The following is a 576716-nucleotide window of genomic DNA, read 5'->3' as shown; positions in this document are numbered from 1 at the left end:
CCCCCCCACTAGTTGTTATCCCGGGTTGCTGGTAAAGGAATTATTAGGCAGGTGGCTGGGTAGTGTCATGATAGGGGTCAGTGCTGAGATCAGATTTTCTGGATTCAAATTCTAGCTTCTTGACCACCTTATCTGTAGGAAGTGTATAAAATTTTATGCTCTATAAAATGGGCAAAAATAATTGCACTTGTCTAAGAGAGTTGTGAGGATTATATGGGGTACATAAAATCAATATAAAATGTTCAGCACAAAGGAGGGCACATATTCCAAACTCACAAATTTTGAAATGGACAAAAGAGTTTCAAGAAAGAACAGGTGACTGTTATGAGTGTCTCCCACCCACTGCCCCCCCCCAAGATATTCAAATCCTTAGTCTTGGCACCTGTGAATGTAACCTTGTTTGGAAATAGGGTCTTTGCAGATATAATTAAGATATAAATTATCATGAAGTCAAGGGCTCACCTTTGAGCAATATGGTGTCTTAAAAAAGAGTGAAGCAGAGAGACAGGGAGAACACCATGTGATGACAGGGCTGGAGTGTTGCAGCTGTAAGCCATAGGATGCCCAGGGCCAATGGCCACTATCAGAATATAGAGGGACAAGAAAATATTCTATTTAGAGGATCAGAGGGAGCATGACGTTGCCACAGCCATCATTTCAGACTCTAGCCTCCATAATATGCAATAAGACATTTCTGGTGTGCTAAGCCACCCCGTTTGTAGTACTTTGCAGTGGCAGCCCTAGAAAACTAAAACTGAGTGATCAACAGTCAGATGCTTCAGAGGAATGGAGAGAAGATGATGAATTTGCCAATAAGGAGGCTATTACTGTCTTTCAAGAGAGCTGTTTTACTGATGTTACCGAGAAAGATTACAGGGAATGAAAGGAGTCTATCATGGTGTGAAGAGAAATGGTGGTTCTAGATAAAGAGTCACTTTCCCCTTAAGTTTATTAGATGAAGAGCAATAGGTGGTTTGATATAAGTCACCACAGGATAAAGAATGGGACTCTTAAAAAGCAGAAATGTCCATTTTTGAATGGGAAGATGAAGATGACAGTAGAGAGGCATTTTTGCATATAAGATTGCCGGAGAACAGTGGCGCGGTAGAGTTCTTAAAAGATAAAAAGTCAGAAGAATTGGCTGTGTAAAGGAGGCGGACACTACGTCATAGTCTTTGATACTAGAAACTAGGATAAGAAATAAAAATAATAACAAATACTAAGATAGAAATAAAGTAGGGGCACCTGGGTGGCTCAGTCAGTTAAGCGTTCAACTTCAACCCAGGTAATGATCTCATGGTTCATGTGAATTCAAATCCCACATCAGGCTCTGCACTGACAGCGTAGAGCCTGCTTGGGATTCTGTCTCTCTCTCTCTCTCCTTCTCCCTCTCCCTGTCCATCTCCCTCTCTCTCTCTCTCTCTCAAAATATATAAACTTTAAAAAAAGAAATAAAGTATAATCAATTTAGCTCTAACACTCGTTTTGAAAATGTGAATTTGTTCCAACATGATTGATATGTTAAGGAAAAATTTGAGTATAATTGGAATTTCACATTTGGTTATTATGCACATTTCATCCACAAGAAACATAGGCGCATGCAGAAAGTTCTTCCCGGCCAAACCAGGTCACAGAAGGACTGTAACAACTGCGCATACACACCTCAAACATCTACCAGCTACCTCACTTCGCTGTGTGTCTTATAAGTCACATCTGTCCACATTTGATGTTATCAATTGCCTTCTAATTTATGATAATCCTTGTTACATTACTTGACAAAAACTCACAAGCTGCAATTTTTTCCACATCTCTTCCACAAGTCAGCCTGATGTTTAGTGCTGCATATATTGCAGTGTTTATGAATTTCTCAACCATCAACATTTGTAAAACTTGCTACCATTTTTGTTAGATCTCTACCCTTTTTATTATGTCATGGACACGTTTTTGTTGTTGTTTCCCGACTTTTTTTTTCCCCATAAATCTTGTGGTTTTATTATACAATTTTGTGTGGTGATGTTTTTAAAGGAAACTGAAGTCATTGCACTTCCTTAATACTGTTGGTTCTATTATCCATTTGGGAATTTTGAAAAAAAAAATTTGTTTCTTTTTTAAAAATACAATTATTGGGGTGCCTGGGTTGAGTGTCTGACTCTTGGTTTTGGTTCAGGTCCTGATCTCATGGTCGTGGGATTGAGCTCCATGTCCAGCTCCGTGCTGAGTGTGGAGCCTGCTTAAGATTCTCTCCCTCTCCATCTGCCCCTCCCCCACTCATGCTCATGCACTCTCTCTCAAAAAAATACAAGTATAATTAATATACAGTGTTATTTAAGTTTCAGGTGTCCAGTATGATTAAACAGTTGCATACATTACTCAGTGCTCATCACGATAAGTGCACTCTTAATTTCCTTCACCTAATTCAGCCATCCCCCCCAACCAACTTTCCATCTGGTAACCACGAGTTTGTTCTCTGTATTTAAGAGTGTGGTTTTTTTGTCTTTTTTTCATTTGTTCAGTTTTTGTTGCTGTTGTTTCTTAACAGCAATGGTATTTGTCTTTCTCTGACTAATTTATTTCACTTGACATTGTACCTTCTAGATCCATCCATGTTGTTGTAAATGGCAAGATGTAATTATTTTTTATGGCAGAGTAATATTCCATTTTTTTTGTTCCCTGAAATTTTATTATTGAAACAGTTAAAAACTGTATCATGCACATTAGGCCAATTAGTAAGTTGAGTTTATAGCTCAAGTGATTTTCAGGCATAAGACAACAGAGGAAGAAAATCATCATGCTCACATGATTTATTTTGGGGGCATTAAAATTCTTACTGTATATTGAGTTGCATGAATATGATGTGATTTGTTTCTAGAATATTTTAGTTACAAAAATATATACAGGAAACATTCTTCAACTGTTTGGTTGTCATTTAAGAAAGTAAAAGTAAACTATAAACTTGTTCTTATCCTGGCTTCACAATATCACATATACTTGGATATCTATATAGTAGTTTCTTTTTATCCTCATGTTCTTTTAACATATACAATCTTAGCTTTATAGTATTTTATGTATCTCTTTTTCTATTGAGCTATGGTAGCAAAACAATATTTTTCATACAGTTATTTTATTCAGTATTTTTTGGACTTGGTTTTCCCTACATTAGCAAAATCTGTAAATAATAAGATTATGAAAATAAATTTCATTACACATTTTTAGATTGTGCTCATTGATTAGGAAATTTTTTTATGATGGAATTCAGCAAGACCTTGGTGATGTTATTTGCTGCTGTTGTATAAAAATAAAATGATAGAAAGCTATGAAGTGATTAATTTTAATGCTATATAAATTTGATAAGTTTTAATTTTAATTAAAAAAGAAATCACTATCTCAAATATATTCATTCAAAAACATTAATTGAGACATTCTTTCCCAAATATCATGCCAAAAATGTTTAGTTTCTCTTTTTTAACGTTTAGTTCTCTTTAAAATTTATAGTTGTTTCTTATATATCTACATATTCATAATTAAAGTGGGTTTGGGGGTACTTGGGTGGCTCAGTTGGTTAAGCATCTGATTCTTAATATTGGCTCAGGTCGTGATTTTGTTGTTAGTAAGACTGAGCCCCACATTGGGCTCTGTCCTGAGTATGGAGCCTGCTTGGGATTTTCTCTTTCCCTCTCTCTCTGCCCCTCCCCTACTTGTGTGCTCTCTTTCTCTCTCTCTCAAAATAAATAAATAAACTTTAAAAACTAAAGTGGGTTTCTTATAAACAGCGTATAGTCAAGTCTTCTTTACTCTCTCTGGTAATTTCTGTCATTTAGCTACTCTTAGACAATATATATTTAAAGGATAATTTCTATGATTGGAATAAAATATACCATTTTGCCAGTTGTCTTCTATTTCTTTCCTCCCTCCCTCCCTTCCTTCCTTTGTTTCTTCCTTCCTTCCTTCCTTCCTTTTCTGCCTTCTCTGGATTTTTTAGAACTTTGAAAGTTAATCAGTTTTAACTCCTCTATTGATATTATTTATATTTCTTTTTTCAAATTTAAATCTAACATACAGTGTAGTAGATATTATTTATACTTCATTTTAAAAATTTTTCTTTCTTTTTTCAACTTAGCAGTTGTCCCATGGTTTATAAATATCCATTTTAAAATCATAAACCTTCAAATGATATTGTACCACTTCATTTGGAGCATAAAGGTCTTACAATAGAATTGTCCTAATTTCTACCTCCTGTTTTTTATATCATTGCTGTCATAGATTTTACTTTTACATATGTATAATAATACAACATGTAATTACTGATTTGGTTTTAAACATAAAGTTATTTTTTAGAGAATGAAAATGGGAAAAAAGAACATTTTATTTTACCTTTATTTTTTTTCTGACATTCTTTATTTCTCTGTGATCAAAGCTTGTGACCTAGTTATAATGTGAAGAACTCCCTTCAATCCTGCCTGCTATGTAGGTTTCTCAACAAAGAATTCCCTCAGTTTTTGTTCCTCTGAGAAAGTCTTTGTTTCTCCTTCATTTTAAAATGATTTTTTCACTGGGAATGGAATTCTTCATTACCAAGGTATTTTCTTTTAGTACTTGAAGATACGACTCCATTGCTTTTTTGCTTGTGTGTATTATGACAAGAAGTCTGCTGTAATTCTTTTCCTTTCTGCTGTTCATGTGTCTTTTCTCTGACTGCCTTTAAGATTTTGTCTGTTTTGGTTTACATTACTTTTAATATTATATGCCTGGGTGTGGTGGTGGTGGTGGTAGTGGTGATGTGTGTGTGTGTGTGTGTGTGTGTGTACGCACACATGTGTATGTGCATGTGTTAGTATTTATTCTCTTCAGTGAGCTTTTTGGATCTATGGTTTGATTTTGACATCTAGTTTTGAAAAGTTTTGATTATTATTTATTTCAAACATTTCTCAGGCCCTTTTCTCCTTCTTCTCTTTTTGGGATTCCAACTGTTTATCTGTAAGACTGTTGATTTGATATTGTCCTACAGCTATTGGGTTCTATGTTCTGTTTTGTGGGTGTGTTTTTTTTTTTTTTCATTTTTTTTTTTGTGTGTGTGTTTATATTACCCTATCTAAAAATTCATTGATTCTTTCCTAGGCCATGTTGAATCTACTGATGAACCTGTCAAAAAATTTTTTTCATGTCTATTACCATATTTTAGAATTCTAGAATTAGCTTTAGGTCTTTCTTACAGTTTCTAATTGTTCTATCTAATCTTGTATATTGTCTGCATCTTTGATTAGAGACTTAATATATTTATCATAATTACAGTAATTGATTTGTCTGATAGTTTCCATGTCTGTGTCATATCTGGGTCTGGTTTTGATTATTGCTTATTCTCTTCAGAGTGTGGTTTTCCTGTCATTTTTCCATGCCTTGTAATTTTTTTGTTGGAAGCTACATACGTTGTATAGAATAGAAGATGCTGGGGCCAGTATTGTTCATGCTTAGAGATAAGCACACCTTCCTGTGTTCAACATTTAGTATAAGAGTCTGTGCTAATGTGGGGCGCCTGTGGCTTAGTCGGTTAAGCGTCTGACTTTCGCTTAGGTCATGATCTCACGGTTCATGGGTTCGAACCCCGCGTCGGGCTCTGTGCTGACTGCCAGCTCAGAGCCTGGAGCCTGTTTCAGAGTCTGTGACTCCCTCTCTCTCTGACCCTCCCCTGCTTACGCTGTCTCTCTCTCTCTCCTAGAAATAAATAAAAATCATTAAAAAAAAAAAAGAGTCTGTGCTAATGTAATCCATAGTTGGGCTGAGATTAAAGACTTTTGTTGCTATGGTTATACTCAGTGTACTATAGTCTTCATATTCCTTTAATAACACCTGTGTTTAAGATGTACCCTAATTTGTCAGAGAATTTTTCTCAATGTTTTTTTCCCAAATGACTTGAGACTCCCTACATTTGTTAATGTGGTGATGAGAGAGGTGGGGAGAGAGGTTGTGTGTCATCTGATATTCTGATTCAGCCTCAGTCTTGGCTGGGCATTAAGAACCTGGGTCTGGGGTTATGGCCTTCACAGGTGTCCCTGCTCTTCTCCAGATATAGTGAGCCGGTCACATATGTCCCACACACCCCCAGGGCCAAAGGTTTGTGTACTTCATGTTTCTTGGCCCAAGCTGCAGTGGGTTTCCACTAGTGTCCTCAGGAGACTGTTTTTGTTCCTTTTCCTTCTGCAGATTATATTTTCTGTTCCAAAGGGGAGATAGGAAAAGTCGGTCTGGGCAGAGTTTCAGCAGTGACTGCTGTTTCCCCTTCTGGCCAGACCAGGAGGGAATCTTTCTTAACATTCTTCCTAATCTTGCCTGCAAATGCCTGGTGGGGTTCCTACAGGAATAGTCTGTAAGGACGTTCAAACTTTTATGATAGTTCACACCTAGCCTTTGGCAATTTCTTGAAAATTTCTAGGTGAATTATTGTACTGACTTACAGGAGATCTGTTGGCATCTGCCCCAGATAAGCAAATAGTTGGGTCTTGTGTCTCCCTGCAAAAACCTGTCTTTCTCTCAATTGTGGGTTTGTCATTTTTACCCTGGAAACTAGTTCTCTAGGAAGACCATTAATTTACAGCTTGCCCAGGGTTTTTTTTTTTTTTTCTGTTGTGAAGGTGAGAATGACACCATTCTTTCCAATTCTCTGCATCTCTAAACTCAAACTACGTGTTTGTACGTGTATATATATGTATACATATATACATCTATCATCTATCTAGATATACAGATTTATTTATTTCCTTTTTGTAAGATTGTCTCTGGAATTGTCATCAATAAAAAGCTAAAAATTCTATATAAAAATTTTAAATGTATATGGAGTGCCTGGGTGGCTCAGTCGGTTGGGCGTCCAACTTCGGTTCAGGTCATGATCTCGCAGTTCACGAGTTTGAGCCCCATGTCAGTCTCTGTGCTGACAGCTCAGAGCCTGGATGGAGCCTGCTTTAGATTCTGTGTCTTCCTCTCTCTCTGCCCTCCCCCTGATAATGCTCTCTCTCAAAAATAAATAAACATTAAAAAATTTTTAATAAAAAATTAAAATGTATAAAGGCTCAATAACCAGTTGGGCAAAAAGATATTACTCAGAAACATAAGTCTACATACTCCATCTTTTGTGAGAAGAGAATAAATGTCCTAAACTGTACCAAAAGAAATTAAAGTAATATTTAAGAAAGAACTTCTAAATAATAAAGGTAGAATAGCCTTGGAATAATATTTACTATGTTTTCTTCTTCTCTGACAGTATTAAACAACAGCTGGGCCTTTTTTAGTATGTCCTAATTTAGATGATACCAACCTATCAGTAAGGGAATTTAATTTCTGAGTTTCAAATAGACTGCATCATGATACTCAATAGAAAGTATTAGACATTAAGAATATAGGCTTTTTACATTTGCGTCATTATGGATGGAACTGGAAGGTATTATGCATAATGAAATAAGTCAATCAGAGAAGGACAGATATTATATGTTTTCACTCATCTGTGGATCTTGAGAAACTTAACAGAAATCCATGGGGGAGGGGAAGGGGGAAATATAGTTACAAACAGAGAAGGAGGGAGGCAAACTACAAGAGACTCTTAAATACAGAGAATAAGCTGAGGGTTAATGGGGGGCAAAGGGAGAGGGGAACATGGGTGATGGGCACTGAGGAGGGAACTTGTGGGGATGAGCCCTGGGTGTTGTATGTAAGCCAATTTGACAATAAATTATATTTTAAAAAAGATTGTAAATCAATTTAAAAAAGAGCATAGGCTTTTTAATGAGAAAAAAAAAATGAGAAATACCTCAAATATGCATTTGGAGTCCGGAAACTAGTAAGTTCTTAGGAAGGATAAGGTAAAATCTAAACAAAATGTTTCATCCAGCATCTCAAAAAGCATTTTAGAAAGACCAGATTGTTTCTTCCTTAGAAGATAGGGTCTTCAAAGATAGTATTCATTTCAGTGGAGTTCAGCAAGCGTTTATAGAGCAGACACATATTTTCAACACTGTGCTAAGACCTCTGATAGGTATAAAACTATAAAATAAGGAACAATCACATTGAAGAGAGGGGACATGTGCACATGAAACAGGTAAGATGCCAGAAATTTTATGACTTGGTGCCCCATTAAGCAGTATAGATAAAAGATGTTTCAGGCATTCAGAGAAAGGATCTACACGTCTCTCTTGGGACTTGCTAAAGCAAAATCTTTTATAACTTTTGACTAGTGGACCTTTCAACTGGGATCAGGGTGTGCTGGAAGTATCATTCCATAAAAACAAGGTAGCTTACTAAGCTTAAGGGAGACAAGAAATTTGCCTTCTTGGATTCATAGTTCATTCTTTTCCTCTGTTCTTCTTTGTGCTTCTCAAATATAATATGAGCAACCCCAAACTCCGCAGTAATTATCCATTTACCGAACCTTCCCTACATTTTCTTAAACTTACCAGGCAACCCAAACTGCAAGACATTATTTTTAAAAATCTCACCAAAAACTTTGGCTTATTTTTTAGTCTAATCATAATTCAGTTCTCAAATTAGTTTTCATAGCTACTTCGGGAATCAATGTGATATATGCACTGGGAGTCGATATAAATATGTTCCTTATTATCACATGGAGAGGATTAGAGAGAAACATATGAGCAAATTTTTGGACTATTGATAAGGCAATTAGATATCATAGGGAAAAATAGAAAATGGAGATGATGAATATTTCCCTATGACACTAATGGTTATGAGAGGCCTCCTAGGGACCATGACATTTACCCTGACCTTTTAAGAGTTCATGGATTTGATGTAATTATAATGACTCACCTAAGAAAACTAAAGTTCCAGAAAACTGTGTAACAAATAACAGAATGACACAATATCATCCCCCAAATGCTATTCAAAAAAAGGATGTCATTGAATAATTTTCCAAAAAGAATTGCTTCTATATAAAGGAATGAGGTTTATTTCCATATACTATTATGAAATGATTTCCAGAATATGTTATATCATGAAAAATGTCGAGGAAAACATGTATGCTACCATTTATTTAAGAAAAGGGAAGTTTTATGAATACACAGTATCTTCAACTTTTCCAGTAGAGGCACAAAAATAAAATAAAACCAATGATGGCTTAAGATGAAATGGACCAATTCCATGAAAGACACAATTTACCAAAACTCATGCAAAAAGAAATAGACAATCTGAATAGATTGTGTCTATTAAAGAAATTTAATCAATTAATAACTTTTCGAAAACAGAAAGTAACATGTCCAGATGGACTAACTGGTGAATTCTACCAAGCATTTAAAGAGGAAATGATTCTCTATAATTTCTTTCAGAAAATAGAAGCAGAGGAAATACTTCCTAACTCATACATTGCTGGTGGGAATGCAAAATAGTACAGCCACTTGAGAAGACAGTTTAGGAGTTTCTTACAAAACTTAACATACTCTTACCATATACTCCAGCATTTGCACTCTTTAGTACTCACCCAAAGGAGTTAAAAGCTTACATATACACAAAACCCTGTCCATAGGTGTTTATAGTAACTTTATTCATAATTGCCAAAACTTAAAAGCAACCTAGGTGCCCTTCAGTAGGCAAGTAGATAAACAACAGGTAGTACATTTAGACAATGGAATATTACTCAGCACTAAAAGGAAATGAGCTATCAAGCCATGAACAGACATGGAGGAAACTTAAATGCATATTAATGAATAAAAGAAGCCAATCTGAAAAGGCTGCATACTGTGTAATTCCAACGATATGACACTCTGGAAATGGCAAAGCGATGGAAATAGTAAAAAGATTGGTGGTTGCCAGGGTTTGGGTGATGAAAGGGAATGAATAAGCACAGAGGATTTTAGGGCAGTGAAGATACTCTATATGATATCGTATGATGGGTATATGTTATTATACATTTTTCCAAACCCATAGATACAACACCAAGAGTGGACTGTAATATAAACTGTGGATTTGGGGTGAGTGGGACAAGTCAATGGAGGGGCATTGATTATAGTAAATGTACCATTCTGATGGGGGATATTAGGAATGGGAGAGGCTCCGTATGTGTTGGGGCAAAGGATTTATGGGAAATCCCTGTACCTCCCTCCTCAATTTTGTTGTGAACCTTAAGCTTCTCCAAAAAAACAATCTTAATGAAACAACAACAACAACAAGAAATAAAACCAATGGAACTTTTTTTAAAATTATTTTTTATTTTTGAGAGACAGAGAGACAGAGTGTGAGCAGGGGAAGGTCAGAGGGAGAAGGAGACACAGAATCTGAAGCAGGGTCCAGGCTCTGAGCCGTCAGCACAGAGCCTGATGTGGGGCTCGAACTCACGAACTGCAAGATCATGACCTGAGCCAAAGTTGGCTGCTTAACCGACTGTGGCACCCAGACGCTCCAAAACCAATGTATCTTTTACACTTCTGACTTGAATCTCTTATGCTGAAGAGCTTTACCTGTTTTATATTACACCCCATGAAACCGTGCCAAGTTAACTGAACTTTGTTCCAAAAAGTGACTGAGTTTACACAACTGGAAAATACAGGCAACCTGGTTGGACCCTTGGGGTTTTGTCCAAACATTAGTTATGACATCTCTGGCAATGATGCCAGATGCATGTTCATGTAGTGGAAATGTTTTTCATTTCCCTAGATTTTTTTTGTGTGTCTCTGGGTGCCACAGAAGGCAGATGACTGTTGTCAGTGATTTCCAGGCTGCCAGAGAATCCAGCCATTACATAAGGCATCTGAAACTTCATGAATGATGGGTCCTTATGAGCACCCCTTCAAGTGTGCAGCCTCCAGGATATAGGTTAGGTGCTAAAAGACAGACACCGATTCTTCCCACTGGAGATTATTCTGCTCATGTGCAGAGTGTCTGTGTCTAATACAAAAATAGACAAAGACAATGAATGCACTGTCTTTGTTTTTTCGCAACATAGCATCAACTGGAGAGCTTAAAGATGGACGTCCTTTCAGTGTATGATCATAGACATTTAGCCTAGGTATGACTGATTAAAACAGTACAAAAAGCCATCTTTCATTACAAGGTTTCCTTGGCTACATCTCAGCAAAGACTTAAAACTGGTTTTTTGGCACACCGAGTAGCACTGGTTTAAAATTTCAAATAGATTTCTCATTTGTTTCACTCCCTCATTTGTTTCATGAACACAATTCCTAACGTTCGACACCTTGCTATATGTGACTTATGTGCCTTCAGAACTCATAAGTTATATAATCAAGCTTACAATTTATTTGGTGATATTTTTGAGGATAGAATTAGAATATTAGCCAACATAGAAGTTCCAAGAATGGCTCATATACTCCTGTCCATTTCCCTCCTCGTACTTTCACTAAAAATATTTTTTGTTTTAAAAAATTGTTGCTAGTAATGGGTGAGAAAGAACATTTAGTACCTAGAGAGGAGATGGCTAGTTCTGACCACCCTGAGAAAATACTGTTGTTAAGGTTACAGAACACTGTGTGGTGCTGGAAATAAGCTGTAGTACATCCATTTCAGTTACCTTTGTCTTTAAAGTCTGATTTGCCCCAGGATTAGGTTTCTGAGAGAAAAATGAACAAAACAAGCAGTTCCTTGTTGGCAGAGAGGTCTCGTTCTTATTTGCATGATAGAGTGTCAGAATTAATATTTATTGGCCACCTGCAAGGGGCCAAGCTTGTTTGATGTATTCTGTGTATATCTGTGTATTCTGTGTCGTGACGTAGGCTACAGATGAACAGGTGCTTGAAAGAGCAGTGGACCCACACCTTTGTGTCAGACTCTGACAGCTCTTTATTATGTTATGTTTTGCCCACTGGGTTAGACACTGAGAGACTTTTTTTTTAGTTGATTTATTGACAGAGAGACAGAGAGAGAGAGAGACAGAGAGAGCATGAGTGGAGTAGGGGCAGAGAGAGGAGAGAGAGAATTCCAAGTAGCTTCTGCACTGTCATCTCAGAGCCCAATGCAGGGCTCAAACTCATCCACCATGAGATCATGACCTGAGCTGAAACCAAGAGTTGGATGCTTAACCGACTGAGCCACCCAAGTGCCCCAAGACTGAGATACTTTAACAAGATCTCAGAGAACATGGCAGAAAATTGTCACTTGTCCTTCAAAGAGCAAAATCTTCTGAACTGAATATTTTACTAATGTTAGGGAATGATATTTTCCTCTTTTTAGTCAGAAGTAGTCATGGTAGTTACATGGCTAGAGAATTACAGCGCTAAAATGTGTCTCAACCATCTCATTAAATCCACTCATCCTTTTGACTGCCTAAGTATAACTGTATGATATATGGATGTGTGTTTCTGATACTGGTCTGTTCATTTGTCTGGATTTGAGCTTATCCCTTAACTTAGAGAGCTACCTGGGTAAGTGCACTTATATTAGTGTTCTCTGGAGATACTGAACAACAGGATGTGAATTCATACAGAGAGAGGGAGGGGAAGGGGAGGTTTAAGGTATTGGCTCATGGAGATGGATGTCTGAAATCTGCAGGGTGAGCCAGCAAGCTGGAGACTCAGAAAAGAGCCAGCATTGCTGTCCAAGTCCAAAGGCCATGCTGCTGTTTAGTCTGCTGGCAGAATCATTTCTTGCATTAGGGAGATCATGTTTCATCTGGTTGAGGCCCTCAGCTGACTAGACAAGGCCCACCCATATTCTGGAGGATAACCTGCTTTACTCCAAGTCCTTTCTTTATATTTTAATCTCATCCAAAACACTTCCACAGATACGTCCAGAATAATATTTGACCAAGAATCTGGGCACCACGGCTTGCCAAAGTGACATAAATTAGCCATCATGACCCCTGAAACTCCTTCAGCAACAACCAAATAAAAAGGAATTTATAGGATATGCAGTTCATTTAGGTCCAATAAAGTTCTCTGTCTCCCAGATTCAGGAGTAGCGAAATGTTGGCCACTAACTAATCATTCAAAGAGCCATTGCCTTCAGTAAACTGGACGTTACTGCATTCCACTAACTAGACTGGCTTGCCCACAGGTCTCTGCAAGTTTGTTTGTTTTTTTTAGGATTCCTAGAGTGAATGGAAGAAGATGGCTTAGCTCCGTAATCCAGCATCCCGTAGCTGCCAAGTGTGAAGGTGGGCATATCTGCATCCCTCACATCCCCTACTGATTTGTAATCAGCCTGTTTTGAATGGCTTTGATTTAATACGGAGGTCAGAGGTTCATAGCTTACAGGGGGGTCCTGATCCTGATACGAGAATGCTTCCTTATATCATGGATTGAGACACCTAGTCGGTCATTACCAATCATTTTTCCCCATCATTAAGATTCTTAATAAATCAGGAAGATGTGAGCAAAACTCTACTTCATTTTTTGTTTTGATTCATTCTTTTACCATTTCTTTCTTAAAAATCTTACTCCTCCATGGGTGTAGACCTCTAGAGTTTAGGAGGATCTGTGGCACAAGCATTGGTTATCTGTTTCTCCTTCTTTCCTACCTGAAAGCTCTGTGATCAGAATAGTCCTTCGTGGCCACATCCCATTCAACCTAGATCAATTTTACAGCATCCGCTACAGTTCGTAAGTTCTGTCTACCAATAGTATCTGCCCTTTAGCATACAAACTAATGAATATCATTTTATAATGCTAATGAAGAAGAGATGCTATCGTTGGGGCTAAAAGTTCTAGTTTTAGCAAATATTTGAAGTTTTTAAATTTATACACATGATTTCACCTGGCACTTCAACCTTCATTTCTTAAGAGTTTAACCTCCATCTCTCTGTCTTGACTTTTAAACTCTGGGCAATCATGTCTGCTTCTTTCTTGCCTTTACCTAGAAGGAACGTGGGCCTAACAAGTTGAATTTGCTCTTATTAACTCGGAGGTCTTTCTGAAGTTTAGGAGTACTCCCAGCTATCATGAATCAACACCCCACATTCTTCCTCATCCTTCCTCTTTCTTCATTCTGCAATGCAGAACTTGGATCAGGATCAGTGTGAGTTATGAATGTGCTCCGTAAAGAGGCCACATTTTCACAGGACATCAAACTAGTCTGGTAAGACAGTATCGGCAGTGGGGGTTCCATGGAGGAGGTGGAGTCTACTGCTGGCATTTGAATTGCGTACAAGACAGATTCATGCAGGATGTAAGTCGTAGGGGACCGTGTTGTTCATAAAAGCCTTAAATTCAAACATATTCTCTGTATGTATTTCAAACTTATGCCAGAAAGGCATGCCGTACGTAAAGATGACTGTTTCTTTCACAGCCATTGTACTGTAAAAGAAAGAAAAACCTATTTGGTTTGGTGGCCTTGCTAGTGAGAAAATAGCGCTCTCTCCTAGAGCAAACTCTGCGACATACCTTGATGCGGAAAACTTCCTGCTTGACATTTGCAGCGGCTTAGGTCAATGCTGCAATAAGTAGCAACTTCAGCCCCTATTACTTAAGGTGGGAACAAGAAAGTCATTTGTGATGCGGTGTGATAGCGAGAGCATCTTCCTCTGAATTGCAGTGTGAAAGAGAAAGCTGAAAAACGTTTCACAGTATTCCAGTTGGCAAATGGTAGCATTTTTGTACGTCAGCACTGCTGAGGGTTCAACGCAAAAGCTCATCTGAAAGTGAAATTGATGGAAGCGCAGACCAGTGAACACTATCGCCACTCTAAACAGAGCGTGCGTATGTGTTTGAGCACATATGTGAGTAACCTTTCAAAATAATGCACACATCTGACCATATGCTCCAAGGCATGCTGCTAAAAACGCTGCCACAGCTTTCAGAGAAAAATAAACAAAATTTACATTGGCATCAGCGTGAACTTATAATTATCCTGGGATAAGAAAGATACTAAGCAATGTTTTAACATGAGTTTTATGCTGGAATGCCCCGCTTCTTGTAAGGCAATCACTGGGATGATTGTTTTGATCTCAACTCAAGGGTTTCCAGAAAGGATATTTTCTGAGTATTTGTAATATTTAATCCTATACTTTGCACCATGATTTCCTTACATATAGTAGCTGATCACTTTCTAAATAGATGTTTTTTATGTTTCATTATTCTATCTTTTGGTTTTTGCCATTAATATAACTATTGCTACTACAATCATTATTACTGAATGATTGCAGTGTTGTTCCCAGGAATGTTCGAATCGCTCCCACAGGCACGAAGCCTCTGAAAACTCACCATATATTGATTTACTTTTTTCACTTCTATTGGAAAACAGTTGGAAGTAAATCGACTGTTCACTATTGTTCCCAAGTAAGTCCCACCAATCTGTGTGTTCCTCTTTCAGAAAAAATAAATTTCGTATTATTGCAACAAAGGAAACATGTAATGCTTGCACTGTTCCTGTGGAGAATCCCTGTTCAAACACTTGGCTGCTTAGGGCTCAATGTTGCTAGCAAGGAAACGAGAAGGATCTGTCCGCCACGACAGAGAAAATTCCCAATTCCTGGCTGCCAGTCATAGAGAAGGGTGTGAAAGGGGGCACTGTCCTATCCCTCTGGCTTTGAAGCAGAGCCAAATCTTTGCTTCTTACCCTACAGGTTAAGAGGTTCACATCTGTGTACCTGCATGAAAGAAAAGATGAAATAGAAACATAGAGGATGACACATGGGGTGTTGGTCTCAGTCCATTTGGGCTGCTCTAAGGAAGGAGTGCACACTGGGTGGCTTATAAACAGCACAAGTGTACTTCTTCTAGTTCTGGAGGCTGGAGGTCTGGTGCCCGTATGGTTGAGTTCAGGTGAGAGACCTATTCCAGGCTGCTGATTTCCAACTTCTCATTGTGTCTTCATGTGGCCAAAAAAGGGTAAGAACGCTCTGGGGTTGCTTTTATGGGGCACTAACCCCGCTCATGAGGGTTCCACCTTCTTGACCATATGCCATCTCAGAGGCCCACCTCCTAATGCCATCCCTCTGGAGGGTATGCGTTGCAACAGAGGAATCTGGGAGGACATAACAGTGGTAAGCTTTGAATGTCATGAAATGTGGTTTTGTGTAGAGAGGGAAGAGAGAGAATAGATAGACATAGAATTGTCTCTAGGTCTCTCGCTACCCTGACATGCCCCTTTCCTTGTTTGTTTTGAAAGAACCAAAATCAGGGACGCCTGGGTGGCTCAGTCAGTTAAGCATCCAACTTCGGCTCAGGCCATGGTCTCTCAGTTCGTGAGTTTGAGCCCTGCATTGCACTCTGTGCCAACAGCTCAGAGCCTGGAGCCTGCTTTGGATGCTCTGTCTCCCTCTCTCTCTGTCCTTCCGCCACTCACACTCAGTCTCTCTCCCTCTCAAAAATAAATAAACATTTAAAAAAATTTTATAAAATAACCAAAATCAGGCCTAGCCTGGAGAAGGGAGAACTGCCCTAATTTTGACAAGCACGTAACACACAAGGTTTTATCCATTTTGCTCTGCTCTGATATGCAGAAGTATAGATTTCCATGCAATTGTTACCGTTTCCAAACTAAGCCTGACCTTGCCTTTGCACGCCGACTCATCTACAGCATCCTCGGGGCAGCACCCTCCTGCTAGGCTTTTCCCTGTGCTTGCCCCAGACCCACCTTCGGCAGATTACCATCAACACTACTTACAGTGTCAACAAAACATGCCATTCCTTGACACGTGGACTAGTTTAAGTCCACATTTACTGTGTCTCCACAGCTCTCCTTATAGTACCCACCACATCCGACACTAATGTTTTAGAGATCTGAACCCGAGTGTGAGCTGTAGTGGGAGCTGAATGCTTTCTGACAGAAGGGGTCATATGCGACTTATACATTGCTGCTTCCTCGGCACTGGCCACCAGCCAGACTGAGACCCTCTGATATCTGTGAAGTGGGTAAACTTGAAAGTGAAATGGGTTCTAAACACACATTCCAAACCTCAAATATCCCCAGCCATTTTTTTTTAAAAATTGGTAGAATCCAAGAATTCAAAAAGTTAGGGGTGGGGAACACTCTAAAGTGTCCAGGCTTCAATTCATCCGAGTTTATAATTTGATCTTGACATTTTTCACTGAACTCAGGATTGCATAGAGAACCCAAATGGAAAGCTCACTTGCAACAATAGTTCCTCTGTTCACAGTATCCAGCACGGCTCAGCTTCTGATTGTTCCTCACCAGACACCTGAATTGCAGTCTCGGAGGGGGAGCTCCATTAGAACTGCATAAAAACATTTCATAAAAAAACCAATATTTGTGGAGTCAGTTTCAAGAACAGTCTGTATCCTCGGGTCTAAAACGTGTCTGTAAATTACAGAGTGGGCACAATTGTGTTAGAGCAAAGACCAAGAGAAGAACTTACAAATGTCATCAATACCATGAGAAATGTGTACATTCACCAGGTTTTTATTTCCATGTAAAATGCACATATTTTCTGCCAGATTTATCGGCTCCCACAATATAATAACACAGATTCACATTCACCTGCCTCATCCTCATGCGTGGCTTCTCAGTAATCCACCTTAGAAACATCCATAAAGCTATTTAAGTCTTCGCTTCCATTTGTTTTCCTTTGTCTCTTAAGTATATGTTAATTTTACATCTCAGGCCTGAGAGGAGATTCTTATTTACATGATTCTAGGTACTTCACTTCCTCCCTCTCCCCCTTTTATATTTATTTATCTATATCTGTCTATCTGTCTATCTAGCTGTCTATCATTTATTGTCTTTCCATCTCCTATCTGTTATCTATCTATCTACCATTTATCCATTGATTTAGAAACTAAAGGACATAGAAATGATATTTTCGATAATTCTCCAAAGACTCAAGCTATAGTTAGTTCAGTTTCTTAAATGCCTGTGGGAAGTCATTCCTACTAATCCATCTGGGCAACAGATTTTATTGGTATCAACATTTCTGAGGCACAAGTCAAAATTTAGGGCTTTTTTCTTGTTTTCTCTGAGAGTCTTATTGTGGTAATGATGAGGAGCAATGACGGAAATCCAGTCGGACTCCTAGCGCTTGAAGGCCAGGAAAGTAAGTCACAGTTTGAGCATGAAGGTCAAGCCTCATGCATTGAACTTGAATTACAGTCGTTCGCCCCCCCTCCGTATCCATGGTTCTGCTTTCCCCACGGCAGACCATGGTCAGAAAGCAGATGGTCCTGATTTGTCATCAGGCCCATAGTAGCCAGGGCTATGTAGTCACAGTGCCTATGTCATCCACCTCACTTCATCTCATCATGGAGGCATTTTATCATCTCACATCATCACAAGAAGGAGAGGGATGAGTACAATACGATAAATTATTTAGAGAGACCATATTCACATAACTTTTATTAAAGTATATTGTTTTAACTGTTCTATTTTATTATTATTATTGTTACTCTCTTACTGTCCTTAATTTATAAATTAAAGTTGGTCATAGGTATGTATGTATAGGAAAAAACATCATATATATCGGGTTCAGCATGATCTGCAGTTTCAGGCATCCGCTGAAATCTGGGGGTCTTGGAATGGATCCCTGTGGATAATGGGGTGGTTGACTGTGCACCTGAATTGTTTCCAGCAGTTTCCTAAGTCTACAAAGGCAATCAAATCAGCATCTACCTTGTTCCTGTAGAATATATTTCACTCTTCTTCACCTGGACCTGGGGACTGAGCTAATTGACAGCTTCCTAGAATGCTGAGAAAGAGCTCCAGACCTTAGATTTGTCGCCTTATTGGGGGGGATCAGATGTCATGAACAGCCTTGACTCAGTGTCTGGCTGCGTCCTGAAGACTTCTCTGTCTTTACTTCTCAACAAGCTCAGTGTTCTTCTAGCCCAAGTCAGAGTGGCTTCTACTTTACTCATTCAGTCTATTGTTTGTGTTGCCATGTCTGTGCTTTACTGTTTACATGTACCAAAGTGTAGTGTCAGCATTTATAGAAATGGCTAACCTTTGGTCCAAGTGCAAATAGAAATACAGTGCCATAGTAAAACCAGGCCACTGCCCACAGAGCATAGGAGTATTGGAATGCATGCTATCACCCCTCTTACGCTTAGAGCAAAATGACAAAAACATTCCAATTCAGCAGAGGTAAAGGACATTCTAATTTAATCATCTGGTGTTTAATTTAATCACATGTAACATTGTTTATTTGTTTGCTCTTACACAATTAATATTAATTAGTGAATATTACTGAATTCCCTGGAGAATACTGTAGAACATTTGAGAGCTGGTCCTCAGAGGTACAGTCACGCACACGTACTCATGCATATGACATACACACACTATTATTTGATAAAGTGCAGGCTGTGTCTACACAGGGGGTGACCATACAGGAAGTGAAGGGGGAAGGAGGGAAGAAAGGAGGAAACATTGATTTACTCATATGATGGACCAGTTACACTCTTTCCACTTGGTTTTGTTTGGTCTTGTTTTCCTATGTGCATCAGGTTCACCTCTTGAGACAGGATGGTCCAGCTGTTTTGGGGTGCTACAGGCTGGAAAGTATATGCTCTGTATGATCCAAGCATCTTGAATTAAAATTCCTGCTTGAAATTCAAGGGCCACAGAGCTTTGGGCGAAAGACATCACCTCTCTGAAGCTCGATTTCCTCTTTTGCAAAATGGAGAAAATTGTGCATATCTCATAGGGTTGCTGTAAGGATTTAAAATAACATATGTGAAGCGCTTGGCAGACAGTCTCCTTTCCTCAACATGTTCTCATCACTGGTGTTATTAGACCAGATAAACATCTTGAATCCTGACTTGATTTTGATTATAAGACCGGATGCGTCTTAAGTGAAAACTCCCAAATTCTTATTATTGTAATTCTGAAAAATGGTGCATGAAATTCTCCAAGAAGTTCATAGAATACTAAGAATGAGGAAAGCTTTTAAGTGGCACCAACCTAGAATGAATGGGCACTCAAAATAAACCAAAAGCGAACAAAACAAAACAAAAGAAACAATGCAAACAAATCAAGCCCCAAATAACTTAGCACTAAGAGTGCTGTCCTTTGGTGCCTATGTAGCACATAGTAGATGGTGGTTTCTCTGTGGAGAACAAGGTGCTTGATGGATGGTCATTAGAACATAAAACCTGGTGCATTTTTTCAGAATTCACTATGTAAATTCTGTGGCCCATAGGCCCTGTAATGGGACTCTGTCTGTTGGTGGGAGTCATGAACGTGGAATTTAGGTTCCCAGTCTGCCCCCATGAAGGAAGAGCTCTGGTTACTGTGTTTCCAAAGCTTTCACAACAGTAAAAATGGTGGAGGGGAGCAGCTGGGTGGCTCAGTTGGTTGAACGTCCAACTTTGGCTCAGGTCATGATCTCATAGTTCATGAGTTCGAACCCCACATCAGGCTATATGTCAAGAGCTCAGAGCCTGGAAACTGCTTCGGATTCTGTGTCTCCCTCTTTCTCTGTCCCTTCCCTGCTCTCACTCTGTCTCTCTCTCTCTCTCAAAAAAATAAATCAATATTAAAACAGATTTTTAAAAAAATGTGTGTGGGGAGGGATGGGTGAGAGTGAGAGAGAAAAAGAGAGAAGGAAGAATACTAGTTCTAATATTGTAAATTTTAAAAAATAGATGCCTGCTTTGAAGTTCTATTTGCTAATGTTAAGACTTTCCAGAACAATAGTTCATACTTGGCTCAGTTGTAGGTAATTATTCTAATGGGGATTAACTTATGTCTAGACATGACCAGTTTGTCTTTGCTGCTAATGGGATTATTACTTCTGAAATTTTAATACAACGTGGCTATGAACCTGTAGCATACTGATAGATCCTAATTTGACCATAACATTGTCTGCATGTTGCAGATTTCTTGTCTACTAGCCTCAACAAGGCATTGCATCTTACCTCTGTCTTTCACAGGTATAAATGTGAAACCTTGGGGGATTTCCCTTACAAAGAAAGATAGATTCTTAAAAAGAAAACCCTTACTCTCCAGTTATAAACAGTACCAAAGAGAGAAAGCAGTAGAGTATTTAATAAAGTCACTGTGACCACATAGGGATTTACCTGATGAACTAAAATTTTGAAAGCTATTCTAAGATGCATAAAGGGCCAAAATTAAGAAGACATGGAAACAAATAGCAGGAGCTTTCCTTTTTCTTTTTTTCTTTCTTTCTTTCTTTTTTTTTTTCCAGCACAAAGGGGTTTATTCGAGAATTGCAATTCAGGACACGCAGGAGCCTTCAAAATATGTCTTCATAAAGCTAAAGCCTTGTACAACTCGAGACATGTGGAAAATGCTAAGGGCCATTGAAAGCCAGGAAGAAGACAGGAACAAAGGGCTACACTCTTTGCTTGTGTCAGATGGATAATGTGAACAAAACCCAGGAAAGAGAGGGGACTACCAAACTCTAATGGGATTTCAATGAGACTCTTCTCTAACCTGGAAATATAAAGGCAAATCAGGTAGACTTTCAGCCCAAGAAATTAAGGATGTGGTCAGATAAAATATGGGGAATAGAATGTGCCCCCAAATATGTTCCGAATCCCTTTTCGTGTCCACTTCCAACACCCGAGTCGAGGTCCCCATGTTCTGTCACTCAGATGAGGACAGCCAGTCCTCTTACACAGTCCCTTTGCTTCGGCTTTTACTCCTGTGCCGTCTTTCTTTTGCACAGCAGCCAGGGAAAGTTTTTTAAACCATAAACCAGATCAGGTAATGTCCTGCTTACAGTCCCACCCTTGACAAATGGTACCTGTCTACCTCTTTGTCCTCCACCCATTCTGCGCTTCTTCTGGCTACAAAACCCCATTTAACTTCTTTCTACTCAATTGAACAATCCAAACTCATTCCCACTTTAGGACCTTTAATAGATCATGGTAGCTGTTCCCTCTACATGCAATGTTCTCTCTCCTGATATCTACCAACTAATATCTTTATGTCATCCACACCTCTGTCTGAATATCACTTTCTCAGAGAGGCCTTCCCTGGACATCCTACATAGAATGGCCACCCACGCATCTGTGTAGGGGACTAAGCACCTCATTGCTTTTTTTCTCATCTGTGCCCATTGTTGCTCTCACCCCATTAGAGAAGGTCTACAAAGATAGGTACACTGTCTATTTTATTCACTACTGTCTCTCCCAAGTACCTAGGACAGTGTATGGTATGTCATAGGCTCTCAATAACACATTTGTATGAATGAATGAATGAATGAATGAATGAATGAATGATGAAGAGCTGGGAGAAATAAACAACAAAGGAGCTCGATGTAAGTTAGAGTTGGTGTCCTGGGAATGCTTTTGGAAGAGGTGGGGTCAGGTTGGAACTATGCCCAGGGCTTGGAAAGGTGGAGAGAGAACTGGGCACATACTCTGGGCTTTGGAAGCTGGTGAGGAAAGAGCCAGCCTAAAAAGAAACTTGCATGGCAGGGAGTGGTAGGGAATGAGACTAAACAGAGTGGTGTCCGATGAATGGCAGAAGGGTTTGAAAACTACCCAGAAAGATCAGTGAATCTGGCAAATCGAGTGTATTCTGTGTATGTTTGTTGTGTGCAAAATAAAACTATGTTTACCACAGAGAAAATGTTGTCACAACTAATTTTCTAAATGATTTCCTCACTTCTATAGGAAGCCATTTTGGTGGTGGTTGTTGTTAAATGACTCTAGAAACCCTTATCGTTACATCTGTTAGTTCTACAGTTGTTCACACGGACATAAAGTAACAATTTTTCTCTAAAACCAGCATACACTCTTCATTTGAATTTATTAGACTTGGGTTATAGTATTATGAATTTCTACTTGCAGAAAAGGTCATAATTAATATATGACCTATTTTATTTTATTTTCAGAAAAGAACCATGAGACACTTGTCATAATTGGGAAATGTGACAGTTCCTTCCAGAGTTTGTATTTCCTGTCGTAAAGCTTGACCATCCCAGTGCTGACAACCTGGGCTTCTCTATAAAATAAGTAGAAGACAAAACCAAAAACATACAAATAAAAACTCGGTCATTTTTAACATTGCAAAGATGCAGTGTGTTAACAATTACTTAGCTCACTTTCTCATGCCAAGGTCATTTTAAGCTGCCTTGGTCAGGATTGAACTTAACTGACAGTTCTGAACCAAATCTGTGCTGGAGGCCTGCATTCTTAATTTGCATGCTTCCTATGCAGCCTTGGACTAGCTACTTTAGCTCAATTTCCTCAACTGTGAAATGGATTCAATAAACAGTGTCATTGCAAAATGCAAACTGTAGCTGAAATAAGCCATATGCTAATGACGGCCTGTTCTGACAGGAGATTTCCTGTCCTCTTGCTGCCATCAACACTAAGACATGCCATTTTGTAAAAATCCCTCAGATTTATTTAGGTGGAGACTTTTTGTTCCGAATGGCATTGATCTCACAATCAACACACAAGACTAGGGAGCAGTGAAAAGTCCAGCAAGGGAAACTAAGAATAACAAAAGACCTCTTGATGCAGAAGGGCATCTAGGTGGGGCTGAGTCAGAATGCCAGGCTCAGCTTTACTTAGGGAGAGCGGCTGCCGCCCGAGGAAAGGGAATGAGGCCTGGGGTAGCAGCCCTGCATAGAGCCTTAGGGTGAACGCCCACTGGAAAAAGCAGCTATGCAACTACTTTGAGAGGCAAATTACTATTTGTTCGACTTTGTCCTGAAGCCATAGGATCTTTTATTTTTTAATAGTTTATTGTCATGTTGGTTTCCATACAACACCCAGTGCTCATCCCCACAAGTGCCCTCCTCCATGCCCATTACCCCCCTCCCCTCTCCCCCATACCCATCAGTCCTCAGTTTGTTCTCAACATTCAAGACTCTCTCATGGTTTGCCTTCCTCTCTCTCCCCGTTTTCCCCCTTCTTCTCCCCAACGATCCTCCGTTAAGTTCCTTCTAATCCTCCTATACGTGCAAACATATAGTATCTGTCCTTCTCTGCCTGACTTATTTCGCTCAGCATAACACCCTCAAGGTCCATCCATGTTGCTACACATGGCCAGATTTCACTCTCTCTCATTGCCATTTACTAGTCCATTGTGTAGATAAACCACGTCTTCTTGTTCCATTCGTCCGTTGATGGACACTTAGGCTCTTTCCATGTTTTGGCTGTTGTTGAGAGTGCTGCTATAGGATCTTTTCTGCCAAGATCTCAGAACAAGCCAGATACTGCAAAGCCCAGGGGACACAGAGCAAAAAAAAAAAAAAAAAAAAAATGGAGGAGGAAGTTGGCAGTGACGGACTGCAGTTCTGCGGGCTGGAGTCTTTTGAGAGCAAAGCCCTGGTGATGGGGCTGGCAGCCTGCGGGGCTCAGGGCACCTGGATGTTACAGGGAAGGAGGGCTGGGGAGCGGTGGGAGCAGGCCGGTGTGGTGCCCTGCTGAAGGGCCCAGAGCACGTTTGGGAGATGGGGGTCCTCACAAGAGGAGAAGCAGCTGTGGTCTCCAGAAATCCACAGGCGGAAACAGCAAGGGGAGAGTTCGGGCTGGAGATGTCTTCGAGACGAAAAATGCAACAGCAGAGTGACAATTCATGTAAAAGTTTGGAGGAGTGCAAGGTGGCACCACTCGAGGTTGAAATCAGTGGTGTGGGGCAGGCCAGACGCCATCCCCTGGACGAAAAGAGAGAAATGGGAGAGAAGAAGGCAGTGGTAGAGGATCAAGAACAGAAAGTAAACCAAGGTGTTTTGGCAAAAGAAGCAAGAGAAGAGGTAATGATAGCCATAAAAATGATGGAAGAGACTTTGTAGAGTTATGGAGGGATTATGATATATCTGTGAAAGAGGTCCTCAGGTTCCACACAAAACCAGTAGAAAGGAACCCCATCAGTTACACCTTGGCAGCCTTCTGGAAAGCTAAGATAACCAGCCCTGCAGGTGTCTGTCCAAAAAAAAATAGATGCTGCCACACCACACAAATAATTTACAGAAATATATGGACACCAATTTCAGTAGACTTCTACTGTCTAAAAGAAATTATATTATCGGGGCACCTCGATGGCTCAGTCGGTTAAGCATCTGACCTTGACTCACATCATGATCTCACGGTTCATGGGTTTGAGCCCTGCATTGGGCTCTGTACTTACAGCTCAGAGCCTGGAGCCAGATTTTTCTCTTGTTTCAGATTTCTCTCTCTTCCCTCTCTCTCTTCCCCTCCCCCACTCACACTCTGTCTCCGTCTTTCTCAAAAATAAGTAAACATTTTTTTAAATTAAAGAAATTCTATTACTTATTGGTTTGATTCCACATTCTGCTTCACTATATAATGGAAACCAATTTAATATTTTCCAAAACTCTGCCTTCCAATGTGTAGAAAGGGGGTACAGATATTTACTTCTTATGTTGGTTGTAGGCATGAAAGTATCAATAGAGGCAGCAGCCTTGGTGGTTGATAAAATATTGGACCCTGGGAAAGGAAAGGAACGTAATTTAATGTACTCAGTTGGAAATATTAGTGTGAACTCAGGACCTTCAAAAGACACATATTTTCTGGTCTGTCTCCACTAATCGTCCCTACGGCAGCCACACTTCCACCCACCTGCAGCTCTCATGTGCCCCATAATGCCTATATTTTGTCCCTAACAATGCACGCTACTAAAAAGAACCAGGATACCTGCGGAGGAAATTGATTCCATGTCTTTGAGCCAAAACAGAAACAAAAACAACTCCAGAATTGGTCTGGAATATCCTTTTGTTGCCTGGAATCCCAATGATAACTTCAAAAATGTCAAGGGCAGTGCTGAAGGACGGAAGAGCAAATTTAAAGGGGGCTTGCACTAGCTAAGCTCCAAGCACCATCTTCATAATAGTGATAATAATCATAATAGTTAATTGAAATAAGTGGAGACTGTGAACAGCTATGAATTAGTAATTATATTCAGAAGAGAAAAGTGAGTATAAAATGTTCAAAATGTAGTTATAATACAAAGAAGGGTATATATAATAGTGTATGTTTAATTATTTATAGATTTTAATAAATAAAGGAGTGCTAATAAATGAGATTCCTTTAAAGCCTTGTGCCATGTGAAATTGTAATAAATTCACTTTTATAAAAGATGTAAACAACCTGCAAAATGCAACAGAAAAAAATTACCCAGAGAGTAGCATATTTGATTGCAAAAAATCATTTTTCAATATACCCACTGTGATTTTGGATTATTTTGATGTCCCTTCATAGCATAGTTTTTATTACCTGGAATATAAAAGAAAGAAATTGGGGGGAAAATGAATCATTAACAATTTAATTTAAATTATGAGTCAATTTAACTCCAACTCTCCTACATTTTGTAAATTGTTTATTCTATAGATGCAAATGTATTAAAATTAAAACTGCACATTTATTTTATGGGCATCTTGAATCTATGAGTATTTTGTTTGTTATTTTAATTATGTATCTCTTTATAAGTACAGAAATGTATGCATTTCTATCTGTGTGGGAAGGAAGAAAAAAATACAGAGAATTGCAATTCAAATAGTCCAGGAAAAAGTAGATATTATGCGGAGGAGGAGAAGGCCTGCCTTCACCTGCTGACATCAGAATTGGAGTGTGGGTCACCATGTGCTCCAAAAATGACAAGTTAGCCAAATGCCTAGAGGAAAAATAAATGTGGACAAATTGTCTCATCTCCTAAGACATGAGACCCCTAGATGGTGTTGCTAATTATAACAAAATGCTGGTAAGTACATACTTTTTGACCTTTTTATTATATATTTATAGAGTCACAAGAAGTCTCAAAGAAAGTTCAGAGAGACCCCATGCACCCAGTTACCTTCCCATGGATTCATCTTACAGAGTTACAGTTCAATATCAAATCAAGACTTTGGCATTTGTACAATCTGTATGTATAGTTACGTGTCATTTTATTAGGTGTATAGATTCACGTAGCCACCACCGCAGTCATCACATAGAACTATTTCATACCCCCAGAGATCTCCCTTGTGTCATTTACTGTCCCAGACCCCACCGCGCTCATGCACCATTCCTGACAAACACTGTCTGTTTTTAATCTCTGTTAGCTTGTCGTCTTGAGAATGTTATATCATTGGAATCATACAGCTTCATGAGGTTTTTGCTTTTCATTTAGCACAGTGCCCTTGAGATCCACTCAGGTTGTTGCCTGTTACTGGTAGATTTTTTCCCTTTTTATGGCTGAGTAGTAGTCAATGTCAGCTACTCTGGCATTGATGAAGGTGGAACCGATATACAGAATTGATCACAGTCTGTTTACATTTGTCCAAGATGTATCAAAAAAATATCCCTGCTGGGTTGGAATAGGTCAAAGATCTATGCTATGAGACAGTGGCTTTAACCTTAATCACACAACCCTTTTTGTAAAGATGATAGCATTTTTTTCCCAACAGAATTCCTTCACTCTCAAGAACACAGATGGTACAATAAGGGAAAAGCCATTTTTTTTCCATTCTTTTGGGCAGCACTAATTGGATTGCATATTACTACTAATTTTTTTTAAAAAGCAACAATTTGAAAGTATGGTTAAGAATTTTTTTCTAGGTCCTGGGGCTCAGCTATTTACTAGGAGTATGTCATAGAAAATTATCATAGTTTTGCAAAATAATATCAATTTTTTTCATCCAGCAAAATTTTGATGGCAAGGAGGATGAAAGAAACATATGAAGGTTTAAAGATACCAAAAATTACTTATTCAACAAATGTTACATTAATTTTTACATGTCAAATTCTTATACATACTAAGGATACAGAAAGGAAAACAGAGCTTAGGTCCTCAAAGGGTTGAGTCCAGTGGGGAAGATAAAGTCAACAACCAAAAAATACCAAATACTGAAGTTTTCTCAAGAAATTGAGACTAGAGGGGCACCTGGGTGGCTCAGCTGGTTAAGCCTCCAACTTTGGCTCAGGTCGTGATCTTGCGGTTCGTGGGTTCGAGCCCCGCGTTGGGCTCTGTGCTGACTGCCAGCCCAGAGCCTGGAGCCTGTTTCAGATTCTGGGTCTCCCTCTCTCTCTGACCCTCCCCTGCTCTCGCTCTCTCACTCTCTCTCTCTCTCTCTCTCTCAGAAATAAATAAAAAAACATTAAAAAAAGCAATTGAGATAGAGTGTGTCATGTCTCACCCTTAGCTTAGAGCTAGTAGTTTCCAAATCTTCAGGGGCTCTGAGTAGCCAGTTGTTTGAGAAGCTCTTTTCTCTGAAAGGTGAGGTCAGTGTCAGGGACTGGAGACTGGGAAAACGTGGTCACATCTGAGATAATGAGGTTCTTTGAATCTTTTAAGACTGGGGAGACCAGGGCTTTTGAACTTGACTTGTGACTGGCACCAAAAATAAAAAATAAGGCATTCTTTAATCCAGACACTCATGTCTAGTTTCACAGAAGGAATCCTAAACGTTCTAGAACATAAAATTTCCCTTAAAAAAAATCTATTATTTACTAATTGAGTCAAGAAAGGTTTCTTTTGCAGCTCTTTCAAGGGGAATGACATTGTTGGCGTCTAGAAAACTCCAGGGGACAGGGCTTCTGGAAAGGTACTCACCAATGATAACCAATGAAAAATTATGGGCATGTCAGGACTTCCTATCTCTTTTTACGGGGGTGCATTGGGATTGCTTAACATTGGGAATATTTGCCTAGGACTAGCAGAGGAGAAAAGCATCTTATTTTCATTTTCCTGTTGTATAATATAACAAGTTGTTTATGCTTATGGTTTTTCTATGTTTATTTTTAGTGGTGTCCTTTATGTTCTCTTAAAAACTTACCCTGATAATATTCAGTGTCTCTCACATATTAAAACCCAGGTTTCCGGTCTATATGTCCACATTCCTGTCCAGAGTTTGTAAGACATAATGTTCTTTTTGAATGACAATACATACATAAAATGAGATATCCTTTATAAATTGAGACATGGAGTGGGGGTGGAATGCCCCAGATGGGATTTCAGTGATCACAAAGCTCATGTGTCCCAGTATGGTTTCTTCCAAACTATGAAACTATTCTTAAACAGAGAATACAGACTTTGTAGACCGTGAGATTTTCATCTAGAATAGAATGTGTTTTTAAAATAACTCCTTTGCCATTTATTAAAAAAAATACTGAAGTCTGCACGAAGAGATTTAGTATCTCCAAGTTAGAAAAATCCAACTGGTCAGTAATTACATATGCAAAAAATGTCTGGATTAAGATGTACATCTAAAAGTAGATACCTGATGGTAGCTCTATTTGTGGTGAGCACAGCATAACATACAGAGGAGATGAATCACTATGTTGTACACCTGAAACCAATGTAACATTGTGTGTCAACTATACTCAAATAAAAAAATGAATTCGCTACCAAATTTTTCTGCAAACAACCAAATAAACAAAACCTCCCAGAACTAGAGCTCTGAAGAGGAAGTATCTTTTCCATAAACTTTTTGTATGAATATGTCACAGATCCACCAGTCACGCTCTCTTCCTAGAAAATACAGGTTATTCCTTCAGTGTTCTGTATCTGAACATTCTCTTATAGGCTATACAATTTTTGCGTACAAAAGCCTTTATCTTTGGAAAGGTACAATATGCATTGTACTGTGCAATTTACAAAAGGAATGTATTTATTCAAGTTCATTTTTCGGCTTTGAGAATCTTTTCTGCTATTTTTTGCATGAATATTTCCATTTTCAAGACAAATGAAAATGGCCTCTTTTTTTGGTGATAATCCTCACATTCTCTCTTGAGTACCCCTCAAATGACTACCTAATTTTCCCAACTATTTCAATCACAGGAGCTCCAAGAAAAGGGGTGGCCCGAACACAAAGTACAATAGAGCTCCTGGGTATTTTTAAAGACCTCTTCACACCTCTCAGTTCTCTTCTCTGTCCTGACACCTGCCATGGGCTGCCGGCCTATGAATCACAGTGTTTTCACAAGATTATCTCATTTGGTCCTTACAAAAGCCCTCTTTTTACAGAGAGAAACTTGAGACTCAGGGATACAAAATGACGTGAGAGCACTCAGACTCAGGCCTGGTTTTCTGATCGCAAGGACTGTGCTTTTCCTCTCCTGCTCTGCTTCTAAGGACTGGCCTCTGAACTATAACGCCTACCCTGTGGTCAGGAACCCCGTGCCTGAGAGCCCTCGGGGTTCGGCTGGCTGGTGAGGACGTGATCTTCCTCAGTTTATCCCCTCCTCCCATCTGCCCAGCTCAGTGCTGGAGGGTCAAAGGCACAGAAAAACAATACCTGTAGGACTGAAGTAAATGGACTTGAGTGTCTTGTTCCCCCTATATTTTTCACCTACCTTCTTCCATTCCCCTTTGGGAAGAATCATAATAATTACTAAGGTCACCACTGTTTGTTAAGGACCTAGTATGTGTTTAGTTGACCAGTTTTCGCTAATTAACGTGTCCCTTATCCTCACAAACTCTCACTAAAGTGATCCTTAATTACTCCATTTTGTGAATGAGGAAGCTGAAGTTTAGAGAGAAGATGTAACTTCCTCAAGATCGCCGTGCGGGGGCGGGGGGAGGGGGTCTCAGTACTTGGGTTTGGAGGGTCCCTCTGTGTGCTCGGGTGTGGTGCTATGTACCTCCAGCCCAAGTAGTCACTCCCGGTCCATTTCTTGGCAGGAGCGTGTGCGTTTGCTAATTATCTATGCAAACCCGAAAGGACACTAGATTCTGTTCAAACGGAGAGAATAAAACCTAGAACTGGAAGATTTCAGGAACAATAGTCTCAGATTCAGGAAGGGCGTTCACTCCTCTTGGTATTGCTCATACCATTTGCTGTCTTCCCCCCTTCGTGGACATGCCGTTTATTCCTCAACGTCCACATTGCTTGCTACGTGCACTACTCGTCCTAAACCGGCTCATACTTTCCTTGCTTTGTTTATTTCTCACTTTGAATGTATTGGATTAGCAGTTCACGTGAATGTGAGAGCTCTGTTTTTTCCCTATTTATATGCTTGCTTGGAGCAGTGTTTGTAATAAAAAATCGTTAAATGTTTAAAATGGTTTAATTTACTCAGTCCAGATTTAAAATGTTCTTGGGAGCAGTGTATACAATAAACAGAATAATTTTTTAAATGTGAATATACAAAGTGCTTTATTTTCTTACTTAAATCCAGTGTTAACTTAATCCATTTTTTTGTTAATAATTTCAAGTACCCAAATCAGACATTTCAAAGAACATGTTTTTAGAGCTTCCTGTTCTGGTTACGTAGTAGTTTACTGATATTCTTATAATTTTTAATATGTCACATTACAGCAATAAGAATGGACTATATTTCTTCTGCCTTCCTCTTTCTGACCCTGTATCTTGCAATCCATATACCTTTTTGGTCCTCAGGTTGAAAAAATTTTTTATTTTAATCTGTGACCATATACTACGTTAAGCATAATTCTCTTTCTGGAGACTAACCAAGCCATGATGTGGTCCATCTGTATGATGCAAAGCCATCCTACATTGAGAATAACGTTGTGTGTGTTTTCAAGTGTGGAAATTAAATGCAGAAAGCTAAAAACAGTTATGTGCAAGGATAATTTCTTGGCATATTCCATCTGTACTTTTTTAAAGCGGAGGTGACCCAGGTTGACTACATTAAGCCAGAACAAAGAGTTCCAAATCCGTTTGGCTACTGTGTTAGAAGTAATTTGGGAGCAGTCTATAGCACGAGCCAGACTGTGATGCAGTCGTTTGGTTCTGATTTTCTTGGCTAACCCATGCCCACGTTGTGTGTGGATAATGCTTTAGTTTCTAGATGATGGCACCATTCAGCTTTTGTTTACAATTACCTATTTTTACCATCCAGGACAGACATAGGCTTCATTAATTTCAATTTTATGTGTGATGCCCAAATACCAATTTTAATTTCCTTCTGTGAATGCTGGACCCTGTCTTTAGATTAATCTTGTCTTTAAATTAGGTAAATTTAGGCATTTTCTAATTAGCGCACAATTCTGATGGATAAAACAGTGGCTGCTAATACTTATTGAGTGCTATAGACTTTATAAGGTTTGTACTATTATAGTGTTCAGGTGGGGACCCTGAAGCTTAGAGAAGTTGGACACACTTGTTGCCAGCAAGGGTTGGGTAACTTTCAACTCCAGATTTCATTTCAAAAACCAGGGTTTTAGCCACCATGCAAGTTTGCCTTTGAGCGGATTTTGGGATGGGATCTCTATTTTTCTCTCCTGCTTTCCACCACCTGCAACTCTGACTCAGTAGGAGGTTAGTTATCTATACTGAGCACCAACATCAGGATTTTCTACATGAGAGTATTTCTGGAACACTGTTCCAGAAAGAAATAATAGGAGGGACCCAACTACTTAGCTCAACTCTGTTGAACTCCGTGCATCCTGACCAAAAGGAATTTTGGCTGGAGGACAGAATTTATTCACAGCAATTATCACCAATACAGCAACCTGAAATTATATTACCAGTAAAAAACATTTTAGTGGAAAAAATGTGGTAGGTCTGCATAAACTCTGGAGTAACTCCTGTGGCGATGTGAATGTTTATGGCAATAGAAATACCAAAGGGGAGAAAATAAGTTAGGTGAAGGGAGACAAAATACCAGAAGCACATAATATTGTTTCTAGTTATAGTGTCACATGGTACATAACTAAGGTACCTTAAAATAGGGAGATTAGTCTGATGTATTTGGGGGGGCCTCATCTAAATTGTATGAGCCCCTGAAAGCAAACATCTTTCTCCTGCTGGTAGCAGAGGGAAAGTCAGAGATACCAAGCATGAGAAGGGGTCTTTGTGCCCTTTGTTAGCCTGGAGATGAAGGGGCTGCATGTCAAGGCAGAGAAACCTCAGTCCTAAATCCACAGGGAACTGGATTCTGCCACTAACCTGGGTGAGCCTAGAAGCAGAACCCTCCTCAGGGCCTCCAGAGGAGAGCCTAGTTCAGCCCTTACCTTGGGTTCATCTTGTGAGGCCCTGAGCAGAGAGCCCAGTAGAGCCATGCAGTGCCTGGATTTCTGATCCACAGGACTGGAAGGCAGGAAAGGTCATTGTTTGCAACAGAAAGCTGATGTAGTACAATAATCGATCAATTTTTTTCATACGGAAAGAAAAATACTGCTCCTTCTGAATAGTGGACGATACTCGAGAATATCTATCTTGTCAGGTAATTAGTTGGTTGGTGAGGTGCAGAAGGGTATAAGGCAGAATTGCTTGTTAATCATATGACCAACACTTGTGCAACGTCATGGTCTTTCCAACACCACTCTGTTTCAGGGCTACCTGGTTAGCCCTACTATAAATCCCAGAAGCATATATGATTTCTTTTCCTTAGAATCCCTCCTTAATGGGAATATCCAACCTATAATAGACACCAGAGAAGTAGATTATCATCTTCAGGTCACACTACCAAGTAAGTAGTGTATGTCAATGACTATAATAAAACATTTATTTTGCAAGGTAATAATAATAAGTTGTTTAAAAAAGATGTGGTGAAAACGACCTGGATTTATTCTGTTGGTTTCTTCATGGTCAGTGGAGTCATGCTTTGCCATATGTAAAGCATTCCATAGAGTTACAAGTAAATAGTTCTAAGGAAAATCAGTAAGGAGCATGTGTGGGGAAAACAGATATTGAGTTCAAAATGGAATATGAGTTTTTGATTTGAAAAATCAAATCAGAAATGTGGGGACTTTTATTTCCCCCCTTTTTCCTTTTTGTTGTAGATTAATCTTAAAGGTATTGGTGAAATCTATAAAATACGCATTGGACATGACAACAGTGGACCGGATCCCGGGTGGTATCTGGAAGAAATTAGGCTTGAAAATACAGACACGTGCGAGCTGTTTTGTCTAACTGTTGACTCCTGGATTGCTGAGAATGAAAATAATGGAGATACGTGGAAAGAACTGCCCATTGTAAGAACTAATAAACCACCTTTGCCAGGTACATACCTTCCCTCCCTTTGTGAGACGTATTAAAAATTAAAACTGTTGAGATGATTTAGAACAGAGATGGGCAACCTTTTTCTGGAAAGGGCCAGACGCTAAATATATTATGCTTCTTGGACCATAAAGTCTCTCCAAACTGGCTAGCTTTGCTGGGGCTGTGAGGCAGCTGCAGATCACATGTAAACTAATGGTGTGGCTGCATGCCAATAAAACTTTATTTGTGGACACTGAAATTGGAATTTCATATAAGTTTCATTTGTCAAGAAATACTATTCTGCTTTCAATTTTTTTTAACCGTTAAGAAAAGTAAAAAGCATTCTTAGCTCCTGTATGGAAACAGGTGCTGGTAGATTTGGCCCATAGGCCATCGTTTGCCTACTTTTGATCTGGAATATTAGGCTTTAGGATTAGCATGGGTGTGGCCATTCAGAGGTGAAAATGTATATGCAAGGATGTATATGTGTGTCATCAATTCAACTTTCTGTAAACTGTTTTGCTAGCCATCTTAGTGTGGCTTTCTTCTTGGCTATACTATGTGAACACATGTAAGCCATCATGGATTTAGGAGCACCTGAATTCCCTTACTCTGTTTTGTTTTGTTTTGTTTTGTTTTGTTTTGTTTTGCCTAAAGGTGAACTCACACATTGCTTTAATTCTCTCTCCATCCATTCCCTGCACCTTTCTGACAGCCACCTTATTTTTTGCTGCCGCTACTGTAGTGAAAATGTTCTCTCTCAATGGATTCTGGTGGCTATTTTGTTCCAAATTTAATGACTGTATGTGTGTGTGTGTGTGTGTGTGTGTGTGTGTGTGTGTGTGCGTGTGGTGTATTTTCTTGGTGTCCTAGATCTCTCCACTGTATTTGACATGGTTGAGCTCATATTTAAAGAGGCAGAGATTTGGGGCGCCTGGGTGGCTCAGTCGGTTAAGCATCCGACTTCGGCTCAGGTCATGATCTCACAGTTCATGGGTTTGAGCCCCGCATCCGGCTCTGTGATGACAGCTAGCTCAGAGCCTGGAGCCTACTTCAGAGTCTGTATCTCCTTCTCTCTCTCTCTCTCTTCTCTCTCTCTCTCAGAAATAAATAAAACATTTAAAAAAAAATAAAGAGGCAGAGATTTCTAGAGACTCTGGAACCAGGCGCATTTCAGTTAGTCTTGGCCTGGTGATGTGTTGAGCTGTGTCACCCTGGGCAAGATACTTAGCCTCTCTTAACCAAAAATACTTCATCTATGAAAGGAGATAAAAATAGTGCCTATGTCATGGGATTATTTTGGGTTCATGAGATAATGCACTTACAGGATAATGTTCTTACAGCACTTTGTTCCTGGCACATACTAATCATTCAATAAATACTAGCTATTACCATCATTGTTCTTAGACATCTCCAGCCCTGACCTCTGTCACATGATACCAACCTAGTGCTTCACTATTTTTATATAGTGTTTTCTCTATTTTTTTTTTCTATTTCTATCACTGGCTCCACTTGGTCCTGTTTCCTTGAACATAGGGATTTAAATGCTTGATTCCTCCCTGACATTTTGAGGCTCTCTCTAGCTTCTGTTAACTCTACAGAGAGGTGTAATTCTTCTTCACCCTCAGCTCTGTCCTCTTCCTTGCCTTGAGCCCCAGTGTTGCATCAGACGTTTCGCCACCTCATCATCTCCAACACCCATCTATGGTCTCTTTAGCTATTCCACACAAGTTAAGGTAAATGCATGTATGCAAACAGGTATTAAGTGCCAAATGTGTGCCAGGAGTACTGAGAACCAGAGGATATAAAGGTGATTCCGAAAGGGCTCCTATTCCCCAGAAGTTGTTCAGTTTTGTGGTTTCAGTTCTTATTTTAGCTCTAATGACTCCCCTCTTTCTGCCTTTTCAGCAGTTTCTTCTCTTCAGTCTCCCTCAGAAGTCTTCACTCCACAGCTCCCTAATGCTCTGAATCTACCACACCCCCCAAAGAGTAACCATCCCTGCCCCTCCACCTCAGCCTGCAAGGAGAGTCTGCTCTTTCTATTGAGTTCATAGTCCAAGTTCATATTGATTAGCCTTATCTCCCAGCAGGGGCTCCATTTTATATATTCTCAATCCCCGTTAGATTAGATTAATGTAGGGCACAGGACACATAGGCTTAATGCCACAGAAATACTTGTAGATTAATACAGATATAGCAAAAAAAGATTTAGGATAATACCAGCTTAATGAAAGGAAAAATAGTTAATTCTAATCCTTTATATTTATATATATTTTGACTGTTTGCCAAAACAGTTGCTCATAGAAAATCTCACTTAATACATAAATCTCCAGATCCTGACAGGTTTTGTTGCCCTAGAGTTATGTGGTGTGGTGGTAGTGTCCAGGGATGTCTGAAAGACTAGAGTGGAAAAGAGAAAAGGGTCTTAAGAAGTTACAGGTCAGTATCCCTGATGAACATAGATGCAGAAGCCCTTAACAATATATTAGCAAACTGAATTCAATAATACGTTAAAAGGGTCATATACCATGATCAAGTGGTATTTATTTCATGGGTGCAAGGATGGTTCAACATCTGCAAATCAGTTAATACGATATACCACGTTAATATAAGGATAAAAATCAAATGATCATCTCAATAGATGTAGGAAAAGTATTTGACAAAATTCGACACCAATTTATGATAAAAACTCAAAAAAGTGGGTATAGAGGGAAGGCACTTCAACATAATAAAGGCCATCTAAGACAAGCGCATGACTAACATCACGCTCAGTGGTGAAAAGCTGAAAGATCAGGAACAAGACAAGGATGCCCATGGTCACCATTTTTATTTAACATAGTATTGGAAGTTCTATCCTGAGCAATTAGGCAAGAAAAAGAAATAAAACGCATCTGAATTGGAAAGGAAAAAGTAAAACTGTCGTTGTTCGCAGCTGACATATTATAGATAGAAAGCCCTAAAGATTCTATCAGAAACTGTCAGAATTATATATAAATTACATATAAATAAATTAATTAGGTAAAGTTGTAGGTTACAAAGTCAATACATAAAACTCTGTTGCGTTTTTTTTTATAGGAACCACAAACTATCAGAAAGAACAATTAGGAAAGCAATCCCATTTACAGTTGCATCAAAAAGAATAAAACACACAGGAATAAATTTAACCAAGGTGGTGAAAGACCTATATACTGAAAACTATCAGACATTAATGAAATGAATTGAATAAGACACAAATAAATGGAGAGATATTCCAGTGCCAAAGCAATCTTGAGAAAGAAGAACAAATATGGAGGTATTACACTCCCTGATTTCAAACTATATCATAAAGCAATCAAAACAGTATGGCATTGGTATGAAAACAGACCCATATATCTATAGAACAGAATAGAGAGCCCAGAAATAAATCCATATGTATATGGTCAATTAATTTATGACAAAGAGTCATATAGAATATATGAGTCTATTCTATTCTATTCTATTCTATGAGTCTATATTCTATTCTATAGAATATAGAGTGGGGAAAGGACAAGCTCTTTAACAAATGTGTTGGGAAAACTGGACAGCTACATCCAGAAGAATGAAACTGGACCACTATCTAATTAAAGACTTGAACATGGGACTTAAAACCATAAAACTACCAGAAGAAAATATAGGAAGTAAGCTTCTTAGCTTAGGTCTCCATGATTTTCTTTTTTAAATCTGACATTGAAAGCAAAACCTAACAAAAGCAGAAGTAAACAAGTGGAATTACATCAAACTACAAAGCTTCTTGACAGCAAAGAAAACCAGCAACAAAATGAAAAAGCAGCTTCCTGAATAGGAGGAAATATTGTAAGCCATATATTTGTTGAAGGGCTAACAATCTAAAATAGATAAAGAACTCATATAATTTAATAAGAAAAACCAAATAATCCAATTTAAAAAATGGGCAAATCTAAATAGGTACTTTTCCAAAGAAGTGATGTATTGGACAGAGAGTAGCTACGCTTGTGAACATACCATAATGTATAAACTTGTCAAGTCACTACCCACTGTACATCTGAAGCTAAGGTAACATTTTCTGTCAACTATACTCAAAACTAAGTAAATAAAGGAACATTCGGATAACCAATAAATACCTGAAAATATCTCAAATCATAATCATCAGGGAAATTCAAACAAAAACTAATAAGATCACCTCACATCTGTTGAATAGCTATTGTCAAAAAGACAAGACATAACAAGTGTTGGTGAGAATGTGGAGAAAAGGGAGCCCTTGTGCACTGTTGATGGTGTAAATTGGTATAGGGTCTGTGGAAAACAGGATGGAGTTTCCTCAAAGAATTAAAAATAGAACTATCTTATGATCCAGCCATTTCACTTCTGGATATTTATCCAAAGAAAATGAAAACGCTATTTTGAAAAAATATGAGGACCTCTTAAGTTTATTGCAGCATTATTTATAATAGCCAACATATGGAAAGAACCTAAATAACCATCAATGGCTGAATGGATAAAGAAACTTTGACGCAAACACACACACACACAGATATATGTATATAATATATATATATACATATATTATATACATATTATATACATATATGTGTGTATAGTATATACTGATATTATACCAAATAATTTTTATATTATAATTATGAAAATATATATACAAAAATTGTATATATTATACAATATATATGGTATATAATTATATGTACCAGTCAGTGTACATCATACCATGGTATAATATATATAATTTTGGTGTATATAATTACATTTATATACTGACATAATTACTTGGTATAATATATATAATGTTGGTATTTTATGTATTATATATGTACTTATACATATATAATGAAATTTTATTCACCCATTAAAAAACATAAAATCTTGATTTGTAACATGGATGAACTTCAAGGGCATTTTGGCAAGTGACTAAGTCAGACGAGAAAGGCAGATCTCTTTTATATGTAAATCTAAAAACAAAACAACAAACCAAAAAACCCAAGCTCATAGATACAGAGAAAATATTGGTGGTTGCAAGAGGTGGGGATAGGGGATGGGAGAAACGGGAAACTTCTTTTGTTAGTTTAAATAAATTGAATAAGAAATATAAAAAAAAAAAAGACTCACCGTGTTCTATAACATGAGTCATTTCTAACTGATGTAGGACTGTTAGAAATACAGAGTATATATGAGGAAAAATTAGAGCTGATATCTTGCAGTTGGGGAACAAAAAATTTAGAATCCGACGACCCCCCCCCCACCGCCGTACTCTTCACCCTGTTGCTAACAGCTGTCAAGAATCCATTCTGCTTTTTGAAAATGATGTATAGAAGGATTTTGAAATCCATGGCACCAATAAGAAACGGAAGGAATCTTTTTGGCCTGCTATATTAGCTATTTCTCAATCTATAGTGTCTTAAAGAGCTGCATTTTTTTTAAAAAGTGAACTTTATTTAAATTCGATTAGACACCTATTTTGTACTTCTTCCAAGTGCTTCCTATTTGACATATGCACAGTTTGCTACTTGTAAAAAAAAAAAAAAAACAAGTAGAAAGCAGTTGTAGGAGTTTTTTAAAAAATCCAAGATACAGAAGAAACTCCATTGTGCTTTAAATGAACTGTCAATTTGGGGTTCATTTAACTTTAGCGGCAATAAAGACTCAGCATGTCTCCCCTGCATCATCCTGTTCATCTTTTTCCCAAACTACCTAATGAAACTTCATCCATTAGCATTTCCCGTTTAAAGGGCTAATTTCTCAGCTGAAGCACACCAACCGTGTCTATAACATTTTCTCTGACAAAATAGTATAACGTGATACACAATACCTAGAGCCGATCCAATCCAGTCATGTTTCTCCAGTTCTGACCAATCCATCTATCTGCCCCTTTCCCAGGTTGATTATTTGCTCATTTAGGGGAAAATCATTCAAACAAGAAAGTGAAAAAACAATGACACCTTAATGTTCAGGTTTAACTGGAGATCAAAACCTACGGGTGAGCAAGCTGCAGCCCAGGCAGACTAAATAGTGCTTTTGGAGAGTCAGTCTTGGTGCCAAGAGGTTCATTTACTATTCTTGGGACATCAAGGGAAGCCACAGCAGAACCAAACCACTGACTGGATCCTTCTCTGGTTTGGGTTTGAAAGGAGGTCTACAGAGGGGTTGACCTTCAATATTTTGGGATTGTCTGTTCATCTGTCAGAATATTCCGAAGCTGGCCCAGGGAAGAGCACAAAGAATGATCACAGAGGAACTTCTTTTTAAAATGAAGCTATTAATACTCAGGATTGTCAGGCTGGATAGAGTCCTAGGGACACTTGAGGGTTATATATTTTTTTAATTTAGTAGCACAGAAAGAGTGCTCTTCTTTGCAGTTGGCACTTACACGCTGAGCCAATTAATTTTGTGACTTTGCCTCTTCTTTTCAAAAGATCGCTGGAATGTTTTCAAAAGAAAAGGGTTTTTGTGAGACTATTAGTCTATAAATCATCATTCTTTGGGGACCGAGCTGGCTGGCTGGTGGGATCGGAGCAGTCTCCTCATGGAGACCAGCACTGCCAGGCTGGGCCGGTTCACGTGCACGACTTCCACACCTTCCTCTGATTTGCTCACCATCCGCCATGTTTGTAGGGAAAGGGCACCAAGAGCTTCTCATTGCCATTGCTTGGTTGTCCTTGGTCATTGACAGCCTGGTCGGCATGCCCCGGGCTGAAAAGAATGCCAACTCAGCTCACAGCCTGTTCACAGGGTCTGGCTCCAGGTTTTCTTCAGGAGGGACCCATGATAATGGGAGGGGAGATTTGGGGCCACAGCTGTGGCTGAAGAAAGGTGTGACGCTAAGTTTTGGTAAGCCAGCAGGATGCGTGCCTAGTGGTTTACTTCCAATCAAGAAATAACTACCTGAGAATGTATGGAAGCTCCATCATAAAAGAAATGTGTCTCCTTTAAAATATTTGTATTTATCAGACTTCTAGCAGTGAGAAAGTCAGTGTCTTTCTGAATACTTCCTGACAACCTGCAGCAAGTTTTGGATGATAACAGCTGAGCTCAGTTTGGAAAAACAAACAAGCTTTCTTTTATGCTTTAGGTTTGCCACCATACCTGTGCTCGAGGGGAAAAACGTGGGCTTCAGAGGCAGACAGACCCTCTCACTGATGAGACGTGTGATGCTCAGAGAAGCAAAGTCTGGCTTCCAAACCTCAGTCTCAATTACGGGCTTTGTGAACTGGGGCAAGTTACACGTTTTCTCAGCCTCACTTAGTTTGTGAAATGGAACGAATAGTATTAGAGTGATCGCCATCTATTCACTATCCACCCCAGGACATTTCTGAGAAAGAAAGGCTCTAAGAAAGCACAAGAACAGTCAGCATCAACGGGGACCATTCCAGCCAAAGTAGACATGTGACCACCCAGGGGGTTTCCATCGGGAGGGTAAGAATATGGTATTTGTCACCAAATTCAATACAATTTGTCACCAAATAGGCGCTCAACACACACTAAATTCATCTCTTTGTCCTCTCCTTTCAACTTGTCTTTCCCTTCTGCTTTCTTCATACCATTCAGCTGGTACCATGATAGGAAGTCAAACACAAATAACAATTTGGGATTAGGACAGGCGATTATTCTCAACCCCAGAGCCAGAGTGGCCCTCTTAAAATATCAATCAGATTATTGTCACTCTTTAGCTTATGACACTCCCAGGTTTCCCTGCTTACTAAGAGTAAAAGCCAAGGTTGCCACAATTCCTACCAAGCCTGCTTACCCTCTCCCCAATGCCAGCATCAGTGTTCCTTGATAGTGCCAGGCAAGCTGTCCCCTGAGCCCTTATGCCTCTGATCTTCTTCCCTGTTAGTCTGTACCTTCCCCAGACCTCTGCATGGCCAGCTCCTACACCTTTGGTCAGGTTTCTAGCCCAAGGGACCATCTCAGTGAGGCCTTCCTGGAGATCTTCTATAAAATACGAAGGAATCCTACTTCTTTCCCACCTGGGCATGTCTCTCTACAGCTCAGAGGTATTTCTTTTTCAGCAACAAGATCAGTATTTTCAACCAAGAGGCACATGAAGATTCAGTCCTAAAACCACCAAAGTACGTGGTCTTGGTCCACAAACCTTCAGCGCAGACTGAAGTGTCTGCACATGTTTAACACTGAATCTCATTTACCATCTGTTTCTGAGATCGGATTTCTTTGGGCAGTTTGTATCAACATGATCACACTGTGATGAGTGCTGAGGAAGCTTAATTCTTGGTGACCTGAGAGAAAGCACTGAAACAGCCCATTAATTAAATCAAATTAAAGCTTCAGCTGAGGGGTTTGTCTTAGGGAAGTTCAGCTGTGCTGCCTGAAGATCTCTACAGGTACCGGAGCGAATGCTCATACCCCGGAGGTGGTGCAGGCAGCCTTCAGTTCTCGGCATTGCAGGTGTCTCGTGCAGAGATGAGCTGCCTCCCACGGGGCCGACTGCAAAAGACCGTGGAAGGCCAAAGCCATTCACTATTACCTAGGAACATTTGAGCATAATGACTAACAACATGGCACCATGAAGTTCCCCCAAACATAGATAATTACATTTCATTTTTCTGATTAGGAAAGTCTTCAGAAGAAAGACAACTTACATTCACTAAAAATATTGTGTGCCCTTTGACAGGGATGGGGGCACAAATCAAAGTTCATGGTCTTCTAAGTTTTTTCCGTAGACTCTGTGATTATTTGTTTATGACTCAGGTTGGTAGACCTGAGATGTTTTGAGAGTTTGTCTCCCAGGATGGAGAAAAGGGCACTGAGAGATCATGGACCCAGGCTCACTTGCTAGCTGGAGACAGTTGGGACACCACTTGGCCCAGAGACTATTTGGCACCACCATCTCTAGATTGGAGAGCTAAATATTTGGAAGGGCCTGGGCATACCATCTTCCAGTTAGGAACCTACTTAAGATGTAAGGTCCCATGCATTTTACTGAAGTATGTTATGCCCAACACAAGGCATGAATCTGTGTGTGTGTGTGTCCATCTACACACATTTGCACAGAGACATGTCTCTCTTGAGTAGGTCCCAAAAGTCACCACCCAATGAAAATTTGAACAATGTACCCTGAGAGGAGAATGGAAGTCTAGAACATTAGGGATACAGCTAGAAGAATGATATTTTTATGGACCTGGAATTTTTTTCACAGGATAGTGAGAACTCCTGGATGATTTGTATCAAAAGAGAATAACACCACCAGGCCATACTGCACAAGGAAGATGAGGCAGCATTTCAAATGAGCTCAACTAGGAGGTGTTGTTCACACAAGTTCGGCAGGGAGGGCTTGACCATGCCAGTTCCCTGTCCCCCTTCCCTTCTTCAGTCTCTTCCTGGGACTGCTGGTCCTCCCTGGACATTCTAGGATCAGAGTCTGGAAGGCCAACTTCTCTCATCCACTCCTACACATACTGATCTAGGAAAAAAAGCCCAGTGGCTGGGAAGGTGGTCTTGGTTTAAGGCACAGTTCTGAGTGTGGAGCAACCACAGCCCATTCTATATGGTTCTTACTGGAGCAGTTCTTTGGCCAACCAGTGGAGATCAGTACACAGCACTTTTGGATGGATGGATGGATGGATGGATGGATGGATGGATGAATAAGCATTCATGTATTCAGTACTATTCAGTAAATATTCACATGTACTAGGAGCTAGGGGTTCAGAACTGAAAAAAGACATGAGTCCTGCACTCACAACATGTGAGATTGAGGAGACCGAGATGCCCAGTCCACAGGTAAGTGCATTCTTGGGGGCAGGGGTGTGTTCAGTGAGAGGGCAGGCCATGGCTTTGGATTACAGACAAACCTGTGAACACAGCCGTTGCTTGATATCGCATTGGTTATTTCAGGTGACTTTCATAGCAGAATCACCAAATAGTCATTCATGATTTATTTAAAATCATCCTGAACTGAGAAAGTTGTTTCCCTTTAGGGCATTCCTCTGGCAAAAGCTGCTTTAATCTAGAGGACAATGTCCTGGTGCAACTGTTTTATTATGACGTTCTAATACTGATGAATGGCAGCCTGTGGGATAAGGCAGGAGCCTGCTTCTTTCCATATTTACTTCTGGGGCTGACTTTATTTGGTCAGCGTTACTTCTTTAGTTCAGTCTTGACTGGCTTAGTGGTGGTCCTTTCTTCCTGAACCATATACTGGGCTTCCATGACCCTTTGAATGTATAGACACAGTGTTAAGTCTGATGGCAAAGGACCCTCAGTTTTGCAAATAAACTTCTGATGCCGAAATATTTAAAACACTCCATTCCGGTAGCTTTGTGAGAAGGCTTCCTCATCACCATTTTACCTGATACCTTGGGTAATCAAGAAATGGGCCACCAAAGGAATGAAAAAGTTCTTGGCATGATAAAAGATTAAGAGGCAATCCTTCAAATGGAATCAAGATGCAAATTACAGAACTGTACTACATATATTTTATGAACAGTTAATTGGATCCAATTCCTTTACATGTTCATTCAAAAAATCAGGCCCAGCTATGTGTTTGAGATGATCTTTCTAGAGAGCGTCTAGGTTATTCCCTCTGCATTGTTTTTATCATCATGTCATGGATTTGAACCTTCACAATCAAAACTTTGAGGAGTGCAAAAATACAACTTTTGTCATGCCCCATAACTGATTAAAATCATAGCTTTCCTTTTGGAGTGGTAAAAATATCCACTATCTTGATGGTGGTGGTAGTTACAGGACTTCCAAATATTTCTCAAAACTCCTCAAACTATATACCTTAAAAGAATGAATTTTGCTACATGGAAATGCTATCTCCACAAACCTGACTTAAAAATAACCCAAGCCCCTATGGCCACGGATGATTGAAATCTTAATTGTTTTAATTCAAAATAAGCTTAGTCACTTCCAATATAAAGCTTGGTTTATTTTGGTCAGAACTTCATCTATTCAGAATTCTCATTCTGAACCCATCCCTACTTCGTGTGGATACCTTAGTTCCTGGATGTCACGCTCAGATGTGATGAGGACTCTCAGTGTGGCCATCCCTGAGCATCTTATTTTACTTCGTCTTTAGGTGTCATCTCCTCCCTCCTAACTTCTGCTGAAGGAACACGCCTCCTACTGTGACTTTCCGTCTCCTAAACGTCCTGTGAAAAATCACATTTGAGGGATTTGTTTCAGCCCCTCCAGCCATGTGACATTTTTAGTATATCCTTGTGGCTGAAGACTAGGGGTGCCTGGGTGGCTCACTGAGTTACGCGTCTGACTCTTGATTTCGGCTCAGGTCATGATCTCATGGTTTGTGAGATAAAGCCCCCTGTGGGCTCTCTGCTGACAGTGTGGGGCCTGCTTGGGATTCTCTCTCTCCTTTGCTCTCTGCCCATCCCCCGCCCCCTGGCTTGTGCTTGCTCTCAAAAATAAATAAACATGAATTATTAAAAAAAGAAATTATATCCCGTGAAGAACAAATATATATAATATTATTATATATATAACAAATATATATAATATTATATATATAAAATATATATATATATAGTAACTCTATGCTTGCTGCAGTGAGCAGAGGCTAAGGAATCCAAGATTTCTTTCTTTTCTTTTAATGTTTGTTTATTTGTTTTCAAGAGAGAGCAAGCACAAGGGGGAGAAGAAGCAGAGATAGAGGTTGAGAGAGAGAATCCCAAGCAGGCTCTATGCTGTCACTGCAGAGCCCAATGCGGGGCTCAGCCTCATGAACCATGAGATCATGGCCTGAGGTGAGATCAAGAACTGGGTGCTTCATGTACATCAATGTTCATAGCAGCACTCTCAACAATAGCCAAAACATGGAAAGAGCCTAAGTGTCCATCAATGGACGAATGGATCAAGAAGATGTGGTTTATCTATACGATGGAATACTACATGGCAATGAGAAAGAATGAAATCTGGCTATGTGTAGCAACATGGATGGACCTTGAGGGTGTTATGCTGAGCGAAATAAGTCAGGCAGAGAAGGACAGATACCATATGTTTGCACGTATAGGAGGATTAGGAGGAACTTAACGGAGGACCGTGGGGGAGAAGAAGGAGGGAAATAGTGGGGGAGAGGGAAAGAGGCAAACCATGAGAGACTCTTGAATACTGAGAACAAACTGAGGACTGATGGGTATGGGGGAGAGGGGAAGGGGGGTGATGGGCATGGAGGAGGGCACTTGTGGGGATGAGCACTGGGTGTTATATGGAACCAACTTGACAACAAACTATTTGTTAAAAAAAAAAAAAAGAATTGGGTGCTTAACTGACTGGGCCACCCGGACGTGCCAAGATTTCTTGAAAGACAATCTTAAGGATACTGTTAATGGAGATGTTAATGCTTAGAGTGGAGGCTGATAAATCATCATTAACAAATGCTTGCACAGATTCTGGTCCAAAATGATGTTTGAGGTGACAAATCTCAGCCTACAGGTGAACATCTGAGAGATTTTTGTGTCACTAATGAGATGATGTTAAATCTTAGGTGTGTCACAGGTGTATAAGCCTGAAAATTGCTGAGGTTTGGCAGTGGTGCGTGTGCCACATATTCCTTGAAAGATGGGAAAATTTTGAAATGACAATAAGTATAAGTAAATATAAGGAGGAGAGGGTTGAAAGTGACGACATTGTGGGGTACCTTGGTGGCTCAGTCGGTTGGGCATCCGACTTCGGCTCAGGTCATGATTGTACGGTTGGTGGGTTCAAGCCCTGTGGTTGGGCTCTGTGCTGACAGCTCAGAGCCAGGAGCCTGCATCAATTCTGTGTCTCCCCTTCTCCGTGCCCCTCCCCAGCTCACACTCTGCCTCTTTCTCTGAAAAATTAATAAACATTAAAAAAATTAAAAAGAAAGTGATGACATTGAGGACACAAGTGAGAAACATAAGCCTCCCTCCCCTCAAAATGGTGACAATGTATAATTAGCTATGAAATGACTTTGATGAAAGCTGTGGCAGACAGACAGACAGACAAGCATGCTCTTCGGTGCTTAGGGCAGACTTTGTCAGAGCCTCACAAGCAACTGAAGCTCCTAATTGTCAGAAAGAAAAATTGAGCATCAACTATACTAAAAAGGACATTAAGAAAATTGGGGGCAGAAATATCCAATATTTATGGATAAATTAAACCAACAAGTTAACTCTTTTGGTATTTTAGCTAAATCATGGTGATAGGTATATTAATAATTACTTAAAATCTGGTGCTTTAAGAATGGTTAATTGCAGCCAGAATGATTAGTAATACTTGTCCTTGAACATGTTCAAGTAAAATGATCTCTTCCGTTCTGTGTAATATCCATATCTAGAAACCCAGCCATATATTTTTCAAGTATTTGACGTTAATTATAAATTTTCTTCTAACTCACATCTTCAATGTACTGTTGCACTCCCTCAGGATGTCACCTCCCTGTGTGGGGTGTCCATCTCTTAGAATAGAGATAATTTGTTAGCCTTCTACATTTTACAACAGTGCATGTTTTTTAGCTAGAACGTAGGTCCCTGCCTTTAAATCAACAACACTGAGACCTGAATTTCATGTCCAAGGATAGAGACTGAACAAAGGAGTCTCTGAGATTTTCACTTGCTAAGAATTGTTTAAAACACACAATAGTTTAAGGTGTATCTAAGCAACATGTTTACTAAGCATTCCTTAAAGTCTCCCTTTGCATGAAGTTAATGGAAGAATTTTGTATTGTCTTAAAGATCATGAAAAAGTTTGGAGTTCAAATCTATTGTTCTGAATTTAGTATTAAAAGAAATCTACATGCCTTTGCTGCAGAACTACAGCAAATATTTAGTGAATTATGTAATACTGTACAATTAAAGTAGAGTCAATGTCAAAGATTTCAGCAAAATATCTTTTTTTTTTTTTTCTGGGTGGGATTATATGGTTTCTTTCCTTTTCTTTTTTTAAAATTTTTTTAATATTTACTTTTGAGAGAGAGACAGAGAAAGTGAGAGACAGAGCATGAGGGAGGGAGGGGCAGAGAAAGAGAGAGAGAGGGAGAAACAGAATCCAAAGCAGGCTTCCAGGCTCTGAGCTGTCAACACAGAGCCCAACATGGATCTTGAACCCATAGACCCCGAGATCATGACCTGAGCTGAAGTCAGACACTTAACTGACTGAGTCACCCAGGTGCCCCTTTTCTCTTTAAATTTCTAATTCCAACTACATAACTCTTTGATGTAGTTGAGAATAAAATTTAGTGCTCAACTGTGACATCCATTTTGTTCTAAATATGTGGTACATTTAACTCTCTTTGAATTTTAGATGACAAGCAATTTTTGGGGGGATGCATATGTATTAAACTTAGTTTATAGCAGTTCCTGGGAACATAGTGTTAAGAAATATTTCAGGCGTGTGCAGGTAGCAGGCCAGGTGCATGATTTTATCATGGGGCAAGGGATACATTGGTTGTACAGTATGTGCACTGTTGAGGGAGGGCTGAGTGTTATTCTTTGTGCTCTAAGTAAATGATCTCTGTCCTAAATAATTTTTGATAGGTCCTCTTTAAGACCTTTAACAATTGATTATTTTTTTACTTTAGATGTGTTTTAATATTTTGAATATCATGTTTTTTTAAAAGTTGTCAACAAGTTCACCTTTCATCTGAAATATTGAAAACACTCTCAGTAAATAGAAGCATGGCTTCCCTATAAAGACTTCTGATCATGCTTGTCCACGTGGGTTTTCATGAAGAATTCTATCATTAGTTTGGCGTAATTCAGATCAGGCAGTTATCCAGGTTGTAAGATCAGATCTTCTTTATAGGAAGTTTAAAAGATTTCCTTGGTTGTCCTAAATTCATGAGAAATGTTCTAATTTTCTGCTTAAGCTCAGCTGGGTTTCACTCTGGGGTATTTTGGAATATGTAAGACTGCACAAAGAGACTGATTTATCTTCTCTGCTTACACCATTTCCCAATATACCACATTTGTCTTTTTAAAGGTCAGGCACAATGGAAACCGGCAATGTTTCTCACTTACCTTGTTTTCTTACTTGTTGGATTTTCATGTCTGAGCTCTTCGGAAAATGTTAATGTGAATTTCTATAAATGCAACTGTTCAATTGCACAGAGTACGAGTTATCAAGCATTTTAGGACTTGGAATAAAACGTATTTGTTGTGTCCAAGATATTATTCACAGTAGTCCTATCAGCAAGAGCAATCTCTTTTTCTAATTAGTGACTTCTGCCAGGGTCTCAGAAATGGCCTTAATTCTAAAGTCAAGGTTAGTGGATTATAATATGCTGGTACCTTATTGGCCCCCGTTTAAAAAATTATATTTAAATTTGCATCTCTCTAAGATCTTTGAATTTCTTTCTCTCTCAAGAGCGCTATTAACAATCTCCATTATGGCAGTAGTGATCTCCATGAAGTAGCAGCATGAGTGGTCCAGCTGTGATTAGAACAGCCTAACTTCGGGGGGAAACTTGCCACTTTCAGCTAATTAAGAGAGAGGACATTGTTTTTTTAAATACAACTTTTCATAATATCTGCGAAAGTATAGCGGTTAATGAAAGTGCGTAATTGCTAACAATAATTATTTCAGAACAGTAGCTGAGAGTGTGTTTGAAAAGATGTCCATGGGAGAAGAAGAGCTGGGTCCAACCGTCACAGAGCAACTCATGTCAACTAGATTAGACAACATTCCGGTTGCTTTTCAGGGTGTCTAATGCATTCAAGGAGAAAAATAAAACGTGAGAAAGATAATAGCAGATTCTGACGTTTCAGTGGTGCTTTATGAGATCTACACGTATACGGGCAGGAAGCCAGGTGCGGAGACAGAGTCTAACGTACTGATCAACCTCATTGGTGCCAGAGGAGATTAAGGGAGTCGGCGGCTTCACCAATGCAAAAATAACAAAGTCAAGTTTCGACGTGGACAGGTAATAGAAAGATCCTTATCGATTCTTCCCTACCACCCCTCCTCTACTTTTTTTTTTTTTTTTTTACTGAAAGACACACAGAGATTTCCAGAGGGACTCATTGGCTACCAGTTAGGAAGTAAAGGGAGGTGCAATCTCTTCTCAGTGTGCGTGGTTGTCTCTGGAGCTGAATTGAGGTAAGCTTACCCAGGGACAGGGCAACCCTAAGTAACTCCTAGTTTTTTTCTATTAAAAAAAAAAAACACAAACCAAAACCAAAACAACCAAGATTCTGCTTCTAGCTAGGGCAGTCTGGTTTGTAACAAAGTAACTATCTTGCTGACAGCTAGAAACATTTGATAAATACCTTATAAAATTGATTTTGAAGACATTGGGCAGCAGCTGAGGCAGGTAGGGTATGAAGGTCCAAAATCCTGGAGAGAAAGGAGGTGCGGGGGAGAACCCTGATATTCAGGACAGCATTCTACCATTTGTAAGTGGAAGCTAAGAAGCAAGAAACCAATCGGAAAGGGGCCCCGGAGAGCCCCAGATGCCATGCGGAGATTTAGAAGGTCTCAAAGGATTCTGTCTGGACGTAGCCGTAAAGATAGACTTTCGTAAACTCCCACTTGATAAGTGAGACCTTCCTGTGAGTTTTCCCAGAGCAGCGGCTGAGGCAGGTCCTGTGGGTGGTTAATGGGGGAGGTGATCCTGGGAAGCACAGAAGGAGTGAATGGAGAGGAGAGAAGGAAAGAGGAGGAACCAATTTAAGTATACATTCTAGAGGTCACCTCTGTTGCCAGCAGGCACCAGAACCTTGAGGGCCCCCACCGACAGCTCTAATGACAGTGGTGACTAAAGCATTCTAGCAGGTTGGGGTACAGTCCCAGGACCATGCAGAGTCCTGCTCTCTTGTTTACTCCATCTGCAGCCCCAGCGCACAGCAGACCCCCAGGGGCCCAAGGCAAGACCTCCGCTGAGAACGTGACAAAATAATATTGAGAAGTTTTAAAAAGTCATAACTTAATAGAGCTATACTATGTTCCTGGATTGAATGCTTCAATTTTATCATGTTCTCACTTTTTTCCTAATTGATCCGCAGTTTCAATGCAACACCAGTCACAATCCCATAGCTTGCAATCTAATTCTAAAATGTATGTGGAAGTGCAAAGAGTCAAAGACACCCAAAATAATCTTGAAGATGATTAATCTTGAATGGAACAAAGCTGGGGGGCTCACACTACCAGATACTGAGATTTATTGTAAAGTTAAAGTTATTGAGACAGCAGTGATTGGTACAAGGCAAGAAAAATAGGACAAAGGAACAGAATTGAGCCAGAAGAAGATTCACATGTCTTGATGGGCACCATCAAGGCAGTAAATTGGATATCATCATAGAAAAAAAACAGAAATTTATGAGCCCTATTTTCCACTAAACCCCAAAGTCGATTTCATGCAAATTTAGGTCCAAATGGGAAAAGTAAAACAATCAAGTTTCTAGAAGATAATATAAGAGAAAAATTCTCTGTGATCTTGGGGCATAGGCTAGGATTTTTTTTTAAAAAGATTTTAATGGTGGTAAAATATGCATAATATGAAATTTACCACTTTAACAATTTTGGGGGAGGTAGGAGGGGAGAGTGCATGTGAATGAGCTGGGGAGGGGCAGAGGGAGAGCAAGAGAATCTTAAGCAGGCTCCAGATAGTCTTGATCTCACAACCATGAGATCATGCATGATCTGAATGGAAATTAAGAGTTGGTCACTTAACTGACTCAGCCATCCAGGTGCCCCACCAGAACTTAAACAATTTTAAAGCAGCAATGAGTACATTTGTTCATGCTGTTATCACTACCACCCAGTTCCAGAACAATTTTCCTCTTGCAGGATCCAAACTATACCCATGAATTGATCAATCACATTTTCCTCTCTCTTTCCGCCTACCCAGCCCCCGACAACCACCATTCTACTTTCTGTCTGTATGAATTTGATTCCCTTATGTACTTCCTCTAAGTGGAATCACAGAGGATTCCTCGTTTTGTGACTGGCTTAGTTTACTTAGCACAATGTCTTCATTGTAGCCAATGTCAGAATTTCCCCTTTTTTAAGGCTGAGTAATATTCCATTGTGTGTATATACAACATTCATTCTTTTATCCATTCATTTGTTTATCCATTCATTAGTATGAATTGGATTGCTTCCACCCTTTAGCTCTAGCGGCATTATGAATAATACTGCTATGAACATGAGTGTATGCATATAGACTAAGATTTCAAAGACAAAACAGAGAAAGCACTAAGCATAAAGGAAGAAAGATCAATTTACACCATTTTAATGAAGACTTCTTTTCCTTAAGGCACAATCAAGAGTGTAAAAAGGCAAGTCAACAAGCAGGAACAAGGTATTGTAAAATATATCCTGGCAAAGGACTTGTTTCCAAACTATATATGGAACACCAGCAGACCAACAAGGAAACAAAGAGCCCAATTTAAAACAGAAGCATGACACATGAATATGCCCTTTCTAAAAAGAGGATATCCAAACAGTCAATAAAATGAAAAATGTACCCAACTTTGGTAGTCATCAGGAAAATACAATGAAAACCATAATGAAGTGTCAAGTACATGATCAGAGGGCTCGAACTTCAAAAGAATGATAACACCAAGCATGAGTAGCCTGTGGAGCACCTTGACCTCTCTTACACAGGGTGGGCACAGTGTGCGATGCTGTAAGCATTCTGGGAAAGTAGATGATCTACAAATGCTCTATAACCCAGCAGTTCCCCAACAGAAATGGACACGTATATACACACAAAGGCGTATACAAGAATGTTCTAAGTGGTGTTATTTGTAATACCTCACACCCAGAAACAATTATTATCCATAAGTAGTAGAATGGGTAAATACTATGGAATAACATTCAGTAATGAAAAGGAATAAACTGCTGTTAAACAAAGTGGTATGGATGTATTCCTCAAAGGTTGGGTGAAACAAGCCACGCAGAAGGAGAACATTCTGGATACTTCTATTTATGATCCTGGATGAATTAAAAGTCGGGACAGTGGTTACCAATGGGGGAGATTATGAGTGTGACAGGTGGGATGTCTTGGGGTGCTGTTAATGTTTTATTGTTTGCATGAATGTGTGTGCTGAGTGTGTGGTTTTTTTTTTTTTTTTTAGTTTATTTATTTTTGAGAGACAGAGAGTGAGTGGGGGAGGGTCAAGAGAGAGGGAGAGAGAATTCCAAACAAGCTCCGTGCTGTCATCACGGTATCTGATGTGGGGCTTGAACCCACAAACCATGAGATCATGACCTGAGCTGAAACCGAGTCTGACGCTTAACTGACTGGGCCACCCAAGCGCCCCAAGTGTGTTGTGGTTTTCAATGTGTCTGCTTTATAACTAGTTAATAGTTTATTTTAAAACTTTATTTGTATGTGAATTCACATGTAGATATTGTGATGCCTAGTTTATTTAGAAATAAAATCTACTGGGAGACAAACACTAGAGGTGGAGGAAGTACAGTGTGGAGGCAGACTGCCTGGGGCTGATTCCTGGCTTCGTCCCTCACTAGACATTGACCTTGGGCAAGTAATTGAACTCTGTATGTCCTTTCTCTTTAACTGTAAAATAAGACAGTGAGTAGTACTTCCTGGGTTGTTCTGAAGATAAAATATAAATGTTATGATGTATTTAAAAATCTTTATCTGGTTTGTTTAGACTGTATTATTGAGGAGGGCAAAAATTATATTACCTACTTGTATATGGTTCACAATGTATAGTGTAGGAGTTTGCCTATAAAAAAGTAAGTGGTAATTTTTTATAGTAGTAGTAGTAATAATAATATAGCATTATAGTAATGAGCTAATATAGTACTAATAATGCAATTGTTTTCCTAGAGAAAGGAAATCTCCTGATGGCCATTCCATGTAAATTTTTTGTACAGGTTGATATTTTTTCCATCGAGGCTGTGTCTCTTGGAAAACTGAAGAAAGTTCTGATTAGTCACGATGGGACAGGTCCAGGTAAGATTTGTTTTCTTGGTAAGGAGTTTGTTTTGAAAATTTATTAAAAGCAGCATAAAAGGAAGGTAAAAGAAAAGGTGAATGTACGGGTCATGTAAAATTGAGATGAGAAATAATTTGCTTTTAAGAAATTATGGTTAAGTGAGGTTTTGTCAGATTAGGCTTATTCTGTGACTTAAAAAGCTCACTGCTATGTTGCTATGAAGGAAAGGCAATAAGCTTTACTGTGTGCACACCCACACATAAAATTGCCACACCTACTAGGCAGTGTTCAAAATTGCATCTACCATGTTTCCTGCACACGTGTTTCTCCTGGGTTAACCCTACACTCTTCGGCAAACCAGCAACTTGAGAATCATTTTTGATTCCTCCTTTTTCTCCGTGCCTTCTACCCACATTGCTTAACTAGGCCCTGTCAATTCTACTTTATTAATACCATTATCTCTGGAAGAGTCATTCAACTCAAACTTTCATGGTTTTCTCTAGAACCCACTGCTAGAATACGATTGCATATAACTTCTATCATAGTACCAAAACCATTTATTACATTTATTTCTGTACTACGTTTTTGCCTTCTGCTTGGTTTTGAGTTTTTTGAAGTCTGGTGTTACATTTTATTCATCCTTACTCTTTTTATTAGTATAGTGCTTAATAGTGTGGATGTTTAATTAATGACCATTTATTGAACGAATGCCTTTACATCAATGAAACGATTTTGAGTAAAGCTCTTGGAAAGGAATGAGGAGAGCTTCAAAAGACCTTTGCAAGACAGAAGCGTGTTTATTCTGGATGCAAACCAAAGAGAAAGGAAGGAGGAAAGAGAAGGTAGCTGTGTTTAGAAAGAAAATGGACAGATGGTAAAATGAGTTGAGGATCACATAGGGGAAATTGTTAGAAAGAAGCAGAAATAAGAAATTGAACAGAAAGACACAACATGCCACCTTCTCTACATGGTGTTGCTGCCGAGGGGTATGACTTCGGCATTATTTTCATGGTGGATGGAAACTGGCACCGTCCTGACTTTTTGCCAACTCCCCACCATACCCAGGTCGGGGATTCGCGGGACAGCTAACGAGAGGTGAGACTGGAGACTGGGCTGTGGACCAGACTGGAGCTGTCAGCAGAAACCTGGAGCTGTCCAGCCTCTTGTTTCTGAAAAGTGTTTTGAGACTCCCGTTGGAGCTGAGGGAAGGAAGCCCCGAATATTGAAAGGAACAATGTTGAGGGACTGTGGATGCAAAGGTCACAGTACAGCAATCATAGGGATCTGTTGTGTGTGAGAGGAAGCAGAGTCAGGGACCTCTATGAAGGGACAAGCCGGCCATGTCAAGGCTGCCGGGTCATTACCGAGGCTAGTTGACAAGGTATACAAAGAATAGATATGACAGAAGGAAAAACGAAAGAAACATCATGATTTTAAATATGTTGAAGGAGCTAAATTACTCACATAGAAAATGCTTTGGACTGAGGACATAACACATTTCCAAATATCAACATTTTTTCCAGTGAAGCATTGATCAATGAAATCTGTGCAGGTTTGGGATCGACTTCAGCTAAATCCTCAAGGCTTTCCCCTCCCTTCCCATTTTTAAAAAGAGAAGCTACTTACCACATTATTCTTTTCACTTGAACGCAGTTATATCTATAGATATCTAATCTCAAATAGAAGCATAGAAAGCTTCAGGAAAGCCATACATTTTCAGCAAATCTTATAAAACTTCAGAATGTTTAGGGATTATCTGAGTATCTTAAAACAAACAAAACAGACTTTTGGGCCCACCCCAGAGATTCTGATCCAGTAGGTATTGAGTTATCAGAAATATGCTTTAAAATATATATATATAAAACAATATAAATATATAATATATATTAAATAAATATATATATCATTTTATTACATATAAATATGTATATTTATATAGGCAGTTTAGGAGATTCTGATTCAGCTAGTCCTCAAAGCAGTCACTAATAAGGACCGCTTTCTTTTTTTATATTTTTTAATGTTTATTTCTTTTTGGAAGAGAGAGACAGAGCGTGGGTGAGAGAGGGGCAGAGAGAGAGACACACACACACAGAATCTGAAGCAGGCTTCAGGCTCCAAGCTGTCAGCACTGAGCCGGCCGTGGGGCTGGAACCCACGAACCGTGAGATCATGACCTGAGCCGAAGTTGGATGTGAACAGACTGAGCCACCCAGGCGCCCCTACAAGCACTGCTTTCTGATGTACGAGTTCTTTGCTGAGAGGCTGCTACGTGCCAGGCAAACATGAAGAAGAAGATGCAGGGGGTCGCTGCCCTCCCAGGCAGGGCCCAGTGGGGGCAGACACATTGAAATAAGCAAGTGTAAGAAAATACGAATCACAGTCTGGGAGCGACCTTCAGAGTCCTAATGAACCTAAGGCCAGAGTAGTTAGCATAGTTCAGAAGAACATGAAGTCCTCCCAAGAATAGAAGAAAATGTGGTAGACCAGGAGTGATAGCTGAGTTGGTGGTACTTGGAAATCTTGATCGTTTTCTCGGACTGATGGGATTAGACTACAGGAAACAGGAAATGGCATTTAGGGAGGCTGAAAGGACAGGCCTACCTCCAAGATACCGAAGGTTCTGTTCCAGACCCCTGCAGTAAAGCATTACTGCAAGACAGTGAGTCAAAGGGATGTTTTTGGCTGGCCAATGCATAGAAAAGTTCTGTCTACGCTACACTGTAGTTTATGAAGTCTGCTGTATATAGCATTATGTCAAAGAAAACAATGTTTGTACCTTAAGTAAAAAATAGTGCTAAAAAATGCTAACCATTGTTTGAATTTTCACTGAGTAGTAGCTGCTGATCACAGATCGCCATAACGAGTATAATAATAATGAAAAAGTTTGAAATATTATGAATGTCACCAAAACGTGACACAGACATGAAGGGAGCAAATGCTGTTGGGAAAACGGTGCAGACAGATGCGCTCCATGCAGGTCGCTAGAAACCTTCAATTTGTAAAAACTGCAGTATCTGCAAAGTGTAATAAAGCAAAGCACAATAAAATGAGGTTTGCCTGTAATTACTTTAACATGGTTTTTAAATTATTTAAACTATCCTTCCTGTGTTCTGCAAACTCTTTTCATTAAAGGGAAAAAAATGCCATCATAGAGTATCTAGGCTATGTTTTCCTTTCTTTTCTTTGCAAAATTTGTATTGTGTCTGGTCCACTGACCCACCACGCAAGTTAATCGTAGAGCGTTATGGATACCAGAGTCCTACTTGCGTCACAGCATCCATCCTTCTCCCCCAAAGTAAACATCCTGAGATTTTTTCTTTATCATTTCTTGGTATGTTCATCCCTGCCTTTAAAAAAAAAAAAAAAGAAAGCTCTAGGGATGCCTGGGGGGCTCAGTCATTTAAGCTTCTGACTTTGGCTCAGGTCATGATATCACGGTTTGTGGGCTCGTGGGTTCGAGCCCCACGTCCAGCTGTGCTGACAGCTCGGAGCCTGGAGCCTGCTTCAGATTCTGTGTCTCCCTCTCTCTGTGCTCATGTTCTGTCTTTCTCTCTCTCAAAAATAAATAAACATAAAAAAAAAAAACAATGAAGACTCCCTTAACTGGGTAGGCATCCTTGAAAATACTTTTGATGGTTTTTGCGCTTTGTATACATTGTGATGCACTGTGTGAAGTCTTATGTGATTTGATATTTGTGTTTTTCACTCAAGATCGTGTTTCTAAGATTCTTTCACTTTCTGGTGTGGTGCTCTGGATAATTTTTTCATGACTGTAATATGCTAGTGCATGATTGCACGTAATGAGCTTATTCGTCTCTTGTTAATGATTGTGTTGTCTCCAGTCTGGCTGGCCCAGACTGAAGTTGGCATTCTTGTGCATGTCTCCCAGCACGCGGAAGCAGTTCTCCAGGGCGGTGGCTCCCAGAGTGGGGCGACTGTGCCTCCCTGAGGGACGTGTGGCGATTTCGGGAGTGTTTTTGGGTGTCACACTGGGAAGGAGGTGCTACCAGTACCCGGTGGGTAGAGGCCTGGGATGCCCAGGATGGCCCCACGACAAAGAATTGCCTGGGCCAGCATCTCAGTACTGCGGAGGCCCAGAAGCCCTGCTCAGAGCAAACCCATGGAAGTTCATCGCTGGCTCAAAAACTATGATTATATGCAGCGTTTAACATAAACCGTGTTTTCAAAAGTGATTTTACTAAGTTTTAGCTACAGCGTGTAAGAATTTCTTTTGGGTCATAGTCTCACAGACACCTGGCACACTGGAGTTGTACAGTAATAATGTACAGTGTGTAAGAAGTTCCCTCACTGCGCTCCTAATTTGCATTTCCCTGATTCTTATGAAGTGTGAGTTAGCTCATGTCCTTCTTTCCTCCCTCCCTTCCTCCCTCTCTCTCTCTTTTCTCCTTTCCTCCCTCCCTCACTTCCTTCCCTCCCTTCCCTCCCTTCCCTCCCTTCCTTCCTTCCTCTATTGAATTTCCTCTTCTGTAGAAATACATGTTCTTATCCATAATATTTACGGTAAAGGCAAAGCGTATCTGTTTTAAAAATTGCTCAGGGGGCACCTGGGTGCTCAGTCGGCTGAGTGTCCAACTTCGGCTCAGTTTATGACCTTGCAGTTTGTGAGTTCAAGCTCCACGTCGGGCTCTGTGCTGACAGCTCAGAGCCTGGAGCTTGCTTCGGATTCTGTGTCTCCCTCTCTCTCTGCCCCTCCCCACTCACGCTCTGTCTCTCTCTCTGAAAAATAAAAAAAACTTTTAAAAGAATTTAAAACAGCTCAAAAAGGTTTTAAAAAGACAGAAGCTTTTTTCACACTATGGCAGCAGTTCCAAAGTGAGTAGTTATGATGGGTCTACTCTAGCCAAGGCATTAGGGACCCAGCGTCCTTGCATTTTGTTATTCCACCACCACCTAGAACTCTTCCTCTTTTGCGTGGTCAGAGCTGGTCACAGCACGTGGAGAAGGAAGAAAATCCCTGACAACTGTCTTTCAAGCAGGTCAGGTGGAAACTGCCCACACTACTTCCAGTCACATCCCGTTACTGAGAAATTAGGTATCTGGTTGGCTCCAGCTGCAAGGCCCTTCCAGGAAAAAAGGCTCTAGCATCACAGCGCTGGGAGAAGGGGGCAGCAGTGAGCAGTTACCACCACAGGATCAGCATGTGGTATATTTTGATAAACTGAAATTTCTAATCTTAATGTCTCTCCCACTTAACAACTTGGTATTTTTTTCTAATGATCAGATTTTATATCTTCAGAAAGACTTCTCTACCCATGGGGTATCCTATAGATAGACGGAGATAGATAATTGATAAATAGATATTCATATATATGTGTATATATTTATATAAATATATACACATAGAAATATAAAGTCTTGTTTATAAGATTTAGATACTTAACCCACCTGTAGTTGGTTTCTGTGTATAACACAAGGATATCATTCACTTTATTTTTCCCACATGGCTAAGCAGTTGTACCATAATGATTTAGCATCTATTCTACCTTTTCCTTCTCCTTTTCTACAAAGTCATCTTTCAGTATAGGCAGTTTTTACTTTGCACGGTTTCTGCATGCACAAATTTCAGTGACAGTGATTTATTTATTTATTTTTAACATTTATTTACTCTTGAGAGGTGGGGAGGGGCAGAGAGAGGAGGAGACACAATGTCTGTCAGTGAAGAGCCCAACGTGGGGCTTGAACTCACGGATCGCAAGATCATGACCTGAGCTGAAGTTGGATGCTTAACCGACTGAGCCACCTGGGCGCCCCTCAGTGACAATGAATTAACACAAGTCCCTCAACAACATAGTTCAAATTTCAGTTGCCACGATATACTAACTGTAATTGAAGGAACTACACCCTTCACTGTCAGCTCTTCAGTCCACAAAATCACTGTGTACATAACAGATGCACATCTCCACCCATGACCAACCATTTCATGTCTTTCACAGTCTGTCACACAATTCATGCACAGACAGCAAAGCTTGTAGTAGTATTGACTCCTTGCCTCCCAGTGATATACCCATCTGACATTTTATAAAAATGTACAGTTCAAAGATACAAGCACATCAAAATAATAAAAGTGGTAATGCCGGGAAGGAAGTTCAAAGCAAACATACATGGAGTTCAAGAAGAAACATCTGACTGAGGTGATATTGAAACTGTCACCATCTGAGACTTTAGATAAGCAGCCTAAGGAACTTATGACCATAAATCAGGGTGACAGAAAGTTTGAACATGTCCCAGAGGAGGTGATGTTGGTAAAAACTTTCCATTAAAGGAACTCTCAGAGATATTTTATGACCTTGGAAGCACAGAGGGTAAAACATGGGAAGCTGATGGAAACCTAGACAGGAGTTAGACAATTTGCCAGGGTGTAGAAAAGACGTGTGCTCTTTATTGCGAGTTATGCGATGAGAGAAAGAAGGCAAGCACCATTCAGACTACTCTTGATAAGGCGTTTTTTTGTTTTATAACAAAGAACTATACCTTTTAATAATCTGTTTCTAATGTTTTCATGCAGCGTACTAAATATTGGTGTTGCTATTTTTTTCATTTTCCTATCCATTTATAACCAACAGTAAGGGGGTTTGGGATGTTTTGGCAAAAATGTTTAACAAGCGAACAGTCGTCATTTTCTTCCTTGATGAAGATGGTGTTCCCAGCGAGCAGTGCTTCATACACTTCTTTTTTTTTTTTTTTTTTTTCAATGTTTTATTTATTTCCAGGAGAGAGAGAGAGACAGCGTGAGCAGGGGAGGGTCAGAGAGAGAGGTAGTCACAGACTCTGAAACAGGCTCCAGGCTCTGAGCTGGCAGTCAGCACAGAGCCCGACGCGGGGCTCGAACCCACGAACCGCGAGATCACGACCCAAGCGAAAGTCGGACGCTCAACCGACCAAGCCACCCAGGCGCCCCAGTGCTTCATACACTTCTGCACCAAGAGCAAAGCAGAGACTTCCTGCAATGAGTTTGTGTAGATGCATAGGTCAGTTCTGGGTGCTTTCTCCCATTCCATCAGTCACTTTATCTATGCCAACACCAATTCTCTATTGTCTTAATTAGTATAGATTTATAATAAATATCGATAATTGGAAGGATGAATCACTTACCTTACCCTAATTCAGGAGTGCTTCGGGCTTCACACATCCATACACAGTTTATCATTCGCTTATCAATTTTCTTGTAAAACTCTAGGGTGAGTTTGATTTAATTATATTCCGATTTTAGATTAGCTTGAGAGAAACTGACATCTCTATAATTTCTGTACTCTCACAAATATGGAAGAGCTCTTTATTTATGTCTTCTTGGCTGTTATTCTTGACATTCAGATAATATTTCTATAAATTACACCACAGCTGTTTTTAGATTTATCCCTACATTCTTAAATTTTTATAGCAATGCAACGTGGTAGCTCTTGTTGAGTTATGCTTCTTAGCTCTTCATTTCTGGTCAATAGAAATGTAATGGACTTTTACACATTTATTTTGTAACTATTTTTTTTCATCTCTCACTATCTTTTGCAGCTTCTTGTGGTTGTTAATTTAGAAAGTCACATTATACATGAGTAATGACAGTTCTGTTTCTTCTTTTCCAACACTTACTACTTTTCATTCCCTTTCCTTCCTTCTTTTCTTTCTTTCTCTTTTCTCTTTATTTAATTGCATTGACAAATGCAGTAATCTGTGATAATTTCTAGATTTTCACCACTGAAAGTGATAATTATTGTGACTTTACATGATGATTTAAATATATCAATCTTCTAGGAGCACCTGTGTGGCTCAGTCAATTAAGCAGCAGACTTTGGCTCAGGTCATGATCTCACAGTTCATGAGTTCCAGCCTGGCATCAGGCTTTGTGCTGACAGCTCAGAGACTGGAACCTACTTCGTATTCCGTGTCTCCCTCTCTCTCTGTACTTACCCCACTCACCATTTCTCTCTGTCTCTCAAAAAATGAACAAATGTTAAAAAATTTAAATATATTAATCTTCTACAAATAATGTACTGAAATAAATTTATGTGAATTTATTTATTTTTGCTCTTGGCCTTTAAATGCTTTTTAAAAAATTTAGAGGGTTTGTGTCCCTGATAGGGAAACTTCTCTTTTCCTTTGCCTCTACTGCTCTGAATACTCACTTTCATTTCTCTTATGGTATAATTTCGATGTGTGTAGTTTTGTACCCAAATTTGGACATTTGGAAGGTCTCTGAATAAAATCACAATGTAGTACATTTGATGCTAAAGAATCAAAATGATCTCCTTTGTCAATTTAAACAGGTAATGGATGGTTCCTCGAGAGTGTTGTTGTTAAGTCCGAAGAGGAAGATGGCAATCAAGAGGTGCTGTTTCCATGCAGTTGGTATGCTGTTACTTAATTCCTCACGGTGCGAAATCATACTCCCCTCTGTCCAATTCATTTCCGCCTGCCATCAGCAAGCTCCGCCTCTGGCCCTGCCTATCCATCTGGTCTCCTCCCTCCCTCCTTGAATACCAGAGCTGACGGCCTGCTCTCCTCAGCAGGCTGTTCCTTATCAGCCCTAGAAATTTTCCCTTTACTTGTACTATTTAATATTTTTTCTCTTCCGGAATAAGCACTGTGAGATGGAAAGAAAACTGGCTTAGGATTTAGAAAAGAGGTTCTTGATGCTAGTTCTGCAAATGCTCCTCTCAACTGCCATGAGGTACAGTTCCTTCGTAGGTAAAATAGGAATAGTTCCTGTTCCTCACAACTCATCGGAACCATTTAAGCTCAAATGAAGTTTTGTGTCTGAGCAGTGAATTCTAAACCATTATCCTAATGTGGAGTAGATATGATATAAATTAGGAGAATCAAGCTGCAAGGGCAGCTCCGTAACCTACAGGCTGCATACAGGTGTATCACTTACACTCTCTGAGTTTTCAAATTTTTATTTTTTTAAATTAAATTTTAGCTAACATACGGTGCAAAATTGACTTCGGGAGTAGATTTCAGTGATTCGTCACTTACATACAACACCCAGTGCTCATCCCAACAAGTGCTTCCTGAGTAATACCCATCACCCATCTAGCCCATCTCCCACCACCTCCCTTCGTCAGCTCACAGTTTGTTCTATATCATTAAGTCTCTTGTGCTTTGTTTCTCTCTCTTCTCTTCCCCCCACTTCCCATATGTTTTGTTTCTTAAATTCCACATATAAGTGAAATCATATGGCATTTCTCTTTCTCTGATCGACTTATTTTGCTTAGCATAATACATTCTAACTCCATCCATGTCATTGCAAATGGCCAAGATTTCATTCTTTTTTGATGGCCAAGTAATATTCCATTATATGTATGTATATGTGTGTGTGTGTGTGTGTGTGTATATATACATATATATATATCATACATACACACCAACAGTCCAAGAAGGCTCCTCTTTCTCTGCATCCTCTCCAATGCCTGTTGTTTCTTGTATTGTTAGTTTTAGCCATTCTGACAGATGTGAAGTGGTATCTCATCATGGATTTGATTTGTATTTGCCTGATGATGAGTGATGTTGAGCATCTTTACATGTGTCTGTTAGCCATCTGGATGTCTTCTTTGGAAAACTGTCTATTCATGTCTTTTGCCCATTTTTTAACAAAGTTAAAAATAACTTTGCCCATATATTTTTGGGAGGTGTTGAGTTTGCTAAGTTCTTTATAGATTTTGGGTATAACCTATTAGCAGAGATGTAGTTTGCAAATATCTTCTCCCATTCTGTCAGTTGCTTTTTAGTTTTGCTGATTGTTTCCTTCACTGTGCAGAAGCTTTTTATTTTGATGAAGTCCCAATAGTTTATGTTTGCTTTTGTTTACCTTGGCCTTCGGCAATGTGCCTAGTAAGAAGTTGCTCCTGCTGAACTCAAAGACATTCCTGCCTGTGTTCTTCTCTAGGATTTTAATGGTTTCCTGTCCTATTCTTTCCTGCTTTGGAATGCTTTTCTATTTCTTTGTGTCCTCTTCAGTTGTGTTCCATAGTTTTGTCCTCTTTCACAAGTGTTCTATAGTTTTCAGAGTACAGATATTTTACCTATTTGGTTGGGTTCATTACTAGATATCTAATTGTTTTGCTGCAATTGCAAATAAGATCAATTCCTTAATTTCTTTTCCTACTGCTTCATCATTGATACATAGAAATGGAACAGGTTGGGGGGCCTGGGTGGATCAATCGGTTAGCGTCTGCCTTTGGCTCAGGTCATGATCTCATAGTCTGTGAGTTCGAGCCCCATGTCGGGGCTGACAGCTCAGAGCCTGGAACCTGCTTCAGATTCTGTGTCTCCCTCACTCTCTCTCTGCTCCTCCCCTACTCGCACTCTGTCTGTCTGTCTCTCTCTCAAAAATAAATAAGCATTAAAAATGAAAAAGAAATGGAACAGATTTCTGCAGGTTGATTTTACATCCTGAAATTTTCCTGAATTCATGTATTAGTTCTAGCAATTTTGGGGGGGGGTGTATTTTGGGTTTTCTACATCAAGTATGTCATCTGCCAATAGTGAAAGTTTGACTTCTTCCTTGTCAATTTGGGTGCCTCTTATTTCTTTTTGTTGTCTTATTGTGGAGGGTACGACTTCTAGTACTATGTTAAATAGTAATGGTGAGTGGAAATCCTTGTCTTGCTCCTGACTGTAGGGGAAAGGCTCTCAGTTTTTCCCCATTGAGGATGATATTAGCTGTGGGTCTCTTGTATACACACAGCCTTTATGATACTGAGGTATGTTCCTTCTGTCCCTACTTTGTTGAGGGTTTTTATCAAGAATGGATGCTGTATTTTGTCAAATGCTTTTTCTGCATCTATTAACAGGATCATATGGTTGTTATCTTTTCTTTTATTAGTGTGCTGTCTCACATTGATTGATTTGTGAATACTGAACCAGCTCTGCAGCCCAGGAATCAATCCCAGTTGATCATGGCAAATAATTATTTTAATGTATTGTTGAATTCAATTTGCTAGTATCTTGTTGAGAATCCTTGCCTTTATGGTCATCAAGGATAGTGGCCTGTAATTCTCCTTTTTAGGGGGGTCTTTTTTCTGGCTTTGGAATCAAATTAATACCCAGCTTCATAGCATGAGTTTGTAAGTTTTCCTTCCATTTCTATTTTTTGAAACAGTTTGAGAATAGGTATTAACTCTTCTTTAAATATCTGATAGAATTCCCCTGGAAGCCATCTGGGCCAGTACTATTGTTTGTTGAGAGATTTTTGAATACTGATTCATTTTCTTTGCTAGTTATCAGTCTGTTCAAATTTTCTATTTCTTCTTCGTTCAATTTTGGTAGTTTATGAGTTTCTAGAAACGTGTCCATTTCTTCCAGATTGCCCAGGTTTTTTGGCGTATAACTTTCCATAGTATTTTCTTATAATTATTTGTATTTCTGTGTTGTTGGTTATGGTCTCTCCTCTTTCATTTGTGATTTTATCTATTGGATCCTTTCTCTTTTCTTTTTGATAAATCTGGCTAGTGGGTTATCAATTTTGTTACTTCTTTCAAAGAACCAGCTCTTCATTTCATTGATCTGTTCTATTGCTCTTTTTGGTTCTATATCACTTATTTACACTCTAATCCTTAATATTTCCCTTCTTCTGCTGGCTTTAGGCTTTATTTGCTGTTCCTTTTCTGGATCCTGTAGGTGTGAGGTTAGGTTGTATATTGGGACCTTTCTTGCGCTTGAAATAGGCCTGAATTGCAATATACTTCCCTCTTAGGACCGCCTCTGCTGCATCCAAAAGGATTTGGACTAACATTTTTTCATTGTCATTGTCTTCCATGTGCTTTTTAAATTTCTTTTTTAATTTCCTAGTTAACCCGTTCAATCTTCAGTAGTATGTTCTGTAACCTCCAAGTATTTGAGAGCTTTCCAAATGTTTTCTTGTGGTCGACTTCAAGTTTCATTGCATTCTGATCTGAAAATATCCATGGTATGAGCTCAATCTTTTTGTACTTATCGAGGGCTGACTTATGACCCAGTTTGTAGTCTGTTCTGGAGCATGTTCCATGTGCACTTGAAAAGAATGTGTGTTTTGCTGCTTTATGATGAAATGTTCAGAATATGCCTGTAAGTCCATCCATTCCAGTGTGCCACTCAAAGCCATTATTATTTTCTTGTTGATTTTCTGCTTAGAGGATGTGTCCATTGCTGTAAGTGGGTTGTTAAAGCCCCCCACTATTATTGTATTATTATAAATGAATTTCTTTATGTTTGTTGTTAATTGGTTTATAAATTTGGGTGCTTCAAGTTGGGAGCATAAATATTTATAATTGTTAGATCTTGATTGATAGACTAATTATAATATAATGCCCTTCTTCATCTCTTGTTACAGTCTTTGGTTTAAAATCTAGTTTGTCTGATATAAGTTTGGGTACTCCAGCTTTCTTTGGATGTCCATTAGCGTGATAGATGATTCTCCCTTCCCTTACTTTCTAGCGGGAGATGTCTTTTGGTCTAAAATGAATCTATTTTAGGCAGCATATACATGGATTGTTCTTTATACATTCTGGTACCTTGTGTCTTTTAGTTGGAGCATTTAGTCCATTTACATTCAGAGTGATTATCGAAAGGTGTTTTATTGCCATTGTGTTACCTATAGAATTGGTATTTCTGGTAATGTTCTCTGGTCCTTTCTATTCTTTGTTGATTTTTTTCTTTTTTCCTCCATTCAGAGATTCCCCCTTACAATTTCTTGCAGGGCTGGTTCAGTGGCCACAATTTCCTTTAGTTTTTTGTTTGTCTGGGAAACTCTTTCTCTCTCCTTCTGTTCTGAATGGTAGCTTTGCGGGTATGGAATATTTTTGGCTGCATATTTTTCCCACTCAGCACTTCGAATATATCCTGCCACACCCCTCTCTGGCCAGCCAAGTTTCTGTGGACAGAACTGGTAGGACCCTGATCTGTTTTCCACTGCAGGTTATGGACTTTTTCCCTTGCCGCTTTTAGGATTCTTTCCTTGTCTGTGTATTTTGTGAATTTGACTATGATATGTCTTGGCAATGGCCAGCTTTTATTGAATTTAATGAGAGTTCTCTGTGCTTTTTTTGAGTTTTGATGTCTGTGTCCTTTCCCAGACTAGGGAAGTTTTCAGCTTTAATTTGGTCACATAAACCTTCTGACCCTTTTTGTCTCTCTTCATCTTCTGGGACTCCTATGATACAAACGTTATTTACATTTTAATAAATCACTATAAATGTAGTTCCCTACATCTGCCTTCATGATCACAGAACTTTGTTTCCCTCTTCTTTTCAGCTTCATTATTTTACATAATTTTATCTTCTGTATGGCTCATTCACTCCTTTGCCTCATCCATCTTTGTTTTCATGGCCTCCATTCGGGTTTGTATTTCAGTTATAGCATGTTTAATTTCAGCCTGCCTACACTTTATTTCTTTTATCTGGTGTCCTCTATGCTTTTTTTCAAGCTCAGCTAGCATTCTTATAATCATTGTTTTAAATTCTAGTTCATACATCTTACTTATATCTGCATTGATTAAATCCCTGGATGTCATTTCCTCCTGTTCTTTCTTTTGAGGTGAATTCTTTTGTCTTGTCATTTTGGAGGAAGAACAAAAAACAATAACAGAATGAAATTAAAATTTTAAAATTTTAAAATCGAATAAAGGAAGCTAGATCCTAGGTGTGTTTTGGTCTGCTTATTAAGAGAAGCTTGACAAAAATAAAAGCGAGAAGAAGAGAAAAAAAATTAGAAAAAAATAATAAAATAATAATAAAGTAAAATAGTACATTTTGCTCTTTCTATATCCAAGAAACAAAAGAAAAGAAAACAATAACAAAAAAAAAAAGAACCAAAAAAAAACAAAACTAAAGGAACAAAAAACCCACATAAAGCTAGGTCCAGTATCCCCTAGAGCTGAAACTTTGCAGCAGTTTGTTGTCAGTAAACTAAGCTCATGGAAGGGATTTGTGCTAGTCTTCTGGGGGAGGGGCCTGCTGCTCTGTTCTCAGGTCAACTTGCCCTAGTGGAGATGTACCTGAAAGGGTGCCGGAAATAAAGCTTGGTGAAACGGCTCCACTCTCCACTTGATGGCGCTGTTTAGCTCATTGTGGTTAGTGGGCTAATGGTGCCCAGAAAGACCCTATCACCTCTACCAAGTGCACTGAAAGCAGAGAAGTGCCTCTCCCCAAGCGACCCAGGGGATCCTCAGACAGCATGGCGACCACCCCCAGGGCTCTGCCCTGCTTTCCCACTGGAGCATCACCAGGCGCTGACCTCTGAAACTTTAGACTCTCTGCTCTGCTGTTTATAAAAACCTGGCATTTTTGAAACCCTCTCCTTTAACCCCAATCAGTGATTTTGGAGAATGGTTTTCTCGTGCAGTCCCCTGCACATGTTTTCATGCGCTCTCTCTAGGTGCTCTCAGGGGGAGTGTTTTCTTGTTCAAACCCCACGCACTGCTCTCTCTCTTCCTCTGTCTTTCTCCTCTCCATAAAAATGGCTCCCTCCCCTCTGTGGCGCCTCAGCTCTTCTCTCCCCCATTCATTTCACTGAACCTGTGCCTGCTGCATCCTTTCAATCTGATTATGCAGGTTGTTCTGTTAATCCTTGGATTGATTTCCTAGGTATTCAGAATGGTTTGATGTTGATCTCGCTGCGTTTGAGGCACAGATAAACCCAGGGTCCCCTTCCTACTCTGCCATCTTAACTCCTGCCCACCGGAAATTTTATGATAAAACTGTTTAAATCAGATCTACCTATTTTTGAAAGTCGTTATGAATATCAAATACATCCTAAAGCAAAGTGCACTACGAGTAGAAATTACAAAACTAATTTCCCCCTGTTATTAATTAATCTATAGAATATATTGATTCATTCATTTAGTCATTGTACAAATAGTAATTAACCACCTATCATATCAAGGAGTGGGGTCGATAAAGAGCTCCAGCAAAAAGGCTGGATCCTTTAACAGGATATGGTCCTTGCCTGAAAGGACTTAGTAGATGCCCACTTGAGAATGAACATTAACATTTGAAGGGCCGTGATAGAGGCCTGTGTGAGAGCTCATGTGCCAAAGTGGATGTCTATGTGATTGCACATTCCTTGAACCTAAAGAACTCATGCATTGTGTTCATCCATTTGTTCATCCATTGATGCATGCAGAAACCTTGCCTGCCTCCCAGGTATTGGACCCTGTGTCAAGTCCTGGATATATAAAGATAAAAAAATGAAGCATCCTTGTTTGAAGGAGCTCCCAGTTCATGCGAAGCTAAGGCAGGAACGATGTGGTACTAAGTGAAGCCAGAGAGCTGGGTGTGCTCTGGGTTTAGCAGGTGTTTGTACTGCCTCCTGAAGTGTTGTACACGCTTTCAGAGACACAGAAACCCAGTCAGAAAGATGGAGTGGGCTTCCCCTTACAACAGTTGGAGTCCAGGAACTAGCAATTCTTTTGAAACTTAATAAGGAGTTGCGTTCTGTATGAACAAAATGGGTAACACTTCTGTGATTGTCTGTTTGTTTTCTTAACACACATCCATATAAAATGTGTTTGTGTCATAGTAGTTACTGCCATTGTATAACGTTCAAGCTCTGGAGAGAGACCCTGTATTTTTATTTTGTGCAAGAATTTTTTTTTTATTAATAATGGGGAATGAAAAGAGCAATGCTTGAAGTTTTTCTGAACTGGCTTTGAATCACAACTCCTTCCCTGACTAGCTCTGGAAGCTTCGATTTGTTCTGATGTAAACTAGCAATAATAACACCTATTTTGCAGTGTTGTTTGAAGCCTTCACACAGTGTATGTAAAGTAATTGCAAAAGTGTCTCGCAATTATTAGCAGCTCCATGATGATAAATGTTACAGTAATAGAAGCAATTTTGAATTAACGAAAGCCTTAGATACAGGGCCAGACATGCAAATGAAGTCAAAAAGCTCACGTATTTCTAGATCGTATGTCACGTATTTAGAAGTCTCCAAATAATCTACTAACTTTTGTCTTTAAAAATCTAGATATACATAGTCCAATAGGGCAGCCGCTAGCTACATATAGCTAATACATGTCAAGTAATTAAAATCAAACAAAATTAAAACTTCAGCTCCTGGGTTATACTAGCCACATTTCAAATTCTCGGTAGACACAGATGGTTAGTGGCTACTCTGTTGGCTAGCAAATATATCACATTGGGTTCTCTATCACATCTAGATATTTGCTATCCTATGAAGATATGCTTAATATTATACAACATACAGGGGCACTTGGGTGAGTCAGTTGGTTAACTGTCCGACTTCGGCTCAGGTCATGATCTCACGGTTCGTGAGTTCGAGTCCCGTGTCAGGCTGTGTGCTGACGGACCCTGGAGCCTGCTTCAAATTCTGTCTCCCTCGTTCTCTGCCCCTCCCCCACTCATGCTCTGTCCCTCTTTCTCTATCTCCCCAAAATAAATAAACATTAAAAATTTTTTAAAAATATTATACAACATACTTTTATTGTTCTCTATGCTGTGGTAACTATGGAATAATACAAGGAGCAAATAAAAGGTTTGTAGTTTTATAAATTTTAAAAATCAAGAATCATCCAGAACAGATGATAATAGTCCTATCCTGCTCAGAGCTGAAATTAATTTTACCAACAATACAAAGGAGTAGAAGTCAAGATGAAGGTGACTTCTTTCTTTAGGGCCTGCCAGCATTTTGGAATAATTACAAGCCTTGGAAATTGGATTTGTAAGGAAAAAAATAATACAAATGAAGATACTAAAATGTTTTATCTGCATTAAACTACATCATATTAAATACTGCACAAAGACATACCATTGCCCTGTTATCATCAACTGAACTATAAGAGTATTAAGTTTCCCTTGTACATTCCTACTGAGGGCCCTTGGTTACATAAGTGAGGAAAGAGAGACATTTTTTTTTTCTATTTTCCCTTATAGGTGAAGAAACCATAAAACATTTAGTCTCGGGGTACCTGGGTGGCTCAGTCGGTTAAGCGGCCAACTTGGTCATGATCTTGCGGGTTGTGAGTTCGAGCCCCGCGTCAGGCTCTGGGGTGACAGCTCGGAGCCTGGAGCCTGTTTTGAATTCTGTGTCTCCCTCTCTGTCTCTGCCCTCCCCTGCTCACACTCTGTCTCTGAAAAATAAATAAATGTTAAAGAAAATTAAAAAATAACCCAACATTTAGTCTCACAGCTCACTGACAGATGAGAAAAATGTCACCAGAAGAGATGAAACGATATGCATAAGTCATAGACGAGTCAGCGGGTGGGGTCAGTCAGAGTGGGGTCTCTTGGTCTCTCGGTCCCTTGGACACTTTGGGGAATTTTAATTTGGCGTCTCTCAATCTACTGCTCTCATTTTGTCAGAAGGATTTTATGCGTTACCCTCTAAGGAAGAGGCCCCTGTGCAAAGTACTCAGTTCACTATAAAGCTGATTTGTTAGAAATTCTACCGAGATTGTGAGTGTTTAGAAAACACAGGTTTTGCTAGTTTTCCCAGCATCGCTTTGCCATTTAAACTCAAGTCCCCTCCTACTTCTAAGAAGAGAACAGTCTCTGGAAAGGAAATTATTTAGGGCTTTATTGTGGAATGAAAAAAGCAAACGTAGAGGGTATTTACTCGGTTGTGGGCTGTCTGAGGTTTACACACCTGTCTTCTGTTTGTCCGGGAGACAATCAAGGAGTGCCCGTCCCCAGCATGTGGTGCACTCGTGCCAAGGAATGGGCTCCACGGTGCGTTCAGAGCTTCACCCAGGGGCTCCCCTGCTCCTCGCAGCCGACCTCCACTTGGCTCTGAGATACTTGTGGTTCACAGCTGAGGAAGCCGAGGAGCCCAGAGATGAAGTTTCTCACCCACTCGGGATCAGTGGGGTCAGCATTCCGCTCGAGGTGCGCCTACGTCTAGAACAGCACCAGCCCATGCGGGAGCCACCAGCTACATGTCTGTTGAAGTCTCGAACTGCGCCTGTTCCTAGCTGAGATGTGATGTAAGTGTGAGGTACATATCAGAGATCACAGATGCAGAATGGACAAGAACGTATTCGTCTGTTCGGGCCGCTGTAACAAAATGCCACCGGCCGGGCGGCTTAAACAACACACAGTTGTTTCTCACAGTTCTGGAAGCTGGAAGAGATCAGGATGCCTGCGGGGTTGGGTTCTGACAAAGGCCCTCCACCTGCTATGTTCTCGCGGGGTGGAAGGAGCGGGGGCTTTCTCTGGAGACTCATCTATAAAAGCATTAGTCCCCTTCAGGAGGGACCACGTGCCTTGAAGAACCTCCAAGAAAGATTCAACATATGAGTTGGGGGTGAGGAGGGGAACAAGCACTCACATCTTTTATGTGTATTAAAATGATAAATATTAATTTTACCCTTTTTATTTTTACTGTTCTTACATACACGGCTTTGTTAGATTTCTCTTAAAGAGTGCTATTCTAGAGTCTGAGGTTTTAGCCACTGTCTACACCTACCAGTCACACAAAAGGAGAGAAATAAAGGCTTCCACTAAGGGGATCTCAAAGGAAAAGTGTTTACAGATTTTATGAGATATTAGAGTATATGTAAAGTTACCATAGGACTTTCCTAAAATCTCACCTGTCAGGATAAAGCAGTGTAACCTTCCAACCAGACTGTAGGACGAAGGTCTGCTGAAGTTATGCTCTGAAAGATCATTTGGTATTTCGTGGAATCTTAAATAGTCTTTAAAATTTCTGTGCTTCTCCTGGAAAGCTTCTTTAACTCCTTTCCATATTTTATTTTCAGTACAAAGCAATGTGCCTTCTTCAAATTCTCTCATATGAATTATCTTCTCTCTTCCCATGGCAGATGGTTTGATGAGTACCAAGACGATGGCCGGACCGAACGAGAATTGTCCGCAAAAAGCGGCTACAGTGCAGGAGAGGTGGAGTCTGTGGCCTTGTGGGGCCAACGTTCCATGCCTTCAGAAGGCTGCTGATCCGATGGTGGTAGTGTCTTTGCCCTTTCCTTATACTGAAGAAAACACCTGGGGAGGCTCAGCTTGTCTTACACACGTCCTTTGCTTTTGGGAACTTCAACAGTTGGGAGAAGAATCAGCCAACAGCTGGTGAAGATCAGTCTATGGTAGCTGGGGTAGGTGCCCACATTGTTTCTTCTCATGGGTGAAGGAGATGAGCACCCTTCTTATGAGAAGCACTGAAGAATGTATAGAATTGTCGAATCACTATATTGTATATCTGAAACTAATGTAGCTCTGTATGCCTAGTGGAATTAAAATTCTTAAAAAGATTGTTTCTTCTCGGGGCGCCTGGGTAGCTCAGTTGGTTGAGCGTCCGACCTCGGCTCAGGTCATGATCTTTCAGTCTGTGAGTTCAAGCCCTGCATCAGGTTCTGTGCTGATAGCGTGGAGCCTGGAGCCTGCTTCGGATTTGGTGTCTCTCTCTCTCTCTCTGACCCTCCCCTGCTCATGCTCTCTCTCTCAAAAATAAATAAACATTAAAATATATATATGTTGTTTCTTCTCATTCTTTTTTTCAGAAAATTTGACACCTGCTGCTTACTGAAATATTTAGGTGGCCTTAAGTAGAAGGTAACTGGAGAGGTACATAACATTTGATTACTGTAAACCACTTTATACAACCTATGTTAGTTTTAAAGGGGAAGTCTTACTCTTAAATAACAGTATGTCTCTCTTAGCATTGGCGGTAATATAAAGAAGAAAATGTACAATGAAAACGATTGATTGGGTTAAATCACATTCTCTCTGCACTTCATGCTGATTCCTATTGACTTGGTCTTTTGAGAGCTGGTCGCTGGGGCAGTGGGAGACAGTCAGTGAGCGCCACGCAGGGGACACATACGAAGGCGGACATCTTCTAGCCATGTGTCTCTTTTCTCAAGTGGCCTCAAGTACGTGTTAATTCTGTGTCACAGTCAGCTCCTCTTAACCATTCAAATTGTCCCATGCGATAAAACCAAGTGCCAGTGTAGGAGAGGCAATGGGCTGGCTTTGGTGTCAAAGAGCCCTGTGTTTGAATCTAGGTTCTGCCATGGCAAAGTGGATAGTTTTATCGCATTTTGCAGATGAGGAAGCCGAGTCTTGGAGAGGTTTGCCTGAGCTCAGAGAATGAAATAAGTAGGACAGCAGAATTTGAACCCTGGGGTCTTAACTCCACAGCCCCCCCCCCCCCGCCACATGGTGGCCCTGTTCCTCCTGGCCTTCCTCCCCATGTTTTTAGGTATCTGTGAGATCATACAGGATGGTCCCAAGCCCTCAGATCTTGCACACCGCCTTCATGTTCTTGTCATACGCAGGTGACACCGGTACCATTATACACTTAACTTGGTTTTTCATTAAACTCTTTAAATCCGGTTATTTGGGGGTGGGGGGAACTTAGCCTCCTTCTAAACTATATTCATAATATCCGTGAAATCATTGATGCTGTCACACTTTTCCCTAAAGCACATAAAATGAATTCATATCTAACAAAAATTTTAGGTCAGTCTACATGCTACCTAAAATCATCTTACAAACGTACAGTGGTCGTGGTATAGGGTGATCAGTAAATAATGTTTCAGTAAATGGAAGCCGTTTTTGTCACGGTTAACTTTTTACCAGTCGGTGACTAAGGACTCCTCCATTCCTTAGAAATGGTACATTTTGCATCAAAGTTTGAAAACACATCAAGAATAGAGCTTTGGTGATTTGAAGTTAAAAGCAGTTGTTTCATTTTTCCTAAAGTGATCAACAGAGCGTCTTAGGGGTAAGAAGAGCTGGTACGTTCCAGAAGGCTGTGGGCAATGTGACAAACCTCTTCTAGCCCTTCCTGACACTATTGCGCTGTGCTCAGCACAAGGCAGGTGGTGGATAAACACGCTCATTTATTAAGCAGAGCTGTTAAGCTCCTCTCGTGTGCCAGACGCAGAATCAGGCACTGGGGATAAACTGGCAAACAGCTCGATCATCTTCTCTGCCCTCACAGGGCCTTCCGTCATGGCGGGAAACTAAGCAAGCAATGCGCAATTAAACACAGATCAGTACCACTCATTGCTTAGTTGCCATCTCACTGGAGGTAGAGATCACCTCCAGTGCATAGTCAGTTCTTAGCAACCTGCCTGACTCACTGTCAGGGCTCTGTGTCTATTAAATGCATGAATCATCCCTGCCTTAAATTACAATACACCTCTTAAGTGATTAGTATATTAAAGTATATCTGAATCAGCTCAGATCTGCATGGAATAAATACTTACAAATAATTACACCTGACTCCTCTCTTTTTACAAGCCTTTCTCTGACAGTATATCGCAATACTGAACACGGTCCTGCCCCGGGGTCCCCCAGCACACAGAGGGGAGTTGGGATGTGTCCCAATTCTATCCAGCTGCAGATTTACAGCCCTTCTCCAGAGAGGGGAGGTGGTGTGAATACTGAGTCGATCCATTTTGTGTCGATTCTTGTTTACTTCCTTATCATAGTGCTCATTCTCCCGGACATGGTCCAGATTCTAGGCTCCCTCAGCCTAACCCCTTTACCTAATGGGCTCACTCTGAAAACTGCGAACAGGAGAGAGAAACCATATTTATTGCTGAGTTTGCTGAAAAGACAAAAAGTTACCAGAGTACCTAGCACAAAGAAGGCAAATGGATTCTTAAAGATTTTGTGGGAAGAAGTTTCTATTGCCTGTGGAGAGAATGGTGTAAACCCTGCATCCAGAAGGCTGCCATGTGTATTCCTTGGAAATGTTGGAGAATGGAAAACAAGTGCAAAAACAGAGGCCGAACCCAGAGTGTGGCTCATTTCATGGGAAGCCTCACTTGTCTAGCACAACCCTGGCATTTTCTCATGTTTTCCTGTTTCTTGGGTAAAGTCAAGAGGGGGTGAAGAACACTTCTATCTTGATGGGATAAGCAGCAAACTGTAGTAATGGCTCCATGATGATGTGGATGGCCTTCAGGGTCTAACGTGCTTTCATACAAACTCCTCAAGCCGACTCAAGTGAATCCTTAAGTGATGCATTTGTTATATCAAAGGATAATGCAACTTCTTTGTGACTCTAGATAATATACATCTTGGAGAGCTACCTTCATTGTTCTTTAATAGGGAGAGAGGCTTTCCAGAAAGCCAGCCAGAGTTAGGTTTACTTCACAGTTCACATAATGCTTTTGAATGGTTACATTTTAAATTCCTAGAAGCACAGAAACACAGCAAAGCAGGGGCCCCCTTCATGATGACGTTTTTAAACAGGAGGTTCATTTTAATTCCCTTAAGGCAGGGGACTGAAATGTAGTAAAGACCCTTGAGTTCAGGAATTAATCTTGACTCTACCACAGTGAGTCTGAGGCCTTAGGAGAATCACATCAGCTTCCTGGGCTCTCTCTTCCTGCCTCTGGGACTGAGGCTGCAGAAGACCAATTAAACTGATTACTAAGTTTCCAAATATGTAAAAAAAGGATTGTAAAGTAAACATGAACATTTGCAAGCTCAGCCCTATCAAGTGATTGGCACCTTGCAAATACACCGTTCTCCCGGCCTTTACCCGTGTTGTTTGGTTTGCTTGAAAGGTACTTCCCTCCTTGCCTGGAAAATTCCTACTTTTTTTCTAAGACCGAGCTTGAAGTTCTCAACATCAGTCAGCATTAAGTCACCCCGCCCTCTGTGTCCATATTGCTTTGTCCTTCCTCTCCGACTGTAAGTATCATTTCTACAGTGGGCATGCGTCCGAGTTCACAGGCTCAGGAGTGTGACAGGCATGACGCTTATTTTCTCTACATCAACCGAATGTCTGATTTCAAGTCTCCTTTACCCAGACTGGCAGGAAAATTCTTCTTAAGCATACTTGTGGCGTGTTCTGTCCTATCCAAGGGGCAACAGAATCCTACAAGCTGATGCCCTGTTTGGAAGAAAATACTTCTCTTCCCAGCCTGCCATTGTCCCTGCTGAGGAATGTTCTCTCTCCGGCTCTGGGCCACTCATGAAGTGTTAGGGTTTGTGGCCAGGCTGGAAACCTGAGTGCCTCTGGTCCCCCCTTCCTAGGCTGCTGTGTGGCCCTGTCCCGGGGAGTTTGCATCTCCCTGGGCCTCTCCTCACACAGTGATGAATGACAAATCCCTTAGGGATCCCGTGGCCTGGGGCCCCCAGATCTTTCTTTTGGAGGAAAATCTCTCCTCCGAAAACTCTTTCCCTTTCTCCTTTTGTAGCACAGCCAGTGTAAGCTCATTTACACACTTTGGCTTTTATAGAAGACATATTGTTACCGATAAGAACATGATGATGGCAGAGAAAAGAATCCCCTCTGTTCTCATTCAAATTAGCAAATAGAATGAAACGTACAATCTCCAATTCCAGTAAAAGCATGATATAGTAAACATCTCCCAAAGTAGATAAAATAGGAGCTCGAAGGGCTAAGCAGTGGCCAATTTTAGAATATGCCAACAAAAAATCCACTTGCCAAGAGTGCACACCCTCCTAGGAAGTAAAACAGCTAGATTTTTAATTTATGACTTCTCCAGCAGGCACATATATGAGGTCTGGTGGAGAAACGAGGCGGGGGCTGAGATCAAGCCGAAGCTGCATAGAGATTGTCACTTTTAGTAAGTGTCGAAACATCTCCACCAATGATTTGTCAAAGAAAATGGATGGCGCAGAGTAAACGCAGAGATTTATATAAAGATAAAGAAGCACTAAGGAGTAATAACACATGGCAGACAAAGAGCCACAAGGCCTTCAGACACTGCAAATGTTGATGCAGATTACAAAAACGTCTAGAATGCTATATTTAAAAATAAGCAACAGGTTTGAAAATTTCCACCTAAATGGAAAATATAAAGTTAACCTAGCATTTTGGGGAAAAAAAAAACAATAAGACTTGTAGAATTTTAAAAAGGCAATGCTTAAAATTTCAGTCTCCGTGTGTGGGTTTAACACCAATGTAGACTCAGGTGAAAAGAAAATTTGTTAACTGAGTCTATAGACCAGAAGGAATTTTCTGGAATGTAGCAGAGAAGAACAAAGAGATGATATGTATGAATGAGAGGTTCACAGACTTCCAGAATAAAATGAGCGCTATGTCTAATCAAATGTCTAAAGAGAACACAGAATGTTATAGAGGCAATACTTGAGGCGATAATGGTCGAGAAGCTTCCAGAAAAGTTTAAAGATACCACTTCACAGATACTTTGCTTTGTAGAAGATCAACACATCTTAAACAGAATACATTAAAAGAAATCCAAAGCTAAGGGAAAAGAGTAAAAACTTCCTACTACCAAAAACATTCAGAACATTCAAGAAGGAGCCTGAAAGAAAAGTTTACCTTCAAGGAAACAGAAGCTGAATTCATGGATAATTCTTAAGAGCAACAAAGCAAACCAGAGAATGGCGGGTACCTCACAATTCTGCAAAATGATAATGGCAATCTAGGATTCTTGAGCCAGGGAAAATGGGTTTCTAGAATGAGGCCAAAATGAAGATATTTGAAAATACAACACACACACACACACACACAAATTCTGAGAGTTGGCCACTAGACCTTCACCAAAGGAACTTCTGAAGCAGGTACTTGAGGCAGAAGGAATATGACCCTATATAGAGGGACTGACATGTAAGGAGGAACGACAGTCACAGGAAGTGGCCGATAGGTCAGCAAATCTAAAATAACATTGATTACATGCATATAGTGATATTGAGTTAACGATAAAATGAGATAGGACTTAAATTGGAAACAATACACAACATGTAAGTCTATATGTTGGAGGGGAAGTGAGATACTGTATTCTAAAGCCCTTGTGTTTTCTAGAAGGAGGATAGAGGTAGATTATGTTGGGGAGTTTGAACTTCTAGTGTAACCACTGAGGGAGAAAAAAAATAAAAGAATGGAATAAAACTTCCAAACAAGTGTATGTGAGATTAAAAGTTTTAACATACCAGGAAGATATTACGATTTTTAATTAACATGTCCTGGGGCGCCTGGGTGGCTCACTTGGCTCAGGTCATGATCTCACAGGTTCACGAGTTCGAGCCCTGTTTCGAGCTCTCTGCTGTAAGCACCGAGTCTACTTCAGATCCACTGTCATCCCTCTCTCGCTCCCTCCCCCACTTGTGCTCTCTCTCAAAAAATAAACAATAAAAAAATTAATTAATATTTTCCTAATAATATAGGCTCTAATTAAATGAAATGAAAATAAGTATAAACACAAGTAAACATTGACCTATGTATCGTAGCATCGGGACACTTTAGCACACACGTCTCCTGGTAATTGAGAGAATAACTAGAGGGAAGAAAGATACAAAGGGCTTAAGGGACATGATTGACAAAAGACCTAACAAATAAACACAAAACACTGCATCCAACAAATGCCAAAGACATACACGGAAATTCCTAAATGCTAAGCATGTGTTAGGCCATAAAACAGCAGTAAAACAGAACGAACTAAAAATACATCAATAACATGGATGGATTTCATAAACATAATGAGCGAAATAAACAAGGAGCACAAATATATCAATGTAATTCCAATTATATAAATTTTGAAAACCAGCAAACATTTCATATGTAATGCTAAATTCGTTAATATATATTATTGTTTTTATGAAAGTCTGGAAATGATTACCAAAAAGCCGGGGAAAGTAATCTCTGAAAGTGGGGGCTTAGTGTAGGAGGGGCTTCCAGACAACTGACAGTGTTCTTTGATGGGCCTTTTTGTGATGGTCACCTGAATATTGATTTTATAATCATTCTTTCCACTGTTCATATGTGTTTTTGTGGTAAAATGCACATAACAGAAAATTTACCAAGTTAACCATTTCTAGATGTACAGCATTAAGTGCATTCATGATTTTGTACAAGCATCACCATTACCCATTTCTAGAATGTTTTCATCACTGAAAACAAGATTATATACCCATTGTTGACTTTAAAAGTTTACAGCCTGGGGCGCCTGGGTAGCTTAGCCAGTTAAGTGTCTGACTTTGGCTCAGGTCATGATCTCACAGTTCATGAGTTTGAGCCACATATTGGGCTCTGTGCTGACAGCTCGGAGCCCGAAGCCTGCTTCAGATTCTGTGTTTCCCTCTCTTTCTGCCCCTCCCCTGCTCATACTCTGTGTCTCTCTTTCTCAAAAATAAATATAACATTAAATTGTTTTTAAAAAGGTAAAACAGCCAATTATTTTATTGGCAAAATGGGTTTATTCAGGAACAAAAGAGAAACTACAATTTAGGACACATGAGCTATGGCAAACCACATAAAAGTTGAGAAATCAAAGGAAAGGCATTACTTTATAGAGAAGAGGAGGAAGTCGGGAGGGGCTGCTTGAATGAAATCCACTGGAGGAAAACAACAGTTCAGGGTAGTGATGGTTTCTCATCGGCTGAGTTGTGGTATTTTTTTTATTGGCTGAGCTTGTTGCTGGGTCAGGAAGAATTCTCCCTCCCTCTGTCTGAGGTAGTAAAGTAGGCTTCTTCCTGCTGGTATTGCAAGGTACATCTCTTCCTGCTGGGCTCTGCGATGGACAGCATATGAGAACTCCTCCTTCTGGCCTCCTGACTCCATTTTAAAAAAAAATTATTTTTATCTTTTAAAGACATTGGTTATTTATTTATTTACTTATTTACTTATTTATTGTCGAGGGGCAAAGGGAGAGATAGAATCTTAAGCAGGCTCCATGCTGAGCACAGAGCCCTAGCCTTACCTGGGGCTTGATCCCATGACCCTGGGGTCATTACCTGAGCCAAAATCAAGAGTCAGACATTGAACTGACTGAGCCACCTAGGTGCCCCCTCCCAACTCCATTTGATTTTATTATTTAAAAAATGTTTTAATGTTTATTTTTAAGAGAAAGAGAGAGAGAAAGCATGAGCAGGAGAGGGGCAGAGAGAGGGGAAGACACAGAATCCGAAACAGGCTCCAGGCTCTGAGCTGTCAGCACAGAGCCGTATGTGGGGCTCGAACCCACCAACTGCGAGATCATGACCTGAGCTGAAGTCGGACGCTCAATGACTGAGCCACCCAGGCGCACCTCTCCCAACTCCATTATAAATGAGATTTCCTTTATTTAATTTCACACCATTAAATAATATCTCTCCTTTCCCTCCCTTCCCCCAGTTCCTAGTAACCTCTAATCTAATTTCTGTTTCTGTGAATTTGCCTATTTTGGATACACAAGAGATTTGTTAAAATGTTTTAAATGGTTGCCAATGGCAGGACAGAGATGGGAGACGGAGACAGAGCATGAGCAGGGGAGGGTCAGAGAGAGAGGGAGACACAGAATCTGAAGCAGGCTCCAGACTGAGCTGTCAGCACAGAGCCCGACACGGGGCTTGAACCTATGAACTGTGAGATCATGACCTGAGCTGAAGTCAGATGCTTAACTGACTGAGCCACCCAGGCACCCCGTAAAATTACATGAATAAATAAATGAATAATTGAAAATCAATGGGGAGTATCTTAACTACCAACCTACATAAAGGATAGATTCTTGAGGAACTTCAATCTTCCTCCCCATGAAAATTCAGGGAGAGATTTACCTACTCTGATCTGCTGCTTGAAAGGAGAGTGAGGACGGAGAGGGAACAAATGAAAGAAGATGCCAGGAACTAACAGCTCAAAACTGTTCTCCTTGTAAATTAGTCTATTTCCTGACACTTGACAATGAATTCCTTGAGAGCAGGAATTTTCATCTTCTTCATCTTTGTATCCTAGAGCACAGTGACTGGGTCAACACAGGCACAATAAAATCATTGTCTCCTTATTACAAATTATATATATTTATGAATAATGGAAATTAATAAGAAGGCTAAAAAACCGAAATATTTTAGGAAGTCCATCTTGTTTTCTTTTTCTCCAACAGTTTTTTGTCATTCTGTTTAAGCCCAGGAAGGTTCTCAGAAAAGAGATTTGAGAAGTGTCCTGCTTAACCAAGTGTCACAGTTAATAGAAAGGGACAGGTTTCTCAGAAAGACTTTGGAGGCTGAAAATGTATCGTGAAGTGACAATCCCAGAAGTCGTGGGTCAGAGCGCACCGAGATGCAAGGATTTCTTCAGAATATTTGGAAACTTTAAAATTGGTTGATGCATATGTTTTCACTCATATGTGGAACAGGAGAAACTTAACAGAGGACCATGGGGGAGGGGAAGGGGGGAAATAGTTGGGGAGAGGGAGGGAGGCAAACCATGAGAGACGCTTAAATACTGAGAACTGAGGGCTGATGGGGATGGCAGGGAGGGGAAGGGGGTGATGAGCATGGAGGAGGGCACTTGTGGGAATGAGCACTGGGTGTTAGATGGAAACCAAATTGACAATAAACTATATAAAAAATAAATAAAAATAATAAAATAAAATTGGTTGATGAAACTCTAGCAGTATCTTTGCTGAGGTATCTGGCCAACACAGAATCCATGAACACGCAATCCAACTGCTTGAAATCATGCACGTCTTAGTAATAGTACACTGAATCCTCTGTTGAGAGAAGAAGACTCAGGGTGAGCTCAGAAAGTGTCCATTTTTGTAAACTGTTAACCTTAAAACTAAAACTCCCAGTCATTTTACCAGCGTAAATGTGTTTCTTTGGAACTAGCAGAGAATTCCAGTTTGGGACAAGCAAGCTACAGCAAAGCCATAGGCAAGTCAGCAGAACAAAGAAGAATGTTCTTTTATAGAAGAAAGAGGGTGGGGCAGTGAGGAGGGCTGTTATAAACAAAAAGTCCATTGGAATCACCAGGGAGTTTGAAGCACAATGGTTTTTTGGTGGCTGAGTTGACAGTCTCTCATTGGCTAGGAGCAAACCTTTCTTCCTCTTACTGGGTAGTGTGGTCTTCTGGTGGGTCCGGAGTTGTCCAGGAGTGGTAGGGTCTTAGAGCTCCCCCTGCTGGCCTCCCTACTCCATATTAAACGAGGTTTCCTTTTACTCATGTTCACAAAACTTTCTAAGTTAATTTACTACCCGTCTCCCCATTGTCATAATTTTTATGACTCTCTATTTGACTGCCAATCTCCCTGTCAGAATTGATGATTACTGGCTTCCTTAATTTTAGCAGTGAAATTGGTGGTTGTTGAGAAGTCAGCTTTAAGCCTGACAGAATCATCTGAGTGTTTCGCAGACATTTATAATTTCAGCCGATTGCCTGACTTGAACCCCCCCACCCCTTTGACTTGAGTTTTGTGGTATGACTAAGGATGGTGTGTTAAGTTGCTGAGCTCTCTGTTAATACTTACTGTGTTTGGCCGCCCAGCACCCATTTTCCCTTCTAGGAACACCCACTCTACTTTGAGGAATTCGCTCTTCCTGACCCCCATCCCTCATCTGGGGTCAGGCTCATGCAGATGTCAAAGCTAAGGCTTGGACTTTGAGTCTCCAATTGTCAAGGACACCAGAAACTGTTGGCAGTTCAGCCCAAGCCAGCCAAAGGCGCCTCACAAGGGCATTTGTGGTTGTGTGTGCTTGAGCAGAGCCCTGTGCCTGGGTCCCTCGCACTGACTGCTCCACACTGGTCCCTTCAAATACATCCCCACAACCACTCAATTATCCAGCATGGCTTCCCCTTTCCCCGCAACCGAAGTGTTCTACAAAAAAAAAACCCACCTTTTATCCTCTCTTTCTTTTCCTTCTGTCTTGAGGTCTTTCCTGACGCGGCTCCTCTCTCCCAGACTTGCACTTGCGGACACTCTTCCCGTCCCCTGACCCCTGTAACTTCAGCCTTTAAGGAGGATGCTGGCAAAGACAGTGCTTTAGAGTGGAAGTCCTTAAACAATAGAGATAGTGGTGTTGGGCTTGTTATTTTATACTACTTGGATGATGATGTAAACACAGGCAAAGAACATCCAAAGGAGAAAAGCAAAGGTGTTGATTCAGAGCCTGCTGGAGCCATAGAGCCAGCCAGCCGCCTTTGCTTGCTTTTGGCAGAGACTCAAGAACCAGGCAGTGGAGAGGGGAAGCTTTACAGTGGGAAAAAAAGAAGCTTCGGGTGGGGCTGGCTAGAAGCTCGCATTCTATGCAGTTGGTTAGGGGATACAGTGGGCTTTTTCTGGTTGATGATAAGTTGCAGGAAGGGACAGAAATGAAGGAAGCTGGCCATCTCGATCAAGTCCAGATTTTGGTCGGCTATGGGGCCGACAGCTGGGGTCCTCAGCCACAGTTCGACTGACCCATATTCCCTGCCTGTTGTCTGCTTATCCAGTCTCTCAGTGCATGCCTGTGTTGGTGGTTTAGGTGTTTGTTTGTTTGTTTGTTTAATCCTTGATGCTTTCTAGTTGCTGTTAAGTTCCATTTCCAATGCAAAAGAAAGGAAATGCTAAGAAATAAAATTCTTTGTTCAAAGTCACCTGTTGAAAGTTCTGGTTTCTACTCGCTTGGTGGTTTTGGTTTTGTGTTAACACACGATGATTTTCTTGTAGTTTCCCTCAGTGGTATCCAAACACAGGTGGTCAGGGCCTCCCCATATAAAGAGATTTTTAAATTCCTCTTGAATCACATCTTATGCCTCTGAATACAATTTTTTGAAAAGAGTCTGCAAGACAGCCCAAGTAAGAGTTTTCTTCCCTGCGTGCTTGTGCTCAAGATGTTTTTCCCGCATGTCATCCTACATCAGAATGAGCTGGGAAGGTTGTTTGAGATGCAGACCCCCAGGGCTCACCGCAGACTTCATGCGCCAGACTGTCTGGAGGGGGATCCACAGCTTTTTGGTGCCTTTACTTGTTGGTATACAAGAAATTCCCAGAGTGATTCTTAATGTCATCCGGCAGGTACTCAGGGCCGGGCTGGCATTTGGCAATCACTGAATTAGGAATTCCACTACTACACGTTGCCAAAATTAAGGCTGTCACATCATTTACAATTTTTTTTTTTTGAATGTTGCATTTGACGGCATGCGCAGATTTACATTTGTGCTTTCTGATGCTTGGAGACTGTGCGGCCCAGGGGATTTTGTGATTGGCTGCTCTCATATCTTTCTCACCTCATGGAGGTGGGGACAGGCTAAGGCAGGCCATCTTGGTTATTTCGGGGCCTTAAACATTTTGCCAAGTTTCCTGATCCCAGAAACAAATGTGAAGACCAAGTCTTCCCAACGTTACAGAGTTCATGAGAGTGGAATCCTAAGTGTGAGTGGAATCCTAAGAGTGAATCCTCAGAGAGTGGAATCCTAAGCGTGAGTCCGTGTAACATCTCACGGTTAATTTAAAAAAAGGAGTATCTCTATCATTTAATCATGGTGCCTAAAATAGCTCTCGCTCTAAATTCTTTCAAGCCTGGCAGTACAAAAAGACAGAAGTTCCGTACTGTGTCAGACAGTAAGTCCCCTGCTTCTTCCAGAGCTGTTCTGGGCTGAACGTTAATTAGAATTCCCTTCCCCACACTCCTGACAGGCCTTCACGCATCCAGAGCAGAACGATCCCCAGCCGGGCAGAGGCTCTGCTCCCCGTGAGTCCAGCCCCTGTGCAGTGCGTGCCCGTGTCCTCCGGACCTGCCGAAGGATCGCCGGCGGTAAAGAAACGCACTGCCTGTGGGTGTCAGCTCTTCAGCCGTCTCCCCGGCTCTCACAGGCTGTGGATTCCGGAAATGCCACAGATCTTTTCAGGGTACCCGTGGTGGGGGGACCTCACGGCCTCCTGAACCTCAGACACAACGGCCCTGAAGGCAGGTGTCAGCAGAGAGGGCTCCTCAGCCAGCAGACACCCCTTCAGTGTGGCTCCATGCCTTCATCCGATCATTCATTCAAGCAACAAGCCTCCCAGAGTTTGTCCCAGGGGGCTGCTCCTCTGGGAGCATGAGTGGGGTCTGGTCCTGCCCCCAAGGAGCTCAGAATGTATTTGGGGATTGGGTCACACACTGTGCTGCCATGATGTATATGTTCTGATAAGAGGCGACATCACAGCCACATTGCAGACATTCTGACTTAATGGGAGTGACAGCCGCCTGCACCTGCGATGGCCGTGGGCGTTGGGCTGAGGACCCTCTCTAGGAGAGCCTCGGGCTCTCAATCACAGCACAACACCTGCTGTCAGCCTGGGCTCTGATGGGTGCCAAAGAGCCTTTTACTAATCACAGACTCAGATAACAGGGCTGGGGCGCCTGGGTGGCTCAGTCGGTTGGGCGTCTGACTTTGGCTCAGGTCATGATCTCACAGTTCATGAGTTCATGCCCCTCGTCGGGCTCTGTGCTGACAGCTCAGAGCCTGGAGCCTGCTCCAGATTCTGTTTCCTTCCTTGTCTCAAAAACAAGTAAACATTAAAAAAAGAAAAAGAAAATGGTTACTTGTTCTTTACAAATTGGAGCACACTCAGTGACTTATTAGCATTTCAGTTATGACACAATAGGCTTTGTTCTAAAAGATTTGCCTGAATTATCTTATTTAGTATATAATCGAAAAACAGACACTGATGCCGATAGTAAAAATGAGGACACAAAGGCACAGATTAAGGAACTTGTCCCATGGATACTGCTGTGGGCTGGCACAGACCCAAGATTCAAAGTCAGGCCATTTGGTCCGGTGCCAGAGCTCCTGAGGCCTCTGCTTCCGGAGTTACATGCTTTCCCATGGGATACAGACCCAATTGCTTAATCTTTTATTTAAGGCAGTCTTGCCCCATCTTCCTCTTCACTCATCTTGAACTAATTTTCTACAGTTTTATCCTGAGGCCAAAGTGAGCTCAGCCCTTCTCGAACATGTGGTGTCTTTCTTGTGCTAGGTAGGTTCCTCCCATCCATGTGTGAAATTCCCTCTGCCATCTTTAATCTCTGTATTTGCAAATCACACCTGTCTTACAAAATCTGACTTTCTGTCTTAATATCCCTTTTACGTGAACCATCCAGTGTCCCTGGGTATATCTTCAGCATTTAAAATATTGGCCTTGGGGTTTCCCTGTAAATCTTCAGAAGAATCTTATTATATAAAGCAGGGTGATTGCAGAAATACAGACTTTTTTTTCTATAAAGCTGGTATGGAGGACCATCACGTAGAGTTAAAAAAAAAAAAAACCTCAATCAAATGTTTAAGAAAAGTAAGCCATTTCAATGTGCATTCTACCGTGCTGTGATCCTTAGCATAAAGTGCTAAATGTTGTCTTTTTAAGCAATAGCAATCTTTATCGCCAGTGCACGTTAGCATAAGTGGTTCAAAACATAACTGACATTTCTGAAAAACTATATAAAAGTACCTGAAACTCTCAATGTAACTATATTAAGTGTTGCCACAAGGAGAAAGAATAGATTTTGGGAAATCACCTTTCAACCTGATCTCTAAACTCTTTGTACTTTTTAAGGTTGTGTTTCTTCTCTTAGGATTCTAAGTTTCCTTAATGTTTTAGTCTGGTTTTGCGGTTGGAATCATTTCAGTGTTTTTAAGATGCCGATGGGTTAAAGCAACTATATTCCTACATCTGTTGCTTAAATTTTATTAATCTTAAGAAATCTGATTGATTTTGATGAATTCTTTTTATTGTTTTTAAAAATTTTTAATGTTTATTTATTTGAGAGAGAGAGAGACAGAGCATGAGCAGGGGAGGGGTAGAGAGAGAGAGAGAGAATCCGAACCAAGGCTCAAACTCACAAACCATGAGATCATGACCCAAGATCATGAGCTGGATAGTTCAGTTGGTTGAGTGTCCGATTTCAATTTAGGTCCTGATCTCACAGTTAGTTCATGAGTTCAAGCCCCACATCTGACTGATTGTTGTCAGCGCAGAACCTGCTTCTGATCCTCTGTCCCCTTCTCTCCACCCCTCCCTTGCTTGCACTCTCTCAAAAATAAATAAATATTTTAAAAAATGATAGCATTGTGGAGTTACCATTAGATGACAAGGAAAGGTATTTTGAGATTCACGGATCAAAAAAAAATCTTTGTAATTAACAAGTATCTCTTTCCCCCTATAAATTATCCGAATGAATTAAATCATGGTTAAGTTATCAATCACATTGTTAACACTTCTTAATAAAAACGAATGCCTCTAACTACTCAAAATCCTTTCCAGCCATGTGGCTTTTGTGGGTAGTAAGAGCAATGGTTAGGGCTCAAATACTGTCTTGACCATTTTACCATTTGGGGGCCTCAGGCTTAGCAAGTTGTCTTTCTCCCTGTCATCTGTAGAGAGGGGAATCACATTGATTCCATAGAACAGCGACTGTGGTACGGTGACCACCCAATAAATAGTTACCATCACAACTATATTTGTATGTTACACACGGAGGCTTCTGGTAGGATATTTTTCTCTAGTCTAACGAATTGGACACCTGTTGAGGTGAAATTACCTGCATGTATTAATTTTTCTTCAGTCTTCTTGACCATTTGCTGAGTTTCCTTCTTCCATAGGCTGGAATCAGTTCTTCCTCTTGAGAAAGAACACAGTGGGCCTCCCATTGGCTACTCTGTTCCTTCCAATGGCAACTGTTGTGTGAATTTGTTTGTTTCCCTTATTGGGGGGCGGGGTTGGGAAGGCAGCGGGGACAGTGCTCAGTCTCCCCCTCCTGGTCCCCGCTCTCCAGCAGTGCGGATAGAGGCTGCCTGATGCAGCAGCACCTTCACATGTCCAGAATGTCCTTGATAACCACCTGTATGCTCATTCCTGGGAAAATATATTCCAAACACTGTTCGTATATGAAGCGAAATGAGCTTCTAAACAGCCAACCAGCCTTGTTCTATGTGGCCCATGCTGCTTTTCCTCACTTTACTGTATCCTTATCCCTTGTTTCTGGGGTTCTAAAAATGTGCTTCCTTTGTAGACACAAGGAAGCTCTGTGTCTGGGTTGATCACACAGCCAAAAACCCACACCCTAAACCACTGGTGTGTCATTGAACCCCCAGAGTTCAATACCTCTGCAAGTGCACTCAGTGAGATGCCCTAAGTTATATATCCATTGAAATATAATGGCTTTCAGCAGGGGTTGGCATTGTTTCAACAATGGCCTACAGCCTGTTTTGTGTAGGCTGAAAGCTAAGAATAGTTCTTAGATTTTTAAAAGGGCAGTTAAACAAACAAACAAATAAACAAATTGAATAAAAGAAGAATATGTAACAGACATCATTTACGATTTTTTTTTCATTTTTGGGGAGAGAAACACATACACAGAGCATGAGTGGGAGAGGGGCAGAGAGAGAGAGGGAGACACAGAATCTGAAGCAGGTTCCGAGCTCTGAGCTGTCAGCACAGACCTGGACGTGGGGCTCGAACTCATGAACTGTGAGATCATGACCTGAGCCGAAGCTGATGCTTAGCCAAATGAGCCACCCAGGCACTCCTATAACAGAAACTGTATGGGACCTGTGAAGTTTAAAAAACTTGCTTTGAAGTTTCAAGAACAAGCACAAATCAGTATATGGTTTTAATTTAAAACGAGTGTAAGAAAAATAACAAGGAAGCAGTGCGGCCGGTGGAGGAGCTAGGAGTCCTGGAATGACCTCTAACTCAAGTGATGAACTTGCCTGGGATCTCAGATCACTTATCCAGACAGCATCTAAAACAGCTAGAAACAATCTGGTCTCATATGTGAATATGAATACATTGTTTCTAATTCCTTGTTAATTTCCTGAGCTTCAGCTAACCTGCTTTGCCTGAGGTTTCTTGAAATGTGTACCTGGTCACCCTGCTGTATTATTTTGGAAATAACACAGTGAAAACGGTCCTTTAATGATACTGATTCTGGCCCATCTGGGAACATTATTCCACAAGGGAGGAGTCTCTGTGAAAACTCTGACTTTTGAGAATAAACAGTTGTTTTCTCTAAATCACCCACAGGACAGACCACCAGCCAAATTGTATCTTTCTTTCCAAATCGTACAAAGTTTCCAAGGTTTTGTTAACAAATTTGATTTCTTTACAATGGGGAAACATGTTCTCTGTGTTTCCAGATTTATTTTTTTTTTCAAAGGCTGCCCTTTTACACAAAGCATGTTTCTATACTCTGTGCTACAAGTGGATTCTAATGACAAGAATCTGCATTCTGTGACAGGCAGCACACATGGACCGTATTGCTGCTGACTGTGCATATTTGCAGAAGGACCCGGAAATTTTGAAAGGATATAAAAAATCTGCACAGAAAATGATAAATGAGGAATTAATCTATGATGTAGTGGACAAACTCCATAGTAAGAGTAGAACAATTAAAATTAAAGAACATCCCGGGGCGCCTGGGTGGCTTAGTCAGTTAAGCGTCCGACTGTCGCTTCGGTCATGATCTCGTGGTTCATGGGTTCGAGCCCCACGTCAGGCTCTGTGCTGCCTGCCAGCTCAGAGCCTGGAGCCTGTTTCAGAGTCTGTGATTCCCTCTCTCTCTGACCCTCCCCTGCTCACCCTGTCTCTCTCTCTCTCCTAGAAAAAAAAAAAAATTAAAGAACATCCCGGGTTTCGACACCAAAAAATAAATAAATAAAAATAAAAATAAAAAAATAAAATTAAAGAATATAAATTAGGAATACCATTTATTTTTTTAAAAAATACCTCAAAATTCACCAGTTCTAGGTCTTATTTCTACTCATATACAGTATTTTCCCTGAATTCATCATAAGTCTCCTGGTTTTATCTAACAATCGAGAAGCAGATTGGTAATGTTTGTTTCCTTGTTGTTTTTGTAAACTCACTTCCCACCTTACTTGGGGGAATTTGTTGTCACCGCTGTTCTCCTGACCAACATGCTACAGTGTGTCATCTACTCAGGAAGCACTCTTCTTTTCAGGCAACTCGAAAAATTCTGTTTCATCACAGAGATGATTTGGTCGGTGTGAACAATGTCGTCTCTGACACTCGAGACTTGTTTTTTAAAGAGTCAGATTCATTCATTCATTCAGGAATTTATTTATTTTTATTTTTTAAATGTTTTATTTATTTTTTTGAGAGAGACAGACAGACAGACAGCATGAGCAGGGGAGGGTCAGAGAGAGGGAGACACAGAATCTGAAGCCGGCTCCAGGCTCTGAGCTGTCAGCACAGAGCCCAGTGCAGGGCTTGAACCCACGAACTGTGAGATCATGACCTGAGCCGAAGTCGGACGCTTAACCGACTGAGCCACCCAGGCGCTCCTGAATTTATTTATTTTGATATTGTCTTTCACAGAACAGAAGCTTTTAATTTTAACAGACTCCAACCTATCAATGAATTCTTTCATGGATCATGCCTTCAGTGTTGCATCTGAAAAGACACACTCAAACCCAAGATCATCTATATTTTCTCCTTTTTTATCTTCTATAAGGTTTATAGTCTTGCATTTTACATTTAGTTTCCTGATCCATTTTGAATTTGTTTTTTTTTTTTTGGTTAGGGTGTCAGGTCTGTACCCAGATTCATTTCTTTGTACCATTTGTTGAAAAGATGGTCTTTTCATTTACTCTTTCTAGGTGTACAAATTGGTAAATTTTGACAAATGTATGTAGTCACGTAAGCACCGCCACAACTGAGATGTGGAATATTTCTATCATCCCGAAATGTTCTCCGTGTCTCGTTACGGTCTGTCTTCTCCTGATCCTTTCAAATCCTGACAATTACTGATTGACTTCTGTCCCTATAGTCTTGCCTTTTTGTGGAATGTCTTATAAATGTAATCATATAATTTGAAGCCTTTTGTGCCTGGCTTCTTTCACCGAGTATGATGTGTTTGAGTGTCATTCACACGGTTGCATGCGTCATAGTTTATTTAGTTATTTGTTTTTACTGTTGAATCGTATTTCATTGTATAGATTTACCACCATCTGTTTATCCATTGCTGATGAGCATTTAGGTTGTTTTCAGTTTGAGATTATTATTAATTCAGATCCTATAAACCTGCACACACAGGGCTTTGTTTTTCTTGGGTAAAGGTCTGGGGGTAGGATTGCTTGGTCACGTGACAATTGTATATTTAACATGCAAGAAGTTGCTAACCTGTTTTCAAATGTGGCTGGAGCGTTTTGTATTCTCACCATTTGTGTCTGAGGGTTCAACTGACTCAACCTTCTTCCTACCGCTTGGTACTGTCAGTCTTTAAATTGTAACCATTCTGGTGTGCGTAGTGGTATCTCGTCTTGTTGTAATTTGCATTTCCTTAGAAATGAATGATCATAAGCCTCTTTTCACATGTTTATATTTCATCTATATCTCTTCTTTGGTGGTGAGTCTGTTCGAATTCTTTCATTTTTTTCATTAGGTGAAGAGTCATTTAAAATACCTTTCCTTGTTTTCCCAAAGCTGACCAAGAACAGGATGCATTTCTTTCCCTAATCCCGGGTATTTCTTATGAGCTTAAAGTTAGAAATACTCTTTCCTCCCTCCACTCCCACCTTTTTTTAAAATCCTGATTTAAATCTGGATTTTTTAAACTTTTTAAATGTTTTAAATGAAAATTTAAAAACAGGAGAAGGGGAAAGCTCCCCGGTATGGTAGCTTGTACTATGAAGTCCTATATCCCTGGTCCCATTGTATACATGAGACCACTCTGGCATTTTCTGTTCTTTACATAACCCTTCCCATGTGAGCAAGGATCATTCACCCAACTGGGGGGGGGGGGGGGGGGTGTGACATTTTGAGAGAATGACATTCTCTGCTTCCTGTTAGGAGGTCTGGCCTGCCAGTGGGCGGTACTTCTCCCTTCCTGGCCCCCACATGGGCTCAAGTTTTTGCTGCCTTCCCTGTAAGGTAGAAAATTGGGAGCTGGCCTTGAGTTTGCCTTATAGAAACAGCTCATGCCTTGTCTCTGTCAGTCCCTGCTGTCTTGATTCAGTAACAAGACACAGGAGGCCATGGATCGATTTGGCAGCTGGCTCAGAAGGGCCTCCACCATGGAACAAAGGTCCCATGGGTGAATCCCAGGTTCACATCTCATTCTGGCACCGTAGCCAGGGCATATTTTTCATTCCATTTTACCAAGCGTACCCCTCCTATCTGGGATCCGTGTCTTCTTCTCAATTTATTGGGAACCCATTAGGGGGACAGGTGTTGCTGGATCACAATCATCTCTATATATGATTTTAAACACAGGCACTGTTTCTGGAGGGTCTTCCTCAACCCCTCCCTTCCACTGACTTTGTAAATATTTACCAACTACTTACTATGCTCCAAGGATTGAGACATTAGAGCTCTGGAAGTTCATGTGCCTGACCATGGAAGATTCAAATACACTCATATGGGAAAAGGGAGGAAATATCTATATTGCACAGTGTCCTCAGAGCTTCTTTCTTTATCTGTGTCACATCTATTTCTTTTACTCAGTCTTTGAGTAAAAATAGAAGATTTTTTTCCCCAACCTTTCATCCTTTGATGCTGAGACTCTGCTACTTCTCAAAATGTATCCTTCACAAAAAGCAACCAAAAATATTGAATGTAAGGATCATTTTATCCAGGACATTTTACCATGATGTGGATTAACGTTTGCAAATGTTATCACCATTCGATTTAAGGGCTTATCGATGCCACCCTTTTCTGTTGAGTACACAGTGCTTAGTTAGGTCATCAGGATTGTAGTTATCCACGCTCTTCAACAATTGAGTCTTGAATGATCTGCCGCAATGAGAAATTAAAAAGCTTCCAAATTAAATACTCAAAAAATTCATTACATTTTTCATTTGAAAAATTAACTTGGAGTCCATTTAAAGTGTTGGTGGGATCTCTTTCCCCTTCAAAATGTTTTCGACTTTGCAAGCCCTCCAAAATTAGAAGGATACGAATCATTATGTCTGAAAGCCCTTGATGTTGACACACATTCAACAACATTGATACTTGCAAAGCAAGAGTGGATTTTATGGGTTTAAGTCAGTTGAAGACTGTGCAGAAGCTCGAGGATGTAAGAGAACCCAGGGGTCTGATGGCTCAGGAGGAAGAAGCCATAATCCTTCCCCTTGTGTCAGGCAGGCCAAGACAATGTCTTCTTCCTGGAGCCACCAGTGAGTTCCTTGGAAGCCACAAAGAGACGTTCTCTGTATAACATGTTGTGGAAATCCAACAGAAAGAAAGGGACCATTTGTAAGAAGGTTTGGTGTGCTTTGGATTAGGGCAGTTTGTGTGTCTTCCGTGGGTTTGAGAAATAAAGCTTTCCAAGATTGTGTATACGTGTGTCTTAACTTGGTAACATATCTGACAGGCTATTTTATGGAGCAGATGGTCACCACCATGGTATTTATTTGGCCCTCTGTCAGGATCGTTGAGTCACCCACTTGGAACTGCCAAGTGGTCTTCCCATGGCCACCGTCTTCATACTCGCCAGATGCTGGCTCTGCGTCACCTGCACATGAAAGTCTTCACCACCCACATCCAGTGGCCCTTTCCTCTCATGTCCTGCCCAAGGTCACTTCTTAAGCCCATCACCCTGCCATATATCGTTTGTAGATAGTACACATTTCCCGGCCTATTTGTTTATTGGCTTTCTCTCCCACTATAATACAGACTCCAGAAAAGCAGTGATTTTTGTCCTGGGGCCTAGGACAGAACACTCAGGGCCTAGACTACTGCCTGGCACACAGTAGGATCCCGTAAGTACGTGATGAAGGACCGGTACTAGGCGACTAGCAATTAAAGTTAATCAGACCAGAAAAATCATTCTCCAACTGGGATTTCTTTATCCTTAAATTGGGGATAGCTTTAAACGGAGACTAATATTTATTTTATCAAGAAAGAAGACAGGTGTCTGGATGGCTCAGTCAGTTAAGCGTCCAACTTCGGCTCAGGTCATGATCTCGCGGTTCATGGGTTCGAGCCCCGCGTTGGGCTCTGTGCTGACAGCTCAGAGCCTGGAGCCTGTTCCAGATTCTGTGTCTCCCTCTCTCTCTGACCCTCCCCTGCTCACGCTATCTCTCTCTCTCTCAGAAATAAATAAAATATTTTTAAAAATTTAAAGAAAGAAGAATGGGGGCTAAGTATTCCCATGGCTGAAAGTCTAAAGTCACCGAATTTGGCGGGGCCCCGTCCTGAACCCTCTGTCAGTCTGGGCCTGTCTCTGGTGTGCACCAGTCCTCGCTGAAATAGGAGACCAAGTCCACACGGCAGAGCCTTTGCTGCATGTGGAAATCTGGTGTGTTCTTGTGTGGCCAGAAAAGGCTATCGTCTTCTGAGGTGAGTGACACAGCAGACAGGGGCGGGCCCCTCCACGCAGGTGGCCTTAGCCCAGAGGGGTGTGCCAGATGGAAGCTTGTCTTGTGACGCCCCACTGCCACGCCCACTCGGACACCAGAGAGGGATTGTGAGTAGGGCTGGGTTCCCCCCTCAGGGTGCAGAAACTCTCCTAAATGACTGAAAGTGATTTCATGGTCTGTTTGTTGTATAAAATGCAGGAAGCTTGAGAATTTCATGACACAGAATGGACGGGAGACAGGATTAGATTTCACCAGCCTCATGGCTCTCTGGTCAGAAATGTCCACTTTGGCTCTGTTCCACTGAATCATGGAGAGACAGTCAGGAAACTGTGACCATTTACTTCACTTTCATCTCCACGGTGCTGTGTTTACTCCACATTTGTACCGGGAGAGACACCTCACTGGCCACTGAGAAATAGAATTCCATTCTTCCCGTTCAAGATCTACGAGGAGAAGAAATACGTTTCATCCTTGTTTATATATGATCTTCCCAGAACATTGGTATTCTTGAAGCGATCTTTTTTTAATTTGAAGTTGTGCTTTCTGCATTGTGATGTTTTATCAATTTTTAAATACTATACAAACCCAGAGCAACAGGGTGTAACACTATGAAGTCAATGTTTTGTGGAAAACATTCTAGTTAGAAAACATTGACCACAGATGCTATACTATCAGTAGCATTTCTTACTGTCTCTAACAATAAAGATTTTATGTGAACTAGAGCATTCACTTCTGAAGACAGGGAGGGGTCAGCGTATCCTGTTTTTTTGTTTTGTTTTGTTTTTTTTACTGGGGCATAATAACAATGTCATGATGAGCAGAATAGAGTTCTGAAGGGGAGCAAGTTGCTAGCATGATAAAGCAGAATATATCTCTAAGACAACAGAGATTAGAAGAAGGGGTAAATTGGATCCAATTTTGCAAGTTCAATTATGAAAAAGTTTGATGTGTTCTGAGTGGCAAGGAGGAAATATGTAGCAACGTAGTGAAACAATTAGCAACTAGCTGGAGGCCAAAACTCTCATGAATTTAACTAAAATAGTAAAGCATTAAAACTCTGTTTATCTAAGAACATCTTAAAATTAGTGAGTAGGAGAGAAGTTTGGTTGCAAATGTTTCTCTGGTGTGTATGTATGCAGTGAACATGACCAAGTGAAAAGCATGACTTTGGCAAGTCAAATTAAGAAAAAAAAATTGCCATGGGGGGCGGGGTACCTGGGCGGCTCAGTAAGTTGAGCAACCAACTCTTGATCTCGGCTCAGGTCTTGATCTCAGGGTCATGAGTTAAAGCCCTGCAGGGGACTCTACACTGGGCTCCATGCTGGGTGTGAAGCCCACTTTAAAACAATGAAAAAAAAAGTTTTTAATTTAGAAAAGTAATTTTGACAGCAGTCCAATCAACTGACTCAACAAAATATTCTTTTAAATGGTTTCCAGGTAAATTTCAACATCTGTGTGCCATGCTTGTGACCATGTCCTTTTATGAGAGAGGGGAAAACATATCCATGAAGACATTGCTGTTCAAAATCCCTTTTATTAGTAGGAACTGGAAGCCAGGGGATGGTGTCTGGGGTGATCATTAGGTTACAAGTCTTTCTCTCTGATGAGTAGGCTGATTTGCAAGATTAACTTTCTTCCTAAAACCAAGAGATTTCACATATACTTTTTTTCCCTGGAAGGTCCAGTGTGATATTGAGAGCTGAGCACAATGCTGTGAAAAACAGGGCCTTTAATGGTTCTGTCAAAGGCGTGGTAATGAGGCCACACTTCCCTTTAAATAAGAATTGCATTCATGGGAGATAATGCGGAGCATCTACTCCGAAAATCTTTTCTATCCACATTAGTCCATTTACACCCATCTACGGGTTTGCAAAGTTACTTTTGTATTTTCCATCTGTATTATAAAAGCTACTTTATTATTTTTATAATCCTTCCTGAAGTTTCCAAAACACTTTTAAGGTTTTTGAGGGATGGAACTGATTCACAAAACACGGAATTTCCAATCAGCGAACAGTGATCAGCTGTATAGTTAGAATTCTTGCAACCAGAGAAGGTTGGCTGGGCAGAATGAAGCAATGAACACGCACTTTATTATTGTAAGGGAGCTATCATTCTTCCTAAAACTTGTGGCGATGGTGGTAAGCATGAACGGCTCTCGGTTCTATAACTTGTTTGCTAAGTGGCCTTGGATAACCTCTCTCCAAGACTTCTATTTTCCTCTATAAAATGTGAATACTCTTGTCCTTCTCTTTGAACTAATGGCAGAGATGAAATGAAAAAGAGTATGTAAATTGTGCTTGAATATGAAAATAGCAATAATAATTACAATGATAGCAACCACACTGCAGTTCATTTTTAAATTCTTGATCTTGTCATGAGAACAGGTGCAACTCTAGGTCAATGCTAGTGACAGCCCTGGCCAACAATCAGACTTCAATAACTGTTCCTTTTTGGAGTCTAAATGGTTAGCCTGTGTTTTATTTTCAGCTCTACTCTTGATAGCAAACACTTTGGTGACATCAAAGAGTAGGCATGCATAGTGGGTAGCCTACATTCAATGGCTTTGTAGGGAATGGAAATTCTGAGAACAAGTTTTCAAAAGACTTGTGACCCCTGTTATGTTGCCACCAGAATGGGGTCACCATGAGTGACATGGGGTAAGACGAAGCTCTCTGTATTCTAGAGATGACCAAACTTTTATCTTTTCAAAAAATGGGCTAAAAACGAGATACCCAACTGGATGTGATAGGTACAAATGTTTAATTGATCATAATGCTATGATTAACCATCTGTTAATTATTCAATATATGGATTATTCCCAAGTTACAAAAACAGACTTTAAAGTATCAAATACCTTTCTGCACAAAAGGGAGTACACCCCTAAAAAGTAGTCCTTGAAACTTCAATGACATTATTAGAATTTCCGGCCTTGAAATTGCAGGGATTAGGGAGGATGGGAGACTACATTTAATATGTGACTCCAAATCTATATCACCAAAGATTTAAAGAGGGAATGCCAGTAAGACATTCTTAGGAGATAATTGCTCCTAAAAATTGTTCAGTCTTTGGCCACATTGCCAGAGCTTTTAGGAGACATCTAGAATTAATTGACTCATCACTACTATCCTGGGAACCCTTTGTCTTCTGGGTGGACATGAGGACATTGAGTCACAGGAGGGGTGAATAATAATAGTTCAGAGACATTTGGAGTCCTGTCCTCCAGGGGCAGTGAAAGCAATTGAACCACTTAGAAAAATCTGTGAATCTTCCTGGAAGTTATGATGTCATCTCTGCAATTTTTCGAACTCCACGACTGCATCAGAGCATTCCTGTAAAGGCCTATGGGTGGCTTTCTGTTCAATCCATATGTCCAACTTATGTCTAAAGACCCGGACTCTCTTTAATAAAACTTCAGCCTTGCCTTGGTTTCTTCCTGCAGTGTAACATACAAAGTGTCCAGATGGCTGCTTGCGTCGGTAAGAAACTTAAATCTTGTGAACCACTTAATGTCACACAAATTGGCTTTCCCAGAGCTTTTAATTAAAAAAGAAAAAAAGGTCCTTAATTGGATAAAATAGTTAAATACATCTCTTCAACGAGTTCCTACGAGCTGTTTATAAACAACAACAGCAGCAACAGTAACAATTACCACAGAGGAAAACCCCGTGCCCTGCGTAGCTTCCTTTCACTATCGCATAAACCGATGGTGGTTAACAGCACAAGTACAAAGGAAAGGGCGGAAATGGCTGTATTTTCCATTGGATCCTGCAGAAAGGCAAGGGCCTCAGGCCGAAACCCTGGTGGCAGACTCCATGGAAACCAGGCACACAATCTTCTCTGACTTGAATGATTGCACCCGTTCATCCCTTTTATTTTCTCATGGCTGGCGTCCGGGGCAGGTGGACATTTTTTGGCAAGTCACCTTTTCTTTTTTTTTTTTTAATGTTTTATTTATTTTTAGGAGAGAGAGAGAGACAGCGTGAGCAGGGGAGGGTCAGAGAGAGAGGGAGTCACAGACTGAAACAGGCTCCAGGCTCTGAGCTGGCAGTCAGCACAGAGCCCGACGCGGGGCTCGAACCCACGAGCCGCGAGATCATGACCTAAGCGAAAGTCGGACGCTTAACCGACTAAGCTACCCAGGCGCCCCAGCAAGTCACCTTTTCTTATGCCTCATTCTATGAAAAAAAAAATTGGTGGAATTTAAGCCAAAAAACTCAAAATAATATCACTTAGTTATACTCATTTTACAGACACTAACCAACCCAAGACCTAGCAGTAGACAGTTTTCTAACAGCTGTTAGTACTGGTGTGTTCGCTAGTCAGTCTTCCCGCAAATATTCCATAGCACAGAAAACTGCCGGTGACAGGACTGTAGAGCATCTATTCCCCTACACAAAATATGCTACAGACCTTTGTACTGTCTTGTCTCACTAGCCCAGCCCGTGTTTTTAAAGCCTAGCCAATCACAAAATCAATATAGAACTCATGTCTCTTAAAATAGTTCTACAGATACGATCAACTACTGGCATGAACAGTACCTTTACACTGGCTGAAGGTTGGCTGGTTGGCAGGCAGGGAGGTCAGGTTGACTAGACTGTGGATATTAATGTAGTTGAGCCTCAGTTTCCTCCCTTGGAAGATGGGTTTAGCAGGAGCTGGTTCCGCAGGGCTACTGTGGAGATTACGTGAATCCTAGTTGTAACTATTTAGCACAGTATTTGTCATATGGGATGCTTGCTATTCCGCAAGTTGAAACTGTGAATATACTTAGGTGCCTACAGCCCTGTTATTTCCTTAGTTGGGATGATAATGATACTTATGAAGCTAGATTAAATGGTTTAAATTTTGCAAAATACTGGGGGCGCCGGGGTGGCTCAGTTGGTTAAGCATCCAACTTCAGCTCAGGTCATGATCTCATGGTTTGTGAGTTCAAGCCCTGCATCGGGCTCTGTGCTGACAGCTCAGAGCGGAGCCTGCTTCAGATTCTGTGTCTCCCTCTCTCTCTGCCCCACCTCCACTCACGTTCTGTCTCTATTTCACAAATAAATAAAACATTAAAAAATTTTAAGTAAAAAATAAATTTTATAAAATACTTAAAAGAACACATAGTGCAATAGTAAGCATTTTATATGTGTTAATAAACAGAGCTACAGCATTTCCCTTGAATTCCCTACGAATCCCTTTATTGTTTTTTAAATTTTTTAATGGTTTTATTTATTATTGAGAGACAGAGAGACAGAGCGTGAGCATGGGAGGGGCAGAGAGAGGGAGAGACAGAATCTGAAGGAGGCTCCAGGCTCTGAGCTGTCAGTAGAGACCCCAGCACGGGGTTTGAACTCATAAACCGTGAGATCATGACTTGAGCCGAAGTCAGACACTTAACTGACTGAGGCACCCAGGTGCCCCTCTATGAAAGCCTTTAAAAGAGATTTATCTGTACTCCCATCTTTCTGCAACACTCTCATTTTGAGGGTCATTAATGAACATCAGTTACCAAATCTGTTAGGAAATTTCTTTCTTCGTCTCTTCAAATTCTATGATCTATTTTAAAAATTGGGTTGCCTTTTTATTATTAGTTGTAGGAGTTTTATTAAAAACTATATTTCAAATATATATTCCTTAAGAGCTATCTTTCTCCCAAGTGGTCAGCTGTCTTTTCCCTTTCTTGATGGAGTGTCTTGAAGTGCAAAAGCATTTAATCTCTTACTGATTTTAAAAATGTTACTTGTTGATTTTCTTCTTATATCACTTGTACTTTTTGCGTCAAACCTCAGAAATAATTGCTTGACCCAACATCGTGAAGATTTATTCCTGTGTTTTAAGAGTTCTATACTTTTAGATCTCACATGTAGGCTTGTAATCCTTTTTGAGTTAATTTCTTTGAATAGTGCAAAGAAGTTGTCCCAGTACCATTTGTTGAAGAAACTGTTCCTCTCCCACTGAGTTTTCTTGACACTTTGGTTAAAAATCTCTGACCATAAATGCTAGAGTTTATTCCTGGGATCTCAGTTTTCTTCCATATGTCCATCCTTATGCCAGGACCACGCTGCCATGATTACTTAGCTTTGTAGCAAGTTTTGGAATCAGGATGTGAAATTCTCACTTGGTACTTCTTTTTAATTCTTTTCCATATTCTCTGATTATCGTTTATTGAGGCCCACATGACACACTATGTCAGTGCAAACTATTCAAGTGATTTGACACTTGTATACATTGCAGATTGGATACCACCTTACAAAGTTGTTACAGTATTTTTGACTATATTTCCTATGCTTCACATCACATCCCTGTGACTTATATATTTTAAAACTGTACTTCTTAATACCCTTCACATATTTCGTCACACCCAATCCTCTTCCCCTTTGGAAACCACCAATCTATTTCTGAGTTTCATTTTGTTTGTTTTGTGTTTAAGATTCTACAGATAAGTGAGATCATATGATATTTGTCTTTCTTTGTCTGACTTATTTCACTTAGTATAATGCTCTCAAGGTCCATCCATGCTGTTACATATGGCAAGATGATATTCTTCTTAATGGATGAGTAATATTCCATTATATATATATGTATATATATATATATAAAACATATCTTCTTTATCCATTCATCCATCAGTAGACACTTGGGTTGTTTCCATACCGTGTCTATGGTAAACATGCTGCAACGAACATAGGGATGCATGTATCTTTTTGAATTAGTGTTTTTGTTTTCTCTGAACAGATATCTAGTAGTGGAATTGCTGGATTACACGGTAGCTCTATTTTTAATTTTTTGAGGAAACTCCATACTACCTTCCATAGTGGCTGCACCAATGTACATTCGTACCATCAATGCACTGGGGTTCCCCTATTGGTGCATCCTCATCAACACTCATTAATTGTCTTTTTGATACTAGCCATTTTGATAGGTGTGGAATGATATCACATTCCAGTTTCATTTGCATTTCCTTGATAGCTAGTGACGTTGGGCATATTTTCCCGTGTTGTTGGCCATCTATATGTCTTCTTCAGAAAAATATCGGTTCAGATCCTTGCCTATTTTTTATCAGATTGTTTGCTTTTTAAAAAAGAATTTAGTTCTAGGATGGGGCTCCTGGGTGGCTCAGTTGGTTGAGCGTCCGACTTCAGCTCAGGTCATGATCTCATCGTTCGTGGGTTCGAGCCCCGCATCGGGCTCTGTGCTGACAGCTAGCTCAGAGCCTAGTGACTGTCTTTGGATTCTGTATCTCCCTCTCTCTCTGACCCTACCCTGCTCATGCTGTCTCTCTCTCTCTCCAAAAAAAATTAATAAAACATTTTAAAAAAATTTTTAAAAAGAATTTAGTTCTAGGTGTTATTTTTATATTTTGGTTATTAATCTCTTATTGGATATATGATTTACAATCATATCTTCTCTTATTCAATAGGTTGCTTTTTTTATTTTGTTGATCTTTTCTTTTTCTTTCTTGATTTATTTTTTTTTCTGTATAGAAGATGAGATCTCCTTTGTTTATTTTGCACTTATTCCCCTTGTCTTTGGACTCAGATCCAAAACACACCATTGCTAAGATCAATGTCAAGAAGCTTTTTGCCTGTGTATTCTTCTAGAAATTGTATGGTTTCAAGTCTTACCATCTCAACATCATTTATTGAAGAGACTGTCCTTTCCCTAGTGTATATTTTTGCCTCCTTTATCGAAAACCAATTGACCAGGTACGCATGAGTGTATTTCTGAGGTCTCTCATCTGTTCTATTGATCAGTGTGTCCGTTTGTATGGCAATACCATACTGTCTTGATTGTTAGAACTTTGTGGGGTAGTTTGAAATCAGGATGCATGATACCTCCATCTTTGTTCTTCTTAAGATTGTTTTGGCTATTTGGGGTCTTTTGTGATTCCATACACCTTTTAGAATTATTTGTTCTTGTTCTTTGAAAAATGCCATTAGAGTTTTGATAAGGAATGCATTGAATCTATATATTGCCTTGAGGAGTATGAACATCTTTACGATATTAATTTTATGTAATCCATACCTATAGAATATCTTCCCATTTATTTGTTTCTACTTCAGATTCTTTCATCAATGTCTAATTGTTTTCAGTGTACAGGTCTCCCACCTCTTTGATTAAATCTCTTAAGTACTTTATTCTTTTTGTTGTGATTGTAAATGAGACTGTTTTCTTGATTTCTCTTTCTTTTATTTCTTAATGTTTATTTATTTTTAAGAGAGAGACAGACAGAGGTGAGCAGGGGATGAGCAGAGAGAGAGGGAGACACAGAATCCAAAAGCAGCCTCCAGGCTCGAGCTGTCAGCACAGAGCCTGATGCGGGGCTTGAAACCACAAATTGCAACATCATGACCTGAGCCGAAGTCAGACACTTAACTGACTGAGCCACCCAGAAGCCCCAATTTCTCTTTCTTATAGTTCATTATTAGCTATAGAAACAAAACACATTTTTTTCCTATAAATTTTGTATCCTGCAACTTTAGTGAATTCATTTATTAGTTCTTATGGTTTTTTGGTGGAGTCTAGAGTTTTTTATATACAATATCATTATCATCTGCAAATAATGACAGTTTTCCTTCCTTCTTTAGAATTTTTATAATTTTATTTCTTTTTTTTTACCTAATTTCTGTAGCTAACCCTTCCAGTACTATGCTGAATAAAAATAGGGACCGTGGCATCCTTATTTTGTTCCTAATCATTCCTTAGAAAAGCCAATTTCTGCTTTTCACTCTTGAGTATATTAGCTGTAGGTTTATCATCTATGGACTTTATTATGTTGAGTTACATTTTCTCTCTACCCAATTTAGTGAGTTTCTATCATAAATGGATATTGAATTTTGTCAAATGCTTTTTCTACATCTGTTGAGATGATCACCTGATTTTTATCCTTCCCTTCATTCATGTATATCACATGGATTGTTTTGTGGACGTTATGTCATCCTTACATCCCTGGAATAAATCCCACTTGATCATGGTGTGTGATCCTTTTAATGTATTGTTGGGTTCAGTTTGCTCATATTTTGCTGAGGATTTTTGCATCTATGTTTATCCACAGATATTGGGCTATAATTTTCTTCTTTCTTTTCTTTCTTCTCCAGCTTTTGCCTCCCAAGCTGTACTTGGACATGGCAATAGTTCAGGAGTCTTTAGACCATTGAGTGGGTATTCTCACTTTGAAATTGGATGGACACTCGGGAACTTTTGAGCTGGTTTCAAAACTGAAGGCTAGACATTCATTATTATGAAATTGGTAAGAACATGAGAAGACCATGTAGAATTAGGATTGGTTGTTGGTACATCTTTTGGTAGAGGCTCCTGTTTAAGCCTGATCTTACCTCTGTGCCTTTACATAAATTGCCCAATTGAAACTTAACAGGAGGAAAACCACATTTTCTAGTATAAATAGGTACTGTTATCATTGCATAAATAAGAAACTGAAGTTTGAGTTTGACGGCAGACTGATGGCAGAGGCTGGAATATTACCACACTCACCGCCGGCTAAAGAGGCACAGGGGACCCGGAAGTCCTGGTGCAGCCAGTGGGAGCTTGGGAAGACATGTACTCCAGGACTAGAGGATTGCATGGCTTACTGTGGAACAAATGTCATAATGGAGCCTGAAGAGCGTGGCTAATAAGTTCTCTCCTAGCTGATACAAAGACGTCTCCAGAAATTCAATGTGATCATTAAACCTCAACAAGAATTAGTGATTAACATAATGAATAAATAAATAATTTCATAGTGAGACAGGTTGTCTGTTCCATAATCTAAAGTCTGTCAGGATGAACTACCTGACACGTTGTGCCCCCTTTTGATTATTTACAATATGCCTTTATGATAAAGACTTCCAAGGTACTATGCCAAATACAATCTTAACCTCTTTGAAACCAAGATTTATGAAGCTAGTTTGCCTGGAGGACTTTCTTTAACCTTAGAATTCTTATTAGCTTCTCAAAGGATGAATTCAGGCATAATGGTGTAGGGAGAAGAGCATGAGCATCAGCACTCAGACTTTAAGCTCCTTCCTTCCTTCCTCCCTCCTTTCCTCCCTTCCTTCCTTCCTTCCTTTGTTCATTCATTCATTCATTCATTCAGAACAACAGCTTACTGAGTGTCTATAGTGGCTCAGTCATAGTACTTGACCAGCATGAAGAATGACTATGACATAGTCCTTGCCCTCAGGGGACTTACAGTAAGTGGGCAGGATTGTGAAATGGACAGTATGTGTCGATATATTGATGAAAGAAGGTGCTAAATGAGCAGTCGACTCATTTATTTTTTTCAATAAATGATTACCATATGCCTATGCTGTTTTCGTCTGTAGTCTAGCATATGGAAATACACTGAATAAGAGAGGTAATTTTTTCTCATAGCAAAAATTCAAGTAAAGGTGGGAGACACAAATAATTAGCAAGTTAACATAAAATGCTTTTTTTGATACTATGAAGAAGACTTAAACAAGGTGATAGGAGAAAGAATAACCACAATCGATGACTATTTTAGATAAACTCTGTGAAGCTTATCTTGAAACTAGGAGGAGACTTCTAATGTAACTTTTTTTTTCATTGCAAAAACGATATATTGTCATTTAAGAAAATTCACAAAGTGCAACAAATGCTTTTTAAAATTTGTCATCTAAAACCATAAAAATCTTAGAAGAGAGCACAGGCAGTAAGTAATGCCTTTAACATTGCCCATCACAATGCTTTTCTAGATAAGTCTCCTGAAGTAAGGGAAATAAAAGCAAAAATAAACTATTGGGACTACATCAAAAATAAAATGCTTCTGCACAGTAAAGGAAATAATCAACAAACTAAAAGGCAGTCTACTGAATGGGAGAAAAATAACTTTCCCATAATGGGTTAGTATGTAAGTATGTAAAGTATCACAAAGTATGTAAAGAACTTATACAACTCAACCAAAAACCAAATAACCCAATTAAAAATTAGCCAGAAGGGGCACTTGAGTATCACTGTCAGTTACACATCTGACTCTTGGTTTCAGCTCAGGTCATGATCTCATGGTTTGTGAGACTGACCCTGAGATTGAGTCCCACGTCAGGCCCTGTGCTAACAGCATGGAGCCTGCTTGGGATTCTGTCTCACCCCTATGCCCCACCCCTGCTCAGTGCTCTCTCTCTTTCAAAGTAGATACATAGACTTAAAGAAATAGTCAGAAGATATGAACGTTCATTTCTCCAAAGAAGATAGTCACATGGCCAACAGGCACATGAAAAGACTCTCACCATCCATCACTCATCTTCAGGGAAATGTAAATCAAAACTATAATGGGGTCGCTTCACATCTGTAAGAAAGACTAAAATCGAAAACACAAGAAACGAGTGTTGGGAAGGCTGTGGAGAAAAGGAACAGTCATGCACTGTTGGTGGGAATGCAAACTGGTGAAGCCACTGTGGAAAACAGTGTAGATGTTTCCCAATATTTAAAAATAGCACTACCCTACAATCCAGTAATCAAACTACTGGGCATTTACCCAAAGAGTACAAAAACACTAATTCAAAGGGATACACGCACCCCTATGTTTATCGCAGCATTAATGTACAATAGCCAAATTATGGAAGCAGCCCAAGTGTCCATAGATTAATGAATAGAAAAAAAGATGTCACACACACACACACACACACACACACACACACACACACAGTGGAATATTATTCAGCCATAAAAAGAATGAAATCTTGCTATTTGTAACAACATACATAGAGCTAGAGAGTATAATGCGAAGCAAAATAAGCCAGTCAGAGAAAGACAAATACCATATGATTTGATCATATGTGGAATTTAAGAAACAAAACAAACAAGCCAACGGGGAAAAAAGAGAAAGAGAGAGAGAGATAAACCAAGAAACAGACTGAACTATAGAGAACGAACCGATGGTTACCAGAGGGCAGGTGGGTGGGCAGGGGGTGAAATACGTGATGGGGATTAAGATGTGCACTTGTCATGAGCACTGGCTGATGTATGGAAGGGCTGAATCACTATACTGTACTCCTGAAACTAATATTAAGCTGTATGTTAACTATACTGGAATGAAAATTTTTTAAAAAGGTAAAAAAATAATACTTGGCTTCAATGGCTATGTATTTACCTAATCATCCTTTAATGGATCCAAATAGGTTTATGTTTATGAAAGGGTTCATTTTTTTTTTACATGTATTAACTTTATTTTTTAGGCTCACAGCCAAACTAAGCAGAAAGAACGGAGAGTTCTCTTTACTCCCTCTTTCCTATATGTACAATATTCCCCAATATCGACTTCCCACACCACTGTAGGCATTGGCTACAATTAAGCAAACCTACAATGGCATCACAATGTCCAAAGTCCATAGTTTACGTCAGGGGTCACTCGTGGGGTCATACATTCTATAGGCTTGGACACACATAATGGCATGTATCCACCACTGTAGTATCCCGTAGAATAGTTTCACTGTCCTAAAAATACTCTGTGCTCTGCCTGTTCATTCCTCCCCCCACCTCCCCTTGGCCCACTTCCTGGCAGTTGGGGCTCTTTTTTAACCATCTCTGTCATTTTTCCTTCACCAGAAAGTTATACACTTGGAATCATATGGCATATAGCTGTTTCAGATTGGCTTTTCATTTAGTAATATGCATTTACGTTTCCTCCATGTCGTTTCATGGCTTGATAGCTCATTTCTTTTATGCACTGAATAATATTCCATTGTCTAGACATACCACAGTGAATTACCCATTCACTTAACGAAGGACATCTCGGTGGCTGCCAAGTTTTGGCAATTGCAAATAAAGCTGCTATAAACATCTATGAGCAGGTTTTTGCAGAGACAGAAGTTTTCAAGTTATTTGGGTAAAAACCAAGAGTGCAAACACCAGAACATATGGTAAGAGTAGGTTTAGTTTTGTCAGAAACTTCCCAACTGTCTTCCAAAGTGACAGTCCCATTTTGCACTCCCTCCAGCAGTGAATGAGCGCTTGCTCGACACCCTCACCAGCATGCACAGTTATCAGTGTTTGGGATTCTAGCCATGACGATAGGTGCATAGTGGTATCTCATTGTTACATTTCCCTGATGACATATGATGCAGAACATATTTTCGTATGCTTATTGCCATCTGTATATATTATTTTGTGCAGTGCCTGTTAAAAGTCTCTGGCCCATTTTTCATCGAGTTATTTTCTTATTGCTGAGTTTTAAGGGTTCTTTGTACATTTGGGTAACAGTCCTTTAAACAGACTTTTAAACAGTCCTTTTAAACAGACTTTAAAAATCTGTGGCTTTTCTTCTCTTTCTCTTGACATTGTCTCTTACAGAGCAGTAATTGCTTAAACTTTAATAAAGTCCAATTTATCAATTTTTTCTTTCAGGGATATTACTGTTCTTACTGTGTCTAAAAAGTCATTGCCATCCCCAAGGTCATCTACATTTTCTTCTATGTTATCTTCTAGGAGTTTTATAGTTTTGCAATTTACATTTAGGTTTGTGGCTTATTTTAAGTTCATTTTTGTGAAGAGGGTGAGGTGTGTGTCTAGATTTTATTATTACTTTTTGCATGTAGGTTCACTTGTTTCAGCATTATTATTGAAGAGACTATCTTTGCTCACTTTGTCTTTGCCTTCGTTCCTTTGTCCAAAATCAGTTGACTAGATATTGGTCTATTTCTGGGCTTTCTAACCTGTTCCATTGATCTATTTCTCTATTGTCTATTCTCACCTTCAATATTTTGTTGACTCTTCTTCTCCATAGTAACTTTAGAAGCAATTGGTTGATATCCACAAAATAACTCACTGGGATTATGATTGGATTGCATTGAACCTATAGATCAAGAGGGGAAAAGCTAGCAACTTGAAAACACTGAGCTTCTGGTTTGTGGGCGTGAAATATCTCTCCATTGATTTAGATCTTCTTTTGTAGTCTTCCTCATACAGATCTTATATGCGTTTTGTTAGATTTATATCTAAATATTTCATTTTGGAGGGGACTAATATAAACGTGAACATGTTTTTAATTTCATATTCTACTTGCTGACATATAAGAAAGTGATTGACTTTTATATATTAACTTTGTATCCTGCAGCCTTGTTACAATCACTTACTGGTTTCAGAGTTGTTGTTTTGATTCTTTTAGATTTGCTACATAGACAATTATGTCATCCATGAAGGAAGACAGTTTTATTTCTCCCTTCCCAGTCTGTGTACCTTTTATTTCCTTCTCTTATCTATTTGTATTAGCTAGAGCTTCTATATGATGTTGAAAAGTAGCGGTGAGAGGTGAAATCTTTGCCTTGGACCTGTTCTTAGTGGGAAAGTTTCAAGTTTCTCACCATTTTGTAGGATGCTAATTGTAGGGGTTTTTTGTTGATATTCTTTATCAAGTTGAGAAAGTTCCTTTCTACTGCTGCTTTGCTGAACATTTTTATCATGAATGGTGTGGGATTAACAATATGTGCTTTTTTTTGCATCTGTGATTATGATCATGTAGTTTTTCTTTTTTTAGCCTGTTGATACGATGGATTAAATTAATTGATTTTCAGTGTCCCAGCCTTGCATGCCAGAGATGAATCTCACTTGATCATTACATATAACCAAATATGCTGTTACTATTACTATTTTGAATAAACTGTAATCTGTTAGATCAACTGTGAAAAAGAAAAGTTAAAGCTTTTATTTACCTTTACTTATTCTCTTTCTGATGTCTTCTCTTTCTTCATGTAGATCTGAGTTTCTCACTTGTAAATTTATATTTATGTTATATTTTTCTTCTAAATATTTCTTAATGTATTATGTTTTCCTTATAATTTCCTTATTTCTAAAAAACTCTTTAACCTTTCATAAAAAGCAGGTCTACTGGTATCAAACTTTTTCTTTTCTTGTTTTTTCATTTTTTAAAATATTTATTTATTTATAAATGTTTTATTTATTTCTGAGAGAGAGAGAGAGACAGCATGAGCAGGGGAGGGTCAGAGAGAGAGGGAGACACAGAATCTGAAACAGGTGCCAGGCTCTGAGCTAGCTGTCAGCACAGAGCCTGTCGTGCAGCTCGAACCCACGAACAGTGAGATCGTGACCTGAGCTTAAGTTGGATGCTTAACCGACTGAGCCACCCAGGTGCTGCTCAAAAATATTTAATTTTTGACAGACAGAGAAAGAGAGAGACAGAGACAGAGTGAGAGTAAGGGAGGGACAGACAAAGAGGGAGACACAGAATCAGAAGCAGGTGCCAGGCTCTGAGCTGTCAGCACAGAGCTGGAGGCAAGGTTCACACTCACGACTGTGAGATCATGACCTGAGTCAAGGTCAGATGCTTGACTGACTGAGCCACCCAGGTGCCCCTCAAACTTTTTAAATTTTTACTTTCTCAGAAAGTATTTCTCCTTCACTTTTGTTTTAAATTTTTTTTTTTTTAACATTTATTTATTTTTGAGAGACAGAGAGGAACCGATCATGAGCAGGGAAGGGCAGAGAGAGAGGGAGACACAGAATCGGAAGCAGGCTCCAGACACCGAGCTGGCAGCACAGAGCCGACGCGGAGCTTGAACCCACGAACTGTGAGATCATGCATGACCTGAGCCAAAGTTGGATGCCCAACCGACTGAGCCACCTCAGGACGCTCAACTCTCCTTTACTTTTGAAGGGTATTTAGGGTACAGAATTCTATATTGGTAGGTGTTTTCTCTCCATACTTTAAATATTTTGTTCTACCCTTTTCTTGCTTGAATGGTTTCTGGGGAGAAGTTAGAAGTAATACTTCTGCTCCTCTGTAGGTAAAGTGTCTTTTTCCATGGATTTCTTTCAGGATTTTTTCTTTTTCTTTGATTTTCTGAAGTTTGAGTATGGCACGCCTAAGTGCAGTTTGTTCTTTTGCTTGTTTATTTGTTTGTTTTTGGCTTATTCTGCTTGGGATTCTATGAGCTTCCTGGACCCACGATTTGGTGTCTAGCATGAATTTGGGAAACATTCTCAGTCATTATTGCTTCAAATATTTATTCTGCTCTTTCCTCTCTTTCATCTCCTCATATTCCCGCTAGAGGTATATCACCTCTTTTTTGTTGTTTCATAGTTCTTGGATTTTCTGCTTTACATTTTCCAGTCTCTTTTCTCTTTGCTTTTTAGTTTTGAAAGTTTCTGTTGATATATCTTTATGCTTAGTGATTCTTTCCTTAGCTGAGTCTAGTCTACTAATAAGACCATCAAAGCCATTCTTCATTTTTGATACAGTGTTTTGATCTCTAGTACTTTTTTTCTATTCTTTCATAGAATTTCCATTTCTACTTAGGTGATGCATCTGTCCTGCACATTGTCTGCTGTCCGATTAAAGCCCCTAGCACTGTAATCATAGGTTTAAAAACGTTTTCAGTCTGATAATTTCAGCATTCCTGCCATAGCTGACTGGTCCTGAGGCTTTTGAATGTCCTCCAACTATTTCCTGCTTTTTAGTATGCTTTGACAGTTTCTGTTGAAAGGTGCATATGAATTTACTGCTGTAAATTTACTGCCTTTGGTAATGCAAGTGAGGCTTTCTCTCAGATCTTCACTGTACAAACCTGGCAGAGCTCTTGGAGGTAAACTCACAAAAGCGTCAACTTCCCTTTAGCATAACTGGGACCCGGGACTCTCGGCTTGTCCATACTGAGCCTGCAGCAATTCCTCCATGACAGCTGAGGTCTGCCTACCCTGACACGCATTCCCACAGAGGTTTCTCCTTGTAAGTTTCTGCTCTGATGAATTGTGGTTCTCTGCATCTGCCTCTCTGTCTTTCCAATTTCTGGGACAGCAGTCTACCATGTGAACTCACCTCTCTGATGGATCTCATAAGAGTTTGTTTTTCAGTTTGTTTAACCTTTTGCTTATTGCTAAATGGATGACACTTCTAAGCTCTGTGTGTATTGGACCAGAAATCTGAAGCAATTTATGCTTTTTGGGAAGAGTCCCTTGTAACTAAACTTTCTCATATAGTGATAAATGTTAGTGTTAATAGCCATAAGCCCAAAACCTATTACAGATTCTTAATAATTACTGATTAAATTATAGCCCATCAAAATGTTTATGTTCTAAAGATTTAATGACAGATTATTACTGGAAACATATGATATTCACAGCAAATTGGTTTTTTTAATGGAACTGAGCAATCTTTCATCAGTCGCTAGTAGTTAGTAATAGATAGCTAACTGGTTTGGGTATATTAACAAAATTTATTTTCATTTATCCTTTGCTCACTGAATTGACCAATAAGTGAAAGAAGGATTCACTTGATCTTAAGAATATCAAGCTCTCTATGCTTTAAAAATTGAATCACATCAGGGCCACCTAGGTGGCTCAGTCGGTTAAGCATCTAACTTTGGCTCAGGTCATCATTTCATGGTTCATGGGTTTGAGCCCCGCATTGGGCTCTGTGCTGATAGCTCAGAGTCTGGAGTCTGCTTTGGATTCTGTGTCTTCCTCTTTCTCTGCCCCTCTTCCACTTATTCTCTCTCTCTTTCACTCCCCTCCCCCCCCAAAAAAATAAATAAAATTGAGCTACATCAGAGTTTTTAGTATGTTGTCAAGATTCACTGTCTTTCAACTCTCTTTTCCTAACACTTCAGTTAAACCAATTCTCTTTAGGTTGAGAATTCTAATCAGGAGACGATTAAACTCTTGGACTGTGTTTTTGGTGGGGAGAGAAAGCCGTAGGAAAGACTCAGGATTTCTTGATATCTGCACAAATATTTTGTAGGAGAGCAAGTTCATCTTGGGGCCAGTGGCACCACATTTCCTTGGATGGTTTTAAAATACTAACTCCAGCAGTATGTTGAGGCAACAAGTTGTAGAAAAGGTAATAAAATTGATAATAATGTTTCATAGGCACAAAGGGTTTTTAAGTGACATGGTAGGGTTTTTCCCCTATTGAACATTTCTGGAAATTAATTTTAGGGATAATTCATGCCCTTTAACAAATAGTTCTTAAAGTAAAGAGTTAAAATAACTTGACAACAAGATACAGCCATCGAGAAAAGTTTATCTAAGAACACTCAAATTTCAAATCCTTTCAGCAATAAAAGCAATACAAGCATGGCAGGGATCTGGGTGAACTGTTGCCATAAGGATGAAGGTAATGTGCTGATACGAGTTTGTTTAGACTTTCTAGAGTTCAGCCCTTGGTCCTTATGTCGTGAGACTTGAGCTCATGCTTTCTCCTTTACGTTTTCTCTCATTTCTTGCACATTCTTAATGAAAAGATTCATTTGGAATCCACCTGAGTTTAAAATCAAGGAGCACTCCCCGAGGCTTATGGGAACAAACATCATGGGTGTGGGTTGAACAGGGCAGGTATGGCCTCATCCACTTCATCTGTTATGGGCACTTGAATCTCAAAGACATGGCACTGAAAATTTCCAGAAGTGGAGCACAAAGCAAGTGGTACAGCCCTTGCTTATTAATCCAATATCACCTGGATTACATATGAGGTAATCACATATGAGAACACTCCTGATTCATGGAGAAATCATTCGTAATCTACAGACGTTGTCAAGATAGAGTTGACAGATACACTGAGAGATAGTGTAGAGAACTAATAGTGTCTGTTAATATTTGGCTGTCCCTTCTATTTTCTTCTCCTTTCTCTACCAAACATGTATTTTTTTCTACCAAACACCTTTTACCTTAGATTCTCTTGCCCCACAGAGGCTGTCTTCCTGACTCCAAATCATCGTTTTAAATTAAATCATATTTTTTACTCAGATTAGGCCTATAACACCTGGGAAAATCATCTGCAGAAGAACACTCCCCTGGTGGCCAGAGATCTGCTCCCTGGACATCTTAGATTTTAATGATGAGATGTATTATTTTAGTTCAATTTTCACATAGTTACTGGAGACAGAGTGAGGCACTTTTTAAGCTTATCTCTTTAGCAGCAGAGCTCTTACCCAGAGTGAGAAATAGAAGTGAGGGAAAGAATGAACTAAGGCCTGGGTTTGTAACTTTGTCCCATCCTTCTTCTATTGACCAGCAATTAGTGTTCTTCACAGATCATTGGCTTTTTTCCCCCAAGTAAACAAATTCCTGCAAACTCCGTACATTGAGGACCCAAACTTATCTTACATTACCAAGTAATACCTGTCCAGAATTCTCTGCATTGTGAAGCCTATTAAATACTGTTTATGGAGTGATGCTTGGGCTTAGAAGTTCAGCAATCAAATGTACAAATGTACTCTTTGAGTAGACAGATAAAAAACTATTGATAATATGTAAGGGAGTTTACAAGATTCTCAGATTTCAAAGGATTTTCAACAACTAGACCAAAAGTTTTGTTCAAATACAGATTACTGGGCCTTAAAACCTGGAATCTGCTTTTCTTTAAACAAATGCAATTCGTTTTATTTTTTATTGAAAAATTTTTTAATGTTTATTTTTCAGAGAGAGAGCAAGAGAGACAGAGCATAAGTCAGGGAGGGGCAGACAGACGGGGTGACACAGAATCCAAAGCAAGCTCCAGGCTACGAGCTGTCAGCGCAGAGCCGGAAGCGGGACTCGAATCTACGAATCATCACGTCATGACCTGGAGCCAGTCAGACGCCTAAGAACTGAGCCACCCATGTGCCCCTAAACAAATGCAACTCTTATGTACACTTATTGTTGAAATTACTGGGCTTGCCTTTTGAGGTCAACTTTAAATTAGTATATATTCTGCCTTTCTATTCCTGTAGCACCTGAAAGTTCTGAAGCAGACATAATCAGAATTCTCCAGTGTTTAAATCTGAGGTTTGTTTTTGTAAATAACCTTTTTCAGAAGATGAGAAAAATTATAATATCACAACTGTTTTTAAAATCTTTAAGTATATGCATATTCAGTATTGTTAATTCAATTCAAAGTTCCCCTGATATATTAATATATGTTTTTGCCAATTGGGGATTAATGAAACCATTAAGAAATTGCTATATTGGATGAACTTAGAAAACTAATCAGTCATTAAGTCTTAGGTTTTTGAATTACAGTAAAATGAACTTTAGGAACTAAAATTGATTTAGATAGTCAGCTATCCAAATTCAAGTTTTATTGATCAATAAATAATTATTTATTTTTGAGAGACAGACAGACAGACAGAGCATGAGCAAGGGAGAGGAAGAGAGAGACAGAGACACAGAATTGGAAGCAAGTTCCAGGCTCTGAGCTGTCAGCACAGAGCCCCACACAGGGCTAGAAACAACCAACCATGAGATCATGACCTAAGAGGAAGTTGGATGCTTAACTGACTGAACCACCCAGGTACCCTGAAATTAATTTATTTTTTAATGGAAGTACAGTTGTCACCCAATGGTAAATTACTTCCAGGCATACAACACAGTGATTCAGTAGGTTTGTATACATAATGCTGTGTTCACAAGTGTAGCTGCTATCTGTCCCCTACACAACACCCTTACGGTACCATTGATGTGTTCCCTGGGCTGTACTTTCCATCATCCTGGCTTACTCATTACATGACTGAAAGCCTGTACGCCCACTCCCCTTTACCCCTTTTGCCCATCCCTGCACCCCGATCCCTCTGGCAACCACCAGTTTTGTTCTCTATATTTGTAAGACTGATCCTGTCGTTTGCCCGCTAGCTTATTTCTTTGATCGGTGACTCTCTGATTAATGAACAAGGTAGTGAGTTCATCTAGAATCTGAAGCAATGGAAATGAAATTGAAGAATCTTACGTGATTAAGACAAATATAATGCCTCCAGCTTTTGTCAAATGTTTCTTTGAATAAGGCATGAGATTTTCTTTTTTGCTTCTCAACCCCATTGCCTAGAGGGAAAGGCATGTTTTGGCTGATGAAGGTTCTTAACCTGAATATAGAGCAGGAAATTCCACATGGTTCTCTTCATTGGGCCCAAACCAGTAGTCTAATATTTTCTACAGAACCAAGATGATTATTATGTAATAACTGAGTTCTCCCCTGGTGCTCAAAGAGCTTTGTAAGTGACCATGGAAGTTGTCCTTATGGAAATCTTCATAGCTCTTATTTAATAACCTTAAAATTGTGTAGTTTTTATAATATGGACGGTTGCAAGGATCACCATCACAAATTGTATGAATTGAAATTAAGGGAATATTCACCAGGGTTTTATGAAAAAAAAATTATAGTGACAAAGAATATCGAGAGCAGTTTCTGTGTTCTTTTTCCCCAGGAGGAAAGATCAATACCATTTAGATAAGAGCAAACCTGTTCATTCCCAACCCATTTTCCCCAGTCCTGTTTGCACAAATGAGAATCTGGGCTTGTGTAAGTTTCTTCTTGATATTTCCCAAGTTAACTAAGGTATAATTGAAATATGAAATCACATATATTCAAACTTTATAGCATGGTTATTTGACATACCTTTTTTTTTGCATAAAAAAAATCAGAACTTTCCATCTACCCTGTGCATCTCCAGACCTGGGCTGTTCAATACACCAGCCGCTAGCCACATGTGGCCACTTACATTTAAATTAGTTAGAGTTAAATTAAATTTAAAATTCTGTTTTCCATTGTACTGGCTATAGGTCAAGTGTTCTGTAGCCACCTGGTATAGATAAATATAAACCATTTTTATCACTGCAGAAAGTTCTATCGGGTAGCACTGCTCTAGAGTCATGGTTGATTCTTTGAGCTCAACAAATGGCTTGTATTTGAAAGATCTTGAAGAGGAGAATCTGACCAAGTTGTCTCCCAAGATCCCATTGGTAAATATATGCAGGACTTTTGCAAAGAAGTTGATAAAACATTGGTAGCCTGGAAGTGGCTTTAAAGGAAGCATATAGGGGAGCCTGGGTGGCTCATTCCGTTAAGCATCCAACTTCAGCTCAGGTCATGATCTCATGGTTCCTGGGTTCGAGCCCTGCGTAGGGCCCTGTGCTGACAGCTAGCTCAGAGCCAGGAGCTTGTTTTGGATTCTGTGTCTCCCTCTCTCTCTGACCCTCTCCTGCCCACGCTGTCTCTCTCTCTCAGAAATAAATAAAAAACATTAAAAATTGAAAAAAAATAAGGGAAGCATATATACCATGAAAAAAAGTCTCAAATCAGGGAGCATTTCTGTGTGGTTGTTTTGTTTTCTTTTGTTTTGTTTCTGAGAGGTAGTTTAGTAGCATACTGCTTCCTGACAATGTGTTAGGCACTTACTAGGAAAAGAAGATGTGGACAGTTGACACCCTTACTAAGGAGCTGCTTGGGTGACGTCATTATCAAAGTCCATACATTTCATTCGGGTGCAATTTACATACCAGAGTAACATAGATCAGTGGAAGGAGTTTGTAAGCTGTCTTAATAGCTTATGTCCCTCAATTAAAAAAAAATAGCTTATGTCCCACTTTTAAGCTATTTCATACCACTATGTTAAAATAACACTTTAGAAAGCATTCTCCAATATAAATAGAACCCAAGCCACGTTTGTATTTTAAAATTTTCTAGTTCTTAAGCAGGTAAAATTAATTTAATAATATATTTCATTTAACTCAATACATCCAAATGATCACTTCAACATATGATCATATTAAATACTATTGAGGCCCTTAACACTCACTTTTATGCAGAGTGCAAAGTTTTGTACTTATGGTACCTCTTAATTCAGACTAACAACATTTCACGTGCTCATTATCCACACATGGCTCTAAGAAAAAATGATAGAACAGTTTCATAATTGACCAGGTAGGACTGCTAGAACTTTGAGGGCGATTGGATGCAAGGGACTAGCCATTTGGAGTAGAAAGAAGCCTAGGGCAAGGACTTGGGAGAGGTGGTTCAACAGCAGCTTCATTCCTTCCCATGACTTAAGCCCGACCAGTGCACGGAGTTCTCCCTTTTTCCAGTCTGACTACCCTTCTGCATTCCGTATGCACAATGGTTTATGTGTGTAACCAGAATCACCTTTCCCTGTAGATCTCTCCCTTACTCCCCCTTACTGCAATCTTGGCAGACACACAGGCTGGAAACCCCAGACACCACGGATTCTCCCCTCCCCCCACATGCAAGAGCAGACCCTTCAAGTATCCCACTCTTTGACCACCAGCCTGGAGTGGCACCACACCACCACTCCCCCACACCGTGCTAGTATTCTACCAGCTCCCGGAGAGCCAGGCTGTCCTCTGACCTTGTTCCTTTTCCTGTCACCTTTCATTCTGTGGCAAGATCCCACTCTAAACGCTAGCACCGATCATGTGGCCACGCAGGCGATAGAAAATAAGACCAGACTTCTTCACGTGGTTTTTAAGGCTCTCACTTTCCTACCACCTCATCTCTGGGACATGCCGCCCTGCTCTCTCCCCCGTGACACACTGTCACCCTCGACCCCAGCACCACAGCTTCTCATTTAGCACTCATCCAACTGATTTACATTTTCTCATCTCTGTGCCTTTAATCACCCAGGCACCCAATCCCAATCTTCCCCTCACTACTTCTCAATGTCTGTTTACTTCCTCTGTGGCTCTGCTCAGGATATGCTCCATGCATTTGCCCCTTTCTGTCTTCCCTCCCCTCTACCCCCCCTCCCCCCAACCCATGACACATTTGTTTTGCACTCAGCTCCAGTATTCCTCTTGGGAAAGCCATGACTAACTGCTCTTCCCCCTGGAACTAGACAAGGCAAGCCTCGTGTGGCTTAAAAAATCTATCTGCCTATATCTGTATCATTTCCCTTTCCACGTGGTACTGTTACTGTTCTTAGGCATCTCTCCCCTTCACATCGCTCCTGGCACCACACTCAGTCCAGGCACGGTGTAGATAGCCCGTGAATATTTGGTGCATACTTTGGACAATCCATGAATATTGGATGCATCAACGAGCAGAGTTCCATTCTTTGGAAAACTTTGCCAGATGTTCCCAGGCAGATCTGGCTCCTCTTTCGGGGCTCTCCTTTGCTCTTGTAATAATGTGGTATGTCCCTCCCCTTCGGTTTTCACCTATCAAAGTCGGTCCTGCAATATCCATTCTCTTTAGGCTCTGGGTTCTGCACCCTGTGAGGACAGGGACACCTCTTTTAATTTCAGCCTCAGCTTTGCTCTGCAGAGCCGTTTGAAAGTTTTAATAAGAAACATGTTTGAGTTACTTTGGACGTGGATAAACTAGGATCCGTGAAAGGGAATGTTTCATAATCACCAAGATGATTCGGTTGTAGGTCTGCTCATAATGGTCCCGTGTCTGGACACAGCAGGCCACCCCATTAGCTTTTTCACCGGTCTCAGCTCCCTCATCAACAGGGGTGTAATGGAAATCGACCATGTCTAGTCTGCCACTCATTTTTCTCCTTTTGACTCCAAACTACTATTCTTCTCTCAACTCCTACCATTGTGTTTTGCCTTTGAGTTGTTGTGGAAAAAAAAAAAACACCATATTTTTCAAGCAAAGGTAAATTTTGAGGTTATATTCCCCTCCCTCCCAAAGGAATCTCATATATTGAATAGGCTTCTTCATAAGGAAACCAAGAATGAAACATCGAGGAGTCCCCTTTTGGCATGCATGGAGGAGGGATTCCGGAGATCATAAATCCCTTCAGTACAGTCTACACCCCTAGAAATGGTACAAAAAGTGCCCTGAACCCAGCCCACTGAGGCTGCCATGCTGATCACTATTTCCGTGTCTGCATGTCAGACCATAGTCACACAAAGTATTGAAACTAACAAATGACAGAGGAAACTAAATGACACTTAACTCCATTCTAAAGCTATACATAATATTTATCAGGAGTATAACTTTTGTTTAAGAACCTCGAATTGGTGGGGCGTCTGGGTGGCTTAGTCGGTTAAGCGTCCGACTTTCGCTTGGGTCATGATCTCGTGGTTCGTGGGTTCGAGCCCCGCGTCAGGCTCTGTGCTGACTGCCAGCTCAGAGCCTGCAGCCTGTTTCAGAGTCTGTGACTCCCTCTCTCTCTGACCCTCCCCTGCTCACGTTGTCTCTCTCTCTCCCCTAGAAATAAATAAAACATTGAAAAAAATTAAAAAAAAAAAAAAGAACCTCGAATTGTTGACTAGAGCCCAAACAATGTATGGGTTGGTGTTTTTTAATGCTGAGTTTTAACTAACAGCACATTTAAAGTGTGTATCTACTTTTGTACAAAACCTAGCAAAATGAAGTTAGCTTAGTGACTTGCCTTTCATGGGTTTTATTCACTTTATAATTCATAGAAAATCAAGACATTACTTTCCTCTTCTAGATGTGTACCCTTCTGGGTACTATACCTCTGCATTAGGTATATTAATTCTGTTGGATTGGAGATTTTCTTTTTTATTCTAACTTTGTCAAGACTAGGCAAAATTGCCTTTTTCTCATTAGCATTATGCTCTTTTTGGCATTTTGGAAGTATTTTAAGTAATGACTGCATCAAATGTCATAATATTTGGAATTGAGCCCTTTCATTATATCATTCAATATGAAAAAAGCTTATGAAAAGAGCTGCAAGAAGACTTTAAAAATAAATATCTTGGAGACATTTTCCCCCCATCACCCGTGAACTGAAATAATTGCCGGCATCTTGTTTTGCCCTTAGCTCCTCCCCCTCCACCATTCAGACCTCCTCCCCACAACAACCACCTCACACAGTGCTCCCATCTAATTGAAAACTTGCTTTGTTTTAAACTCTTGTCTTGACTGGGTTGATTAAAAATCACTTTGTGATTTTTACCAATCTATGATATCCTGAAAAGAGAGGATGTCATGCTGGGAATTAGGTACATGGTCATATAATTCAAAGAGCTTTCTCTTAAGGTACCAGGTTATTTGGGAGAAAGACACGCAATAGGCTTACCACTGTCTTTTTCCCCCCTTGATTGTGAACAGCTACTGTTTTCTTTCCTTTTCTTTCTTTCTTTCTTTTTTTTTTTTTTTTTTTTTTTGCAAAATTATACTCAGTCAGGAAGAAGACTGAATGTACTGTTCCAGAGCAAGAGAATCATGTCAAGGCAGAGAATGTAACTGTTTTTCCCCCCACCGGCACTCCTCAACCTACTGCCTTTTTCTAGTTCCGAAGACTGTGGCAACTCTGAAGAGAACAAACAAATTGTCCTCAGTAGCATCCACAGCATTAGCTCCTAATTATTATCTTAGATATTAATAAATCAGAAACTTATCAAGATGCAGTTGAGGTAAAACATGGTTCCCGTCTTCCATGGGCTCAATCTTTTTGGAAAGATAAGACATAGACCCCTTTGCTAACACAATATTAAAACGTAAAAAACAGTAGTTTCAAGTAAAAATATCTCCATGTAATTTTGATTTGTGTTTATTATAAGCGAGGCTGAGTATCTTTTCATAAAGAAAAGATTTTCATTTTTACAACTGTATAATTACTTTTCAGCCCATTTACCTCTAACACTGTTGACCGTTTCCCTTTATTTTTAGATAACTCTCTATATTTAAGGGATATCAACATATTTATGAGAAAGTTTTATTTTTCCTTGCTTGCATTTAAAATTCTTAGAATTATTTTTACAACAGTGTGATTACTTAAACTATACCTTACTGTTAATTAAATACTACAAATTTAGTTGTATATCCACGGGACAACATGAATGAACCTTGAGGGGATTATGCTAAGTGAAACACTCGGATAGAGAAATCCTGTGTGGTCTCATTTATATGCAAAAATAAAAAAATCCTGGATTCATAGAAGCAGAAAACAGATTGGTGGTTCTCTGGAATGGAGGTGGAGGTGGGGGGTGGGTGAAGGGAGTCAAAGGTATAAACTTCCAGTTGTAAGATACACATGTCCTGGGGCTATAATGTGCACCATGGCGACCATAGTTACCAATACTGCATTGTGCATCTGAAAGTTGCTAAGAAGGAGACCTTAAAAGTTTTCATCACAGGGCCACCCGGCTGGCTCAGTCAATGAAGCATGCAGTTCTCAATCTCAGGTCATGAGTTTGAGCCCCACGTTGAATGTAGCGATTGCTTAAATAAACAACAATAATAAAATGCATTTAAAAAAATAGTTTTCATCAGATGAAAAACTCGATAACTATTTGAGGTGGAGGATGTTAATTAAGCTTAATGAGTTAATCATATATATATATATATATATATATATATACACATATCATTATATTGAATACATTCAACTAATACAATGTTATATGCCAATTGTAACCGAATACAACTGGAGGAAAAGAAACAAGTCCTGGCTGGGCTGTTGCTCTATAGATAGGGGTATAATTATTCTTGATCTTAAAACAAAATTTAGAGACATATGCTTCTGAAAATATTAAGATTTGTTATTCCTCTTCCATGCTAATGTTTCTTTTAAATTAAACTTCAAAAAAATGAAAAATAAAACTTGGCCTCAACCAACATGAGGCAAGGTATTCTAAAAACTTAAAATTTGCTGTCAATACTCGAGAGCCCTTGAAGTCATTGCTAAGCGAGATGACCTGGTGAAGGCAGAGCTTGGGGGTGCAGGGCAGACTGAAAGGAAATGGGATGGACAGGCCAGGTGGGAGCACATCCCATCCCTTGAAGGCTGAGGAAGCTTGTGCCCAGAGCGACTGTCCCATGGCTTGCCATTGGCTTCACCACAGACTCGCATTTAATGTGCAGCAAGCTCATTTTTCTATTGTCTGAGCAGCAATCATGTTGGATCATTGCTTGACCAGAAAAGAGGCAGCTTAGTAGTTATTCACATGGTTTGGATCAGTTTTTGCGAGACTGAAGGTACCTGACAAGTTGGGTTGTCTACATGGAGAATGGCGGCTCTTGAGAGAGAAAGCTTGGGAGTAGACATTGCAAAGTGACATGCCATCAGGGGCTGGTTTAAAGCACTGTGCCTGGGTACCAGTCATGCTTCTGAAGAGCTGCCTTGCCTTGGGATGTCACCTCACATCACTACATCTGGTTTTCTTTAGCTACAACATGAGATCATCTTTGCCATGTTATTTGGCTGGGCTGCTCCTATGAAGCAAGGTAATGAGTGGAAACTTCCATGTACATTAAAAAGTGGTAGGTAAGCATGCCCTAACCTTGTGGCATAAGTCCTAGGGACCAGGTGCCTGAGCCCCCAGGTAAAATCCACCCTGATCTCAGAGTTCTTCGCTGCAGACCAAGCAAATTAGGGAGCAGTGCTTCCTGTATCTTAGCCCAGCCCATGCTGGTGAGAGAGTGAGGTTGGCTAAGAAATTTCTATCCCATGCACTTGGCAGTGTCACTAGCAAGCATCGTTGTGGTGATGGTGAGGGCAGAATGGTGAGGGCAGAAGAGGCTACTGACTTAGGTGTAGTGTGGCTGGGCCAAGTCCTCCAATCCTGCCCCTGCCTCAAAGCCTGGCATAAAATCCATTTGCAGCTGTCCTGCCCTTGAGCTAATGCTCCACTGCCCCTTGAGGGCAGGGAAGCTGAGCCTGAAATTCAAAGTCAACATGGGCATAGACTGCAGCCTAGGACCTTGATTCTTCTTTCTCCTCTTCCTTCCCCTCTCCCCACATTCCTCCAAGGTCTGACATCTTTTCCCTTAGAACTTCATGCTTAAAAAAATTATTTGTTTGTTTGTTTGTTTGTTTAAAATCCAAATTAGTTAACATATAGTGTAATAATGATATCAGTAGTAGAATTTAGTGATTCTTCACTTACGTATCACACCCAATGCTGATCCCGACAAGTGCCCTCCTTAATACCCATCACCCATTTACCTCATCCCCCTACCCAACACCCCTCCAGCAACCTTCAGTTTGTTCTCTTTATTTAAGAGTCTCTTTTTATCTTGTTTTCCCTTCCATTCCATTATGTTCATCTGTTTTGTTTCTTAAATTCCACATATGAGTGAAATCATATGATGTTTATCTTTCTCTGACTGACTCATTGCACTTAGCATAACAAACTCTAGTTCCATCCATGATGTTGCAAATGGCAAGATTTCTTTTTTTTGATCAAGTAATATTCCATTATGTGTATATAAATGTTATGTGTGTGTGTATCTATCTATCTATCATCTATCTATCTATCTATCTATCTATCTATCTATCTATCTATCTATTATCTATCTAACCACCACATCTTCTTTATCCATTTGTCAGTAGAGGGGCATTTGGAGTCTTTCTATAATTTGGCTGTTATTGATAATGCTACTATAAACTTTGGGGAGCATATGCCTCTTTCAATCAGCATTTTTTATTCTTTTGTATAAATATCTAGTAGTGCAATTGCTGGGTTGTAAGGTAGTTCTATTTTTAATTTTTTGAGGAGCCTCCATACTGTTTTCCAGAGTGGCTGCACCAGTTTGCATTCCCACCAGCTGTGCAAAAGGGTTCCGCTTTCTCCATATTCTCATTAACATCTGTTGTTTCCTGAGTTGTTCATTTTAACCATTCTGACAAGTGGGAGGTGGTATCTCAGAGTGGTTTTGATTTGTATTTCTCTGATGATGAATGATGTTGAGTGTCTTCTCATATGTCTGTCAGCCATCTGGATGTCGTCTTTTGAAAAGTGTCTGTTCATATCTTTTGCCCATTTCTTCACTGGATTATTTGGTTTTTGGGCATTGATTTTGATAAGTTCTTTATAGATTTTGGATACCAACCCTTTATCCAATATGTCATTTCCAAATATCTTCTCCTATTCCGTTGGTTGCCTTTTAGTTTTGTTGATTGTGTCCTTCACTGTGTAGAAGCTTTTTAACTTGATGCGGTCCCAGTAGTTTATTTTTGCTTTTGTTTCCCTCACCGCTGGAGACATGTCTAGTAAGAATTTGCTGCAGCCAAGTTTAAAAAGGTTGTTGACTATTTTCTCCTCTAGGATTTGATAGTTTCCTGCCTTACATTTACTTGTTTCATCCATTTGAGTTTATCTTTGTGTATGGTATAAGAAAGTGGTCCAGGTTTAGTCTTCTGCTTACTGCTGTCCAGTTTTCCTAGCACTATTTGCTGAAGAGACTGTCTTTTTTCTATTGGATATTATTTCCTTCTTTGCCAAAGATGAGTTAGCCATATATTTGTGGGTCCATTTCTGGGTTCTGTATTCTATTCCATTGATCTATGTGTCTGTTTTTGTGTCAGTACCATACTGTCTTGATGATTACAGCTTTGTAATATAGCTTAAAGTCCAGAATGGTGATACCTCCACTTTTGGTTTTCTTTTTAACATCACTTTGCTATTCAGGGTATTTATTGGTTCCGTACAAAGTTTAGAATTATTTGTTCAAGCTCTGTTATGAATTCTGGTGTTATTTTGATAGGGATCACATTGAATATGTGGATTGTTTTGGGTACTATTGACATTTTAACAGTATTTGTTCTTCCAGTCCATGATTTTTCCATCTCTTTGTGTCTTCTTCAATTTCTTTCATAAGTTTTCTATAGTTTTCAGAAAATAGATCTTTTACCTCTTGGGTTAAGTTTATTCTTAGGTATTTTATGAGTTTTGATACAATTGTAAATGGGATTGATTCCTTGATTTCTCTTTCTTCTACTTCGTTATTGGTGTATAAAAATGCCAGATTTCTGTACATTGATTTTATATCCTGTGACTTTGCTGAACTCATGTATCAATTCTCAGAAGTTTTATGGAGGAGTCTTTTGTGTTTTCCACGTGGAGTGTCATGTTGTCTGCAAAGAGTGAAAGGTAGACTTCTTCCAACTTGAATGCTTTTATTCTTCTTGTTGTCTGATTGCTGAGGCTAGGACTTTCAACATTATGTTGAACAACAGTGGTGAGGGTGGACATCCCTGTCGTGTTCTTGACCTTAGGGTGAAGAAAGCTCTCAGTTTTTCCCCATTGAGGACCATATTAGCTATGGGTCTTTCATATATGGCCTTTATGATCTTGAGGTATGTTCCTTCTATCCCTACTTTCTTGAGGTAGAACACTATGCTTGAAAGGACAATGCCACCTTGTGAGTAATAGTCTGGCTGTTCTTCAGGAGACCATCTGTCATTGGCAACTGGCACTGTTTTACTCAAAATACAAACGAGTTGATTTTTGTGCACTCCTCACATATTATACAATTATTCCTCCCTCTCTCTCTTAAAGAAATGTAACTAAGTATCTTCTGGAAAGGACTTACCCTCTTCCTTCCCTTGTGGAAAAGTGGAGCACAGTACAGTCAGTGGATTAGAGGTGAATTTCCTTTGGGACTTATTGAGTTCCCCTCTCAGGGGAATAGGGAAGAAACACATTTAATATCAAAAGAAAATACTCTTTGTCTGTTTCTCTCTTTCTGTCTACATATGTATGTATGTGTGTGCATTCCCTCCCTTTTTTTCTTCTTATGGGAATTTGAAGGTTTTGCTTTCTCCAAGAATAAGCCCTTTGTAAATTTTCTCTTTTATGTGGCTTCAGTTAACTTTGAATAATATGCATTTCCTTCTCTCTCGTCAACCGCTGTCAGTTGCTGGATTAAATGCAGTATTTTAGTATCATTTATGAATACAGTTGACCCTTGAAACATGTAGGCATTGGCGCACTGAGCCCTAGACAACTGAAATTCTATGTATAATTTTTGACTTCCTCATAACTGCTAATAGCTTCCTATTGACCAGAAACCTTACCAATAACATGAACAGTTGATTAACACATATTTTGTATGTTGTAGGCACTATAAACTGTAGTCTTACAATAAAGTAAGCTAGAGAAAAGAAAATGTTATCAAGAAATCATAAAGAGGAGAAAATACATTTATAATACTGTGCTGTAAAAAATCCGAGTATAAGTGGACACATGCAAGTTCAAACTTGTCGTTCAAGGAGGAATGGTATTTTTCTCTAAACGTCTAAGCTGTAGTTTTTATGTATTTACTTTAGATGTATGCAATGCCACTGTGAAAAAGACCACCTGGACTTTCTTTTGGCTTAAAAATCCAGAAGACTCACCCTGAAAGAGAGCTCCTGAGCTCAAAGCTAGAATCTTGGGCTGTCTTGTGTTACTACATGAATATGCTTTACCTGTAAACTCAAGTTTCAGGAGGAAAATGATGAAATCCAGATTTTTTCCTATTTTTGTTTAAATAAGCCTTAGTTGGGGTCCCTGGGTTGCTCTGTCAGTTAAGTCTGTGAATCTTGATTTTTGGCTGAGGTCATGATCAAGCCATGAGGGTTGTGGGATCGAGCCCCACATCAGGCTTTGTGCTAATAACATGGAGCCTGCTTGGGATTCTCCCTTTCTGTCTCTGTCTCTCTCTGTCTCTCTCTGTCTCTCTCTCTCTCTCTCTCTCACCCTACTCCCAGCTCGCACGTGTTCTCTATCAAAAATAAATGAGTAAACTTAAAAATATATATTAAATAAGCCTTAGTTAAGGAGCCAGCTAAGCATTTCATGATAGTGAAGTCCTGGGATTCCATAGTCATTTTGGAAACAGGCATGAAATCAGAGCCCAAATTTTTTTTTTCAGTTTTATTGAGGTTTATAGTTGACATGTATCCCTATATAAGTTTAAGGTATCCAGCATGATGGTTTCATTTAGATATAGTGTGAAATGAAGACCACCACAGGTTCAGTTAACACCCACCATTTTATAGAGGTACACTACAAACAAAAGAAAGAAGAAAACAAATTCTCCCATTTGAGAACTCTTACGATTTCCTTAATGACAGTGTTAGCTGCAGTCCCTCTGGGGTACCTCACATCCCTTTGTACTTATTTCTCTTCTTACTGGAAGTTGGCACCTTTTGACCTCCTTCTTACAATTCCCCCTCCAGTAGCCCTTCACTTCTGGTAGCCACAAATCTGATCTCTTTTTCTTTCTTTTTAAAAAAATTTTTAACGTTTATTTATTTTTGAGAGACAGAGAGACAGCGCGTGAGTAGGGGAGGGGGAGAAAGAGAGGGGGACACAGAATCGGAAGCAGGTTCCAGGCTCTGGGCTGTCAGCACAGAGTCCGACCTGGGCCTCGAACTCACAAACCGCGAGATCATGACCTGAGCCGAAGTCGGCCACTTAACTGACTGAGCCACCTAGGCGTCCGTCTGATTTCTTTTTCTATGAATCTGTTTTTGTTTTTGTTTTTTAAAAGATTTCGTGTGTAAGTGAAATTATTCCATGTTTGTCTTTCTCTGCCCAACTTATTTCACTTAGCATGCCTTCCATGTCCATCTATGTTGTCCCAAAGGGTAGGATTTCCTCATTTTAAAAAAATCACTGAAAAAAAATAAAAATAAAAAATTACTGAATAATATTCCATTAGATAGGTAGATAGATACATAGATAGACAGATAGATATAACAACTTCTTTATCCATCCATTGATAATCCATATTTGTTTCCACATCTAGACTATTATAAATAATGAATATAAGGGTGCAGGTATCTTTTCAAGTTAATATTTTCATTTTCTTGGATATATTCCCAGAAGAAGAATTGCTGGGTTTATTTTTATTGTTTTACTTGTAGTTTTATTTTTAATGTTTTAAGGATCCATTTTTTCCCCATAGTGGTTGTATCAATTTATAATCCCTCCAATAGTGCCCAAAGGCTCCATTTTCTCCACATTCTCACCAACATTTTATATCTTTTGTCCTTTTGGTGATGGCCATTCTATCAAGCATGAGGTGATACCTTATTGTGGCTTTAATTTGCATCTGCCTAATGAGTAGTGATGTTAAGCAGCTTTTCACATACCCGTTGGCTTTTCACATTTCTTCTTTGGAGAGATATCTATTCAGAGCCTTTGCCCATTTTTGCAATTGTGTTATTTGATCTTTTGCTATTGAGCTGTATGAGTTCTTCATATATTTTAGATACTAACCACAGATATGGTTTGCATATATTCTTGTTTCATAAGTTGTCTTTTCACTTTGTGGATCATTTCTTTTGCAAATCTTGTGCAGAAGATTTTTAGTTTGATGTAGTCCCACTTGTTTATTTTTTATTTGGTTCTTTGTGTTTCAGGTATCATATTCAAAGAATTATTATTAAGACCAATGTTAAGTGGCTTTATTCCTGTTTTCTTTTCAGTTTCATGATCTCAAGTCTTACATTTAAGTGTGTAATCCACTTCAAGTCAATCTTTGTGAGTAGTATATGATATGGGTTCAGTTTCATACTTTTACATGTGAGTATCTAATTATTCCAGCACTCTCTATTGAAAAGCCTGTGTTTTCCCCATTGAGTATTCTTGATTTCCTTGTTAAATATTAGTTGACCATGTAAATGAGTCACAGAATTAATCTGTAAGCAGAGTCCCATGCAGTGCTAACAATTCAGTGGGAAGGTGTTCACACCCCCAGATATGCAGTATTTCCCAGAATCCGGGAATTTAGATTTCCATAGGGGAATAGAGCCAAGGTGAAGATGAGAGCCCATAAAAACCCTTACACACCACATAAAGAGAGTGGGTCATGATAGGAGACAGTAGATATAATAAACACCAAAATTAACCCTCCTGAAAATGAGCACTCTGATGTTATGAGGTAGTTACACTTGAAGTGATTATAAGATAAAAGAAAGAATAAATACCTCAATGAATAAACTGAACAGTGTTTAGAAATAGGTAGATTTAAACCTAGACCAAACAATTATAACAAATAAAAATGTACTCCCTGAAATTTAAACAGTGTGTCTGGAAGATGGGGCTGAGGAAATCACAAGAATGTGGCACAATGCTGAACACATTCTTACCAAAGTCCAATGAAATCCAAGGAAATCATTCCAGAAACGAATTATGCTAGTCATCCAAAACACTTGTATATCAAAGCAAATTTCCCCATAAGGAATAATGGAAACTCAGATGATGTGTTCCACAGCCCCAAAATATTCTTATTAAAATCATGACGATACTGTAATATAATACAAAATAATAAAGGAAATACAAAGTATAAAGAAAAGTAAACAAGTTAACCTGCACGTACCTTTGAAAAGCTTCATGGCTGGTGTGAGGGAGATGAGAGAGGAGAATTATTGTATAAGACGACTTTCACTATGATTAACAGAATCACTGCCATTTATTGACTCAATGGAATCTTTTTTGTGTCATGCAATTTTAACAAGGAATCTATCCAATGACACTTGCTTTTGCCTCCTTTTGAGGCTTTTGTGGAAATGTGACACTGCACTGTTGTTAAACAGATTCACCTCTTGCACTGCCTTATTTGGGTGGTGCTTTTCTACAAAATTTTGCACCGTTTCCCACATTTTACACATCTCACTAATCTCATCTGAAGTGAGAGATTCCTCTGCCTTTTTTCTCCTCCCCCACTGCAGACGAGATGCAGACGTAGACTTCTTGCAATATCTTGCAATTTCGGCCACTCGCATTTCTCATTCGTACTTCTCAATGATTTCCTTCTTAACTTCTGTTGTGATCATCTCCTTCTTCTTATAGTCCTTGTTTTCAACTTTTTCTGCATAGGGGGCCATTGTATACACTCACATGGATATTGACTGTACAGTATTAACAAACTCTCGTCATCTAGTGTATTTAATGTACCTGGCAATAAGGCAGCAGAGGAAGGGTCTATATCTGCAGGCAGCCTGACCTAGAATGAATCAAAGCATTCCGAAGCTTACTCTTGTGTGGAAAACCAAGGGACTGTCCATAGGTGCTTTCAAGTGACAAAAAAAATACCCTAGTGCCAGTTGTAGGCACCTTCCAACATACTGAAAAATCACTGATTCCTGCCAAAGACCGTGACCTGAGACCAAGCATCTGAGCATGGGAGGTGAGCACCCACAATCCTGCAGTGAGAGAGAGAAAGAGAGAGAGAGGAACATTGGCTCGGTGGTAATCATGTGACATTTGGTATCACGTACTACCCATATTGCAAGACATCGCTTGTTCATCAAGTTAGAATTTATTAGAAAGGTTTGCTCATCTTGTGGGACACTCACAGGACAAGTTACTCACACTCCAAGGTTTTATTGTACTTCTAAAACTCGTGTATGGATATTTAAAAGCATGCATAAATAATTTACAAATCCACAACGTAATGGACATTATCAAGTCTTACGAACTATGCAACAGAAAACCACACTACATATATCAAATCTTTTTAGATACAACAAGGTTTCTTTTGAAGGAAATAAGTGTATATATTCAAAGGGAGAAAGATTAAAAATGAGTGACCTTATCATTCAATTCGAGAAGGTAAAGAAAAAACCCATAAACTTGAAGAAAGGTGGAGAAAGGAAATAATAAAGAAAAAAGCAGAAAATAAGTTTTTAAATCTCAGATGATACATAGCATCAATAAAATCAAAAGCTAGCTCTCTGAAAGAATTAATAAAATAGACATGCTTCTGGGAAGAAAATAAATGGGAGAAACGATATTAATTTATATGAAATGTATGCTTATAAAAGTTTTATATAACCTATATCCAACATATGTATTTATATCTCTAAGTATGTATTAAACATATATAAATTTATATAATCCTGAGACTAAAATCTTAAATTAAATATTTACCAACTGAGTTTTGGAATGGTGCCAATATGTTACAAATAAGTTGGCTCTCTTCCAGGAAACTGGCATGGTTTAACATTAGAGAAACCTATTGAAGGTATTGCGTGACCAGATGAAAAACCATCCCGACATATCCATAGGACAAGAATGTGCTCATAGGACACACATCACTTTTGTCACATCCCAGCTGATAACTCACCTGTGTCCCACTCATTTCTAAATTTCTCTGTTGAGAAGATGTAGAAAAAAGGAATGGAATTCCTGGTATCCTTTGGAGATTAACTGACAAAGGGAGAATCTGTATTTTAGGACAATCTGTTGGAGGCTCTGCTGACAGGTCATCCTGTAGGGAGAGAGAGAAAGCCGAGAAGGTCCGGGTTCAAGCAGAATACTTATTGTAGCTTCTTGTTTTGGGTTTTCGGAGATCTAAAGAATCTATGTCCCACGATGAGCTGGCCATTGTGCTGTAGGAATAAAAGGCAGTGTTGAGAGAATTTAGCATTCTGTCCATAGCATTTAGAACAATCCCGTGTCTCATTTGGTTGACAGTGAGGGGAACTGAGGCTCTCGTGTTACTAGAAGATCAGTGTCAAACAGAGCCTTCTCTTTGCATAAGTGTCTCACAGGTGCTGCAGACATCTGGGTAAAATAACCCCTCACTAATGTTAAAGAAAACAATCTTAGAAAACTAAGAATACTGGGAAGAATTTTCTCAACTTGATAAGGGTATCTACCAAAAATTTATAGTATACAATAATAAGAGAAAAGATTAAAAGAATGTGCATCTGAATAGAATTGTCTTTATTCACAGACAATACAATGGTCCACATAGAAAATCCAAAAGGATTATATATGAACAAGTAAGATTGTAGAATTGTGTTGGGTTTGGGGTGCCTCAGTGGCTCAGTCGGTTGAGCATCTGACTCTTGATTTTGGCTCAGGTTATGATCTCACAGTCGTGAGACTGAGCCGTGCATTGGGCTCTGCACTGGCAGTGTGGAGTCTGCTTGGGATTCTCTCTCTCCCTCCCTCTGCCCCTCCCCCTCCCACATTCTTTCTCTTTCTCTCTCTCTCTCTCCCCTCTCTTCCTCTCTCTGCCCCTCCTCCACTCACACTCTTTCTCCCTCTTCCTTAGAAAGAAAGAAAGAAAGAAAGAAAGAAAAAAAGAAAGAAAGAAAGAAAGAAAGAAAGAAAGAAAGAAAGAAAGAAAGGGTTTTAGAAATCATGTTGGGTTCAAGATTGATATATAAAGATCAACTCTATTCCTATATACCAGCAACCAATAATTAGAAAACATAATAAATCAAAAGAAAAACTCAGGCTATGAGGGTAAATCCAACAAAATGTGGAGAAGAAAAGAAAGCCATTGAAAAATAGAAAATTGTGCTTAAATATATGGAGAGCAATACCATACTCATAGGTTAGATAGTAGTCATGTTAATCTAAATAATTCATTTTCATTTTAGTAAAATACCAACAAATCTATGTATCTATCTACCTCTATTTTCTTTTTTCCTTCTCTTTGTTCCTCTCTCCTTCTTTTCTTCTTTCCTTTTATCCTTCTTTGTTTTCATAGAATTTGGCCAATTCTTGAATTCCCGTGAAATAATAAAAGACCAAGAAAAGCCAGGATAATATCAAATTCCAATGTGCATTATAAAGCTTAGTAATTAAGATCTCATAGCATAGACACAGGTGAAATCACATGGAAAAAAGGCAAAATAAAGGACTCAGAAATAAATCTAGAAATATAACAGAGTAGGATCAGAAATATGTGATTGTGGACTAACTTTTAATGAGTGGGATAACTAACTGACAATACTGAAGAAGATAAAGTCTGATCCCTTTCTAACAAAAATAAACTCCAGTTCTGTGAGACATCAAAATGTGAAAAATAAAACTTTCAAAGTATCAGAAGAAAATATAAGTGAATGCTGTTATTTCACAGTAAAGATACCTTAATCAACATGCAAAGATTTCAAAATTTGACCATATTAATATTTAAAATTTCTATAAAATAAAATTCACTATATTTGAATTAAAATATAAGTCTTGAGGGGCAGTTAAGCTTCTGAATTCGGCTCAAGTCATGATCTCGAGGTTCATGAGGTCGAGTCCTACGTTGGGCTCTGTGCTGACAGCTCAGAGCCTGTAGCCTGCTTTGGATTCTGTATTTCCCTCTCTCTCTGCCCCTCCCCTGTTCATGCTCTCTCTCTCTCTCTCTCTCTCTCAAAATAAATAAATATTTAAAAAAATAAGCCTGGACTTTATATACATATATATGTGTGTGTGTGTGTATATATATATATTTATACATACATACATATATATGTCTTGAGAGAGAATGCTTGCAATTCATGCAAATAAAATATTAATATAAAGATTAAATGAATGCAATTCATATAGCAGATGAGGTACTAACCAGATAAGAAAGACAGAAACTCCCATAGATAACAGGCATGACCAGGTAATTCACAAAAAAGGAAAACCAAATGTAGTCACTGAAAAATTATCTTTTAGTTTTGATAATAATTGATGAAACAGGTGGAACAGAGGGGAAAACGAGAGAGGGAAATGTTGATGGAAATGTTCTAGTACCCGCCATTATGAACTAGGTTAGTTAGGGGATGAAGCGAGACCAGCACTTCTGGTTAATGGTTAACTGAAAAAAAAAAAAAAAGAGTTTAAGGAGGTTAGTGGTGTGAATGACAGGTGACCTGGGAAGACACGAGTGGCACCTGTATCTGACCTGTAGTGAGAGACCGAAATCTTATGGTTGACAAATTTCATAGGTTTGAGGACTCAGATGATAACAAAGGTCAGAGTTTGTCCATCAAGGCCATAAGCAGAGGTGCGTGAAGACCGTTGGACTCAAGAAGGTGAAAAGGCAGTGGAGGGAAACGCCCACCACCGAAGTTGCTAGAATGAGAGGTCAGGCATAAAGAAAGTAGTGTTTAAGAATGTACCACCTTATGTAACCCCAAACAGTTCTGTTAGACTAATAGATTAAAAATCAAAAATACTGGAGCATGTGGTGGCTCAGTCGGTTAAGCATTTGACTCTTGATTTTGGCTCAAGTTATGACCTCGCTATTTATGGGTTGGAGCCACTTGTGGAGTCTGACAGAACGGAGCCTGCTTAGGATTCTGTTTCCCTGTCTCTCTGCCCCTCTCTGCTCACCTGCGTGTGCCCTCCCCTCTCTCAAAATAAATAAATAAACATTAAAAAATTAGAAAACATAAAAACAAAAAAATAACATGAATTAGTTATGGAAACCTACAGTGTAAAACTTTTGCAGATTTAACTAAAGTACTTTTTCCCTCATGTATTGACCTCCAAGTTAATATAACTAAGAAATCTAATTGGGGCAAATAATTGTTCTATTTGCCTCAAGAAAAAAAAAAAAGGAAAAATATCATCCTCTGTATTGGAATGTGATAGAATATTGGTAGAAGTTACACAGCACTGCCCTAAGATGAGACGGTCTTCGCATATTTTATTTGTGTCCTTGTCCAACTGCTTGATTACTAATTGGCCTTGCACTGTTTTCCGGTTCTGTTGCTTCTGAAGAAAAATACCGCCAGGAAAAACACGACTTTTCTTCTCCTCTCAGATATCCTTGCTTGTGATAAGATTAAGTAGTTGCCCAAGTTTGGGTTTCCTTCCGTACATGTTTGCATGCTTGTTCTCAGCTACTGAGGCTTAAAATCCATTCTAAATCATTCTCCATGGCCCTATGAGCTCATGCGACCTGAATGCCGAGTAGAGGCTGTGATAACTGATGGGGCTTCTGGTTCCCCTCGAAGATTCACTGCCCGTCTTCCTCCACAAGCGACCATATGTCATCTTACCTCGCTCCGCACGTCCCAACAACTGACAACAATGATATGCTTAGTGGACCTTTCAACGGAGCAGAGAGGCTTCTGAAAACACAGTTTATCACTGACAGTGGCAGTATTTAAAAGCCCTAAGTACCTCTCCTAGCAGTGGAGGTGAGAGCCCTTGACCCTGACTCTCATCCCTGCTCACCTCCAACAGGTGCTGTACCCATGGGCAGCTCACTTAGACTCCCCACGCCGGAGTTTCTTCATCTACAAAAGATGCTTTTTATTTTCACATATAAAAGATTCTTAAATGCATCCAATAGAGTAGGATGATTTGAACTGTATGGATGTTTGTTTGAGAAATTAAGGAAATCAATACGAATTCAATGCACACAAAAATACTCACAAGCTGCAAGAAACTCATTCCTTTTAAACCAATTGGTGTGTTACAGTGTTTTGTCTTTTCTTTAGCATTTCCAGTTTGTTCATTCTTTAATTATATAGGCTGGTGTTTTCAGCATTGGAGCAGTGGAGCCTGGCCGGGTGCGGCAGAGTTTCAAAAAAGGTACAGGGTTTTGAAATGTAACATAATTACCTGTAGGCTGACCACATCGCTGTGTGGTATGTTTAATATATTAGGGATATTTAATGAGGACACACTATTTTAACTTCCCTCGTTAACTTTAGATTAATTTCATATCATCCCCCAGCAATAACACATGTGATCATTTCCAAAGCAGAATTTAATGTCTAAATTAATGAGACAAAACGAACATGTTAACATAGAACTGCATTCATTACTATAGTTTAATCCGCAAGTGTCTAATTCTTATTATGATGGTTTTTTAAAGTTTATTTGTTCATTTTGAGAGAGAGAGAGGGAGAAAGAGAAGGAGAATGAGGTAAAGGTAGAGAGAAAAGGAGAAAGAGAATCCCAAGCAGGCTCTGCACTGTCAGTGCAGATCCTGATGGGGGTTGGGGGGATGGGGAGGTTCGACTCACAAACTATGAGATCATGACCTGAGCTGAAACTAAGAGTTAGATGCTGCACCAATTGAGCCACCCAGGTGCCCCCATTATTATGATTTTTAAAGGAAAGCTTAGCCCTCTCTTTGAGAAAACCAAAAACACTAGGTTTACTGATAGTTTTATGTAGTATTATTTAAGCTCATTACAGTAAACCCGTTTCTCAAAGCAAGTGTGTGTGTGTGTGTGTGTGTGTGTGTGTGTGTGTGTGTGTGTGTTTAGTCCCAAAGAGCTATAGACATTTCAGGGATCATATAAACCAGGAGATTTGGATTATATCCTTAGTTAGTTGATGACAGATTTCCAAACATGGGAATTCTCAATGGCCTTCCTTATCAGAAATATCAGTGCTCACTGCAGAAAGAATAAAAGCCTTCCTTGGGTGCACTTTTGATTAACAAATCAGGCAGGGAGAAGCATGGAGAAAACAGTTGCAATTTTCGAACTGCTTGTTTTCCTTTCCAAAATTTCACACTTGAGGCAGGCTGCACTTTAAATTTTGAGATAGGAAAGAATGAGTTCTTCCTTCCTGCAAAAATATTATTTCCATTTATTTGGTTTTTTTTTTCAATTTATAAGTGATTTAGATTGCTAAGAGCGGAGTCCAAAATGTAGACTCGTTCATGACCTCAACACACACCAGTGCTTGAAGTGCATGACCTCACACATCAGTGCTTGAAAGAATTAATTTTATATTAATGAGCCTCAGGACTCACACCTCTTCTCATCCTTCTTGAATATTATAAAAAATAAGTCAAGATACTTGTGGAACCTCCTTAGTATTTAGAAAAACATTCCAATGTATCTATAATCAGAATCCAACACTGAATTAAATAGCGAATGTTTAAAAAAATAGAAGAGACTAAGAAATCAAGTTGGTTTTCCAAGTTATTGTTTGAAATGTGACATTCTGAAATGGATAAAAATATTGTTTGAATTGTCTAGTTAGGCCCTTAAGGTCCAAATATAATAACAATATTTAAGAAAAACAAAGGAAGGAAAAACTCCAATGGTGATCAGAACACACCCTGAGCAAGGACATATACTTTGTACCCCCATAGTGCCTTAATTCTTCTCACCTCCAAGGAAGTTTGTTGTATGAATGAGTCCTCACCTGCTATTTCATTATGCATGTTAATGTGCATCCAAAGGTGAGGAATTGGGGCGCCTGGGTGGCTCAGCTGGTTAAAGGTCCAACTTTGGCTCAGGTCATGATCTCACGTTTAGTGATTCGGGCCTCGCGTCAGGCTCTGTGCTGACAGCTCCGAGCCTGGAACCTGTTTCAGATTCTGTGTCTCCCCCTCCCTCTGCCCCCACCCTGCTTGCACTCTGTCTCCCAAAAATAAATAAATATTAAAAAAAAATTCAAAGGTGAGGAATAAAGGGGTAGGGGAGAGAATCTCATTTTCCAGGAGAATTCTCTTGCAATCACTTCACATACAAAAGACACACAAAACACTAGTTGGAAGTTTTTGCAGATGGGACATAGGAAGTTCTTTCCTCTTCTAGGACTCTGTATCTTCAGTTCAGAGCTCCTCTGCTTTCATTCAGGCTGCGTATTGAATACCAGTGTAAGAAGGTGATTAGACAAAGTATTGATTCAATAGCTAAAAGGCCTTTGAGTCATTATCATATTAATGCAAAGGCCCAGGAACACGGAAGAGGAAAGGGCCATGTGGATAGATGTTAGCAAAAGATGCTTCCACTGTAATCTAAGCATACCTTTCAAACTGTTCATTCACACCAGAGAATTTTGGGCAGTTTCTGTCTCCTGAGAACGTGGTTTCTTTTCTGCTCAACAACACACAGTAAAGCCTGCTTGTATACATTGGTTACCCTGGGGAGGTGCTCTCCCATGTGAGCCAAACATATCGCTATGAATCCAGGGTAAAATATTGAGGTGATCATTGCCCCTCTGCTTTTAGAATCAAACTTTTGATGTTCAAGAACTCTCTGTGAGTCTAGGCTTCAGTGGTATAGTCATGCTCCTAGGGATCACAAACAGTAAGTGTATATCGCAAGCATTTTTCACAAATGTGATTAATTTTGAAACTTGTACATTTATTTTTGCCAGCGAATTTTGACTCATCTAGTTCTTGGCATTCACCTCCAGGATTTTGGCAGATAATGTTATTTTCTATCAAAAGGAGAGAGATTTCCTTTTTTTGGCCATGCATATTTTGAAAATCAGAGACCCTATTGTTTACCACCTAATGTAAAGACTCATTTTCCCTATTAGGATTTCCATCAAATGGGGTCACTGGATGCCATTGGACTCTATGGTAACCCCATGGACTTTTTAGTGAAACGACCTAAAATCTGGCTTCTGACATGTTTTCATTTTTATAAGTTGTTTCTTTTGTCTGGCTTCTTTGAAATTTGTCATGATGCACATATTTGTGCTATCATACCATCTTATATTAAAAAAACACAAAGACTGGAAGTCATGCTTTTAATCGATAATTGTCCAAATTGTCCTAACTGTCGACATGTGCCCAGTGATGTGGTGCAGAATGGGTTTTGACTTAACCAAAAGAGGGGGTTAGTTTTTGCTCACAAAATATAAGGTCCAAGTCAGGTAGCTTGAGAATTGGGTGGCTCCGTGATGTCATTAGATACTCAACCCCTTTCTAGTTCTTGGCTCCACCACCTATAGGGTGAGAACCATAGTCTCGTGTCTGAAGAATGATACCGAGGTTAGGTTTCTCCTGCTTCAATCAAGAGGAAGGGAATAGGAAAAGAGGAAAGAGTGGTTTACGGCCACTAATCTGCTTACCAAGTAGCAACACCTTCCTTCCCCTAGTGGCTTGCAATCATATCTCTTTAGTCAGAACTGTGTCCTTTTGACAACCCCCAACTTACAAAGGAGGCCAGAAAACGTAAACATTTAGTCGGGCATATTCTGCCCTAAGCAACATCAGGGACTCCCAGGAGAATTATATAAGGCAACTAGCAGTCTTTGACACACCCACGAACACTGAATTAATTTAGAACTAGCAATCGATAGAGTAGATCGGTGGATGCATCTTCATACACCTTTTATCTTTTGGAATAAAGATCATGATGGCAATTGTCTTGCTGTCATAGACTATTCTTCTTGCTGACTAAGAAATTCAGTGTCAAATGGGAAAGTTAGCCAACAACCCATCGAGCCACTTACCCTCGTCTGGACGGTTGGTGCCCTCCAATCTGCAATACTGCACTTCTCCCTGTATGTGCCCTTGATGTCAAGGCAAACAACTGTAATGCGACTGACCACTGCAGGTTACGCAGACCAAAATCTCTGACAGCTTCACTAAATTAAACTGCCTGAGTTTGTGGCACGGTTGGGTTTCCATTTGTTTTGGTTTGGGGTGGGGGAGGTAAACTTCTTGGAATTATTATTTCCATTAGAATGTTAAAGGTGTACTTTCTGAGGAAGCATCAGGATGTTTCCAGGAAGTAAACATACCTTTTTTTCTTGTGTTCCCACTGGATAATCGGTTCCTGGTGAGATTGGCATGAAGGAGGGACAAACCTCTACCTTCTCTCATGTATATTTGCCTATAACTGGATCAGCAAGCACTCAAAGAAAGATTTCCTTGAAGTTATAATTCCACTAAAAGTCACATCACTCTTGTTAATTATATCTCAATATTTCTTTGACTTCACTAGAAAAAAATTATAGTTTCCATTAGAGGAGCCAATCTCCAATTATAAATTTACCTAATTGTCCAGGACTACCAAAAGCTTTCGAGACACGTTATATTCAGTGCATACATAAAAAGTTTACGTGATTTTTTTCAAATTCATGAGTTCAGTATTCACACATGTTAATTTAGGCCTGTTTAATCAAGTTGTTTTAGAAAATATTAATTTTATTGTATGCATCATAAAATGCTTCATATCTTCTCCATCCTAACAAACATAAGCTTATTTATACTCAAAATGAAAAACAAATTTCCATGTGGGAGATAATACAGTTTTAGAATTAGTTGTTTCCAGGGGAAACCACCCAGTTGTGTGGCTCAGGTGAGCGGCTCATTCTCTCTGCCTCGATTTCCTTATCTGTCCTGCCTCCTTCACAGGGTGGGGTGAGACAGAACTGAGATGTAGCACACTCAGCAGAAGGACCGGTCCCCAAAAAAGCACCTGATGGCTGTCAACTCCCTTACTCATCCTACATAGACCTTCATAATTCGTCCCATATTTCTGGCCCCACCTATACCTCCTTCCTCACTCAACTCTCCCCTTAAACTCAACCAGCTTCCCCATGCCTCGCTGGCATGCCATGTTCATTGTCACTGCTACTCCCCAAGTCTTTAATGCTGGTGGTCCTCTCTCTGTAGGTAGAGTGGATTCATCTCTCAGGACCCTTGCAAGCCTCTCTCTGTGCCACACACGCCCATTTTACCTTTCTCTGAACTCTGCTAATGCAAATGCCTTTACCACTCATTTTGACGCTTAAATATGTTCACGGGGTACACAGTGCTCTGAGCCCAGCAAATGTTATCTGATGCCATCCGGAGAGGACAAACCTTTGCACAACACAATCCCTTTCTGCATTGCCTGCTATAAACATGTGAATAATGATTTTGTCAAATAATGATTGATCCCTGTGATTTTTTCAAAGCTTAGAAGTAAATAGTCATCCTGTGATGAAAAGAAGAGGAACCTAGTAGGACCAATTCTGGCATAGGGGGAGGGTGGCCCCCCCACATCACCAAGCAATTCTTGGACACCTGCAGTGTGTCAGAGAATTCAGCTAAACTCTGACACTATCCATTCAGAGAGAGTATCTGATTCCACGGGTTAAGGGTTGTGTCACGAAAGACCATCTCCAAACCCCCACTTTGGATGCCTATCTCAAGCCCCAGAATTTGTGCTCCTGATTCTACCGGCTACAGATTGGGGGTTCCAATGACCTCCTCTTTAGCTACTTTTAATGTGCTAGAGTGGCTCCCAGAACTCAGGGAGATGCTTAAGATCACCAGTGTATTTAAAGATAGGGCCAAGGATACAAATCGATGGCCTGAGGAAGGAATACATAGGGGGAGGTTTGGGGCAAAGCCACAAAGCTTCCATGCTCTCTCCAGGACTGCCATTCTTCCTGCATCATCACTGAATTCACCAACTCTGAAGCTCTGGGAGCCCGGTCCCTCTAGGTTTTTACGGAGCCTTCCTTACATAGTCATGATTGACTAAGTGATTGTCCCTTGGCTGATTCAACCTCCAGTCACTCTCCCCTCCCTGGAGGTCTGGGGACTTCTTCTTCTTCTTCTTCTTCTTCTTCTTCTTCTTCTTCTTCTTCTTCTTCTTCTAAATATAGTTTATTGTCCAGTTGGTTTCCAGTGCTCATCCCAACAAGTGTCTTCCTCCATACCCATCACCTACTTTCCCCTCTCCCCCGACCCCACCATCAGCCCTCAGTTTGTTCTCAGTATTTAAGAGTCTCTTGTGGTTTGTCTCCCTCCCTCTCCTTAACTATTTTCCCCTCCCCCCACCCATGGTCCTCTGTTAAGTTTCTCCTGTTCCACATATGAGTGAAAACATATGGTATCTGTCCTTCTCTGCCTGACTTATTTCGCTCAGCATAACACCCTCAAGGTCCATCCATGTTGCTACACAAGGCCAGATTTCATTCTTTCTCATTGCCATGTAGTATTCCATCGTATAGATAAACCACATCTTGATCCATTTGTCCGTTGATGGACACTTAAGCTCTTTCCATGTTTTGGCTAGTGTTGAGAGTGCTGCTATGAACATTGGGGTACATGTGCTCCTATGCATCAGCACTCCTGTATCCCTCGGGTAAATTCCTAGCAGTGCTATTGCTGCGTCATAGGGGAGTTCTACTGTTAATTTTTTGAGGAACCTCCGTACTTCTCCAGAGTGACTGTACCAGTTTACATACCCACCAACAGTGTAGGAGGGGACTTCTAATCAGACTGTTGGATAATCCTCCTGGGAACAAACCCCAGCCCTTGGGAGGGGTCCAGAAGCCATCTCATTAGCATAACAAAAGACAACTTCATTGCCTTCCTCACAGGCAAGTCCAAGGTTCTAGGAGTTGTGAGTGAGGAACCAATGAAGATCGAATACATATAAAGTATATATTTTTGGTCATCTGAATAACCAAATATATAGTTTTTATAACTCACAATATCACAGGCCAAGCACTCCAGTTGTCACTGTGTCAGAGTGAGTGAGAATCTGATGCATAGGAAATTAACAATTTGAAAAATCACCCAGGGAATTCTAGCCTCTGGTTCCACACATAGGGAGTTTGGAAGCCACCACTCTGTCCCAGGAAAAAGTTGAACAAACTGAAAAATAAATAATATTTCTTAAACCTGTGAGAGAAGTGAGGTCACAGGGCAAAAGGCTGCCCCCAAATATTAGAGAGACCAACTAATCTCAAAAAACAAAGATTTGCAACTTATTGGAGCAGAAACTCAGGAGCCGAAATCTCCACAGGACACGGAGTAGAGCAAGCAGGAAAAGCTAAAATGTATGTGAGGACTTACCAGAGGCTCAGATTGGACAAGTCTGAGAGTGGAAAACTCCAAGGGGCGTTTAGTTGCGAGGGCAGAAGGGGTGGGACAGGAGGGAGAAATTTCGTGCATTTTGCCTCCAGGAGCTTGACCAGGTTCTCACAGTAGGAATGAGAAAGAAAAAAAAATCTCATTTTTCTGTCAGGGAAAAGAAAAACCATTTTTGAAATACACCAGAGCATTCTGTTGTCCCTAACAAGATCAGCCCTAAGGAGAAGGTATTTATGAGAGACAATATGAGAGACAACCAGTTCCTGCGTGTTGGTGTTTCATCAGAGCCTAACTGACCTGGTGGAAAGGAAATGATGGATTCCAGCCAGCTCCGCCATCCTTACCACCAACGAGGAGTAGGGCATGACTGAGAAATACCTGTGACATGTACCCAATTAAAAAATGTGCCAAAGACCTTAACAGACACATCATGAAAGAAGATATACAGATGGCCAATAAGCATATGAAAATATGCTCCACATCATATTCCATTTCATCAGGGAAATGCAAACTGAAATAACTATGAGATACCATTCTACATCTGTGCGAATGGCCCACATCCCAAACCACGAATGCTGGTGAGGACATGGAGCACCAGGAACTCCCATTCATTGCTGGTGGGAATGCAAAATGATACAGCCACTTAGGAAGACAACTTGGTGGTTTCTTAACAAAACTGAACACTTTTACTTTATTTTATTTTATTTTTTTATTTTGTTTTGTTTATTTTGTTTTGTTTTGTTTTCTTTTCTTTTCCTTTATTTTATGAGAGACAACATGAGTTGAGGAGAGGGGAAGAGGGAGAGACAGAGAAAATTTTAAGCAGACTTCATGCTCAGGGTGGAACCCAATACAGGCCTTGATTCCACAATCCTAAGACCATGACCTGAGCCAACTCAAGAGTCTGAGGCTCAACTGACTGAGCTACCCAGGTGCCCTGAGACTGAACGCATTCTTACATATCATGGGATCCAGCAGTTGTGCTGCCTGATACTTAACCAACGGAGTTGAAACTTCTATACACACAAAGCTCTACACAGAGATGTTTATAACAGCTTTATTTGTGATTCCCAAAACGTGGAAGCAACTAAGATATCCTTCAGTGGGGGGGTTCATAAACAAACCGTGGCACATCCAAAGAAATTATTATTCAACACTAAAAAGAAATGAACTATCAAACCATGAAAAGGCATGGAGGAAACGTAAATGTGTGTTAGTTAATGAAAGCCTTATGACTAATCTGAAAGGCGACACCCAGTATGATTCCAAACATTTGACATTCTCAAAAAAGCAAAAGTATAGAAGTAGTGAAATGTGGTTGCCAGGCACTAGAGGGGAGAAAGGGATGAATAGGTGGAGACAGAGGATTTTTGAGGCTGTGAAGCTCCCCTGTGTGATACTATAATGTTGGCTACATGTCATTAGACATTTGTCTGAACTCATAGAATATAAAACACCAAGACCCTAATGTAAACTACGAAATTTGGGTGATAAATATGTTTGATAAGGGTTCATCAACTGCAAAATATGCCGTCTAGTGGGAGATGTCGACAGTGGGGGAGGATAGGGATATTTGGGGAGGGAGGGGTATATGAGAAACCTCTGTACTTCCTCTCAAGGTTCCCGTGAACCTGTAACTACTCTAAAAATAAATAAATAAATAAAGTCTTTAAAAAGTGACCTGTATTTGGCAGGTTTCCTTTTAAAAACATTCATTTAAACATATGTTAGCTTTTTAAGGAGAATTTGAAAAGTTTGACTGAAGCAGTATAAGAAAGCCTGGCATTCTATCTCTCCCCAAGTTTGTGTGATGTGCTGTTTTAACTCAAGCATATGAAAAGGCATAATCAAGAGATGTAGAAGGGCACCGGGGTGGCTCTGTCAGGTAAGCATCCAACTCTTGATCTCAGTTTAGGTTCTGATCTCAAGGTCAGGAGTCCAGGCCCCCCATCGGGCTCTGTGCTGGGTGCGGAGTCTACTTAAAAAAAAAAAAAAAAAGCGATGTGGAGGAAAATCTGTGGTCAGAGGAACATTTGGAATGACTTCTCAGACATTTGGGTCTGTAGCAAAACCCAGAATTGTCTAAGAAAATTTATTTTGCAACATTCTGCCAAGTCCCAAATGCCAGAGATTCTTGGCAGACTCCTTGGTAATTCAGTGTATCTTCTCCGAATCATTTTCCAGAGACTGGGCTTTGTGATGTTACACGTAACAGGGTTGAGAGGAAGCAAAGCTGTTCAGATATCATCCTATTTTAGAAACAATGCCAACAACCAAATATGCTTTGCGTTCTAGTATGGAAAGATTCTTGCTAATATTGCCTTTCTATTCTGTTTGGGTTCTTTGTCATTTTACAGTTGCCTGTCGAAAGCACAGTGCTATGGGTGAAGTTTCTTTTCTATTACATGGCTTACGTTTGGAGAGAGGAATTAAGATACATGAGATACTTTCCATATTGCATATTAAATTGTTACAAGTAAATCAATATATGTAACATATCACTGACAGATCAGAGCTTTTGGATACTAAGGTGCATTTACTCTTCTGTGATATATATTTTTTAACTTTATTTATTTTGAAAGAGAGAGTGGGGGAGGGGCAGAGAGAGAGAAAAAGAGAATCCCAAGTAGGCTCCATGCCATCAGAGCAGAGCCGGACAAGGAGCTTCACCCCATGAACCTTGAGATCTTGACCTGAGCTGAGATCAAGAGTCGAACACTCAACCCAATGAGCCATCCAGGTGTCCCTATTTTATTTTTTATGGAAATTGAAAGGAAGATAATTTCTCTAGTCAATGTAGTAGATCTTCATGCAGATTTTCATGATTTCATAGGTAGAGGGATAAAAATCTAAATGATGTAGTAAGCTTCAATTTTTGTATTGAAACCAAATCTTTAAAAATATAACTTTGTATTTTTAAAGTTAACTTGGAAATTAAAGTCACACTCTTATAAACTTGGATTCTAATATTTTTTTTTCCTGAATAAAAAATATAGTATGACCTTCTCAGGATAGTGGCCTAATCCCCCAACCAATAACAATATTCGTGCAAAACCACAAATACATACTTTTCCCCAGGACTGACTTTCAGATAAAGGAATCTGGTCTCTGAGAATAACTGATTCCCTTTTGAGCATTTTGAGAAGAATCCAGAAGTGGCAGGAATATCTTATTATTGCTAACAAGCAAAGATACTTTAACAAAATGTCTAGGGTAATGTGGAAAGGACAAAATGCCCCCTGAAACCTGCTGTTTGTGGTCAAGATGTAAATATTTAGTGACATCATTACTATCATTAATTATAACCAGTTGCATCTGTGTCTAGGAGATGCCATAGGTTCGTAATGTTATTCAAAGAGAGAAGAGTGAAGAGTAAAGTATACAAGAGCGACTTTTAATATAATCGAAGGAAATATCATAGGACATATTTATTCTAAAGAGCTTTAATTGGATATTGGTGCATTAAGGATCTAACTTTTTATCAGATAGATATCTGTTTATAAAGTACTGATATGTAGTTTTCTTTGAAGAGATGGAAGGACATTGGAAAGTTACAGTGGCTGAGTAGTTCTAGAAAAAGATGGGGTTTTCCTAAGAATAAAAAGAACAAGTGACACTTCATGTCACACTGTAACAGGTTGGAAGAGGTCCCACTGTGAGTGGTGAGCTGATGGATTAGCCACTTGTCCAAATAAAAGAACCATACAAATAAATCTCTGTAAAGATGCTCTCTCCTTCTCTCTTATCTCCTGGGAGATAAGATCTCAGAATAACTTTACTAATTATAACAAAATACCAATTAGCCATACATAGATTTGTAGAATCCTTAACAGATCAGGTCACTATAAGATATTGATGTGGCTGTGGATGGCAAAATCTGAAAACACATCATTTTGATAAAGGTTGCATTTAACAGAAACTAAAACCTGTGGGAAAGCTTTAAAAGTTCCGTGGCTGTAACAACTTAATCTATGCAATGAGGCTCCAGCTTGAAGACCCGAAAAACAAGGCAGAGAACTTGCATCTTGGTTAAGATTGCTGAAAGCTGAGGAAGGTACAGAAACATTTGGAATTTGGGAAAACGGGCAAATAGGACTGTTTGTGTCTGGGGGAATTATGACCCATATGTAACAGCTAACCCCCTTCTAGGCTGGCTGCCTATACCCAGTCCAGAAAGGAAAAAGGGAAAGGGCAAAGAGTTTTACAATTACAGGTCCTGAAGGCGTGTGTCATTTCCACCTCTGTAGGCAGCAGCTCGATGTCTTGGAGACTCCTGTCCTCCTTGATAAAATGGGTCTGTTTATACATTTTACAGGATTACTGTAAGATGAGAAGAGAACAGACGTGGAGCTGCCTGACATTCTAGAAGTGGAGGGAGGGTCTAGACAGAATCCCGGGGCCCTGTCATGGTGTGGTTTAAGAGACGACAATGAGAGTCCACACCGACCTTTCTGTCTTCTGTCTTTCTGCTGGTCCTACGTCCTTTCTATCGTTCCCACCCCTGCCACCCGGCACCCCCATAGTTGCCATTTCTGGCTTCTCTCTCCCCACCCGTCTTCTTTTTATTAGAAAGCCAGGAATATTGCAGTGACAACACTGCCACTAATAATGATTCCCGTTTGTTTACTGAAGGACCATTCTAGGCCAGGGAGGGTGCTACTTGCCTTGCGTACATTATTTCATTTCATTGCCGTAACCCTCACAAGGTAACTGTAACTATCCCCATTTTACGGATGAAACAAGCCAGAAGAGGAAGCTTCAGACAAGCTCCAGAGTGTCACAAGGCTGCATAGTAACCAAGCTGGGTTCCCAATGCCGGTCTGACTCCGAAGCATTTGGATTTTTGCCTCTACGCTCCTTGTGACCACGGTGTGCGGAACATGATAACGCGATGTTTTTCGAACTTTAGATCAAAGCCACTGTACTGGGATGAAATCATAAACATGTTAGAGCACATCATATACAGTCTTATTCTGTAAAAACATTTGTTTATGGGGTGTGGGCGTGTGTGAATAGGACCGCAATTTAAAATGGATTCTCATTGTTGTCATAGGAAACAATGTTTGGAAGTCTCCGCCATTGTGTTTTCCAGCATTATCCATCCGTCCCCTAGGAAGGATTTATACAACCAGAGGGTTGTAGCACAATCCAATGTCTTATGGGAAGAAAATATCAGAATCTTGATTTTTTTCTCTTTATCTTTAGTGTAAATGATAAGAAATGTTTAGCATTTGTGTTTCATAAAATATTCAGGGTTAGAAGAAATCAGATGTTTTATGATGTACTTTTAATAAACGAACTTTCACAAAATGGACAGGTACCTAAAAAGAATCCTCCAAAGAGTCCATGGACCAAAGAAACAGTGGGAATGTCAAGCACAATGAGAAATTCTCCTTTACCTGGTGGTTTGTGGCCATGATATAGGTAAGACCAAATGGAAATTTGACAGGAAGTCGCGCCAAAAAGCAAAAAAACAAACCCAAAAAAACCCTGCAACCAAAAACAACAACAACAACAAAAACCCCTGAAAGCCCAAAAAGCAAAAACCAAACTACATTATCAGAAAGACTGTTCAGAATGCGAATTTGCACTCACTATCCTTAATGATAAGAAAATTTCTTGAAGGATGTATGGTGTCCTCAGACACCAGTAAAAAGTAGTATGACGTCATGCCATCAAAATGGCAAGGTGTTCAGAAACTGAACAAATAGGTAATGAGAGACAAATACCTGCGTATTTTGACCAAGTTCATATTAGTACACACACAATCCCTATTTTATACAATTTAGCCAAACTTTACGGTAAAGGTTTCAAGGTTTGAGATATGACTAATTGAGGACAAAGAGCCACATGCTGTTGGAGAAGCATTCTTCCTATCACAGTGATAAAAGTGTCTGGGTCACAACTGGATAAACAATACAAAGGCAAAGTAAAGCATGTTCCTCGTTGAGTAAATAAATACTCATATTGTTGGGGTAGACAAAGAAAATACTCCCTAAACTTGAAAAAGCAAGTATTAGAATGAATTACGCAGATTTGGACAAATGCTAACTATAGTTAGTTGGAAGTGTACAAAGGTTTCTGATATGTTATAGCTGTGTTATTTAATAGCCTACGAATCAATTATAAAATGCAAGAAAACCCACTTTTTGTGGGGATCACTAATGGAAAGAGGTGCCAGAGAAAATATAAGAAGTGAAAGATCCTTTTAATAAAAAATTCTATGTTATGGAGAAGATGTAGAAGCATAACCACTAATGAAGCAATGGCTTTGAGTGGAATAAAAAAAAAGATACAGGAGAAAGTTACAGAGCTAAAACCTCTCACAATATTTATTCACTGAATTATTCATAGGCAAGTTATTGTAGCAAAGAAATTATAACCAGGAATGCACAAAGTTCCAGAGGCCAACATCTGTATCTATAGAGTTAAATTTTAAAATAAGACCTTTAAAGCATGATGAGATGTTGGTAATATTCTGTAACAAAGCAGAGAATGATTATTAAGTGTTTTAAATACACGATTCTTTATCATTTCGTGGCAAAGTAGTTATAAAGAGTTGCTGAACTTAAAATGTTACTTTTCAAACATAGAAAATGGCATTCCAAATTTGTTGACATCTTCTATAATTTGCTGATTAGTATTGTTACAAAGCACCAATTTCTTAAAATATTAAATGCATTCAATCACTGTCTAAAGAATAGAGTGATTTTTTAAATGCATAATATTTTACTACTTTTCAAAAGAAACCCATACCACAGCAAGAAAATTTTCAAAGCGACTCTCTGGAAATATTTCCTCTATTATCATATAAGTTGCTGAAAACAATGTTTGTGCTACTCATAAAAATATTTGTGACTATAGACTTAAAAAATGGGGAAGAGTTTTCTAGCCTCTATAAAAACTTCAAACAAAAAATTGCAGTGGATAGTCATTTGTTAAAATGTAAATTGAACACCTTCCCTGTTAGTTTTCGAGAACCAGTGATTGACACAATTACCAGCTGAATTTCAACAAAAAACCTTTGCAGTAGGTGAATAGCATTGAAAACTCAGTCTCAAAATCCAGTTAGTACAGACAATGATGCACTTGCTCCCTGTGGATTTATGTATAATTTTGTGAAGTGTCTTTCCCAGCTATGATCGCCATCAAACCCGAGTATCAAAATAAATCCAAATGAAAACCAGCAATTCAAAAAGATGCAAAAATAGGTAAAGAACTACATGTTCAAATAGTCCCAAAATGTTAGTCTTAATAACACAGAGCCCATTTCTCCTGCACTGTCCCAGAACAGGAGTCTAGGGTCAGCGGGTGCCTTTCCTCCCAGACTTCTTCCATTGCTTAGCTCCTCTTCCCCCATGACTTTGCATCTATGTATCCGGTTAGTGGAAACAAAATAGGAAAATCTTGTATCTTACAAGCTTTACCCCAGAGGTGGCACATGCATTGAAGGAAAAGTTGTAGAACAGGATACTCAGGCTTCGTCAAGTGTCATACCACAATGTATGCATTAACTGCTTGCTTTACAGTGGACTGGTCTGATAAAACTCTATGTTAATCAAGTGATCAAGCTTGATATGTCCAATCATATCCTGATATGATACCAATCATAGGACAAATGACGTACATGACTCTTTGTTGAAAATTCTAACCTGAATCTAATCATTGGGGGCGGGCTGGTGGGGAAGGGGGAAAGGAATCAGATAAATCCAGATTGTCGTACAGACTGTGAAGCTGGACTCCAAAAATCACCAAAGACACAAAATGGTGGAAAGGACCATTTTAGATTAAACAAGACAAAAGCAACCAAATGGTCTCTGACTGGATACTGGATTTTTTAAAAATTTCTTTTCAAAGCTTATTTATTTGAGAAAGAGAGAGAGTGAGAGCAAGGGAGGGGCAGAGAGAGAGGGAGAGAGAGAATCCCAAGCTCCTCATTATCAGCACAGAGCCGGATGCAGGGCTCGAACTCATAAAACATGAGATCATGACCTGAGTTGTAATCAAGTACCTTGTAATCCTTCAAGGTACTTAACTGACTTAACCCAAGTGCCCCACCCCCATTACAAAAAATTTTTTGATACTGGATTTTTACAAAACAAAGACTTATAAAGGATATTTTGGGATAACTGCGAAATTTTATGTATGCACTGCAAATTAGATAATATTGTACCAATGTCAAATATCTTGAGTATGAAAATGATATTGTGCTTTTGTAAGAAAATGTTAGGAGATATCTCAATACTTAGATATTTAGAGGTAAAGTGTCATGATGTTTACCATTTATATTTAAACTGTTAGCAAAAGACTATTATTAATTTGTATGGATATATGTAGATATGCATGTGTGTGTGTGTGTGTGTGTGTGTGTGTGTGTGTGTGTGCTTATCCATCTAGAAAAGAAGTTAAAGCACATGTTATAAAATGTTATAATTAGTGAATCTTCATAAAAAATACACAGGTATTCTCTGTAGTAGCACTACTACTCTACCAGTCTTTCCATTTGCTACAGATCTGAGAATTTTCAAAGTAAAATGTGAGGGAAAAGTCTATGTCGCTTGATACATTTACATAATGGTTAATTTCATTATTGCCATTGGCTTTTATAAAATGCAAAATCATACTTGCATTTACATCTGAACCTTCTGTTTACAAATATAAATGAACTTAAAGGCCTTAGGCAAGGAAGCTGTCATATTAGAGACAGAGGAAGAAAAAGAAAGATAAATTTAGTTAAACCAGTATCCTCCAAATAGATATAAAAATATAGGAAAGTGAACAAAGTGTAACTAATATAAAATAATATTTGTAGGGGGCTTCTAATCTGTCAGCAGATTACCTGTGATTTAAAAATAACTTTGCATTTTTTGACTGATAGTTAAAGGAAGCTGCCCAAAGGCAAGCAGGGTGCACCACATGAAGCCAGACTACCTAAGAAAATCTAGGCACATGTAATCCAGTGTTTATTTTTAAAAAGCATTTGTTGGGGCACCTGGGTGGCTCAGTCAGTTAAGTGTCTGACTTCAGCTCAGGTCATGATCTCACAGCTGGGGAGTTCGAGCCCCTCATCGGGCTCTGTGCTGACAGCTCAGAGACTGGAGCCTGCTTCCAATTCTGTGTGTGTGTGTGTGTGTGTGTGTGTGTGTGTGTGTGTGTCTCTGCCTCTCCACCTCTCACGATCTCTCTCTCACGATCTCTCTCTCTCTCTCTCTCAAAAATAAACATTAAAGAAATTTTTAGGGACACCTGGGTGGCTCAGTCGGTTAAGTGCCGACTTCGGCTTAGGTCATGATCTCACGGTTCATGGGTTCAAGCCCGACGTCTGGCTCTGTGCTGACAGCCAGCCCAGAGCCTGGAGCCTGTTTCAGATTCTGTGTCTCCCTCTCTCTCTGACCCTCCCTTGCTCACGCTGTCTCTCTCTCTCAGCACTGAGTGTTATGTAGAAACTAATTTGACAATAAACTATGTGTAAAAAAATAAAAAAATAAAAAATAAATTAATGCACATAAAAAAAGAAATAAATTTTAAAAATTAAAAAAAATTTTAAGTTATTTTAATCACAAAAAATAATAGTAAATAAATCATCCAATTTTTATTTCATTTCATTTTATTTTTATGACATTAAAAATGAGTTTGCATATATGTCTTCTTTTTCTTGTAGCTTTGGCTCAAAGTCAAGGACATGATGGAAGAGCAAGCCTTTCTAGACCCCATGTGGGTGGGTGGGAAAATGTGGCAGGTGCTTCCCCAGCCAAGTGTCTCCCTCACTTCTTTCTCCTGTCAGGTACCTCATTGGCTAAGAAAGCCAGCCTTGCAGAAGGTTCTCGAAAACACTTGATTGCAAGCATTCATAGTCCCATCTCGAGTTTGGAGATTAGGGATTTCAATTTTATTTCTGTTTACTATTTTAGACCAATAGCATTTCTTACTAAACACACTGAATACATCTGTAAGTTTTTTTTTCACTACAAATGGCTGTCATTTAATGATCATTTTAAAAATCCAACGCCAAAAAGCAGATAAAAAAGAAAAAGAAGGGTTTAGAACAACCTGAGGAAATTTTGACCAAATCATGTGCGGCACTGTAGATGAGACCATCGGTGTCCACACTGGGGTATACACTGTTGACACAAAGAAGGGGTCCCTGTGGCCCGTGGAGGCTATTTCTGTCTGTCTGTTTGGGAGAATGTTGATCAATTAATAGTGCTCAAAGCTGGCTGGTCAACCTGCTTCAGAGCCAGGATATTGGTTACACTGCATAGGGAGGAGCTTCATTCCATTCGATTCTACAATGAGTCTATGTGAACCTCGTTAAAATATTTCAGACACTCACCTAAGGACCATGTGCTGTCTAACTATACCTTGTCGTCTAGAAAACACCCTACATGCTAATTACTGTCCTGCATGAAAAGTGTTAATGCTTCGTGGTGGGAAAGGTGGAGCCCCTTCCCAGACCGCATTAATCGGAGGTGATAGTGATTACCTCTCTAACCCTCCATACTACCTACTTCTCATTTGGAAAAAAGTAGAAATTCTTGGGGCGCCTGGGTGGCTCAGTTGGTTAAGTGTCGGACTTTGGCTCAGGTCATGATCTCACACTCTGTGGGTTCGATCCCACAGATCCCCTGTGTTGACAGCTCAGAGCCTGGAGCCTGCTTCAGATTCTCTGTCTCCCTCTCTCTCTGCTCCTCCCCCACTAGCTCTCTGTCTCTGTCTCTCAAAATAAAGACATAAAAATAAAAAAAAAAAAAAGAAAGAAAGAAAGTAGAAATTCTTCACGGTGAATTTTCTTCTTTATACTCCTAAAGTTCTAGAGCAGGCAATGAATCTACAACTCGCCAAACTGAAGGGGCGTGTCATGTTTTAAACAGAATTCCTGTACTAGAATATTATATTCTATGTTGGGTGTTTAGAAGCATTGGAAAATGACAGTACATAAGGCCAGAGAAGAACGCTTGATGGGGTAACTCAGTCTATACATCCCCACAATGAAGATATCTGTTGGGGATTTGGGAGAAAGCAAACATGAGGGGCTCATTGTTACATTTTAAGAAGAATACACTGAACAAAATATTTTCCAATATTAATTCTGGGTTCAGGAAGTAATATGTATCTGTTACTAAGGCTTCTTTCTCAGTGTTTGCATTAATAATAGCATTAAAGTTGTTTCCCACTTAATTTTTTTCACAAAGTTTTTTTTTGACAATGTGCTTTACTTGGCCAGAGTCCATACGGAGGTGTAATCTGCATCTGGAACTGATAGAGGCATCTTCCATTTGAGGAACAGGGTCATTCTTCCACATCCTTATAAAATAACGGTTCAGTATTTCAGCATCAGCATAAGGGCATATTTGGAAAAGAAACTCCAGAAGACAATATTATAAATGCATATTCATACGTCCTAGCCCACTTAGCATGCAATTTCTTTAACAAAAGCAATTAAAAATAATTTACTTAAAACAATAGTTTAATAACTGAAGAAAGGTGATTTTTTTTAAAAAAAAGTCTTCAAAAATATCTTGTTGGTAATATTTAAGTGAAGATTTTTTTTTTAATTGGTAGGGTTTTCCTTTTTTCATTTCTTTGTTGATGGTTCCTGGATATTGATGTTTGGACTGACATTGCAAGAAAGTGTATGCTGCTTTATTGAAAGCTCAGATCTTAAAAAAAAATCACAAAATGTATAAAGTACTTATGAAGGCACGGCAATTTCTCTTTTAATAATTAAATCACCAGCTTAAAATAGCAGAGACACTACCTTCACAAGGCAATAAACAATTCACAAAGCAAATAGGTCTGCCGATATAAAGGTAAAGCTAGGAATCCTTTAAAAACATATATAAGAAAAAGAAAAGTTAAATAAAACGATATAGAGACAACTAGTCATATTAAAAAGAAACCCTAAGAAAAAATGTGCAGCTAACACTAAAGTAATACTACAAAAATTTATCCTCTCAATTTTTTAGATTAATTTGCTTCTGGTCTAATAGAATGGCTCTCAACTGTTTCTTGTTTTTGTCTTTTTTTCAACTACGGACTATTTAATTGGGAATACCTGTATCATAGTCCCCACTTTTTGAGGGAACTATGAGGGAAAATAATTGGTATGAGAGAACAAAGAATTTCTTGAGGAATTATTTATGTATACGCTTTGACAATAGGAAGAAGTCACTTGAGCTACAGATTATATGTATTTAAGGCTAATTATTGGAAAATCATAGGTTAAAACATTGTTGATGGAAGTCAACATTGCTTCTATTGGTGAATTTTAAAAAGAACAGTCATCTAGATTGATTAAATTAAAATGACTGACTATATCCTTAAAAAATAAAATCTTGACCAACAGAAGACAATTTTGCCAATCGCTAGAGTATCCTCCACAAATCTGTTGGGAATCTACTATCTTTACTTGTTCTGATAGACCATCTACAGTTCAGTAAATGTCATTGTGTGTTTCCACCCAAACTAGTACTTCGATTTATGAATAATTACATTTAAGATGTACCTTAGATATGGTCAATGAGTGTGTTCAGTATAACAACGTGCAGAAGGAGGGAAAAATGAGAACAACATTTTCATTCTATTGCTTTAGTTTGGGTCCTCTAAGAAGCAGACCCCAAATGGGGCTAGCAGTGCAAGAGAATTTTTTAAAATATTTATTTATTTTTGAGAGAGAGAGTGAGTGGAGGAGGGGCAGAGAGAGAGGGAGACAGAGAATCCCAAGCAGGCTCTGCACTGTCAGCATAGAGCCCTTCACAGGGCCCAAACTCATGAACCTTGAGATCATGACCTGAGCCAAAATCAAGAGTCAGATGCTTAGCCAACTGAGTCATCCAGGTGGCCCAGAGCAAGAGAATTTTTAAGGGAGGAACAGGAGAAAGTGAGGAAAGCCTTCAGACTGCATTGCAGGGAAGAGGTAGGAGGAAGCATTGCACCCAAAGAGACTTGAAGTGCAGCAGAACCCTAAGAGATTGGACCATGCCAATACTGACCCCTCAAGCTAGTTGCTTCTGGACATCTTCCCACACCTCAGCATGGTGGAACGACGTGGCTCCTGCACCATGCCCAGTCACAGCCAGAGCATCCAGCAGAAGTGTGGCTTCAGAGCTCACTGGTGGGTCCAGCAGCGGGGGCCATCAGGCACCTGTGTCCCCTGTAGCAGGAGTTCTGAGTGTTGCATTTTCATGCCCACCCAAGTTTAAACCTTGCCCCACACAGATCGGTTTCTCCATGTAAGCTTGGGGCTAACTTCTCCATGGTTCTATGGGGGAGGAACTACAGCCCCCATTGCTACTGTTGGCCAGGGGATACACCTAGTTCTCCTCCTTGCCATCCCAATGAACCATCTTGAGTTTTTCTCACCTTCCACCATTGCCTGGACAGGTCTTGGTGTCTTTCCTGGTGATGTCACCAAAAGCTTCCTTCTTCAAGGTTCTGAGCCCTTGGCATCATACACTTTTCAGGCCAAAGTTATTGCCTGTGTTCGTTCATAGTTACCATGGAGCCATCCAAGGGCACTCAAGTGCATGGCCTACTTCCATGTGCAGCAGCAGCCTTCCTCCTCCTGCAGATCAAGGTCAATAACTCCTACCACAATGATGACCCCATTTTTTCCCTATTGGACCCTGGGCACCAGGAGTTCAAAGCTCCTTGGCATCAGCCATACTTGCCATTCAATAGAGCCGTGCTGTGCCCACTTGTAAGAGTATGCGCCTCTGGGGACCAGAACCTCTGGCACCGAGTTGTTGAAATGGGAAGTACAACAACCCCCAGCGGGCCGTTAGGAGAGATGGTGAGTACACCTCCATATTCTTCCTACTGGGAAGCAAATATATAGAAGCTTCTGACTTCATGCATATATCCCACTGCGAAGAATGTAGCCTCATCCTTTCAAAGCGTTGCCTTGGAGCTGGCATTTAGCTGTCTTCTAGAAGACTGCTCCAGTTCTCCATGAAGCTCACTGCTTCCAGGCTGTGCAGTGTGTGATGTGACGCTGTGAAGCAGGTGCCTCCGTGAATGCTGTGTCGAGTGGGCATCTGCCTAGTGTCAGCACCAGACAGGGGTGTGACTGAAGATTAACACCAGGCCACCCAAACCTGTTACCTAAATAGGTCTCTGGTTGAGGATAAATTGCTGCCTTTCCAGAGCAGGACAAGTGGTTTGTTCAGGTGGGAATTATTTCATATTTATTTCGTTAATTCATATTAGGGACGTGGCTTTGGTCTCTGTTGCTCACAATTGGATATTTAGAGGCAGCAATAGCTAGTTCAGCCTTGGTAAGTGGGAGTCCATGTCTTTGGGTCCATAACCAGCCTCCATCTCTGCCAACACATAAGCCACCCTGCTTATGTGTTCATTGTGCTACTTACGCTGATTCCAAGGTACCCATGACAAAGTCTGGCTGAAGCCATGTAACTGTATCATTTTGTCTACTTGGTTGTTCAAGGACTCTTCTCTGGTGGCTGTTTTCTGCGGGGTGTTAAAATGTGATATAAAATCTCTACTCTCTGTGCTCCCTCTTGTATGTCTGTCTGTGTGTCTCTATCCTCAGACCTGCCATTCCCTTTCCTTCCCCTTATAGGCCAGGCCACTGGCCACCTCCTAGTTGCCTGGATATGTTTTTACCCTGGACATCTTCTACTTCCACTCAAGGTGATGACCAGAGTACACTTTGCACCTCTGTCAGTTCATATTATTTCCCTCTCCACTTTCTTTCAAGGCTCCTGCCTGTGGTAGTGATGAAGTCACCACCAGTTTAAGCTTGTCTCCTCACGCATAAGGGACCTATCCATAAGCCAAGCTTGGCCATTTCTTCTTCTGCATTTGTCATGTGGGAACCTGCACTTGTCCATGGCCATCAGTGTGAGCTGGGGGAGGGCACTGGTAAACCCATGGTGGGTAACATGGGCATCTGGGCTACCTGCTCAAGAAGCTTATGCATGTTCTATCATCATGCTCAAGGTCAATCCCGGATGAACAGGATCCATAGCCTCCCCGAGCTTCTTATTTCTTCTCTGTCATCTGACAGAGTACCTAAGGCATCTTCCCTTTGCTTGACAATGGACATCACCTTTGCCAGGCTTCTAAAGGCCACTCCAACAGTGATTTTGTTCATTCCCTTGGTCCTTCCCAGGGTGTAAACTCTCATGTCCCAAGAAAATGTCTCCATACCAATAAATTCTTGCTTATCTAGTTCCAGCTTCTTTTATCAAAATTCTCAGAAATTCATATGTTGATGATCAAGGAAATCTACTCACCTAAGATCATTCGTGCTATGGTCTGTGTGACCCTGGATAGAACGTCTCACTGAAAATCACAATGAGAGAAAAGAAAATGACCCTTAAATGTGCTCCATTACTAGGAAATATGGACCATTAAATAAAGCATAAAGTGTGAGCATGTGTTGTTCATTTAGAACTTCATAGGCAGGTTAGGGGCATGTGAGATTCCTGCAAGGGATTGATTATCTCAAGGCTCAGATACCATTATTCTAGGAGAGAAATGAGGAACCCCAGCATCTTGTCCCAGGATTGTCACTGAGATTGGGCCCCAGTGTAATCCTACTAAGCATGAGTTTTAGGTCATTAGCTCTCTTCAAGACAATATAAGTTCTCATCATTTACCCAACCAAGGTACTCCCCACACAACCACACCTTTGGATCTGCATATGCTTTTACCAGGTAAGGATTAGGAAAATTCTGATAACAAGATAGACATGGTTTTCCATGTATTCTTGGAAATCTTGCCGATGTAGATTGTATACAATTAAGTTGAGACAGTGGGTAAGCTTGTCCCGTTCTCATCTTATTTACTAATTTTTTTGACTACTCCCAGTACATCTCCTGTTAGTTTGTCTGCCACAAAGCATGCACAAAGGCAGGATTAAAGCAAGAAATTTATTGAAAGAAGGAGCAGGAAAAAGTGGGATTGTTTTGTGGGATTTGCCCACACTTCAGGTTTGACACCCGTGGAAAGAGAAAGGGAAGGAAGGGGATTGGCTAGGAAACATCTTAGACTGTAGTGTGGTTCCCAGAAATTTTTGGCCTGGCTGATAGAGAGCTCATTAGTCCCCCAGTTGCCCCTTTGAGGAGGTTCTAAGGAACATAGGGACAGATTTCAGTGGGGCAGCAGCAAGGCCATCAAGCAACTATGCAGCTTTTAGAGGATATGTATTCTGCAGGATACATTTTCATGGTTGTCACATCAACTATCCAAATAAGAATTTATGAGAACCATTATTTTGAAGTGGAACAAAACTGTATTTGTATCTTTGCTCTTTAGCCTTGGTCTAGTCCTTGGGGTGCCTGGGTGGCTCAGTTGGTTAAGCGTCCAACTTAGGCTCAGGTCATGATCTCATGGTTAACGAGTTTGCACCCCATATCCGGCTCTGTGCTATCAGCTCAGAGCCTGGAGCCTGCTTTGGATTCTATGTCTCTCTCTCTCTCTCTCCCTCTCTCTCTGCCCCTCCCCTGCTCATGCTGGGTCTCTCTCTTTCTTTCCCACTCCCTCTCTTTCTCTCTTTTTCTCTCTCTCAAAAATAAATAAAAACATTAAAACATGTTTTTAAATAAAATAAAAAACCCTGGATTAGTTCTTGAGCTTCTCTAACTCTCAATTTTTTCCAGCTGTAAACATGAAGGTCATAGTTACTATTTCACAGCATCATAGGAAGTATAAGATAGAAGCTCTTAAGATGGAACCTGGTTTGTAAATGTAAGTTCCTCTGAGCATATGAATACGAGAGACCTTTGCATTGTCTGACTATTTTCTTTTGCTATCGAGTGTGCAAAATTTGGTCAGCCATTAAGAAAAGAACACAGAAAGCCTTTTCTTATAATATGTATGAAGAATATACATAGACTCACTTAACAGTGGTTAGAACAGTATGGAAGGTATTACTGATGCCATAGGAATGAAGACAATGTTTGCCGGTTAAACATCAGTTTAGTATCTGAAACTTAACAGCAAAAAAAATTAACTATGATAACTTATGACAAGAAATGGGGTATGTTATATTTTCTGGCACTTCTTACTAATGACCTCTTTTAAAAATTTCAACCCACCTCTCCTAACTCTCAAAATAATGTGCAATCAAAACATCGACTTTGCTATAGCAATTAATTCTGGTTTATCAGTTAATTTCAGATATTACAGGGTTTCATACTTCTGACTGTGAATTTAATACTAGATTTTGGATTTACTTATTATCTTTGGCCTGATTTTTTTGGATTACTGTGAACAAAAATTCTAATATTTACTTGAAAATGTTTCATTTAAGTTAGGTTAGCCATTCTAAGACTATTCAGATTTAAAAATCTTATATTACCAGCAATTATAGGATGGAAATCAATCCCTGCATACGGAGAAGTTTAAAAAACTAAGAAGGTAAGCATGATGTATAAAATATCACTTTAATAACAATTGTATAATGGAAAATATGATGAGAATTCACTCAAAACAATGACTGATAGTGTCCACTGGTGTCTAGTGGCTAGGAATTATTAGACCTAAATCTGAGGTTTATGATTGGCTTCTTCTGTATTATGTCATATGGGGGGGGGGATGAATAGAATTCACATAGGCTAGATTTTTTTCTAAGTCAAGATTAATACAGACTGATTAAAAACAACAACAACAATAAGTTGTTTTGTATTGGTTTAATAAACGGGAAGAATAACTTTGGCCTAAGCAATGAACAGCAGTCCTACAGAGAGGAATCAGACCATGGCTAAAGACTTCCCTCTCCCCATTCTACATTTCCTTTCTACACACTCTGTGACTAGCAAATTTTCTACTGCGTACATACAGCAGATTGAGTGGGTGGAGAGAACTTGGATTTAGATGCCAAATCTGTCATTATCCCTCTGGTCCTTGGCACTCCCCAAATGGTGTAGTGGTTGGCATTACAGGGTTGAACTTCCTGCTTCTCCCTTCCACCTGCTCCCTTTTGTGTCACCCACACATTCATCCATGTGTCCACAGCAGAATCAACCCAGGATGAAGAGATTGAGTCTCCATGTCATTTTACAATTACTGCAGAAGAAGTGTATGTAACGTGATCAGGTTTTTCACAGTATTTGTGGAGCCCTTGAATCAGATTACGCTAATCCTGGAATTGTCACTAAACATCCCACATCTCTCTGTTTTAAAATTCATCTATTTTACTACGTTTGTTATTCTGCATATGTCCCAAATTAGAGAATGCTGTGCTACATTCTTCACCAAATCCAACTTTCTGCTCCTTCGGTGTCTCCACACTGGAGCAAATTGTTGGACCGAAGAGAGTCACAGGGTGCTGAGATACTGATCTCTTCGGTTTCTAGGAAGCATGGGGTGGAAGTCTTTAGGCTGGTGCTTTCTAGGTATGAGCAGCGTTGTGCTATTGTTCCAATATGCTGCGCAAATTCTGACATGATCTCTGTGGGAAAGGTGTGGGACAGCCTGGTCCTAGACTTGTCCTAGACCCTTCTTCTCTGCCTCCCCAGGAGGTGGTCCCATCACCTTGTCCCTCTTTTCGTCTCAGATTTTTAGTGTCTGCACCATGTCCCCTGCCTCCAGTCACAGCACAACCAGGATTTCCCAATCTAGGAACCCAGTGCTAAAACGGACACATACAGACATTGCTACCTCTTCTTAATAGCCTAAATTACTAATAACAACAAATAAAAAACCTCCCTATTCAACTGAAATGGAAGATCTCTGTAAGTTCAAACCATAACAGTTAAGCAAGGAAGACCATAAGCAGGAAGGGAGGCCTGCAGAGGTAGAGACAGAAGATGTCTGAGCCTGGGGAGTTCAGACAAAATGCCCAGAGCCCAGTTCTCCACTCAGTTTTCCAAAGTGAGTATCATATTTTCAGAGAAATAGCTGAAACAAAATACATTGGTTGTCCAAAGCAGGGAGAACTTGGCACACAAACTAGCTGCGGAGTCTTTCCAAGGCTCATTTTGACAAGCAGGATTGAAGAAGAAATGAGGCAGACACCATGTTTGTAGGAAGCAGTGTGTTGCTGGGGTGAGAGAGGAGCATCTCTGTGTGAGGAATAGCTATGGGGCTCCTGGCTTCTGTGGCTGGAACACCTCACCCACTCACGCAAGTCTGTGTCATATGGAACTATGTTGTATACCAGAGAGATTTCCTAAGAGCCTTCAACTTGAAAGCCTTGAAAGCCCTGGCCCCTTCCTCATCGGAACTGCCCATTACCACTGGTCCAAGAAAAATTTTCTTCTTAGAAACTCTACTTTGAATAGAAAGCACCAATAGATTCTTTTGAAAATTTTTTTAATGTTTATTTATTTTTGAAGGAGATAGAGAGAACAGAAGCAAGGGGAGGGGCAGAGAGAGAGGGAGACACAATCTGAAGCAGGCTCCAGGCTCTGAGCTGTCAGCACAGAGCCCAACCTGGGGCTCAAACCCATGACCCGTGAGATCATGATATGAGCCAAAGTCAGGTGCTCAACTGACTGAGCCACCCAGGGGCCCTAGATTCTTTTTTTAAAAGGAAAAGAGAAAAGGGATAGAGAAAACAAACTGAAGATGAAGAACACTCAGAAAAATGTTCGAGAACAACGAAAATTTCACCCCAAATGGCTTTTATGAATTCAAAAACTTGATGAAGCAAATGGCAATAAAATGGAATGGAATCCAAAACAAAGATGTGGTACAGTGCATGAAATGGCTTGGAGAAGAAGAGAACTGATCAGGAACCCACTGGCCCCTGAGCCACATTGCCACCTAAAACTAAGTAACCACCCTGAGCGTAGAGCTATTGTTTCCGGGTCCAAACCCAGACCTATGCTGTGCAGAATAAATACCCCGTGTCCTTCTTCACGACATCCGTGGTAACTGGTTATGAGACACTGGGCTGCTGCAGAAATCCATGCAGCACCACCACTTGCCAACGGAAACAGCAGAAGTGAAATTTCCATCTCACCTCTGCCTCCCGGCGGACCTGAGAGGGCACCTGCTTTGTCAAATCTAAATGACATCTGGAGCAGTAACCACATAAAAGTCTGAAAAATGGAGACTTCAGCTTTTCAGTCCACTGCAACGCAGGGAAACAGCTAGAAGGAAAGCAGGTAGGATCAACCGGCCACATCCGTCAGAAAATTACATGAAGAGAATACTAATGCAATCACGTAATCAATGACATTGGGATGGTGTAAAAGAGGAAAGGGGGCTGATATCATGTAAACGTTAATGACTTCGTCTCTGCTCATATTAGGGAAGAGATACCTAACATGGTGTCCTTTCACATCACGAGCCACATAGAAAATGATATTTACATACCAAATGCAGTATAGAGGTGAGACCCTGCGTCCACCCTGTGATTGATGACGCACCTAGTAGCCACCATACAACACGCTGTGCAATACTCACTGAGAAGCTCTGCTCCAAAGAATAAGAGAATTAAGTGTGAAATGCACTTTGTGAGTTTTTATCAAAATTATAGATTAAAATACTCTGGATATTTATTCTACACACATACCTTCACATGTATAAAAGGATATGTTTGTACAGATATTCATGGAAGCATTATTTGCAATGGCAAAAGCTTGGAACCAATTTTACTTAGATAGGGGACCAGTAAAGTAAATTGTAATGTATCCATAATATAGATAAGAATATGCAGTAGTTAAAAGTATGAAACATTCCTGGCTATCAATACAGAATGGTCCCTGAGACACACACTAAGTAAAAGCAACAAAATGAAATGAATTTGTGATAAGAGAGGATACACCAGTGCACCTATGTGTCTGTGTGTGCTTGGGGTCCGTTCTAGCAATCCTATGTCTTCCTCTCTAGGTGTGGTCTCCACCCTTCTCTGCCCTGCTGTGTGTTCTGGAAAGTTGACCTGTACGGGCTGCGTCAGTGTGCTCATCTGAACTCTGGGTTCCTCTTGGCCTCCACAGAGAGGAAACATTGAGAAGAGATTAGGGGAAGGAAGGACACGGAACCTGCGGTCTGTGTTACCCCCTCCAACGTGGCTCCCTCTCTGTGGATCACAATGGATTGGTTGTGGAGATTCATGACTATTTATTTAGTTCTCAGACTTAAGTCAGTTTTTGGACTGGAGGCCCAACTGAGATAGGACTCTGTATCCGGTGATTCTTCTCAGAAACCTTCTCTGGAGGGACGTTGGCCATTTATCAGGGTGACTGCCCTAAGAGAAAGGAAATACATAGATTTTCTAAGGGTTATTATTACTGGGTTTAAATTGTTGCTAATACCCGGAAACTGGAAATACCCCTGTTGTACACTGGTAAGTGTGGGAGCTTATGGAAGTCACATGATGGACTGTTGGCTTGAGTTCATCCCAGAGGGAGTTCTGTAGGAGTGTGGACCCATCCTGTGGATCCTCCCCAACCCCCAAATATATAATGGGAATAGACATGGTTAGCATCAAAATAGTAAACCAAAGGCAATACCACATTCCTAAGGAAACCACAGAATTTTTGCTACCATCAACAAATTGAGAGGCGCAGGAGTAGTTATTCCTACCATATTTTCATTTAATTTACCTTCTTAGACAATATAAAACCAGATGGATCGTGGGGAAAGATTCTGTATTGCTGCAAACCTTGTCAGGTGATGATGCAATCGCATCTGGGATTCCAGATGTTATTTCTTTATTGCAGAAATAAACATAGCCCCTGATACCTATTTACTGTCAACACTGTATTTTCCCCACTGGTATCAGTAGATAATCAGAATGTGGCAAAGATAAAAGGAATACCTTCATCAGCAACTCTGTTCTTTGTTGTCATATTGCCTAAGGTTGTGCTGGCCAGTTTGGTAGCCACGAGCCCCACGTAGCTATTGACCAGTAATAATGTAGCTGGTACAATTATAGATGTGCTGTGACAATTAAATACAGACCAGAATTTCAAGACTGAGTATGAAAAAAAAATTAAATGTTCTATTAATATTTTTTATATTGGTCACATATTGGAATAACATGTGTATGCATTGGGTTAAATAAAATATTAAACTAATGTCATGCTTATGTTTATTCTTTAATGGGGGTACTATAAAATATTAAGTGGCAAATGTAGCCTGTGTTTACTGTTCATTTTGTATGTCTATGGGACAAAGTTGGTTTAGAGGAAATGAGATTGTGTTGATAACCAGCAGAACAGCATAAATACCCATTACGTTGATGAAATTAAAATAACCAGACCCAGTAAGAAAGGAGTAGGACATCTCTTTGATGCCTTTATAAGTTTTAGGTAAGTCAAGGGGTAAATGATTCAGGGACCTGCCACTCCAGTGAAGATTCTGAGGTTCCAGAGTCTTTGTGAGATCCTCTCCTAAAGTGACAGATACATTAGTACATCTTGCCTTGCACACCATGTATAAAGAAATATGATGGTGGGTCGCCCTTTTTGGATTTTAGAGGCAACACTTCCTGTATTTGGGCATGCTACTTTGACCTACTTATCTCTGGTAACCAATAAGACTGATAATCTTGAGTGAGGCCAATGGGAAAACCAAGCAAGCAAGCAAAAATGAACATTTAAAAATGCCTCCTGGGCCCTATGTTCCAATAAGCCCCATGATCTGAAAGAGTCTGTTGCAAGACCCAGAAGGGAAACCAGTGCAAGTCTCTTGGGCTTTTGAAGTAAAGTCACTCTCTTTTGAACTGAGAATTATTCTGAGAATTATTCTCCTTCAAGAATCTCATAGATAACTACTGTCGCTGGTAGACAATGCGTGCTGAATCGTGCTATATGAAAGAAATGACTGTCATAAAATGGGCGTTATAGAATCTATGTATTCATAAAAATGGACATACTCCAAACATTCCATTATAAAACAACACAGGGAAATAGTGCTGGCGAGTAACTCAGACTCCCAGGACACTTGTTCCTAATCATCTGCCATTTCCCCTCTCAGCCCGATTCCCTGGCCTCACGGGATTTCCCGATGACCAATTAACTGAAGAGGAGAAAGTACAGGCCTGTTCTACTTCTGTGTCTGCTGCACTTCTGCTCCGCTCTGGGGTGGCCCTGAAGGTAGCCACGGAGAGCAACCTTCTGGGTGGCTACAACCTCAAACTGAAACTGCCGTGTGAAGTTTCACACAGTGGCATATCATAGTCAATGAGGTTTATCTGAGGCACTATGATTGCTCTTTGAAAGCATTGCATGAAATGAGAGATGGCTCTGCATACAAATCTACACTGACTTTTGAGGATTGGTTAGTGGGCTGGCATGCTGGACATGGACTAAAGGAAAAAACAGGACTGGATAGTTGTTGAAAAGGTGGTCTGAAGGAGGGGTACACAGATGAAACTTTGCGAGTGGTCCTGGGATGTGGAAATATTCCAATGGCAGATTAGTATACACTACAGCTTCCCTGACAAACCCTCTAGCCAGTAGGCCTATGTGCACAGTGGGCCTGATGGCAAGGATGGAGGACATGGATAGGCTTAACAAAATGGACTTGGTCTTCACCAAAATTACTGGCTGTTGTGACGGTTGAACACATAATTTGTAAACAAGAATGGCCAACACTGAGACTCAGTGCATGATCGTCCTTTGTAGAGTCTTTTTCTGGATGGTTGACTATATCTAACCTGTTCCTTCAACCAATGATTACCTTCAAAGGCTTCAGGGCAGCTATGGACATGGGCATAATGGCTACGTTTATGTTACCTATGTCTTCTATCTTCTCCTTATCCCACTAACTTACATGAAATACATTAGTGATGGCCGATGTTTTAAGTTTTAGGGAGAAATATGATCAAATTGATATCACTCTGCGATGACAGCGTAGCTCTGTCCCTGAAGCGTGTCTCCTGTGTAGAGTCAACCTCAAACTTTTCACTGGACAGAAAAGTAACTGTGGTGGCTCTTTAGCCTTTAACAGAGGGTTGACGATGCAAGATGCCTGCCATTTGTACCTTCAGATCCACCTTCCACCTCTCCATATTATTCTCTACCTGTAAATCTGGCCTGTACAAACCACATCGATGAACTCTCTCACCTTCTTCAATTGGGTTTAGTTGATGTGGAGCACTAGAAGAATGCATTTTCTTTTAAGTAGGCTTCACATTCAGCATGGAGCCCAATTTGGAGCTTGAACTCATTGCCCTGAGATCAAGACCTGAGCTGAGATCCAAAGCTGGACACCTAATCAACTGAGCCACCAAGGCGCCCTTAGAAGAATGCATTGTTAAAGACTTTTTTGAGGTGAGGAAACTGCATCCTCTTTACTTTATCCATTCATCTATGGAGAATCTTTTCATGTGTCTCCAAGCCATTTGAATGTCTTCTTTGGACAAATATCTGTTCATGTCTTCTGCCTATTTTTAATTGGATTATTTGTATCTTATTTTTTTTTTTTTTGGCCTTGAGTTGTATGGATGGAGTTTACCTGTTAGCAGGCGAGACACAAAATAAACAAACAAGTGTATAAAATAGCATCAAGTAGTGCAATGGAGAAAAATAAACAGTTAGATGAGGACTTATCAGGAGGCCTATTGCAGACAGGTTAATCAGACAAGACCATGCTGAGGGGATTTGGTTTGAATATGGGTGCTGATAAAATGAAAGGAGGTTCCAGAGAAGATCTGGGGAAGAGTATCCAGGCAGAGGAAAGTACACTTGGGGTATTGCCAGATGGTGGAAAAGAAAATGGAATGACGTAAGAGGTACGGTTTGAGAAGTAGATGGTTTAGATTATGCGGAGCTTTGGAAAGCATCACATAAAATTTGGAGTGTGACAGGAAGTCAGTAGGTGGTGAGTGAACTAGGGAGTGGTGTGATCTAATTTATATGTAAAAAGATTACCCTGGTTGCTGCCTAAAGAATTGATGGGAAGGGCCACAAGAGAAGGGCCATAAAATTTGCTGCTGTAATCCTCTTGCTGTGAGCTGGTGTCTGCTTAGAACAGTATAGAAACAGGTAAAGTGTTTGAATTGGAGGAAATGCTTTAAAAGTAGGGTTGATAGGCAGGCAGGCTATGCTTTCAGAATGGATATGGGCTTGGATGCAAAGAATTTGATCACTAGGGTATGACCTCGACAGCTAGGTCCATAGCATTACCATTAATTAAAACAGAGAAGATGAGAAGGGGGTTTGTGTGTGAGAGAAAATTAAGGATTCTGTTTTGGACCACTTAAGTTTGAGATTGCCATTTTTCAAGTAGAGAATGTTGGAAAGGCAGTTGAGGATAATATTCAACTTTGATACTCAAGGGAAAGTCAGGATAAAGGTATAAATTTGAAGTACATTAGTGTATAGATAAATTTTAAAACCATATACTGGCTGAAGAGACCTAGGAAATTTGTACAAATAGAAACAGGAAATAGCTGACATTTGAGATATGAGTCATGCCAATATTTAGACTTTAGGAAGATGGAGAGGTGTCAATAAAGAAAAGAAGTGATGTGCAATGAATTCAGGAGGAAGTAGCATGGATCCTGAAATCCAAGTGAAAAAAATTGTCTTTAGTTAGAGGGAATGATCAACTGTGCCAAATAGTCATGAAAAATGGAGTCTGGCAATTAGCCATACAATTTGGCATGATGGAGATCATTGTTGACCTTGACAAGAAATTACAATATAGTGGTGATACCAAAAGTCTAAGTCAGAGTGAAGTAAGAAACAAACAAACAGGAAGTAAAAGGTACCACATCTGGTAAGAAAAATTCTTTGAGGAATTTTTATTTTAAAGGGAGTTGAACAGGGCACCTGGGTGACTCAGTCAGTTAAGCATCCAACTCTTGGTTTTGGCTCAGGTCATCATCTCTCCATTTCCTGAGTTCAAGCTCCTCATGGAGCTCTGCACTGGCAGCATGGAGCCTGCTTAGGATTCTCTCTCTCCCTCTTTCTCTACACCTCGCCCATTCACACTGTCTCTGTCTCTCTCAAAATAAATAAACTTTTAAAGAATAATAAAAATAAAGGGGGTGGAGAAATGGGTAGTAACTGGCAGAATCTAAGGGTTCTAGAAATAATTTGTTAAGGGGGACTATTAAACATGTTTGAAAATTAAAATAGAAGGCAGATCAAAAGTGGTTAGACATATTTTATGTGGTAGTAATGAAGTTCAGATTGGAAAGAGAAGGAGGTAACACCAGGAAGTGGGGTTCTGGTAAAATAAGAAGGCTTTCGAGCAGGGAAAACAGCAAAAGCTGGAGAGACAAACTAAGTTGATCAGAATTATCTGTGCAAAGTCATCTGCATAACATTGTCCTTCTGCATTCAGACGACAATGAATCCAAACAATGAACCTGGATTGGCTGGAATCCCGGTTCTGGTACCATGAAAGTCTCATTCCTCCCACCGCCTCTGCAGATTCAGTGCAGAAAGCAGTGACTTTGTCCCTTCAGGCTGCGGGCTTCTCCGAGGGCCATGCAGTTAACAGGAGGGCCCTTCACTTTGTGTATGCTGCCCTTGTTCCTTCCCCGCTAGGCCAGATATGGATTTACTAACTTTCCATGCCATCCACGTGTAGAAGCCACAGAAAAGAGGCTTCATATGAAGCAGACTTTGCGGAAGCTTGGCAGATGAGAAAGGAGTTCACATCAGAGGACACAAATCACTGAAAATGGACTGTTTAACCGAACCTGTTCTGAAAGATCTCTCTCTACCAACTCCGCGTCCAGCCTCCCGCTCTGAAACACAGCGCTCTCCCTGTCTGTCTAGTCTCCCTTGACCTTTCCTCTGGATTCCTGTTTCCTCCATATTACTGAAGGTTTAACTAGTTGAATTTCCTTTTCTCCCACCATCCTGAGGACTTGTCTGCCACTCCCAGATCACTTTTATGAGCATTTTCTTAAACAAAGACAACTCCATCCTTTCTAAAAGTTCTGGCTTCAGTAATTCTGGTCATCCTCCCACTGGGATGCCTGACAGAGGGATACTCAAGTTCACCTTGGAGGTGAAGCGGTTTTGGAGTGGAGTTCTTAACGTGCACCTGGGAGCTATTAGTAACTGTGATGTATTGAAGATTTGTGAAGTTAGAATATTGGTGGTGTGTCCATAGGAGTGTTCAATTTAATCAGTCTGGACCATCAAGTGGGGAAGAAAAGACAAACAGCAGAAAGGGCCAAAGTGTCCAAAAACCTGCAGCCTATGTGATAGCAATGAGCTGTCAGTTATAAGCTGAATTGTGTCTCCTCCAAGTGCCTATGTTGAAGCCCTAACCCCCTGGCACCTCAGAATGTGACTGTTTTTCAAGATAGAGCCTTTAATGAGGCAATTAAGTTAAAATGAAGCCATTTAGAGTGGACCCTAATCCAATAAGCAAACCGGTTTTTCAACTTGCTGTGTTCATGACACACTTTCCAATATGGGAATTCATGGTGGCAGTACTGAAGGATGTGAAAAGCAAACACTAGTTTCAGGAAAGAAATTCAAGAAAATGGAAAATAATTATTTTTACAGTTATTGCACTATTCACTTTGTGTTCCAAACCCCACGTGGCTCGGTGTTAATAGAACCTGCTGACAGTCCTGGCTTGGTCCCATTTTAGATATGGTCAGAGGCTTTTCTTATACATCTCACAATTGGCAACCAGCTTTACTCTACTTTACATCATATCCCATGATCCCTCAGCTTTCCATCTCTGCCCGACAAAAGTCACTTGAAATGTGCCGTCATTTTTAGAAAAACAAATTGTATGCATTGGTAAACACTTGAAGGCACATCTGTGAGGGTTTTAGGGCCCATCAGTATGCTCCAGCATACTGATTATAAACCATCACTAATATATATACACTAATTATACACCATCACTGTTGAAATGTGAGACCAAATGAATGCACTCCTCCACAGGGCTGTAGTTGAAATCTTCACTTAAAGGGACCCCTGCAGGTAGAAAGAAAGATGCGATGCTGCTGACTACCTTGCTGTTTCTGTATTGATTTTTCTACAAATTCTGACAATAACCCCACCCACAAGCTGTTGTATTTGCATATCAGAATTTTACTTTACACTTGAGTACCCTTGTGTTGTTTTCGTGATTTTCTCCTGATTAGTTGATCACCTTTACAACGTGTGCGGTTGACCTGACTTCATGGTGAAGTTAGTGACAGATCAACTGGAAAGGAGGTGAAGCTCTTTGGATGGGTCAATAAAGAGATACTATTGTTCAGTAATAGTCAAGGTGAGCTGTCTTTGGTAAACAGCTGTACAAGGGAGCCACTGGATTGAAAACAGCTTTTTCCCAATGTTTTAGTGTGTGTGTGTGTGTGTGTGTGTGTGTAGAATAGTTTTTTTTTTTACAAATAGTTTATTGTCAAATTAGTTTCCACATAACACTCAGTGCTCATCCCCACAAGTGTCCTCCTCCATGCCCATCCCCCCTCCCCCTCTCCCCCACATCCATCAGTCCTCAGTTTTTTCTCAGCATTCAAGAGTCTCTCATGGTTTGCCTCTCTCCCTTTCCCCCACCATTTCCGCCCTTCTTCTCCCCCTTGTTCCTCCGTCAAGTTCCTCCTAATCCTCCTAAACATGCAAACATATGATATTTGTCCTTCTCTGCCTGACTTATTTCGCTCAGCATAACACCCTCAAGGTCCATCCATGTTGCTACAACATGGCCAGATTTCATTGTTTCTCATTGCCATGTAGTATTCCATGGTATAGATAAACCAGTGTGGAGGTTCCTCAGGAAACTAACAATAGAACTCCCCTATGACCCAGCAATAGCACTGCTAGGAATTTACCCAAGGGATACAGAAATGCTGAGGCATAGGAGCGCGTGTACCCCAATGTTCATAGAATAGTTTTTTTTTTTAAAAATGCTTTGGGTAACATCATTTCATATACTTAAAATTTTTATTTAAAAAATTAACCACTATAGTAAGATATGCTTGAAGAGCTTGCATAACTATTTTTTATAGATACCCCCAAATTATATATTATTCAGGACTGACATTGTTATTTCAGATGATATATTATTTAAAGAAAAAAGATCTACAGGAACTTTCTTACTTACTCTAAGCAAACTTTGGGGGGCCTCCTGAGACAGAGAATGAGTTATCCAGTACTGGTTCTTCTTACAGTATTACTGGGTGTATCCAATTTGTCTAATGTGCCTGTATATATTCAGTTATATTATAGGTCAGTACAGTTTTTGCTAAAATTGGTCATGTCAAAACATGCTATCTTTTACATTTACTTCATCAGTTGTCTGGTTGGTTGAAATAGGTGTATTCAGTCTTTTGTAGACATTGAGCTTATGGCTCCTTGAATTTATTTCTACTCTTTCCAGTACAAAATGCCACTGAATATAACACCCTAACTATAATGGCTTTCTGCATCATCATTTTTCCAGGAATTCTTGTCCATCTCACTGAATGTGAGGACAGGACCAAAATACAAAATCTGTCTCATTGATAACTGTACCCACTACGGCTAGCCACGGAACATAATAGAGGCAATTATCTGCTAGTATTTGATATTACAAAAATTTGACAAATCGAAAAATACCAAACATCAATGTAAGTAAACATGCATTTTTTTTTACTCATGTGTAATGATATCATATCCACATGCCTTCCCTCTGCTCCAAGCTGCCCTTTTCTATATTCTTGGTATTATTCTTTAAAAAAAAAGTTTATTTATTTTGAGAGAGAGAGAGAGCATGAACAGCGGTGGGGCAGAGAGAGAGAATCCCAAGCAGGTTCCATGCTGTCAGCACAGAGCTGGGCATGGGGCTTGAACCCATGAACTGCGAGATCATGACCTGAGCAGAAACCAAGGGTCAGATGCTTAAACACATGAGCCACCCAGGCACCCCAGCACATAATTTTAATTCCTAAACACTCTCTATTTGGTGTTGCTTTTACAAACAGAGTTACTCCAAATATACTTTCAAACCCATTTTTAGGATATATTCAATAATTATAAATTTGCACGTATTTATCAAACAAGACTTGTTCTAATAATTAACAATTTGCCTTTTATTCATTTGTTTCCTCTTTGAAGATTTTGGGGAGGTATAGGAAGCTGTACTCACCTGAAACTAACCAACTGATGGAATGCTACTCAGAGACAAGCACAGGGCATTAGATCAATGACTGGCTCCCTGCTATCTCTTACCTGATCCCCTTGATAACCACCTAGGAACTCTGCCTTTCTTGTTCAGAGATGTTCTCTTTACTGTGTTCATCATTAGAGATACCATTTACTTCTCATGGTAACTTCTTCATGCTTCTTGATTACTGTGTCTCTAATCTTTTGAAGACACTATAAGCTCATGATAATATCTTACATCTGCATGGGTCTGCCCTTCATATCATCAAAGCTGGTTGTATCTCCCTTGTGCTTGCTCCACACCAGCAGATAAACATTGTCATTCCCAGTAAATCCCATCCTAATTTCAACTCTCTCAAGCCCATGGTTACCAGAGAGTTGATGATGCTTTTGTGGTCTGTATTCAGGCATTTTTGAAAATGTAAAATTAACCAGTTGGCTATACATCACACTTTGGTCACGCTCTAAAATGTGTGGCAGCTTATGTGTTCTTGATTCTTTATTGACTTCAATGATGACAACAATAAAGTGTAATGAAGACTGGGTAAAATAGGATACACACATTTTAATTTTTTACATCTTGTTTTTTTTTGATGTCAGACCTTATCAATGGTGACACATTGCATAAAGTAGGCTTTGGAAAGAATCAGGAAAAAGCATGAAGGCAAACAGGTTGGACCATCATAAAGCTATATCATTTCAAAAGTGAAGAAATGGTTTCTATGTGTCACTATATGGTCTTTCCTTTAAAATATTTGCTAACCAAGAGGCTCATTCCTTTAATACCAGCAATTCTCTCAACGAAAACAACTTTTTATTCACCCACATAAAATACTAGGTTTTTGGAAACAACAGGAGGAAAACCCAAAGCCACAACAGTAGTTTCAAAGGCATCAATTGTAGTGTTCCCTCAAATTACCTTGTCAAGCTCTTAGACTGATCAGCCTTTGAAATAACAGAAGTTAAACACTTAGTACAGTTTGAGGTGGAAACAAAACCACAATTCTTTACTTCTATGTGTTTGGTGAATGTGTATAGTATTCTCTTGCAAAACACAAGTCAAATGCTTATAATAAAATATTGTGTTTTTCTCATATAGAGCAGCAAACATGATTAGCAGTCCCCGAGATTGGTCAGGCTACTGGAGCTATCATTTGAACAGCCAAGGACACCCTTCCCAGAAAGTCTGGAGTCTAACTCTTCTTGCCTTCTGAGGAGGGAGGATGTGCCAGGCGAAGGTGTCAGAAGATTTGTTTCCCAGCTTTATTGCTTAGCACGTACGTGAGCTTGGGCAAGTCATTTAACCCCATCATATGTGATATTCTTTACCTGTGACCTATTGTATGTTACCTTACAGGCTTATGGGTGTTACTGCAAATAAATCAGTATGACTAGATCATGGGTCAGTCTGGGGACACTGGAGAACAAGGAAGCCAGAACAGAAGGCAGGGTTCAGTTGTTGAAAGGCACACAAAGCCACGGTAGGGACCTAGGGTTGTATTTTGTGAGATTTGTATTGGTTTTCATACCTAATTCTCTTTTTTCTAAAATTCAAATTAGTTAACATACAGTGTAGTCCTGGCTTCAGGAATAGAACCTAGCGATTCATGTCTTACATATAACACCCAGTGCTCATCTCAACAAGTGTCCTCTCTAACACCCATCACCCACCTAGCCCATACCCCCACATAATAGCCCTCCAGCAGCCCTCAGTTTGTTCTCTGTATTTAAGAGTCTCTTGGGGCACCTGGGTGGCTCAGCTGGCTAAGCGACTGACTTCGGCTCAGGTCATGATCTCACAGTTCATGAGTTTGAGCCCTGCATCGGGCTCTGTGCTGACAAGTCAGAACCTAGAACCTGCTTCGGATTCTGTGTCTCCTTCTCTCTCACCCCTCCCCAGCTCGTGCTCTGTCTTTATCTCTCTCAGAAATAAATAAGCATTAAGAAAAATTAAGAGTCTCTTATGGTTTGCTTCCCTCTCCGTTTTTACCTTATTTCCCTTCCCTTCCCTTATGTTCATCTGTTGTGTTTCTCAAATTCCACAAATGAGTGAAATCATATGATATTTGTCTTCCTCTGACTGACTTATTTTGCTTAGCATAATACTCTCCAGTTCCAATCACAGTGTGGCCAATGGCAAGATTTCATTCTTTTTCATTGCCAAGTAGTATTCCTTTGTATATATACCACTTCTTTTTTATCCATTCATCAGTCGATGGACATTTGGGCTTTTTCCACAATTCTTAATTAATCCTTTGATGTGTTTATTATCTCCCCAAGCAAACAGCAACGTTAGGTGTCCTGAAGGAAAGTCACCCGCTTTACTTAAGAAGACCTGTTTCAGTTAGACCCTTTCATGAAGGCACTGCTTCATAACCTTGCAAACAAGGAAATAAATCACAAGGGAGCAAAAAAAAATAAACAAATGTAGTGAAGAGGCGCCCGGGTGGCTCAGTCAGTTAAGTGTCCGACTTCGGCTCAGGTCATGATCTCACGGTTTGTGAGTTTGAGCCCTGCATCGGACTCTGTGCTGACAGCTCAGAGCCTGGAGCCTGCTTTGGATTCTGTGTCTCTCTCTCTTTACCACCGCCCCCCCCCCCCAAAACTGGTACTCTGTGTCTCCTTCAAATATAAATCAACGTTAAAATTTTTTATAAAGAAATGTAATAAAAAATAAAAATGTAACACCGATCTGAGTAATGTACAAAGCACATGTGATCAAATTCATCACAAGTATCATAGGAAGTCCAAAATTTACATTTTGCAATCTAGATCTTCACTTTACAATAAAATAATCACATGTGACTATTAACCACTTAAATGTAGTTGGTTAATGTCAACCTGTGCTATAACTGTAAAATCACAGCTTTCAAACACTTAGAAAGAAAAAAATGTAAAACCGCTCATTAATATGCTTATACTAACTACAAGTTGAATGGTAATATTTTAGAATAGTGTTAAATAAAATGTATTGTTACAATGAATTTCACCTCCTTTTACCTTTGTAATGAAGGGACTGGAAAATTATAAAACTACGTATATGACTCACATTCCATTTCAACCAGAAAGCATTGTTCCAGATCATTCTGGAGCAATACTAGAAACAGAGCATCTCAGCACCATCATTTTCTCTTTATGTATTTTCTAAAGAATGAAACATCTTGAAAACAGATGTTTCATTTATCTTTATACTTCTTGGAACAAATGCGTATATATTTTTTTTAATTTTTTTAAATTTTTTAAAAAATTTATTTCTAGGAGAGAGAGAGAGAGACAGCATGAGCAGGGGAGGGTCAGAGAGAGAGGGAGCCACAGACTCTGAAACAGGCTCCAGGCTCTGAGCTGGCAGTCAGCACAGAGCCCGACGTGGGTCTCGAACCCATGAACCGCAAGATCATGACCTAAGCAAAAGTCGGACGCTTAACCGACTGAGCCACCCAGGCGCCCCAGCAAATGCGTATATATTGATGGCCATGTGCTTTTAAAAAAAATTAGAAAGTTGGGAAATCACCGTGGAAACTCATGATGTGCTTGCCAAACTTGAGCCCTGAGGTGACCTTCGTAGTTTGCTGTGATCAGAGTCTTTGTGAAATGGTGTCAGTCCCAAAAGTCTCTCTTCCAAGAGGACCAGGGATGTGTAACAGCCGTGCAAATAGATGGAAATAAAGCGGCTATGGCTATAAATAAGATGGGCCTCTACATCTACCTCTGACCTCTACATCAGAATGGGCAATCATCCATTGCCGTCAAGTAAAAAATAAATCGTTTTCATTCTCTTGTTTATGTTTGTGTTTTGCCTCCACTTCTGTATTTTTTTTTGCCCGATCCTTTCCAGCGATAAAGCTCTTTGCATGATTTGACTTGCTCTTTTACAGTTGTGCTAATGACACGCACAAGGTGGTTAGTTTTAAAATTATTTTTGCTAAGTGTCAGCATTGAAGGCTTTAAAAAATTTTTTTAACGTTTATTTATTTTTGAGAGACAGAGACAGAGCATGAGTGGGGGAGGGGCAGGGAGAGATGGAGACACAGAATCTGAAGCAGGTTCCAGGCTCTGAGCTGTCAGCACAGAGCTGGACGTGGGGCTTGAACCCACAAACCGTGAGATCATAACCTGAGCTGAAGTCAGATGCATAACCAGCTGAGCCATCCAGGTGCCCCGCAGCATTGAAGGTTTTGTATGTGATGGGAAAACATACCACTTGTGCATTATTAGATGATCTGTTAATTGTAAAATTATTCCTGGCTGGAAGAGAGCAAGACAGGCTTTTGTGTGAAAATCAAGCTGAGCGCTGCCCCAGTTCAATGCATTTTTACTTATTGGTGGGCATGCAACTGATTATGACCATAATTCCAAGTTGGCTCCTATATGTTCCAGACTTAGAATCCCAGAGAGGTAATACACTGAGACTCCGGAAATGCCTTTGGGCAAAAATGTCTGTCACATCGGGTGACATGCGAAAAATGAAATGAGTCATCTAAGTGTGTGAGGATGCCGAAGCTAATCCTCTGATCACATCAAAATCGCTGTGCAAGTACTGCAGTCGTAAGCAGATTAGACTCTGATCCATTTGTCCTGGCAATAAAGAAAAAGAGCAAGGGGGAAAAAACCACCCCTTGAAGGTTTACAAGCCCGTATCTGAGAATATCTTGTTGTTTTTATGTGTAAGAATAGAAAGGAAACCTCTTTATCAGTTGTTAAGTTTTGACACTGGTAGGGATAATGAAACAAAGAGCGAGCATTAATCTTCAGGCCCACCTGCCAATTTCAGCTTCATCTTCCCATGAAAGATGCACCTGTTAGGCCAGTTGGTCCATTTAAAAGTGGTTTCAAAGACCACACTCCCTGGCTGGCGAATCTCAATGGCAGGCACATACTCAGGGCTGGAACTTTGTAATTAACTGCTGGCACAGGACCCTCCGTGCAAGCCAGTGATGATTCAAAGCCATGAAAGAAAGAGAGAGAGAGAGAGAGCCACCGCAGTAATAATAATAATTCAACACCGAAGGTTTTCACAGCTGGCGTGTCAGTTTGGCATGGCTGTTCCCCTGAGCTGTTAAGGATGTCAGATTTTCTCATGACAAACACAGAAGGGTGGGGCTCACTGCACGGAGTGTTCAGGTCTGAAGAGCTTCATGATCATCAGTCTGGGTTCTGTGCGTGCTCTATCGGAGCTATCAGTTAATTGTCCTGAAAGCCCTTTGCAATGAATATACTCAGAGCCAGAATTTCCACACACGGTCTTTAATTTGATGGAACGTCAAGTGTGTTCAATACCAGCCTAATAATACCAGGCATAAAATAATGCACATTTATGCTTTAAGTATTTAGGTATGTGATCATCCTTCAGACTCAACTAAAGTTTGTTTTCTCCAGGATTTTTCTCACAAGGGGCCCTTGTCTTCAAAGTGCCATTATCAATATTGTCATTTTCTATAAAAATACAGTTTTTAGTTGCCTTTAATATTTGGATATATACTTGCTGACTTGATGTTCCTCTGAAATGAAAAAGAGAAAGAAAATAGTAAGAGGGGCGCCTGGGTGGCTCAGTGGTTAGGCTTCCGGTTGTGGCTCAGGTCCTGAATTCCTGATCCGTGGGTTCGAGCCCTGCATGGGGTTCTCTCTGTGCTGACAGCTCAGAGCCTGGAGCCTGCTTTGGATTCTGTGTCTCCCTCTCTCTCTGCCCCTTCCCTGCTCACACTCTGTCTCTCTCTCTCTCTCAAAAATAAATAAACATTAACAAAAAAAAAAAAAAAACACAGTAAGATAATCTAGATAGGATCTGGACCACATGGGAGGGAGGCTATGCTGAGGTTCTGTGATGAAATTTCCTGACTCGATTTAGTGTTTATCTCTCCTCTCAATAGAGCCACAGCAAGGATAAGACAAGAACACCTTAACCAAAGGTTAATATCATTGTGCCCACAAAGAGGGCACTATTAAGCCATGGAGTCAGGATGACAATTGTGCCCTGGCCCAGTACTGACTTGCAGCCCGTCTGGGGAGCCCATCCTCATGGTTTGTGTCGCCCACAGTGGCGTTCCAGACTGGAGGACGTGTTCAGGGTTGCTTCCGGCTTCATCATTTCATTGCCTCCAAAATAGAATCCGCCCATCGGGGAGAACCTGATGTTATGAAGAGCAAAGGAATGAGCACAGAATGATAATAAAGCCACAGGGCTCTTGCCAGAGGCAAACCAATGCTTCAAGGCTTACCGTTGGCACACTCATAAAGGCAATTTATATCTCAGCCATTTAGCAACTCGTACATTGTCTTTTCCAGCCATGTTCTTTTTGAGGATGAAATTTGTGTCATTGAAACAGTGGGCATTTGACCACAGCCCTGATATGAGTGCTGGATCTTTATCTTAAGGCATTTTCACCCTGTATCTGCATGGGCGTGGGCTCACAGAGTATGGATGATGACAATGGATGTGTGACAGAGGGCGTTGAAAATGAAACTGGGACGCTTGGTCAGGAGCCTCAGAATTCCCATCTGTGTGGCTCCTGTGAAGGGGAGGCAGGCTTTGCGGTCTCAGCCTGGATCTGGGATCCATCCTCACAAGCTGTGGGCAAGACGCTTAACCTGCTGGGGCATCTTGTCTTCAACATCTGTGAATTACAATTGTAATAATGCTTATGTCAGACGATCATGGGAGCCAAGAGGTATAAACATGCCATGTAAACAGGCAAATACTCTTCAAATATTAGCTACCACAAATTTCTATTATCTCAAATTCAGGAATCGTGGGACCAATTAATGGGAAGGGCTATTATCTGGTCAACCTCAAAGTTGGAACCAGAGCATGTGTGCGCAGAACTCAGTACCTCTTGATACAGACTCACAAAGTTGATTGTTAAGGACATCTTCAGGTTTCTGGCATAGGATACTAAAGAAAATATTATTTCTCGACCATGTGATTCTCTTCAAGAAAAGCTCTTTCTTGGGGGCATTTAAAAGGGACAAGGGGTTCGGTCACCGAAATGGAGGTAGTTCACTCTTGCCTCAATAGGGATTTCAATATTATAGAAGGAGTCTTCATTGGTTTCCAGCATATCCAAAATTTATCTTTGGTTTCCAATACGAGAATGTGTAATGTCTGTAATGTCTGTTTTCATTGTAGAAATCATTCGAAACATAACCTATGTGTTCTTTGAAAATTGTCCCAGTTGCCTACTTGACTAATCTCATGGGCTTATATGATGGCATGTTAGGTGGTTTGTTAGTAGGTCTGCATTTCAGTGTATACAACTCAGAGTCTGGGACACTGGAGGGTCTTAGAAAAGTTACTGAACAGTCGCCTCACATTCACAAGTGTATATTGAACCTCCAGGTTGGACTTTTTTCTTTACTCAGCAGAGTGTTTTTGAGCTTCACCTCTGTTGAAATTACTTGAACTTCAATCACAGTACTGTATCTGAACTTCATTTCCATTTTATAGATACACTACATTTTACTTATCCATTCGTCAGTTGGTTGATACTCGCTCTGATTTATTTATATAAAAGATTTCGTGTGGACAGGTGTTTCCAGTTCTCTTGGGTATATAGCTACGACTTGGCACAGGGTAACAAGTCAAAGGGTAACTATATCAAGCCTTCTGAGGAATGGCCAGACTGTTTTCCACAGTGTCCGCATCAATTCACATTTTCTACAAGTGTGCAAAAATTCCAATTTCTCCGCATCTTCACCAATACTTATTATCTTTTTTTATTTTACCCACCCGAGCGAGTATAAAGTGGTACCTCACTGTAGTTTTGAGTTACAATGATGGCTAAAGATGTTGAATATCTTTTTACGTGCATATTGGCCATTTGTATATTTTCTTCAGAGAAATGTCTATTCAACTCCTTTGTCCATTTTTATTTGGACTTTTTTTATTGACTTGTAAGACTTTTCTGTATATTCTGAATATAAGTCCCTTCTCAGATACATGATCTGCAAATATTTCCTCCTATTCTATAGGTCACCATTCCACATTCAAATGGTTTCATTTACAGCATAAAATCTTTTAATTCTGATGATACTGACTTTATTAATTTTTGCTTTTGTATCTTAAGCTTCTGGTTTGTATACAGTAAATAATTATTTAAAAGGCATGAGATTTACATCATTGTTTTCTTCTTAGAGCTTTTATGGGTTTAGTTCTTACATTTAGGTCTTTTATCTAGTTCAATTAATTTGTATATATGGTGTGAGGTAGAGGTCCGGCCTTATTATTTTGCATTTTGACATCCCATTGTCCCAGGCCATTTGTTGAAAAGACATTTCTCATTGAATTGTCTTGCCCTGTAAATTATCGAATGATTGTAAATGTGAAGATTTACTCCCAGACTCATAATTCTATTCCATCGATTCTTATGTCTATCCTTATTCTGGTTTCACACTGTTTTGATTACTGCAACTTTGTGGTGAGTTTTGAATTTGGGAAGTATGAGTCCTCTATCTTTGCTATTCTTCAAGATATATTTGGCTATTATGGATCCTTTGAATTTGTATAGGAATTTTAAGATCAGCTTGTCACTTTCTGCAAACCAGCTGGGATTTTGATAGAGATTGTGTTAAATTTTTAAATCATTTTGGGGAATATTGCCATGTTAACAATATTAAGTTTTCTGATTCATGAACATGGCTGTCCTTCCATTTACCCAAACTTGCTTTAATCTTTTCAACAATATTTTGTACTTTTCAAAGTATAAGTTTTACACTTCTTTTGTTAGATTTATTCCTATTTAATAATTTTTATACAACAGCAAATATAACTTTTTTTTAATGTTTTATTCATTTCTAGGAGAGAGAGAGAGAGACAACGTGAGCAGGGGAGGGTCAGAGAGAGAGGGAGTCACAGACTCCGAAATAAGCTCCAGGCTCTGAGCTGGCAGTCAGCACAGGGCCCGATGCGGGGCTCGAACCACGAACCACGAGATCATGACCTAAGCGAAAGTCGGACGCTTAACCGACTAAGCCACCCAGGCACCCCAACTGTTTCTTAATTTGATTTTTGGATTGTTCATTATAGGTGGATGTAAATGCAATTAATTTCTTATATTGATCTTGAATCTTGCAACCTTGATGAACTTATTTATTTGTTCTAATAGCTTTTTATCAAGATGAAATTCACATAAGATATTTAAAGTGTACAATTCAATGCATTTAGTACATTCACAAGATTGTGCAGCTACTACTTGTAATTCCAAAATATTTCTATTCACCACAAATAAAGACCATGTCTTATAAGGAGTCACATCCCATTCCCATCTACACTCAGCACCTGGCAACCACCAGTCAGCCTTCCATTTCTATGGATGTACATATTCTGTATATTTATATTAATGGAATCAACTCATTTTATATATATATAAATATATATATAATTATATATATATATAATTATGCTCTTTCAATATATGAGAATGTGTAAGGATATATGTCTATACTACTTATCCCAGGACTATTTACTATTTTGGTTACTAAAGTCTTGCAGTACGTTTTTAAATCAGGAAGTGTGAGTTCTTCATCTGTTCTTTTTAAGACTGTATTGACTATTTAGCTCCCTTACAATTCCATATGGATTTGAGGACTAGTTTTTCCACTTATGAAAAAAAAAAAGTCATTGGAATTTTGATAGAGATAACATTGAATCTGTAGATTCTTTGGCAAGTATTACTGTTTTCATAATATTAAGTATTCCAGTCCATGAAAACAGAAAGTTTTTCCATTTACTTAGATCTTTTAAATTTTCTTTTGGAAAGGCTTTATAGTTTTCTGTGTGCAAATCTTTCACCTCATTGGCTTTGTTTATTCCTAAGTATTTTACTCTTTTTCATGCTCTTGTAAATGGAATTATTTTCTTAATTTCCTTTTTGGATTGTTCATGCTTAGTATACAGAAATGTAAATGATTTTTTGTGTGTTGACTTTATATCCTGCTACTTTGCTGAATTCATTTATTAGTTTGAGTAGTGTTTTTGGTTGTTTTGTTTGTTTGTTTGTTTTGGCATGGATTGGGATTTTTACATAAAGGTACATATCATCTGTGAATAAAAATAGTTTAATTTTTCCTTTCCAATTTGGATGGCTTTTATTTCTTTTTCTGTCTATGACCTCTAGTACAACGTGAATAGCACTGATAAAAGTAGGTATCCTTAGAGCACCTGGGTGGCTCAGTTGGTTAAGTGTCCAACCCCTGATTTCAGCTCAGGTCATGATCTCATGGCTCATGGGATGGAGCCCCACATCGGGCTCTGTGCTGACAATGTTGAACCTGCTTGAGATTCTCTCTCTTCCTCTCTTTGACTCTCCCCTGTTCTCTCTTTCTCTCAAAATAAATAAACATTTTTTTAAAAAAATGTAGGTGTCCTTGTCTTATTCCTGATTTTAGTGTGAAAGCTTTCAATCTTTTACCATTGAGCATTATCTTGGCTGTTGGCTATTCATAAATGCCCTTTATTATGTTAAGGAAATTTACTCTATTCCTAGTTTCCTGAGGGTTTTGGTTTTTTTTGTTTTTTTTTTTTATGAAAAGGTACTGGATTTTATCAAATGCTTTTGCTCCATCAAATTAAATGATCATTTTTTTCTTCATTCTGTTAATTATGTGGTATATTATATAGATTATATGTTGAATCACCCTTGAATTTCTGGAGAAAATCCAACTTGGTCATGTTGTATAATCATTTTACTATGATATTGGATTCTGCTTATAGCATTTTTTGAGGATTTTTGAATCTCATAAGGCATATTGATCTCTAATTTTCTTGTGTTGTCTTTGGCTTTGGTATGAGGGTAATACTGCCTTGTAGCATGAGTTAGAAACTGTTCCCTCCTCTTTTAGTTTTGTTTATTTGTTGGTTTTTGGAAAATTTTAAGAAAGATTGGTGGGTTGGTGTTACTTCTTCTTTAAATGGTTGATAGAATTTACCAATAAAGCCATTTGGTCTGGGACATTTTTTCATTGTAAGATTTTTGATTGGTGATCCAATCTCTGTTTTGTAGTTATTTGCTTAGTAGTTACTGTGGGGATTACAACCAACGTCCTAATTTCTAGCAATTTAGTTTGAGTTGATATCCGTTTAACTTCAGCAGCATACAAGAACTCTGCTTCTAAGTAGTTCCATCCCCTATGCTGTTATTATGTTGTTATTGTCACAAATTACATTTTTATACATTGTGTATAAGGCAGGGACAGAGTGTGACAAAGACAGGTAAAAATGCCACAAATATTAAAATGCCTTACTGCTTCCTTACTGCTCTAAATGATCTTTTTCTTGATTTATCATTTGCTGGGTTTCTGCGAACTTCTGACAATTTTTCAGAATTATGACAAAGTTGAATCAGACCATTTTTGCTTGATTCTTTGGTGTTTCTGTGAAGTGACAGGCCCTTTGTGCTCTCTAGTCTGCCATTTCCCTGACACTTCTCCTTTAACTGAATAGTTCTTTAACTTGGATTCCCTTTAGTTCTACCTCTACATTTGTGTCCTATGCAAACAGGGGTTTTACTACTCCCTTTCCAATTTCCATGACACTAATTTTTTTTTCTTTGTCAAGTAGCACTGGCTAAACCCTCAACACAAAATTGACTAGAACTAATGAGAACAGATATCCTTATTTTGTTCCTGATCTTGAAGGAAAGCTTTGGGTCTCACTACTAGTTATGCTGCTTGCTATGGGTTTTTCATAAATATCTTTTATCAGGTTGAGGAAGTTCCCTTTTATTTATTCGTAGTTTGTTGAGTTGTTTGTGTTTTTTTTTTTTATGAAGAAAGGGTGTTGCATTTTGTCAAATGCCTTTTTTACGTATACTGAGTTGATAATATGGCTTCCCCCTCTCATTTTTTTTCTATTGAAATGGTGCATTTCATTAAGGGACTTTCAAATATTAAACCAAGTGTGCATTCCTGTGATAAATCCCACTTGGTCGTGGCATACACCTCTATTTATATATTACCAGGTTTGGTTAGACAGTATTCTGTTGATAATTTTACATCTGTAATAATAAAGAAAATTCTGTAGTTTCATTTTCTTGAGGTATCTGTCTCATTTTATTATCAGGGTACTACTGGCCTTCTAGAATGAGTTGGGAAGTAATTCCTTCTCTTTTAATTTTTTGGAAAAGTTTGTGAAATATAGATGTTAATTCTTTAAATATTTAATATGATTAATTAGTAAGGCCATCTGGACCTGGGATTTTCTTTGTGGGTAGTTTTAAACAATCTATTGTAATTCAATCTTTACTTATTAAATATCTGTTTAGATTTTCTATTTCTTGTTGGGTCTTGATAGTTTGTGTCTTTCTAGGAATTCATCAGTTTCATTAAAACTATCCAATTTGTTGGCAAATAGTTGTTCATAATAATCTCTCATAATCCTTTTTGTTTCTGTAAAATCATCTCTTTCTTATGCCTGGTTTTAGTAATTTGAGTGTTCTATCATTGCAGTAATTGTTGTTGTTGCTTAGTATATCTCAAACTTTTTTGTGCGGTTGATCTCAAGCTACTGAAACAAAAACTACAGACCAGACGGCTAGAACAGCAAAAATTTATTTTCTAAGAGTTCTGGAGACTAGGAAGTCCAAGCCCAAGGTGCTGGCTGATTCCGTTCTGGTAAAACTCTCTTCCTGGTTTGTGGATGGTCACCTTCTTGCTGTGTGCTCACATGGGTTTTCCTCACTGCACACATGCAGAGAGAGAGAAGGAACTCTCTGATGTCTCATCTTACAAGGACATGAATCCTATTGGATCAAGGCCTCATTATTATGACCTCACTTAAACTTAATTATTTCCTAAAAGCCCCATTTTCCAAATATAACTACACTGATGATTTGTGCTTCAAAATATGAATTTTAATATTCAGTCTGAAACATCCCCCTCAACCCTCCAAAATTCAAGTCCTTCTCACATGCAAAATACATCCATCCCACTCCAACAGCCCCCAAATCTTAATTCATTCCAGTATCAACTCTTAAAGTCTCATCTTCACATCATCTAATTCATATATGGGTGAAATTCTGGGTATGGTCCATCCCGAGGCAGAATTCTTCTCCAGCTGTGAAACTATGAAACCAAACAAGGTATGTGTTTCCAAAATGTAATGGTGGATGGGCACACTGTAGACTTTCTCTTTCCAAAAGGGAGAAACAGGAAGGAGGAAAAGGGTAAGCTTTGTTATCCCTTTGATGACAAGCAAACAAATCTGAAACCTAGCTAGGCGAATTTCATTAGATTTTAAGGCTTGAAAATAATCCTCTTTGGTTCAATGGTCGGCCTTCCAGGTTCCCAAGTGTGGCAGCGTCACCAACAAGATTCAGAGTAGTGCCTTGACCTTTCAGGTCTTCAGAGTGGCCATGTCCCTTTGGGCTCACATGACTTTCTGTGAGGATCCTGCTCTTAGGCCCTTGGCAAGCATACACGTTCTCCCTCAAACCAGAGAGGTGGCCGTACTCTTCAAAATAGAAGAGGAACCAGTCCTGCCTTCTAGGTTTGTGGTAGAAGTGGCAGTTTCGATGACCCCCAAATCATTGTAAGAATGGGGCCTGAACTCATAGGATTTGTGTCCTTAAATAAGAGACACCAGAGAACTTTTTCTCTGTCCATGTGCAGAAACCAAGGAAAAGCTATTTAAAGACAAAGCAAGAAGATAAACTGTCCATAAGACACAAAGAGAGCTCTCACCAGAAGCTTAGTTGGCTGGACCCTTGATCTTGGACGTTTAGCCTTCCCAACGATGAGAAATACATGTCCATTGTTTAAGCCAGTCATTTCACCTCTCCAAAACTTTGTGAATCTTGGTTATCTTTTAGAAGAATCTACTTTTGTTTATGTTACTTTTTCTGGATTGTTCTGACTCACTTGCCTTTACATCCCTTTATTTCGCCAGCAGTTTTCAGGTGCTAGCTGCTCTGCTAAGATTCTAGGAATATAGATGAAGAAGTCATTTTTCTTGCACTCATGGAGTTACAATGTCTTCTACATTCATCTGAAACTTTAGCATGAGTACATCTCTTCCTGTAAAGCTATTCAGAAATGAAGATCACTAAATCACACATAAAGAAATTATGTTTTTGTTTGTTTGTTTGTTTTGTTTTTTTGCTGTAGGTTGTTACCTAGTTCAGGTACTAACCCAACCTAACGATCATTAGGTGTTTACGTTGCACTTGTTTATGAACCATACATAATTCTAGTGGGTGAATCAGACATGAGAAGACAGACTGAGGATACAGTGAGGAGAAGCTCCAAGAGAAGTATGCAGGGGCAGTTGGGAGTTACAGAAAACAGAACAATAAGGTTTACAGGTAAAGTCAAGGGTGAACAAGGAAAACCATCAGAAGGAAATGACAAACTGAGCTAAATTTTAAAAGCCTAAGTCTTAACCAGTTAAGAAGATTGGAGAAGGGAAGTTTATCCCAGCTGGGGAGGAAGCCAGAATAAGAAAATACATGAAGTGGGAAATTGCCTCATGCATGCAGAGAACCATACACAGTCTGTTGTGGGTGGAGGGTAAGGTGCCATCTCTGTATGAATGGCTTGCTTAGTTATGCCTTTTTCCCCCCTCAGACATCACTTTTTAAAATGTTGATCTGGGTTTCTTTGGGTTATCGTTCTTTGAAGAAAAACTGTATGGATTTAGGTTTTAAGTTCTCTTTGATTAGGTTACAATACCATCTTCGAAGCATGGCCATTCTGGTATAGTGTACTTACCAAGAGACCCAACTGGTTCATTAGATCAGTAGACTCGGCACATCAGTGAATTCGTTTTCAAGGTATATGAGCAGCTAGGTGGTGGTGATTATATTAAACGTGACATCTATTCCATTCAGTTAATTAATGGCAAAAGCAAACAGCTGCTTTGAGATGAGGGACAATATATTTTCCATCCTCTTAACCAGAAGAATATTATACGTACATGTGGATGATAAGTGAGAAGTAGTAGAATTGACAACCTATATAAAACCAAAACTAAAAATAAAATAGAGAGTCCATAATTCTTGATGTGTGCATTGGAAACTGAAAATAATTTTCAGTATTGTAAAATATTTCTCTATAAATACTTGTATTCTATACATTTATATTTATAGTAGAAACATTTTTTAAACCAGATCAACTTGCTTTGTCACTCATTTTCTTGACGTTCACTTAAAATTATCCTGCTACTCCAGTCATAGAGCTTTCTTCTCTGAAATTTTTGGTAGACCTGTAGAATTAATGTGGAAGAAAGCCAGAATTATTAATTCAATGAAATTTCCTACGGTACCCAGCTCTCCAAGGAGGTTTAAAATTCTTCTCTTCCTTGGCTATGAAGGTTGTTCTTAAGAGGAAAAGATGGGCCAGGGGGAAAGTTATTAGGGAAAAAATGGTATTGCAAAGCCAAGTTAAGCCCAGAGCAAGATGTTCTTATCCCTTTGAGCTGTGCCATGACCTGTCCATTAAACAAGATTTTATTCCTGGAATCTCAGTGGTAGATAAAGTCCCTAGATGCCTCATCAACCAGATCGTTTCTTTCTTCATTTGTCTCTGGCTTTAATCTTAAAATAATGTGATGTTTTGAGTATCATGAAACTATTGGTACTTAGGGTAGCATTTAACCAGAGTAACTACTTATAAAAATGATTCTTGGGGCACCTGGGTGGCTCAGTCAGTTAAGCACCTGGTTTTGGCTATGATTTCACAGTTCGTGGGTTCGAGCCCCGCGTCGGGCTCTGTACTGACAGCTCAGAGCCTGGGGCCTGCTTTGGATTCTGTGTCTTCCTCTCTCTCTGCCTCTCCCCTGCTTGCCCTCTCTCCCTCTCTCTATGTCTCAATATAAATAAATAAACTTATAAAAATTTCCTTTAAAAAATTATTCTCTTCCATCTGGCCTGCTCAGGTAGTTCTTGAACATAGAGCAAATCAAGGGAGCCTTTCCAGAAGTTCTTCCCAAATGCAGATGGATACTCAGTGCCCGAGGGTGCCATTCTTACAGCCAGCCACTTGTCCTCATCACATGAGTCATCCTTTTGAGACCCAATACTGAAAGGTCAAGTCGTGCTTTTGGACGATGATATTTAAAATGACATAAAATAGGCAGCTGTCACTGGATGAGCTTTTATTAGGAATGTACCTGCTACTACTTTCAGTACTTTTTCTTAAACTTGAAATGTAAAATCTATACTTGTGAGGTGTTAGGCTTTTCTAGATCTCTGTTTCCTTAATGATAACATGAGTGAGTTGGACAAATGGTGTCTACTTTTCTTTTCAGTTCTAAAGGTCTATAATTTATCTTGTGACATCCAAAAACTGCCCTAGTGAAGATAACAATTATTTATATTGCATGACTTATAGATCATCTATCGATATAATCTATCGTGCTGGCAGACACTGTGTCATTCCCAACACAGCACAATGCCAACAGCTGAAATGGAGTGCACCACGGAGCAGGTTTTAATTTGCTAAGTACATTTTCATTAAAATAAGAAAAGTGATCCCTAAGAAATTGCCTTAATTATTTCTCTCTAAAAGCCTTGAATAATGCTCTATTAATCTGCTTCTAATTTTAGATTACTTAAAATGGACCACTTAATAAATATTTATCACCCGAACACAAACGATGTAGATATGTCCAAGTGAGTTATAGGAGACCAAAGTCAGGACAGGTGGTCAGTTGACAGAGTTATGGGGTCATGGGCAATTTTCTAACTTTTACAGATTTCATATTTCTCATCCTTTTATAAGTGGGCTTCAATATAAAATATTCTATACATGCTTCTCAAATTCCCAACGTTGTGAGACCTTCGTTTGAACGGACATACTGTATTCTCTAATGGAATCATTTTACTCTTTCAAAGTTTCTCAGTGACTGAAAGGAGCAGAAAGGTCAGAACAAGCAGCTTACAGTTAGGACAGGAGGGGAAAAAACCCACTCAGTGCTTCTACCAGAAGTAGAATTGTTATTTTAGTGAAATAAATATTCATCTTAATAAAATTAAGTTTTATTGAGAACTTAAATGCAGTTGGGAATCTGGACTTCACATTCCCTTTAAGTTATGTGTGTGGAGCCTGAGGTCTCAGATGGTATGAATAATTACAAATGTTTGAACACTTCCTGTGAACTCAGCCTCTTGCTGGTCCTCCTTGCAAACACACCATGAGGTAGACATTATCTCTTTCTTATCTGTGGGGTAACTGAGGTGGAGAGATGTTCCTTACTTCCACAGGGTCAGATTTTATTGACCATCCTTGTTCTACTCAAAAGGACCATTATTCCTTTACTTTACCTTCTTTAACTATATGCGATTCCATCATGGCAGCCCATGGAAAATTCCACGTGTCACCCCTGGTAGCTGTCCACACATGCACGCACACCCCTGACACCCTCACACACAGGGAGGGGCCCTCCTGGAGGTGTCCCAATCAGATACACAGCTGGAAACTTGGACAATGACATCTTTTCAACCTAGGTAATTTCCATGTACAACATTGGCATGGATATGAGTGCTTTAAGCTTAAGTAAGATTCATTCTCAAAGTTATAGACAAAGAATTTTATGTGTCTTCAAATTGTATGGTAAAATTGATCATGATAGGAAGGTCCTGGATTCACGATAGCTCAGTCTCACTGACAGAGGAAATATACTAGGTCAAGAGGTCACACGAGGGGCATCTGGGTGGCTCAGTCGGTTAAGCATCTGACTTCGGCTCAGGTCATGATCTCACGGTTTGTGGGTTCGAGCCCCACGTTGGGCTCTGTGCTGACAGCCAGCTCAGAGCCTGGAGACTGTTTCAGATTCTGTGTTTCCCTCTCTCTCTGACACTCCTCTGCTCACGCTCTCTCTCTCTCTCTCAGAAATAAATAAAACACTAAAAATTTTTTTTAAAAAAGAGGTCACATGAGATTCAGTGTAGGTATCAATTAACAGTGTGTTTACTTTATGATAATCCTGCATTCTGCTTCAGAGACAGAAGCCATGTTCTAATGGACAAACCCCCAGGATCAGACATCAGAGTCTTCAACTCCCACTGAAAGAAGGCTGTTCAGCAAGAGAAAAAGTGAGTGATACTTTTGCAGATTTCCTGACGTTTTCTTATATTCCCTTCCTTTGGATTGGGGGAGGGGTGTAGCGTGAACACAAAAATGTATTCTTTTATGGAACTTATTTCCTCTAGGAATCAGATCATTTTCCTGCTATTGAAAATTTTCCACTTCCATATTCTGCCTCTTCCAACTTGTTCTCACTATGATCCCCACAAACCTCTATTTTCTTAGCCTAAGGCATCATTCTTTCTCTCATTCTACCACTTTTTTTTTTGCCTTCCCCAGGTATTTCTCTCATCCTCTTCCTTGCCCTCCCTGCTCACTTACCCAAGGCTGGTCACTGCAGCTCTGTGTCTTGGCTGGGGGCAGTAGCAGCTGTTAGGAACACAGACTACACAAAGAGGTGCCCCAGTTCAATCCTACTTCTGCCACCAAAACATTCTCTGCCACTTTTTTTTTTAACTTATAAAACAAACATGAAAAACCTCCTAGATCTTTTGTACCAACTCCTAGAGCTTTGGGAAAGATAGAACTTATAAAACACCCAGGACCTATAAAACATCCAGCATTGCCCAGAATTTAGTTGGCTGATCATCATTATCACTTCCCTCAGCCACATCCATACTCAGTGTAAGAGACAGATGCAACCTTGAACAGTAACACAGAATCATATAAGTTTGGTGGCTCAGTGTTCTCATTCAAAAACTAAAGCTGAGAATTACTATCTACATCAGGAGCTATTTTCAGGGCTTGAGCTGTAACAACTTACGTTTCCCTCGCTTCTGATGGTAGATGAATTCTTCAAAAATGTTGCCATATTCTTTAGGAAATAGTCCAGTGCTCCATTAATTCAAATAGAACTCCACTGGACTGAGACCATGCTCCTTCCAAAGGTAATTGTCTGCCTCTCTTATTCCTTAGAGAGTATTTGGAAAATGACCTGGGGCTCTTTAGACACGTGCAAGTCCCAGAAGGACACTTCTTGAGCTAAGTAGTCACCTTTCCCTAAGGGTCACAGATACTCCTAAATTCAGAAAGGAATTTATCTCTTGAAGATAATACATTGCATTTGAGAGAGATAGTTTGCACATCTGAGCACCGTTCCTTTCCTGATGTTATAACTGATCAGAATTAGGTGACATTAAGGGCAGCTAGGGAACACACAGTGAATGACAGAGAGACCAACTCATGCCAACTTCGCAGATGAAACTGTGTGGGACACAAGTGTTATTTTCTCCTCCTTTTCCTATCTTGACAGACACCTTTGTCCCCTTCCTCAGAAGGACCTCAGTATATTCCAGGAGCCCCAGCCCCTAATCGACCATAGACAGATAATAAATGCAAGTCTACCCCAAACCTTAGGAGGTCAATTCTAAGGACAGCTACAGAACCCAATGGGCACGGTCAGGATAAGGAGTCAGGATAGAAGAGTTTTGACATTCCATGGCTTTCTTCTTTCCTTCCTTCCTTTGTTCCTTCCTCTCTCTCTTCCATTCTTTCAGTGTTTATGTGTGTGTACATGGTTAGCTTTGAATTTCTTTAGGCTCTTTGGCTGATATGAAATGAATGCCAGTGTAAGGTGTAAGGCCGTTGACCTTTGGCATCTTACCTTTAGAGGCATTAGGATCTCCGGTGGCTGCAGGACCTATGGATGTGTTTCCAAATCCTTGTTCCATCAGACATGGTGGCCTGGTGGGTGGTTGCTAGATGAAAGACGTGACTGGGATCTGAAAACAGGTTTTAGTTCAAAGCCTGTTGTACTTCAGAGATAAGGAGCCCAGAAAAATCTTATCTTCCAAGCCCATAAACTTTAAGATTTTTTAAATGTGTATTTATTTGGGGGAGTAGGGGCAGTGAGAGAGCGGGGACAGAGGATTTGAAGTGGGCTCTGTGCTTACAGCAGAAAACCCAATGCAGGGCTTGAATTCATGAACAGTGAGATCGTGATCTGAGCCGAAGTTGGAGGCTTAACCAATTGAGCCACCCAGGCGCCCCACTCCATAATCTTTAAGTGCCACTGGATGGGTGTACATCGCAGTCTCCTTCTGCTGAACTGGAGCATCCTTACACTTCAGTGGCCCTTCCACAAAAATGGGGTGCCTCTGGAAGGTAGAGCTGCCCTCCCGAGTTGGGGCAGGGATGTACCCCAGGCACTCTCCCTAAAGCTCAGGACCAGTAGGCTGGGAGCAGGGGACACACTGCCCAACCACACACTCTTCCTTCTCAGTCATCACGGACATTTGGAAAGAACCATTGCTCCTAAAGAATCCTGACTTGTGTCGTCACATTTCTATTTGACAGAAATACAACTACTTGTATTGAGTTCTTCCTTTGTGCCAGGTGTCCTTTGAGCAGTTTGTATGTCTTAAGCATTTAATCTATAAAACAATGACATAATTCAAGCACTCTTAATATTCTTTTTTTGTAACAAGGGAACTCGGCTATGGTTAAGTTAAATAACTTACTCTAGGTGGTAAAGAATGGATAGAAGGTGAAAAAACTCAAATTCGAACCTCAGTCCTAACCCTAACCCTAACCCACTGTCTCCAGAAACCTCACTCTTAACCACTATGCTCTACTGAACAGTTACCTGCTCATTAACATTATTTGGGGACTAGTGAGAGTTTTCAATATAAAATCAAATGTGCAGGAATTACTAGATAATGAAAAATCAGATAATTTCAGTAAATACATTAATCCAGGGAATGACCAAATATGGTTTTGAGCTAGTGAGATGAAGACAGTATCCAAAAGGCATAATTGTCTCATTTATGCCTAAATTCTACATCATTTTCAAGGAGAAAGATGCTCTAAAGGATTAGAAGAAAAAGCATTTGTGAGAGTAACAAAGATGGGATTTTAATTTTGAAAGTTGCATTGACCATCTTAAAAAAATATTATTTTTCCTTGTAAGGCTTTATCTTGCCTCAAAGATGCTAGCAAATAGCCACTATATTTTACCCCTGAAATAAAACGCTGTCAAAATATTACATTAGTTATATAACAACCCAACTACCGAGAACACAAATATCAGGTCCGTTGCACCCCAAAGACCAGCAAGGAGCAAAGGAAATGGAAAACATCAACATTCAAAATGATTTTCCATGAACTGAAAGCTCATTTAGAAAATGATAGATTCCTTCCCCTTGTGAGCTGAACACCAGCTGTAGGTCAATGGATATTAAATCTAACATTCAGTTTTATATTCAAACACAGTAACAATGGAAATCACATCCAGTTTCCACAAGAGGCCAGATAAATAAGGCAAAGAGGTAATAGAGGTGTGCGTTTCTGGGATTATGACCATCCCCAGGATTTTGCCCCAACAACGTGTAGAGCAAGGCCCAAGGTGTCACATACATGCTTAATACCTACTTGTTGACTGAAGGAAGAAAGAAGTCATCACAACTGATCTGCATGTTCGAGCAGGTTCAGGGATAGGCTTCGAGATATTAGTGATCCATACCATAGAATTTTAGGGAAGCTGCGTCTTTGAAAAGCATAGGGAGAGGGTAATGTGCTTTTTATGTGTCTGCATTTTTTTCCCTCAACTGACAGAGACATAAATTGCTTCGACTCATTAAAGAATCTAAACATGTTAAAAATCACTCCTTGATAAAAAAAAAAAAATACTCCTCTCCAAAGTGAGTTTTGTTCAGGAATGGTGATTGAACTCTAAACTTACATCGATGTAAATTGACCAGATTACTTAAGATGACAAAATTTCCACTGGAAATGGGGAAAGGGAATGTAACACAGCAAGTTGTAGCTTTTTTTAGCGTTTATTCGTTCGTAATAGTAAAGGGTCACAGTGGTACGTGTGATTGCAGTGCTAATTCCATTCTACCAGCATTACTCTCTGTTCTTTCTTCCACATGGATGGAATAATAAACTTTGCTTTGTCTCTAATGTTGGGCTGATTGCTTCATAGAAATAAGTGATAGGAATATAACATCATATCACTCTCTTGCCTAAATCCTTTCTTTGGATTCCTTTGCCTTTAGAAAAAAACCTTAGATTCATGGTAATGACTTCTGATACCCTCCAGGCATACCCTCCTGACTAATTGTGCTACATTATTTCCTATCAATTTCCTCCTCAATCACTAAGCTTTGGTCAAGATTGGTTTGCACATAATATTTGGTTCTTTTTCTTTTCACTTGTCACAATTTCTAATCATATATCTATTTGCATGTTCTTTCGTTCAGTGTCTTTTCTTCCAGTTCATCAGGGAGATGAGCTTTGAGAGTGTGCTCTTTATTTTTTAAAATTTTTTTTAATGTTTATTTATTTTTGAGAGAGAGACACAAACAGAGTGTGAGCAAGGAAGGGGCAGAGAGAGAGGGAGACAGAATATGAAGCAGGCTCCAGGCCCTGGGCTGACAGCACAGAGCCCGATGTGGGGCTTGAACTCATGAGCTGTGAGATCATGACTTTAGCGGAAGTTGGATGCTTCACCAACTGAGCCACCCAGGCACCCCTAGAGGGTGTTCTTTAAGTAAAGGTGGGACTGACCCCTGACTTCAAGGACACTTGCAATGCAGTGGGGACACAAAACTATAAACAAGAGCCAGAGAAGTATATAAAAGGAGGTATATCGATTGTATGACACTCTCTGACTACACTGTGAACATGATGGCAGTTAGGGACAATGAGTGATATGAACTAAAGTTTTTGAAACAGGTTTTGAATGGAATGAAGCCTGAATGGATATAACCGAACTGGTGGGGAGAGGTGGTTCAGTGGGGAGGATGCTCGAGGTAGGGATGAGAATTACTGTGAGATTGCCCCACAGGGGTCAGGGGAGGAAGAACTGACTAAAGCAGAGAAACGGTGTTTGACTTGATTGACCTTTTGTTCCCAGAGCACTTATGGTAGATGTTGCTCCTGAGCCCTCACCTTTGCCCAGAATACAGACCACACCACAGATCTGATGGAGTTTAAGTTGTACACAATTCCCAGAACTCCATTAACTCCCTCTCTGAGGATTTGGATAGATTTGGCAGAAAAGTTTGCAAAGGAGTTCAACACATTGCTCATATTCACCTTACCTCTTCCTCTTCTCTCCCCACACCCGGCCCCCTCAAAACAGAAACTCCATTATCTTAAATTCATGAGGCAGTCAATGAGGTACAGTTGGCTTCACTAATGATGCACAAATTCACACATTACAGAAAAAAATAATGGGACTTGAAGATGCTGATTGTTGAGACATCCCCCAGAGTTTGTTTACATTCTTTATCAAGTCCATTGGCTTCATTCTTCTTGTCCCACATTACTTTCCTCTGGCTGAAGTTAATATGCCTAACTCCTGGACTCAATCTTTTGCATACATAGGACAGTTTAATGTCTATGTGCACATTTTGAGAAACAGCTACAGTGGGAGTTAGCAATTTAGGTCTTAGGATTAAATATTATCTGATTTCTTCATTTATCTATTCAAAAATAAATACTCCTTGATATTCCTTGATGCTGAATTCTACTATATGATAAACACCTTAGTGGAAATCAATTTTTCAGAACTGTTTTATGATAGCTGAGCACTTGGTTCATGTGAGGAAAATGGAGGAGACCCTACTGAGTCCAGAAAGGAAGACAAACATAGGGTCCTCATGTGAACACTGTGTACACTTAGTGCACCACAGAGGAAGCCATTTTAAATGGGATTTTCTGTAAAAAGAGCACCTGGAAGGCAGTGTTTGGAGCAATGGATGTGAGTAAGGCTGGCACCCAATGGCTTGCTCTTCCAGACTTTGTATTACAGACAGACAGGGGTGCCGCTTCGAGACATGACAGCCTTGACAGCAAGTGACACCTTCTAGGATCTTTTCACACATGCCTTGTTGATAAGCATGGCTCCCCAGCCCCATTCTCTGTCTCTGAAACCATTAATTTCTAAGGTCTTGGAGCTGAGCTCCACAAGACATACAGCCTGAATAAACTCTTCCCTACTAGTTGGTGTGGTGTCAGGATGCTACCTTCTGAGGGACAACTGTCCAGATTCTGTCAGCATCCACCAAAGGCACCACACTGGCTTGCGGGGGTCCTTCCTGTGTGCCATGCTCCCAGGGATCCCAGGGATGAAGAAGGAGCAGACAGAGCCCCCTTCCACGGCCAGAAACCCTTACGCCTCTGACTCTGAGCACAGGGTTCCTGTGCAAACCATGTCTGGGGGAAGGAATCTCCCTAGAGAAACAGAGAACTTGTTTGGTCTATTGTTCAAAGTGGCTGGTTTTAAAATTAACCAATCTGCTTTACACGAACAAACAGTTTACGACTCCAGAGTCATGCTGGTACTTTTATGATTTCATATGCTATTTTTTTTTCTTAAAGCTTTACATTTTGTGAGTTCTCTCAAAGTTCAAGTTGTTGCTCATTATTTTGGAAAAGGGAACAAATTCTTATATTGTATTCAGAGGCCTTTTAATAAATGTAACATTACAAAGGATTGTCACTTGGGCTCTCCTGAACTGGAGTGTCGTATAGAAAGTTGGTCTGTGGGCATGAAATAATATAGTGTTTCCTTTTTCTTTCGGTTATGCCTTTAGGTAAACAAATACACCCTCTTTTTCTCCTTATTATGCATTTTCTCCCCTCAGCCTAAAATGTCTTGACTCATCACAAGGTGTTTCTCCTGAGTTATTTCCATGTATGTGATATCTACTTGAGAATTACCAAAATAGTCATTCTAGAATATAGTTGTTTATTTATCACACACCCCCCCCCACCATGTCCCAAATAGCTGATGATCTTTCAAAAAAACAAACTCTAGGACAACATCAATAGAAAATGCAACAAATAACCTCACATATAAATTAAAACCATTGATCACTCTTTCTTATGTCTTAACAAAAAAGATGAAATGTATTCTCCCCCCCATTAAAAAAAATAATGGCCCAGAAACATTTATTTTTCTTTGCTCTTCAAATTTGTCTTTTAGGAGTTGAGAGCAGATGAAATCTTTTATCACTATATTTAGACGTCAACCAGGCAGGTCGGTGCTATGGCAACCACTGCATGAAGAAATGTTAGCAAGAGAGGCGCAGGCGTGCTCCGAGGAGGTGCTTACTTAGAGCCACTCGACTGAGATGAAAGGTACTGTCTGGCCAAGACTATGTGCCCTGCTGCTCTTGGACCCCTGCAACAGGGGAGGGTGGGCCGTCTGAGCACAGCCATCCCTCTGGACTGCCCAAGTTCAAGAAATGGCTGAAGGATGGATGCAAATGAGCCTCTGTGCCTTAGTCTCCTCCCCTGAATCTAGGCTCCTCTCATCACCAATGACTCTGTCTTGTCCTTAAAATTCCTGCTCACCTTGAGTCCCAAGATTATTCTAGATGCTCACTTTGTACCCAGATACCAACAAAATAAGCTCATTCCCAGGCATTTGTGGTTTTCCTGCATGCTTGTCCGAGGGTTAGAATGCCCACAGGCCATGGGGGCTTATCCAGAGCTTGTCTTTTGCCAAATACTGTTTTAGTCACGAGACACAAAGAAGTGATGGGACAGGCAGGTCTTCTTGGAGCTCATGTTCACTGGGAGAGAGATGGATGATGCAATACAACAGTAAGTAAGCATAACACTTGTAGAGTAGACACTTAAAATGTCATAAGTGGAAGTGATGTGAGAACTACTAAGTGAGACAGTTCTCGTACAATGGGACTGGGCTGGTGGGTGGAGAACCCGGAGAAAGCTGCTCTGAAAGACTGACACTTGAATTCAAACTTGAATGACAGGAAGCATAGCCACCCAAGACCCAGAGAATGGGCTTCCTGGGCGGACAGTGGGGCAAAGACTCTTGGGAAAGAACAGCCCTGCTGTATTCCAGGAACAAACAGAAGTCCAGTGTGGTGGGAGAGCAGCAAGTGCCAGGCAAGTACCAAACGGCACCCAACGCTCTTCAGAACCACTCCCGTCCATAAGCACCCCTCAGAGAGGTGTGGGAGTCCCCTGGAGAGGGTGTCCCCTGACATCTAAAAGCAGAGAGAGTGTCTACCTCAGTCACAGTGATGACATATGCCAATGCCAGAGTGACGATAGCATAGCCCTCTGTTCATGCACTCTTTGTGTGGCAGTCTTCTTTCACTAGGACTCAGTTGGAGCATTTGGTAACCACACCTGGAGACACGCTGAAAAGAGGCAGCAGGCCTGGCTGAAAGGTGTCCTTCCCTCTCAGTGATCCTTAGCTCCTAGCACCTCCATTTCCTCTTCCTCTGAAGTGAATTCTTTCTTTCTTTTCCAAGGAGGCTCTCTAGTTTCTCATGTGATAGTACCCCTATCAGTTTTCTAAGGGTACAGCAAGGCCTACATTTGAGCAGTTAGGGTTCAGCTTGGGTCAAGTGGGTTCTTTATTTAAGAGTGCTTACTTACCTGTGACTCTGTCTTGAACACCTCTTCCTCAGCACTATTGAGAAACCTACATTGTATAGGTGATGTGGACACCAGTGGACTGAGCCACAAAGTTCCATGATGCTTCTTGGAAAGGGATGTAGAGTCAGTGGTTTTCCTTGCCTGGGTGTGAGGGCTTTTCTCTTCTTGTTTCATTGCAACAGGATTTATAGTGATCTGGGCAGCTCTGCATTTCCACTGTCTCTAGCTGAACAGGCTTAAGAAAAATAAAGGAGTCTTAGAAAAGGCAAAGGACTATGGGAGATAGTACCTTAGATTAGCCATGCTGCTATATGGAGACATGGGCATGGAGACATGCCCTAGCGAGGGATATGAATTAGAAACCAAAGAATTTATTTTCTTTAAAAAGAAGATAAGGCATGTAGGACATATAAGGAACTATGGTTGTGCAAATATGTTTTTCAGGTTAAAATATAATTTGTTCTGTTTCTGAACTTGCTATTCAGAAGGAGGAAATGAATCTTCCTCTTTGAGATACTGACCCTTCGACTAGTGAGAACATTTATTATTTCTCACATTTAATAGGAACTGTGGAGAGAGTCAGGACATTTTGGCAACTGACTCAAGAAATATTATGAGAAACCTACCAAGCAGAAAACACGATACAAAGGCTTTGTAGTGGCTGAGCCCAAGCAAGGGCAAAGTACCATTGCTGGCTTATTCACTTAATGCACATGTATTGATTACTTCCGATGACTGGTGTTCAGTTCATAGCTGTGTTAATCACACTTTCTCCCAGGGGTTCTTGTGAGAAATAAATGAGATAAAGTTCCTTAACAATACTTGTTAACTGGCAGTGAATTGGTAAATAATTATTTTCTGGTCCCTTTTCCAACCTTTTTCAAGATAACGCGCTTGATGTGGACGGCTCTTAAAACAAAACAAAAAAAAAACAGAAACAAAACCTGAAACAAACAAGCAAACAAAAACTCACTTCCAACACCCATCTATTCTTTTTTTCTATGAGTTTTACATCTGGAACTCTTATCACAGCAATGGTATATTAGTCTGTGGAGGCCACCGTGACAAATGACTACACACTAGGTGGCTTAAACCACAGAAATGGATTGTCTCACACTTGTACAACTAGGTGTCCCAGAGCAAATGATCAGCAGGCTTGGTCTATTCTAAGAGCTATGGCGGAGTGGTCTGTTCCAGGCCTCTCTCCTTGGTGTGTGGAAAACTATCTTCAGGTTAACATGGCACCCTCCCTCCATATGTCCAAATTGCCCCTTCTTACAAGGACACCAGTTATACTGGACTGGAGCACACCCCACTGATCTCATCCTAGCTTGAGTCATGATATCTGCAGCAATGTTATTTCCAAATAAGTTCACATCCTGAGGTCCTGGGGTTAGGATTTAAACATATGAAGTGAGAGGAGCAGGGAAGAGGGACCATTCAACTCACAACAAGTGGTATTGTTTTCCTCTGAGTATCTGAACAAACCCTCCTCTGCTCTCTCTTTTGCTCTCTTTACTTCCTAAAATCTCTCTGCTGAAATCTCTTGCATCCTTCAAGTCTAATTCAATGCTCACCTCTTCCATGTAGCTCTGATTTCTCTAGCTAGAGTGGAATTAAGTTTTTTGAATCCTGTATGTAGTTACTTTATTTTTAAAATAGTTTTGGGGTGTCTGGGTGGCTCAGTCAGTTAAGTGTCTGACTGCTCAAGTTATGATATCACGGTTTGTGAGTTTGAGCCCTTCTTAGGGCTCTGTACTGACAGCTCAGAGCCTGGAGCCTGCTTCGGATTCTGTGTGTGTGTCTCTCTCTCTGCTCCACCCTGGCTCATACTCTCTGTCTCTCTCTCTCTCTCTCTCAAAAATAAACATTAAACTATATTAAAATAGTTTTATTTATTCAAGTACTTATTTTCTATTTCATTAACATATAGTACTATTCAATCAATCAATACTTTGAATGAAAGAAGGTATTTGTGAAGATTTCTTCTTCCCCAGAAGGCTATAAACTCTCAAAATAATGGATCATGTTTATACTTATTTTTATACTAAATATTTTTTATTAAGTTTATTTATTTAGAAAGATTGAGCACAAGCAGGGGAGGGAAAGATAGAGAGGGAGAGAGAGAATCCCAAGCCCTGTGCTGTCAATGCAGAGCCGATGTGGGATTTGAGAACCCTGAGGTCATGACCTGAACTGAAATCAAGAGACCATGACCTGAGCTGAAAACAAGAGTCGGAGGCTTAACCAACTAAGTCACCCAGGTGCCCCATAATAAATATTTTGTTTTTAATTTTTTAATGTTTATTTATTTTTGACAGAGAGAGAGAGAGAAGGGGAGGAGCAGAGAGAGAGAGGGAGACACAGAATCCAAAGCAGGCTCCAGGCTCTGAGCTGTCAGCACAGAGCCCGATGCAGGACTCATCTCACCAACTGGGAGATCATGAGTTGAGCCAAAGTTGGAGGCTAAGCCGACTGAGCCACCCAGGTGCCCCTATAATAAATGTTTTTTTTTTTAACACAGATCCTTGTATATAGGGTGGATGCATGGAGAAAATGTGCAAGCGGGAAAAGAGACAGACGATTTGGGAAAAGAATGCCGATGGATGACATTTCCCTGGTAGACTTTTCACAGTCCAGAGGCTAATTCTTTGCCTTGTTAGCTTTGAAAACTGATTCCAACAGCAAACAGAGAGTGGTCTTGTCTTTAGGATAAACACATGCATGAGGTCGATGGACAAAATCAGAACATCGATTTATGAATTCACAGTGAGAAATGAACTGTCATAAACACCGCAGGGCAATGTCTCTTGGTTAGTTTTATGTGGGAAGTCAGATACAATCAGAAGTTTGCTGGATGAGCATGGGGTCAGATCAAGGGAAAATCAATAAGTGATTTGAATATTTAATGGCATCCGACGAAGATGGTCTGATGCATTTATCCCCACAGTTGTGATTATCTTGCCTGGGACGTACCAGCCTCGAGCCTATAGGCTCCGCACACAGGTGCTACCAGTGTCTGCGTAAAACTAAGTATCTTGTTTTATAATCTTAATGGATCATATCTTACTTTTATATCCAAACCAATACTTTATGGCTCCCCTATGGTGGCACTATAGAAGAATGCAGTTATTTCTCAAATATTTCTGAGAACTTTTGTCCCAGTTATCATTTACTATCTGTCATTCCAGAGTCTTGCTCTTCAAACCCTCTCCGCGCCCACTTCTTGCTGACTTACTACAATCTCTATGCTGCTTTATCACTCACTCATATTACTGAGTCCCAACACCTGTATATTACCTTCTTTTTCGTTCCCCAAAGAAGTAGAACGCTGAACTGCCCTGGTTAACTAATTTTCTGGAAATATGTGTCATAAGGGAATTTCAAAACATGAAAGGGGTAAAAAAGCTAACCAGACTGACCAGCTAGTACTTCTCCCAAATATTACTGGCCGTGGTCCATCACAGACGGTTTCTTAGTGGTAATTTCTGCACTGCCATGTTGTTGCAAAAACTAGCTTACTCTAGTAAGGGGTCTTAGGGCACCTGAGTGGCTCAGTTGGTTAAGTGTCTGACTTCTGCTAAGGTCTTGATCTCACAGTTTATAGGTTCGAGCCCCCATTGGGCTGTCTGCTGTCAGCAGGGAGCCTGTGTCAGATCCTATGTCTCCCTCTCTCTCTCCCCCTCCCTCGCGTATGTGCATGTTCTCTCTCTCTTTCTCAAAAATAAATAAACGTTAAAAAAGAGATCTCTATCTCTATCTTCTCTCATTGCTCCTAAACTTCCAAACTACCTTCTCCAGTGTACATGTAAAACTAACAAAATCTCTTATTTGAAAAAAATCCATGTACAATTATGTATCCTAGTTTTGCACTTAGCTTTGTTCTAAAAATTATTCATATTGTTGCATAATCTGAATGGTTGTTTTACTTTATTTTTTTAATGTTTGTTTTTGAGAGAGAGAGACAGACAGACAGAAGGCAGAGCGTGAGTGGGGGAGGGGCAGTGAGAGAGAAGGAGACACAGAATCTGAAGCAGGCTCTAGGCTCTCCTGCTGTTTAGATACAAGAGAAGCACCATTTATTCTAATAATAAAAGATGGCATATAGAAGTTTTAATAAAATGACTGCTGAAGCATTCTCATTAAAACTAATAAAAATTGGGGCGCCTGGGTGGCTCAGTCAGTTGAGCATCTGACTTTGGCTCAGGTCATGATCTCACAGTCCATGGTTTCAAGCTCAGTGTCAAGCTCTCTGCTGACAGCCCAGAGCCTGGAGCTGCTTCAGATTCTGTGTCTCCCTCTCTCTGTCCCTCCTGCGCTCATGCTCTGTCTCTCTCTCTTTCAAAAGTAAATAAACATTAAAAAAAAAAGTAGGACATTTGTTGAGATGAGCACTGGGTGTTATATGTAGGGGATGAATCACTGGATTCTACTCTTGAAATCATTATTGCACCACATGCTAACTAACTTGGATGTAAATTTTAAAAAATAAGGAAAGAAAGAAAAAGAAAGAAAGAAAGAAAGAAAGAAAGAAAGAAAGAAAGAAAGAACAAAAGAAAGAAAGAAAGAAATGTCAAGAGGGTATTTTAGTTTTACTATTAAATCTAATCAAATCAATTTGTAGGTGAGAAGATTTGGCCCGATGTGACTAGCCTAGATTATAGGTCAGGCAAGGCTTCCCCAGACCTAGACTCCATTTTCTCTCCAGAATAGCAAATGGCCTTCAAAGCCACAAATCAACACAAAGGGCCAATATGCTGTCATACCCTGATTCTCATTTCATCTACCTTATATTTACCTAGCAAACTTCTTATAATTTGTTTTTTGAGAGAGAGAGAGAGAGAGAGAGAGAGAGAACACACATGGGGAAAGAGGGAGAGAAAGAATCTCAAGCAGGATCCATGCCCAGCATGGAACCTGATCTCAAGAACTGTGAGATCATGACCTGAGGTGAAATCAAGAAGCAGATGCTCAACCAACTAAGTCAACCAGCTGAAGCACCAAGACACCCTAGAATTATTCTTTTATTTTTATAGATAATGTGTGGCTTGTGCATTAAATTGAGCTGTTTGACAGAGCTCAGTGTTTCCATATTTGGTATTTTGATTATGAGTACTTCTGTCAGGAGGTGTTGTGAATTAGTGGCAAGCAATCTGCCTTGAAGTCACCCCGACAGGAAGCCCTGGACCCAGTGGGATAATTATGAGCTCTGGAGTTGGAGCAGCCCTTAAAGTTTTGACTTGGTAGTCCTGTGACATTGGTAAAGGCATCTAACCCTTTCACCGCCTCACTTACTTGTCTGTCACATGAGAAATAACACCTAACTTACAGGGTCATGTAAGGACTGAATGTAGTGCACTAGAAAACAGTATGGCGGTACATTGGTTTTCCACTGTGGAAAACAGTATGGAGATGCCTCAAAAAATTAAAAATAGAACTACATATAATCTAATAATCCCAGTACTGGGTATTTACGCAAAGAAGACAAAAACACTAATTCAAAAAGATGTATGGACTCATTTGTTTATTGCAGCATGAATTACAATAATCCAAGATATGGAAGCAACCCAAGTGCCCATAGATAGATGAATGGATAAAGACGACACAGCATATATATATATATATATATATATATATATGTACATGTATATGTATACACACACATACACATACACACACACACACACACACACACACACACACACACAGTGGAATATTACTCGGCCCTAAAAAAGAATGACATTTTGCTATTTGTGACAACAGGTTAGACCTAGAGGATAGAAATGCTAAGTAAAATAAGTCAGTCGGAGAAAGACAAATACCACATGATTTCATTCATATGTGGAATTTAAGGGGAAAAAACCCAAACGAACAAGAATAAAAGAGATGATGGAAAAAAAATACTGTCAAACACAGAGAACAAACTGGTGGTTAGAAGAAGGAAGGTGAATGGGGGGGATGGGTAAACAGAGGGACTGAGAGCACATTTACCTTGATGAGCACTGAGAAATGCACACATTGTTGAACCACGATGGCACATCCGAAACTAATATATCACTGTATATTAATGATTCTTGGATTAAAAAATAAAAATAAAAATAAATGTAGCCTCTTCCACAGTAGTAGATACTTAATAACAAGAAAGGCTTAGAGTAGTTTCTCTGTTTTATGTGCCCCTTATCAGATTTGTGAGTCTGGGCAAATCATTTAAGTCTTGGAGTCTGTGTGTGCCGACCGGCCAAACAGAGAAAATCAAATCCACCTGACCGGAAAGCTGGGAGAATCCAACGGTAAAAACAGGTAGAGCGGCATTCAATACCTACAAATTTGTTCATTCTTCTCTCCCTCCTTCTCCTGACAATAATTTGTCCTGGTTAATCTGAGCCTGTGAGCTGTTTAGAATAAAATATGGGGTAGAACTTGACAGCAAGGATTTTCGTATCTCAGTGGCAGGAGACCCATCACCTGCCCGGACACTGGAAAAGAGCGAGCAGCTAATGCATCGAGTCGTGGTTTTCTTGGTTTGGCAAACACCCCCTCCAGGGGATTTCTGCTGAGAGGCTCTTGCCTTTAGAACAAGTTTCTTGCATCGTGGAAACCCCAGCTCTGCGCAGAGCTGGTCAAGCACACCCCTCTTGGAAAGGCTTACAGATCCGGGAGAACACAGAACGGTTTTAACCCAAGCTGCCGGGCTTATCTCACAAAGAGAGGAGGCTGGAACTTACGACTCAGCTTTAGCCAGGAGCCGCCTGTGTCTTCGAGAATGAAAGGTTCTTCATGTGCCCCTCCCAGGTTGCACGCACGTTGAGGATTTCATCGTTGCTAACCGGGATCCAATCTCAGGCAGGTGGTCGCGCGCACGGAGGAAGCAGGTGCCTTTATGCCTTTGCAAACGTTGGATGGGTTAAGGGGGCAAAGCCCTGACCAGCATTTGAAACAGCGAACTGTGAGAGAGGCCTCTGTGAACGCAAAGGCACTGTGGCTTCTGGCTCAGACCTGCTCCGAAGAATATGCACCGGTTACCCTAAAAATCACAAATGGTGTGTTTTTCCTTTTATTTATTTATTTTTTTTAAAAAAGCAATTCCTGGGGCACCTGGGTGGCTCAGTCGGTTAAGCGTCCTACTGTGGCTCAGCTCATGATCTCACGGCTCGTGGGTTGGAGCCGTCGGGCTCTGTGCTGACGGCTCAGAGCCTGGAGCCTGCTTCAGGTTCTGTGTCTCCCTCTCTCTCTCTGCCCCTCCTCCACTCAGGCTCTGTTTCTCTCAAAAATAAATAAACGTTAAAAAATTATTTTTAAAAAGTAATTCCTATCATAATTATCAGTTTGTTAATAATCGTCTGGAATTGTTTTGGAAAAGAAGTGATCTAGCCAAGCGTCTTTGTTGCTGTTACAGAACGTCATAACCGTTTCCATTTTCTAGCTATCAGAAGAGTTTGGACTGGACTCAGCATAACAGGGAAAGCTGGAGTCAGCAGAACTTGATCTTTATTTCCAATTTTGGAGCTTACTCGTTGAAGGAACTTGGGGGAAAAAATATAACGCGCTCACCCCGACTACAACAAAACTTAGATTCTCTAAGCTGTGGCCACCGAGAGGGATGTGAGGGTAATTAGATGATGCACACATGTAAAGCTTATCACAAGACCGAGCATCATGCACAGAACAGACCATTCCTGCATCTTGTCTTGCTTAATTAGGAAATGCAATTGGAAATTGGAGTCTGGGAATTCATCAGATCCATTGAACACTGTTCTCAAAAGAGTCCCAGTGTGATCCAACTGTAAACAATAATAGACTTACCTCTTATAGATGCTATGATTTATTTATATTGTAAGGCAAAAAAGAAAACATTTTGATACTTACTCTGCATTATATCCATCGGGCAATAATGCAGTCTGCTGGTGTCAGTATGCTCATTGTTATTTAATTTTTAATTTTCTGGCCTTAATTTTATTACTTTTTTTCAAAGAAGTGAATCATTGTCATCTGCTTAGAGCAAATTAAGTTATTAACAAAGTGTTGTTAAAAATCTTGAGTGAGTCTTAACAGTTGAACAAGAAATTCTTAAGAACATTGGATATTATAAATACCATTTATAATACCAAACATTTTGTGAACTATGAAATGCTTGGTATTAGAAATGTGAAGGGCTTTTGCTGACTCAATCACGAAAGCAAAAGAGGAAAAAGTTGCATTTTATTGTACACAGTTGTATCTCATTATGATTTAAGTAATTGGCTTGGTCTTAGAAATATCTGATTAATTCAGACACATCCAAACCAGTGAGAGCAATAATTATGTAAATGAAGCATGAATAATTAAAAATGAAAAATGGGGAGCATCTAGATCTAAAGCTTTTCAAAATATTGTGTGTGTTCTAGACACAGCGCATTATGCAGAGCAGCATCTAGGAGAGTAAAGTTAAGTAGAAAATCACATTGTAGACTCCTCAGTTTAATCTTAATCTAAATGGTACTCAACTGCCTCAGCACAAATGAATACATATGCTCATTATCATCTAGATACTATTCTGCCAAAACATTAATTTGGATTTTAATCTCCTTTTCAATTGGAAATCCAGAAAGGCAGAAATGTAAATGCCTTGTCCCAGGTACAGGAAATCAGGTGAGGCACACACCATCACCACCAATATTGGGCCAGGTAGTTTGAAACTAGTCATATGTTGGCTGGTAATACCTATGTGAGAATTGCCTTTTCCAAGGAAGCCTTTTTAAGTTCTCCTGTGCTATTTAAAATGGAGATATGTTTAGAGCCTGTCATCCAGTCAAAATACACATTTTCATTTCTTGTAACTTCTTTTCGTCCCTTAAGTTACCGTCTGGTATAAGTTTAGGCCCAAAAGAAACATAAAAGTTTTCAAAAATAGCTCATTTTCGCTAAATTCCTGCCTTTCTGCTCTAAGGTAGAAGTAATATAAACACTGGAAAGTATACTTTGTTGGCTGCTATGGTGCCCAGATAAAGCCTTGATTGAAATAAAATGAAATGTATTTCCTTTTCCTGATTTATTTTTTGGTCTTCACAGGTTCTATAATGGAAACAATTTTATCTTGCATTTATTATATCCTTCTTCACATAATTTGGTCCTAAAGTATATGGAAAATATGCCTAAAGGTTCAAGAAGAACCAACAGAAGAATGTGAAAAGTTTGGACTAAATGTATCTTATTTGGGGCAATGTCTGCTTTCAGGGAGACATTTTCTATATTCCTCCCACAGAGTACAACAACCAAAAAAAAAAAAAAAACCCTATAGAAATTATACATATAACAAACATAAGAAGATTTTGGAAGGTGGAGAGAAGGTAGACTGACTGGAGACATCAGGACCTGAGGAACAACATGAAGATGAATTCTCTGGCTTTTCTTTTGCCTCACATTCCCAGACAGACTACTGGAGAAGGTAGCAACCTAGAAATGCCAATGGACACAGACTAAAAATAAAAAGAAATAAAATAAGAATCCTGTTTTCTTCAGTCACATGACCAGGAAAAAGGCAGAGTTGAAAGACAGAAAATCTTCTAGGCAATAACCACTTTACTCTAGCCAATACCACAAGGGGAAAAAATGTGTTGCTTCCTTATCCTTCCTACCAAAGATTGAATAGAAAGCCTAGATATTCACCCTCTCCAGACTATAGAAAGATACCTCAATCTTCTCCATGAGTGTGATATCAAAGAATGGGTAGGAAGTCAAAACTTTCATCTGCTGGGTGGTCATGAGACTCCCTTCTTCCACGAGGGGTCAGCGAAGACCATATTAGGATCCTGAACTTCCATCTTATCTGGTAGCATTGAGTTGTTCTTCCATTTCCTCCCTGTAGTGATATGAGAGGGGGATTAGTGGAGAGTTGGGACTTTCACCAGAAATGAAGCACAGGGTAGGTTCTACACCAAAAGTATAATAAGAGTGTATGATGCACAATTCTACACACATTAATTTGACAGCTTAGATGCAATGGACTGATTCCACAAAAAACATTTACTACAACTCACCTAAGATGAACTAGGTAATTTGAATAGCTTTGCCACCATTAAGGAGATTGCATGTGTAATTAAAAACATTCCGAAACAAGACATCTCCAGGCCAGATAATTTCACCAGAGAATCGATTTAAAGAATTAAGAAAGATTTAAAGAATTAGCTCCAGTGCTACACAATATCTTCCAGAAAATAGAAATCAAATTTGCCAATTCATGTTACAAAGCTTGCGTTTAGTGTTGTCCGGATACTAAAATCAAAGACAATATGAAAGAAAAATAAAGGCCAGTGGAACTCATGAACATAGACACAAACATCCCTAATAAAACATTAGTAAACATAATTTAGCAATTTGTATAAAATTTTATATTTTAATGAATGGCATTTATTTGAAGAATGTAAGGCTGGTTTAGTCCTTAAAGATTAATAATGCAGTCTACCATTTTAACATAAAAAAATTGCACGACTCGGTCAATTGATTCAGGAAAATCATTTGACAAAATGTAACACCCATTCATGATTAAAATATCAGAAAACCAGGAACAGATGGGAAGTTCTTCTCTGACAAATAAACATCCAAATAAAGGAAACCTGCAACTAACATGATATTTAATGATGCAAAATTAAATACTTTTTCCCTAAATACGGAGAAACAAGCAACAAGCAAGGATGACCACCAGTGTCATCACTATTATTATTTTTAAAAAGTTCTTATATTTATATTTATTTTTGAGAGAGAGAGAGCAAGAGAGAGTGTGAGTAGGGAAGGGGCAGAGAGAAAGGGAGACAGAATCCAAAGCAGGCTTGGGGCTCTGAGCTTGACTCAGGGCTCAAAATGACAGACCACGAGATCATGACCTGAGCTGAAGTTGGATGCTTAACTGACTGAGCCACCCAGGTACCCCAATGTCATCACTATTATTGAATGTAGTATTAGAAATGCTAGCCTCTTCAATAAGGCAAGAGAAAGAAATAAAGGCATACAACTTAGAAAGAAAGGGAGGGAACTTTCCCTATTCACAGATGGCATGATCATATATGTAAAATTTCCCAAGAAATCTACCAAAAGAAAGAAAAAACTTTTAGAATTAATAACTGAACTGAACAAGGTCACAGAATTCAAGATCCACACAAAAATATCAATTGCATGTCTACATACTAACAGTGGATACGTGAACATTGGAATGTAAAAATATGGTACCACTGGGGCACCTGGGTAACTCAGTCAGATGGGCATCTGACTCTTGATTTCAGCTCAGGCATGGTCCCAGAGTTGTGGGACCAAGCTCCATGTTGGGTTTTGTGCTGAACATGGAACCTGCTTAAGATTCTCTCTCTCTCTCTGTGCCCCTCTCCTTGTTCCCACTCCTCTCTCTCTCTCTCTCTAAAAAAATTACAATACCACTTATAATCCCCCCCCAATAGTGGAAAACTCTACTTAATATGGGTATCAATATGGGTATCAATTCTCTCTAATTTGATATACTGGTTTAATGCCATTCCTATTGAATTCATAGCAAGTTTTTTTATATAGAAAAGATTATTCCAAAATAATATATGGAAAGGCAAAGAACTAGAATAACGAGAAGCAATTTTGAAAAAGAATAACCTGTGAGCAGTCTACCCAATTTTAAGATTTATTATATGGTTTCAGAAATCAAGACAGAGTGGTGATGAAGTGATAGATACCTTGGTCAATGGAACAGATTGTAGAATCCAGAGATAGTCCCCCACACATCTGCCCAACTGATTTTTAACAAGAATGCAAAAGTGATTCAATGGAGGAAGGAAAGCCCTTTCAACAAATGACATTGGAAAATTTGACATCCGTGAGCAAAAAACAAACAAACAAAAAAAACTCATAAACTTCAGGGGCACTTGGGTAGCTCCGTTGGTTGAGTGCCCAACTTTGGCTCAGGTCATAATCTCCCGGTTCAGGAGTTCGAACCCCACACTGGGGTCACTGCTGTCAGCATGTCAGCGTAGAGGCCACTTCAGATTCTCAGTTCCCCTCTCTCTGCCCCCGACCCCTGCTTGCACTCTCCGCAAAATAAATACGTTTTTAAAAAACCATAAACTTCAACCTGTATCTAATGCCTTATACCCAAAATAACTCAACATGGACCATGTATTTAGATGTAAAATATAAAACTACAATATTTTTAGAAGCAAACGTAGAAGAAAAACTTCAGGATCTAGGGTTTCACTAAGAGTTCTCAGACATGAAAAACATAATTCATAAAGAAAAATAAATGATAAACTTGGCTTCATCAATTCAAAACTTCTGTTCTGCAAAAGACCCTGTTAAGATGATGAAAAGATAACCTACAGATTGTGAAAAAAATATTTGCAAGCCACATGTCTGTTATAAAAATCAAATCTAGACTATGTAAAGAACTCTCAAAATGCAACCGTAAAAAACAAAGACTAAACAAATCCAAGTAAAAAAATGGGCAAACAGCATGAAGAGACGCTTCGCTGAACAAGATATATGGAGAGAAAGTAAAGGCATAAAAGATGTTCAAATTACTAGTCATTAAGACCACAATGAGACAAGGGAGCCTGGGTGGCTCAGTTGGTTAAGTGTCTGACTTAGGCTCAGGTCCTGATCTTGCAGTTCAGGAGTTTGAGCCCTGTGTCGAGCTCTGTGCTAACAGCTCAGAGTCTTGAGCCTGCTTTGGATTCTGTGTCTCCCTCTCTCTCTATCCCTCTCCTACTCATGCTCTTTCTCTCTCTCTCAAAAATAAATATTTAATTTTAAAAAAAGAGACATGTGATTCCATTTGTGTAATATTGTCACAATGACAACATATGGAGATGGAGAAAAAATTAATGGCAGGGAGGAGAGCATGGCTACAAAAGGGAACCATGTGAGAGGACTTAGCCAGAAGGAGCTAGTTGCATATCCTGCTGAGGTATGGTTACACAAGTCTACACACGCAACCATCCACATACTCTGCTGCAGCGTCAGTTTTCTAGTTTTGATTTTGTCCTCTGTGTAACAGGTAACCAACCAGTGCAGAAGGCTGGGTGCTATCTTTGCAATTTCCCATGAACCTGTAGTTACTTCGAAAGAAGAACTTTTTTTTTTTTTTAATCCTAATTTGTCTCTGATGGTGTGTGGACCTCACTGTCTGCATGATACCTGTGTGTCAGAATCAAGGAACCCTTTAAAGTGGATGCGATTTTTTTTCATTGAGAGACTTGTCCATCAGGTGATAATTTGGGTCACTGCCTTCTAGGTTCTGATCTCTTTGACTCAGGAATGATCGAAGAAGTCCTACCTGAAGCTGAAAAGTTTGGGAAGCAGCATCTGCCTAATTTTAAAATGCATAATAAAGCAACAATGGATACTTTTCCTTGTTCTATAAATAAGACACTTCCTCTTTCTTTAATGGAGACAGATGGGTTGAGTCCCTGCTGAGTGCCCATTAAGGGAAATGCTGTCTGGTTCATATATATCTAGTTGCGTAGAATATGGTAAATGATTCTGAAGCTAATGTCTATCATCTAAGACCTTTTTTTACAGTAGTACATGTTTGGTATGGTGAAAAATTCCTGAAAGCCATTTATTAATCCTAGATTTAATTATAATTAAACTGGAATTCATTTAGTTTTTGTTTCAGGATAAAGATGTCTAGAGCAAGTTGATTTTTTACACGCTTTGAGCTTTTCATAGAATGCATAGCTACGCGTAATTTGGCAAGCCACTCTAGCTGCACATCTTTCAACATCCATTGGCGTTACTTTCCTGTGCGGGGGTGACCCAAATCATAGAATTAAAAAGACCTTCCACGTCGTCTGGGCTAGAGGGCTCAGACTGGCAGCGGGCAAGTGTTCTGTCTTGAAGCAACTATTATTTAATGGGATTTCAATATGTTTGGATTAGGCCCAAGATATCCCCAATTGGCCACAGCCCAACCAGGCTCTTTGGGTCGCCTCCAGGACTTTCCGACTATGCATTCCTTACTTGGAATTTGGGTGGGAAACTCCTCTTCCTTGTTTAGTGACCCCGTGGATGAAAAAAGCAGAGGTGATGGGACACTCAGTGATCTTATCAAGGTCACAAGGCTACTTCCTTGCAAAGCTGGGTCTATGTCCGGGTCTCAGTCTTCTCCCCGATTTACTCCACTGTCTTATACACCCAGTGTCTTATACACTGTTTCATACACGCAGGCATTAAAAAATAATAATAATAAAATAAAATAAAATAAGTCCTCGGGGAGAGGGGGGTTTCCAGAAACCCCACACGTACAGAATTCCCCCGTGTGTTCAAAAATGCTCACAGGAGCAGCTCAGAGGGAGATCCAGGCCGAGCTCAGCGTGATCTCTTACTGCTTCGTGTAGACCAGACTCCATGGCAAGAAACAGCCTGCTTCTCTGTGCCAGTTGCCTCCCCCCCTCACCCCCAGTCCAAATTGATTTTGTGCTTCCTGTTTTCCTGTGCTTGACAAAGAAAGCAAAAGTAACATGCTGTCAATGGCTAGTTGCCAAAAAGGCAGAGTGGCCTTTAAAAAAACATCCCTTGCTTCAAATTTCCAACCGCAGTTCAAAGTCGCCTTCCAAGTAGACCCTGCATTATGCTAATCATATGCTAAATCGTTAAGGTCTTCCTATTTGTCTATTGATTGTTTAAGTAGAATGTTATGACAGGGAAGTTTTGGTGCTGGAAGTATCGATCGCCTTCAGTGCGTTCTTAAGCTGGCAGCTCGAGTGTATACATTACACTAACTCTGATAAATTGCACATCATAAGCTGTTTCATCTCGACCTTTGATGTTGCACTAAAGCCATCTTTTGGGGACTTCAACATTCTAGAAACATTGAGAAAATAGGGAATGTATAAAAACAATATTAATAATCATTTATCATTTATTGAGTGGCTTCTCTAAACCACGAACCGTGGTAGGCATTTGACCTGCATCAATTCTAATATACCATTGTGACTTATAAGGAGTACCATCTTCTTTGTACATTTGGTGGAATTGAGACTCAGAAAAGTGAAGCCTGCTAAACTCTCCTGGCTGCCAAGACCTATGATCAGGATCTAAACCTAGATCTATATGAGTTGAAGCCCATGCTCTCCTAAGATTGTCTGCACGTTGCCTAAAGAATAATTCCAATTTACTTGATCTCATTTTGGCCTTGAGCCCTGGAGTTTCAGACAAATAGTTAGACGCTTGGGGTTTCAAACTTCTAGTAAAGTCAGGTCTCCTATTGGTGACGAGGTGGAGGGCATTGGGGTGGAACGAGCACAGCACAGCAGAGGCCCTCTGTGAAGTAGGAGCATCCACAATTAGATACACACCTGGTATACCCAGAACCCAGTGCACACTTACTGGTGGTCAGGGCACACCTACTGCCCATGTGGTGACCGTCTCCAAGAAAGCTGGCAGAGGTGAGGTTTGAGGGAGAAGAGGGAAGTAGGATTTAGAAGGGGTACTTTGACCCCAAGTGGAGTGAATAGAATTTTCCAAAACAAGGATGTTTTGTTAAAAGGCTAACTAAGTTACGGAAAGGTTTTCAAGTGGAGATCCATAGAGATGTCTTAGCACACAGAAGGCTGGAGAGGAGGCACAAGTCGAAGAGGAGGGAGAATGGAAACGGCAGCAGTCGGGGATCCTAAGGCTTGAAGCAGAGCAGGGCTGGGCACCCTTTACACAGGGGAGATAATGTATAAGCTTTGTCCTTCACGGAGAGTGCTCCATGGGGGACGAAACTTCTGAAACCAGAATTAAATTGGCTTGGAATATTTGGAAAGTAATCACAGATCATATAAAAATCAATTCACAGTTGTCTATTTTAACCTCAGAATTTGGGAAAGATTCTTTTCTTGACTCCATAGTTCTCTCCCTCTTCTCTTTCTTTCTCTGCCATAGAAAATAGGACCCTTTGACCCTACCATTCATCCCATGAACTTCCTTCCAAATGTTACCTTCTCAGCAGAGCACAGCCTACTATATCCGTTTGCTAATTGTCCATTCACACATTACATGGATTAGCTTTCCGCCAAACAAAAGGGCAGCCATTATATTTCACAAAGTAATTAATAACAACACTCTTTCTGTCAACGGGGACTAATAATTTTCTTGCTCTCTTTCTAGAACACTATGCTTTGAGCCTCGAAAATCCTCTCTCATTTTCATGGTTTTTTTCCCCTCTTTAATACCTTTTTCTTATCCAGGTCTTCATTCATTAATCCTTCTTATGCCTGGCTCATTCTCTCTGAACGTAAGACCGCTTCGTTTCCTGCTTCTACCGCAAACTGTTCTTTTACTAAGCTTTGGGCTCTGTTCAAAGTCCTTCAGAATATGGTTTCCTCTTCGTTCCTGTTTTCCCTTGTAACATTATTTACCTAAAGCGTTTAGAAATGAAATGGCAAGATGTTTTTTTCCCCAGAATTGACTCTCATCAGCTCTTTTCCCTGGAGAACAATATGCCATCAAAAACTAGATAGGAAAGTGCAGCATGGTTTTTATTTCAGTCCAAGAAACATTTGTTGCATGCCGCCCACTTACTAAGTCATGTGCGAGATACATAGACTCTCACGATACAAATAAACGGTCAGTGCCAGAAACCCTCCTGTCCAGCACCTTTAGGGTCACGCTCCATAGCCTTTCTCCTGGCTCCTGTCCCAGGAAAATAGACTTCCCCCTCTTGTCTTAAAAAACAAACAAACACACACACACACACACACACACACACACACACACACACCCTGGGCCACCCCCACCCACAGCTACAACTGATGCTCTCTACTTTCAGAGGCAACCTTAACCTTTACAAAACAACACATTCCGTTTCTTACCTCCCTCCTTCCGCTCCTATCCGGTGTCCTAATCCTTTCTGCTCCTACTTTTAAATATATATAAAACCTACCATTAAAAAGCCAATATTTCACACTGTACCTGCACCTGTCTGCTTATAAGTCTGTCTTCCTTCCCAGGCTGAGCCCCATGAGGACAAGGGGCATGTTTTATTTCTGAGGTTAAATCATGTGAAATTGCTGTTTAAATTGCCACTAGCCATTTTAACTTAAAAAACAGAAATTCCGGTTCAACCTACTACTCCGTATCCTTAGCACCAAATACAGTGTGAAACTCAAAGTTTAGGTTCAATAAATACTCAGTAAGTATGAATTCATATATTACATTTCACACCCTATGGACTTATTAAATGTTGTCAAATATTTTAACTGATACTCATATTTTGGAATTTATCTCCTTTTAAATCATTTGTCCTCTAGAGCTTCAAGCATCAGACTATATTTTATTGGAAGATAATGTTATCTATATATTTATGGAATCTAAATCTTATATATTCAAACACAGATATCAAAAGTGTATATGAAGCCATATTTAGATCTCTGAAGTAAGCCATATTTAATTTGTTTTAAAAAAATTTTAAATATTTATTTATTTTTGAAGAAGAGAGACAGAGCAAGAGTGGGGGAGGGGCAGAGAGAGAGAGACACAGCATCTGAAGCAGACTTCAGACTCTGAGCTGTCAGCACATAGCCCCACGCGGGGCTCGAACTCATGAGCCATGAGATCATGACCTGAGCCCAAGTCGGATGATTAACCGACTGAGGCCACCAGGCACCCCAAGCCACATTTAATTTGTAACTGTTATCATATTATAATCATTAAAGTTGTAAAAATTTGAAAAAATAATTTTATTACTATGCAACAATTGTTTCCATTTATATTTAGGTATGTTACTTTAGAATGAAAAGATGATGCTTTTATTATGCTTTTTGATGCTTCCTTTTAAAAGCAAATTTCTAAGTTATATTTAGAACAGTAACTTGGACATTTTTTTCTTATCGGTGGCAGTGTTTAAGTGCCAGTTGACCCTGATCTCTAGCCATTTCCTGATTTGGGGACTTGAGTTCACCTTAAAATTTTCATCTTCAGAACCAATAGAGACTTTCTCTCTAATCAGAAGCATGTCCTAAAAAAAAAAAAGAGGCAGAAAAGCATTCCATCCTTCATTCTCCCTAGGAGATGTGTTTCTTATTTTCTTTGTCTTTGAATTATTAATGTCCCATTCTCTTTTCAGTGGCTTTTTCTTGATCCTGGATGTGTTTGTTGTTGTTATTGTTGTTTAGGGTTTTTTGTTTTTGCTTTGCTTTTTTTTCCCTCAGTAAAGCTGGCATCATATTTCTTCATTATCAGCAAATCAAATGCATCCTTTAAATAAGCTAAAAGAGTTGAAAGAAAACAGATCCAACACAGATCTCAGGAGACACGGGCAGCTTTTATGTCAGGAAGGAAAATTATCACTCAGGCATGGACGCCAAAGTGTTCCCCTGGGATTTCACTTCTGCTCATCCCAGAATGCCAGGGAAGTGTGACGGGGGCAAATTTGACTATGTGCGTCCCCATGGGGGAGGGGCACACACGGATAGATCTGTTTGTCCATCTTTTGTGAAAGGCCGTGGGAAGCAGTGTCCAGCAGTCCCAGCAAAAAAATTCAAATAAGAGAAAAGGAAAATAATCTTTAGTCATAAACGGTGTCATATGTACCTGTACCTACCCACTATGTACAATGTAAGGTACATTGAGGTAACTCAGGTAAGGATCGAAGTTCTGCTTTGGCAAGAAAAGTCCAAAGAAAGATGCTACAATTAAGAAAAAAAAATTGTCATTGTGCAAATTTCACATTCACAAAAGGCACAGTTATTCTCTGAGATTTTTCCAAGTGAAGGAAGAACACAACTTTCTCAAGGGTAAAGTGTGTGTGTGTAAAACTGTATACTGGAGAAGATGAAGAGTTTGAAGCACAATGAGTGGATTAGAGTTGAACACAATGACTCTGGGCAAATGGTGTGGGTGTTGGACTACCTCAAGTAGAAGTGGAAATAAGCTTCCTCAAGTGGAAGTGGAAATAAGAATTCCTGCTTCTCAGGGTTACTGTGAGCGTTGAAAGCATTGGACGTTTGGAAATGTTCTGGAAATGTAAAATGTGGAATGGGTGTTAACTGTCCTAGCTTGCGCTTCCTGGGGAAGGAGTTTGCATCCTGTGCATAGTCGCCTAGCCCTTAGAACTTTATACCTCTGCCTTTTATCTTCTTGCTGGACCTGGAAAGAAGATGCGGTGAAGCTGATAACCTGGGGGCTGGAGAGTCAGAACGACTTTCGTTTGAATCCTGGTTCCATTACAGCTAATCCTTGGAAAGTTACTCAGTGGTAGGACACGAGGCAGTATATGTAAGTAAGTGACAAGGTTCTGTAACCTTGAATTTCATCTCTATCACTTAGTAGTCTTGGAAGTCTTAGGCAAGTTGTCCAATCTCAATAGCTATCTCTGTCAAATGGAGATAATAATACATATTTCTCATAGTATTGAAAGCGGTAATACTAATGATGGATAATATTTTTAGTTCGTGTTTTGAGGGTGTGAAATAATAAGAATATGGATGAGCAGACCCCTGAGTCATGCTAAGGTGGCCTGAGAACGCTGTGTGTCGGCTACAGCCAGCATTCAGAGAAGGAACTTGGGGAAGCTCTTCAAGTCAACGCTACTTTGCTTCCTTTCCTTTCTTTGGCCACAAATTAGGTATTACGACACTACATCTGAAGAAAACTCAGAAGAGAGCTCATTTATGCTTGTGAAGTGAATAAATCAGTCTGATCCTCAAAACTCACCAGACAATCTGGTGTGTAGGGAGCTTGGGAGAAGGCCGTTTAGCAAATATGCAGACTTCTAATCTCCCCCATACGTGAGAAAAGCAAGCTGTCACAGAAAGGGGCAAATGTGTCCACAAGGCTCACCAGACTAATTCCCACGCTACATGGGCTGCCTACAAAATGGGCACAAAAAAAGAGTAAGGCTTTTAAAGATACTCTTCCCTAGACCCCTAAATATGGATTGTTTTCAACGACCCCTCTGGCTACATTCATAGAACACACAGGCTAGACACAAGGCAGAGGTTCCAGGATGGTAAACCCTGTGGATCTTCTACAGTCCCCAAGAAGAGGGTGGGAGGTGCCGTTTTATTCACGTGAAATGGGATAGAAAGCCAGTTACCATCACGAAGCTCCACAGAGCCTAGTTTACCTTACACAAGAAGGAGAGATGCCCCAGACCCCCAGCCCAGGCAAGAGTTGTCTAGGGACAGGCAGCAATGCCCAACTCTGATCAGGCAGGATAGTGTAGCCCAAGATAAAAACCACAAACCATTCTATAGAAAAATGGAATTGGAACAACAATCCATCCTGTCTATAGATTTACTTCTGTTTTTCCATTCTCTTTGTGACAAAACCCAAGAGATGTGTTGGATACCTCGCTACAACTCATTATGACCTGAAGTCTATGCCACTAAGGTAGCTCTCTCTCTCTCTTTCTCTCTCTCTCTACCTTTAACACAAAGAGCCAGCAATCTCCCAATGCATGTGGCTGAACCAATTTCTCTCCTTATAGTAATACTATTGTTTATAATAATAATAATAATAAAATAAGTAGTTATTATTCCATAGAGGATGTGATAGGTAGTAGTTCTTCTAGATAGTAGCTCATGTACTTCTCACAGCAATCCCAGGGAATAAATGTTCTCCATTATAAGGGAGAAACATTTGGCTAACCACCCCGAATAAGGAATTCTTAGTTAGATGTCTGTAGTCACCACATATTTTGAAGGTGGTGGCTTCATTAAATTCTCCAGGCAAAGAAAAATCTAACACTATGTGAAGCTTGGGTTCCAAATCCTGTTAATGATCTTTCACTGAAGTGAATACAGCAGGACCAAGATGAACATTTAATCTTTCTTATTTTGAACTCCTTTCCCCTTATTTTACCCTTGTTCTCATTTGATCATGGAAAGGTAAAGTCACCTGTTCTCAAGGGTGAAGAGACCACAGATGAATCTAGATAATTGGTTACACTATAAGATATGAAAATATTTCAAAATGGAAATATGGAGTCTAAACAAGATGAACTAAGAAATAGTTAATCCAGGGGCACTTGGGTGGCTCAGTCAGTTGAGTGTGTGACTTCGGCTCCGGTCATGATCTCATGATCCGTGGGTTCGAGCCCTGCATCAGGCTCTGTGCTGACAGCTTGGAGCCTGGAACCTGCTTCTGATTCTGTGTCTCCCTCTCTCTCTGCCTCTCCCCTGTTTGTGTTCTGTCTCTCTCTGCCTCTCAAAAATAAATAAAAACATAAAAAAAAAAAGAAATAGATAATCCAATGTCAGCAATCCCACACAAAGTCATGAACTGTGTTCTCTGTCCTGAAGTGCCACCTCTAGCATCTCTAACCAACATTCACTGGCAGAAATCTATCTCAGCAATTTTCCACAGACATGAGATGGAGGAGGTTCACCCATGGAAGATCCAAATGATGTCAATGTACCCCCCCCCAAACAAAAGATGATCATCAAATGATCAGTAAAGTCTTCTCTGCATCCTTTGGAGGCCAGTTTTCTGAACTTTCCTTTGCCTGTCTGCATTCATGTTGTACCATTTGACATTGCCCCAACTCTTAAAGGTGTGCTTCTGGCTAGGATTTGTAACAAAGATAATAAGACTTTATTCCCTCAGTAGCAACAAGAAACACCCAGATAAAATTATGAGCATGATTTTTACAGGCTAATAAGAAACGGTGTATAAAAGTGAGCCCTGATATGCTGAATTACAGAAAGAAATACGCTTTTATTTGCTTAGCCCCATACAATGGCAGCTTCCATAAATGAGGCCAGATACCTAATACTGATGTGGTCAGGTAGAATTGGTTAGCTCTACATAGAGAAGTATTTCAGAAATGAGGAAAAATGAGCTGAACCTTAGATTACAATAGAGGCTGACAGTGCTAATAGCAACTATGTATGGAGACGGATGTGAACTGGACTTAATGTGGTGATCATTTCACAATATATACAAATCTAGAATCAGTATGTTGTACACCTGAAACTCATATAATGTTGGGTGTCAATTATATCTCTATTAAAAAACCCCAATAAGGGGTCAAGTTGAAAACAATGAAAAAAACGAAAATTTCTAATCTTTGATAAAAATTATAAACCCACAGAACCAAGAAAATAAAAATTACAACAGAGACAGACAGACTGAAAGAACCCTATGCAGTTTGCTCAAATACAAAGATAATTTTAAAAAACACTTTAAAGTGGTAAGAGGAAATGACACATTCATAGAAATAACGATAGGACTTATAGCTGATTTCTAATCAGAAACAATGTAAATCAGGTGATAATGGAATGGTATCTTTAAAATGTTAAAGGAAAAAGTAATTAACAACCAAGAATTTTGTTCTATTATTCAGGGAGAATATTCTTCTAGCATTAAGGTAGCAATAATGACATTTTCAATAATGAAAGGTGTGAGAATTTGTCATCAGCACACTTGTATTTTAATATTTCAGATGGAGGGGTACCTGGGTGACTCAGTTGGTTGAGTCCAAAATATACATTTTCTTCAAGGGCACATGGACCAGTCACCAAGATATGCCATACTTTGGGCCATTGAAAGCCTCAATAAATCTAAAAAGAATGAAACAATATGCGTTAGAAACCATTAACAATAAGAGGTTTTAAAATTGCCCATGGAATTAGATATTAAGCAATGCCCTCTGAGGAAGAAATCACAGGGAAATCAGAAAACACTTTGACTGTTAATATTAAAAAAATCAAAATTTATATACTACAGGAACATCAGTGTTTAGAAAAAATATATATAGTCTTAATATGTTTATATTAGAAAAGAAGAAACTTTTAATGTCAATGACCGGCATTTCCATGTTAAGAGACTAGGAAATTTAGAGCAAATGAAACCCAAAGTTAGCAGAAGAAGGGAAATGATAAAAATGAAAGCAATAATCAATGACATTAAGAAACCATATAGTAAATCAATACGGGCATTATGGGTTCCCTGAAAACATTATTAAAATTGATAGATCTCTAGCAATGCTATTCAAGAAAAAAAGCCAATTACCGATATTAAGAATGAGATAGAAGACATAGCCATTGATCGATTGTTAAAAGGAAAGTAATTGTAAATACGTTTATGTCACTAAATTTTATGGATTACATAGGATAGACAAATTCCTTGAGAGACAAAATTATCAAAACTGACATACAAAGAAATAGAAAATGTGAGTTGCTCTCCAACTACTAAATAAACTTAATTCATAATTAGAAACCTTTCCATTAAGAAAACTCCAAGCCTAAATAGCTACCTTGAATAATAGAAATTTTAGACAAAATCTCTTAGAAAACAGAGAGGTTATTACTTCCTAATTGATTCAATGATTTTGCCAAAACCCTAAAACAAAAACCTGACAAAGAACATTATAGAAGTGAAACTAAAGACAAACATTCATAATGAGCCTAGGTATATAGAACTTTTAATACATATTAGCTAATTAAATCTCACGATATATAAAAAGGATAATACATCATATGTAAATGGGCTTTACCAAGGAACACAAGGTAGGCTTAACAGTCACATCCGTGTTATTCACTACCTTAACATTTTCTACAGAAGATAAATTACATAATCATCTAAAGAGAAAAAAACATTTGATAGATTGAAAGTTCCATTCATCATACAAGTTTTCAATAAACTATAAATAAAATAGACTTCATCATTTTGATGATGAGCATAATAAAAGCCTAGAGCTAATATTATATCTAATGATAAAAACTGTATTTCCTCCCCTGTATTAGTGAGGGCTCCACAATAGCTATCTCTATCTCTATTATCTACACACACATATATACACATATGAGTTTTATATTTTTATCACCCTTTCATCACACCTTAATAAAAAGTATATACATATATATGAATTGATTTATGCAATTATGGAGGTCAAATCCTAAGATGTGTAATGTGCAAGCTAGAGATCCAAAAGACCGGATGGTGAAATTCCAGTCCCAGTCCAGAAGTGAGAAAAGTCAATGTCTCAGCTCAAAAGCAGTCAGGCAGATGAAATTCCTCCTTATTCACAGAAGGATCAACTTTATTTTTCTGCTCAGGCCTTCAACTGATTGGATGAGATCCATCAACATGGTGGAGAGCACTATGCTTTACTCAGTCTACGGATTCAAGTGTTAATCTCAAGAAACACCCTGACCGGTCGAGGTAACAAATAAAATTAACCATCACATCTCCTAATTTCAGGAACAAGTCAAAGATATTCCTCTTTCACCACTTGTATTCAACATGTAGTAGAGTTCCTAGTCTGTCCAATTAGATAAGAAAAAGAAACAAATCGGGCCACCTAGGTGGCTCAGTCGGCTGAGCATTGGACTTGGGCTCAGGTGGTGATCTCACGGTTCGGGGTTCAAGCCCCGTGTCGGGCTCGTTGTTGTCAGAAAAGAACCTCCTTTGGATCTTCTGTACCCCTCTCTCTGCCCCTCTCTGACGTGTGCTCTCTCAAAAAAGAAATACAAACATTTAAAAAAAGAAAAAGAAATAAATGGCAGAAAGACTGAACTGGAAAGAAAAAGGAAAATTGCCTCTACTGGGGATGTAATTGTGTATATAGGAAACTCAAAGAAAGATTCCAGAAAATAAAAAGTTATTAAATTTAATAGGTGAATTTATTGAGGTCATGAGATATAAAATTAATATGCAAAACTCATTTTATTTCAATACACCAGTGGGAGACAATGAACAAATGAAATTCAAATAAAACCATTTATGACACTATCAGGGAATGTAAAAGAGGAAAACATCAGATATCTGTAAACTTCACACTGAAAATTACAAAACACTCTGAGAGAAAGTAAAGAAAATACAGGTAAAGGAAAGATACTGTATATTCATTGATTGGAAGTTTCAATATTATTAAGACATCAATTTTCCCCAAACAGACCTGTAGTTTCAATGTAATTTCAATCAAAATAGAAACTGGCCCTTCCTCCATAGAAACTGATAAACTGGTTATGAAATATGTATGGAAAAGCAAAAGAACAGGAAAAGCCAACATAAGATGGAAAAAGAATAGTTAGAGGACCAGTAATACTTGATTTGAAGATTTGCCATAAAGCTACAGTAAACCATAGGCTGTGTAGTTGGTAAAACATTAGGCAAATACGTGAACAGAATAGATTCTATAAATAGTGTCACTTTTGGTTAGTTTATTTCCATGAAAGCATCAAAGCAATGCAATAGGGAGAGGAATATCTTTTCAAAAAATTAGAACTAGTGGTTAACTACATGGAAAAAATAGTGAACTTTGACACTTTCACCACACCTTAATTTAAAAAAATTATTCAATAAAGGAGCATAAACCTAAATATAAAATCAAAAAGTATGGAGATTCTAGAAGTAAATATAGGATGACATATTCGTGACTGTCAGGTAGGTATGGATTTCTTAGAACACTGAAAACAAACCAGAAAAATATACAAAGAAATTGATAAATTAGACTGTATCAAAGTTAAGACTTTTGCTTTTCAAAAGATACTATTAAAAAAATCAAAAGGCAGATAGATGCCAGCCTGGAGAACATATTTGCAATTATTGTATTTGACAAAGGATAGGTATCCACAATATATTTATAAAGTAGAAAAGAAAAATAAAGTAGAAGTAAAAATTAACCTAGAAGTAAAAAACAGCAGTGTATCTAAGTTAAAAAGTACAAGAAAAGAAACTCCATTAAAAAATGGCAGAGGACTAAAATAGAGATCTCTAAATGGCCAATAAGCACATCAAAACGTATTCACTATCATTAGCCATCAGGGAACGTCAGATTAAAACCACAAGGAGATGCCATGCCTTCCCACCAGAATGACTAATTAAAAAGGCTAAAATCACTAAATGTGGTCATTGGAACTCATATATTGCCGGTGTGAGTGTCCAGTGGTGCAATCATTTTGGAAAGCAATTTGCCAGATTCTTGCAAATTTAAACACAGAACTTTCCTACGACAAAGTGAAACCATGTGCCTGTCTTTTCAAGAAGAGACTTAGGTAATGAAGCCCAGAGAGGCTTTACCCACAATTTCCTGAAACTGAAAATAACATAAATGTCCATCAACAGGAGAAGGGAGAAACGTATCACATCATTTTCATTCAATGGAAGACTCCTAGATACTAGAAAGAACCAACAGCAGTTGCATGCATGCACCCCAAAACTTTGTGCTGTGCAGATCAAGAGATCATGCTGCAAGATTGCATCCAAGTAGAGACTTAAGAACATGTGAAACTTATTTATAGTGATAGAAATAACAACAGCGGTAGCTTCTTGTTGGAGAGATGTTTAATGGAAAGGAGGACAAGGGGACCTTCTATATTGATAGTTAAAATGTAAAACATGGTGTTTTCCTTCCTATGTAGGAAATAATCCAGCCTTCCCTTCTATGTGTTTCTGTCCTATGTGTCTCCTTTACTATTCAGAAAACACTTCTGGTCATGAGACATGCGAAGGATTTCCCCTTGCATGAAGCAATTGTCTGCCACACCAGTTGGGACTTCTACAACTTAATTCATCCTGAACCATCTACCTGGAGGTAGTATAGATCTCAGTGGTTAAGGGCTCAGTCCCACCCCCACCCCTACACACTTCAGATAAAGTCTGTGCTTCTGACCAACTGGGTACAGATCAGAGTTTCCAATTACTGACTCACTCTTTGGGTTCAATTAATTTGCTAGAGTGGCTCACAGAGCTCAGGGAAACACATTTACCAGTTTATTTAAGGATGTAATAGGGGACACAGGTGAAGAGCCAGATGAAGAGACATGTAGGAAGAGGTCTGAGAGCACCTACCCCTGGAGAGTTGGGGTGCATCACCCTCCAGTGCAAATGTGTTCACTCACCCGGAAGCTCTCCAAACCCCATAGCTTCTCAATTTCTACACAGGCTTCCTCACCCAGGCATGGAAAATTGACAACTTCATTCCCACTCGTGCTCCCCTCTCTTGTGCACTGGGGGCGAAAATACCAAGCTTCTAATCGTGCCATGGTCTCTCTGGTGGCCAGCCCACACCCAGGAGCCATTCAGGAGTCCACCTGAGAGTCCTGAGAGTCGCCTTATCAGGAGCGAAAGATGTTTCCAGTGCTCTCACCACTTAGGAATTTCCAAGGGTCTTAGGAACCCTCTGCCAGAAACAGGGGCAGAGACAAGTATGTATACTTTCTATTATCTCATCATGGTCTCTATCTCCCGTCAGAGTGTGGATCACACAGGTGCAAATCTTCATCAGAACTCGTGGAACTGGAAAATTAAGATCTATGCATTTCACCGTGCAGGAAATCATACCAAAAGTAGAGAAAAAGAAATATTTAGATCACATAGTAGGCCAGAAATCCACCCTCATCTCTATTATCTTGGGTTATGCTCAACTGCATCAACCAACAAAGTTCGGATGGAATTGAGGAATGAAGAGTGGATTTTAACCACGTCCATAATACAGAATAACCGTAGTCTAAGTTGCTTACATTTTTCATCATCCAATAACATTTTCATCAGACTGAATCAACTCATCCTTTGACTCCCTCTGATGATTTCGGAGAAGTGGAAGTTACAAGACATATGCAAAGCTTTTCCTCTCTCATATGTTCCTTTTGCTCAGCCCTGGCCAACGGATCCCATTCTAAGCTCTGGTGCGATCCCAGGTCTCTGACTCAGTGGCTGAAGTTTGGGGTCAACTTCAGCTCAAATTTATCCAGTTCCCTTCGTACCTTCAGAGGTAGGATAAGCCAATGATCACACAGTTACATCCCCATCGTTCAAGTTTCAGGAGCTCAGTGAACACTGCTGTGGATGGCAGCCACCACGCCACATCTACAAGATGTCAGAAGTCCAAATCCCAGAGCCTGATGGGACCTCTGCAGTAGCCGACATCCAATGTGCTTAAAAGAACCTTGCATAGTAGTGTCTCCCCAGAAGAAGGCTATTCCCAGAAGCCAAACCACGCTGCCTTCTAGAGCTTTGTGGCACGGTTAGCTGTACAGGAGAACGGGGGCAGTGTTACTAGGAGGAGGTGCGGAGCGAAAAAGCAGGGAGAAAAAGAGAAAGGCGTTTTCCTTTTTGTTTATCTCAGTTACCCAGACTCTCTCACCAGTGAATTTAAAATGCATTGGGGGAGGCTTCCCATAAATAGGTTAGCTGCAGAAATATTCCCACAATGGCGCAGACTGCCTCATCTGAGGAGAGCGGCTTCAGAAACATTGTTTTTCTGACAAACTTTAGAAATTTTAAACGCAGGCAATGCTCACCCTTAGGTCTTCCCCAAGGCCTTCTTATTCTCCTTAGCATCCTTCATAAATATTTAAAGAGCACTTTTTTAACCTCTTTCTTTAGCTTCTGCATTCCTGATACCTTAATCCAGAGGTGAAGAAGACCTCAGATCTAGGACACTCCTCCTTTCTGTGAGCAGTAGTAGCAGAGAGCTCTCCAAAACATGCCATGCATGGCCCTGCATTTCCTGGGAAAGGAGAGAAAAGGCAAAGATATTCACCAGTGTCCAAAAGGCCCAGTTGGAGCCTCTCCTCAGGATCTCCTATTCTTTGGTTTTTTTAATGTTTATTTAATTTTGAGAGAGAAAGAGAGTGAGTGAACAGGGTAGGAGCAGAGAGAGAGAGAGATCGAATCTCAAGCAGGCGCTGCACTGTCGGCACAGAGACCGATGTGGGGCTCGAACCTACAAACCGTGAAATCAGGACCTGAGCTGAAATCAAGAGTCTGGCACTTAGTGGACTGAGCCACCCAGACCCTCCAGGATCTCCTAATTTGAGGCAAGCCTGCCTGGCCCCGAGGGGCCCCTCTGTCTCCTGCAACTAGACAGGATATGCTGATCGTGGGGTCCACCAGGCTGCAACTTGAGGTGCCTACAGCGAGGCTGCCTTAGCCAACCTGTGAAAAAGCCTCTCCCCTAAAGCTTTCTTCTCCTGCGTAAAACTGTGCCAATTAGTTGTGCAGCTGCCTTTGCAGCTTGGGGGTCCCAAGGGACCCACCCTCCATTGAACACGCTGAACTTCGATTTGCTGAGCAATGCTAGATCTGTCATTCTAAAGAAAAGGGATTTAGGAAGAAGGCAGTATCCCAAATCCTGGCCTGGCTAACAGAACCACAGCGCAATACATTCATAGGGAAAATTAACACAATAGGGCAGTGAAGGCAAACGTGTAAGCTGTATTATTAAACCACAGCTGCAGCCTCAGATTTCCACCTGGACGCTTACCCTTGTGAGCCTGGTGGCATCTAACTAGATCAGGGAGGGCAAATTCATGGCCAGTGTGCTCTGCTGTCCCATGAGACCCCCACTGCCAAGGCAGATAATCCATCATGGCCTCGGAATCCTTCTCCGTGTAACAACGTGGCACAGGAGAGGAAAGCTGTTTACACTCTTGCACTGGATTGAAAGTACATCTAAGAAGCCTGTTCCTTAGGCTCTTTTTCCCAGTCTTTGTTCCTTCTTGTCCTAAGGTGGGGAAGAGTGGTAATGAAAAAGATCTCTTCTTACCAAATGAGAGGCAGGCTAAACCCCTTTATAATCCTAGAAGAAAATTATTAATGTTTTTTTAAAAATTAGAGAGACCAAAGTCTTGGGACCCACCAAGAAGGTTTTCAAGTAGAAATGAGACTTTTTTGTGTTTTATCTCAAACCTTGGCCTCATAGGTCCTGACCCATATCGGACCTCTGACAAGGGATCGTGGTGGAAGAGGGGCGGGGGCCCAAACTTCCACTCGTGTGGGAATGTGAAACTAATATATTTGCACTGTCATCACTGTGTTAAAAGTGATTGTTGTCATCTTCAGTTTCTAGATTAGGAAACTGAGGCTGGGGAGACACACTTACCATCTTGCGGTCACAGAGCCAATGAGAGTTGGAGCTTAAGTGGAAAGTGCCCGTGACAGCAGTCCCTTGTGTTCCCCCATTCCTAGATAATCCCCATTCTCCAGAGGCCTAGGACTCAACAGGGTGTATGGATCCCAGTGGGGCTGCACTTAATAACAGATCAAGATGGTATGACTTATGGGCACTGGGGAAGCCTACCTCCTCACCACCCCACTGAATCCCAAGAACCAGGTACTTGGGGCTCTACGATAAAAGATTCATTGTTTTGGAAAAATCGTGACTTACAGTAGACATTTTTGTTTTAATCAAAACACTCCGGAAAGAAACGAGCATCCTCTATCATTCGTGTCTGAGCACTGTACCTGTTTGGCACGTGTCACAAGGGACCCAGCTTTAAGAGAGCACAAGCTACCTACCGGAGAAGGAAGGAGACTGCCTCCTGTAGAAAGGAGTTAGGCAGGAAAAGCTTCTCTCTCACAGCCTTGTACAGAGAGCCTGCCCTTCGCCCAGGTATCAGCATAGGGCAAAGGTGACTCATGGGTTCTACTAAGTCAACAAGACAAGGTTTAAGCTCTCTTCCCCATGGTAGGGGAGTGGTTAGTCCTAGAAACACAGGGGGCTTTCAGTAGGCACATTTTCTGGCATATTATGTGAGTTTAACCTGTTTTTCTGATGCTTCGTAGCTAAAGTGTTAACAAATCTTATGTTTATATTGATTTATTTGTCAGAAAGTTCATTATGAACCCTGAAATGCCCAAAATGCAAGAAAAAAAAATCTCAGTTTCCTCCATTATTGATAAAAATGTGGAGCTGACTCTGGTACTGAAACCATTCTTAGCTCCCACGAGGCAAAAGACCTGGACCCAGTGTGACCGAGTATGAAATTAAAATGTATACAGGTGGTGCTAAAGGTACAGGAAGTGGTGACTATCTGGGAAAGAGAGTGCATTTGAACCTCTGCACATCCCGGCCTCAGGACCATTCAGACCTTGCAAAAGACCAAAGATGAATGTTGGTTATGTTTGTTGTGTTAATAAGTTAGCGTTAGGCACACAGACATCATCATTCTCTTCGTTTTAGGATTTAAAGAAAATCTTTGTAATACTGGGTATTTATGTCGGCTACTTTTTTTTTTCCTTTTTTAAAAAACAGGATATTGGGTAATAGCTACCTGAGTCTAGGGAAAAGAGCAGGTAGGGTCAAAGGACAAGTTTGTGACTGGCAAGTTAGGTATTGTGTTCATGGCGAGGATTCACTCTGGTTCTTTCCAGTTAATTGTTCATATCTTTTAACATCTGCTATAGGGACACAAGTCCCGTTTGGTCCTTCATTCCCATGCTGTTGCTGTGATAGTCACCCAGGTCTGTGAGAAGTTTCTGGGGCTATCTTCTCCGTCCCCACCCCCCCCCCCCGACATCATATTGCTAATCAGTTCCCAAATCCTTCAAGATCTTCTTCCCCAATAAGCAATGTTGACTTTGACAACCGCATAGATTGTGAAAAAGGAAGGGTAGTGTAGGGCTTCTGCTAAAGGTATGTTCAAGTGTCAAAACTCCAGTGGACAAACCACTGGAGAAAGAGGCCGGGAAGGAACATAAGGAATATTGTGAGGATTAGATGGAGGCCAGGAAAGACCAAGAGAGTGACCCTTTGCCTGACTTCCTCTAGAATGCATTCTATTAATTATTATTATTAGGACAGCCTATGGAATCCTGCTTCCTTTTTCTTGTCAATATGTTTATAGTACTCTAGAAGAAAGATCTTAATTTGAAATTCATTGCCATCTTTTACTATCCGATTGTGAGAAGTCATCTCAAATTTCCATGAAAAGGGGGATGAGTTTAAGCAGCCTGACCAAATGGAAAGCACTTATTCCATTGTATCCTTTCTGATCACATGTCTTCCTGTGTTCCCAGGACATTAATACAAGGTAAAATATCTGAGTATGTTGGATATTTACTTAAACTGCACTTCCAACTATGTGACTTTCTGGCACACAAGCCTTCAAACTCAAATCCAAATCCCTTTATAGAGGGCTTAGCCTTCCCTTTGACTTTTTCTTTTATATCCAGACTGGGCGATTTATGGTTTCCCAAGTTTATTCTTTTCCCCCATGCTATCCCCCATATGCCTCTGACAAAATCCTAATTCTTTGTTTTAAATTTTTTGAGGTTTTATTTAGTTTTGAGAGAAAGAGAGGGACAGAGCATGAATAGGGAGGGGCAGAGAGAGAGGGAGACACAGAATCTGAAACAGGCTCCAGGCTCTGAGCTGTCAGCACAGAGCCTGACGCGGGGCTTGAACTCATGAACTGAGAGATCATGACCTGAGCTGAAGCTGGACGCTTAACCGATTGAGTCCCCCAGGCATCCCAAAATCCTGCTAATTCTTTAAGGTCCAACTCCAAGACGCTTGGTGATTCCTTCTCCTGGATGTAAACTCCTCCTCTTTCTGCCCCCTTAGAACACATGCAGGGGTCTGTGTGTGTGTGTGCCCTTAATCTACTCCTCCTCACCACTTTCTATTATACAGTATTCGTGCACAGGCTATGCCCATGTCTGAGTGTAAATACCTTCCGGGGAGAAAGACGAGTGTCTTCATTGCCCGGTGCCCTCCGTACACCCTAATACTTGCAGGCTGTACAACTCCAGTGATCCCGAAGGCCTGTTTGTTCACCCCATTTGTCAAACCATGACTGGGTGGGGTCTCCATCCCTCTACACACCCCCTTGGAAGTTAAGATGTGCCCGTTGATAACTTGGAAAGTGCATTCCTCATGTTTAAAGAAGAGAATATTCACTCTGTAACAAGACACGGAACATCCTGGCATCTGTCTGTTTGGTGCAGTCACAAACCTGAACCAGTCAAGACCTCAACTTTTAATGCTCTGACTTTGATTTAAAAAAAAAATTCTAGGTTTATTAATTTTGACAGATATGGAGACAGCGTGAGTGGGGGAGGAGGAGAGAAGGAGACTGAGACTCCCAATCAGTGTCAGAGCAGTGTCAACTATGGGGCTCAAACTCATGAAATCATGTGATTGTGACCTGAGTTGAAAGAAACCAAGAGTGGGGCACTTAACGGACTGAGTCACCCAAGCACCCCCTGTCTTCTCTATATTTTAATACCCTCACCTTTTCCCCTTTTGAAGGCTGAGATAGTCCACATTAAAACAAAAAAAAATCTGGGACAACTAGAGAGAACTGAGTTTGGGCATAACTGAAAAGGACTTGGTAAGCTCTCCTTAAGGAAAATGGAGCTGAATTGGAGCTCCCCCAGCTATCTATCAGTGTCTTTTATATTCAAAGATACTGCCGCTGTCTCCGTTGCTAAATATGTGCACGAGGAAGGCTGAAAAGACCAATGTGAGCAGCTGTCCTTTCTACAGTACATTTGAATTAAGGCTGTTCTTTCCTTAGCAGCTGTAGATGCTGTTTGTTGAGCGTGTTGCTATTTTTGATACTGCTTTCTTCAAAAGAGAAGACAAAGAAAAGAAAGAAAGGAAAAGTCACACCATCTCTGGTCAGTCTCATGTCCAGCTGTTCTGTGTCCATCTTCCTAACTCTTACAGTTTCTGTGCCCCATTTTTGGTTCACCTTATGGTGATGCCTATTTACTGAATCCACAGTTGAACATTAGGCTCACATCTGGAGCCTCAGAGAAGTTGCAAATCATGTTTCAGTAGAGCCGGTTCATGAGGTGCTTTCCAGGACTTCAGGGTTTTTTTTTTTGTTTGTTTGCATCTAGCGATTTATTAATGGGTATTGGTTCCCCAGTGGCCCTGGTTAAGCCACTCAGAATGAGGCGTATGAGATTTGAGGGGAATGCAAGCCCCCGCACCATATGGCTTTAAATCCCCTTGTCTGATCGGCATTTAAACCTCCAGTACCTTGACACCTCACTTAACCCGTCAACCCCTCCACAGGCATGGCCATCACCTTGATTGGTATCCTAAGATCTGCTTAACGGACACGTTGCCCAACCTGTCCCCTAGGGCAGAGTGTGATGACGGTTTCCGGATGTTAACTGGTGAGGAAAAATCTCTGGGTTTATGTAGATGAATATGTAACATCTAATCCCCATGGGCTTTCTCTCCCTCATTATGACGGACCAGTGGAACACAAGGTCTTGCATAATCTCTAGGCTCTAGACATTTATGCCTCTGGCTTACGTTCACTGACATTAAAGACCCCACACTCCTAACACCCAGGTTCTCCTGTGTCACTAGAATACTCTGTTCATTTGAGCCCACTGCCCCTTAGCCAGGCAGCTCAAGTCTTCCCTGCTGTGACCTCCTCTGCACGCAGCTTCCATGATCATTCCATCCACCGGGGACGTCCTAGGAGAAAACAAAGATGATCTGGTATTTCCCTCTATACAGCACTCAGTGGAAACCATTCTAAAATATTCATATTCTGCTTACAAGCTGTGGTCCTCCACAGTCAACCCTAATACCCCTCCTCGTGGCGAGAGGCACTGTGGCCTCAGGGTCACTGTCGTGGTGCTAGAACTTTGTGACCTAGGCTTATTGTTATGCTCTGTACCTTGGAGCGTGTGACCCTTGAAAGGTGTTTTCTCCTCCAGTTAAGTTATCTGTACAATAAGAATATGATAACATTTACATCATATGGTTCATATGGGAAATGAGTGATTTACTCTATATGTAATTTATACAAATAAATACAAACTAACCAAGCTCTGGAAATTTCTCATTCACATACACAGTTTTGTGTACAATTTATAAAAATCTATAGAATCTACCAAGTCCATTGTTTTCAGGGTGTTTTAACTGGTCAGGATTTTGCCAGAACTGACGAGTTGACAGCTGATTTGCTTTATTTAGCATTTTATTACCCACCCTCCCCTTTTCTGGTTGTGATTTCAAAGAAATCCTTATCTTTCTTCAGCAGCTTAAAGGTCATGGGAAAAATATGTAGAATATGTAGACATCCTTTTCTACTCATGATTTTAAAATATTAGAGCAGACTGTCTAACTTTGGAAACCAGTATCTGTATATATAATAATGTTTACTAAAATATTAGCATATAGAAAGCCATACATTTCAATCAAATTTCACTGAGAGTTTATAAATGCACTTAAATATGCTTGAGTCTACTGTTTTCTTCATGTGTTTTGTCATAAGTCAAATCAATGAATTAGGTTTCAGCATTTCTCCTTGGAAGGCTGGTAGAAGAGTATATTTCTCACATTTTATGAACACAAATCAACTAGCCTGTCATGATCACTTAGGCCAAGAAAACAACCACTCATGTTTATTAAATGCCAGAGCCAGGCTGAAACCTTCATGAAGAATGAGCAGATTCTGTACAAGTGAGAGGAATAAAAAGTATCGTTCTTTGGGATTACGATTAGTACTTGTATTAGCAGAAAGTTAGTTTAGTGAAACTGTGTAAAGTGACCTAACAGCAATCTTATAATTTTGTCAATGAAATAAGTGAATGTCAAAGAGGGTGAACATCACAGAGCCTGGTACCTTTTGACCAAATTCACTGCCCTTCCCACTATACCTGCCTCATTCAGCAAAGGAGCCTCTGAGAAGAGAAAATACAGTTAGTGCAAAGCATTCAGAAAGGAAATCTGGAATTGTTATGTGCTCACCAAAATCTCAAATGTGTTCGATGAGTCAATGCGGCCCCAAGCCCAAAGGTGATGCAGTGAGCTCCCTTCTTTAAGTCAGATCGTCTCCAAAATCTCTGTTTTTCTCAGAAAAAGTCAAATCTCCCATGACTTGCTGTCTCACCTGGCCAGAGCATCAAGATCGACATCATTAGGCTCTAACAGCATTCCTTAACAGCATTTCACAGTGGGAGAAGAAGAAAAAATTAAAGTGTAGAAATTGGTCTTGTGTTGCCTCATGTTGTTAATTTGATGTGATTCGCTAAGCTGCTGTTTGGACTGCACTTTAAATGATATCAAAACTCACCTTCAGAGTTTTGAGATTTGTCCTCATAAACCCCACCATCAACACTAAATAACTTAAATTTTTTTTGTTTAAATGTTTATATATTTTTGAGACAGAGAGACAGGGCATGAGTGGGGGAGGAGCAGAGAGAGAGGGAGACACAGAATCCGAGCTCTCAGCACAGAGCCTAACGCGGGGCTTGAACTTACAAGCTGTGAGACCATGACCTGAGCTGAAGTCGGACGCTTAACCAACAGAGCCACCTAGGCTCCCCACTAAATAACTTTCTAACATGATCTGTAAGCTTTATGTTAGGATTTTTGCTGGGGGGAGTGTGCGGTAATAATAAATACCTCTCAAGCAGGATTTCTCTCCAAGCCTCAGGCTACTGGTAAGAATAAATACACAGAGACTCTTTATCTATATCTGAATGTTTAGCATATTAAAATATTTTATCACTTGAGTATTTTTCTCTTATAGCTTATGGCTGGTTTGTTTGTTTGTTTGTTTGTTGTTTTTTAGGTAGCAATGCAGAAGTCCAGGGAGAAAACACAGTCCCTTCTGTACAATAGGTCTGTACACAAATTTGTGTTTTGTCTTGGAGTGGAAACATCTTATAATTGTACATTCTTTTTTGATTAAGTTTTTAATTTTAATTCCAGCATAGTTAGCATTATATTAGTAATATTAGTTTCAGGGGTACAATATAGTGATTCAACAATTCAACACATCACAACAAGTGCCCTCCTTAATCCCCATCAACTATTTCAATGATCCCTCCCTTTCCCGACCTCCCCTCTGGCAACCATAAGTTTGTTCTCTATAGTTAAGAGTCTGTTTGGCATCTCTCTTTCTCTCTCTCTCTCTCTCCCTTTTACTTCTTTGTTTTGTTTCTTAAATTCCACATGTGAATGACATCATATGATATTTGTCTTTCTCTGACTTACTTTGCTTAGCATTATACTCTCTAGCTCCATCCATGCCCTTGCGAATGTCAATATTTCCTTCTTTTGATGGCTGAATAAATATTCCAGTGTGTGTGTGTGTGTGTGTGTGTGTGTGTGTATACCACATCTTTATCCACTCACCTGTTGATGGACACTTGGTCTGCTTTGATAATTTGTATATTCTTAATCTATTGATATATTCCATCTTTACCTCTAGACTTTCTAACTTTCTTCACTCTGTTAAGTTACCCAGGTCAAGATTCTTCTGATTGCAAGAGATAGACCCTCAATGCAAATTAACAGAACCCTAGAAAATGAAATTTGTTGGTTTGGGTTCCTCAGAAGCCTAGAGGTAGATTTGGCCTCAGGCAAGACTGACTCTAGAAACACAAATGATATTGTCAGCTTTGCTCTCTTTCTGTCTCTTTCCTCTTTCCCATAATTTCTTCTGATTCTCTCTTACAGAAGACATGCTTGCTCCATTTTGGCAGGGGGAAAGGCAAGCCAACCTCAGATTTACAACTCTTCAACATCGCTCAGTATCTTTTATATAAAGAGACTTCATCTCTCCCCAGTCCAAACGTTCTAGGAAATGGACTCTGATTGGTCAGGCCCCCAATCATGGGTTAGTAAGTGTTGCCAAGGGGAGAGGTTCCTGGTACAGATCGAGCCTGGGTCACATGGGCACACCGCAGGTGGAGGTTGAGATTGGGTTGCTGTAAGTTATAGCTCCGTTAGGACCTTGAGAAATGGGAAGGAATTCTGCAAACAGAAAGAGATGCTATAATCAAAAGAAAAGGTATTGGAAAATGTGCTAAAGAGACCAAAACTGACAGTTACCATAGTTTGGCACACTTGACTTCAGCTTTCTCAGCAGGGATAACTTAACGACAAGACACGTGGTTCCAAGAGACAGGATGTGGGGCCAGTACTAATGATTCCCCCCTCCCTGTCTGAGGACACACTACCACTTCTTCAGAACAGAGATGTTCTTTAGTCATTGTCCTTTATGTGAAACTCCCACTCTCCTCTCTGCATGAATAAGGGTGGGTGCAGCTTTGCTGCCAAAGGACAGAAGTAGATCTCAGAAGTGCAGCTGGGAGAAAATGGAATCGCTGTCAGGGAACAGGTTCCATAGTTATTAGAACACTGGCTTTGTGTCAGGTTCAAATCTCAGATTGACGACACATTGGCTTTGTGACCCAACGTTTCTGAGACTCGCTTTTACATTATTGGGTTCTCGTGAAGATTTATTAAAATAATATACATAAAATATAGGGCAGAACATGTGGTGACAAGCTCTTCAAAAGCAGTATCCACTATTATTATCCAGGATATTATGATTATTATTACTACTGTTTTATTATTATTATTATTACTTCTTATGCTTCTCAAACTGGAAACGAAGGGCAACAATTTGGGATGGTGGAACCCATTAAGGGCCTGATGGGATAATGAAACACATTGTTATGTAAGTGCACAAACTCTCTCACACAAGAACCCTGTAGTCTCACCTTAGTCTTCAAAACTCCCACTGAGTTAGATGTCATTAATATCCAGTTTTCAGAGGAGGAAGATGAAGCTTGGTGGGATTGTGATTTTATCAGGTCACAAAACTGGTGAAGTCACAGAGACAGGATTCAAACATAGGTTTTCTGTTCTCTCTTAATTAGACCACACGGTAGAGAACTATTTTTCTGAGAGCCCAGCATGTGCCAGAGAATGGCCCTGCTAATCAGATGGCATGATGGGTATGGACAGTGGCCTGAGAACACCCGAGGATTCTCGTTTTTGCCAGAGATCATCTCCGAAGGTGATAATAGCTGGCAAGCTGTGACTCGCTTGAGAGAAAGGAGGTAAGAAAAGTTCAGAAGGAGAGAAGCAGAATGAAAGAAAGAATAGGCTGGAGATGGGGATGAGGAAAATCAAACTGCCTGATTACGACTTGCAGGAAATCAATGTTATTTTTTAAAATTTCTTGCCCTTTTTGGTAAAAGAAACCAATGTATCCTTGCCCAAAGGCAATGCTTATTAGACAGTTTAAGAAAGGGGAAAAAGAAATAATAATATCCATTTTAAGAATAAATTGAATTAACTTTTCTCCTTGACCTTGAAGACTTTTAACCTTTGCGAAGTGATGCCCTAAGGGATTTCTGTAAATGCAAACTCATTTTTGCTCATTGAATTTGTTATTTATTTTATTCCCCTTCCCGTTCAAAATCCCTAAATTTTAACTTACACATCCTATTACTCAAAATATCACCCTGTAAAAACACTTTATCCAATAGCGACACAGGGATTTAATTTTTAACTATTATTATAAACCCAATTTTCAGCTTGCAGTTTTCTCAGCTATTCTCACATTCTTTTAGGGACAAGTTTTGGAAGTCTCTGGAAGAGAGCAGCAAATAGATATACAGCAAGCCTACAATCCACACTGGAGCTTTGAAAAATGTCAAAGAGGGCAGCCATGAGATGAAATCACAAACCTGTCCTCTGGGCCCTTTATCTGTATTTATTTAAGTTTTACCTTTTGATTCTCTTCCATTGTCTTTCCTGCATACACAAACAAAAGCCAGAATATAAATATATGAACAAAAGAAATGTTATATAGACTTCAGTTATTCACTGCACCCAAAAATATTGTGCTCCGAAGAGGCAAACGTGGTTGATATATATGATCTCCAATGTGAGATAACTTCACTCTTATCAGGAAGGGAGATTGGATACACAGTTTTAAAACATATATAAACATAAAAGTGAATGTCTGATTTTGTTGTCGGGGTAATACTGACCCCAAAGAGATTGTTCTTTCTATTTTTTGGAAGAGTTTGAGAAACATTCTTTAAGTGTTTGATAGAATTCATCTGTAAAGCCATCAAGCTCTGGGCACTTTTTTTCGTTTTTAACATTTTTGGATTACTGATTCAATCTGTTGACTTTTTATAAGCCTATTTAGATATTCTATTTCTTTTTGAGTCAGCTTTGGTAGCTTGTGTCTTTCTAGAAATTTTCCATTTCATCTCTTTCCCATCCACAGAAGAAAAAGAGCTGAAGAAACTGGAAATCAACTACTTTTATTTGATCCACCAGAGACCTGAGGTCATGGGGCTCCCTGCTACCCCGTGCCCCTGGGGACAGACTAGCAATATGGAGATGTACAATTTAGTGGAGCAGAAACCTCCAGGAACCAATAAGTGCCAGAGTAGGGAATCTAAGCTCTAACTGAGAGGTTGCTGGGGGCTCTGAGTGAGAGCTGAGAATTCTGGGAAGCCCTAGTCATAAGGGACCCCCCCTCATACTTTTGAGTTTTATCTCAGGGAGCCCTACCAACATATCACAGTCAAGATTGGAGGAAAAACTCCCCAGTGCTCCTGGCAAGTAGAGGAATAAAGGAAATGTGAAATATGCCAGAACCTTCTATCCTTGAAAAAAAAGCCTGTCCTCAGGACAAACCTTCTCCAGAGTCTAAACCATTGGGGTTTTATCAGAGTCTAACTCCCCACAAAATGGGAAACACCCAACTCCAGTCCCATCTAGACTTGTTTCTTTGTGCAAGGGGGGAGGGCGGGAACAAAACAAACCAGAGAAACATGTGTGGAGATTGTACCAGAGGGACACAAGGTCACAAAAAGACTGAGACCAAATCTTAGGACAATAGAAATGGAAAAATGCTGAAAGAGATATGGTTCCGTAAAAATCTCTTTTGTTTCAAGAATCCAAACTCCACTCAAGTCTGCTCAATTAAAACAAGAAAGTCTCCTTTTGAAAGAAGCAAACAGGTCTTACCCGTTCCCAGAGTCAGAGGGAAAAGCTAAGACAGACTCTGAGGGCCCAGGAAGACTCCATCAGACCCCACATGGCCTCTCATCTCTCTCTCCTCTCTGACTCCACCCCCTCCCCCCCCCATCCCATCCTCATCATCCTCTGGCTGTGAGGCCAAAATGCTAAGAGCCCTCTGGCCTCAAGTCATTGAAGCAAGGGAATGTTCCTTCCCAGATATCACAGTTTACTGCTTCCACATTCAGGCTTTTGTTCAGTGTCACTCGTCATAGATGCCTTTCTTAAAGCCTTCTATAAAGTAACACTCACCCCGTTCCTCGTTCCTCGCTGCTTCACCCTGCTTTATCTCTGTTCATAGCACTTACCAGCACCTCAGCTTCTATATGCCTTCATATTCGTTTATTTGCTCTTTCCCCTCTAGACTTGGCCATGGTAGGCTCTTGGTACATATTTGTAGAATAATTGGATAAAAAAAATGGATGAGTGAAGAACAGATACCAAGTTGGCTTCAAGGACCAGACTCTCTACCTCTCCTATCTCTTGCTTTCTCGGCTTCTCTTAATGTGTTTGCTTCATTCTCTTTGTTCTGCCAATCAGCTTCTGACTCTCTGGCCCCTTATTACGTTGGGGACACATGACCTAGTCACAGACACCCTGCCCTGTTCTGCTGATACCTTTACTCAGGTGTTTGCGTCCAACCTTTATTGACTTTCCTTTCTGTCTCTTAGTTCAGCAACAATATTTTTCCAGCAGAATTGCTTAGTTTGTCTTGTTTTTCTATTTTTGGGTTGGGTTGGGTTGGGTTGGTTTTTTTGGCAGGTGGTGGTGAGAATGGAGAAAGGGGAGTTAAGTAGATAGTATGCTGCTATCTACCCTTTGTACATTAACATTCTTCTAAGGAGGGGTTTAGGAAGTGGAAAGCAAGCACTTGAACTATGTATTTTCAAGGTAAGGCTTCAGGGGGAAAACAACAAAGAAAAGAATAATATATATTTCCTGCGCCCCTGTTGATTGTCAAATGCTTTGATCGACACAGGGAATGCACATCATTCAACCTTTTCCAAGCTAGATAAGCTTTTTTTGTTTTCTTTTCACAGAAAGATTAACCGATCATCATGGAACATTAGACTAGAATAGGTGGAATGGAGATGCAAACCCCAAATGATTGACTCCAAAAAATCAATGTTCGTTCCCTTCTTACATTTTACCTTTGGGTGAGGTCTACTTTATTGTGGAAAAGGGTATAAGGAAGGGCTTTAGAAAGGAAGGAGCTTTTGCAAGGAGGTAGGCTTGTCATTGCCAGATATGAGAGAAGGGCATTGGTGATGGAGAACAGAGGAGCAAGGTGGACTCCCAAAAAGGAGCAGCTTGGTTCACCTGCAACACAGAAGGCAGGGAGGGAGAAATAGTCATTCGGGATCCAGTCAGGTGAGGCTAAAGACTTTGGATATAATCCACCTTGAACAAGGGGTGGTTATGCATTTCTAAGAAACAGAACAGTTCAAATGTTGTAGCGTAGCTTTTAGAAAGTGAGATTTTCTATTAGTATAGCTCTCAAAGTAGGTAGGCTCTATTAGTTTTCCTGAACTGCTATAACAAAATACCACAGACTGATGACTTCAACAAGAGAAATTTATTTTTCACAGTTCTGGAGGCTGGGAAGTCCAAGATCAAAGTGCCAGGCGGTTCAGTTTCTGGTGAGGGCTCTTTGGGCTTGTAGACAGCTGCCTTCTCGCTGTGCCTTTCATGGCTTTTCCTCAGTGCATGGGCATGAGAAAGAGAGAGAAGGAAGGGAGGGTGAACAAAAGGGGTGGGAGGGGGAGGGAATGAATACTCTCTGGAATCTCTTTTTATAAGGATACTAATCCCATCAAATCAGGACCCCACTCTCGTGACCATCCCTAACTACCTCCAAGACTATCTCCAAATATCATCTCACTGAGGGCTTGGCATTCAACCCAATGCATTTTGAGGGAACACATGTAGTCCATAACCTTGGCCAATCCAAATAATATATACAATTAATATATAAGATAGTTTTAGCCTTCCTGATGAGTATCTGTTTCCTGCATGCATCAAAGTGCCCTTTGGTGGGACCTGGAACTAGAAGAGGCAGGCTTGGGAATTGACACTAAGAATCCAACACTGAATTCTTTTCAGTGTTGATCAGTTTAAACTTTTCTGGTAGTGCTTCCTGCCCTCACACAATGTGAGCCACCACTCCAATCTGAAATGTTCCTCTTCAGCTGTCCTTGCCTCCAAATTCTTGCTGATCACCTCTTCTGACTGTCATCCAAGAGGTTTACGATCCAGGAAGGACGCCTATAGCCCAAGAACTCTCTCATTTATAGGAAACATAAAGCAGAGATTCTTGTCCTCATATATCCCAATAAGCCATCTAAAAAAAGAATGAAATAATAAATGTCTCCTCCAGGCTCTTTACTCTGCTTTATCTACCGCTTTACTCCTCAATCATCTCATCCTAGCACAACCGGCTCAAAATCATAAAATAATCTGGGTTTGAATGAAATACAGGAGGAAAGGGAGGAGAATGGGCATTTTCCAAACAACCCTGCACTAGATATCCTGCCAGATGCTTTATGTGCATTTCATTTAAGGGCCGGACACCCCTACAGACAGTGTATTGATATCCTTCCCATACAGACAGGAAAGCTGAGGCTCGGAAGGATTTAACTGTGGAACTCATTCACTGGCCAGTCAAGGAGCCAGCCAAGAAGCAAGGGTCTCATGGGCTGGCATTGACATTACATGTCCTGCTGCCCATAAAACTGTAATATTGACATCTGCAGGATTTTAGTCACTTGAAACAGGGTGAAGTCTCTTAGCAAGCCTTAGCAAAGCTTTAAATCCCTCCTGGGTCAGAAGACCAAAAACCCTCCTTCATAGATTTCCCTCATCTAGAGGGGAAACAGGAACGTGGGGCTTTACCAGGTCCACTACTCATCACTCATTATCAGTGAGGCGTACTTAACGCTCATGAGCAAATTTTGGCCCCTCCAGGGATCCTAAGGTTCTCCAACCAGGGGCCACGTGCCCTTTCTCTGACATAAGGCTTCTGCGTGTTCTTTTGCATTCTGCCGCCATGCAGTTCAAGCCTTTCTCTGTTTCCTGAACCACATGTTCAAAGGAAGGTGCACATTGTCCCTGGAATTTAAACAGCAATGTCCATAGCCTTCAATCAATACGTCCCATTCTCTTCCAAAACGACACCAACTAATACCTTCAAGGAGCCAGATATTTATTTCTGCTGTAGAATTTTACCCCAGACATAGAATATTTGTAAAAAATAAAATAAAGCTCTTCACATATTCAGCTCTTTTTCTTGGACTGTCTCACAGCACCGAATAAAACTGGGAGCAAAAGGTGGGTTTTCAACAGGCATCTATTTCATGCATGGTCTGGATGAAGTCTTCAACAGCAACTGGTTATTTTTTCCAGTGTGATGAAAAATAGCAATTTCATTCATCTTCAGAGCACAGGTAGGTTGATTGGGCTTCAGATAAAGTGGGGATTAGTCCTTACAATTAGTGTGCGTGTTTGCTAAACTGCCTAGTGGATTTAGGTTGGGCTCTACCTGAGGCAAGCATGTTTTCTCTCTCCCCCACGTGGGTGATTGACGGAGTGTGATGGTAATGAGCTCCTTGTTAGGAAGCTTTGCCAGTGAGTCCACTGTTGTGTTTCCCCAGCATTTATTCTCCATGTACTTCTCTTTTCTTCCCCAAGTAAATGCTAATTTTATTCCCCAGATTTCCTCACATGGAACGATGAGGGTCCTCTAATTATTTCAAAACAATACGTGAATAACATTTGTAAGTTTAAATCTCCTTAATATGTCATCCATTCACGTGCAATACGAAGTACTTTGTTAGGAGACGTGTAAATAAAGACTTGTGATGTGAGTTTGTGGTCTGTGTGTATTTTTGATACACCCGAGTTAGCTCCTATTCAATTATTTGAACTAAGACCCTGTCCTTCCACCCAACAGCTCATAGTCCAGGTGACTTTTAATAAGATGATGTGAGATGGTCATGATTAGATGTCTCTGTTTTTTTTTCTCCAGAAAATCTTTCACTTGATCTGTATGGAGAAACAAAATAATGCATTAAATGAATAGTGTTGATAGCTGAACTGGACACTGATTGGCAAGGCCTTTTTTTCTTCTCTTTCTGGAAATTTCTAGCTGTTCCTTTGGGTGGGATTGCCTTCATGCCTCACTGAAGGAGTGAGCCTTGACTTAGCCCCATGGCTGTGTTCCATCCCCCTGGGATGTGTTATGGATGAATATGTGTTAATGACATGAAGACCACTGGATGAAGAGCTCTCTTGAAGCTGGGTCTGCTATGGTTTAGTTACATTAGCCAATAGATGAACCAGTTTGCTCAAATCAGTTGGCATCATGCCTTCTGTTTCTGGAAGCTGAAGCATGCTAATGGATGAAAACTTCTAGTTACCTATGAAAGATTGTACATCTACTTCATTTTAGTGATAATTTCCCCAAGTTTCCCTTCTCTTTCTCCTTGGATATTTCTAGATCATAAAGGCCTTAACTCTTTATTCAAATTTTCAAAAATAATTTAGCCAAGATACTCCATGGAACTCCTCACTTGCCTCCTAAAGGAGTTTGAGAGTCAATCGTTCAAGAAGTACCAATGGAACACGTACTATGTGACAGCTGTTGTCTCTTCAAAGAGTGCTTCCATTTTTACGCTTTTCCTATGTGATGTCCACATATTTATTGTGAATAAACTATGTACCATATGCAGTCAAATATGTGACCTACTGGTTTAGTCTAAACTCCTCATCTTAAAATTGAACCTAAAAGAAGTTAAATGATTTGTCCAAGATCTCATGGCAAATTTCACTCTTAGAAGGAAATTGCTCGCTTCTTAATCCACCACCCAGTGGTCTTTCATCACACTGTGCTGTCTCCTCACATTGATTAGCGTTACCTTTGCTAATAATTATGATATTATTTTATTCCAGGCCTTAATTGCCCAGATCACTTTGGCCTGCAAAAACTGAATCAGAAAGCTAGCAAGAACTGACTTCCTTATGAAATTTCTAGCACTTCCTATTTTCAGACAGGCTAGAAATACCCTGTGAACAGCCTTTCTTATAAGATTTGGCATCTGCTATGATCAGAAATAAGAAGTATAGAGGTTGGAGAAAATTAACTAGAAAAATGAACCTGAAAAGTCTTAGTTCTACATACACATGGGAGCTTTTTTTTTTTTTTTAAACTTATTTCTGAGAGAGAGAGAGAGAGCAGGGGAGGGTCAGAGAGAGAGGGAGACAGAATCTGAAGCAGGCTCTGGGCTCTGAGCTAGCTGTCAGCACAGAGCCCAATGCAGGGCTCAAACCCACAAACCATGAGATGGTGGCCTGAGCTGAAGTTGGACGCCCAACCGACTGGGTCACCCAGGCGTCCCCACATGGGAGCTTTCAAATGTCAGATCAGACCCTGATGTTGCCAGAGCTCTCCTGATGTCTCATTATAGAGCAAATGTGTATCCTGACTTGTCTTGTGTTCACAGCAGTTATTTGCTTAACACAAAGGTTGTATGCTATAAGGCACTAATTTCAGAATTGAAATAAAAACTTTTTGTTTTCAAAAATCAGATTCAGTAGTGATTATTGACTGACCATGTTCCCTAGGCTCTACCATATTTCCCAACAGAAAACCATACAGTCCTCTCGGAAGTTTATCTTTATTTCCCTGTGTCCCAAAAAGTAATGATTCCAGTGATTCCTGAGAGAATCCAAGTAGGCAAATAAGGACATCATATTAATTCTTCAGAAATATAATTTCCTTATGTACTGTTACAGTAGCGCCTGGAACAGATTTTAACTCCAATCCTGTGAGTATAGTCTGGTTATTTGGTATCAATATTCATCATCCTAAACCACTTCATTGTGACTAGCTATGTGTTCTGTTTCATTACCATGTCTTTCCATTAATTGTGTACCATATTAATCCTCTTCAATACTGTAGTTGATTTTCATGCATAAATATGCCAAAATTATTCTACTTGTTTTCTACTGAGGATAAAGAATGCTTTCTTTTTGTGGCCAAATTACTTCTGGAGGCAGGGAACTAGCCTTTCCCACACCTGTCTGTCTGATCAGGGTGTTCATCCAATGTGGATTGACACCATGCGGAATGTATTTTGACCATTAAACTCATTCAAATACCTTGTTTTTATTTTGATCAAGTAGTGATGGTGGCAACTTGATCTAAAATCTAAATTTTGATCTAAAATCTCTAATTTTAGAGGTTGTGCTTGGGAATTATAGTTCTAGGCTTCTCAAGAGGAGAGTAATTCCCAAGTTGCTGTGTAAATGGAGCAGTGAGCAGAACAATCAAATGAATAAACTAGAAAAGATTTATTTGAAAAGGGAACAGAAGGCCCAAATTGAAGAATGGGGGTATCCAATTTTAACAACAAAAAAGGGCATTTCTCTTTCTGCTTTCTAAAATGTCTAACGCTTCAGGGGCACCTGGATGGCACAGTCAGTTAAGCATCCAACTCTCGATTTTTGGCTCAGGTCATGATCTCACGGTTGGTGAGATGGAGCCCTCTGTGGGGCTCTGCGCTGACAGTGTGGACCCTGCTTGGGATTCTCTCTTACCTTCTTTCGTGGCCCCTCCCCTGCTCATTATTCTTTCTCTCTCTCTCTCAAAATAAATAAATATTTAAAAATGTCTAAAACTTCATACAGATATTTAATACAGGAGATCCTGGATAGGTAGGTAGATAGGTACATAGTCACATATGTGTACACATATCTAACTGAGGATTTTTAGCAAATAAATCACTCCAAAAAATCCATGGACACCAAGAAACAACTAGGATATTTTAAAATTCATTGGGGTAAAAAGATCTACAGAGGAATAAGAAAGCATTTTTATACTGACACATATTTATTGAGTTAACTCTGATGACCCTGTTCCTATATACTTTGGCTATCATTATTCTAGAAGAAAGTTGTTACCTCTGTTGCCTGTAACATTTAGAAGATGGGTAGGATGCCACAGGTATTGAGTTTTGTTCAACTGAGGGCCTTCTAACAATACACACTTGAATATATCCACTTTGGATATATTATAGTTGTTACTGTTATAATAAAAAATGAACCCTACTCAAGGTTTCTTAATAGGGAAATTTTGTCAATAATTTGTTCGATGGTATGGGTGCCTCCAATGGTTTTTACAGTGTGCTTTCAGCACAAGCTTAGTGAGTGACTTGAGTTTTTTTGTTTTTAAAAATCTCAAAATATAAGTCCATTTTACTCATGGTTTCATTTGACTTATTTACTTGTTTGGCAAACACAACCATAGCCAAATCCTATTTTCAGAGTTCACATGCCCTTTCTCTGGTGGCCAAGAGCAGGAAATTCTGCCCTGATTCCCTGGAGTACTATGATTTGTGGTTAGCTTCATGGTAGTTGAGACAGTATTCCTCTTTTTCACACTCCTTGTCTCTTACAGACCTTTATTCCTATGTTTCTTACACACTAGAAACATTAACATCCCCAAAGATGACTTCAAGAACACTTTGGGATAAGCAGGTAGTTTCAGAGCTTCAGCTGGAAGCTGATTATTAATATGGTCATTTTCAGGGTTCAAGGGCAGCACAAGATTCAGGAATCTAGAGCTTATCTTCTATTCCCTCTGCCGATCCTAGAACCATGGCGGTAACAATTCTTGACTTCCCCCACTCCCACCCTGGCCAGATCCTCTCCCTACCTGTGAAGAATTTCTGGTACCTTATTCTCATCATCTATGGGGGGAAAAAAAGCTGTAGACTCCCCATTTCTTGATTCACAGTAGTTATTTGACTCCCCCCACCCCCAACCCAAGGAAACCTAATCCTACCTTGTGAAAACAAACTCCAACTGACCTCCATGCCCTCAGATTCCATGACATCGGGCCCTCAACCAGAAGCAGAACCTGTGTGAATAAAGCACATGTCAATTTTGTGTAGAACTTGCGTATTTCAAAACCATACCCTGCGTCAAATTCATGAAGTGACACTAGATCAGTAATTAAGTCCAGGAACTTTCTGAAGTCTTGGGGAGGCTTCAATATTCATTGTGTGTCTCTTGCATGGTTAAGTGAACCAAATGTCCCATCCAAATCTCCCTCCTGAGAACTATTTCACAGGAGACTACAATTCTCTTTGTTCTTGTTCCTACATGAAGCAGACAGTTAGACGTCATGTTTATAAATTTAGAAAATAAAAACTGCATTGGAATAGACAAATGAGTTTGCTAGGCTTTTTATGCTATTTAATTTAATTATTCACACCAATCTTCTGTACATTTTGAATATGTTTCGGCAACTCCTTAAGATCTACCCATTGTCCAAAATAACATCTGTATATTGTGGTGGATGTTTTACTAACTAAGGTCTGTTTATCATCACCTTAAAATAATTTGTCATGATTCAATGTAATTCAATTGAATTCAAATTCTTCTAAGTTTATGTAAAAGATGATCACATCTTTATTCTTCCTGATAAGTGGTTTATTATGTTTCTAGAATTTATCTATAACATACACTAGAGCATTTTGGAAGCTGCTGAGCCATTAAAACATTAAATACCTATTATAATTCTGAAAGAGCGTTGGGTGTTTTTGTTTATTTGGGGGTTTGGGTATTTTTTTAATGTAGTATAAGCTTGAGTATGAGAGAAAAGAGAATTATTCCAGCATTTCCCATTTTAATTTTTGTATGTAGTCCTATCTTTTTAGCAGAATAATTAAGAACATTTTACATCTACATATAATTTATGAAGAAGTTATGTTGAAATGTAAAGCCACTGGGTTTACCAATGACTTCCAGTTTTATTAGACAAACAATAAGGAGTTCCTAATTCCACTGCCTTCCACACCTTCCTATTTTCTGAGGCATGCACGAATCACCTCAGTTTGCTGCCATACTTTTTTTCAGTGATCTTTAAAACTTAATTAGGCAAAAGGAAACCAACAGCGTCTGAAACGGGGCCCAGTGCCCTTTCAGACTTCAAAGGGAGCTCCCAATGCCAGAAGTGACTCGGGAGAGGAGAGGAGGAGTGATCGTGGGGTCTCTGGGCACCTTACAATCTGCCTTCTATGTTCTCTTTGAATGACGGAAGCTCAGGGACCCAATCCGGAGGACAATTAAAGGCAGTCATGAAACAGAATTTTTGTGTATCAATACCAGAAACATACGTATTACGAAGATGAAGAGTTTAGTAGACCCAGTTTTCACTGGCCATCTTGACTTTATTCCATTTAGTTTCATGGTTTTGAAAATTCTCTTAAATGTCCCTATATACTTATTTTCTTGTGAAATTTAATTGCATATAGTTAAGTAAACATGGCATACAATTCATGCCTCTTTACTCTTTGAAATTCTGCTAGCTCTGCATGGAATGTGCTTCCCCACTCTGCTGGCTTGATGAATTCCTAGTAATTCTTTAGGAGCCCTCATCAAACATCATCTCTGCAAAACCATCCCTGATTCCAGAGGGTTGATTATATACTGCAGTGAATCTTTATTCTATCTAATATGTATCACTGATAAACTTTTCATCCTCTGTTTCTGGTATTTCTGTGTGTTTGCCCTGCTGGATTAAAAGCTTTTTGAGGGGCGCCTGGGTGGCTTAGTCGGTTAAGCGTCCGACTTTCGCTCAGGTCACGATCTCGCGGTTCGTGGGTTCGAGCCCCGCGTCCGGCTCTGTGCTGACTGCCAGCTCAGAGCCTGGAGCCTATTTCAGAGTCTGTGTCTCCCTCTCTCTCCGACCCTCCCCTGCTCACGCTGTCTCTCTCTCTCTCCTACAAATAAATAAAACATTAAAAAAAAATTAAAAAAAAATAAAAGCTTTTTGAAGGAATGATTCATATATCCTCCACTTTTTATCCTTATCTACCAGGGGCCAGGTTTAGTGCATGTGTGTGTGTGTATCAAGTTACTGCCTATTATTGTTTCCAATTTTTATAGCAATTTCATAGCCATCACACAATGAGGCTGTAACATCTCTAATTTGTTTTCAGGTGAGGAAACTGAGCTCAGAGAATGTTGTTCACAGAAGCAACATTCCTAAGGGAAAGGACCCAGAATTTCTGTCCAGAATGAAATCATGGCCAGCTGGACCGTAAAGTCTGGGCTCACTTAAGGCATGGCTGTGCTCATTTCCAGCAGACTTCTATACAGATCACATTTGCAGATAATTGGAAAGTATACATTCAATGTTTGTCGAATGAATGAAGTCACTGATTTTAAAAATTCAGACCACTCTCGGGGTGCCTGGGTGGCTCAGTCGGTTGGGCGTCCAGTCGGTTCAGCTCAGGTTATGATCTCACAGTTCGTGGGTTCGAGCCCCACGTTGGGCTCTGTGCTGAAAACTAGCTCAGAGCCTGGAGCCTGCTTCAGATTCTGTGTCTCCCTCTCTCTCTGACCATGCCCTGCTCATGCTGTCTCTCTCTCTCTCTCAAAAATAAATTAAAAAGTTAAAAAAAAATTCAGACCACTCTTGGTGGTGATTTGCACGATATGCGTGATGATCAGCTCCTGGTCTACAGAACAGATGCCTGTTTCTAGAAAGAATAGATCCCAGAAGACAAAGCTACTGCATCGTTTCTGGTTCCCCAGAAAACTCCCCTCAAGTAGGTGTTGCATGAATATGAAGCCTAAGGATGCGCAAAACACCGAGGCCACCTCCTTCCTGGTTACAAAAACAGGTGGAGTAAACCCCACAAGGTTGGAGGACATGGTTCAAGTTAACCAGATAACAAGTGGCAGAGAAGGGGCTAGCATTTAATTTTTCTGTATTTCCTCCTTTATTACATACCTGGATGTTGCTTTGTTGTACATCATTGTGACTTCACCTTTGTATGTTCTGCCTTTGTATGACTCCTAGATTCTGAGTACGGGGGACTCAAGGGATGAGATAACTAGTGTTAACCTCCCTCACACTTTGGTTCCAAAGGGTGAAATAAGCCCAGACCCACTGGAAACATTTCTGCTCTGGGCGTTGATGACAAGAACTCCTGAGAAGAATATGGGATGAGATGTCCAAAGCCGAGTTGGGAGGAAAAGTTATACTTGTGGTTTCTCAAGCTGCCGGTTGTTGGGTATGGGTTTGTTGGGTCAATGAGAGGCCATTGCAGGGAAGGCAAAGAAAGAGTCAACTGAGGCTAGGAAAGGATGAGGAAGTATTGTGGGTGAAAGTGTCTCTGGCACAGAAGCCTTGGCCAAACTACCTACTTAGCTGAGGCTGGAGACCATTAAAATCTGGTCCCCCTGGTGCTGGCTAGAAAAAAATCACATCACAGAAATCTCCCGTATTTCTGTAATCCAGACCTTCTATCCACCTCTTTCTCCATTAACCATGGTCCCCAAATACCACAGGGACCAAAAGTGGGATCCTAGTCTATATGACATTGAGAATCCAACTTTCTTGGCTCCCAGGGCAGGGCAACTTTGGTCTCACTAGACTATTAAACTTGTGGGTTTTCCGAGCCATGCAGAAGAGTGACTCAAAAAAGCAAAAAGAATTTTAAGGAGATTGATTTTGTTGAATTTGAATTCAATTGATCTGTATTTTGGTTTAATAATGAATCAGAGTTAGATTCAACTTTGTGACTTATTTCAAAGTCAGTATTCTTTTTAAAAGCCGTTGATGTTACGTCTTCATTAAAATTCCAGTTTTGTATTTATATTAAAAATACTCTCTTGGTGAACCTAGATACTTGGCTATAGAGAAAAAAACTGATGGTTACCAGGGGTGAGAGGGGTGGGGGAATGAGTGACGGGGATTAAGGAGGGCACTTGTGATGAGCATGAGGTGAGGTACGGAATTGTTGACTCACTAAATCATACACTTGAAACTATTACACTCTACGTTAATTAACTAAAATTTAAATAAAAACTTAAAAACTACTCTTATTTATTCTAACAACATTAACTTCTGACTTCTTAGTTTTTTACTTTAGTAACTTTCCTACAAAGGAAATTATCATTGGGTTCAGAGATAATTTGACTTGGCACCCAGGACGATTAGAAGACAACATTTCAAGACGGAGTGTTATTCCCATTGAGCCAGGTCCACACAGCAGGGCACGTAACTTCGCTGGATTACCTGAAGGTGCAAAAAGAAAAGAAAACAGAAGCCAAAGAAAGAGGGAGAGGAGAGGGGGGAGGAAAAGGTATACTAAATACGTACAAGTGAAGTCTGTAAATGTGCTATAGGACCCCAATACCCCCTCTTCAGTTGATCCTCAAAGTCCATCTTACATGCTACTTTTTTATACAAAAGTACTTCCAATAAAGATAAGATTTCTCACCATTCTATAAAACATAGATAGCAATTACTTCATGTAAAAACATTTTTCCAACCTTAAAGGACCTGCAAAAGAGATCAGAAGAGCTTGTTACTAGGTAAAATCAGGAAAGTGCATCTCATAATATGGTTGGCACTGAAAGTGTATGTTGCATATAGAAACTTACGCAATAAGGACGTCACTTTTTCTCCAGTGTGTTTTATGGCTCTGATTTGTGTACAGTGATGTGCACTGTGGCCACTGACCTTCGTGCACCTGCACACACACACTTGCACTCCTCCTTCTGTTAAAATAATAGTTTTCTCCTCATCTTTAATGTGCTCCTGCCTTCTTTTGTTCCAACTTCCCTTTTCTTTTCCTCTGCAAACATGCAAAAACCTTTTTGGCCAAATGTGCATCACACTGTGTGGACCAGTAAGTGCAAGAGGCTAAAAGAAATTAAGTCCAGGTTCTGACACGTGGAATGAGGGGGGGCAGAAACAAATTTACGGTGACTCCAAAAGGCAGGTAGTTAATATAATTCTATTATTATGACCTCATCCCTGCACGTTTTTGGCAGACTTGTGTATTACTTTTGCAGGGCTGCCGGAACAGTTTGCCACCAAGTGGGCAGATTAAAATAACAGAAATTGATTCTTATGGCTGTGAAGGACAGAAGTCTGAGATCAAGGGGTTAGCAGGGCTATGTCCCCTCACACGTCTCTACAGGAGCATCTTTTCTTGCTTCCAGCTTCTGGTGGCTCCTGGAGACCTTTGGCTTGTGGCCCCATCACTCCAATGTCTGTCTTCCCATGTTGCCTTTTCCTTTGTGTTTCTTTGTGTCCCTTCCGTCTCGTATAAGGAAAGGGCACTCTCCCTGGGAAAAACAAATTGTATACATTATGTTAACACTTCAATACAAAATATGAAAATAGATACTCATTTAAAATTATGTTTTTCTGAGAGCGTTAGGGTGGCTCTGTGGATTAAGCCCCTGACTCCTGACTTTGGCTCAGGTCATGATGTCACCATTCATGAGATCGAGCCCAGTGTTGGGCTCTACGCTAACAGCATGGAGCCTGCTTGGGATTCTCTCTCTCTCTCTCTCTCTCTGCCCCTCCCCTGTGCTCGCTTTCAAAATTAAAAAAAATACATATGTTTTTCTATATCATTTACTTTTGTTACAGTCATGCTATTATTTAAACAATAGAACTAGTTAACAGTATTTTTAAAGTTTTTTTTAATATTTATTTATTTTTGAGAGAGAGAGAGAGAGAGAGAGAGTCCGAATGGGGGAGAGGCAGAGAGAAAGGGAGACACAGAATCCAAAGCAGGCTTCAGGTTCTGAGCTGTCGCACAGAGCCTGACGCAGGCTTGAATTCATGAATCACAAGATCATGACCTGAGCCGAAGTTGGACACTCCACCAACTGAGCCACCCAGGCGCCCCAAAGAGTAGTATTTAATAGTAGGACTAATTAAATGATATGTATGAGGAAATATAACAATATTTTTCATACTTCTGTTCTTATTCACAAAAAATTATTTTAAACCTTGGGTATTTAAATTTCATAATTCATACTGTATGTTTTTAATATAAATAAATGTAAGACTTTAAAGCAAGGAAATTGTAAGGGGCAATAAGACAATTAAACAGTTATTGTTTCTATATATTTAGAAATAAAAATGAAATATTTCTTTGGGCTCCATAGTTACACTAGGATATTTTCTCTTTCTTTTGTAATAATACTTCTCTGAACTACCTGTAGCTTTTAAGACCCCCTTCTTTTCTTTTATGTAATGGTAAAACTAAAGATGATCAAACATAATATTCACTTTGATATGTACCTGTGCACTTATCAAGCCCAGATTAGACTGACTTCTGGTGTCAGTCCAGTGTGATGACATCAAGCTAAAAACGTGTTCGTGTATGGGATACTGTTAAATATTACATACTAGAAACGGCAGGTTTTTTGACTTGTAGGAATTTGTTCTCAGCTCCCCCAGGATGCGTATTCACTTGGTACTGGAGGCTTGTCTTGGTGGAGCAGTTGTTGATGGCCGATAAGGCCTTCTACATCTGTATATTCATCGTATAGGCTCTTCATGACTCCCATGGCCGCCATTTTTAACTTTCCAAAGCACATTAGATGTCATCGTACATTAAATCTTTCATTCTCAAGGCACCTGGGTGGCTGAGTCTGTTAAGCATCTGATTTTTTATTTTGGCTCAGGTCATGATCTCACAGCTCTGTGAGTTCCAACCCCATGTTGAGCTCCATGCTGACAGCGCAGAGTTTGCTTGGGATTCTGTCTCCCTGTCTCTCTGCTCTTCTTGCCCCCAAAATAAATAAATAAACATTAACAAAAAAGAAAACTTCCTCAGGGAAAAAAATTTCCAAGTAGAAAAGTAAGGCTAACTCATGAAATTGAAGTAGGATTCCAAATAAGTTAAAATTTTTAGTAAAGAAATGAGAGATCCCTATTTAATTCAGGTGGTTTCCTGGTGAAATTTTTTGTTTGTTTTTGTTTATTTATTTGAGTTCTTACGTAGTCTCATTTTCAAACTGAGGGCTTGTTTTCCTATATGAGGTTTTGTCACAGCTCACACATGATATTGAATAATGTGGGCACAGTTAGTGAATCCTTTATGGCCTCTTCAAAGATCAAGAAATTTTATTATTTTATTATTTTAATTTTTTTATTGAGACATAATTGACATACATCATACTAGTTTTAGATTGCAACATACTTATTTGACATAATTGTCACAATAATTTTAGTTACTGGGGCACCTGGGTGGTTCAGTCGGTTAAGCATCCAACTTCGGCTCAGGTCATGATCTCACAGTTCATGGGTTCAAGCCCCACGTCGGGCTCTGTGCTGACAGCTAGCTCCAAGCCTGGAGCCTGTCTTCAGATTCTGTATCTCCCTCTCCCTCTGACCCTCCCCTGCTCATGCTGTCTCTATATCTCTCAGAAATAAATTTAAAAAAATAATTTTAGTTACCATCTGTCACCATACAAAGTTAGTGCCATATTATCGACTACATTCCCCATGCAATACATTATATCCCCATGCCTTATTTATTTTATAAGTGGAAGTTTGTACTTCTTGATCCACTCCACCAATTCCCCACCCTCAAACCCTGTCACCTGTGGTAACCACCAATCTAGTCTCTGTGTGTATAGTCTGGTTTTGTTTTTGTTTTTGTTTTTAAGGTTCCACATATAAATGAAATCTTACAGTATTTGTCTTTTCTGACTTATTTTAGCAAAATTCCCTTAAGGTCCATCCATGTTGTTACAAATGTCTAGATTTATTTCTTTTTTTATGGCTGATGTGTGTGTGTGTGTGTGTGTATGTGTGTGTGTATGTGTGTACCTTTTCTTTATCCATTCATCTATTGATGGAAACTTAAGTTGCCTCCATGTCCCCTACTTTTATGGTCTATTAATAATTGCCTTACATATTTTGGTGGTGCTATGTTAGGTGCATATATTCATAAATGTTGCTTGTTTTTGCTGGACTGCCCCCTTTGTCATTATATAGTGCCCCCTCCTTGTCTTTTATTACAGTCTTTTAAGTCTATTTTGTCTGGTATGAATATAGCTACTCCAGCTCTCTTTTCGTTTCCATTCATCAAATATATTTTTGTATCTCTTCACTTTGAATCTGTGTGTGTCCTTACTTCCAAGGGAGCCTCTTCTAGGCAGTATGTAGCTGTGTCTTGTTTAAAAAAAAAATTTTTTTTTATCCATTCAGCCTACCTTTGTGTTTTGATTGGAAAATTTAGTCCATTTACATTTAAAGTGATGACTTGATAGGTATGTACTTATTGCCATTTTGTGAATCCTCCTTTTGACTCAGAACCTGGAGTCTGCTTCAGATTCTGTGTCTCCCTTTCTCTCTGCCCCTCCCCCACTCGGACTCTGTCTCTCTCTCTCTCAAAAATAAGTAAATAGTAAAAAAATTTTAAAAATACTGTTAACTAGTTCTATTGTTTTGTTTAAATTTGTTTCTCTCTTTTTGTAGTTCCTCTTTTTTCCTTTATTCTATTTCTCTCTTTCCGTGTGCTTGGTGACTTTTCTTAGTGTTGTGTTAGATTCCTTTCTCATTTTCATTTGTGTGTTTACTAAAAGTTTCTGCTTTGTGCTTATCATGAGGTTCACATATATCATCCTATGTATATAGCAGTCTATTTTAAGTTGATAGCAACTTAAATTTGAACACATTCCAAAACTTTACTTTTTTACTCCCTTCACCATGTTTTTTTATGTCACATTTTACATTTTTTTAATTTAATGTATTCCTTAACCATTGTAGTTTTTGTTAATTTTACTATTTTGTCTTTTGACCTTTATACTTTATGCTTTTTAAGTGATTAATCCCCTTCCTTTATTGTATATTTACCTTTACCAGAGAGATTTTTACCTTCTTATGCTTTCTTCTATTAATCAGTGCTATTTCTATGCAGCTTAAAAAAATTCTCTTTAGGGGTGCCTCGGTGGCTCAGTTGGTTAAGTGTCCAACTTCGGCTCAGGTCATGATTTCACAGTTCGTGTGTTCGAGCCCTGCATCAGGTTCTGTGCTGACAGCTCAGAGCCTGGAGCCTGCTTCAGATTCTGTGTCTCCCTCTCTCTCTCTGCTCCTCCCCCATTCATGCTCTGTCTCTCTCTGTCTCAAAAATAAATAAAAAACTATAAAAACATTTAAAAACATTTTATTTAACGTTTCTTGTAGGGAAAGTTTAGTGGTAGTGAACTTCTTTAGCTTTTGCTTATTTGGAAAACTCTACATCTCTCTTTCAATGTTGAATGATGATTTTGCCAGATAGAGTGTTCTTGGTTTGAAGGGTTTTTCCCCTTTCACTTTGCCTATGTAATACATTCCTTTGGCTAATTCATCAAGACACCTGTCTCAGCAGTGTTCAGTTACTTCAGGAATACAAGGCTAACTTTATTTTTTTTCCAAATGAAGCTTTTTTGGCCAACAGAAATACAAGAAGGGAGTAAAAGTATGGATAATCACCCTGTCTTAGTTTACTCAGGCTGCGCTAACAAAACACCACAGACCAGTGGTAACAAATATTCAGTCCAGTCCACACCCCAAGTAGAATCCTCAATTTGGTTAGTGTTAAATGACTGATTTTCCTGGCTGACCATAGGGGACATCTGGGTCTTCTTTAATTCACCTCTATCTTTCAAGGTCAAATACATTGAATAAAAATATTTAATATTGACTCTGTTTTACTACCTACCTCTCTTCTGAGTCCATATGGTCCCTCTCTAAAGTTGGATTATACATTAAAAATAGAAATAAGGGTGTCTGGGTGGCTCAGTTGGTTAAATGTTTGACTGGATCTCTGCTCAGGTCATGATCTCACAATCTGTGAGACAGAGCTCTGTGTCAGGCTCTGTGCAGACAGTGCAGACCCCGCTTGGGATTCTCTCTCTCTCAAAATAAATAAATAAATATTTTTTAAAAATAGAAACATACTAACAAAGGCCCTAACAAAATCTGCTTTCCACCTTCACCTGATATGAACCTTTGGCAAAGGTTAACATTAATGTATATTCTGATACAGCTTCTGCATTGGAATCTATAGGATAAGCTCAGTATCTTCTGGAAGTGTGTGGGCTCTTTGCAGAATGGGGAGGCCATCCTATGCCCCGTGCTAGCCGCCTAGAGCAAGATAGAACCTTGAGTTAGAAATCAGAATTTTGTGTGAGGGCTTTAAATAGACAGGCAAAGGAGCCAGACCTCTTTCTCTTGGCCTAGATGGAGAGACTAACTGTGTAAGTAAGGTGAAGAGAGGTCTATTCAAGATGAGGTTGCCCAAGCTGGAGGTGAAGGGTCTCATGAACGAAGATTTAAAGAAAATGAAACAAACCTTACGGATACTTGGAGAAAATGATCCCAGAAAGACTGAACAGTACATGCAAAGAATCTGGGCAGTAGCCTTCCAGGTGTATTTGAGGCTCATAAAGAGAATTGTGTAGATTGAGTGGAGGGAGGGAATGGATGAATAGGGTCAGAAGGACCCTGGTGGCCCAGGAGTCAGATTATGCATGGATTTGCGTGCCAATGTGAAAACGTTTCTTTTTACGTGGTGAAAGACGAGAAGATGTTGGACAAATACAAGTTAGGGCTGCCTTCCTGGGTGTGTGACCAGTGCAGGTACACAGGGCTCCATGCTTCGGAGGGCCGCGCACCTTAACGCACTGCATTTGCCGTCTTTTGTTCTTTGAATCTGTGTTTTGTAAGTGAATTCTGATCTGATAATGACGCCTGTGCCACAGACTTGGAGCCTCAGCTCACAAGTGGCCTCCCTCCCTCTCTAGTATGGATTCTCTGCTACCCACTCACCATCTCCTGGAGCTCTAGCCTTTCCTCACCCCCCACTCCACACTCTCACCTCTGTCCCATTCCCGTGGTTATCCTCCATCTTCGGGGAGCCCTGGGTACAGAAGTGGGGAGTGTTGGGGTCAGGTGTATGCTCCATGGTATTTCAGAGGGAGGCAAGGTGGTAGTCTTCCCCTTCTCGGGCTGGCAGCTCCAGGAGCATTTGGAGGGGTCCCCTGTCCACTGAGGACCCAGGCACTGGGTGTGTCCCAGTGCAAAGGCTGCAATCTCTTCAGGATTGTTTGGCCACTATGAGTTGAGGCAGAGGTTCATGGGAAAGGAGCCTGGCTTCCTTGCCCTGGCCAGGGTCCTGCATTACCATTCTGTATGGGACCCCGCAACTTATGTAGCCGAGACTGATGTGAATCCATGACGAGCGTCACCTGGCTATCTGAAGGATCACTCCGCCTGCCATGTTGCCTGTAGGGAAGCAAGGGAGGGAGACAGGAAGACCAGGAGGGAGGCAGGAATCCAGGGGGGAGATAATCGGGAATCAAATCAAAGTGGCATCAGGGAAGATGGTAAGAAGTGGTCAGATAAAAATAGACTTTGAATGTAGAGCCAAAAGTATTTTCCGGCAGATTAGATATAGGGTCCAAGAGAAAGAAGTGGCCAAGAATGACTCTACAATTCTTTGGTTTGAGAAACAAAAGGAAAGAGTTTCCATTAACTGAAATGAGGAAGAACAGATTTTGAGGGGTGTGGGAAGACTTGAAGTGCAATTTCAGACTATTTAAATTTGAGATGTCCATTAGGCATCTGAGCGCAGACGTCGAGAAAGCTGTTTGATGTATTCTGGGGTTTAGGGCATAGCCAGCCTGGAGAAATAAATAGGGGAATCATCACCATATAGATGGTATTTTAAAACATAAGATTTCGTGAAATTATCGAGGGAGCAAGAGTATACAGAGAAAGATTTGAGGACTGAGCCTATTTAAAGATAGAGGAAATGAGAAAGAATTAGCAAAGGACCCAGAATTAGCAGAGAGGCAGGCTTGGAGAAGGAAAAAAACCAAGAGTCTGTGGTACAGTGAAAGCCAAGTGAAGAATGTATTTCAGTGAGCAGGGAGGTCAATGCCTCCGAAGGGCCTGAGTTAAGAGGAGAAATGGGATATTTAGGAAAAGTAGAGATAGACGGTGTGCACTGGGTGAGAACAGTTTTTCTGGAGGCTGCTCTGGGTTTATCTGAGTGTGTGCAAGAGGTTAGGAGGAGAGGAGGAGCTGAAGAAAGCCAGCTTAGGTAACTCTAGAAGAACTTTGTGTGGAAGCTTCTAGGGAGACTTAATGATGGCTAAAAGGGCATTGGAATTAAAAAATGTTTTGGGGTGTGTGTGTGTGTGTTTGTTTTTGCTTTCTTTTTAAACTAGTGGATAAATAAGAGCATGTTTGTATGCCAACTGGAATGATCCAACAGAGAGAAAATCAACGATTATTGAAGTTAGCCTTGAATTGTGCTCCTGAGAAGTGAGAAGGGGTGGGAGCTGGTGAGCAAGTGGGTCTCCTTGTATGGGCAGGAGGCTGAGTATGTTGGTACACATACTGGTAGGCGGGAAGGGAGGTACCGAGAGCTTTGTGGGTTCTGTTCTGATGGCTTCGTTTTTCTCAGCTAAATGGGAGGAGATGCCATTTTCCCTTTGAGAAGGGAAAATAGAACAAAAAATGATGATTTCGAAGAGTAGAAAAGGGACAAGTAAAGGCACAACGTGATGCTGAGCCTAGAGTCCCCTGCAGGCTTTTTGTGGTGGGTGGAAAAGGAGCTCAGACAGCTTGGTTGCACCTTTCCTCTGCCCACAGCTGGTTGGAGGGACTCAGGCTCCCAGTTAGTGGAAAGCAGGGTTTAAACAGGCTTGGTGTTTGGTTGAGTCAGAGAGACAACAGAGATGATGTGTTTGAGGCAGGACTGATGGTGGCTGACCATGAAGTTCAGCTCTTAAGGAAGAAAGTACAACTGCGGGCAAGATCAGGTTAAAAGTCATGAAAATGAAGTAGAAAGGAATCCCGGGGTGCCTGAGGGAGTGAATTAAGTATGCAGGAGGGATTAACCACAGTGGGATGCTTGCATGGTTTAGATTACAATGGAGGTGAACTTCTGACATAAAGTGGAAGATCAGATCATTGAAGGAGAGATTATAGTACACTGAGCCCAGGAACCTGCATTAAAAACCAACTGATTCAAGATGCAGTCAGTCCAAGGTTGGTATTTTGAGGAAATCTAATTTTAGGGAGAGTTGACAAGCTGAACATTATGTTTGAGAGTTAAACCAGGAATCATGAGGGAGTGGAAGGGGCGTCTAGGTGGCTCAGTCGGTTGAGTGTCCACTTCTGCTCAGGTCATGATCTTGTGGTTTGTGAGTCTGAGCCCCCTGTCGGGCTCTGTGCTGACAGCTCAGAGCCTGAAGCCTGCTTCAGATTCTGTGTCTCCCTTTCTCTCTGCCCTCCCTCGCTCACGCTCTCCCTCTCACAAATAAGTCAACATTAAAAGAAAAAAAAAAACCAAGAAAAAAAACCATGAGGGGGTGGAAGAAACATGAAGAATATTAACAGAATTGTGTATTTAGTGCTTGAACGTGCTGGACATTGGACACGGTGTTAGTTTACATGTATCATTTAATTTATTCCCGGCAACAACGCTGGATATTAGAGACTATGATCATCCCTATTTTACTAATGATAAACACGAGAGCCAGGGAGGTTAAATAACATGCCCAAGGGCGCCTCTGTCTGAGTCTAAGCTCTGAGTGCTTAACCATTATGTCCATTAGCCTTGACAAATGCAATGATTATGATAGAGCAGGTGATATTAAAATCCGGATCCTGAGTTGTGAATAATAGACTTACAGGATTAGAGACTCTTGAGAACAATATTGTATACAAAGCCCAGTAATATGCATTATCTCATCTAATCCTCCTATGAATCCTATGTATTAAGCAATTTGCCCAGATCCTGGGGCCAGTAAGCAGCAGAACCAGGATGGGAATGCTCATCTACTTGCTCTCCTTCCACTAACTTCTTGTCTCATTTCCAGAGATGGTCCAGACAGAAACTTTTAAAAAGGGTCTAGACAGTTTTGAGTAAATGTGTTATTAAGGAAACCATTACTAGTTATTTCTTTCTTAGAACCAAACTGGGTAAGTCTCATAATTCCGATGTTTCCATGGGAACATAGTTAGCACAGAATGTAGCATTCTTCCTGTTATGGAATGTTCTTTCTATAAATGCATGCATTCATTCAACTGTAATTTACCGAGCAAATAGTCTGTGCAGGTGCTGTGCTAGGTGCGTACGATACAACTGAATAAGAGAGATCCCTGCTCTAAAAGAACCTTCAGTCGCTCCAGGCCTTGAGAAGCTCAGAAACTCTGCAAGTCCTTTTCACATCTGGTACAATTTTAAGGCAGTGCGTTTGACCTAGAATACACTCCATCCCTTAGGATCTGTCACCTAAGAGATCACACCCTTCCCCAGTGAGACCTTGGTGCCATGGAGATGGAATCTTAGATTTGGACCCTGGGGAAATCGCAATAGAGTGTTGTTTTAGAAAGGATTTTCTTACTCCAACAGGATCCAAGTTTAAAGCTAGATTTAAAAATATGCCCTTTGCTTGGCATTCTAACTGGCTCGGTGATACTGCATTGACCTTTGTTCACCACTTGGCCATGACTTTTGCTAGACATCACGGATTTGTACATGCCAGGTAATGCTTATGGGCTCTGTGGCCCAACACCCGCCTGCCACTGGATTAGGAACCGCCAAGTAAGAGAGCGCCCAGGACCCCAGTCTGTAAGAATATAGGAGGCCGCCTGCCTCTAGGCGCGGGGCGAGTGGTCCAGCTTGGTGCTCCAACAGCAGATGAGCTGCAGCACCAGATGCCCGGTGTGGCTATTTCTACCCGCCGAGAATTTTCCCCCTGCACTTCTCCTTCATGATGCTACTAATTAAGAATGGCACACACACGCTAGTTCAAACAGAGCCTCCTGTCTACGACGGGGAAGGAGAGGAGGGTGTTATGTTTTGCCTCCAGATTTAGAAGACCACAACTGGTGTCTTAATGGCAGTGTAACACGTGTTGCCTCACTTCCCTCTGGTCTTAAAACACGTGAGTCACAGTGTAATTAAAGAATTACACCCTCTGTCACTTACACTGCAAAAGTTAAGTGAGGCAAAGCAGACTAAGTTTTCTTGTGTTTTTTTTTTTTTTTTTTTGTTTTTTTCTTAAATGAGGATCCTACATGCGTTGGGTTTTTAAAGGTTTTTTTCAAGCCCCCAACTATCCTACATGCTCTTCATTTCTCATCTGGTGAAGCAGTCACATCACAGATTGAATTTATTCGAGTCATTTCTGGAGCTGTGGGACCACACCTCAAGTCCCTAACTCCTACAGCTTTAAGAGAAGGGGATTCTAGTCTTGGAGTAGGGGAGGTGGCGCCAGCTCGCGGCTCCGCCACTCCCTACCTGCCGGCGGGTACCCCGTTTCCCCTGGGTGGCCGGCCCCGCCCCGCCTCCCCGCGGCGCCGGGAGCCGCCGCCAGGGGTGCTGCGCTTCCCTCCCGAGGGGGAGAGGGCGGAGGGCGGCCGCCTGGGGTGCTGCGCTTCCCTCCCGAGGGGGGAGAGGGCGGAGGGCGGCCGCCTGGGGTGCTGCGCTTCCCTCCCGAGGGGGATAGGGCGGAGGGCGGCCGCCAGGCCGCCACTCCCCCCGCTCAGCTGCTGCCCGGCGGCGGGGAGCGCGTGGGGCGTGCCGGCCGGGCGGCGTGGGCTTGGGCGGCGGAGGGTGCCCGGGCCGCCTCCTCGCCTCCCGGCAGGGGTGCGCGGGCACAGCCCGGCGCGCGTCCCCTCCCCCGAGGGCGCGGGCTGGGGCTCCCCGCGGACCCGCCCCCTCGCCGCCGCGCTCCGGGGCCGCGGCTCCACGCTGGGCTCCGAGCCTCTGCGGACTCTGCGTGCCCTCTCCCTTCTCGGCTCTCCCGAGGCCGGGCACGCCCACCGCCGCGGCGAGCATTCGGGGCCCCAGTGTCCGAGTTACACCCCGTCTCCCAAACGGCCGCCAGTCCCAGCTGCACACCCGGGGCTGGTCCAGGTACCCGCAGCTCGGAGCGCAGTACAAAGAGGCCTGCGCCCCCCGAGGCCTCGCCGCCGCCACACCCGCCCGTGCCCACTCTTCTTCGACCTCCGCGAGGGCCGGACGCCGAGACCCCTCCTCTCGGCGCCCTCCTGCCCCTCCCCCGGTGTCGTTCAAATCCACCCAGCGTGCCCCGAAATCCCGTGAGCTGGGGCCCCTCGACCGTCCCTCTTCGACCTCTCCGCCGCCGCTCCCGGCCCCGGGGACCGGCCGGCCGCCCCCCCCCCCCCCCGCAGGCGCGAGTCTCGGTCCCGGCCCCTCCTCCGGGGCCCTCCTCCTCCCTCGCCCCTCCCGAGCCGGGGTGGGAGCGGCGGCAGCTGGAAGAGAAGGGATGAGGTCATCCTCTCCCTCGGAGTCAGCTGGTGGAGGAGAGGAAGCGGGAGGAGGGAGCGCGCGCGAGGGGAGGAGAGGAATGTGCAGGTCCGAGGAGCGCCGCGGCGGCCGCTGCTGCTCCTGCTGCTGGCGGCGGCGGCGGCTCGGGCGGCAGCCGCGGGGCCGGGACGGCGAGCGGCGCGGGCGGCTGCCAGGGGCGCGCGCGGGGCGCCGCCAGCCGCTTGGCTCCGCGCAGGCAGCCAGGCGGCGCTCCTGCCGGCCCCGGGCGCGCCGCTAGCCCGGCCCAGCGCCCAGCCCGGCGGGCGGCGGGCGGCGGCGGGCGAGCCGGCGCAGGAGCGGGAGGAGGGGGAGCCGCGCCGCCGGGGAGGGAAGCCGGGGCGAGGCGAGGAGGTGGCGGGAGGAGGAGACAGCGGGGAAAGGTGTCAGATAAAGGAGGGCTCTCCTCCGGTTTGGAGGCATCATGGCCGCTAAGTCAGACGGGAGGCTGAAAATGAAGAAGAGCAGCGACGTGGCGTTCACCCCGCTGCAGAACTCGGACCACTCGGGCTCGGTGCAGGGATTGGCCCCGGGCTTGCCGTCGGGGTCGGGAGCCGAGGACGAGGAGGCGGCCGGGGGCGGCTGCTGCCCGGACGGCGGCGGCTGCTCGCGCTGCTGCTGCTGCTGCTGCGCCGGGAGCGGCGGCTCGGGCGGCGGCTCCGGGGGCTCGGGCGGCCCGGGCGGCGGCGGCGGCGCGGGCTCGGCGGCGCTGTGCCTGCGCCTGGGCAGGGAGCAGCGGCGCTACTCGCTGTGGGACTGCCTCTGGATCCTGGCCGCCGTGGCCGTGTACTTCGCGGACGTGGGCACGGACATCTGGCTCGCCGTGGACTACTACTTGCGCGGCCAGCGCTGGTGGTTCGGGCTCACGCTCTTCTTCGTGGTGCTCGGCTCGCTCTCGGTGCAGGTGTTCAGCTTCCGCTGGTTTGCGCACGATTTCAGCACCGAGGACAGCGCCACGACCGCGGCCGCGGCCAGCTGCCCGCAGCCTGGAGCCGATTGCAAGACGGTGGCCAGCGGCGGGTCTGCAGCCGCGGAAGGCGAGGCTCGCCCCTCCACGCCGCAAAGGCAAGCCTCCAACGCCAGCAAGAGCAACATCGCCGCCACCAACAGCGGCAGCATCAGCAGCGGGGCCACCCGGGCCAGCGGCAAGCACAGGTCTGCGTCCTGCTCCTTCTGCATCTGGCTCCTGCAGTCACTCATCCACATCTTGCAGCTCGGGCAAATCTGGAGGTACCGTATCAGGGGTGGGGAAGCGGGAGGTTTGCTACTGCTACTACATCCCCACTGCTTTGCTTTCGCACGAAAATTCTTTAGGGCTGCTGTGGTAGTAAACCTAGTCACACTCTTTCCGTTTTTTTTTTTCTTTTCTTAAACTGGGTTTTGCATTTGTAAGATTTGTGACCACAGCCGAAGGTGGGAGGGACGTGAAGAAACAAGGGACAGGCAGCAAAGTGGTTTTGATCAACCCATCCCCTCTGTGTTCCCACTCTGTTTCACTAGCTTCTCTGTGTTTATATGCTGCCCCCTCCCCATATTTAGTGATGCTGTTTCAGTGGATAGGAGAGGACTCTGTCACATCTTCTAAAAGTCCTTTTTTATTATGTTGAATTTGTGGTGTATCTTGTAATTTGGATGGCTTCTTTTGTTCCCTGTTCGTAATTCTAGTTACATGGGAATTCTTACTGCTCGGAAGTATCCACATTTGAATTCTCACTGTTAGAGAAGTACTGTGCTCCAAGTGAAAAGCTCAGTGGGGAGACAGCTATAATCTGTAATCTATAACCTGTGTCTATACCTATCTCCAAAGATGAGTTGGTACACTTTTGTGATGTCTTTTCTGGTTATCATGCAATCCCCCCACGTTCTGATTTCTCACATAACTAAGAAACCTTAGAAAAGGGGCGGCGTGTCTTGTAAACTTTAATCAGACTTGGCATCTTGGCTGCCTGCTACTTGTCATCCGATCTACCAAGTCGTTTTGCACAGATATCACTTCCACATAGACCCTGGAATACAAAGCTAAACTCTCTGGGCAGAGTGAGCTGTCCTCTGAGCAGTCACTGCCTCGATTGAGGAATATAATGAAACAGAGCGCTCAGAAATATGTTCCTTCAACTTATATGTGTTTTTAATAGCTTTTTGAAGCGACATTTAACATCTACAAAAATTCTTTGTATTGAAGCACTTAGATGCTAACATTCCAGAGCTATTTTTTTTTGGTTTACAAGGAGTGAATAAATAGGCAGTGTAAGTAAAATGAGGAAACATCCTAGTAAATGCACCCATGTGGGGCTGCGCGGGGTGCCCGTGTTTTTTTTTTCAATTTCATTTGTAGTTATCTTTGTGATAAAGACATTATAAATCATTAACTATGCTGTGGTATCCCATGTGGAAACAACTTAGAATTTGTGGAGTGGGACTAAAAACTTCTTTTATTTGTGGCGAACAGTAGTGTTTTCATTGAGAAGAGCAAGTGTGGTTATTTTACAGCCTTTCTTGGGACTGTTGGTTGCTTTGTAAAGCAGGGTAAAGCATTGCCATAGACGACAAACTTCACAATTGTGAAACTTTTCTTTTTCAGACATACTTTCTGGAAAAGTGGTGTATGAGAGGCAATCAGACACATTGATGTTGGAAACCTCCATATTCTGGATTCAAAAGACTGAATGTCAGTTAAATGTGATAGGTGTATGTTGCATGAATGGCTATTATGAAGTCTTATGGTTTGATTCCCGTATTCAAATTTGGTGAAGAACTCAAATGTTCACATTAATTCTTGAAATTGGTTAGTGATTCGGTGCCTGTGATTCCTAGTTTTCATCTGCTAACATGGAAAATAAAAGCTTAACATTCCATGTGTTAACTTTTGCAAACTTTATGCAGGATTTGGAAATCAATTATTTTCAATCACCTTTGAAATGTCTAAGTTTATATAAATAATGCAGACCCTTCTCATACTAACTGAAGAACTACCCATGCTTCCTGCAGATTGATAGTTTATGAAAAATATGTTATCAAATTGCATGATGTGAAAAATAATTTTAATTATCAATGTGTTTACTAGAACTTCAAAACCAAACATTTTCCCAGTTGAAAAATGACATTTAGTTATCCCAGGAGATAAAATGCAGAAAGTGAGAAATAATTAGGAAAAGAAGAGGGCCTTTATACAACTCAGTGAGAGCATGGCCACGGGGTCAACTGGCCGTCCAAAAAGCTGATCTGGGAGGAGGCGGGATGGAAGGGTAAGGTCCCAACTCTTAGAGAAACCGTGGATACACATGACTCTTCTGTTAAGTATTTCTACAGGGTCTTCCTTAGAAGCTTTGAAGTTTTTTCTGCTAATGCATGGTTGTCTGGGAGGAAGTATTGTTGACAGTATTTTCAGATATGTGTCTACATTTTCAGAATATTATGTTTAAAATGGAAGTGTGAATGATCTAATCTAACTGTTCTTGATGCTTCTAGTTATGATATTTGGGGGATAGTGGGGTAACTTGGTGGAGGCATGGCCTAAGGTTCATCCTCACTTTCGCCTTATGAAGTATTTTGAAACAGACAAACAACCAAACAAACAAACAAACTTTAGCCCCAATGCAGGAAATTGGAAAGGGATCAGAAAAGTTCATGGAATGTAACTCTTAGATGCATTCTAATTGTTCCAACTTCTCTGAGTGTAGAGTATTGGAATGCGACTTTGGGCAGTAGGTGCATCTTTGATAATAAGCTGGGGAAATGCAGCTCAGATTATTATATGAGACCATTATCTTAGACCATTAGGATTCCTTAAATTAGGAGCACCCCTCTGCCTCTTTTAGCTTTTCTTTTCAGTGCATTATACACAAATGTTGCAGAAACACCGAGGTACCGAATGGTTCAAAGCTCAGGGGTTCATGTTTTAACACGCTACTTTCTAAGATCAATAAAATAGATTTTAGCTAGGTTGGTAACTGTTCCTTGTATTTCCATGAAATTTTAGTTATTTTAGGTAAGGGCGAGATTCTGAAAGTTTTCTGTAGATACAATCCTTTGAAATAGCATCAAAGTGCTTGCTCGTTCAGATAAAGCTATCTGAAACATTTTGGGCAAGACTTGAATGTATTTTTACATTTATTACAAATGCAGCTGCTGAAAGCAATGATACATATTCATTTTAATTAAAGTTTACAATGGGGAAGCAATGGCAGCTTTTAAAGTCACAGGAGTTGATTCTGGGAAAGAGCCATTTGAAATAATGAAGTGAACCTTTGCTACCTTGTGAAAAGAGCACTTATGACTTTAAAGGAAATGTGCATGCAAATGAATAAGTATTTTTTTTTCCATGTTCATTTCATATGATTCCAGAAGTTACTAAGAGTGCGGTTCAGCCAGTGGGAATCACAAATGCCCGATCGGAAAGGTTTTAGTCTTCGTTCCCATGATCAATTATATCTAGATGCCTCCTTCCTTCAGAATTTATGACTTACTCTCAAAATTCTAACCCAGTTTTTCCTATATATGTGTATGTATGTCCTTTTTTGGTTTTTTTCCGAGCATGCAGGCCTGTTGCAAACATTAGTGATTAGATGGTAGAATGGGGGAGTGTTTTTAGTCTTTGACTATTTTGGGTTTTTTTTTCTGAATATCTATTGTGAGAGTCATGTGGTGAAGACCTGGTGAAAGAACATTTCTAGTCTCATGCTTGATATTCCACAAAGTATAACAGATGTTCCATATTCAAATAAATGGGGAAAGGGCAGATTCAATGGAATTAAACAAATCTCTCTACAGCAGGACTTCTCAGAGCCTTTAATGAGCTGATGTGCAAAAAAATAAAATCAGCTAATGTTCAGTGATCAATAACTTTAAAAGTATAGGTATTAAACAGTCTTGTGGCACACAGGGAACTCTGAGAAATGCTGCTCTAAGTCGTTCTTAAATCTAGCCCAGCATGAAGAATAATACTTTTATATAGCACTTGAAAAATTTACAAATATTTTTATATTCTTTATCTCAACTATGCTTTACAATAACCTAAGAGAAAAATCATTACTATCCTTATATATGAGAAAAGTGGCTCAGAGAATTACCCAACTATTATGTGCTATAACTGGGAGTCAAAACCAGGCCCACCATACCCTAAGTCTGTGCTCTTTCTGGATCAGTTCACTATCTCCAAATGCCAGCTTGGATGATAATGACAACATTGTATAAAAATGACACTTGAACTTCACTAAGGATGGCAAAGTGGAAGTGGGATCTGCAGTTTAGACAGGTTAAGAGATCCGTCCAATAACAACACACCAATAGTCGACCAGCATAGGGCCTGGGGCTCAGCATGTTGGACTCCAAGCCCAGTGCTCCTCTTCTCCACCATTTGGTCATGTCGAACTTGTCGGATTAAATCCCAGTTGGGTAACAGGGCCTTGCAGTGACATCAATGATGAAATGGCTCATGCAGGTGAATACATGGAAAGTGCCTTGCAAATGATAAAAGGGGTTCTAACGGTCAAGGATGGGTAGGGAAAGAGCGTATAGGTTATGCCTGCGACACCTGAAAAAGTACTTCATCGATTTGGAGTTAGTTCTGAATTCTGATAAAGGTCAGGCAAAATTGATGCCCTTTCCCGAGTTCACTGAATGGTTACTTTTTCTGTATATTTGTGTTTCCCTCCACTGCGTATTAATGAATTTATTCATTCCGCATATAGTGAGCATCTACTCTGTGCAAAGCACTGTTCTAGCTACTAATTACCCCAAAATGAATAAAACACATCTTTATAAAAAACATCACCTTTTAAGGATTCCATTGTCTGGTGAGGAACTCAGAAAAATGAACAATTTCAATACAAGGAAATAAGAACTATGACAGAAACAGGAGACTCAAACCATCTTGGGGATTCACGTGAGACTCTGGAGTAGGGGATGTTTGAGCAAAAGTTCGAACGAGGAGAAAATCTGCTGTCTGAATAAAGTGGGGCAATGGCGGCAGAGCCTTGGCTATGACTTTCTGTGAAGGCATGGGGTGGGGGTGGGGTCAGGAAGAAAGAACAAGGCAGGTTAAGTGTGTCCTTTGAATAGAGAGTGAATGAGAGATATAGCTAGACATGAGGAAAGAGAATTCCTTGCATAGACAATGAAGTGGATTTAGATTTTATTCTGAAAGCATTCTAAGAGCCTGGGAGGGGAAGGGTTGTTAACAAAAGTGTTGAAACATTGTTTTATTCAAAGGAATGACACAGAGTTCAGTTTCAGAGGATATATCCTCAATTCTTCTCGGATTCAGTCATGTCTTTTTCATTTATTAAAATTCGTTGATTTTAAAGGGATCAAGTTTGGCTGTAATCAGAGTGCCTAAATAGGCTCAACAAGATTGGGGAGTGCTTTTTTCAGAAAAACAGATGGGTTGAAATTATTCATGGATTTATGCTAAAGTAAACTCTTGGCAAAAGTTTATTGCTGGCTACCTTTGGAAGAGATTTTCCTTCGGATACGGTGGTCTTCATGTTATTCAAATTTAGGTTTCCTTGAACTTAGAAACTTGTTCTTTCTGTTTTTGTAACACTTTTTCAATTTTCGGAGGGTTTGCATGTCTTTCCTATTTGATCCTCAGAGTATTCTCTGAGGTAGCCCTTTCATTTTGCAAATGTGGAAATTGAGACAGAATGTTAAGTGTTTTTTTCTCTCCAGGTCATATAGTTCTGCACTGATTCTAGGCTAGAATTCAGTATTGAAAAAAGGGAGGGAAAGAAGGCAACATGCGAAATGGTTAATGAGATTGGAGGTGATTAGGTAGAAGAGGAGGCTGAGAAGGTAAATGCCCCTGGCAAGTGCTGAAGGGTTGAAATGAGGGTGAGGCACTGGACTTGGGTGTGGGTCCTCTGGGACAAGATGGCACGGGGGGAACCTACCAGGGAGATTTTGAATCAATGTAAGGAAGCATTTTCTTTAACTACTCGAAGGCATCCAGAGATCAACTACGGTTCCTTATCAGCAGTGAGTTCCCCACCATCGGAGTGTCTAGGCATGGTTTAGAAAACTGGATGCAGAGTTGTAGCAGACAGAATCTCTAAGTATCATGCAGAGGGTTGAACTAAAAGCTCACCTTCCAGCCCTGAGATTTCATGACAGTTTTCATCATTAAATGCTGCTCCAAACGTAGTGGACAAACCTTTGCTTTTTCGTGGATGGAGGAAGTAGAAGTTTGCTTGAAACACTGCATTTATGTTACTTTGAAATCTATTCATTGGTTTATGGACCTGGTATCTTCCCGGGAGCACCACAAATCTCTGTAACATCCCTGAGTGCTGGGCTTGCTATTTAAATCTCCGAGTTACCTACCAGATATAAATCCACACACAACCAGACAGTCCTCTGTGCATTGACTGTGGTTTCTCTATGTGTTGGAATAATCTATGCATAAATCTAGGCGGTAGATATACTTATTTTAATATCTTTGCAATAACTAGTGCAAAAGTTGTGTTCCCCCCCCCCCACTTGAACCATATACTGTTTACCTCACAAGGATGAAAAAACATTTTATGGTGATTACATTCTGATGGAATTACAGGCTTCCTGCACAGAGTAGTTAAAAGTAGTATCTATACAAATGGATGCTATCAGTTTTGAACAGTATCCACAAATCCTTGGCTCGGTAGCCTTGAAGGTCTTTGCTCAGTCACTTACAAAAAAAATTCTTTAAATGTTTGAGTATCCAAGTACACATCTTGCTATGAAATATGTTCTATATTTTACAGTTTGAGCAAAATCGTTTACCTGTGATACTAAATGACACCAGTCACTGGGTAACAGATAAAGAATGATTTCCCTTTGTATGAACTCATGGGCTAATCCAATTAGCACATTGCTTGACTTGCTTTAGAATTTGAAGGACGCCATAACTAGGCTCATGGAAGCAAGATCAGAAGTTAGAACTGGAATTTTTAGTCTTTTATTTTTATTTAATTTTATTTTTTAATATTTTTTATTTATTTCTGAGAAAGAGAGAGAGAGAGCATGAGCAGGGGAGGGTCAGAGAGAGAGAAAGGGAGACACAGAATCTGAAGCAGATTCCACGCTCTGAGCTAGCTGTCAGCACAGAGCCTGACGCGGGACTCGAACCCACGAACCATGAGATCATGACCCGAGCTGAAGTTGGATGCTCAACTGACTGAGCCACCCAGGCGCCCCTGGAATTTTTAGTCTTATGCATTACCAGATATAAGGGGCAGCTAGTCATGAAAAAGTGCTTGTCAGGTGTAATCTTATAAAATAGTTGTAATATGTTGATGGATGTCAGGGAAAACCAAAGTCTCTTCAATGGCATTGCACAGTTCTGACCACCACCAAGTGATTTCCTTCTGGTTGTATGCTGATGTCATCAGTAACTGACGGCATGGCCAGTCAGGAAGGAAGACCACGGGCCAGTCCTAGGGAAGTTATTCCCATGGCTATGGAGGTTACATGAGTAGGAATACATGCTCAGTGAACATTTACTGACCTGGGAATGAAGCCCAGGCAATATTCATTCTTCTCTATGAGAAGGGGGCTGTATGCTTCTTGAATTTCTAAGGGTGCAGTGACTCAGAAAGGGTGTTGTTATCTAGAAACAATATCACCCATTGTCCCAGCACTTTTTTTTTCCAATCGCTAGAATTAGAGGAAGTGGGGCTAAATTTCATAAAGTACTAGTTCTGCTCAGAGAAAGATGCATCCAGAAGCCCAGTTTGGCATCCCTGAGCTTGCTGATGGAAAAGTCAGACTAGGAAGACTTTGGGATAAAACTCTTTTCACTTTATGCTTACCTACACTTAACTGCTTGAGAATAGATTTATGTATTGACTAATTTTGGTATTTCTGGTGCTTCTATTTGTCTATGCAAAGAAGGTTTGTAGCTTCTGCTACATTCCCATCAATTGCCGTATTTCCTGTCCCTATAATCCAGTAATTTCACGTCTGGTATATCCACAGAACTAATACAGATTACTGATTGCAAAAGGAACTAAAGGAGGGTTAAAATGGAAATAAATCAGTCTGGAAATTTTCTAGAGACAATGATCTGATGGCCAGCATTACATCCTTTCACACCCTAAGATGACGGTCATGGTTAGAATATCGGTGATGGGTCTTCGTTCCAGAGGCAACTGTCCTTTGGGGAAGTGGACTATGTGAGGAGACGGAAGAGATGAACTGGTGAGACAGGTCACCTCAGTGCTCTGGGCTCCATGTGACCGAGCACAGCTCTTGGGTCCCCACAGAGTTTAAATTTTCATTTGGTTTCCTCCTTCCGAGCCTTAATTTTCTATCTGTATGATATGATTGGTCAAAAACTAAGATTCAAGATTCTTTCCAGGTCCAAAACTCTGGTCTTGCTTTTATTATAAATTTTTCCTGTTTGCCCAGTCCCCAGAGTATCAGCCCTACACAGTTTCTACCTGTTCTTCTAAGGACATCCTTAGAAGATCCTTGCAGCGTTTCTGTGGGTATGTGCAAGGGACTTTCCAGAGTTGATACTGTTAGCGTCTAACGTCTACCAACTGGTGTGATTCACACATGAAGACAGAACCTTAGGCCTTTCTGTGTAATGTAACTTATTGTGTGTCATTTCTGCATTTTAGTTATAATCAAAGAACACCATGTTCACAAAAACCCGTATCTAAGCATTTTGACGCTGATGTGGAAAGGGTTCCCCATATCACTAATCCTAAGGTATCTATCATGCAGACCTGGGAAGCCAAAATCACCCGTCCCATTTCCTGTAGTGAGGTAGGCACAGCTGGGGTGCTATGATGAGCAAATAACAATGCTTCACCCACTTAAAAAGAACTCTCCTTTACGTCAGTGAGAAAGCTGTTGTCAGAGCTAGGTGGGCTTTCAATTTCAAAGCCTGTCCTGGGTTGCACTGTCACTGATGTAATATGCTAGAAAATGAATTCAAACTCTGTACAAAGACACTATATCCAGGCCTGTCCTCGTTAAAGAATAGGGGAGTATGTTACTCGTGAAAGCAATGCATTAACCTTTCTTGGACAGGAATTGCCTTTGATCTCTAGGATGTTAGCTGTGTGTCAGGAAGCTGAATAGTTTTCAACCCCATGACGACGTTTCAAATATTTCATTTTAAAAAAAAAAATTAAGCATCTATTTTAAAATGATCTGAAGTATGTCAAACTATTTTTTCCTCTTCATGATTCATAAGTAGGCTGCTTGAATCAGTTCTACTTCTTTTGTTTAATTTATGCACATGCCCTGTTTTCTTGCCAGGGGAATACTTTTATATAAACAGAGCAGTGGGCAGTGTGTGGGGCGGGTGAGGATTAGTCAAACAAAATCATGCATATATGGAAAAAGTAGGATCTACAGTGCATATGGGTCTAAAGAGACTTGGGATGGCTTTGATTTGGCTTCCTATCAAGTACACTTGGACAATGTCACCTTTCTGAACCACCAGTCTGAGAGATTTCATCTGTATAAATAACAGAACTTCTTTCTGCGGCTCAGATAATAGTCGTGAATAAAGATATGGGGATTCTTTACAGTTCAGGTCTTTTTTCAGGAGCAGAGAATCAATAATCAAAACAAAGGTAGCTCTTGTAGCCATAACAGTAACAAAGTGATCCTCCGTTATTTCTACCGTTGGTTTATGGCCCAGTCACTGGATCGATGTAATGGTAACCCTGAAGAAAGAAATGGTCCTTCAGCAAAGCAGGGGAAAGGATTTGTAAAGGTTTCTTTATTTTGGTATATTTTCAGCTCATTAATTAATTTCCTGCTTTACAAAAGTAAAATTAATAATGATTATTTTTGTAAATGTGGGTCAGCGCCAGAAGTTTTCCGAAGAGATTTACGGCACCTGGATCTGTTATCCTACTATAAATTAGTAAGTATGTCCCATAGGGTTTTATATTTCCAGGGGACGACCAGTTATTAAGAGTAGTAGTCACAGATATATTCTATGGGATTTTTCTTGACTTGGTGATGGCTGGGTTAGAAAAATCGAGTTCTATATAGGAGTGGGTAGTTTAACACTATTCTAATGAAAGCATAAATGTTATCTGTGTTCATACTTCTAAAAAGTAGTCAATAGTTATTAGTTACTTAAGGGCATAATATCTACCTATTTTATTTTTTTAATGTTTATTTATTTATTTTGAGAGAGAGAGTGGGAGAAAGGCAGAGAGAAAGAGAGAGAGAGAGAGAGAGAGAGAATCCCAGGCAGGCTCTATGCTGTCAGGGCAGAGACCCAGAGACTGATGTGAGGCTCAATCCCATGAACTGCAAGATCATGACTTGAGCCAAAAATCACGATTTGGACACTTGACTGAGCCACCCAGGTGCCCCTCTACCTACTTTAAAATAGGGTTGGAATGAAATGATTAAGATGGAGGAAACCTGAAGTTTCTGTCAAGGAAGCATGACCAAATACCCTGGAAACTATCATTGAGATCCATTCTCTGATCCGCTCCTAGGAGGTGAGAATATTGTAGCTAAGGCATGCATTTATGAGCCTTGAGAGAAATTAGGCCATGAGAGAAATGAGCAGAAATGGAGAATTTTGTTCCAAAATCAGAGGCTGAAATTTCAGTCCTTGGGAGTGTGAGTGGGAAAATGATACTGTGGCAACCATTTTAAAACTCATCACAGCAAAGCTTAAAGCAGGGCTTTGCTAGCCAGACCAAGCCAGAGCCATTAGGTGAGTTTGTTCTAAGAACAAAGGGGCACAACTCCAGTGGTGAAAATAGTCAGGTTTGGGTTCACTTGATATTGAGGGCACCAGCGGAGTCTGTGGTCTGAGGGTGTTTGACCCCAAGAGTCCTGGGTTAACACACAAATCAGAAGTAGGTAAGAAGTCAATGGCCAAGGCACATCACCACAAGTGGTGACATAATAGAAACCTGGGAATCCAAGTGAGATCCAGAAACAAACTTGTTAAATAGTAAAGGTAGGTGAAACTCTGAAATCAAAGGCATCACAAAAGCAAACTATAACTGCTTCAAAAAACTAAAGGGGAAATTTGCTTCATTTGTGTTCTCATTATATAATTTCTGCCTAGTCAGATATTGAAAGTAAAGCTACAGTTTGGAAGTCTAGTTCCTTTTTTTTCTTTTTAATGTTTATTTTTTTCATTTTGAGAGAGGGGTGGGGAGGGGCAGAGACAAAAGGAAGAGAGTGAGAATCCCAAGCAGGCTCTGTGCTGACATGGGGCTTGACTTCAAGAACTGGGGCTCCGATGAGATCATGACCTGAGCTGATACCAGAGTCCGACGCTTAACAGACTGAGCCACCCAGGTGTTCCATGGAGGTCTAGGTCTGATGGCAATAAGGGGAGGTTACAGAGCTGGGACTGCAGGTAGGTTCTCACTCCACTACTATTGATATGTGCAAATTCATTAACAGTCTACCAACTAAATCACGACTCGGTCTCTGTAATCAGTTGCTGAGAATAGAATAAGTGACAAAAAATAAGTGGTCAGCGATAACCTTTCAATTGTGGATTCCACAAATGTCTGTTTAAAATCATTGTAAGGAACATGTTTTTAAAAAGAATGTGCTCCCAAAAGGTTTAGTGTCTAGGGGAGGAGGGAAGTCATGTTCATGGCACCGCATCTATCTGCATATCTGTGATGTGCTGAGAGCAGAGCTCTCACCTTGCAACACAAGGTAGGATCTGTAACCAGTGTATTCGCATCTCTTGGAAGTGTCTCAGGAATGCAGAATCTTAGGGTCACCTAGACCCATCCACTGTAGTCACTACTATGAATCATGACCCATAGTTAAGCAGGACCCCCCCAGGGATTAGTGTGCACAATGAAGTTTGAGAAGCAGAGAGGGGAGCCATCCCTTCGTCTGAAAAGTTCAGGGATGATTACTCTGAGCTGAATATTCATGGAAGATATGATTGATCCAGATGTGTTAACCGGCTTTCTCACCAAAGTCCGTGCACCCACTATGAAAGCAAGGGCTGGTACTTGGAAATGGTTAACAGTGGGATCTCCTTACAAGCAATAGTATAAGCAAAGATATGAAAGCTTCCATTGACAAAGAAAGTGAAAGGTCTTCATAACACCTTTATGAAAAAGCCGTTACGTTATAGTTCCGTTGTTCACAACTGATCTCCAGGAAATTAATGCAGCCCATTGGCCACCCATCTCTCACAGTTCTAAGTACTCATGCCCTTGGGACAGATGGAAGGGACAAGCGTGGTGAGAGAGGGAAGTAGGCAGACAGTAAGGAAGGCACTGCCCGGAGTAAGCAGACACGGGACGGATGCAGCATGGCTGTGCCTGCTGCCAAGGCGTAACGACTGCTGTTTTTGCTCAGAGAGGTGGAGCTGGGCAGATAGTGGTATTCCTTCCCAGTCAGGAGTTTCTTAAAAAGCAGCAGCCCCGAGGGGGAGCAAATGACATCCCCCTCCCTGGCTGTCCAGATGGTGGGGAGGGAAGTCAGGTTGTGGGCCTCTCTGACCCCCAGCTTTTAGTATGATCGACCAAGGAGCCTCTGCCTCTGGAAGGGGAATGGAGAACCAAGGGAGGAATAGAAGGAAATGGAACGAGACCTCCAGGCCCGCGAGATGAGGCCCTGGCCAGAAGTCAGCAGGGCATTTTTATAAAAATAAGACAGACAGAGATCTGGTGACAACCCGCTTTGTGTAGTTGAGTCCCTCCCCGGGACCCCAGGACCGACCAGGTGGGCTCAATCGTGGGAAGATTCTATGCTACTATTTGTCCTCCTACGTGAGAACTAGAACACTCAGCCCTCGGATAGACTAGGCCCGTGTCTATATTGTAGAATAAAAAGAGAGAAAATAGAGAAAGGGTGACCTTCCCAGAAATGCTTCTTTTCCGAGTAGTAGTTTTCTCATCTCCCTTTCGTGCAACAGCTGGTGTTGCTATGCTCTCGCTTATGTTGCTAGGGCCCCTTCCCCCATCTGTGTGCTAGAATGTGATTGTTTCCGTCCGTGTTTTTAAGGGTTTCCATGGAGAGTGACTGAGTTAATTTTTCTAGGTCTGCACTGTCAGGAGGCGTGGTCACCTGGCAGGCTCTAGACCTGCCTGGCTTTCCAGTATGGTAGCCCTGAGCTGCACGTGGCTAGTGAGTATCTGAAATGTGTGTTGCAAAGGTTAAGTTCCCCGGGGAATCTGAGGACTTGGTGTTGGGGGGGAAAAATGGATGACAAACATCACATTGATAGTCTTCATATTGATTATGTGTTGAACTGATAACATTTTGGATAGAATGGGTTCAATAAAATATACTGTTTAAATGGATTTCACCTGTTGCTTTTTTATACTTTGTAAATGTGACCACCAGAAAATTAAAAGTACTCGCGTTATAGTTCTGTTGGATAGAGCTGCTCTAGGTAATGCTGTAGGTAAAGTTCTGGAGAAGCATGAAGAGGGAAATCCTAAGTGAAACGGCTCAAAACACAAATCAGAATTTACTAGAAGTTACCGTAGGAAGGGCAGTGAGTTGTGTCACCGCAGAAGCAGGCTGACTTAATGGATTTTGCAAATAAGATTACCTGCTGGTAAAAACTGACTCTTTGGGAGATAAAACCCCTAATGTGAATAAAGCCCGTTGTCTTCCCTGCTTCCTGCTTCGCTTAAGGCCTAGTGACTTGCTGTGCTTATTTGGTGGTTTAATAAATAGTATTTGATCATGACAAAAAGGACTAAATCTCTGTTAAGTACTATTGCAGCTGGGAAAGCACATTTACTCATCTGAAGTCATCCAGTCTTCTCTCTAGCCTCTCAACGTGGGTGTTATTATAGTTCTCATTTGAGGATGAACTCACTGAGGTTCAGAGGAGTAGGAGACTTGCCCAAGTGCATACAGGGGCTAAGTAGCAAGTATCGGCACTCAGAGTCATGACCTTGGCCTCCGTATCGTGTTCTTTTGCCACTGTGTCTTCCTACTCTTCGATTAATCTAAGGGGATCGCATAGAAGGGTGTTTCCTGACCTTTCAGACTGCCAACTGTGCTGAACCCTGCAGTGAGTTCAATTTTACTGTGTCACCAATGGAAATGAGTTAAGACTAGTTTTGGGATTTTGCTCAGACTACCAGGAGACAGATCTGATGAGAGAGGTCAGATCAGATTCTTGACTGAGCTGTAAACTTCTCAATTATAAAGTGGTGGGCGAGAGTTAGATGAGACAATTTCTAAAGTCCCTTTCAGTTCCGTTATTCTGTGAAAACTGCATGGAGCATATCAACTCCTTTTATTCCCCTTATTGAAAATACACACGGGAAGCAATATTCATGCTTTATTGACCTGGGCTAGGTTTCTGATAAACTACTCCCGAGATTGATATTTCACACCAAACTTCAAACACAGAGACCGTGGATCAATTTTATCCATAACGTGTCACTTTCATTCGAGTACCTCCTAGGAAAATGCATGTTTTTTCTATTGGGAAATTCATGCCACTAAAGAATATTAAGTAGGCTCCAGCCCCATGTGAATAGTATGTAATTAACCTGTATTTATGTCCTTATTTTGCACACAGTCATACTTTGCATCTATTAGAGTTCTCCTCCACATATGTTCATGAATTATGAATTCAGCTACAAGCATGCAAGGCAGAACCTCTCTGTCAGTCACATCACTTTCTCTGCAACCAGCACGACTTACGTCTATGTGACACAGCTTCAAATTCCACTGCTAAGCCCTGTCTCAGAGGACCAACTCAATACAAGTCTGGCATATGTAAGCACTAGAAAATTCATTCTCAAAGGCGCACAATTCAAGATTTTCAGAATCAGACACAACTAGTGTTTATAAAGGCGTTTCCAAATGTTTATTTTCTAAAAAAAAAAAAAAATTCCCCTCTGCGCATTGAAAAGATGTCCCCCCTTCTTTCCTTCCCTCCTCCACCAAGTGGATACAATTTGTCCTGGAAGGGCTTGCTAACTTCAGTCTGTTTTTTTTTAATAGTTTTTTTTTGGAGGGGGGTTGGCATTCAATGAAAAATATGTGGTATTGTTTTTCTTTTTAGTTCAATGGTATCTTTGCAAACTGTAATTTTTTCAGAGAGGCTGAGTGATTTCCAAAGATGTTTTTAAGGTTCATGACATTCAGTGGGTTCTGATTTACTGAATTTTCCCCCCCAAGTATTAAGTTCTAAGAATCATGTATATCTATAGCATGGTTATTTTTCTCATGATTTTCTTCTATGTATGCCCCTGATCATGTGATTATGTAGGTTAGGACGTGCTAGAAAGAGCAGAAAGAGTTTAATTAGATTAAGATGGTCTGGAGTAAAAATACTTTCATTCATTTAATAAATGTTTGTGAAATATTCACTGAGTGCAGCCTCTGGACACACCAAGAGTTGTAAAAGTCACTCCCTGACTTAGTTCACTGTCCTGTAAGAGCCTCTCGTTTATAATTGTTTATACCTCGAAGGGTGATATATCATCAACAATGGCAGGAGTAGAAATGTTTGGGGAATGAAGATGGAGGACTTCTCTGGAAGCTTTCACATGGGAGTAACATTTGAGTAAGCCCGAAGAGAATTCCAAGCAGAAAGAAAAGAAGGGACAAAGATAGTTTATGATGTATTCTGGAAAGGACTGATGTGGAAGATGTAAGGGAAAGACTAGGAACAGATCAATTTCAAGTTTGGGACCCAACCAAACTTACCCTAGGACCCCAGGGCTTCGGTGCTTCCCTGGGGAATCTGGACTTGATTCCGTTGGTGAGCGGAAGCTCACGGAACAAGGTCAAGGATGAATTTCCAAATGGTTATCTTTTCTAAAATAGTACAAATATTGGGAATATTGGAGAAGGACGTCTCCTGCCCTCTTCAGAGGCAGGGAAAAGATATGAATGAGGGTAGACTTGAAATATATTTGCAACTTGAAAATATTCTATAATGAGTAAATGCAATGAAAGCACTTAAGTAGGCTTGGACGGTTCTCACTGAGGATTCTGATCGTACTGGTAAGAACTCTATTTAATGAGCTATTGGAAAAGGCATAAACATAAACAGAGTTGGGAGCATGTTAAATAAAGATGCTCTGTAAATGTAGACTGGGCAATTAAAAAAGATTTACCAGAGAAAAGCTAAATACAGTATAGTGGATAATTAATGGGCCTTTGACAACTCAGTAATAAGTACCCTGAACTTTTAAAATAGCGCATTAACATCTGTGCATGTTGGAAGGAGGGTTTGTTTTTAAATCAACACCAGTTAGCTAGGAAATTTCACCACAGAAGTTAATTAGGGATTCCCAGTAAAGGAACTTGATGGCAACCTCCTAAGCCAAAGGTGACCCACTGCTATTCATTCATGGGTTTTTCACTGAGCTTAAAAGGAGTTTGGTTAAATTCCCTTCCCCTTTTTCTCAGTTCCCTTGGCCCTAGATGCTATTTTAGCTTTTAGTAGGATTTCCCTTTCTTAGTTTAGGAAACGAACTTCACTTTGTAGGTGGGAGAACTCCAACCTGGAAAAGGCCTCTGTAGGTGAAGGAGCATTTCCTGAATGGTCTGGGCCATTCGTCACTGGGACATGGTGAACCTTTGGTACTTAGCTCAGTTAAGATTACTCAGAAGAAGGTGCTTTTTGAGACCCAACCAACTTCTTTTATTTATTTATATCTTCATTTAACAAATTTAAGCAATTTTTAAAAATTTTTAACTTTTTAGTTAATATATTTTTTCAAGCAGTTTTAGGTTTACAGAAAAATTAGACGGGAAGTACAGAGTTCTCAGATACCGCTCCTCACCTTCAGTTTTCCTGACATTGGCATTGTATGTTAATATAGTACACTGGATACGATTTGTGGACCAATGCCAATACGTTATCATTAGCGAAAATCTATATGTTAGAGTTTATTCTTTATTTAGTAAATTCCACAGATTTTGGCAAATGTGTAATGACATCTATCCACCATTACGATGTGTTACAGAATAGTTTCACTTCCCTAAAATTCCATGTGCTCCGTCTCTTCGTCCCTGCCTACACCCAGCCCCTGTCCACCACTGATCTTTTTTCTTTGTCCTTTGTTTTGTCTTTTCCAGAATGCCATGTATTTGGAATCATATAGTATGTAGTCTTTTCAGACTGTCTTCTTTCACTTACAGTATGCATTTAGGGTTCCATCCTGTGTTTCTATGGCTTCATGGCTCATTTCTTTTCAGTACCGAGTCATACTGAAGTGTATGGATTCACTGCAATTATTCATTTCCTTAGTGAAGGACATCTCAGTTGCTTCCAAGTTTTGACCATTAGAAATAAAGCGGCTATAAACGTTTGTGTGCAGGTTTAGGGTAGATAGGTTTTCTTTTTTTAAGGTTTTTTTTAGGAGATAATTTTATTTTATTTTTAATGTTTTATTTATTTCTGAGAGAGAGAGAGACAGACAGACAGACAGTATGAACAGGGGAGGATCAGAGAGAGAGGGAGACACAGAATCTGAAACAGGATCCAGACTCTGAGCTAGCTATCAGCACAGAGACCGACGCAGGGCTCCAACCCAGGAACCATGAGATAATGACCTGAGCTGAAGTCGGACGCTCAACCGACTGAGCCACCCAGGCGCCCCAGGGTAGATATGTTTTCAGCTCATTTGGGTAAATACCAAGGAGCACAATTTCTGGGTGTTATGGCAAGAGTATGTTTATAAGTGTATTTTATAAGAAACTGCCAAACTGTTTTCTAAGTGGCTGTATCACTTTACATTCCCACACTTAACCACTTTTGAGTACCTACCATGTGCCCAAATCCCCTCATTTGAGAATACAAAGTTAGTGAACCAGGGCCCAAAATATTATTCTAGAAAGAGTTAAGATACCATGCGCTTGTCCAAGTGACAGATCAACTAAATTTTTGGAGTGGTTTCCTGATTAAGGACTCTGCTTTCTAGATTTTTATAGATTAAGATCTATACACACTACATAATTATTAAGTGAGAAATGGGTAAAATAATAGAAAATTTAAATGAAGAGTAAAATACTACAATTAATCCAAGGATGCACTTAAGTAGTTTTATCAAATTATTCTGCTGTATATCTAGATATTGAGTCTGGTTTCACATGGATGAAAGAAAAACTGTTGGAATAATACTAGCCTTTAAAAAAAATTTTTTTTTTTATGTTCATCTATTTTTGAGAGAGAGAGACAGACCCTGAGCAGGGGAGGGGCAGAGAGAGAGGGAGACACAGAATCCAAAGCAGGCTCCAGGCTCTGAGCTGTCAGCACAGAGCCCTCTACACAGGGCCCAAACTCATAAACCTTGAGATCATGACTTGAGCCAAAGTCAGATGCTTAAGTGACTGAGCCACCTGGGCACCCCATGCTAGTCTTTTCTTTTAATGTACCTTTGGGATTAGTGCTTTTCATGGACTTATAAGCTTGCTCAATAATTAATTATTTCTTGAACACAGAAAAAAATGCACAGCATGTGTGTGCATGTGCACACACCCTCTGAAATACTTTCTAGTCCTGCCAAAGACTTGGACGATTACCCTGGGGTAGCAGCAGCTTGATTTACTCACTTCTGCTCAGTTTGACTTTTGCCTCCTATGGACTTGAATGAGAATTGTATACAAATGAATAGAGAAAAATGGATTTCTCTACCTTTTAAAAGGCCTTGTCAAAATATTTTTTGAACTGTGATACTGTTAACTAAGATTGAGCAGAATTATTTTCATAATTTTTCTTTTTATTTTTGTACTTTTTTATGTTTTTTATTTATTTCTTAGGAGAGAGAGAGAGACAGCGTGAGCAGGGGAGGGTCAGAGAGAGAGGGAGTCACAGACTGAAACAGGCTCCAGGGTCTGAGCTGGCAGTCAGCACAGAGCCTGACGCGGGGTTCGAACCCACGAACCACGAGATCATGACCTAAGCGAAAGTCGGACGCTTAACCGACTAAGCCACCCAGGCGCCCCTATTTTTGTACTTTTTAAAAAAAGTTTATTTATTTATTTTGAGAGAGAGGGAGAGTGTGAGTGGGGGAGGGGCAGAAAGGGAGAGCGAGACAGGGAATCCCAAGCAGGCTCCACACTGTCAGCACAGAGCCCGATATGGGGCTCCAGCCCACAAGCCAAGGTCATGACCTGAGCCAAAATCAAGAGTAGGTTGCTTAACCAACTGAGTCCCCCACCCCATTTTTGTAATTCTTAAAAGCAGATAATGAATTGAAATTTTTGTTCTCATTTGTTCAACTAAAGCAACAAAGGAGATAAATGTGTTAATCCTTTTTAGCCTAAAGCATATAACTAGATAAATTTCTTTATTCCTTTGTATAATATATACTATATAAAAATACCTGGATATTAGTATCAAATGCCCCATATCTCCACCTTCTTTGGGTTTTAAAATTGTATACAAATATATGAGACCCTGAACATTTTACAAGCTGTGTAAAAACAGGTCTAGTAAGACTGGCTGAAGACACTAAAACTTTACAAAGTTCATCAAACAGCATCAGACATTCTATCTATTGAAAACTCTTAGCTTGGAAAAGCATTGAGATGTTTGCTTTTCTGTCCTGAGCATCAATGCATGTCTGTTGTTTAGAATGGGATAATTAGAGAAAGGGCTGAGTGTGGGCCACGCCCCCACCCCTGCCCTTTTTTGTAATTAACAGAGAAATGCTGAAGAATCACTTTTTCCTGTGCTTGAAAGGAAGAACAAAGTTTTAATCTGATACAGATAAGAAGGCTCTGAAATCTACCAAATTAGAAATGAGGATAAGATACAAAAACAATAGAAAAAGCAATGTGGTTCACCTGAACTCTAGTCTAAATTCTGTGACTTGCGGCAAAACGCTGTCTCTCTTTCCCTCTGTGTAAGAAATAATGAAGCCTGCAGTCCCCTGAGGCTCTTCCTGTGGTCACCGGGGGCCTCCTAGAGAAGTGAGAGGAAGCGGAACTGGCCTGATGGTGGACGACAGGAAAGACAGGGTGTGGGGCAGGTGTGTGTACAAAAGCCTCAAGAGCTCACTTGGGCCCCCTATTTATATACTGGCTTGCACTTTGAGGGATCTACCTGGATGTTAGTTTGCAAGCCTCCGGAGCTTCCCAGATGAAATTCGCAGTTGGCGCCTGGAACACGGATGACAGGGAGGGATGGGAAAGAAAGAGGCAGACCACTCCAGGTTGGTAGGTGGCCGTTTTAATATGCAGAGAAACTTACCAAGGCAAGGCTTGTCTTGGGCGGCAGCAAGGTAAGGGGGTCTCTGCACCTGCTGCTAAAGCTTAAAAGTTTATATGGGCTGAGAACAAATTGGTGGGGGAGGGGAGGAGGGGGGAGGTGTGTGTGGAGGAGGGCACTTATGGGGATAAGCACTGGGTGTTATATGGAAACCATCTTGACAAACTATGAAAGAAAAAAAGTTTATATAGAGTCCTTCCCTGGGTTCAGTCAAGTGCACTGTGAAATGCGTTCTAAACGCCACGTCGTTATCTCAAGGCTGTGTCCTTGGAAGAGCATCTGGGAGCCCGAATGGCAAGCAGAACCCACATTCCAGTGAGAGGGGTGGGAGTAGGGGGTCTCCAGAGCTGGAGTCCAGCTCACAGGTCGATCGGCGGTCTCATCTTTGCCATGACCCTGCCCAACACTTGCTTATTTCAGAAGCTACTTGTTCAGATTGCTTGGTTTTATCAGCCTCACACTAGTTAGTTTCATTTGTAAATTGCTCGCTCTTTCTGGAATGCGCACTCTGTGAGAGCGTAAACTGCTGTTCTCTGCAGTGTTCCCAGTGTGTACTATGGGTGCCTGGCACGTTGTCATTTAATACGTATTCATTGATTAAATGAATACAATGAAAATCAGCAAATTATTAGAGGATTTTATTTTCATTCCAGTGAAAGACAGGTAAATTACGCATTTCTCTATGTTCTGTTTTACTTGTGAATTTAGTCCGTGGATTAAAAAAGCATATGATACCCAAGACACCCCTTTTAGCACGCCTGACACCCTCGCTATTGAATTCTGCAGTTGACATCAGGCCAGTGGATGGAAGGAGAGGATTTCTGCAGAGTCAGGACTGACTTTGACCCCAGAGTGTAGGCACCAGAACACAAGAGCCTCCAGGCTGCAAAGACACTGCAGAGTTAAGTTTGACTGCGCGTTGCCTTTAAGAACATCCAAGGAACAGGGCTACCGGTGGAGAAAACTGCTGGTCTCCCATTGCAGATCCAGGATGAGCCTGGCCTTTTAAGAAAGTAGAAGCTTTAGTCCTGGTGGTTATTCTGCCCCTTTCCAGAAACCCCCTAAGAAACCTATCTCTGCATAATAGGCTCCCACAGCGCCCCTCCCACAGGGGACACCCCCTGGGGCTTCCTAGTGACAGCCCCAGGGTTTATTACCTCAGGTGGTCCCATTCTTATTTTGTCTTTTGGAACAGGAGTGAGCAAGAGATACAATCTGCACCATTTTCATAGACCTGAACCTGCATTTTACATTTAACAGTTCTTTTTTTTTTTTAAATGTTTTTTATTTATTTCTAGGGGAGAGAGAAAGAGAGAGAGACAGCGTGAGCAGGGGAGGGGCAGAGAGAGAGTGAGACACAGACTCTGAAATAGGCTCCAGGCTCTGAGCTGGCAGTCAGCACAGAGCCCGACGCGGGGCTCGAACCCACGAACGGCGAGATCATGACCTAAGCGAAAGTCGGACGCTTAACCGACTAAGCCACCCAGGCGCCCCTACATTTAACAGTTCTGATTGAACAAAAACAAACGGCAAGAGTGATCATCTCATCGCATCCTTTTTTACCTGCTTGCGCGGCATCATAAATTCCATTTACTTACAGCAACCCCTCAAAGTCCACTTGTTTTTCCTTCTTCTTCTTCTTCTTCTTCTTCTTCTTCTTCTTCTTCTTCTTCTTCTTCTTCTTCTTCTTCTTCTTCCTTCTTCTTCTTCTTCTTCCTTCTTCCTTCTTCCTTCTTCCTTCTTCTTCCTTCTTCTTCCTTCTTCTTCCTTCTTCCTTCTTCCTTCTTCTTCTTCGTTTTTTTTTTTTTTTGTCACTGTCTGAGGACCAGATGAAGTCTCATGTTTTAATTGTGTTCCCTCTTCCCTCCCTGTCCCCCCAGAACTATCATCTCATCGCTTGTACTTGGTTCCCACATGCCTCCCCTGGCTTGGGATGCCGGTCGCTTCCCCACACGGGCCACCATGCTTTCTCTAGATGTGATCCCTTCCCCGTGCTCCTTGGTTATTTACCAGCTGTCACTGCCAGTCCTGCTTCGATCCCCTCTCCTTATCTTTAATGAGCTGAGCACAGGCTGCATCTCTGTTCTTTCTCCCCAGCCTGTCCTGCAGAGGGTACCTGGCCCCTCCCCAGGCAGGGCAAAGATGCTCCGACCCACCCTCCTCTGGTGGCAGTGGCTCTCAGTTGGGTTCTGAGCCCCGGGCCTGCTACATGACTTAAAAGCCCACTACTGGTGATGATATCGATGATGTCTTAGTGGCCCTCATGCGATGTCTCCTTGCTGTAGATGGGTTGAGCTATCTTTGTCAAAGCATTCTCACACACTTTCAAAGCTAAATGAGGTTTTATGACCATTGCTTCTATCTCAAGGAGTGTTCAGCATCTGGAGAACGTGCAGATTTGACTGTGCTTTCGCTCTGTTCTTTTCAGAGACATAAAGACTGTGCAGCCTATTTTCCTTATTTTTAACTGGAAAGCTACTGTGAAGTTTCTAAATGTAATACAAGATCACTGTCATTTTCCTCAATAATGATTAATCTGCCTGTGCTTGAAATATTTCCATAAGAGTTGACTGGAGGTATTTACTAAGGTCCTACCTGACGGTAGACAGACATTCGCGGCAACACCTGGCCTTCTCTGCTAATCCCATGAAGATACTTTTCACTCATAAATTATACATTGTAGCATGAAGCCATTTCCCTGGACAATGGTGGTATACGTATACCTGATGTCAGCCAATAAAGAAATCCAATTTAACAAGGGATTTTCAGATGGCCACAGATTGTGCATGGAAACTTTAAGAAATACTATTTGCTTGCCACTATTAACTTACTGGTTTTCATTTCTTTACAATATATTGATAGGCCCAATAATATGGTAAAATATCCTTTTACACACACACACACACACACACACACACACGCACACTAATACAGTAAATTATCCTTACACACACACCACAACCTGTCAAAAGGCATATGACAAACTGTATAAATATCTTTGCAACACATAGTATGTATTACTGACAGAGGAGTTTCTCCTAACAAAATTCTCATCAATCAATAAGAAAAAGTGGCCAGTAACCACTTAAAAATGGACAAAGGACATGGGTAGATGGGTCACAGGAAAGAAATATTTTTAGCACACAAGAAAATGAACAGCTTCACTTACAATTAAAGACATTCATCTTTATGTTTAGGCTCTGTTTGCATCTGTTCAGTATATAAAATCTGCCGGTATTTTTTGAAAGCAAGGGCAGGGTCTTGTATTTATAGCATAAGTTCCAAAGCCAGGAAGCTGACCCTTAGGTTGAGATTCTTTCTTTTTTTAAGTTAATTTATTTATTTTGAGAGAGAGGCAAAGGGAGAGGTAGGGGAAAGGCAGAAAGAGAGAATCTCAAGCAGGCTCTGTGCTATCCACGCAGAGCCCAAAATGGGGCTTGATCTCAGGAACTGAGAAATCATTACCTATGCTGAGATCAAGACTGGAGGCTCTACCCACTGAGCCACCCAGGTGCCCCAAGGTTGAGACTCTTTTTATTCCTTCGCTTTTGTAGCAGGTAATCATAGATTGGGCCACCAAACACCCATTCTGGCTCCCTTCCTACTGTGTCTTATGTGATAGAAACTAGAAAGATTAAAAAAAATTTAAAAAGAAGGAAAGAAAGGAGGGAGGGAGGAAGAAATATGTTCAGTGTTTCCCACAGCTAAAGAGCCCAGGTTGTGGTAATAAGGTACATTTGTAATAGTTTGGAATGGTGCAGTGAGCAAGGTCAGGGGCAGGCTGTGTGCCCGGAAGCGCTTTGTTCTTCCAGGGAGTGATAGAGATTGGAAGGTCCTGTTCCTTTAATACTAGACGCTGAGCTGCAGGTAGTAGCCAGGACAGAGCTGCTGGAAGAAAGGTCTCCGGATGTGGTAAGTCCCTCTCGGCGGCCTTGCTCCTGGCCACAGAACGTCCAGGCTTGGTTCCTTGATGACCCCAGTGATCCTTCAAGTGATCGAACACCTTGTAATAAATCTTTCTCTACTTTGTCTGGCATCCTTTCAACAGATGCACTTCAGAAGTCACACTGTGTTTGAGAGATGGCGGGGAGAACAGGTACATAAATAGACAACCAATCAAAGCCAAGAAACTTCCATGATAAGTTTCCACTAGATTTGCACTTCTACCTACTTTACTGCTGAGAAACACTGTCAGTGAAAAGCTAAACTTGCTTTTGGTTCTCCCCAGTGAAGTCTCATAAAATGTTATTTTCTAGACATTTACTCATTCATTTAGTCAGATAACATATATCCATCAAGTGCTTCTCTGCACAACTACAGAAGTCGGGCATACTTTGATTTCTATGATCTATTTTCTTCTTAACTCATATAAACCTAAGTAGTAACTTGCTGTCTTCAACAAATCTTGACAGGAATCCTTTACAGAAATATAAAGAGAATTCAAAGATAAACAGGACTTGGTTTCTCAGCCTCAGGAGAATGTCACCCAGTGGGAGAAACTGATGAGAAAACCAGTCATCACAGTGCAGCGCGAAGTCCTTTATTAGCAGGCTGTGTGGATTGCTGTGGGAACACAGAGGAATGTGAGAAGCCAGTTGACAAACTCAGGGTTTCTCCACTTTTATTTTTTTTAATTTTTAAAAAATGTTTACTTAGTTATTTTTGAGGGAGTGAGGAGGGGCAGGGAGAGAGTGAGGGAGAGAGAATCCCAAGCAGACTCCACACTTTCAGCACAGAGCCTGATGTGGGGCTCAAACTCACAAACCCTGAGAGCATGACCTGAGCTGAAATCAAGGGTTAGACCCTTAACCTACTGAGCCACCTGGGTGCCCCGGGATTTGTCCACCTTAAAACCATTCGAGGGACACCCGGGTAGCTCAGTCAGTGAAGCGTCCGACTTTGGCTCAGGTCATGATCTCACAGCTCCTGAGTTCGAGCCCTGTATCAGGCTCTGTGCTGACAGCTCGGAGCCTGGAGCCTGCTTCAGATGCTGTGTCTCCTTCTCTCTCTGTCCCTCCCCTGCTCATGCTCTGTCTCTATCTCTCAAAATTAAATAAAAATGTTAAAAACCAATTAAACCATTGGGTAGCAAGGCAGCTAGAATGGCCTGAAAACAAGTGTTAAAACATATGGATGCCCGTCATTCCAGCTTAGGTGTGTGACTCTTAGAAGTGCCAGTTCCTCTGAGGCTTTCCTGATTGCACTTCTGAGTGTAGAAGAACCAGCATCCTCAGTGGGTGGGAACTGAAGCCATTTGCAGACTGCTGTGGCAGCCTTGAACATGGTTCATACTTCTCTATTGGGAAGATTGAGTCAAGTCTGTCCTGGAGGCAAGCCTTCCCAGATAGGATGAAAGGACTTCATTTTAAGAAGGCATATTGCTCTTCGTCACCATATAAGGGCACTGAGCTTTGAGCTTGTCTTGTATGATAGTATATACTTGCAGCTCACTTAAAATTTATCACATTAAGAAAAATAAAGCTAGTTGACATGGTGCTGGGAGGTTTTTCTCTGGCTGACAATTGAACCAACCATATAATTCCTGACATTTCAACTCTTTATGTTTGAACTGCACAACAGATAGATTCCTGATTTCACTTTTGGGAGAGATATTATGGGGGGAAAAAATCCCTCCAAAAAATGAATGGTACAGGTAATCAGAGTGCGAAAGGCATCACATGTTTTCACACAGAAACACCTTTACTTCCTTTTTCTCTCTTCTTGAATGTTTTTGAAAGAGAGGGGAGGGGCAGAGAGAGAGAGGGAGAGAGAATCCCAAGCAGACTCCGCACAGCCAGCACAGAGCATGATGTGGGGCTCAAACTCACAAACCCTGAGATCAGGACCTGAGCTGAAATCAAGAGTCAGACCCTTGAATCTTGCAACACTGCTGCTTGGTCACGAGGGTGGATGAAGATCTGGAGTTTGGGAGATACATATACAAAACTTTTATTTTGGGGATCATGTCAGCAATGATGGGCATGGAAGCCTTCATCAACAACACTGAATGAATCTTACAAACATTCTTATATTCCAGCTGAACTCAGGAGATTTTTTTCATTTCAATAGGGAAATCTTGACTTTATGACAAAACAGGGTTTTTATTTCCTGCCCAATCCCAAGAAGGGATGAATATCTGTTGAGTTTTGAAAATGGAGAGAGAACCCAAAAATCTCAGAAAAAAAATTTTTTTCTTTCCGGTTCCAAGGCTAGAAAGAGCCTGTATTCTAAATCAAGAAAATAATTTTCCAAGATAAAGGCGGGATGCCCTCAAGGGACTTCTCATCTCTGGGCAAATCCCAATAAAAGAATTCTCGTATCATCTCAAACACTGTAGTAAGTCTGGTGCCAGAACTTACTACATTTGGCCAGAATTGCCGCATTCCCAGAGCTGTGCCTCCTTGTAAAGTGAGGTTCCGGTAAAGGAAGATTTCAGCCTTCGCTAACCACAATAGTTTGACCTCAGTTATTTGGATCTTACCTCATTACTTTCCTGCAAAATGCTCATTGGGTTTAGTTATGGCCCGATTGATCACTGGTGACCGAGTAAGAGCAGTTTTGCCGAAGCATGGTGGGCAGACGCTGGATTTCTGTGGATGCGGGTCTGAATCAAGTGGGGTGGAGGTGGGGGTGGGGAGTGTGGGCAACTCTAGACAGACTCGACCTTGAGGCCCAGAAGAGGGGCTGGACGGGCATATGGACCTAGGAAGGGAGAAACTTTAAGATTTTTTATTCCTTTTATGTTCTTTCCTTTTCTTTTTTTGACGTGTTGATGTTACATGTCAAATAGAATCTGAAACATGTTTGAGTATGGTTGAGGAAGATCTGAGAGAGGATGGGAGGGGGAGGGATGGAAGGAAAAGGAGAGGAAAAGTGAAATGGCCCGGGACTGCCACCTCTGGTGACCCTGAGGGATGCTTGCCTGGATGGTGTTTGAGGAAGTCACCTGGAAAACCAGGCGGTGTAGAATGAACTGCATTCTTGCAGCATCTGTAGCACTGTGTGCCAGTACTCAGTGAGGAGGGTGGTCAGTGGTGAAGGCCAATGAATTCCAGGACATGAGAGGGATGCCCCCTTCCCCAGGCCGAGCTTTTTGGAGTAGCAGGAATGGGGGTGGGCAGTCTGGGTGAGGGGCCCCCCACATTATCTTGAATTGTCTTCCATGAGCCTCCTTGGAACTGAGCCTCAGGTTACCGGGTCTTTGCGCACCGCTTCTGCCTTTGCCCTGGACGGTGTTTCTAGACTCCCATCCCACTGTATGAATAACCAGATGACCAGACCCCGAATCATCTGTGAGAGAGTTCACACAACTCAGCCTGGATGCATGTGCGCAAGTGTTGTGTGGACACACACACGTCTCCTTGGTAAAGGGACGTTAGAGTCAGCCCCTGACGGTGTGGACCTGAGCGTACTTTGCAGGGCTGCTGGAGACACTCAGGGCTTCCATCCCCAGGTTTGATCCTCACCTGCTTGTTAGAAATGCAGAACATCGGGGCGCCTGGGTGGCTTAGTTGGTTAAGCGTCCGACTTTCGCTTAGGTCATGATCTCGCGGTTCGTGGGTTCGAGCCCCGCGTCGGGCTCTGTGCTGACTGCCAGCTCAGAGCCTGGAGCCTGTTTCAGTCTGTGACTCCCTCTCTCTCTGACCCTCCCCTGTTCATGCTGTCTCTCTCTCTCTCCTAGAAATAAATAAAAATATTAAAAAAAAAAAAAAAGAAATGCAGACCATTGGGCCACACCTTAAATCTGGTGAATTGGAACCAAATTTGTGTGTGAACAAGATCTCCAGGTGGTTTGTGTGTGTATTAAACTTGAGACATCCTGCTTGGAGATCCTCAAAAAACAAGCCAACAAAAACAACGAAAGGGTTTAATTTTCTCTACCTCAGATCATTTTTCTGAGATCCTTCTAAGCACATTCCAACAGCCTTCTGAACTTTCTTTGAACAAAGTAGAAGCATTTGTGTAATTACCTTGTTACAAAGTGGAGCGCACATCATCTAATTACATGGGTAATGGGTAACCATTCCTTTTTCATCTTACCTTTTCTTTTAAGACCCAGATCCTTTTGTCTTTCTAGATAAGAGCCCTCTTCCCTTGAAGCTTGGACCACTTCGGCTACATCAAATGTCTCACTTGAGCTTCCCCTGAATTTAGTGGAGTTAAATAAGTCATCTGCACAAGTCGTACGCTTTTCAAAAGCTTATTTGTAAAGATTTTCCAACATCTTCCTGATGGGAGTTTCAGGACAAGTGCTACTAATACTTGGCTTTGCACGCGGCTTCCTGAAAATCATTCTAGGGGCAAAATGATCATGTTTCTGTCCCCACAGAGCAATTTCATTGGGTAGAAAAAGCACGGGGCCCGAAGGGTGTGGCGCCGCCATGTTGTCAGTTCAGCCAAGGGCATGTCCAAGCCCCTGGACATCCTTGCAGGTGGGCAGAGCATTATGGGAGGGACGAATAATGGCGACTTCAGTGTATGGAGTTCCTGCTGTCACCAGGCCCTCTGCTTTGCCCAAATGACCCACTTTGGTCTCATAACCTGTCTGATCCCAACCGCGATTTGCCTGTTTCACAAAAGGTTGCGAGAGAAGTTAATGGCTTGTCTAAGATCATATCGTTGACAGGCAGAGCTGATCTGCAAATCCACATGTCCCTGACTCTAGTGACAGATTGTTAGCCTGTGCCCTAGAACTGCTTCTCAGAAGTGGAGGTGGTGGATTCTTAACTTCAAGGAGGTGTGGGAGGGGAGAGCGTGCGTGCCCCCTGAGTGGGGAGACTCCGGTGTAAGGTGGGAGTGGTACATCCAGGATGTTATCAGAGTAGAACTGTAGTCAGAGGAAGAGGAGAAGCCAAGGTCTAGGGCGAAGGCAATGTCCACTCTAACTGGCTGCCCCAGCCCCACCCAGTGCCCCGCGTGACGTTATGTGGAGCCACAGATGATCGTGAGGGTGGCTGGAGTCTCTGCTAATCGGTCCCGCTGGGTACCGGCTGGGGTGGTTTCAGGTCTGTGGGTGGGAAGTGACCAAGTGACCAGGCTGGTCCTGGAAAAGGTTTGGACACATGTGGGAGGAAAGAGAAAAAGGCATTGTTGCCTGAGCCAAAAAAGGGCTTTGTCTGCCCTGCTCCTTCCATTTCTCCAAGTACATAGTCATAAAAACGGGAACAGTTGTAGGAAAACAGCCACAGATTTATAGAAAAGCTGATGATGGAATAGGGGAGAAAGGAATATTAGAAATTTACCATGAAAGGCTAAGTGCAGGAGTAAAAGTAATTTAAAAATTATTTTTTAAAAAATTTGTTTATTTTTTTTAATTTTTAAAATTTTTATTTATATTTGAGAAAGACAGAGAGGGGGAGATAGAGAGAGTGTGTGTGAGAGGGGAGAGGAGCAGAGAGAGAGGGAGACGCAGAATCTGAAGCAGCCTCCAGGATCTGAGCTGTCAGCACAGAGCCTGATGTGGGGCTCAAACTCAGGAGCCATGAGATCACAAAGATCTGAGCCAAAGTCAGACGCTTAACCAACTGAGCCACCCAGGCAACCCTAAAAATATTTGCTTATTTATTTTGCAGTTGAGAGAGCAAGCAAGCAGGGGAGGGGCAGAGAGGCAGACAGGGAGAGAGAGAATCTCAAGGAGGCTCCATGCTATCAGTGCAGAGCCTGAGGTGGGGCTCGAACTTATGAACCGTGAGATCATGACCTGAGCCAAAATCAAGACTCAGATGCTTAACCAACCAAGCCACCCAGGCGCCCTGTGAACGTTTTTTTTAATCTGCTGTGGTTGGTGCTTCAGCATGAAGCTCCGGGAACGACAGGCACGTGGGTGTCTGGAGCAGAAGTGTGGATGAATGGGTTTCGATGCGGAAGGCAGGGACGTCAGCCCAAGATACACACCTGTTCTTCCCATCCAATTCAATGATTTTAGTTCTACGGGCAATACGCATGTCATCTGCAAGGTGTAGGTCAGTGGGTGGTATAACAGAATGGGGTGAAAGGGTGCTCCGGGGACAGGAATCTTTTGGTCCGGTGTGTCTGGTGTCTGTGAATATGCTCAAGAGAGGCAGATTCTTGTAACGGCTCCTACAGAGGGTTACTGAATAATAAGTGAACACTCTGGGGCACACAAAAACTGAGAATGTATTTACCAGTCAGAGTTGTCAAAGTCTTGAATTAGGTATTTTGATCCATAATGGATAGAGTTTGCTCCCCTCAGTAACTGTCATCAATTAAAAAGAAGAGATGGAGAGGGAGAATTATGTTGCACTTAATTTTGTCTGAATATTTAATCACAAATAATGGAGATGAAGATTTATAAGAGATATTTTGACATTCTGGGAGATGCAGCGGAGTTAATATTGTGGGAGCCTTTTCAGTTATGGATTGCCTAGAATGTGAGAAAGTCCGTAGTAGCTACAGAGACTTGAGCCTCCCAAATTCAACCTTTTAGATGCTTTGGAAAAGTTTTCTCCTAGACAGAATCTTCTTTTGGCAAGTTTCCTCAATTACTGAATTGGAAAGGAAAGTAAGAGACTTTATAACAACTGATTAGAGGGGGAAAAAAACGCTTTTCCCACGGTGCTCAAGTACAATGATAGCTGTTATGTATTAAGATTTTCTCCAAATGGGAGCTGCCCGATCAGTTCCTATGAATTCCAGAAGAAAAAGTGGGTGAACAGTAGATTGGTGGATGCTATTTGGGATGGAACATTTCTCTCCTTTTTTTCCAAAGTAAGTTGGATGTATCTAAAAATATTGGGGCTATTTGGGGAAACGATTGTGTATGTTTATGGCAATGTCAAGAGCCAGAATGTGCTTTGTGAAGGTAAAGAAAGCAAAATGTAAAAAGAGGAAAGGTCTACCCTGCCTTCATCTTTCATGTAAAGCCTAGAAAAGGACAAACAGAAGGCAGAATAAAAGACAGCGCAGGCAGTTTTATCTACATTTGTTCCTTTCATCACCTGCTCCATGTTCATCCCTCCTGGATGTCGGTAGCGCCATTTGCCTGGACACCTCTTAGCTCGGTGGCCAACAGGCAGTGAGGTGGATGGGACTGTCACAGACCTGGCTTCTGGCTTTCCCACTGCCATTCACTAGCTGCATGACTTGGAGGAAGTGACAATCTCTCAGTTGTAGTTTCTTCACCTGTAAGGGGGTAATAATATCTGTGACCCTGTCTTGGCAGTCTCTTGTACCAGATGAAGCAAATTTTGTGAAATTAGCTCATACTTCTTGTTAAAATAGCATATTCATGCGCACCACACCGAGTACCTCAGGTACTTTATCTCCTACAATTCTTACACCCTAAGCCCTAATTATCAGGCAAAGGATATGAGGTACAGAGAATTTAGAAGCCACAGAACTAGTAGGTAGAGAAACTGGTATTTACACCCTAGTGGAAGGGATCTAGAACAGTTTTGTTTTTTTCTTAAATGGCATGCACGAAAGAAATGCATTGTATGTTGTGAATCAGTACAGCTAGACAGGATAAATACAGAAACACATATATACGGACATGTGTCTGACATATATGTATGGAGCTATGCGTACATTATTTGTTCCATATGTTATGAATAATGAATAGAAATAATGAAGTTCTCTAAAACTCTTACCTGAACCAGTAGCTTCAATCTTCAGTCTCTTGTGATGTTAACTCTTTTATATCAGTTGAGAACAAGAAACGCAACCTCATGAAATCACGGCTTTCAGCACCACCATAATGTAAGCAAGTTGGTGAGAAGAAGCCCGGGGTACATGTGTTAACCAGATAGTTGAGTTTTCAAAGGATAGGAAAGTAAGGTCATAACGAAGGTTTTGCCATTGATCTCATCTTAGTCGATAACACCAGTTTTCAGATTTTTGGTGACTCCTTTTGACAACCTCCTTAGTTTAACATATCTCCATAGTTTTGACATATCTCCTTAGTTTAAATAATGCTTTGAGGCTTTCTGGAAATATATACATTCAAAATAAACATTTTATGGGTTGCCTGGGTGGCTCGGTTGCTTAAGTGTCCAACTTCAGCTCAAGTCATGATCTCATGGTTTGTGGGTTTGAGACCCACATCGGGCTCTCTGTGCTGACAGTTTGGAGCCTGGAACTTGCTTCAAATTCTGTATCTCCCTTTCTCTCTGCCCTTTCCCCGCTATTCTCTCTCTCTTACTCTCAAAAATAAATAAACATTAAAAAATAAAAAAGATATAAAATAAAGATTTTATATTTTAATTTTATTTCACACACTAGCAAAGTATTAGGCACATGAGAGTTTCAAGTCAGTGGTAGTATGTAGGGTAATAGTGTGTTTAATAGAAAATGCATGTCCCTGAGAACAGTGTAAAATCTTTTACTGGTTGTATTATCAGAAATATTGGCCAATAACCCAACAATAATAATTGGAGTAATTCACATCTATAGATCTTGATAATTTTTATTCATTGATAATAAATGAATTACAAGTCATCTCTTTACTGTGAATAAATCTGGTGTGTTTTATTGAATTGATAATATTGCCTTAATTACTGGTGGGGACCTTAATGTAGTAGTTGTACAAAGAAATAAGAAAACCTATTAAATCACTTTAGCTTAGTTTTAAACAATTTTAACTCCTAGAATAGGTTTTCAAAAATTTCCTTTTGCTTCTCCCGTGTATTATAATTTTAACTTCATAACAACTGGTATTTCGAAGGAAGAATACAAAAGAGAAAGCCTTGAAAAGACACTTATCTTTGAGGAATAGAGAGCTAATTACAATATAGCATGATTAAGCATCTGTCGTTTCCACTGAGGACAGAACTGGAGTCTGTGGCCTTAACCACAGAAGAAAAAATAATGCTAATGTGAGAACAAGTTTCTAGGTTCTGCAGTGGGAGTGTTTTATGTCTGTAATCTTTAAGACTGGACTCTCATGACAACTTTTGGGAAGATATCCAGAGACTCTTCTAGGAAAAAGGTTGGAAGGATTTATATAAAGTCCAAAGAAAGTTGAGAGGTTGGCTAGGGGATGAGTAGGTAGAGAGAGGAGGGAGCGGAGGGGAGAAGGAAGAGATAAACAAGAGAATTTCCGAAATTTCTTCCAGGCCTTTTAACGTCTGCCTAGAGATATTAAAATTTTAGGCGATTACTCCAGTTGTCCATTATTATCCAATCAAATGATATTTTGAGCACCTAGTCGGATCAGGGCATTTAGTTAAATTAAAGAGGAATGTAAAGAAAGAAGGTTTTCTAAGCCCTTTAAGGGATGATTATGTAATTGAAGAGAGAAAATATAAAACACCTGAAATCATCTGAATCGCTAATAATCTAAAGCTAAGAAGGATAAGAGGCATAGACTCTTAAGAGGAAATTATGGAAAAGAAAAGACCCAACTTTGGAATGAAAGAATCATTTGGATAGAGTATTTAATAATATCTAGTATACAAGGCACACATTAAGGTGTTTAAAATTAGTCTATTCTGGTATCCAGAAAGAGTGGCTGTTTCTGTATATTTAATTTATAATCTTGTATAGCTAAGAAAAGTCTTTTTTTTTTTTTAATGTTTTATTTATTTTTAGAAGAGAGAGAGAGCATGAGCAGGGGAAGGTCAGAGAGAGAGGGAGTCACAGACTGAAACAGGCTCCAGGCTCTGAGCGGGCAGTCAGCACAGGGCCAGACGCGGGGCCCGAACCCACAAACCGCGAGATCATGACCTAAGCGAAAGTCGGACGCTTAACCGACTAAGCCACCCAGGCGCCCCAGAAAAGTCTTAATACTGAGGCAAGATCTGTAGGTCAAGAATATTTGGGGGGCAGTTATTGGGGACACAGATTTCTATATTTGCAAAGACAGGAAGAAGGAGGCTGGCTTATTGTGTTGTTGTTGTTGTTTTGTTTTTATTTTTTTTTAATGTTTATTTATCTTTGAGAAAGAGACAGAGCACAGTGAGGGAGGAGCAGAGAGAGAGAGAGGTAAGCTCCAGGCTCTGAGCTGTCAGCAGAGAGCCTGACGGGAGGCTTGAACTCACGAACCCGGATATCATGACCTGAGCTGAAGTCCGAGCCTTAACCGACTGAGCCAGTCAGGCGCCCCAGCACATTTTTTTTTTTTTTAAATCCTGCCACTGCTTGTGCCTTAAAATGGTTACAAAGAGGTGAGGCTGTTTCCAAAGCAAGTTTCTGTTTATGGCTTCTCGTTCAAGAGATGCTTTTTTTAAATGTTTGTTTCAGGGTTGTCTTACCAGTTGTTTCTTTGCTGACATATAGCTCAGTGAGGCCAGTTTACTAGCTATTAGTGAGTTAGTTAAAAAGATACCATGTGCGAGGGGTTTGAAGCCAGTGAATTCAACAGGGCTTTTAGATAACTATGCTATGCTTATCCTCCAATAAGGTGTAACGCAGAGTGTTTGCTTGGAGGAAGGGTGAGAAAGAAGGAATCTGGGCCAAGTGGAGAGAAAAGTCTTGAATATTAAATCACAGGAAAATGTTCAGAGAATCTTCTAGAAAAAATATAATAAAGAGAAATGAAGTCTTTTTTTTTAGATGCTCTGGTAAAGAATACCTAGATATTTCTAAAACATGGGGGGTAAGAATTGATGCCAAACTCCATCAATGCGAAGACTGTGCATCTAATTAAAGATAACTGTCACTTAGTGTTTTCTCTTCTGAGATGAGGCTGGCGTTCAGCTCATCCATTTATTTGCCAAGTAGTGTTGAGGGTCTTAATATGCTGGGCACTGTGCTGAGGGAAATGATACGGCAGTTTCTGGGTGGTGATGCAGGGTTGAGGGAGGTGATTCCTCTGTTTAGCTTTGCTTCTGTATTTCTTCAGAGATGAGAGGGTATCGGTACCGGCTAAGAAGAACTCATGCAAGAAGGCAAATTGGATATGCAGGACAGAGAGGAACTAGCTTTTGAAGGAGGTCCTAGAAGAGAGTGGAGGGATCAATATCAAGAACATGTATTAAGTGTACATGCTTGAATAAGAAATGGAGCAGCTCTTCCGACTGAAGTCTTCAAGTTCTATATTTTTATTTTTTTATTATTTTTTAAATGTTTTATTTATTTCTGAGACAGAGAGAGAGAGAGGTAGTGGGAGAGTGAGAGCAGGGGAGGGTCAGAGAGAGAGGGAGATACAGAATCTGAAACACGCTCAGGCTCTGAGCTGTCAGCACAGAGCCCAACATGGAGCTCAAACCCATGAACCATGAGATCATGACCTGAGCCAAAGTCAGAGGCTTAACCAACTGAGCCACCCAGGCGCCCCTCTATACTTTTAAAAATATGTTCATTTATTTATTTTTGTGAGAGAGAGAGAATGAGTGGGGAGGGGCAGAGAGAGAGGGAGACAGAGAATCCTAAGCAGGCTCCAGGCTGTCAGCACAGAATCCAATACGGGGCTCAAACTCAGCAACCCTGATATCCCAACCTGAGGTGAAATCAAGAGTAGGACGCTTAATCCACTGAGCCACCCAGGTGCCCCCAAATTCTCTACTTAATCACTGTACTGTAGAGAGTGAAAGTGTAAAGGGTGACCATGTGTATATTTTTTTGTGTTGAGAGAGAATTCTGGAAACCCAGATTCAAATCCCCATATGGCTATCTGACGTTACGATGTGTGCCAGCTTCTGTGAGAAGCAAACAGTCCTGTTGACCCCATCTCTCTCCCAGGAGGGTCTACGGTGCCAACGAGAAAGAACTTGGAGCAGAAGGAAATGCCATTTAAGTATGTTTGAGCCCCAACTCTGATTACATGTTACTCAGAGGAAACTATACTCAGTACCAGTGCTGTTTTCAAAACGAAGAACCTAGAACACATAAATCTCATATTAAAGAGAAAATAAGCTTTTAGTACAATTATCTTCTTTGAGAAAATACTGAACTAAAACATCCAATTTCTCATCCACTACCTCCAAAGATTTGGTGGAGCATTTTATGAGCTAATAAATTCATAGTGTGCCTAGCCTAGGAAGAGTACTCAGAAATGGTTAGCGATTATTTCTATCATCCTCATCAATAAAAAACAATAATGAAGCCTTTTTACTTAATTGAATATGTACGCCATTAAGCCATGGCCTTAATTTACCAAATTATGCATAATTAAAGTTAATGTATTTACAAATCATTGATTCCTTTCTGTTTCAATTAGCTCACAGTTGGTTTTTAAGCTAGCTGAAATTGGGAAAGTCTTAACTGAAGAAGTTCACATCCTATTTTATTTATTAAATTGAAACATACTTTTTTAGACCCTTTTACAAGGTAGGGGTCTTTCCTTGCAGTGAATATTCTCTCAGTTACTCGGGGTTGGTACACTCTTGACAGAGTATCTTTTCCAGTGTAATCATCTCAAAGTCAAGTTTCATCTCCAGATTCTAAGAAAGAACCATCCATTTCTGACTCTGGAGTCCATTTCAGCTCTTGGAAAGAGAAGTGTGAAAATGTAGGGATGTGGCCTTAGTGGAAGTCTGTAAAAATATTTGCATTTGGGGCCATCGTTGTATTCAAAGATCATTATTAAAACTTCAGATTGTGATGCCATGTGTCACGGAGAAATGTGTTCATTTATCTTGTTGAGCGACGCTGTCGTTGCCGGGCCCACGTATCTGCACCTGAAGATCTCAGTTCAGCAAAGGGGTTCATCTCAAGGATGGGCGCAGAGGTTCCCAAACCCCCCACCCGCCACTCCGTGCTGGTGGCTGTCCTCCACCTGTGTGCATCACTTGCCGCGATTTGGGCGGTATCGGTGCACTAGAAAATACATCGATCCGGGTGTTTTCAACAATTCAGCTTCCTTTCTTTTCTCTCTTTCTCTCTTCTTCCCGTGAAACGGACATGACAGTGTGTAGCAGGGGACATACCGATTCCACGTCCATCCGAGCGTGGCTGCCGCGGCTCCCTGGTTACGAGGGCGCTTGATCTTTGCCTGGCCCCAGGTCAAGGGCCGTCCTGGGTGAGGCTTGAGGTGGGACCTTGGCCACCTTGGCCAATGGACTTCGGCCTGTTCCTGAGAGAATAACCTCCATGAGGTAGAGAAATAAAGTTAACATCATAAAGCCGTCTTGAGAGAACTTTCGAATGAACTGCAGAGAGTCCTTGGTGAATTTTCCCGCTGTGCTGTGGGGAGTATTTGAACTCGGCAGGATGGCTTACTCTGCCAGGCAGCCCAGCGGTTCCTGGATTGCCCCTCCCCCCTCCCTTCTGCCTCCGGTCCCCTTTCTCCGCCTTCCTGCGAGGTCTCCGCCCCCCATCCCACCCCAAGTTTGTAGTCCCTCCCCCTGGAATCCCTTCCTCCCTACTATCAGGAAGGATAAAACTGTGACCTGAGGTCCCTGCTCAAAAGGACGATGTCTGATTTCTCCTTTGCTCCCCTTCTCCTGTGTTTCCCTCTCTCTCTGCCCCTCCCCCCCATGGGCTGTCTCTTTCTCTCCTTCAAAAATAAATACACATTGAACAAACAAACAAAGATTTGGAGAGTTGACCTCCAGAGATTTAAGTACAGAGAAATCTTTTAAAAATAGTGGGACCTATGGGCGCCTGGGTGGTTGGTTAAGGATCTCTTAACCAGTTGGTTAAGCGTCCGACTTCAGCTCAGGTCATGATCTCACGGTTCATGAGTTCGAGCCCCGCATCGGGGTCTGTGCTGACAGCTCAGAGCCTGGAGCCTGCTTCGGATTCTGTGTCTCCCTCTCTCTCTGCCCCTCCCGTGCTTGTGCTCTGTCTCTCACAAAAGTAAAATAAACATTAAAATTTTTTTTAAAAATAGTGGGACCTTTAAGTATATTAATTCTTGGCATTCAGTAAACTCCTTTTTCTTTCATAGTTCCCAATTGAGTAAGTGAATCTACCAATCCTCTGAACATCAGTCCTCAATGGAGCCCAAAACCCATGTGCCTGAAGAAATATTGGGACTCACAAATCTGAAACCTACTGAAACTGACATAATCGAAGGAGAGAGATGCTGGGCAAGACTGGGGGACCCTGGGTTTGGGGACCTGGGCAGTTGGGGGTGATGGTTCTCTGTGTCTGCTAGGTCAGGGCTCTCTGCGGAATGGCTGCCCTAGTCCATTTCCTCCTTGTCAATCAGTAACAGTCCCCGAAACAACTGGCCATAGGTTCAAATCCCTGAATCTCAATCACGGGCTCTCAGAAAGAGGTTTGATTCAATTTGGTTGTTAGTCAGTCAGCGAGGAGGACAGCATGCGGGGTGGGGGGCTCATGCCGTTACACACTCAGCAGGAGCTGGCCTTCAAGGAGGGAAGCCCGCAAGGCTACGAGAACACATGTGCCGGCCCCAGCACCCCTTTCTTAGCTCAGCGCTCCTCAAAGATGCTTCGCCCGCCCCGCGTTTCCATCAGAGATGCTAAGCTGGAGCCTGAGCCTGGCTGTCTTTTTTTTTTTTTTTAATTTTTTTATTTATTTCTGAGAGAGACAGTGTGAGCAGGGGAGGGTCAGAGAGAGAGGAAGACACAGAATCTGAAGCAGGCTCCAGGTTCGATGTTGGGCTCGAACTCACAAACCGGGAGATCATGACCTGAGCCGAAGTCGGACACTTAACCGACTGAGCCACCCAGGTGCCCCTGAGCCTGGCTGTCTTGAAAGGCTTGTTTTCCTTTCTCCTCGTCTGCATCACCCCCTTGTTCCCCCACCCCCACCCCGTGACTCTCCTGGTTTCTGGGGAGCTGTTAGCAAGCTGTCATCTCCTCCCTGTGTCCATCCTCCCATCACAGGGGATGGATGTGGCTCCACTGTGGCTCCCCCGGGCACTGGTTCTTTGCCTCTCTGTTTGCTAGTCTAATTAGAGAATTTCATGTTATTAAAATGGATTCGCAGCCTTCTCCTTTCTTTCTCCATTTTTCTCAAAGTAGAAGTTGTCGCTATTCTTCCAGAAATGGAAGGGGTGGAGTGCACAAGGCGCCCTTCACATGATGGACGGATTGCACCTTTCCTGCCAAGGGCTGGTTCCCCTGCTCCCAACCCTCCGTGTCCTGGGTCCCGTGTATACCCCTGAGGTCAGATTTCCAACGGGTCCTCCTGGGCCCTCGTAAGAGGCCAAAAGCTTTTTCAAAATGAAAAGATTTCTGTGTTTTTAAATATTAATTAAAAAATGTGTACTCAAGTATACTTCAAACTTTCTTGTTTCAAGTGTATCATAGATGGAGTTTTTTTCATGACTTAGATTTGGAGAGTTGATGGGACACCTGGGTCACTCAGTCATTTGGGCATCCGACTTTGGCTCAGGTGGTGATCTCATGGCTTCTGAGTTCGAGCCCTGTGTTGTGCTTTGTGCTGACAGCTCAGAGCCTGGAGCTGCCCTGGATTCTGCATTTCCCTCTCTCTCTGCCCCTCCCTCGCTCATGGGCTGTCTCTCTTTCTCCTTCAAAAATAAATAAGCCTAGGTGGCTCACTTGGTTAAGTATCTGACTTCAGCTCAGATCATGATCTCCTGGTTTGTGGGTTCGAGCCCCACGTCGGGCTCTGTGCTGACAGCCAGCTCAGAGCCTGGAGCCTGTTTCGGATTCTGTGTCTCCCTCTCTCTCTGAGCCTCCTCTGCTCACGCTGTGTATCTCTCTCTCTCAGACATAAATAAAACATTAAACAAAAAAACAAAAAATAAATAAGTAAACATTGAGGCGCCTGGGTGGCTCAATCGGTTAAGCATCCGACTTCAGCTCAGGTCATGATCTCCCGGTTTGTGGGTTCGAGCCCCACATCGGGCTCTGTGCTGACAGCTCAGAGCCCAGAGCCTGTTTCGGATTCTGTATCTCCCTCTCTCTCTGACCCTCACCTGCTCACACTGTCTCTCTCTCTCCTCTCTCTCAGAAATAAATAAAACATTAAAAAAAACAATTTAAAAAAAATTTAAAAAACAAACAAAAAAGATTTGGAGAGTTGACCTCCAGAGATTTAACTATAGAGAAATGTTTTTAAAATAGTGGGACCTATAAGTATATTAATTCTTTGCATTCAATAAACTTTTTCTTTCATAGTTCACAATCTGAGTAAGCAAATCTACCAGTCCTCTGAACTTTGAAGCTAGAGACTTTGGATTGACATTTTCTGTCATGTTGTAGTAAGCATCCACCGCGTGGATATATGAAGTCTAATATGCATGCACACACGTGTACAATGAAATATAGCTCAATGAATCCTCACTAAACAACCCCCCCCCCCGCCACCCCATGTAACCAGTGCGCCAGTAAAGGAACAGAGCCTCACAGCCCCTTTTGTGCCTCCTCTGGCCAGTAGCCCTTCGGGGTGACCACTAGAATTCCTTCTAACACTCTGGATTAGTTTTGCTTGCTTTTTAAAATAAAAAAAAAATGTATGTTGTATTAAGTTTATTTCTTTTCAATGGGGGGAGAGCCGAGGGGGGTGGGTGGCAGAGGACCCAAAGTTGGCTCAGTGCTGACAGCATAGAGCCTGAGGCGGGGTTTGAACTCACCAACCACGAGATCATGACCTGAGCTGAAGTTGGACACAACCGACTGAGCCATGCAGGCGCCCCTGTTTTGCCTGCGTTTTAAAGTCACATAAATGGACCTGTATGGTGCATACTCCTTTTTGTCTGACTCCTTTCTTTCACTCAACATGAAACTGGGAGCACCCGGATTCATTGTGTGGTGTCAGGGTTCATTTAGTCTCATTGCCATGGGCTGTTCTGTCCGGCAAATTTGCCACATCATTCACTTGTTGCTGGGTGTTTGAAATTTGTTTCCTGTCTGGGCTATTAGAAAAAGTGCCATAGTGACCAATCCGGTGCATGTCTTTTGGTGACCATATGTGCGAGCGTGGCCAATGACTGGGGAGTCATGGTGTGTATATGTTGTGTCAGTAGGCGGTGCCCATTCGTCTTCAAAGTTGTTTTACCTTTTAACAATGATTTAAAATGTAAAGAAAAAAAAGAAAGAAAGAAATTATTTAATCTCTGATAAAATTTCATTTTTTTTTCCTTTGAAAGGCCTAGTATATTTTGGATTTTTCTCAAAAGACTTAATATCTTTATAACGTAGAGACTGCATTTTGCTTGCTTTCTGGAAGAGTAGGCATTGCTACTCATAGAAGCACACAGCACAGAAGAGATTAGAATTTTCCACGAAAAGAGACTGTTGTGGTCATCTGGGGGCATTTTGAGATAGAAAACACATTCTCCTGAACTTGGGGATGCCGTAGTCAAACTGAAGGAGGGACGGAAGAACGTGCTTAGAGTCCCTTACTTACAGGACGCATGTGCTTGTCATTGTCGTTCAATTCTACAAACAAGTTTGGCCTTCTTCTCTGAGCAGGGCAGTACACTGAGCAATATGGGAATTTCGAGCAAAGGCAGAAAGGAGCATTGTAGTGTAGGAGCTTAACCTTCAGTGGAAAAGCAAATCCCCGTCATATTTTTGCTCCAGTGATTCGTACTCTTTTCTGACATTTATCTTTAATAGCGAATCTGTCATTTATACCAAACTGACCCATTTCCTTTGGCTTTTTATTGCAATCCCCCAATTCAGACCCTCATCATTCCAGGATTGAATTATCGCCAACAACCTCTTGGCTAGTTTCCTCAACTGCACCCTCTGTCGTCTCTAATATTTCTGATCATGTTACCAATCGGATTCGTTTTTGTAAAACAACAGGTTAATTTTGCATCTCTTCCAGTCAGTGTACTTTAACAGGAGTTAAATACCCAAATACCTATGGGGTCAGGTGATGCATGTGTATAAGAAAGACCAAATAATAGCTTTTGCATATTATGCGTCTAGTAATACTCTTTAAGTCCCCTGAGAATTATGCTTTGTTCCAATCTCTTGGAATCCAGAGACCTCTTGGTCTCTCATTTTCATGATTGGATAAAAAGGCATTAAAAAAATTCACTTCCCTTTTAACCCTACGCTGAGAAAACCAACAGTGCAAGCCCAACTAAAACTAGTGCTCTAGGCAGTTGTAGCCACGATGGATTTTAGCTTAGTGTTTTTACATCTTCTGGTGTTTCAAAAGAAATGGGAAAGCCAGCTTTTTCTGTGAAACCTCCTTAAGTTTCGATGTTGACATCTAATCCAAATGTTTTGGGAAAAAACTTGAAAGTTAAAACCAAAACAATGTGATGTGTGGTCCCTGGCTGCCCGTCTGAGCCCTGGCATTTATGAAACACATTAACTGCATTTCTGTCATCCACTTATGGCCCTCAGTGGCTAGGCCACCTTCACTATTGTCATTATTTTCTGTTTTCTCCAACACATGTGCTTAACTTCAGCCCCTCCCTGCCTTCTTCAGAGAATACCTCTGCTCATTCCCGTGGCTGACCTTTGGCATTTTTGGATTTGAAATCTGCTCATACTACCTGCCACCATCCATTTCCACTTCCTTCTTTCCTTTAAAGCTCACTTGACATCTGACTTTGTCCAGGAAGCCTTCTTATAACTTCAGGATACATTGATTGCTTCTTTTTCTGAAAAGATTTTACATTGGTGCATTGGAAGTCACTGACACCACAATTGCCATAAACAATTTTTAAACTTTAATTTTCCTAACAAGATTGTTCTCAGGTTTTAGATTCACGGCTTAGCACCTCTCGCCCCAGGAATATGTGGTATTATTTGAGGGCATGCAGAGAGTATTTAATAGCTGTTATGTTTGGCTGATTGATTACATAAAATGTAAGGTAGCATCTACAGCCCTTTAAAATGGTTGCAATATTTTAACAACTATTCAGTTAGTGGTGATGCAGGCACACTTTAACTCAAGATATTTCTTTGCTATTTAAAAACGTGAAACGGGGGGCGTCTGGGTGGCTCAGTGGGTTAAGCATCTGACTTCGGCTCAGGTCATGATCTCACGGTTTGTGGGTTTGAGCTCTGCCTCCAGTTCTGTGCTGACAGCTCGGAGCCTGGAGCCTGCTTTGGATTCTGTGTCTCTCTCTCTTTCCGCCCCTTCCCGCTCATACACCCTGTCTCTCTCTCTCTCTCAAAAATAAATAAAGATGAAAATATAAATACACACATAAAAATGTGAAATAGATATAGTCTGGATTTTGAAATAAACTCATTTAATTATGTGTATGCCCCTGAAGGTGCATTTCCCTTGTGAAGTCCTTAAGAACAAGGCCATCTGTTTATGTGTTTCCATCACATAAACTTCATGTGCAATCGATGCAGAATGAGTACATGTTGGCTGCATAGTTCACTCCTGCAGTCTCATGTAGCGACTTGAATAGTCCCATTATCGCCAGCAGACTATTTGTGAAACAAACACATTATCACTCATTTAGATTTGGAAAAAAATGTTTTCGGCTTAGTTGGCAATGTTGGCAATGTATATATGATCTTGGAATGATTTTTATGTGTTGGCTAAGCCGTGATATAATCTCAGGCTTTGGGAGGATGAACAATGAAATCAAATTGTAACCCGAGTCAGGGCGTAGAGCATGAAATGTGATCTAAGGCTACACTGGTTTTTGCTTTGCCTTTTATGTTCTACAAAGTGACTCGACTATTAGTGTTCTAGGCAGTCTGGGATAGGCATTCCTTACCTACTCTGAAAACAAGATTGCAATTCCCGAGGCAAAGCCAGTGCTCTTCGTGGGCACCCTCCTGAACAATTGTGATGAGCCTAGCAGACAGACAGAGATAATTGCCAGGAAGATAGCTGGAAGTTGGGGATGAGAAGTAGGAGCTGCTGGTTTCCAAGGGGTTAATGAAGGAGGCTTTATGAAACAGTGTTACTAGCAGGCAATAATTACAAATGAGTTTTCAATAGGATAAATACCATTTTATTACAAGGTACCGTATTTTCTAGAGTAGCACTTCTCAATCTCAGAATTTTCTGCAGTGATGGAAATGTTCCCCACCTGTGTGTGTGTGTGTGTGTTTTAAAGTATTTATTTATTTTGAGTGAGAGAGAGCGTGAGCAAGCAGGGGAGTGGCAGAGAGAGAGGGAGGGAAAGAATCCCAAGCAGGCCCCACACTCAGTGTAGAGCCCAATGTGGGGCTCGAACTCATGAACCTTGAGATCATGACCTGGGCCAAAATCAAGAGTTGGACGCTTAACCAACTGAGCCACCCAGGCGCCCCTGCATCTGTGCTTTCCCACATGTGGCTGTGGAGCCCTTGAAATGTGGCAAGGGTGGCAATTGTGACTGAGAAATGCAATTTTTAATTTTAATTAAGAATCAATAGCTGCTAGTGGCTACTGTAGTAGACAGCATAGTTCTGGAGAGAAATATACCTTTTTTATGTCTTTCAGAAAGGGCTTAAAATAATTTTTGGTCTTCCATCCAGGTCAGGAACTCTGAATATCTTCAAGGCAGGTCCTTGCTTTTTAATTTCTCAAGGTGAAGTCTTTAGGCAGAGGTAGGATGTGGGCAGCGTGGATGGAAGGCATGGCTGACACTTGGCAGGGAAGAAAAGCCACCACTTCCACTGTTCCTTTGACACAGCTGTCCTCTAGGTGAGGGGACGTCCCTGCCACACTCCCTTCTACAGCAGCAGAGGGCGGAATTTAGCGATAGTCCTACCACCTAAGTGTAGGCTGTGCATTAACCAATACAATGAAATGCTGTTTTTGAGAATAAGTTGGGCATTTTATTAAAGTCGAGGGCTATATCATTTGATAGGTCTCAGTGTTAAACACATGCATGCTTATCGTTAAAGTCGGTTCGAGAAATCTTTCAAGTCAAACATCGACCTTTCACCAAACGTGTCCCAGTAAATGGGAGAAGCCGGTACATAAGAAAGCCAATGATATCTGCTTCATTTCCTATCTTAACGGCTTCAATTCATATCTGTTTTCACTTAAAAAGAGACTTGGAGTTTCATTTAGAAAAATTACCGATCCTAAAATAACTGAATAAAGCGGCTTATCAAATAGTACCGTATCATAAGTAAGAGACAGGTAAATCCTGGAGCAGTTAGCTGCAGCAGCTTCTAGAGTGAGCTGAGCACCGAAAGGGAGGACTCTCTCTCTCCTATTTTTAGAGACTGTGAGAGAAGCGATCTAATAACCTTTTCCGTTTTTTAATTATGAGGAACATCCTATTTGATGCTGAACCTTGTGATCCAGATTCTAATATAGGTACTTTGCAGATTCCCCAAACTCTTAAATGACAAACTAAATTATTTCCAATACACCAGCAGCAGAATCTGTGGCTTCTTCACATCCTGGACTCAGAGTGGAGAAGCTTTGCCTGTTGCTGAGAGACCTCTGTTGAGAAGAGGTGTGGGGTGCACTGATCGCTTGCCCCTTTCCCATTGAACCTGCACATTGGTCTTGAAATGTAACATTTGGTAAAGCATTGACATCTAGGCCTTGGAAACATGGGATGACGTTCGACAAGTTACCAGTGATGGGCAACAAGCAAAGCACACATCCTTCAGGCTGTAGGACCTGCTTGCATTTTGTGTATTTTATAGTTTACTGTCATAAATATGAAATTGTGCCCAAAGGGGGAAATATGACATAAGGAATGACCTCAATCAAGAAAACTAAAGCCACTACGTTTTTTTTTTTTTTAATGTTTGTTTATTTTTGAGAGAGCAAGCAAGTGAGAAGGGATGGGACAGAGAGAGAGGGAGATACAGAATCTGAGGCCATTTCTAGGCTCTGAGCTGTCAGCGCAGAGCCCTACATGGCGCTCGAACCCACAAACCATGAGAGATCATGACTTGAGCCGAAGTTAGACACTTTATGGACTGAGTCCCCCAGGCACCCCCTGCCACTACGTTTCTGAGTCAAGACTTTTGCACTTTGTAGAGTCATAGCTATCTTTGATGCTAGAGGACAGGGCTGTAGACATTCTGTAGGGAATGGACAGGGGCTAGAATTTCTGGTGGCCTTGGATCTCATTTCTCATTTCTCTAGCCTGCTAAAAAAAGTGTGGATGAGAAATATTGGTTACTTTACAAGCACACTGGTTCATGTTATAGCATTAATGCATGAACACTGAATGTTCTGCATAGGAGAGTTCTGATATATGAATTTTAAGAGGCTTGGATTCAAGAAGGAAATCTGTCACAGAGGCATGTAACTTCCTTTACTTAAGAATTATCACAGCTTAGGGGCGCCTGGGTGGCTTAGTCGGTTGAGCGTCCGACTTTCACTTAGGTCATGATCTCGTGGGTTCAAGCCCCGCGTCGGGCTCTGTGCTGACTGCCAGCTCAGAGCTTGGAGCCTATTTCAGAGTCTGTGTCTCCCTCTCTCTCTGACCCTCCCGTGCTCATGCTGTCTCCCTCTCTCTCCTAGAAATAAATAAAAATATTTAAAAAAAAAAAGAAAAAGAATGATCACTTAGGTGATCACTAATCACTTAGCTTAGGTTGACCAGGAACCCATGATTCCTATCTCCTTTATCAGAAGTGTCTCTCATGTCCAGACCTAGAATGCAATGTGGAGCTTTCTCTTTTACATCAATGTGATTTAAAAAAAAAAAAAAAAGTTAAAAAAAGTTTATTTACTTTGAGAGAGAGAGTGAATGGGGGTGGAGCAGAGAGAGAGCAAGAATCTCAAGCAGGCTCCACACTGTCAGTGCAGAGCCCAACGTGGGGCTCGATCTCAAAGAAATCAGGAGTCGGGCACATAGCCGACTGAGCCACCCAAGTGGCCCTCTTTTCTTTTCTTTTCTTTTTTTTTTTTTTTTACAAATAGTTTATTGTCAAATTAGTTTCCACATAACACTCAGTGCTCATCCCCACAAGTGTCCTCCTCCATGCCCATCCCCCCTCCCCCCACATCCATCAGTCCTCAGGTTTTGTCAGCATTCAAGAGTCTCTCATGGTTTGCCTCTCTCCCTTTCCCCCACCATTTCCGCCCTTCTTCTCCCCCTTGTTCCTCCGTCAAGTTCCTCCTAATCCTCCTATACGTGCGAACATATGATATTTGTCCTTCTCTGCCTGACTTATTTCGCTCAGCATAACACCCTCAAGGTCCATCCATGTTGCTACACATGGCCAGATTTCATTGTTTCTCATTGCCATGTAGTATTCCATGGTATAGATAAACCACATCTTCTTGATCCATTCATCTGTTGATGGACACTTAGGCTCTTTCCATGTTTTAGCTATTGTGGAGAGTGCTGCTATGAACATTGGGGTACATGTGCTCCTATGCCTCAGCATAGTGCCCCTCTTTTCTATCATTGTTAAATAATCAGGTCAAATAATATAAATTATATAAAATACTCCAGCCCCTACCAAACCATGTCCAATTTTCTCCAATTTAATTATCTAGAGGATTATAATTTATTATTTGTCCTTGAAACAATTAAAGATTTTTTTTTCTTTATTTCCTTTCACAATTAAGACCCAAAGCTAGACCCATGAAGTGGTCAATTAACTTAAAGGCAAATTAAAATGATGTGCAGCTACATTAAAATTGGTGATTTATGCCTCACAGCTGGGTGATAGACTCACAGAAGGAGTTCTTTGTAGAGAATGGACTTTCCTTCTTAATGATTTGCTTTCCTACTATTAACCCTTTAATTCTTGGAATGGAAGGTAATATTGAAGATACATGTACACATAAAACAAATGTTTGCATGGCTTAATCAGATGGCACTCAAAAAATACTGCTCAGGAAGCATTTGAACTTCTTTTTTGACTTGTAAGACATAGTCCTGTTTAGTTTTTTCTAGGAGCAGTGATTAATTGATTTGGATAATAAGCAGTATACTTTGCCCCGGTCTCAGGCAGGCGGAGTTTGCTGGCTGCCTATGTCATTCGAATTTCTGAGACTTCTTTATGACATGCGTGACCCCATCCACATATTCTAATTCCCACCGAACCATCTGATTGGTTCTTTCACTTACCTCAGGCAACTAGTTCTCTTTTCCAGATGAACTTCCTTTGTTCAAGTGCTAGCAAGGGAGGAAGAGCTATAATACTGTCAGAGAGAGCTTCCCCAAAGCATGTGAAGTCAGAGAAGATGCCAGAAGGTGGGAGCTGGGCACAGGTGCACAGAGACGATGCATCTGAAAAAGTTAACACACACACACACACACAAGTAGGAGAATGGGAGAACGGAAGAGAAGAAGCAGGCGTGGATGGGGTGGTGGGGAGCCTTTGGGATTGGAAGTTTAAATTTAGACCTAACATCCTGTTCCTCAGGGCTCCTTGGCAACATGGCGGTCTTTTTGATGACTAACAGGGTGCTCGTTCTCATCATGACCATCAACTAGAAAGAGCATTTCCAGTAGTCGCTGCAAGGTCTGCCCTTTGGAGTATTTACAGCTTGGCCGGGGCCGTAGCTAGGCAGCAGCAGGCAGACTGACTTCGGGAAAGAACTAAGTGCTGTATATGAGCCTGGTTCTATGTGACCTACTGCAGAAGCAAGCGCTTCCTGTACCACAAGCCATGAGCACCTGTCACTGCATGTGGGGCTAGGTATGGGGACGCTTGCCTATCAGAACACTTACTGGGAACCTTGGCTATTTATTGGTAACAATCTCATACAAGGGAAACTGTACTGACCTGTCATTTATCTTGGAAATGCCTGCCTTCCAGTGGTGCCTCGAGGCAGTAGAAGGACCAGCATCGTGAACCTGGAGATTCAGGTCCAGGACCAGTCATTCTGCCGCTGGCCATGTGTTATTCTTGGATGAGTCAGCATAAAGCCTCAGCTTTTTCATCTGTCAAATGCGGATTGATTGAACTTTACCTTGATAGTGCTTTGCAGCTCTAAGGTGATACGGGCGTCATTTCATGGGTTGCTTGGTGAAATTGTCATCGGTTTATGTAGTGGAGTCATGAAATTAATCAGAGCAATAGTTTCATCATCAAACGCTTTTCGTGACTGTACCCAAACACTCTGGGTAACTGTAACTGAAACTGCATTTTTCTGCCATTTCTTTCTCTTCTTGTTTTGGTTCAGTTTATATTCAAATCTGTGCTTATAAGTTAAACACAGCAGATTTATTGCAGACTGATGCTGGTATGTTTTCGTATACTGTATGAGTTGCTGAAGAAGGAAGTAGGAGGGAGAAAGTTGCTAATAGAGGGTTAGATTTAGCTATTCCAGACTATGTAGATAAAACATAATTTTAGCATCCAACAATTATGGAACAGTCTTAGTGAGGATATCACTCATCCTTAGCAAGTCATGTATGATCCTTCGTAACTCACCCATTTTTCAGGCCAACCCATGCCACCTCTACCAAGTGCCCCTATACCCATGTCCTACCCTGACGGCCACAGCTCAGCAGCGGGCCATGTGTCTTTACCCCACCTAACCCTGCCCTTGACATGCTCTCTGCGCTCTCTCTCTCTTCTCTTGTCCTGCTCAGGAACCTCCTTCTCAGAAAACATTTCCTCTTAGAAATCTCAGTTTAGATGTTACCAGAGAGTGAAACGTTTTCTTTTGTTTTTTTTTTTTCTGGACTTGTATAGCCCATCGTAACTATCTCTCAGATATTTATCACACGTCCCGACTACCTGAGTGGTTTTATATTCCAATAGACTGTGGGATCCATGGGAAGAGAATGGTGTCTTTTTCTTGAAGATCTCTGGGGTCTGATGCCAAAGAGCATTGCTCAGGAGGGTGGACGAGAGGATGGCTGAATGGGGAAGGGATGAATGCATTTGTCTAGGTGTGTGTCAGCAAGTGAGATGGCTACTATTCCCTTCCCTATTGCATTTCAGCTCTTTAAGGACCTGAAGCTGTGCCAAGTTATACCTGATTGAAAACAACAGTGTTTGATTTAGTAATTACTAAACGCACCTTCAGTATTTAAAGGAAGTTTAATAATGGTAACATCTTAGTACTTATTGTCTGTACAAGGATGTCGTTTATTTATTGGTCGATTTATTTACTTTTTGCTTCTCACCTCTCAAACTATAGGTCATAATGTACCTAAACCCAGCTCATGTGACCTATTGACAGCCCATCTCACACAGCAGCCTATTAATCGTTAACGAACAAAAATAGGCACTGTCTTATTAGATCTCAAATTTATACCTACATGTCTGGTTTGCAGAATAAAATTCACAAGTCCTTTGAAAAGACAGTGTCTGACCTTGGAAACTTATCCGGCCTAATACCAGATCTGACAGGGAGAGAAGCAGAGCATGAGGGAGGAGCAACAGGATGCAAGGTGAATTTCTGTCACCCACTTCATCTGCAGAAGACATGCTGTCCGCTGCACTGCAAACCGGTGTCTCTCCTTGTCCAGTACATGACACGACCACAAAGTGATCAGTGAATGCCACACATAAAAATTCAGTTGTTAGGCTCTTTCCTAAGTATAGATATTGCTACATGATTAAAAAAAAATAGGGGATTATCATGGAGGGTACACTCGACAAACTCATTTAGATGTTGCTTTTCATAAGTATAAAAATAATATGTGCTTCCTGTAAAATTTTAAATTTTTTTTTAATGTTTTTATTTATTTCTAGGGGAGAGAGAGAGAGACAGCGTGAGCAGGGGAGGGGCAGAGAGAGAGAGGGAGTCACAGACTGAAACAGGCTCCAGGTTCTGAGCTGGCAGTCAGCACAGAGCCCGACGCGGGGCTCGAACCCACGAACCGCGAGATCATGACCTGAGCGAAAGTCGGACGCTTAACCGACTAAGCCACCCGGGCGCCCCGTGCTTCCTGTAAAATTTTAGAAAGGGATAAAAAAAGAAAATTTATATCACTCTATGCCCTCCGCTCACTATCAATATTTTTGTTGAACTGCGAAGACAGAGCATCGATCCATGGGTGGGATTGGAACCAAGATGTCAATGGTTTTTATATCCTGTTTTCTCCTAGCATTTCATTATGAACATTTCCTCATATCATTAGATGGCTCTCAAAAACATGATGTTAATGCCTTATTAATATTCAGTGAATGCCTTTGTCATAATTTATTTAACCATTTCCCTAATGCCTCAACTATTTCTATTGTCAAAATACAATGAAGAGTCATGTGAGTAATTTCCTGGGTACATCTTTATTTCTTTAAATTAAATTCCCAGAAGTGTAATCACTGAGTCCAAATATGAAGGATTTTAAGGGTCCTGGCATGATGGCAAATTGCCTATCTTATCTTACATGTCTTCTAATAGCAGCAAAGCCTACTTAGCTGAAAATAATTCCCAACCCTTACAAGGGTAAGAAAAAAAAGTAGTTGTGAATTAACCTTAGCTAGAAAATTTCCCAAGAAAAGGGAATTAACAGAAGAAGGTGCTTTTAACATCAACTATCTTTATGAAAGAGGGCCCCAGATAGCAGATTCACCAGAGGTTAATGAGGTAGTAGCTCTAATAATATTGTCGTCTTTGACATCTCCATACTCTGTTTACGGCTAGGTAATAGACATTATGCACTTTAGAAGATACTCCAGAAGGTTTTAAGGCCTGATTTGAAATCCAACAATATCTCTCTGTTATGTACTGAAAAATGGTAGGTTATGTGCAGAACCTTCAATGGGGCAAAAATTAAGAAAATTTACACAGGCTTTGAAAATTCTATTTTGTTTTCAAGGAATGATACATGAATGGTCAGTCACTTCGATACCTAAATCCTTCATACTTAGAAAGTGTAGAGCACTGCTTAATTGAATCTCTCCAACTTTCATGTGACTTAAATTATATAGTAAATCTAGCCCTGGTCCTCTTCCAAACAGAGAGTGAAAATAGTTATTAATACTGATGAGTTGTAAAGTTGGTTACACCTAGATCATTGACAAGAGTGGAGGGGGAAGTCAACTGATTTACTTTGCTGTAAGTTCAGTCCATTCAGGGATTGGGGCCAAATGAGAAGTGAGAGTTATCGGAGAGCTGAAGAGATCAGGTAACACTGAGGTCCAATTCCAGCTCATCTCTTAACTACATTCAACACTGGGCAAGTCACTTCAGGTCACGGACCTCACTTGCCTCTGAAGTGTGAGGACGTGGCATACCTGGAGGACCTAACCTGAACTAACTATGGTACGTGCCCTTTATAAGTATCAACCAAAGGCTTTGGGACTGTCATGCTGAACATCTAGAGGCAATGGCTTCTATTCCAGGGGGTGTTTTTTGACCAGCATTTTTCAGGTTCATGCTTGGGAGAGTCCAGGCTCCCCCTGGGTTGAACTTAGTCTGCTTCCTTGGCTTGGAATGATCAACACTCAAAGTCCACACTAGAGTTGACTTTAATGGCCACATAAATTGTAGCATCATATTGGCCTTTCAAGGGTCTTCTTTTTTTTTTTCCTTAAATAATTTATTGTCAAGTTGGTTTACATATAACACCCAGTGCTCATCCAAAGTGCCTTCCAACCTTTATACAAGCTGAGTTTTATTTATTTGTTTATTTATTTATTCTTAACATAGTTTATTGTCAAATTGATTTTGATACAACACCCAGTGCTCATCCCAACAAGGGCCCTCCTCCATGCCCATCACCCACTTTCCCCTCTCCCCTACCACCCATCAACCCTCAGCTTGTTCACTATATCCAAGAGTCTCTTATGGTTTGCCTCCCTCCTTCTCTGTAACCTTCCCCATGGTCTTTTGTTAAGTTTCTCAAGATCCACATATGAGTGAAAACATATGGTATCTGTCCTTCTCTGCCTGACTTATTTCACTTAGCATAACACCCTCCAGTAAAGGGTCTTCTGGTTTTAGAATGAGGTGGGCTATTTGGGCTTGCTCAGCTTATATGTAATTTTTGGTCCAAGTGAGCTATAGAAAAAAATTTTTTACTGGAACAAACACAGAAAAATGGACATTTTCAGTGCTTTCACCTGCTAGTTTTTGCCCCAAGGAAAGATGTAAGGGAGAAAGACCCAGTTATTTTTGAAAGCGTTCGACCCTTAATGGGAGAAAATATTCAAAGACTATTCTATGACCTGTGGACCTTCAAAGAGCAAAAGTACCAACACTTCTGCCTTCCAGAGAGAAGACCAGGAGAGACTAGCACTGCTGTTGCTAGGAGAAGAACTACCTTCACAGACGAGTATCTACTTTAATGATAAAAATAAAACACCTGAGATATGGGTCAGGCCGAATCACTTATTTCTTCATACCTTATTGTACATGGTGAATCCTGAGAACATTCCACCAAGTTACAAGGACAACATGCTCCAGTTAATACCATTTTCTCTCTTTGAAAGGATTGTTTTAATGCCAGATCCCTCCTGTGAAGGGCTCAGTTCTGCTACCCTTCTGAGTATGGAAACAGAAATCAAGTCCTGGGTGTAGACAGATTGAATATTTCCTCTACCACTAACTTTTAGGTTTGGTGCTATCTCGAGTTCATGCCAATCCTCTCGGAAAAAGGAAAAGCAGCCTTGTTACTTCATGAAGATATTATACGTACAGACACCTCAGAGATATTGAGGAATTGACAGAGTTTGTTGGTGTAGAGTATGCTTTTGATGAGAGCATATTCCCAGGAAGGGTAAACACATTGATAAACTCATTGCCTTTGATCTTCCAACACAGTTTCTATTGACATTTCTTGAAGCCTTAGACACAGATTAGAGAGTATTCTGCCCATTGGTTGCATTTAGGGCTGTTAATGACAGGAAAGAAGATTGAATTCCTCTCCCTGTATACACAGGGAAGGTTACCAACATTTCCGTTCAGGTCTCCACATACTTTTGAACATAGAAATCTGTTTTCACTCTCAGTTACTAATTTAGCAATTGTCTCAAGAGATGTTTTTTACTGTACTTAAAATATTTTAGCAACGTCATGTTAAGTCTGACAATTGAAGTCATGGCTTTTGAGTCTCTCCACCAATGGAATTTTGAGTAAATGATTTGAAAAAGGTCTGTGTCATTTTTGTGTTGTGATGTTTTCTATGTATGATATCTATCATATGGATTGCAATCTTAAAACCCAACAAAAGTTGATATTTCTAAGTACTGGGGAGACTTTTTCTATTCAAAAATATTAAAGATTTCTGAGGAAAAAAAATGTGCTTAACGTCGGTCACATCAGATATTACATTTCACAAGCTGTGTAAAATATTGGATAATAAATGGCTAACTGGCTCCCTTTGGCTTGCCTTAGGCCTCAGACCTCACAGCATCCTTTTTGTATTTGTGGTACTAGGCAAAGTTCTCTGAGAATCTTTCCACTGGAGATATGCCACGGCCAAAGTCATCTTTGTAAGGACACTGCACTTTAATAGAGATAAGAAGCTCATTCCCACCATTAGGTTATTTGCAGCTGCAAATAACATAAACTCACTTAAAATGTTTTAGTAGAAAGTAGTTATAATTAATTAAAAGTGACTTATTTACTGAGGAGGAAGATAGGTCAATTAAATGGAGATTTAGAGGTATGTATTGACTGGGAGGGATCCCTTGAAAATGTATATTCACACAGTCAGGAGACGTTGCTAGTGTACAATGTGAGGATTAGGCAAGAATTCTGTTTACACATGGCAGATTAAACACATGGATGTCCTGAGCTCCATTCTCGGCACCCCCCCCCCCCAAGACAGAAAACTTCCCTCGCTTACCCTGTCTGCAGACCAGAAATTGATTCTCTAGAGAAATCGATCCAGAGAGCCTTGACTTAGGTCAACAGGTCCAGGAAGAGTAGAATTGAGATGTAAGGATGAGAGCAGAGATCGAATATCTTGGTGCCTGCTGACTGTGGGATCCCTACCCCGCCCCGGTGGGCTCCCCAAGAGCCTACAGCCAGCCGTGTATGCCTCCAAATTCTTCTCAGAAGAAAGTGAACAATCCCAGAGAAGCCAAAATCACAAATGCTCTTTTTTTTTTTAATGTTTATTTTCGATAGAGAGACAGACAGAACACAAGAAGGGGAGGGGCAGAGTCAGAGGGAGACACAGAATCCGAAGCAGTTTCCAGGCTCTGAGCTATTAGCACAGAGCCCGATGCAGGCCTTGAACCCACGAACCATGAGATCATGACCAAAGCTGAAGTTGGACACTTAACTGACTGAACCACCCAGGCACCCCAAAATCCCAAATGCTCTTATTGTGAACAGATAACAAAACCTAGCAGGCATTAGAATAACATTCCCATTGTGAAAAACTGGAGCCAAAACAGTTAAAAATAAGAACTCTTTTTGTTTCAGTTTTATAGATACAAAATTGACATACACACAATGTAAGATTAAGGTGTTTGCAAATGAATCAACATACGCATTCTGTGAAATGATTACCACAATGAGTTCAGTTAACAGCCGTCACCTCATATAGTTACCAAACACGTTTTTTTGTTTCTTCTTGTGGTGAAAGCATTTAGGAGTTATTCTCTTAGCAACCTTCAAATGTAGTGTATACAGTATTAACTATAGCCCTCACGTCGTATATTACATCCCCGGTACTTATTTCTTTTTAACTAGAAGCTTGTACCTTTTTACCACCTTCACCACATTTCCCCACCCCCATCCCACACTTCTGGTAACCACAAATCAGGTCTTTCTCTATGAGTTTTGTTTTTCTTTTCATTATTTTTTCTTTAGTCTCTGTCTCTGTCTGTCTCTCCCTTCCTTCCTTCTTTCTCTTTTTCAAATCCCGCTTGTAAATGAGATCATTTTCCTCTATGACTTATTTCATGTAGTGTCACATCTTCAAGGGCCATCCATGTTATTGCAACTAGCAGGACTTCTTTCTTTTTTTATGGCCGAGTAATATTCCATCATATGTATATATGTATGTGCATATAGATACCACATTTTCTTTACCCATTCGTCCATTGATGGGCATTTAGTTTGTTTTCATGTCTTGGCTGTTATAAGTAGCACTGCAATGAACATGGGGGTGCAGATATCTTTTGAAGTTAGTGTTTTCACTTTCCTTGGATAAATATAGGTGGAATTGCTGGATCTATCACTGGTAGTTGTGGTTTTAATTTTTTGAGCTACTTCTGTACTCTTTCCCACAGGAGTGATACCAGTTTGCATTCCCACCAGCACTGTACATGGGTTACTTAGCCTCTACAACCTTACCAGCATTTGCTTAAAAGAGTTCTTAGAGGAAATGTATCATAGGAGCAGAAGAAAAAAAATTTTAAATCAGAATATATGTATTTAAAGACAAGATATCCCATATGATATAAAATAAAAAGGTAATAAGGGGAACATCAGAAAACAATAAAGAGCCCTTGGACACTTAAAATGAGGTGAGAATTAAAACATGTTGAGGGTTTAGAAGAAGTCAACAAATCCCATAGAAAGTAAAGGCCTTAAGAGGAAAAAGATAAAAATCTTAAATGATTGCTCCAAAAAGTTTAACATAACTAACTGAAGTTCCAAAAAAAGAAAAAAAAAAAGAACAGATAAAAACTTAAGTGAGGATATTATAAGAAATAACAGATAAAATTGCAAAGAATAATATAAGCTTCTAAATTAAGAGACTATCAAACACCTAGTCTAATTAAAAATAAAATATGCATATACCCATGCTAACCATTGTAAAATAGTAGAATAATAGGGACAAAGTGTAAATCTTAAAAGTGTTAAAAATGAGACCACCCACAGGGAAGATCAGTCAACCTTCAAGTCAACATTATATATCAGGGAACAGTGGAGATATATACTAAAATTCTGAAAGGAATATGATTTGCCATATAACATTCTACATTCAGCCATTTATTCATCAAGTGTAAGAGTAAGATAAAGACACTAATGAATAAGAATGGAAATACGAGAATCTGGGCGTTGGACACAGGCAAGTGGCCCCAAGGAGCAGCCAGTTTTGACTGGAGCCACGAGGCAGGACTGTGGGAGGAAATCCTTGTTTTCCTATTGTTTTTGTGCATTGAGAAAATTACCTTGCTTGACTTTGACAAATCTATTGGAATGCTTAGGAAGAAATTAGCAATAGATACATAAGAAGACAAATTTAAGTTCAAATCATTGGATAAATATTGTAAGGATATGTAATCAAGTTCACAAGACAGCATGGAGCACCTGGGTGGCTCAGTCGGTTAAGCGTCCAACTTTGGCTCAGGTCATGATCTCACGGTTTGTGGGTTCGAGCCCTGTGTCAAAAAAAAGTTCACTAAACATCAGATGATGCTTACATCATCACAAAGTAAGATGTTAAGGGGGGGCAGATGTAGGGTGGGATAGAGGGCTTAAATCCTTCTCTTAATAGGTAGTTAATTCTGTAATCGTGTCTAAAATTCATAAGGTGACAAACAGAAACATAAGGAGATTGGAGATAAATGTCTGAAGAAATACCTAAAAGGACTGAAAGTATTTGTCTCCGGGATGTGGGCTTAGGCATCCAAGCTGAAAAGGAATAGAGCATGTGTTACCTTTTTCCCAACATAAATCTCTTAGTACTGTTTGACTTTTTAAAATGATACAGGTTTAACATTCAATGAAAGTTTAAAAATCCTTAAAAAGAATGAAGACACAGGGAATGGACTGCACACTAGAAGTGTTCAGAGAGTCAAAATCTTGTTGCATCTGCCTTGGACTGGGATGGGGCGCCTCTGTCAGAGGGCCCACATCGTGGTGTTTAGGGCTACACTAACGGTCTGTCTCTGTGAATTCTCCTGGTAACCTGGCCTCAAAAGAGAGGGCTGGCAATGGAGCTGAACAGAATACCCAGTGTTCTAAATGTAGTATCAGACCATACAATACCGAGCAGATCTTCACAGAGGAGCATCACATCATCTTCTAAATTGGTGCTCAGTGAATATATATATATTCAGTTTTCATTGTGTTTTAAGGTGCAGGCTTTTTCCTGCAGATAATTCATTGTGCTGTCCTCTTAACTCCTACCCATGGCTAGGGCAACTGGAAAATTAAATCATCTCTCTACCAGTTAGCCAAGTGACCTGTTGGCTTGTTTACTGTTCTCGGACTGGAAGGCTTTAGGTTTCTTGCTGGCTCAACCTGAACTTGTGAGAATAGAATGTGAATTAGAATATGAGTTAGAATATGGTGCAAGATCCATTTCCTAGGCTCTTTCCCTACTTTTGGTCTTTTGTGCAGTGGTCTTTCTTCACAAGCCTTCATGCACACACCACTCAAAATACACATTCATGCACACACACTTAAAATACACATTTTGCCGGGAAATAAAGACGAGTAGAATTAAGGTAATTTACCACCTAATCCATCAAGTACAACTTGACTCTTACTCTTCAATTTTTTTAATGTTTATTTTATTTTTGAAAAAGAGAGAGACAGAGTGTGAGCAGGGTAGGGGCAGAGAGAGAGGGAGACACAGAATCTGAAGCAGGCTCCAGGCTCTGAGCTGTCAGCACAGAGCCCGATGCGGGGCTCAAACTCACGAACTGCAAGGTCATGACCTGAGCCGAAGTCAAATGCTTAACCAAATGAGCCACCCAGGCGCCCCTTGAGTTTTACTTTTCAGCTATCCAATTCCACTTGATTCTGTACTGGCTTCTTTCTGCTGATAACATCTAGACTTATGGTGACTCACCTGAATCCCAAATTACCTTTCTGCTATATGTGCCCTATGGAACCTTTCCTATTCTGGCTTCTTGTCTCCTATCTGGTCAGAACTAATGCTATTACCACCACGTTGATACTGAACATTCCATCACCGATCACGTATCACAACCCTACTCTGGGTATCAGTGTCTGCTCCTCTACCATCTACAGCATGGCCCAGTCATCCTATGGAATTCTAGAGCAAACCACCATCTACACTTTGTGACTTTGGGCAAGTCATGAACTTACTGACCTTATTTTTAATCTGTCAACCAAATATTGATTCACATCCTACATAATTTACGGAGGTATTTATGATCGGGGTTAAAACTAGAAATAGTAGGAAGCTTACACGTCGAACTTATGCAGCCATGGTGAAGTTGGAATAGTATAGAAAGCCAGTTTGATCTAGACAAAAGGGAAAGGTAATTGGGAAATTCTTACCATGTCTTGCTTTTATTCGTCTGAGATTTAGATATGTCAGACAGCTCTGGTGTGGGATTTGGGTTAACCAACCCAGAGTTAGTACCCTTCCTGTTTTCCTTTTTCCTGTTGGTCACCAAGATGCCTACAAGTTTTGAGTTTGGTTCCACGCCTGGGGCTATGCCAAGGTCTCAGCTAGATGGACCATATTCATCAGCCTAACAAAGGGGGGTGGGGAGGGACTGTGTTAGCATTCCCAAGGCAGAGATCATACATAAGGGCCGCAGCTGGAGTTATGTCACCCAGAAATGTTTCCTGGGCATCACTGTCCTTGTACAAATTGGATAACAGTGAACCAAATCCAGGGTCACACGCAGGAACCAGTGAGCTAAGTATATTAAAGAGGAAAACGTGATCTGTGAGGCTGGGGAAGAGGGCCTGCTTCGAGTGCTTCAAGTCTATTGAAGAGCCATTCCTTCCCTTTCTGTCATGGAGGGGCCAAGATCATCCTTTCAACAGAGTTTTGTGGAGAGCGGGCAGGGGAGAAGAAGCTTTCGCATACCAGAGGGTGTAGACAAACCCGGCCTAATCTGACCTGAAGTTTTCAGTAAATATTTCCTAGCTGCCAGAGAGCACTCTAGTCCCAGAATGACCATTCAGGTTATCCTTTTTGTAAGTACTTATGTAAGGGACTGCTGAAATTGCTTATCTGGTGCATGCCTGAGTAGAAGGGAAATTGTTAATTGCTTTTAAATGGCATCAAAGCCAAACCAAATATAGGGAAGTATAAGGAAATGTAAAATGTACCTCTTCCATTTCAATCTCCCATACTTTTGTTGTAAGTAAAGTTAAAAATAAAGAAAAGTCAAAATAAAGTTTAAAAATCATCCACAGTTGTACCGCCTAAAGCCAACTTCCTCTTCTTCTTTTTTTTTTTTTTGCATTTATTGCATGATTTGGATCCCACAGTGCATAGAGCTTCGTGTCCTCTTATTCTTCATTTAGCAAAATAAATACCATTTCCCCACTGTTATAAGATCTTTAGTAAATATTTGCGATACCTGATCATGAGGTAATTGTATGTCATTATTACAGCTTATATAACCATTCATGTGAAAGATTGGTGTTCAACTTTGTTTACTGTTAGTAAACAGAACCTATAGTAATTAGAACCTATTGCTTTGTATGTTTAAATTAACCCTTATAACTTATCTTCTGGACCTGGCTTACGTAGTTCTGACTTCCTGGGAATGTTTGTCTATGAATAGGGCATGGAGTTTACTTAGTTTGGGCACAGTACAAGTACATAACTTGATTAGTGAAGCTTCTTGCATTGAAGGATTCTTTTTCTCTTAGGATTGAAAGAATAATGATAAGGGGCACCTGGGTGGCTCAGTCAGTGGAGCACCTGACTCTTGATTTCAGCTCAGGTCGTGATCCCAGGTCGTGAGATTGAGCCCCGTGTTGGGCTCTGTGCTGAGCATGGAGCCTGCTTGACATTCTCTCTCTCCCTGTGCACTTCTCCCCTGCGTCTGTACTCTCTCTCTTGAAAATAAGAAAAAAAATTGATTTAAGAAAGAATAATGATAAATTCAGTGTCTTCTATAGACGACAACATGGGATATGGTTGGTTTTAGCTTAGAACATTATTTTAACACTTAATAGCTGGCTTATCCTCCTAAAACTATAAGGAAAACATAGAATTCTTTTGGAATTGGAATTGGAAGTACTCTTTCCACTCATAAATATGACCTAAATGGCTACTATATACTATGCATTTCAGAGCACTGAGAAATGTTAGTGAACAAAAGCAAAGATCCCTGTCCTCATAGAGCTTAAATTCTAGTGAGCAAGATGAGAGACCATAAGCAAAATAAAGGATTTATGGATATGTGCATATACACACAGGCACACATATTTTATGTTACAGGCATAACACATGCTAGAAAATGAAGAGGGGAGTTAGGAGGTTGTTTCTGGGGAGCATGCAATTTTAATACTATGAGGATGTATCTTTGGAGCAAAGATTGAAGAAGTCATGTTGTCCTTGATGCGAATAGTTCAATAAGGAGGAAAGCCTGTGACTAAGGGATGAGGAAAGGAATGAGTTAGAAACATCAAACATATGTGACTCTTCAAAACAGTTTTGATGCAAGATTGAGCATCAAAAGAAGGCAAAATAAGATTCTGTCTGTTTGTGGGGCACTTGAGTGGCTCAGTCGGTTAAGTACCCGACTTTGGCTCAGGTCATGATCTCATGGTTTGTGAGTTCAAGCCCTGTGTGGGGCTCTATGCTGACAGCTCAGAGCCTGGAGTCTGCTTGGGATTCCCTCTCTGCCCCTTCCCCACTTGCACTCTGTCCCTGTCTCAAAAATAAATCAACATTAAAAAATTTTCTTCAAATGTTTCTCTCTGTTTGTTTAAGGCATGAGAAATGGCAGCTGATGGGGATAATCCAGAAGAGGGGCAATTGATTATGTTGGAGAGGGGATGAACCTAGGGCGCAAATCAGGAGTTGGCTTGAGCTATGTGCAGGGCTAGGTCATCTATGTAGCAGACTGGGTAACATTGCCAATGGATTCAGGTGGTGATGTGGTAGGTGAGTAGGTACGTTTTGTCTCTGACTGCTTCTTTAAATGACATAATTGGATCAGAGTAAGGATGAGAAGGAGGTGCTATGGATTTGAGTGAAAAAGAGAAGTTGTAATCGTCATCTAGGAATGCAGACAATGAGTGCACAAGGGAGCTAAGGTATTGTCTAGAAGAAGTACGGGTCTGGTCATGGATGAAAAATGAGGCCATCTTTGTGGTTATCTTTCCACTCCAGGTATGGGTGCAGACCTGAAGTCATGGAAAGCTTGATTTCACCTGGATGCGGTGTTTTTCACGTGAGAACAGTGCAGCAATCTGTATGCAATGCAAGGAATGTTTGAATTGGTTGACATGCAACAGAACTGGGGAAGAAGGGGAAAAGGGGGAAGGGACAGTGAAGAGGTGGCAGGCTCAATAGATCAAAAGTGCCAGGAGGGTTGGCGTTGGAATTCTCCAGGTATGAACTGGGAGGAAAAGAGGTGGTAGCGAGTTAATGGGGTGCTTGGGGCTGAGATTTCAGGGTGGTTGCTGGCCGCCACTCCTGGCAATAACAAGACCTAGAGGCAGTCCAAAGGTGGGAGGGGGCAGAGTGTGCTCATCTTGCACAACACAGCTCCCAGTAGAGCCTTCCCTAACGTTCTCAGGGAGTTCTTGTGCCTCACTCTGCATTTCTATAATTCCCTGTAAATATGCATTGTTCATTATTATCACCATCATCAGCATTATATTAGGTTGAACCACATGAAATTACCAGTGTTTGACTGCATTTGCCCACACAAAGGGCAATTTCATGTGGTTCAACCTAATATCTTTCATTAGCCTGAACTTCTTGAGGATAGCAGCCATGTTATACTCAGCTCTATAGTTCTAGCACTCAACCACAGTATCTCTCATATAACTGGATTCATTAAGTGTTTCTGAATAAATAAACAAAATTCTGAAAATATGACCCCACACAAAAGGTTGAAGGTACCATATGCCATATTCCATTGGGTGCATTGTTTCAACAGCGAAGGGCAGCTTAATGGAAAGGCAAGGTTGTGCGTTCTGGACACATATCAGCAGCCAGCAAGCAGTGTGATGGCTTCCGTGTCAAGCAGGACTTGCGTCCCATACTTTTTCTGTAGTGGCGATTCCCCTTCACAGCACTGCAGATGGCTGATACTTCCACATTAGCTGGGCACACACACTGGATGGAAGATTCATGAGTGAGCGGCAGCAGTGATGCTCTTTTTTATAGTCATGAGTACGCTGCAGATGACATAAAACTGGACACCCCTGTCTCTAACAGACACATTTGTTTCATTTGTAGACATGTTTTGGGGGGATATAGAGAAGCCTTTGTCTTAGACGTTTTCAAATAGATGAAGGATGTTTTTCAGTGCAGTGGATTTGGTTGGTTCTCTTCTTACGTCATGGTAGATACTGTAACTCCCGGATTTTCCCTGAGGACCTGAAGGGGACATGGTGCCCCTGAGGACCCGCTGTAGGCCAGGCAGTGATGGGCCCTTCAAACCACCATCTTGAGAAGCAGAAAAGGACAGGTAAGCAACGCTCCACCCTCCTGTCACCTGTCTCCATGGGCTGATGTTGGTTGAAGAGCAGTTCCCTTCCCTCAGGATGGAGTGCAGATCAGCTGGGTTAACACCTGGGCAGTGTTTACAAGCAACTGATTCCTCTCTCATTGTCACTGAGCAATTACTCTGCGTAGGTGTCACCTACTGCTTGGTACGTACTCACTCATGTCGTCACCACTACATCCTTTTGTCCATTTTCCAGGTGACAAAATGGAGCCTTGCAAAGTTGAACATCCAAGATCTTAAAAGCCCCTGTGTTCAGGGTGCCTGGGTGGCTCAGTCGGTTAGGCGGCCGACTTCGGCTCAGGTTATGATCTTGCAGTTTGTGGATTTGAGCCCCGCATCGGGCTCTGTGCTAACAGCCAGCTCAGAGCCTGGAGCCTGTTTCAGATTCTGTGTCTCCCTCTCTCTGACCCTCCCCTGCTCATGCTATCTCTCTCTCTCTCTCTCTCTCAGAAATAAATAAAACAAAAAACAAAAGCCCATGTGTTCTTGTCAGCCCCCTTAAAACCCTGCTGTACATCTTACATTTTCAGATAAACCCTTCAATAATCTGGCCTCTGCTCTCCCTCCAGTCTCCCCCTCTGCTCTTCTAGCCACTGTACACCTTTGATCTGACAGTGCTTTCAGGACTCTAGAAAGATCTTTTCACATGAGCTTCTCCTTACCAGTTGACTATTGTTGTCTAAATCATTTCTACTTGTCCTTTGGAGGTCCTCTTGAGCAATACCTCTTCCAGGAAGCCCTCCCTAACCTAATTTGAAGTCTTCCAGAATTCTCCTCTAAGTCCTGGATAATGTTGTCTCTCATCCACAGCCTATTGTGGTCACAGGAGTGCAGGACCAGATCCCCGTCGAGTCCGGGAGGGCATTAAGGATACACACCAGGCCTTATTTGTCTTTGCCTGCACAATGCCCCACACTAAGCTGACCATTAGGTATGAGAGCAGGATGTGCCTTTTGAAATAAGTGACTTCACTTACTTACATCCAGAACTTAGTAGCTGAAGGAACTGTGCTTCTTACCCTCTTAAAATCACAACTTCCTCTGCAAAATGAAGGTAATAATTAATATCTTCTTAATTCAAATGTAAAGAGTAAATAAGACGATATATTTAAATGCTCTACTCCAAGCTTGGTGCGTGGTAATCACTGAATAAATGACATTACTGTTATGATCATCACTTTCTAAATCTTTTACTTATTCTTTTATTTGAGAGATGGGGGGAGGGACAGAGGAAGATTCTACGCTCAGTGCAGAACCCAGTTCAGGGCTGGACCCTGGAATCATGACCTGAGCCAAAATCAAGAGTCGGACGCTCAGCCAACTGAGCCACCCAGGTGCATGCGCACCTCACAGGTACACAGCTGCTTCAAGAGGCTCCTTCACTCTCTTCTGTGATCCACACCGAGACCTCCGTCCACTCTTCTGTCCAAGCCACAGCTTAGCCCAGCCCCACAGGAATTCACCCTGAGGACGGAACAGGGCACACAGTCATCTTCTCCTGGCGCCCCCCACCCTCGGCAACCCTCCTGCCCTCCACACACTTGGGACCTGCCCTGCCTTCTCCATCTCTATTCGCCTGACCCTCTTCCACTTTCCTGGTGGGCAGGGTACTTTCAGCCATTGCTGCTTGGTGGGGGGAATGCCCCCGGAATAGAGATAAGTTCCCCATGTTCAGAGATCAGCTTCTGACAAGCTGCTATGCACATTTTACCGGTGGACCCCCTTAAACAATTAAGTACCTTGAGGACAGAGGTTGACACTTCCTACCTGGGTATTTTCCACCACTACTAGCACAATGCCCTGAACAGAGTAGTTCTCAGAAAATGTTTAGGAATTGTTTTTGCCCTGAGGGTAGTGCCTATAGGCAAAATAGATCCTCCCAGGACCAGCTCCTGTGATGGCTGGACCCTGAGGAAGTGGGAAGGAGAGCATGGGTCCTATGCTAACGCATGTTTTAATTTAAAGATTACAGAGAGAGCGAGAGGGAGAGTAAGACTGAGTCCAATCGGACCCACATATAAGCAGCATTACCAATTTTTTGAGTTATTTTGTGTTTTATTCCAAATCCTCCTGACACAAGTTGATACATATTCCTCCATGCCCGGGTCAAAAATAAGGGCAATTTAAGCCTGCTTCAGATTCTGTGTCTCCCTCTCTCTCTGACCCTCCCCTGCTCACGCTGTCTCTCTCAGAAATAAATAAAACATTAAAAAATTAAAAAAATATAAGGGCGATTTTTCATACCAAAAAGTGCTGTGGTCTGCTTTCCCATTCCCCAGTGATGACTCCCTGACTCACCCCTACCTCTCCAGTGTCCTTGAGGCCCGGGGTTCAGGATCCATCCTTTGAATTCTCATGAAGGCAAAGTGTTCATTTCCTGTCAAAAGGCAAAAATCTGTGAAACGATGGCCTAATAGCGCAGAGGAAGTAGGATGGCCCTTGGGAGGAAGATGGTCAGCTCCCATAGAAGGTGAAACAATGAAAATTCAACATGCTTGTTTTCCCCAATGGTTCCTTTTTGGATGAAGAGACAAAGTTGCTTAACTGGTCTTTATTTGAAATTAAAGTGCTGATTTGTAAGAACCTCTCAATGTGAGACTAATGACATGTTAGAGGTGTATGAATGAACCCATATACAGGAAGACAAAAAAGGAATCAGGCCTAATCAAAATGCCAGCTATTTTAAGATCTTTCCTTGACCATGTAATGACCTTCATACATATTATGCACCATTAATATTCATGACAATTATATATTTTTAATTTCCCCAATGTTATAAAACATTAATCATCAGTACCAGCAAATAAGATATTTTTGCCTGAGTAGTTCATATGAAATTTTGGCAGTACTAAACTTGCAAATATCATGAAATATGTCAAGAAAGAGAAGGAAGGGAAAGAAAGAAAGAAAGAAAGAAAGAAAGAAAGAAAGAAAGAAAGAAAGAAAGAAAGAAAGAAAAGAAGGAAGGAAGGAAGGAAGGAAGGAAGGAAGGAAGGAAGGAAGGAAGGAAGGAAGGAAGGAAGGAAGGAAATGAAAATAATCTACAAAACACTCACTAAATTCTAAGTGTTTACAATTAATTTTGGTGTCATAATAAATGTCAGGGAAGAAGCGTTTCAAAATCAAAGTGATCTAAATCTTCATGTCTTCATCTGAAACCGCAGAAAATATGGTAGTTGAGAGTTAAAGAAATTGGTGGAAAAATAGGACGTCCATGCTTCCATGCCCTGAGAGAAAGTAGGCAAGTACAAATAAAATGAGTCGGGATACTTTTTACCCTAGCTCTTTTTGTATCTTTCCCACTCAGAGTCAAGTGTGCTCTATTCAGAAATGACTTTGGGCATTACTTTAAACCAAATTTCTGGGGAATAGGGAAAACAGGTACATGTAACAAAATGGAGATTTGGCTATCTCTAGCAAGCAGATGAGTTGGGAAAGGCAGGAAGTAATAGTGTCAGTGGGACCCAATATAGGCGATATTGGCAACAAATAAGAACCAGTCCAAACGTTTCTGTTGTGTTTCGCCACAGAAGGTATCTTCTTTTCTTTTGCCATGGTACATAGTGCTCTGGTAATACTTAGGGACATTGGACCCTGAATCTTAGAGAAGTTCTAGCACTGTTGGAAAATGTGATGATAGAGCATGAGGAGGCTGGCTGGTTCATGTAGGAACAGGCATTCAGCCTGAGTCTTTAAAGATAAATATTTCATTTACTCATTTAAAAATATATATCTTGGGGTGCCTGGGTAGCTCAGTCGGGTAAGCGTCTGACTTCGGCTCGGGTCATGATCTCACAGCTTCCGGGTTCGAGCCCCATGTTGTGCTGCTGGCTCAGAGCCTGGAGCCTGCTTCAGATTCTGTGTCTCCCTCTCTCTCTGACCCTCCCCTGCTCATGTGGTCTCTCTCTCTCAGAAATAAATAAAAAACATTAAAAAAGAATAAAAAACAAATTTTAGAAGGAGGAAGATAGGAGGGTGGGTAAAATGGTAATAACGCCCATCAGCGATTTCATCCCTTTGTGAAGATTCAATCTGAACAGTAAATACCAAAGCCAGTATGAAAGTTATCAATTCAGGGTTACAGAAGGGCACCATCTCATTACTTTCTCTAGGTCTTCTGTGCTTTATATCCCATTTCTAAGATAATACCAGGTGGACAGGAATCCAGTATCATCACTGGTCCTTTCACAAAACCACAATGACTGAATGGGCACTCCAGATTGGGAATCCTCCCTCCTCTATATTCCGAAACGCCAGCGTGCAAAAACAATTCATTTCTCTCTGTTCCATCCAACTAAACTTTATTGATTGCAGATCAAGTGATGGTAGGCGGTTTCTTCAATTAAATACAAACTTAAAATTGTAGAACTACAATGGAAATCTCTGCTATTCCAAAGTTAAGCTTTGGACCTTGAATAAGGATGTTTATAGAGCCAAGTGATCCCAAGTAAAAAGGGGTCATTGGATGTAAGGAGTTCTTACTCTGCTCCTGACTGATATTGCCACTTCATGGTGTTGCATGTATCTTGAGTTGTGAAAGTAACCTATTGTCTTACACTATCATAAAACAGGCAGTCGTTACCCTCCTCCAAAAGCATTTTTGTGTTCACATTCTTCATCTTTGTGTACATCAGCCAGAGCTTACAGCGTATTCCTAGTCATACCAGTTTGGATTGTGCATGGTGAATAAGGTGGTAACATACCACACACAGCAGGCAGAATAATGGCGCCCAAAGATGTCCACATCCTGATCCCTGAAACCTGTGACTATGTTGGGGTACAAAGCAAAGGGGACTTCCTGCTGCAGGTGGAATCAGGGCTGCCAAGCAGCTGACTTTGAAGTAGGCGGGTACCCTACATTATCCAGACAGGCATAGTGTCCTCACCAGAGTCCTTGAAAGTGGAAGAGGGAGGGAAAGAGAAAGTCAGGGGGGAGATGTGAGCCAAGTAGGATCAGGGAGATGCTGGCTTTGGAGACGGAGGACTGGGGCGTGAGTCAGGGTATGAGTGTAGCCCTTGGAGGCCAGCAAAGACGAGAAGACAGACCCTCCCCTAAAGCCTCTGGAAGGGCCACGGCCCTGCTACCACTTTGATTGGAGTCCAGTGAGACCTGATTCGGGCCACTGACCTACAGAACTTCAAGAAAATTAAGTTGTATTGTCATGAGCCACCAAGTTAATAGGAAACTAATACAGATGCTCATGAGACTTTTTGCATTCATCACCTTCGATATCTATTGGTTGTGCTCATTTTAATCTGGAAGGGATAAAGACCATGATGATGGGCTCGGTCAGCACGTGGGGTAGTGGTGTTTCCCTCAGGTGTTTGAGCTTCTAGACTACAAATTTCCTTTTCTTTTAAAAATTTTTTGATGTTTATTTTTTGGGAGAGAGAGAGAAAGAAACAGAGTGTAAGCAGGGGAGGGGCAGAGAGAGAGGGAGAGGAAGACACAGAATCTGAAGCAGGCTCCAGACTCTGAGCTGTCAGCACAGAGCCCGACACGGAGCTTGAACCCACTGACTTGAGATCATGACCTGAGCTGAAGTAAGACGCTTAACCGACTGAGCCACCCAGGCGCCCCATAGACTACAGTTTTCCTCTGACTTTCTGGATTCGGTGAGTGTGTGGTACCTGGCAGAGGGTGAGACACATAGCTCATAGTTTCCCTGTCAGACCACAGAAGGTCAAATTCTTTCAACACTTCCTTCTCAAAGCAGTGAACTATGTGTTTCCCGGCAGTGTTATCTAATAATTTTCTGTCAATTCCTCTGCGATGGTTTTGGCATCAGATTATTATATACATTCTAGAAATTAATATTTACTGAAAACAGCAAATAGATTTACTTCATAGATTGTATTTCTTCAGTTAAGAGCAGAACAATGGATTGAAGTCCTCATACATATACATGCTATCCAATGAAGAGATAATTCAGGAAATAGCGACTAATATTGTTTATGGTTATGACAGAGAAAATAAATGTGGATTTCTGACTAATAAAAGAATATTTTTGAGGTGATGATGCTGAATTTTATTTGTGAGGCATTTGATAGAAAATGTATCCTTACAGGCATCTGTTACAGCATCTGACGGAAGGCAGAGTGAGAAGAAGGGAGATGGGACAACATAGGCCTTACTTCTGAGGGTCTCCATGTTCTTTCACCTGCTCATCACATTAGACTACCCTTTTTATTATTTTTTTAAATTTCTTTTTGAGAGAGAGAGAGAGAGAGAGCGTGAGCGGGGGAGGGGCAGAGAGAGAGAAAACCAAGCAGGTGCTGTTCTGTCCGCGCAGCATGGGGCTTGAACTCACAAACTGTGAGACCATGACCTGAGCCAAAATCAAGAGTCAGACACTTAACTGACTGAGCCACCCAGGCGCCCTTAGGTTGCCCTTTTCTTTATCCCCAGGCCTAATGTGTACCTTTGCACACTTGCCTCATGTCATTGAAATCTTCCTCTGAATGTTACTTTGTTTTCCTTACCCCTTTGGGAGGCGCTATCATCCATTCACTGTCCAGCTATAGACCCTGCAATTGCTATACACTCTCCCTCCCTTCCCCTTTCAGTCAGACAACAGTTCTATTTATGTCACCTTCTGGTGTCTCAGAGCTACTTTCTCCATTCTCCATCTATCCCTCCTGCGGTCAGACCCTCACCATGCCTCAGCTGAACTGTTCATCACTCCCTGGCTGGCCTCCTGTCCCCCATCCAGCCTTCCACACATTCTTCCCTCTGTTGTGACAGGGATCTTTCAACAGGCACGTGACCATTGTGGAAATGCTACAAAGGTTCCCTTTACTTAAAGAACAAGGGTCTTGGGTGGTTACTCACTTTTTCTCTGCCAGTTACCACATCTCCAAAATGGAGATAATGATAATAATAGGCAATCTTATAACATTGTAAACACTTACTTTATTTTTAAATAGGTAATGCATTTCCATGGCTCAGAAGTCAAATCATCCCTAGTAAAACATCTTACCCCCATTCTTGGTCTGTCCAAAGGGTGGCTCATCTGCTCCAAATGGGCAGCAATATTTATATTGTCTTGTACCTTCTTTTATATTTTTTATACAAATAAAATGCATACATACATGTGTGCGTGTATATATATATACATATATATATATATTTATACAATATGTGATGTTTTTAAAACTCCCCCTTTCTTACACTAAAAAAGAGACTTGGAGTCAAAAACGTATAGAAAAGGAAAGAAAGTAAGTTGTGCAGCATTACAAGCAGGCTAGCCAAATTTAAAACAGCACAGGTGAGGGCACGTAGGGGACTCGGTCAGTTAAGCGTCTGACTTTGGCTCAGGTCATGATCTCGCGGGTCATGGGTTCGAGCCCCACAACGGTCTCTGTGCTGACAGCTCAGAGCCTGCAGCCTGCTTCGGATTCGGTGTCTCCCTCTCCTTCTGCCCCTTCCCTGATGGCTGTCTCTGTCTGTCTGTCTGTCTCTCAAAAATAAATGAGCATTAAAAAAAAAATCTAAGATAAAATAAAATAGCACAGGTATTTGGGGCACCTGGGCGGCTCAGTTGATTAAGGGTTTGACTCTTGATTCTGCTCAGGTCATGGTCTCACGGTTGTGGGATTGAACCTCACATCAGGCTCCACGTTGACAGTGAGGAGATTGCTCAGGATTCTTTCTCTCCCTCTTCCTTCTGCCCCTCCCCTGCTCATTCTGTCTCTCTCTCTCAAAATACATAAATTTATCAAGTTCACAATTTTTCTCTTTATATAATAATAAAAAAAAAAGTCAGTTTCCTGCATGATGAGCATATCCATGAAGTCTGGAACACATTTTCAGGTATCAGCAACGGAAAAGCCAGAAGTAAAATGGCTTCTCTGAGGACACTGGCAATTTATGGGCATATTCAAGGTTTCATTTATTTAGGAAACTAGAGGCAGATGAGTTTTCCCTGTTTTTGTTTGTTTGTTTGTTCATTTGTTGGATGGTTTGATTTGGTTTCAACACACAGTCTGATCGTTTTCTTTTTCCCTGATGGCGGAAGATGCGTATTCAACATGGCCACAAAGAAAGATGGCCGCGTTGCCTCTACACAGTTTTGCCACTGGAGCAAATACTTTTGTTGCTTAGGTACTGTGGTTGCTCACTTCATAACTTCTAGCCCTTGGGCTTTGAGTTGGTGCAGATGCTCACCCCCACGGCTGTCCTGCTTTGCTACCCCAGGGCACTCAGCTGGTAATTTAACCCCCTCTCCATGCTCTGCAGTGAGTATTACAAGTGTCAATGCATGCATGCTGAGGGCCATTCCTGGCACATCGCATGGGCTCGATAAATGTGTGTTGTTATTGTTGCCGTTTTATCAATATGCCCTTGCCCTTCCTGACTTCTCCAGCCTTATTTCTAAGTATTCCCCTTTTCCATTGTCTCGTACTCCAGGCCACACCAATATACAAATATATATAGCTTTAGAACATGTGCTGTTGTTTCATGCTTTATGCCTTTACTTGTGGCATCCTCTCTTCTTGGACTGCCTGCCTCTACTGTTCTTCGAACGCTTTTTCTGGTTTCCTCACAGAGGAGGTGACTTTTAACCTTATAGTGTCCCTCACACACTGCCTAGCACAGAGCCAAGCACATTGTAAAAAGAAAATGTTTGTGGAACTAACACGGTCATGGGACCCAGCACAATAGCCTTTCTCAAACATGCTTGCCTTGTAAGGTAATACTACCGATTAAGAATATGGATGTTTAATCCAATGACAAGCCTCATTTTTCATGTCATAAAATGTCTGAAAAAATGTCTTCCCAATGCCTTGCATAAACCCATCATCCTAAAATGTCAGGCTACCTTGCTTTTATAGGTCAGTTTCTATTTACAGTAAAAGCAGCACTACACATGGAATTTCTATCCACCTAAAAGAAGCATAAATCCAACTTGTTTCAAGTCCTGAATTGAACTCCTTTTGGGGAACAAAAGAATGTTGCTTGCACGAGAGCATTTGGATGGAGACCACATGTATATAGTGTGCAGTGCCTTCCTTGATGCTTTGAATACAACAGTTAGTAATGCTTGTTGAATGTCTAATTGAAGAACTTCTTCAGGAAAAAAATAGTACAACAGTCATCCTGAGGGGCGCCTGGGTGGCTCAGTGGGTTAAGCGTCCGGCTTCAGCTCAGGTCACGATCTCACGGTTCGTGGGTTCGAGCCCTGCATCGGGTTCTGACAGCTCAGAGCCTGGAACCTGCTTTAGATGCTGTGTCTCCCTCTCTCTCTGCCCCTCCCGCACTTGTGCTCTGTCTCTCCCTGTCTCAAAAATAAATAAATAAAAAATTAAAAAAAACAAAACAAAACAAAAAAACCCAGTCATCCTGTGATTTTAGGTTCATTCCTACTCCCCTCCATCTACAACAGACTGGTTCCCGGTCATAAGGTATCGGTCCGTACATAGGGAAAGACTCAAAGACTTAGGGCTTTGATCCAATTTTGTTTAATTAGCTAGGTGGAGTAGAAACTGTGATTTAGCTTTCCTAGTTGGCAAGACAATCATACACCAGTGAAAGAGAATTCAGGGAGAGGCACCTGGGTGGCTCAGTCAGTTAACCAGCTGACTTAAGTGTCTCTGGTCATGATCTCGTGGTCCTTGGGTTCAAGCCCCGCATCGGGCTCTGTGCTGATAGCTCACAGCCTGGAGCCTGCTTTGAGTTATGTCTCCCTGCCTCTCTATTCCCCTCCCCTGCTCATGTTCTGTCTGTCTCTCTTAAAAATAGATAAACGTTAAAAAATTAAAAAAAAAGATAATTCAGGGATTGGGTATTATTTAAGAGGTCTGAGATGGGAAGGGACTCAGGAGTTGCTGAAATGTCTCCCATGGAGTGTCCTAATGGTCGCCACCAACCATCCTGTAACGTGGCCTCTTTGTCTCGGGTTGTTCTCCAGGGTCTCATTAAGAGTATTCAACTCCTCTTCAGATGAGAAGACAATCAGACATGTGACCAAGAGAAGGTTTCTTCTAGTGGTAGCAGGGAAGAAATTAATTTCATCAGTAGACTTCTGAATTTTATACTACCTACACACTAATGCTTAACAGTATAATTCACAGCAACAAATAATAGAGTGGAGTTGCCTTGGCTCAGAATACACCCCAAGATAATGTAACGTCTTGCACATTATTACCGTCTGTGTGAGGTTTGTCAGGAGACCCAGGAGATGGTGGTCTATTGCAGGTAGTTAAGAAATTGAAAACTATAATTTCACCAGGTGGTGGAAGAGGCTTTTAAGACATTTTTCATGAGAACCTTAGGTTTTTGTAACTCAGCGCTACAATAAAAATTGGCTTTGTCAGAAAGCAGTTTTGTTTTCAATGTTTTTGTTGCCATGGAGTTAATTTGGCAGAGTATGAATAATATAAGAATAATGTAAGCTTGAACGTCCAGAGGCTTGGAACCGTGGTTGAGAGAGGCAGCTACTTGACCAATAATGAATGTTGACTCATTTTTTAAATATCCAGTTTTGTAATTGCAAATACTTGCTAAAATAATCAAGATGTATGCTTGGCCATTTAATGACTCAAGGAGTCTTTTTAGACACTATACTACATGTTCAGAGTTATGTCAGGATGCCAGATCCTGGAAGAGAGCATTTTGTTCACAACTTCATCTTCCTTAATGGCTAGGCCTTTGTCGCAGAAATAGAAGTGCAAAAGAACAGAAGTAGTGTCCGAATAGAAACAAAGCACTGTGCTTGATTAAGCTTTTATTTTGGGTTCTGTTTATAAAAACAGTGATCTGCCTTAGAGTCAGTTGTACATAGGAAAGGACATAGCAGTGCATACAAACATGGAAACCAATGGTAAATAAACAGATCATAATTTATCAATTATGTAAGTGCTCCCCAAGTCTTAGGGCATTTGCACATGTAGATGTTTGGGGGTGCAGGACCCCTTTGTGCTAACCGGGGGAAGTAGGTTAAGCGACATAATAGCCCCTTTCCACTCCATAGATGAAATCTTAATATCTATAAAAATAGAATTTTTTTCTCCATGTACTCAACAGACCAGAAGCTGAGCCTCCTTTCTAAAGCTTGATAAGCACACATCCTCTTTCTAGGTTCCTAATAAAGTAGATCATGGAGATGCAGGTGGCCGGTGACAAAACACAGATCTATATGGTCGAACCTAAGAACAAATTGTGCGTGGCCGCCATTATTTATCTCTCCCATATAAAACGTGCATTGCATCATTTTTCAAGGAGCTCAGAAGTATGTTTTCTATGAATATAGTAGCCCGAGATGGAGGTTAACACTGCAACGTGGACAGATTAGGTCCCTTCATGACTGGAAGGGCCCGCAATGGAAGAAACCCTGCCAGCTTTGTGTTCTGTGCACCGGCCCTCAGCCCATGGCTGGAGGGACACATGTCTAAATGCAGAGTGCCATGCTCCCTGGTGTGCCAGGGACTCCTGCTCATGGGCTGGGGGGCTGATACATGAAATCGGCTGTGTATAAGACTGTAGGAAAGCCTCCCAGCTAATTCTGATCATCAGGTTTTAGAAGCACTGCACAAAGCCATTCTTTCTGAAAGAAATCTGTTTGATTTATGGCAGACCCCAGACATTCACAAGGGTTGTCTCTCTAAACCTTTGTAAATGTCCAGATCCCCAAATATGGACAGGCTTCTGACTCTAACCTGACTTTATTGTTATGGAAAATCATGTGTTTCTTCTTCATAAGGCTCACGGCACACCCTGATAGACTTTTCACATTTGTGGACATTTTCTCCTGCTAGGCGGCCATTTTATTTATTTATTTATTTTCACAAGGAAATGATGGTGAGTGGTGCTTTTGTGAGAATCAGGAGCCAAGGATGATGGTAAAGGGTTGAGGTATGGAAGTGTTGATCAGTTATCTCACTCCCTGCTTCTTTTTTTTTTTTAAGTTTATTTATTTATTTAAGCGAGGGAGAGAGTGCACACGCATGGGAAGGGCAGAAGGAGAAGGAGAGAGAGAATCCCAAGTAGGCTCCATGGTGTCAGCGTGGAACGGGACACGGGGCTTGATCTCACAAACCGTGAGATCATGAACCGTGAGATCATGACCTGAGCTGAATACAAGAGTTGATGTTTCACGGGCTGAGCCACCCAGGTGCCCCTGGATAACTCACTTCTACACACCAACACCAATCTCAATGTGTACAATACACATTGGTGGTCAGCCACGTTGCAAAATCACAGATGTAATTGCCTAATGAGGTTCACATGACCACAGCAGAAATGTTCAGTTCACAAATGTCAATGGTCTGCCCTTCTTAACATAAGACAGCACGCTGCTTCTTGATTGGCTCTTCCATTCAGGACATCTAATAAGTATCAGGTTTTCACCCAGGGGCCATCTCAAGCACATTCCATTTTGCAGGCAGAATCTGAACACATGCCCACTTTGGACTGTCTTTCCCACTAGGCGTGCTCCTTATAAAGCTAACCCTTGGCTGGGTCTCCTGTTGGCTTTGAAAGTTATTCCCCCCAGACTTATGTTAGCTCTGTGGGTCACAGGGAGCAGGCCTGTGAGTCCTGGCAAATTCCCTCCTGCTGGGGAGAGATGTGTTTTCTTCGTCATTCCTCGTAGGCACCATTCACTGACACCGACTGAAGAGATATCATTGTTCTGAAGCTATAAATGTCACCTTGCTTCTTTCCCAGAGGATCTGGTGTTAGAGCATGGCAGTTGTGGACTCGGAGATGGTCCTGATCTGCTTTGCATATCTCAGTATTTTTCTTTGCCCCTTGAAAGCCAGGTTTTAAAAAGTATCATGTCCATAGCTACTCTGGCCAGTGGTACATAGGCAGCTGTGGACCAGTGCCGTGCCTGGACCAGCATTGGCTCATGTAGGGATACGCACTGCCCCATGAAGGGGCTCTAAAATACATCCTATCGAGGATTAAAATAAACCCTTTTAATAGCAGTGATTTCTCAGAAGAAAAAACATCGCTGGCAATTGGCATTGCCCCTTGGTTTTACTTTGTACACATTCTCATACTTGTGAGCATACAAATGGAGACAGTGGTCAGAGACACCGGAGCCTCTTCAGAAAATTGCTACAAAGCAGAGAATGTTATTCTTTACATCTGTTTCTCAAACTCAATGGCCTCAGAGTCCAGTCCCTCACTGTCTTCACTAAGTAATAGCTGAGAGATATTAAATAAGCTGGTTGCGTCAGTTTCATGCCAACAGCTCTGTGATCTTGGGCTAATAGCTTAAATTCGACGCCTCAGTTTCTTCATCAGTAACATGGAAGTGGTGATCTCACCTAATTCCCTGAGTTGTTTGTGAAGGTTGAAAAAGATACTGAACTTCAAGCATATAATGCAGTCCCTGTCATATCGCAGAATTTTTTATAATAATAACTATTAGGATTATTACTGAAACAGATCTCCTTACCCTAGCCAGCAGATAGTTTCTTCTATCACCCTTCCATGTGATCTCTTGATAAAATAGCATACTGTGAGAGGATAGAGCCCTGCTAACCATCAGAAAACCTGTACTCTTAAACCCATCTGGACACTAACTAGTCATGTGACCCTAGTCAACCAATCCAACTTCTTTGACTCCCATTTCTTCATATATCATATAAGGACTAGGAAATACACAAAAACCTTTACACACTCTGTCATCTCTAATAGTTCTGGGTCTACAAATATGAAAATAGCCACCCCAATATATCCTCTCTTGCTTTAGGCTCCTGGTTATTACCATGGCCCCAACTGCCTCAGTTTCCCCCAATAAGTAACCCAATCTTACTCCTCTAAGCAGCAGCTCAGAATGTTCACTCATTTGTTTCTTGTTAGTGGAATGTGGTGTGGTAAAGTGGATTTATCTGAACACTGGAGAAATAGGCGTTCTTTATTTTCCCTGAAAGAGTAGACAAGGGGAAGTGAGCTTCAGTGTAGCAGAAAGAGCTAGAAATCATGGAATCAGAGTCTGCTATAACATAATAGAATATTAGAGTTTGTCAGTAGAAAAAAACCCTGACAATAATAGCCTTAAATGCAATTTCCAAACAATATTTGAAATATACACCTTAGGTACTTGAAAATAAAACAGCTTAATTTTTCTGAGATGATTTAAGAACAACTCTGTCCAATAGCAGTGGCATGAGGATACTCCACCTCCTCATTCACTCTTTCATCGTGCATTTAGTGAGCGCCTGCTGTATGCTGGTGCTGATATGCTGGTGCTGATATGCATGCTGATATGCATGACTTCTCAAAATCCTTTCAGTTCTAAGATTCTCAGATGTTAGCAAGAGGTATTGTTTTGACCCCAAACAGATCGTCTCTCACATTTTCAGGCTGATATCCATCTGTGGAGGTCTACCAATTAATTGCTGTTTTTGTGCTGGGCTGCTGATCATCACGAAGTAACTTAGAGCCTAAAACTTACTGAATTTAAAAATCTGCTTTATTAATCAACTTTTTGTAAAGACGGAGGGAGTAAGTTTCAGCTTTGCATTCACATCTGCAAATGTCAAAGGCACAGCTAGTTTGAAGTAGGGTATTTATTCTCTACATTTTCCTCTAGAAAATGTGTGAATCTATTTTCGTTGCCTAGGTAATCACACAGTTTTGCTTCGGCTTCCTGGATGTGCGGCAACAGCACAGAATGGATTGCGATAAACAGCAGAGGTTGGCTGGTGTAATGGAATATTGTAGGAAGTCACTCAGCCTCACCCTTTTTAAAAATTTCTCTTCTGTGCTCTTTTCATTAATACTGTATTATAATAAAAATCACTAATACCTTCCTTAAATATGATCATATTTCCTTTTCAGGGAAATTAGCAATTTTTGAGAAGCCTTTATGGAAGAGTTTCTTCCTCTTCTAGCAGAAAGTAGAACTCTACAGTGTTCTCTTAGAAGACCTTGATTATAGTCTTTCTTTTTGCGCAATGATGTTTAAACACAATGTTATTATAATTATATGCATAATGAGCTATATCTTAATGTCAACACATGGATTATAAACCTTTCTATTTGAATGAAATGCTGGTTCTAATGAACTAAATTGTCTTAGATTGGGTTGTTGAAAAGATTCATGAGTCAGAAGGTACTTTATGAAGACCATTGATAGCATGCTGTATTCAGCATTTGTCGATCCTTAATCCATCAGAGGTTATCTGTATCGGCACGGCTGTGGGGAGTGGTATATATGCGGATATACCTGTATGTGAACAAGCATGAATTGGATGGATATGCACCTATTGTATCTAAGTCTTTGGTAAAGAAAATGAAATTCAGAGTTCATAGCTCTAATGAGGCTACTGCCTCCTTTATTGAAGAGATAACTCATTCCCTATGCTCGGGGAAAACAATGTGGCCAAGGAACTTGGGAGTCATTTTTTTTTAAGATGACTGTGGGAAAATATGCTGTTTCAGCATAATTACCTCTTCCTCTCCAGACTTCCTTGTCTACAAAAGAGAGACTCACTTTGTTCTTATGTAATGAGAAGCTACCTGACCCAGACAATGGCAAACTTACTAAAGAGTAATATTGATGAACGATGCTGATGTCTGATGTTATCAATGCAAATTGATTGCTGACCCCATTGCATAAAAACATTAAAGTAAATTTGGACTTTGAGTCCTATTGGCAAGTCTTCTGTGAATAGCTTCAAGCACCCACTGGGGCACCTGGGTGGCTCAGTCAGTTAAGCATTCAGCTTTGGCTCAGGTCATGATCTTGTGGTTCATGGGTTCGAGCCCCGCATTGGATTCTATGCTGACACTCAAAGCCTGGAGCCTGTTTCAGATTCTGTGTCTTCCTCCCTCTCTGCCCCTTTCCCACTCATGCTCTGTCTCTCTCAGTCTCAAAAATAAATAAACTATTAAAAAAATTTTTAAAAAGCACCTACTATGTCTAAAAAAGAGTCAATTTGAAGTTCTGAGGAAATGGACCAAGTCTTCTTTATCATCCTTACTCTGGCCTCTGATGTGCTTCTAGTGCTTAGGGTTCATTGCCAAATAAGCATCTATACTCTCCGCATCCTTCTTTGTGCGTATTGATTAGCTGGGTTTCGGATTATTGTTTCTTCCTCTGCATCTGTCTCGTTCTGGCCCTAAACCCTTCAGCACTGTCTTCTCCGGGCGGACTACATGTCTCCTGTACATGGGTCACTCTGAGGACCATTCCACCAGCCTCTTTACCTCCTTCCCTGTGTGTCTGCATGTTACCTCCTCCCTTTGCTCATATCCCCTCCCCCTTCCCTTCTTTTCTGCCCTGCTTCATTTTATCCTTCTGGGAACATCACTGGGGATTTTTATGGAAATGTTTTAAGCAAGCTGAGGGCCCACTAGTGACATGTAGTAGGCATCAGGTAAAGGTCTGTGCAATGACTAAGGAATAACACAGCTTCATCTTAGGAAGACCCACCGGGCAGCAGCGTGAAGGTTGAGAGACAGGTAAGCCGTTTAGGAGCCCACTGCATCCGTGCCAGTGGGAGATGATGAGGCCTTGACTTTGCGGAGGCAGGAGAGGAGAAACTTGAAATGAGAGGAAGTTGGGTGGTAGGAGGAAGAGGAGTTGGGGACTGATTATTGGGGAGGAGGAAGTGCACCTGAAGGCAAAGAGGGCAGAGAAGAAAAGAGAATTCCCATTTTCATTGGAAAATTTAAGAGCCAACCACCTTGAAAGTCCTGTTCTCTCCTCCTCTGATCTCCTTCAGATTGATTTCATTCCTTCCTTCTCTTGATTTCCATCACTCCGTAGTAAGTTGAAATTTTTTGGTTTTGTTGATTTTAAACATCTAAATTTTATTATTTCCTTAGGACTGAGGCTGTACCTGGTTCACTGTTGTATCTTCCATACACAACGTGACCACTGACAGGTCACAAGTCCTCAGCACATACCTGGGGACCCAAGCCCAGTTTAATGCTGTCTGCACTGGTTATTCTTCTTAGGTTTTCTTACAACTACCGACACATTCCACTGCTGTGAACTCTTCAGTCTACTGTGCAGTGTAGGTCAGAATTCCTTGAGCAACATACACATATATTTTAAATTTTTTGTTAAAAAAGATTTTAGGAGCGCCTGAGTGGCTCAGTCGATTAAGCGTCTGACTTCAGCTCAGGTCATGATCTTGCAGTTCATGAGTTCAAGCCCCATGTCAGGCTCTGTGCTGACCACTCAGAACCTGGAGGCTCTTCAGATTCTGTGTCTCCGTCTCTCTCCGCCCCTCCCCTCCTCACACTCTGCCTCTCTCTCAAAAAAAGAATAAATAAAAATAAAAAAGATTTTAGACATATTTAAGAATAACAAAGACAGTAGAATGAGTTCTGATATATTCCCTCTACCTAGAATCCCCTGCTTCTAACATCTCATATAAGCATGATATAATTATCCAAGTTTAAAAATTAATACTAACACAGTATAATTATGTAGTATAGTATAATAAACAGTATAGTAAATTAATATTAACACAGTACAGCATGAGAGTATAATAAATATGGTAGAATTAACATTCATATTAACTTATATATAATATAGTATAATTAATATAGAATAGTATAATATAGTATACTATATCATTCTATATATATTATAGTATAATTATAATATACTGTAACATAGTATAATTAATACAGTATAATAATGTATACATGATTTAATGCAATATGACCAATAATTAATGCAAATGCTATTACATACACAACAAATTTAATTCAGATTTCCCATGTTTTTCTGTTAATGTTCTTTTCCTATTCCAGGATCCAATCTGCAATATGACAAACTGTTTTCTTTTTTTCTTAGTCTCCTCTAATTGCTCAAAGTTCTTTCCATTTATCTTCACTTTGTTTTATGGTCTTGATGCTCTTGAAGGATGTTGGCCAGGTATTTTGTAGAATGTACCTCACTTTGGCTTCACCTGATATTTTCTCATGATTGACCTGACATTTCAGGTTTCGGGAGAGAGTGTCCCCTTCTTGTCACAGCCTCTGAGGAGTCCTTGCTATCAATATGTCCTATTACTGGTGAGATTAACTTGATCCCTTGATAAAGATGGTGTCTACCAAATTTCTTTCTCCATCATGAGTCACTGTTGTCCACTTTGTAAACAACTTATTACATCCACCCATTCTCAAGAGAAGAGGATTTAGCTTTTGCCTCCTGGCAGAAGAAATGTCAAAGAGTTTGCAGACATGTGTTAAAACCACTGCAGTAATGAGTATTTTGGAGCAGATATTTTGAGGTTATGCAAATGTCCTGTTTTTCCTTAATGTCACTAATTTTAATGTCCATCAATGGATTTTTTTTTCTTGCAGCAATTATTGCCATAGTGATGTGTGGCAATTTTCTGATTTTCTAGTATTTTCTACGTTTACTGATTGGAATTCTTCTGAAAGCAGGACATGCCCCTGCTTCCCCATTTGCTTATTTATTCATGGACTTGCGGATATTTATTTTATTCTTTGTGTTAGAATCCAGAACTATCATTCTTTATTGCTAAAATTGTTCCAGTTTTAGCCATTGGAAACATTTTTCGTTCAGCCTCTGAGTTCTCTTCATATGACCCATGACTTGCTTTTGTTTCGGTTTCGTTTTGCTGTTGCTGTTGTTTTGGTGGGGGTAGCGGGGGTGGTAGGTCTACGCTCTTACTTTTTGGCACAGCAAGATGCTGTAGGCCCATCTAGCATTTCCTCTGCCACAGTCTTAAAATTAGCATTATCTCCCAGGAGCCCTGAGGCCTTTGACTGGAGAATCTTGTTTAGAATCTAGGATCTGGACCAAAAAATGTGCCAACTGCTCCTTGGAAGACTGCTTCTAGTCCCTTTCAGCAGACAGGAAATTCATGCATGTGTACTTATGCATGTACACACACTCATCTATGTTTCCCTATCTATGTAGCATTTATCATCTATCTGTCTACCGATTAAAATTAGCACAAGTTCATACTGATGATTGAACTCCAATCCAGCCCCACAGTTTCATTCTACCACTTGCTTCGTTACAGCTTCATTTGCAAAGTTGAGGCCCAGACTGCCATGACATACAGTACACTTCCTTATGTGTTCAACCCTTGTGTGCATGTGAAGTTGTGTTAAAGTTGGTATGAAGTAGAATGCCGGTCTGTGGACAGTTGTTTTTTTCTTCAGCATCATAATATCCAGTCAGAACACTGTTTTCCGAAGTTGCTTCTCTATCCCCTTCGCTGTGATTATCTGCACATTTGTAGTACAATTAGATTTATTTGTCGCAGGCTGTGTTCCCTCTTGGATTCCTCCCACATATTGGGTGACTTTTTTTTTCCATTTAAATAGAGTAAAATTCACTCTTCTCGGTATGCAGGTAGGAAAAATTCAGAGTTTGCATATCTCCTATCATTGTATCATCCAAGATGTTCTGTAAATCCCCAAATGCCTTCATGTCTCCCCTTTGTGCTCAATGACTCACTGCACCCCCAACCTGGTGACAAGGGGTAGCTTTTCTGTCCTGCAGTCTTGCCTTTTTCAGAAAAATGGAATCATTTGACACATAGCTGCCGGGGTCTAACTTCTTTCACGTAGAAAATACATTTCAGATTCATTTCTGTTGGGACAACTGCATGGCTCAGTCAGTGAAGTGTGGCGCTCTTGATTTCAGGTTTGTGAGTTTGACCCCTGCTTCGGACTCTGCACTGACAGCATGGTGCCTGCTTAGGATTTTCTGTCTCCCACTCTCTCTGCCCCTCCCCCCCCATGCTCTCTCTCTTAAAAAATAAATAACAACAACAACAAAAAGATTCATTCCTGTTGGCACATGAGTCAATTGTTCATTCTGTCTTATTGCCACGTGATATTCCATTGTATGAATGGGTATACCTCCGTTTACCCATCCACTTACTGAAGGACATGCGAGTTGTTCCCAGTTTGGGGAGATGGTGAATAAAGCTACAGTTCTTAATAAAGATGCTGATAGGTTTTTGCATGAACATAAGTGTTCAGCTTACTTGGGTAAATACCTAGGCTTTGCTGAGTCGTATGATGAATGAATGATTGAATGGTTAACTTTAATAGAGACTCCAAATGCATTTCCAGGCTGGCTGCAACATTCTCATACCCTCCCACCAGGACTGTGTGAGATTTACTCCCCATTCTCATCTGCATTTGACATTGCCAGTGCTTTCCTTTATCTGTCCTAATGGGTGTGCGGTGGTGGTGCGTTGTGGTTTTAACTTGCATTTACTAAATCTCTAATGACGTTGATCTTTTTGCATATACACACCTGCCATCCACAGTTCTTTTTTGATGCACTGTCTACTCAGATCTCTTGCCAACTTTCTGTCAAATTGTTTTCTTATTGTTTAAGAGTTCTTTATATATTTTGGAAAGGAGGTGTTTTGGTTTTTTGTAAAGCAGGTATGTGATTGGCAAATATTTTCTTCTCATCTGTGGCTTGGCTTTTCATTCTCTTTAACAGAGACACCACGTAAATTGCCAAATTTATGAGGATAGGGTTATTTGTTTGTAGCATCCCATCATTCTCCCTTTCAGTGTCTGGGGTCAATACTGATATTCCCACTTTCATTCTCAGTATTGGTCGTTTGCATTTTCTTTCTTTTTTTCTTGTTCAATCTGACTAGAGTTTTGTCATTTTTATTAACTTTTCCTAGGAACCAGCATTTGGTTTCATGGAGTTTCTTTTTTTTTTAATATTTATTTTTGTTTTTGAGAAAGAGAGAATGAGAGAGAGCATGGGGAGGCAGGGCAGAATGGGGGGAGAGAGAGAGAGAGAGAGAGAATTCAAGCATGCTCTGTGCTGCCAGTGCAGAGCCTGACTTGGGGCTCCATCCCACGAACCATTAGATCGTTGAAACTGAGCCCAAACCTAGAGTCACTCAGGCACCCATGTTTCATGGATTTTATTATTTTTTTCTATTTTCAATTTCATTGATTTCCACTCTGATAAAAATTAGTAAATAAATAGTAAATATTATTGCCTTTCTTCTGCTTGCTTTGGATTTGAACTGACTGATGTTTGTTTGTTTGTTTGTTTCTGGTTTCTTTTGGTGGAAGTTTAGGTGAATGATTTGAGAACTTCCTTCTTGTTAATAATATAGGCATTAATCCTACACACTTACCTACCTATAAGTGCAGCTTTAGCTGTGCCCTGCACATTTTGTATGATATATTCTCACTTTTTATTAATTCAAAATATTTAATATATTTCCTTGACAAAGCAGACTTTGATCCATGGGTTATTTTACAGGTGTGCTGTTTTAATTTTCAAATGCTTGGGATTTCCCATACATCTTTTTGTTATTGATTTAGAGGGTTTTTAAAAATGTTTATTTAGTTTGAGGGAGAGAGATAGAGTGTGAGCAGAGGAGAGGCAGAGAGAGAAAACACAGAATCCGAAGCAGGCTCCAGGCTCTGACCTGTCAGCACAGAGCCCGATGTGGGGATCGATCTCACAAACCCTGAGATCATGACCTGAGCAAAGGTCAGACGCTCAACGGACTGAGCCACCCAGGCACCCCTATTGATCTAGAGTTTAATCCCATTATGATACGAGAACACACTTGGTATGATTTCTCTTCTTCTCAATTTGTCAGTTTGTTTTATGCTCCAGAATATGCACTTGAAAAGAATGTCCATCATAGAGTTGTTGGGTGGAATGTTCTAGAAATGTCTTTTAAGTCAAGTTGGAAGATAGTGCTGCTCAGGTCGTCTGTATCCCTACTTATTTTCTGCCCCTTGGTTCTATCCATCATGAGAGAGGAATGAAGTCTCACCCACAGTTGTGGATTTATCTATCTCCCTTTCCAGTTCTATTAATAGTTTTGCCTCACGTAATTTGACTCTTCGTTAGGGATATCCACACTTAGGACGGTTTCTGTTCTCTCCCCTCATCGCCTCTTTCAAGGGAACTTTCTTGGGATTCTTACCAAACTTGCCTGAATGTGTGCTGGGTTCGTGGAGAGGAACCCTACAAGAGACCACCTTTTCTCACCCCTTATTCTGCCTCCCTAGAGACTTGACCCCTTTTGAGAGCCCAGACTTAGCCTTTAGTGACTTGTTACAAACATTTTCAGCTTCGGCTTCTTACCAGCATCCATGGTGTCCAGCAGTCTACCCCGGGTTCAACAAAGGCTTGGATTCTGCTGCTCCCTGTAAACACCTTCCTTTGTCCAGATCTCATCATGGTTGGTTCCTCTCCAACCTCAGTTTTCCCTTAGATTTGCTGTTTCTTCGATCTTTTCCTGGTTGTAAAGGTAGGAGCGACCATCTCCATGTTTCCAAGCTGAAACCGGATGCCTCACAAATATTTTTGAGAATTGAGAATTTGTTTTTGTTAGTGCTGCCGTCTCACTGATAGAAATTTGTGCCCTTTTGCCCTTTGACTTCCCGTGTTTATAGAAATCATGGTCCACTGAAGCTCTCCCCTGGCAGAATATTACTTCTGTTTTTCTGGACATTTCCAAGCATTGACATTCACAATGGAAACTGTGTACAATTGGCCCTTGGACAAACACATAGGTCCACTTATACGTGGGGTTTTTCCCAATAAATACAGTATAGTACTTTAAATGTATTTTCTCTTCCTTGTGACTCAATAACATTTCCCCTTTCTAACTTAATTTATTATAAGAATATAGTGTATAATACATATAACATATACAATAGGGTATCAGTAGTTAAGTTTTGCGGAGTCGAAAGTTATAAGTGGATTTTCAACTATGTGGGGTGTCGGCACCCCTAACCTCCACTTTGTTTGAAGGTTAACTGTATTCCTCTGCTGTTTTTTCCTATAGTTCTGTGTATCTGTACAAATACATTGGTGCTTTTTGGGAAACAAACTACATATAAGTGTCTATGGCATGTTGGGTGGGCTCACTGCTGAGTACGTGTCAAATAAGGGAAAGATCATCTCAGTGATAATTGTTGTAAATGTCACTCACTTTTGTGGTCCCCAAAACAATATTTCTCCAGATTTAGCCTCAACTCTTCTGCCTTCTAATCTGTGTATGTGCTGTGTTTAGGTAATAGAGATCATATTTCTCAGGAGTAGTTTCTGTTTTCCTTTTTTAGGGCTAGATCATTATTAGTCATGGCATAGTAATATGCAACTGAAGAATTACTCAACTCCAAAAAGGCATAGATATCACTATCTTAATATTCAATAAGGAATGCCAGGGGCGCCTGGGTGGCTCAGTCGGTTAAGTGTCCAACTTTGGCTCAGATCATGATCTCACGGTTCTTGGGTTCGAGCCCCACTTTGGGCTCTGTGCTGACAGTTAGCTCAGAGCCTGGAGCCTATCTTCGGATTCTGTGTCTCCCCCTTTCTCTGACCCTCCTCTGCTCATGCTCTCTCTCTCTCTCAAAAATTAAAAAACATTCAAATTTTTTTAAAAAAGGAATGCCAGTCATTCATTATCATTCATTAATCTGATACCATTTGAGATTCAGGTTAAAATTGTAAAAAGAAAGAAAAAATAAGAAATATGGGCAGTGGGCGCATAAGCCGATCTGGGACATTGCGTTGTTAAGCAGTGACACAAAACAAATTTCTTTTTTAATAGCTCGGCTTGATGAAAAGGGGTTAGAAAAATACGGGGATCTGGTTCTTATTGCTTGAGGCAATCTCATTTGCAAAACCGTTTCAAACCAAAGCCCATCTATCACTATGTAAATGATCTAGAATAATTTTTTTTTCAGTATTGATATGTCTGAATTTAGAAACCCACTGTTACCTAGTGGCACTGAGACAATAATTCCTATTGAAAGGTCACCTTCCATTGCTTTATCCTTCCTTTAGGTCCTCTATACATCCACTGTACACACATCTCCCTTCGTGCAGCTGTTTTTCATATCCGCTGGGTTTTCTGACAGACACAAATAGAAAATCACCACAATTGGAATGACTTCTTAATTAACTATTAAGACAATTGAGAAGCTAATGAAAGGTCTTCTTGTGGCCGTACCCATTAGCCTCATATTTAGACTAATAAGAATGGAACTAGGTGAACTTTTGGTGAAAAGCAGTTGTATGTATTTAATCATTATTTGGAATGCAAGAACTCAGACTGTTAAGGGTTTGCTATCATTGTCTGTAGTTAGGTACAAAGTGCCTGCTTAGAATGTGTAGTTCAAGTCGGAGAACTATATGCATGAAAGCTGTTGCTCAAATGACGACTTATTAGTGGACAGTAGACGTTTTCCAGAAGATGGTAGAAGAGTTTGATTCCACCTAGAAGCTAATCAAATGTTGACGACCCACCCCCAGGCCGTAAGGCAGCCAAGTTAATCATTAAGTTCTAGGAACTTCTTAAGCACATGAAAGCCAACGGGGATGATAAAAGAGAAGCATGAAACCCGTCATCCAAAACGGTTGGTGATTGCTAAACCGTTTATTTCTTTTGGGGAAGTGTTCCACATTTACATCAGGAAGAGACTTTCTAAGGTTTCGGACATTCACTGTACCCCCAAAGACTGTAATAAAAACAAACTGCAAACTCGGGAATCCAGGGTCTGCATTCTCACTGGCCCTGGACTATGTTACCTCTTAAAATAATGTAAAATATCAGTGTGAGCGCAAGCCTGACCCTCGTCACAAAATTGCTGATTTGTGTTTTTCCTAAACGGAGAAGTAATGGGTTAGACTTAGAAGCTCTGCTCTTCTGATTTATGCAGTTACATGGACCCCATTCATGTTAACAAAGTACTTAATTAAGTCAAGGAGATGACAATATCAATAAGCATTTGAAAACAAGGTTTGGCTTTAAAAATTCTAAAAGGGGTGATCCGTCCGAGATCATCAGCTGTGGTATTCTTTTACAAGGTATATATGCTGTTTTCACCCTCAAATGTGCTTCATAAGATATCCTGCTTCTCTTGAAGGAAATTACGCTCCTGAGATTAAGATAATAATAGTAATGAAATAATAGACTGTCATATTTATAATCAGTAATTATGTAGTCACCAAATAAGTAGCCAGTATCTAGGGAACAAGCAATTAGATGAGCTATGATTACTAAAGGAGTAATTATGATGAAAGATAAACCCCTCTTACTTGTGCTTTTTTTCCCCCTTCTCTTAAGGCTGGTATTTACATAACACAGCCCCTAATCCACAGAGAATGTTTGTTTTGGTCTGAGACAACGTGCATCTTGCGTGCGCAATTTAATTCAGGAAGCCTTGGTGCACATGGATTTGACATTCTCGATTTCAGCCTGGTGACTGACGGTTGGAAGGACGGCGGCTTAGTGTCACTGGTCTACAGCCCGGATCTGAATCACTTAGTCACGGTTTCTGTGCAGGACTGTTGACTGCCTGGCCTTGTACTCTTGTGTCAAGACATGGTTGGGGGTGGGGGGGCTCCTCTCATCTAGGAGAGAAAGATATCTGGACAAAAAGATAAAAATAGCTGCTATGGATAGCAATGGAACTAAAGAAACATAGTTGGTATGGTCTGAATATTTGCATCCCCCAAGATTCCTATGTTGAAATCCTAACTCCCAAAGGTGATAGCATTAGCAGTCAGTGCCCTTTGGAGATGTTTAAGTCACAAGGGTAGAGGCTTTGTGAGTTGGATTAAAAGGCTATAAAAAGGCTCCACCGAGCTCCTATGCCCATTTGGCCCTGTGAAGATAACAGGGAAGGTCTGCATGTGACCCAGTAGACAGTTCTCACGCAACCATGCTGGCCCCTGATCTCGGACTCCTGGACTCCAGAACTGGCAGAAACAAATTTCTGCTGTGTGTAAGCTACCCAGACTGTGATATTTTGTTACAGCAGCGAGAAAGGACGAAGACAACAATAAACACAAGGGAAAACAACTTGGGCGGGTGGGGAATTACATACTGAAGATGTTTGGAGAATTCTCAAAGTTCTTAGAGCATGAGCCTGTGAAGAGTAAGGGGCTTTGATGACATTGCTAGACATGGCTAGTACTATGTTTGTTTGTTTATTTGTTTGTTTTTGAGCTAGTAAGATCTTGTTTTCACTGGTACAATGGGACACAAGAATTCCACTTAAGAGAGAATGGCATTCAAAAAAAAAGTCTATATTTAGCAAAAACACCTACATTTCAAATGGACCTCAAGGCTGTCATTTTCTATCTGTGTTTGGAGGATATTTTAACGTTTTCTCAGATCCTAGATAATTCTGTCTATTCATTCTGCACATATACAGAGAGAGCTATGATAAGCACAGAGGCATGGAGATGAGTAAGACCGATCACCAATTGCTGGAAATAACATGATGGGTCAATATTTGTAGGGAGTTCCCATGAAATATGTTCAGGAGGTTTGTTTCCTTTTACTGGTGAAAGTTCCCTTTCTTTTTAGATCCAAGTTAGTTATAAGAACTGTGTCTCTGACAAACTGGTAAAGATTGAATTTTCTCCCTCTACTTGGAAACTTAAGAGCTTTCTTCAGCGTGTGTATGTTTTTTTGCCTTTTCTATGAAGACAAAATTCAAAACAAGTTCTTCCTCATGAAGATATAATTTTCTTAAAAGTATAAAGACAATTTGTCAAGGGAATGCTATTAATTTTGTTTCAGCAATACAGATATTGAAGTAGGTATGTAAGCCTGGGTTCGTAGACATGTACAGGACTGTATATTTAAGGTATAACTAGAATTAAAGTTATAGAACATCTCTTGCAACTAACCTTTTACAGTTGTTTACTAGTATTTCATGAGGCATAGTCACATGATGGTCTTCTGACCTTACCCGTGAAATCAGTCTGATTTAATTTATTCCTAATTTTACTTGATAACATAGGAGTTGAATTTATCAAGAAGATAATCACTCATTTCCCCTAAACAAACAAACAAACAACTTCACAACTCTTTGAAGCCTCTTAAAAGTCCACAGTTTGTCCAAAGCAATCCTTGGTGATTAAAAGAAGCCAAATAATAAAAAGAAGAAACCGGATAGGAAGAATAAGACCCCATGTTAAGTGGCCCCGTAGTTCAACAGATCTAGCCTCGTTAATCCTCTAAGTTTAAAAGGGGGAGCATTTTTAAAAATATTATTATTATTATTCTTTTTACTACTGACACTGAATTACACATATTTCCCAAGCGAGTTGGTATCTACAAAAGAGTATTGAAAAATGATTAAGAATTCTAGGTCTAGTGTCCAATTACTAGGGTTTAAATCCTTACTCCGCCACTTCCTAGACAGGCGACAAGTTCAGTGGCAATACTTAGTGATTGGGTGAGATGGGCATGTTACTTATCTTTGCAGCCCTCAGTTTCCTGATCTATGAAATGGTAATAATAATAGTAGTACCTACTTATGTACTAGGGAGCCTGAATGAAATAATGCAAGTTAAAGTCTTTAAAATAAGTGTTCAATTAATGTCAGTTATTATTTATTCAACGAAAGTATACGGAATACCAGCTCTATGCTAAAGGATAAGACACACAAGTCTCTTCTGGTATCTTTATTGGTAGCTGGAAATCTAAGCACACAATTGTAATTCAAGGCACAAGTGTAAACCCAAAGGACTGGAATCTTGATCTACTCCCTCTGCTCAACTAAGTCCCTGACTCCCACACTCATGAGTTTACTTGTGATTTAATAGAATTGTGACTCCAGTTTAGCTTAGTTTATTTCAGCCTTTCCCCTCCCCCTGCAGAATGTGCTTATCTTGATACATCTGAAAAAGATAGAGTTTTGCCTGTCAGCTAGTGATCTTTTTTTAAAACTTTTTTCAAAGATGCAAATGTGCTGAGGCTTCTTGAGAAATTATCTGCCAAGTCACAGCTGACATATGAGTATTTGTATTTGTCAGGATTTGGGTTTCCTGTTCATTGCGAAGTCTCTTTTCTGTCCGCATTTGACTGTGATATAATCTATGCTGAGTTTGTATGAGTTTGAATCTCACATTAGGCAAAGGAGAGGGAACGGGAAACGGGTGTCCGCACAGTCTGAAAATCTACATGGCAGGTCCTTCTGTCATATTTTAATTCATTAAAGCTAGAGTTCTTATTTCTTAAGGAACTTGGGTTCTGTTAAGGAATATTCAGAAGGATATTCCTGAACCAGTATCAAAATTCCAGCTCTGGAGTGAATCACGGACCCCCTGTCCAGAGAGACATCAAGTATATCATTAGGTTAATCCATTCCAACTCTACTTGAAACAGACTGGCTTTGCCCTGTATCTGTATAGGGAAGCTTTTGAAATCAACTCTTTCTGGGACCATGTTTATGAATGGAGCCCGGGACGGTTTGCTGCCTATGGACCTGCCCATTCTTTTCACAAGGATTTGTGAAACGCCTCTGATGAGCCTGTGTCCCAGCAAACCCCTGTTGATGCAGGCATACCTCGTTCTGCCCTGGTTTGCTCTGTCGCACTTCGCAGATAACTGCGGTTTTTACAGACTGAAGGTTTGCAGCAACCCTGTACAGGGCGAGGCGGTTGGTGCCGTCATTCTTTTTTTTGTTTTGTTGTGTGTGTGTGTGTGTGTGTGTGTTTAGGCTCATCAATTATTTATTTGCTTTTTTTTTTTTTTTTTTTTTTACAAATAGTTTATTGTCAAGTTGGTTTCCACATAACACCCAGTGCTTGCGGGGATGAGCACTGGTGCCGTCGTTCTGACAGCATTTGTTCACTTCGTGCTTCTGCGCCACATTTTGGTGATTCTCACGATACCTGAAACTTTCTCATCGTTATTATATTTGTCATCCTGGTCTTCTGTGATCAGTGATTCCAACTCACTGAAAGCTCAGTTGATGGTTGGCATTTTTTTTTTTTTTACCAATCAAGTCTTTTTAAAATTTTAAAAAATATTTTATTTATTTCTGAGAGAGAGAGAGACAGTGTGAGCAGGGTAGGGTCAGAGAGAGAGGGAGACAGAGATTCAGAAACAGGCTCCAGGCTCTGAGCTGTCACCACAGAGCCCAACGGGGGGCTCGAACCCACCAATTGTGAGATCATGACCTGAGCCGAAGTCGGATGCTTAACCAACTGAGCCACCCAGGTGCCCCAATAAAGTCTTTTTAAATTAAAATTGTTGTTGTTGTTTGACACAATACTCTTGCACACTTAACAGACTGCAGTAGAGTGTCAGTGTCACTTTTATACGCACGGGGAAACCAAACCGCTTATTTCACCCTCTCTATTGCAACATGTCCAGTTTCTTTTCTTTTCTTTCTTATATTTTTAAATACAATTCTCGCAAGACCTTGCAAGGTCTTAAGAGGAAAAGAACTGGTTTACAGTTGTATCTCAACCGCCCCCTCCCACAATAAGCCATCACACTTGGTGCCTGAGGCACATACCTTGATTTATTTATGCTCCTTTTGCACCTTTTTAACTCCAACCCTTCTGTGGCCATTAATCTTATGGATTTTTTAAAACAATTTCTGCACTTCTTGTTCCCCTTTCATGTCGTCCATCCAGGGTTTCTCTGTTGTTAGCTGACACCCACCCCTCTTTCTTCCTCAGGTCTTTCCATCAACCCCACAAGCCCTCCCTTCTTCCTTCTTCCAGAACTGCTAGGTCGGTCCTCACAGGTCTCAAACCCGCTGTGCCCTAACTCTACTCCATCGGAGGCTGGGTTTCCAACTGCACCTGCTGTCTGGGGCCGCCCAGGTCCCACTGTGGGCCCCTCAGCCACATTTTGGGGGGCCAGGCACCCACGGCCCCTTCCTGACTGTACCCTCCAGAAGCAAGTTGCAGGAGTTCTCTCCTGTTGTGACCGCCTGTTTGCAGAAAAAACAGCCCCCAGGCAGGAAAAGACCAGAAGCTTTGCAGGGCATTTCTGTGATTTTCTTAGAAACCCTGGGGCCGTCCCTTCGGGCCGCTGGGGCAGGTGCAGAGCTGTGTCCCCTGCTGGTCTTTGGGGACTCTGGGGAGGAGATAGCTCAAGGGCACACACTGTGCTTCTGGTCAGGACCACTGGCCACCTGTCTAGACGCTCTCCCCAACTCAAGCCCAACTCAGAAATGGCTGAGAGCATGAGGCCCCTATAGGCTCTTGGCTGGCCTCCCCCCCTTTCCCTCCTGTGTCACTCAGCCCTGGTCACAGAGCTCCCCGCTCACATCCCTCTCTCTGCTGCCTTTCAGCCTGTGCCCCAGACACCCTGCGGTCCCCCCCTTCCTTCAGGGGCTGGTCTGTCAGGCAGCTGGACTCTTTCAGAGTAACTGCAAGGTCGCGTTTCCTGGTGTCTCAGTGAAAGCGTGGTTCCCACTGGATGACCTGGTTATTCTGCACACTGACAGCTTGGTGCCCCAGCAGCCACCAAAATGGTATGTCTTACAACCCCTTCTCTAACTTTATGGAAGACACCATCTGACGTAGAACCCTGGTATGGTTCATAGCCTTGGGGCTCAAACCCCTCCCTGGTATCAAAGAAAGGCATGACTCGAATAGTGTTGTAGTGAGTGTAGCTAACAAATCCTTCAGCTGGTTAGCTGGCTTCTGGTTCTTTGCTTTCCACAAAATGGAATGACCTGGAAAGTTTTGAGGTGACAGACTATTAAATATACTTCCTGACAGATGACTGTGATTTGGAACATATAACTTGGAAAGAATACAGTGAATTCAGTAGGTCACTACTAGCAGGAAACTCTTTCCCTTCCTACTCATTAACGTGAACGAAGCTTCTAGTACTTCATTCTGGAAACAAGGGGCAAAAAGGAACAGAGGTGGTACTGACCCTTGTCCATCCCAGCAATAAATAGTTTTCACATACAAGTACATGATCCAATTTAAAAAAGCATTGTCTAGCTCATCACTGGATGTGTTTACCATCAAATTTGACTCTTAATAATTCTCTCTTAAAAGTCTTACCTATCTATATTTTTGATAAATTCTACACAAATGATAATGTAATTAAAACAAACAAGTTTTTCTAATGCTTTAGAGATCTACAGTTACACCAGATATTTTTTGTTTGCACTTAAAACGTGATTTTTGTTTCACAAAAGTCTAATAGCATGATCCATTAAGTTTTCAAAAGGAAAATATATTATGTTAGCCTAAAAGACAATGAGGTAGGTGAAATGGAAATAAAAATTCAAGGAGAAAAGGGAATTATAAAAAATGACCAGTGGTTTAAAAAATAATGCTTATATTTTTTTAATTGAGATACAGTTGACATTAAAACATTATGCTAGATGCAGGTGTACCATGATTTGACATTTGTTAGTATTATGAAGTGATCACCACAATAATCCTAGTTAACGTCCATCACATACCTAGTTATGAATTTCTTTTTCTTGTGAAGAGAACTTATAAGATCTCTTCTCTCAGCGACTTTCAAATATGTACTACTGTATTCTCAACTAAGTCAACATGTTGTGTATTGTATCCCAGAACTTATTTATTTAATAACTGGAAGTTTATGCTTTTTGACCCCCTTCACCCATTTAGCACCACTCCCTGGCCTCTGATAACCACAGATCTGTTCTCTGTATTTGTGAGTTTTCCTTTTTTAAGTCCACATGTAAGTGACATGATACATGATTTGTCTTTCTCTGTCTGACTAATTTCACTTAACATATTGCCCTCAGGATCCCACATGGTAAGACTTCTTTCTTTTTTATGGTTGAATAGTATTCCTCTGTGTGTGTGTGTGTGTGTGTGTGTGTGTGTGTGTGTGTGTGACATTTTCTTTGTCCATTTGTTTCTCAGTGGACACTTGGGCTGCTTCTACGCCTTGGCTGTTATAAATAATGCTGAAGTAAACATGGGGCTGCATATATTTTTTCAAGGTAGTTTTTTCATTTTCTCCAGATAAATACTCATGGGTAGAATTACTGTGTCATATAGTGGTTTTATTTTTAATTTTATGCGTTACCTCCATACTGTTTCAATAATGGCTGAACCAACTATTGTTCCCACCAATGGTGCATAGACTTTCCTTTTCTCCACATCTTCACCAACACTGGTTATTTCTTGTCTTCGTGATAATAGCCATTCGACAAGTGTGAGGTGATATCTCGTTGCGGTTTTGATTTGCATTTCTCTGACAATGAGTGGCGTTGAACACCTTTTCATGTACCTGTTGGCCAACTGTAAGTCTTCTTTGGAAAAATGTTTATTCAGATCCTGTGCCCATTTTTCAATCAGATTATTTGTTGGTTTGGTTTTTGCTGTTGATTTGTATGAGTTCTTTATAAATTGTGGATATTAACCCCTTATTGGATTTATTATTTGCAAGTATTTTTTCCCATTTAGTAGGTTGCCTTTTCATTTTGTTGGTGGTTCCTTTTGCTGTTCAGAAGCTTTTTAGTTTGATGTCGTCTCTCTTGTTTACTTTTGCTTTTGTTGCCTTTGCTTTTGGTGTCAAATCCAAAAACTCATCATCTAGACCAATGTCAAGGTGTCCTATGCTGTCTTCTAGAAATTTTATGGTTTCAGATAGTACATTCAGGTCTTTAATCTATTTTGAGGTACTTTTGTGTATTGTATAAGATAGGGGTCCAGTTTCATTCTTTGGCATGTATCTGTCCAGTTATCCTAATACCATTTACTAAAGAAACTGCCCTTTCCTCATGGTGTATTTTTGGCTCTTTGGTCATAAGTTAATTTACCATATATGTGTGGCTTTATTTCTGGGTTCTTTATTTAGATCCATTAATCTATATATGTGTGTTTTTATGCCAGCACCATACTGTTTTGATCACCATAGCTCTGTAATATAGTTTGAAATCAAGAAAGGTAGGGCACCTGGGAGGCTCAGTCGGTTAAGTGTCCCACTTCGACTCAGGTCATGATCTCACAGTCTGTGGTTTCAAGCCCCACATCGAGCTGTGTGTTGACAGCTCAGAGCCTGGAGCCTGCTTCAGATGCTGTGTCTCCCTCTCTCTCTCTCTGCCCCTCCCCCACTCGTTCTCTGTCTCTGTCTCTCAAAATAAAGACATAAAGAAAGTTTTTTAAAAAGAAAAAAAAGAGAAATCAAGAAAGGTGACTCCTCCAGTTATGTTATTTCTCAAGATTGCTTTGGCAGCTCAGGGCTTTTAAGGTTCCACATTTCCCACATATTTTTCAAATGGATAATTGTGGCTATCAGCTTGGTTGGATATTTAGTGTCTATTGCAACTATTTTAAAAATGACCCAGGAGGTCATATTTTAAATGGCATCAGTTTTGCATCCTTTTCAATTTCTAAAATTCTAAGAAAAAGTTTTAGACTTTCACAAAATGTTGGAGGATGTGCCTCGTTTTCAAAATTCTTTTGAAATCCAACAAATCTAGGAAGACTACTATTTAAGACACTGCCTGTGGTTTCATTTCTTTTCTTTCTTTCTTTTTTTTTTTTTGTTTATTTCTAGGAGAGAGAGAGAGACAGCGTGAGCAGGGGAGGGTCAGAGAGAGAGGAAGTGACAGACTCTGAAACAGTCTCCAGGCTCTGAGCTGGCAGTCAGCACAGAGCCCGATGCGGGGCTCAAACCCACGAACCACGAGATCATGACCTAAGCAAAAGTCAGACGCTTAACCAACTAAGCCACCCAGGCACCCCTGGCCATGGTTTCTAAAGGAGGCTATCTGTCGAAACCGCTTTGAGGCAGTTTTACATTTGATCAATACCAAAGCTCTGGCCACACCCCCATACCTGCCTAATCAGAATCCTTGGCCTTGTGATTTAGGAATCTCAGGTTTGATAAATCCCTCCAAGCGAGTCAGCCAAGGGGTTGGCTTGCTCTCCACTGCTTTATGCACCAAAAGACACAACCCCTTACTTATCCAGACCTTGTTGCAAAGCTTCTCTTCTCCAGGCCTTGGAGCTGAGGGTGGTGTCCTTATGCTGCCACTTGAGGTATGAGGGAAGCAGCAAGGGAAGCAGAGAGAGCAGTTACTAGTTCTGGAGAGAACTGTGCTTGTGCTAGCCTTTGCCACTTGCTGATCATGTGGCCTGAGGCAAAGCGTTTCACATCCCTGGGCCCCAGAAGACCTTCTTAGGCTGCTCAGAGGACAGTATGGCATCTAATACATAGTGATTTTATTTGTTTTTTTTCCTAAAGTTTATTATTTTTGAGAGAGAGAGTGTGAGCGGGGGAGGGGCAGAGAGAGGGGGAGACACAGAATCTGAAGCAGGCTCCAGGCTCTGAGCTGTCAGCACAGAGCCCGATGCAGGGCTCGAATTCTTGGATTGTGAGATCATGACCTGAGCCAAAGTCAGCCGCCCAGGCGACTGAGCCACCCAGGTGCCCCAGTGATCTTTTACTAAGAGAAAGTTTCCCCCAGTCCTTCAGAGTAAATATAATGACTCCCACATGAGAATGTGGTGTTCTTTTTTTTTTTTTTAATATTTTTTATTTATTTCTAGGAGAGAGAGAGAGAGACAGCGTGAGCAAGGGAGGGTCAGAGAGGAGGGAGTCACAGACTGAGACAGGCTCCAGGCTCTGAGCTGGCAGTCAGCACAGAGCCGACGCGGGGCTCGAACCCACGAACCGTGAGATCATGACCTAAGTGACAGTCAGACGCTTAACTGACTAAGCCACCCAGACGCCCCTAGAATGTGGTGCTTTCATGAAGGATTTGAATCCATTTTTCAAAGCTCGTAATTGAGCCGCTTAAAAATATTGCTGGTGTGCCTGGCTGGCTCTCTTGGTAGAGCATGTGACTCTTGATCTTGGGGTTGTGAGTTGAGGCCCCACATTGGACGTAGAGCTTGCTAAAAAAAAATTGCTTTTTTTTTTTTACAATAAAAAAAAACTCAACCAGATTATGGGTCTCCAAGCGCAAAGGTCACATGGGGCTAAAGACACGGTTTACTACTTAAGTCATTACTTAGTAGTAGTTACTCAGTAGTAGTTGCTAAGTAGTTACTTAGTAGTAACTAATTAATTCCTTAAATTTAAGTGCTGGAGAAAAATAAGGAACAGTTGAATTTGCTGAAGCAAAGAATGCATAAGGGAAAAAGGTGTTAATATGTAGATTTCTATTAAAAGAATAAGAATGAATTAGAGAGATGAAAGATGAGTTAGAATGTTTAAGACAGTGCAAAATGGAAGGGAAGAAGGGCGGTCCTCTCTCTTTCTTTGCTGCTTCCCAGGCAGGCATATCATGAATGTGATGGACTGGACACCAGAAGAAGAGTGAGAACATGTCTGGAGGGTAGAGTCAATAGAAGGTTTCTAAGCTGCTTCATCCACCGCCATTCCTGGTGTCGTTCATGGAAGCAAGAGAAGTAACTGGTAACACAACTCTGAATCGAGAGATGTATGGAGAGAAAAACAATCTGTATTCCCTTTTCATCATCTGTTATGACATCATGGACGTCAGTAGGGAGAACCCTCAACCTGGTAGTTGATGCTGTGCTTTCAGGTGCTCTATGATGCCACCAAGGCCACCGCACGTCTTGCTGATATACTTCAATCACTGTCTCAGTCACCTCCATATACTTATAATCTGATTCTCTGTGACTCTTTGACTGGGGATGTTCCTCCACCTTCCCATTCAGCACAACATTACTATTGTATCAATAACATTCAGTAAGAAGTATCTATCTTTAGTCACAACAGCCACTAATGAGCTTCTTGCAAAAATTGGATTTTTGTTGCTTTATGCGCCCAAGGTATTCAGTTCGTGGTAATTTCATTGTAATTAAATAGATGGATAAAATAAGCTCCTTATGAGCTTTATATTTGAAACTCTAAAATGGAATCTGTGTCACACTAAAGCGCTGGCTTCAGCTAAGTTTTTAGAAATGAAGTTTTATGACTAAGATCACCGATTCAAGGTAGGAAGCCGTGAGAAATTTCACAAAAGCTCTGTCTAATTTTATGCTGGTCCTAAGAATCCTGAGACTATCAGGACAAATAAATGGCCAACCTAAAAGGATCTACACTGGCCAAGTAATGTCAACCAAAGGTCTTGCCTCACTGACAATATCAGTACTCCTTCAGTGTTTTCCTTGAAGTATTGGAACATCTTTATCATGGCTGCCATTGATTCTAATATAGCAGCCAGAAATGAAGAGTGAAAGTACTCTGCCTGTACATATCAACTAGGCTGAAGACTCAAAATATCTGTGTTCCATGGACACCACGTACTGAAATGTCTGTGTTATCCTTACAGCGATTTTCTCAGAGTAATGACTGGCATGATAATGATGTTAATTCTCATCTGGACAACTTGTAGCTGGTGTCTAATCTAAAACAAAGGGGCACCTGGGTGGCTCAGTTGCTTCATGACCTTCAACCTAGGTCATGATCTTGCCATTACGAGTTCGAGCCCCGCATCGGGCTCTGTGCTGACAGCTCAGAGCCTGGAGCTTGTTTCAGATTCTGTGTCTCCCTCTGTCTCTGCTGCTTCCCCACTTGCACTCTGTCTCTCTCTCAAAAATAAATAAACTTTAAAAATTGAAAAAAAATTTAAAAAATAAAAACACAGCTTCCCGAACATCAATAATGTTTCTATGGAGTGTAGAATAGATGATCAAAAATCAGCAAAAACACTAAAAAAAACCCCTTAGAACTGATAAAGAGGATTAAATTATTAAATTAATGAGGGCCTAGGTCAAGTAAAATTATAGATATAATTTAAAATATGTACATATTTTGGGGCACCTGGGTGGCTTAGTCGGTTAAGCGTCCGACTTTCGCTTAGGTCATGATCTCGCGGTTTGTGGGTTCGAGACCTGCATCGGGCTCTGTGCTGACTGCCAGCTCAGAGCCTGGAGCCTGTTTCAGAGTCTGTGACTCCCTCTCTCTCTGACCCTCCCCTGCTCATGCTGTCTCTCTCTCTCTCTCCTAGAAATAAATAAGACATTAAAAAAATTTTTTAAAATATGTACATATTTTATTATATATGTTATATATAAATACATGTCGTATACATCTGTACTTATATAGCTACCACCCATGTGAGTGCCTTTATGTAAATTAAGAAGTGAGTTTCACTTTTTCTTTAATTGTTTTAAACGTTTATGTATTTTGAGAGATAGAGACAGAGTGCAAGCAGGGTAGGGGCAGAGAGAGAGGGAGACACAGAATCTAAAGCAGGCTCCAGGCTCTGAGCTGTCAGCACAGTGCCCGATGTGGGGCTTGAAACCGTGAAACCGAGAGATCATGACCTGAGCGGGCCGGACGCTTACCTGACTGAGCCACCCAGGCGCCCTGAGTTTCACTTTTGAATACACTGTCATCAATTTAAAAATTGAACTAAAATGTTGATTTTGTATTTTATAGTCCTATTTTAGAAATGTTAGAAAAATATACTTATCGGGCACCTGGGTGACTCAGTCGGTCACCCAGCATCTGACTTCGGCTCAGGTCATGACCTCATGGTTCGAGGGTTCAAGCCCCACGTCGGGCTCTGTGCTGACAGCCAGCTCAGAGCCTGGGGCCTGTTTCAGATTCTGTGTCTCCCTCTCTCTCTGACCGTCCCCTGCTCACGCTGTCTCTCTCTCTCAGAAATAAATAAGAAACATTAAAAAAATTTAAAAAAAAGACAAATATGCTTATCATAAATTTGTCATAATAAATAAATAACCATAACAGTGGAAAGGACACCCCTACTATATAGCACACAAATCATAATTGTAGGTAGCCCGGATTCCTTTTATGACATTTATGATATTATCTAAATATAAAAAAGGGAAGTCAACCCTCTCTTTTGTATTATGGGAGAGATTTTGTATCCTGATGTCTACAAAAACAAGAATACAATTTGACCTTAAATTTGACAGCTTGATAATCTAGCCTTTGAATCAGCTATACACAGTTGGAAAGAGTATGTAAAGCAATTTTTTAAAAAAATGAATAAAGTATTCAATTCACATATAAAGAAGCTATTAAAACTTATCTCAGTATGGGCAACAAGATTAAGGCGATAAATGTGTAGTACTTCTTCTTACATATTAATGCCACATTGTAAAATGGTCCTTTATAGAACTAGAGGTAATTGTATAATGACAGAAGGTCAAAGGCATTTCCAAAAATTACAGTGGGTTAGACTTTGATTTTTAATAATAATAAGGTAAAAGAAGGGGCACCTGGGTGGCTTAGTCGGTTAAGCGTCCGACTTTCGCTTAGGTCATGATCTCGCGGTTCGTGGGTTCGAGCCCCGCGTCGGGCTCTGTGCTGACTGCCAGCTCAGAGCCTGGAGCCTATTTCAGAGTCTGTGTCTCACTCTCTCTCTGCCCCTCCCCTGCTCACGCTGTCTCTCTCTCCTAGAAATAAATAAAAATATTTTTTAAAAAAATAAGGTAAAAGAAGAAAAGTTAAAGTCAACAGTTCACCTATTCATAGATTGCAAAACTACATTCCCTTTATATAATTTCACATTACACTGAGGGACAGGAGGTAATGCATCTAAAGGGCTCAGCACAGTGTCTGTCTGCCTCATGGTAAACACAAAATAATTGTCGGTTATCATCATCAATCCATCGTGATTTCCATTTACCTGAAACACCAGTAGTAATAACTTACATCTCTTAGGTGCTGTACAATTTCCAAAATATTTCTACATATGGTTACTTTTTCTTTATCACATACCTTTCTGTGTGTTATGTCCCATTGCACAGGGAAGGGAACAAACCTCGGGTCAGATGTCAATGACCTGCATATAGTTTCCAAGTTACTAGGCTACAGAAACAGTGCACAAAGTATTTGGACTCTTAATTTGATTGTCTCTATAATGTACTAACCTCTCTGATCATAGCTAAGTATGACGGACATTGGAGAAATCGACGGAGACTCCTCTAATTAGATTGGTGGCCGATTTAGTGTTGGCTTATGTAAAAATAGTAATGTAACAGTATTCACCACTAATGTTTATCCCAGGCTCACTATGGGACAAATATCGCACTAAGATCATTACCTGCGTTGTTCTTGAATTCTCTCAGTATCCTTCTGAAGTAGGTGCTATCATTTTGGTCAGCCTTCGGATGAAGATACTGAAGCTTGAAATGGTGGTTTCCTGAGGCTGTGTAGCTGGCCCGTTTTAGAACCTATCAAACATGTTGACTGATTCCAGAGTCCTCAACTCCTAAGGACTTCACTTCTATCAACTCACCTCAGTTAGACAGTGCCGTGTGGATAAACCTGGACCCTTTTTATACTTCCAAGATGAGATAGTGAGGCTGAAGGTAGCCAGGAGAATTATTATAAATACAATATAATATTCTGAACTTTTGGTACACCTACAATTTGTGTTTGATCTGTGTGCTGAGGAAGTTAAATGTAAGAATGGCATCGGTAAAATGTTTTTTGAAAGAGAAGTGATTGTAGCTTTCTCAAGTATTTCAGAAATGCGTTAAAAATCTAAATGTCTAATTGTTGAATCATTATATGAAAGTAATATAAAACTGTGTGTTCATTCTTTCTCATTGCCATATAGTATTCCATCATATAGATAAACCACATCTTGATCCATTCGTCCGTTGATGGACACTTAGGCTGTTTCCATGTTTTGGCTATTGTTGAGAGTGCTGCTATGAACATCGGGGGTACATGTGCTTCTATGCATCAGCATTCCTGTATCCCTTGGGTAAATTCCTAGCAGTGCTATTGCTGGGTCATAGGGGAGTTCTATTGTTAATGAAATCTGGCCATGTGGATGGTCCTTGAGGGTGTTATGCTGAGTGAAATAAGTCAGGCAGAGAAGGACAAATACCATATGTTTGCACGTATAGGAGGATTAGGAGGAACTTAACAGAGGACCGTGGGGGAGAAGAAGGGGGGAAATACTGGAGGAGGGGGGGAGAGGCAAACCATGAGAGACTCTTGAATGCTGAGAACAAACTGAGGACTGATTGGTGTGGGTGAGGAGGGGGAAGATGGGCATGGAGGAGGGCACTTGTGGGGATGAGCACTGGGTGTTATATGGAAACCAACTTGACAATAAACTATTTGTAAAAAAAAAAAAACTGTATGTTATTTATACTTCAGTTAAAAAAGGAATGTAAAAAAATCTTTATAAATTGAATTCAGATTTGCAATATGTTGACACAGTAGTTAGATTTAGTGTGATTTTTACTATCAAAAAAATAAAAGCATTTTTTTAAAAAAGGAAAGTTATAGGGGAGAGAAGCCATTTGTAGCATGATTAGCTCTACGCCAGAGTTTACACCTCCTTGACTTCCGGGGCACACATCAGCAGAAACAACAATAATTTTAATGTTTTAATAATGGCTAAACAGGCTAAGCATAAGGTAACAAAGTAAGGCAAACTAAATGTTTGTAAACAGTGGCTCCAGACTCTTCCAGTGTTGAGTCATAGTTGACAGTGCAGACTAGCCGAATCTAAAACATCCTTTTCATTTATGTTAACTGATAATGAGGTGTGACTTATTTAAGTAGTGTTTCTTTTTAGCAGAAGATCGTATGAATCTCTTTAGGGATTTTGTTGCTGCTGTTGTTTTCTTTTTTCTTTATTTTCTTTTAATTTTTTTTAATGTTCATTCATTTTTGAGAGAAAGAGAGAAGTAGAGTGTGAGCAGGGGAGGGGCAGAGAGAGAAGGGGACACAGAATCCTAAGCAGGCTCTAGGCTTTGAGCTGTCAGCGCAGAGCCCGATATGGGGCCTGAACTCGGGAATGGCTAGATCATGACCTAGGCTGAAGTCGGTCACTTAACCAATGGAGCCACCCAGATGCAGCTCTTTATTTTATTCTAGAGAGAGAGAAAGAGAGAGCGCAAAGCAGGAGAGAGGGGCCGGGGAGAGAGGACAAGAATCCACAGCAGGCTCCACACTCAACATGAAGCCCAGTGCAGGGCTTGATCCCACGACCTTGGAATCATGACCTGAGTGGAAATCAAGAGTCAGACATTCAACCAACTGAACCACCTAGGTGTTCCCCCTCCCTTTTTTGTTTCTTTCTTTTTTTTTTTATAGAATAGGAATTGGCTCCAGCATGGATAATGAAACGTGAATCTAAAAGTCAACCAAGTGAATAAAGTTGACTTTATATCTCCTAGTTGAAAGTCTTAAGGAGATCAAGGTTAATCAGTACTTTGTCTTTGTGGCATGTATCTGCAGAGCCTAGGGTGGTGCAGGCAAATAAAAGGTACTCAAAAATATTTGTGGCTGCAGTTGAATTGAGGAGACAATGCATCTGAAAAAGTGTCATGTCACTGGGACATTTCTATGCCAACAATCGGTATGGTGACAGAGCCCATGCTGTTATAATGCAAACCTAGTCGAACTTGAACAGTAAGGAGGACACTATACTACATTTATACACACCGGTCCTCTCTGACCTCCAGAGTCATTTAAAATATTTCTCATAGCATTTCTGGGAAAATTGAGACCCAGAGGATTTTATCTAATCCCTTCGGGGGTAAACAGATGCTGTGTAGTGGGCTGACATCCCCTACCCCCAGCTTCACCTCTTACCCTGCCTGTAGGAGACCTTGCAAGGTAGAGAGCTGTTGGGAGCTTTGTAAGCGCAAGATTTAAGGAATGAAGCTTTAGATCTGATTCTGGAATGTTCCAGTGTTCTGTGAAATGAGGGATGACTGCATGGCCCAATTGGAAGCCAATGTTCTGATGGCCCCAGATAGGTTCTGAAATTGCCCATTGGATTTGTACAGCCTCTTGCTGCCTACATAAGCTGAGCTGTTCTAGGAAGAGACAGCTTCCAATCAATATCTTGTCCAAATGAGGCCCCTATTTATGTTGTTTGGGAAATGTGTTATTAAATCAGATGACCTCTTAATATTAAAAAGGAGCATCATTCTTCGGGTTGCTAAAACTGAGAGATCATTCTTTTAGTTACGAAATGGAGGCTTTGATATTAGTTTTGCTCAATGTTACCTGCATTAAAGAACGGTAATTGCTCAAGAATTTCTCTCACTTAAGCAGACAGTGTGAAGAGAAAGGAACTCATGCCAACAGCTATTCAGATTCTAATAAGGATGAAATCCTAACAAGGGAATTCGTTCCAAATTTGAAGGGTACTCAATAGCTTGGACTTGCCTTTTAAAATCTAGTGAATATATAATCAGCCGAGGGCCTATGGGACCCAAAGTTCGATATGTCATTACAGCCAATTGGCTCAAGGCCGTACGAGAAGGGAAATGATTTATAGAACCGGAGTAGGATAGCTACCGAAGGAGGAGGGAGGGGCCTTTCCTTAAGAGCTTTATGGGAAAGAGTTAACCGATGTACTTTCCAGGCTGGAGCAGTACCCTGAAAAGATACTTCTTCAAGGGGTCCCTTCCCAGACTTTGAATGAATCTTCAGTGCCTTCCAAATGATTCCAGACCAACAACGGACATTTCAAGAAATACCAGTGACGCAATCTTTATGCGTCTCGTGCATATTCTGTTTACTGCTCAAAGCTTTACTTACCAGCAAGGCTCTGTAGGCATTGCTCCTCCGATGTTGTTATCACAGCTCACCTGGAAGTGACCTCCAGCATTTATGGTTGGAGGCCCTTCCTCTGGGGATGTCTCAGATTACCTCTCCTGGTGTAAGGGTACCTCCCTTTGGGTAAGATCTAATTCTACTTCTTTCTTTTTTTAAATTTTTTAAATGTTTTATTTATTTCTGAGAGAGAGAGAGGGAGACACAGAATCCGAAGCAGACTCCAGGTTCTGAGCTCGCTGTCAGCACAGAGCCCAACATGGGGTCGAACCCACAAACCATGAGATCATGACCTCAGCAAAGTTGGACGCTTAACCGACTGAAACACCCAGGCACCTGGATCTAACTCAACTTCTAAGCAAAGGGCAGACTGAAACGTGTCAACGCGATGAGGATGTAAAGAATGAAGTGAAACCTTGTCTAAGTTCAGATGCAAACCTGTTTTCTCAAAGGTCCAATAGAGCAGCCACTGTAGATGGCAATTTCCCAAATCACTGCGGTCCGCAGAGGAGCTGTGTCTGCTCATGCACCCGGACCTTGAGGGGAGCCTTTGAGTCGAGCCACAGCTGGTAGGTTACCCTGAAGTTGCAGGCAATTGAGATGATGGATGGGCCCATTTCACTGGATGCTTGTTCCACGTGTAGCAAAGTTCTGACAGTTTCGGGCCCAGCCAAATACGGGGCAAGGAGCCTGGCACAGAACAGCTACCAGCGTGTTTGATAGGATGACAGGCATGTAGTGTGCGTGTCCCAGGTGCCACCAGCTGTGACAGACACTAACACCTGCCAAGCACCACTCCTGCTTCTGAAAGCTGTGACTTCGCTTTGGACTAACACCGCACTGTCCTCCCTTCCCTCCCTCCCCTGCTGCCCAACCTGTGTCTCTCCACGCCTCTGCGTTGGCTGGGGAAAGGGGACCTGAAGGTGGGTGGAAAATACCATAGCGCTAACGATCACATGTTAGCAATAGTGCACCTCGCTTTCAGGGGGGGCATTTTCTATGTCTCCCCAAACTCCCAGATGATAAAACATTTCTCCAGAGGAACGTTTAGATTACATATGGGGAGAATCCGTCTCAGACCCATGGAATGAAGTTGTAGAATAGGCTTGGTAATCTGTACGGTTGATACATTTCCAGATTATTCTTCTCAAGGAAGGTTGAGTAAGTGTACATCTGGAGAACTGACTCTCAGTCTTGGCTAGAGATTGTTAACCTGGGGATCTGGAAAAATCCCAACTTCCAACCCATACCCCGACTCGTTAACTCATCATCTTTAGTGATGGGACCCAGGCAGGTCTCTCCAAGTAACCTGCGTGTGGAGCCAGGATCAAGAACCACCGAACTGGATGGAATGGCTCACAAAGGAGTTTCTAGCTGTCGGGAAAATCTGGGTCCCAAGAAATATTCATTTGACATTTGCATCTAGAGCACTTCCCTGTAAGATATGTGGCCTTATTTTAAGTGACAGAAAGATCCCTGCCTTTCTGGAGCCTTTGATTTGCTGGAAGAGCTATGTACACAAAGTGAATTCACAGTTCTTGAGCAACAGATCACAATGGGAAATGGTAATTTGAAAATGAATACTATCCATCTGAGGGAACGCAAAATAGAGAAAGATCAGATTTGGAGTGGGTAGAGAGGGGATGATTTGTAGGAAGTATATTTTGAGCTAGGATTTCAAGTGTACAACTATTCAACCCTGAGAGTACTTTGAAAAACGTAAAAGTATATTTGCTGTGCTTTCTTACTTTCTGATAGTAACAGAGGTGACAAAATGGAAGGTAGCACTGATCAGTGACACAAGTTAATGTTTTCAGAGGTAAATAAAATCTTCCGAGAGAACGTCCCACAGGACCATCTTAGAGATGGGCTGGAAGGCTGGTTGTGTGGACACTGGGGGCTAGGGAAACATTTCCTGGGATACTCACTTTCTAGTCACCCTAACTGGCTGTGGAGGCAGTTCTCAGAAAGGCTTTCCAGAAGTATTCTGATTAATGTTCACATGGCCAGAAAAGTGAAAAACACCCATTGGACTCTGTCATTTCTTTTTTTTTTTTTTTAATGTTTATTTATTTTGAGAGACAGAGACAGAGCATGAGCAGGGAAGGGGCAGAGAAAGAGACACAGAATCTGAAACAGGCTCCAGGCTCTGAGCTGTCAGCACAGAGCCCGACGCAGGGCTCGAACCCATGAACTGTGAGATCATAACCTGAGCCGAAGTCGGACGCTCAGCCGACTGAGCCACCCAGGCACCCCAGACTCTGTTGTTTCTTATATCAACAAAAGCATAACAACAAAACAACAGCAAAATAACCAACTCTCTCATTTTGAATAAAGGAGATGACTTTTAGCTCAGCCTTTCTTTTGTTGTTTTGTTTTTTAAAGAGGAAAGAGCTCTCCTGCCTGACTGATCACGTTTCAAAATTTTCATGTCATACACCATGCCCTTCAGGTGTTTTATTTTGCTTTATACTTAGATTGTTTGACACACATTTGTTGTCATACAATTAGATTCAAACTCAAAAGCTGGGAAGTTTCCTTCTACCCTATTTTCACATGGAAAGGGTCAATAATGACCTGTGGGATAAATGAACAAATATACTTAGGATGTCAACAAACTGCAAATAACAAATTCAGGAAAAAGAAGCACAGGGTTAGACTGGGCAAAGGATGTTGGCTCCAACTTCTTTTGAAAAATTAATTAGTGACACGTATGACCAAAAGACATCAACACCATTTAATTCCCTTTCCATTGCAAAGTAGCATATTCAATAATGTTAACGAAGGGGGTTAAATTCACAATAAAGTTTATGCATTTGAGAAAACATCACGTACAGAAGTTCAAGTGACTTGTCCCTCGAGCATCTCACGATGACAGCATTAGGTGGCATGTCCTCTTATAGATCATGTAAATGGCCTATGAAGGATGTGGAATTTCCTTTGTCTGCAATGCACAAAGGAATTTGGATTTTTTGCGGGGTGCCTGGGAGGCTCAGTCGGTTAAGTCGCTGACTTCGACTCAGGTCATTATCTCACAGTTTGTGAATTTGAGCCCCATGTAGGCTCTGCACTGATAGCTCAGAGCCTGAAGCCTGCTTGGGATTCTGTGTCTCCCCTCCTCTCTCCCCTCCCCTGCTCATGCTCTGTCTCTCACTGTCTCTCAAAACATGAATGAACATTTAAAAAATTTTAAAAAAAGAATTTGGGCTTTTTGGTCATATGTATTTACTGAGTGTCTGCTATAAGCCGGAAATGACAGTGGGGACAAACCTTACAACTGTGGGAAAGAAAATTGCAACCTCTGAAAAGGATAAACTGCCACACAAACTGCACATATTGTCCCCCAAAATATGGCTTGTCCACTCTAGGAGGCATCTGATTTTTTTTTACCTATTTATGACTTTGGAAAAAGGTCACTTTCTGATGAAAAATGCCTTCTTAGAGACCTTTTTCCCCTCCTGGTCAAGAGTAGGGATTTAAATCGGAAGTGGTAAAGGACATTCCATGTAATTATCACAGAAAGGAGACAAATTATACTAAAGAAACCAAGGCTTGGCCTGACCGACCCCTTGTGCAGGAGGAGGATTGGAGCTGGGCGTGTGCAATAGACTAACTGGCCCTGGTGGGGCGGAAGGCCGTCCAGCCCCACGGCAGCAAGTCCGCTTAATCAAGAGAAATCCAGCCATCTGAGTCCGACGAATCTCACGGCACTGCAACTAAGAATACAGGCTTGGAAGACAGATTTCACACTCTCCAGATTCCAAAGCCATTTGTCATTCTTCCCTGGCCGCGTGCTGACAAGAGAGGGGAGGCTAAGCGCTTGGGTGCTTGGCTACCCCACGTTCTTGACTCTGTAGTAAGGACAGCGTCTTTCTGCAGCTTCCAGATGTGCTGCTTATAATTTGATGTGCAGCATGCAGAGCTCCAGGCAAGATGGTGGCCGTCCAGTTGACCTCAGCCTGGTAACATGCCCCATACCCCCACTGCTCCCAGTGGCCCATTTGTGCACGGACCTCGGGATGAATGGAGACCCCCCTGCCCTCGCCTCCCGACGTGAGTCAGCTCTCCTTCAGGATTTTCACATTCTTGGTCCGCAGACTTTTCCCCAGCCATCTTCCCTGCCCAAATTATTCTGAGAACTCTGTTCCCTGGGATTGAACCATACTGTCTTTCTGTGGAGGTTTCTTGTATGCGGCATTCTTGTCGACCCCATTACATTTTGAGTTCTGCCATAGCGGGTGTCATTCCTGTGATCTTGTGCGTCATCCCCGTCCCTGCTCCTCTCCCTGTGGCTCCCTCCATTCTCCTGCAAGACACAGATTCAGTGCCCCCAACACACACACACACACACACACACACACACACACACACACACAGTGGCTCTGCCCCTACGGAACGCTAAGTAAATCAAAACTTAATTCCTGCTTGTCTTCTCACCGAGCGGCTCAAGCCACACAAGTAAAGAAAACCAGGCACAGGAAGAAGAGGAGGGAAAAAAAGAAACGGATTTCACATCACCCATATGATTAGATCTGAATAAACCCGTCCTGGTGTCTAGAACTTATCCCGTCCCCATCCTGCCCAGGCTCCTAGCTGGCCCTCGCTCTTCTTCCTTCACCTCCCTTTACGTAAACTGCTTTGGGAAAAGACACCATAAATGTACTGATACGACGTTAGATCCACCTCCTGTTGCCTCCCCATTGTAACGAGTGATGGAAGCCAGTGGCCTCTAGAGATCCGAAAGTGTGTTGTTTGACTTGAATGGACTCATGGAACCAGACGGCCTTGTTCTCGAACACACGGAGTTGTAGAGATGCGGCGAAAATTCCTCACATTCACTTTTTTTCAAAAACGCCACTTAACCGCTCAAGAAAATACCATGAAGCAAAAGGAGAGAATTTTTTTTTTTTGGAGAATTTTTAATTGTGTTATTTTAGGTACAGGGATTGAGTGCGGTGGCTCGTTGCTATGGTTTGTTTGCTTTTGTGAAAGGAACCTTAAAACCCTGCAGTATGGCGTGTGGACCTCTCACTCCGTTCCCCCGCACGCCTGTGCTGATAGATGCAAATAGACAAGCTGCTCTTTTTATCAATCCCCCTGCTACTAAGTAGCGTGAACCTTCCAGTGGAGGGACACACGTCATGAATTGGATAGAGGGGAAGAGAAGCCAGTTCTTATCTATAGCCTGAAACTTGGCACCGTCATTGGCTTTCTCGTCCTTCCCTTTTTCCTCATATGTTTTAAATGAATATCTTCTAAATGGATCCACTCTTGGCTTGCAGGCAACCAGCTTTATAGTCAAGGCCCTGCAGGAATCGGCTCGGTAACCTCAGGAAGTCAACTCACTCCAATGAGCTCCGGTGCGAACAGCGAATGTGCCCAATCAGCCAGCTGTAGGGCCATCGTCCTGATTATCAATAGTACTCATCAGCTGACTTCTCTTTCGCGGAGAGTATTTTTGGTTGGGAAGAGGGTTCTCAGAACACCTGCTGGAGAGAGAAAAGTGGCAGGAAGAGAGAGCAGTGCTTGGGTATGTTGGTTGTCACCCCCCTTTCCTAGCGCTTTCTGGGGTCAGGCACTGAGCTCAAGGCTCTGCGTGTGTTAGCACACTCGATTCTCAGAAGCACCTGCTCGGCGCTGCCATCACCGTTCCCATCCTGCAGATGAGTTGGCTGAGCGCCCGGGGATCAGCTGGCTTACTAGCTGTGTGGGGTGCTGCTAGCCAGCCACCAGCCTGGCCGGCGAGCCCACACAGTTGTGAAGAGTCTTCACAACCACTCTGTGCAAGCTCCACCCCAGCCACCCTGGCTTTTTAGAGGTAGGTTTGCCAGGAGGGCAGGGCGAGGAGTAGCTGTGTCACTGTAGAGTTTGGAAAGTTCTCTCGCGTGCCTGCCGCGGGATGCTGAGCAGACATGCTGCCAGGGAAAGCCAGGTTTACTGAAGAAGTTCCGAGTGTGGTCCAAAGTCCTGCGTGTGGTGGACCTGTTGCTGGACACAGCTGTTGCTTCCGCCCCGTAGGCCAGAGGGCACCACTTCACCACATAATGCGCAGCTGCTGGGGGCCAGGCCCACCAGCCAGAGGGCCCCCTTCCGGGGGGCTGGGGGGGTTCTTGCTAACCCTTCCCAGGAAGGCATAAAGGGCATGGTCAGTACCAAAACCTGTGTCTTTTTCTGACTTTTAAGCCCACATTTCTTTCTTCTAGACAAGGGCCCAAATGTTTTGGACTCAGTGCTGAATCTTTGTTAGCACTTGTTTTTTAAACATCTAGTTATGGAAAGGTCCACTGATTTCCCCAAAGGTTGAACAATGAACTCATCATATTGGACGCCAGGTCAAGAAACACAGATTTCCCCTGTTCTGTAGAGTCCTGCGTCTTCACTGCCTCTATTCTTTTTCTTCTTTTTGTAATGTTTATTTATTTTTGAGAGAGAGAGAGAGAGAGACAGTGTGAGGGGAAGAGCAAAGAGAGAGGGAGACACAGAATCCAAAGCAGGCTCCAGGCTCCAAGCTGTCAGCACAGAGCCCGGCACGGGGCTCAAACTCACAGACTGTGAGATCATGACCGAAGTGAGATCATGACCCAAGCTGAAGTCGGATGCTTAACCGGCCAAGCCACCTAGGTGCCCCTCACTCCCTCCACTGTTATGTTCTGGTCTTCTGGTTGGCAGTTTTTTTGATAAATGTGCCACACATACGTGTGATCAAGATTAACTAGTGTGGTTAATTTGACTCATTCTCTATGACAGTCATCAGAGCTTTGGGATACTTTTCATCTCTCTCCCATGAATACAATGGCAGGTTTGTAAGTAATTATAAGGAAGAAAAACTGGAAATGTTTGAGAATTCAAATTGGGTTCTTAAATTATTAATTCATGAGAGACATCATTATAAGGCCCCAAAATATCCAAACATCAGTCACAGTCTGCCTGCATTTATTTACTCTGAAGCTTTAAATATTAACCATTCTGTTATTTATATATCTACTTTGAAGAAGATGAAAATTGGATTGACCCTCCCCAAATTTGATTTGAGCTTTGAGATTCATTAATTAGGTTCTAAGCCAAGTACTTTGTCAAAATCAACATTTCCAAGGTCAAGATTTGGTATACAACCCCTTTGACAGGTACCTGCCAGGAAGGTCCCATGGTGGTGAGTTCTAATAGTTTCAACCCAAGTTGGCCCTTTACCATTGTACGTTACTATATTGATTTCACTTTTTTTTTTTTTATTTCTAGGAGAGAGAGAGACAGCGTGAGCAGGGAAGGGTCAGAGAGAGAGGGAGACACAGACTCCGAAACAGGCTCCAGGCTCTGAGCTGGCAGTCAGCACAGAGCCCGAAGCGGGGCTCGAACCCACGAACTGCGAGATCATGACCTAAGTGAAAGTCGGACGCTCAACCGACTAAGCCACCCAGGCGCCCCTTGATTTCACTTTTTTAATGTTTATTTGTTCTTGAGAAAGAGAGAGAGAGAGAAAAGAGCAGAGAGAGAAGTAGACACAGAATCCGAAGCAGGCTCTAGGCTCCAAGCTGTCAGCACAGAGCCTGATGTGGGGTTCAAACTCACAAGCTGTGAGATCATGACCTGAACCAAGTCAGATGTTTAACTGACTGAGCCACTCAGGTGCCCCTGATTTCAATTTCTTAAATAACTCTGTTTCTCCCTTTTAATCATTATCAGTTAGACAGCTTTATTAGATAATTCTAAGTGAAAGAATTTGGAACTTTAGTTCTCTATCATTTTATTTATTTTTTATGGTTTTTATTTTTGAGAGTCAGAGAGAGACAGCATAGCAGGGGAGGGTCAGATAGAGAGAGAGATACAGAATCCGAAGACAGGCTCCAAGCTCTGAGCTAGCTGTCAGCACAGAGCCCGACGCGGGGCTCGAACCCATGAACTGTGAGATCATGACCTGAGCCGAAGTTGGACGCTTAACCGACTAAGCCACCCAGGTGCCCCAGTTCTCTCTCTTTAAAAATGTTTGGGCTTATATGTCAATTGTATCTCAATAAAACTGGAGAAGTTTGTACATCCTCTTACACTGAAGTTGACTAATGCCATTTGTAGTTGTGTCTGAAGTCTGTCATGCTTGATCACATACTAACCTATTGGTTTCAGTTACAGACAAAGAAAAACGGTTCCCCATAACCATTCCTCAATGCCGTGTTCTTTTGGCCTTAAAAATCCAGAGGCTAATGTAGACACTTCTCATGTAATTCAAACGGAAGTAAATCTCATTGAAGCAACATTCTGGAGGGGTCATGCATTTCTAGTTTTTTGTTTTTTTGTTCTTTTCCTTCTCATCAATAGGCTTTTGATCAAATTGTTGGATGGCACTCTCCCGGTTTTTGTATCAGCTTACAGCAATACAGCTAAAGCAGGTCGTTTAGTAAAGATTATCAAAACACCAACATGTAATTTGCTGAAAATGATTGCATCCTGTAGGATAAGAATAATTTACTGTTTATTATACATTAAGTAAGTGGAAATGTACACAGAACACTGAGGACTATGCAATAGACTCAGGATAGGAGGTTTCTAGTTCTTTCTCAGTAGAAATTGATGAAAACTTTTTCAAGTTCTGCTGATTCTTTTCTGGGTGTGTTATCCAAGTCCTGGTCCCAAAGTCTAAGTATCATTTTTTTATTCCAGGCACTTCGTTACTATTAGAAAAGATTCTTTATCTTTGCGTCTTTCCGCTAGTCAATGACAAGTGACTCCTGTTGAAATTTTCTCTTTTCATCTTCCTCTGCATAAGGCTGGCTGCCCGCCTCGCTGTCACCCTGGACTGTCTGCTGCCTGCTTGCTTGGTCTTGTGGTTCTTGCTAAGCCAAGTCCTAGTCCTTGTTAAGTGTCTGTCAGTTTTATGGGTCCTGTGATGTACTCTCTTCTCTCGTGACATTGTGTGTTCCACGTGGTGTGGCAATGAGGGGGCATTTTCAACACACTCCGGCAGAGCCTCTTCCTGAGAGAGGTCCAAACTGATTAAAGGTTATCTGTCTCCCCCAAACTTCTACCTTTCACGTAATAGTGAACTCAAGCCTCCAGAAGACCTCCCTTGTAATAACGGCAAGCAGTTTCCCTGGCTACAGACTCTTTTCTGTGTAGGCTGCTATTATGCATGTGTTTGCTGAGTAAGCAGAGCTGAGTCAATAAAAGATTATCAATACAGGATCAGCTCAGAAAAATAAAGTAGAAAATTAAGTAACTAAAAAGAATTTAGCAAATTTTTGAAAAGCTTTTGTAACATATTATGAATAAAAATATTATGAATATATCTAGGGGAGTATTGTCCTTAAGTTCATCCGAGACTATGATGCTGCCTTAACTTCATAATTTTTACAGTGCTTAACAAAGTGCCTTGTATGTAAAGGTACTTAATATATGCTTACTTAATGGAGTGTTTTATTTATGTTTCCTATGTAGTACTTCACTCAGTACCTTGACTATAGCAAGTATTTGATAAATGCTGATGGAGAATAAATAAATGAATGAAAAAATTAACTTGTCACAAATGCCTAGCTGTCATTGATTGGATTCATGCCACCACGTAGACGTTACCAAAATATATTGAGGTGTGACAGCTTTTCATTTTAAGGTGCCCTAGTATCATTTAGGCAAGTCCATCAATCTCATTGAATTTGAAGTTTTGCATCCCTGTAATGTTTATGGAAATCTGTTCAGGGAGTTAGGGGACAGGGGACAGGTTCAGGGAGTTAGGGGACAGGATTTCACTGACCCTGAAGTTCCCTATTTATTGGTAGGTAGTTGGGTGGAGGACTTAGTAAGAGAAAGAGAAACTACGTTTCCCTTTCACTTCATAAAAGAAGTTCATGCCTGCATCTGGGACGGATAGCAAAACAATGCATCATTTATTTAAAAAGTTACCTCTCTTGTTGTAGGAGAGAATTTTGATTTATCAAATGCATGTTTTAGAGCTGTACACAAAAGAAGAAAATATACCAGATATTATTTCTCCAGGCTATGTTTCTTTAGCCAAAAAAGGACTGCAAATTGTGTTTCTACTGTCAGTGAATACATTCTGTATTATAAATTCTGACATCTTTATCATACACTTTTTAAACCGGTTCAAGTTTAGAGTATACTATAAAAATAACTCCTAAAGCCCAGGCCAAGTTTATTTGTTTTTCTCTTAACCTTCATTCAACTCCTGAGAAGTATTCCATCAAAAGGGATATATCAGAACTCCTCTACATGTGCTATTACATTGGATGGAACCCTTTATGGCTTACTGTTGAAGTTATAACTTGCCCAAACACTTAGAGACTGTATAATTCAACCTAGTCCAAAGAAGATCCTCGAATAACCTAATAAGACTTTCTTTGGGGGAGTAAGCAGAAGTAAAGATGATTTCAATCTTAAATTTTGTATCCAAAGAATAAATATTGGAATACCCACTCATTTATTATATGATATTACAACTAGGCAATATCAGTAGAAAAAAGAAAAATTACTGACCAGTCTCATTCATGGTTACAGCTATAAAATTACTACACAAATTACTAACAAACTGAAACCAACCATGATCAAATTGGATTAATCTTAAGAATGCAAGAATAATTTACCCTTAAGAAATCTACAAATGTAATTCACCACAGTAAACAAAGAGATTAAGAACTAATAATCTCTTATTAGATGCAGAAAAAAATATTGATAAAATTTAATACCCATGCAATAACTTTAAAAAATGAACTCTTGGAAGCTAGGACAAGAAAATACTTCCCTAAACTGATAAAAACTACCTACCAACTGTAACAAATGTTATTCTTTGTAGTGAGACATTAGAAGTATCCTTTAAAATGAAGAGACGAAAATGGCCACTAATGATCATTTTATTCAGGATTGCTTTTGAGGTATTGATTAATGAAATCAAACAAGAAAAATAATTAGGATTGAAAAGGTAGAAACCAAACTGCTTTCTTATAAATGACATGATTGTCTACATTGGTAATTGTCTTCTTCTTCCTCCCAAAACTATTTACAGAAGAATCTAGACACATAAACTACTGAAAACACACACACACACACACACACACACACCAAAAATAAGCAAGATCTTTGTGGAAAAATTTTATAAGTTGTTGGAATTTTTTAAAGAGGGAACTAATTAAGTGAAGATATATACCATGTTCATGACTAGGAAGATTAAAAATCATGCATCATCAGTTCCTCACATATTGATCTCCGTAGATTGGAGATCTATATCAAAAATATATCTATATCAAAGTAAATCAGATATATATATAATATATATCTATATCAAAGATATATCTATATCAAAGTAAATCAAGTATATATATATGATATATATCTATATCAAAGATATATCTATCAAAGATATGTCTGTATCAAAGAAAATCAAGTTAAAATCCATAAAGTACTCTCATAGGAACTTGACAAAGTGATTTTTTTTTTTTGTTTATTTCTAGGAGAGAGAGAGAGAGACAGCGTGAGCAGGGGAGGGTCAGAGAGAGAGGGAGTGACAGACTCTGAAACAGTCTCCAGGCTCTGAGCTGGCAGTCAGCACAGCGCCGACGCAGGGCTCGAACCCACGAACCAGGAGATCATGACCTAAGCGAAAGTCGGACGCTTAACCGACTAAGCCACCCAGGCACCCCATTGACAAAGTGATTCTAAAATGTATACGGAAGGGCACAGGGGCGAGTGTAGCCAAAACTCTCCTGGAGAAGTAATTATAATTAGGAAGGCACATGCTCTTCTTGATATCAAGACTCACAATAAAGCTGTAGTAATTGAAGTTTATGGCGTTGGTGCTGGGACAGATGAGTAGACTATGGAAAATGGAATTGAGAGCCCAGAACCAGACTTGCATATTTGTGGTCACTTGATTATGCTACATATTTGTGGTAGCATTGTAAATACCTGGGGAGACTAACTATTCAATAAATGGTGCTAAATCAGTTGTTTATTAAAGTAGAAAAGTTGAAATTGGATCCTACCTAATACCATACAGTAGAAATAGAAATAATAGAAATAGAATACAATAGAAGTAGAAAATAATTCCACAAGGATTAAGGACTTAAATATTAAAGGCGAAGCTATCTAAGGGAATATCTTTATGAACTCAGGGTAGGGAAATATTTTTTAAACAAGACAGTAAAAAAGATGTTAGCCATAAAAGTTTGATGAGTTTGACTACATTAAAATTACCCATTTCTGTTAATAAAATTACCATAAAGATAAAGAAGAACAAGACTTGATGTGGAATAACATGTTTCCCATACAAAGAAACAAGAAAGCATTAGAATTGCAAATAAAAAATATCTTTGACCAAAAAAAAAATATTCAAAAGAACCATGTACAAAAGACATGGATAGTCTGTTCATAGAAAAGATAAATTAATGGCTAATAAACACATTAAAAAAATATGAAGACTACATTAGTTACCAGAGAAATCTGAATTAAAACTGTGAAGTGATGCCATTTTATAACATCTAGATTGAAATCTGGTGAAACTCTGGGGGAGATTTTAAGTCCTGACACCTAAAGTTTGATGAATTTGATGAGACCGGCTCCAGATTGCCAGTGGGAGTGTAAATTGGTATCACAATATTAGAAAAATATTTGGCATTATCTCATAAGATTGAACTTGTGAATAATCTCAAACCTAGTCATTCCTTTCCTGAGTCTATAATTCAGACAAGGGTTTTAAACATTTATTCATTTTTTGAGAGAGAGAGAGAGAGAGAGAGAGCGCACAAGTTGGAGGAGGGGCAGAGAGGGAGACACAGAGTCTGAAGCAGGCTCCAGGCTCTGAGCTGTCAGCACAGAGCCTGATGTGGGGCTCCAACTCATGAACCATGAGATCATGACCTGAGCCTAAGTCGGATACTTAACCCACTGAGCCACCCAGGTGCCCTAGCATCTATAATTTAGAAATATCCCTCTACTTTTGTGGCATACTTAAAAGATGGGATATTACTCAGACATAAAAATAGATCATCCATAGCTATGAACAAATGAGTGGTAGATACAAGCTAGTTGTAGAAATCAAAATAAGCATGATAACTTTTTAAAAAATAGAGATCGAAAGGACATAGGGCAAAACCAGGTAATATGGATGGACAGATGGATGGATGGACAGACAGATGATAGGTGCACAGATATAAATATAAGTAGTAGAGTCTCAGAACACTGTTTTGCAATGACGATGAAACACCTTAGGATAGTAGTTGCCGTGGGGGAGGGGAATGAATGAGAGTAGAGATAAATACACAAGACAGCTCTATTCAAAATTTGAATGACAAAAGCAAAGAACATAATAGATGATATTTTCTAACTGTTCCCCATTCATTTTTCACTGGGTGTTTTAAAAACATTCTCTCTCAAAAGGTAATAGGAGATGGAGAGGAGGGACTGTGGGTCAACACTCAGCAAGTGCTTCCATTCACTTCTCACAAGAACCAGTAAGCTACATATTACATCACTTATTCTAGAGATGAGAAACCTAAAACCAATAAAGTATACAGTTGACCCTTGAATAACGTGGGGGTTAAGGGCACCAAATACTTATAGGGTTAAAAATCCCCGTAAAACTTTTGACTCTCCCAAAACATAACAACTAATAGCCTACTGTTCACCAGAAGCCTTACCGATAAGTGTATTCACACACATTTTGATGTTAAATGTATTATATATGCTGGACTCTTACAATAAAATAAGCTAGAGCAAAAGAAAATGTTATGAGGAAATCATAAGGAAGAGAAAATATATTTACAGGATTGTAGTATATTTATATCTTTTAAAAAAGCACAGATAAGTGGACCGTGTTTGTCAACTGTAATTATCTGCATGATGTCACATAGCTCTAAAATGGTAGAGCTCAGTTTGGAATTCACATCTGCATTATGAAAGCCCATTTTTGTAGCAAGAGATCCGATTATACCATGTGTTATGTAATTATTATCTTTTAAAACCAAGGGACATTTTCCCTAGGAAGAGGAAGCCTTTCAATCTGCTTTCATCAAGAAACTAAACTTTTTGGGGTGCCTGGGTAGCTTAGTCGGTTAAGCGTCTGACTTTCGCTTAGGTCATGATCTCATGGTTCGTGGGTTCGAGCCCCGCATCGGGCTCTGTGCTGACTGTCAGCTCAGAGCCTGGAGCCTGTTTCAGAGTCTGTGACTCCCTATCTCTCTGACCCTCCCCTGCTCATGCTGTCTCTCTCTCTCTCTCTCTCCTAGAAATAAATAAAACATTAAAAAAAATTTAAGAAACTAAACTTTTTATAAAACATAGTACGAAGTAGAATGACTTAAATGTGGACCAGAAGTTACCTACATATCAGAAGAGACTGACATACCATCTCCGACACATTCATGCTGCATAGATTTTTAAGCAATGAAAATAACACAGATCACCCCCAGAACTAACTTTAATGCGTAAAATCTGGTACCAAAATCATTGCAACAAAAACCTTTAAAGTTCTAAGAACTAGAAAGATTTCACATCTCTTTTGAAAACTGATTTTGAAATGGTCTCAATATTTGTGGGCTCAGATCTCACTTTTCTTCACGATACAAACCTTTCTACAGAATGCTTCAGTTTTTAGTGACGAGGAACCTTTCACAGCAAGTCATCATATTCTTTGAGGTAGGTATAAATCCGAACAAACAATAGGTAATGAGTCCACAGTTTTTGAGATGTTGTTATGGGTCTGCAAAATAAGCATCCCTCCCCTTTTGCTTAGAATCATTACTTGGTTTATATTAAAATAAATAAATAAATAAAATGTTTACAATGAAACTTAAAGAAAAATCATTACTTGGTTTCTTGATGAGCCCTCCGTGTTCTCACATCTGAGACCCAGAAGCAGGCATTCCAAACACCTCCAGGTTCAGAGAGATATTTAATAGTGTTAGAGACAGTGAGATCCAGCTCACACCACATTCTAGAAGCAGTGCCTTCTTTTCTTTTTCCTTAGAGGCCTTTATTCGGGCATGAACCCTGCTGAGAAGGAGCGTCCTGTGTCCCTCTCAGAGTCTGGGCTTCTGGAATCCATTCCCCAAGCAGTAAGATGCTCAGTTCCCTTAAGTAATTACAGGAAAAGGCGGCCATATCTGAGCTATGGGTCAAAAGCGTTGTTGTGTGCTGGGTGCTTAAGTAGGAAACGATTGCTGGTTCACTCATGGCCCTGCCACAGATCTTTGTTCTTTTCCCATTTGGAATGGGATCTTCTCACTTCACTGGGGAGGTTTGCAGCTCCTGCTGACAGCAGCGATTCATTTTGGCCAAGCCCCCCACTGGGCTTGGATTTCAGAGCTCCTGCATGGCTGTGCTCCATACAGGAGGGCAGGCCAGCCTGGAGGGCTGGAGATGGGCCTCCGCGGTCTGTTCGGGCTTCCTCACAACCAATCTGCTTACCCAGAGGCTCTGAAAATTAAAATATTGCGGTTATTTTGTCTGGACTCGGAAAGGGGGGTGACTGTCTGTGCATCACGAATGATGCTGTCTCCTCAGTCAATTTCTGGCACATCTGGAAGATGCCTGGATCCTAAGCCTTGCAAACCAACAGCCTCTCCTCACCCCTTTTCAGAGCCAGCTGGCTGAGTACTGATGCCCACTGGAATAAATACTTTTTAAAAAGCCAAACTTGAGGCTATTTCATAACTTTTAGATAACTTTGTAAGCTATTTCATAAACGCTTACTTTCTTATAACCTTCACTAATTCTTTTGCTTCGGTGACAAGGGCATAGAAATAGGCTTGAACTTTATGTATGTATTCTGTTCTCTGGGGACTTGAAGGAAAGAGAAGAATCAGAAGTTCCTTTTTTTTTTTTCTCTTACACATTTTTTTCTTTATGTGTGTTTACCTTGGATCCCTCCATGACCATGAGCTCCCAGAGGCTGGGAGTATATTTTCTCCCTTATGTTCTCACCTTGCCCCATGGCTAGCACATGATTGGCACTTAATACCCGTGCTATGAGGAGCACCTGGGTGGCTTAGTAGGTTGAGTGACTCAATTTCAGCTCAGGACAAGATCTCACAGTAGTGAGTGGAGCCCCACTTTGGGCTTTGCACTGATGGTATGGAGCCTGCTTTGTATTCTCTCTCTCTCTCAAAATAAGTAAATAAACTTAGAAAAAATTATATGTGTTATGAAAGAAAAGCTTAACGAAGTGATTTTTTACCTTCTTGCAGAGCAACTCTTTATAAAGTAGATCTCTATACGTGTCCTGATGATTATAGAAACCAGAATCTTAACGTTCACTTGCAAGCAACAAAAAGTTTTTGCTGAAATTAAGAAATCTCAAAAAAATGACTGGGAGTGTGTCCTCTTCTAAAATGCTGGAGTACGTGCCCAGGGCAAATCCACTGTTTACTTAAGTAGGAAGATCCTAGAAAACTGTCTGAGTATATGCATCTAATTTGACATCTATCACTCCCTCCGGATGACTGAGTTCTTACTTTGCTAGATCAAACATTTATTATAGGCTTGAAAACTACATCTGAAATCTTGGCTTGTAGAAGCAAATGAATAGAATCAACTAGAGATTAAGTGTAGCAAAGGCAAATATTCTGAAAATGTTCAGTGATATGCCACAAGCAAAAGGAACCAACACATGAGTCTTCTTGGACATTAAATATCCTGTACAAATACTACAATGCCAGTGAAAGTGATCATAGATGTTTAATTTTCTTGAGATAGAGCACGACATTTTAAAATATGCTTAAAACATAGCCGTGCCTGCTGCTCTTAACACGAGCTAGCTGCGTGGACTGAAACCTGTAGCCTGTGAGCCAATACCCATCAATATTAGGTCTGGGGGAAGGAGTGAAGGACCTGGCATGACTACAAAGAGCTCCATGGACCCACATGGCTTCCACACTGGAATCTTCTACTGAATTCCATACACTCTTACTCCTAAACCCTAGACAGTTCGGCATGGGCTCTGACTGCCTCCAGGGCTCTCCATCTCTTTCTCCCCAAGAGGTTAGACCCTTGTCCTTTATTCCCAGTATCTGGTTCTAGTCTTATCCTTACTAACTAGTTGATCTTGACCTAGTTATTTAGTCTTAGTTTTAATTTGTTTTTAATGTTTATTCATTTTTGAGAGAGAGACAGAGAGTGAGAGGGGGTGGAGCAGACAGAGAAAGAGAAAGAGAGAGACAGAGAGGGAGACACAGAATCTGAAGCAGGCTCCAGGCTCTAAGCTATCAGCACAAAGCCCGATGTAGGGCTCATAACCATGAACCACATGATCAGGACCTGAAGGTGGTCACTTAACCATCTGAGCTACTCAGACACCCCTCAATTTTAATTTTTATTCATAATCTTAAAAGGAGGATATGTATTTAGAAGACTGTTATGAAGATTAAATGTAAAGTACTTAATACAGTGTCTTGCGTATAGTACATTCTCCACTGATGGTAGCTATCATTGCCACTAATAGTCCAACATGGACAGGTCTCTCTTTACCTGCAGCCCATCTTCAATTATCACCTGGCCAAGACGTACCTATTGTTCATTCCTTCTGCCCCCTCATTGGCTCATTTAGGCATCATTGCCAACCAAAATTAGTTTAAATGTGCTGGACTTTGAGCACCAGGATTTGCAAAGCTGTCCAACCAATATGAAGCCCAGCCCTGTTGGTTGGAATCTTCTAAGTTTTTTCTTACTTTCCTTGCCTGTCAAGCCATGGATAAAATACCATGCAATGACAGCAGATAAGCAGACAATGTGTTTTATGAACCCGGGTTGTAGGTGAATTTTGTCAACCTCACCCCCATACAAGTGTGGTAAATTACAAAGGCATAAAATGACAATAGTGACCTTCCCTGGCTCTGGGAGGGTCAACGAAATAAACTCCTTTATCCTACAAAGGCCCACAGGTCCATCCCTTCCCCTTAGCAGCCCCTCCCAGTCTTTTGGCAAATAATACATGGTAGTTTCTCTGCCTCGCCTGTGAAGGCCCTGGTTTGCTGCCTGAAGGCCAAGGTGGGCATCACCTCAGGTATATTATATTTCCTTAGAGAAATTGCTTTTTTAAAATTTCTGGTGCTCACACTAATTCTCAGTGACCCTCCTCTCTTCACTGTCATTCACATTCTCTGACTGAGCTCAGGAAGCTCCCTCTCCCCCCAGCCATAACTTTCATCACTGGCCTCCCCAATGGCCCCACTGCACGGTGGGAAGAAGATGCTCTCCTTGAGCGCTCTTGTGTCCCAGTTCCTTTTAAGAAATATGAACACCCCTTCTCCAGAGGACCTCCCAGTGACAGGTTCTTTCCCATCTGCTGGGATTTGGGGGAACACCAATGGTCATAAACTGCCCAACTGCACCCATCACCTCCAGCCTTCGGCTTCATGAAGAGCATGTCAAACCCACCTCTGTCTTGCCAAACGCAGATGACCAGACACAAAGCAGACTTTTCATTCTATGCTTGTTGACTGTGGAATGAGTGGCTTCTTCTCACCAACAATTAACGTGTACCAGAAGGCTGAATCTGTGGACCCTGCTTTTCTCGTTTCCCAGGGAGAAAGCCTTGCCTACCCTAGGGACTCTGAGATGCTGGGGGCATCCCCTGCTCCAGCTGCCCATCCTTGCTTAAGATTTTTGTGCTCATACTTATAGTTGTCATCTGTGTAATCATTGCCTTCTCAGAACATTTCTTTAGGTCATATTTTTCGAACTCCTTTGAGCCCATAGAAACAAAATTTTCATTAAACACTCTTCTTTACTATGAGCAATGCTCTTTGATATTTTCTGTTCCACTCTAATCTATTCCACCTTTTAAAAATAATGGCTATAAGGGCACCTGGGTGGCTCAGTCAGTGAAGTGTCCCACTTTTGATTTCAGCTCTGGTCATGATCTCTCAGTTCCTGAGATCGAGACCTGCATCAGGCTCTGCACCAACTGCACAGAGCCTATTTTGGAGTCTCTGTTTCTCTTCATCTCTCCACCTTTCCCCTGTTCACGTGTGTGTACTCTCCCACTCTCTCTCTACAAATAAATAAATAAATAAATAAATAAATAAATGCCACAACCCACTACATTGCTTTTTTTTCAACCCATGAATACATCAGAACCCACAGTTTGAAAATACTGTATTAAGAACTTATTCATGCAAAGCTATTGGCATTCTGCCACAGTCTCTTTAGTGAGGGCACTTTTGTCTACCTCACAGAGGCTTCCCTGATCACTGAATCCAAGGAGGTCATTGATAGTACTTTTTTGACATAGAACTTTGTTATTTCCCCATCATAACATTTATAGCAATCTGTCTGTGGGTTATTCATTTGTTTATGTCTTTATCTCTGTCTCCTTAAAATGAAAATCCATAAAGGCTGACCTTGGTCTTGGCTCCACTCTGTTCCCCACACAAAGTCCCTGGCACAGCTTAGCTGAATTAATGAATGGAACTTTCACTATCTATCTATCTATCTATCTATCTATCTATCTATCTATCTATCTATCTATATGGGAGTCTGGTTCTTGAGGGCATTTTGATTCTCTGTCCATTTCCTTTACCTGATTCTGGCTACTTATATTTTTAAGGAAGGGGCTTCTTTTTATTTGAGGATAGTAAGGTCATTCATACCACTGAAAGAGCAGAAGCCAAAGGGCTTCAGGGACCAGGTAATGGATATAGGGGACTGTCATTTTAGGGCAACATTATGAGGTCAATCATATGAGGTAAATGAGGTCAAACATTTACTCAGTATTCAGATTCCTGGAAAAGAGCATCTGATTGGCTGAACTTGTATCTCATGTCCCTGTCTTGTGCTGGAGAGGACAGAGCACCTTCCTGGGAGTGACATTGCATACAATGGGGTGACACTGTATACTTAGTTACTCGAAGAAAAACTGATGCGTTTACCACAGATAAGATCAGACAGGCAAAACCAATGAGGTTCACTATGCATGTGTTTTCATGAGCACCCTTCTTGCCAGAATTAACAGTGGCAGCCTGGGTGTGATGTTGGCCAAGTGACTCAGATTATATTTCTTGGTCTCATTAAGCCCTTTATTTCTTCAGATCTCCATGTAACTAAATAGGCCTCACATGGAGGACTTCTGTTGTACTCTGATTTTGTATTTGTATTATTATTAACCCACTTCTTGAAAAAGTACTTAAGATGCCATTTCGTGTTCGGTAATAAATGAGGTGCTATGGAAATTTACAAGGTAAAAATGAGGCACGGTACTCCCCTTCAGCAGTTTATAATCCAAATGGGAGTCTCCTCTCTGAAGAAGAACATCCACACAAGTGCATTAAAATATAAGCTAAATTCAGCTTTGTTCAAGTATGCCTCCACCCAGTCTCTACTCTGCTTTGCATCCTCAGTCCCACCCACACCCCCGGGGAGAAAGAAAGACAATTCAGGCTTAAAGCTGTTTGGATTCTGTAAATATCTGAAGTTGGTCAACATTCCCAACGCATGACAAAGACACTATCAATAAAGGACATTAGCTAAAAATTGAAACAACAACAACAACCCCTTTTGAAGGGAGGAATTAGGGGCTGAGTTTTCCAAGTGTGATTTAAGCAGGATAAAGATCTGAACAGCAATGCTCTATGTTCATTAAAAGTTTGGACCTCATTAGCAGGAGTTCTGGTACCGAATTCTCTATCCTGGAAAACCTCTGACAAAATCCTCACCAGTTTGGATATAATTAGAGCAAATACAATTTATCAGAAAATGAAAATTTGATACTTTAAGTAATATATAGGATTGTATAGAAATTTGTAAAGCAAATGATGGCCTTTCTTTTATTATGCATTTCTAGTAAGTAGCTGAAATTCCTCTCCATTCTTTGAAGTGGTTCGAATGAAAAATAGAGTTGTTTTCCTTCGCTCTAAACCTCCTGGACAGTTGTTTGAGTTGTTAGTTGACTTAATATAGTGATAAGGGAGAGAAAGACAGTTAGGGTGAAAGCTAGATTTATGTTGTGGGCACTTGGATGGGTCCTGTGACCTTCTACTGGAACATAGTAGACTTTGCAGTGTGAGGAGGGACCATGGGGTGTGGCGTGGGATGTGGTAAGGTTAAGCAACTTGATCTTCCATCAACTTCTCTTCACTTCGTGTGCAAGATGTGCATGTCTACCAGGTGAAAAAGAAAGTAAGCAAAGGACAGAGAGATGCTTTTAAAAGAAATGATTGAACTAGCAGAAAAAAAAATTATTGAAGCTTATTTGTATTTATTTAGTGAAACAGAAAGACTCTCTCCCTTATTGCTACATTAAGTCAACTAACAACTCAAACAACTGTTCAAGGAGGTTTAGAAACTAATTTAGCAAGTCCTAAGAAGAAAGAATAGGGATCATGTTCAAATAAACAACATGGGTTTGTGTCCTGAAAGGAAGTTTATCTTTCTATATGAAAATCTAGAAAATTTTCATAATGTCAATTTGAGAATTTCCAACCCAATTGATTGGGTTGCAAAATTAAAAGGGAAGATATTTGGCCCTTGTATAGTCTATGGAAGGGACTCAATGATTTTGTCATGACCCTGTTCACTCTCAACTGTGTCATTTACTTCTAATTATTCTCAAGGCCTCTCAATTGATTAGGGCTACAAAACCTTTTCAAAACAGCACTTCCCAAAGTATGCTATAGGGAGCTCTAGTTTCATGAGAACTTAATGTTCAATACGGGTGGGAAGGAAAGGGGCCAGGAAAGTACTGGGGTACACAGACATATATGTCTCTTTCTCGAGAGCATTTGAGGCACCAAGGTAGGAAGTAGTATACATTGCATTTCCTAAGCTTATTTAACCACACGTTCTTTTTTTTGACAGAAAATCATAAAGGTTTATCATCAGGTGGTCAACATTTTGGAAAATGCTGGATTAGATTATTTAAATTTCACTTTGTGGTATTTTCTCATTCTACAGGAACATTTTCAAGTAATGGCATTTACTGTGTATGATTTCAGAAGCACTGCAGGGGCTATAAACTCACTTTTAAAAAATAAGAATTAGGTGCTTTCTGATATCAATGAACTATCATTTATGATATTAAGATCAATATGCATCCTGATTATGGTATAAGGTATTGCCTTAATGAATTAAATGTAATGATTTAAAACCTATTAGTATATATTATTATAATAGTAGTATATTATAAATATTTAGAACAAAATGTGCTATAAAACTTACCCTTCACCCGTGTTGTTGATCTTCCCCTGCGCTTCCTTAATCTATACAAGTGAGTGCATCTGTCTCATTTAGGAAGTATGCAACGTAAGGTCATGCTGTGCGACTGTGCATATTCTGATTTCACAAGCTTGAATGATTCATATTTCCTCATTTGGCCATTTTTTATTCTGATATGGCATAGTGTTTCAATTCAAAATTTACCTTTTTTAAAAGATAATGATCGATTCTACACATCAAACAGTTATTTACAGAGAGAACTGTATGGCACAAAGTCATATTTAGACACGGCACTTTAGGTGGTATAGATTACATAATGGTGTTCTTTGCCTCTTAGCCTTGTTTGTATTTATAGCCTCAATAGGATCGTTGCTATCATTGACCCCATTGGAGTAGATGGCAACAAATGATTGTACTAATGATACTCTATGCCTGGAAAAGCCTATGTGACCATTCTCTTCCCATGGAGACAGATGTTGGGTTTAACAGGGTCCTGCAATGCTAGGTCCTAGGTCCATGGTTTCCTTTTGGCCATATTCTGCCAAAGCCAAGGGCTGAGGTCTGCGTGAAACAATCGCATTCTTAGAAAATTCCCACCTGAATATATGCACATCAAACGTGTTCAAGCACAGTGACTGATTGTTTTCAATAAATGACATTGCACTGTGTAGCGCTGACAATTGTTGTGATTCTCTAGAGAGTGTTAGAAAAAGGCACAACCAGCGATTGAAACTAGACACTCCACGTGGGATGTATTGCAATAATATCTCAAGTATTTTAGTCTATTTGCTTTTTTAAAGTAAGGAAGTTTGTTTTCTTTTATAAGAGGTGAAGTCCTGTAGTAACCGGAGTCGGCAAGAGTAGAGCAGGTCAAAGTCCTAGTCCTGTGTCTCTACATAAACCAGGTTGCTCTGCACTTTGCCATGGCCACCCACTCTGCATGCACCAGTGACCATGGTCCCCACGGACGCAGAAGTCAAAACAGTCAATAAAGCAACATTTTAAAAAAAGTTCTCCAAAACACAGTCAACAACTTCAACATGAGGATAGGTCAGCTAGCAGAATATAATTTATTCAAGGATTCATGAAGTGAGACAGGAAAAAGCAAGATATCTGCTTTAAGGAACTTCAAAACTAAGGCAAGAGTAATAAATGTTTCCTCAGATCTATTGGAATGGTGCATTCATTCATGGAAGAGAGAACATGAACACCCCGTAGGGTGATTGGGTGTACATATTAGGCTGAAGACGAAATTTTGTTAAGTGTGACATTGAAAGACAAAGGAGGGCTTTTACACAGCCCATGACCTACGAATGATTGTCTACTCACAGGATGAAACTTTTTACTCTGGAAGTCAGAAAGAATGGCAGCTGTTTGAGAGGTGGGGGATGAGGAATGCATCCCATGTGGTTGAAAAATATGGCTTCCCACCTCATGTTTAAAAGGGTCCTCCTAGATTCTTCCTTCTTCCTTTGGACTCTCATTCAATAAATCATCCAGGATGACTCTCCTACTTCCTAAATGGATCCCAGCTCTGCCTCGCTCACTGCCCCATCATTCTTGCCTGAGCGGCCAGTCACCTTTGAGTAGATCTCCCTCTTCTCCCCTTCTTTTCCATGCTTCTTGCTAGAAGACCCTGCTGCTGACAGAGTGAGCTCTCTAAAGCACAAATGTGACTTTCATTGTGTAACTCAGCACCTTTTATTGGTGACCCCTCACCTCCAAGATGAAGATGAAGTTAAGCATGATGTGTGAGGGTTTTTATCACCTTGCCCCTTCCATCTGGCTGCTTTGTAAAATGCACCCTATATACCTGGCTTGTTCTTATCTCTGCATACTCTTAGGAATCAGCTCATTCAGGAAGACTTTCTGCAGTAATCCCCAACACCATCCACCCTCCCGGTGTGTGACAGGATTCCTCTCCATCTTCTTCTAGAGCACCCTGTGCATAACTTTGTCATGACATTTATCACATGTATCACGACTGTCGATTTTCTTATTTATGTCCTTCTCGAGAGCAAGTCTGCCATTTAATAGGCCTCAACTAGTTACTGATATTATTATTATTATTATTATACATTCATGACGTCATGGTGCCACTATACTGTGCACAAAGAGAATTTTTATGTATTCAGCATAGGTTGAATGGACCATAATTTCATTCAATAAATAACCAGACAGGGACCCAGGCCAGTCCAGCACTGAGGACTTTACCGCCATTTGCTTGTCTCACAATGACCCTGCCCAGTCAGATTTATCGTTCTTTTCTCAGATGAGGAAGAGAAGGTCTTCATCTGAACTGAGGTCACAGTCACTACAACACCTATATCTGAGACCAAACTAACACTTTCTCCCCTCCCTCCGCCCCCGCCAGTTTTACTGAGAAATAATTGGCATACACCACTGTAGAGGTTCAAGGTGTACGGCAGGATGATGTGATTTACATGTACTGTGAAATGATTACAACAGTAGGTTCAGTTCACAAACATCTTCTCATATAGATACAATAAAAAGAAAAGCAAGACCGAAAAATGTTTCTCCTCCTTTAAAAATTTTCTTTCATGTTTATTTTTGAGAGAGACAGAGAGAGCTGAAGCAGGCTCAGGGCTCTGAGCTGTCAGCACAGAGCACAACGTGGGGCTTGAACTCACAAGCCACGAGATCATGATCTTGGCCGAGATGGAGCACTTAATCCACTGAGCCACCCAGGGGCTCCCCAAAATGTTTCTTTTTTAAAAATTTTTTTTAACTTAATTTTATTTTTTTACAAATAGTTTATTGTCAAATTGGTTTCCATATAACACCCAGTGCTCATCCCCACAAGTGCCCTCCTCCATGCCCATCTCCCCCCTCCCGGCCCACATCCATCAGTCCTCAGTTTGTTCTCAACATTCAAGAGTCTCTCATGGTTTGCTTCTCTCCCTTTCCCCCACCATTTCCCCCCTTCTTCTTCTCCCCCATGGTCCTCAGTTAAGTTCCTCCTAATCCTCCTATACGTGCAAACATATGGTATTTGTCCTTCTCTGCCTGACTTATTTTGCTCAGCAAACACCCTCAAGGTCCATCCATGTTGCTACACAAGGCCAGATTTCATTTTTCTCTCATTGCCATGTAGTATTCCATGGTATAGATAAACCATATCTTCTTGATCCATTCATCCGTTGATGGACACTTAGGCTCTTCCCATGTTTTAGCTATTGTTGAGAGTGCTGCTATGAACATTGGGGTACATGTGCTCCTATACATCAGCATTTCTGTATCCCTTGGGTAAATTCCTAGCAGTGCTATTGCTGGCCAAAATGTTTCTTCTTATGATAAACTCTTAGTATTTACTCTCTTAACAACTTTTCTATGTATCATACAACGGTGTTAACTGTACTCCTATCATGTTGTATATTATGTCTTAGATACTTACTTATCTTGTAACTGGAAGGTTTGTGGCTTTTAAGTAACTTCTTCCAATTCCCCTCCTCCCACTCCCCTCCCCCACCCCTGGTAACCACAAATCTTATCTCTTTGTTTATGCATTTCATTGTTGTTGCTGTTTTAAGACTCCTCATATAAGGGAGATCACACATATATGTGCCTTTGTCTGACTTATTTCACATAGCATAATGCCTTCAAGATCCCTCCACACTGTCAAAACGTATCATTTGCATGATGTCTTCAAAGTTGATCCATGTTGTCAAAATGGTAGGATTTCTTCATGTTTTAAGGCTGAATAATGTTCCATTGTAGATATACTGTAAATATATATAATATTATATATATACACATATACCTATATATACGTACATACACACTACAACTTCTTTATCCATTCATCCATTGAAAGACACCGGTTGCTTCCAATGTCTTTGCTATTATAAATAATGCTGCAGTGAAAAAGGGGGCATGTAGTGTGTGTGTGTGTGTGTGTGTGTGTGTGTGTGTGTGAGATAGTGTTTTCATTTTCTTTAGATAATTACCCAAAAGTTGAATTACAGGATTATGTGGTGGTTCTATTTCTAATTTTTTTGAGGAGTCTTCATACTGCTTTCCACAGTGGCTGCACAAATTTACCCAAGAGGGCACAATGGATTCCCTTTCCACCACATCCACACCAGCACTTGTTATCTCTTGTTTTGTGATGATGGCTATTCTAATAGGCATGAGGTGATATCTCCCTGTAGTTTTGACTTTCATTTCCCTAATGACCAGCGATGTTCAGCTTCTTTTCTTATACCTGTTGGCCTTTCATATACAGGCTCAGCGATATTGCATGTCGGGTTCCATACCAACATAATAAATTGAATGTTGCAATGAAGTGAGTCAAATTAATTTTTTGTTTGCCCCGTGTACATAAAACTATATGTTTATACTAAACTGCAGTCCGTTAAATGTTCAAAGTGTCATGTTTAAGAATGTATTGTACATACTTTAAGTAAGAAAAGACTCTATCGTTAAAAATGCTAACAATCATCTGAGCTTTCAGTGAGTAGTCATCTTTTTGCTGGGGGAGGGTCTTGCAGCATCAGTGAGGATCACTGACAACTGCTGACTGATCAGGTGATTTCTGAAGGTGGCGGGGGCTGTGGCAATTCCTCAAAATAAGACAACAATGAAATTCACTACATCAACTGACTCTCCCTTTCACGAACTATTTCTCTGTAGCCTGTGATGCTGTTTGACAGCATTTTAGCCGCAGTAGAACTTCTTTCAAAATTGGAGTCAATCCTCTAAAACCCTTCTGCTGCTTTGTCAACTCCGTTCACATAATACTCTAAATCCTTGACTGTCATTTCAACAATCCTCACTGCATCTTCACCAAGAGTAGATTCTATCTCAGGAAACCAGTTTCTTTGCTCATCCCTAAGAAGGAACTCTTCACTTATTAAACTTTTATTATGAGATTGCAACAATTCAGTCACATCTTCTGGCTCCACTTCTAAGCCTAGTTCTCTTGCTGTTCTGAACGCATCTGCAGTTACTTCCTCTGCTGATCTTGAACTCTTCACAGTCACTAATGACAGTTGGCTTCAACTTCTTCCAAACTCCTATTGATGCTGATAGTTTGGCCTTTTCCCATGAATCAGGAATGTTCTTCATGGCATCTAGTATGGTGAATCCTTCAGAAGATTTCAGTTTACTTTGCCCAGGTCCATCAGAGGAATCACTCTTCATGGCACATATAGCCTAACGAAATGTATTTCCTAAATCCTAAGACTTGAAAGTTGGCATTACTCCTTGATCTATGGGCTGCAGAATGTACATGAATCTCACTGTACACGTCCATCAGAGCTCTTGGGTAATCGGGTGTATTGTCCACAAGCACTAATATTTTGAAAGTAATATTTTGGTTACCATTGCTTGAAATGTCTTTTTCTATCCCTTCTCCTTGAGTCTATGTGTGTTTAAGGCTAACGTGAGTCTCTAGTAGGCAGAATATCATTGGATATTATTGTTTTATCCATTCAGCTATTCTGTGTCTTTTGATTGGAGAATTTTGTTAATGTTTAAAGCATCTGTTAAAGCATTAATGTTTAAAGTAATTGTTGATAGGTAAGACTTCCTTTTTTTGAAAAATTTTTTAATGTTTATTTATTTTTGAGTGAGAAAGACAGAGACAGAGTGTGAGCAGGGGAGGGGCAGACAGAGAGGGAGACACAGAATCTGAAGCAGGCTCCAGGCTCTGAGCTGTCAGCAGAGAGCCCGACGTGGGGCTCAAACTCACAAACCTCAAGGTCATGACCTGAGCCAAAGTCGATGCTTAACTGACTGAGCCACACAGGTGCCCCAGGTAAGGCTTCTTATTGTCATTTATTAATTATATTCTGGTTGTTTTGTAGATCTATTGTTCCCTTTGTAAAATTCTATGTCGTTTTTTGTGTTATGATGCCTTTTTGTATCAGTATGCTTTGACTTATTTATCATGTTCTTTTGTTTAATTGCAACAGACTTGTCTTTTATGGATGCCATGAGGCTTTCATAAATATCTTTAAATTATAACACCCTATTTTAAGCTGATAACTTCAATAGAATTTGCAAACTGTACACTTTCAATTGTTTTCCCCTTAACATTTTAGGTTATCACTGTTAACAATTTACATATTTTTATATATTGTGTAGCTAATAAGAGATTAGTGTAGTTATGGGGTTTTTTTATTGCGTTCATTTTTTTTTAAGTTTTAAACTAGAGTTGCAAGTGAATTATGCAACACTATCATCAAATTACAGAATCTAGCTTTGACTGTATACTCTCTATTACCAATGAGTTTCATGCTACCTTCTTGTGTTTTTATTATGTTAATTAGAATCCTGTTACTTCCACTCAAAGAACTCCCTTTAGCATTTCTTGGAAGCTCTGTCTGGTGGTAATGAATGGTTTTAGGTTTTTGTTTGTTCATTTGAGAAAGTCTTCATCTATATATTAGAATAATGGGGCTACTCTTCCAGACTCTACGGGGTTGATTTGGCAGAGACAGACCTTCACCAGTCAGCTTAGTTGGTGTTTCTGGTCGTGTCTGCTGGTCATATCCTTGGGCAGGTGGTACCTACTATTACGGTCTATTGTTGGGTGAGGCAACTGTTTGAGCTCCGATGTTGAGGATGGGGGAATATACCACTGGCTGAAAACAGTTGACAAGGCTGGACTGCTGCCTTGGTTCCTACCCCAGTGAAACCGTAGGAAGAGCTCTTTGGTTGCCTGGATTCTCTGTCCAGGCTTACTAAATGGTTGAGGCTAGGTACCATCTTCCGTAGTAGGTGGGGCTATGAATTAATGTCACCATCTTGGAAGAGCAGCAGGATGGGATATATGGCACGTACGACTTGCATGGGAACCGGAATCAGGCGAGTGTCTGCAATGAATTCCCTAATGTGGTGAAGCTACCTGTTTTGTTCTATAGGTGGGGGAAGCTACAAACTACGCTTTTTGTTCAAGTGCCACCGTATGTAGGGCTATTGAATGGGCTATGAAACTTCCTTTGAGCTTTAGTTAGGTTCCCTGGTCAGTCAGGCTGGAGGCTGCATTCAGCAATGAGTGGGGCCAGGAATTAGTTCCCCTGTGCGGACACAGTGGGAGAAGCTTCTCTAAAGCTGATAAAGCTTTTGGTTCTTGTTGTCTTAACTGCAGCCAAGCCACACCCCGGGTTCTCTGGCCAAACATGTCTACTGGGTTTGCTCTGCCCATCCTTCTCAGCTCAGGCTCCACCACACCACAGCTTTCAGGTGTTTTCATCAGCCCTTCTGGTCAGATAGGGTTTCAGAGCCAGAACAGGTGGGCCTATGTCTTAACATCCTTGCCTGGGTGGGGACGGGAAGGGCTGCTTCAGGAGACTTTCAGTGTCCTAAAAAGGCTCTCCAGTTGGGAGGGACAGGGCGCTATCCTAAGCCTTGGCTATGAGTTACTTCACTTCCCTGTGCACAGCCCTGGAACACTCTATGCTAGGTACTGGCTTTGCTCTTGAGGGCTATCAGCTCTTCTCACGCACCTCTCTGCTTGGGTGCCCACTGGGCTGCACAGTTTCCAGGGACCCTTCCTGGTCAGATGGGGATGGGAGGCACTCTCCACAGCGGATGGGGCTGTGACTCGGCAACTTGCCTGAGCGTGGACAAACCAAGTTCTAGGCCTGGCAAACATTGCTTGACGATCCCAATCAGGTAGTCAGTGTGCACTGCTGACTTGGTTCTGCAGATGAGGAAAGCTGCTGGTTGGGATTACTACTTGGGCACTGCGGGTATGAACTTGGTCTGCCAAAATGTGTATGCTTGTTGCAAACCCCCTCCCCACCTCTCCGTCGCAGACATGGTCCCAGGGCCAGACTGCATAGGCTCCCCTGAGATCCCTGTGGCGCGAGATCCAAGTAGGGGCTCCCACAAAGCAACCCACAGTGCTGGGGGGATGCTGGTTGTTCCCCGTGGGCTTTCTTTTCCCAGTGGAGGAACTAGAGGCTCTGGAGAGACTCTCAGGTTGGCCCTGCACTGGCCCGGGGGAGGGGCAATGCGGGCAGTGTGCAGCTGCTTCTCTTACCTTCCAGTGCCGTCGCTTTTGGCCTCTGTGGTACAAGGGCTGCCTCAGTCTTCAGCCCTACTTCTCCCCATGTGTTAAGATTCCCTCAGTGATAGCTTGTTCATGATTAAATGTTAGTTGTTCCTGTGAGGGGGAGCAAAGTCATGCTGGTGACTTTCTCCACTTTTGATCCCCCCTCTTCCTTAAGATGGGGGAACAAAATTGGTTGCCTGAACCAGTGGGCCTAGAACAGGACCTGGCTAGCTGCCTCGCAGTTGCTGTGGGACTTCTGCACAAATAGCCTGAGAACCCTGACGAGAGAACAGGAGGAAGAGAGGGTGGAAGGGCAAGGCGAGGGCTGAAGGCACAGCACCTGGCACAGCACCAACCCACAGTCCGTGCTGTCCAGGCACCCTCGTGCTGTGTGGCACAGTCAGAACGTGCAGCCATATGCGGTGGACTGGCGCTCCTTTGCGCGGCTGCCATTGGTGCTGCGTCCACCACAATGCCATTACTGGTTCCAGCACACCTGTCGTGTGGGAGCAGAGAGTCAAAGACAGAAGGGCAGAGCCATACATAGCTCTCAATACAGCACATCTGACCACACATTCAGCACAATTTGCTATAAGTATTCGATTTCAAAAAAAAACACTTAAAAAAAACAAAAACAAAAGCTACTCTACCTCCTAAGAGGATGGACCTACAGGAAATGGTAACCTTGAAGGCAAGTCAAACTGTAATGTAAAGTTGTTTGAGAATGTATTTTATTTATGATGCATTTTTCATTTGACTTATTACCAGTATTCTCATTTCTCAGAAACCTTGGGCACATGTGCAAAATATAAATGGAATAATTAGACCCGACAGGGAAAATCTCCACAAAGGAAAAGAAAACCAATGTAATGTTATTGTTTATAATTTAATTGAAGGAATCACTTAAAGCGTGCAACAAATTAAAGAATTTAATAAGGCTTTCACACTCGTCTCCAAAATGAGGAGATTGAATCTACCTTATTGTATAGTCCCCCTCCTGTTATATCTTGTATAGTAGCACCATAGCTATGTTCCTCATAACTTAGCATTATTGTAATTATTTTATTTCTTTTCATTTTGTGTGTTTCATTAATATTTGTTGAAATGTCTGTATGTATGCATGTGTATATATATGTATATATAATATGTGTGTATATACATATACGCATATCTGTGTATATATTTTTCTATACACACACACATTTCTATTTCCATCTCTAAACTGTGATTCTGGATCCAGAAATTTATTTAAAAGAGAACACCCTGATCTTGGGGCTCCCTTCCATTTGGCTGATGTTTGGTTAAAGAGGAATCACTTCACTACAGTCAGCAGTTTCTACATTTTGTCATGGAAAGCATTTTTCTTCCCAGAGAATCGAATAAAATCTTCACAAAGGAGCAAAGCAGAGCTGCTGTCCCCAACAGGAAGCAGGCTATCAGATGTCTGTGGCCAGGTTCCCAAACTGAGCCTCCCTGCCTTGGGGAAGGATCCTAACGGACCTGGCTTAGGTCTGTTCTGCCTGTTAACATAGGCAGCAATGGAAGCCTCCCCTACACGCCAGGGTTGACCCTTTGCAGTCAGTGTCCACAGTTTGATTGATTTCAGCTCAGCAGTCTGACCACAGCTTCTGGGCAGCCCAGACGTTGTAAGCAAAAGAGCACAGGAAAGAGGAAGCTGGGAGACACAGAGATGGTAGAAGTGAGGTGTATCTGTCACTAGCGCCCTCCTTTTCCTTGGGATCTGATGGATTCCTTTAGTTGGTTCAACCTTCTCCATGCTACTCTGCAGCTTTGGCTTATTTGGAGTGTGGTTCAGAACCAGGGACAGAGTAAGTGCTCAGTAAGTGAATGGACGGATGGATGGATGGACGGATAAAAAGAAGGGAAAGAAGGAGGGAGGAAGGAAGGAACTGAACACTCTATCTTCCATATTCAAACTCACCTTTCTTCCTGGGTTTCCTCTCTCTCTCTCTGGCTGATCTTCTCTGTCTGTCTTTCATTATCAGCATATCTTGGTCCTTTCTGTGTCTCTATTCTCCATTCTTTTTTTTTTTTTTTTTAAATCTTTTATTTATTTATTTATTTATTTATTTCTAGGAGAGAGAGAGAGAGAGAGACAGCATGAGCAGGGGAGGGTCAGAGAGAGAGGGAGTCACAGACTGAAACAGGCTCCAGGCTCCGAGCTGGCAGTCAGCACAGAGCCCGACGCGGGGCTCGAACCCACGAACCGCGAGATCACGACCTAAGCGAAAGTCGGACGCTTAACCGACTAAGCCACCCAGGCGCCCCCTCTATTCTCCATTCTTGTGACTACTACATTTTTGTGGGTTTCCCATAGGAATCCCTTGACCTCCCTATAAAACCTGGGCCCTGCATTACCAAGTTCAGATCGAACACTTTCCACAGTGCATCTACTATATCTTCATACCAAATACAGCTATTGCCAAATAAGTCAGTGGTTTTTTTTGCACCCCCCCTTCAGATTTTGCTGGCCCCTACGTAAATCACTATCCTTTTGTGTACCTGGGATTGAAATCTCATAGTCATCTTTGTCTGTTAACACCCCTTTGCCTGGTTCTCTGTTTTGGCCTTTGGTGTGCCCCTCTCACCCCCCAGCCCCCAGCTTGCTCTTTCCTCTTACTCAGTGCTGATTATGTAGCAGTTGTTTCCTAAGCAGACTTCCTAACTCCATTTTCTTCCCACTAAAGTTGATACTATCCACTGAAGAACAATTAATTTTCCCAAATTACTTCTCCGATCATGTTACTCTCTGATTTAAAAATCTCCAGTGAGTCGTTATAGCTTAAGGCAGTGGTTTCCCAGAATTTTAGATATGATAGAGCAGTAAATAAAGCAATTAGAAAAAATCAAAAGTAGAAAAAAATTCAGGGAGGAAACTCTCTTATTTCCTTGGTTAAACATTTTAAAAATCACTGCTTTTATGGTAGCCATCGTTACATTTAGGGAAAGATTTGAATCCTAAAAAGTAGCAATGACCATTTCAGAATGGAAGACAATCTTTTAAACAGGAAACAGTGTTTTTCGTTGTTTTTTTTTTTGTTGTTGTTGTTTTTTGAAAAGCTCACACCATTGGTCACCTTTATCTCCTTGTTCCCTGGGCTGGTGGTGACTGCCCAGCCTTGTGGGACCTTCTGTGTTCATCCCTCCTCCTACTGGGAGCTACATAAACTGATCACATCTGAGCCCTGGCGATTTTACCTGAGAGGAACACAGCATGTTGCCTGACCTCTTTAGGGCCTCAGTTTCCTCCTCTTTATTTATTTTTTTATTTTTTAAAAAAATTTTTTAATGTTTTATTTATTTCTAGGAGAGAGAGAGAGAGAGACAGCGTGAGCAGGGGAGGGTCAGAGAGAGAGGGAGTCACGGACTCTGAAACAGGCTCCAGGCTCTGAGCCGGCAGTCAGCATAGAGTCCGATGCGGGGCTCGAACCCACAAACCGCGAGATCATGACCTAAGCGAAAGTCAGACGCTTAACCGACTAAGCCACCCAGGCGCCCCAGTTTCCTCCTCTTTAAAATGAAGACTTTGAAATGGATGATAATGAGGTTTCTTCCAGTCCTAAAGTCTATACTGTTGATTGATGGATTTACCTAATCAAATGTACATAGCTATATTCATTAACCCTGGCTTTCTATGTACATAAACTTAAATTAAGATGTTGAGGATTATAGGCAAGGACTTTCCCATCAGAGGATGAGGGATAAATCAAACTCTCCTTTATTCACACCTGGTTAGCTTGACGTCCGAAAATTGGAAAAGCAGGACAACATCATGAGTGAAATGGGACAGGATGATGAAAATACTCATTTAATACACCTGAGTTCAGTGTGTTGGTAGGGGAGGAGAATTACATGAAGACATCGGAAGGGAAAATCTGTCCTCCCATTTCATTTAGCTATGAAAGAACCATTGATTTAACTTATGCTGGTTTTAATCCCTTGGATGTGGCTTTGTTTACCTTTCCCATCTGACCAAGGCAAGAGTTGAAACAGAGGTAGCCATGACTGGAAAAAGAGGGGGGATGACTGATCAATCATACTAATTCATCTTCTTAGGCAGAGGAAACATGAAGCTTGGGATTCCTACTCTTGGCAGAAGGACATCATCTCCCAAGTCTGTTTCATGTACTTCCAGTGCTCTCCAGGAAGACCCAAGTGAAAAATGAGTGCAGAAGAGCACAGACACAGGGCTGCAGCAGCAGAACGCAAATACTTATAAACCCTGTAAATTCCCACCTAACTCATCCAATTTGGAAGACCCCCCACCACTCTATATATGTATGGAGGAGATTGCTGAGAGAGCTGCCGATACTTAAGTACAGTATATTCATGTGTGGCTTCCCACCCCTGAGGGCCAATTATCATTTCAGATCCATTTAGCGTGAACTGAGGGTTTCACAAACACTTCTTTGACATTGACCTCAGAATCAAACTGATGGACAGATTCATAACAGAAAGATGTCATGTCCTTTCCGGTGTTTTGTCTCCCTGACAAAGGCATTGTTGGTTCACAGTTGAATCCCATTTCAGACCCATCTTTCCTGACCACAGATCGTATCTTACCTCTCAAAGTCATTTCCTATTAGGGGGTGCCTCCAAGTCCCCTGGCTCTTGTGGCTGAAGTGGCGGGGGGGGGGGGGGCCCTGGATGGCTCTCTCCAAATACGGAAGTGGAATTCTCACTTTTGGGGTGGGCAGGCAATGTGCTGGTCATTAGTGATGCTTGACCGGGTGTCAGGAAGAGACCATTAGCTGGGTGCACTGCTGGGAAGAGGCCATTAGCACCCGGCTGCCAGCAATGGTCTGGTGAATGTGGAGCGTGCTCTATGTTCACGGTCTGGAAACTGTGCGTCTCTCAATATCCGGACTCAAAGATGAGTCATAGTCCCCAACCACTTTGGTACTTTATCCCTTAAAATTTTTTTTTTTAATGTTTTATTTATTTCTAGGAGAGAGAGAGAGACAGCGTGAGCAGAGGAGGGTCAGAGAGAGAGGGAGACACAGACTGAAACAGGCTCCAGGCTCTGAGCTGGCAGTCAGCACAGAGCCCGACGCGGGGCTCGAACCCATGAACCGCGAGATCATGACCTAAGCGAAAGTCGGACGCTTAACCGACTAAGCCACCCAGGCGCCCCGGTACTTTATCCCTTAAATGTCAAAACGACAGAAGATAAATGAAAATTGTGGTCAGCCCCCTAATACATTAGATATACATGGAGCTTATTTAGAAATGTCAGATGAGTAACCAAATGTTATCTTTACAAACATACAGAGAATCATATGGAAGCCTGACGTTTCCCCAGAATAGGATTCTGTTAAATGCAAACCCATTCCTTAAAAAATTACTCTTGGGGGGGCCTGCGTGGCTGAGTCAGTTAAACGTCGGACTTCAGCTCAGGTCATGATCTCATGGTTTGTGGGTTTGAGCCCCGCATCGAGCTCTGTGCTGACAGCTTGGAGCCTGGAGCCTGTCCTCAGATTCTGTGTCACCCTGTGTCTCTGCCCCTCCCCTGTTCATACTGTCTCTCAAAAATAAATAAAACATTAAAAAAATTTAAAAATTACTCATGAGTTAAATAAAAAAATAACCGTAATAGCAATGTACCAAAATCTTCGGGTAGGGTTGCTTTCCATGGTCTTCAGAGAGCACTGTCCTCTGTAGCTCCCATCTCATTTTCAGGCATTTTCAGTGAGGAGCTAAGGGATTGCAGTAGTCAGGGTTCTCCTGAGAAACAGAATCAATAAGAACCAATATATATGCGAAGAGATCTAGTATGAGAATCGGCTTACATGATTATGGAGGTTGAGAAACCCCACGATCTGTGGTCTCAAGCTGGACACTCAGGAAGGCCAGTGGTGTATTTCCATCCCGAGTCTGAAGACTGCCCTTGAGTCCAGGAGAATCAGTGGTATAAGTCCCTGTCCAAGAGCCGACGACCAATGTCCCAGCTCACACCGACAGGCAGGAAACACAAAGCACAGTTTTCCTTCCTCCACCTTTTTATTCTGTGCAGACCCTCAGCGGATGAGGTGCTGCTTACCCGAGTTGGGGAGGGCAGACCACTTTATGAGTTTACTGATTCAAATGCTAAGCTCATTCAAAATGCCCTCACAGGCCCCACCCCCCAAAACTCATGTCTAACCTGGGCATCTGTCGGCCCAGTCAATTTGACACATAAAGTTCCCTGTCACCAGGACCTGCCTGTGTGTGTCCTGAGCTCGCCACAGCCTGTCTTGGGGCTGGTGCTCTCTGCTTTGCCCCTCCTGACCTTTCCTGCCCTCTGCGTTCTGGCTCTGTGTGATCTTTGTCTCCCGCAGCCTTCTCTGTGCCTGCATTTTTTCGGCTGTGTTTGTCCCTGTTTGTCCACAGGGAGTGGAACGTGGACAGGAAGGAGGACAGTGCATCTGTGGGAGAGGAAGGCGGTATCTGGAGGGCTGGGCAGATTAGTTTCAGCTCATGGTTGCTTTTCACTCCATGTTTTGATGCAGGCAATTAGTTGTAAATTAAAGTCACTCAATTGGAAAGGGAAATTCATTATAAGGGCTCAGACATACAGGGAAAGCTATGACACCCAGCCCCACGAAGGGCAGGATGCGGAGCCTGTCGACTGACTTCGGCAGCCGTAGCTCAGAGAGATTTCCTCGTGGTCCGCCATGAATGAAATTTATCTAGATTCCTTCCTGTCTACTGGTCTCCGTCTTGCTGCTCACTTAGCCTCTAATCTCATTCCAGGTTCCCCTGGGAGAATCTGATCCATCCTACCATTTGTTTCATTAGGCCAGGGTTACCGGCCAGGCTATGGATGGCTCCTTTCCCATCAGGGGACAGTACATGGTCCAGTCAGCAGGGCTGGGACAGAGGCGTGGCCTCACACTTGGACTCACTCCACAGCCACTGGAAGGAAGTAAATTTTTCGAGAAGGGCTGGGCATGGAGAGCACACGCATACCTACCACAGTGCGGTGGACCTGATTTCCCAGCATAGAGCTTATGTGTATGTGTGTGTGTGAGGGGGGGAATTGCCCCCAAAATGGGCAATTGCCAGAACTGTGACTTTAAGAGAAACCTGCAAAAAGTCTCCCACATTTTCATGGGCTTTTTTCCCACAGTTGCTTTGGCCCCCATTGAAACACCCTCCTTTAACACTGAACTAAGAAAATGCAGTAAGCTTATACCTGTTGCAAACACACTGAATAAACCATGAAAAAAAAATTCAAGTGCAGAAGACAGGCTTTCAGAGGTTGTGATTATCATGTTTGCAGACTTAGAGAGGAAAGACAAACATAAGACAGGAAACACTGTCCTAAATGGGAAACGCAGCAAACATGTGTCAGAGCCAGAAGAACTTTTGGGCATGTACCAGAGCCAATGCCATTACCAATCCCCTGAAGTCGGAATTAATATAGCTCGGGATTTGGGAAACTGTGGTCAAGGATGATATTAGCAAAATGTAATTTGCATGGACCAGGAATGGAGAAGTCTTCATTACCCACATAGATGCAGCCTTCAATTTCACACTGATGTAATTTTAACAGCTCCCGAGCACTGAAAAGGCTGTCAGACTTGTGCCCAATCCATAGGTTTGGATATCGTTCTTATATGTAAAGCAATGTGAAGTCAGACTTGTGGAAAAACACTTTGTTTTCCATCCTTGTCCATTTGCAGCTGTCTTAAAAATACTTCTCCTTAAGAATAGATGTGAATTTAGAGCCAAAATGGTTAATAAAGACATAAAAGGCATAGCTTTTTAGGGTACTCAAAATTTTATACCTTCGAGGCTCAGTCCGAAGGCTGGTTCTGGACTTAAACCTTTGCGGTCTGAACCAGCCAGTTCTAAATGTCTTCTGCTGGAATCACTCGCATTACACATATCACAAAACCTTATTATTTCCAAATTCAAACTCTTGTTAAAATTTGTATCACCCCAGTAGTTTTATATCAGTAGGAACGCTGGTGATGTTGAGTGATTTTAAGGTAATTGAAGCATATTTATTTTAACAGGCATTGTAATCTAGCAGCCGGTGAAGCAAATACAGGAGTATTGTAGCAAATGGGGATATCGAATGGCTTATCAGCTAGGCTGCGATAACCAAATGCATTAAAGACAGACAGTGGAAACCAGGTTTGATGGCTCCGAGGAACCTCCCTGGACACCCACACCCCCCTTTGGCTCTGGAGTCAGCATAGCAGAGTAAATAGAAACACCCAGACTGCTTGGCGCTGCCCTTGACACCTGAGTGTCCTTGAGCAAGGGCAAGGGCTTTCCTGGCTATAGTGGTTTCCTGGTGCTTCCATAAACTGGGTGGCTTCAAACAACAAAAATTTACTTTCTTGCAGTTCATGGTTGGGTTGGTTCCTACTGGAGTCCTGGGTAAACAGATCACACTTAACCGAAGACAGGTACATTCGTCTTTATTTGGCATAGAATCCTCTGCAGGTACTTTTATCAGCACATAGCCCCAAGTGTCTCCTTAGCTCCTTTTTCTTTTCTTGACAAACCATCCATGTTTAACAAAAAAAGAACCCGGGGTGCCTGGGTGGCTCAGTTGGTTAAGCGTCCGACTCTTGGTTTCAGCTCAGGTGGTGATCTCACAGTGGTGAGTTTGAGCTGCGCGTAGGGCTCTGTGCTGACTGGGTGGAGCCTGTTTGGGATTCTCTCTCTCTCTCATCTCTCTCTCTGCGTCCCTCCCCCACCACTCATGCTGTCTGTCTCTCTCAAAATAAATACGCTTAAAAAAAAAAAAAGAATGCAAAGGCAAACTTTGGCATGAAATGCTGCCACGGCAATAGGTAGGAGAAAGAAAGCCAAGCTGGTCCAGAGCCTGAGCCTGGGTGACAGAGGACAAAGAATCCATCAGAAAGGCACACGGCTGCTGGTTGCCAAGTGACAAATTGGCAAGCCTTGCTGGGCCTAGATAACCACTCACTTTAATTAAATTGCCTCTGATTGAGCTTCTGGCTATGACTTTTCACACGGAGTCTGGCTCCATGGCGAGCCAGGCTCAGGCCTTTTGGCATTAAAATCGTGGCCACCGGACCATATTTCAAACCACAGAGCTTGTCTCACGGCAGGCTGCTTGGGTGGTGTAGGCATCATATTCTGGATCATCAAAAACAGGTGCTGTCAGTCTACGGGCCCAGGGTGGCCTTTGGAGGACAGGGTGAGCAGGGGCATATACAAGATGTGGAAGGGCATACACATCAGCTTATACCTACGCAGGTGCCGACAGGAATAAGACGAGAGCCCAGGCAAGCTACACGGAAAGAAAACACGGTGCTTTGTCACCTTCCCCTTTCTCTTTTCTCTTGTATGGGAAATATTGTTAAAGTGTGTGCAGTCCACCACTGGCCCCGATTTCCAGTGGCTTCTGGCCACATGTCTCCCGGTCTACATGATGCGCACTTTATATTAACCCACATGATCATTTATTCAGCCTAACTCCAGTGCTGTCCAGGCCAGGCTGGAGACCCTTCCAGAAGCAGATGTGAAGGGAATCCTCTGAGCCGCTGGTCTAGAGGAGAGACAACGAAGCGGGTGGCACACGGAGCCAGCTTTGGGTGGACTCTCTGTGAACACAAGCTGTGTGACTAACAAATCTGTCCTCAGCCTGTGGAGGACCAACACTGATGGGCTAAAATCCTGGCTGTGACTGGATGGACCAATGGTCCACACCTGCCCTCCATCCCTCCCTCCTCCCTCCCTCCATCCTTCCCCATCTTTGGCTCCTGCTCCTCCACACTACAGCCTCTCACCATCCCCTAAACACAAGGTCTTTTCTCCTTCTTAATCTTTGTATCTCTCCTTCCTCACACTCCATCTGGACAGTTTCCATTGATCTTTAAAGCATAGGCCAGATTTTCAGGGAGGAGAGTAAGGATTGTGGGGAAACCAAGCCACCAGCTAATCATCTCTCTGCCCATCTCTCTCTCGTCCCATGCTGCTTTCACTCATGGTGTTCCCCCGGCCTCTCTGGTGATGGTGGTCTCCAGAATCTCATGGCCACCTGTCACCTACAGATTATTGAACAGTGTGTCCTCAGGGCAGAGAATGCATTTTCTCCTTCTATCCTCTCTGCTTACACTTCTTCTTTAAGGTCTGGTTCATATGTCACTCTGATTTGAAGTGTCCACCTCTCCAAGGCAGAGGTGTTTTTGCGTTCTTCTCTGAGTTCATGGTGCGTCATAGAAAACTGTATCCATTTCATTCTTCACTGATCTGAGCTCTTTGGATGAAGGAACAGTGAATGTACCTCAAACACATTCCTACTTTGCTTATTAGCATAAAGTAAGTGCTCAATGAAAACGCCTAGAGGGAGTGAACATGGTACAATGCATAATATATTTGTTAATTCATTTTATCAAGGTGTAGTGTGTCCAAATCTGGTCAAAATTAAACATGAAAGAAATAATCACTTTCTTTTCTATAACTCCATCTGATGTGTGTCACTGACCCTGTCATGCTTCTGGGCTGGTAGAAAATTAACCTGTCACACTCTGTGTGGTTTTCTCAATCCCCATGGTAGTCTCCTGTTCCAGTTCTTAGGTATCTGGCTGAGGTCAGGGGAGATGGCCTCTGGTCCTGTGTAACTGTTTGACATAGAGTCTGCTTAATCTTTCCTTTCTATGGTCCTTCCAGGTCCAACAGACCCTGTTGCCCATGGCCCTTGCCCTGGACATCAAATCTTGCAGTGGTATGGGTTCTGTCTGTCTCATCTACTATGGGGTCCTATTTTCTCCCTAGAAGGCTATAAAAAAACAGGCTCTAATGTCATGATCTTGGCTGCTAGAAGTCTCCTTTTCTTCCCCTGGTCCCCGGAGAGATATTTTTTAGTCTTGGCTGAGGGTGGGAAGAGGGAGTTGACAACCTCACTTTCTTGCTGCTTTTGCAAGACACCTTTTTTTTCCCTACCAAAGAATCCTTTTTATGTTATTTTTGCTTCCTCCCCAAATCCTCCAAATTCTAAGGAATGAAGCTTTGGGGAGAAAAAATAAAAGACTCGGTCACACATCTCCGAGGCAATGGTACCATGAACTGGCATGACCTGGAGGAAGAAGGATGAGAATGAGAGTTCATCAGTAGGCAAAGGAGCCCCCAAATCCAGTAGCTTAAATAAATAGAGGTTTATCTCTCTCTTTCATAAAGCAATTCAAAAATAGGTAGGTTACCCAGCCAGATGTACCGCTGTGGACCCAGAGGTCAACGGTACCATCTAAAACATGGGTCCAAGGCTGTTGGTTCAGCTATGCTATGTTCGGTGTTCAAGCCAGCAGGGGACAGGGAGCAGAGTTCAGGGTAAGCGTGGCTAAGGGGACAACCTGGAGTTACACACACCACCTCAGCTCATTCCCTTTGCCCCGAGCTCTATACGGCCATCACTAGCTGCAAGATAGGCACAGCAGGGCTAGGAGCCAGCTGCCATGAGCTAGGCTAAAACCTCTGTAGAAGAGTTCCATTATTAAAAGGAGAAGTAGAGAATTAACTCCAGAGCCCAGTCAGCAGTCTGCCACGATACAAGAAAAAATAAAAACAACATAAATTAAAACCCCAAATATTGCCCAATTATGTTGGCAACAAAGCCATTCTGATTGCATTTTAAGGTCTAATAAATGAGATTCAGAGAGCATGAATAATTTATCTAGATTCGTACAAGTAGCAGATAAGTCATTGGTGGAGTTAAGACCCAGTCCTAAATCTGTCCGCCTTCAAAACCTGTACATTTCCCTACCCTCTACTAGTTATCGATACGTTTGGTGAATACAAGTTGAAGATGATCTTTCCAATCTCCATGGTTAACTAGCATATTTTATTTTGTAATATTAACCTATATGACAAATGTAATAACCTCAGTTTGATGTTCTTGGTTCTTTACAGTTATGTGATTCATTGTGACAGTGATGTGTGAAATATCAATAGATTCTTAGGATATGGAAGCTTGCCAAGCACTGTTAGCTTCACTGCTCCGTGGTAGGTGGAGATGCCATGAATTCGTGTCACTTGATACACGAAGTACCTTGTTGTTTGGTCATGGGTGATAGCTCAAATTGTGTTCAGATAGAAAAGGAAGGCAACAGATCAATATCAATAAACCCCAACCTCTACCATATGAGGCTCTTTTATATGCAAAAGACACACACTGCCTGCAACCCAGAGCAATTTAGAAATGTCTCCCACTCTTTGAAAACCAAGCAGCATCTTCATGCTGACTTCCAACCCCCAAGAATTGGAGCGTGTCCCTGCACTTCGCTTCCTGTGTGGCCCTTCCCCTGCTCCTCTTCCTGGTTTCCATGTGCTCCTGAGCCTTCCTTGCCCTCAGTGTGTGGACACTCCACTCACATTCCTCCCCAAAACTCTTCTCGTGCTGGGTGTTCTCTTTTAGAAATGCATCCCTTCCCATTTCTTCAATACTTTGAAAAATTGCCAAATCTATACATCCGGCCGTGACTCCTCCTGGCATATTATAATAACAACACCATATGTCATTAGGGAGATGCAAATTAAAACAAGAATGAGATACCATAATGTACCTTGCAGAATGGCCAAAATCCAGAACACAGACACCACCACCAAATGCTGTGGGGGGAGGGATGACTAGGAGGATCTTTAGGGCAGTGAAACTACTCTCTGCACGATATAATGGTGGATACATGTCATTATTCATTCATCCAAACTCACAGAATGTAGAGCACCAAGAGTGAACCCTAAGGAACTAAGGACATTTGGTAATTCTCATGTGTCAACGTAGAGCCATTAGCTGTTACAAATGTTGATAACATATGTTGATTACATATGTGGGCCCAGGCAGCACATGGGAAATCTCCATACCTTCCCCTGAACATTGCTGTAAACCCGGAACTGCTGTAGAAAAGCAAAGTCTTAACAAAATGAGAAGTGGAAGGAAAGATATTGGATTGGACATAACCTGTCATTCAGATGCTAAGTAACCTACATGTTCTCCGATACATAAAAAATGTATTTGAAGACTAGGAGCTGAAGGGCTTTTTCGCTTATACTCAAGCGAGACAGGTACCTGGCACAGCAGAGAGGTAAGGAAGACCCACACTTGAGGGCCTGTTTGCTCTGGGGGCGTTGAAGGCTAGAAAGAGTAAGCATGGGCCGAGGGAAAATAAAAAACGGGAGTTAAACAGCAAGAGTAAACATGATCAAGTGGAATTGGTGAAGTAAAACTTTAGGTGGCTGGGAATTATTTCATCTCATCACACCACAAAGGTTCGATGACAAGAAAGTAAGCCGTTATTTTCCCCCGTGGGCAAACTGAACCCAGGAGGCAGGTTTGGAGATGCCAGGGAACAGACACAAGGGACTAGCATCGAGAAGCTGATGGTTAAAAAAAAAAAAAAAAAAAAAGCTTTTTATAAATAAATAGTCATTTCACAAGACAACACACTAACTTCCATTTATGACCACAACACTTCCCAAAACTCTCACTCTCACAAACTTAAAAAGGAAGCAACAACTGAGTTATACACACTGAGGAAAGCGACTGCAATATGAAGGAATTTTTTTTATTTCCAGTGTTGCGCTCTGGTTTATTCGATAGGTGAGTCACTCTGCAAACCACCTGAAGGAAAGTACTTGGCTCTCTCTTCCAACAGACAATGTTACCTGCTAGTCAGGCTGAGTCTTAGGGAGCAGGGACCAAGCATCCAGCCCATTTTAAGGATACAGCCTTCTGCTTTTAAAAAATTTTTTAATCTTTATTTATTTTTGAGAGAGAGAGGGCGAGCATAAGCGGGGGAGGGGCAGAGGCAGAGGGAGACACAGAATCCGAAACAGGCTCCAGGCTCTGAGCTGCCAGCACAGAGTCAGACGTGGGGCTCGAGCCCATGGACCATGAGACCATGACTTGAGTCAAAGATAGATGCTTAACTGACTGAGCCACCCAGGTGCCCCTGGTACAGAGGATACAGACTTCTAACCCTCTGTGTTTATATCTAGTTAAAGAAAAGGAGTGTATTCCAAAGTGGTGCGTTTGACTTTGATTCAACCTCAGACAATGAGTGTCCAGAAGATGTGAGTGTCCAGTGGATTTGGGCTTATCATGGTTTTGCTATTAGAACCCCCAACGCATTCACGTATTTACACATTCTTTCTTTCAACAAGGATTTGTTGAGTACCTTGTCATTCTTATTCAGATTTCCTCGTGTATTCATATCTGTCCTCCGTGTGTGCCCTGTGCGTCCCTGCCTGTGTGGTGCTTACACACCAGCCCCGTTGTCCTTTCCTGGGTCTCTCTGACCTGAGCCCTGAGACTCCCATCTAGGGGCTGGCTTTCCTGCCCCAAGTGGATAGACTTCTTTCTCTTAAGCCCTCCAAACGTTACCCTTTATCTTCACGGCAGTCCCTTCAGCCTGAGAACCCAGTTCCTTCGGGGACTGGCCTAGAGGTGGCCAGGACCGCCAGTGTCCCTGGGTGTGGGTGTTGTGTTCTGTCTGAAGGGGATTTCTGGCCTTCTCAGAGGTTCTGTTGACTTTACACTCTCTCCTTTTCAAAATCTTAATGACAGAATTTGGGAGTTGTGATCATTCAGCCAGGGGCTCCATTATTTCTCATATTTCGCTTAAGGAACTTGAAGCAAATATCTCCCCACGCTGCCTACCTTGGTATTTCAGAGTTCCAGGGCTAGATTTTAATCATATGAAATAATGTTTATGAAGTAGGTAACATCTGACATGTGGGAGATCCTCAGTAAATGATACCCATTATAGCTGATGTGTAATTATAACTAGGATGTAGATTAAACCCTAACGTTGATCCCAACTTCCTAGCTTTGCATGCTAACCAGAGCAATGATGACATTAATAATAAATTAGGGCTATCATGCATTTGCAAATCTGTTAAGTCCTAAAGTTTTAGTTCTTTTCTTAAACCATTACTAATTAAATAAATAAACTCTTTTATATTCTCAACTCATTAGCACCAAATTTAAGCACCAAAAGATGAAGGCAACTTACATGTGTTCATTTATTCGCTTATTAAACATTTGCTTTGTTCTTAGTTTCTTTCAGCTTAGTCTCATCTGAATCTCTTTTCAGTCCCCCATGGGCTTCTGTGGCTTTGTTCCTGTCCTGATTGGTATGTGTCCCTTCAGATACTCCACCTGGTCATAGAAGTCAGTATCTACAGTTCCCTGGTGTCCTTCTTCTTCTGTGTATAAGGTTATGAATACCAAGGGTCTGGCGGGGACTGGCCTGCAGGAGACGAGTCCCAGTTTCATCCCCACTAGGTCAGCATTGATTGTCTTCTGAGACTGAGAGAGACACTTGGTGGATCCCCCGTGAGAGGGGAAATGAGACAAGACATTTAGCAAGACAGTGGAAGAAGAAGTGTGGTCTAGACTCTTTGTCATTTGGACTGTGATTCCAAAATAGAAGGGGATTTTTGAGTAAATAAAGATGTTTTAAATGTTGATCAAAGAAATACAAAGAGAATAATTGGTGAGATGCCATTATCATGTTCAAATGGTAACAATTTAAAAAATAATAACTTAAAACTTTGGCGAGCATGCAGTAGAAGACCATGTGCTTGCCCAGCATGAGGATGCTGAAATGGTCCCAGGGTTCCAGAGGATGGGTGGCAGAGAGCAGCACAGGAGGCATGCCTTCAATTTTTAGTTCTAGGGGTTTATTCTGTGGAATAAATGTATCAGGAATGTTATCAAAACATTTCTCTATAAAGGTATCCATTACTTGAGGAAAATTAGAATGAGTGTCATTGTCATCTCAGCTGCAATGATGTGATCCCACAGACTGGGCTGTTTGAGCAATAAACATTTATTTCTCATAGTTCTAGAGGCTGGAGAGTCTGAAATCAGCATTCCAGCAAGGTAGACTGCATTCTGAGGCCTCTTCTCTTGGCATGTACGTGGCAGCCATCTTGCTGTGTGATCACATGATCTCTTCTTTGTGTGTTCACAGAGGGAGCACACGCGAGCAAGCTCTCTGGTGTCACTTTCCATAAGGACACTAATGTCCACCCTCATGAACCTCATCTAACCTTAATGACCTCCCAAAGGTCTCAGCTCCAAATACCATCACATATATTTAAAAAAATAAGTATAAAACACAGTTCAAACAACTAAGAAGCTGAAACAGCTATGAAAGATATTGGACACCGTAGGAGTCTACCCAGGACCACCTTAACCAAACACCACAGACTATGTGGCTTAAACAGCAGAAATTTATTTCTCACAGTTCTGGAGGCTGAGAAATCCAAGATCAAGGTGCAGATGATTTGATTCTTGGTGAGGACTTCCTTCCTGGCTTACAGATGGCCACCTTCTCTCACCTTTACATGGCCTTTCTCCATACATGCATGCACGTGTGCATGTGCATACATGTACACAGACACAGACACACACACACAGACACACACAGACACACACACACACCAACACGGCTCTCTGTTGTCTCTTTTAAAGACCTGAATCCTATCAGAGGCCCCACTCTTATGACCTCATTTAACAATAATTACTTCATAGGGATCCCATCTCTCAATACAGCCACGTTGGGAGTTACCACTTCAACACACAAATTTTGAGGGGACACAAGCGTTCAGTCCCAAACACTCCACCCCTGACCTTCCAAAATGCACATCTTTCTCACATGCATGATGCATCCATTCCACCCCAACAGCTCCCACACCAAGTCTTTACACAATTCAACGTAAAGGCTAATGTCCAAAGTCTCTTCTAAATATCATGTATATCAGATATGGGTGAGGCTTGAGGTATGATGCATCCTGTGGGTAAATTCCTCTCCAGCTGTGACCCTGTGCAAACAGATAGCTGTGTGCTTCCCAAATATGATGCATCAGGCAAAGGATGGACATTCCTATTCCAGAAGGGAGAAGTAGGAAAGAAGGAAGGGGTTTAAACCATAGTCCACGGGCACGTGGGTGGCTCAGTTGGTTAAACGTCAGACTTTGGCTCTGGTCATGATCTCACAGTTTGTAGGTTCGAGCCCCAGGTTGGGCTCTGGGCTGACAGCTCAGAGCCTGAAGCCCGCTTCAGATTCTGTGTCTCCCCGCCACCCCCATCCCTCTCCTGCTGTTTCTGTCTCTCAAAAATAAACACTAAAAAAAAAAAAAAAAACCATAAAAAAACAAAAAAAAAAACCCAAAACAAAAGCAAAAGACGTAGTCCAAAACTGAGCAAGGCAAATTTCATCTTGGGGCTGGAAATAATCCTCTTTGGTTCCATCCTCTGCCCTCCAGGCCCCACCGCTCTCTGTGAAGGCCCAGCCCATGTAGCTGTTATAATCCCTCAGCTGACACTGACACATCATTATCGCCCAAATCCCAGCGCTTATATAAAAGTTCACATTTAGCATTCTACATTCTACAGTTTAAACAAAGTATAACATGTATCCACCATTATAGTATCATAGAAAATAATTTCACTGCCCTAAATAGTCCCTATGTTCCACCTATTCATCCTCCCCTGTCCACACACCGCTGGCAACCGCTGCTCTCCCTACAGTCTCCAGTTTTGCCTTTCAGAGCATCATATCATCGGAATCATACAATATGTAGCTTTTACAGATTGTTTTTTTCACCTAGTAATATACATTTATGTGTCTTCCTTGCCTTTCATTGGTTGCTTCCAAGTTTGGACAATTATGAATAGAGCTTCTCTACACATCCATATACATGGACAAAATTCTTTTATTTTAATGTTTCTTTCTTTCTTTCTTTATCTATTTATTTGAGAGAGACAGACTGCAAGCAGGGGAGGAGCAGAGAGAGAGAGGGAGACACAGAATCCAAAGTAGGCTCCTGGCTCCGAGCTGTCAGCACAGATCCTGATGCACAGAGCCTGTTGCGGGGCTTGAACCCACGAACCATGAGATGGTGACCTGAGCCTAAATCAGATGCTTAACAAACTGAGCCAGCCAGGCACCCACAAACATTTTAAATTCATTTGGGTAAATGCCAAGGAGTCTGATTGCTGGATTGTATGGTAACAGTGTGTTCAGCTTTTAAGAAACCACTAAACTCTCTTCCAGGGTGGGTGCGCCATTTTGTATTCCCACTGGCAATGAATGGGGGGATGCTTTTGCTCAATATGCACATTCTAATGGCAGTTCTGTCAGGGTTGAGAATGTAGTAGGCATAATCCAGGCCCTGGAATCAAAGACCCCGAGTCCCAGGCACACACACCTCTGTCACAAGAACAACTCGAGCAGAGGGGTGCTTACGGGATCTGAAGGACATGCAGCGGTGAGGGGTAAGTGAGACAGTGTACATAAATGCACACACGGTTCTTGCCTACACATGTGAGAAGCACTCGAGAAACATGGTAATAATAATTATTACATGTGCAGGTGCATGCATGAACATTGAGGAAAAAATAGGCAATGGCTGGAAACTGAATATTAAATATTCTGATTCTTAGCTTACCTTTTTGGGTATGTTATGATTTTAAAAACCCTCATTCTTTCTGGAGCAAGGAGAAAACTCTTCTCTATTAAAAAAAAATCCTGCAGTGCTGTAGGGCAACTTAAACAGCCCACATGTCTCCCAGCTAACTAATCCCAGCTCTCACTTGTTCTCGAGCTCACTAATTGCACCTCTCAGCCCTTCTTGCTGGCTCCATTTCTCCTCTTGATGCCTAAATGGCATCTCTACTTGGATGTTGAACACACACATCAAAAGTACTAACTCCAAACAGAACTTCACAGAGGCCTGTTGCCCCAGGAGTGCCCTCCTTTCAAGGAGGGACTGAAGATCCCTGCTGTGTCAGGCCGAGGGTGACCACGTCCTCCTCAGTTCCTCTCTTCCTCTCACACTGCACACCCAACCTGTCATCAGCTCTGGTTAGCTCGGTCTTAACAATGCGCCGACTCAGTCTCTTCCCACCATCTTGACCTCAAACACCCAAGTCCAAGACGCAATCCTATGTCCCCTGGACCACTGGTACCGCAACTCATGTCCCCATCCAGCTATCTCTTCTTCAACCCTGTCACCATAGTATTCAAGTCAGATCATTTTAATTTGTGCTTAAAACCAGCTACTGGGGGAAAAACCTTAAAACCACCTCCCGGTGGCTTTCCATCTGAAAATTGAATTTCCCAAATGACATTCAAAGACCTTAAAGGCTTATACAAATTTCTGAGCCTTCCATGTAACCAGCCTCTGACAGTCCCCTTCACTCTGGCCCTTCAGCCTCGGTGTCCTCTGTACCATCATGCTTAGAGTTTTCCTACAATGCTCTTGCTCCTGTTATCCACATGGCTTACTCCTTAACTTTCTCTGGTGTCCACTCAGCTCTCATCTTTGCTGACCACATAGCGTGAGCTTGCATGTATGCATATGTGTGCGCACACACACACACACACACACACACACATACACAGACCCCAGACTCTTCAACCTCTATCCCTTTTCCTCCTTTGACCACCTCTACCTTTTATATTTGAATTTGGGGATTATATCTACCTTGTTCATTGTGGTGTCCTGTGCACCTGATATACTGGTGTCCTAGGCACCTGGGCATATACTGCTGAAGTGAAGACACAGACTAGGGCCTGTGGGAGAACTCAGCACCAGGTTGGTGTGGATGAGAATCTTCTGTTGCTTGATGCTCGAGATCAAGGGACACAATCTGTGGCAGGTGGTTAGGGAAGCACAGAGAACAAGGGGGGGGGGGGGGGGAGAGAAAGGAACATGGTATGGTTTTCCCCGTAGGTGACAGCCAGACCATAATTTGGGGAAAAGGATCAAAGAATATAACTGGTCCCATCTAGTTGTGGTCAGGTGTACCTGTAGACAGCCCAAATGGACTGATCAGCTCTTGACTTTGTGGCTTCTAGAACAGAAGGTTTCCTCATTCTCATCCCTTGAAAGGCATTCTTCTACCCACTAGGTGCAAAATGAATATTGGACATGTACATTTTCCTCCATTTCTCAAACCAGGATGTACAAAACTAATTCCTCCAAAAACCATTGAGACCAATGAACATTCTGGGGGAGTTTCTGGACCTCGAGAAAACATCGTTGGATTTTAAGTCGAGATTGAGATTTGGATTCCATTTTCAGCTTCAATGATGACTTAGAGTATGGTCCTTTGAATCAGCCACTTAATCTTTTACCTCCAACCTTCTTCATTTACAACAGAAGAGTAATGAAAGCTACCATACCCAGTGCCCAGAGCACCATGGAGATCTCACTTTACTCACTGTGTTCCAGATTTCTAGGAAGAGATTCCCTCGGGTGAGCTGCATATAGACCTGTAGAGGAAGAGATAAGATATCTTTGTGTCTGGAGAGAATTGCCCAAAAGCCAAGCCAAGAGGGCAAAGGAAAGGCAAGGGCATTCTCTGGAGACCAGAGCTAAGAAAATTGCCCCAAGTATTGCTATTGTCTTTTTCCTCTTTCCCTGCCCGCCACCAATATTTTTAAGCCAAATAGGAGAAATTGGGTTAATAAGAATAACAAGGGGAGTTCTGAAAGTGAAGAACGCCTCCAAGTGGCAAATGAAGCCTGCAGTTTATTGAGTGGTCAGTGTATATGGGAAGATGGAGGGGCGGTGAGATAGAAGCTTTCTAGAATCATTTGGGAGTGTGACCCCTTTTCCTGCCACTTAAACTGCTTCCCAAACTGCTTCACCCCAAACTTGCTTCAGGACTCCTCAAAGGATTTTTATTTAATGATGGATTTCATAATATCCACGTTGAAAGTACTTTAATAAGCATCCTTAGCTCTTTTGATTTCCAGAATTCCTTATGTAGGGTGAGAGCCATTATCGTCATTTTTCTGATGAGGAAACCAAGTCTGAGAAATTAAATATCTTACTTGGGCTCGTACAGCCCACAAGTGATGGGCCCTCCAACTCTAAGTCCCATATTCTTTTAACATGAAATGTTACTAACCACTCAAGGGTATGGTGCTGGAACTCTTCAGTCTCCTTGATGCCTCCATTTCCCTTGCCTTTTCTGCCAGATGGAAGGTCTGGTATCTTCTGTAGTTCACAGTTCCAAGCTCTTCAGCTCTACTGGGCTACTTTGAGTAATCAGAATGGGACTACCTTCCATTGGGCTTTTAAAAATTCTTATTTACCCCTACCAAAGATCCAGTGGAGAGAGCCTGGAAGCTCTTCCTGGGACACTTATCATCCTTCATATGAAGGCCAATTTCTAATAATGTTTCTAATCTTTCCATTTCCTTGGCATGCAATACTATACATGCTTTCTAAAAAGCTGATTCATCCCCACCAAAGAGCATGCATCCTCTTGTTCTGTGACTTTATTTCTGGAGTTTGACATTCATACAGACGTGTGATTGCCACTACTCACATCGTAGCTCAGAATTAGCAGACATGTCAGCCAAGTTGGAAAATCAAATTGCATTGCACACAGCTTTTCCCTCTGTGTCTCTCATTCAGTGATGAATATTTTATTGTATAGCAAAATAATACATAACAATAAAAGCGCCTTGTGTTTATACAGAGCCTTTTTACTTCTCAAAGTACTCATGTATTTACTCTGCTACATTTATCTTCAGGTTTTTTTGGGTTTTTTTGTATGTTTCACAGGGACACCTGCATGTAAATAATTCAGATGTTCTCATAAAGGTAGATATATGTATGAACATATTTTTAAACTTAATATTCCTTCACATAAGTTAGACTTTTATTTATATTTTTCCTCTCTTTTTTCCAGACTCACTTCTGTCCCTGATAATTTGAAATATATATATAGGGTTACAATGACCAAGGCGGGCAGGCTGTAATTTCTCAGTAGGTGGCCATGAGCAAAGTTATTCTGTACTGACTTGTGAGCCATTCCTTTCCATCTGCCACCTTACTATCATGCCTCAGTGGAGACATAGAGACAGGCCATCTGGGACCTAGAATGGCAAAGGAAGGTAAGATTTTTAAGGTACAGTTAAGAAGCTGAGGCATAACAGCAAAATGATCTCTGTTAATTATGTCTGAAATCACTTAGCACCATTCCTGGATCATAGGTACACACTAACTGTTGATAAATACAAATATGAAACACTTTGCTGGTGCCTCCATCTGCCTAAAACTTCTTCTCAACCCAGTGTTGAAGGCCTTTCTCCACTTCTATCCTCACTGTCTTCTCCTTCGCAGATTCCTTTGGCACAATTTATGTTTCTCAACTTGTAGTCATTTCATTCAACATCTTTGTCAGTTCCTAAGTGTGGTTCTTAAGTCATGGCCAAAACAGGCAATGCCCCCACCTTCGTGAAGCTCATATTATGGTCAGAAAGTTTTGGCTATAATCAAATGATACTAATTCAAGCTAATGAAAGGGTAAGTTATATAATTCAAGGATGTGAATATAGTCAGTACCATAGAAGAGCTATATCTGAAACTGGGAAGTCACTGGAGATAAAGCAACAGCTCTTTCCCCCTTTCCCCCTTGTGCTAGAATCTCATGGGCTTTTGTGTCTTTGGTTGTTGTTGTTCATGGCAGCATTATGGTTCTCTCTATAAACTAGCTTGGTCCACTCCAGTTAGACATAGTAAAAATGGCTGCCTAGGCCTGACTTCATGTGACCTCAACTTGAGTTGTGTCTCTGAATTCCTGGTTCTCATGATTGGCTGTCCACCCAGTAGACCACCCATTCCTGGACCAAGTGCATGATGATGCTCATGTGACTTATGAACTGACAACTTCAAATTGCCATATGGAGTTTCAAGCTTTGGAACTTCTCTCATAATAGGTCATGTTCTTTCCAACTGTCTGGCATCTCTAGCCTACTAAGCATCAGTTGAGGATGTATCAGAAAATGTCTACAGAGATTTATATAAAAGTGAAATAGACTTAGTTTACAGCTAGCCAATGATGTAGCTACATCTAATTTAGTGTTCTCTTTAGATTTGGGATTCTGTGTCAACTCTTATGATGTTTACTTTATATCCATATTGGCCACTTTCATTTGTACATGGAATTACACATCATTAAACGGCATCATTTGACTTGAGGTATTCTTATACATAAGACTGTGAGTGGAAAACTAAACACTTCAGTAGCTAAGGAACAATTAATTACTTACTAAGTTTTTCTTTACATCTTCTGGATCAGGGAAATTATCTGAAAAGTTAACTCTGTCTTTTTTCTAGCATTAGCAAGTTGCATGATGCTTTTCTTATCCACTAATATCTGAATCACATTTAAGTTAATATACACTTCCAAGATCATTTTAAAATTCCACAATTCTTTCAGAAAAAGTGTCTTAGGTTTCTGATGGTTTGACTAGAAAGTTCTGGATATTTTTAAACTGTGAACTTTAGAGACAGCTTAGGGATAACTACATGTGAATCAAAGAACCTCCTGGGTTTTTTTTTTTTCCCCAGAAAGAGTGCTGCACGTTGGTTTCCACACATAAAACCAAAATTATCCCTCTTCCAACAGTAACATGACAGAATGACTCACATTTATTGTAGAGAAATCCATAGATCCTGAGGAATGTTTCCTTTTTTTATTTGCTTTTTCACACTCTGGCTCTGGATGCCCTGATTCTGTAGCTTTGGATGTCTAATTTAGAACTTCGTAAGAGAGTTTTTTCTCAGAGCCCTGGATGTGCTCTCTAACTCCTGTGAAGATACCTAGACCTGTACCTTTGCCCAGGCCTGGCCCAGAATCACCATCTCAGCTTATCTAGCACATCCTACCTGGCCCAACCGGCTATGGATTCTCCTAAATTAAAAAGATGTTTAATAGGTGTAATTGCACCATTTTTACTTTCTAATATCTAAAGACATCCTTTGGTTTCTGATCGAGTTGTTTCAAACGGAAAAAATGTAGTATCGACTATGATTGTCCATTTTAGAATGCCCAATTAAAACAGAAATGAAGGCAGGACTTAGTGCATACGAGTGGTCCATTACCATACTCGATCCTTTCCCTTAAAACAACGCAAACCTTGTTTTGGGCACCATGACAGCAAATTGGCATGATGCCACTTTCTGTGGTCATCATAATTCATTCTTAATTCTAGGAGAACTGTATATTCATAGATTCCCCAATTGTTATTGAGCAGACTGTGGCTGTTTTAAGGATCTAACAGATAACCAGATATATCCTCAAGAAGCTATAGGAATAAGAATAAGATCGATACAGGTACAGGTATCAGTGTAGGTATAAATGTAGGTATAGATACAGGTGTAGGCATAGATAGGGTCCTTTTCTGTTACTGGCTCCCACCAATGTTATCATTTTCTGGTGTTATCCAGGCCTCTGGAAATGATCCACATTCATTTAAGGTCGAGATAAGTGGAGTCAGAGACAGCTTTCAGCTGCGGAGTATTAAAGAGGATTTTGAATTTCAAATTGTGTTTAAGTGGCAACGGGTTCTTCTGCAAGGTTTTCTATGGAGTGTTGTCTTCATTGCCACAGTCAACCTACTAACTCTTTTTAGACGTTGAATACAGTTGGATGGCATCAGTAATTATGGAGCTAGGAAAGAAAGGGTCTTATAGACCATTACAGCTTTGGGAGAAAGTAAGTGGCTGTTTCTTATTAATGATTTGGGAGCTTCATGAGTTAAAAAAAATCCATAAAATGTGGTAAAAAAAAATTCAAGACCAGTGCTCCGGGATCTTAGTCGGTTAAGTGTCTGACCTAGGCTTAGGTCATAATCTCACCATCCATGAGTTTGAGCCCCACATCGGGCTCTGTGCTGACAGCTCAGAGCCTGGAGCCTACTTTGGATTCTGTGTCCCCCTCTCTCTCTGCCCCTCCCCCACTCATGCTCTGTCTTTCCCTCTCTAAAATAAAATTTAAGACCTAAATCTCTAAACCATGAAGGCAGTCCATTACCCTTTATTTGATTTTTAATACAGTAACCTACGAGGTTTAGAATGAGCATGAATTCATTATTCTAACACTTTTGTCCCATATACTTCTTCTCAAATAAAGAGGGTAACCTTTGTTTTTTCCTTTAGGGACTTCACGGAGGTTTGGCTTCAGCCACCAGTTACAAAATATGCCATCACAGTTTATCCGTCTCTAAAACAAATGTATATCTGGTCAATTCTTCTATCATGTATATGTTCTGTTTGTCATTATTGACATGATAGTTATTTTTTTCATAGCCTATTATACTGACTGGAGATCTCATGGGTACCAGAGTCATTGTACTTCTGCGGAAGTATCAGTTGCGTCCCAGATGGAAAATTTATATTTGTCCCATATTGGATTAGAATGAAAACCTTTGCAAAAATATCATTCCTCTTCCATCAGATTTAAATTGTGTGCATTTGTAGAAAATTCCGCCAACTAGATTCCCTCTGTCCCAGTGTTTACAGGAAGGAGGTGTTCAGAGCAAGAGCCGCTGCACACAAAGCAGTTGAAAAGCAAGATGGTCCATGATGTCTTTTTTTCAGTCATGTTCTTGACATCAAGTTAGGAAATTTTTTTATTTAAAAAAAAAAGTGCAGGGGGAGCCTTGATGGCTCAGGCGGTTGTGCATCTGACTTTGGCTCAGGTCGTGATCTTGCGGTTCGTGAGCTCTAGCTCTGCATTGGGTTCTGTGCTGACAGCTAGGAGCCTGGAGCCTGCTTCGGATTCTGTGCCTCCCTCTCTCTCTGCCCCTCCCCCCAAATAAATAAACATCAAAAAAGGTTTTTTTTAGAAGTACAGATGTAAAACTGTATAAACTATTTGCTTTCATTTTCCTGCCTTCCCCAGAGTGAAGGATCTCAACCACACACCCTGAGTAGCGGAGACTGTTATTGTTTAATCATTGTATTTTGACTGCCTAAGCTTGGAACAAGGTAGACATTTAAGCGTCTGCTGAACACATGAATAGTGGGCCTGGGAGAAGGGCTAGAGCTTGAGAGACTGTACACAATGGACCAATTTGCCACAGATGGAATATCAGGAGTTGCTGCAAATGATCTGAAATATGTAAGATTTGTTGGTCCACAGTCCACAGTCTTATGCATAAAGTGCTCACCAAACTGGGCCATTCCCAGAGTGAGCTGCCTTGAGGGCCACATGTACGTAAAGGCATGTGTGGTTTATGTCGGGAAGCATTGGTTACTGATTACTGATCATTCGGTCTATGGGAAAGCCTTCTCAGAAGGAAGAGACCCCTCTCAGAGTCTCTGAGGTGATATGAAAGCTGACGAGCTGAGACTTAGTTTGTTGATGTGTCTAGCTGGTGGATCTGAGACAGAAGATACAGTAGAGAATGAATGTGAGTCAAAATCAGAGAGAACAGAGACCAAATGAGGTAATGTGCCAGGTATTTCTGGAGCTCATGGCCTCCAGCTCACCTTGTCTTGTGCTATGTTCAGGCAGGGAACTTCTTAAGACCAAGGTGAGTAAAGTGTGATACAGAAAAGCAGAGGCAGTGGTAAAAGCACAACTCAAGTGAATCCACCTGACTTTAGCTACTTTCATAAAGTTTTCTATACAAAAATGATTTGCAAAAGATGGAGTATGAGTGATCTGAAAGTTTTAGTTGCTCTTCTCCATTTTTCCCTTCCTTTATAAATATTCAATTCCTTTCTCAGTTCAACGGTAGTAAAAATTACCATTAATCTTGTATCTACCATGAGAGCCAAATGCAAGGTAATGGAAGCATGCCGCCATGTTATTTTCCTGGGATGCTTCTTCACAAAGATGATGGATTTATATCATTTATCACATAGATGGAAGGGATACACAGCTTTTTGATATCTTTCATGTTAGTTTTTACTGGGTTTATTCTTACAATAGCAATTAGAGTACCAGTAAAATAATATTCAGCACCCTATATTTTTTCAGACTGACCATTAAGGGGAAAAAAAAGCCAGCATGGCTCTATCATATTTGTTTTCAGGCACTGCCTAAACTACATCATGTTCCAAGAGTCTTCCCTCAAAGATTTATGATGAATGTTAATGCAAGCAAAGTCACTTTTTATTCAGAGAATATCAAAGCCAGTAGCGGAGGGGTTATTGTCTTTGTGACATAGTGTTATTTGGCTAGGATCTCTCCAAGGTCATCTTACATTCTTGTACACACCTTGTCTTTCCTCTACCACTTTCACTTGGTCTTCCTCTTCAACAAGTAAAAGTGTTTCCTGCAGTGAGTTGTTAAATTGGTATAGATTAAAATTTTCAGTTGAGTCTTTCTTCCTTCTGTGTTGAAAGAGAGAGAGAGGGAGGGTGGGAGGGAGATGAGGTGTGGTCTCTCTGCTCTCACAAGCCTCTCTTCCTTTTCAAATATGAAAAATTATTATTTTCTTGCAAGGTGCCTGTAAGAATGGATCTGAACAAAATTTTAAACACACTGGAACGGCTTGTTCCAACCAAATAATCAGTGTGTGTAATCCCGTCACCTCTGGTAGACTGCTCTCCATTAACCACAGTTGTCTTGTGGTTCAGTGCCTTGCCAAATAATCTCATGGAACAAGTGATTCTTTCTGGAATAGAAAAGTAACGCTCACACTTTGATAAAGACAACATCGGCAGCAGAAATACTCCCAGTCTTTCTCAGGTGCTGGGGCTCAGATTGTACTAGAAGCTGAGGAAGAGGTGTGCCACACTTGTTGCCATGAGCCTGAGAACCCCATGCTACCTGAGACCAGCTGCTCATTCCACCTCCCAGTCCCTTGCCCTCCATCGGTTCCTATGATGTGGTCCCTGCCCTTGGACATGGAGCCCAGGCTCCAAGAGATTTCCCACCACTTTCAGTCAACTTATTCAGTGGTTATAAACTTCCTGTTTACCAACGGCTCCTCTTATGACATCTCCCCATGGGTGCCCAATATTGAAAGATTTTCTCGACCAACAAATTGTATTTCAGAAGTGCTGCTACACGTTGTCTAGGAGCCAGTGTCACACGTGACAGCCAAGTTGAGCTTCTGGATGCCATGAAGGAACCAACATTGCCATCCAATTCACAGAATTTAAGCTAAAACCAACATATCTAATTGGTTTTTAATGATTCTGCACAACTTGTTTGAGCATAAATGGGACATTTCCCTCAGGCACCTGCATGTCTCTGCTATTGCATTCATGAGCTCTTTAGAGAAAACTTGGACCTGTCCATGTGTGAGGTGTGTGTGTGTGTGTGTGTGTGTGTGTGTGTGTGTGTTTCTGGTTCTGGATAGTGACGTGTCTGTGTTTTGAAACCCAGTAAGACCTGGTTTTAAACTTTGCTAACTTAGGCAAGTTGTTTTACTTCTCAGAGCCTAGAGTCAGAACTGAGGAGAAAATACATCAAGTACCTACAACACTGTCTGCTACATAATGAGCATTTAATGAATGTTGCCTTTTTCAAATGACTTACCTATCATTCATGAGCCACCACTATCATTTCCTCCACATTTCCTAGCATATGCCTCAACAACTTTTATTTTAATCAAATTACCAAATTAATAATTAAATAGTTTATTGTCATGAAGGCAGAAATTGCATCTTTCATTTTGGGATTCTCAGCAGTTACAGGGTTGTTTAAGCATAAAGAAAGCAATCAGTACATGCTTAGTGATAAATGAATAGCCAGATTTTAAGAATGAAGTATAATAATAAATAATAATAATCACATTAATAATAATAGTAATAATCTACACAGCTGTAGATGTGTAAGATTCACAATGAAACATTAAACCACTAAACGAAGCCTACGTGAATAGGAGATTTCAACCTTAAGAGATGAAGGAGTGGCTCTGATTTTGAGCTTGTGAAGTCATGAAGTACATGAGCTGTGATAGTCTTATTACCTGTAGTGGGAGCCAGAGAGATAAAAATGATTTTCATTCCATGTCAGATAAATGAAATCTCTAGGTGCTAGAGATAGAAAGTGCAAGATGGATGTTTCCTGCCCCTAATGAGCTTACAGTGAATGGTAAGAGAGACATATAGGAGGGTGAAGTGGGGCTTTGGGGTAGGAAGGTGGGGGGGTGTGTTGGGTAAGACAAAGGCAGGGTAAAGACATTTCAGGAACAAGATACTCAGCAAAATCAGGTAGAGACTTCACAGAGTCTTCTATTGATGAAGACACGGCCCCTCTGCATCTTATTAATGAGCCTAACTTTATCCCACAGATGGTGCACTGAAAAAATTTTAAGCCAAGAAGTGTCATGGCCAGACTGCATTTTGAATGAATACGCCTGGTGGCTGGGCAGGGAATGGATTTGAGGAAGACTGGACTGGGCCTGGGCAACCATTGGGGGACTGTGTTGGCAATTACAGTTGACCCTTGAATAACCCTTGAGGGTTAGGGGCACGGACCCTCTGTGGAGCTGAGTATCCACATACAATTTTGACTCCCCAAAAATGTAACTGCTAATTGCCTACTGTTGATCAGAAGCTTTACTGATAATATAAACAGTCGATAAACACATATTTTATTTCTATGTGTTAGATACTGCATTCTTGCAATAAAATAAGCTAGAGAAAAGAAATTATTATTAAGAAAATCATAAGGGACAGGAAATACATTTACAATAGAGTATTGTATTTATCAACAAAAATTCACATGGAAGAGGACCAGTGCAGTTAAAACCCATCATGGTCAGTGATCAACTGTGGTCTGAGAAACCAGAAACCAGTGCCATGGAAGTTGGGATGGATAGTAAGTAGTAATTTGGGAAATACTTAGGAAATAGTATCAGCAGAAATTGGTGTCTGATGGGATGTTGGAGTTTAGTTGATGGAGGGGTTTAAGACGATTTGAGATTTGGGGTCACCTGGGTAGCTCAGTCGGTTGAGCGTCCAACGTCGGCTCAGGTCATGATCCTGCATTCATGGGTTCCAGCCCCACATGGGGCTCTGTGCTGACAGCTCAGAGGCTGGAGCCTGCTTCAGATTCTGTGTCTCCCTCTCTCTCTTCCTCTTCCCCGCTCATGCTCTGTCTGTCTCCCAAAAATAAATAAATGTTAAAAAAAATTTTTTTAAAGACAATTTGAGATTTTTAGCTTGCATGGCTAGTTGCAAGATGATTTTAACCACTGGAAGAAAGGATGCCAAAAGAAGCATGTTTTTTAGTGGTAGAGGTGATGAAATGAGTCTGAGATGCCACCAGATGCTTGGCAGTGTTTGAGCCTGAGTCTCAGAGAAGACATTTGGACTGGAGAGATGGGGTCACCTGAACCAAGGAGGACAGGGATATCACTTCTGAGATAGCCCTGCGGCATAAACAATGGCCAGTTGACATGGTTACATAATGTAAGTAGGACATTGCCCCAATGTGGGGAGAATCAGGGCCTATATATAACTGCTTTGAATTTCCTGGGGCATCCTTAGAAGAGGCAGTCAACTCACAAATTTTAAAATAAAAAAAATGGCATCAAAAGAGTTCATTCAATAAATGCTTATCCACTGTTTAATATATAAAAAAACCACATATTTCTAAAGAGAGAGAAGAATAGGGATTTATAAAGGGAAAGAAAGAGGGGAGTAGAGGGAAAACAAAGGGGTAGAGAGAAAGAGGTCAGAGATCTCATGGGAGAGGAAAGAATTCCTGGTCGTAGGAATCTGATGATGATCCCAGCTACTTGTCTGCACAATGGACAGTCCTTTTCTTTTCTTCTTCCAGTGGGAGAGCTTAAGGTTTTATCTAAATATATATGAAATCAGTATTATATGTGTACACCAAATATGCATGGGTTTCCATTTGCAACTTTTTGTTCAAAGGGTGTGCTCAGGTATTTGTTAATATTGAATTCATACAGTGGCAAGTCACTTTCAAATGAAGGGCTTAGAAAGAGGAAACTACTGACTTTTGTATTCTGCTGTGTGTTTTTTTGAGCCCTTTTGACTTTTAACAATAATTCTTAGGTCAAAAAAATAAATAAAATATTTCTTAGGTCGTACTTGCCCTATGATTTCTGTTCTCTCCTCTGAGGTGTCCCTTCCATTGGCCATCAGGCTTCCAGCCACCAGTGGGGAGGGACCCAGCAGGAGCCCTACAGGATGAAGAGCGGCCCGTGTAATGAATGGTTCAGGCCATGGGCTCTGAACAGGAATAGATGAGTCTGGTTCAACTTCCAACACTGGGTCTTGAGCCAATGACCATGGGCAAGCACCTGTGTCTTGTTGTGTCAAATCCAAAGCCAGGATAGGTCAATCATTTACCTTTGTGAGCTGTGGTAGGTAAAATGAGAAAGAGGTCGGTGAAACGCTTAGCCCAACGTCTAGCCATGAGTAAACGCTCCCTAGTGAGCAATTATTATTACTATTAAACTAATGATCATGTGCATTTTATTATTGTTTGAATGATCAAACCCACAATCCTCTGGGAAATGGCTTTCAGAGTGCATGCCACTTCCTTGCTGTCCCCTATAAACTCCAAACTGCAAGGCTCAGGGGCTGGGCAGGCTGGTGAAGTAAATGTGCAGCCCACCAGGGCATGGGGCAAGCCATGGTAGAATGAGTTGGTTGAGAATTGCTCGAATTTAAGACCACCGCCTTCTCTTGGCCAGACAGCAAAGTAAATGTCTTCATCACAATGAGACTGAAATCTCAGGACATACAAGAAAGATGCAGTCACAATGCACCAGGTGTTACTTGCCCTGCTTGACACTCTTGCCAGAGACCTTGAGCCCCCCAGGCCCCTGGGGAGCTGACCACAGGAGGGCTGCCTCACCGCAGTGTCCAAAGACTTCAGGCTGGAGCAGGACAGCACTGCTCCGATCCCTGTTAATATTACCTGTTCTGGGTCAATTCAATTGCAGTTTTTGCCTCAGAAGAAATCTTGTAACATTCTTTGGCTTCTTTGGGACATAAAGGGAGAAGTTGCTCCCTATCTACTAAAGGAGACATACATGCATAACGTGATTAAAACAACCCTCACCCAGGGTGGGTACAGGGTACCTCAGTCAGTCCCGCCCATGTAGCTGTGCCCAAATCTTATGGGAAAGGCATTTGGACTGTGGTTGACAGACCCTTGCCTAAAAGCACTGATATCCTTTACATGGATTCCTGGGCACAGAAAGTGACTTGCTTGAGGGACCCAAGGTTTCAGGTTCTGACTGAAGATCTTCCTTGGGCTGCCCTGTAAATGGAGCGTAAGGGCCCTGGGCAGAAGAGCGGTCTGTTTATGCGACTAAATACCCCAGCCCTTTCCTCCTGCACCGTCTCTCTCCATCAGCCTCTCTGTCCCCTCCTTTTTTCTTCATCTTTCTCCACCTTATTGGATGGGAGCACTTACATTTATATTTCCCTCATCAGACTGGTCATTTTTAGCTGAACTTTGAAGTGATTACAGGAAACCTAACACCTCTCCTGACCCTTTGCACCAAGGATTTAACAGAAAGTTTTGGGTCACTACAGACCTTTCTAGTCTTTACCTACATTATTTTTCTAGATTGTAGAGCAAAGTGTCATGAACACGGAACAAATACAGCATTGAGTAGCTCACTAAACCCCAATTTTTTTAAATCAGCACATAGGCCAATGAAGAAGGTTCCTCTCAGGTCAATGGCTTGGCTCTTCTGCTCCTTTTCTGAGTGGTGCTCACCCGCCTCTGGGAATGTAAGTTCAGCAAGAGCATTATGGTTGGCTCACAGGGACACTGTCACATTTGCAAATGCTTTAAGTCACCATATCTTACATGGCAGTGAATGTGGTGGGAGAAGATTGACCAAGCGCCTTCTGAGCTTTACACCCTTTGATGGCACCCACATCTCTAGAGAGAACACGCAGACAGAGGATGGGCCTCGTGTTGACCCTCGGCTTCAGTTCCAGGATTCTGGGTTCAGGCCATTCTTGAGAAAAATTGTTAACTCTTCTAACCCTTGGCTTCTGTGTCTGTGGAATGGCGACAATAACATGATTTAATCACAAGCATTGAATTGGATCATGTATCTAAAGGACTTAGCATAGTGTCACGCATGTAATAAACACCATATGAATGGTAGCTACTAATATTATGTTATTTGATTTAATCCCTACTCCTCTACTGAGGAAGGGGACGCCGGGGTTCGGTGAATTAGTGGAGTCCAGCCAAAGCCATGGAGCTATTAGAGAAATGACAAGGTGAGGTTTTTCTCAGGTTATCTGACTCTAACCTGTCTATCTGACGGGCCTCCTCGTTGGCCCAGAGCTCCGTAGACACACCTCGGCTCTGAGGAAGTACAGCGGCCTTGAGTGAGTGAGGACTCCCCCTTGATGTGCGTGAGGGGGAGACACATTCAGAGTTGAAAGTGGTGATTTCTTTCTTCAGAGCTCTTGGACTGTCATGGTGTAAATCATGAGCCCTATCGAGCCACCTATGTGGTCATTCGAATGGCACATTTTAGGGTAGAATTTGAAGGCTTATATTCATTAATAGTTCTCAATTCTGACAGACTATATTATTTAGAAATGAGACATTCTTATAAACTTAATTGAACCTTATTCTTTTCTGATCTTTTTCAAACAGCATCTCAGGAGGGCCTGCCTGAACTGTCCTATAAACAATTTCACACGACACCCACACACACGTCCTCAACAGATTTATGAGTCCTTAGCACCTACCCATATCTGGGATTCTTTCTATTTCCTTCTTTATCCTGTTTGCTGCCTATCTCTCCTACCAGAGTGTAAGGCTCAAAGGTTGGTGCTCAGGGAATGCTTGCTGAAAAGTGGGTAAAAGCATTCATATCATTTTCCTATGTCTATTTACTCTTCAGCCTGACGATTCCACAGAACCAAAATTCTCCAGCTTACCAGGCATCACCTCACTGTTAACAGTTTTCCCCTAAAAGTCTTCGTGGAGGTTCATTTTTTAAAAAATCTTATTTATTTGAGAGAGGGACAGACAGACAGAGAGCACAAATGGGAGAGGGGCAGAGAGAGAGGGAGAGAGAGAACCACAAGCAGGGTCTGCACTGTCAGCACAGAGCCCAACTCGGGGCTCGATCTCATGAAGTGCGAGATCATGACCTGAGCAGAAATCAAAAGTTGGACTCTTAACTGACTGAGCCACCCAGGTGCCCCTGGAGTTTCATTTCTATTCCGCCACCTGTTATGACCTCAATTAAACTAGTCAATAAATAAGATAGGTCTGTTTTGCTGTAGAAGCGTTGAATTTATTTCTCCAAAAAGTATAGTATACCTTTATAGTCTAGAAATACTAAAATATTTCCCATGTTGTACCTAGGGAGTTGAGGCTTTAGGAAAACCAGATTATTTTTAGGGGGAAAAAGGAGAGGGAAGGGAAGAGACGGGGAATGGGGTAGCGGGCCAGACATCAGAGTAATTAGGTTCTCATACTGACCGTTACTGGATGCAGGACTTTGGGAAAGCTTCTTTGGAATTAAGTTCGCTTCCCCTTGGAAACAAGCAGGTCAGAGCAGATGACTTCACAGTTCTCTGAAGGTCTAACTTTCTGGGTTTTACCACACACGTGTAGATCTAACCAGGTCCGGCATTCTATGACTCAAGATAACTCAAAATGTGTTTTGTAATGTCAGGGACACTTTTCATGTCTTAACTTCTTTCCGTTGTGGTAAAAGAATTGTCTTTCTGTACAGGCACAAGCATTGATCCAACAAGGCTTACCCTGAAGATCTTCTCCTTTGGATTCCTTTGCCCCTAAGCCAGCCCTTTGTTTTCCGAAGAGTAATAGAAACAAAACTGTCAGGATTTTCAAAATTGATGGCGGCCTTTGGCGACCTTTCAAAGTTGCTCTCCAGGCTCATGCAAAACATGCAAAATAAAGACTCCAGCTTTCTTTGAAAATAGAATTGGTTTGAAACTAGGGGGTTTGGAAACAGGCAGCTGAGCAGATTTCCTTCTGTAAATACTACATTGACTCTCCATGGGGGATGGGAAGTGCGAGGAATTTAAATATAGGTTTTGGTTATTAATAAGCTAAAGGATCACTCTTGTGGAATATAAGACATTACTGGTAATATTAAGTTCTCTCTGCTGCAAAAGAAAAGACTTGTTTAGAAACAAAAAGATAAAGTCATACGAAGTATCTCCTTTGAGATTGTAATCAGTCCTTATCCATGTCCTGGAAGAGAGAGTTATTAGTTTTATTAAAATGAGAGATTGTGAGAGTACTAGTTTGGAGAACTTTGATAAACAAGGTCAAAACCAACATTTCCCAGTTAGCTTCTGAAAACTGCCTCAGATAAACTTTAAAATGAGTTTGATTTTGCATAGTATTTTTTTATTTAAACAATTTTTTAATGTTTATTTATTTTTGAGAGAGAGAGAGAAAGTGTGTGAGCATGTGTGGCGAAGGGACAGAGAGAAAGGGAGACAGAATCTGAAGCAGCCTCCAGGCTCTGAGCTGTCAGCATAGAGCCTGACATGGGGCTTGAACTCATGAACCACAAGATCATGACCTGAGCCAAAGTCAGATGCTCAACCGACTGGGCCACCCAGGAGCCCCTGATTTTGCACAGTATTAAGGGAGGACATACATGTAAGGATTTTATGAGCATTAATAAACAGGCAGGATGTTGATAAGTAAATTAATTCATTAATTCAACATGTTAAATAAAATGTCACTGACATTGCCTAATAAGCATCTTGTCTGGACAAGTCTTTCATATAAGTTTCCAGAATTAACCCATGCAACAAATACGTGAAGGAGATAGTATTTTTCCATTAAACTAATGGGAACAGTTTGGTAAATTGCCGGCTACCAAATAGTTAATGAGTGGTTGTTGCAGACTGAACGTTTGTGGTTTCCCCAACTCCCACCAAATTCTTACGTGGAAGCCCTAAGCCCCAGCGTGATGGCATTGGGAGGCGGGGCCTTTGGGGAGTGACTAGGTTCAGATGAGGTCAGCAAGGTACCACCCCCCACAATGGGATTAGTGTCCTTATAAGAAGAGGAAAAGAAGGGCACCTGGGGGGCTTAGTCGCTTAAGCGTCTGACTCTTGATTTCTGCTCTGGTCACGATCTCATGATTCATGAGGTCGAGCTCCTCCTCAGGCTCTGTGTTGACAGTGTGGAGCCTGCTGGGGATGCTATCTCCCTCTCCCTTTGCTCTTCCCCTGCTTACACACACACACACACACACACACACACTCTCTCTCTCTCTCTCTCAAAATAAATAAACTTTTTTTGATAAAAAAAAAGAAAAGAAAAGAAGAGGAAGAGAGATCAGAGCTTTGGCTCTCCGTCAGCACGCACGGCGAGAGGGCCGCTGTCTGTAAGCCTGGGAGGGAATCCTACCAAGAACCAAGTCTGCCCGCACCTTGGTCTTGGCTTCCTCAGCCTCTAGGAACCCTGGGAAAGACACGCCTGTTGCTGAAGTCCCCCAGACGCTGGTCTGTGGTGCGGCAGCTTGAGCTACGCCAGCGGCAGAGCCCGCATTGTACCCCAACTCTCTTAGATTCCAGAGTCCACGCCGGCAGGGACACGGGGTCGGGAGCTGTCACGGGCAACGGGGCGCTGATGGGGTAGACGGGACGCACCGAAGGACCGCCTTGGGTGGCTGTGGTCCAAGCCCCTGGCATCTTATGGGCACGAGCTCCTTTCTTCCCCAAGCAGAAACCTTGAACATGGGAGACGCCTTCCCGGCTTCCCTTTCCCCCGTGAACCTGCACAGACTCGGGCTCTGTGCCCTCGTCCTCTTACTGTACCTCGAATCTGTCCCTTCGGATGACCCTGACCTTCCCGCCTTAGCCCAGCAGCGCCTCTCCACCTGGTCTCCCTGCCTTCGGTCCATCTTAACCCGGGAGCGGTTGCTTTAAAACTCAACATTATCTGTGCTACTTTCCTGCTTTAAATGCTTCGGCGGTCCGAGGTCCCTTGGGGGAGTGTCAGTGTCCTGTCGTGGGGTGGATGACAGTGTCAGTGTGGGACACAGCCGTGACCCGCTCCCTGCGCCCTGTGCCCCACGTGCTGGGTCTCCCTCGCTTGACTGACTCCATTCCTCTCCCGTTCCCTTGTCCCTAGGATCAGCCACGTCAAGCCCGCAGGGATGCTTTTCGAGCTAAAAAAAAAAAGCAGAAATAAATACAAAAATAGATCATTAGGGTGTTTAAATCGGAATTGTATGCAAATGTAAATAATGCATATGTAAAGCAATCACTGGGATGCTATTTATATAACACCCTTTCACCCAAAGATGGTAAAGCAGTTTACACACATTGTCTTCTTAATCTTCACCATCTTCGGTTGAATTGTGTGACAAATGCGGCTTTGAATCACGAACTTCTTTCCCCGTTTTGCCTTCCAAACTGTCCCTGGGTAATTTGTGGAGTGATGTAACATAGGCAGCTAGTTACTTATCGGAAGTTACTAATGTAGGTGCCACACTCAAGGATCAGTGTCTTTTCTGTTACAGACGGAAATGTGGTGCTCGGCTATAAGAAACACCTGAGCACGTGAGATCATCAAGCCACACTCAGGTGTGCAGGAATGTACCAAAGGCCCGTTAGGGCTGCTGGTCATTTTCTTGATTGAAATCGGAAGAGTAATAATTATCAGTGTGCTGAAGGCCAGCAGCCTCCATCCATGAGTGGTTTCGTAAAAGCATGCTACATTTTTGCCATCCATAACAGGCACTGTGACTAAGGCACAGCATTTCTAGCCTTCACATGATCTGCCTTCTGACCTTGCTTGCTATTTTTTATCTCTCTCTCCCCCTTTTTTTTAAATCTCACTTCTGTTACTCTGACCCCCTTCTGTTTCAAGAACATAGTAGGCATGATCTGACCTCAGGACCTTTGCACTTACTATTCTGCTGGCTGGAGGCTCTTCCCCCATATGTCATCCCAGCTCACTCCCTCACTTTATTTGGGTCTAGACCATTCTTGATTCCCCTTACCCTATTTTATACTTCTTCTTTGCCTTTATCAGTACCTGGAAGGTTTTATGTTTATCTGCTTACTATTCTTTTTTCCTCCTTTCTATAATACAATCTCCATTAGAGCAGAGATCTTGTCTATGTTTTACTATTGTGTCCCCTAGTACCTAGAACTGTGCCCAAAATGTAGAGACACTCAACAGATACTTGATGAATGAGTAAATATGCAGATAAACAAATAGCTCTAGCCTCTGTGGTGTAATTAGAACAATCAGTACATTTATTTGCAGGTGTGCTTAGCTGTCTGTTCTTAAGGTGAATTGTGAAAGTCAAGGTTTCAGCCTCGTTCATACCTTAGAGTAAGAAACTATGATAGAATTTCCATGAGATTTGTAATCTGAATGAGAAGCACGTAAAGGGAAGATATCCTTACGGTCTACAAGTTGTCATCAAGGCAGAAACTTTTATACAAGCAATTAACTAGTATGCAGATTGGAATGTGAGAGTGATCATTAGTTATCACTCCTGTGTATGATTGTTTCTGTCTCTAGTCTCTAAACAATGTAGTCAGAATATGAGTACACACACACACAAACACACACCCCTAACATGCATGGTTTCTATTTGTTTCTGATGATATAATTTGGAGACCCGATGATATACAGACTGCCCCCTCCGCCCCCACAAAACGGTCCCTTCTGGAAGCTGCCAGATGGTTCCATTTGTTCCAGCTGTCTCCCAGATTCACAGACTGCCTATATTGTCTTAAATTATGTCTTTGAAACATTCCTTTTGACCACTGGGTTTGTGCTCACCACAGGATATTTGCTCATACATTGCACTGTCAGCTGGTTCCTATCTTTGTTCCATCAAGCAGTGGGTGTTATAGCAAGCAGGGCATCAGTACTGACAGACGGAGTATATTCCAGAACCTGAATCCTGATGGGCCTCTCAGTTCCATGAAAAAAAAAAAAATTATAGAAAAAACATTCTGAATGTAGAGATCTGTCATCCTAGGGACCACTGGCAGATTGTCATCTCTGCTGTTTTCTAACATGTCAGGAAATAAGGATTAGCAAATACGAGTCACATGAGTTCTACAATAGCTTCAAAACATGCATTAGATGTGTGCCTCTTTTAGGGCCAGAGCCCATCTGGCCGTTTCGTCTCTAAGCTGTTTGGAGGCAGCTACGAATTATTCCAGAGGTACATAGTTCCCGCACGAGGCTCCCAGGCTGGCCTGAAAGTGTGCCCATCCCAGCAGGATCTGGCAAAGGCCAGAGCGGGGTTGAAGGATGGAGGGAGTTACTCAGACAAGACAAGAGGCAGTATAATTAGACAGGGAATAAAAAGTCCATTCAAGCTAAGAGTAAGAAATGGAAAATTACAAGTCTGATGGTCAAGTCTGATGAGGCAACCCTGGGAGCAGTGATGAGGCCAGGGTGTCAGGAGCGAAGGCAGAAGAGAGGGACAGAGCAAGCCCAGCCTTTCCGGGGCCTGCATTTACCAGCTGCCTCTCTACTCACCGGTGCGTCAGGTAGCACCCGACAGGCCTGCCTTAAAGGTCCACAGTGGGAGTGGGCACAGACTTGGCTCGCAAACAGGATAATGGCGCAGAAAGGTTGCCTGTGACATTTACTAATGACAGGACGTCAGGAAAGGGGGAGTGTTCAGCTCTTTCAAAAGAAGATAGAAATTCAATACAGACTTGAAAAAGTTGAAGACAGGGGTCAGTTCCAACCAGCATCAAACACAGGGTATACCTGGGGAGGGGAGGCGGAAATGTGCTCAAATACGGGGTCAGAAATGAAAGGTTTGGTGACTTTTCTGGATGGTGTCACCGTATATTGCTATTAAAGCATCAGGAAACTTGAGACTCTCTATCACCAGAACAACCCTCTATTCTTACCCGTCTCCACTCCCCACCGCACCCCTCCCCACCTCTGCAGGCCATCTGAGCCTCTTAAAGAGACATGACTTTTTCTCTGAGTTTCTCTTATTCAGTCCAGGTAGAAAGCACAGAGTAAGAAGTTGAGACCATGTCTAAATATCATCAACATCACATGCCTGTGGGATAAGTTGCATGTTCTGAGTATGGTAGTGCCCCAGCGAAAGGAATTAGGGGACTTCACGCATGAACAGTGATTATCCAAATGATTTTGCCCCATCTTCTCCCACCGTGCGGGGGACATATCAAAGAGGAGGTAATATTTAATAACTGCTGGAACAAAGAAGATGAAGAGGGGGATGGGGAGGGAAGCATTGTGCAGGGTTGGGCACAACCAGAGGGTATGAAGTGGGCGCCAGAGGGGAAGGAAGAGACGCTGAAAACGAGTGCGGCCAAATGAGAGGCTCTGACAAAAATAAACAGAATTGAGATTTTTTGAACCAGAGTGTAAAAATGTGCGGGTTACTATATGGCAGGCATCCAGGGTCTATCAGCTATTACAAATCAATAAATCTTGAGCACACAAGGAGATTAATGCTAGTAACTAATATTTATGTGACACATACAGATTACAAAGCACATCTCTATATGATGGCTACTTTCTTTTCCCAACAGCCCAGTAGAAGTAGCCTCACTTTCCAGTTGAAGAAGTGGCACCGAGAGAAACTGAAGCAACCATCTCCAGGACACAGAACCTGTATTAGTTAGGGTCAGGCACACGAGCTACTGAAACAAACAATTCCCAAAGTGAAGTGGCTTAATAAACAGAAGCCTATTCCTTGCAATAGATGATGATGATAGATGATAGATAGGTGATAAACAGATAGATATATAGATAGATGATAAATAGATATAGAGATAGTTGATAGATAAAATTACCTGCAGTATTAACTAAGAAATTTCAGGCATTAAGTTATAACCAATCCGTTAACAAAGTCTTTGGTAGTGTGATGAACTTATGAATATTATTCTTCTTACTCACTTTTTCCTGTCTTTGTGAAATAGTTTCATTATTTTTTTAAATGTTATTTATTTTTGAGAGAGAGAGTGAGCGCGTGAGTGCACGAGAGAGCATGAGTCCGGGAAGGGCAGAGAGAGAAGGAGACACAGAATCTGAAGCAGGCTCCAGCTTCTGAGCTATGAGTACAGAGCCTGACATGGGGCTCGAACCCACAAACCGCGAGACCATGACCTGAGCCAAAGTCAGACACTTCACTTAACCAACTGAGCCACCCAGGTGCCCCAATAGTTTTGTTATTTTTATAATGGCTGTAATTTATAATTGACAAAAGGTGATCCTTTTATCACGTTCTGAACTTGGCATGAGAGACTCTTTAAGAGCCATTTGCTTAAGACACACTCACATCGTCTCTTCAACCAGAACATACCTGTTTTATGGGAAGAAGAGTGGTCTCATGAAACAATTGTTGACCTACTGTTTGTAGTTTGTAGTTACATGTAAACTGAGACACCCTTATTTCTCTTCTATTTTTTTAATGTTCATTTATTTAAGTTTGAGAGAAAGCACGAGTGGGGGAGGGGCAAAGAGAGAGGGAGAGAGAATCAAAAGCAGGCTCTGCACTGTCAGCACAGAGAGCCCGATGTGGGGCTCAAACCCACAAACCATGAGATCATGACCGGAGCCAAAATCAAGAGTCGATGTCTCAACCGACTGAGCCACCCAGGCACCCCTCCTTTAAGTGATGTTAATTTAGAAAAAAAAAAAATCCTCCTTGAGAAATAGAAGAGGAGACAAGGCAATGAATGGAAAGGAGATGGAAAGATTAATTAGAGAAAGAAAACGTCATATTGGCTCTGTCCTGTATTGGATGTTCACTACATCAACGAACGGATGATATATAATTATGAAAAGACATTGTCGAAGCAGTACACGAGTCTATTGATTTTACTATCATGGGTACATTACTGTCTTACCTTTGTAAGATTCAAATGAATGGAGAGGGTACAAAGATTCTCCATAAATTAGAGTCATTCGTTTTCATTTTGAGAAAAAGAAAGCATGTCATATTTTCCGCATTTTAATTGAGATCTGGCAGGTCTCAGATAAGAACTTTATAAAGCAGTCATTTTATTTTATTGTATTTAAATTTTTTAAACATTTTTTATTTATTTCTGAGAGAGAGAGACAGCGTGAGCAAGGAAGGGTCAGAGAGAGAGGGAGACACAGAATTCAAAGACAGGCTCCAGGCTCTGAGCTAGCTGTCAGCACAGAACCCGATGTGGGGCTCGAATCCATGAACCGTGAGATCATGACCTGAGCCAAAGTCGGCCGCCCAACCAATTGAGCCACTCAGGCATCCCTAAAGTAGTCGTTTTAAAGGGAATTTATTTCTGTCATAACAGTAAATAAGTAGGATGATAACCATGGTAGCCTCAAGGCAAAGTATTGAAGAGATTTCGCAACGTAAAGGAACGGAGGTTTGCAAGTGATGCTGATATGTTTAACTGTGCTGTCATAGATACTCTAATGCGTGGTAGGTAAATTTACTGTATTATATAATTAGGTTTTTTTTTAATTCAGCAGTTATTTACTACATACCTATAAAAAGTAAGGCCCTATCCTAAGTGGTACAGAAAATAAAAAGAATCTTAGTTTATGGTTCTTGCCTTCAAAAAAAAAGGAGATGATCTAATTAGGAAGACAGTACTCACACAGGCAACAATCAATAATAATAGTAATAATAATAACAATAACATCAACAACAGTAATAGCAACATCAACATTTGTTGAGCTCTTACTGTGTGCCTAACACTATGATAATTGTTCTTATGGCATTACACTGTGAATCACAAATCCCCCCAACGGCCCTGGAAGTGTGCCATATTTCTATTCCCATTTTATAGAAGAAGAGATGGAGGGTCAGAGAGTTTATCCAGCCCAGTCAGAGAATAAGGTGTTCTAAATAAATTTCCAGATAAATAAAGAAACAGTCAAGGTTCCTACATTTGCTTCATCATTTGGGATGTGTGTGTGCTAACGCGTGTGGTCCAGCTTCTGCAAGAGCAAAAGGATCCGGAACTCTTTCCTTGATGATTTAGGGACTCACGATGCACTTCAGATGTTTCAGCTTGTTTGAATGTGGTGATCGAAGGCTACAGCCCCTATTCTCACTGGTGTCAGGCTGACAGGAACCACAATTGTTGGAATTAGGTGTGAAATAAGGGTAAATTCTCTCTGAATGAAGTCCAGGTGAACTTGCTCTAAACAAAGTAGGACTTTTTAGTCATATGTTTGTGTTTTGGTCTCTCTTCTGGTTCCAGGCTGTGAGCTGAACGGCTAGGCTGTGGCATCAACGAGATCCTATTACATGTGTTGCAAGAAGAAAACATTAGCCGCACTTTGCTTTCTGCAATTTATAATCCCTGTGCTCTTAGCACGGTTTAGCAACTGTTGAATCTAAACTCATCAGTATGATTTTGAAAGCCTTCAATTTTTACCTTCCGTGTCAAAAATGTACTTTCTGTATACACGTGATGTTACCAGAATTGCTGAAGATTGTACTCCGTTTCCCCAGAACGTTGCCTATGTTAGCGGACAAAGAATGAGGACAAGAGGGCTCAGAATGACAGCTGTCAGCCAAAGGGTATGTCATGGTTAATGGCAGGGCTCAGAGCCGGGTGCAAGAAAGCTGGCCTTTCTCATAAAGGCTGCAAGCAGCCAGCCAGAGCTACCATTAGGCCTTAAGAATCCATTCGTCTAGAGGCGCCTGGGTGGCTCAGTCGGTTATAAGCAGCTGACTCCAGCTCAGGTCATGATCTCTCAGTTCAAGAGTTCAAGCCCTGCATCGGGCTCTGTGCTGACAGCTCAGAGCCTGGAGCCTGCTTCGGATTCTGTGTCTCCCTCCCTCTCTGCCCCTCCTTTGCTTGTGCTCTGCCTCTCTCTGTCTCTCAAAAATAAATAAACATTAAAAAAAAAAATCGTCTACAGCTGCCGAAAAGCACAGACAAGCTGACAAAAACTCAGAGGAATCCCAGAATGTGGAACCTCGATGCTCTGTCCATTGTGGATGTTTGCATCTTTTCATGCTGATAATAGTGCTCAAGGACCCTATGCAATTCAGCAAATGAGGAAGCCTGGAGAGCCCTGTTGTAGAAATGTCAGGAAGTAAGTTCTGACCAAAGAAGCCAGTAAAGAGGTTTGCCGCGGTTAGCTGGTGGTGCAGTTGCACTGCGTTTTTGGAAGTGGTATTTGAGAGTCTTGGCATTGTTGCCATTGTCTCTATCTTTTATTTATAACAATTGGCCAAATAGGAATTTATCATCCGCACTATGTCACCAGCTCCTCCCTGCAACTCAGTGTAAATGCAAAGATGCTACATTTAGGCATGTTTTATAGCAGATGGACCCTTTCTTGCGGCAATGAATTCCCTACACTCTGGTTATTCCTCCAGAAGGATGGGGCCGGTCGGGGTTTGTGCATCAGATAAAGGTTAGATGAAGCCACTTCTGACATCGACCTGCTGCTAGGCAGCACCCTGCCCCACTGCTCAGCACCCCTTCCCATCTTCTCATCATCCCCACCTGCCATTTTTGCCTCTGCTGAGACCTTGGCCTCTGGGCAACCCTCTAGTTGTCCTTCAAGCGGCAGCTCACAGGCTCCATTCAGATTAAACAGTTGCTAAACTGGGCAAAGGGCGCAGTGATATTAAGTTGCAGAAAGCAAAGTACGGCTGATGTTTTCTTCTTGCAACACATGTAATAGCATCTCGCTGATGCCACAGCCTAGCCATTCAGCTCACAGCTTGGAACCAGAAGAAAGACCAAAACACAAACAAATGACTAAAAAGTCCTAGAGCTGCCGGAACATACAAAATTTATTTCAAAAGTGTATGACTTTGTTTGGAGCAAGTTCACCCAGACTCCCTTCAGGGAGAATTTACCCTATTTCACACCTAACTCCAACAATTGTGGTTCCTGTCAGTCTGACACTGGTCAGAATAAGACTGTAGCTCTGAATCACCAAATTAAAAAACAAAGAAAAAGTTTATTTATTTTGAGGGGGGTGAGAGAGGGGTAGACAGAGGGAGAGAGACAGAGAATCCCAAGCAGGTTCTGCACTGTCAGTGCAGAGCCCGCTCTGGGCTTCGAACCCACAAACCATGACATCAGGACCTGAGCCAAAATCAAGCGTGGATGCTTAACTGACTGAGCCACCCAGGGGCCCCCGAAATCGGCAAATTAAAACAAAATGAAACATGAGTCCCATCTGCATGCTCAAGAAGAATGGAGAGCTAAGAAGGCATTTTAGTGGACACATAGCACTTCGTGCTCTAAGCCCTTCCTCCGGATGGGCCTTACTTTTTTCTGCCATGACCGTCTTCCCTGTCTCTGCTCTTCAGAATACCTCGATCTTGATCGTCTTTGACTGCTAACTCTTCCTTCTCACGCCCTCCCACCTAGAAAATCATCAGGTCCCATATCCTTGACCTGCAAAGTCTCTTTCCCTTCTCCGTGCCTCCCTTCGTGTTCAAGAGAATGTCACCTCCCAGTGCTTATCATTAATTAATAGGAAGCTGAGGGAATTGAGGGAATCGGAAAGCAGAATGACAGTAGCAACTAGGAGAAAAGAAAGCAAATTTTGACCCTGCAGGGAAATAAAATCATGCAAAGCGAGGCTAAGCAGACCTCTCTCTGATGGCTTGGTTTTAAGGGCTCGAAAAAGGAACAGTAAAGAGAGAGGTGGAGAAGGAAAAGATTGTAGAGATAAATGGAGGCCAGAGAATGAGAGGAACTTTGGCAAAGGGATCAACCATGTAACCTGCGTTTTGGCAAAGGCTCAGAGGCGGGGTGTGGGGTGGGTGGAGGGGAGATGTGTTGTGCAAACTGGAGGCTGTTGGTGTGGAAAAGCCAAAGCTGGACCAGCTACAAGCAGGGTATTCGGTGACTGGCAGGCGAGCATCTGTGACTTTCTCCTGTGGGTCCTGAATTGGATGCAGGGACGAAAATTAGGGAAGCTGTCAGTTTTTAGTCAAGTTTTGGCCATTTCCGGCCAAGCGTTGTAGATGTTACTGTTTTGCTTCCTGGATTGTCAGTACAGATAGCAGTCTAGCTTCCTGTGAGTTTGATACCATCCCGGGTGCCGTGTCATCAGCAAAACATTGGTTTCAGGGGCCAGGCCGCTGCAGGTTGTGAGTCGAAGTTCTGTTTTCATAGATGGTGTCCAGACATTGTGCATATGTTTTGTTTCCCAAAATGGATGTGAACTCAGTTTGCTGTCTTGTGTGTAGGCATGGACGTGGCAGGGAAGGGAGTTGGTGACAAAGGTGTTTCGGGAGGGATAGACCCTCAGAGAAGCAATTAGCAGAGCGAGGAATAAGAAATGACGCCATTCCCTAGAACACAAGTGACCACTAAAGTGGCAGGGCCATCTTGTTCCAAGAATACGTCAAGTGCTACCACTATTAGAGCAAGTAGACAGTTGATGCCTTTTGCTCTTAAAAAAAAAAAAAAAGATTCGGAGTAAGTTAGTAACTTAGTAACTTGAGATTAACAAGCAATTGGGTAGTGATTAAAGGTGAGGACTGTGTAAGCAGTACCTTCCAGAGGCTCCGTGTAAAGCCGCCGTGTCGTGGGGTAGCCCAGTCAAACCAGCGGTGGCAAAGGGGAAGACAGTCCGCAGAATTTATGGGGACTCCACCTGCCACAGAGCTCATAACAATCCCCAGTCGTAGACCAAAGCCTGCTTCCTAGATCACACCGTTGGAACGTTTGACAGGGTCTCAGCATGTCATTCCAGATTTCTGTTCATTGTCCATCTGTCAGCCTCAGCTCTGCCTCCAGGATCTCTCACCAAATCTGTCTTCCGTGCCTGCGTGATCTGGTGTCAGGCTGCCTCTCACCCTCGAGCCATGCCAGATCAGCAATCACAACAAGCACTGTGTTATGCTTAGACGTTCTCATTCTCTTCAAGTTTCCTACAGAGGACATCTCTACGCTTAGATACGGTGATGGTGAATGGTTACTCTATTCTGTCCCTTAAAGAAGATTGCCAAGAATTCCGTTTCAGGGTAAATTCTAATTAGTTGTAGAATGACTTACTTTTCTCCATTAATGAACCATGTCTGGAGATAGTCAAACGATGGGACATAAGCTTCTCTAATAAATAATACCGCTGCACAGGGCACCTGGGGGGCTCAGTCAGTTGAGCGTCCGACTTGGCTCCGGTCATGATCTCATGGTTCGTGGGTTCGAGCCCTGTGTTGGGCTCTGTGCTGACAGCTTAGAGCCTGGAGCTGCTTCAGATTTTGTGTCTCCTCTCTCTCTGCCCCTCCCCCACTCATGATCTGTCTCTCTCTGTCTTAAAAATAAACAAACATTTAAAGAATTTTTTAAAAAGCCAGCTATATAGGCACAAACTTCAAAAAATAATAATAATAATACCACTGCCCCCTTTAGGCCGGTTAACTGAATTTCAGTAAAGACGCCTACAGTGCCTCACCCTGTCTCTAACGACTGTGCTGAGGTGATAGAATCACATTCAATGGAGAAGAGATTACGAATCGGTTAGCTTAATTTCCCCCACAAGTGTAATAGGAATTCAATAGAATGAAAGCAATATAGTAACAGAAAAAGAGGTATGTATGCGTGCATATTCGTGTGTGTGTGTGTGTTGCCATGCCTGCACTGACTGATTATGTCTTTGTTAGCAAATTTGTTGTGAGTCAGTGTCATCTAGTAAAGCTCCAAGGAGAGGGTATACATGATACTCTCTAATTCTAAATTCATGCCCTAAGGATGAGAAATACAGGAATAAAGCTTGTTTGCCCAGAGTCCTTTCTTTCCCTATGTTCACCCATCAGAATTTCAGACTGAAATGAGGGCATTGAACAAGTTCAGGTTTATATAAACTAGATGGAGATAAAGATGATGATCATGGGCATCGTGAATCCAGAAATGTGAAGAACAAGATAATGTCAGTGCCACGGTCACTAATAATATGGCTAGCGCTGTGGTCGTTTGCTACAGTTGCCTTAACAAAACGCGCAGACTGGTGGCTTCAGTAATGGAAATGTGTGTTCTCACAATTCTGAAGGACAAGGATCCATACATCTCTGGGTTGGTTTCTTCCGGGGCTTCTCCTTGGCTCGCAGGTGGCTGGCTTTGCCCTGTGTCCTGGTATGGTCCTCCCTCTGGGAATGTCTGTGTCCTAATTTCCTCTTGTGATAAGGACACCAGTCATATTGGCTTAGGGCCCATCCTAATGACCTCATTTTACCTCAGTCACCTCTTTCAGGCGCTGTCTCCAAATATGGTCCCATTCTGAGGTCCTGGGGGTTTTGAACTTCAACCCAAGAACTTGGAGGAGATGCAGTTTTGCCTATAACAAGTGCCAAAAGTAGGCTCCTCCATTGTGAGCTAGGGATAAAAATAGGGCTCCTGTGTGGAAACTGATCTGGAATTACATCTTGTTTCCTGAGGAAATATTTCAATATTGGAATTCTCAAATCTTATTTTAACTTCTCATAAGTTCACGTATTTTGCAGAAAATCTTACAAAGTGAAATATCTTTACAAAATATTTGGAAGACTCCTATGATGTTTCCGGTTTAAAGAAAATCATTTTAATCTTGAAAGTAAAAGTACTCATCATTTCATATTTCTATTCGAATAGCTATTTAGAATAAAATATCTAAAAAGTAGATTTTTAAAGCATGTGATTTGAAAATATAGCATCACATGGCTGTCTTATATGCTGCTATTTTATTTTAATTTATTAACGTTTATTTATTTTTGAGAGAGACAGAGACAGAGAGTGAGCAAGGGAGGAACAGAGAGAGAGGGAGACACAGAATCCGAAGCAGGCCCTGACGCAAGGCTTGTACCCAGAGACGCAAGATTATGACCTGAGCCGAAGGCAGAAGGTTAACCAACTGAGCCACCCGGGTGCCCCCTATGCTGCTATTTTAGAGGGCAATGTGAACAGATTTTATAGTAATAAATGTAAAGAGGAATTCAGCTTAAATATTGGAAGATAGGAATATGATAATGAAATTTGATTTTTAATCACATAGGGAGAGAAAATTTAAATCACATGGATATCTTTGACTCCTCCAAAATATTGTATAAGAGATGGACTCATTTATATGAATAACATAAATAGCGTTTTGGTGTGGGTGTAACTAAGCTAGAGAATGTCAGAGAAGGCTCCTTTGTAATGTCAGACCCAGTGCTCTTTTTGCAGAACCAGGTCAACTTAGGAAGGAATGCACACCACCCCCCCAACACACAGACTCGAGATCTGCAGCATCAATGTTCAGTCACATCTTTTGGTATCTCAACAGGATATTGTTTGTATTCCCCATGAATTTCTTCTTGAGCAATTTGCTCAGTCCAGAAAATTCCACGTGTCCATCAATTTATTGGGTTCATCCCGAGGTGATCTAGTTTAAACTGATGAATCTATATCACACCCGAATTTCAGTGTCCTCATTTCCTCTTCTGATAAGGACACCAGTCATGGTGGGTTAGGGTGTAGAGCATGTATAGGGTGTATAGGGTAAACCTAAATAAAATCAGGAAGTGCTTTCCCTTTGACAAATTCCTCTCAAAATATATCCTCCTCACTGAAGGACCTCTGGCCCCACCCATCCCACCCAGGCCAGCATTTCTGAGATGTCCATGTCCAGCTTCCACTTCATCCCGTTAGAATGATGAAGCTTGTTCTTGCTAACACATCGATGGCTCATTTACATATTAATTCTTCCAAACCTCCCTTAACAGTGTTGCTAATGGTAAGACGTTAAGGCCTCTGGCAAATTGGTAAAAACAGTTTCCTGTAGGGGCCCCTGGGCTCCGTCGGTTAAGTGTCTGACTCTTGGTTTTGGCTCAGGTCATGATCTCACATCACAGTTCATGAGTTTGAGCCCCATGTCGGGCTCTGCGCTGACAGTGCAGCCTGCTTGGGAGTCTCTGTCCCTCTTTCTTTGCCCCTCCTCCACTCACTCCCTCTCAAAAATAAACATTTAAAAAAACAAACAATGTCCTGTACTAGAAAGTTCAAAATCACTCCACACTGTGCACCCCTAGTAACTGAATTATACTTCACACAGTGTTTAAAATGCCAATATTTTCCTGGGTCTCTTAGACTGTATTTAACAGAATACCCTCAGTGCTCAGTTTCTTTGAAGACATTGGTTTGGTGATGAATCTCGGAAAGCCAAAGGTGCTTTTTACCTGGAGAAATCAAGTTTCTCAGCAATAAACTGTAGTCCGTCTACAAGAGAAGATTTGGGACAAAATTATTCCAGTGGTCTGACAAATGCACAAGGTCACTTGCCTTTCTAATTCCTTAGCTCAAGTAGTCATAGCATAGATAGCAAATATAAGAATAATAGTAACCAAAAAATAGTAATAACCAGTGAATAGCTTCATATAGAAATCAATAATCGCTCCTCATTTTCTACCTTTTTCCACTGTGTTTTTTTTTAATGTTTTATTTAATTCTGAGAGAGAGAGAGACAGCATGAGCAGGGGAGGGTCAGAGAGAGAGGGAGATACAGAATCTGAAACAGGCTCCAGGCTCTGAGCTGTCAGCACAGAGCCCGACGTGGGGCTCGAACCCATGAACCATGAAATCATGACCTTAGCCAAAGTCGGAGGCTTAACCGACTGAACCACCCAGGCGCCCCTCTACTGCGTTTTTGAACACCAGGAAAATGCATCTCTTCACATCAGTTTGTAAATGAAGATGTAAAGGTACAATCCAAAGTAGTTTCTCCTTCTTCATTCCTTAGGACGCCACAGTTTCTGTGAGTCCTACTGTGAAATAGTCAACCATTTTTCTTAACTGTTTTCTAAATAAGTGATTATCGATAAACTTGGTTTATACTACTTCGGTAAACACAGACACATTAATTGCTGTTTTTTAAATGTCAAGACAGAAACAAATCATTGACTATTATTCCATTTTGCAATAATTTTTTTTAAACAGGCAATTTTATTTTGCTTGCAAATTCCAGAGATCCATCCACATCTAGTATCTGAATTGGAAAAGGAAAGAACAAAATAAATTCAGTCAGACATAGGAAAAATAAATTCTATTTTAGGCAAAGCTATGTAAACTGCGGTGTTACTGTGGGACATTTGTTATTTGTCACTATTTATGGAGGATTTAAACTGAAGGACTTAGGTTTCATCTGCTGCCTCTGTGAATAGCTGAGCCTGGTAACGCTTGGAGAAGCCAATTAAAAGCCAGGTTGGATTATTGAGGAAGGCTCAATAGCATGAACTGCATCCCAGGATTTATGTCCGGATCCTGCCCTTGAGAACTCACTCGGCTCCCGTGGAGGTCAATATCAGCTATGGATGTATCATCTTCCACCTGATGGCTGTTCAGTTATATATGTTTCTCAGATATCATCACTTGTTTACTCCACGTCATTTATAAATCCATGATCCTAAGGTTCGACTAATGAAATAGATCAGTATTCTAACAATATGCTATTTGATAACAATTTCATTAGTATATATACATACTTACCCACACGTAGGTCGTGAAACCTTTCCAGGGGCTATGGAGCAAGAATACAGATGGAGGCCCATGTATCGTGTCTAAATATTTTAAAGCCATAAAGTAATCTTTAAAAAATGTTTTAAATGTTTATTTATTATTGAGACAGAAAGAAACAGAACCTGAGTGGGGGAGGGGCAGAGGGAGAGGGAGACACAGAATCTGAAGCAGGCTCTAGGCTCTGAGCTGTCAGCACAGAGCCCGATGCAGGGCTTGAACCCACAGATGCGAGATCATGAGCTGAGCGGAAGTTGGAAGCTGACCCGACTGAGCCACCCAGGCGCCTCTAAAACCATAAATTAATCTTACGGACTGTTAAGTGAAATATGTCCTGTTGTGTTCGTTCTCCTACCTTGGTAAATATACCTTCAAAATATCAAAATAAAACACGTGTAAATGTTGTTTCTATTGCTTATATATGACTGAAGGTCATCAAAGTGTCAGTAATGATTCAGCTTATCTATTAATGCACAAGTCAAAGTATTAGGCTATCGGCCAGAAGCATTTGCCAAGAAATCAAATGAAGCATATGTAACTCACAGATTATTGTATATTGTTCTAAAAATACTATTTTTCTTGACTTTTTTCAAACAAATCACCAAATTTGTTGTTATAAGTAATATCTTCACATGAGTTTTGTTCTAAAGGGGGGACTGTCAAATGAACAACTTTTCTTAGGTTTTTCTTAGAGTTTTAAAATTTTCTTTTCATTCATTTCTGTTTGTAGAAACTTGATTCTAATAAAGAAGTACCAAACAGGGGTGTCAATGAAATTTTTAAAGCAGTGCTTAGATTCAGAAATCACTCTCATGCCGAAAAATTATAAGGGGTTATGTATGATACCATTATTTTATAGAATATTAGAAAATATTTTATTTATTTAATTGTTTATTTATTTTGAGAGAAAGAAAGCACAAATGGGGAAGGGTCAGAAAGAGGGATAGAGAGAATCCCAAGCAGGCTCCCCACTGTCTGCACAGAGCCCAATGCAGGGCTTGATCCCATGAACCATGAGATCATGACCTGAGCCAAAATCAAGAGTCAGGTGCTTAACCAATGGAACCACCCAGGAACCCCTACAAAATTTAATTTCATTATATAAATTACTATCAGAAAGTGTGATTTTCATCACCTCTGGAAACAATAGCTGGGTCTTCTCTCTATAGCTATACCTGTGTATCTGCAAATTTAATTATATAATGACCTGTTTAATATTTCCAAATGTTCTTCAGCTTTTATGGGCAAATCTTGAGATATTAGGCTACTCCATGAGTACGTCAGGAACCACAAATTAGTACATGAAGAGAAGAAAAAAGAGGAAGGAAGGAAGGAAGGGGGAGGAAGGAAGGGGAAACAAAGAAGGGACTTTCAGTAGTTAGTGGGAAATAATTCTCTATTATTTAAGAGCTTATTTTGCCCATGCCTTCTAAGATAAAGGACTCGAAGATTAATTCATCTTTCTTTTCTCTTACCTAAGCAATTCCACTCATCAATCCTTTCCACACACCAAAGGACATCAACTCTTGCAGCAAATAACACAAAACTTAAAGGCATTCAGCTGTGGTCACCTTTTGTCTAGAAAACACAGGCAAGCCGTGCAGTGAAGTATCTCCGAGAAGTTTGAAAAACGTTAACCACAAGCGTGTTTGTGAAATGCAATGCCCAAATATAGTTCCCTTTCCCACTTCTAAAGTGTTCTAAGGTGCTGACTCTCCACCATTCATCTCCACCGTTGTATGTGTGTAAATTTGCAAATGACGCTAAGGTGACATTTTCAGTGACACTGCTCTCAGTTTGGCAGAAATCACTTCAGTTGTTTCAATAGTGATGTGCCCTTTAGCTCACTTTTTAAGTGGGCTTGCTGTGTTGAGGTGAATTTGTTATCCTCTCCCCTATATTTTGATATATCATAAGCGATAAGGGCAGCAAATTCTATAGGTTAGTTGGCCAGATATCATTTCAACCCAGCTGTCATGTTTCACTGGTTTGAAGGCTGCCACTATCTGAGAACCTTTATATCTGATCGGGCCATCTCTTGAAACTCTAGGAGAGAAAGCCAGGGTGGTGGCTGGGACCCCTCTTCCTCTCAACCTCATTGCCCAGTGGCAACAAGTCATCATGACGTCACACTCGTTTCCTCCAGAATGGTGCCGCTTTTTGAGATATTTTTCCCTGAGATAATTATCATTTGGAAGGCGTCAGAGAAATGATTTGAAGTGGTGGGGTTAGATGTATTTGTAAATTTTTGGAGAGTAAAGCCATGCATTTGCTCTTCTCTCAAATGTGAGCCAAAAGTAGGGACGCCTGGGCAGCTCAGTCATTTAAGCATTCAACTTCGGCTCAGGTTATGATCTCGCGGTTCGTGAGTTCAAACCCCATGTCAGGCTCTGTGCTGACTGCTCGGATTCTGTGTCTCCCTTTCTCTCTGGCCCCTTCCCTGTTCACTCTCTGTCTCTCTCTCTCTCTCTCTCAATAAATAAACATTAAAAAAAAATTTTTTTTGATGTGAGACCATAGTGATGAAAACGTAAGGATACAAAACTTCCTTAATTAGTTTTGGAGAGATGCATGACATTTCTGAGAGTAACAGTGTCATCAATGATGGTCAAAGCATTCCCTCTGGCTTGGTAATGCACTTTTGTGTTTCATTCAAATACAAACTACCTGATTAGAGGATTACCTACTTGTGAAATAAAAATAAAGTCATTTTACTAAGGTCTGTGTCAGGAGAGTGTAGAAAAGCATTCCAATATCTCTGACCCACTGATGTATTTCAAGCCTAAGAATTACCTGAAGAGTTTTTATGTTAGCTAAAGTCATTGTTTCTCTTTCCATCTGGCACAAAATAGAGTTTGCTGTATATGTACCGAGTCATCACACACAGACCTGAGAGTATGGTTGGGATTTAGTAAATGTGCACATTGGCAAATCCAGGGGGTGAGCCTCTGTTAACTAGGGGTGTCATGTTACTTAAACACAAGCATTTGGTTGTGAGTTCCTTACTGTTCCTTACTGTTAATCAGCTTGTAAATAACCACATTATTACAATAGAAGAAAGTTTTCTTCCTGTAGATCTCCGGTCATCTGTGCTACTTATCCCCTCATTTCTCCATGACATTGAAAATAACACCATGTAAAGGAAAGGCACAGCTTAAGCTTATACTTCACTCGATTATTCTATTTTTTCTTAATGAGTATATGTATAGGTACTCTTTCCTTTGGCATGACCATTCATAATCATTTTTATGGTCATTTTGAACTAGTAAGACATTTGGGATTTTTAGAAAATATTTTATTTTAGATATGAAAATAAAAATTACTCAGAGACTATTTCATGATAATATGAAGTATCAGTGGCTTTAATACAATTAATAGAAGTTTGGAAAACAGGACTAAATAATGACCATTGTATATATTAAAATATTATTATTTCATAGAGGTTTGAAGACTAAAAGTTTATCTACTTTCTGTTGAACATCAAAGTAAAATCTCCTAATTAACAGTTCTAGATTGGCCTAAGAAGATTTTCTTCTGAGTCTGAACTAATCGTTTTGTTAAAATGCACTACATGAAGAATTGTGTGTTCTATTCCCTTCTGCTTTGGAGCTGGGAGAAAAGACAATGTTTCAGGTGGTTCATGTTTCCAATGGTAGTAGATACCAGTGGAAAAAATAAAATCCTGTTAAGTCTCTAGGATAATTATCGAACTTTTTGGGGTTTTGTGTTTCTCTCTTTATGAGTTGGGCAATGACTTTCCTAAGAGAATTTGATATTAGCTCTTCTTAATTTTAGAAAAAAATTATTAGGTTCATAATAAATAATCATCCTCTGATCTCAGCTGAGTTGAGTGGTCAAAATGAAGTAGTACATCTAATAAGTGCATGTACCCATTCAGTGCAGTTGATTATTTTATTCTAGAAAAGTATTAGCTGCTCAGAGATGTGGATGTCTTGTATCCTCACACAAAGGAATGCAGTGTCAGAGAGATCTAGATCCCAAACTAACTCCAGTGAAAGAGTTCTAGCCACAGTTCTTTCTTAGAGCAATGTATCATTTTGGTTCCTTGAATGGTAGTAATCATTTTTTGTGCTATTATCATATCCCTAAAATGGGGCTAAGTGCCTTATTTTTAAGGACAACAGGGTGATTTGGAGAAGTAGCTATGGAGAAGCGGGCCTGAAGTTAGCAGACCCACTTCTGATTACCAGCCCTGCCACCAACTGCTCTGTGGACCGAAGCGGTTCCAAACTTCCCTCAGAATGGGTATCCCATCTGTCAACTTTATACATCCACACTTCACGAGCTGCGATGTAGATGACAAATCTCTTCATACCTCTGAAAGTGCTTTATAAACTGTAAAGTGCTATCCAAATGTCAGCTGTGACTTTGATTAAAATTATCCAGCGAATGAATACTGGAATGGAAGCTACCATTCCTGACTTTCCGCAGCCTTATCCATGGAAGAGAATGCTGGTGAACTTTTCCTCAAGTTGGAAAAGCATTCCAGAACCTTCTTTTCATAAATAACCTCCCCAAAATCATAATTAACAAAGTCTTTCTTTTTGCACCCCCAAAAGCACATGTTTTTCTCTAATAATAATGAAGGAAGTTGTAGTTTCTTCTTGTGCTTTCCCTGAAGCCTGTGTGTAAGTAACTCCCATTCATTCTCCTTGGGTCTGTTGTGAGGCCAACCTGTTTCACAGCTGATGTTGTTGGAAAATTATCAGGAAAGAGAAAGAGGATATAGCAGGGAATTTACCATTGGTAATATATTTTTAAAAATTTTTAATGTTTATTTATTTTGAGAGAGAGAGACAGAGCATGAACAGGAGAGTTGCAGAGAGAGAGGAAGACATGGAATCTGAGGCAGGCTCCAGGCTCTGCGCTGTCAGCATAGAGCCTAACGTGGGGCTCGAACCCACAAACCGTAAGATCATGACCTGGGCTGAAGTCAGACACTTAGCTGACTGAGCCACCCAGGTGCCCTGTTAATATTTTAAACAAGATAGCCACATGGTCATTCTACAGGGCCATCCCTCGACCCTACAAACCCTGCCACAATTTCTCAGTGAAAGCTAGGTCACAGTAGAAGTTGAATATGATTAACTCATGGATATAAAAGTATATGCCTTCTCTTCTTTTCCTTACTGATGACTAGAGACTTATTTAGCATTTTGTTTTAAAAAAATACAGATATGGGGTCTTGCATTATGAGGTGATGGCCAAGGAAGTGGATTTCTTTATAGGTTTCCTTTCTCCATTATTATGTAAGAAAATTCACGAATTGCATCAATACACTTACTAAATTATGTAATCTGAAGCCTTATTGATATTTGCGAATGTGATTTTATTAAATAATAATGATTCATGTGTTTGGTTTTTTAACAACAAACGCTTGTTTTTTCATAATTCCTCGGGTCTCCTGACTTCTTAATTTTAGAAAACAAGTCAGGAGCCATGTAGTTCTGGCTCAGAATCTCTCATGAGGTTGCTGAGACAAGGTCACACATTATCTGTCATCTGGTGAGCATGCTGCATCATCTGAAGGCTTGACTGGGGCTGCAGGACCCACTTCCAAGATGACTGAACTTAAACAGCTGTTGGCAAGAAGCCTCAGATCCTAACACACAGGTCTCTCCAGAAGGCTGCTGGAGTGTCCTCATGACATGGCAGCTGGCTTTCTCCAGGGCGAGTGCCTGAGAGACAATGCAAAGAAGGAAAGCGCAGGATGTTTTATGTCCTAATCTTGTGAGTCACACGTCAGCCCTTCCATCCCTTTCCATCCATTTGAAGCACATCACTAAGTCCAGCTGGCCCTAGAGGGGAAACTTATTAGTCTCCACCTTCTCAGAGGAGGATTGTTAAGGATTTGTAGCAATACTTTTAAACTATTGCATCAGCTTTAACATTTTTTTTTCATTTATAGTCCACACCCAATCCATCAGGCTGTATCTTTGTTAAAAAAAAAAAATCCAGAATTCAACCCTCTGATACTGACTAAATGCTATTCCTGTCTAACTGGTTGTAATTTCTTTTTCCTGTCCCCCAAACCTTTGGGCTATTTTCAATGTAGCAGTCAGGTGGATCCTGATAAAACACAAGTCAGATCACATCCCATCTCCCACAGAGTGGAAGCCTGGGCCCTCACAATGGTTGGTAAGGCTGTGGTCCAACTCCATCTTTGAACATAGCTCCCACTTTCTTTTTCTGATCCTCTGAGCCCGGCTGAGTTGGATGGCCAGAATTAAGCAGTACATCATATAGGCACACATGCCCATGAAGTGAAGTTGATTATTGTACTCTACAAAAGTATTGGCTGCTTAGTAACAGGGACGTCATTCATCCTTCCAGCGAGGAAGGAGAAGGGAGAGACCCTTGAGGTCTAAATTGGGAAGTGGAAAATCCATAAAGTTAGAACTGATGGAGAGAAAAAAATTATTTCATAAAAAAAAAATAGTAACACACAGTCTTAAGTGAATGAAGAATTGAATCAGGCTAGCAGAGAGAGGAAGAAAAGTGGGAATATAGAGATAAATGGTATATTTAGAGCAAGACTTGCAGACCCCTTTTAATTGAAATGAAACAGGAAGGAAACACACTCAAAGAGTTTATTCTTCATTCCTGTAGTACACTCACTCCTTCTCCCTCTCCCTCAGAGGTGGTTCAGATCTACACACTGACACAGTCCACGTGGCCTTGGGGAGTATGCAGATGGCTTTGCCGAGCTCTGCAAACCATAGCCAGGATTGGAGCACATGGGGGCAAGTGCTCTGAATCTTTTTCTCCCCTCCTCGCACTCCAACAGCTGTCCTTGCTGTTGGGCTGTTATCTCTCTTATCTTGTTCAAAACAGTTGACATTACCTCAGTCGGGACACTGAGAAGCAAGCATGTATTTATTTTCTAATAGAAACAAGAGGAGGGTTCACCGAAATTCTACAGACATTGTTGATTCTTCACCCATTGCGTGTCTGAATCTATCTTCTGGGGAGACTGCTTGGAGCCCTGCAGTCCCTGGCTTGGGAAAATCATCACATTTATGTCCCTTAAGAAGAAAGAATTGTCATAGGTTTTATCCAAGAGCCCCAAGGCAAATGAAAAATGATTTTTCACGGGGCCTCTTATCTCAAGATGGCAGTTGCAAAATGAATGATTCCAGTTCTGAGAATAGAAACAACAGAGAAAGAGAAAGGAGTCACATCACACCCCAGTGGGATTGCCTGGAAAAGTCCGGTGCTGGAGAGGCTGGAAGTGGTCTGCAGAGGGAGACGTGGGATGTATGAAACTAGGAAGAGAGAGAAGACACCCAGGGTAAGTATTCAGTCTTCCTGGTTTCCGGGCCACTGGTGGGCATCAGGTGACATTTATTCTTGAACATTCCTGCTGTAAACGCACAGGATTGACATCTTTCAAAGGCATCGTGCCAAGGGGTAGCTTCTTTGCGTTCTGACTTCACAGGGATACAGGATTGTAAGGATGTGCTTTGAGTGGTGAGCCTGTGGGGAGGCAGGCATGCATGTCCTTGGGAAGGGAAGTCCTCCAGCCACAGGGCTACACAGGTCCCTGGGCATGAAGCCAGCCACCGGTGTCATCTAGGAAACGGATCACTCGCCTCTCTGGCAACATGCCTCAGCCAAAAGCTGATGACATCTGGGATGTTGTGCTCTTTTCCTCTTTTCATGGGATCACAGAACTTTTGAATTTATTCCTTTAGTGAAGGTACATGATGAGAACTTCCCCGGATGTGGTTAGTACCCACTTCCCTTCAGATAGGAGAGCCTTTCTTCAAAGCACCAAGGTTTAATAATATTTATACTCAGGGGCGCCTGGGTGGCTCAGTCGGTCGAGTGTCCAACTTTGGCTCAGATCATGATCTCACAGTTCATGGGTTCGGCCCCGCGTCCGGCTCTGTGCTGGCAGTTCAGAGCCTGGAGCCTGCTTCAGATTCTGTGTCTCCCTCTCTCTCTCCCTTTACCCCCACTTGCACTCTGTCTCTTTCTCTCTCTCTCTCTCTCTCAAAAATAAAAATAAACAATAAACAATTTTTAAAATATATAGATTCAAGTTAGAGAAGGACAGCTACCATATGTTTGCCCATATAGGAAGATTAGGAGGAACTTAATGGAGGACCATGCGAGAGGAGAAGGGGAAGTGGTGGGGAGAGGGAGGGAGGCAAACCATGAGAGACCCTTGAATGCTGAGAACAAACTGAGGACTGATGGATGTGGGGGGGGAGGGGGGAGATGGGCATGGAGGGGGGCACTTGTGGGGATGAGCACTGGGTGATGTATGGAAACCAACTTGACAATAAACTATTAAAAAAATATTTTTAACTATTTAGATTCAAATTAGATATATTAATTTAGAATATTTCTATTTAGAATATCTAATATAAAATACATCAATACTATTTATTATTATTAATATTGCTATATATTTATTATAGCTAATTATTAATATATTACATAATAATTATTAATATATTTTTATAGATTAATAATTAATTTATGTTCTTAGATATTACTTGTATATAATTAATATATATTAAAAATATAGTATATTTAGATTCTGTGTTCTAAGGCAAGATACATGAAATGACCCGACAGGTCATTTTTGCTTGGGACCAAATTAATGCCTACCAGAAAATTTGTCCTTTAAACTATAGTTTAGTCAACAAAGTTGTGTAGAGTAGGGGGTTTGATTCACTTGCAAAAATACAGCAATATTGTCAAATATTTATTGAACAAATCTCCGATAACCCAGGAAGCATTTTAAAGTAAAAAAAAAAAAAAAAAGCATTCACACACACACACACACACACACACACACACACAGAACGAATCACCAAACATTTTTAACCAATTTATATTTCCAAAAAAATCAAAATATACATACGCACAGTAAAAGTGCCCAAAGTGTGAATACCCTCTGTATACCTAGTGATCAGATATGGGCCACTGGAGATTTCAAAACGACAGTCTTGTGCTGGGCTGTTAAGTTCAAGACTGTATTTAGAAAATCAGTTTAGACCCATGCATATTTGCATTTTAGAGACTTTAAGTAGATCTGCGAAGTCTGTAGGGCTGATGAGAATAAGCTTTAGGAATCCCCAAATACTAGTTTTTCATATCCAAGATGCTCCAACTTCTAAGGATTCTGGTCAGGAACCCAGAGCAAAAGGATCTTGGATGCAAAAGTGTGCCATGGGCTCACCAGACCCTGAACTACTAACACAGCCAGATACAGGGTGCTCGCCAGAGGACTCTCTTTGCAGACTAAGAGTTGTTCACTCCTTCACAGCCAACCAGCCTCCTTTCCCACCCCTGTTTTCCCTCAAGACCTTCCACAGGACGTCATCCGTGAGGGCTTTGCCGGTGGGGATTAGAAGCCCCGTGGAAACGTATGGTGGCTCTAAATCTGCCAAGTTAAAATGCGCAAAGTCTTTCTGTGAGCACTGCTAACCCCGATTAGTAGGAAAAAGAGTAACTGACTTACTGTTAGAACCTGACCAGATTTCCATTGGGCAAGACATACTGTCCCTTCCTGTCTTCCCCTCAAGGATCTAAGGTTATGAGGAATTTGGTCAGGATGGGGGAAATGTGTCCCCACGGCGGGGGGGGGGGGGGGGGGGAGACTCAGGATTCGGTCACACACAAGGACTGCAACTGAGGTTTCAGGGACTCAGGGAAAGGGCCCTGTTGTTTGTGAAGGCTGCTACGCATAGTGACTTAATTTCAGGCTTTGCCAGTTTGCAGTAGTCAAAAAAAAAAAAAAAATAGCTAGGTGTTGCCAAGAAAACCAAGGGTATAAAATTCAGTTAATTCACCTAAGAATCTTCGGCTTAAAAACTGAGAGGCTTCTACCACTGATCCTGAAGTACCTTCTGGCATGAAACCAGACATTATAATTCACTTTTAAAAGAAATTTCAGCCTCCTGTTCCTAGTGCACCAAATAAAGATGAATTTTATACTCAGAGAATATTTAAACTCAGGACAGAGCAAAAAGGTGTTTTAAAACATATGCTCATTGTTTTCTCCAACTGCTGTTTTTCCTATTGTATTTTTTTTTTAATTTAATGTTTATTTCTGAGAGAGAGAGACAGCGTGAGCAGGGGAGAGTCAGACAGAGAGGGAGACACAGAATCTGAAGCAGCTCCAGGCTCTGAGCTGTCAGCACAGAGCCCGACACAGGGCTCGAACCCACGAACCGTGAGATCATGACCTGAGCCGAAGTCAGACGCTTAACCGACTGAGCCACCCAGGCGCCCCCCTATTGTATTTTTAATTCAATGTTTGTGGAGCTTTTTGAGAAAATCGTAGACTGACATGCAGTTGTAATAAATAATATGCAAAGATAGATCCTTGTACTCTCTATCCAGTTTCCCCTAAGGGGACATCTTGCAAAACTTGAGTACAGGATCGCAACCCAGATATGAACACTGATACAGTCAAGAGCGTTTCCACTGCCCAGGATTCTCATGCTTCATAAACATGCACTCACTTCTTTCCACTCCCATCCCCTGATTTAAACCGGGCAGCCACGAATCTGTTCCCTTTACAAAAACATAAATAAACAGAATAAGCTTTTTGTTAATGAAGTAGAGATGCATCCAAGTTGCTCCTTGTGTCAACAGTTTGTCCTTTTTTGTTGCCGAGTAGTATTTCACGGTAGAGGTGTAGCTCACAACTTGTTTACCGTATCACTTGTTTCATTCTTAGTCATGGAAAGTTGTGTCTTCTCCCTTTTTCTGTCTGAATAACAGTTGGTCACTTTTATAAATCTTTAAACAAGAACAACAACTTGGTTTCATTGATTTTCTTTGTTGGTTCTCTATTTTCAATTTCATGGATTTCTGCTCTAATCTTTTTTTTTTTCTTCTTTCTGCTTGCTTTGGGCTCATTTTGCTCATCTTTTTCGAGGTTCTTGAGATGGGGCATAAATTATTGATTCAGGACTCCTTTTCTTGCCTCACATGAGGATTTCAATGCTATAAATTTCCCTCTTGGTGCTGCTTTACCTAAGCCCCACAATATTGAATTTTCATTAAAATTTTTTTAACATTTGTTCATTTATGAGAGACAGAAAGTGCAAGCAGGGGAGGGGCGGAGACAGAGGGGAACAAAGAATTCAAAGCAGGCTCCAGGCTCTGAGCTGTCAGCACAGAGCCTGACACAGAACTCAAACTCAAGGAGCTGTGAAATCATGACCTGAGCCAAAGTCAAACACTTAACCAACTGAGCCACCCAGGTGCCCCATCATTTTTAATCATATATATATTTAAGCATATTTGTATATAAATATATATAATCACTATATATACTTAATCATATATTATATATATATACATATATATAATCAAAAAGTTTTATTTTTTTGAGTATAGCTGACATACAATGTTACGTTAGTTTCAGTGGTACAACATAGTGGACAGATCTATATATTCACCATGAGCGTAGCCACCATCTTGCACCACACAAAGCTATCACAGTACCATTGAGTATATCCTCTGTGCTGTGCCTTCCATCCCCATGACTTATTCATTTTATAACCAGAATTCTATATCTTCCACTTCCCTTCACCCATTTTGCCTATCCTCCCACCCTCTTCCCCTCTGGCAATGATGAGTTTGTTCTCTGTATTTATAGATCTGATTATGCTTTAAAAAAAGAGAATCTTTTGTTTTGTTTTTTAGATTCCACATATGGGCTACTATATGAGTTCTGTAATTTTTTTTGAATTGTCCTTGAAACTTCCTCTTTGACCCATGGATTATTGAGCACTGTGTTTATTTTTAGTATCTATGTATTTAGAGATTTTCCTATCTTTCTGTTGTGGACTTCTAGTCCATTCCATTGTGATCAGAAAGCATACTCATTAGTGTCATCAAATGCCATTTTTTCCTGCCATATTTTAAAATCCAAATGACTTAATACAAGCTATTTTATAAGAAGAAAGAACAAATGTGAAATTATAAGTGGTCAGTTGTAATAATTTTTTCAATAGTTCTTGTAAGATTAAAATTACTGTAAGTTCTTTCTTTTTTGGACATGATGAGCTGGCTACCTTCTGGGAAAGAAAATGTAAAACAAATCATAAGTTTCATCCTTATACCTGCCTAAAATATGAGAGAAAGTTTATTGGTTATTAAAACACTTTATATGTTTTGCTCATTAAAAATTATTTTAGTGATGCTACAGATTTTTATTTTTATCTTAGAAAGAAACTGGAGAAACTGTATCCAATTTTTAAGAGAATATCATATGTTAAGATGTTTTCATAAAGATTCTTTACATACTAAATGTGCAGTATTTTCATTTGTTTGTTTCTTTGTATAAATGGGCACTTACAGTGTTGGATAAGAAATCTGAGTTCAGGATATTGATTTGATTCTATCATAATCAACTCGATATGGCAAATCTGGACTAATAGTTGGGAAATAAAATATTCAGAGGAACATATCAATCCATTCTGAATCGAAGCTAGCCATTACCATTATCATTGTGTTACCTTTTTTAAAAATTTTTTTAATGTTTATTTATTATTGAGACAGAGAGAAACAGAGCATAAGTAGGGGAGAGGCAGAGAGAGAGGGAGACACAGAATCTGAAGCAGACCCAAGGCTCTGAGCTGTCAGCACAGAGCCCTATGTGGGGCTCAAACCTACAAACCATGACATTATGGCCTGAGCTGAAGTTGGACGCTTAACTGACTGAGCCACCCAGGTGCCCCATCTTCTTAAATGTCCCATCAACCTCTCAGCTTGATTTCTTGAAACATTTACTCATTAAAATTTCCCAAACTCAGGACACTGGGACATAAGAATGTGAATGTTTGGACCCAGACAGAATCTTCAAAGCCTTCTATCAACTTACTTCACTGCACCTTCAAATTTATTTCTTACTATTCATCATCATCACTGTTTCACACCACCAATCACTTACCTTTCCCACCTCATGATTTGCTCATCCCTGATGGTTGACTTCCCATTTTAGGACTCTTTTCCAGGCCTTCCTTACCATCTTCGTAAAGATTCGGTTTAAACTTCACCTTCTCTAAGAACCTCTTGAACAGAAAAACGCATTGGCATCTTGGCAGTAAACTTCAAACTAACTATGTTTGTGTTGGCCAAGTGCATGCCTTTCCTTCATGTCATCGCCCTCCAAGACAACCATGCCCACCGTTCCCCCCAACACATGCTAATCTCTCCATCTTGGCTCAGGAGTGGTGGTCTTCCATGAACTAATTGGATGGTGTGGGGTGGGGGGCCCTGGGAAGAGCCTTGGACACAAACGAGCATCTCTCCAGCTAGAACACTGATGGGTGACATCTGGATGATTGGTAATCCTCAATAGATGGCATCAAGAGGGGCAATTCGTCGCTGACACTCCCCCCTCCACAACTTCCTGGTGTGGTTTGTGTGTGTCCCTTGCTTCCTCTTTGTTTCCAGGCCTGTTCAATCTGTTAACTGTAACTCAGGATCGGGAAAGTGTATCCTTCTAGCATATTCTGTAACATTCTTCTGTCAAGTGGACTACATGCTTTGGTGGCCCAGTAGCTGCGTTTTTACAGCCCTTGTTTATAGCTCTGTCATAATGCTATAAGGCAAAGATGGGGCCCTCAGAACACCAGTGAGGAAATTGATATAAAACCACTTGAAAATATTACCCAACCGCATTTCCATAATTCATCTCATTTAACCCAGTATCCCTTTGCTGCTTAAGAAGTCCATAGATTATTAAATTAATAGGACTCTCATTTATTTTTGGTTCATTGGTCTCTCTCCATGCCTAGTCAACAAAACCACTTGAGATCATTCACAATAAAAATATATCTACAAAATATATGTATTTCATGTTATGTACTAATATATGTACTCTGCTTTAAAGCTCTACATAGCAGGGAAGAGGACTCTAAATATGAATTTCTGTGACAGAACATAGTGATCAATGATGTTAGAGAGACACAGAAAAAGTATTATGAAAATTCAGAGGAAAAGATCTTTTCCAGCTGAGGGCCTTGGGGGAAATTTCTTGGAGGAGATGAGTTTTGAGGCTCGTATGTTAGGTTTGGTGAGGCAGGAATTTGGAGATGGGGCAGGTACTCCGCAGTGAAAAAAATGTTTATCCATTCTTTCCATACATTAAAATTGAGCACCTACTATGTGCTGGTCGCGTTGACAAAGAAGCGCCAGAGTGTGACGACACTGTGATTCTTGCATCAAACTAGGTAATTCAGTTTAGCTGGAGCAGTGAACTATCTGAAGGAGTGGTGGGAAATAAGAGGTAAAAGTTGTACATTGTAAAATAGGATCATTCAGGTAAGAATAGGCACTCACTGATTTAAAGTGTATATTTGCTTGACACTCACTGGGTTTCAGGTTTCTTCCTGTTAGAGTCGTGTCTCCTAAGCCTGTTGCCAGAAAAAGATAATTAAACTGTTCAATAGAGTATAAATACTAATTATCTGCCTATTCCTGATAGCTTTTAAATGGGTAGATTTATTGATCAGATGTATTCACTTTATGTTCAAGTGGTTTTGGTTAATGTTTTATTCCATTTTTATTATTTCATACTCCACAAATCTATTAAGACTTTGATTGAATAGCATTCAATGAAGATTATATTTCACAGGCTATCAGTTTGCCTGATGGAATAGAGAAATTCAAAATAATGGTGACATAGGTAAGACATAAGTTTATTTCTGTCTCGTACAGAGGAAGATAAATGGTGTGGGGCCGGACAGTCATCGGGGATCCTGGCCCCTTACATCTTCTTGCTCTGACATTCTTGTCACACATCCCCCACCTCATATTGAAGATGGCAGCTCTGTCTACCACTAAAGTCCCAAGATCCCAGCAGGCACACAAAGGGGAAGAGAGAAAGAGGGTGCTGACTCTTTCCCTTTAAGGGAATGAACCAGATACTGCACGTATCCCTTCCATTTTCATTCCACTGTTTAGAAGTTAGTCATATAGGCCACCCTCAGCTGCTGTTGCTAGGGAAACTGTGAAATGGAGTCTTTGGCTGAGTGTCCATATGACCAGCTAAAACCTGGCATCCTATTATTGAAAGTCGGGCAGCGATTAATGATTTCTATCATAATTATCTATTAAAATTATAAGCAAGTTGTTTCATTGATGGAGGTCTTTTGCTCCTTTATCCACCCGCCTAATTGGCCACTACTTTTTTTTTTTTATCCTTATGGCAAACAGATGCAGATACCACACAGAAACTCGCCATTGGATTCCAGTTCCAGGGAAAATTTAGAGAGTTAATGAACAATAATGAACCACTTTTGCATACGTAAGAGGTCATAGTTGAGCTCCTATTGAGATCAAAAGATGATAGTAACAATTTTCCATGTAAAGAAATTGCCTAAGACCGGGTCGGATCAGAGGGGACCTTAGGATTGGGGCAGTCAAACAAGAAGGCTGACATAAAATTAGCCATTTCACACTCATTACAGCTTTTCTTTTGGAGAAAAGCATTTATGTGTTTATGAATATATGCAGATGTTCAAAAGCAAAAACAGAATTATATTATAAAAGAAAGAGGAAAGGCTAGTAATGGAGAAGGCCAGGTCCTTATTGTCTATAGATATTTAGCTGTGTGGCCCTGGACAAGAGCCTAAACCCCAAGCTCTCTATTTCTTCATCTTAAAATAAAGATGTCACATTAGATTTATCAACAACACAGAATACTCTTTGAAAACCTCTTCTGTGCCACACAGCATTCAGGACATGTGAATCAAGTGCTTCAAGGAGCTTATGTTCTCCTGGGTTGGGCCTGGGGGTTGGTGCAGACTAGTAAACAGCCATTGCAAGGTAGTCTGGGAAACGCAGTCACAGGAAGAGGTCCCAGGTGCTTTGGGGACACATTCACGAGGGGCTCTGAATTCAGACAGGAGCCATCAGATCTGATGAATGAGCAATACTGAATTATAATGTTATTAACTGAAGCCCAAGTTGCGGCACTAAATTAAAATTGACAACCAAAGGAGAAGCAGAAAATGTGCAATTTAAGCAAGACGGTACGATTTCTGCATAAAATAGTTGTTAAAAATCAATATGTGTTGGGTTCTCAACACGGGTTAAAACAAGTAGGGTCCCTGTCCTTCAACACCCTACAGTACACACCATCCAATTATAAGATCTAGAATTTAGGAGTTTAGAGGTTTGGCACGAGATGTCTGTGTATAATCTGGTCATGATCTATTGTGATACAAGAGTATGTGTGAAGGGCAAGGTTGCCCTTTTGCCGGGAAAGGAATGGAAATGAGGAAAAGAAACTTGAAAATTTTGTCACACATTTTAAGCCTATAAGATTTCTGTGAATAATTTTTTAAGAAAGACAGACTCTTTGGGCATGTAGATCATTAAGTAACCTAAGATGCTCTTAAAGACAGCTCTGACAGCTGTCTGACATTTAGACATTTTAGATAGTCTAAATGTGTTTTGCTCCCAGATCCTATCAGCCAAGGTTATGAGGAAATGGAGCTTATTCTCTTTCTTTTCTACTTTTCTGTTTGTCGTTAAAGCACCTTAGATGTATTTTCAGTTTTTTTTAACCAATTTACATATACTTACTGCATTCAGATTTTTAAAAATAAACAATAAGAAAAAAGGAAAGAAAATTACATAAAATTCCACCAACAATTCCATCGTCCATTGATAATGTTCTTTTGTATATTCTCACAATTTTTTCTAGACATTGCATGTGATTAATTATAACTTACAATATAGTCTTCTGGCTTGTACCCAGCACTTTTTTTTTAATGAAATACTTTATGCTGTAAGAATTTCCATAACATCTTTTAATTTTAGCTCTTATATCCCAAAAATAATGATGAGAGCAGACGCTCTCACATTTGCTTGACAACAGTTCAAAACTGGAAATCAAAAATCCTGGAACTTCCTTTTTAACTTTTTTTTGGTAAAATAATTTCAAACCTACAGAAAAGTTACAAGAATAATACATGGATCTCCTATACCCTTGGGCCTAAAGTCACCAAGTTTAATATATTGCCACATTTGTTTTATCACTTTCTCCTCCCTCCATATATGCCTCTGTGTATCTATCTATCTATATATCTATCTGTCTATCTATCTATCACCATGAATACACCGTCATGTACACATATACACACATGAATATGCGAGTATGAAATTTATTTTCTCTGAGTTTTTTGAAAATAAGTTGGGTTGGGATGTCTGGGTGGCCCAATGGATTAAGCTTCCAACTTTGGCTCAGGTCATGATTTTGGTTCATGAGTTCAAGCCCCTCCCTGGGTTCTCTACTGCTTTCAGTGAGGAACCCACTTGGGATCCTCTGTCTTCCTCTCTCTCTAACCCTCCCCAGCTTGCTGCATACATGCACGCCTGCTCTCTCTGTCTCTCTCAAAAATAAACATTTAAAAAAAAAAGAAGTTGAGTATATCATGCTATTTTGCCCTTTAATAACAGTAGCAATGTAACAATGTCATGTAACAATAGATGTTATATCCAATGTCCAGTTATTAGATTCAGAAAAATAATGCTAATAGAAAACGTTTATCTAATCTACACTGTTTCCAGTTGCCCAACCCTTGTTTATACCTTTTCTCCTCTAATTTGAGATCCAGCCCAGGACCACATGTTGCATCCAGGTGTCCTGTCTCTTTAGTTTTCTTCAGTCTAGAATAGCTTTATTTGAACTCATTACATTGACATTTCAGAGAACAACAGTGAGTTATTGTAGCGATGCCTCTCAAAAGGAGTTCATCTGGCCCTGCTAGTTTTAATAAGTAGGTGCTAATAAGTACCCACTAGGATAGAATGGTGAGTAAAGATATTCCTGGCAGCATGAGGAGCCTAATGCAAAGAGAGCAGGAGAGAGCCCACATCACAGATGAGGAAATGAAAGAGGCCCAGTGTGACCTGCTTATCACTTGTGGAATTAAAGTGTAAATGGGAGAAGCAAACAGTGAGACTAGAGAGATAACCCAGAGTCAGGTGCTGAAGGAGGGCTTCGAATGTGAGCTTGATTCTAAAGGCAGTGGAGATGGTCAGACAATTTCAGTCAAGGACATAATAATTTTTATTTCTTAGTAAGATAGTGTTTTAAAGATAATTTAATGAATCTGTCTGATTGAGAACACAGAACAGGGGCCGAAATTTCTGTTAAAATGACCGTGATCTGGACTATAGCAAAAGTGGGGAAGAAAAGATGGGACACACTGAGAGAAATGGAGTAGAAAATCCAGAGAATTTGGTGATTGGATGTAAAGAAGTGAAGACCAAGAAGGTCAACATAACAACTAAAATTCTGTTGTGTGCACCAAATGTCAGGTGGTATAATCTGTTAAAATGGGGGATGTGGGGAGGGGCAGCAGCTTGGTGGATGGTGGGGGAGGGTGGATCCTATTTTGGACACAGCCAGTTTGAGGTATCTGGGGGCCACTCAACGGGAGCTGTCCTCCAGGACCCTAGGAGAGAGATTGGTGCCACAGACACAGATTTAAGTACCATCCATTCAAAGTCACTGAAACCACGGGGAGATCTTCCTGGAGAGTGAGACCTCCCTGGAGAAGGGGGTGGAGAGAGCCTAGGGGGGACACAGGAAAGTCTGATAGTACAGATGACCCCGCTGAGGTGGGAGAAACAATATGTTGAATTCATAGACAACAATGGGTTGACAGGGTGCCTTTTGTAGCAATGCATCATAGCTCAGGTGTTTGAAAGGTGAAACAGACACTTCAAATGAACCAGGTGAGTGTGGCAGAGAACCCTCAAGGAAGGAAGTGGGGATTGTTGACAAATGAGCAATTGAAATGATAGGCGACAGACACTAAGCTACACAGTGAAAGAAGTAAAGCTGGACAGAGGCTGAAAGATGAATATCGGGCTTAGAAGACTCTACGGGTCAAATAGTAGATGCGGTAGCTTTACCTGAGTGAAAAGAAGGGAGCTCTGTATTGGAGACAGAAATCAAGATTGGAATGTCCGTGTTTCAGAATTTCTTAAGGATACTTATTTTTTTAGTGTTTACTTATTCTGAGAGAGAGAACGAGAGCGAGTCAGGAAGGGACAGAAAGAGGGAGAGGGAGAGAGAGATTCCTAAACAGGCTCCCAGCCATCAGCACAGAGCCAGACACAGGGCACATGGACACAATCTCATGATCCATGAGACCGTGACCTAAATTGACTCATAACCAACTGAGCCACCCAGGTGCCCCTTAAGTATATTTTGGAATGACGACCAGGTCAGGGATAGTTGGCAGACAGTAGCTAAGATGAAGTGACCATGGAAGTCCTTGGGGTTAAGGGGATGGAGTAGGTAAGACAATGAAATCTCAGATGTGTTGTCCTCACAGGTGATTATAACATCTGAACGGTGATGGGTCTTGTGATAAGAAGTAAGTCTATGGACAAAGCCTTCAGTCGATAGTGGACACAAGAGGAGGTAAAGAGTGGCATTACACGAAGCAGGGAGAGTAGGTATTTTGCATAGCTTTAGGAAGGGGAGACGAGGCTGGTTCACCCTCCAGGTGGTCTTACTAAATGTGGGATAATAAGTTTCTTCCACTTAACGGGCTGCAAGACACAGGCATCTTCATTAAGGGCAGGCTAATGGCTCCAATAAAGATGATGACACCATTGGAGAAGGATTTCCCGGGGAATAGGGATCAAGAAAGCAAACGTTGGGTGTGGGGAGGAGGGGGCAAGGGAAGTCTGAGCATCATGAGGTGAAGAGAAAAGAGTGATTATATTTTAAGACTATTAAATTTTTAAGTATAATAGTGATCAAGTGAGGTCCATCAGGATGTTTTTTGCTATTCTTAAAAGCCACTTTATTACAAGAGGCAGAAATAAAGTTTCATAATGTCAGAAAAGAGATCATAGGAGATCATGGGATTGTTGAACACGTCCATAAAATAACATATATTTAAAATACTTATTTGTGGTTTTGTAAGGCTACGGAAAAGGTCAAGATCAGAGATGTTGGGAAAAGAGGCCCCCAAATTGTGCGCAGCCAGTGAAGACAGGAGGAGAGAGGGAAGCTTTAGAACAGGCTGCCCTAGGCGACAGCCAATCGCCATGTCTAGCTCTTCAGGTTTAAATTCGAATTAATTAACATTAAAATTCTAGTCCCTCCTAGCATTAATCACATTTCAGTCATTCAATAGCCACATGTGGTTTGTGGTTACCATATTGGGCAGGACAGATACAGGACATTTCCATCATTGCAAAAAGTGGTATTGAGCCATGTTGTTCTAGAGGGAGCATCCTGTATTGAGGATTCCTGGTCACAACACTGTTCTAAGGAATCCAGAGGAAGGGAGCGAGGAAGGCTATGACATTTCTAATCTCTTATTTTTATATTGCCTTTGTCTTATTAAAATGAACATTGGACTTGAAGTCATAAGACTTCAGTTAAGCTTATATGTACCGTGAGTATGTCCTTTACAGGCTTTACCGGTCTAAGTTGGGTCTAATGATACCTCGCAATGACCAGGAGGATTAAATTTTAAATATTGTATAAAATTACTTACTAACTTAGCAAACACAGCACTACTTAAACATTAGGAGTAATACTAGTAATGTCAGAAATAAACCTGGTAGGACTTCGGCAATCTCCCTTCCCCATCCACCATATTCAGTACCCCTCTCAAATCACTGAAGGAAAACAAAACAGAGCAAAAAAATCTGATTTGTTTATTGATTTATGAAATGTCTCTAAACCTCCCCCCCAATAAAAACAACACTACATTAATTAGATAGCAAAAACTTTGAAGTATAGAAGAATGGCAGCTACAACATTTAAGCAAAAATGAATCTCAATGTATTCAATAAAAAAATGCATACAAATACTTTAGGTCTTTCTTTTCTGACTGGAGAAGGGGCTGAAGGATTTGGGCGAAGAGAGGAATAGAAAGACGAGATGTGGATGATGTTTGGAGAAGACAAACTTCCGATGCCACTGTTTTGTTTCAAGCAGGGTATATTTACCTCCTCCTAAACAGAGACGCATAAAAGCTGTGTGCATTTTTGTCAGAAAGCTGTGTGTGTGGGCAGATAAACTTTCCATAGTTTATAAACATTGAAAAAAATGGTAGGTTGATTTCATCTAAAGAAATGCTTATTGAGGCAGTATTATACTCCACTACTCAGCATCTCCTGGAGGTAGCCATTCACTTGCAAGCAGAAAGACACAGTGAAGATCAAATATAACTGAGATGAAGAAAATCAGCTCCTAAAACAGTGCAGAAAGGACATGTGAGGAAATATGACATAGTATAAAAGACCGCGGATTCATGCAAATGTGCTCAATGATTTTCAACAAAGCCTGCAAAAGCAATTCAGTGAAGGAATGATGACCTTGGAGAAGGAGCAGCTGGTGCTGGAGCAAGTGGGCTTCCATATGCAAGAAAGAAAGACAGACAGAGAGAGAGGAGGGAGGGAAGGAAGGAAGGAAGGAAGGAAGGAAGGAAGGAAGGAAGGAAGGAAGAGGGAGGGAGGGAGAAAGGGGAAAGGAAAGGAAAGGAAAGGAAAGGAAAGGAAGGAAAGGAAAGGGAAAGGAAAGGAAAGGAAAGGAAAAAGAAAAGAAAAAGAAACCATTAACTTCAACCTAAACCTCATACTTTATACACACATCAACTCAACATGGATCACAAAGTTAAATGTAAAAACCTAAAGCTGTAAAGCTTTTAGGAAAGAAAGGACAACATCTTTGGGATGTAAAACTAGACGAGTTCAATGAGTTTTTAGATTTGATACCAAAAATATTCAAAAAATGAAGATTGATAAATTGGACAACATCAAAATGTAGAGCTTTTGTTCTGCAGGAAATCCTATTAAGGGGATGAAGAGAAAAGCTATAGACTGGGAGAAGATCTTTGCAAACCACATACCCAACCAATGACTAGTATCTAGAAGAGACAGCTCTCAAAACTCAAAGGTTAAAAAATCCAATTAGAGATTAGACAAAAGATATCAATCTTGAGCAATTATGGTAGAGAAATGAAAACTTACAATTGCAGAAAACCCTCTGTGTGAACGTTCTTGAGAGCTTTATCTGAAATAACCAAAAATTGGAAACAGCACAAATATTCTCAACAATTGAGCAGATAACCAAACTGTGTCCACACTGTAATCCCTAGAACCTGTGAATATACTGTACATGGCAAAGGCGGATGAAGGTTGCTGATGGAATTAAGGGTGCTAATCAGTTGGCCTCCAGGTGGGGAGATTATCATGGATCTCCTGGGTGGGTCCATTTTTTAAAAAATGTTTATTTATGAGAGAGAGAGAGAGAGAGTGTGCAAGTAGGGAAGGGGCAGAGAGAGAGGGAGACAGAATCTGAAGCAGGCTTCAGGTTCTGAGCTGTCAGCACAGAGCCCGACATGAGGCCCAAACCCAGGAACTGTGAGATCATTACCTGAGCTGAAGTCGGTGCTTAACCAACTGAGCCACCCAGGTGCCGCTGGGTGGGTCCAATTTAAACTGAAGTGTCCTTAGCAATGGAAGGGGGAGACAAAGAGGAAGTCAGAGGGATACAATGTGAGAACTTAACACACTCTTCCTGGCTTTGAAGCTGGTCGTAGGGGATCATGAACCAAGGAGGGTAGCCTCTCGAGAAGCTGGAAAAGGCAACAAAATGGATTCTTCCTTAGAACCACCAGAAACTCAAACAAAAAAAAGAAAGAAAAGAAAAAAGTCAGGTCAGGACAGGAAAGGAAAGAAACTTCCAGAAACTAGCACAGTGCTGCCAATATCTTAACTTTCACCCAGTGGGACTCTGGGCTACAGAGCCATAAGATAATATATTTGTTTTGGCCTACGCCACGAAGTTTGTGGTAATGTGTTTACAGCATTGATAGAGGACTGACACGCATACTGTGAACGCTACTCAGCAATAGGGGAATGACCTATTGATACCCCTACAACAGGATGCATCTGCAGAGAATGAAACCGAGTGGAGCAAGCCAGCCACAGAACGTTACATACCGTTTGATTCCATTTAGATAACATTTTTGATGTGACAACATTTTAGATTTCGTGGTTGCCAAGGGTTCAGAATGGAAATGGGAGGGGCACGTAGAAGGAAGCTGGGAGTGTTACAAAAGAGCAGCGTAATGAGCGTTTGTGGTGATGGACTTGTTAATGATCTGGACTGTGGTGATGTATACACGAAACTATCCAGATGATAAAATTGTGTCGCACTCCACACGCACGCACAAATCAGTACAAGTGAAACCGGGGAAGTATGGATAAGATTGGTGGATTGGTAGATAGATGCCAGTATTCTGGTTGCGGTCTTATACTACTACACTCTTGTGAAAGGTTACCGTTGGGGAAAATTTGGTGAGCTATACAAGGAATTTCTCTGCATTATTTCTTACAACAGCATGTGAATCTACAATTGTCTCAGTAAAACTTTCAGTGAAAAGTTATCAGAAATTGTTACCTTTGCTGCTTAGTGTAGCCATGACTATGAACTATCCTGTTAAAATCTAGCAGGTAGGCACCGGGCTACCTAATTACTTCCGTACACTAGCTCCATTAATCACTTAGATGCTCTTTATTACTGATAATATGTTCTGACTGTACCTTATAGCAGAGATTGTTAACGTATTTCTGTGAATTCAGGGGGTTCTAATTCACCTGGAAATTGTATTCATTTACTCTATGTATATGTGTGACATCTTTCAAAAGAGACTGAATTTCAAAGGGTTCCATTACCCCCCCTAAAAAAAAAAAAAGAAAAAAGATTAAGAACCATCACCTCCAAACTTTGCAATCCTATAATTTCAAAATGAAGCCCTTAGAGACACACTAAGTATGAACTTTAAAATTATATTCCTTTGGAGCTAAAGTAATGCTGTGAGCAATTGCATCTTTTTTTCTTAAATGTTAGAAAGCATGCACAGTTTCTAGTAGAATGGGCTCTGAGTTCAGACTTCCAAGATTTACGTCCCAGATGTACCATTAGCCAGGTGTATGACCTTAGACAAGGTTATTATTCTTTCTAAGCCTCAGTTTTCTCATCTGTAAGATGGGGAAAATAAGAATTCCTGTTTCATAATTTCCAATGAAATAATGTGCATGAATCACTTAGTGTACTTTCCAACATATGATAAGAACTCAGTAATTATTAGGGGCACGTGGGTGGTTCAGTTGGTTAAGTGTCTGACTCTTGATTTCGGCTCAGGTTGTGGTCTCACAGTTGTGAGTTCGAGCCCCACATCCCTGCTTGGAGTTCTCTGTTGCCCTCTCTCTCTGCCCCTCCCCTGCACATGCTTTCTCAAAAAAGAAATAAACACTAAAAAACAACAACAACTCAGTAAATATAAGTTCTTATTAGTGTTGTTACCATTATGGTTAAAATGGAAAGAACTAAATGTCTGACTAGTCTTTTCAAAGGATCTTTTCCAAATCACAGAACAAAGGGTGAATAACTTAGTGAAGAGAACACCGGGGTTGGTAGATCAGCTCTGCACTGGCTAACTGAGTACGTTTGGGCAAGTCACACTGTCTGAGCCTCGATCCCTAAAATAAGAGGGTCCAAACTGTGATTTGGACTGATTCTGTGTCGGCGCCAGTTATCAAGATGCATTAATTCACTCAACAAGCATTTATGGGGAGCCCCTTAGACTCGTAGGTTGAGTTCCCCAGAAGCAGACCTTGGACTCATGGGAAAGGGTTTATTCTGGAATACCCAGGAAAAAAAATGGAGGTGGGTGGAGGAGAAGTGAGGTGACAGAGAAGAGAAAAAGGTCAAGCAAAGACCTGAAAAGGGTAGCTTAGGGCCAATCCTGCAGCAAGTGCTAGAGACGATGTAAATCTCCCCAGCAACTTTCCACCAGGGGCCAGGGAAGAGAGATATGTATACCCCATACAGTTGCTTATTATTTAAGGCAGTTCATACTTCTACAACTTCAGGTACCCCTTGCTCTGTGCAAGAGCCAGGAAAGCAAGTTCTGATTGCCTCAGGGCAGCCCTTTGACAAAAAAAAATACAAATAATTGGCTTTTAAGGGAGTGAAAGCCCACAGGGGGCTAATGTGTCTGAAATTGTGAAAGGGACGCAAGGGGACCTGGACCCCGGTGTTGGCAGCAGCTGCGAGGTACAGCTGTTTTCCTTCTATGTGGGACTTACAAAGTGACAGGTGGCCACACAATTAGAAGAGGGGTAGACAGACACAGGGTGCTGAAGAACACAGAGTAAGTAGATGGTCTTAATTTAGCCTCAGGTGGTGGGGAGGAGCTTAGGGAGGACTTTTGGGAGCAAGTGAAGAAGGAATTAACCATGCAAAATAGGGAAGCAGTGAAAGGTGAGCGTGCTGCAATGAGCTCAAGAGAATGTGACATTCTGGAACTAAAATCAGCTTTTTTAACCAGACGGAAGGAGACAGGAATGGCTGAAGGGGAGGCTGGAAGGCAAGGAGAAGCTGGATCCTGAATTACGTGAGTCTTAAACGGTAATACACAGGTTAAGTAGAGACAAGCAGCCGCTGAAAGAAGATTGAAATCTCTCCATTTATGATGAGAAGATAACCTGTAGACCGGATCCTAGTTTACCATTAATATCCATGGGCTGTAGAGAAAGGATCATGACTGGGGACATATAATCATTTTTAAAGAATGGAAACTAGGTAGGTTTATGATTCTTTTTATATCCTTTGCATGCTGAAAGGTAAAAGAAAATTTATGTAGAGGCTAAAAACTAAAAACATCTCTGTAATTTGGCTTAAAAAAACAACAACCCGGGAAGAGTTTCCATGGTTGATTATGTTAATAATGTCCCGGATTTTCCTCATTTTGTGGTCCAAAGTGGTCTACCGTCTACTGAATTAAATCTGTAGATTCTCGTTTAAATTTGCTCTGAAACAGCCTGTTCCAGCACAATTTAATTTCATGGTCAAATGAGGATAATTATTCCAAAAAGCTTTTAGCCGTGAGCCTCTTGTGATTTTTAGTTGCAAATGTAGCCACTTCTAAACCTGTTCTGTGGCTTTTAGATGTGGGTATGATAAAGTTTTTGCTTGGACCTACTCTATGTTTTTTGTTGTTGTCGAGAGGCAGAATTATAGAGATCTTCGACTGAAAACAGGAGACCACCTTTGGGTAGTTCTGTTGATCCAGATTACTGAACTACTTACTCAAGTTAGTTAAAAGTAACAGCGATGACTCAGACCTTGCCAATCTACAATAAAACCTTTGTCTTTTTCAAGCTTTGTTACATGAGACTTTTAAGCAGTAAATTTACATTTGTCTCATTTATTTACATGATCAATTACAGTAGCATTACAACTACTCTGCATATGTAACAAGCTGATACAAACCCCCACACTGTGATTAAATCTGCTACCTCAGCGATCTCTATCCTAAGATCACAGGTTGCACTTTCGGTGGGATTTGAAGCGTAATTCTTTAAATTGTCTAAACTGCAGGCACTCTGCAGCCACTTTGATTGGAACGTAAAGTGGATACCGATATTACTGCTATTACATCACCAATGTAATTAACGTCCATCGGGACCTTCCTTAGAAATACTCTCTTCTCACGAATTGCATGAATATCTTTGTATGATGAAGGCAAAAGGAAATTTTTTTCTTACTCTTTTGGAATTGATTTAAATCTTTCTGATAAAGTTTAGATCACTAGAATCAAAACTCAGCTCCCGCCCAAGATCCTTACTATGATCTTCAGTTTGTAGATGGGATCGAGACAAGAAGAAAGACACAGGACCTGGTTGGTCATGGTTGTTAGATGGCAGGTCTTTCAACCTCATCCCTTAGGATAGTTTTGCATTTAGATTCTTTAAACAAGACAGAGCATTTGATTAGTTTTTCTTAAAGAACTTCACATGACACAGTTGTTTGGTTACATTTTTCTCCTTCCTTTCTCTGGGTTTATAGCATTTTAATTGCTGTTTTAATCTTGTGCTTTATGTAAAGCATACATAATTCCCTTGGTGGATAGAATCCGTGGAAGTAAGAAGTGTTATTATTATGCATTTCCCAGTCTGTTAGTGCTTTGATAGATTTCCTAATTCATTCTTCGAAATAAAATTGCTATATACATTGTGTTCTTTTTACAACATTACTATCATGAGTAGGAGGAATATTTTAGGGTAAGATAAACAGTAATTGGCAAGGAGCTGTAACATTGATTTGTACAAGCTTCATGTCCAGCCCATCCTGAGGATGCTATTAGAGTAATGGGCGAAATGAAGGGAGTGCTAATTTGCTAAAATTTACTTCAGAAAAGGAACAAAGTGGCATCAGAGCTTTGGAGGCAGTACCCTTGGCAGTTTCCTGAACATGCCGCGACTCCAGTAGAAATAGCTGCACATGCGACAGGTAGCAGCATCGTGTGTGGGCAGAAAACTGGCCCAAGACACCGAGAGAAAGCATGGTGCTATCAAAGCCACTTAGTTGATCTGGTCAAATGCCCAATAAGCCAGCCTTCATTAAGGAAAGAAAGGTTAATACGAGGGTAGATTCCACACTCCTCAACGCCATTGCTCTACAGACAAGGAATTGTGCTGGATACCCACTGCCTACAATGATTCGACTGGAGAAGGATCACCAGTTAGAGCTTCTGATCCTTGGGGCTCCCGACTGAAAATACCATTCCTCTGGGGAACCACTCAATGCAGAATGACTAATGAGAATAGAAGGGCAGCATTTTGCTTGTGTTTTCTCCATAGTTCTGAGTAATTGTGGCCTGGTCATTTCAACCCTGGATCCTCCCAGCTTTCTGTCCTTCTGGTGAATAGACTAAACCTTGTCAGTGACAGCCACCAATCATGACGTTAACCTATGATTCATAGGTGAGCTCCCAAGGTGGTCAGTCCTTCAATAAATGAATTGGAAGAGGAGAAGCAAGAACAGTAGTACAGTAATTTCAGGATTCGGCCAACACCAGATGGAAGTCCCATCCGTTGGTTAAATTTCTTCCAAGACCTTGGCCGTCTGGTGAACTTGGCAGACCCAATGATTACAGCAATTAAGATTTAACATGTGAGTCAATTATGAGCCAACCTTATGCCAAAACCTTGTGGACTGATACCCTGAATTTTGGTCCTGGGATGTTATTCTCTGACCCAGAGGTAATTCAATTACATCCTAGCCCCAGGACTGCACATTCTGACCCCAGGAGATCTGGTAGTCAAAATAGGTCCTCTATGGGTGGAAAACATCCCGGGATGGCCTTTTTCCCCCCAGCCCACATCTCTGGGGCACTGACCTTGAAGAACAGCAGGTGGGCACCATTTGTTCTGACATTCAGCCCCTTGGAAATCTGCCACGCTGACAAAGCGCCTTCAATGCTCAGATCTGCCTTTGCTGTGTTTATTACAAAAAGGTTAGTGGAGGGTTGGTTAGTATTTCTGATAAGATCTTGAAATGAAAAACCTTTTCTCTAAGGCCATGCATTTCAAACCATTATATCTGCTTGTTAGCGTTGAGTATTCTGCCTTTAAAGTACTACTATTACCACTAATTATTATTTTTGTTTAGGGAGCATGGTAAAAATTCACCTATGGTCAAATCTCTCCACATCGATACATTAAAGAAAGGTATTTTTACATGTCAGTAAGTACGCAGCCAGGATGGTATGTATGAAGCAATTTCAAGCCTCCATTTTTTAATATTAAGAAGTTTTCAGCCAATTTTCCCCTGTTTTGCTCATGACTATAGAGGAAAATATATACTTCTGCAAAGTTGGCCTTGTCTGTGAATCCATATGTTCCTACTCTTTTCCTAAAAAAACAGTAACAACCAAAAAAGAATTTGGGAGAGAGAACACAATGGGTAACAACCTGCAGAGGTCCACGGGCTAGTCCCCTGTCCCCCTTACTAGCTGTTGGAGGAGTCCTCTGATATTCTGGGCTTCCATTTCCCCATCCATAAAACGGTGAGGATAAACTAGATGAAGAGGAGAAGGCAGGGCCTCTGCGGTGCCAGCTCAGTGTAGAGAGGGCTCCGAGGTCCAGGTGGAAGAAACGTTCTGGGGAACCAGCAATGGGAAAGACAGGAACAGGAGAGGAGACAAAGACCAAATGCCCGCATTCGCCATTCCTGAGCCATGTGATGTTACGGTAGTCTTCGCCACATAATCTTTAAGACTAAAAATGCATTTCTCAAGTGTTCTCGTGACAGCAATTCCAGGCTAGAGCTATGTGCCAACACTGTACCTGAGCGGAAGGGACAGGGAGAACTATTTTAAGTGACAGGTACTAATTTCTTTAGCAATTAGCTTTAGCACTCATTCATGGACCAGCTGTTATGTAGCTCGCACTACGTTGAGCTCCGAGGATGAAGACGTGAGTAAGCCAGGTGCTCCGTGTCAGGAATTTACAGCCCAATGGCTCCCGTGGAGTTTTTGGAGATGCAGTCAACGGTTGCATTTCCTGTCCAGCGTTGGTCAGTGTCAGCAAGGAGCATTTTCTGGGCCATGTGGCAGAATAGATACACAGAGTTTTGCAAGGAAGTGGTCTCTAAGGGAGACCTGCCACTCGCCACCACACCCTTGGGCCATGCTGTTCTGAGGAAGAACCTAGAACCCCTTCAAAGCAGAAGAACTGCCTATACTCCAGAGCTACCTCATTATGCCCAAGCCCCGAAAATTCCCAGATGAATGAGTTTACACAGACACCCTCCCAAATAACACTGAGATCTCATGCTAGTGCTTCACAATTTCATAGCATGTTCCCATGCATTTCCTCTCAGTTTGGGAAATCTGTTGAGGGAACGTCCTCACCCAGACACTGAATCTTTCCTGCCCTTGCTCCTATGGCCAGCAGCCCTGAATCTCATGCTGTGAAGGTACCAACAGTCATATGCAAGCCCCAGCCTCACCCAGTCCGTGCCACCCTCCCAGGCCCACAGTTTCTGATATGTGGTAGTACCTAGGACATGACGCCTACCTTTGAGTCAAGGTTAAAGTCATGACTTGTCTAGATAAACCCCGTTTTGCAAAGTTGGTTGTAGCAGAATTCTATTTAAAATTGAAACTGCCCCCAGGAGATTGGTCATACATAGATGGTATTAAGAGAAAATCACACTGGGGGCACCTCGGTGGCCCAATCTGTTAAGCATCCAACTCTTGATTTCAGCTCAGGTCGGGATCTCATGGTCATGAGATGGAGCCCCACGTTGGGCTCTGTACATAGCATGGAGCCTGCTTAAGATTCTCTCTCCTTCTTCCTCTGCCCCTTCCCCACTTGTGCACTCTCTAAATAAATAAATAAATAAATAAATAAATAAATAAACATTTTTTTTAAATTACACTAATTTTGATTTAGAAGGACAGTTTCCAAAACTCCGCTGCCCCGTGTTGCAGCTACCCCTTCCTTCCCTTTTGTGCTCTGCCCCCTCCTCTGGCCCTGCTCCCCCTTCTGTCTGACCTGCAGCTAACCAGTCTCAAGTCCCGGGTCCTCTCTCTTTGCTTTGTTCTCCCCTCCCATCCTGCTTCACCACCCCCATTCTCTCCCTCAACCCCAAGTGTATCCGACGTGACTCAGAGGCACAGTAGCTTGGACTGAATTAAAAGAATGGATGCATAAAAGGAATTCTCATACTCTTTGTATCTAATGAATTTCTCTGGTACAAATTCAATATTAAGTGCGGATCGCAGCTAAAATGCTTCTTAAGGGAATAGCAGAAAGATGCCGGATCTTAAGGGGACTGCTAATTGAAAGGCATCGCTGGCTGGGAGGCTTTTAATAAACATTTACTTTCTCTGACTTAAAAAATAAGGCTTCTGGAAGGAGACAGGGGGGTGGAGATGACTGCAGCCTTTGTTAAAAATAGCCCGAGATTGATTAGTTTTGCTTGTAATAGTTAAGGACTTAACTTACTTCCTGCCACGTGAGAAGTGCTTAGTCAATTGAATCGGGAACCAGTACCTCCCATACAACAATGGTTTCAGGAAGATGTGCATTAGCAGTGGCTGAAGCTCTCCATGTAATGCCTTGGAGTTCTCTGGAATTATGTTTGTTCAAAGCACCTTCTTATTACATTTAAAATTTGTCAGCGTTAAGCATCACTTACCTTCTGTCTTTGATCACACCACTTTGCATTTTTTTTTAAATTTTTTTAATGGTTTTATTTTTTATTGAGAGACAGAGAGAGACAGAGCATGAGCATGGGAGGGGCATAAGGAGGGGGAGACACAGAATCTGAAGGAGGTTCCAGGCTCTGAGCTGTCAGCACAGAGCCCAATGTGGGGCTTGAACCCATGAACTGTGAGATCATGACCTGAGCCGAAGTCAGATGCTCAACCCACTGAGCCACCCAGGCGCGCCTGCATTTTTCTTCCATTTGAATGTCCTTTCTTGTGGGGTCCGTATTCCATATGACAAACTGTCCTTGAAATTTCATTCATTGAGTCAGTCCTGCATAGAATGTGGGACAGGAGACATTTGATTTACCAGAAGTACTGTGTCTTCTCAACAGACCTTGACGTAGTTCCCCAAAGACACAGGGATCCGGATGCACGTGTGTGTTAATTGTCTAATAACATGGTGGGCAGAGAGTCCACGTAAGGCTCCAGAGAGCTCACCTCCAGTTCAAGGATGCTTTGCTGGTCTTGTCTTTCCTGGTCCCCAGTTTCCCATGTGCAGAGTGAGGAGATCTCCTGAACAGACTTCCTAAGGTTGTCCTTGGAAAAAAATATCTGTGGCTTTGTTCTGTCAGATTCTTCCACCCTAAGATAGTTACTGTTCCTATAATATGCAGGACACAATGGTGCAGTACCTGAAGAGAATAAACAGTTTATTGTGCTTAAAACATTGCGTTAGAGTTTATTTCCCCCCCACACTCTTCCTCTCTTTACATCCACATGGTCTTCCGCCCCTGGCACTGTCATGACCCTCTAAGATAACAAAAATCTCTTATGCCAGAGCATATGATGATATCTGCTCTAGAAAGTTACAAACTAAGAAAACAGAAAGTGAGATCATCTTTAGCTTGCTCTTTTCTGCGAGATTTTATAGTCACTCATTTCAAATATGTATCTGAATTACTTGGCATACTATCATAGCAACGAATGGCCAAAACAATGACTTCCATCTCAGGTAGCATGGATTGAGTGTGTTTTGTGTCTAGACGCCTTTCGAAGATTGGGTTCACGGATAAACAAATAAAAAAACCCAACCCTTTCCCTACAATTAGTCGTTCTTTTTCAAATCTCAAATTGTCTCCTCTGAGTCTGGGAATTTGAATCTAAGTTCTGAGAGCATGGCTTTGATAAATTAGAATAACCGCCATCATTTCATTTTTATTAGAGAAACTGTTTCATACCACATCTGCAGAAGCAGGATTCACGTCACATGCAGCATTTCCACGGTCATATCATCATGGGTAAGGAAGGGGATGAGGGAGTATTCAGCTCAGAGTTAGTTGGGAGTCAGCCCTAGCCTTCCAGCCAGTGATCATGACAAACCTTGATCACGTCCAAGCTGCGCCCACGCATTGATGACAGGTTCAGGATCTGGAGGTCACTCGATGAGTGTGGGTGACACTCGATGAGTGTCCCTGCTGGGAACAACCTGAGCAGCAGGTGGTGAAGACAAGCAGGATGTCAGGAAAGCATGGAAGTCACCTGGCGGTAGACACCTCACTGGTGGCAAAGAGGGTCACAAGAAGTAGCAGGATCCTGGCCCCAGAGACCAACGAGGTCCTGAGCCAGAAGACAATGGCTACCATCTAGACACAGTTGAAGAATCTGGAAAAATATAAAAACGAAACAACACAGATAGGAAACCATTTCCTGAAAATGCAGTACCAGGATGTACTTTATTCACAAGGACCAAGTAAAAATCCTGTTTAGTAAACATATATTGGGGTCAGACAAAAACCTGTACAAAGTTCGATTGTTGGCTGGGGTTTATGTCTCTGCTGTCATTGGGATTTTGACAGTTAGGTTTGGAGCTATAAAAGAAGCAGGATGATCTTCTGTTTTGTAAACACCTTTTAAAAATTACCCTTACTAGCCTGAATCATTGGCCCATCTCTTCCACCTTATCTGAATCATGACAAAGAGGTACAAAAAGAACAGGTAATCCTGAGGCTGGCAAAGCCAAAAGTAATATTATAAATATCTTGATCATCACTAAATAGTTATTCTCACGTACACTAAAAATCCAATGAAATTTTCCTATTCACATCAGCAAGTGTTTATTGAGCACCTGCTATCTACTGGGAAAAGTACAAAAGGCTCTGATGGTACAAACGAAACAGTTTTGACTTTAGTGCCTCTCCTCCATTCTCTTTAGCCGTTTGTTCCAAACTCAAACAGGAACCAAAGGCTATCTCTCCATCGCCTGGCCTCAGAGAGGAGGCAAAGTGCAATTTTGCCTTTCTAGTGAACTGAGAAATCTCAGAATTGGGAACTGGGATTTATGCTTACCATCTGGAAAAATGTAACAGACACTGGTTACTGGCTTGAAATAGCTTACAGTCCAAAAAGTCCTAAAAGGAGACCACACACAGTGCGCATCTCCCTAGGAATGAGCTCATGTGCTCCCATCGGAAATCTAATCCCAACACAGTACTACATACAAGGCAGTGCTTCTCACTTTGCAGGAAAAGAGTTGTTAGAAGTTTCTCTAATATCAGATGTGACAAATTAACAAGTAGGGCAATATAGATGTAAAAGTGCTTGGGGATAATAAAATTTTGTTTCAGTATTAAAATTGTAGGATTAGGATGTTCTAGCATGGCACACATTGTCAAAACAGAAGAGGAGTGCCTCCCAAGAAATTGTAAATTGCCTGACTTTTGTTCATTTTTCTCTTCTTGTCGTGGCAGCTTGCTCTCTCTGCATCTTTAGGTCATTGTGACATCCCATGTTGCAGAGGGTCAGAGAAAAGACAGAAGTACACTGGGGAAAATACATAATCCAGTCAGATCAAAGGAACTCACCTAGTTTTTCTGGGATTTTTTTTCTAAGAAAAATTCAAAAGAAAAGGAAAACCTACACGCATGCATTCTTACTGGATACTCTGAAGGAAAGTACATTTTGCAATTTGTGATTCTTTGGTGAGTGGTAGTTTTAATTCCAGAAAAGGAAAAGCATTGTTGTCTAACCATGGATGTAACATATCATGAAATAGAAGTATCTATGTTCACTTTGTGTATCAAATATATCACTCTTTCAGTGCATGCTCTGTTGGATACCAAAAGGTTAGTACACTCTGGTCATTTGTCATGCTCCTAAAGCCCATTGTGTTGTAAGTACAGAAATGTGAAAATAATCATTCTCCAATTTACATTAATTTGTGGGCAAGAAACTGTAATATGTACAACTGGTCTACAAAGATGAATAAGTCATGATCCTTTCTCTTAAGGAGCCTACAGTCTACTGGAAGAGATAACATAAGCACAGTTAACTGTGTGATACAAGGCATATCGTGGTAAATGCTATAAAATATGCATAATATAATATAATATAATATAATATAAAAGTATTAAGGACCTACATTAGCTAAAGTTAGTTTCATCTCTTAATCGTTACAATCCTAGGAAGCATGTTATTTTTATTTCAGAGATAAAGAAAAGTTGCTTGGAAAGATGGAATCATTTTTCCCAGTTAGGCAGTGGCAGAAATGAATTCCACTGTATTATTGTGGGACCCATAACCTATACTCTCAGCAGAGCATTGTGATCAAGAGGAGGGAGCATTAATTGAGGAAGCAAAATTAAGTGAGTCTTAACAGCAGATACTGTAATTTCTCCTCCAATTTCTTGCTGGAAAAGTGAAACCGACTTCTCCCTCTTTCCTGTCTCATTTCTGCACTTAATTTCCTTATGCCATTTCTTGCAGAGCACACAGGCTTCAGAACCCAGGAGCCGGTGCGTTACAATGGGTGATATTGAGCTGGGCAGGCTCCAAAATGTTATTATATATTGATCCAAAAAACAGCCATTGAAAAGCAGTGCTTTAACAGTGAAAAGCAATAGAACTAACAGTAGGTTCAAACAATGAATATTTTAGTGAAAAAGCCAAAGCACTCACTTGGTATCTGTCTAACCTCAGTATCTCACCCTTTGGGTGCAGAATTTGCCCCAATAATAGGCAGGAGTTAACATCCTTACCTATCCCTAAACTAACTATCCAGAATGGTTGAAGAAATATGAGTTCAGTTTAAATCAAGTCACTCACCTAATATCAAAACTGGTAGTGGTAACGTGCAAATCCAGGGTCAGCAGCTCGGCATGGTAGATGTTGGTTGTTTGGGGAAAGGATAGGGCAAGGAGGAACTTTCTGGTTTTTGTACAAGTGCTATGAGAACTTGCACTGGTTGGGGGACACCTGGGAGACTCAGTCGGTTAAGCGTCCAGCTTCAGTTCAGGTCATGATCTCATGGTTCATGGGTTCAATTCCCACATCGGACTCTGTGCTGACAGCTCAGAGCCTGGAGCCTACTTTGGATCCTGTGTCTCCCTCTCTCTGTCTCTCTCTCAAAATCAATAAATTTAAAAAAAAAAAAAACTTGCGCTGGTTGGGCATCATTTCATAGAAGTAGTCATGGTTTATTTGGATCTTATTTAATTTTTAATTTTTTAATGTATTATATAATGTTTTAAAATCTTTGAGTATAGTGAACACAATGTTACATTACTTTCGGATGTACAGCGTAGAGATTTGACAGTTTTATATGTCGTGCTGTGTTTGCCAAAAATAGAGGTATCAACTGTCACCGTACACTGCTATTAAGATCACTGTATATTGACTATATCATTGACACCATTCCCTATGCTGTGTCTCTTATTCCCATAACTTATTCATTCCATAAGTGGAAGACGGTACCTTCCACTCCCCTCATTTTATCCACCCCCTACTCTCTTCCTCTCTGGCAGCTATCACTTTAGTCTCTCTATATATTTATAGGTCTGATTCTGGTTTTTGTTTATTTTACTCATTTTTTTTGCTTCTTTAAAGTCCACATATGAATGAAATCGTGTGGTATTTGTCTTTCTCTGTCTGAATTATTTAATTTAACACAATACCCCCAATCCAGGTCCATGAATATTGCTGCAAATGACACTATGTCATCCTTTTTATGGCTGCATAATATTCCAGTGTGTGTGTGTGTGTGCGTGCAGGAAGTGCATCACATCTTCCTTATCCATTCATTTATTGATGGACACCTAGGTTGCTTCCGTGTCTTGGCTACTGTAAGTAAGGCTGCAATAAACATAGGAGTGCATATGTCTTTTCAAATTAGTTATTTTCCTTCGCTAATTACCCCAGTAGTGGAATTATTAGATCGTATGGTATTTCTCTTTTTAATTTTTTGAGGAACCTCCATACTGTTTTCCACGGTGTACTCAATGGAAACTTTTGTCCTCATTTTCTTGGCTTTTCAGCTGCATTTGAGACGGTTGACAGTGACCTTGACTTCTGTGACATTAACCTCTGTGTTTTCTCCTTTAGCTATTCTCTGAGTTCCTTGTAGACTCATCCTTCCTTACGTAGATTTTTCACCTGGCCTGTTATTAAGCGTTGAAAGGGTCAAAAGAATATTAATAAAATAGATGAATGGTATAAAACATGATTTGGCTTACATTTGTGAGCCCACCACCTACTAAAAATATATATTTTTCATAATCTAAAATCCTCTCTTGACTTTCCCCAATCTCATTCTTTCTGCTCCGTTCTACTCAGTAATAATCACTTAAATGTTCTTTGTTTTCTTCTTACATTCTTCTTTGTAGTTTTGCTACACGCTTTTCTCTCTAAGCAACTGATTGCTTCATTTAGTATGTTTTTCAGTTTTGTATAAATGGAATCCTATTGTAAATATTCTTTCTTGAATTTATTTTTTTCACATAATAGTATGTTTCTAAGTCTCTTCTCTGTTCTTGCATATAGCTGTAACCTCTACATCTTCTCCTCTACACAGTGATTCAATGTACATAGATGCATGGATATCATTACCATCCTTTATTTATATTCTGCTGTTGATGAAAGTTTTGTCGTTTCAAGTTATTTGCAACTAAAAACAAAGTGACTGATCATTCATATACATGTCATCTTTTACAAATTTGCAAAGATTCTCTAGGATATACTTGGGCTTGAAATTGCCGGAGCATAAGACATGAACATTTCTAAATTTGCCTGATGTTATCAAATTATTTTCCTAAGGTTTTTCTTTTTTTTTTTTTAATGTTTCATTTATTTCTGAGAGAGAGAGAGTGTGTGTGAACAAGGGAGGGTCAGAGAGGGAGGGAGACACGTAATCCTAAACGGGCTCCAGGCTCTGAGCTAGCTGTCAGCACAAAGCCCGACGCAGGGCTCGAACCCACCAACCGTGAGATCATGACCTGAGCTGAAGTCGGACGCTTTAACCGACTGAGCCACCCAGGCGCCCCCCTAAGGTTTTTCTTACATCAATTTATACTCTGACTTACCATTAGAGAACAAGAGCTCCTTTTACTCTATAATCTTATCACACATGATATAGTCAGACTTCTAAAGTTTTGCCAACCAGATGAATGTAGAGTCGTATCTCATTTCGGTCATAATCTGCACTTCTTTACTACAGGACAATTATTACAGTAATTTTATCTTTTAAAATTACATTGACAACTGACTTTTGTTCACTGATTTTGGACAATGCATGTTTGCTAATACTCGAATCATTTATCTTAGTTTTTTGTTTTTTTGTTTTTTGTTTTTTTTGGTAGAACACAGGAGCAGTCATACCATTTGTCTTTGTTCTTTATTGCTGGTCTTTATATCTGATATTTTGTTTCTTCCCCTTTCTTGCTACAATCTCAATAGTAATACTGAAAATAAAACCATGGAAACAGTTCTCCTCGTATACTTTTCTTTATCTTAATGTTTCAGCGTTTCACCATTCGGTATGATGTTTTCTGTAAGAGTTTTGTACATACCATATATGAGATTGAGAACTCTTTTTTCTTAGAAATAATATTTTTTAATCTTATTTATTTTTTAAAAATTCCAGTATAATTAACATACAATGTTTTATTAGTTGCAGGTATACAATATAGAGATTCCACAATTCTACACATCATTCAGTGCTGATCATAAGTGTACTCTTCATCTGTGTTACGCATCCACCACTTCCCTCTCCTCTGGCAACCACCACTTTGTTCTCTAGATGTAAGAATTTTTTTTCTGTTTGTCCCTTTTTTTGATGTTCATTTGTTTTATTTCTTAAACGCCACATATGAGTGGAATCATGTGGTATTTGTCTTTCTCTGACTTATTTCACTTAGCACCACACCTTCCAGATACATCCATGATAATGCAAATGGCAAGATTTCATTCTTTTTTATGGCTGAGTAGTATTCCATGGTAGGTGGCCACATCTTTATTCATTCATCTATCAATGGACAGTTGGGTTGCTTCCATATGTTGGCTATTGTAAATATTGCTGCAATAAACATAGGCTGCATGTATCTTTTCGAATCCCTATTTTTTCCCTTTGGGTAATTACCTAGTAGTGGAATTGTTGGATTGTATGGTAATTCTGTTTCTAGTTTTGTTTTTTTTTTAATGTTTATTTATTTCTGAGAGAGAGAGACAGCATGAGCAAGGGAGGGTCAGAGAAAGAGGGAGACACAGAATCTGAAGCAAGCTCCAGGCTCTGAGCTTAGCTGTCAGCACAAAGCCCAATGCGGAACTTGAACCCACGAATTGTGAGATCATGACCTGAGCCAAAATCGGATGCTTAACTGACTGAGCCACCCAGATGCCCCTCCAATATTCGCGAATTGTACTTCTCTGTAGTCAATGCCAATCCCAATATTTTCTGTCTTGATAATTTTACCTTTTCTAGAACATCATATAAATGGAATGCTCTGTAGCTTTTGAAGTAGGCTTCTTTCACTTGAGATTTGAGATACTTTCATTTGAGATTCAGCCATGCTGTTGAGTTTATCAGTATTTTGTACCTGTTTATTGTTGAATAATTTTCCATTGTGGGGAAGTACCATTTGCCTATGCTTTCACCAGGTGAAGGACGTTTGGGTTGTTTTCAGGTTTTGGCAATTTTGAGCAAAACCACTATAAATGTTCACATATAGATATTCTTATAAGCCTCAATTTTTATTTTTCCTAATGGGATTGCCAGTCACAATGTTAGACTGTTAGACATAATTTCACACATTTCTGATACTTTGTTCCTTTTTTTTCTGATTTTCTTTTGACTTTATTCTTCAAATTAAATAATCTCTGTGATTCTGGCTGCATGTTCACTGATTTATTCCTCTGTCACCACTGTCCCACTAGAGTACCTAGCAAATGATTTTTCTTTATTTCAGAAATTATATTTGCCAGTTCTAATATTCCCATTTATAATGGAATTATAATTTCCATTTATCTCATTTTTATAACTGTTATTTCACTGCTGAAAACTTCTACCTTTCCATTTGTCTAAGCATAGTTACCATTACCTTATAGAGTATTGTTAACATAGCTGCTTTGTTTTCGTTTTTGTTTTTTTGTAATTCGAATATCTGGGTGTTTTAGAGTTAACATTTCTCAGCTGTCTTTGCCCTTAAGAATTGTCACTTTTTTTTTTTTTTGGCTTGTATATGTCATGTAATTTTGGATGGGTCCTTGACCCTGTTTTCCCCTGTAATACATTAACATTTGCCTCATTGTTCTTCTGAGAGGAAACAAATCCAGTTTGATTCAGATCACAATTTATGTCTCAGCTTCTTAGGTTGGCAGTTCCAATCTCAGTTCAGCTTTCAAAGCCTCTGGTTTTCATATGCCCTGCACAGGCACCACTCAGACATTAGCCTGAGATTTGGAAGGTAGTTTAAACACTAGCTCAGTCCTCAAAACCTTTACTGTAAGCTTTGCGTTTGTTCCTTTGTGTACACAGCTCAGGAGGCAACCTGACGCTTTGAGGTCACACATAGAATTAGGGGATTTCCTTCTTCCATTTTTCTATCTTTCAAAGAACCAACAACCTGAACATTGTTGACATTTGCTAATTCTTTAGTTGGCAGTGGTGGGGAGTGGGGGCTGCGTTGTACATTGTAAGATGTTTAGCAGCCTTTCTGGCCGCTATTGTACTGAACACCAGTAGCAATGCTTTCCCAATTATGAAAACAAAAATGTCCCCTGACACTGACACATGTCCCCTGGGGAAGGAGGGCAACAAAATTACCTCCAGGTCAAGAACCTCTGCTCTAAGTTCAAGGCCAAAAGCTAAACAGCCTACCTGACTTCTCCATTCGGACGGCTCAAAGACTTCTCAGTCTTCGTGTGTAAAACTCAACACTCGGCCAGCAGTGTCACACTCACACTCGGCCTGCAGTGCCACACTCGCTTACTTACCTCCCGTCTGAAAGACAGCAACCCCCTCCAGCTGTGTAGACAGCTAGGAGTCATTCTGGATACCTCCCCTCTCTCTCATCCTCCTTTATAACCAGACTATCATGTAAATATGATGGTATTTAAATATCTTTTGAATCTGTTTTCTTCTCCCATTCGCTTATCAGTCTATTCTATCTCTCCCTTCTAAGGCTACACAAGTATTTTCTTATCTTTGCCCATTCATATTCCCCCAGGAATTTGCTCTGCCAAATCTGTTTTCCATTTCTGCAGTAGCTCCACTCTTCCTCCAGGAAGAACAAACTAGACCCAAAACAGGAGTCAATCCTTGGGGTTTCAACTATATCTTAATATAGAAATGTTACAGACCCTTCCAAATAACCTAATACCTCCTCTGCTATTTGCAAATCCAAGTTCCCCAAGGTCTCCGCACCACTGCTCCTGTCTACCCGTCATTACTGCCCGTGGCTCTGTACCTCAAGTAGATATGTACTATTATAAAACCATGCCATTTTCCTCTGACCTTGAAGTTTTTTTCTCATTGTTTTACTGAACTTTAATACTTTCTCCTTCATCTCTATATAGTCACACTGTACCATAGCTTAACTCAATGTAGAATAGAACTGTCATTTATTGAATTCCTGGTATGTGTTAGCTCTTGTCTTAGAAAGCAATGCCCCAGCAAAGTGGATAATTCTATGCCCAACTTACACAGGAGGGGGTTGAGACTAGAGGAAAGGAGATAACTTTTCTAAGATCACATAATTAGTAAGAGTCAGTACCAGGATTCCAACTCAACAAGGTCTCATACAAAAATCTGTTCCTTTACCTTTTACGACCTCAAGAAGGCTTCTCTTACAATATCAAACTTTATAAGCCTTCAATTTGGCTTCCCATATAAATACTTGACCACCTTTCTCAGCACATGATCTTGTAGGGTCATTGATTACCTATATCTTATTTCTTCAATAAGAATGACTCTTGGAAGTTAAACTGGAGTCTTCTATTCCTTATGTATCTCTCAAAATATATACCACATCTCTTATCTACCATAAGAATTAGATACCCCAGAATAAATGCTAAGTATTGCATATTAGAGATGTGGAGGGAAAAAACAACTGAATATAACCCCAGTTACGGGGAAAATAATGAGGCATAATTTCAGCCATATTTTGGCTAGCAGTCACAGAGAATAACCCATCTGCAAGATGTTGGTACTGCTATGCTATAATCAGAAAACAAAAATAGAGGAAAACATGGTTAAAGAACATGTTTCCTATACCTCTTCCTACATCATTTATTTTGAGTTTGATGGATTGGATTGGATTCTATATACTCCACTCACATTTGAATCTGCTTCTAGGGCTTCCCGACCTCAGGACTTCCTCCCATCAATCTCTGTTTTGAATATCCAGACAGTGAGGTAGACAAATCTGATTCTGATCCCACATCTTCCGCTGATTTACTGTGTAGGCATGAGTAAAAAGATTTACTCTGTGGGGCCTTCAGTTTGTTTTAAGATGAAAAAAATTTTCCTTGAATTTGAATATAAATAAAATGTGTTCAGACAAAGAATTCCGAAGATTTTATAAGAAAAGCTTTATATAAACTGTCTTTAATTTCAACTTTAAATATTATTTTTTCCTTCCTAATTAATTTTGGAAGGATTCAGAAAGAGGTGACTTTGGACAAAAGCACCAGTTACTAAAATATTGTTTACTTTCCTCATCATTGTTATACATAATTGCCTGTCTTCCTGGCCTACAATCTTATCACTGTCAGAAACAATTTTTTAGAAACTTTCTATGTAAGAGACACCATACAAATAGCCTCTACGGGGAAAGTTTTACAAAAGAGTAAGATATGGTAATTCCTCTCTAAGAAATTCATATATACTTGAGGAGGTCTTGTTCAGAAGGAAAAAAATATTATGCAAGATAGAATATGATAAATTTCAAATCAGTAGCATAAACGCTCTGAGGGTTAGAGGAGAGATAAGGGCGAGGTGTGGGTTGAGTCAAATTGTGTAGCGTACGATTTTGAACACCAAACCAGCGACCTGGGGCTTGATCCTACATTCCACAGAAACCACTGACTATGTCTGAGTTCCAGAATGACCTGATGTGAGTGACATTTAAGAAGATGAATACAGAGGATAGAAAACCTGTCAGGGGTAGACTGAAGCTGTCCAGGCAGGAAACGATATGCACGGGGATGGGGATATTGGTGATATTAATGACCACTGTTTGTCTAAGATTTACTATTGCAGGCCCTGTCATGGAAATTTAACATACATTACTTCCAATTCTCACATTAACCGGGCAAGATCAGCATTGTTGTCTTCTTCTTGCAGATGAAGCGAGTTTTCCAGTAACGTGATTTGTTTAATGAGAGTATAAGCCAAGTCCTTCTGGATCCTGAGATATACGACACAATGTTACCACCCTCGGCTGGTGTGGAAGTTGTGGAAGTTAGGTAGATTTGGGTTATGGACATAAGCTGCAAAATTATATTTGAGTGTCTGAGCTCAGTCGGTTTGAATTTTCAAGGACGGGGAGGCCCACAGAGGCCAGAAAATGAATGTGGACAACAGTCAAATGCAACACTGTGATGTGTGCTTTCAGAGCGAGGAGGGTGCACATGTCACTTGCTTCTGTGCACTTGAAGTCACTGTACAAGAGGCAAGACCCACCACGCCAGCAGCCCAGGAGGAGAAACTCACTTGGCTGAGTTCACTCCAAGGCATATATGAGACATGTCAGATCGATTCGGACAGAAAGGTTTTGACTGGCTTGTCCACAGGCCTATGCCGGAAGTCAGTAGGCACTTAAATGAGGGGCGCCCACCAATGATAGGAACCCTGACTCACTTCATGGTTTGGGTAAAAGTGGCCTTTAGATCAGGGCCCTTTTACTGATTTTGCTAGATTATTTTCCCGCATTTAGAAAAATAGAATGTTTACATAACATATGCTCAAAATCCACTCCTGGCTTTGAAGACCTCTTTGTGCTGGTGGAAGGGAAATCAGCACCTCTGAAATACGTAAACTGTCTAAGCCTTACATAGGAGGCAGTCTCCCCTTTAATTTCTAACAATATTATGAATGTGCTGCTGGAGATGGCACAAAGGTCAAACCAGAGTTAAAATAAGCCTCCGCACTGGGTGATAATGAAGATCATTATAGGTTTCAATTACTTCAAGGCTGTACTTTGCCGAAGCCATTTTTGAATGAGACCTTGCAATCAAATAGTATTTATGTCCTTTAATAAATATAAGTGAAGTGTAGTATCTTTTCCATGATTGCCACAGACTTCATTAACATTCTTTAGTCATAAAGAACCGTATTTGATAGGGAACTCAGCAAAATAACGGAGTACAAATGTTGCCCATAACAACTTTGACTTTTGCGACATTTGAAATGGAGAAAAGTCAACCCACCTGACCTTTCAGTGAGAATGAAGAAGACGCCAACTGCCCAATCAACATGGTTAACTTGACCAATAGACAATCAATTCACATGATTAACTTGACCAATAGACAATAAGATAGAGTTTTGCCATCAAAATGTTGGTCAAGTGTGGTGATGGTGTCCACCCAATCTTAGAAAAGTTCACATTCCAATTTTTATGGATTGAGTTTTTCACAGGTAGACTCCAAGAGGGAGGTGCACGGTGGTACCAGAATAGTCCACAGTAAACAAAGAGGGGACAGCCCCGTCTTCGGGCAGCCCATTTTCTCCAGAACATACCATCAGTGTCCCAGAGAATGGTACCAATAATGAAGTAATATGTGAATAGCATTTCAAATTTTCTAAATTGCCTTACTCCTCACATCTAGCCCTTTGTAAAGTACCATAGGCATGGCTTCCAAAATATATCTCAACCCATTTACTACCTTCCAAACTCATTACCATCATCTCTTACCTGATGAGCCCAGCAGTCTCCACCTGATCTGGTTTCAGATGGTAACATGGAAGTGGGTTCACGTCATACAGTGAGCAAGAACCAGCCACCTGCTGGGGTGCCTGGGTGGCTCAGTCAGTTAAACGTCCGACTTCAGCTCAGGTCATGATCTCACGATTCATGAGTTTGAGCCCTGCATGGGCTCTGTGCTGACAGCCCAGAGCCTGGAGCCTGCTTCAGATTCTGTGTCTCCCATTCTACACCTCCCCTGCCCCTGTTCACACTCTGTCTTTCTCTCTCTCTCTCTCAAAGATAAATAAACTTAAAAAAAGGAAAGAAAGAAAGAAAGAAAGAGAGAGAGGGAGGGAGGGAGGGAGGGAGGGAGGGAGGGAGGGAGAGAGAGAGAGAGAGAGAGAGAGAGAGAAAGAAAGAAAGAAAGAAAGAAAGAAAGAAAGAAAGAAAGAAAGAAAGAAAGAAAGAAAGAAAGAAAGAAAGAGAACCAGCCACCTGCTAAGCCTGCTCCGTCTTGCCTGGCCTGACCCAGATTCCTCTCTAGGACCATCACTGTCGCTCATTGGCAGTCCTACCACATGGCCTTCTTTCTACTCTTTGAACATGCCAAATCCATGCTGACCTTTGGTCTTTGCACTCACTGTCCTCCTGCCTGGAGGCCCTTTGCCCCAGATCTTCTGGAAGTCAACACTGCCATGTCATTCATATTTCAGCCACAGTCTCCTCCTAAGAGAGCCCTTCCTTAATGGCACAATCAGTTTTAGCCATCACACATGCTCTCTCTTTGTTTTCTTTTCTTTGTAGAAACTATTACTCCTGGGATTACCTTGTTCATGTATTAGGTCAAGGCCTCTCCTCTACAACAACCTTGTAGAAAAGGGTCCCAGACCCTCTGTTCACAGCTCTGTCTCTAGTGCCCAGATCAGTGCCTGGAACAAAGTAGACCCTCAATGAACAAGTGTGGAATCTTTTGAAGAATCTTGATTTAATAGTATGGTATTTTCTCTTTAACCAGGAAAGTTGGGTTCCTAAACCTTCTCCTAGCCCTGCTACTGCTCCAGGATGGTAGCATTCATAGTTGATATATTTAAAAATCCACAGAGTCTAAAGATTTAGTTTCTGTTGACTAGTCTGTGCTTCCTAGACTTTTTACCAGATCTCCTTCCCTTGCCCTTTCTCTAAGATGCATTAAGGTTTTCCAACATTCCATGCAAAAGGTGACTATAAAATGATAAGAATTTTGTCAATTCTGTCACAAAAACAAACCTTCTTGTTTTGTTCTCAGGAATATTGCTTTGAATTTCTGTGTCTGGGCCCATTTTCAGCTACTCAAAGTGCACTCACCCCAACACAGGAGGCAACCTAATGTAATGGACTATACTAGATGTAGAGTATGCAGGTTTGATTTAAATAGGAGCTCTACCCGTTTCTGGTTTTCATGTAACCTTACCTAGCATCAGCCTTTTCACCTGGAAAATGGGAAAAATAATGACATCACATGGCTACTCCCAGGAACAAGCGACAGAATTTATGTAAAAGGCTTTGTATGAATTGAATGTGGTTATAAGTGAAGGTTATACTATCATCATCATCATCATCTTTGAGCCAGATCAGACGTTACTAGTGATTTCTTAATTGGCCTATAATATTTTTCTTTCTGAAGAGTCTGTCACAAAGCACATGAGGCAACATACATAGCTGAGTGGTTGAGAGTACAAACACTGGGGTCAAACAGACTCGACTGTAAAGACCAGCTGTGTCCTTGCGAGTTGCCTAAATTCCCTCCAGTCATACAATGTCACTAAGGTCCAGTTTCCTCACCTGAAAAAGGAGAGAGATCATTGTCTTTACCACAGAGGCAGGGAACAAGAATTAAATGAGAACATAAGACCTTGAAAGATATCTGTTGCGTGATAAGCAGTCAATTATCATTTGTGTTAGTACTGAATTCTGTCAGAGTAAACAGTTGGGACAGACACCGTGGTCCATGTGCATATATATGGTGATCCACAGTGAATTAAGCGCCATTTAAATCCTCTTACTGTAATGTCCTTGAGAGGTTGCTTTTCTTCTACCCAAAGTGACTGAGATCAAAGTTAGGCTTGTTCTAAGCTTTATACTGAGATCCTCCATCAAACTTCACCTCTACTTCCCTCACTCATCCATATCCAGGCATATTCCCTTTAGTCTCCATGGTACGGCTCATCATCTCCCTCCCTGGGGGTCATGAGCATCTTCATCCTGACTTGGTTCTTCCTTCAACCACTCCCCACTCTTGCTGACTGGAACAAGATGGCAGTGGGGGAAAGGACTACGGTGCTAGCTCAGACATGAATGCTCAGGGACATATGCATACTGAATAGATTTTGAGTCTCTGGACACAACCTGCATGTTTTACAATATATTTTTTTTAATTTTTAAATGTTTTTATTTATTTCTGAAAGAGAGAGAGAGAGACAGCATGAGCAGAGGAGGATCAGAGAGAGAGGGAGATACAGAATCGGAAGAAGGCTCCAGGCTCTGAGCTAGCTGTCAGCACAGAGCCTGCCTAACGTGGGGCTCAAACCCAAGCCTTGGGATCATGACCTGAGCTGAAGTCGGACGCTTAACCAACTGAGCCACCCAGGCTCCCCTACAATCTTTTTTTTTTTTTTTTTGGTAAAATTTACTGTGTTAGCCATTTTTAAGTGTACAATTCTGTGGCATCGAGTATATTCATTTGGTCATCACCATCATCTATCTCCAGAACAGTTTCATCACCCTATGCTGAAACCCCATATCCAGTAAATACTAACTCCTCATTCTCCCTCTCTCCCTGGTCCCTAAATGCTGGGAGAGAAGGAGCCACCATCCTACTTCTGTCTCTATGAATTTAACTACTCTAGGTACTTTATACGAGTAGAAAAATATAGTATTTGTCCTTTTGTGACTGGTTTATTTTACTTAGCATAATTCATCCATGTTGTAACACATGTCAATATTTCCTACTTTTTAAAAATTTATTCATTCTGAGGGGGTAGGAGAGGGGGACAGAACATCTGAAGCTGAAAGCAGAGAGCCTGATGTAGGGCTCAAACTCACAAACCGTGAGACCATGACCTGAGCCAAAGTCGGACGCTTAACCCACTGAGCCACCCTGGTGCCCCAATATTTCCCTACTTTGTAAGGGTTGAAGAATATTCCATAGCATGCATATACGACATTTGGTTATCTGTTCCTCATTGATGGACACTTGGGTTACTTATAAGTTTTACTATTGTAAATAATGTTGCTATGAACAGGAGTGAAAAAATATCTGTTTGAGTCTCTGCTTTCAATAATTTTGGAGATATACCCAGAAATAGAATAAGTGGATCATATGGTAATTATATTTTTAATTTCTTGAGAAACTGCCATACTATTTTCCACACAGCTGCACCATTTTAAATCCCCACCGGAAATTCATAAAGATTTCAAGTTTTCTACATCCTTACCAACAGTTGTTATTTTTCTTTTTTTTAAATACTAGCCATACCAATGAGTGTAGAGTGGCATCCAATTGTGATTCTGACTGCATTTCCCTTATGATTCATGATGTTGCCTCTATTTTGTGTGTTTATTGGCCATTTGTATACCTTCTTTGGAGAAATATCTATTTGAGTCACTTGTGCATTTTTAAATTAAACTGTTTGTTCATTTCTACTGCTGAGTTTAAAAGTTCTTTATAGATTGTAGATGTTAATCCCTTTTCAGATATATGATTTGCAAACATTCATTCTCATTCTTTGGGTGGCCTTTACACTCTCTTAATAGTATCTTTTGATGTACAAAAGTTTTTAAATTGGGTGAAGTCCAATTCATTTTTTGTTGTTGTTGCCTGTTTTTTATATCATAGCTAAGAAATCATTGCTAAATTCCATGCCGTGCAGCCTTTCCTCTTTGTTTTCTTCTAAGAGTATTTTAGTTTTAGTTTCTTACATTGTCTTTGGTCCATTTTTACTTAATTTTGAATATGGTGTAAGGTATGTAGATAATCAATTTTCCCAATACCATTTGCTGAAAATACTGTCCTTTCGCCATCAAATGGCCTCTCCACTCTTCGTGAAAGTCATTTGACCATAAATGCAAGGGTTTGTTCTGGGCTTTCTGTTCTATTGCATTGGTCTATATATCTGTCATATACTAATACATACTGCACTGTTTTCATTACTGTAACTTTGTGGCAAGCTTTAAAATTAAGAAGTGTGAGACCTCTAACTCTGTTTTTCATTTTCAAGATTGTTTTGCCTATTTAGGGTCCCTTGAAATTCCATATAAATTTTAGGATGGATTTTTCCATTTCTCCACACAAAAAATCATTGGGATTTTGATAGAGATAAAATTGAATCTTTAAATTGCTCTGAATAGTTTTGACATTTTAACAATGCCAAGTCTAAGAATCCACAAACATGAGATGGCTTGGCATTCATTTGTGTCTTCTTTATTTTGCAATATTTTAGAGTTTACAGTGCACAAGTCCTTCATCTTTTTGGATTAGATTTAATGCTAAGTATTTTGTGTTTTGTGATGTTGTTACAAATGGAATTTTTTAAAAATTCCTGTGTCAGGTTGTTCATTTTCAGTATATAGAAAGTCAACCAATTGTTGCCTTCTTATTTTGTATCCTGTCCCTATGCTGAATTTATTTTTTAGTTCTAACATTTTTTTGTAGAACCTTTAGGGAGTCCATCGAAAGATTTCATGACACCTGCAAACAGATAATTTTATCTCTTTCTTCCTGATTTAAGTGCTTGTATTTCTTTGTCTTGCCTAATGGCTCTTACTAGGACCTTCAGTACTATATTGAATAGAGGTAGCACAGGCAATCCTACTTGTTTTGCTCCAGGTCTTAGAAGAAAACTTTCAGTCTTTCACCATTGACTATGATGTTAGCCGTGGCATTTTATTATGTGATCTTTATTGTGTTGAGGCAATTTCCTTCTATTGCTAGTTTGTTGAATGTTTGTTTATCATAAAAGGGCATTGAATTTTTTCAAATGATATTTCATTTCAAAAAGCATCAATTGAGAGGATTGTATAGTTTTTATCCTTTATTTTATTAATGTGGTGTATTTCAATGACTAATTTTCATATATTGAACAATTCATGCAGATAGGATTAAATTCCACTTAGTCATGCTACATAACCTTCTTATATACTGTCTAATTCAGTTTGCTATTATTTGGGTTGGAGTTTTTTACATAAATCTTCATCAGGGAAATTGATGTGGTTTTCTTTTCTTATAGTGTCTTTGGCCAATTTTGATATATATGTCCTCATATAATGAATTTGAAAGTATTTCCTTCTCTTCATGTTTTTGAAAGAGTTTGAGAAGGAATGTTATAAATTCTTCTTGAAACATTTGGTAGAATCCACCAGTGAAGTCATCTGGTCTTGGATTTTTCCTTGTTGTACAGGCTTTCATTACTGACTCAATATCATTACTGTTAATTGCTATGTGCAGATTGTCTATTTCCTCATGATTCAGTCTTAGCAGTTTCTGTGATTGTAATAATTTACCCATTTTGTTTGTATTTCCCAACTGTTGGTGTGCAATTGTTCATAGAATGGTCTTGTAATTTTTTATTTATTTTACTTTTGTGAAATTAAATGTTCCTTCTTTATTTATGATCTTAGTAATTTGAATCTTCTCTTTTTTCCCTTAACTCCAGTTTATCTCTGGGTTTGTCAACTTTGTCAATCTTTCAAAAGCCAACTCTTGATTTCATGGATCTATTGTTCTATTTTTTTAATTTTATCTTTGCTCTGATCTTTATTGTTTCTTTCCTTTTGCTAACTTTGGCTTTAGTTTGTCTTCTTTTCCTAGTTCCTTAGGATATAGATTTGGATTATTGACCTGAGATCTTCTTTTTTAATGTATGCATGTGTAGCTCCAAATTGTCTTCCTAGGACCACTTTTGCTGCTTCAAAAAGTTTTGTGTTTTCATTTTATTTGTCTGAAGAGATTTTCTCATTTCCTGCATATCTGTGAATTTCCAAGTTTTCTTTCTCCTGGTGGTTTCTAGCTTTATTTCATTGTGATCAGAAAATATGCTTTGTATGACTTTAATCTTTTAATTTTTATCAAGACTTGCTTTGTGGCCTAACATATGGTCTCTTCTGGAGAACATACACTTAGGAAGAAAGTGTATTCTGGCTCATTGGTGGAGTTCTGAATATATCTGTTAGTGTAATTGAGTTATATTGTTGTTCATGTTCTCTATTTCCTTGTTCATCTTTTCTCTTATACCCTATTGTTTAAGGCAGAATATCGAAGTCCCCAACTATTGTGAGAATGTCTGTTTTTCCCTTCTGTTCTGTCAATGTTAGCTGTGTATATTTAGGAACTCTAATGTTTGGTGCATATATGCTTATAATTATTATATATTCTAGGTGAGTTCACCCTTTTATCACTATATAATGCCCTTCTTTGACTCCTGTAATAGTTTTTTTTACTTAAAGTTTGAATGTCATTAGTTTAGTCACCTCTGCTTTCTTTGGGTTACTGTTTTCAAGGGATATCTTTCACTGTTCTTTCACTTTCAATCTGAGTGTGTCTTTAGCTGTAAAATGAGTCTCTTGTAGACAGCATATAGTTGCATCCTGTTTGGTTTTTTTTTAATTAATTTATTTTTTTATTTATTCAGTCTGCCAATCTATGTCTTTTGCTCAGAGGGATTTTAATCCACTTACCCTGAAAATAATTACTGATAAGGATTCCTTTTGCTCTTTTTGTTTTCTCTATATCTTATAGCTGTTTGTCCTTCATTAGCCCTATTTCTGTCTTCTTTTGTATTTAGTTAGTTTTTCATAGTGATATGTTTTGATTACTTTCCTATTTCCTTTTGTATATATTCTATAGGTATTTTCTTTGTATTTCCCATGAGAATTACACATAATATTGCAAAGTTATAATAATCTATTTTAAACTGATACCAACTTAACTTTGCATACAAAAACTACTCTACCTCATCTCCTGCTTTATGTCATTGGTGTCATAAATTACATCTTTATATACTATATACCCATTAACAAAGATTGATCCTTATTTTTATGCTTTGGTTTTGAAATCCTGCAGAAAAATAAAAAGTAGAGTTAAAAACTAAAGTAAAATAATACTGGCCTCTACATCTGTTCATGTATTTATTTTTACCGGAGAATTTTGTATTTTTATATGGCTTCAAGTTACTGCCTAATGTTTTTTCATTCAGGTCTAGAGGCAATGAACTCCCTTAGCTTTTGTTTACTTGAGGATATTGTAATTTCTCCTTCATTTTTGAAGGACAGTGTTGCTGGATATAGCTTTCTCAGTTGATAACTTATTTTCTTTCAGTAATTTAAATACACCATTCCACTGCCTCTGGCCTGCAAGGGATCTCCTGAGACTCTAACAAGTCTCTTTATTTTTTTATTTTTATTTTTATTTTTTATTTTTTACTGCTGGAGTATTGTCTTTGTCTTTGACAGTTTTATTATGTGTCAGCTTAGGTTTTTTTATGTTTATTTAGTTGGACTTAGTTGAACTTGTCTGTGTATATACATATCTTTTCCAAAATGTGGGTAATCTCTGGCCATTATTTCTTCAAGTATTCTCTCTGTTTCTTTCTCCTTCTTTTTCTTCTTCAATTCTCATAATGCATATGTAGGTCCACTTAACAGGCCTCATAAGTGTCTCAGACTTGGTTACTTTTCTTCAGTCTTTTTTGGTTTGACCCCTAGACTTAAGAGTTTCAGATGATCTGATTTCGAGTTTGTTAATCCTTTCTTCTACTTATTGGAATCTGTTGTTTGAATCTCTAGTGATTTTTTTCAATTCAGTTATATTTTTCAACTCCAGAATTTCTGTTTCATTTTTTTGTAATTTACGTTTCTTTGTTGACACTTTCATTGTGTTCATGTATCGTTTTTATTATTTTCTTTAGTTCTTTGTACATATTTCTTTCAGCTCTTTGACCATATCAAAGACAGTTGTTTTAAAGTCTATCTAGTAAGTCGATGGTTTCTGGACATTTATTTTGTTCTTTTGAATGGCCTATGTTTTTCTGTTTCTTTGTATGCCTTGTATTTTTGTTGGAAACTTGGTATTTGAAAAAAAACAGCCGCCTCTCCCAGTCTTTGATGACTGGCTCTATGCAGGAGCCACTAATCAGAGGCCTTCACTAATCAGCCAAGTGTGAAGACTTAAGGTCTCAAATCTTTTCTAAGTGTGTATTTTCCCTGGACCAGAGTGGGGGGGAGGAGGGGAAGTGCTTTGTCTTATTTTGTGAGTGCTTTTAAATGTCTTAATTACCCTAAGACTCGTACCCCTGCTTCTTCTCAGGGTCTTAACTATTCTACTGTATTTTTTAAAATGTTTTATTTATTTTTGAGAGAGAGATAGAGATAGCATGAGCAGGGAAAGGTCAGAGAGAGAGGGAGACACAGAATCCAAAACAGACTCCAGGCTCCGAGCTGTCAGCACAGAGCCCGACGTGGGGCTCGAACCCATGAACCATGAGATCATGACCTGAGCCAAAGTCTGACACTTAACTGACTGAGCCACCCAGGTGCCCCTCCTGCCATTTTTAGTATGACTTTCTCTGGACTGAGAGTTCACTTGGTTGCTCTAGATCTCTGACTGATTTCCATAGCTCCTATAAAGTTGTTTTAGCCCATCTTTATTGTTTATTTCTTGTGTCCCTTGGGGAGCCAGGGCTGGGAGCTTCCTATTTGGTTATCTTGATGACACAACCCACTGTAATATTTTAATAAATAAAAAAGAAAGAGACAGAAAAGAATAATATCTCCTCCTTAACCCTGAGGTGTGAGCACAGCGAGCACTACCTGAGCAGAGATGACTGGCTGAGGGCAGGGAAGGGCCTGGAACACTGAAACTCAAGTGTTTGATAATTGCTCTGAAGTGACCATGTAAGGGAGCAGGGGTGGCAGTGCCAGAAGCTAACTAGGGAGTAAATTACCTCACAGATACTTTTATGGAGGTTCTCTGTGAGTCAGAGGATACAAATTAAACAACAAAGATGGGCACAAGTATACATATAATCAGACGTAACTGGAGATCGACCCTGGATCCTTGTCCCACTCCATCTAGAGCAGAGATTCTCAACATGTGGTCCCCAGACTGGCAGCATCAGCAGATTCTAGTTCTCAGTCTCTGATCTACCATGTATCTGAAACTCTGGTGTAAGTTCTCAGCACTTGCTGATTCTGAGACACATTCAAGTTTAAGCTGATCAAACTTGCATCAAACCCCCAGGCCCCTTTCTCCAATCCCAGCTCCCCATAAGCACCAAACCCACCAGCTCCCTATACCTGTGTCTTCCAGAATTTTTAAACATTTTTAATAAAGCAAGTAATGGCCTGATTACTTTAAAAAAAAATATATGTGTAGGTATATAGATAACCTGTGTGTGGGTCCTTCTTGGAATTACCTCTTTTATGTAAGAGAGCTACACCAAAACAATGAACTTGTATGTGTGTCTGAAGGACTAAGGATATGTAACCTCTGAGCCTGTGTGAAAATCATGTACTCGAGGCCTGTAGTTAATTTTGAGGGACTCTTTGTTAATGATGATATCACTCCTGGATGACTTGATGCCATTTCCAGGTCCTTCAGCCATAGCCCTGGGATCAATAGATCCTAAGATCAGCTGTTCTGAGCATGATAGTAGCCTGAAGAAAGAACATGGGTCTGCAATTCCTCCATGCATAGGTGGTTAACTCTGTATGAACTCTGGAAAGTTCTTAGATGACATACAGGCTCTACTGCACGCATAACCTGGATCCAACCTTAGACAGCTGTTCTTAGTATCTGATAATGCTTTCATTAATATGAAAAACCACGAAGCAAGCCCAGAGGCAATAAAGAGACACAATATATTAAAAAATCCAATAAGTAGAAACCTAAATTTGCTGAACAAATTATTTATGGGGCATATTTGTTTCCAAAGAACCATTTGTTTTACAAAATGACTACTTACAGTATCTTTGAGTAGGGATCTTCCTCAAAATATTAGGCAATAATTAAAAGAAATAATCTTTATGTGAACTAGATAATCACATAGCAATACCTATGGATTTTAAAAACATAGTACTGGGTGAAAAAGAGAAGTAAAACATCTTTAATGCGATACCATTTAATAAACAAATGCATGCCAATAGAACAAATGCAAGATTAGAGGCCAGTGTCGTAGAATGTTACACATAGACTTCCCATGTGACCCAGCAATCCTACTTTTAGTCATTCTAGAGAAAGGAAACTCACATTCATACTGAATCCTGTATTTGAATCTTTACAGCAGTTATATTTATAATCACCAAAACCTAAAGATAATGCAAAAGCAATTCAAAGGTTAAATGACAAACAGACTGTGGTACGTCTATAAAATGGAGTACTACTCAGCAATAAAAAGAAATTAATCACTGCTACACATAACAATTTAGATGGACCAGAAGGGCATTACACAGAGTGAAACACACCTAGTCTAAGAAATGATTCCGTTTATGTAAAGTATAGTTGTGGAAAACAGATCATTCTGTTGCCACAGTTAGGTTTGGTGTTGAGTATAACTGTAAATGGCTAACACAAAGGAGTTTATTTAGGATGATTGTGATGGTAGTTAGATGAATCTACACATGTGGTAAAATTTTATAAAACTGTACACCAAAAAAGGAAAAACAGAATGCTTGTAAAAGCTGGTAAAAGCCCAAACAAGGTCTGTAGCTTAGCTAATAGTATTGCACCAATGTCAGTATCAACATCTTAGTTTGATAACTATCTATGGTTATGCAAGATGTTGCCCTTGAGGGAAGCAGAGAGAAGGTCACATGGGAGTTCTTTGTGCTATCTTTTGAACTTCTATCAGAGTCTAAAATTATTTCTAAATGAAAAGTTTTTAAGAACAAATACAAGTTAAGAGAATGAATATTAACTTATTTTAATGATTGACTATAGAAAGAAGGGAATGGAAACCAGAGGAGAGAGAGATTCCAGAGTATGTTTAAATACTTGATTTATAATTTCCCGGGGTACATTTCAGTTCTCTTTTACTAAATTATAAACAGTATGAGGTCAAGAACCATCATTTTCAGATCTCTCCATGACTAGCATAGTGGTGTATATATTAGATTCACAATGAATATTCATTCCGTTATTAAACAAATGAACTAGTGAACATATCTATTTCATAGCTGAGCTCCATAAAGCAGTCTTATATTTGCAAGTGATTATTGTTGGAAATGTTGACATTTTTTGCATACATACTAAGTACTATACTTTATGTTTAGGCCTTGAACATTTCTGTGTGACGCAGTTACATCATGCTCAGCTCTTACCCCAAAGCAAATGGGACTACAATCTATAAATCTGGGATTTCAGTGGGAAATAGCAGATGCTGAGTCAATGTGGCCTCATCACTGAGAAGGGTCTTAGTGTCTCCTACCACCAAGGTTTGCCTTTCAACAAAAAAGAAATTATAGTTCCTAGAAATACCAACTTAGAAGTTTCGGGAACCCAAGTTGGACTCTTGAATTAGAATGTCCCATTGATCAAATCATGCTTTTTGTTTCATGAGTTTTCTTATTTTCTTCATGCTCATATTTTACCTTAAGAGGGCCTGTATATAATTTAATGTTTCTTTATGATATTTTATGAATCAAAGCCATGTTTCTCAACCAGTATTTGCCGTCTTTAAGTATATAATGAAGGCTGCTTAGGAATACACCACACTGTGTTTCCTTATTCTTCATTTTCAGCTTATTCTGGAAAAGAGTGAAAACATCTAGAAGGGTGTATCCTATTTTCAATATTGGCATGAAGAAATGACTGAAGCTAGTAAATGGAAGAGAAGGAAGAAGGGAGGGGATGTTAAAGGGAATTTGTATGGGGCGGAAGGGGTGATAGTAAAATAAATGGATAGTTCCACAAATCAGCAGGTGCAAAGGGAGTGGATGTGAAAGGGTCACATGATCTGGGACATCAATTAAATGCCTTTAGAAGGTTTTCTAAAGGAAGACCATTTGCTAGCTTTTCTCATCTCTGAATCCAGTGGTCCTTCTGAGAATAAGATAAGTGCTTTTCTTATTCTTGATAGGAAAAGCAGGGAATTTTTGTCACTGTGTTATAAGAAAATCAAATAGCGACGTTTGATTACCACCACATGCTGCTATATTCAATATGGAGCCTCTCCCTTTCATAACGACCAGTGTGTCCCCAGTATGGTCTCTTGCCTGAGCTGCCTGGACACAAAACTTAACTACAGAAATAGGCTGGTTTGGCATGGACTCTATGGTAAACATAATTGAACCATAAGTGAAAACGTGTGGATTTTTTCATGTGTTATAAAAATGGAAAAGCACATGGATTTAGAAGAGATATGCTCTTTAAAATGAATAAAAGGTGTTTTTAAAAATGTTAATTGCTTTCCCAACTTTTGTTACAAAGTTTGCATCTTTAGTCTGGGCAACGGTCACTTGCCTAGTCCCCAACTCCCACACAGTCCTCGATGAGAAAAATAAAGCTCTAGATTCACTTACAGTAAATGGCTTAGCCTGGGCTCCAAGAAAGCAGAGCCTGAGACAAAGACTAGTGTGCATGGGGCTTATTTGGGGAGGTGGTCTCAGAGAGCTTGGGTGGGAGACCAAAAGGCAGGGACTGCCGGCCCAGGGCACTTTGTCAAGCTGACCACGCTGTGGGCAAGTGTGCTGGGGCACATCCCGGTAGGGGAAGAGGAGAGCCTTTATCCACCAACTCCTCTGATCCTCCCTCATCAAGTGGGACCCTGAGGGTGAGAAAAGGCTGTGACTCCAACAAGCTGCTATTCAGTTATCCTGTGTGACACCAGGAACTCAGCCACGGCTATAGTACAGCTGGCCTGGAACCCGAAGCGTGCAGAGTGCAGTGAGGGGAGGCAAGCCCAGTCAGTCCGCACTTGACGTCTGGGAGCACCTCCATCAGGCCAAGCCCAATGGCTGGATTTTTGGATAGTCTGGATTTACACAGTTTTAAAAACATGCTCAAGAAAAATCATGATTGTGTGTGACAAAGTCAATCAGTCAATCAACTGAACTATCTCATGTAGCCATTGACAAGCAGATTGCTTACTTAGTGTGAGGACCCAGGAGAGGAATCCCAGCCTTAACCTTCTGGAAACTCACAGGCTGCTTTGAACCACACAGTATATCAGGTTCAACTCCATATTTAACACACGAGTTAGTTTTTTGTTTTTGTTTTTTTTTAATTTTTTTTAAATGTTTTATTTATTTCTAGGAGAGAGAGAGACAGCATGAGCAGGTGAGGGTCAGAGAGAGAGAGAGTCACAGACTGAAACAAGCTCCAGGCTCTGAGCTGGCAGTCAGCACAGAGCCCAACCCGGGGCTCGAACCCACGAACCGCGAGATCATGACCCAAGCGAAAGTCAGACGTTTAACCGACTAAGCCACCCAGGTGCCCCCACACGAGTTAGTTTTGACCCCAATACATTTTAATATACGAAAGCCAAGTAGCAATTTAGGCATGGGTAGCTGACACATTTTCCTGGACTGGAAGCCTGAAGTTGTCGGATAATGTAGGATTCTATGGAAGTTGGCCTGGTTATGTCTCAATAGCATGGGTCTTGAAAAATGGTGTCTATGGTCCACTCAGCGGCCTCCCAGCTTTATGACATTCCTAGATGACCCAAGCCTCTTATGGAAAGGATCCTTTCTGGATCAAAGGGAGTAGATAACACCATTTCATAAAGCATCTCTGAAGACTAAGAAAACATGAAGCATTTTACCCAGTGCCTGTGTATTTTAGGCAGAAAGTTAATTCCCTTTGCTTGATTGTGTACATTCTTTCTGGAAGACTGAATAGCAGAAAGGAATGTTGAAACACCATCTTACCTCTCTTGGACAACTCCCATGGACTGCCCCTCAGCTGCCCTTCAATACCAAGTTGCAAATTCAAGTCTGGGTGGCGTGGCGCCTTTTTTTTTTTTTTTAATGTCAGCAAGTTTAACTTTAATTCTGGACTATGGTAAAACAACAGAAGGATGTAGGCAGCCTTTTGTTATTTATGCAGCATGCTAAAAATTATGTGATAGCCAGTAAATTAAGTAAAACTGCCCTATAAATTTCAGTTAAATCTTACATGTGCTTTAATAGTTAATACATCATCATGAATCACATTTCCATAAACCACAGTAGAAGTTCAGGCAAGGCCTATGAGAATGTGGTGGATTTTTGCTAACATTGTTTTTCCTCAACTAAAGCCATCCTCTAAATAAAGTGGGTAATCAGGTGGATTTTCCTCAATGATATAAAACACAAAATTAAGTCTCACTGACTGCTGATATTGCCGAATCAAGTCTAAAGCACAATGTACAACTTCAGTTCACAAATTACCAGAACAGCTCAAATTATATCCTGAAGAATGAGTGTCCATGCCCATTCTCTCCTGACTTATTTTGTGATTCTAAAGAAAATTGGCTAGGAAGCACTAGTCTATAATAAAATATGAATATGTCACAAGAGGTAGGTCTGTGTAGGAGAATGCTCAAAGGTGAGAAAAACTGGTTTTGTTTTATCATTTAAAAATTTTTTTAATGTGTTTATTTATTTTGAGAGAGAGAGAGAGAGACAGAGAGACAGAGCACATGAGTTGGGGAGGGGCAGAGAGAGAGGGAGAGAGAGAATCCCAAGGAGGCTGCACTGTCAGTGCAGAGCTCAATGTGGGGCTTGAACTCTCAGACTGTGAGATCATGACCTGAGCCGAAGTCAAGGGCTGGATGCTTAACCAACTGTGCCACCTAGGCACCCGAGAAAAACTCGCTTTAAATCCTTGATATTCAACATGTAAATGACCTCTCAGAGATGCATCAGAGATGCGTTTTCAGCTTACCCTGTGTGGGATATGGTTGTGTGTAGTGATGACATTGACTCTTGACACACCCAATATGTATACATGTATGTATGTACATATATATATGAGTTTGAACCTCATAATTCACTTTAGACTCATGAATCTACATTTAGACTGATAAGTTGGATAGGCTCAAATGAGGAAGAATATAAACACCACAGTATAACCAGCTTGAGGGGCTTATAATTTAATGAGTCAAGACTAAATAGTACATGAAGGAATTTGAGCAATTACCAGTTGCATTAGCTCATCAAATGGCAGAGTCCACTAATTAATGCCAAGGACCTCAAAGACCAGCTCAGAATCCTTCTCAACACAGTGACCTCCAGTGGACCAGAGTTAGCATGCAAAATGTAGCATTTTTTTCAGGTACAGATTAGGTACCATCGGGTATTGAGACTTTTGGTGCTGAGAGAGTTGAATAGAATTTCAGGAGAAGAATCACCGTGGTAGGCACAGCAGTTGGGGAGAGCTTGAGCTCAGCATGGAGGAATGACATCCAGATTTGATTGGGCACTTTGTTCAGGGAGAACTAATGTGGGGAGACACTGAGGGAGGAAGGAAAGGGGCGTACAGGACTGTGAAGAAGTCCACGTGGGTCGCATAGACGTTGCCATGCAATGCGATGAGCTGCGAAGTTGGACCTGGCCAGAGACAATGTGGAGTGTTTAGCAGAGAAATCAAGACACAATAGGAAAGTCAGGAGCCATTTTGGGGCTGGTGGGCATGTCACTGATATGAGGCCAGTATTATATTTGGAAGACTGATGTCCAGAAGAGGCACCTCACTGGGGGTGCTTCTCTGAAGATTAATTGAAGGAGATTCCACAAAGTTCTGATAGGGGTGGGGAAGCACAACCGGAAGGGAGGGGAAAGCAGTCATAAGCATGTATGTGACTGAGTAGGTAACCACTGGGGGCAGCTGGGACACCAGCCACAAGGTCTCTTTGAGGCAGTAGAGAACACGGTTCAGAATGACAGTGCGTGAAGCAGCTGGGTATTTATCCAACCACTCTGCCTTGTCATTGGCAGAGGGCTGACCTTGAGTGTTACCTTCTCAGCCCCTCCCTGCCGCCTTGCATTGGGGTTGAGAGAAACCTCTCAGCATGGACCAGGGCATGGGTGACAAGGGACATGGGCAGGAAATCAGCATGGCAATGCACACTCGCCGTGATGGTGCCTTGGATTCTCTGTGTTTCCTCTCTTCCCTTTCCACTTAAGGGGAAGCCCAGCCATTTCTGGCTACTCCGTAAGGAAGAACTTTCTGAATACAAGTGTGTTGTTTTCACCAGCATGTCGATTGAGAAACGGTGACCAAAATTGCATGTAGGTTTAGACATCATGGATAATTTTATCATCACATTAATGTCAAACCCACACTATTCAACTTCCTTCTAGGAGTTTGAAATAACACTGTGGTCTCTTACATAGACAACCCTTGTGCTCCCTGCTTGGATAGCCTTCTTACCCCCACTCCAGGCCTTGAGAAGAGAGTGAGTGCCCGAGCATTCACACTTCCCTGAGAGAACCCAAATTCCTTGCCCCTGGGATCACCTGAGGTATTTAAGCATTAACGTGTCTGAAGCTCATCATCATCTAGCAAGTCGCTTATCTCAGTTTCCTCAACTCAGTAAATGACAACACCATTTTGCAGGAGCCCAAGGCAAACGTCTTGGAATCAACAGTGTTTCCTCTTTCTTTCACACCCACATTTGACCACACCAACTCCCACTGGCCCTAACTTCTAAATGAACCCCAGAGTCCACTCAGTTCTCCACCGCTATTATCCAGGTCCAAATAGCCATCGTCACCTGCCAAGGGTATTACAGTGACCTCCCTCATTCCGCGTACTTCCCTTCATCCTGATCTCAGCACAGCTGTCAGAAAATCCTTGTCAAGTGTGGGCCAGACCTTGTCTCTCACCTATTCAGACCCTCATATTGTTTCTTGTCTCACTTAGACGCTCCATACAGACCCCACAAGGCCCTTTGTGATCAGACTGTCTCGTTTCATCTCTGATCCTATTTCCTACTACTCCCCCTGCTTTTGCTCATTTTTGATCTACCTGATGCTCCTGGAATGGACTAGATATATGTCCACCTTAGTCCCTAGTATCTCCTGTCCTTTCTGTCTGGAATGTTCTTCTTCAGATTTTAAGTGAAGAGGGCTTACCTCTCCTCCATCCTTTGAATTTTGACTCAGATACATCTTTCTAGTAAATTCCCCTGGCTGTATAACTACATTGACAAGCACCCCAACAGTCCTTACCCTCCTTCCTGGCTTATTTTTTCCTTGGCACTTGGGATGAATTGCATATTTTTTCTTCTATTTGTTTATTTTGCTTATTGTTGTCTTCCCCCACTAGGACATAAGTACATATTTCATTCCCTGCTATATTCCCAGAGCTAAACCAGATGTCTGTCTCTGAATTAGTGCTCAATAAGTACTTGCTGAATGAATGAACGAATGGATGAATGAGTCACTGAATTCATTACTATAGGCAAAGGGGACTTTCTTTTTGGAAACACTGAACTATTTGTTTGTAGGCACAATCCCCAAAAAACAATTTCTTTTTTTTTAATTTTTAATGTTTATTTTTGAGAAAGAGAGAGAGCAAACAGGGGAGAAGCAGAAAGAGAGGGAGACAGAATGAGAAGCAGGCTCCAGGTTCTGAGCTGTCAGCACAGAGCCCAGTACGGGACCTGACCCTACGAACTGTAAGATCATGACCTGAGCAGAAGTCAGACGCTTAACCAACTGAGCCACCCAGGAGCCCTCCCCCCATAAAGACCAATTTATAGTTACTGGTTTGTGGGTGATTGTTGAAGCTCTGACTGCAGTATTCCTGAACAGGACTCTACGTGACATTAGATTATTTGGATAAAAGAGCACCCCCTGCCACGTTTACCATATTGTTTCCTCACATTCCCCTTGCCAAATTCTTCCTGCCAATTGTGCTATATTATCCCTGGGGTATTAAAAACAGTTGAGAATACAGATTGCTGAACAAATGGGGTAAGGAAAGAATTATGCTTGTCATTTTAGAGAAAGGTGTTTCCCTCTTTCCCAACTCACCCCACGAGCCACTCTGTACTGTATCGCCTGTCAGCCATCCCCAAGGGGAGCCCTCCAGTCTTAGGAAGGTCCTCTGCTTTCGTCCTGCTGAGCTGACATCACAGTCTCCAAAACTCTGGCCTCTGGAATTACATCCTCGGGGTGACACTGTGATAAACTCTAGATTAAACCAGCCAGTGTAAGCTTGGAGCCAGCAGACATTTTACATTCCCATCTCAGCATCTTGCCACACGGGGCAGAACCAATGGCCTCAGTGGAAAGTGGGACCTGACGACTCGTGACCCACGTATCTCCCATGCACAAACACTGAAATATTTCAGACCCACTCCGTACAGACTCACATACAGACTCCGTACAGTTCCCCCCTCTTTCCACAGCACTAGATTTTATGCTGTCAAATTCTGCCAAAGTTCTTCATGACATAATAAATAAATAATAAAGTCAGTTAATAACAGCAATAGAGGCAGTAATAAAGTATCTTAACGAGAATGCAAAATGATTGCATTTGGACCCAAATCGCTCTAAGAATTCAATGGTGATGGTGAAATCAAACCCTATAAAGTATATCTGCTTGAGGACACTCTGGACAGGACCCGAGAGCCACCCAGGATCACAGCACAGCCTGAACTGTAACAGGTGTCCAGGACTGGCCCCCCCATTCTCTTCTCTTCCCGTGTGGCCACTCAGGGGATGTGTTGCTTCAGATGCCTCAGGCCGATGGGTTTTTCCGTTAACTTCTAAAACTGTATATGTCCATAAGTCTGCTAAAGTCAAGGATTTAAAAGCTGCAAAGCACTTTCTTTTAAGAAAGAATAAAGCATTACAGACACGCGTGCACGCGCGCACACACACACACACACACACCACTTGGAACTTTCCTTGTTTGTCATAAAATCAATCCAGCTGCGCTTAGGATGAAGGTTCTGATTCTATCACAATCACTATCACCTGAGGAATGAGACCCAATATTCTATTAACCTACGTTTTTAAATATCGTTAATAATTTCTGCCAGTAGTCTCTTAATATCTGGAAGGCTTGAATTTAAGTTACACTATGTCAAGAGTATGCTATATTTTCTGCAAGCCACGCTTCTCCATTTTAACACATATTTTACTATCATAATATTAGTATATTAGAACTCTAAAGGAAAAAGTCATTTGGGGAGAAATGCATCTTTCGTTCTCTCTGAGGGCCTAACACCTGGTAGGAGGTGTTAAGAATGAGTAAAGAAACTTCCTTTCAAGTTCAACGGCTTTCTTTCCTGTTTCAGCTGAATGTAGCATGTCTCTTTTCAAGAGGCCCTGGCTAAGATGCCCTGTCGAGGGGAAACTATTTGGTAGAGGAAACAACTCTATTCTCTCCTACTCTAGATTTGAGGAATATGTGAAGAGTACCTATTAATACATTAAGTATAAGAGAGGTATGTGTGAAAATGAAACAAAACAAAAATAACCTTATCTCACACATAAAGTTTACTTTCACAGTACAATAAAAATAACTAAGAAGATCTTTTATCAAGATGCCAACTAAGTGTGATTTTACTTTGTATAAGATTATACTGTGTTATACGATGTTATATACTATGGATGGATACATACTGTGGATATATAGGATGTTATACCTCATGGATGGATATGTACCATGGATATATAGGATGTTATATACCATGACATGCAGTACTACTAGAGTTCTATTCTTCTATGATGACCCACATTAATTCTTCTTCTCTGAGCAGGAGATGGAGGTGACAGAAATATAGCTCATGGGTCAAATATATGCAGAGAAATCCAATCTCTCGTTATTTGAGAGGCAGTGTCGCCCTTGGGGGAAAAAATAAGTGTAGGAAATGAAGAAAAGGTGTTCATGTCTTGTCCCATTCAAGGGTTCTGGGGAGATCCTGAGTACACTCTCCTGTCTTTCTTACCGCAGATATTCTTACAAGCATCTGAGAGGCATGCTGCAAACACGCCCATTGGTGTGGGAGGGCTCTTGCACCTCGGGTGACAGGGGAGGCCCGCAGGGCTCTGTGACAATGCAGAACAGGCTGGGTGTGAGGAGGTGGCTGTGCAGAGTGAGGTGACACCTCACCCTGGTCCTCTCAGGGGGAGGGGCAGCCCACACTGTCCTCTGCTAGCTGTGACCCCTAGTGTTCGTCAAGTGCAGGGTCATCCAATTCATTCTTTCCCCTGTCACACACATTTCTCCCTCATTGGGGGATTGATGGGAAGTAGAATCTAATTTTAAAACAATCACCACTAGGAAAACCTTCCACCCTGGAAATATGGGCCAGAAGTTTTAGTCATTTTGACTATTGTTCAAGCCGAAGTTGAGACCTGAGATTCTGGTGTTAAAAAAAAAAAAAAAAAAAAAAAAAAAGGTGCTGTTGTTGTGCCCTTACTGCTTAAAATATCCACTAAAGAACTTCTTTTTTTAAAAAAAAGTGTTTATTAATTTTTGAGAGAGACATAGAGTGCAAGTGGGGGAGGGGCAGAGAGAGAGGGAGACATAGAATCTGAAACAGGCTCCAGGCTCTGAGCTGTAAGAACGGTGTCTGATGCAGGATTCAAACTGATAAGCCATGAGATCATGACCTGAGCTCAAATTGGTTGCTTAACCGACTGAGCCACCCAGATGCCCCTCTGCTAAAGAGCTTCTTAAGACAAGAAGCCATACTATTTTGTTATTTACCAGTGTCTACTGTTGAGATATGCATACATGTGTATATATACATGTGTGTGGTGGGGGGGGGATTTGTATCCATACATAGTGTAAAGCTTCGTAGCCAAGCAACAAGAAATAACCACTTGCTGGAATTACTATTTATTCGTGTTTTTTATTTAAAACTCTTCTGCACAGATTTTACTCTGCATCTTTCAGGTAGTAGAAATAGCAGCAGTTAACAGCTGAACTGTTTAGTGTGCTGTAAGATTGAGAAACAATTCAGTATTAGAATATGGTGGCATAGTATCCTCATGGCTAGTAATGACTTCTGATTCAGCTCGCGACATATCAGTAGTGAGCACGGGATCACATTATTTTTTAAGGACTGACATATTCATTATGATATGAACCATCTGAAACAACAGTTATCCACATCGCATTTTCTCACAAATAACTGAAAGATCTCAGTCACATTGCATTTCAGATTGAGCACATATATAATGCTTGACACGATGAATGTTTGGACTCATCCCCCCCCCACACGCCAAGTTGATTGCTTTTTGACATGTTACGCTTAGGTCTGAATTTGGTAATGGAGGAGGCTGTGGCACTGGCCTGGGTTGGTATTTGCACTTGGAAAATAACTAATGAGAAGGAGTTGAAAATTTCAATTCAGTTGGAATGCTCAGAAAATCACCAGACTTGAATTTGTGCCCGTGTGTGTGGAGGGGGTGGGTTATAAGTGGGTGTCTGTGGGTGCAGCAAGGTGGGAGTTAGGTAGATACGTTGGTGTGCACAGCTTCAAGAAAGCTGGGGAGATTACAAAATCAAGATATTGGTAGACCAACATTATGGTGGTCAAGTTGGTGCAGAATTCCTGGTGACCTTTTGTGATGTAAGGAAAACTGTGTCTTCCATTAGCTTACTTCCCCGGGCAATAAATAAGAAGAATGACCCTACCAGAAAATTAATCTGTCCTACAGGAAGAGCGGCAAATGTCATCTGAATGTATTTACCTCAAGGAGGGGATGGAGCATGTTGATATTTCAGAGTGGGCTTTTATTGGGAACATCTCCCATTAGCACTAATGAGAGCGGTGGAGTTAAGGCACCGCTGCCTTCTGCTCAGGGCATATTTCATCCTCAGTGCTAAAGCTTTGAAACTTTTTTTTTTTTACCTCTTACCTGAAACTCTTTGGTAATTAGGCTAAATTTTTAATTATAAACATGGCTTTCTATGAATCCTCCCTGCTGTGTGTATGAATATCTAAAAAGTATTGAGGGTTTTCATTCCTATCCTTTTCCCTGGCCATCATGTTCCTTTCAGAGATAGCTTTCTTCTGTCAATACAGCAAAGCTAAATCCTAAGAAGGAAAATCTTAGAGAGTCCCTCCACTCCTCATCTGGACCCCAACCTGGATTCCTTTGATACTCAGAAGGTCTAGGAATTCTCTCGTTTTGCAGTAAAGTGGTAATTTTTTTCATCTGCCCCTCTGGAAGACCACGCAAAGGCCACATTCAATGTGATAGAAGTACTCCCAAGAATAAAATGCTTAATAAATGAGAAGAACGGAAGACATAAGACTACCTTCACTTACTTCAGGGTTAAAAAGATGAACATTCTAGAAGAATCCACAGCATCAAAAACCTTGGAGAGCAGCCACATTCCTATCGTGAGCCAGGCACGTGTTTAAGATGCATCCTCCATTCAACAGCAGCCTGTCAGGAGGGACGGTTACTTTCGTCTTCAGATAGGGGAACTTGGCTCAAAAGCTAAGTGGCTATAAGATTCAGAGTGGAGGAAATGCTTTCCACTGAGATAATGATAACACAGATACCAAGGAGACTAGACTGCTTGGCCTCTGCCTTCAGACATAGAAAGGATCGTTTCTCAGGGACAGGCCATTAACCATGCTCCTGTCCCTCACTGTCAGAGTAGACATGTGGTTATAATGCAGCACAAAGGATCTAGATTAGACTAGGAAAGTATCTCACGACCGTGAACTTCTTTGTTGTGTCTCTCCAGTAGCTGGCTTCCAAGAACCATGCAAAAGCTAACCTGTGGTATCATATGGACCAAGCTGTCCCCCCCTCAGGGACTGGAGCGCCCATCTCTGTGTGTGTCTGATAATTATTCTGAGTGGGACAGACTATTCTGTCTGATAAATATTTTGTGTGTCTGATAAGTATTCTGAGTTGGACGGAGCACAGTGGGAGCATTTGTCAGACCAGGTGGGTGACTGTGCAAAGGCCATCATAGTGAGGCTCCTTAATGGGATACCATCCAACAGAGGCAAATGTTGCCACCATATCTGTCTATGACAAACAGATGGAATTCAGCACCACTCAAGTTTCTTCTGTCCCTATCATGATTCCAAGCGATCTGGCACTCCTGTCCCTGCTCAGGGGCCTCTTCGTCTCCTGGGGTTCACTTCCAGACCTGCAGCCTCACATCTAACACACTGTCAGTCCTCATCACAGGGACTGTAATTCTTTACAGAAGACATTTAACTTTAAAAACCTCTTCCTTAGAAATTCAGCTCCAGCCTAAGGGTGCTTAATGGAGAAAGTAACTTAATGGAGGAAATAACCAGCTCTTGAGCTGGTAGCTTAAAAAAACAAACAGGGGCAATTGGATGGCTCAGTCAGTTAAGTGTCCAACTTTGCCTCAGGTCAAGATCTTGCAGTTAGTGGGTTCAAGCCCCGCATCGGGCTCTGTGCTGACAGCTCAGAGTCTGGAGCCTGCTTCAAATTCTACGTCTCCTGCTCTCTTTGCCCCTCCCTCATTCATGCTCGCTCACTCTCTCTCTCTCTCCCCCTCTCTCTCAAAAGTAAATAAACATTAAAAAAAATTTAAAGCAAATAAAAAACACCACCATGGCAGAGTAAACTTGACAGTTTTGCTTCTTTTTCAAGGAATACAACTGCTTTTCATGGGAACACAAGCCCTTCATCATGTCGTTCTAAACTTCTGTAGAAAATGAATTCCTGGGTCTATTTCTCTGTAGTTACTTCTCAGCCTCCGATGTAGTTTACCAGATAAAAAACATAATGAAGGCTAACCTAGTTTCTTTGAACAACTCAACTTCTTTACCCATTTGTTAGAATTGAATGGTAAATGTTACCAGTCATCCTTTGCTCTCTGAATTGATGGTTTATCTCTAGAACAGGTGATATTAACAGTTAGTAGAGTGCTACCTGGGGCTTTTTGTCAACATGGATGGAATTTACTGTCCTGAGAAGTAAATTATCAGAGAAGCAGATCTCCCTGAAGTCAAACCTCTTGTCATATGTGTTGTGGAAGCACAATGTGGAATTGCATGATGGTGATCAGATGTTGAGCAAAAGCTGAAATGCTGAAGACTTCTCTTGGGGGCTTATTTTACAGTTGGAAGGCAGGAGTCAACACAGCCCACATAGGAGGTAACGATGATGGAGGGGAAAGAATAGGACATTGAACTACAAATTTATGGTTTCATCCCCCACTCACCTGGGGCAAATTTTTCTTACCAGGTTGTGAGGAATAAATATGTGTGTGACACATAGTACATGTTTATGCTCACAGTCATCAATTCTCTTCTATTTCAACCCCCCCTTCTTGTAGCAGATGAAAAAATAAGTCATAAAAAATAATACGACCAGAATATGTTATACAATTAACATATTGACAAGATGGAAGAAATCCAGTCGTGATAGCAAAGCCTCTTTATTCTCACCATTTTTCAGAGCACAAATTTGAGAAAAAAACCCACGCTGACATTTCCCCAGCACGAAGTTATGGTCATAAGACTCCCAATGTTGATCACAGTTGATTTAGAGAAAGTAGAAAACGATCCTGATATTACATACTATTCCTAACAGTGCTAATATTAGTTAAATATCATAAACCACTGTGTCCTTCCAACCAGAAGCAAAAATTGATACGACATAGGCTATTTACCAATCTCATCGAAGCAACTAATTTTAAAGAAATATAATTTGAGATTTTTTCCCTCCAATTCAGTTGAGCACACATTTGTCAAGGCTTGCATGAACAAAAATAGTGCTGAATGGTAGAGCTTCAGTGATGAATGGGTACTGTCCAGCCTGTGAGAGCCTGAATTGGAAGCCAACATAGAAGCCAATAATCCTAATACAGTGAGATACCCACAGTATTAGATGTAGGCACACAGTCAGGTGCAGAGAAGGATTCTTGGTTGCGGGACACCAAGGAAGGTATTCTGAGGGGAGATGTATTACTAGAGTTTTAAACCACAAATATTAAGTTTCCTTAGGGGAGAAAAGAGGGAACCCCATTCCAAGAAAAGGTAACATGAATATGCAAAATACTTCCGGTAAAGAGATTTGCACAGGCAAAGGCATTTGCTATCAGGACACAGGGCTTTCCCCACCCCCATCTTTCTGCCTTTGCATATACAGCTCATTTGGCCTTAAAATAGTTTTGTTTTGTTCTGTTTTTACTATTCTTGGTTTATAGGTGTTTCAACTCTGTATGTGCATTATCGGAAGATTTAATTTTGTGTCCTATTATATGAAACTCCCTAAGGCTAGATACCTGTTTCCGATATTCCTTAGGAATAAAACTACCACCGCCATCGAGTTAACTGGGAGCTCCCAGTGCTGCAAAACACAAATGTTTCGTTGCCCCAGAAGAGTTCAGTCCCCATGGGCTGCCGACCAGGGAGATCCATTTGTAGCTTTTTAGCCTGTGGCTGGTGAATTTAGAGTATGCATAAATTCCTCCGCAGGTGAAAACTAGCAGTAAAAGAACGTCAGGAGGCATTTGTGGGAGCTTTACTGCCTTTGTTAATGCCATGGGGGTCCTGGATTTTAAACTTCTGTGATAATCGCAAGCAGGGTGAGCATTGAAATCATTAATTTGTTCACTCAACATACAGAGGCTGTCAGTGCTCTCTTCACTGATTATCCAGTTCTGACGCCTTTTTACCACCAATACCACTGGAAGTTTAGTGAAAATCCGAGTCTCTCACCTGGATTATTGCAGTAGTATTCCAGCCAATGTCCCTCTCTAGCCCCTTGCCCTCCCGCCCTCTCCTTTTCACACAAGGACCAATTTTGTTAAAATGCAAGTCAGATTTCTTACTCTTTGGCTGAAAACTGTACAGTGGCTCCCACCCTCCCCCTTACAGAAAAATACAAATTTGCAAATGTTGCATTTGTTTACTACATACTCATTGAAGGAATGAAATGCCATGAGTTAAATTGAGTACCTATTAATCGTCAGAAACTGAGCCAGATGTAGGAGCACAAAGACAATGACATTATTTTCTCTCCAAGCGTTTATATTTGGGATGTGAGATGAGCTCACAAATGAACAAATACAAAATAATGTTATTCTCTCTGGTCAAAGTCTGCATAAATATAGTTGGGATACAAACAATGGAATGGCCAGTCCCTCCTGGGCAGTAACAGAACATGAGAGAGAGATGATACTTCAGTCATAAAACAATAGAAAGTCCAGGGTGTTAAAGGGTGTGGAGAGACTTTCCAGGCAAGAGAACCACAGGAACAAAGGTATTGAGGTGTGAATTCATGGCCAAGGAGCAGCCAGTGCTTTAATATGGCAGGACACAGGATGGGAGGAGGCTGGAGGGTGCAGAGGCCAAAAGTTAGGGTAGAAGGGATAAACTAAAAGCCTGTCTTCTATTGCTTGAGTTTACTGTATATCTTCTAGGCAGTGGGGAGTCACTGAGGTTTTTAAGATGGCAGAAATTAGGAGGTGCCTGAGTGGCTCAGTCGGTTAAGCTTCTGACTCTTGATTTCAGCTCAGGTCATGATCTCACTGTTCATGTGATCGAGCCCCGTGTCGGGCTCTGTGCTGATAGCACAGAGCCTGCTTTGGATTCTCTCTTCCTCTCTCTCTGTCCCTTCCCCACCCACATGCACACTCTCTCTCCAAATAAATAAATAATTAAGTAAACAAACAAACATGAAAAAAGTTGTTTAAAAAGATGGCAGAATGTGTAACAAAATGGATGGACCTTGAGGGTGTTATGCTGAGTGAAATAAGTCAGGCAGAGAAGGACAAATATCATATGTTTGCACGTATAGGAGGATTAGGAGGAACTTAACTGAGGAACAAGGGGGAGAAGAAGGGGGGAAATGGTGGGGGAAAGGGAGAGAGGCAAACCATGAGAGACTCTTGAATGCTGACAAAAACTGAGGACTGATGGGGGGGGGGAGGGGGGATGGGCATGGAGGAGGACACTTGTTGGGATGAGCACTGGGTGTTATGTGGAAACTAATTTGACAATAAACTATTTGTAAAAAAATAAAAGTTGGCAGAAATTAGATTTAATGTATACCTCTAGAAGCACTGTGAAGGGACCATTAGAGAATTCAAAGTTTAATAAAAGTAAGAACTAACATTTACCAAATGCCTACTATTTATCAGGCTCTGTGCTAAGTCCTTCACTTCATTTAATTCTCAGGTCAGCCTATGCAGTTGGTACCGTTTTCTGCCTTCAGAGATGGAGGTGCTAAGGCAGAAAGATGTCAAGCCTAAGGTCATGCTGTAGTAGGTTACAGAACCAAAACAGAAACCCAAAGAATCAAACTTTAGAAAACCTAGGGGAACATATATTAAGGAGATAAAGTTCCACAACATAGTATACTATCATATTTAAGGGGTATGGGAGGGGAGTAGCTTCGTATGACCCCTAGGCTTCTAGCTTGGATGACTGAATATATGGCAGTATAGATTATAATGGATGATATGGGACAAATTTAGAAGGAAAGCTAATAAAGCATTTTAAATATATTTGTTTTCATATATCTGTGGGAAATCAGAAAGCAGATGGACATGCAGGTTGGCTTTCAGGTGAGGGCTGGAGTCAAAGATGCAGATTTGGAACAGAGGAGGAGAGGTCATAGGGTAAACAAGATCAAACATCAATGGAAGAGTGATATTGGTTGAATTGTGTTCCCCGAAATGAGGCTGACATCCTAACACCCTACACCTGAGGATGTGATCTTATTGGAAAACACAATAAGATTTTGCTGATGATCAAATTAAGATGAGGTCATTAGGATGGGTCCTAATCCAATATGACTGTGTGTTTATAAAAAGGAGAAATTCAGGCTGAAACACGCACACATGGAGAAGACTATGTGCAGATGAACTCAGAGAGCGAGGTGATGTAGCCACAATCCAAGGAACACCACAGAGTGCCAGCCAACCACCAGAAGCAGAGGGAGAGGTGTGCAACAAAGTCTCCCTCAAAGCATCAGAAGGAACCAACCCTACCAACAGCTTGACCTTGGATTTCTAGCCTCCAGAACTGGGAGACAATATACTTCTGTTGGTTAAGCTACCAGTTTATGGTACTTTGTTAAAGCCCTAGCAAAGTAATACACACAGGGAGAGCACAGAAGAGTGAGTGATTATTGGTGATCACTGAACAGAAGCAGTCAGTTGAAAAGTGAGTATGCCAGTCAACGAAGCAAGAAAGGCATTCCAAGAAAAGAATGAGCTTGTGTAAAGCATGGAGATCTAAGAAAGGAGGGGCCGGCATCTTACTAATCACAAGCTGCAGCCGTGGAGTGGTGAGAACACAGTGATCTATTCATGAAAGTCCCTGTAAGCAGCGATCTATGGACTTCATCTTATAATTGATGGAGAGCAATCGGTGGCGCCAGGGAATGATTAAATCTGTGTTTGTGTTTCCAAATGCTCTTGTTCTTTAAATGCAGTGGCAGTGGCAGCATAGTTTTTGAAACTACTGAAATGATCCCATTAAAATAAGCAGAGAAACACTGAAGTTTTATTGCAACACCCGCAATAAAGCTCAGTGGTGAGATACCCCCATCATGACCAAGGGACAAATTAGGGACCATTCATAACAGCCATGTGATATCAGCAACTGCGTAGGAAGAAGCAACTGAAGACCTTAAGAACTGGAGAACATCCAAATCCCCAAGAGCCACTCACTGGAAAAATGCAGCGGGCCAATCGTAGAGTGGAAGAAAGGCCTAAAAGTGTGTTCTCAATGATCCAGTGCAAGGGTGAGTCCAGGGGGGGACCATAATGCAATGAAATCTGATACTACTGGAGCAGTCTCATTACCCACAGACGACAGACCCTTCCAAGACAAGTCTCCACATTAAGAAGAATCTGCTGGGAATAGATTCCAGTTGAGGAGGACAAGAAGAGCCACCAGAAATGCTAAGAAATGAATAAGAAGGCCCAGATTGAAACAGAGGCCGCTGATGTCAGAAAGTTGCAAGTTCTTACTTCATGAGAACAGCAGAGGAATGAGCTCTGGAGCTACTGAAACCCGCCAAGCTATCTTGACCCCCTGACTCCTCCTAAAACTACATAAAAACTAAATTAACTCATTAAACTCAGCAATAAGAAAAAAGATCACAACTATTATAAGGAAAATAAAGTAGGAAACATGATGATGTTCCTGCAGATAATGAAAATGTACCAGAAAAACACATGTGGAAAACAGATGTAAACCATAAGCAAATATTTCAAAATGAGTTGAAAGAAATAAAGAGAATAATAAAAGCTATGAATGAAAGATAGAAATCAGAATTAGAAAAGTATCAGAAATGAATAAGGGAAAAAAGTAAGATTTGACAAGAAAGATGATATAACCCAACATAGAATTTTAATTTTTTAAAAGCAGCTCAAAAATGAAAACTCAACTACTAGGAGTAAGACACTATCCAAACACCATAAAATAGAAGATAAATAGAAGGTAAATAGAAGATAAATAGAAGGTAGAAAGGGGGGAAATTAAATCAGTAAGCAATTTTAGATTAAAAGAGTTCAGGAAAGTTGACTGATACAGAATGTAAAGAAGACACAATATAAGTAAATAGGAGTCCTCAAAGAAGAAAAAGAAAGCAATGGACAAAAAAAGGAGGGAGGGAGGAAAGAAGGAAGGAAGGATGAAGGATGAAGGATGAAGAAGGAAGGAAGGAAGGAAGGAAGGAAGGAAGGAAGGAAGGAATGAAGTTAAAGAAAGAAAGAAAGAAAGAAAGAAAGAAAGAAAGAAAGAAAGAAAGAAAGAAAGAAAGAAAGAAAGAAAAGATCTCAATACTATAAATCAAAAAGACTTGAAACTACATAACGAAGAGAGAAACTTTTCAGAGAAACTTGCGCAGAAGAGCCAACATCAAGATACATTCTAATAAAACTATAGGTTTTCAAAAGAAAACAGAATATTCTGTGGACATCCAAACAACAAACTCAGGTAGTTTTAAGAGAAAGAATATCAGATTTTTATCAGATTTCCAGGACAACACTTTATGCTATAAGCAGTAAATTAACAGATTTAATAGATTTAAGTGAATAAATTACAAATCTTGGATCGTGTATGGAATATGCATAGATTTGATAGCCAAGCAAGCTGACCCTCCAGTGAAAAGGCTGTCCCAGCTTTTCTGCTTTTGTACTTCACTGCTGTATCCCTCCCCTCCTCCCCTCTTGGTATCAGAGAATCTTTGCATTGGGTAGGCTCTTTCACAGACTCTAGAAATGGGCACCAGTTTTCATTTAAAATTGTGAGAGTTTAGGGACCTTATTCCCACCCAAGGCAAGATTGACAACCACATGCTGTTATAAATATCCAAGAACTCAAAGAATATTGTCCCTATGCACCTTTCATAAGTGATCTACTAGAGAATAATACTGCAAAGACATCGATATAAGAGCTGGAGATGTATTCTAGCCAACAAAAACAACATCAAAACAAGTGATGTGAAGAGACAAAGCAACCTTGAAAATGAAAAGCAAAACTGAAGGCATCATGATTCTGGGCTTCAAGTTATATTACAAAACTGTAGTGTCATCAAGAGGGTACAGTACTGGCACAAAAATAGACACATAGATCTATGGAACACAATAGAAAACCCAGAAATAAACCTACAACTATATGGTTAATTAATCTTCCACAAATCAGGAAAAAATATGCAATGGGAAAAAGACAGTCTCTTCAACAAATGGTGTCGGGAAAACTGGAGAGAAACATCCAAAAGAATGAAACTGGACCACTTTCTTACTTCATACACAAAGATAGATTTGAAATGGATTATGGACCTAAATGTGAGGCATGAAACAATAAAAATCTTACAGGAGAACACAGGCAGCAGCATCTTTGACATTGGCTATATCATCTTCTTTCTAGATATGCCTCCTGAGGCAAAGGAAACAAAAGCACAAATAAACTATTGTGACTTCATCAAAATAAAAACCTTCCACACAGTGAGGGAAACCATCAACAAAACTAAAAGGCAATCTACAGAATGGGATTACAATTCCTTTGGAAGATATTTGCAAATGATATATCTGGTAAGGGGTTAGTATCCAAGATATAAAAAGCACTTATAAAAGTGAATACCCAAAAAACAAATAATTCAATTAAGAAATGGGCAGAAGACATGAATAGCCACTTTTCCAAAGAAGCCATATCTATGGCCAATAGACACATGAGAAGATGTTCAACACCACTCATCATCAAGGAAATAAAAATCAAAACCACAGTGAGATACCACCTCACACCTGCCAGAAGAGCTAAAATCAACAACACAATTAACAACAGGTGTTGGCAAGGATGTGGAGAAAGAGAAACTCTCTTGCCCTGTTGGTGGGACTGCAAACTGGTGCAGCCTCTCTGGAAAACAATATGGAGGTTCCTCAAAAAGTTAAAAATAGAACCACCCTATGATCTAGGTATTTACCCAAAGAATACAAAAATACTAATTCAAAGGGATACATGCAGCCCAATGTTCATGGCAGAATTGTCTATAATAGCCAAATTCTAGAAATAGCCCAAGTGTCCATTCATTGACTGATAAATGGATAAGGAAAAGGTGGTATGTTTATACAATGGAATATTACTCAGCCATAAAAAAGCATGAAATCTCCCCATCTGCAACCATGTGAATGGAACTAGAGTATTATGCTAAGTGAAATAAGTCAGTCAGAGAAAGACAAATATTATATAATTTCACTTGTATGTGGAATTTAAGAAACAAAAAATATGAGCAAAGGGGAAAAAAAGAGAGAGAAGCAAACCAAGAAATAGACTCTTAACTATAGAGAGCAAACTAATGGTTACCAGAAGGAATGGGTTAATTAGGTGATGGGGAGTAAGGGGTGCACTTGCTGTGAGGAGCGCTTGGGGATGTATGGAAGTGTTGAATCACTATATTGTACACCTGAAACTAATATTACACTATATGTTACTTAACCGGCATTTAAATAAAAACTTTACAAATTTTTTAAGGGTGATAGACTTAGATATAGCCATTTCACAACCCCTAATGAATGAATAGATCTAGGAAATGATCGATAGTGGATGATGGCGTCATAAATGAGAACAGTAGGGTCTCCTCAAGAAAATACTCAACCTCACCTGCTAAAAATGATCAAACTGGAATCTTATCGATACTAACTACCTCACCGAAGAAATCAAAAAGGACAGCTATGTTAACCACACCTCATGAAGGCAATCATCAAAATCAAGACAGTGAAACATATGCAGGAAATGAAAAAACAATGGAAGAGGAATCTGCGGTGTAAAAGAGACTTGAGATACATGTCAAATAATCCTCACAAATGGGTCTTATTTGGATTGAATTTCAAACAAACTATAAATAAACTATGATAATCAGAAAAATAGGAAAACCAAGTATTTGAAAATATGAACTTATCCTTATTTGTGATGTAATAATGGTATTGCATGTATGCATGTAAATTATTTTTAATAAAATATTTACAGATGAAATAACATGGTGCCTGGGATTTGCTTCGAGATAATCCAGTGGCAGAGAGTAAGTGGAGGTATACATGAAAAATAATGTGTGTTTTATACATACACATATTGATAATTACTTAATCCGGGTGGCTCAATACACGATATTTTTTCTCCTTTTGTACATGTTTGAAATTTTCATTAATAAAACGTTGTGGGGTTTTTTAATGTTTCTTTTTGAGAGAGAGAGACAGAGAACATGAGTGGGAGGAAGGGCAGAGAGAGAGGGAGATACAGAATTCAAAGCAGGATCCAGGCTCCAAGCTGTGAGCACAGAGCCCAATGAAGGGCTCGAACCTACCAGCTGTGAGATCGTGACCTGAGAGGAAGTCGGTCGCTTAACCAACTGAGCCAGCCAGGCATGGCAGTAATAAAACGTTTTTTAAAAGACATCAGGAGCACATGCACTTTAATACTTCAGGCTTGCATGAGCCCTAGGAGAAATCCGTCTCCCGAATACCATTGAGCTCACAGAGAAACTGACCAGAAAGAGTGTGTGCAGATTGTCAAAGTAGCAAATCCGTTCCACACCTGAGTTTCCAACACATTTCACTCCGCTCTTCATTTTCCAAGTCAGGGGAATGTCTTGCATGAGGACAAAGATTGCAGTGACTTCTCCAAGTGAACTTTCAAGAATAAGGCTCCTTGTTCAATGGTCAACTTTGGGCCCCAGCTTGATAAGCCACTAACGTTGATTGTTTCGCGTGTACTTGCTATTGTGATTTGCAGAAAAGACAGACAGCCTTGGTTGTTGGAGTTATAAGTTACCACTCATTTCTTTCTTATTCTCCGTGTTTTCTTTCTAGATATTTCCACACAATATACTTAGGTATCCGCAGCCGGCAGAGCGGGGAGAGTGACAGATGGAGGTTTTACTGGAAGATGGTGTATGAGTGCGCAGATGTGAGTATGCTGCACTTGCTAGCCACCTTTCTGGAAAGCGCTCCACAGCTGGTGCTGCAGCTCTGCATAATCGTACAGACCCATAGCTTACAGGCCCTCCAAGGTAAGGGCTTGCAATGTGGTGTCTGAATGGGGGGAAAGCTTGGCTACGTTTGTCACAATCCGAGGGACTGCTCTAACGTGCTTTGTTGACAGAGGCCATGGTGCTCCCTGGTAGAAGTCTGGTATGTGACACGAGAGTTTGTGAATGATGCACATTTTCTGCTTTACAATTACTTGCTCTGGCTAATTTACGCAACTACGGTTCTGGCTTGCCTTCAAGCTGCTCTCTGAGTAGGAAAAAGAATTGTGATTTGACATTTGGTCGGTGTGAAAGCAGAGGCAGCAGAGTTTTTCTGGCTTGTATGGTAGAATGATTTCAGAAACCTTGGCGGGGGGGGATGGCCTGGCTCTCTCTCTTTCTAATAATATTTATAACACACTTGAATATTAGGGTAATCTCCAGAGTTCCCTTTTGACATTAAGAAACAGAGAAACAGGGAGATTAAAAGGAAGTGGTAAAGATGACCATAATATTGTTTTCAAATCATTGGGGAGAAAAATGTTGTCAATATTTAATAATATATTGTTTATATGTTAAGTTTTATAAAACAAATATCAGATTAATGGTTTTGTTTTGCTGTCTTGTTTGATAATCTCACTGGTCAGACTAACATTTGGAACAGATCTGCCCTGATGTTTCCTTAGGATCTGATGGTCACGTCTTTTCTACCAGCAAGAAGACAAGACGGACCAGATGGCTGGCTGGATGTTGGATAGATTGCCATTTTCTAAATAAGGGGTTTCCTGGTAATTTGTCAATTCTGCAACTAAACAGATGTTATGACACAGTTAATAGGTTATAATGTGCTGGCTTTGTTTCGATCTCATTAGAGCCTTTACTGCGATGTCCTGCATGTTCATACACGTTGCCATCCTGTTCTGGGCCGTATTGAACTTGAGATTTGATCTGGTGTGTCTGGGTAATCTCTGTAATGTCCTTGTAACTTTTTATAATGACAAGCGCATTAGTTTAGACTGAGCACTCTAACTGGCAAGGGGCGGGGGGCGTATTAGAGGAAAAGAAAACTGCAGAGTGTACCAGTACATGGGGACCTATTTCTTTGTGAATGTCTGGCCCACTCTGGCTCCACCACAGAATAGCTTTGGTCCAAGAAATTTGAGAAAAGGGTCAAAGAGATGCATGGGGTGTGATTCTCAAATGCTAGAAAGCACATTGGAAGAAAGAGAAAGGGGTGTGTTGGCATGGAAACAGATGAGAAAGCAAGACATATGAATTAGCTATGAACAATTCTTTTTAGTGGTGAAAGACCACAAGGTATACAGAGAGAGGATCTGGCTTTGGTTAACTCACTTTTTTGCCATGAGACCTTGTGCGAGTCACTTAATGTCTCGGGGGCCCCACTTCCCAGATGTAAAGGTCACAAATGAAACTAGGTGATATCCAAACTCCTTTGAGCTATATTCCATCCACATCAGTGACTGCCCAGTAACCTTACGGGCCACGTAAATATGCGTTAGGAAATGGTGTGTAAATGAGACACCAATTTAAAAGCAACATCAAACTAAATCTCTATCAAGGCATCTGGGACCTATCTCCAGAACAATTTGACAATCTCTTAGTGTAAGCTACACAAGAGGAAAACCCAGGCCCAAATGTGGAGGGTTGCAAGCTGCCTTCCTATGGCCCAAGATTACTGGATGTCCCTACAAGTTTTCTAAATGATTCAGAAAATCATAGAGGAGTTTTTACCCTAAAGATGCTGAAATAGAGCAAGAAAGGTGAGAGAGGGCCTAAGAAAATGAGATCACTTCAGTTCGAGAGTTTTATAGAGAAAAGGCAATCCTTAGTTTTTCTCCATTATTCATTCTCAACATAGGAATCAAAATTTCTGTTTCTCAGAGTTGTGGCTCTTCATTGACACCTGGTGTCCCCAGCTCCTCTGAAGCTCACATTTGCATGAGGCTTGCTCTGGGAGCCAGACCTCATCTTTGGCCAAGGCAAGCCATGCTGTCAAAACTGGAAAGCTCTAGGGGAAATATGTTCTGCAGCGCTCCCAAGGTGGTCAAAAGACTTGGCCGATTCAAAGATCACTAGGCTCAACGCAAGTCATCAAGCACAAGCTGAGGCATGAGCCTTCCAGGTGGAGCTTAGTGTTACATTTTAAACAAGGGAGGTGGGCAGAAAGTTACGTTGAAAGGCCAAACAGGGGAAGTACCTGAGAGCAAACAACAACCCCAAAACCTCCAGCAAATCAAGGCATTTTCAAGAGAAATCTGTCTTCAGAGAGAGCTCCCAAATTCAACCATCTGCTGATACATGATCCCGCTTGAAATGAACTAGCTTATAAATTAAAGGATGTGAATACATTACAGGAACAGAGCTTTTCCCCTTTAGGAAGAGAAAAATAAATGGGATAGAAGCTAGTCTGACATATATTTTCTTTTTTTTTTTTAATTTTTTAATGTTTTATTTATTTCTAGGAGAGAGAGAGAGAGACAGCATGAGCAGGGGAGGGTCAGAGAGAGAGGGAGTCACAGACTGAAACAGGCTCCAGGCTCTGAGCTGGCAGTCAGCACAGAGCCCGACGTGGGGCTCGAACCCACGAACCGCGAGATCATGACCTGAGTGAAAGTCGGACGCTTAACCGACTAAGCCACCCAGGCGCCCCTGACATATATTTTCATATATATTTATGGTATAAGTTTCTTGGGATTTATCTGTAAAAACAATATTCTGTAATGAACGCAAATAATCAATGGCATGAACCCTCTGAAGTATTTGCAAATAGCTCAGAATTAAAATCTTTAAAATATTCTTATTTAGTGGATAGAGAGCAATCCAAAGTCTGCAAGTCATTCTTGTATATGACTGTCTGGAATTATTTTTTTAAATTTTTTAAATTATTATTTTTTATACATTTATTTATTTTTGAGAGACAGAGTGGGACAGAGCATGAGCGGGGGAGGTGCAGAGAGAGAAGGAGACACAGATTCCAAAGCAGGCTCCAGGTTCTGAGCAAGAGTTCAGCACAAAGCCCGACACAGGGCTCGAAACCACAAACTGTGAGATCATGACCTGAGCCAGTTGGACACTCAACCGACTGAGCCACCCAGGCACCCCTGGAATTATTATTTTTTTAGGGTAGAGACAATAATGCTTTTTTATCCCAATTTCAACCATCTCTTACTCTCTGAAGTTCTCTCTTTTAAAAACCAGTAAGAAAATCAAACCAAAAAAAATATGACCTGTTAAAACTGATGCTTAAAAATTGTATTCTCCTTGTGTAAGTTGGCATAGCCCTAAAACACTGTGAGCTGTGAAAATCCTTTCTCAGCATTCCTTGCTTACTGAATAATTAAGTCAGAGATACCTCATTGTACTGGAGGCTGACAGGCTCAGTGGAGAGCCATGCAAGTAAAGCATAATTTTTTCAGTGTCCCCTGTCCCAAGAAGGGCACTTTGGCTTCTGTCCTCAGACCAGGAATCAGAGTAGAGCAGAAATCTGAACATGAACACCTAGTCTTTTCACTCCACGGTGTCACCTTAAACAGAATTGCTGCCCTTCATTGGATCTGGAATTTCCCTCAGAATATCTGTCTCTGAAGCATAAGAAATACACAAGACGGTCCAGTTGTACATGCATAGCTAAGATGGCGCATGGTGCCTGAGACCACTTAGTACAGCATCCTGTGTGTGCTTAGAGAGGGTGAGAGAGGAAGGAAGGAAGGAAGGAAGGAAGGAAGGAAGGAAGGAAGGAAGGAAGGAAAGGAGGGAGGGAGGGAGGAAAGAAGGAAAAATGTAAGGAAGGAGGAGGGGGAAATGAAGGAGAAAAGAAAGGCATGGAGAGAGAGAGGGAGGTAGAAAGACTGCCTGGTAAGCCGAGATGGGCAATGGTGTACCTATTAGTCTCCATTTGAGGACACTGCTCTTGGTGTTAAAGATGTAAGATGTGGTCCAAGGCCTGCCTGTCCTCTTTTCAAGCAACATCTCAAACCCATCCAGGACCATTGATTGTATCTACATGGTACAAGCGAAGGTAGAAGGCTGACTGTCTACCTTCTATAGAAAGAAGTTACGCTACTTGACCTTTGGGCAAGCTAGGCTAGAGGGTCTCTAAGTCACTTTTAGTTTTGGGAGTGCACTTCTCTGAACACTCAGTGTCGGTTGAGTAGACCCAGCCTCCCATAGTTGGCAGAGAAGATATTGATTCAAGTACAAACAAGCATCCCCAGGTCTTCGATAGCAATGTAGCATTGTTCAATGCCATGTTCCATGTGGCCAAAGGGTGTGCTCCATGGAGCAGCCCAGGGAGTGCTGGGCTGGGCCACCACACACTATGTACTTTTCCCAGTGAGTGTGTGGAAGCCACAGCTCCGGCTGATGCAGCACAGTCACCTGGTCACCAGAGCCGGGTGCATGCCCACCAGTGAAGCCATCATGCAGGAGAGTGATCCCTTAAAAGGAACTATCTAGGTAAACCGAAAGGAATCTGACCATCACTAGATGCAAGTGGGTGCCAATGTGCTAACCCAAGCGTTCCCCCTTTTTTTCAGCTGGCTTAAGCTCTTCATTTCCAATTTCCACCTTCACTTGTCATTATTAGAAAATCTCATGTTACACTCTCCATGCATTTGGCTGTGGTGTGCCGAGCGAGTGACAAATAAATGCCTTCCCACAGGCCATGTGTCCAGGACAGCTTTGTTGAGCAAGAAAAACACCAACGCCCACTTCGATCCTGACTTCTTCATATCCAAAACCCCACGTGTTGCCCCTTTTCCCAAGAGTTTATCCTTAAATATTTCGTGAGAAGGAATGAGTTTTCACTCCTGGGGGCGGGGAGAAGTTTCTAATGATTCATTTCTTCTCTCACGTCCCATGAGATCGTTGGGGAAGTCACATGTTAAGGGGCTGTCTTCAAACATCCAGCCCTGTCCCCAGAAAACGAAGGTAACTAAGACATCCCTGAAATGTGAAAAACACCTCATTTGCCACGTCCTGATGAGGACTTTCCAGACCCAAATCGTGGAGTGCCCAGTTGTTGAACTTTGCAGCAAAGGTAGAGCCACACCCGGCTACCTTTATGTGGTTCAGGTCAGAGAAGAAACCCAGCTACCTCCAGGCTAAGGTCCTTCCCTCCTCTGCGAGATGATTGTCTCCGCATGCGCCTGGTTCCACCTCTGGGTTCCTTCAGGAGAGGAGAAGCACAGGCAAGAGTGCCAGCCTGTGAGTGGGACTGTGTCCCACATCCCTTTAGATCTGTCTCCTTTGCAGTTGCTATTTTCATTAGTTAATTAACACATTTATCGAATGTCTATTATGTGCATGATGGTGTGTGAAGCTCTACAAAACTTGTCCTAAAAACAGTTCGTTTATTATTAAAAGTGTATAATGTGACATTATAAACAACGTGACAAAATATATTTAGAAACACCTAATTTATCCGGGTGTATTCTAGAATGTTCTATTCTCTCGATGGGATACTTTGAATGAGAGGAGCCCTTAGACTATATCTAGCTTGCCCTCCCCCACAGAGGGCTCACCGAGCCTCTGCTTGAGCCGTTGTTCATTATAAGACAGTTCTGACTGAATCACAGAACCTTCTGAAAAGGGCCTTCAAGGGCATCTAGCCCATCACTGTACCCGACACATGAATCTCTGATCAATTCCATCTTCACTCCCTGCATTCAGTTTCAGGGTCCACCCTCTCACCAGGAAGGCTACTCATTATCATAAGTCTCATAAGCAAAAGCTCTCCTCTCCAACTCTGAGAAGGCAGCACCCCATCCCCTCCATGGAATGCTCTTCCCAGTGCCCTTAGTGCCTTGAATGTTCATGCCAAGCAGGTTACTTTTAGTCCATGAGCACAGTTGTCTCCTGGAGTTGAGCTGAACATGTCACAGGAGTCATTGCGGGTTTCTGAAGCTGCTCATTTTAACTTCTTCCTTGTTCTTGTGACCACTTAGTTTACTTAGATGGCATGTAAGTTAGATGAAATCTGAATATGAAAAAGAGAGGTGTCTCTGGGAAAGCTATGCTGCATTTTTAGGCAAATAGATCAGACCAGAGCAGGGGAGTGCTTTCCTAACCACGTAGCATCAAAGCGTTGGGACCCCTCTCCTGTCACCTGTTGTCTGGCCCTCAGAGGTGGTTTGTGCTGCGCTGAGTGTGGTGGGTCAAGGGAGCTGCACCCTGGCCACTGCTCCCCTGCAGCGTGGTGTGCATGCCGGTAGCCACCTGCCCTCCTTTGCACGGTGCTTGCCAAGAGCTGTATGCAGATACCTTTCATGTCCTCAGACCACTCTGTGGGTTTTAGTATTGTATCTCTGAACATTAGCTGTCGGGTTTTTGTTTCTGTCTTTGTTCTTTTGCTTTTTCGCTTTTTGTGATGATATGTCAATTACAGTACCATTCCTAATCAGGAATGCAGACCGTGTTAGACACTCCGAAAGAAGAGATTTAAATCAGGCTGTCTACTGCATGGATGCTGAGAAGCTGAGAGGACAAAAAAAAGCAGATGTCATAAAAGTATGAGATTCCTAATGAAGGGGAGAAGCTCCAAACCCCAGAGCCAGAGGAATGAAAGAAAAGGAGCTCAGATCTCGGGCAGGGCACAATCTGATGGGTGTGGCTGACAAAGGGGCCGGGCACAGCAGCTGCCGACCTTGACATTGACCTGTCTAGAAGGCGGCCAGGAAGGGATGGAGCAAGGGCCCCTGGGCCTGGTGAGGTTGTGCGGGACCAAAAGAAGCTGAGGACAGGAGGCAGGATCTTTAGAGGCTGGTGACGATAGGATGTCCATCTGAGCTGGAATCCAGAAAGAGTCTCCTCTCCTACTGCCTTCCAAGCTCCTCCCCGTTCCACCTCTCAGCAGAACTTCATTGGAAACCAGATGGTTGGAGGCCCTGGAAAACTGCAGAAATTTCCCCAGCCCCCCAGTCCTCACCCTCAGGCAAGGGGTAACACATTCCCCATTCTGTTGTGTTACTTTTGCCTGCTTCCCACTGAGAAATGGTAACCAAGCTTGTTAAAGCCGGAACGACCACTGTATGAGACTGATGCAGAGGCTTTATTTAGATCCTGAAGGTTGCTTCATGTGAAAGACATCCAAGTGGCCGAATTTGGCGACGGATATGTCTTCCTTCAGCGTATGACCACAGAGCTCAAGTGGTCACACAGCAGTGCCCAGCAATCTTACCTTATCTCTCCCAGAGATTCACTGTCCTGCCCCCAAACTGTTTCCTACCTTCTCCTGTGTTCTCATACTCCCAGCACTTTATGTCTGTCTCTCTAAACTATTGGCCTCCCTTCTTCTTTCAGTGAGAAAATGGAAGCAGTCGACTAGGAGCAGTTTCATTTTCCAATCTAACTGTACCGCTCTACCAGCTTCTACACCGGTCCATCCCGCATCCCTCTGTTTACAAGGATAAAGTGAGCACTCACCTGCCCATCCACTCCTCCTCTGTGCTCGATTCCATTCCTGCTCACCTCCTCAAGTATCTTCTTCATGCCATTAGCCTCTCTCCCTCTCCTGCATTGTCACCTTTTCATTTTGCTGGATTGTTGAGAGCATCCTGCAATAACTCCCATCTTTATTAAAGGAAAAAAATTGGCCCTTATTACTTCTACCATAGTACCTTCTTGCTCTTCACAGACTCCTTGAAAGATATGGTCTACCCTCTCTCCTCTTCTTCGCTTCCTATTCTCTATATCTGGTTTTGTTTTATAATTTTTAAACTTTATTTTTGAAATAGAACACATGCACAGGAAAGGACACAACCATCATAAGAAACTGCTACCAAGAGAGGAATGTTAGCAGGCTTACAGAGGCTCTGCTCTAAACACATCCACATTGGCGTCTCCTCCATTCTCCCTAAGTATGATCACTATTCTGATAAATTGGTTTTCTAGGTTTTTGAGGTTTTTATACATAGAACCATACATTGTTGTACATGTGTGTGCATGTGCATGTATGCATGTTTCTGGGTTTTTATTTTCATTCAGCATTATGCAAGTCACCATAACTCACTCTCATGCTCTAAAAGCATTGTATGAACAAACCTCAGTTTATTTACCCATTCTGCTGTTGTTGATGGAAACCTGGTTTGTTCTCATTTTGAGAGCGTTATGAATAATGTTACCGTGGATGGTTTTTATGTGTCTTTACACATGTATACATATTTCTCTTGGGTTAATACTCAAGAGTGAAATTGCTGAGTCATGGAGTACAGGCACCCTGGACTTTCGTGGATGATGCCAAAGTATTTTCCTCGGTGGTAGTACCAAATTAAGGTCATTGCTACAGCAGTGAGTTTGTGTTGAGATTGCTCCAAATCCTCTCCGGCATTGTTGGTCTTCTCAATTCTAGCTCTGAGTGGGATCTCAGTGTGATCTGTATTTGCATTTCCCCATAACGATCAAGCTAAAAAGTGTCCTTGATTCTTCGCTGTTTCCTCACTCCTTTATCCAATCATTCAGTAAGCTCTATCCAATCCACCTTTAAAATATGCCTCCAAACTGATCCCCTACACCACCTCCACCACAACCTCCTCCAAGCCACTGTGTAACTCGACCTCTCCCACGAACTGTTCTCCCTGCCTCCTCCTTGTCTCCACACGGTCTATTTGCCATATAGCAGCCATAGTGATCATCGTATCTTTTTTCATTTTACTTCACTCTTTATTTTTTTTTAAATGTTTTATTTATTTCTAGGAGAGAGAGAGAGAGAGAGAGAGACAGTGTGAGTAGGGGAGGGTCAGAGAGATAGGGAGTCACAGACTGAAACAGGCTCCAGGCTCTGAGCTGGCAGTCACCACAGAGCCCGACGCGGGGCTCGAACCCACGAACCGCGAGATCATGACCTAAGTGAAAGTCGGACGCTTAACCGACTATGCCGCCCAGGCGCCCCTTTGCTTCACTCTTTAAAACTCTGGTGATTCTTCATTGCAGTGAAAACAAGTTCAACCCTTTTTTTTTTTTTTTAACGTGTGTGACAAGTTGCCCAGGTTTGGCACCTCAGCACCTTCTACTCTTCATCTCCTCACCCAAGTCTGATAGCACTAGCCTGCTATTTCTTAGATGCACCATGTTGGCATTTGCTGGGCCTCTGCCTTGTCAGTGCCTCTAATCCTCACATGACTCAGCCTCTTCACTCGGGACCACATTCAAATATCACTTCTAAAACCCACATCACCTTCCCCACCAATAGACTCTCCTTTTCTCCACACTCTGTGTTATTTTCACCATAGCCAATTGAAATTGTACTCATTCACATGCATTATTGCTATTCTTATTCTGTCACCCCTAGTGGAGGACAGGCTGTATGACAGCAAGGAATGTAGAGATGACACTGAAAAATAGAAAAGGTCTCAAAAAGTATTTGACTAAAGAATTTATGTAACTACCACATTCAGGTAGTTTCTCAACTGGACTAGGCAATACAGACTGCTGTTTAAGTTTCCATGGAAAATCATAGTGTTATTTTACATAGACGAAAGACATAATATAAGCTCCCCCATATACTGTATTTAAAAAATATATTTATTTATTAGAGGGAGAGCACGCTAGTGAGGAAGGGGCAGAGAGAGGGGATCAGAGGATCCAAAGAGGGCTCTGTGCTGTCAGAGCTGTGTTGAGGCGGGGCTCAAACTTACAAGCCATGACATCATGACCTGAGCTGTAGTCAGACACTCAACCAACTGAGCCACCCAGGTGGCCCCCAAATACTGTATTTTTACATATTTGGAAATTTTAAAATATTATCTTTTATTCTCTATCATTCCTGCTATTCAAGATAAAATAAAAAGCACAAATATACACAAAGGAGAAAATAAAAACCATCTTCCTGACAGAAGTAATAAACATCCTGCCACTGAGAAATAATTAGTGATTACATTTTATTGCTTTTCCTTATAGACTTCTTTCATGCTTTAGTATATGTTACATTACAATAGAATAAAATACGGCTACTGTTTTATAACCTCTTTTTTTGACAACACATCACCAACATACATCCAAAACTATGTGTATATAGTTCCTACACCATTTCTAACAACTATACTTTACCAACATGGATTACCTTCTTCTTTTCCATGAATGTTCTTTTTTTTAAATTATTAAGTTATCAAATTTTAGTAAGAACTAAATCTTTGTGCTGGCCTCCGTTTTTTCTCAAGGATAAATACCTAAAAGTGAAATTGCTGGATTTCAGGGCAAGCAGGGTTTCAAGGCTTTTGATACATACTTTCATTGGCAATTTTAAAGCACACTTCTTAGGAAGAATTCTGCAATGTCTCAAGTTTCTGATCTAGAAGCACAAGAAGTCAGTGAGAACAACAATCGTGATAAGGACCGAAAAATGAGCAAATCTCTTGATATCTAGGAAAGAGCTCTTAATCATGCCCATCGGAATAGGAAGGGCTTAATTCCAAGAAGTATCCTCATCTTTCCTTGTTACTTCATTTATCCACCTTTATAAACTTTATGAACTCTGTTCTCTTAAGCAGCAGCAGTTCATTGTTGATGAAACAAACTTTTAAGAACAGCTCCATCAGAAACGTTTTTTTAAAAAATTTTTAATGTTTTATTTATTAATGAGAGAGAGACAGTATGAGCAGGGGAGGGTCAGAGAGAGAGGGAGATACAGAATCGGAAGCAGGCTCCAGGCTCCGAGCTGTCAGCACAGAGCCCGATGCAGGGCTCAAACTCAGGAGCTGTGAGATCATGACCTGAGCCAAAGTCGGAGGCTTCACTGACTGAGCCACCCAGACACACCAGAAACTTTTGATTTGAGCTGAAATTGTAAAAAAAAAAAAAAAAAAAGGCAGACAGGTGTGTTCCTCAGAACACATGACAAAAATCTGACCAAAGAAAACTTATAAAGGGTTAACAGTACAAAACATATAAGACAGCAGCCTCTACCCTGGAACAGTTGAGATCACTTATGGCTTTATAAATATACTAAATTTTTCCAATAGCATTTAGTGTAAAGCCCTGCTGGGGACTGAAAAAATAAATAAAAGACAGCATGTCCTCCCTTCCAGGTCCTGACAAACTAAGTAGAGGCTGCAAAAAACAAGGTAACGTAGTGATGATGCCTGCGCTCAAAGGCTATTACACTTTCCTTCCTGGGAGCGTGGACCACCACTTGGCTCATACTAGGCAATCAATGGGTGTTTGTTGAATAAAATGAAGAATGAACACCTGCTATGTGGCAGAGACCTCTGCTAGGTATGATTGATACAAAAACAAATGACCCAGCCCCTGGTCCCAAAGAATTCGACCCACTGGAAAAGAAAGACCAAAAAGCCATTTTAACTCTATTATACTCTATGTTCTATGTGGCCATGTTAAGGCCCTTTGGTGACACAGAATGAACCCTTCTGGACAATGTTACAGGGGAAATAGAAATGCCATGCTTGCTGACTCTTCTCACAAAAGATGTCAAGGAACATTGGAACCATCATGGAAGCTTTCATGGAAAGAATGGCCTTCGAGCTGGGGTCACAAATGATGCCTAACATTTTTTCACTCTCATTAAAAAAAAAAAAAAAATGAACAAAACCAGAAGCGGGGAGACCGGTGGTTTTATCTATCTATGCCTGTCTGTTCACCACTGGTAATAATAGTCTCCTCCAAGTAATGGGATTGTTGATATTATTTATAGCACACGATTAAGAGTTATTTCTCACACTTGAAAGATCTTTCTACTGGCAGGGCAGATTCTTGCATATATACTTTTGAAGAAATACAACCAAAAAAGAAGAAGAAGAAGAAGAAGAAGAAGAAGAAGAAGAAGAAGAAGAAGAAGAAGAAGAAATACAGCCTACTTTCCTCTATCTCTTACTTTTCAATCTGTGTTTTTGCATTGTTTGGTACTTGGGATTCTCAAAAGGTAAATCAGTAATATAGTAAACTGCTAGTCTGCTTAATCAATACATATACAGAGTTGAATTTGAAACACTATCAACAACTTTGTGGGGAGAGACTTACAAAGCTGACATGACATGTCGGCCCATCCTGCTCCACTCTATTGAAAAGTATTGGCAGGATAAATGGTGGGTGTCGTGGGGGTAATGGTATTATTGATTCCTTTATTTCGCACTCAATACCCTCTGAGTCATGGTACCTCCCCAAGTTATACTTAGAAGAAAAGAGAGAAGCTTCATTTGCTTATGGATTCAAGTGCTTGAAATCAACTCTGCATGGTAGATCAGCGCCCAACACAGCTGTGAATAGTTTTGAATTTGAATCATTTTGAACATAATATGAAATAAGGGCCTGCCTATTTTTAGATTCTACTTAATTATCTCCAATAATCAAGCACCAATCTTGGTGTTTTTCCACTCAGTCTTCCTCCTCTCGCCCTCTCTCCTTCCCTGTGAGACGTGAGTGAGTTTGTACACATATTCAGGCACAAGGTCACAAACTGGGGTACTGGTGGGGGATCAACGGATAATAATAATAATTGCATACCCATGCCTACGGAGAGAAGAGACCCGGAGGTGCAGAGTGCTTGCTAAACCCTGGTGGATCAGAGAGGCTCACATAAATAAAGGGCTGTCAGCAGCAAATAGTGTCCCCAAACCTGATTCTTCCTTTGCCTTGCTCGTGGCTTTGTTTACCAACCTCCAACGCCCCCCCACCCCCCAACCAAATATCAGGAGCATTTCAACACTTCACACCTTCAAGAACACAGAAGCCCATGCTTATTTTCCATTTACTGGACCTTTGGCCCGAACTCAGAGCAGGTGTTTACTTTGCCTGAATATCGACATACTGTAATTATTGTTTCTAAACACTAAAAATCGCTGCTGTGAAGAGTCATAACACTCACTCAGCAGGGACAAAGTGAGGGCAACTGAATACAAAATTCATGAGTGGCTTCACTGGGACATTTCCCCGAATAGCTTTATTTCCTAGGAAGCCACAGACAGTCTGGGGAACAAGATTCTCTGACGTGATTCTGATTCCCTGGGCGGATGGGGGAAGCTCCCACAATCACTGAAATAGTTTTAATCACGAAGCTTTTTCTTTATAGACACACTTTTGCCATCTGAAAGCCTATATCCCAGTCCAGAAACGTATTTTCCATTTATTTGGCAGATTGGAATTAGACTGAGTCTTACAGCATTCCTTAGACGCGTAAGTTAATATTGTCCTGATGATTCGGCAGGGGAACGAACTAGCCCATTTCCTGTCAAGTGATTCAAGAAAGGCTTTAAAAAACATGTCCCACTCGTGCCTAGGACTGTATATGGATGAGAGACCCAGGGCCCCACATACTGTCAGAGCCAGACGCAAAAGCTGGAGGGAAAAGAAGCAACTGATTAAACTGGTATGTAAACCTGCCTCCTCCATATAAAACCATGTGGAGACTCACTCCTCAGCTCACAATGAGCCTCTGATTGCAGAAGGACAAGGCCCACATAGCTCTGTCTGCCTGAGGTTTGGTCAGCACTTTCATTGTGAGCCTGAATTCCCCCCAGCTTTCCACACAGCTGTAGAAAAAGTCGGAGAGTCTCCGAGATGAACAGGACTCCAGACCTCCCAAACTTTTTAACCATCCATTCAAATACTTGGACAACTCTCTGGGCCTCCCGTTCTCTGTCGTGGGGTGGATCTGTGGGACTTTCCAGTGGGTAGACGTCTACAGAGGTGAGAACTTCCAGATTTTTGGTAGCTGAAATGCTAATTTCATTGAATTCAAATGGAAAAAAAAATCTAAAGCGTATCTCCCATGATGTAAACAGGAAACAGATATGTGTGCCCTGGACTTCAGGAATAAGTGACTGAGTCAATAAATGCACAGATGGTAAAATTCTCAGATTTAAAAAAACGCAGAAAAGTAAAGTGGCTGCAGAAACCATTTGAAGTAAATTGCGGTTTTGAAATGTTTTGTGAACACAGAAGGAGACATTTATTTCAACATCAAGGATGCCACCTGATGAAAGTTGGATCTTAAAGAATGAGTGGAGTGGTAGTCTGCCGGGTCCTAAAGCGGAAGTCAGAGCATGAGGCACCTGTGTCCTCACACTGCCAACTCCAGGAAACAGTCGCAGAATCCTGAAGCTCCAGGGTCCTGAAAACCACTCTGTGCTCTTGAGGTCCAGCAATACATCTCTCAACAATAGGTTGCAGTGTCTTAAGTAGGAACTAAGGGAATCTTCATTAATTATTACATTCATTTACTCAATAAATATTTGTTGAGGGCCTATCCATGACAGACACTGATTTGAATACTAGGAAAATGAAGATGACCAAAACCATTTACCCTTGAAGAGCTTCGAGGCTAGTAATGATAAGCAACATATGAATGACTAAGTGCAAACATTGTCCTGGGTACCATGATACAAACAGACCCAGAGGACAGTGGACACCCAAAGAAGGGAGTGGCCCACTCCACCTGGCCAGGATGGGAAAAGTTTTATCAACACTTCAGCTTGAGCTAAGTTGATAGCTGAGGCAGTAAAAATAGAAGAGATCACCTAGGGAGAAATCACTGGAGAAGGAAAAGGCCAAGAACAGAATCCTAAGGGTACCTCCTTTTGAGAGTCTAGAATGGAAGAAGAGTCAGTGAAGCAGGACAACATAAGAGAGAGGAAAAGATCAGATGAGCACAGTGACATGGTCGCCAAGGCAGATGTTTCAAAAGAAATGCCCATGAGGGACCGGTCAAGGGGAGAACTGAACAGAGCATCGGATTTGACAATTGTGCCATCACTGTGACACAGCCCAGAACATAACAGGGAAAATCTTCAGAAAGAAAAATGTGAATTAGAAGAGAAGAAGGAGTAGTAGTAACAGGGAGGGAATTCTAGATTATAAAGGGGAGAATAAAATGAGGAAAGTGGCCAAGAGCACACGGTTCAGGATAGAGGAATAAACGTAAGACTGTGTTGAAGGAACTGTTAAAAACTAGAATTGAGAAGCAGAACCAAAGCAAGATCTTTCTGGAACCCAGCTCCTGCTTCCCTATCCTGGTAGTTAGCAGAGGTTACTGTGAGTTAACAAGGGTGGTACCACCACTAACAGGTAAAGCTGAACCAGAGCCCAGAGTTCGGGGCTCTTTCCCATCAATAAAGGACCCCAATGTGGAGAAATTCCATCGAGAATGATCTTTTATGCGTTCATCCACCTCATAGCCCTACATGGGTTAGTTAACCACAATGAACATTAGCTTCTCTGACTGGAAAAGAACTTAACGATCTAAATCGCAGTGTTGTGTTAGACTCAAACAAACATGAAGAACCTCAGTCTCCTGTCTGGCAGAAGGAGGGCATTCAGCTATCCACCTGGTGACCATCTCCCTCCCTTCTTTCCTGTCTCAAAAGGAGAAGGGAAAAGAACACCCTCAGCAATTTTCCGAATTTGCTACGAAATGACGTTTCATAAGTCACATTTTATTTCTCTTTTAAGTAGATGTAGACCAATTGGAACTTATTTTACCTAACCTTGAAGTTAAATATTGACTTGCTCTCCCACTGAGAGTTCTCCAGCCGGCCTTAGGTTACACATGCCCTCCAGAGCCAATGCCAACCACGTTTCTTGTGCTCTTGTCTCTTGAACTCAGAGCTACCCCAGAGGGGTTGAGATCTCAGAGATCTTCCAGGAAATGCCACTTAGATTTTGATCTGTCCACTGACCTATATTTTTTAGCACAAAGTACTTTTAGTCTTGATTTTTTGAAAGAGTATGTATTTATGGGGGGAACATGGGCCATGTCTTTAAATTTTCTAAGCACAGCATCTTCACTCCATTAGACATCGAAAAGTAATCTTTTCCCCACAAGCTCATTAGCGTTCATTCGCGAAGTGTTGATTTGAATATTTTCAGATATTTTCTTCAGTACTAGGAAAGCATAGGATTTATAAAATGGCAGGTCATGTTTTCTTCATTGCTAACTAGATTTTATTTTTTAGAACAGTTTTAGGTTCACAACAAAAATGAGGGGAAGGTATAAATTTTCCCATGTGTCCTCAGTCCCCAAAGGATAGGCTCCTCTGTTAGCAACATCCTCCATGGGAATGATACATCTATTAAGAAGGACAAACCTACATTGATGCATCATTATGACCCCAAGGTCATAGCATACACTAGGGTTCACTGTTACTGCTACACATTCTCTGGGTTTGGACAAATGTATACTGACATGTATCTACGGTTACAAAATTATACAGAGTATTTTCATTGCCTTAAAAACCTGTGCTCCCTGTGTTCATCCTTCCATCCCCTCCCCTCCAGCCCCTGGCAACCACGGATCGTTTTACTATCCCCGTGGTTTTGTCTTTTCCAGAATGTCATATATTTGGAATCATAAGGTGTATGTCCTTTCAGACTGGTTTCTTTCACTTAATAATGTGAACTTCAGGTTTCTTTTATATCTTTTCATGGCTTGATAGCTTATTTCTTTTTGCACTGAATAATATTCCATTGCCTACATGTGCTATAGTTTTTGGTTCGTTTGTTTGTGTGTTTTATTCAGTCACCTACTGAAGGACGTCTTGGTTGCTTTCAAGTTTTGGCAGTTAAGAATAAAGCTGCTATAAACATCTATGTGCAGGTTTTTATGTGGACATATGTTCTCAATACCAAGGAGCACAGTTGCTAGATTATATGGTTAGAGTATGTTTTGTTTTGTAAGAAACCACCGGACTGTCTTCCAAGGTGGTTGTACCATTCTCCATTCCCCTCAGCAATGAATAAGAGTTCCTGTTACTCCACATCCTCACCAGCATTTGATGTTGTCAGTGTTCTGGATTTTGGCCATTTTAATCATGTGTAGTGGTATCTCATTGTTGTTTTAATTTGCATTTTCCTGATGCCATATGATGTGGGGCATCTTTTCATATGCTTATTGCCATCTGTATTTCTTCTTCAGTGAGGTGTTTTTTACTTGGGTTGTTGTATTTTCTCATTGTTGAGTTTTAAGAATTCTTTGTATATTTTTCTTTATCTGATCTGTTGTTTGCAAATATTTTAGTTCAGTTTGTGGTTTGTTATTTTGTTCACTTGATAGTGTTTTTGCAGAAGCTTTCATTTTAATGACATATCACTTATCTGTTCTTTCTTTCATGAACCAGGCCTTAGGCGGTGCGTCTAAAGAGTCATCACCATACCCAAGGTCATCTAAATTTTCTTCTATGTTAACTTCCAGGAGTTTTAAAGTTTTGCATTTTAATTTAAGTCTCTGATCAATTTTGAGTTTATTTTTGTGAGGGTTATAAAATGTGTTTCTACATTCATTACTTTGCATGTGAATGTCTGGCTGTTCCAGGACCTTCTGTTGGAAAGGTTTTATTGCTTTTGCTTTTTTGTCAAAGATCGGTCGATTATATTTTTGGGTATATTTCTGGACTCTTTATTCTGCTCTCTTAATCTGTTTGTCAGTCTTTTACCAAGATCACACTGTTTTGATTACCACAGCTTTATAGTAAATCTTAAAGTTGGGGAATGTCAGTCCTCCAACTTTGTTCTTCTCCCTCAGCATTGTATTGGCTATTCTGGTTTTATTTCTTCTTTTCCAATTTGTACACTTTTTACTTCCTTTACTGACATGTTAGAGGTGTCCAGGTTCAATGAAAAGCATTAGTCCAATAAGTGAATCATCATAAGGGATCATACTTCTTTGGCTTTCCTTGTTTCTCACCATTGTCTCTCTCTCCCTCCCCTACTGATATACATGCACGCCTACACATACACACATGCATGGTGACAGAAAAACAAATGTACCTGAGATTATAGGCACAGACTACTTGTCCAACTATAACACAATACTCAAAAGTCACAATGCCCAATGACAATGACACTTGTCCCTCTGCCACCACTCAGGGAATGAGAGAGAAATACACACTGCCTGCTCAAGCAGCATAATGGAGAGGAAATTCAGATTCAAAAGACTGCTGTGAATCTTGAATCATGACCTAATAACTTTAAGCTGTGGCTCATTTCTTTACCTCTCTGCATCTGTTTCTGCAACAGAGGCGTGGGCAAAACAAGCCCCACCTCCTAGGGCAGGCATCAGTGAGAATCTGCTGAGACAACATGAGGGACAAATACTCTGTATCATACCTGGTGTATAGTAGGCACTCTTCCATGGGGAATATTTAATTCTAATGCACCAGTACCAGACAACAAAGAGCAGATCATATTTATCCAAAGTATTAACACAACCAGCAAGGCTGTGCTACCAAGTAACTCTGGGAATTAGTTAGGAATACATCACTGTTTGGGAAGGAAGGAAGGAAGGAACGAAGGGAGGAAGGAAGGAAAGGAAGGAGGGGAGGAAAACTCAACAATGTGAAATATCAGAAGCCCAAAGCAAACCACCAGAACTGCATGAGTTTATTGTGCCTACATGCCCTGGTGTTGCCTAAATTCTCCACTTCCCCAATGCTTGCCAGGACATCTACATGCTGCACCTGCACTTCATGGACACAGGGGGAAAAATTATGAAACAGTAATCTGACATTATCAGACCCCAGAAAGGCACTTCTGGCAACACTAATTAGATTTTCTTCAGCCTTTTTTAATTTAGTGAGTTCTAGGAGAAGATCACACCTCTCCTAACACTTATAAAGAGAATTTGTGAGCGAGACTAGATGCGAGTAATACCTGTTTGATGCTTAAGGCAACACGTTGCCATGGTACTGATCAGATTTTGTCTTCATCTGGGAATAGGAATTAAAACTGACAACGTTGGAGTGTAACTGTTTTTGTTTGCCCCGATAAGCCGTGTTAGGGCCTGGATAGAGAAGAGGGCTAGTTTTGTTGTTGTTGTTGTTGTTTTCTGGTTGTGAAACAACAGTGCATTAAAACGAATGGGATATGAAAGAGTGCAATGAGTTTAGGGAAACAAAGAATCCCCCAAAGGAGCTCATTATTCTCATACATTTACATTATCAAAGGATGTGGAAATGCCAAAAAGCGAGTTCTTAATGGTCAGAAGCAGCGATGTCATCTCTGAGCCAAAGAGAGTGAATCGGTGACTAATGGGGAACAAGTGCAAGATTGATCTGGAAGCTTAATTGGCTATTTTTATGGCTTTAAAATTCTGATCTTATATTAGAGCTATAAAATATCCATTGTGCTTCAGGGAACATCTGTGCATTTGGCTCTCATAATAAAAGAAATATTGCGAATCAAGAGAGGTAGCTGCAATGGAGAAAAACAAGAGGCTGATTAACTTGAAATTCGGGAAAGTGGTTGCCCATGGGAATGAGGGGACGGGGGGGAGGGGCTTCACAGACATCGATAATATTCTATTTCTTAAGTTGAGGGTGTTTTATTATTTCTCTCAGAACTCCACATAGACATAGCATATGCTCACAACAAAAATCTGCTTATAGAGGTAAAGAGAATAGAATATGGCAGGTCAATGGACTGGGGGCGGTGGATTCAAGTCTTGACTCTACTACTAAGTAGCGAAGTGATGGGTATGTCACCGTGTCTGACCTCAATTCTCTCATCTGTAAAATAAGGCATGTTCATTGGTCACTATACTCCATTCCAGCTTGAAAACTGTCCAACTTAATGTTTGTCATATGGAATACAATATCGCTGACTTGATCTTGGTGGGGAATACTATTTTTGTCACATAAAACCAACAAAATCCTCCAGTTACCATTCAATCATCCGCCTCCATTTGATTAGCCGAGTTATTCCCTTAAACCAGGGGAGCCCCTAGAGTCAATCATGCTCATCGTTGAGCAGAATTTTGGTGATTCCTTATAAGGCACAAAATTATGAAACTTACACTGTGGGAGTCAGGGGTCCTGACACTGACACTCCACACGTCTAGGTCAACTCCGTGTGTCCGCTTCACTGAATGGAAGGTAGCAATATACTGAACTCCAGTGGTATCTAATTATTTTAATCATCAAATGCAGGTACTTCACATTTTCCCCAAAATTAGCAAAAAAAATAACAATGCTTTTCAGGACAGGGCTAATCACCATCCTGATAGTGTTTCAAGAAAATGCTCCCTTTTGGTGTGCAGACTCAGGAATGTAGGCATCTGCTTTCCTCGTTCTTTCCACAAGTATTTATTTATAGAGTGCCTACCGTGGGCCAAGACCTGTACTGGCTGCTGATTCCTACTCAATTTCAAAGCATGGATAGGAGATGTGATTATTACAAATGTGCCCCCGGGCATTGTAGCAGATTTCCGGGCGCTGGTGCCCACTCATCCTCATGTGGATTTGTGTGTCAGATGAGAATACACTTGGGCTGCCGCCTTCCACTTCTGGTTTTGTTTCAGGCCCAGTGTCAACTGAGGCAGAATACACTCTTGTGAGCCTTAGACTCCATCCTGAGAAAGTGCTTCCCCAGCCTCCTGTGGTGGTTTCCCCCAGCAAAACCCACTGAGAGGCTGTAGGAGAACCCACCACCTGGGTTCTGAGGTTGAATGTCAGCTTCTGAAAATGGAGGCCAATGTCTTACCCTCCCAGAGCTCCATTTAGTCACTCTGAAATGGAGACCTCCCTCGACTGTTAACGATGAGCACTGTGAACATGTGCTATGGTGTAGCACGGGTAACAGCACTGAGCTTGAGGCCTGGCACTTAATATTGACTCAACAAAATTACATACGCCTCCTCTTACTGCTCTAACATAATTAAATACAGCATCATGCTTCAAAGGGAAAGCTTCTATCGTCAGAAGAACCTCGTGTTACCTTCTTGCTGCATTGGTTATGAGGGCCTCACTGAGGGAATCTACCAGCATCCTGTTCTCTCAAACATGTCCAGGCGTCCTGGAGGAAAAATCAGATGTAAGCACACACTTAAATTAAGTGGGCAGTGGGGCACCTGGGTGGCTCAGTTGGTTAAGTGTCCGACTTCGGCTCAGGTCATGATCTCGCGGTTTGTGGGTTCGAGCCCCGCGTCGTGTTCTGTCTCCCTTTCTCTCTGACCTCCCCCCCTCCCCCGCTCACTCTGTCTCTCTCTCTCTGTCTCAGAAATAAATAAAACTTAAAAAAATTTAAGCGGGCAGTGCTGGATGCCAAATGTGTTGTGGCATCTGGGAAACAAAATCAGAGTCAAGAGACTGATGTTATCAAGGGACTACTTGAAGGTGATTTGGCCACCTTCCTTACCCCAGCCCCTTTCAATACAAGTTTAGCATAAGATTAATTAAGAAAAGTTTGCACAGGGGCACCTGGGTGGCTCAGTCCGACCTCGGCTCAGGTCATTCATGATCTCACAGTTTGTGGGTTCGAGCCCCGCGTCAAGCTCTGTGCTGACAGCTAGCTCAGAGCCTGGAGCCCGCTTCAGATTCTGTGTCTCCCTCTCTCTCTGACCCTCCCCTGCTCACATTGTCTCTCTCTCTCTCTCTCAGAAATAAATTTTTAAAAATTTAAAAAATTTTAAAAAAGTTTGCACAATGTCTGTTATAACATGTAAAAGAGTACAAGCCAGTCCCATAATAATCAAAATTATTGAAAAAGACAAGTTCATTCTAAATGTTGAAAGAAAAAGGAAAAACCCTCAGGAAATTAAATCAGAGTTCTGGAACATTCTTCCTCTTCTTCAAACATCCAGACAGGAGCAAAAACATACGGTTTATGTGAACTTTCAGGGGCTGTATTTTCTCATTTCATTCGTTCCCAGTTATTTTTCATGTTTCCAATTTATTCAGGGAACTACTAAATCATTTCTTTTGGGTTATTAGGTGGGATTTAAACTGTCACAGGGGCACTTGGGTGGCTCAGTTGGTTAAGGGTCCGACTTCAGGTCAGGTCATGATTTCCTGGCTCATGGGTTCAAGCCCCTCGTTGGGCTCTCTGCTGTCAGCACAGCACGGACCCTGCTTTGGATCTTCTGTCTCCCTCTCTCTCTGCCCCTCCCCTGCAGGCATGTGCTCTCTCTCAAAAATAAATAAACATGTGAAAAATACTAAACCCATATACACACACAGAGAAACTGAGTGTGGTCCACTAAATCACCAGAAGAAGAGGCTGCGTCCCTACCCACCACCCATGTACTTCCAAGACTTCCCTCTATTGATTTCCCAGATGTACCTCCGGTATCACTTGCAGCGACTCCGTGCTAAGGGTCAGCTAGCTATTCACATAGTACATTCTCTGCATGCTACTACAGACAAAGGTGATTTATGAAAGACTCAAAGTAGGCCATCTCTAAACTTAAGATTTAGTACAAATCATGTTTATTTCCATCAGAAAACATTTTATGAATGCTCTGTTCATCTTCTTTGGTGGATCTGATCTTAAGGTAGCATTTATCCTTAAAAAGCATACCTAAAAATAAATGCGGATGTATTGAGCATCGAATACATAGAGCGCATACGGTTAACAATAAAGCCAGATAGGAGAAAATCGAAATTTATTAGACACATTGATAAGAAGGTGATTATTTTCTTTTCAAGAAGAAAAACAATTAAAATTACTCTGAATATGATGTCTTTGTGATCTCAGCTTTCACATTTTATTGTTTATGAGTGATTCCAAATTGTTTTTCTCTGCATCTTCCCCTTAAGTGAGAAATATTTTCTCTTGGTTGCCAAGGCAAAAGAAAATAATTTAGAATCAGGAGTAAGGTGTCTTAGTTTCCAAATATTATTTCCTCGTGGATGTTTAATAGAGGTCCAAATTAAGTAGATGTCCCAGTGATCAACATTTATATGACGTCTTTTCATCAAAGCATTTCTACCTCTGCCATGTCTCTTCCTCTTTCCACAGCTAGAATCTGTATTCTTATTCCCATTTTCCAAGTGGGAAGCTGAGATCCAGAAGGTGAAATACCAGGAATAAGAGGAGAAGTCAAATCAGGGTCAGAAAGAGACCTGTGTCTTGCCTTCCAGTTATGCCGTGGTTCTATGATAAAGCTCCTTTAAAAAATACCTTAAATATTAGGCAAATTCTGAAGACTACTGTTAAAGCAAAGAGTTATTCTTCGCATTTTTGTGATGTTATACTTGGAGATGATTCTGCTCATCCTAAATGGCCAAGAAAGGCAATAATTACTTCCCTGATACTGAGGTGTGATATTTCAGCTGAAGAGCTCAAAGAATACCATGTATTTCACTCTATTCTAACAAGAGTATGCCGTAATGAATGGAGGTGGTCATTGACCTGGAACTGGACCACTTTGAACATGACACTATTACACGAAGTGGCAGCGTTTATTTTCAGATAACCACTTTTTAAAAGCAGTTGTGAATATATTCCAAAGAATAAAAATGCCAGCTACTGGGCTTTGAGGAACAGAATAAAATATGATACTGAGTTATGGAGGGGCGATGTATTTTGGCTGATCCGGCTGAGGTGATTTGTTTTAGAGTTTATAGCAATAAAGGTAATCAGGTGATTCTTAATGTTGCCCAGAGGACTGCTGAGGAGCCATTAAAGGAAGGAGAGAGGGAGGGCGTTTGGAAGGTCAGAACTTTGATTCTGGAAGATTTCAATTAGGTATTGATTCCATTGACACTTACGGCATCCTAAAGGTGGGGCATTCATTTGTAGAAAATTATTTTGTTACAGAAGTTTGGCTGAGTGCCCAACTTGTACCAAGCTTTACGAGCTTGTATTCTGGAGGGAGGTTTCATTTGTTACACACATGCTATTTTTTTTTTCTTAGCATCTCTTTCTTTGTCACTCAGGATTTTAGGCACATGGTCTCATTAATTCACAAGATATTCCAGTGGGGAGCCTGAGTGGTGGGGAGAGAGTTGTGTGGATGTACCCAGGTCTCGGACACCTGTTTTGATCCCCGGGGTTCACAGCAAAGAGGTATGGAAACTGCTCAAGTACCTGAAGAGAGACAGGGAGAAGGAGAGTAAGTCACTTAATCCAAGTAAACAAAACCCTGAGAAACTCTGAGCTTAGGCTTTGAAAGAGCAGACATCTTTGGGTGCCGCTCTTTATATTTTTGATAGGACTAATGTATATTTTAGGTAAATTGGTAACTTGACACTTGCCAAGATGATAAGTATGAAAGAGTTAACATTTCTGAAATGCTTCCTGTCTTCCTAATAATTAGAACATTGTTCTCACCGTGAATGTATTAATTTCATTTAATCCCCCCAGCGGCCTTTAAAATTCTACCATCATGCCAATTTTACACCTGAGTGTGATGACAAGATTGACTAACTTTATTATCCCAAGATCCCTTGAAAAGCAACAGAGGTGTGGAAAAATAACCCACCTAAGGGCACAGGGAGAGAAAAAGACAGAACCAGGATTCACATTCAGGCCAGCTGGCTGTAGAGACAGCCCATGGATGCACCCCACTCTCCCACCAGCCATATTTAGCCATGAACTCTCTCGCATTGTCTTGCATTTTAACAAATCATTAGTGAGAAGAGACATCAAGTGAGAATCCCCAGCCCTGATTCACAAGCCTCCCTTGCAAAGCGTCTTTGGTATTCCCACATCATTTTTGGATGCGAGGATAGGACTGTAGCAAGTGTAATTCTGGAAGGGAGCACTTTTCAAGAGGAGGAAACAGCATGTGTCAAAGACAGGGCACAATGACATGTTTCAGTAATGGCAGATTGTTTTCCGTGCCTGGCAGGGTGACAAGCAAGTTGACAGTATGGATTTGTGGGCGATGTTTGGAAGAGCAGGTTGGAGTCAAGTCTTCGGTAACAGGCAGAAAAAAGCATGAGCCAAACCATTCTGGGAAAACACTTTTCTGGAGGAAAAAGAAGTGTCCACTGGGAAAAATTTCTGAGAGAGAGAGAGAGAGAACGAACATGAACAGGGGAGGGTCAGAGAAAGAGGGAGACACAGCTATCAAGTGTGTTAGGTATTGCATATTATTTTGTTGGCCATGTTTAACTTGGCGGATCATGGATAGAGTAAGAACGGCTTCAGGGACGGAACCAAAAGTTCTAGAAATAGTAGCCACGTAACTTACCACGGAAACTGCTGACATATTTTTATCGAGGGAGAGAATAATAGCCCAAAGACAGGATGAAAAGTAGCAATTCCAAGAGAGGACTCTCTGTTTTTATTTTGTTTATGTAACTGAACCACTGGTTAGAACAAGCAAAGGAGGGGCGCCTGAGGGGCTCAGTTCGTTGGGAGGCCAACTTCAGCTCAGGTCATGATCTCGCGGTTCATGGGTTCCAGCCCGGCATCGGGCTCTGTGCTGACAGCTCAGAACCTGGAGCCTGCTTCGGATTCTGTGTCTCCCTCTTTCTCTGACCCTCCTCTGTTCATGTTCTCTCTCTCTCTCTCTCTCTCTCTCTCTCTCTCAGAAATAAATAAAACATTAAAAGATTAAATTAAAAAAAAGAACACCAGTCAAAGCCAATAGTAAGCAAGTGAGCAAGGCTCTTCTGAAAGCATCTATCAACCCACACAGAGCATGTTTGTAAGGTAATAAGTCTGATTCTCTAGCATATACACCAACATATAAATTTCAAGTGATTTTTCTCACCTCCAGAACAGATTCTATGGGTAAGCTTAGTGAGTTATTGTCCTAGCTAAAAGGACACCGGGGACCCCTCCTTAAGAATTGACATCACGACTTCTGACAATTCTTTTGAGCATCTTTAATACAACAAATAGTACATCTTTTTTTTTTTTTTTTTTGAGAGTAGGTATGATTTGGGGGACTATTTAAAAAATATCACAGAATTAAGTCTGGTAAATCAGGATGCTTCAAATTGGCAATAGGGTCAACAAAAAATTGTGGTTACAAAGAAAGAGGTGGGTGGGGAACCCCAGTGGCTCAGTCAGTTAAGCGTCGATTCTTGATCTCAGCTCAGGTCATGATCTCATGATTCTTGAGTTTGAGCCTTGTGTCAGGCTTGGAATTCTCTCTCTCTCTCTCTCTTCTTGCCCCTATGCTACTCATTCTCTCTCTCTCTCTCTCTCTCTCTCTGTCAATAAATAAATAAACTTAAAAATTTTTTTAATTTAAAAAAATCCAAAGAGATGGGTATTACTGATGGAAGGCTATTCAGTTGGAAGTTTTGCCTGTTGGCTGGCCAAGTCTTTCTACATATCCGGTTATTCTATGGATATTCACTTTCCATTCATGAGGCCTCGACCCTGACCCTTGTCCATTTCAGTCTGCCAAAATCCTTTCCTTTAAGCATTTATTCAGATATTGCGTCCTTACTGGGAAGGTGTCTCTGATATTCAGTGGAACATACCTCCAGGGGGCATGTACCTTCCTTTTCCCTTCCTCGTGAAGCTATATGCTTCTTGAAGTCGAGAATCTGCTTTGTTTATCTTTGTATCTGTAGCTTCCACAGAGTACCTAGCACATGACAAATATGCCGTAAATCTTTGCTGAATAAGTGAATGAAAGAAGCCCATTCCAGGGAATGTTAAGCAGAGTAGCATCACGGAAGATAGGAGATAGAACAGTGGTCTAAGAAAATTACTTGGAAAACTCAATACTTCTAGCTTTCATGTGTATATTCTGCTATATATTTGCTTAAAAATTGGCTCATCTGTAGTCTCAACTTTTGGAAAGTGTGTAACATCATTCATGCGTATATCGTGCTTAACCCAAGAGCCAAGAGGAAAAACATTCTGTTGTACCAACAAAAAGAATCTGAAAAGAACCAGTAGTGAATGTGATAGAAACGAAAATGTACCACTTCTGTGCACTGCCCTGATTTTTTCTGTTAATTGCTTGGATATTTCATACGTACAATATTTAGAAATTCTTTTTAAGCTTTTTTGTTCAAAGCGTAGGTAAAGAGACTCTGAAAGCAGAGCAGCTACTGTCTGAAATAGAAAACACCTATGCTTAATGACATGTCAGACATCACAATGCTTATATCTTTTTTTAGGACTAGGGAAGAGCAAATAATCACCCACATGAGCTGAACAGTGCTGATGACAAATTTAGATACTTCTCCAATCCTTAGGGACCCCCAACAGCAATCAGGGAACCGTATTGCATCACCACTCCTTGAGAGTCTGCTGGGCCTCCCCAGGGCCTGCCCCCCAGAGAGCCCCACGCCAGGCGTGACCTTCACACATGATCCAGGAAGCCTGACAGTCCCAGCAAAGGGAGTTCTGGCCTTGATCTTTTATCGTGGCTGCTTGTCTCCAGAAGCCAATTAGCACACCTCACAAAGCACTGATTAAAGTCTTTTTATAAAAATCCCATCTAATGGCCTGGATAGTTCTGAACCGAAAAGGCACTCATTCAAATAATGGCGAGGCAGACTGACATCTTTGAGATATGTGTTCCCTCTTTTCTAATTGCCGATTCAATAAGAGGTTTCTGTGTTGTTGAAGTCCTAGCCATTACTGATGAAATGAAAGCGAAAGTGATTCCACTCTTGTTGCCTCTGTAGCAATTTGATTTTAGTTTATCGTGGGATGTAGTAGCACAGAAGAGATAGGTCTGCAACGGGATAAATGGGGAAAGTTCTGGATCCCTGTATTTCACAATAGGAGGTGTGAGTGCGAGCCATTGGAATTAATGCACCTCATTTTCAATCGATAGGGTTCTTACTTCCAACACATTTTTTTTCCTTTTGGTTTTAGATAAACTTTCAATTCTTTCATGGGAAGAAACTTTATTATAATAACATGTATTATATATCCTAGTCCCTCCCTTCTAAAACATTCAGATCTAATGCATACCACCTAGCAAATATCTTTATTAATAGCACTCTGTACTGCATAAAATACCATGTGAAGTCAGAGACTTTATATTTTGGTCTTAATTCAGCAGTTTCGTGGTGGTTGATTTTAGCTGGGCTCTCTTGGTCTCTTTCTATGATCTCCCCTTGCAGCTTCTGGCTGGTCTGCCTCCGTTGGCATCAAGCCTGGCCATGAGTCTCCACTATCACTAGCTGAATGCTCGATTGTTTTTGACAAAACCCTGTGGCACAGATTACCCCGCAGTATGGTCCTAATAAGTTGTTCCCCTTTTGTAAGGACAGGGCACTGCCAGCCCCAAAATGGTTCTTCTCAGCTGTCCATGTCCTTGGTTCTCTCTGTTCAACTTCTGGCTGATCTACCATTCCACTCTTGCTTCAAGTACCATGGCTTCCCTTCGTCATCGCTCACCACCAAGATCTCCACTCTTTTTGACAATGCCCTTTGGCAGGAAATTCCACGTGCTCTGTTCCTGGTAGACAGTCCCCTTCGGGCAGACACGCTGGCGTCCCCCCCCCCCCCCAAGGCAGAGCCACTGCACCAAAGCGGGGCTGATATAGTCAATCCTCCACTCTCAGGACAGCCTGGCAGTATGACTGGGGCTCTGGGTAGGGACGCTACCTTGTCTTCTCTCTCGTCCCTCACAGCACGAGTCTTCTGGCCTTTAAGAGAAGCTGGGCAGGGGACACCAGAGCCCAGCATTCTCAGCCAGCTCTGTCTAGACTAGCACATTGACACTACAGTCGTGGAATCGATGGGGGAAGGGGGTCCTGCCATCTTGGCTGTACCCACGTGGACTGGAGCTTCTGCTGTACAAAGCTGGAGGCGGGGGTGATGAACGATGCCAGCAGCTTGCCCCTTCTGTGGCCAAACTGTAGATGTGGAGCCATACCCAGATTAGAGTTCTGCCACACTAAGCTGAGGGAAGGCAGGAGCAAATGTGAGCATCCCCTGGGTCAAATGACACAGTGTCTTGCTGTTCTTACAGACATTTTGTAGATTTTCTTAAATAGACGCTTCCCTATTTGATAGAGTCCCTTCAAACAATTTTCAAAGCCTCGAAGAGGTTTTTTGGTTTGTTCTGTCTTGTTTAATAATTTTCAACAGTTAAGGGGCGCCTGGGTGGCTCAGTCAGTTGAGCGTCGGACTTCCGGCTCAGGCTCCGTTGGATCTCGCAGTTTGTGAGTTCCAACCCCACCTAGGGCTCTGTGCTGACACCTAGCTCACAGCCTGGAGCCTGTCTGGATTCTGTTGAATTCTGTGACATTCCTACTCTCTGTCCCTCCCATGCTTGGTCTCTCTCTCCCTCTCTCTCTCTCTTTCTCTCAAAACTAACTAACTAACTAAATAACTAACTAAATAAATAAATGATTTTCAGCAGTTAAAGGGCTGCTTTACCAGGGAGAGGGTCTGTCCAGCTCCTTAACCTGTCATTTAAGCCATTGTCTCCTGACTTAATTCTTTACAGTCTCGGCAACTTAAACATTTATCCTTTTCATTGTTGGGTCAGAAGAGGGTCATTTGCAGTCAAATGCTCCACCACTGAGCGATCCAACACCCCACCCCACCCCCACCTGCCTCCCCACCGGCCCTGCCACTGCCACTGCAAGAATGTCGTTATGTCGTTTAACATTAACTAATATGCTGCTTTAAATTCTGATCATGTGTTCAGACATCTCAATGAGATAATTTTAGGCCAAGATACAATGTGCCAATGCACACTCTCAAACGCCCACTTCTGGAATAAAAAAAAAATTACAATTTTTAACTCTTAAATTTTCCATATTGACAGGCTTCTTCACCCATGTCCACCTCACAGGACAATGAAAGAGAATAATGTATCGTGTTAATTTCATGTTAAGATCGATCAACCTAAGAGTATACTCATGCATTTAATAGCGATTCGTAAATTTCTATTAGTGATCTTACCACTAAGATCTCTGTTATGAGTTGAATTGTGATGCCCAAAAATTCATAGGTTGGTGTTCTAACCACCCCCACTACCTCAGAGGGTGAATTTGTTTAAAAATAGGCTTGTCGCAGATGTTAATTAGTTCAGATAAGGTCGGAAGGGTGGGCCTTAAACTACTATGACTGGTCTGCCTTTTTTTTTCCTTTTTAGATTCAAGTTAATTCACATATAGTGTAGTATTGGTTTGTATTGGTTTCAGGAGTGGAATTTAATGATTCATCACTTACATACAACACCCAGTTCTCATCCCAACAAGTGCCCTTCTTAATGCCCATCACCCATTTAGCCCATCCCCTTACCCAATGCCCTGGTAGCAACCCTCAGACTGTTCTCTGTTCTTAAGAGTCTTTTATGGTTTGCCTCCCTCTCTTATTTTATTTTTCCTTCCCTTCCCCTATATTCATCTGTTTTGTTTCTTAAATTCCATGTATGAGTGAAACCGTATGTATGATATTTGTCTTTCTCTGACTTATTTCACTCAGCCTAATTCTCTCTATTTCCATCTGCATTGTTGCAAATGGCAAGATTTCATCGTTTTTTATCGCTGACTAATATTCCACTGTATATGTACACATTTGCTTTATCCATTCATCAGTTGGTGGACATTTGGGCTCTTCCCATAGTTTGGCTCTTGTTGATAGCCCTGCTATAAACATCAGGTGCAAGTACCCCTTCAAATCAGCATTTTTGTATCCATTGGATAAATACCTAGTAGTGAAAAAGGGAGGACACTTGGAGCAGACACACACAAGAAGAACACATTATGAAGGTTGAAATTATCCTCCCACCAGCCTAGGAACTACCAGAAGCTAGCAGAGAGGGCCGGAACAGATTCTTCCCCTGGTATCTTCAGAGAGAGCATGGCCCTGTCAACACCTTAGTTTCCATTTTGTAAACTCCAAAATGGTGAAGCAATGATTTCTGTTGTTTAAGCTACTCAGTTAATGGTACTTAGTAATGGTAGCCCCAGACAATTAATACTACCATCTTCATACCAATGGAAAACGATTTCTTGCGATGGTGTGTCATTCCAAGTAACCTATCAGCTACTCAGAATTGTTATGCTTAGAAAATTATTTTATGAGGGGCACCTGGGTGGCTCAGTCGGCTGAGCGTCTGACTTCAGCTCAGGTCATGATCTCACAGTTCGTGGGTTCAAGCCCCATGTCAGACTCTGTGCTGGCAGCCAGCTCAGAGCCTGCAGCCTGTTTCAGATTCTGTGTCACCCTCTCTCTCTGACCCTCCCCTGCTCACGCTCTCTCTCTCTCTCTCTCTTTCTCTCTCAGAAATAAATTTAAAAAAAGAAAATTATTTTATGCTGAGAACATTATTTATGCATATTTTATGCTTAGAACATTATTTTAAAACTGACTCTTTAAAGTAAAGAACAATGTAAGGTAAAGACTACATAGTGGCTAATAGATGCTGTTTGTCTCATGGAGTCCGTCAGAAAATGTACTGAAAAAAGTGTGCTTTAGTATGAAATTTCAAGGGAAAATGAAATAAATCAGTGGCAAGTAATAAAGAAGGAACACGAATATACCATACATGTGAGAAAAACAGGCAGTGCTAGATTTCATCTCCTGTAGAGTCTACTCCAGGCTTTCACAACCATTTACTCATTTAGCAATTATTTACTGAATGCCTTTACTGTGCCAGGCTCTTCTAGTCTCAGTGCTTATTAAATATCTGTTGAAACTAAGGGAGGTTGTAAGCCTATTTTTAAGTCCCTGGCAACCCACTCTCATCTCTGCTTGGTTATTGCTATTTCCAGTTACTTGGAAACATGTCCTCGGGTTTCTGGTGCCTGCTAGAACCCATATATCTAATATTTCCCATTTCCTCTGTCTGACACAAGGCTCACAGTCAAAAGACCCTGCCAGGGGCTGGTTTCTATGTTCTAATTGTTATGTGCAAGCTGTACAAGGCCTCTGAAGTGACCATTGAACCTAGGGAAAAATGCTAAGGGAAAAAAACCAAATTTTGACAAATGGAAACTGGCCTGTGGTTATCTCAGTTTCCAGTGAGGTTGCCTGCAGGTCAAGAGATAAATTTAACAGCTCATTTGTGAGCATGTGGAGGCTTCTGGTTGAAGTATATTTAAAAACAACAACAACAACAACAACAACAACAAAAAGAAATCTCTTTCTTCCTCTGGTTAATTTCTTGGCCTTAGGTTTCCAGTGAGGTTTTTTTGAATTACAACTGAATATGTTTAGGTTAATGATCTCATTTGTCAATTTCCATCTACAGTTTATAATTTGCGATCTAAAGCCTTGATAATAAATATAATTTTTTTTTATAATTTTTTTTTTATGTTTTATTTATTTCTAGGAGAGAGAGAGAGACAGCATGAACAGGGGAGGGTCAGAGAGAGGGAGTCACAGACTGAAACAGGCTCCAGGCTCCGAGCTGGCAGTCAGCACAGAGCCCGACGCGGGGCTCGAACCGACGAACCGCNCTCCAGGCTCCGAGCTGGCAGTCAGCACAGAGCCCGACGCGGGGCTCGAACCGACGAACCGCGAGATCATGACCTAAGCGAAAGTCGGACGCCCAACCGACTAAGCCACCCAGGCGCCCCGATAATAAATATAATTTTAATATTGCAAAGAAATTAGTCTTTGCCCTGAATCATTTGCCTTCCTATTAGAGGATTTTGACAGAGATTCTTCACAAGGGAGTCACCGCATTTTTGTTTCATCAACGCACATTCTAGTTCACAGCAAATGATTTTTTTTCTCCTAACACAGAGATCCTGATGTTGTAAATACCTGTAAAATGGAGTCTTTGGGACCTTCTCCTGCCTTTAGAACCCATGTGTGAATAAGTTTAGATGTACAGATGGAGACTAGAATCCTGTTTCACTAAAGCTCAGAGCTATGCACCTGGGCTTAGGGATTGAATCACTTTCTCACGTATTGATTTGCAAAATGTTGTGTGTTTTTCTCCCTGCTGCTGTCCTGCCTACTCCAACTTCTGGCCCTAAGCCACCCGCACTTGCTGGTTGCTTCCCCAGGGCAGGGTGGTGACCACTGCAGTGAGTTTCTTCCTTGAGCATTGCCAGGTACACTAATAGATTTAATTATCTGAGACACACACCCCTGATATAATTATAGAAAAAGGGACCTTGGAATTCATTCTCATCTTTTTCGTTTCCTACTACCAAGTTCTTGGAGCTAAAAATAGATTGGGGTTTTCAAATTGGCAGGTTATATCATAAGTTTGATTAGGTGCTGGATTCTAAAAAACTCAAAAGTTGACCACATTCCTTGTTGGCATATGTACGTGAAAAAATGGTTTGCCTCCCCTACAACAAGAGAAACCACACTGAGGTAACATTTCTTGCCTGGAACACTGACAAAAATCCCAATGTTTGATGGCTTTATCTGTTGGGGAAACGGTGGAGAAACAGGAGCCCTCAGGCGTTGACGGTGCATAAACTGGTATACAACTATACAGGATGGGACTTACCAACATCCAACAAATTTGTCCTTGCACTGAGCCTTGACCCAGAAACCCCACTTCCTAAAATCCAGCCGGAAGAGACATCTCAAATAGGAAGCGATTTTAGGAAATTTATTCATTATAGCAATTGCTTATAGTAACAAAACTTAGAATCAGCCCAAATGTCCATCAGTAAAAGACTGGTTGAATCTATCAGGATATAGCTCCACCACGGAGCATAATCAGCTTTAAAAACAAAAGAGGAAAAATAAAACTGAGTTCTAATTTGGGGCGCCTGGGTGGCTCAGTTGGTTAAGTGTCCACCTTCAGCTCAGGTCATGATCTCACAGTTTGTGGGTTTAAGCCCCGCGTTGGTCTCTGTGCTGACACTTAGCTCAGAGCTTGGAGCCTGTCTTCAGATTCTGTGTCTCCCTCTCTCTCTGACTCTCCCCTGCTCATGCTGTCTCTCTCAAAAATAAATAAAAGATTTTAAAAATTTATTAAAAATAAACCACTGGGTTCTAATTGGAGCAATTACCAGGATATATTGTTAGAAACTATAAAATTTTAAATGCATGATTTATACATGTACCTTGTTAGAGAGATTTGACTTTGAAAATAACATAGCATCAAATAACAAAAACGTACCTAAGAAAAATTTTTAAAAGTATCTGAATGAATGCACTTGTAGATCAAGTTGACAACATAACTACAAAGAAAAGATTTATTTCAACTGTCTTTAAAACAGTATTTTGACTACACTTACTGGAATATGGTCAAAGGGAAAATAGCTACAAAGAAATCTGAAGCATCAGTAGTCAAATCTGTAGTTGTAGTATTAGTACCAGTCCCTTTGAAACTATCCTATAGATGGTGCAGAATGATGAAAACATAATCATATTAATGCTGCTAGGAAGCAAGACTATCAAATGTAGAAGAAAAGAGTTGTAAGTATACAATGAAAGAAGATACGTAAAAAACGCATTACTTGACATTACATCAATATGAGTGCATGATTTTTTTCAAACATATATGTTTCGTATATATGTCCTCTAAAAAGGAACAAGAGAAATGACAACCCAAGTGAAGACCTGACTGTGGAGTCTAAAGATCATTTCCTATGGAAGGGAATTCCTTGAAAGGGTGGCCAATTCCCAGTCGGAGGAGGAAGAATGTAAGATGAGCCTGGAGTATCCTGTTGTCCCAGAGGTCAACAAGCTACCAAGGAATCTCAGAACATATTAAATGAGAACCAAGGCCAATCGGGAGGGATTTCCACTGACAGAAGATAAAACAATTTTAATTAAAATCATAATGAATATAATAGACTGAAATGCATTAGTATGCATTTTTAAATGTTTGAATTGATACTGACCAATAAAAGAGAAAAGGGCCAAAAGAGAGTAAAATACTTTAGAAATAACTAGGATGCCAACTTCTTGCTCCAAATGCAGGCAATTAAAAATAAAGTGGGTGGAGGGAGGGGGCGCCTGGGTGGCTCAGTTGGTTGAGCATCCAACTTCGGCTCAGGCCATGATCTCCCAGTTCGTGAGTTCTAGCCCTGCATCGGGCTCTGTGCTGACAGCTCAGAGCTGGAAGCCTGCTTTGGATCCTGTGTGTCCCTCTTTCTGCCCCTTTCCCACTCATTCTCTCTCTCTCTCTCTCTCTCTCTCTCTCTCTCTCACGCGCACACACACACACACACACACAAATAAATAAACATTAAGAAAAAAAAAAAGAATTTCATTTTGGGCCAATCAAGTGCCCCGACATGATGAGGGGAAGTTTTGTTCAAAAAGAATCTCAGTTAATAAATCTGAAAAGAATGATAGAATTAGAAATATCATCATTTTGAAACCCAAAAGGAAGTAGGTTCAGTAAGGATCATTATGGATGAAGCCATTTGATGAAAGGTTGATGGGAAACTTCGTAATGTAGAGATCAGACTGTCTTAGCATCATGGAAAGCAGGACACGACATTTTGTGGTTCCTAAAATGATGTACTATGAAGGACACATCACCAGTTTGTCTCCAGAAAAGAACAAAGCTGTAATCAAGCTAAATAGTATTACAAGGAATCAAGCAGAAATTTCTAAGACATGGCATTTCTAAAGCATAACTGATCTTGGTTTTTCAGACTTAAAGATGGAGGGGCACCTGGGTGGCTCAGTCAGTTAGGTGTCTGACTCTTCCTTTTGGCTCAAGTTATGATCTCACGATTCATGGGTTCAAGACCATGAACAGTGCAGGACTCATCTGAGATTCTCTCTCTCCTTCTCTCTCTGACCCTCCCCCACTTGTGAGCACGTGTTCTCTCTCAAAATAAATAAATACTCAAAAAAAAAAAACAAGTAAGGATGGAATGATAAATGAATAGAATATCCTTAAGGAAGAAAGAAAGGGTAAGAGAGGAAGCAAATGCAGTGAAATATTCAGAATAGTTGAAGCTATGTGATGAATATGTGGACACTTACGCTAGTCTTGCCACTTGGTTTTGTTTGAATTTTTCCCTAGTACAATATCAAGAAAACATCTGAGTTTATGTTGCATGGAGACCTTGGAGCAGTTTGGCATGCCCTGCCATGTGCAATAATCAACCCAGTGACAGAGGACTCTGCACTTGGCAATGGAGTCATGGTCAGAAGTTGGCAAGCTGGCTATTAGTTTCAAGGGAAAATCCAAAACATAGATGTTGGATTGGTAATGATAAATAAACATTCTTTAAAGAGATTGAACCATCCTAAAGCACCAGCCATAAAATGCTGATGTCTACTTTTTCTAGGAAAATAAAATAAGAACTAGATTTTTCTCTCCTTTCTCAAATCTTGAGATTGTAGCCATAGCCTACCTGAGTAGTTCCCTTCTGCCCAGGCAAGTTAGTAGCCACCTGGAGCTCCTTCTGTTCTATGTACAGAATGATGGCACAGTGAGGACTAAATTAAGCAAGCTGCTTTAGTCCCCTTGGACTGCTGTAACGAAATACCACAGACTGGGTAGCTTATAGACGAAATTTATTTCTCACAGTTGTAGAGGCTGGAAGTCCTACGTCAGGGCATCAGCATGGTCACATTCTCTGGTGAGCATTGCCTTCCTGGTTCATAGCCAGCACCTCTGGCTGTGTCCTCACATGATGCAAGGGTCTGAGAATCTCTCTGGTGCCTTTCTTATAAGGCATTAATCTCACTGATGTAGGCTCTACCCTCCTGACCTAAGTACCTCCCAGAGACCCTACTTTAAGCTAATACCATCACACGGGACATTTGGCTTTCAACATATGGAGTTAGCAGGGACACAAGTATTCAGAACACAACACAGACCCTGACCATGATGTTAACTACTAATATACAACAAGTGTAAGAAATAGACATTAAAAAAGTGTCCTTTCCTTGATTTGGTAGCCAAGGTTATGAGACTAGGCTGCTTTTCTGAAGCCCAAGAGAATCTCATTCTCAGCATCCTTCCAAGCAAAAGAAAACCAACCCAATTTTTACATTCACCATTCATTTAAACTAATGTCCCCTTCATTCTCCCTTGAATACTGACTGTGTACTGTAAATATAAGAATGAAGACAGAGTTCATGCTGGCAAAATGTTATTGCTCAGTAAGGTGTTTTGATGTCTGCATATGTAACGATAGGAGGTGCTCACTCTCTGAAGAAAATGGAGACCAGAGAAGGACAGAGCCAAATAGGTTTCATAAACGAGGGCCAAACCTCATGAGAAAGATAAAGATCTAAATTATTGACTAGGTCTTCATCTTCCAAAATAAAACTAAACATCATGAAAATAAATTTGTTTCACTGCATTTAATAAGACAGAGTTTACACTTGCACCATGCACTGGTTTGTAGAACAAAGTTACACATGGTGATGGAAGATGTGGGCATAATCTTCCCAAACAAATCACATGAAAACAGGATATAATACCTTTCACCTCCTCTCTGACTTTTTCATAATAGGACTGTAGAATTATAAAAACACACATCTCACCAGCTCTCCCTTAAGCATCTCTTAGTCAGTTCTCTTCAAGTCATTCTCTCTAGAAGCACCTATCTTGTCACTAATGATCATTTTCCATTTTCTCTTCCTCAATGACCTAGTCTTCATTTGCTGTGACTGCCTTGCCTGTGACTCAGAGGTCGTCCGCTTTGAACACTTCATCACCTTTGTGAAATTCCTCTCAACTTCATATTATAATCACGTTGCGATTCAAAAATCAGCAAGGCTGACTTAAGAGATCCCACCAAAGTAGACACTGGTATTAATTAGGGAGGTGTGAGTAAAGGGAGCTAATTGTTTAATTGGTCAATTTATTAGTAATATTTTACTTTCCTATGAAGTGGTACAGTTACAGTGTCTTGGATGACAAGCACTCAGTTGATGAGCCCTCCCACATAAATCAAAGCAGAAGTGTGCAGCCTCTCTGCCCCGGGGAGGAGACACATCACCCGAGGAGCTTTATGAAGTGATCTGAGGGTGGGGGAAGGGCCGTTAGGAATCACTGAGAAAGTTTCTCAATTGGAACAAGCATCTCCTTCCATTGAGTACCACCAAGGAAGAGTGTGATAGACGTTATGGGAACTCATGTTGGACACAGAAGGGCTCGTGGTCTATTTCCATGGAGGAGAGAGCAGGTGAGCTAAATCTGCATAAATGAATATGGTAGATTACAAACAAAATGGAGGGAGTGATGGTCCAGGCTGAGGAAGGGCGTGACCACAAAGTAGGAAAGTTCAGGTGATTGAGAAATTGATATCATGGGGACACAGGATTTATGCTGGGGTGCAGGTAAGAGGCCAGGAGAGCAGGGCAGGCTCAGTCTTCTAGAACGAGGACATTGAATGACAAAACAGGAGTTTGAAATTCATTTGGGAGCTAATGGGGAACGAGGAAAGGTTTTTGAGGAGAGAGTGACCTGGCCCTCAGCACCCAAAGGTGGTCTCTTCTTGCTGAAGAAGAAAGAGGTGAAGACGCAGACCACTCAGGAGGGTTTCTAAACACCATAGTGGGGTCCATCCTGCCTACCTGAGGCCTAGATAGAAAGCATGCAGCACCATAAGAGTGTGATTTAAGGGACAGTGGAGAAAACTGCCCTTCACAGAATATTTCCCCATTGACCTTGATGTAGTGCTGACGATTTTTTTACTAGCCAATTCTTACAAAATTCAGGGCCTCTTGAAATGCACGTGTGGTTTGGCCAGAGAAAAGCCACAGTGGCAAATATACACCTTGTTTGCATTGGTTTATCACTTGGACTAGGCATATACCCTGCAAAAATGTTGTTGAGATAAAGGGCCAGGGGAAGGAAGGTCTATTTGCAAGGGATGAAGTCAATGTTGTGGAAAATTCAGGGAAGTTGGGGACCAGTCTGAGAGCATCAGTGGGCTGAAGGCAAGAGAGTAATGTCACCAGAGCCCCAGGGTGGGAGAGAACAGGAAGAACACAGAAGATGGGCCTGGAGAAGGGTTTCACCTGGCTCACAGTCATGCGTGAGGCTAGAACGTGCCCTTCCTTCCTCACTCTTGGATATTGACTCTGAGGCGGCAGATGAAAGCGGAATGGAAACAGTTTTGTTAATTTCTTTACGGGAGAATATATCCTGAAAGCACATATGTGTGTTCACAGCCCCCTTCCAGCCATGGCTTTTTTGAATAAATCAGTGACATTTAACTGTTCTTAAATAACTAAAATCATGCTTTTAAAAAATGTGTATGTATTTACTTTGGGTTTTCCAGCTGTTACAGTGGGCTGAGTTATGTTAGTGTCATTTGTAAGTAAAGCATAAAACTACTAACAAATTTCTTTGAATATATTTTCCACCCTCTGACAATTACTATTATTACCTTTATTTACAGTAGGGAGTAGTTTGCATCTTACCAGCCATAGGACAGTCTAAGATAAAGGAAATGTAGGTTAATTTTCATATCTGTCTTTTTGTTTAGGAACTGGTATTTCCCTACCATTTCCCTACGATTGGTTCACTCATTCTATGTCTGCACACACAAAGGGAGAAGCAAAGAGAGATTCTGGCTAACTCAGAACAAAATTAACTTTGTGTCTCAATTATTCTCTTTGTTCCAACTGAAACTTTTTTCTAAATTTTTTAACGTTTGTATTCATTTTTTGAGAGACAGAGAGAGATTATGAGTGGGGGCGAGGCAGAGAGAGAGAGGGAGACACAGAATCCGAAGCAGGCTCCAGGCTCTGAGCTTTCATCACAGAGCCCGATGCGGGGCTGGAACCCACAAACCGTGAGATCATGACCTGAGCCGAAGTCGGATCCTCAACTGACTGAGCCACTCGGGGGGCTCTGAAACATTTTTAAGAGCTGAATTGTGTGGACATCCACTTAAACTCTTTGCCAGACATTGCGCATGTGTAGATAACTCTGGTAATATTTAAACGTTCTTTTGCCACAGTGATTCTTGTCTCTAGTGCGTAATCTCCATGGAAAGGTTTTCAGGAAACAGCGCAAGGAAAGCCAGAGCCCTTCCCATAGCTGCGTTCGAGTGGCTGTCAGCCCCCATCTCTGAGCGGCACACTGGCACTAAAACAAGCGTCTCTGTCTGCGGGGGGCGAGCTTGGGTTTGGAAATCTGTGACCTGAAAGTAAGAGGTGGCTGATGGGATGGGCGGGACGGCATGATCAATACTGTAGTTAGTGGGCTGTGAGGTTGCCACTATCAGCAATGAAACACGACTTTTGTTTTCGTCTCCAGGGACTCCTTCCTGCTGTTCTATCCCACCACACACGTGCATGCACTCGAACAAACACACATACACATAAACAGAGACACTTGAATACATAGACACGTGCACACATGGACATGCGTGCACACAGCGATACACACGTGTGCGTGTACACATATACACATACATATACATGTATGCATATATAGATACACAAGCACATGTGGATGCATGCACACACACAGACACACACACAGAGACACACATGCACCCACCCACACGTCTTCCATTATCATAGTCAGCTAGTTTTCATCTGAGCCCCTGACTGATCAGTGGTCTCCAGGACTCACTGGGCACCTCGGAAAACCCTCCCACCTTGGCCCCAGTTCTAGATGCTCTGGCATGGATGTTTGGACACCAACAGCGTGAACTCCCCCAGAATGTGAACTCCCCTGAGAATGAGAAGCACCCTAAGGGGCTCCCATCTAACCACCTAGGGGATGATTTTCTCTTTAGGGGCCTCCCATGCATGTGCTGCAGCATTATTTGAAATGAAGCCAACCCAAACCATCCTCCAATTTTAGTGGAAACCTATGAAGTCTTTTTCAAACAACATAACAGATAAAGACTAGAGAGAGCAAGAAGATAGATAGGAAGATGATAGGTGGATGGATAGATAGATAGATACATACATACATACATACATAGATACATAGATACATAGATAGATAATGGATGGATAGATAGATGATAGATAAATAATGGATGGATAGATGGATAGATGATAGATGATGGATAGATAGATGATAGAGAGATATATGATAGATAGATAGATAGATAGATAGATAGATAGATAGATAGGGAGAGCCACCAGTTGTATTTGTCCTTTGAAAGGATAGAAGGAATAGAACTTTGCTTCCCTCCTCAAAACCTTTCTCTCTTGCTTCAAAATGGGCCGCCTCAAGCCTCAAGGTTTCCCCAGGAGTGATGCTGACCTCCAACTGCCCAGACTGGGCCAGCCACCCCACACCCGAGCAGCTGCAGAAAGGAAGGTGACAGTGACTTCCACGGGCCACCACAACGCTCTCCCTGCCCCTGCCTAGCCAGATGAGGGAGCAAATGAAAGCTGACCAGTCACTGAATACCCTTTTTTAGATATTGCTTAGGTTTGGTCCAGCACTGTCTTTCTGCAGATACCATATTAGGGCTTTGCAAATCTCCCTATCAGTCCAAAATGGCCTGCTGTGTAAAAATACTCCAGAGAACATTTGTCTTTTGTTGTTTGGATCAAACAAGTTAAGGCAAGTCAGCATCGTGATGAAAGAACTCGCAGGGGACATGGTGGGGGATGGGGTGTAGTCTTTGCTTGGGTGTGAATAGTCTCTGGGGCTGTAGGCAAATCACCTCTCCTCTCTGGGCTCCATCTTTCAAATGGAGACTCTGGAAAAAAAAAACAACAAACCTCCAGCCCCAGATTCATAGCCATCAGGAGGAGACAAAGAATTAGAAATGAGTGAAAAAACAAGGTGGTAAGGTGATAGAGCTTGCTGGCAATCTGAAGACATTGATATCTGAAATTCAAGTCAAGTAAAACGTGTTGGCAAATTCCTTGCAAAGGCAGTCAGGGTGACCCTTTCACAAGAGGGTCTTTAAGCCTCTTGTTGCCCTCATCTATTACGATCTGGAAAAAATCGTGTTTTGGTCTATTTGAGGCCTTATGGAAACAGTAACAGTTTTCCACAAAAGTTCACACACCTGTTGAATTTCATAAAAAACTCAAAATTTTATTATGCCTCATGGCGATATTTTAGTACATGAAGGTGCTCTATTTCCCATTGCTTTGTCTACCACCAACAAAGCTTTTCTAGAATTAGTAACTTACTGTGTAGGTGTCTTGGGTTACCTCAAGGAAACAGATTTATTCGGACTGAGATTGGAGTCAGCTTTCTGCCCCTGACTTCATAGCCAGGAACTCAGATTCTGCACAGTCCAGAGAGGACTCTCTGACAAGACCACTTCAAATTCCTCCAGGCCTAGCATTTTCTACAGTCATTGTTGCCCACGTGTGTGGATGTCTGACATGGAAGGCGACAGAAACAACCAAAGGAAAAAAACATACACTTCAGCCTAAAGTAGAAGTAGCATTTATAGCCCTTGTTCTGGAACAAGCTGGTAGCTAAACAATAGGTTTGTGAGTTAACTTCTTCCCAATGACAGCTCTTACGTTACCTGTTCACTATGTGAACAGAATAGTCCCTGTAATCTTGATTTGTATTTGGTTTTATTAAACCTCTCTTGTTATACCTGTCTGCCATTTACGATGCATGTTTTTATTCCCACCCCCACCATGAAAATGTGTAGGAAGGTACTTGAGACCTTGAGATCTTAGAATAACGGCACAGACAGGAATCCAAATATGTAATCTCAGTTGTCTTAGAGAAGGAAACTGTTGGCACATCTGTCTAACAAGGGTGATCTGGCCAGTCAATCCACCAGGGAGAAGGTTGCTTGGCTAGTTGATGCCTGTGAGTCAGATAGAAGGATGGTGACTTCTTCCTGGGCAGAGAGCTGGGTAAGCAGAGTGAACACAAGAATGGAAGAGAGAGGGAGAAACCTAGAGAGGTTGTAAGGATACAGAGCACAAAACTGCCAAGAGAGGAGCAGCCCTGCTGGGCTCTGGGAGGGGGGCATCAAAGACGTTTCGTGTCTCCTATTGGGTTTTCCCACTGTCCTCAACATGCCAAGTCTATGCTAGTCTCTCATAAAAACTCACACTCAGGGACAGATAAGACAATCTCATTAGCTTTGTCCTTGGCACAGTTCAGACAGACTGGAAGTCTCAGACACCTACAAACACTGAAAGAAAATGAAAAGGAAATAAATTTAGAGGATACAGCCAACTCATAGGTCAGCTTTCCAAAGTACAGGCTTCAGTCCCTGAGGAAACTAACAGGAGTCGCAAAGAACTTTCCTCGACCTAAATTTCTCTAGCCCTTGACGGGCTGCCTCAAATATTCTTCCCCCTCCCTCGATTCACCTACCGCCATCTTGCTTCCCATCCCGTACACAGATCTTTCTGGTATCATGTCTCTCTAAAAACTGGTAAAATAAATAAATAAGTAAAAATTTAATTAATTGATTAAAAAATCGAGTTCAGACCTACATTCCCCATGCTTCCCCAATTCCAGTTTCTGGTGTCCTATTCATGACTGAGTTATAACTCAGTGCACCCCCGGACCACTTCTTCCTAATCCCAGTCATCAGCTATAAACTCTTCTGGAATCTTCTATGAAAACACTCAAATAAGACCCCATCCATAGGCTCAGGCAAGTGTACTCTTAAAACTTCCTCCACGTCAAGGTCACAATACAAAAATATATAATATTACTACACAGTGGTTCTTAGATGTGGGTAGTCTAAGAACCACCTTGGGGCCTTGCAAATCCAGCTCCCCTGTCTGTGTCCCCACCATGAGCATTGTGATACAGCCTGTCTGAGATGGATCCTAAGAAGGCGGGTGATCACGAAGCACACTTGGAGTAATGTGACCTTAATGACTCAGGGACCACAAAGCACACACTGTCCATGTGGGGTCAGTTTTCTCTTTGTGGTCATGGGATAAGGCCGGAAGAAGCAGCCCCTCTGGACGGTACTGGGAGTCCGAGTAAGTTGAAGCAGAGGGCGGCAGGAAGACAGTTGAAAATCCACAGCCAAGTCAGATTCTCCCCATGCCTCCAAATCTGTCCAAATCATGCCCCATGTCTGTCCAAATCCCGAGAGGTTTCTGTTCCTCCAGTGAAGCAAAAGATCCAGGGTTCTGCAAGCTGGGTGGGTGAGCAATGACCTAGAACTTGGACATCTCTGCACATTGCTTCCTAAACCTGGAGTAATGGTGCCTTGTGTTGCCTATTCAACATGGCCTTCCCAGCTTGTCTGCCTATGTGCTGAGCTGTCTTGTGAGGCCCTTTCTCCCAGATGACTGGTGACGACCTGAGTACCATGTGGGAATGCCCTCAGAAAGACCTTGAGAACACAGTCATGAAAGCAGACAGTGGGGAAAACCACGGATGATATAGCAACCCAGCCTCATGATGAGCTTGCACCCTGCAGGCTCACGGCTGCTGTGCCTTTCCATGCAGGTAGACACTTGATGAAGTCAGCGCCTGGTACCTGCCCCAGGAAAGCACAGGATCTGATGAACAACCGAGGGCCAGCAGCCGAGTGGAGGGACATAGGAAACGTCAGGCACACGGACTCCCCGTGTCGGTCAGATGCTTTGCGCTCCATGGGTCCCATGCACAAACAAGAGGACACACCAGCTGAGCTGGCATTTATTGTGGCCCATCCCAAGGGCGGATCCTTTTGTGCGTGAAACGGTCCATCTCCTCCCTACCATCTGGTATCCCAGATCACAGAGTGAGCTGGAGGCATTTTAATTATCATGAATCTTCGGGAGGGGACAAGATAAAGAAGAAAGGAGGAGCCCACATGAGTGAACCAGGTCCTTGAAGTTCACCAAAGGCAGCTTCCTCCTTGCTCTAGGTTGAGGACCAAGGGGCAAACACCTGTGGTCGCCTCTCCAGTTGGCAGCAAAGGGACCTGAGGGCCGGCTGTAGGCACAGCTCTGGCTGCAACCACATCCCACTCCCAGAGTGTCTGCTATCTACCACTGCTACCGCACGGTAGGACAACCAATCGTCAGGGTCTCTCCCCCTTTCCAAAGAGAAGTAAGAGGAAGCACAAAGAAAGTAGGAAACTGGCCAAAGTTCTCAGCCCTTAGGGATGAATGTCAATTTACAGCTGGGTCTGCTTGACTCTAAAGTCCATGTATTTCCCAACAGACCAATAGTCTGTAAGCACCCTTGTCCGGGCCCCTTTACCGTCTTTAAGATTATTGAGGATCCCCAAAGGCCTTTGTGTTGGTTACCTATATCAATGTTTACCATTTTAGAAACTAAAACTGAGAAAATTTTTCAATATACATTTAATTTTAATGGACAATTAAAAAAATTAACATTACATGTAAACAAGAATAGTCTCCCTGATGAAAAATGACATTAGTATTCAAAACAAACGACTAATGGAAACGACGTTGTTTTACATTTTTTGGGTTGCAAATCTCTTAGATGCCTGGCTAATAGGTTGTTACATTTTCTTCTGTATTCCATCTTTTGCAATATTATCATGTAGGCTCTAGACATCACATAGGTTCTAGACAACTCTACTGGATAACTCACAAGAAAAGTGGAAAATGTCTAAATATTGTTTTGAAAACAGCTTTTACCTCAAAGCCCCCCTGGAAGGGTATCAGGGATCCTAGGGGTCTCCACACCATACTTTACAAATCAGTACACTCTATATCCATTCATCTGACGAATAGATAAAGAAGATGTGGTTTATATACACAATGGAATACTACTTGGCAATGAGAAAGAATGAAATCCTGCCATTTGCAGCAACGTGGATGGAACTGGAGGGTGTTATGCTGAGTGAAATAAGTCAGTCAGAGAAAGGCAGATACCATATATTTTCACTCATATGTGGACCTTGAGAAACTTAACAGAAAACGATGGGAGAGGGAAGTGAGGAGAAAGTTACAGAAAGGGAGGGAGGCAAACCATAAGAGACTCTTAGGTACTGAGAACAAACTGAGGGTTGATGGAGGGTGGGGGAGAGAGGAAAACGAGTGATGGGCACTGAGGAGGGCACTTGTTGGGATGTTGGCACTGGATGTTGTATGGAAACCAATTTGACAATAAATTATATTAAAAATAAAAGAATCAGTGCACTCTGGCACACCCTTCTGCGTAAGGGGTGGGAGTTGGGTCTGCCCTGTGAAGGTGTCCTGGAAGTTTGTTCTGGGCCCCCTTCACCAAAGCAAGCCTTAGAACCGAACCATTGTGCATGTAAGTCTTAGAAACCTTGCTTCAAGGATCTCGGGTTGAGGCTTCCTCTAAGGATAAAGATGATTTCTTATTTACCAGTGTGAACTCACAAGAATAACATGGTACTGGCAAGACTGTGCTTCTTAGAAAGTAGGACAGCCACACCCCGAAACACCATGACCCAGCCATAAGCCCCACCTCCCGAATATCAGTTTCTGCAGCTCCCATTCAAAATGATTAGAGGCATTTACTCCAAAGTTGCTGCTTTTAATTTTCACTGTAAAAATATGAACCTTCAGATGTCATGAGGCAAGACAGGGGGCACTGCCTGCTTTTTGCCTTCGGTGGAGTTATGCGGAGTCAGGTAGCATTCAGGATAATGATCATCAAATTGAAGCTTCAAGCAAAGGAAGCAGTCAGGGCCGGGAGTCAGGTTAACAAGCTGGAGCCAGATGAATGGTGGGGAAATGCAGCGAGGGGAAGTGAGGCCAGCCCCACCAATCAGAGTCAGGCTGCCGAGTCACAGTCAGGAAGACAGACCCCTGCCTGCCCAGCTCAAGGTTGGGAGCATCACAAATTAGAATCAGAAAGGGGAAGGGCAGGCCAGGGCTTGGCTTCCATCCTAAAACACTCTGTCGGCAGCAAGAGGCTTCTGGGATATCAAGGTGCTGATTTGCTGGTTTTATGGTGCCCCTACATACTATGTTGAACATCATTTTTATAATAGGATTTTTTTTCTTTATATTCAACTTTTTCAGTCGTTAAATTTTATTCGCGTTTTAAATAACATTTCAGGGGCGCGTGGGTGGCTCAGTTGGTTAAGTATTGGACTCTTGGTTGTGGCTCAGGTCATGTTCTCACAGTTTGTGGGATTGAACCCCATGTCTGGCTCTGCGCTGACTGTGTGGAGCCTGCTTGGGATCCTCTCTCTACTTCTCTCTCTGCCCCTCCCCCCAACTCACTCGCTCTCTCTCTTTCAAAGTAAATAAATAAGCATAAAAAATAAATAAAATAAAATAACATTTCATATCAGCTTTGAGCATTTCAAGATATCTATGTCCGTCTTTTTTGAACTACAGTTGCCATTAACTTTGCAGATTTTGCCACTAAGATCCAAAATTATCTCTTACCTATTACTTGGGTTTTTCATAGTTGTGCTAACTTTCTTAACGTTATAGTTTCTCACTTTATAGCTAGGCTGCCTATGTGAAAGAAACGTATAATTTAAATAAGATAAATAAATTAGAGGTGACTTGTTCCAACTATGCACAACTGCCAGGGAGGGACAAGTAAAAACCAAATAGACTTACCTTTAGAAAAATGTCATCCTATTGCAGACAAGCATTAGCCTTTTGGCAGTGAGCCGTCACTTTATGGCCAGCAGTTAAGTAATTAAAAGGTTGAGCTCCATTTGTCTCGCCACTGTGTCCGAATCTGGCGAGTCTGTACTGAGTGTCCATTGTAACAAAACCATGGAGAGTGAGTTGCTTTTTGAGACAACTAACATTACCCATCTTCTGAGGGCTCAAAACAGACTCTATTGGGGTTTCCGCCTTGCCTTTCCTCTACCAGCTTTCTTCTCTTTCTTTCTTCTCCTGCCTCTCTCCCTTGCTCATCCAAAAACATCAAGTAAGCACCATTATGTCATTAGGAACTCAGGCTTTGTCCCCAGCGAAAAGCTGTTTGGTGTTCACTGCAGAAACCTGGTGAGGACCACATCTCAGAAGGTACAGACTGCCCAGAGCACACCTGGCTAACCACTTCCACCCAGATGTCAACATCACCCTTTACCATGCCCTCTTCTGGGGCCCCCTTTTGCCCTGGATCAGCCTGTTGTAGGCTTGCAGAAAGAGAAGAGTGGAGAATAGTCCTTGGAGTAATATCTGAAAGACAGTATACATGAAAATGTGTGTGAGTGTATACTTGATTACTCAAAACTCTATTTTATAGTATCCATGTATTATTTATAATTTATATGATATATATTATAATCCTTATATTGTTTATTAATTTAACACTGTTTCTATTGGTATTTATTAAATTTAGGAAGGTTAAATGATGTGTGTGTAGAAATAGATACAGATAGATGATAGAGGATACATAGATAACAAATAGATAATTGATAGATGATAGAGATAGATGATAGATGGATAGATAGATGATAGGTAGGTAGGTAGGTAGGTAGGTAGATAGATAGATAGATAGACGATAGACAGGTACATATTTAGAGCACAACCCCTTTGTTCCATGATTAGGGACCAGATAAATTAACCTGTAGTCCTGTTTAGCAATGATGATAGACAGCACACCCTGTTGTCTTGTGTTTTGTGTAAAGTCATTTCCCAGGAGCTTCCTGTTGGAGGAAAGGTCAAGTAAACATACATCCACTTCCATGCAAACTACAGAAATGCCTCCATGTCCATTTATCTTCCTAATCCTGTTGTTGCTGTGATTTTCATGTTTGCGATCAGTACATCACCAGCTACACATTTCATTGGCCTGAACTGCTCAGTCCAAGCACAACTGATTTCTCAGCAGTAAGGCTTTGACCAAAGCTCTTCCTGTATAAAGCTCTTGATTCCTGCCCGTCTTGCTGGCTGCATTGTAGATGGGGGAACAGGGGAAGTAGATAGATACCTAGGGGCAGAAAGAATGGCAGTAACTCTTGCAATGCATTCACCTGCTCATCCTGGCGAAGAATAAATTGTGTTTGGATCCACTTCACTCAAGGGCTGTATTAATGCCTGCTCGCCTTCCTGCCTCACAAAGCGACAAGCACAGATTATATCT

At 41.0% G+C, this 576716-nt stretch overlaps 2 protein-coding genes and 1 non-coding gene across 3 annotated transcripts in view; 2 read left to right on the top strand and 1 right to left on the bottom strand.

The window, feature by feature from the left end:
* Positions 1-72439, top strand: part of RP1 (RP1 axonemal microtubule associated) — a 284132-nt gene extending 211693 nt beyond the window's left edge. Inside the window, 5 exon segments of the mRNA XM_039256605.1 lie at positions 33496-33715; positions 49408-49562; positions 53486-53564; positions 61827-61908; positions 72317-72439. Of these exon segments, the coding sequence (XP_039112536.1) occupies positions 33496-33715; positions 49408-49562; positions 53486-53564; positions 61827-61908; position 72317 (537 nt within the window). The 3' untranslated portion in view covers positions 72318-72439.
* Positions 72440-157688: 85249 nt separating this feature from the next.
* LOC120248307 lies at positions 157689-157769 on the bottom strand. Its single transcript, XR_005532551.1, has one exon. It is a non-coding gene; the product is annotated as a small nucleolar RNA SNORD115 (small nucleolar RNA).
* A 105794-nt stretch (positions 157770-263563) lies between these two features.
* LOC120248302 (XK-related protein 4-like) lies at positions 263564-534880 on the top strand. The gene is made up of 4 exons (XM_039256604.1): positions 263564-264369; positions 528189-528388; positions 534492-534575; positions 534753-534880. The coding sequence occupies exons 1-4, from the start codon at positions 263564-263566 to the stop codon at positions 534878-534880; spliced, it is 1218 nt and encodes a 405-aa protein (XP_039112535.1).
* The last annotated feature ends 41836 nt before the right edge of the window (positions 534881-576716 follow it).

Source organism: Hyaena hyaena, unplaced genomic scaffold (assembly GCF_003009895.1).
Source record: "Hyaena hyaena isolate Hyena2069 unplaced genomic scaffold, ASM300989v1 scaffold_578, whole genome shotgun sequence".
NCBI classification, from domain to species: Eukaryota; Metazoa; Chordata; class Mammalia; order Carnivora; family Hyaenidae; genus Hyaena; species Hyaena hyaena.
This window is presented reverse-complemented; position numbering and strand designations above follow the sequence as displayed.

What these genes read in the sequence shown, in the direction of transcription:
- LOC120248302 (XM_039256604.1), top strand. Translation starts at nt 263,564, where the DNA reads ATGGCCGCTAAGTCAGACGGGAGGCTGAAAATGAAGAAGAGCAGCGAC. An exon ending in TAGCTTACAGGCCCTCCAAG is followed by an intron (nt 528,389 to 534,491) that starts GTAAGGGCTTGC and finishes TCTGGCCCTCAG; the next exon opens with AGGTGGTTTGTGCTGCGCTG. An exon ending in GCAGCGTGGTGTGCATGCCG is followed by an intron (nt 534,576 to 534,752) that starts GTAGCCACCTGC and finishes TGTCAATTACAG; the next exon opens with TACCATTCCTAATCAGGAAT.